The sequence below is a fragment of the Schistocerca gregaria genome, chromosome 5 (genome assembly GCF_023897955.1).
Source record: "Schistocerca gregaria isolate iqSchGreg1 chromosome 5, iqSchGreg1.2, whole genome shotgun sequence".
Taxonomy (NCBI): Eukaryota; Metazoa; Arthropoda; class Insecta; order Orthoptera; family Acrididae; genus Schistocerca; species Schistocerca gregaria.
In genome coordinates, this window is record NC_064924.1 from 7,385,982 (window position 1) to 7,834,698 (window position 448,717).

Sequence of the window (448,717 nt, forward strand, 5' to 3'; positions counted from 1 at the left end):
TCAAGGATGAAGGGCGCCAGAAAGTATTGATTGCTTCCCTCGTGAAGAACAAGGTCCTTAATTATTATGCAATTCTTACACACTCACGGAGGTAAGTTTCGTAATTGAACACCTTAGGAATCAATCAAGTGTATAGGTCTGAGAATGATCGCAGAAAACTAATATAAAGTACCACACGTGTAATGATATGTTACAATACAGCATCACCGGTCTATTGCGGTCTAACTGTGTTGGTGAGGCAGTAAATTTATCCACAGGGCAGTGACTGCGTCACTGCAATTCACTTTGGAGGTGTGGCGGTGGGACCTGTAGTCCCGTACCACCCTCTGACGGTGACAGTACTACATGAGTCAGGCAGAAAAATTTAGCCTAACGTGGGCAGGTATGGTTGGAAAGTATTGGACGTAGAATGGGGGCTAGACCCGCAAAGGATGCGTCCGTGGTGGGCGTGCCAGGCCTATCTTTAGCCATGGTCGGAATCCGATTGCTCTAGGATGGTTAGGGGAACCGGATTTCGATGCCAGCGACGTGGAAGTGTGGTCCCAACGTGGCGTAACCCATGGACAATGTCCCGCAAGGCATCCACTTTCTCATAGAGCCACAACGAGTTGTTGCATATGGTTGTCTTTAGGGGGACGATATCCTCTTCCTCGTGAAGAGTGACAATTCTCGTGAGTGGCGGGGCCTGCAGGCTCCACCTGAGCACCTTGTTCTGCAGGCGCTGCAGTGTCCGCATCCTGGTTACACTAATCGTGGCCCATGCAGCAGATCCATACGTGAGGGCAGGCAGGATAACTGTTCGGTAAATGCGGAGGTTAAGTTCCCTACTGCGAAAGTGCGGGTACAAAGCCCTGGTTAACTTTTGCCCCTTGTTGGTGACATACTCCGCATGTCAATGGAAAAGCAACTTGTGGTCCATCTGGACCCCGAGATAGGTGGTTGCCGGGGACCAGGGCACCTGCACACCTGCAATCCAGATATTGCGGCGGAGGACTGGGCGCCGTTTCGTGAAGTAAACTGCCGTAGTTTTGGCGGCATTGAGAGCTATTTTATTTGTCTGGCACCAGGTGATGGTGGCGTCCACCTGTCGCTGGAGGCGGGCGACGATGGCGTCAGTAATGCGGCCAGTGGTGTATAGTGCTGTGTCGTCAGTGTATTGTGCAAGGTGGCACTCGGGGATGACCGGCATATCATTGACATAGATATTAAAAGGGAAGGGAGATAGCACCGATCCTTGTTGAGTGCCTGCCGACAATTGGTGAATGCCAGAACGCATTCCCTGTTGAGCCACCAGGAAAGTCCTACCACGGAGGAAGTCATCCACGATTTAGACATAAATATCCGGTATAGGGGTCTGTGTCAGCATTTTGTGTATGAGGTTGTCTTGCCAGATCTTATCGTAGGCGTTTAGCAAGTCCAGAAAAACGGCATCTGTCGACTTGGCAGTGTTGAAGCCTTTGCTTATGTGTTCAGTGATCCGTAGGACCTGAAGTTCAGCAGATACGTGCGAAGTGAATCCAAACTGTTCAGGACAGATCATCCCAGCTGCTGCTAGAGGTTGGGAAAGTCGGTGAAGGATCACAGATTCAAGGACCTTCGCCATAGTGTTTAGGAGGCTGATGGGCCTGTTGTTGGTGGGGACTGTAGGGTCCTTCTACCTCTTGGGGATCGCAGTCAGCTTGGCTTGTTTCCACTGATGGGACAAAACGCCAGACGTAAGACAACAGTTTAAAATCTTGGTGAACAAGATCAGTGGTGTGCGGGGAACGTGGCAAAGATGTTCATTTAAAATTCCGTCCAATCCAGGGGCCGACCGGCCACGTTTCCGCCGAAGGATGCGCTAAATTTCTGCCATGGACGTAAGAAGGGGAGCAGACTGGGGTGGGCGAATGCGGAAAGCAGTAACAGCTGTCAGGACTTCATGTTCTTCCTGTAGTTCCTTCGGAGAAAGGTCCTCGACCAGAGGGCGGTTTTGGGCCCGAACGCATCTTCCAGATTTTCCACAATTTGAAGGGTATCATATGACAAGCCCGCTGCTGTGTGAATAGGATGGGCAGTCGCTGGTATAGAACGCAGCAGGATGTGAATGACAGCCCAGTTCAGACCTCCATTCGGCGAGCCGGTGGATGAATTCGCGTTGGAGGCGTCTCATTTTGGGTTTCTCCTAGGGTCACGAAACTGTTTCCACCTCTGGCGGTAGCGGTTCTTTTACACCTTCAGCTGTCGTAACAGAGGGGCAAGTCGTCCAGGGGTGGTAAATTCCGAGGTGCAGTGGAGGTGGAGACTTTCACTGCTTTCTGCATTTTGGCAGTAAGGTAATCAACAGCACGGACTATATTGGTCGGTGTTGTCAAATCGAGGTCGTGTCGAGTGGTGTTAAGTACCCTGGCAAACTTGTCCTAATTGGTGAGGGTCGCAGTGGAACGAACATCAAATGAAAGGGCAGAATTGGTGAGGTGCAAGAGTACTGGTTCATGGTCAGAGGCCAGTTCGTGGAGAACTTCCAGTTAAAACTGAACGGTGATGTTTTTGAAGATGGCCACATCCACAACATCTGGCTGGCAGTTAGTACGGACTGGGATATGGGTAGGTTCGTGGGGGCCATAGACCGATACTGCTAAAGTATCCTCTAGGTCAGGGAGGAGCCGGCCTTTGGGGTTAGAGACGCGTGAATTCAAAGCTGGGTGCTTGGCATTGAGATCCGCCCCAATGATGAGCCTGGCAAAGGATGACAATGTGCGGAGGTCTGCTTCCAGCAGTGGCTTGTTTCGGCTCAAATGCGCTGCTGCAAAGGTAATGGCACCAAGGCGTGTGAAGATGGTAACTGCTGTGGTTTCTATGTGTTACATTGGCTGGAGATGGCTCTGAGCACTATGGGACTTAACATGTATGGTCATCAGTCCCCTAGAACTTAGAACTACTTAAACCTTACTAACCTAAGGACATCACACAACAAACCCCTAATGTTTGGATACAGCATTAGTAGTGTCCTGCTTGACACAGACACATCGTTTAAATATCTGTGCGTAACGTCGAAAAGCGATATGAAGTGGAACGAATACGTGAGGATTCTGATAGGGAAGGTGAATGGTCGACTTCGGTTTATCGGAAGAATTTTAGGAAAGTGTGGTTCATTTGTAAAATAGACAGCATACAGAACTCTAGTATGTACATACAGTTTAACGGGACGAGGTCCAACATTTTTCGTTTTGTCAGACGAATCACGATGGAGGTATCCGTTCGTGAAATTCACGTAAGGTTCCGATTGCTAATACCTTGTGAAAAGTCCAGAAAAGCATACTTTCTATCGTGATTCACCCTCGCCAGTAATTGATCGAGATAGCTGCTAGGTTGGAGACAGGCCACAAGTTTTCCAGTTCCACATGGAGAACTGTCTGAGGAATCACATGGAATAATATTTCAAAAATGAAGGGTACAGATAACGTTTCGAAAACATTTTTGGCAAGATAATTTTCTCAGGATCTAGGTGTTTACCATCGACACTGGAAAGAAGACGTGAGGCAATTAAGAAATAAGCGTGCGATATACCTAATGAGGCACAGAACTTGATTTGTAAAGGATCTGGTGGTCTTCACAAATTCAACGAAGTTTATATGAAAGGCAGTTTAAGATCTGAGATTTCGTTTTAGAAGAAAATATTAAGGCCACTTAAATATTAAACTTTCGAGATAATAGATCTGACATTAAATCGATATTACGCGAAAAATAAATAAATTTTGTAATAGCTTTTGTTTCTTTAAATACGAGACATATATTGATAAAATTCCAGGAGACTAATACAAATATGCGGCTCCTGCAGACGTCTTTATTCAAGAATTTAATGCAGTATGCAGGGATTTGGAGTTCTACCCCCCGTTTTTGACTGCGCAAAGACTGATTTATATGGTATAATTCTCCAAAGACAGCAGCAGATTTCTAAGCTGAATTGTAACTGAAACGTGTAAATGAGTTTCGTTACTCAAAGGGCCAAATACTTCCACACTTCCACGGTACACGATGTAAGGAGAAAACAAAGCAGAGACTGGCTACTGCAAGATATCATTCAGAAAAAAAACCTGTCATCATCGTATAATTTTTTTTTTCGAAAATATTAGTCCTAGGGGTGCCCTTGCCTGGAAGCGAAACGTTGGCGATAGTAAAAGGAGACGACAAGCTTTTGAAATGCGGTATTAAGAAAACTGGCGAGGAGTACGTGCGTAGATAAACTAATCAAGCGGTGCTGAACGAATTGAAAAAGGAACTTTATCGTCATCTTGACTCATATAAGGTTAGGCTGATGGGACATATTGCGATGGATCAAACATTTCAGAAATTGTAGAACTGAGAGAAGACGTTCAATTTGATTTATCGAGCATGTGCGTTTGTTAGCAATACATCTTTTGGTCGTAAAGTTACGAAGCCAGATTTTGAGATGTGGCCACGACACAATTGGTGGCTTGGTAAATACACTCCTGGAAATGGAAAAAAGGACACATTGACACCGGTGTGTCAGACCCACCACACTTGCTCCGGACACTGCGAGACGGTTGTACAAGCAATGACCACACGCACGGCACAGAGGACACACCAGGAACCGCGGTGTTGGCCGTCGAATGGCGCTAGCTGCGCAGCATTTGTGCACCGCCGCCGTCAGTGTCAGCCAGTTTGCCGTGGCATACGGAGCTCCACCGCAGTCTTTAACACTGGTAGCATGTCGCGACAGCGTGGACGTGAACCGTATGTGCAGTTGAAGGACTGAGCGAGGGCGTATAGTGGGCATGCGGGAGGCCGGGTGGACGTACCGCCGAATTGCTCAACACGTGGGGCGTGAGGTCTCCACAGTACATCGATGTTGTCGCCAGTGGTCGACGGAAGGTGCACGTGCCCGTCGACCTGGGACCGGACCACAGCGACGCACGGATGCACGCCAAGACCGTAGGATCCTACGCAGTGCCGTAGGGGACCGCACCGCCACTTCCCAGCAAATTAGGGACACTGTTGCTCCTGGGGTATCGGCGAGGACCATTCGCAACCGTCTCCATGAAGCTGGGCTACGGTCCCGCAAACCGTTAGGCCGTCTTCCGCTCACGCCCCAACATCGTGCAGCCTGCCTCCAGTGGTGTCGCGACAGGCGTGAATGGAGGGACGAATGGAGACGTGTCGTCTTCAGCGATGAGAGTCGCTTCTGCCTTGGTGCCAGTGATGGTCGTATGCGAGTTTGGCGCCGTGCAGGTGAGCGCCACAATCAGGACTGCATACGACCGAAGCACACAGGGCCAACACCCGGCATCATGGTGTGGGGAGCGATCTCCTACACTGGCCGTACACCTCTGGTGATCGTCGAGGGGACACTGAATAGTGCACGGTATATCCAAACCGTCATCGAACCCATCGTTCTACCATTCCTAGACCGGCAAGGGAACTTGCTGTTTCAACAGGACAATGCACGTCCGCATGTATCCCGTGCCACCCAACGTGCTCTAGAAGGTGTAAGTCAACTACCCTGGCCAGCAAGATCTCCGGATCTGTCCCCCATTGAGCATGTTTGGGACTGGATGAAGCGTCGTCTCACGCGGTCTGCACGTCCAGCACGAACGCTGGTCCAACTGAGGCGCCAGGTGGAAATGGCATGGCGAGCCGTTCCACAGGACTACATCCAGCATCTCTACGATCGTCTCCATCGGAGAATAGCAGCCTGCATTGCTGCGGAATGTGGGTATACACTGTACTAGTGCCGACATTGTGCATGCTCTGTTACCTGTGTCTATGTGCCTGTGATTCTGTCAGTGTGATCATGTGATGTATCTGACCCCAGGAATGTGTCAATAAAGTTTCCCCTTCCTGAGACAATGAATTCACGGTGTTCTTATTTCAATTTCCAGGAGTGTATATGAAAGGTCTACGTCTGCATATGTACTCTGCCGATTAACGTAGAATTAGGCTAGTAGTGATAGGTGTTCCTGGACTCAGTGGTACCTGCTATATTAATAATTTCCTTAAAAGTCAACACCCATGTTTGAGCACGCAATATTTCGCGCAGTCTTATCGTTGGAGATGTCATATGACAGCAGATGTGTTCTGCTTCCTGTGCTGCGGTGTCTTTTGACATCGAGCGAAAAATATTTCGGCAAGGACCCCCTCAGGTTACCAGTGCACCAAGGCAATCGGGTACACTTATGAACTATGAATAACGTACGGTTTCGTGGAAGAAGTATTGAGTGCTAAGAAAAGATTCAGTAAGAGTACAATTTAAGCAACGGCTGTTAAAATGAAAATTACAATAGTACTATGTCAGACAATTCAACGCAAAAAAAAACTGTATCGGCAGGTCATAACATTACAAAAAGTCGTCTACCCATCACCACTGTTCACAGTTCCGTTGAATAAATGAACACGGTATTTACTGGTGTTAATCGAAATTCTCCGTATCAGAAAAGAAAGCCTTCCATTCTAAGAATTCTGAGATAGCTTCTTAATAAGCTAGGGCTAAGAACTTCTGCGGAATGCAGATTGGTTTAGCGAGGACCTCTTTTCGCACGGCTGCAGTAACTGGTTAATCTGGTTTGCAGAATACCACTCAGGTTAAGAGAGCCGAAGATTAGGGGACTGGAACTGTAACATATGCTAATTTTGAAATGCAGAATAAAGCAGGTACCATCCCAAATTATTTCCTAAAATTTTAATGAAACTTTGAAAGGAAGACAGAATTTACCTAAGACTAATTAAACGATCTTCACTTCTATTGTTATTTGATGGATTTAGAGGCTTCTAGCGTCACCTTCAAACGTTCCAGTGACCAATTCCCGCAATCTGGAGAAGTAAATATACGTTCAAACCCTGCACTGTTGATGCAAACGCGGAATCGGAGTCGTATTAAATAGTAAGAGCATTAAAAAAATAATTCTCAGACTGCTAGTAATTCCGTCAACGACGGACAATTCAAAAATACAGAGCGATAGCAAACGAAGTTACAAACTTTCAGGGATGTTGGATAAGGGTAAATCTATCAATATGAAGTAAGGGACCTTCGCCGGAAACGAAAGACCGAAAGCTACAAGCGAAAATCGTTCTGCTAGACAGTGGAATACATGAACCGGTACTGTTATCGGCAAATATGGACCAATACAAGAGAAAAGGTCCAACAAATATGCGATCTAAAATGCATACCTGAATAGCTATAAGCACTCCGTTCACCTTCGCCACTGTGAAACATATATCTTTTACTGGAAATGTGGTGGCGCCTACGGTGGCGCCTACGGTACGGCCATCTGTATCACTGAGACACGCAAGCCTCCCCACCAACGGCAAGGTCCGTGGTTCTTACATAAACATGTATTTATTAGGCAGTAAAGAAACAACAAATAAGCTAATGCAAACAACTACTTCCAAACAACGATGAGCAGTCTAGCACTTAGGGTCGATTTTTCTTGCGCTCATTAGGTATATCGCACGCTTATTTCTTGATTGCCTTACGTCGTCAATCCAGTATCGACGGTAAACACCTAGATGCTGAGATAATTATCTTGTCAAAAATGTTTTCGAGATGTTATCTGTCCATAGTTCTTAAGATATGCAGTTCAGAGCCTATACATTTAGTGAAAACGTTTTTCCTATTTTGGTCTATACACCACATCTGAAAAGCTAAGCAACAACGGTGCCTGCTCAGATTGCGCAGTTACTTTCTCCAGCATCCTTCAAAGTTCCTACCATCATCATGGAATCATCCTGTATGTCACACCTGCATATGGGAACTGTTCAAGGTACATACACTGAACAGCCAAAGAAACTGGTACACCAGCATAATATCGTGAAGGTCCCCCATGGGCACGCTGAAGTGCCACAACACGATGTGGCATGTACTCGACTAATGTCTGAAGTAGTGCTGAAGGGAACTGACACCATGAAATCTGCAGGGCTGACCATATATTTGTTGGAGTACGAGGGCATGGAGATCACTTCTGAACACCACGTTGAAAGGCATTCCCAGATATGCTCAATGTTGATGCCTGGGGAGTTCGACGGCCAGCGCGCTTATACTCAGAAGAGTGTTCCTGGAGCCACTCCGTGGAAATTCTGGACGTTTGGGGTGTCGCATTGTCCTGATGGAATTTCCCCAAGTCCGTCCGAATGCACAATGGACATGAAGGGACGTAGGTGATCAGACAAAATGCCTACGTACGCGCCACCTCCCAGTCGTATCTAGACGTATCAGGGGTCCCATATCACTCTGACTGCACACGCTCCACACCATTCAAGAACCTCCACCAGCTTGAACAGTCCACTGCTGACATGTAGGGTTCTTTTATTCATGAGGTGGTCTCCATACCGTACACGTCCATCCGCTCGATACAATCTGAAACGAGACTCGTCCGACGGGAATCATGTTTCCACCCATCAACCGTCGAATGTGGGCGATGATGGGCCCAGGCGAGGCGCAAAGGTTTGTGTCGCAGTCAAGCGTACACGAATGGGCCTTCAGCTCCGAAAGGTTCGCACTCTGATACTTGTTGACGGTCCAGCATTCAAATCTGCAGCAATTTGAGGAAGACTGGCACTTCTGTCACGTTGGACGATTATCTTCAGTCGTCGTCGGTCCCATTCTTGCAGGATATTTCTGCCTGCGGTGTCGGAGATTTGATGTTTCACAGGATTCCTGATATTCACGGTACTTTCGTGAAATGATCGTACGGGAAATTTCCCACCATCAGGAGATGGTGTGTCTACATCTACATCTACATCTACATCCGTACTCCGCAAGCCACCTGACGGTGTGTGGCGGAGGGTACCCTGAGTACCTCTATCGGTTCTCCCTTCTATTCCAGTCTCGTATTGTACGTGGAAAGAAGGATTGTCGGTATGCTTCTGTGTGGGCTCTGATCTCTCTGATTTTATCCTCATGGTCTCTTCGCGAGATATACGTAGGAGGGAGCAATATACTGCTTGACTCTTCGGTGAAGGTATGTTCTCGAAACTTCAACAAAAGCCCGTACCGAGCTACTGAGCGTCTCTCCTGCAGAGTCTTCCACTGGAGTTTATCTATCATCTCCGTAACGCTTTCGCAATTACTAAATCATCCTGTAACGAAGCGCGCTGCTCTCCGTTGGATCTTCTCTATCTCTTCTATCAACCCTACCTGGTGCGGATCCCACACTGCTGAGCAGTATTCAAGCATTGGGCGAACAAGCGTACTGTAACCTACTTCCTTTGTTGTCGGATTGCATTTCCTTAGGATTCTTCCAATGAATCTCAGTCTGGCATCTGCTTTACCGACGATCAACTTTATATGATCATTCCATTTTAAATCACTCCTAATGCGTACTCCCAGATAATTTATGGAATTAACTGCTTCCAGTTGCTGACCTGCTATTTTGTAGCTACATGATAAGGGACCTATCTTTCTATGTATTCGCATCACATTACACTTCGCTACATTGAGATTCAATTGCCATTCCGTGCACCATGCGTCAATTCGCTGCAGATCCTCCTGCATTTCAGTACAATTTTCCATTGTTGCAACCTCTCGATACACCACAGCATCATCTGCAAAAAGCCTCAGTGAACTTCCGATGTCATCCACCAGGTCATTTATGTATATTGTGCCGACTATAACAACACGTTCAAACTCTTGAGAATCTGACATTGTAGCAGCAGTAACAGATCTAACAACTGCGCCAGACACAATTGTTACATGGACGTTGCCAACCACAGCGCCGTATTCAGCCTGCTTATACATTTCTCTATTAGAATACGCATGGCCTACTACAGTTTCTTTGGCGCCCCAGTGTCTAAAGATCAGGCCAGTGCCTAAAAGATGACTATAGTATAATAAAATGGAAGATCACTTAACTGCAGTCTGAGACACATTCATTCTTGCTCACAATTTATCATAATCCTGCGGTTTCATAAACGATGGAAAGTTTAAATGTTCATGTCACTGTATTAACCAAAGGACAGGTTGACCAGTGACTTAATGCCGTGTTGTCCCACACTTAAGAAAGAAAAATGGGAGAAATGTGAACAGGACTCGCACACTGAGGGTGCCATGCAAATATAGTTAAGTAAGCAGACAGTTCATCCATTCCGGAAATCGAGAACCATCAGCATTTTTGCCTGTTACTGACATTGATACTGGCGAAATATCATCCCCTGGTATTCAAAGACATAGAGAATGTTTTAATTTCAAGGATGACTTCGGATAACAAACGACAAAAGAAGTAGTTTTTTTCGTGTGATATAATTACAAATAGACAATTTCAGATTTCCTTTACTTGTACTTAGCTTCTTCAGTGCTTGCGAAATTTCGTGATATTCTACATCAAAGAGAAGTACCGTATATGTTTTAATAAGTGAGTTTGGGAGTATGAAAATGACATAAATGGATGTATATGTCGATTACATTGACTTAGAACATAAATTTTTTTATACCGTCAAGTGATCATTGCTCTTCGTATGTGATACAAATTTGAAACTGATGTGTCTATTCGTTCTGAGAAAAAGGGATCTTAACAGACGACAGACAGTTTGATAACAAATGATAAATTGTTTCAGGTGATGTAATTACAAAATAATAATTTTCGGATTTATTTCTTTGATTGCACAGTGAAATCTTACCTCCTGCCAAATTCAACGATTTTCGGCCGAAGGAAAGTGCCCCGTAGGTTTTGATGAGTTTTCGAGTATCAAAATAAGTGACATAATTAGCCGTATCGTTTGTTCGCATTGACTTAGAAGCTTCAAATTTTTACTCCGCCAAGGGACACTACACCTTACCACATAAATTTCAACATGACGCTTCCACCCGTCCCTGATAAAAAGGGGTTTTTAAACGTCGGGTGGTCGGACGGACGACAATTTGATCCTATAAAAGCTCCGATTTTACCAACTGAGGGCCGAAACCACAAAAGTAGCAGCAGTTTGTAGTCCCAACTTTTCTTAAAGGAACTTCAGAAGTTTGGTTTTCGGCTATGCGACAGTTAAGACGTTTGTTTGTTCTAATGCGCATCCATAGCACAGCGTGTGCGATGTACGAAGAAAGAGCTTGTTCGCAGGTCATACGGGATGGGCCACATACTGTTTATTATAGTTCACTCCACAGCAGCCTTGTTATGGTTTTGTTCGTTTTACATGAGTTGTTGTATAAATTCAGACTCAAAGCGATTAAAATTAAGCTTACCTTTATTTATAGCTGATGTTCAGTATGACATCGTCCCACGGAAAATTCAGCATGACACATTGAAACCTGCCCGTCTCTTCTATATCTCTTTTTTTTACGCAACCTTCCCTTAGGATTTCTACCTCTTACTTAATAGTAACAAATGAAATGTTCCTTTTGAAACTTATTCTCTTTCTCAATCTTCGCATACAAATTTAATTGCTGATTATTAAAAATGATTTTCAGATTATTTCAACGAAACGTCGTTGTCGTTGCCCTCAGTCGTTATCTGCAATAACCCAAAACCGTTCCTTACCTTTTTTACTGTTACTGGATAGCCATATGACTGCTACATTGAACTGCGACATGAATATACTTACTCTGGTTTACCATACTCTATTAACTGGCAGTGGGCTATCATAATAAGTGGCTGTATTTATTACCAAAATTGAAATTATTCTTTAATAGCAAATCTGACGTTATTCTTTAATTAATTTGACTGAAGTTACGTAATTCATAGCTACACTTTTTCTTGACAACAATAAAATTTTTGCAGAGTTTCACGTTGATGGGTTTTGAGATGGATTATAATTAGTAATGCAACATTGCTGGCAAAAATTAATTATATTCTGAAAATATTTACTGTTGGTAATGAAATGATTTTACAAACGTGGCAATGGGACTTACTTTTCACAATAATCTTACAACTAGCATTGCGCAAACATACCTTCAGTAGTCTTGAGTTTCGCAAAGAAAATAATTCAGTAATATCCGTTTATAATCTCTTGTAAAGCATAGCTGGTGGCTGGTAGGCACACCGCTCCTCTCAACCTCTCGCTTCACACCTGCTACCAACTCGCTTCACATCTCTCTTACTACTGACTTCCTACGAACGCTAAAGTGCGGTCTCTATTGCCAAGAATGCTTTCTGGTGCAGATAATCCCTGCTACCATTACAAAATATATCAATGCGCGGCCTTTTCCGGTCTTTTCTTAAAATGTATCCATACGCTGTCTCTTTCCTGACCTTTTTAAAATTATATCTTATTTGCGGTCTCTCTTGCCAACAATACTTTGGTGCAGACATTCCCTGCTACCACAATTATTTCCAACATGACAAATATTAATTATTCCTACTTAATCCTATTAATAAATATAAACATCTTACATAAATTGTGGTTTGACAATAGACAATAGAAATATACACGTCTTACAACATTTTGAACACCATGCTAGGAACTACTCTTCAAATGAGAGGGCGAAATAGTGACATCTGCCCTGTTCAGCGGAAACATAATGTCCACTGTCCAGCGCGAGATGGGATCTTGCCTGGAGGCGTTGTGGGCCTTGACGCAGCAAGGAAACTAGCGACGATATTCCCAGGGATTAAAGGACTTTGACAAAGAGCAGATTGTTATGGTCTTTCGCCTGGGAATGGGCATCTCGGCATGGGCGAAACTGTTTGTGTGCTGTTGTCTTGAGCGTCTATGGAAAGAGGCTGAAGGCGGATGAAATCATGACAAGGTGTTCCAAGCTTCACCGCATAACGTGAAAGTAGAAGCCGTCCCCACACTGTTAAGTACACCGTTCAGCACACATTCTCGAACACGGATTACGCTGGATATGAGCCCTACGTGTTTCCATGATGACCCAGCGACATCGTCAAACACGATTGCAGCGGGCACGGAGTAACACGACGATCAGTCAATGGAAACTTGTCACTTTGTCAGCTCAGTTAAGTTTGTCACACCATGTCCATGGATATGCCCTGACACGCAGTAACCAGGCTGACACACAGTAATGGCTGCTGTGAACATGCATCGTGCCATAGATACAGGCCATTGGGGGTGGTGTAATAATATGTTGGACATGGGTTTCCGTGATACCTATGGTGGTAATCAGTGGCACTAAGACAGCTGTGGGCTATGTAAACATCATTTCGGAACAACTACATTTCTCCATGCTCGAGACATGGCCGGTCATATGAACGCAACAACTTCCTGTGTGCAATAACCACCCACAAAATTACAGCTGCAACACTAGCTGTGGAGGGTATATAAAGCAGCTCGGGCAAACGAGGAAAACAGAGAGATCGTTGTAATGCAGAATGGGAGAGATTTTTTAACGTCCAAAAGGGCACGTTCATTGGCTTTCGAGCCAAGGGTGAAAGCATTTCCGAAACGGCTAAGTTGGTGCCGACGGGACTAAGGTATATCGTGCATGGCAAAATGGCAACTGTGGTGCACTACACGCTTTATTTCAGAGGTGTACAACGTGCAACTGTTCAGCAACTGACTTCCCAGATGAACCAAGGGGCTACAAACAGTGTTTCCTGAACCACTGACTGGCGAGCGTTGATGCCTCCGCTGCAGGTGTCTGTTTCATGCACCCTCGCTGACTTCCTTTAGTCTTCGTGGAGGGCTGGAATTCGCACTTCAGTACGGATACAGGACGTGAACTGAATGGTGAGATGCGGTCTTTTCAGATGAACTGGTTTATTCTCCATTAGGCAGATGGCCATTGTTATGTATGGCGTGTGACGCCTGACAGTAAAGAACATGTTACAATCGTCATAAGGGTCCAGGCCGGCGGGAGGGAACTTAATGATATGAGGTAGGTTTTTTTTTCTTTCTGGAAGGCACGATGGATCACCCAAAGTATGCATCTATACTTCGCCACCATGTCCACCCCTTCATGCCGTTTGTTTCTCCTTGGTACAGTAACATATACAAGCAGGACAATACAATGTGTCACATAGCTCACAGTGTATGTACTTCATTCGAAAAGCACCAAGGTGAGTCCACCATACTCCTCTGGTCTTAAAGCTTCCCGGATTCAAACCCAGTCGAGAATCTGGGGGACCACCTCGATAAGGCTGTTCACACCATGGATCCTCAACTGAGAAGCGTAGTACAGCTGCTCACGGCACTAGTCTGCATGGCTCCACATCCCTGTCAGTACATTCCAAAACGTCACTGAGTCTCTTCGTGAGCCTCTCGCTGCGGTCTGTGCTGCTAAAGGTAGTTAGTTACTCAGGCTTTTGACAGATGGTTATATTAATGTGTCTGGACAGTGCTTATCACCCCGACAGCACTGCAATATTCCAGTGGAATAACTGCCCATGTCACGATGCTAGAATCATGTGTCCTGCTGTGGTTTGAAGAGCATGATAGTGAACTCACGTTGACATCTTCGTCATTAAATTCGTGTGATCTGAAAATCATGTAATATACACCTGACTATATCTGTCACCAGCTCCATGCCCACAACCACCCGCCTGTAATTTACTGGAATTGCGTGATATGTGCATAGTAACTTGTTGACACACATCTCTGACCCTTAAGAGGCTCATGGTTCTTTGGTGACTTTGTGTCTGGTGCACACAGGACCCTGAGCTCCACTTCTAAATTTTTTCTCTGTATTGTGAGCCATCTGAGGAAGAACACCCTCCTTAGCATCTATGGCGTGAATACCTCTTCCAGTTCCTTTCTCCTCTATTTCCCACTATAGCCCTCCTCTGTCCCACTACATCACAAGCACATATAGCCAGTCTGTATGGTGGAGCTGTTGTGTATCCATCTGCCTGAACCCCCTGACAACGCAAGGATACTCCCAGCACCGGCCACTTTGCCAGTCAGCCCTTCCTGTGGTAGGGTGTGGCCCATGGGGAGAGTCTATTGAATAGAGTAGATGGTATCAGGGTGAATGCTTCACATGTGAAACATATTAAGCCTCAAAAAACTGGACATTCTTCTACAGCCGTCTCTCGAGCTGGTAATGGATTACTTAATGCTGTTTCTTCTGATCCTGTGGCCTTCCTTTGCCTTCCCTTGCCACACGCTGGGAGGAAGGGCAGGCTTGCCAGAGTAGGATGAAACACTTTCCTCCATGCCTGGTCTGCCCAAGGGCTGATAGGGACATCTTCACTGCCACCAAGCCGTTATCTTTTCTAAAAAGTATTTAGCTTGGTGAAGTGGAGTCTCTCAGTAAGATGTGGTCGGGTTCACTCTTGATCTAAACTACTTCTGCTGCCTGGTCTGGAACTCTTCGTGCTTGTGACGATCTTGGTGATGGAGGGGTGTCCATTACTTCTCACCACTCTTTCAATATAATTCAGTGAGTCATTTGTCATGGGGATATTTCCCTTCAAACTTATAAACTCCAGGCCATACTGAAATGACGGGGCATTCATAATTTTTTTTCTGTGTTTTTGAAAAGTCGTAAGGACAATCACACCCACACCACTGCCATTATTCTAGCATTTGAGCACGATTCCCTCCTGTAGAAGGGCAGGATTGTGTATTACCAGTGTGATGTCAAGCTGTACGTCCTGCCACTCACGAGGTACTTTCGGTGCTTGCGTTTTGGGCACATCTTCTGGTTATATGGTGGTCCCTCTATGTGGCAACTGTGGACACCCACTCCATGAGGAGATCCTCTATGCTCCACCACCCATGAGCGTTATCACCCTCATTCTCCATGCTCACCAAATTGCATGGTTTATAAGAAGAAAAAAAAGATAGAGGATAATAAGTCCCTTGATCGCTCATCTTACATAGAGGCTCATATAAAATGACAGGCTTCCACAGTGTATTGATGACATCTGAATTCCCCTCTGCTCGACCTATGAAAGAGGAGAAGGAGGAGGAGGAGGAGGAGAAGGGGAAGAAGAAGAAGAAGAAGAAGAAGAAGAAGAAGAAAGAGGAGGAGGAGGAATTTAAGAGCCAGCATGACCCCTCCGGTTCCCCCAGCGATGGTGACTGACCCATTGCAACCAATCTGACCTCTTATTTATGTATATCGCACCATCTCCTTTCGTGACAGATTTTGACGCAGCAGTGAGGTCGGCGCTGGCTCATGTTTCTCATGTTTGGATCCCATTCTCTGCTTATTCAGTGGAACTGTAATGTGTACTAATGTCACCTCCTGGAGTTGCAATCCATTATTTCCTTTGACTTGGCAGCTTTCATTCACCGGGAATGACACCTTATGGATATATACTCTTTGTGGGTTCTCTGCTTTGTTCAAACTCGGTCTGCCTTTTGAGGGCTTCTTGTTGAGTTTGCATGTTTGTCCATATAGATGTTGTTAGTACACGCATCTCCCTTTGAAACACATTGGAGGCAGATGATGTATTTATCCACATGAACTCTGTGCTCACTGTCTGTAATTTCCATGTCCCTCCTTCTAGGCCATCTACACCTGCTGCCATAACTTTCTTCCTTCAGTAACTCCCCACTTCTTTGATCCTCCTTGACTATTTTAATACACAACTCCCTATGTGGGGCAGCGATTTTTCATATAGTAGGGGCTATACATTGTCCAATTTCTTGCAGACTACAAGGTGTTCCTCCTTAACGATGGTTTCCCTACTAATTTTTGTGCCACATATGGCACTTTCTCGGTCATTGGCAGTTTTGTCTCTTCTTCCATTCTTCCTTCCCTTCTTCCAGCCTTCCAGCCTTTCCTTCTTCCAGCCTTTCCTTGTTCCAGCCTTTCCTTGATCCAGCCTTCCCTTCTTCCAGCCTTCCCTTCTTCCAGCCATCCCTCAGTTTCTCCTGGCCTTCCCTCGGATTCTCACGGATTTCCCTCAGTTTCTCCTGGCCTGCCCTCAGTTTCTCCTGGCCTGCCCTCAGTTTGTCCAGCCCTGCCATGGGTTTCTCCCAGCCTGCCCTAGGTTTCTCCTGGCCTGCCCTCAGTTTCTCCCAGCTTGCCCTCAGTTTCTCTGGGCCTGCCCTCGGTTTCTCCCGGCCTGCCCTCGGTTTCTCCCGGCCTCCCTCGGTTTCTCCCAGCCTGCCCTCGTTTTCTCCCAGCCTGCCCTCGGTTTCTCCTGGCCTGCCCTCAGTTTCTCCCGGCCTGCCCTCTGTTTCTCCCGGCCTGCCCAGTGACATGAAATCCTACTTATGCTGCATGAGTGGGGTCTTCAGTGCACCATTCTCAGTGCTCTGCAGAAAGAGAAGAATGGTGTTCCACATGGCTCTGTATTAGGTGTCCTTTGTTCTCTCATCACTGTTAATAGACTCACTACCTCCACCAGACAGTTAGCCATATCTGCCCTGTATGTGGACGATTAATGTTTTTGGGTCAGCCGTCACTCAGTGGCAACGGTGAAGCAAGAGCAAGTTCAAATGGTTCAAACGGCTCTGAGCACTATGGGACTTAACTTCTGAGGTGATCAGTCACCTAGAACTTAGAACTACTTAATCCTAACTAACCTAATGACATCACAGACATCCATGCCCAAGGCAGGATTCGAACCTGCGACTATAGCGGTGGAGTGGTTCCAGACTGTAGCGCCTAGAACCGCTCGCACCACAGTCGGCGCCATCCAGTGTGCTTTATTGTGGACACGCTTACACAATTTCCCCTTAAGTCGTATGATCCATCTGCATGCAGAGCTCCTCACAGGGGGATCACAGTCCCTTTTGTGGGCACATGTGTGTTACACATGGAGCCTGCATCAACATCCCTGTTCCTCTCCTTCTTGTCCTTGCTCCTTACTCTCTACCCCCTCCTTTCCCCGTTGGTGGACTTACTAATATAGACTTGGCTATCATCCCAGCTTTTTGTTTTTGTATATGTAATGTTTAGTTTGCTTTTCCATCTCCTTTTCGGAGTTTTTGGTCCCATTGGAGTTTGACCTCCATTTGCAACGATTTACGTTCAGTGTTAGCCATTTGGGGTCGAACTCCCAACCTAGTTTCCATGGTGAAGGCTGCTCTCCTCCTCCCCTCCATTTTCCACTTGCACCCTGGCTCCCTTCCTGCTAGGTCACCAGCATAGTAGCCAGTCTGTGTGATGGGGCTGTTAAATACCCACTTGGCTGAGCCCCCTGACAACACAGGGATCACACTGCTAGTACATGAGCTGTTAACGCCTAGTGTATGCCAAGGAGTCGATGCTCATCACTTTAGGGCATCAGAACTCCCAGCAGTGGCCGCCGTGCCAGACAGCCCTTGCTGTGGCTCGTTGGCGCCCACAGGGCGAGACTCTGGTCGGAGTGGGTGTTACTAGGGTAGACGACTTTCACATGAAGTCAGAAAAGCTTGAACATCCCAGCCATTCTGTGGCCATCTCTAAGAGTGATGGAAGACATAACACTCTTCCTTCTGATCCTTCCCCTCCCTGTGCACCCCCTGGAAAGAGGGTCAAGCTCGCCGGTTTGGGTTGAAACCTTTCCTTCGATACCTGGTTTGTGCATAAAGACATCTTCTGCTGCCCTGGACGCTTGTGACTATCTTCGTGACATTCCAGTCTCCATCGCACCATGCCACTCTTTGAACTCGGTACAGGGCGCCATATTCCATCGGGATCTTCTCCTCCAAACTGACATTCTTTGTGGTAGTCATACGACTACTGCCCTGGGCAGGACAGTTGAAGGTGTTCTGGAAAGGCTTGACCTCTGTCTACATCTACATCTACATCCATATTCCGCAAACCACCTGTTGGTGTGTGGCGGAGGGTACCCTGAGTACCTCTATCGGTTCTCCCTTCTATTCCAGTCTCGTATTGTTCTTGGAAAGAAGGATTGTTGGTATGCTTCTGTGTGGGCTGTAATCTCTCTTATTTTATCCTCATGGCCCTTTCGCGAGATATACGTAGGAGGGAGCAATATACTGCTTCACTCTTCGGTGAAGGTATGTTCTCGAAACTTTAACAAAAGCCTGTACCGAGCTACTGAGCGTCTCTCCTGTAGAGTCTCCCACTATCTCCCACTATCTATCATCTCCGTAACGCTTTCGCGATTACTAAATCATCCTGTAAAGAAGCGCGCTGCTTTCCGTTGGATCCTCTCTACTCTATCAACCCTATCTGGTACGGATACCACACTGCTGAGCAGTATTCAACCAGTGGGTGAACAAGAGTACTGTAACCTACTTCCTTTGTTACACCAGCATTCCCATACACATTAGTGTGACACGCAGCACATTTTTTTCCATTGACCTCTCCATCTGCAGTCCTGACAATCTTCCTTCCATTCAGTGGAGTGTCTACGATGACTTATCAGATAGCTGTCATTACGCAATTGTTTTGAATTTCCTTCCGTGTATCTCTCTCTGTCACCCTCCAAGGTGCGCCTTCTCTAAAGCAGATTGGGGTGCCTTCTCCTCTGCTACCATTCGCCCTGTACTTCCACACAGCAGTATTGATGTGTCTACACAGACTCTGACCGCCATCACTTTTTCCGCTGCTGTTTCAGCCATCCCTTCTTCCACGGGTTCCCCCTGTCGGAAGATGGTCCCTTGGTGGACTCCGGAAGTTGCTGTGGTCATAAAAGACCGCCGCCGTGCTCTTCAACTCTTTAAGCGTCACCTTTTTACTGCTCTCCTTCTAGCCTTTAAATGATTCCACATCTGGGCGCATTTCAGAATCTGATTGTCTGGGAACGATATGTAGCTGCCATATGACTGCACACTTCTCTTCACAAGTCTGGGCGAAACTCGGACGCACTTTTGGCCGTTTTCTTCGAAAAGGCATTACAGTAGTTTCTGTGAATGGAGTTGTCCTTACCCATCTGCCCATTCTCACAGAACATTTCGCTCATCCCTTCTGCCAAGCCTCTGCATTGACTCAGTATAAATACACGTTCCTCCTCCTCATAGAGCTCTCAAGAACGACTGTCTGTCATTCGTTTCTCGCTGCTTGGAGCCATATAATGCAACATTTAGCGATTGGGAATTCGCCATCTCCCTCGCCCTTCGTCCCGACACGGCTCCTGGACCGGATTGGATACATAACCAATTGCTCCGACACTTACCGGTGGCTGGCCGCCATCGTATACTGACCCTTTTCAACCGTCTATGGAGTGAGGGGGTATTTCCTACCCAGCGAAGGAAAGCATTGTTATTCCGGTGTTGAAGCCTGGGAAGCCACCTCTTCACCTGGATAACTACTGTCCAATTTGCCGTACCAGCACCCTCTGCAAGCTCCTTGCATACCTGGTGAGTCAGCGCGTGTTTTGCATCCTTGAATCCCGCGACCTTTTGTTATCGACTCAAGGTGGTTTTCTCTATAGCTGCTCTATGGTGGTTAACTTAGTCCACCTGGAGTCTGCTGTCCAGTCGGCTTCTGCCCATCAGCAGCACCTCACTGCAGTCTTCTTTGACCTGCATAAAGCTTAAGACACCACCTACGCCACAACATGCTCACCACCCTTCACGAATGGGGCCTTCGTGGCGCTCTGCCCGTTTTTATCTGTGACGTTGTTTTTTGTCGCTCTTTCCGGGTCCAAGTTGGTTCCTCCTCCAGCACTTTCCATCGGCAAGAAAATGGCGTTCCACAGGGTTCCATGCTGAACGTCCCTCTCTTTCTCATAACCGTTAATGGAGTGGCGGCTGCTGGGCCGACAGTGTCTCCCTCTTTGTATGCTGACGATTTTTGTATCTACGTCACGTCCTCCGTCATGGGCACTGCAGAACGCCCTTTACATGGGGCGATGTACTGAAAGCAATCTTGAGCTCTCTCCCATGGCTTTCAGCTCTCGGTGGCCAAGTTGTGTGTCGTGCATTTCTGCCATCGCCATAAGTCCATCCCCATCCGGACCTGTTGCTCGATGGCCAGTCTCTCGAGGTGGTGGACACCCATTGCTTCTTGGGTCAGGTCTTCGATGACTGGTTGACATGGCTCCCTCATCTTTGCCAGCTGAAGAGGACATGCTGGTTACATCACAATGTTCTTAGGTGTTTGTGCACTTGGGGTGCGGGTAACTCTATTCTACTGTGATTGTAAAAAGCTCTGGTAAAGTCTCGTGTAGACTATGGGAGTCCAGCGTATGGCTCTGTGTCACCTCCGATATTGCAAATACTAGATCCCATCCACCATTGTGGGGTATGACTTGTGGCTGGTGCCTTCTGGACTAGCCGTATGATTAGCCTTCTCGCAGAAGTGGGGATTCCACTGCTGCGAGTTATGCGCCAACAACAGCTGATATCTTATGTGCTCCGTATTTGCTGCACCCCAAAGCACCCTAATTATTGTCTCCTTTATCCCTACACGGCAGTCAACCACCCGAGCGATTCGACCACTATCTGGGCTTACCATGGCTGCCTGCATTCAGTCGCTCTATTCTGTGCTCCAGCGCTTCCCTTCACCAACTTTTTTCTCTGCTCACTCACATACCCTCCGTGGTGTGATCTCTCCTTCAATTCAAAGGATTCTGTCCCTACATCACGAATTCTACTGTCTCCTCAGTCCATTGCAGGGTTTAGAAGTGATTTATACTGATGGCTCGATGGTTGCTGGTCACACTGGTTATTCTTACACCTATGTGAGCCCGACCGGGGTGGCGCTGTGGTTAGACACTGAACTCGCATTCGGGAGGACGATGGTTCAATCCCGCGTCCGGCCATCCTGATTTAGGTTTTCCGTGATTTCCCTAATGCCGGGATGGTTCCTCTGAAAGGGCACGGCCGACTTCCTTCCTCATCCTTCCCTAATCCGATGAGACCGATGACCACGCTGTCTGGTCTCCTTCCCCAAACAACCAACCAACCTATGTGAGACACATAGAACATTATACCTTGCCACATGGCTGTAGTGTTTTTACTGCAGAATTGGTAGCCATCTTGCGTGCACTGGACCATGTCCGCTTCTACTCAGGACTGTCCTTCACTATCTGTAGTGACTCCTTGGGCAGTATTGGTTAAAAACAGTCTTTGTTGCAATTACTCTGTTACTCGCTCCTCTGAACGGGAACGCGTTATGCAGATCTTGATGCCTCTCGCGTCTATCTAGAAAAGATAACCTGAAGATGCCTAGATAAGGCAAAACGCGTCGTTGATAAATAAAAAACCAAAATTGCAACCAACACTGTTTTTAACCAATACTTTTAGGCACTGGTTTGCTGTATGCCACATATGGATTGGCAGAACTCCTTGAGCAGTTTCCAAGCTATCGGCCAGTGCTTCCCTCGCCATCTGTTGCCATAGCTATCCAGGACTTGATCTATGTGGCTGCTCATGGCTTTCATTTGCATCCCAGACCATTTTGGGATCACTGGCAATGAACTTGTCGATCGACTATGTAACCTCCCCACAAAATAAAATAATATGAATAACATTCTCATTTAGCGTAACTACCCAACAGTGAAAATATGTATAGCATTGACATTTAGCGTAACCTATCAATAACACAATGTGACAAACCTCTCGATAAAATTGCGACTCACTTATAACCTTTCAATAATTGACAGTCAATTTAACCTGGTAAATTTTGAACGTCAGCGATGCTGCGCCATGGCCCTGATACATCATTCTGAATAAACTCAAAAATCTTACCTTAATTAGATCGCCGGATAACGCGTATATATCTGCTCCTATAAGAAATTTTCCTGGCGCAGCTAAGTGCAATGCTGGCCGATAGATTTGTCTTATATAAAAAGGAAAGAACTGATTTTTGTTTTCAATAATCGGGATGGCCAAGGATTGGAGAAATTAGTGAATTCTTTAAATTGAGATGAATGCCAAAAGTTACTTTTTATGAGAAAGATTATTATTAACAGATTTTTAAAACATTTACATGGAACTTGATGTAACAATACTACATATGCGCGAGGCTGCTTTTACCTTATCCTACAACGCTCAAGCTCCGCCATCGCTGCACACGACCGACCCAGCCAACACGATACACCAGACACGACTGCTCGCTAGCAACAACTTACTCCTACTAACACACAGTTCTTACTGCAGTCAATACTGCTCTTTGGTCTCAGATTCTCTTCTAGCGTACATATCGCAGGCAGCGCGTGAGCAATACATCGAAATTACGTCAGCTCGAGTGCTCTAGTAACAAATTCTTTAATCATGGACCTCTTACAACTGGCTAAATTGGCTACTAACCGGCTTCCGGAAATAGACCTTCGCTCGGCATTACGTCGTCAGGTTTTGGGGCTTTCTGCGATAAACAAGCTCAGGGCGATAAAGGATTCTGCATCTATGTGGCAGAGTTCGTTAGGGGCCTCTTGTAAGGCTTCTGTCTCCTTTGCCGGTTCTGCATCGGCCATACATGGCTGACTGACGGTTATCTCCTCTGCAGTGAGGATCCTCCTCACTTTCATTGTGGATCAATGTTGCTGTCGTCCACCTCTTACTCGACTGACCCAACTTAGCCAACTTCTAGCTTTCCTGACTCGCTACCCCTGGCGTTAGTTGACGATTCCCCAGCGGCTAATCTAGTTTTACGATTTCTTGGTGATGGGGGGTTTTAACGCTTTATTTAAGGGTGGGACCTTCAACCTTATCGGTGGGTGGAGGGCTGGGAATCCGTCTTGCTCCCCCCTTCACCCCGATGTGACTTGCTTCGACTGGGCTTCGTGGTTCACCCCCACTCTCTGCCTTCCCACTCCTTTCCTTACGGGGGTGTGTTTTATCTTCAGTGTCCATCTTCTCTACCTGTGATTCTTCCTTCATGCCACTCTCATTAGTCAATTTATTTCCCTCCTCTCTTCTGCTGCTTTTTTCCTTCCTTCTCTGTCAGTAGTTTGTAATTTTCTGGCCACTGTCGTTCTTTCTTATAGTGTGAGGTTTTATCGGTTTTAGTTATTCCAAGGTCGGAGGGACTAATGACCACGTAGTTTGGTCCCTTCTCCAACCCAACCAACCAACCAGTTACTCAGTATGTCGGAGACCTGCCACTTTCTAGCGCCAATCTTCTATATACAGTTGATGCAGATTCCCCATCTTCACCAGCTGGAGTGAAAGTGTACCATCTTCTCTTCCCAACCACGGAAATCCTTCTCCAGAAACTACAGCTCAGATCAGAGATTACGATGAGTCTTCGACCATTTCGTCCTCTCTGAACTTCAATTGTCTCCTCTAAAACCTCTTCTCCAGGCCTACTCACATACACCTCCATGGTGCGTCTTCCAACCACAGCTTGATCTTAAGTTATCACAAGGTCCAAAAGACTTGGTCCATCAGGAGGCCCACCACCACCATTTCCTCTCTACCTTCGGCGGAACCTGAGGTTCAGTAGTAGTCCAATCAGATGGCTCAGTAGTTGCTGGTCATGGAAGCTTTACTTATGCCAGTGCTGGACATACCAACTGCACTCCTTGCTGGATGGCTGTAATCTTTTCACTGTGGAGTTGGCAGCCATCCCTCATGCTTTTGAGCACATATGTTCCTGCACTGGTCCTTCCTCATCTGCAGTGACTTCCTTAGCAGCCTGTGAGCTCTCGACAGTATTACCATCGCCATCCCTTAGTTATTGCAATGAAAGATTACCTGTGTGTCCTTGAACAGTGTGGACACTGTCGACTTCGTTTGGACCCCAGGCCACATTGGGATCCTGGGGTATGAAGTTGCTGATAGCACGACTGAACTGGCTAGCACTAAGCCAACTCTTGAGTTCAATATTCCTCATACGGACATCCAATGGGTATTAAGCTGTAAAGTCTTAGGAATATGGAATATGGCTTGGCTCACTAACTTCACCAAACGAACCACAGGTGAAAGAGGGGACTAGGGGTATGTGGAGGTCCTCCATGCAGGCCTCTTGCAAGGAATCTACCGTCTTTGCTGGCTCCGCATCGGCTGTACATGACTGACTCATACCTATGTCGTTTTACTCCCATTTGATGGTGAGCCACATTTTAATGGAGTGTCCAACCTATCCACACTCCGTCGAACTTTTAATCTCCCTGACTCGCTACCCCTGTTAGGAGACGATGCCTCAGTGGCTGACACAGTTTTACGTTTTATTCGTGATGGGGACTTGAACCGCTCTCTTTGAGAGAGGGCACATAACCTCATCAGCTCATTGAGAAGCTGGAAGAACACTCTTCTGCCTGGACTGTGTTGCAGCAGCCTGGGCTTGATCAATCCTAGCCATCACCCTACCTTATCTTATACTTTTCCTCCACTTCGTGTGTGGTCTGTTCAGCTTGTTCGACTTTTGCCTAGTGTTGCTTTCCTTGCAATGATCATGTTACTGTTTCACAAGCTACTAAGTGGTCGCAAATTTAACAGTGACCTGAAAATAGAATACATTTCCTTTACTTCACGTCTGTGATCACAATTCTTTTATGTCAGCAGACTACCATTTTTGGTTTATAATGACCACCTTCAGATTTGTTTTATGAAAACGGTATGTTAGGACACGTTTTCTTGGAAAAGATCCAAAGATGGTCATTATAGACCGAAACTGGTAGTCTGTTAACATACAATTTGTGTCCATAGACATGAAGTAAAAGAAATTCATTCGTGTTGCTAGTCTTTCCAAGTTAGTTTCTTAGTAGGATATCTCTGGTAAGTGGTAAGGCTGGGGATGTATGTGCCCTCATTGCAGTCTGCTTCCAGGGGCTTGCCGCTCCTCCCTAGATGGGGCACCTCACGTGCCTTTCTTCGTATGTCTGCCTTTCTTCGTATGTCTGCCTTTCTTCGTAGGTCTGCCTTTCTTCGTAGGTCTGCCTTTCTTCGTAGCTCTGCCTTTCTTCCTTCCTGTCCCTTATCATCCTTAGTGATCTTCGGTTTTGCAAAGCAGGCCATCTCTTATGTACAGTTATGTAGACCTGTCTCTGCGAGGAAAAAGGGACTGATGACTTAGCAGTTTTGTCCATTTAATCATTCAACCAGTCAACCAATCACTTGCATACAGGGCAACACTAAACACAAATTCTTCCAAAAAAGATTTCGTAAAGATTAAATTTATTCTACATATTCAATAATTTGCCTTTAGCACAGCTTTTCTGTGTACAGAGAACACGAACTCGTCTACTAATTTCAGCGTTTATTTTCCTTATCTAATTGCTCTTGCATCTCCTTGAGGCCGTTCGAGTATACTCTGCTTGTCATGTCGACTCTATAAACTATTTACAAGGCATTAGTGATTCTGTGCCACTAATTTTCATATGTGTGTGAAATCTTATGGGACTTAACTGCTAAGCTCATCAGTCCCTAAGCTTAAACACCACTTAACCTAAATTATCCTAAGGACAAATACACACACTCATGCCCGAGGGAGGTCTCGAACCTCCGCCGGGACCAGCCGCACAGTCCATGACTGCAGCGCCCCAGACCTCTCGGCTAATCCCGCGCGTGCCATTAATCAAACAAGTTGTTTACCGTCTGGTAAATTTAACAGTATAGTATTTCATCATAGATATTGTCACATCAGAAGTGCGAATGTGTGGGAGTTGAAACTGCGTTCTTTATTGCAGTTTTCGAAATTACGTTGGAACAAATAAGGGGCGATCAAAAATTCTCTTTTCGAAGGCCGTACAGATCAGAATCGGTATGCTACTAGGACAAAATCGCAATTATACGACGGACGCACCAGGTTGAAGATACCCATTTGGTAAGAGACCTTGGCTTCCTGCATGAACAAGTCCATAACCGCCTGCTGTACGTATCCTTCATACAAGAACTCTCGACTCTTCTAGATCGTTTTTTAACAGACAGAAGATGTGATGATCGCTTGGGGAATGATCAGGCCTATAGGGTGTTTACTAAAATGTCTCTCACTGGAATTGGTCTCCCAAATTATCCAACGTCTTGCGTCGAATTACGACTAACACGGAACCATTCCACAACGGTGGTCTTCGACAGACTTCTTGCCCTACACACATTCTTCATTCTCCGAAGATTGTATAGTGTTGTCTGTCCTTCCGGAACGAAAAACAGAATAACACGGTGTTGGTCCTCTTTAGACGTAATTGGTAATAACATAGTTTACCGTGGACATTAACATGTGTAGCACATTTAACTCAGTATATCGCAAACGAACGGGTACTAGCCTGGACCCACCGCCGATTTACTTAAGTGATTATTTCCCTCACCTAGTTCACCTATTTGCGGTCCAATTGATGTCCTCTACGTTCTAGGTTTCTAACCTTTAGTGTTACGGTTCTAACTGCTGTAACCATCCTTCCCCTTAAACAGGTTGGCGGTGCGCGGGGGGAGATCGATGATATACTGAAGAGGTTTGTCTCGTCATAGATGAATCTTCGGAGACCCTTTGTCATCTGCTCTGTAGTACAAGTGTACTACAAACTATTTCCACTAAAATTTCACCCAGAAAAGGTGAGGGCGAGGCCTGTCAATCCCACTGACCCACCTCCGTAGCTTACCTGACAAGCAGAAGCGCTGGGGGCTCTTGATGTACTGATTATCACGGCTATCAACAAGTGATGTGGCTGGCTACGAAGTACATATTTCGACAGTCTGCTGAGGAAATGGCGATGCTGTAATGACTAAGATCATCGGTCATAAACATCACTGACATATGCTGGCATACAGCCAGAATGTTTGAGAACATTCTACAAGGTTTTGAAAGAATGTTTATCCTTACGAGTCAGGGGGAACATCTCTACTAGAAAAACTCGCGCAAGAGTTCGTGAAAAACAGTATATAACCAGGTTGTGCAGAGGAGCAAAGATAGTCAAGTGTAGCAGTCAGAAACAGTCAATACCATAAGTTAGAAAAAGTCACATCCAGGAAGTGGTCTCGATTAGGTGTTGTCGTGAGCAGTACCACTGCTGAACCTCGAAGTGACTGTGTTCGAAGATGCTGGTGCCATTAGATAACTAGAAGACCGTACACATTCGAGGAACGGCAGTGAGGTTTCCAGCAAGAGCTGTTACCCTTAGTTTTCTGGCTCTTGGAGAACAAGCATTATGGTCTTCGTCTCTAGTACAAATTAGTAGTATCTCACATTTTCTGTTTCTCGTAACATAAAGAGGAACAAGAGGTCACTCGGACATGTCTCAAGTTGTGGTTAGGGTGTTTGACTGTGTATTACTGGAATGAGATACAAGCAGAGCACTCGTCTCTACAAGCATCAAGCAGAAATCAGAAACTGGGGGTTGATAGAAAAGCCTAAGATACAGAGTGGTGGGTTGTATGTACCTACACTATGTGATCAAAAGTATCCTTACACATCCAAAACCATACGTTTTTCATATTATGTGCATTGTGCTACCACCTGCTGCCAGATACTCCATATCAGCGACCCCAGTAACCATTAGACATGTTGAGAGAGCAGAATGGGGCTCTCCGCGGAACTTCGAACGTGGTCAGGTGATCGGGTGTCACTTGTCATATGTCTGTACACGACATTTCCACATTCCTAAACATGGCTAGGTCCATTGTTTCAGACCTTATAGTGAAGCGGAAACGTGAAGGGACACATAGAACACCAAAGCGTACAGGCCGACCTCGTCTGTTGGCTGACAGACAGCCGACAGTTGAAGAGAGTCGTAACGTGTAATAGAGCAGACCATCACACAGGAATTCCCAACTGCATCAGGATCCACTGCAACTACTACGCCAGTTAGGCGAAAGGTGAGAAAACTTGGATTTCATGGTGGAGCGGCTGCTCATAAGCTACACTTCACGACGTAAATGCCAAATGACGCCTCGCTAAGTGTAAAGAGCGTAAACATTGGACGATTGAACAGTGGAAAAAATGTGTGGAATGACGAATCACAGTGCGCAATGTGATGATCCGATGGCACGCTGCGTGTGTGGCGAACACCTGGTGAACGTCATTTATCAGCGTGTGTAGTGCCAACAGTAAACTTCGAGGCGGTGGTTTTTACGGTGTGGTCGTGTTTTTCATGGAGGGGGCTTGCACCCATTGTTGTTTCACGTGGCACTGTCACAGCACAAGGCTACATTGATGTTTTAAGAGCCTTGTTTCCCACTGTTGAAGACGTATTCCTTGATGGCCATTGCATCTTTCAACACGGTCGAGCACCTGATCATAATGCACGGCATGTGGCGGAGTGATTATCCGACAATAACATCGCTGTACTGGACTGGCCTGCGCAGTGTCCTGACCTGAATCCTATAGAACACCTTTGGGATGTTTTGGAACGCATACTTCGTGCCAGGCCTGACCGACCGACATCCTAACCTCTCGTCAGTGCAACACTCGGTGAAGAATGGGCTGCCATTCCCCAAGAAACCTTCCAGCAGCCGACCGAACTTATGCCTGCGAGAGGGGAAGCTGTCATCAAGTCTGAGGTCCCCCTGCGAGGTGAGAATAGACCCGAGGTATTCCTGCCTGTTCTGAGAGGTGACTAAAAGGAGTTTCACACATTTAGGCCTTTATGTGATGGCCCCTGTAGGGTTTGATCTCCATTCCTAAATTTTTTCCCGAAGAGCAAACTAGTTCAGGAAGGACGCTTTACATGGTTCATCGTGTCCATCGTGCTTTGAAATCCTTAGACCACTTCCTCGTCGTCGCATTTCAGTTCCGCTGTGATGTAAATCCCTATATCCCTCGACGAATGCAGTGCTTAAGGCAGGAAGTTCGTCCATATGTCTTCCCGCTGTACTTCGAGCGTCACATGTCGAGATTGTGCACGCCCATCACATCCCAATATTACATGTTGCCCCGCCACCCGTCTGTGTCAGCTGCGGAGAGCACCATTCGCCTTGCTCGCCAGACTGCAGGATTCTCCAGAACTTCGGGAAAATCATGCAGTACAAGACCCTGGATTGACTGATCTACACAAAGGCTAAGAGAAAATTCGAACGCCTGCATCCTGTACGTATAACATTGTCTTACGCCGCCGCTACAACAGTTCTTGCACCATCATCTCCGCCAAACACAGTCACCTCTCACAGCCGGCAGACCACACCTGATCCCGTTGATGGTGAGGGGCATTTCCCTCCCTGTAACCATCAGGTACACCGGTCCCCACTTCCGGCTTCTCTCGCTAGGAAGGGGTCCCATGAGTCACTCCCTTCCCAGGTTTCTGCTTGTGGGAAATATGACAGCCACCAGTGTCTGAAGAGCTCAAAAGCAGCTGATCCTAGGGCTTCACGCTCATCCTCAGACCCGGAGAATGACAGTGAAGTCCTCGCAGCCTGGCAAACCCAAGGAGCAGAGAGAGAGATCCCAAAAGAATACCCCTAAGACCAAGGAATTGCGGTGGCACCCACAACACCACTACCTACAAGCTTCTAGCTGAGTGAGATAGAACAAATGGGGAAAAAATTGTTCTTAAACTGAGTCCTTTAGCGTTTGCACCCTTACTCACTTCCTACGAAACGAAACTTCTATTTCCTTTTCGAATCAGCTGTGCTAAGTACCTTAAGAAACTTACTCCCTCTCAGTGCGCTTAAATGTGATTTGGTAGACCTCAGCTCACATCATCAGCGTCACGACTGATTTACGTATGCAACGAAAAAAACTCTAGCTGCCAGAACAGTGATGGTTACCCGCTTTTTTTTTACAATATGTCTTAATTTATTTCCTGTTGGACGCAATCTCAAAATTTTTGGGACCAGGTCTTACAAAATTACAATGGTAAACAAAAACTAAATTACAAACTTGGAACACAAAAATTGTATTTATTTTACTTGACGATGCATGTTGCAAAATAACGAGAAAATAGAACGCGATGCATACATGTGGATCGGCGTAAGGGTACACGCAACATACATAAGAGTTTTCAGATCCTCTGCTATTCTCATCGACATACACGATTGAGGAAATAATGTGAGAAGCTTTTTAGAATGTTTCCAATTGATGCCACCTTTTGCCGCCTAGTAACGTGATCAGAAAATGGAGACGAATACTAGAAAATTATTCCTACAAAACACCTCTATTGTGCGAAAACTTACCGTTGACCCTGGACGATAAAAGTGACGTCCTCCACGTGGATAATAATAAATTCCATTAAATTTCGCTTACTCGATAAACAATACAGATATAAAGACAATAGATGCAGGTAAACGTCGGTCGTCGTACATGGGGTCAGTTATTCTCGATGCACAGTACTGATACTCTGTGCAGTGAAGATAGCAAAAATTATGTTGCGTGTAGGAAGGAACAGGATTGTTAAAGAACCTATCTTAAAAAATAAATAGCCTATTATATAGTCACTATGGAATGAATCTAAGAAAATTCAGAAACAGTTAGCAGAGAAAGTAAAAGGTATCAACATTAATGCACATAATAATTTAGATCAGTACTGAAAGAAAATCAAGCCGGCCCTGTGGCCGACCGGTTCTAGGCACGACCGCTGCGGTCGTGATTCCTGCCTCGGTCATGGATGTGTGTGATGTCCTTAGGTTAGTTAGGTTTAAGTAGTTCTCAGTTCTAGGGGACTGATGACCTCAGATGTTAAGACCCATAGTACTTAGAGCCGTCTGAACCATTTCAAAGAAAATCAAAGCAAGTATTGCAGCAGTAGTTCAAGAAACATTAAATATACGAGTTACAAAGCAAGGCTGAAAAACAGAACACCATGGTTTCGAGAAGAGATTAAGGAAATGTGTAGAATGAGGTGTGCCTGATCTAAATGTAAAAAACTACAAAACAACTCTTCACGAGACAAAATCACTAGTGAAACGTTATAAGAAGGAACACTGGGAAATTTATAAAGATACAGAGCGTGACTTCTAGCCCTGTACAGACAAATCTGGAGATTCATACGACAGCAGGCGAAATAATTGAATGAAATTTTGGAAGTGAACACTATTGGAGCTGAGTATTAAACAGACAGTAAACAAAAAAAATACCAGGAAACGGAAAGAAATCAGAGAGCGGCATGCCACTAAACCTTTATATAACTGTAAATTTGCTAACATATAGGAAATCCCAATGGACAGATACGTTTCACACCAAATTACTGAAGTACGGAGGATATCAACGTCCTCTACAATTTAACAAGTTATTTAAGACTTATAATTAGTAATAAAATTCCAAACGAATGAAGAACTAGGAAGTTACGTCTATCATGATGTACAAAAAAGAAAAGAAAAAGACTCTTTCAATTACAGAGCGATAAATCTACTGACGAAGCTAATAGAGAAAAAAAATAAACCTTGCAAAGAAGCATTATTGTTTGATAGGTCACGTACAGACGCACCAGTCAGTCTTCAACAGATTGTGGAGCAGTCCATAGAATACAACAGGCCATTTCGTCTTCGTTTTATTGCCTTACAAAAGGCTTTTGATACGATTCAGTGAACACATCCGGTAAACCTGATCTATGGTAGAGGTACTCCTTCCAAATCAATAAAAACTATTGAATAAATATATTCGAAAATCTACAACCAGGTGGAAATTGATTCCAGGTTAACTAGCTGTATACCAGTTAATAGGGCTAGTTAGACTTCTTAATATAGTCATTGACGAGATGATAAAGGTGTTAGTTGGTAGTGGATATAGAATGGATTACGAAGAAATAAAAATAATTTGATATGCTGACAATGCACTTTACAAATATTTAATGTGACAACGAGAAAAACCAAAGATATATTCATATCCGAGGATCCATTTAGACGCGAACTGGAAGTAGATGGCAGAATTATTCTATACCTTGTCACCTTGATATTGAATTGTCCAGCGGTGGAAATGTCGAGAAGGACGTTAGAGAAGCATCCAAAGTAAACAGTGCCAAGCTGTTTAAATGACAGTTTGGAAAATCCAACACATAGGAAAAGAAACAAAGAGAAGAGTATACTATGAGACTAATTATGGTATACATGGACTAAACAAAACGCGAAACACAAACAAAGCCTTCAGAAGGGATGTAAAGTGGACTCCATTAATGAGTACATACATAACAGAAAGCATCAATGGAAGGATGCTGGTAGTTGGGAGCTCCAACGTCAGGCGCGTAATGGGGCCCCTTAGGGGTATGGCTGCAAGGCAGGGGAAGAAAACCTGTGTGAACTCCGTGTGCATACCGGGGGGAGTCATTCAAGATGAGGAAAGGGTCCTTCCGGATGCCATGAAGGGTACAGGGAGCACCCATCTGCAGGTGGTTGGTTGGTTGGTTGTTTGTTTGGGGAAGGAGACCAGACAGCGTGGTCATCGGTCTCATCGGATTAAGGAAGGATGGGGAAGGAAGTCGGACGTGCCCTTTCAGAGGGACCATCCCGGCATTTGCCTGGAGTGATTTAGGGAAATCACGGAAAACCTTAATTAGGATGGCCGGACGCGGGGTGGAACCGTCGTCCTCCCGAATGCGAGTCCAGTGTATAACCACTGCGCCACCTCACTCGGTCTGCAGGTGGTCGCTCGTGTCAGCACCAAACATGTGTGTCGCTATGCATCGGAGGAAATCCTCTCTGGCTTTCGGCGGCTATCTGATTAGGTGAAGACTGCCAGTTTCGCTAGCGGGATGAAAGCAGAGCTCACCATCTGCAGCATCGTCGACAGGACTGACTGCGGACCTTTGGTACAGAGCCGAGTGGGCACTCTGAATCAGAGTCTGAGACGCTTCTGCCACCGTGTGGGCTGCAGATTCCTCGGCTTGCACCATAGGGTGGTGGGGTTTCGGGCTCCGCTGGATAGGTCAGGAGTCCACTACACCCAGCAGTCGGCTATACAGGTAGCAGGGGTTGTGTGGCGTGGACTGGCCGGTTTTTTAGGTTAGACGGCCTCGGGGAAGTACAGAAAGGGCAGCAGCCTCAAAGGGTGCGGGGCAAATTGAGGTAATGCGGGGACCAAGCAGCAATCGGTATTGTAATTGTAAACTGTCGAAGCTGCATTCGTCAAGTACCGAAACTTCAAGCGCTGATAGAAAGCACCGAAGCTGAAATCGTTATAGGCACGGAAAGCTGGCTGAAGCCAGATATAAATTCTGCCTAAATTTTTACAAAGGCACAGACGGTGTTTAGAAAGGATAGATTGCATGCAACCGGTGGTGGCATGTTTCTCGCTGTTCGTAGTTGTTTATCCTGTAGTGAAATCGAAGTGGATATTTCCTGTGAATTATTATGGGTGGGGGTTATACTCAACAACCGAGCTAGGTCAGTAATTGGCTCCTTTTACCTACCTCCCGACTCAGCAGCATTAGTGGCAGAACAACTGAGAAAAAATCTGGAATACATTTCACATAAATTTTCTCAGCATGTTATAGTCTTAGGTGGAGATTTCAATTTACCAGATATAGACTGGGACACTCAGATGTTTAGGACGGGTGGTAGGGACAGAGCATCGAGACATACTGAATCCACTATCCGAAAATTACCTCGAACAATTAAACAGAGAACCAACTCGTGGAGATAACATTTTGGACCTACTGATAACAAAAAGACCCACACTTTTCGACTCTATAAGCGCAGGACAAAGAATCAGTGATCATAAGGCCGTTGCAGCATTCCTGAATATGGAAGAAAATAGGAATATGAAAAAAGGGAGGAAGGTTTATCTGTTTAGCAAGGGTAATAGGAGGCAGATCTCAGAATACCTAACAGATCAAAACGAAAATTTATGTTCCGACACTGACAATTTTGAGTGTTTATGGAAGAAACTCAAGGTAATCATAAAATGCGTTTTAGACAGGTAAGTGCCGACTAAAACTGTGAGGGACGGGAAAAACCCACCGTGTTTCAACAACAAAGTTAGGAAACTACTGCGAAAGCAAAGACAGCTTCACTGCGAGTTTAAACGCAGACAAAACCTCTCAGACAAGCCGGCCGGAGTGGCCGAGCGGTTCTAGGCGCTACAATCTGGAACCGCGTGACCACTGCGGTCGCTGGTTCGAATCCTGCCTAGGGCATGGATGTGTGTGGTGTCCTTAGGTTAGTTACGTTTAGGTAGTTCTAAGTTCTAGAGGACTGATGACTTCAGCAGTTACGTCCCATTGTGCTCAGAGCCATTTGAACCATTTTTGAACCTCTCAGACAAACAGAAGCTAAACAATGTCAAAGCTAGCGTAAGGAGGGCTATGCTTGAAGCGTTCAGTGAATTCGAATGTAAAATTCTATGTATCGACTTGACAGAAAATCCTAGGAAGTTCTGGTCTTACGTTAAATCAGTAAATGCTCGAAAAAGCATATCCAGACACTGCGGGATGATGATGGCATTGAAACAGAGGGTGACACGCGTAAAGCTGAAATACTAAACACCTTTTTCCAAAGCTGTTTCACAGAGGAAGACAGCACTGCAGTTACTTCTCTAAATCGTCACACAAACGAAAAAATGGCTGACATCGAAATAAGTGTCCAAGGAATAGAAAAGCAACTGGAATCACTAAACAGAGGAAAATCCACTGGACCTCACAGGATACACATTCGATTCTACACAGAGTAAGCGAAAGAACTTGCCCCCCTTCTAACAGCCCTCTACCGCAAGTCTCTAGAAGAACGGAAGGTTCTAAATGATTGAAAAAGAGCACAGGTAGTCAGTCTTCAAGAAGGGTCGTGGAGCAGATGCGCAAAACTATAGACCTATATCTCTGACTTCGATCTGTTGTAGAAATTTAGAACATATTTTTTGCTCGCGTATTATGTCATTTCTAGAAACCCAGAATCTACTCTGTAGGAATCAACATGGATTCCGAAAACAGCGATCGTGTGAGACCCAACTCGCTGTATTTGTTCATAAGACCCAGAAAATATTAGATACAGGCTCCCAGGTACACGCCTTTTTCCTTGATTTCCGGAAGGCGTTCGATACAGGTTGCACTGTCGCCTGAAAAACAAAGTAAGAGTCTACGGAATATCAAACCAGCTGTGTGGCTGGATTGAAGAGCAAACAGAAAACAGCATGTTGTTCTCAATGGAGAGACGTCTACAGATCTTAAAGTAACCTCTGGCGTACCTCAGGGGAGTGTTATGGGACCATTGCTTTCCACAATATACACTCCTGGAAATTGAAATAAGAACACAGTGAATTCATTGTCCCAGGAAGGGGAAACTTTATTGACACATTCCTGGGGTCAGATACATCACATGATCACACTGACAGAACCACAGGCACATAGACACAGGCAAGAGAGCATGCACAATGTCGGCACTAGTACAGTGTATATCCACATTTCGCAGCAATGCAGGCTGCTATTCCCCCATGGAGACGATCGTAGAGATGCTGGATGTAGTCCTGTGGAACTGCTTGCCATGCCATTTCCACTTGGCGCCTCAGTTGGACCAGCGTTCGTGCTGGACGTGCAGACCGCGTGAGACGACGCTTCTTCCAGTCCCAAACAGGCTCAATGAGGGACAGATCCGGAGATCTTGCTGGCCAGGGTAGTTGACTTACACCTTCTAGAGCACGTTGGGTGGCACGGGATACATGCGGGCGTGCATTGTCCTGTTGGAACAGCAAGTTCCCTTGCCGGTCTAGGAATGGTAGAACGATGGGTTCGATGACGGTTTGGATGTACCGTGCACTATTCAGTGTCCCCTCGACGATCACCAGAGGTGTACGGCCAGTGTAGGAGATCGCTCCCCACACCATGATGCCGGGTGTTGGCCCTGTGTGCCTCGGTCGTATGCAGTCCTGATTGTGGCACTCCGATACCCCAGGAGCAACAGTGTCCCTAATTTGCTGGGAAGTGGCGGTGCGGTCCCTTACGGCACTGCGTAGGATCCTACGGTCTTGGCGTGCATCCGTGCGTCGCTGCGGTCCGGTCCCAGGTCGACGGGCACGTGCACCTTCCGCCGACCAACGGCGACAACATCGATGTACTGTGGAGACTTCATGCCCCACGTGTTGAGCAATTCGGCGGTACGTCCACCCGGCCTCCCGCATGCCCACTATACGCCGTCGCTCAAAGTCCGTCAACTGCACATACGGTTCACGTCCACGCTGTCGCGGCATGCTACCAGTGTTAAAGACTGCGATGGAGCTCCGTATACCACGGCAAACTGGCTGACACTGACGACGTCGGTGCACAAATGCTGCGCAGCTAGCGCCATTCGACGGCCAACACCGCGGTTCCTGGTGTGTCAGCTGTGCCGTGCGTGTGATCATTGCTTCTACAGCCCTCTCGCAGTGTCCGGAGCAAGTATGGTGGGTCTGACACACCGGTGTCAATGTGTTCTTTTTTCCATTTCCAGGAGTGTGTATAAATGACCTAGTAGATACTGTCGGACGTTCCATGCGGCTTTTCACGGATGATGCTGTAGTATACAGAGAAGTTACAGTATTAGAAAATTGTAATGAAATGCAGGAAGATCTGCAGCGGATAGGCGCTTGGTGCAGGGAATGGCATCTGACCCTTAACACAGACAAATGTAATGTATTGCGAATACATAGAAAGTAGGATCCTTTATTGTATGATTTTATAATAACGGAACAAACACTGGTAGCAGTTACTTCTGTAAAATACCTGGGAGTATGCGTGCGGAACGATTGAAGTGGAATGATCATATAAAATTAACTGTTGGTAAGGCGGGTGCCAGGTTGCGATTCATTGGGAGAGTCCTTAGAAAATGTAGTCCATCAGCAAAGGATGTGGCTTACAAAACGCTCGTTCGGCCTATACTTGATTATTGCTCATCACTGTGGGATCCGTACACGGCTGGGTTGACAGAGGAGATAGAGAAGATCCGAAGAAGAGCGGCGCGTTTCGTCACAGGGTTATTTGGTAAGCGTGATAGCGTTACGGAGATGTTTAGCAAACTCAAGCGGCAGACTCTGCAACAGAGACGCTCTGTATGGCGGTGTAGCTTGCTATCCAGGTTCCGTGAGGGTGCGTTTGTGGATGAGGTATCAAATACGAGGGTCGGTCAAAAAGTAATGCCTCCCATTTTTTTTCTACTTAAAAAAATTAAGTTAAGTGAAAAATTTGAATTTGGCGCCATTCCTCAAACCTTCTTCTGCAATCCACTGCAGTAGTAACTTTCTGTGTCAACAGGTGGCAGCACAGCAGAAGTTTGTAAGATGGCCGACATCGATGTTCGTTTGAGACAGCGTTGTGTGATTGAATTCTTGAATGCAGAAAGTGATACGCCCATACGCATTCATGAAAGACTGAAGAAGGTGTATGGTGTTGTGACAGTGGATGTCAGCACTGTTAGACGATGGGTTCGTCGTTGTAAGGAAGCTGAAGGGCAAACACCGTTGACTGACGAAAAGCGGAGCGGCAGGCCGGTGAGTGCAGTGACTCCACACAACATTCAGCAAGTTGATGACATCATTCGTGGTGACCGTCGGGTGACTGCAGATGAAGTGTGTCGCATTATTTCTCTTAGTAAAGGCAGTGTGATCACGATTATTAAACAATTGGGGTACTCAAAAGTTTGTGCACGGTGGGTTCCAAGAATGTTAACCGATCAGAATAAAGAGGCAAGGAAAACAATAGCCTCCCAACACTTGCAGCGCTTCCGTTTGGAGGGAGATGAGTTTCTGAAAAAAATTGTGACTGGGGACGAAACATGGGTGCATTTTTTTGAACCCGAATCAAAGAGGCAGTCAATGGAGTGGCGTCACACAAGCTCGCCGAGGAAGAAAAAATTCAAAACTGTGCGATCGGCAGGGAAAGTTATGGCAACTGTTTTCTGGGATACAGAGGGTGTGATTCTGGTTGATTTTTTGGAGCAGGGATGCACAATAAATTCTGTTCAATACGTCACAACCCTCAAAAAACTTAAAGCACGTCTTCAGCGAGTTCGCCCAACAAAATCGATGGCAGATGTTCTTCTTTTGCATGACAATGCAAGAGCACACACCAGTCGTCACACCTCTGACGAGATTGTCAAAATTAGATGGGAAGTTTTGCCTCATCCCCCATACAGCCCTGACCTGGCACCATCAGACTTCCATCTGTTCGGGCCACTAAAAGAAGCTCATCGTGAGATTCATTTTGAAGATGAGGAGGCCGTCAAAACATCCGTGCGTCAATGGCTTAGGAAGCAGAGCTGTGATTTTTACCGTCCTGGGATACATGCCCTTGTTCAAAGATGGACCAAAACTGTAGAGATGGGCGGAGATTACATTGAAAAATGACAAAATGATCCTCAATGTTGTGGTTTTCAACCTATGTAATTGCATTTAAATTTCCTGACAATTAAACGTAGAAAAAAAAATAGGAGGCATTACTTTTTGACTGACCCTCGTATATTGCTTCCCCCTACTTATACCTCTCGAGGAGATCATGAATTTAAAATTAGAGAGATTCGAGCGCACGGAGGCTTTCTGGCAGTCGTTCTTCCGGCGAACCATATTCGAGTGGAACCGGAAAGGGAGATAATGACAGTGGCACGTAGAGTGCCCTCCGCCACACACCTTTGGGTGGCTTGATGAGTATAAATGCAGATGAAGATGTAGAAGGACCACGCAGAGAAGACGGAACATTGTGAAAATCGTAAGTAAAGGAAAGCGGAGGAAGAGGAGGTGGAGGAACGAGGAGGATAAGGACTCGACTAGATACCTACGAATAATCATCTGGCAATGTTGTGAAGAGGAACCGCTGACAGCGTTTTATTGGGAAAGTCGTTTGAAGGTAGAAGAACTCTACTAAAGATATGGTCTGCAATATGCTTATCCATCTTCGTTCGATGAATTTTTATGCGGTGCAGGATTCATACCAGATGGGACTGACGGAGAAGATCGAAAAGATCAAACAAAGCAGCTCATTTAGTATTGTCACGAAACTGCGAAGACAACATCACGGATATGGAAAGCCAGTAGCAAGCCGTAGCAACCGTTAAAACAAAGGCATTTTCACGAAAATTATATATCTAGCTTCTTCCTCAGATTCCCAAAATATTTTGTTTGTCACCTACATTTGGAACAGTGTCCAGGGTAATAAAATAAGAGAATCAGAGTTTGCGCGGAAGGATTTGAATGTTCGGTTTTCCCATTGTACACTAATCACGCAGATGTTAGTTGGATATCATTTCCTGGCAGCACCGTTTGGCCCGTCCTCGTCCCTGCTGCTTACTGTTTTCGGTTTTTCGATGATAATTAGGTGACAAGAGCCTGTCGTTCATTCTGGAGCTGATGGGACAGTATTGCACGAATTCTTCTCAGTGGGTTAAGATCCGGGCCGAGTAGGTCGCTTTCACGGGCGAGGAATTCGCATCAGGCTGGCATTTTCTAGCAGATGGTACAAAAAAAGTTCTGGAAGACTTGGCAGGAAGCAGTAACTTATACAGGATGTTACAAAAAGGTACGGCCAACCTTTCAGGAAACATTCCTCACACACAAAGAAAGAAAATATGTTATATGGACACGTGTCCGGAAACTCTTACTTTCCATGTTGGAGCTCATTTTATTACTTCTCTTTGAATCACATTAATCATGGAATGGAAACACACAGCAACAGAACGTACCAGCGTGACTTCAAACACTTTGTTACAGGAAATGTTCAAAATGTCCTCCGTTAGCGAGGATACATGCATACACCCTCCATCGCATGGAATCCCTGATGCGCGGATGCAGCCCTGGAGAATGGCGTATTGTATCACAGCCGTCCACAATACGAGCACGAAGAGTCTCTACATTTGGTACAGGGGTTGCGTAGAAAAGAGCTTTCAAATGCCCCCATAAATGAAAGTCGAGATTGTTGAGGTCAGGAGAGCGTGGAGGCCATGGAATTGGTCCGCTTCTACCAATCCATCGATCACGGAATCTGTTGTTGAGAAGCGTACGAACACTTCGGCTGAAATGTGCAGGAGCTCCATTTTGCATGAACCATATGTTGTGTCGTACTTGTAAAGGCACATGTAGCAGCACAGATAGAGTATCCCGTATGAAATCATGATGACGTGCTCCATTGAGCGTAGGTGGAAGAACATACTCACGAAACTAAAATTAGCTGTAACATGGAAATTAAGCGTTTCCGGACACATGTCCACATAACATATTTTCTTTATTTGTGTGTGAGGAATGTTTCCTGAAAGTTTGGCCGTACCTTTTTGTAACACCCTGTATAGATGTCCTGCTAGCGAGAGCTGGAACTGGCTAAAGAAACTCCCTGACTGACCTCCAGAGACGAATTTAATGAAAAGGCTAAATGTCAAATTGTTACGTGGAAAAGTTCGGAGTTCGAGAAATAGAAGAGTTGGGCAGTGGCCCTAGTGGAATTTGTGAGAGCGGTGCGCCCTCAGCGGCGGAGGCGGTGTTTCCGTAACGTGTTTCTGAAGACGGAGTTAAATGGTTCTTCGTAATCAACTAAGTTATTTCTTGAAGTTCGCAGAACACAAAGGAGTCGGAAGTATATTCCCACGTGCGGTGTAGAATTCTGGATGTCATTTCCGGTTCTCAAAGCGTGCGTCGCAGCTTCACGTGTGCACAGCTGAGGAGGCTCTGTAACTGTTTCATCCCAAACAGGTACGTTCGTGAGTCTCCTATTCATTTAGAACCACATACACACTTCGCAAGCCGCGGTACGGCGCTTTGTAACCTTTGCCACGATTAGTCACTTTCCCGTTGTACTCGCAAACAAGCGAAAGAAAAAAGATTTCCTAAAAAAAAAAAAACAGTGCATACAGTCAACGGCGACAATGAAGTTTTTTAAGAAATATTATATGATTTTGTACACCAACCATGAGAAGTTAAAGAAAAAAGGTTGTAGGAGCCCTAATTTCTCCTATCTTCGTAGTCCTAGCGTGAAATCTACATTGGGGGCAGTAGAATCGCTCTGCAGTCGGCTTCAAATTCCGGTTCTCCAAGTTTTCTCAACAGAATTACTCGGAAAGAACGTCGCCTTCCCGCCACGTATTCCCATTTAAGTTCCCAAAGTATCACCGTAACACATGCGTGTTGTTCGAACTTACTGGCAACAAATGTAGCAGCCCGTCTCAGAACTACTTCTTTGACTTCCTTCAATCCGACTTGCACTACAACAGTCCTGAAGAATACGTGGCACTAGCATTCAATATGCGCTTTCCTTTAAACATGAATCACACGTTCCTAAACTTTGTAGTGTTTTTTCTTTAAAAAAATATTTATATTTTGATTAAATTATTATTCTCTTGTTAAGATTCAGAAATCAGTTGTGAGTTTTGCGTCAGTTCTTGGCGGGAAGAGCAAAGACTTTTCAAATACTCTCGTACTGTATGTGATAGTTTATGTCACCTGAAATCGTTTGCAGAAGGCGTAACGTTCTCAAGATTAAGAACAGAGTTCGCATTGCCACTTAATTTATTTGTGTCGTGATGATGTTCGACCACGACCGGATATGAGACATAGCAATTACTAACAGAGAAACTTAAGGGACCAGACAGAGCTGGAAATTTTGTTTGCTATACTACACCACACGTTAAAAGAAATTGGATTTAAATCACAAACAAGGTAAATGGGAATGCGCCTTCTGCCTTCCCTACGACGTTTGACGACATGCAGTCGGTCCCTGGTAGCTGTATGAAAACTATAAAAACACCGTTATTTCTGTTGCCATTAATAGGAGATGGATGCCACGGAAATGCTTTAAGTAATAAGCAACCACTACAGCATTTGAGAGCACAATAACCAATTTCATTCCCTTAGTCACTATTGCTAACAATAGGCTCCGTAACATATCAATTTTATATCTTGCTGGCTATTTCCTTAAATAAAGTCCTTTAACATCTTCGATATTTCATCTTAGATGCAGGCATAAATTCTTACATAGCACTGAACAATAGTGATTGCGGACCACGCCAAACACGCGTTCGCCGTCTTTAAAAAATATATCAGGACTGTAGTAACAGAAGAGGATTACAATTTTTCAGCTGTCAAAAAATAAGAAACACAAAATATCTCTATCGATACAATTTATGAACAATTCGTATTCTGCGCCGTGGCGCGCAAGATTTCTTTGAAATATCAGGTGGTCGCTGTTCAGCCACCATGTAAGAAATTTTTACGCAAATGGTGTGGCTTTTCTGAGCCTGCATGGTTAGATTATCGAACGTAAGTTTATTTAAGCTATCGAAAACGATACTAATGTTACAACTCTTCCCGATAAATCGAAGTCGACCATTCGCCTTCCCTACCACAGTCCTCACATATTCGTTCCAGTCCATGTCGCTTTCAACGTTATACCCAATTATTTAAATTACAGGAATTCGCCAAAGAGAATAATCCTAATGCTGTATCCGAATATAACTACTTATTTCCTTTACTCATCAGCATTAAGTTACATTTTTCTACATTTAGAGCTAGCTGCCATGCATCAAACCGACTAGAAATTGTCTGTCATTTTTTATCCTTCCACAGTCTTCAACGAAGAGACATTATCGCCAAACAACCGCACATTGCTGTCCATCCTCTACGCCAAATCATGTATGTACATAGAAAGTAATAGCGGTTCTATCACACTTCCTGGGCTTTCCTGACGAAACCGTCTTCTCCGATGAACACCCGCCGTCGAGGGCGACATACTCTGTTCTATTATTTAAAAGGTCTTCGAGCCACTCAAATACCTGTGAACCTGTTCCGTATGCTCGTACCTTCTTTAAACGCCTGCAGTGGGGCATGGTGTCAAAGCTTGTTCGAAATCTACGAATATGGAATCTGCCTGTTGTCAATCATCCGCTGTTCGCAGTGCATCATGTGAGGAAAGTGCAAGCAGAGTTTCGCACCAGCGACGCTTTCTATAACCGTACTGATTCGTAGATATAAGCTTTTATGTCTCTAGGAAATGTATTATATTCGAACTGACAGTATTTTTTTTGTTAGGGAGGTATGAAACGATTTATTATTCAAAACACAAAAACACTAGCCAGACGCATTGACATTCTCAAAACATGTTCTAAGTGACAACTTCCTGCTTACAAGCGCCTGCGTTCCAACTTCCCCATATGGTGTCGAAAACTGCTGGCGTGTTCCGTATTTAGTCAAACGTTCTTTCTGATACGATCACTTATATCGTCGACATTGGGTACGGCAGTTAAGCAAAAACGCCATTGTATTCAAATATGGTGATCGGACAGGCCGTGCTATGTATCCCACTAGACCAGTCAACCTGTTCGAAAACTGGCTATCGAGACATTGAGAAACTATGCGTCCGAAGTGAGGTGAAGCACTTTCGTGAAGGAACCACATTCCTTTGATGACTTTCAAACTTACGTCATCAAGTAAATGAAGGAACTTATTTCTGGTAAATTGTAGATATGTTTGTTTAGTAAGACGTGGCGTAAAAAAAAAGGGACCAGTAAGAGGGGATGATGATGATGATGATGATGATTCCACCCGACACGTTGAGACCCAACATCGGTTACCTTTCTTGGCGCACTTCGTAAGGGATTTTATAAGCTCAGAGATGATTGTTATAATAATTGGATGGTGTTGGTGTGTTGGGGCTTATGGGCGCTCAACATCGAGGTCATCAGTGCCCTGACACACATTAAAAGCTACGAATGTGGACAGACCTAAGAAAACTAAAGCACACACTCAAAGAAAGCAGGAAAATAAGATAATAATTGGAGATCCCAACACGTGATGGCGCTGAGCACTATGCGACTTAACTGCTTTGGTCATCAGTCGCCTGGAACTTAGAACTAATTAAACGTAACTAACCTAAGGATATCACACACATCCATGCCTGAGGCAGGATTCGAACCTGCGACCGTAACGGTCTCGCGGTTCCAGACTGACGCGCCTAGAACCGCTTGGCCACACCGGCCGGCCCACCACGTGAAAAGGCAGCCTCATTAGTAAATAAGGCACATAATGAGAACTGCAGACACACACCGCTTTTCCCTAACATGCATAGACAGGCAATTGCTCTTAGCCAAACTTATGGCTCATTTCATTTTTCGATCCGTTGAATGTGGTACGGTTACAGAACATTTTCACGCTCAATGTTCCAGACCATCATGTGATAAACGCTTCCCCTTCTCGCAGCCCTCTTTATACAAGCTGTTGGAGTGTCATTCGCAGGACAAAGAACACGTTCTTAAAGCTCAGTCGTTCGTGCATTGCGTAGTCTCCCACGGTCTGCAACGCACTTCTCAAATGAGCGCCTGTCTCTCGCAAGCGTTGGAGGAGTCGTACAAACGTTCTTGCACAAGGCAGTTACTTTCCAGGGTAACATTCAGAAAAACGCTGACGTGCTGTGTCCGCATTCCCATCTCCTAGGCCGTACATGTACTGCATGTCTGTTATTTCAGAGACTGAATGCGTCGTTGTAATGTGTTGTAGTGAAACGTACCCAAAAAAACAGAACAAACGAGTCACACAAACAAACAAAAAACAACAAATACCTTGACCAATTGTAAACAGAGAAGTAAGTAAAAATGCACATCTGAGGTAAATTGAGCAACCAGCGGTCGTTACAATGAACTCCATTCACGCATCCCTAACGAAGGATTTTCGGACATACTAACTTGTAATATTTTGATGACAACAATAGATGTCTCAAGTGCGATACATATTTTTACACAACATGTGTTCCAGCCCAGTAGGTCGGTAGTGGAATCTTCTTTAATTAATGAGACATGTGTTGTTTGATTATTGATTTCGGAATAGCAAAACTTTTAACCCTGTCTCTCAGATCAAAGTGATCATTGCGGCCCTCATTTCGACTGATTCTGCAAGTTGTTTATTTTTTCATAGCTGTTAGTTGTGTATGTAAACTGGTTTCCTAGTTTTAAACATTCTTGCAGGTCTGTGCTGTAAAGCGAATCTGAACAATGTTTACATAAAGAACATTTGATGAAATGAGTCGCCAGATCCATCTGAAACTGTTTCTCTGTATTGAAACTGTCTTTTATCGAAAATAATTAGAGAATGTAAGACTGTATAATAAGTAAGTTGTCCCGCGAAATGCTGTATTGCGCAGTGCTGTTAACAATGCTACAATGTGTGATGTCAGAGTATGTGTCATGCAATTACAACACACAAGATCTAGGAAGGTAAAAGTTCTTCATAAAATTATAAACTGAACTTTGGAAGAATAACTGTCCAAAATGCATCTGTAGAAATTTCGCTGCAAATTTACGTACCAAAACTGACTAAACAAAATTCCAAAGCCTAAATGGAACACACGTGAGCACTTAAGCTGCGCAGTAAGAACAAGAATGAGGGAAATTAAATCTGAACTTGAAGGAAACTAAACTTAATAATAATTCTGTCCTGCCATCTTTAACTGTGAGCTTTCTGTGTCCTATCTGTGGTTTTAAACTAGCTCTAAAATATTTTCATGACTTACGTTGTGGTTAAGGAAAGTCTATATGCCTCGGAAGTGATGTATCTTAAATTGCATCGCTGCAGAAAATCTGCCAACTGCAATGCAAGGAAAAGCATCTATGCGTATCACGCCGCGAGTTATATCTCGAGCACCTGTATTCCACTAAGTCCAATGTAGAGATACAAAATTGCAAAATTAAACGTTCATGAGGAGACGCTAGGAGACTTAATGACTGGAAAGAGACAAACATTCAAAACCTGTATTGTGCAAGAGTGATTACTTGACAACTATAACCTTTATGATCCAATAGGCCAGCAGCATTAAAGATATCTCTCAAAGATGTTAACGGCTAGATGGCCATCTTCAGACCATGTGCGTAAGTTACATCATTTTTTCAATTTCATTATAATATTAGTTATCGTGTTTCATATATACAAATACGTATCGTCTGTGGTCATTATCACTCTGTATTCCATTACGGCTTGATGTAGATTTAGGACTCTTATGTTATAACCTGTTTTGCCGTTTGCTGCTGTTAATAGTCCTTTCTCGCAGTTTGTATAATTTGACCTTTTAGTCATCACACTTGAGAAGAATGAAATTGGCGACAGTTGGACACAGATATTACATGGTTACACTTGTTATGGCGCGTTCGTTATTATGGGCTGCATGTATGATCTATGTAATCGATGTGCCTATGGTTCGTTGTCTGTGTACGTCTGATACCTTTGGTTAGGTATTCGACATAATTTTGGAAGCAATGTTTGCTTTAAACCCGTTCGCAACAGAATATATTGCGACGGTGACCACTGATAATACATGGACGTAATTACAAAATTTGTGTATCTGAAAAATATATTTACGAACACTATTATATACTAGCATAAAAATATTTTCTAACTTCCGAAGATGGTCTAAAGACGGAAATATAGCCTGAATGGATCCATCACAATATAACACTAAACTCGTACAGCAGCATTTTGGACTCCGTTGCGGTATTACAACGTTCTTCACTAAATGTAGATATTATAAAAAATGACTCTACCATGAAATTAGGTAATAGAATGGCAAATTAGTGGTGACACCATAACTCCTGGGCGCAAGCCATGTGTGCAGATAACTTTGTTTAATCACCTCCTCACAATCAAACTAATCCGAACCAACAAGACGACATGCTACACAATTTGCCTTTCTCAAACTCATAACAATTCTTGCTTAAGCAATCAGTGCAGGTACGACATTTCCTGAATATTTCTTGTTTAAAAAACTTTTCCAAAATCCGTATGCCCTGGTTTATTTTATTTTATCTCAATGCTACCAGTTTCAGGAACTCAATATTGCCATTTTCAGGTCCCTTTATAATAAAGGAGTATACATGTAGTGATATAAGGGTGTAGAGTTAAAGTTTACAATTGAAACGTATTCATAATGGCGCTTAACCTCAAATATTATCATAAACAACCGACCAGTTGCAATGGATAAAGAAATTCTTTACCTAGGTTTCCACAAACATAAATTTGTCTTCTTCAGAAGTTAACCTAAGGACAATGAACATAATAGCTTACATTAGAAAAGTATGAAACTTATAAGCCAAAAAGAAATTTTAAGGCAGATTAGAGAGCTCTTGCATTACGGAAGTATGATAACGACGACTGGTACTTACAATTTTACATTAGTGAGGAGTAATGTACCATCGCCGTTTTTACAATTGTCGACATAGATCCATGTGTCAAAAATAAAATATAGCCCTAGAACTAGGGTTTGTCACGTTAATATAAAATAGCTCATGGATCTTGCAGAGCTCACAACCGACTGAGTGTAATCGGGGAGCGTAGTTACTCTGAAACCAGGGCAGGTGGCCCTCGTGCCGAGAAACATCTGGCAATTGGCGTAAAAAGGCGACGTGTAAATTATCAGTATTAATAACATCCTTAGACAGAGTAACAATGAAAAAAGGAAGGAAATTAACACTCCCGTTATAACAGTATGGGAGCATTGGTGCAAATAATGTAGTTATACATAAAAAAGGCAAGTGGTAGGGTGAACTTTCATAGTGCACAATAAATGTAAGGTATCTTGAACATACGTTTAAGTAAATCAAAACAAAGACTAATACTTCCAAACCTGCTAAAACAACCTCACAGTATACTGTATCCTCTCTCAATAGAGAGAATGTGTGCAATGGAGACGTAGACTCAAAGTTTCATAGTTTAGCATCTATTCACAAGAAGCACTAACAACAATAGTAACGGTCAAAACATTCATGATCAGCCCGCGTCTAAAAGTTGTCAGTAGCTCAGACGTAACGTATACTTCTTGTAATATACAGGCTACGAAATAAGTGTACTATCTACCGATGCCATTTTGTCTCGAAAACAATTCGACAGGACGTATTCAATGAGGCGTATCTGCATCAACTACGACTTTATGCTAAGAATATGCAAACACGCTGAAAGGCATCGTTCGACCCAAGCGGACAACGGAAACAAGTGTTCTGTCACTCCGTCCACATGGTCGAGTAAATTAAAATCTCAACCGTCCTGTCAGCGGATCAGTCAGAGGAGTACGGCCTCCACAGTACCACTTACAGAAATACTTCAGCTATGCAGCTAAGAACTGCTGCTGCCGTAGCAGACGAAAAACTATGCATAGTCTCTGTACCTTATCAGCGAATTAAAATTCGCCTAAGGATAAATGATACGAAAGACGTTTCAAACAGATAGCTTTCAATATCGCACACTTTTAGAATGAACCTCGTACGCTCTTTTTTCCTCTTGACTGTAAGGTTTTCGGAGGTTTTTCTGTCAAAGGACAGCTTATCTTACTACCATTAGTAAATACGTTCCTCCATTTGATTTATTCTGTCAATCTGCCATCTTCAGTGTGGTTAACTGTTATAAAACTGGCACATCATGCTGTTTCGACACGTAACAGTTTTTAAACTGTCTTTATCTTTTGCAATACGTCCTATCTTCCAAAGCGGCTTAAGGTAAACACAACTAATCCCTCCCCTTCCTTATCTGCTTGTCACAGTAGCAAAGTACCTCACGCAGGCCGTACTGCAGTATCCACTCATCTGACAGTTGTCCTAACCACGAAGTTTGCAGGAACGTTTTGAGCACACACGGATCCCTTGCCACAGAGTGTTGCTTATACTAGAGCGCTTTACTAAAGAAAACCATCACTCACAGCTGACTACTGCTCAAGATGATTCTCCGGGAATATCTACACTCCTGGAAATTGAAATAAGAACACCGTGAATTCATTGTCCCAGGAAGGGGAAACTTTATTGACACATTCCTGGGGTCAGATACATCACATGATAACACTGACAGAACCACAGGCACATAGACACAGGCAACAGAGCATGCACAATGTCGGCACTAGTACAGTGTATATCCACCTTTCGCAGCAATGCAGGCTGCTATTCTCCCATGGAGACGATCGTAGAGATGCTGGATGTAGTCCTGTGGAACGGCTTGCCATGCCATTTCCACCTGGCGCCTCAGTTGGACCAGCGTTCGTGCTGGACGTGCAGACCGCGTGAGACGACGCTTCATCCAGTCCCAAACATGCTCAATGAGGGACAGTTCCGGAGATCTTGCTGGCCAGGGTAGTTGACTTACACCTTCTAGAGCACGTTGGGTGGCACGGGATACATGCGGACGTGCATTGTCCTGTTGGAACAGCAAGTTCCCTTGCCGGTCTAGGAATGGTAGAACGATGGCGTCGATGACGGTTTGGATGTACCATGCACTATTCAGTGTCCCCTCGACGATCACCAGAGGTGTACAGCCAGTGTAGGAGATCGCTCCCCACACCATGATGCCGGGTGTTGGCCCTGTGTGCCTCGGTCGTATGCAGTCCTGATTGTGGCGCTCACCTGCACGGCGCCAAACACGCATACGACCATCATTGGCACCAAGGCAGAAGCGACTCTCATCGCTGAAGACGACACGTCTCCATTCGTCCCTCCATTCACGCCTGTCGCGACACCACTGGAGGCGGGCTGCACGATGTTGGGGCGTGAGCGGAAGACGGCCTAACGGTGTGCGGGACCGTAGCCCAGCTTCATGGAGACGGTTGCGAACGGTCCTCGCCGATACCCCAGGAGCAACAGTGTCCCTAATTTGCTGGGAAGTGGCGGTGCGGTCCCCTACGGCACTGAGTAGGATCCTACGGTCTTGGCGTGCATCCGTGTGTCGCTGCGGTCCGGTTCCAGGTCGACGGGCACGTGCACCTTCCGCCGACCACTGGCGACAACAATAACTGCGATGGAGCTCCGTATGCCACGGCAACCTGGCTGACACAGACGGCGGCGGTGCACAAATGCTGCGCAGCTAGCGCCATTCGACGGCCAACACCGCGGTTCCTGGTGTGTCCGCTGTGCCGTGCGTGTGATCATTGCTTGTACAGCCCTCTCGCAGTGTCCGGAGCAAGTATGGTGGGTCTGACACACCGGTGTCAATGTGTTCTTTTTTCCATTTCCAGGAGTGTATATATAATTTGTGCTATAATGTCATGCCCCCCCCCCCCCCCCCCCCCGTTGAACCATGGACCTTGCCGTTGGTGGGGAGGCTTGCGTGCCTCAACAATACAGAGAGCAGTATCCTAGGTGCAACCACAACGGAGGGGTATCTGTTGAGAGGCCAGACAAACGTGTGGTTCCTGAAGAGGGGCAGCAGCCTTTTCAGTAGTTGCAGGGGCAACAGTCTGGATGATTGACTGATCTGGCCTTGTAACATTAACCAAAACGGCTTTGCTCTTGTGGTTAACGGCTGAAAGCAAGAGGAAACTACAGACGTAATTTTTCCCGAGGGCATGCAGCTTTACTGTATGGTTAAATGATGCTGGCGTCCTCTTGGATAAAATATTCAGGAGGTAAAATAGTGCCCCATTCGGATCTCTGGGCGGGGACTACTCAGGAGGACATCGTTACCAGGAGAAAGAAAGAAAGCGGATCGGAGCGGTGTATGGCAGATCCCTTAATGGGGCAGGTAGGTTAGAAAATTTAAAAAGGGAAATGGATAGGTTAAAGTTAGATATAGTGGGAATTAGCGACGTTCGGTGGCAGGAGGAACAAGACTTTTGGTCAGGTGAATACTGGGTTATCAATACAAAATCAAATAGGAGTAATGCGGGAGTAGGTTTAATAATGAATAGGAAAATAAGAGTTCGGGTAAGCTACTACAAACAGCATAGTGAACGTATTATAGTGGCAAAGATAGACACTAAGCCCACGCCTACTACAGCAGTACAAGTTTATATGCCAACTAGCTCTGCAGATGACGAAGAAATTGAAGAAATGTATGATGAGATAAAAGAAATTATTCAGGTAGTGAAGGGAGACGAAAATTTAATACTCATGGGTGGCTGGAATTCGACAGTAGGAAAAGAGAGAGAAGGAAACGTAGTAGGTGAATATGGATTGGGGCTAAGAAATGAAAGAGGAAGCCGTCTGTTAGAATTTTGCACGGAGCATAACTTAATGATAGCTAACATTTGGTTGAAGAATCATAATAGAAGGTAGTATACATGGAAGAATCCTGGAGATAATAAAAGGTATCAGATTATATAATGGTAAGCCAGAGATTTAGGAACCAGGTTTTAAATTGTAAGACATTTCCAGGGGCATATGTGGACTGAACACAAACTATTGGTTGTAAACTGTAGATTACAACTGAAGAAACTCCAAGAAGGTGGGAATTTAAGGAGATGGGACCTGGATAAACTGAAAGAACCTGAGGTTGTACAGAGTTTCAGGGAGAGCATAAGGGAACAATTAAGAGAAATAGGGAAAAGAAATACAGTAGAAGAAGAATGGGTAGCTTTGAGAGATGAAGTAGTCAAGGCAGCAGAGGATCAAGTAGGTAAAAAGACGAGGGCTGGTAGAAATCCTTGGGTAACAGAAGAAATATTGAATTTAATTGATGAAAGGAGAAAATATAAAATTGCACTAAATGAAGCAGGCAAAAAGGAATACAAACGTCTCAAAAATGAGATCGAGAGGAAGTGCAAAATGGCTAAGCAGGGATGGTTAGAGGACAAATGTAAGGATGTAGAGGCTTACCTCACTAGGGGTAAGATAGATACCGCCTACAGGATAATTAAAGAGACCTTTGGAGAAAAGAGAGCCACTTGTATGAATATCAAGAGCTAGATGGAATCCCAGTTCTAAGCAAAGAGTGGAAAGTAGAAAGGTGGAAGGAGTATATAGAGGGTCTATACAAGAGCGATGTACTTGAGGACAATATTATGGAAATGGAAGAGGATGTAGATGAAGATGAAATGGGAGATACGATACTGCGTGAAGAGTTTGACAGAGCACTGAAATACCTGAGTCGAAACAAGGCCCCGGGAGTAGACAACATTCCATTGGAACTACTGACGGCCTTGGGAGAGCCAGTGCTGACAAAACTCTACCATCTGGTGAGAGAGATATATGAGACAGGCGAAATACCCTCAGACTTCAAGAAGAATATAATAATTCCAATCCCAAAGAAAGCAGGTGTTGACCGATGTGAAAATTACCGAACTATCAGTTTAATAAGTCACAGCTGCAAAAGGTTGTAGCCTATCCCCGATGTTATTCAATCTGTATATTGAGCAAGCAGTAAAGGAAACAAAAGAAAAATTCGGAGCAGGTATTAAAATCCATTGAGAAGAAATAAAAACTTTAAGGTTCGCCTATGACATTGTAATTCTGTCAGAGACAGCAAAGGACTTGGAAGAGCAGTTGAACGGAATGGACAATGTCTTCAAAGAAGGATATAAGATGAACATCAACAAAAGTAAAACGAGGATAATAGAATGTAGTCAAATTAAGTCGGGTGATGCTGAGGGAATTAGATTAGGAAATGAGACACTTAAAGTAGTAAAGCAGTTTTGCTATTTGGGGAGCAAAATAAATGATGATGGTCGAAGTAGATAGTAGAGAATATAAATTGTAGACTGGTAACGGCAAGGAAAGCATTTCTGAAGAAGAGAAATTTGTTAACGTCAAATATAGATTTAAGTGTCAGGAAGTCGTTTCTGAAAGTATTTGTGTGGAGTGTAGCCATGTATGGAAGTGAAACATGGACGATAAACAGTTTAGACAAGAAGAGAATAGAAGCTTTCGAAATGTGGTGCTACAGAGGAATGCTGAAGATTAGATGGGTAGATCAGGTAACTAATGAGGAGGTGTTGAATAGGATTGGGGAGAAGTTTGTGGCACAACTTGATTAGAAGAAGGGATCGGTTGGTAGGACATGGTCGGTGGCATCAAGGGATCACAAATTTAGCATTGGAGGGCAGCGTGAAGGATAAAAATCGCAGAGGGAGACCAAGAGATGAATACACTAAGCAGATTCAGAAGGATGTAGGTTGCAGTAGGTACTGGGAGATGAAGGAGCTTGCACAGGATAGATTAGCATGGAGAGCTGCATCAAACCAGTCTCAGGACTGAAGACCACAACAACAACAACAATGTCATCACCTAAGTGATCTGTCTCGCGTGAACTGCCTTCTTGCGATTCAGTCACCGATAATGACGCCCCCAACCCCTTTTGTGTTTGTGTCGTCTGAGATGAGTACACGCATCGTCCGCTTACCACTACTAGCTAACAAACCCGGGTGTTTGACAGTTTTCTGTTAGAAACGAAAACAAGAAATTGGCCAGCTGCGAGTAGGACTCGACAGCTGAGGGCTCCGTACAAACTTAATCGTGTGTATAGATAGTTCATCTGTTCCAGCCATTGATGATATTGATAACTTTTGCCTGTTACTGAGATTGATACTGGCAAGATATCGGTCGCAGGGAATGCTACAGTTTCGAATCGGAAATCGGATAACAAATCTACATCTACATGGCTACTCTGCAAATCATTTAAGTGACTGGCAGAGTGTTTATCGAACTACCTTCACAATAACAAACGAAATACTTTTTGCATGTGATATGAATACAAATTAACAATTTTTGGAGTTTTCCTTTATTTGTTACTGCGAAACGTTGCTTCTTGCCAAATTTCGCTATTTTAAGTCAACCTGAAGACCCTATTGGTTTTAATAAGTGAGTTTTGGAGTACCAAAATACGTCACATAATCAGCCGTATCTTTAGATTGAAGCGACTTAGTTTCAAATTTTTTATAGCTCCTAGGATGCTCGGTCCTTAATTTGTGACATAAACGTCAACTAAATATGTCTACCCTTTCGCGATAAGAAAGGGCTCTTGACAGACCGACCATAAATCGATCATATAAGGGTTGAGTTTTTACAGTTTGAGGCACGGAACCCTAGGAATAAACTGTTTGTAGTGAAGTATCGAATAAAATTTCATTTCCACGTTTTCGTGAAAACACCTCTGAAATTACGAAACAGTCCTGCATAGAAATATGCATAATGTATAAGTACAGTATCCAAATTATGAAACCTGATCCCGGACAGTTTCTGCACGCTGGGCGCAGCTGCTTCTCGTTTCTACAACACGATATCGTAAACGCCTTCATGGCAACGCATCTTTATAGCTATATACGCGGTTATCGTTTCCGCCTGCAGTTGTTTGCGTTTCGCAGTTCAAAGCTGTCAAAAGTGCTGACAGGAGTCCCGGATTTCGGGCAGCTGACTTGACCATAGCAGTGTCTCAGAAGTAAACAATAAATGCGTTAGAACTTCATGCATGTTGCCGCATTTTTTCACGTATCTGTGTTCATGTCTGTTGGAACATCATATAGAGGGCCTCCAAGAAGCAAATATGCATAAGGCAGAAAATCACACACACACCTTTTATCTTAAGTCGTCCACTGTGGCCAAGTGGTTCTAGGCGCTTCAGTCCGGAACCACGCGACTGCTACGGTCGCAGGTTCGAATCCTGCCCCGGGCAGTGATGTCTTTAGGTTAGTTAGGTTTAAGTAGTTCTAAGTCTAGGGGAATGATGACCTCAGATGTTGAGTCCCATAGTGCTCACAGCCATTTTCATCTTAAAATACAGGGAACATATTAAAGTTTCTCTCCACACGTACTATTACTAAATTACGTAACACCTGTTGGATAACATTTCGTAAGACTGAGCGGCAGTGGTTAGCACACTGGACTCCTGATTTACGTTCTCCTTTATCTCACTAAATCGTTTCAGAAATATTCTGGGATTGTTCCTTTGAAAGGACACGCCCGACTTCCTTCTCCATCCTTCCCTCATCCGGTGAGATCGATGACATCGCTGTTTTTTTTCTCTCCTCCCAAATCAAGCAACCGTTTCGTGGGGGATGGATGTCATGACGTCAGATATTGCTGTGCCGCTATGCTGCTGTGTCGTTCACTAGTGCTCCGTAACCAGGAAATTGACATAACCGTACAGGAAGAAATCCAGTGGTTCAAATGGTTCTGAGCACTATGGAACTTAACATCTGAGGTCATCAGTCCCCTAGAACTTAGAACTACTTATACCTAACTAACCTAAGGACATCACATACATCCATGCACCAGGCGAGATTGAAACCTGCGACCGTAGCGATCGCGCGGTTCCGGACTGAAGCGCCTAGAACCGCTCCGCTAAAATACAGTGGTGTTAGGTCCGGTGATGGTGGAGGCCAGTTCATAATACAACAATGTCCGATCAATCTTCGTGGAAACGTTGTATGCAAATCTGCAGGGATATCTAACCCCCAATGAGATGGCGCACCATCTTGTTGGAAAATTAAGTCCAGAACAACAAATAACTAAAAGATACAGACGTAGGTATTGGTTGTGATTGCCGTTTCACTGAAGAAACAAAGATTCTATGATTTTGTTGTGGTTAAGACCGCAGAACACGTACAGCTTAGGGCTGACTAGAATGGTCTCAAACGCAGCATTGGTATTCTAGTATCACCAAATCATACCATTGTGTCGATTGTTAACACTGTTCAAATGTAACGTGGGAGCGTGTGAGAAAGAACCCTTTTTTAGAGTGTCGTCGTCTTACTCAGTCTGTCAACATGGAAACAGTGATCGAACATGGTGGTGCAATGGTTCGCATACTGTACTCGCATTCTGGAGAACGACAGTTCAAGCCCGGGTCCCGATATTCTGATTAGGAGCATTCTTTATTGTACGACTTTATAATAGCGGAACAAACAGTGGTAGCAGTTACTTCTGTAAAATACCTGGGGGTATGCGTGCAGAACGATTTGAAGTGGAATAATCATATAAAATTAATTGTTGGTAAGGCGGGTACCAGGTTGAGAATCATTGGGAGAGTCCTTAGAAAATGTAGTCCATCAACAAAGGAGGTGGCTTACAAAACACTCGTTCGACCTGTACTTAAGTATTGCTCATCAGTGTGGGATCCGTACCAGATCGGGTTGACGGAGGAGATAGAGAAAATCCAAAGAAAAACGGCGCGTTTCGTCACAGGGTTATTTGGTAACCGTGATAGCGTTACGGAAATCTTTAGCAAACTCAAGTGGCAGACTCTGCAAGAGAGGCGCTCTGCATCGCGGTGTACCTTGCTCGCAAGGAAGAGGTATCAAATATATTGCTTCCCCCTACTTATACCTCCCGAGGAGATCACGAATGTAAAGTTAGAGAGATTCGAGGGCGCACGGAGGCTTTCAGACAGTCGTTCTTCCCGCGAACCGTACGCGACTGGAACAGAAAAGGGAGGTAATGACAGTGGCACGCAAAGTGCCCTCCGCCACACACCGTTGGGTGGCTTGTGGAGTATAAATGTAGATGTAGATGTAGATTAGGTTTCCCGATGATTTCCCTAAATCGTTCCAGCCAAATGCTGGAATGCTTCCTTTGAAAGGGCACGGTCGACTTCCTTCCCCACGTCTCCTAATCTGATGGGACCTAAGACCTCACTGTTTGGTCCTCCTCGCTCCCCCTCCCCCTCCCACACATCCCCCGATAACAACCAACCAATCAAACAACCATGGCAACAACAAAGTCAAAACAAGCGCAGTAATCCGTTGGTTCGAGGGACTGCACGTCTTGGACTTTGTTCACACGGAAAAGAACTTGTTTATTTAGGACATAGTGCACTGATGTCTGTGGAATCTGCGGACTGACTTCTTCGACTTCTCGCGAGAGCGTCTCACATTCTCTGAATTGTCTGCACACTACATCAAGGCCTACATGTTCTAGGAAGATCAGACAAGCTCCCTGTTCCTTTAAACGTCGCATACCACATACTGATGCTTTTAACATCTGATGGTTTTCTGTGATATGCCGTCAGGAATTTTCTCTGGACTGTTTCTGATGGCAGTGTCTGTCGATACCAGAGGACACATGGGACTTTCACCTGATCTGAATACATGTTTGCCAATGGTGTCAGATTCCAACGTAACGTAACTGGCCCCTTTAACAACCAAGGTAACAGTAAGTATGTATGTACACAAAAAATTGAATTTCACATTCAGTTAAAGATAAAAAGTATTGGTGTATATGGCATAATGTCATAATTCATACAGTCTGAATATTTGTAATCAGGGAAAGACTTCTGCTACCACCCGGTATTTGTGTAGATACATTCAGCGTCATATGTGGATAATGTCCGTAAAATATGTTCCGAACAGAATTAGTAGCGAAAAGTATCAATTTATACGTTGTGCTTGATGCGGCTGTTTTTCAGGCATCTCAGTGCTATACTTCATATCTCCTGAAGTATAATAGGTAGCTGATTCTTATGCCCCCCCCCCCCCTCCACGCGTAATTGTAGCCTGACTATAAGGGATATATGTAACAAGTGTGGTTACAATCCATCCAGTGGTTTCCCATGAGCGAACACACACTAATACATTATACAACGGAAATGACCTTCTTCCCTGCACTTTACAATGGTTTGCAGAGTAAGGCTGTACATAACCCTGATTTCAGTTTGGATTAAGCAGTCCCTGATGGAGCTAAAACTCGGTCCTAGCATGCAAATTTGCCAGTGAAGCACGTTACATTAGGAACATCAACAGAAAGCTGTAGTACGTATTTCTTAAATTGCTTACTGTGTTTCTACTGCTACGCTACGACATGGGCACTCCGCATTTTGAACGACTTACGAGGAGAACAGGGCAAGTGCCATTCGCTGAGTGTGGGAAGGGTCAAAATAAGCTAACATCTATCTCTGCTTAGACGTAGCTACTCGACTGTTTCTGTGAAAACAACGGTCGATCTTTTCGACGTACATTATGTGGCTTTTACCGAGTAAATAATTCAACCGAAGTGGTGGCACAGTGGCTAGCATGAGCCTTCACGTTTTCGCGCGTTCCGAACCAAATTACTTATAATTTTGTGTTCAGTTTTCATTTTTCCACCGATGTCCGTAGAAGAATACTACACGAATGTTTTCCGAATTATACTGAAATAACGTTGTCCTAATTCGTCTACTAATTGTGTGGCGAATGAATTTTAAAAAATGAGAAAAATTTTAAAATATTTTCGGCGAAATTGTTGAAGGATATCTTGAGCCATAATCAGCTGCAAGAACCAGTGTACGGAAAAGTTATCCGTTACGCGTGGTTTGATGCGAAATTATTGCTGATACTTGAAATCTTCATCAGTGTTATGACGTTTCTTTCCCGACGGATTCTTATGAAGAAATATCACTGTGGCAAACCTACCTTCGCTCGTGGTGTTCGGAATCTCTATTTTGAATGTTTCCATGATCGGTAAAGGGACTGCACCAAATCTTCCTGAAGAAGAAACATAAGAACAAAAGATATAGTAATATAAGAATTGGTATAAGAATAAGATATAAGAATATCAGAGTTTACAACGATTGTATACTCGAATATAGTAAATTATAAATGTATACCGTTATGGAACACAATTGTAATTTTAGAATCATTATAACTTCCTTGCATTCCCTAATTCGGTAATAAACATTCGTGTAGTAAAGTTCTGTGGACATAGGTAGACAAGTGAAAAAAAGAAAAAACAAATAAAAGCAACAATCGAGTTTCGAACTCGGGGAGCAAAAGTGAGAGGCCACAACGTTAACCAATGTGCCACTGTTTCACCTGAGGTTGTCACCCTCTAAAAGGAATCTAAAGCAGATTATTTTCTCATAAATAGTAGAGTATGTACTTATGAGCTGAGACACGTGTTCGCTTATTTTGAATCCTCGTCCACTGAGCGAACTTTCTGGGAAATAGGGTTATGGCACTTGTGTTCTCGTTAGACTAGGCCCCCTTCGGCAGGCAGCACATACAGCTTCAGTAGTTAGCTTACAGTCGCGTTTGCAGTCACTGATATTGGGAACATCTCTCTTGGGCCTGCAGCTTTTTTGTCAGCTCTGACGGCAATGGAATCGATTCAAGATCAGTCCTGGTAAGAATTTGTTCCCCTACCGTTTCTTGTACATGTTCCTTTACAGAAACCAATTGCTGCTGGTACATCACCGTGAAATATCTGTGCATGGTCTTTCAGTATGTTGAAAATTTAATTGCTGTTGGGTACCTAAGCTTATCCTCAACGTAAGAACTGTTGTGAATCTACATGACATACATAGTTCATTGGGACTGGGCTGTGGTGTATGACATACCACCGGCTAAAGTGGTTCAAATGGCTCTGAGCACTATGGGACTTAACTACTGAGGTCATCAGTCCCCTAGAACTTAGAACTACTTTAACCAACTAACCTAAGGACATCACACACATCCATGCCCGAGGCAGGGTTCGAACCTGCGATTGTAGCGGTCGCGCGGTTCCAGACTGTAGCGCCTAGAACCGGACATACCACCGGGCTGCAGCTGTTGTTCCTTTCTGAGAACCGTCACTTTGTTGCATAAATGACTTTTTGTCCTTTTCATTGGAAGTGCTATTTCCGTTTTCCTTAAAATTACTCTGTCCCATTTACCAACAAAGCCAATGATACCTCCTGATTAAGATTTTCCAACGAAGAAAGAAGCACAATTCGACTACCGTAACCTGAGTGGCGTTCTTATTCCTGCTCACTATATCAGAGAAAGAACAGTGTATAAAACTCCATTTATACTTACAATTCTGAAGTAACACTTTCTTTCCGTCTACACTGCAAGGAAAATTTATAAATTTTACAAGTTTGGGGCAGTGTAACAGTGCTACCAACTGTCTAGTGTCCCCTGCGGGCCGAACAGCACAATAACCCTGGGCTCAATGTGGGGCGGCGGTGGGGTGGGTTGATTGCTGTAGTTGTTGTGAACCACTGAGAGGGCTACGGCGGGACGAAACCTCCACGTCGTTTCTAGGTCGCCGGTTTCTCTCTCCCTCTCTCTCTCTCTCTCACTTGCTCTCTCTGTCTCTCTCTCTCAGAAACACACACACACTATTTACTTTATTTTTCTTTCTTGTGCTACGCTTTGATGATTCGTCTTCTGATACTGCTCCATATGGTGCTTTCTGTGGCACCCTAGTTTAATACCACACGTCTTCCCCGTAAGAACTTTTTGATGTCGAAAAAATGTAGTCATTAGTTACTTCTATTTGAACATGCCACACTGTCCGCTGTTTTCCACGTTCTTCCTCTAGTGTCATCGAAGACACTACAAAAAAAATCTAAAGGAACACTGAAAACAATTTGTCCTCCGATCTGTGGATGATTCGGACCCCCAGCTACTTCTTAGCTGCCTTGAAACTTATGTAAGTTGATAAGCAATTTCGAATCTGGTGTCTTTGGTGCGGCATCACTCTGTTAGAAGTGCAGGTTTGACAGTGATAATTCTAGCATGTTCACTTGGAGGTTGTGGAAATTCAGGGATATCTGGACATTTAAAAACGGATGACGTTTGGTATCACACAAAGCACAATATAGAGCAAAATCAACAACCCGCCTGCAGCACAAGATACAAACTAAAATTGGGATGAATATGTACTTGTCTTGTGTCAAACTGAAAATGCTAATTAAACTTTCTGGCGATATTACAGGCGGATTCAACAACAACTCGGTATATTTAAATGGCGTTTTGTGTGTCACTAGTGGCATGTAGTCACACAGTTTAGATAAGTGTTTATGAAACACTCGACATAGTTTCAGAAAACGGTACCGGCGTGAAACTGTTCTCGCTTTTGTGATATCTTGTCAGTAGCAGACGCAAGTGAGGAAACAGTCTTCCTAGTCTTCTCGAATGGCTCTCACTGTACCACACCAATTGATAAGAGCGATACCATCTTACGAGCTATTTCCTCGAACGTGACTGGCTGGAAGAGAACGAAACAGAGAGAGGTGGCATATTCGGGAGGATGACGGTTCAAACCCGCGTCCGGCCATCCTGATTCAGGTTTTCCGTGATTTTCCTAAATGCCTTCAGGCAAATACCGGCATGGTTCCTTCGACAGGGCACGGCCGACCTCCTCTCCAGCCCTTCTTTAACCTGATGTTACCGATGACATCGCTGGTTGGTCCCTTCCCCCCATATCAACCGACCAGAAACGAGACACTAATGTCCATTTAGGAATCATAATAGGACTTCAATAATCTGTTCCCTGATGTTACGTACTGAAAAGCATAGGTGATTGCCTACTGGAAGCGAATGCAGAACGATGTCAAATGTTTTAATTCGGTTCATTCAACAGTGGTTCTCCTTAAAAGAGAATACGTGTAATGCATTACATACAAAGAAGAGGAAACTTACAAAATTTCAGAAACACATCTGAAACATGTCGCGTCAGTAATGGTACGTAACGATACTGAAACTGTAAGTTACCTTATTTTTTCTTTAAACAAGTGTTGATGCAAAATTGATGCCCTGAAAATCACCCCCAGGCAATGAATGTGGCCCAATGGTACCGCGATTGGATGTTTCGATTCATGATAGGAGATGGAACGCTGACGAAAAACTCAAAAAGAGGCGGGAAAAGTTACTCGTAATACAACTGAATCTTGAACATGTACATGAAACTGCTGTCCATGTATTACGCAACCCTCAGCGTGTGGTAAATCACATATTTTATGTCCGATTTGTGCAAGAGAAATGTCTTTGTCTTCTGTTACGTACTTATGCAGTGTGATATCTTTTTAAAATTCAGTACATGTGGTGAAAGCAGAGATTGCCAATTACATAGTCTCAGTGGAACTGTATCAGCACAAACATATCTGGTTTACTGAAAATAATTCACAAAAAAGAAATTCTAGTAGGGAACGCATATGGAATGTAATCTGAATCAAATGCTAGAAATACACTGCACCAATGAAAATACACAAGAATTCTAACATGAAAGAAAATAAACGTGGTGGAAGTTGGCTATTTCAGGAAGAAGGTGCTTTAATGAACTGGCTAAGTTAAAATGTAGTAGATAAACAATATAATTAACCAGTAGATTATTAATAGACATTCGCCCCAGTGGTTCTCAACAAACAGCCGAAGTATCTCACATTCCTTCTAACCACTATCTCCCAATCACAAAAGGAATTTTATTACAGACGCGCCGAATGTTCTACGTGAGTGGAAAAAACTGCTGAACTGTCACTTGAATTTACAGATTTCTCGCTACGGTCGCAGGTTCGAATCCTGCCTCGGGCATGAATGTGTGTGATCTCGTTAGGTTAGTTAGGTTTAAGTAGTTCTGAGTTGTAGGGGACTGATGACCTCAGAAGTTAAGTCCCATAGTGCTCAGAGCGATTTGAACAGATTTCTAGCACAAAGATTCATATCACCAAGTGTTCTGAATGAACTGAAAATGTGAACAAAGACACGATGCTCTGCACGTGGAATATCTACGTAAAAGACACGGGAATCCGATATGACTTGACGTAACCCGGCAATCATCATCATTCCAAATCATATGAAAGCTACTGGAACGCAAGGAGCTTGCTACGGTCTCACCGTTATACTGAAGTTTGCTAGATCCATGCGTTCATGTTTGCGCAAGACAGGTCTACAAATCTGTTTCCTACAATATGCTGCTTCCGGCGACGAACAAGGAAAAAGCGTCACTGTACAACAAAGCGTCGTGGTAAAGAAAGTACACGGACAGGAAAAAATCACAGCACGAAAAAATAATTCGTGGAGAACAGTGAAATTTTTGGAATACGTTTGTCTAGGTAACAAATTTAAGTGATTAACATTGCAAATGTGAATTTATGGTATACTAATAACCAATGTAACCGCCAGAATGTTGAATGCAAGCATGTAGACGTGCATGTGTTATAAAGGTGCTGGATGCCAGTTTGTGGGACGGACTTCCATTCCTGTTGCACTTGGTTGGAGTTGATGGCATTTCCAGCAGGATAATAAAAGCTTGTTGCGAAGAGATAAGTGGGATTCTTAGCCACATATGTAATAGCTCTCTGAAGCAGGGTATTTTCCCAGATAGACTGAAGTATGCCATTGTTTAACCACTGCATGAAAAAGGGGATACGTCTGACGTCAACAACTACCGCTCAATCTCTCTTCTGACTGCCTTATTCAAAATTCTTGAAAAGTAATGTATTGTAGAGTAGCTTCACACCTATGTAAAAATGTCAGTTTGGTTTCCAGAAAGGTTTTTCAACAGAAAGTACTATATATACATGCACTAATGAAATAGTAAATGCTCTGAGAAACCGGAACTTATGAAATATGTTATTAACAATCCGGACGAATTCAAAAGTAATAGTAGTGTACATGGCTACAACACTAGGAGAAAGGATGATCTTCATTACTCAAGGTTAAATCTAACTTTGGCTCAGAAGAGTGTAAATTATGCGGCCACAAAAGTCTTTGGTCACTTAGCTAAAAGCATCAAAAGTCTGACAGACAGCCATTTGGCATTTAAAAAGAAAGTAAAAGAATTTCTTAATGGCAACTCCTTCTACTCGTTAGATGAATTTTTGGATATAGTAAGTGGGTAGTTTCCCCAGCCCCCAGAAAAAGATTAAAAATAATATCATGTAATATTTCGTGTAATGTAATATCTTGTATAGACACCTTTTATTAACCCGGCACGTCCCACATCATTAACCAAGTGTCGTATTCATGATCTATGGAACAAGTACTAACCTAATGTAATCCAATACAGAGACATGTAATGCTGTTCGTGGATGACACAAGACTCATTTAAGATGTCCTACATATGTTCGATTGGGGACAGATGTGGTGGTCGAGTAGATAAAGACAACTCGTCTGTACTCTGTACAGCTTGTTGAACGGATCATTTAAGTTATAACTACGGGTTCGAAGCATTCACTAAAAGACTTCAAAGGAGTTTGTGATTGGATATACCTAAAATTCCTCAACAATCACCATCTTTCAAATTCAGTATGTGCCAGTGTAGTCTTTGCTCGACGGAAACAAATTAGAAAGAGATAGCTGACAATACAAATAAATGTGGCAGTGTTTATCTGTGCGATAATCAAACGATCATAATTTATTTTTAAAAGGGTCACGTGCTGTCCCCAGGGAAACGTTAAAGAACAGTATAAATATCAAAAGTCGGCATCTAAATCGGACAATAATCATGTGAATAAAAGATCACTACAAATGCCTAAGGTTATCTGAGGCTATGGCTTCCTCTTCAATGACGCACATTCGTGCGCTGTTTTTATGCAATTCTGTCATCTTGCTGGGTTAACAGAGTTCGGAATACCTTAACCTGTTAATCATTCTTGATGTGAGGCTGATGGAAAAACGGAAATGTCGCGTACTAATGACAAACGCAAGCTGTTGTGAATGACGGCTTCGTTAGCTGCAGTAGATTTCTGAGAGGCATGCTTGTGATGTTTCAGTGACTTCCTAGAGGTTCTAGCTCTGTATCTCTGTACAAAATTTTCTACAGTTGTGTACCCAATCGATTTGTTTCCATTACTTTGCTAGCCACATTACTGATTGCATTCTTATGTTCAGAAAAAGAATGGTAGAAAATATTTTTTTCAGCCTACTATCACACGATCCACAGTTCAAGAAACGTGTCTTAAAGTAGCTGCGATTGACACAGAACTGAATTACACCTAGAGGATATTACCTAAGAGTGTGGGAGACGCATTGCGTTTCCAATAAGAACGCTGTTCCGAAGATGAATCGTGAACGATCACTTGCAGTTTTACAAATAGTAATCGTTATCCTTCAGAGCATTCAAAACTAAAAATCTCTAGGTCAGTAACCCCAGATTCCCACAAAAGAAAATATCGTTGAGAAGTTGAGGCGTAGTTTTACAGTCTACGGTGTCTAAACAGCGAAGCATATGAATATTTCTGAAGGGATTACATGCAGGGAACATTGATGTGTTTGTAATGATATGGATGTAGTAATCTACAAAATTGTAGCCACCTGTGCGACACGATAAGACCGAATGGGGACACTGGTGAACAATAAGCCATAAATCGTTCACATATCGGCAGTCGACCGCCGAAGGTCGAATGGAGATCCTGGAAAATCCTCCGCGTGGCCCTGGTTTCTCGGTGCCGCGCCTCACCCATGGGGAGCTGCTCATGTGGAGGGGACACACTTCGAAAGGCACAGACGAAAATTAGCCATTACTCGACTATGTCCTACACCGTCTTTAAGACTAATCATTTGTTAGCAAGAGATGACCTTCACAACAAACGTGTACTTCATTTCTAAAACGAAATCGTCGGAAGAAAGACAACGCGAGTTGATGCCACAGCCACGCGCCTAAAAAGAGTAAGGAATTTCTTCCTACAGTAGGGATTCCAGGAAGCAGTATTACGGTGAGGAAAAGGTTTTATATCTGACACCTCACAAGAAGAAAGCAAGTTAGCACCCGATACCCAGATGGAAAAGCATTGGAAGGGCCGTCAATTTGTGCCAGAAGACGGGTCTGCCGGGAACACGACCTCTTGCGCATGTGCCCTGTGGATATGCAGGTTAGACTGATGCTTAATCTATCACTTAAAGTCATGTAAAATAATTACCTTTATGAAGCTAACAGGCTATTAAAAAAAACAGCTGCCGCACACATCGGAAAAAGTTATTTGGTAAGTTTCTGAACTCGTCAGGGGCCTCGCTTAGTGCGTATGGGTGGAGGACCTGGAAATAATATATGATATATTTACTTCAACGATTGCTGAATGACGCAGTTTGATCTTGTAAAATATTTATTCAAACAGTGTGAAAAAATTGCACGTTAAGGTTATAAAACAATTTGAGACTGAATTAACATAGTTGAAACAGAAAAGTGATACAAAAATTATTGTTAGGGTCGTCACCAGGATGATGCTGCACAATTATGGTTGACATGATGCCCAGACACATGAAGGACACGAATTACGCTTTCAACCGTGATTGCAGAACATTGAAATTACGCAAAAACTGTATGAATCGAATGGAGTGTACAACAGAGAAGTAAATAAAGGAAGAATCAGGAAGAAATATCACTAGACCTGTGAGCTCCAATGAGATAAGTCGACAGCAAAACAAAACATGAATGGTGCGAGAATAGTCCCCTTTGACGCAAGAATTAGATCGCAGGAATTTTGCATACTAGTGCGTGAAGTGAGCAGTTAAAGTTAGGAAGGAAAAAAAAAACCTGGAAACAACTACTCTTCCCTCACTATATCGCGATTTCCGAAACAGGGAGTGAGCATTGCAAACGCGATCTTACCGTGGCTGCCATAGAAGTGGTTTGCGACAAGTCTGGCTGAGCCGAACTCTGGTCTACATCTACATCTACATTTATACTCCGCAGGCCACCCGACGGTGTGTTGCGGAGGACACTTCACGTGCCACTGTCATTACCTCCTTTTTCTGTTCCAGTCGCGTATGGTTCGCGGGAAGAACGACTGTCTGAAAGGCACCGTGCGCGCTCGAATCTCTCTAATTTTACATTCGTGATCTCCTCGGGAGGTATAAGTATTGGGAAGCAATATATTCGATACCTCATCCAGAAACTCACCCTCTCGAAACCTGGCGAGCAAGCTACAATGCGATGCAGAGCGCCTCTCTTGCAGAGTCTGCCACTTGAGTTTGCTAAAGATCTCCGTAACACTATCACGGTTACCAAATAACCCTGTGACGAAACGCGCCGCTCTACTTTGGATCTTCTCTATCTCAGCCGTCTACCCGATCTGGTACGGATCCCAAATTAATGAGCAATACTCAAGTATAGGTCGAACGAGTGTTTTGTAAGCCACCTCCTTTGTTGATGGACTACATTTTCTAATGACTCTCCCAATGAATCTCAACCTGGTACCCGCCTTACCAACAATTAGTTTTATATGATCATTCCACTTCAAATGGTTCCTCACGCATACTGCCAGATATTTTACAGAAGTAACTGCTGCCAGTGTATGTTCCGATATCATATAATCATACAATAAAGGATCTTTCTTTCTATGTATTCGCAATGCATTACATTTGTCTATGTTAAGGATCAGTTGCCACTCCTTGCACCAAGTGCCTATCCGTTGCAGATCTTCCTGCATTTCGCTACAATTTTCTAATGCTGCATCATCCGCGAAAAGCCGCATGGAACTTCCAACACTATCTACTAGGTATTTACATATATTGCGAAAAGCATTGGTCCCATAACACTCCCCTGTTTGCTAAAAACTCTTCAATCCATCGACACATCTGGTCTTATATTCCGTAGGCTCTTACTTTGTTTATCAGGTGACAGTGCGGAACTGTATCGAACGCCTTCCGGAAGTCAAGGAAAATAGCATCTACCTGGGAGCCTGTATCTAATATTTTCTGGGTCTCAAGAACAAATAAAGCGAGTTGGTCTCACACGATCGCTGTTTCCGGAATCCATGTTGATTCCTACAGAGTAGATTCTGGGTTTCCAAAAACGACATGGTACGTGAGCAAAAAACGTGTTCTAAAATTCTACAACAGATCGAAGTCAGAGATATAGGTCTATAGTTTTGCCCAGCTGCTCGGCGACCCTTCTTGAAGACTGGGACAACCTGTGCTCTTTTCCAATCATTTGGAACCTTCCGTTCCTCTAGAGACTTGCGGTAGACGGTTGTTAGAAGGGGGGCAAGTTCTTTCCCTTACTCTGTGTAGAATCGAATTGGTATCCCGTCAGGTCCAGTGGACTTTCCTCTGTTTAGTGATTCCAGTTGCTTTTCCATTCCTTGGACACTTATTTCGATTTCAGCCATTTTTCCGTTTGTGTATTTAGAGAAGGAACTGCAGTGCGGTCTTCCTCTGTGAAACAGCTTTGGAAAAATGTGTTTAGTATTTCAGCTTTAAGCGTGTCATCCTCTGTTTCAATGCCATCATCATCCCGCAGCGTCTGGATATGCTGTTTCGAGCCACTTACTGATTTAACGTAAGACCAGAACTTCCTAGGATTTTCTGTCAAGTCGGTACATACAGTTTTACTTTCGAATTCACTGAACGCTTCACGCATAGCCCTCCTTACGCTAACTTTGACATCGTTTAGCTTCTGTTTGTCTAAGAGGTTTTTTCTGCGTTTAAACTTGCAGTGAAGCTGTCTTTGTTTTCGCAGTAGTTTCCTAACTATGTTGTTGAAACACGGTGGGTTTTTCCCGTCCCTCACAGTTTTACTCGGCACGTACATGTCTAAAACGCATTTTACAATTGCCTTAAACTTTTTCCATAAACATTCAACATTGTCAGTGTCGGAACAGAAATTTTCGTTTTGATCTGTTAGGTAGTCTGAAATCTACCTCCTATTACTCTTGCTAAACAGATAAACCTTCCTCCCTTTTTTTATATTCCTATTAACTTCCATATTCAGGGATGCTGCAACGGCCTTATGATCACTGATTCCCTGTTCTGCACTTACAGTGTCGAAATCTTCGGGTCTGTTTGTTATCAGTAGGTCCAATATGTTATCTCCACGAGTCGGTCCTCTTTTTAATTGCTCGAGGTCACTGTTAAACTGTTGCTGGGCAGAGTCTGTGTGACGTGGCAGCGAATTGCGGGTCTCAACAGCTTCTCACTACACGCCGCCCACGAACGTAAGATCAAAATGAAACCTCGAAGACTTGCCAAAGAGCCGAAGTCGTAAACACGTACGAGCACAGAGTCCAGAGTAACTTCACCTTGTAGAACTTCGAATCAGAATACCCATAAGAATCCGAAATCGAAAGCCTCTGTGAATTTTCTTAGCCACCCGTGAGACCTAGGAAAGGCACGACACACAATCTTTCCAGCCAGTCCCATAAAGGGCCTAAATTCTCCTCCAGTCAGAGATCTGGAAGTGCGTTCCCTATCTCTCACTACAAAGTAAAAATGTTTTCACCAATGACACAAGTGTATAAGGACACGGGAGACAAGTGTTGCCCCGATCCCACGTCCAGACTTGTTTGTCGGAAATGCTAAAAATAATGTTGACGGTGCTGGGACAGCAACCAACCACGAATTTACTTTCAGTGCCACGTGTGCAACGATAAGAATGCAGTAGGAATGCATTCAGATCTGTTGCAAGAATGTTATGAAAACAAACACTCCAAACTGAGATTTCACGTAAGTCAAATCCAGTGGAAAAATCTGTAACAACCATCTGTGTAGCGTCCTATGATGTATTATTTACACTACTGGCCATTAAAAATGCTACACCAAGAAGAAATGCAGATGGTTAACGAGTATTCATTGGACAAGTATATTATACTAGAACTGGCATATGATTACATTTTCACACAGTTTGGGTGCATAGATCCTGAGAAATCGGTACCCAGAACAACCGCCCGCATCTCGTGGTCGTGCGGTAGCGTTCTCGCTTCCCACGCCCGGGTTCCCGGGTTTCGATTCCCGTCGGGGTCAGCGATTTTCTCTGCCTCGTGTTGGCTGGGTGTTGTGTGATGTCCTTAGGTTAGTTAGGTTTAAGTAGTTCTACGTTCTAGGGGACTGATGACCATAGATGTTAAGTACCATAGTGCTCAGAGCCATTTGAACCATTTTTTTTTAACAACCACCTCTGGCCGTAATAACGGCCTTGATACGCCTGGGCATTGAGTCAGACAGAACTTGGATGACGTGTACAGGTACAGCTGCCCATGCAGCTTTAACACGATACCACAGTTCATCAAAAGCAGTGACTGGCGCATTGTGGCGAGCCACTTGCTCGGCCACCATTGTCCAGACGTTTTCAATTGATGAGAGATCTGGAGAATGTGCTGGCCAGGGCAGCAGTCGAACATTTTCTATATCCAGAAAGGCCCGTACAGGACCTGCAACATACGGTCATGCATTATCCTGCTGAAATGTAGGGTTTGGCAGGGATCGAATGAAGGGTAGAGCCACGGGTCGTAAGATATCTGAAATGTAAGTCCACTGCTCAAAGTCAATGCGAACAAGAGGTGACCGAGACGCTTAACCAATGGCACCCCATACCATCACTCCAGATGATACACCAGTATGGCGATGACGAGTACACGCTTCCAATGTGCGTTCACCGCGATGTCGCCAAACACGAATGCGACCATCATGACGCTGTAAACAGAACCTGGATTCATCCGAAAAAATCACGTTTTGCTATCCGTGCACCCAGGTTCGTTTTTGAGTACACCTTCGCAGGCGCTCTTGTGTGTGCATCGTTTACTAATAAAACAGTTTTCCTTTTCACCACTGGTTTCCCGTTCTTCTATTAAGGACACCAGTCTTCTGATCAGCTGCTCTTTGGCAACGGAAGCTGAACCAGGAGGATAATCCCTGCAAAGACTCGTCCGGCTGTCCATGCGGCCCACGAGAGTGAGTCCCTGCGTTCTAAGTGACTCTCAGCTCTTCCAGAACGTGCGAAAGTTCTTCCAGTTTTCGCCCACCATCGACATGGTCAAGGACAGATGCGTTTAATGGGAAAAAACTGCTACAATAATGTAATTCAGGGGGATGGGATACCTACATCGCTACACACTACCCCCCAGCCACACATGTAATCAGCGCGCAATACAGGTGGTAAAATGACAATCTGGACCGAAAAGTGTGTAGTATGAAAATTCCGTACTAGAATAGGGTAAAACGTGAGGGTCAAGGCGTTAAACAGTCGGCCGCCTCACGGTATCTACGATGGGTTCTAGGCTACACACATACAAGATGACCGAGTTTTGCTAACATAGGAAGTGTCATACCACGAAACATAGCAAGTGAGATGAATTGGCAGGAATCACACCGACCTTAGATTTCATATGTACGAAACAAATACTGGCTGGACTAATATACTTCTGCGCCTCTAAGTTATTTCTCGGCTCTAGCATCAATATTGCTTTCTACGCTTAGATTTTACCACTATCACATACGTTCAGAATTAGATAAAATTTTTGGCTCACGTAACCAACTTAAGAAAAGCTGCGAGAGAGTACATCAGTATAAAGGCATGGATTTTTGCAGGAAAATCAACATTATCGGTGGGAACAGCTGTGGCCAATATACTTGCAATAGTATGAAATCCGGTATAAAGACAAATGCAGTCAAACGGTATCGCGTTTGGTGTCAGGAGTACAGTCTCTACCAAGACATTGATACGGGTGGTACATGGTGGAACTCGGTATAAAGACAGTCGGTTCTGTGGGGCGTTAGTGTGTGCATATGCCTTTGCAGAAGATAAGGAAACACGTACGATTGGTGACAGTGGATGTTGTATACAAACACAGCCATTGAGAGAATGCCAAATGGTAAAATAGTTATCATGTGGCAAAAATCAAAAACTGGTAGGTAGAAGGAAACGAGACGCTGTAATCGTAAAATTGCCTGCACGATTTTGTTAGAACAGAGTGTTCGGTGATTCCGTCAGGTTGGGAGCATGTCTGGAGAGAAGGGACAAGGCAGAAAATTACGTGATGTTTAGAAAAGGTTAGTTTTCCGCAAATCAAGGGCAACAACCGTTAATGCAGCTTGTTGCTGATTTACCGGTGCCAGTAACTGCCAGACGTGTACAAGAAATTTTTTTCAGACGACAAACGTGTTACCTTCAAGAAACGACTTAGAAACCCGCACTAACACCCGAACATAGAGAGACTCGACTGGAGATTGTTGAAAAACGTTCGTCATGGACTTGAGAGTGGGCTAATGTGATGTTTAGTGATCAATAGTAGTTGAATTTAGAGGGGCAGGATGAAAACTATTGACATGAACTGAGAACAGAGCAGCAGGTAAGACTGAGGAAAAATTTTGGTGGTGGAAGTGTTATTATTTCGGCAGCCTTCTGCGCTAAAGGTAGATCACTAACTATATTTTAGAATGACGAAGGATAGTTCTTGTAGGTCTTTTATTATATCATGAATTGATGATGATGCTGATTTCTAACAGCATTTTGTTACAGAATGATGAAACTCTTGCAGTGCACTGCGATTGCCGCCTGTGCTCCTTTCCAGGAAAGAAATCTAACTATCCACATTGAAGATAGACACACGTTACGAACTATGCTTCCTCTGCACCACTCCTCATCCTAGAGACTCTCGCACCACATATACTCTACAGCACCGTTTAAAAGCAACCGAATAAAACGGCGTGCGCTGCACTTACTGTTTGTAAATTACTTATTTCTCTACTCCCTGCTTCTGAACTGGTAGAAATTAGAGGACCTTAGGCTCCCCAAAGCTTTGTATTACTACTACTACTACTGATAATAGTAGCAGCAATTTAATAAACGTTATGTAGTAACTGCTGACGTCTCTCAATTAGATGGATTTTCTGTTGCCAAATTAACAATGAAGACATTTGTGGTCCAATTTGGGAACTATCAACAACTCAGATAAGGCGTTTTCCTGAGATATTCAAGCATATGTGTAACATACGACTCAATTTTACTGTCATAGATGCATGGCAAAAAGTAGAAAAATTGTGTGTAAAAGGTTGACTATGTGAGTAGACAATGTTCATAGATTCGTTTCATGAGCCTTAAGCTCAGTCTGACTATCCGGGTTAATGTTCATGTTTAAAAAAAAAGATAAGGACTGGTAGCTTCGTAATCAGTATTAGTCTTACGAAATACGGATGATGGTGAAGATAAGAGTGGTATTAATAATAGTGATCTATAAATAAATAATTTACTTTCTTAACGGTAACAAAATGGAATTCTTTTTTTACCCCTCAGGGGGTAATTAGCCCCAGGTTGGGAACTACTGCCCTAGAACCATAATTCATTACAACACAAGAGGACTCAGGGGACGAAAGTCTGATAGTTCATTAATATGATGCATCTGTGTATTGTTCTGCTAGAAGCAAAATTTGATTTGAAGACGAAGATATCGACATCCTGCCATGACCTGCATGTTGCACGAATTTGAACCCAGTGGAAAACATTTGTGGAATACTTTACAGTGTGTGAATCGCAAAGGAAGGCAATTTGAGGCCGTATGCGAGCTGAAAAGAGCGATCCAAAACGAGTGGGCGACAATTTCACTCCAAGAACTAGAAACCATAACAAAATTAATGCTGTATAGCATTTTTGAAGTAATTACGTAGAACGGAGGTTGGACAAAGTATTAAAATGCAGTGAGCGCCATTATATTAATTTCTATCCAGGAAATGTAAGCGCCTTATTTTGTTAATCGTGTTATGAAACAGAGGTAGTAATTCCGTCACGATTATTTGTCTTACATGTATTGGAAGGGTACAGTACCACCCAACATTGAAAATATGTACAATATTCTTCGTTATTCTTGTCAGAACAACATATTTTTTGTAATAATAACTCAATTTCATTTAATACACCGAAGCCAGATACCAGTGTGGTTTTTTTTCCTTTATTGTTATTTTAATACACATACAAACAGGTAGGCTGTCAGCGGCATGCTACGCCGCTCTCAGCCATAGTGTTGACAATGACAGAAGACAGGTTGGAGAAACATAATGAACATAGTGACGGGCTAAAAAATATTGGTCACAGATACACAAAAAAAAAACACGGAGCCGTCCACACTCGACGATAACGACACTGAAAACACGTTGACACGGCACACAGAACACTGATAAATCCGACGGCACAAGTGAACGTAGAAGCGTGATGGTGGACACTAAAAACACAAAACGACGTCACACACACGAGACACAGATGGCGATGATCTCCGGCGCACGAAAGTCCACGTAGCGTGTGCGAGTCTGGGGACCTGCCAAGAGGGGAAAAAAGGTGAGGGGGGGAGAGGGTGGGGAGGGGAGAACAAAGATGCCAATGGCTGAGGAGATGTGAGGAGGGGGAGAGGGACAGGGGAGGGGAAGCCCAGGGGAGGGGTGGGGAGAAAGGGAGGAGAGAGGGAGGGTGCCCAAAGGAACAGACAGAGGAAGATGGAGGGAGGATCAAAGTTGGTAGGAGGGGTATATGGAGGGGAGGAGAACATCATCAGGGAGGGAGAGATGGCGGAAGCCACCTTGGGAGAGGGTTAGGAGGGTGGAGAGATGGAGACCAGGTGGGACGTGGGAATACAGGCGCGGCAGTGGGCGGGGGTGGAAGAGGATGGGCGAGACAAGCAGATGGGGAGGGTCGAGTTTGCGGGAGGTGTACAGGATCCGTATCCTCTCAAGGAAAAGGAGGAGGTGAAGGAAAGGAATGTGATCGTAGATACCAGTGTAGGAAAGAATGACAATTTATTTATGTAATTGATCACATGTGCACTCCCACAAAACAAATCCTTACATCCAAATTATGTGAGATCTGTGAAATGAATGAATGTATGGTCATCTGCTAACCGCAGATAGTGAATGTGCAATATATGATCATCTTTGAGATGGTCCTTTGGTCACCTTTGGTGGAACCAAAGAGATGAAATTTACTTGAGCTTTGAGCGCCTGAAATGTGGCTGGCCAATACAATAGCAAGGTGCTACCCCACTTCGGCCGAAGTGCGAGATGACCTGAAGAACGGCCATGTTTCAGCACTCTGGCGCTGGATTTTGTGTTGGTAAGACATGTCTTAGGTGTGCTCTGTAAAGACAAAGACAAAGAGTGGAGAGATGGTATGCATGTGAAATACTTAAGAGTAGTTTGGAATAGTTATGTCTCTATTTCAGGAACTTTTGGGGGGAGAATTAAATGACAGGCAGGTAATATTAAGCGGATCATAGAAATCTTCCGAAGTGACCTATGGTCACAATGAAACCACTTGTAGCAATAAGTTGAAATACTTGCGAGTGCTAGCACTAAGTTGAAATACTGGCGTGTGTACTATAAGTTGGAAATATTTAAGAAATGGCGTGTGTAGGACTTGAAATTAGAGACGAGTACTTCCACATGGTGAGTACTTTGTGAGTCTCAATCTGTGTATGAGACAAAGGATAAAGAGAAGTACTCGTCCATGGTATCAGTTGAGGACTCGAGTGTGTGACGCATATGTTCTTAATATTACTTTGCATGTTATGTTTCCGTGTGACGCTTGATTCAAAGTATAATACTCTGAGAGTGAAGCAAGGTGAGTCAGCCGTCTATCCAGCAACGCCACTTGGCTTGCATTGCACAGGAAGACGTCCATATACCCTCCAGAGTTCATAGTAGGAAAGAAAAGTTATGAAGTGGGGCACTGTTGTGTGAAATTGGGATGAATACTAATTGAAGTGGGAAAGCTGAAAGTGAAGTGATTCTAACGTTGTGACTATCCCTTGTGATGTATTGTATGTTGCCAGTGTGATGTATTTCATGTAATTTAAGTATGTGTGGTTTGCATGGGAGAGTAACAAGACAGGTTCAGTGGCAGTGGGTTATGCATGTTCCCTTTTGTCCCACTCGGTCTAGAGGAAATTTTCGTGATGATGGGTGTGAGAGTCGAAGTGTGAGATTTAGCAAAAGATCCACCATCCTATCAAGAAAGTGCACTGTAGCGTTAGGTCATTACGAGACCGTAAGATAATCACCAATGTAAAGCCATGCCCACTGGGCGGAGTTTGTCGTGTGTAATTGTAGTATAAAATATAATGGTGTGTTTAGGTTATCTGTGAACCATAATAGAATTTCTCTGAATAAAAAAAGATAGTGAAAAGAAAAATATTGGTGGCCTCGTTCTTCGAATAGTGTGTAGTCATGATATCCAGAATTTATAACGTGTGCGCCATTCATATTCAGTGCGATGCCCACGTGTTGATCAAAGCCGTTGGGTGAGAAAGAAAATGTGGTATTGCCAGTGCGTAATGAACAATCAGAGTTGTGTAAATTTTGAAGGGGGGCCGGAGGTGGTCAAATCCAAAAAATTACGATTTTTTTTGCTAGCGAAAATTAATTGGAACATTCCTCTTTAATGTAAACTTTGAATTATCGTTCTACTCGCCCTAGAAGTGGAGTTATTACCATTTTCCCCCATGCGTGCAGAGGAAATGCGCGGCCGCTGAATGCATCTAACACCCTCTCGTGACTTCCTGGCGAACTGCTTGAGATTTTCTCGGCCTGTTACGCATACAGCGCCTTATGTTACGCGTACAGCGAGTGTGCAAGGTTTGGCTATATTGTTTTCTGTGACAAATGAAGCGCTAAGAGCGCGGAACATCGTCTCTTTGCTGTTTACCGTTTCGCATTAGTTCAGTGTTGCGCCTGTTGTTGGTAGTATTATACTTCTTGTGTAAAGCGTTGTCCTGGTTACGATGCCACGTTTTAGTAACCGAGTATATAAGAAGAGGAAGAACGTAGGGAAAAGAAAATTAACACTAATACCAAGTTGCGATACTACAATTACTGAAACAGTGCGTTCTTCTGCTAAGCAACACATGGCGGGCCATAGCCCTGTGACATCTTCTAGCAAGAAGCTGACTGGTGGAAGTGACAGAGTTCGTGAATATGATAGTGACAGTGATGATATTAACGAAGTACTGAATATTGGATTATTATCTTCTGCGCTGAAAGAAAGTGTTCTGTGCAAAATGTGTTCAAGTGGAGTGGGGCTAGAGATAACAAAGCACTTTGGTTTAGCTTGTGAGATGAAGATAATCTGTGCATGTCGCAAGTATCAAGTGACTTTCTACAATTCACATACCAGTCTCTTTGGTGAAAATGGACGATCTAGAGTGCTTGATGTGAATGTTCGACTTGTGTATGGTCTTCGATCCATTGGAAAAGGGTCTGCTGCTGGTAGACTGTTATGTGGTATTATGAACTTGCCATCGCCTCCAATCAAATTTGGGTGCTACTGTGAACCGGTAGGATCCTCTGTTGAAGATGTGGCTTTGAAAACCATGAAGGAAGCAGTGGAGGAATCTGTAGAAATGAAAGGTGGTTCTAGGGATGTGGTAGTGGCATTAGATGGTTCCTGGTGAAAGAGGGGTCACAAATCCCTGAATGGGGTTGTAACTGCTACTTGTGGTGATAGTGCAAAAGTGATAGATGTTGAAATATTATCAAAACATTGTAGGTGCAAAAATAAAATCAAATGAGAGCACAGTGGAACCTGTGAGGCAAATTTTAGTGGAGAAAGTGGAGCAGTGGAAGTGGATGGAGTGAAACAAATTTTTGAACGTTCAGTTCCCAGATACAACGTTAGGTACAAATACTACCTTGGGGATGGTGACTCCAAACCTTTCAACACTATAGAGGAACTGAAACCACATGGAAATGAATTTGTAGTTGAAAAGTTGGAATGCATTGGGCATGTGCAAAAGCGTATGGGTGCACGGCTTCGAAGGCTCAAACAAACTTTGGGTTCAAGTAAGCTCAATGATAGAAAGACAATAGGAGGGAGAGACAGGCTTACTGATGAGGTGATTGAACGTCTACAGAGATACTATGGGTGTGCTATAAGGGAAAATACTAGTAATGTTAGTGACACGGGAAAAGCAGTGTGGGCATTGTTCCTTCATACTACCTCTTCCAATGAATACCCTCAACACAGCCTGTGCCCAAAAAATTCCTGGTGCAAATATAATGCAAAAAAGGACTATGATCACAAACATGGTTTGGCAGCAGCTGTGATAAATGTAATAAAACCAATTTTTCATGACTTAGCACAGCCAGAATTGTTACACAAATGTCTACACAGAAAGACGCAGAATCCTAATGAGAGCGTAAACAATTTGATTTGGAAAGTGATTTCTAAAAGGGTGTTTGTAACGATAAAAACACTGCACTTTGGCATTTATGATGCAATAGCAACCTACAACCAAGGGTACAGTGTGAAGTGTGAAGTTCTGAAGGCATTAGGATTTACAGCGGGTGGGTGAACACTGTACGAGCACTAAGAGTTATTGACAGAGAAAGGATAAGAGGAGCAGAAAGAAGAGAAAGGCATATGAAGTATGATGGAACAACAGACCAGAAAAGAAGACAGAAGAGGAAGCTTTTGGAGGATGAAGAAGAAGACCCTGATAATCCATCCCATAGTGCAGGAATGTATTGAGAAACTTTGATAGCCATTTCCCGTAAATTAGAATTTTTCGAACATAAGGAACATTTTCTCAAACTCCTCTCAAGCTAGAGAGATGAAATTTTTATACAGCACTCTTAGTGGCCAAACGTACATTGTAACACAGCCATTTGACAATATGTTCAGTAGTTACACTTCAGTTTAATTATAAAGCAATTATTTGTAAAAAAAATTGGGTCATTAATAAAAAAAAATAATTGGAAGGAAACTAGAAAAGATACTCCAACATCCCTCTGTCATAACTGCAATACTGAACCACTCTATATGTAAAAAACATTCAAATTTTTCTATTTGGTAGTTTATTCATAAATGTTCCTCAAACTTAGTGACTTTAACATGGGCAGCATAGGCACCTCCTGCTCCCCTTAATAGTCAGATGTGGGTTATCCGTTTTTATGCGTAATATTCAAACAGGAGAATAATTTGAGGCTTAATTGTGGGTACTATAGCTCACAATCAGTCATTGATGTTTTGCGATAAATAAGAATAAATCCACTCGCTTGGCAGACCACTCATCTTGCAGGCCTGACTGCTTGATGCCACAGTATGATCAAGGCATGTGGGTGCCTCTCAGTATCTACTACTTCAGTAGCCAATCCAATAAATGTATGCTGCAGGCGTTGCGGTACAACGTCGTGGGACCCTGCCTTTGCACTGAGTTCCACTCCTGCGTCTGTTCAACGGGGGCCAATGACTTCGCTGCTCAGTCCCTGAACCCCTAACGAACAAGTACGCGCGTATCGGCCGGCAGACGGGCTGGCTGGCGGTGGGGGCCCGGGGAGCTCTCGTTAGGCGGCGGCGCAGCAGGTGTCGGGTGGCGGCCAGCGGCCAGCTTATGGCGGCCACTGTGCGTGGGCGGACGCGGAGGACCCTGGGGCCCCAGCGGCGCCTCATATCTGCGGCGGCGCTCCTCCGCGGCGCTCAGTCCGCCAGCAGACATGGCCGCGGCAGCAGACTCAGACCACACCCAGCGGCGGCGGCGCGGCGGCGGGCCTCTGCAGGCCGTGGACCTCCGCAGACACCTGTGCACAGCCGCGGTGAGTCCGCTCCTCAAACTACGTACACGCGTGTTCCAGCAGGAATCACTGGTATTCGAGGACGTATCTTGACGTACATTCAGAGCAAAAAAGTCTCGTAACCGTGGGCCCTAAAATGCATACCTGCAGAACTAAGACAACTGTATCGAACATGAACAAGTGGTGAAGGCTCTTAAAGTATACATTTTGGAGCCCATGCTTGCCAGACTTCTTTTCGCTTGTAATGATCGTTCCTGTCATCCGTGGATACCGACTATTGCTCCTGGGACACCCTGTAAAGGCCACGCTCAACCACCCCCGCCTCCCTCTCTGTCGTGTTTAGGCTCGATGCATCATGTCACGTGACAGAGGGAGAAGGCGAGCAGTCGGTTCAGTTTTTCTCATTATAGCTGACAGCATTCAATTATTACAATAATTAACAACTTCTTGCAACACTACTACATACACAGCAATGCAATTCGCCAAATTTTTCAGACATTTTCAGCGTTAATGTGATGAGTTTCCTTTTTATATTTGGCCACCTGCAAAGGCAACAAACAGTTTGAAACATATTGTTGGTAGTTCATTATTTTTTACAAACGACAGAATCAAATTTCAGAGAAACTTCCTGGCAGATTAAACTGTGTGCTGGACCGAGACTCGAACTCTGGACTTTTGCCTTACGCGAGCATGTGCTCTATCAACTAACCTACCCAACTACGACTCATACCCCGTCCTCACAGCTTTAGTTCTGCCAGTATCTCGTTCGTCTCCTACCTTCCAAACTTGCCGAGACATGGCTTAGCCACAGCCTGGGGGATGTTTCCAGAATGAGATTTTCACTCTGCAGTGGAGTGTGCGCTGATACGAAACTTACTGCCAGATTAAAACTGTGTGGCGGACCGAGACTCAAACTCGGGACCTTTGCCTTACGCGGGCATGTGCTCTACCAACTGAGCTACCCAATCACGACTCACGCCGCGTCCCTACAGCTTTACTTCTGTCAGAATCTCGTCTCCTACCTTCCAAACTTTAGAGAAGCTCTCCTGCGAACCTTGCTGAAGTAGCACTCCCGAAAGAAAGGATATTGCGGAAACATGGCTTAGCCACAGCCTGCGCTGATATGAAACTTCCTGGCATATTAAAATTGTGTGCCTAAGGCAAAGGTCCGAGTTAGAGTCTCCGTCCGGCACACAGTTTTAATCTGCCAGGAAGCTTCATATCAGCGCACACTCCGCTGCAGAGTGAAAATCTCATTCTGGAAATTTCAGAGAAATCCGAAAATACCGCTACAGTTTCAAGCTCTTTTTATTTATATTTGAGCACTTAGACAACGACTGATTTCGGGCTGTTACACACCCTTCAACATGCGTGATTGCTCTGCAACCAATGGAGCTACGCCGCGTCATATACTCTCTATCGCGGCGCTCGGGGTCACAGCACAAAATTATCACACCTGATGATGGCATGTGGTATCCTGAAACGGATCGTGGTCGAAGGACTGAAAAATAAATAAAAATACCTTTACAACTGATCCGATATTTTCAATCGTTATCATTATCTTCAGTTATTGATGTTCGGCCAGCAGGATTGCTTTTGTAGTTTCTCAGTGATTATGGCAGAACGCATGAAGTCCCCTGAAAATTCCTCGCTAATACATGTGAAACATTGTATCATGATTCTGCATGAAATTACATCTACTTCTATCCAAAATCCCTGTTTTTACACAAATTAAGTGTTTCTTCTATGATTTTTGCTTAATTTTCCGCATGTACCGAAACAATGTTAAGGTGGGAAGCATAATAATATATTGGAAAACATTGGTTACTGATGATAGTTCTCCATTCAATCAGCTATTACATGATGTATTGTCCCCAAATCCTCTTCGTTCATGTAATTTTAGTATTTTACAGGTGAAGCGAAATATTACGTCCTCTTTTATATGTTTGAAGCAACCAAACAATGAAGAAAGTTTCACCATTGTAATAAAGAAACCTTAAAGAAAATGTTCGAATTAAGAGCCGTATAAATTTTGCCGTACTCCAGAATTAGATGCTGCCGCTGATCAGCTGACAAACGTAAACATTATAACGACATACTGTGCTGTCTAAGGTTCTCTCTCGCTCGCTCGCTCGCGCGCACACGTAGTTTCTCTATTCCCTGCAGCCAGACTTGGCCTATATCTATACGCCGTGCGCAACCTTCCAGTATGTCCGACTTTTGCTGTCCCGGTCCGATGGGTTATCATCGTCTTTGTGCGATTGGATTCGTGATTTCCTGTCAAAAGGGTCACAAGTCATACTGACTAACGGGAAGTCGCTTAGTGAAACCAAAGTTCAATCTGACGTTTCCCAGCGAAAGGCTGTAGGCCTTCTGCATTTCTTAATCTATACATGCGCTTCACGAGACAACCTGACCAGTCCACTTTTACTGTTTTCAGTTGATTGTGTGTCTCTACCGCCGGCCGAAGTGGCCGAACAGTTCTAGGCGATACAGTCTGGAACCGCGCGACCGCTACGGTCGACGGTTCGAATCCTGCCTCGGGCATTGATGTGTGTGATGCCCTTAGATTAGTTAGGTTTAAGTAGTTCTAAATTCTAGGGGACTGATGACCTCAGAAGTCAAGTCCCACAGTGCTCAGAGCCATTTTAACCTTTTTTTTTTTTTTTGTGACTCTACCGCCTAGTAACTTCAGCAGAAAGTGAAAACGAATTAAAAACTGAACTAGACAAGATACCTCTATAGTGAGAGAAGTGGCAATTGAACCTGAAAGATATAAAGTTTTAATCAGTACTAAAAATTACATTAAATTTCAGTTACCCAATAAATAATAAAATTTTAAGGCTAGAAGTTTCACGTAAATACCTAGGCCTTGCAATTACGAGCAACTGAAATTACAGCCACCACATACAAAATAATGAAGACGAACAGCAGATATTGTGATGATTGGAAGAACAGTTTGAAGGTGCAATAAGTCTAAGTAAGAGTTTTCCAACACCCCTCCTGTCCGTCATCAGTTACAGTATGCTGTGCAGTATGTAAACCTTACCAGATAGTGTTGACGGGGACATCAAAACTCAGCCATACAGAAATCATCCTGTGCCATTGACAGAACTGACACTTCGAATATAATATTTAATTGATCTATATTGATATACTGCACACAAAAAATTAAATATGCCATTGCAACAAATAAACCACAAGTACCAAAAACTTTCTAGGAAAAAATGCACACAAAAAGGTATTGTATTGTCACGTATACAATATAAAAGTCCTACTGGGCTATGTCATGGCATTACTTGGCAGAGATAAAGTGTACCAAAAAAACTGTTAGCAGTTTCCCAACATACGAGTACAAATTAAGCAACAGGAATGAGGCCACATTCATTGCGGTGTGTCGGCCAAACAATTTTAAATTCATATCGATCTCAAGGGAACATTCTCAAAAACAGTTGACCTGGGGTATCCAACCAGATCTCTCACGTCGCTTTCACACACTGTTCTCAGAAAATAGTTCGCGGTGTTCTAACCCGCAGAGGTGCAAATGTCGACTCGAGTCACTATCCAGTTCGCATCACAGTTAAATTCGCCCCAAAAGAGCACAGTGCAGTACAGGGAAAACGTTTTTTAGCCCACTACCATGCAAACGTAGCTTTAAAACCGTATCGTGAGATAATCGCGATTGACCCAAAACTAAACTACAACCGGCAGATGTTACCTAGACTGTATTAGACGCAGTGTATGCATTTTTAATAAGAATGTTATTCTGAAGATAGAAAGTAAATTATCACGTTTAGTTTCACAAACGGTTATCATTCGTCAAAGCACCCAAAATTCCAAATCTCAAAGTGCATCACCTTATATTCCCATTAAAGACGACAGGGTTGCAAGGTTAAGAATGGACGTACTCGAAGTTGCAATACGTCATAACTGTTTCAAAGTCCAAAGTTTTCAAGGCAATGTAACTAAATTTGGTACAGTCGTTAAGGAATGTTATATCGATACACAAATACTTTTCGTGCTTATTTAAATTTTTAATTATAAACAACTGAAATTTTTCAGCAAGGTAAGCACAATTTTTTTTAATGCCACAATGAAATTATATTTGTACAAAGTTTTATATATTATTGTTAGGAATATCTGTGGGACATAATAGTCATATCTTAGTTTGCTAGAAACTTTCAGCTCCCCAAATTTCTGTGAAAAATAACTTCAGCAAATCTTAGGGCTTTTCTCTTACATAAATGTCTTGCTACTGTTATAAATGAGAATTCCTTCCACAGAATGTTTCACTGTAGTTTTGACTAATCCCTTGCCAAATTTAAGGATTATAATTTCGGTAGTTTACGAGGATAAGGTATATAAAGTTGCCAAAGTGTAAGTTACGGTAAACCGGAATCAGAGATCTTACAGTGTTTGTTTATATTAGGTCTTACCTTACCTGGGTGAACTAGTGCAAACCACATGCATTCTCCTCTTGTTCCTCAACCAGTATTCTCTTTGCTTATCCTCGTAAATTCACCGGATTTTCAAAGTAAGTAACAATGGCAGCTGCTAGAATTCTTCTGTTATCGATTTTCTTCAATATCGACAGTGTGAAATCTCCTGGCTCAAATCCTAGATCGTAGCCTCTATAGAGTCCAAGCATAATACGCTGCAACTTCATCAGCAGTTGTTGTGTAAAATAAGTCTTGGCTAAAATGGTTCAAATGGCTCTGAGCACTATGGGACTTAACATCTGAGGTCATCAGTCCCCTAGAAATTAGAACTACTTAAACCTAACTAACCTACGGACAACACACACACATCCATGTCCGAGGCAGGATTGGAACGTGCGACCGTAGCGGTCGCGCGGTTCCAGACTGAAGCGCCAAGAACCGCTCGGCCACTCCGGCCGGCAAAAAGTCTTGGGTCATAGTTTTCTTATCAAAGATTTCTAAGTTTCATTCGGATTCTGAGTTTTTCCATGCACACACTTAGGTTTGGATCTGCTAAACACGGAAATATTCCCCACATTGTGACTGCATAAAACTGAAAGAAAACACCGTAGGAACAAATAATATGAGGAAATACGGAACAACAAAGGAACATGGCCTCGTGCACACTTTTGTTAATTAGTGTATTGGAACGTTTTATTCAGGAATTGAAATTTCAATGTGATGTAGTAAATGAAGAACGAATAAATAAATTTTTCACAATTTTGGTCGCTTTCGCGTACATCTCACAGCGAGGTTTTGCAGTCTACGGTACCCAAGCAGCGAGGTACATTAATATAAGTGTGTGAAGGCGCTATACGCAAGGAACATATGTGTGTTTGTAATGCCGTGGAGAAAGTTATCTAGAGAAATGTAGCCACGTGTGACACGATAAGACGTCGTGGGGACACTGGTGAATGCTAAGCCATAAATCGTTCACACACAGGCAGAGTGATCGCCGAATGTCGAACTGAGATCCTCGAAAATCCTTCGTGTGGGCCTGGTTTCACAGTCATCCATCAAAGCACATCGAAAAATGCAGATGTAAAATGATCCATTGCTTGAGTCAGCCCTACACAGCTTTGGTAATCAATCATGCAATGAGAGATTCCCATCACAGCAAATATATTTTTTCCGACGATTTCATATTAGAAATAAATTACAAGAAAACGCGGTTAATGCGACAGTCACGTCTCTAAAACGCATAAGCAGTAATTTCATTCCAGCAGGTATTCCAAGCAGCAGTAACCGTGATCGTTTCTAAGCTCCACAGGTTGAAGATGATAGCGTTTCGGGAACGTAGCAAGTGTCATTCCGTGAAACACAGCAAGTAAGATGCACTAAGTTGATTGGAATTCCGGACCAGTACTCCTTTCGGCGATGTCTAACACTGCGTTTATAAATTACAGGCTAGAGGATATACAGACGAAAAGAAAACAAAATAGAATAGTTAGCGAATACCTTTATTGTTTCTTACTTGTTTGAATATCTGTATACATTGCATAATTTGTTTAACGTAACTGACATAAAACATAGCACATGAGAAAATACGAGAAATGCATAAAAAAGCGGAATGGCTACTTTGAAAACAAACTTTAAGATTGCGAAAGGAAGAACAATTCATGAAACACTTAACACTAGTGTAAAGCGATGTTGCCACCGTTTGTCTTCCATGGAGATCTGTAGAGGCAATAAAGACCAGTTTAACCCTTGAGCTATGGTTGGGTGTTTACAGTCACAAAGAAGTACTCTAGAACGAACACTCCATTTCTTGCAGCAAGACTTAGATCTCCCAACTTGCGATCTAAATCTGAAAAGGAACTTCATTCAGTGTGATTTTCAGTCTAAGCTCACAGCGATCTGGGAGCATACGATCTTCCGATACCTTTGTCTCTGGAACGTTTATGGGTCACACAGTACTTCAGGAAAAGCTTGGCCTTAACTTCAGTCGTGAATAGAAGCCTGACATCCAAGTGATCCGTATGTGCTTTTACTTGTCAGTTTGCGCTAGACTATGTAATCCCTAAAAGTATCAAATAATAATCCCCTCATCTTATCACACATCTTACATCATATATCAACCTGTACTTTTACAGAGTGACGGTTAGTGAACTACACGAAAAAAACGTAAATTAGTTACACACTACGGTGTACAGACGCTTTATTCAACATGTAAACGTCGCTACAGATATTTAGATGTAGGTTGTGACATGTTCCATACTCCTCCAATCATTGGCGATGATGTGGAGCAGACGAATAGCAAAATTCTGCAGGATCCGCTGAAATATCGGAACATCGATGCTGTCGATGACCCCCTGACTGGCTGTTTTCAGCTCAGCAATGGTTTCGGGTTTATTGCTGCACACCTTGTCTCTAATATACACCCACAAAAATGAGCCGCAGGTGTTCAGATCCGGAGAATACGGTGGCCAATCTAGGCCCATGCCAGTGGCCTCTGGGACCACAGAGCCGGAATGCGGTCCCCAAAGTGCTCCTCCAGGATATCACTCTCCTCCTCCGATGGGGTCGATCTCCGTCTTACATGAACCACATATTGTCGAAATCAGGGTCACTGGGGATGACATAATCTTCCAAAACCTTCACGTACCTATCGGTAGTTACCGTGTTACCAAGGAATGTGGCACAGATTATTCCGTGACAGGACATTGCACACCACAGTGTCACCTGTTAAGGGTGAAGAGACTTTTCGATCGTGAAATGCGGATTCTGAGTCCCTCAAATGTGTCAACTTTGCTTATTGATGAACTCATCCAAATGAAAGAGGGCTTCGTCACTTTACCAAACCATGCACACGCATACTAAGTCACATCATGCCCCACGTGAAACAGTGCAATTTGAATGTCCTAACGCAAACCGCTCACAAGCTACGATTTCATATACACTGCAGAGCAAAACAAACTGGTACACCTGCATAATATAGTGTAGACCCCCCGCGAGCACGCTGAAGTGCCACAACACAACGTGGCGTGGATTCGAAGTAGTTCTGCAGGGGAATTGACGCCACGAGTCCTGCAGGGTTGTCCATAAATCTGTAAGAGTAGGACGTGGTGGTCATTGCTTTTGAACAGCACGTTGCAAGGCATCCCAGATATACTCAATACTCTGTAGCGATTCTGAATGTGTGAGGTGCCGCATTGTCCTGTTGGAATTGCCCAAGTCCGCCGGAATGCACACTGGACATCAACGGACGCAGGTGATCAGGCAGGATGCTGACGTACGTGTGATCTGGCAGTGGTATGTAATCGTATCAGAGGTCCAATGTCACTCCAGCTGCACATGCCCCACACCATTACAGAGCCTCTACCAACTTGAACAGTTCCCTGCTGACATGCAGGGTCTATGTATTCCTGTGGTTGTCTCCATTCCCGTACACGTCCATCCGCTCGATGTAATCTGAAACGAGACTCGTCCGACCAGGCAACATGTTTCCAGTCCTCAACAATCCACTGTCGGTGTTAACGGGCCCAGGCGAGCCGTAAAGATTGGTCATGCAGTCATAAAGGGTACACGAATATAGATAATGTTTCGTTGAGTGGTTAGCACGCTGACATTTGTTGACGGCCCAGCACTGAAATCTGCAACAATTTGCGGAAGAGTTCCACTTCAGTCATGTTGAACGATTCTCGTTTGTCGTCGTTGGTCCCGTTCTTGCAGGATCTTTTTCCGGCAGCAGCGATGCCGGGGATGGTCGTAGTGGAAAATCACCACTTCATCGCTACCTCGGAGATGCTGTGTCCCATCGCTCCTGCGCCGACTATAACACCACGTTCAAACTCACTCAAACCCTAATGACGACTGCGCCAAAAGCTTGGCTTTCATAGGTTTTTCCGACCGCAGCGGCGAATTCTGCCTGTTTACGCATGCCTATACCAGTTCCTTCGGCGCTTCAATGTAGTTCAGTAATTGTCACCCTGTACCACAAAATCAAAATTGAAGTCCAACAACCTACACGATCCTTTGTACAACAAAAATTACCTTTTAAACATCTCCTTCGGTTAATGAAACTTTGTCGTTCTTGATTACTTTTCTTCCATTACCAAATCAAAATTTGAATCCAGTATTCTACAAAATCTTATATACAAGAGCTCATCAATGAATACCTTCCTCAATTAGATCACTAATATTGGAAATAGCTGCACCATCTGGATCACAAGTGCTATATTCGTTAACCACCACATTCATCATATTCACATTGTTTGTCCTTAGAAGGAAAATTAATCTCTCGACCTCAAACTTATTTCCTCTGGACACAGAGGGCGAATGTCTGTTTGCGGGCAACGTTACGAAACATTGTCTTATTGAGATGCTCAGTCTATTATTATGTTACTTTTTATTATTATTGCTGTGTACACTTTTCATGTTACATTTTAACTATCTGTTTTTCAGTTTCACACGATTCAAAACAGTAAATCGATAATCGCTTTCCCGGGTTCGATTCCCGGCGGGGTCAGACATTTTCTCTGCCTCGTGATGGCTGGATGTTGTGTGATGTCCATAGGTTAGTTAGGTTTAAGTAGTTCTAAGTTCTAGGGGACTGATGACCATAGATGTTAAGTCTCATAGCGCTCAGAGCCATTTGAACCATTTTTGATAATCGCTTTCCACATAGTTTGTCGACACCACACAACATGTTTCATGTTTAATCTACTTTTTTACTGCATTATGGCAAGGCCCTAAAAACATTCCTTACCTCTCCTCCTTCCTCCCTTTCCTCTATTCCTCTTCAGCCCACATTCCTACTATCCTTTCACACCTCAAATTAACTGTATCAGCATTAACTATTCTGTTTTACTCCTTTTTTATTTTAACAATTATCTAAAATTTCCCTTATGACTGTCCACCAGAATTCATGGCTTCATCCAGGAATCACTTACTACTCTCCTATTCATACTTTGCAGCAAGACAATCACAGTTCTCAGCTACTCTCCTCCACATACTTATTATTCAGTAATTACTTCTCATTTTCAGTCATTGTTCCTACACAGCAACAAAATACTCAATTTATTGTTATTTCTACTAAAATTACAAACCTAAACCAAATTTAGCTATTGAAATACTGTCGCACTACTATATCAGTCTTGTGATTCGTGGTTTTATTTATCAGCACTTCCACATATCCTGTATGAATCTATTAACACACAAACTAATCCTGTTGTTTCCACCTGTCACTAATTTACCTATTCATCACCATCATCACGAATTATGCATCAGGTAAGGGGAATTTTGCCATACAATTACGTCTGCTTAGTCCTTGCTCCGGATAGTTCGATAGCTGAAGAGTTGTTTTGACAGATATAAAGGATTGTAGAAGAGTGGGAAGCAGTGCAGAAAACTAAAAAAAGAAACAGCACTACAACAGCTTGGGACCCTATGCACACCACTGCACGTATTCACTAAAGAGTGGTGAACCCCCAAGGTGTGCTTTGTCACAACAGATCACTTCTTAACCATTCCTTCTGGATACACAACTCGTGGTCTTTACCAAAGTTTCCATTACCCTCCACACAACAGTTAGATTTTATGGAAATTGATGGGTATCACTGCTGTCAGCTGCAATGGGACATTCCGCATAATCGGCGGTGACGAGTAAAATTGTGTACTGGACCTGGATTAGAACTCGGGATCTCTTGCTTACTAGATAGGTGCATTAACCACGGTGACATCCGGGGCACAGCGTGACCACAGCTTCGCGGACTATCTCGGCACGCCTGAGTCGATCCATAATCCCACCGAGCTCCGCCTATTTGCTGTCCATGTCTACTGATCTCATCTTCACTACTCTGAGATTCCCACGTATCTGTGCACCCGCAATGAAGAAAGTGGATCCATTGCCCAGCTGGGCGTATCAATCATATGAACGCGTGGCGTCTGTTCTTTTGGACATGCCTGAAATAACACACACCACGCACTCATATAACAGTTAGGTTGCCATTTACCAATATCCATCATTCTCTTAAAGATACCCTTTACTCTATTGTTCTGACCTGTTCTGACAAGGCAAATTCTTTCCCAACACTTCAACGGTATTGCTTCTTTTTCTCATAAAGTCTTAATATTTTAAATCATCTACCTCATTCACATTTTCAGAAGTGATCTCTTTAACTTTCTCCACTTCTGTCTCATTCTTCATACTACATCCTGGAAAACTTGGTCAGTCACTCTACTTCAGCAGCTTGGGCGTCAATGCATTTATCCAAGCATACTACCTTTTCATTTCTAATATTTTCTGACTTATCTTGTACTGTAAACATTATACTTTAAACTTCTTTAAATGTCTGATATATTGTTTCACCTGGATCGTCTAGTATTTTCTTTCGTGATTCATCTACCTTTTTGCTAAGAGTTTCTATCTGTCCACTTAGTTCTTACCGCCCTTCCTCCATTTTCGCCAATAGCAATCAAAACATACCTTCTACTCGTCCCTTTCCATCTACTCCTCTTCTGACACCTGGCTCCAATTTAATGACTAATTCTTTTCCTACATTTTCCATACAGATCCTGTATCTTTATCTACCACTTTATGACTTCCCCAAGCATGGAAACTCTCTACCTGTTCACCCCTCTTCAATCGTCATTTTGTGTACGCAATGAAAACACGAAACAAAACACGTCACATCCCAACAGATTTCGCACTTCGATCCTAATATTAACAAATTGGTCAAGACAGAATTAACATACCACTGTCAGGTCACTACACGGTCGACATATGTGGAGAAGACGGTTCTCATGGGTGTATTTCGCGAGATTATGGGCAGTGTGCTTATAGCAGTTTTTTTTTTTTTTTTTTTTAGATAACCTGGGTTGATGTCTGATTATTTCGCCCCACGACAACACGGTTTACATGATTCCACCTAGTTACTAAATTATGTATATCACACATAATTCTTTTACTAACTTCGTAAACACTGCAGGATTTGACTAGAGACGTGTCCACGTATCACTGTAAACCAACAGAAAGTTATTACTCGTGAAAGTTTAGTAACATAAATGTGAGCACGATGTAACCATAACCTGTGTGGTTTGGCAGCTGTCATATTAATTTTATCATTGAACCAAAGCTTACACCAATAGCAAACAAGCAGCTTTAACACTCTTGGTCGACGCCCTTTCGGACGATGTCCGCTCGCGATCTTATCAAGTATAAAAGGTATGCCTACTCACTCTGAAGATAACACTGCGGAAGCGTCTGTAACAATCCCCTCAAAAGGCACATAGCACACACAACTGCTGCAGCGTTAATTTAAAAGAAAGATAGTTTAAGTAAATGAAAATACTTATTAACCAATAGTGGTTCCATAAAGAAAGAAAATAATTTTACAATGGAACAAACGATTTACAGTTTGAACCGCTGAATTCTGTTAGTTTTTAACTGGGGAGAGCGCACGGCAGTGCAGCTTATGTATTCGTTGTTGGAGAAGCGTAGCGCCGTGTCGAGATGACAATGGTAGCTTGTGATGCTGCAGACGAGGTTATTACAGCAATTCCGTTTGTCGTATTTCCACGGAAAAGTATGCTGGTGAAGTCTCTTTTCGGTTAGGCTGCGAAGTCCTTCGCAGTGGCGTTTAACAGACCACTGGCTGAATAAACGTAATTATGGTGATAATCAACACGTTTAGTATGTGGCCGTCCATTACTTATTATACACACATCAGTTTCAGTACTTTATACACAGTTAGTGATAATTTCAGACCGCTGTATAAGTGTTCGTCACGTTTGGGTACGACTACCGTGATCGGGAGAACTCAGAAAAATCGTTCTTATACCTGATCCATAACTTTAGTTATGTTCACTGTAACAGTCATGGGTTAAAGCACTCGGTTGTCCGTTAAGATGACAAACACATTACACAGTTCTATTGAGCTTTAGCACTCGCGATGCGATACACGTCAAAGCAGATTCATTCACATGGTAGCAATAATTAATCTGTTAATCACAGACATGATTAAATCTGTTTAATGATGTGACAGTGAAAGCAAAGAGCGACATCAAGGGTAACAGCCGAGCGGCGGTACAAAATTCACTGCAACAGTGATCGGCACAGTCCGTAGTAAAACTCGGTGGTTCAACACACGCGGGCTCGTGGACTGTGCCTGCCGATCACTGTTGCAGTGAATTTTGTACCGCCGCTCGGCTGTTACCCATGATATCGCTCTTTGCTTTCACTGTCACGTGATTAGATTTAATCATGTCTGTGATTAACAGAGCAGGTGCTTCACATTAAATCTGTTTAACATCTGTTCGTGTCACATCGCTTACTCTTCATGAAGGAAGAGATCCTTTTCTCAAAGGCATTGTGATACGTAAGAAAAATTCTACCATTTTGGAAGTATTTGGTACACGTGGCTCGGGTACTGATGAAGCGGAACTCCGTCAGTTTGCCATATAAGAACATTCTTCAGTCATTTCTGGTTTAGTACATTCTCATCAAGGCTTGGAGGCATTTGCAGAATAGATAAAAATTTGGGCCACAAGTTTGTTTATGCTGTCTGGGCTTTAATAACTTGGACTACGTTTTACTGCATGATACACTAAACCAAATTCACATCTGGTTGTTGGCCATTTTATCACGCTCTTATTTACTGTATGAGTTAACACAATAGCTCGATAGCTAATTTGAACTCCTGGAGATACATTTTTTACTTAATTTGGTGTCTATTGTGTTGCGAATGGTTCTTCAGGTCAATTTGTCCACTGCACGATGTATTAAAATGCCTGAATCAGCGAAGTTCCCAAAAGGTATGGTTGAAGATATATAACTCTGAATATGCAAATACAAAAACAGATAATTACTCTGGGAAAAAAGTAAACGGAAAAAGAAACTTCGAGCGAAAAATGGAGGAATCCTTCTATAACAAAGTTTCTGTTAACCTTACTACGAAGAGCACCGATTCATCACATCGTTACTCAAAGGATGACCTATTATTACGCAGGAATCTCGTTGCTCTAGCGCTGACATCTGGTGGTAATTCCATGAATCTACTCCAACTACCCTCGTAGCAAGGCATTTCGAATGTTACAGCTATGTTTGTTGTTCTCATCATACCCAGGTTTCCGCAGCTACAGGGACACATCCATGGTGTTAAAGAAAATATGTATTCCAGTTTTTGACAGGCGATAGCATGGATCAAAAGAGCACAAAAATGTCCAGTTAACAAGAGCTCAGGGGCTAGAACTCAGGAGCTAGAACTGTGTCTTCGCTAGTGTGACACACATCTCTTCTAGTGTAAGCTTTTTGCTGTTGTGAACAACACACAGAATGCTGTAAACAAATGAGAAAAAACTTTGTGAAACGGTAGAGCTAATGTTACTTGCTTTTTACGTACGACCAGCACTTTTGAGCCACCCCTAAAATAAGGTCCATTCATAGTAAGGCATGCTCCTGTCCGACGTCTTGAGGTATCACGCAGTCTCTAAAAAGTCCAGATAGATCACGGATGAGTTGGCAGGCACTGATTCCTGTAGTGCCTTGCTCATCATCAATGTGGTTTCCATACACCAAAGATTTTAAGTAATTTTTCAGTTTTTTTTCTGTCATTCATTTTGCTTTCTTAGACTAACTATTCATAACGTTGACATTGTAGCAAAGCTATGTTTGGTAATAATGTTATGAAGTAATTGCAATTTATTTCCTTTTCACTAATAGATATATGTGTTTTCTTATTATTACTTGAATATGGAAAAACTTTAATTGATTTTGTTTGTTTTATGTGCGTTTGCAATGTTGACTGTAAGATGTAGAACTGCTATTTTAATCACGGACATGTTTCTCTGCATCGTGATGACTGGGTGTTGTGTGATGTCCTTAGGTTAGTTAGGTTTAAGTAGTTCTAAGTTCTAGAGGAGTGATGACCATAGATGTTAAGTCCCATAGTGCTCAGAGCCAATCACAGACATGATTAAATCTGTTTAACACGTGACAGTGAATTATGAAAGCATGTGTGTTCAGAGTTGTCAAGTTTTGCAAAGAGTGACATTTATTTATTAAAAGTTGCAGAAGTCAGTAGAATACAATTAAAATCAAACAATCTGACTAACCTCTGAAAATGATAAATATATAATTTTTTCGCAGTTTTTAATTGCACTTTTGCACAATTAATATTTTGTTCACACTTATAAATATATGAGAGGGCTATGTAACTTTTGTATATTTTTGTTTTGAAAATATTGTTAGAAACAAGTACTGATTAATCACTCCTTTATTTTACAAAAACTAGCAACCATATCTGATGGATATCTGTGATGCATATCTCTGTGTTGTTTCTATGCAGCGATTTTTGAAGATGAAAACAATGAGATTCGACCATTGATGAAGTACCTTCTAAAGGAAGATATGAAAGCAATGGAAACTTGTGGAGGAAGATCTGAAAGAAATGAAAATGTGTTCCGATTTTCAGAACACACTGGGAGACTCTGCTTCTTCATATTCAGCTGTTGCAAAGTGAATGAAGCTTTTTGTAATTTGTCAGGACAGCTTAGACTAGGATGATTCACCTAGTGGTCGGCCAAGATGTGCCACTACACAAGAAATTATTGCAAAAATTCGTAATTGTCGTGGGAGATTTCCACTGAAAGTGCGAAACTATTGAAGTTGTGGCGACGTCTGAAAGGGCATCTCAGGTTTTAGCTGTGGAACTGGATAGGAGAAAATTATCTGCTAGATAGTTGCCACAGCACTTAACACAGGATCAGAAATGCGCCAGAATGGAAATGTCCATACTATGTTTGATCAGTTTTCAGACCAGTTAACAAGATTATTTACGCAATTTTGTGACAACATATGAAAGCATACACCAGAGACTAAACATTCACAGTAATGGAAACCTGTTGATCCACCACCACCAAAGAATGCAAAGGCCAAATGGTCGGCCAGATGGGTCAGTTTTCTGGGATGCGGAACGGATTCTGCTGGTACACTTACCTTCCAACAAGCCAAAGGATTACGGAACAGGAGTAAGCGATACTCCTCAACCATCTATAGCAAAAGATACGAAAAAGGCTACATTTGGCGAGGAAGAAAGCCGTCTTTAATCAGGGCAGTGTGCGCCCACTCCCAAGTAACTTTGCTATGGCAAAAATACATAAAAACGTCAGCTATGATCCGAATTTTTGCCACATCCGTCATCATTGCCTAATTTGGCTCCATCAAACTTCTATTTCTTAACGAAGCTCAAAATTTTCCTCGTTGGGCGGAGGTTCTTTTTCAACGAAGAACTTAAAGCCGAAGTTGATGGGTATTTTGCAGGCCGCAGTAGTCTAATTTTCTAGGTGTGTGTGTGTTTGAGGTTTACACACACACACACACACACACACACACACACACACCTAGAAAATTAGACTACTTCAGCCTGCAAAAGACCCATCAACTTCTGCTTTAAGTTCTTCGTTGGAAAAGAACCTAGGTGGGATCAAGACATTGGAGGAGCGCTGGAACTAAGTGCGTTACCGTACAGCGAGACAACATTGAAAAATAAGTTTAATTGAGGTAAGTCGTTTATTTATCCTTCAATCCGTCAAGTTTCCAAAGTACCGTCGTATTTTACTGTGTCCAGAGAAAGTATCTACAGAAATATTAATTACCTGTACGTTACCAAGAATGTAGATAAAGTTTTTTTCCCAATTACAACTCCTCTGCATCTGTCATCCCTGTACCAACAATCGTCCTTCTCCCGGGCCATTCGTGACTGGAACTGGGAAGGGGAACTGTGAGAGTAGTACACAAAGTTCCCTCCGCCATGTGCTATAAGGTGGCTTGCGGAGTGTAGAAGCAGATGTGTGTGGAGAGGCGTACCAATCTCTATCATCGTAGCTCAGACCGACTCGATGCGTGGCCGTGTTGGAACACCTGTTGCTAACAGAGGTGGTAGTTCCTTGTACCAAATTTCAAATCTTGAATGCTCCAGCACGCCCCAGAGGTTTAACCGCACTTTGTTTCTACTACAGACTGTTCGTTCTATAAGGAAACTTAGTTGGTTGCCTGTAGCACGCCAGTCCGGAAACCGCCTCGCCCAGGTCCCCGCACATTTGGCGCAGTGCTAGGCCGCTTTCAGCGGGAGTCGAATGAGACCCAGAGGCCGTTTACCCTCCCCGCCTTCTTCCCCACCCGGCCGTCAGACATCGTTAAGCCGCCAGGCCTTACCCGTGCCACCTGCCGACCTTGAGAGCGGCCGTCGGCTGTCTCCTGCTGGCTCGCGCTGCTCCGTGTTGGGTAATCTCTTACAGCAACGGATGAAACCTGTCCCGTTTCTCCGGCTGCGTCACCGCTCTACGCCGAGGCTTTAACGAAACTGCGACTGCCTCTTGGTCTCGGACTGCCTTCAGTGACGTCACAGTGCGCTCTGCACAGACAGAAACGTGACGCCGCTGTCGACTCGCGGTGCGAAATTTTGGTGCAAATGTACAAAACGTCATACATTATGCATTTTATACAGATTGTGTTACACTATATCGGTACTGAGAAGCGGTAATAAGAACTAGGATTGAACAATACTACTTTACACAGTAAGAACCTTCACTACTCATTTTAGTAAATACGCTACCTTGCAGTTTCCAGTGTTAAAAAAAGGTGATTTTAAAACACATCGTTCCGAATGGGGACGACGGCATTTAATAGTAGGAAGTGTGTGCCAAACTAGGTAAAAGTTTGAGGCAAACGCTTTGGGAGTATTGTCTTGGAGTGCGGCACACACTGCGGCGGATAAATGGACGCAGAGGATAAGTTCCATGGAAAGAGTAACGAAAGTGTAGTGAAAAGGGTTCCAGAGAGAAGACTACTGCAGGTTATACGAGAAAGTTAGAGCAACTGGGTGGGACGTTCGTTGCGACTTGAGTGCTTGTTAACACACACTTTGCAATGACTAGCTAATGGAAGGAGACTGGGGAGAAGGGAAGAGATACAAGACGATAGATGAAATACAGGTAAGAGGAAATTATGTAGACATTAAGAAGATGGCAGAAGACATGAAAGCGTGGAGAATTGCTGATACATAGAAAAACATTCACGAAGGAAAACTGAGAAGGAAAAGATCTGCCACTGCACAGAAATCTGCTTCTAATCTGAAAATGTAACTTCGGTCCACTCCTTTATTGAAGACGGCTATTCCTTATTTTAGAATTATTGTTTATTTAAATATTTCCAGAACTGTCGTGTTTTTGAAATGATTTCTCTCAAACCTTTCTCTCAAACCTTCCTTTTCTCAGAAAAGCGAGTACACTCAACTGTTATTTCCAGAAAATGTTTAAACACTTCCCTATTACTTGTGCCGCTTACGTACTAACTTTCAGTACCATCACCTTTGTTGGAAGCAGTTGATATATTTTGAATGTTCGGAATATTAAACCACATGTATGTCTTAAGGCGCCTCTGCACACATATAGAAAATGTGGATCACTCTCACATCTTACTCTGCCCGCAGAGAACTCATTTTAAACTTACCGCACACATTTACTAATTTTAATAAACAGTCCCATATGTAACCTTAAATACAGACAAATGCAGAACGTTGCGTTACTTCTTTTTGATTTACATGTTCATGAACGGGTTCTAAATGCCTAATCGGGTAATTCTACTGAACTTACTTGACACAATTTCGTAGGAACTGTGGTATCTTCTGTAATACATAAATAAACGCCACCGGGCAACTACAGTTTGTCTTGGCAACTGCACATCTGGGGCGCCATAGCTGATGATGACCTGCTGCACATATTGAAACCGGTAGTCAGTTACAGAAGTAGTGATCCAGACGGTGTCCGTTTATTTCTTCAGAGCTCATTGTCGTGTGTGTTACACAGAAACAACAGAGGCCCCGTTTCTAATACACTCAGAGTAATGATGTTCCTTTAGGGGTCTAAGAAAGTCGTTCGTAACGTGGACCAAACATTTGTCTGTAGCGAGAAACGGTACTCTTCAGGGACCTGTCTGAAACTTCGATAGTCGTAAATATTTACAACTCATTGAAAGCATTCAGATAAGTGAATGTTGTTGTTGTTTCTGACAAAGAAGAAAATATCAGGCGTAAGTTTTAAAGTATTTTTGGAGGAAAATGCATGCTCCGATAGTGGCAAACTCTTCCACTGCGTAACAAATTTGTCACACTTTCAAGTAATTGATATTGACATCAAAGCACTTCCAACTGATCAGAGGCGCTAACCAGTCTTGCGAGAACGAAAGTTCAAAATACCGGTCGCAAAACCTACGGTATTTCCAAGATTCACATAGAACTCGCGCAGACGCAGCACCTACTTCGTGACGTCACACTAGTAGGTCCCTGTCAACTTTCGCAGGCTCTATACCACTTAAGGAGCCCCACACATGCATGTGATATTGCTTGCCTCGACACCCCACAATGTGCCATTTAATTTCAGTTAGTATTAAAAACATGACTGTGTCCAAAAGATCTCCTACGGAAAATGAACTGCTGTGTTTAGCGGCAGTTATAGCTGATTTCCTTATCCCCACTTAGAAAACAGCAATTATAATTTATTAAACTAGTCTAAAAACGTTTTTCTTGGAAACTGTCAATAGCTTTACAGAATATGTTACATGTATGACTGACGCTAAATGGGCTGCGCACATCTTCCTAGTGTGCGAAACAAGCCGTTTTACGTTTATTAGTGCTCACTTCATTTTCTTATTTATTAGTCTTAACTTTAACTGCAAGTATTTACACAGATTACTTGATATGTCTATAGAGATTTCGTCAACAGCACCACTACTGACGACCGTAACTCTGATTATAAACTGTATGAAGGTATCGCAGTCATCTGTCACTCGTGTATGGGGTTCTATAGCCACGCAGCGCAACACGAGTGTGTTGCCGTCAACCTTTTTTTTTTTTTTAATCTCATTTTGCTCGTTATAGTTCGTTGTAGTTGTTCGTGGCTGACGTCTCATAACGCCCGTCGAAGTTCATTATTGGTCCATTCACTCAGTTTTTTTTATTACAGAGGGCAGGTAACCCTCTGACCGAACACGCTGAGCTACCGTGCCGGCTCAACGCAGCACACAGAAGTCCACACAGACGACTCAGGGACACTGTAGGTAGTCTCTCCTAAAATAGTTCATGTATAATAAGAGTGTGATACGTAAAATAGAAGTCATGTTAGATGTAGACACCCGGGTGGTCTGCTCTACGGGGTAGTCAAATACGTCTTTAAGAGCGCCGGTATTACACGTATGATGTCTGTAAACCAGTTGCAGCAACTTTCGTTAATGTGGTGGAGTGAAGTTACCGGATTTTCGTAACAGTTTTAGTAAAGAACGTGACATTAGAGGTGTCAATTACTTCAGACGGAGAAAAATGAAAGTATACAGGAAGAGATGCCTAAAACCCTCATCTGTTTCAATTACTACTTCAGAAACTACAGTAATTACATCTACTTAGATCACCCGTGTAGAGGGAAAAAGTGCGAAGGTATCACTGGTATAAACTTTTTGCAGAAATTTTGAAGACTTGCAATGGCTAGAGAACTTACAAATGCGTAAACATATTAATGCTTTTCCGCACAAAATTAGTGGAACCTTTTTCATTCAAGGTTCCATTGTCCATTGCGCATTGAGCCTTTGTCTCACTAGAGGGTACGGATACACCATATACTGAATATCAGTCTTATTTACAGGTTTGTTGATAATGTCTTCTTTCAAGTCGTCAAATACATCCCACCTAATGAAGATCAAATTTGATTTTCTTCAGTACAATGAAGAAAATAGCTTACTCCTCAGTAAAATATTTATTTTCATCCACCCTACAGTGTCTTCTCTACATGAACCACTATTGGAAACATTCAGTGGCAACCTAACCGCCCTGTCACGACACAGGTACATGACATCGACATGTCGCGAAACCCAACTGTGAAATCTGAAATCTGGTAACTCAAAAATCGTTCCTAGACGCTATATCAGTGTGTTTACATAACAGACCAGATGCTTTATGGCTTTTTAACTTCTGTTTGCTGCAGAATCATTGAACATATTCTCTCTTCGAATATAATCAACTTTCCTGAGACTGAGAAGCTTGTTTCCACGAGTCAGCTCTTGCGAAACGCAACTTGCCCTTTTCTCACACGATATACTGAAAGTTACGGATGAAGGGGAACAGGCAGATTCCATATTTCTAGATTTCCGGAAAGCACTTGACACGGAGTCCCATTATAGACTGTTCACGAAGGCACGGATCTAGGGAATAGTCAACCGGGCACATGAGTGGTTCGAAGACTTCTTATGTAACAGAACCCAGTACGCTATGCCTGATGAGCACTCGCCGACGAGGACAAGGGTATCGTCAGGAGTGCCCCAGGGAAGCGGCATAGGTCCGGGGTTGTTCACTAAGTGATTTGGCGGACAGAGTGGGCAGCAACTGCAGTTGTCTGCTGATGATGCTGGGGTACAAGGTAAGGTGTCGAAGTTGAGTGACTGCACACAGCTAAAGACGACTTAGACCAAATTTCCAGTTGGTATGACCAACGGCAGATAGCTCGAAATGTGGGAAAATGTAAGTTACTGCGGATGAATAGGATGAAGGAACCTGTAATATTCGGTTACAATATCAGTATTGTCCTGTTTGACACAGTCAAGCTGTTTCAGTATCTGGGCGTGAAGTTGAAAAGCAATACGAAATGTGTGATGACCTCAACCCACAGGAAAAATAATTATCAAAATCTGAACTGTGAGAGCCGGCTGTTGTGGTCTCACGGTTCTAGGCGCGCAGTCCGGAAGCGTGCGACTGCTACGGTCGCAGGTTCGAATCCTGCCTCGGGCATGAATGTGTGTGATGTCCTTAGGTTAGTTAGGTTTAAGTAGTTCTAAGTTATAGGGGACTAATGACCACAGCAGTTGAGTCCCATAGTGCTCAGAGCCATTTGAATCATTTTTTTTTCTGAACTGTGAAGTCATCCAAAATTCTAGTCAGAAAACCACACTCTTTGTTATACTTCTCAATTGGTCACGATCCAACATTTTTTATGAACTGAAACTCTAATATTCACCAGAAACTGCTCTGAAATTAACCTGAACCGACAATATTGTGTAAATATTCTCTGAAACTTCAAAGACATCTAAGACAATATCTGAAAGGAATTAGAAAAAGTGACAAAATTTCGTGAATCACACACAATACTGTTAACAATCGCATGAACACTGGGAGGGTTCACCATACATCTACCCACTTTTGAGTATAACCAGTGTCTCTTAATACTACGACTCGTAGCAATACAATATCAAAAACTTTTATTACTGAGTAAACCGTCCCTACGTGATTTGACAACTGACATTTATTATTCCCGCTCACGTCAGGAAATGCACCAATATGGGAATAGTAGCTTTCACGTTATTGGTCAGAACGCAAGCAATTATGGCGGTCACCGTAAGTTTTGCGCAAAGCCATATTTCGCGACAAAATACTCTTATTAGTCACTGTCATATATCTAGTCTCATAACATTGCATAGAACTACATAAAATAACAACAATAATTTTGACATGCAAGGAGAATTAGTTCTAATGAGAGGAAGTAGTTTATATTTACAGGTGTATCAACAATGACTACCAGGCAACTTTTAATTCACTGATTGTAATTTTATTTTCGTTAGCAGAAACCAACATAAACTAAACAAAGAATTTATTCAAATGGAGTCTGCAATTCTTATACTTTTAATAGAGAAAGAAAGTTTCTATGTCAGGGGATAGCGTTCGGCGAAATCTCTTAACATTTTGTTGCATATGAAGCGTTGCGTTGGACAGCAATATGTCGGCGGGTTACGATGATGAGAGCAGGATACAGGCAGTTCCGCTGGTTAATCTTCTCCGGCGAAACGCAAATAAAGTTCCGGCACAGCTGTATCATTTACCCCGTGGTGATTAACAAACCACAAGACGCCAATATACGACCATTGTTGACATGTCCTCTCTTTCAAAGTACATGACGTAGACATCGCTCGTTTTTACACTTTATACACTGTCCGTGACGCTATCGTCCATAATTACACGGTTCGTCATATTCATTTAGTCTTAGCCACAAATACACAGTTCATACAATTGTTCTTGTGTGTGAAGCACACCGTAAACAATGTCCACTCTGTTCTCGCATTTCAAACTTCGACAACGTCACTGAAAGTCATTCATATTGCACAGTTAATTGAAGTCTTCACTTTCACGGCTTGATAGAATGTGATAGGCAACAGTTCCACCACCCAAAGCCAATACCAGCAAAGTTCACTCGCATAAAAGGACTGTTCCTGTCAGCCACAACAAAGTGATGTTAGCGGCACTTTCACAGTCCGGTTTATTTGCTCTTAAAGTTCGCTGGCGACGGCATTACATACCGCAGTGGTAAAGAGAATTAATAATCTTATAGTTCGGTATTACTGTCCATACAATTACGTATGCTTTTCATAAAACACAGTACTATCTTTCACGCGCACGCTTCATAGAGACACCATCCACCATCGCCTCTGGTACACAACAACCTTTCGACTTTCGATATCACCATCGCTGTCCCCTGTCTATAGACGCTAGATCGTTATCGTAAATTACATAAATCTTTATAAATGTTATTCACAGAATTTTTCACAATTAATAATATTCCTAAACAGAACTTTACATACTTTACCACAGGTACAAAGCAAGAAACATACTTATCCATTGGCAAACGAAATAATCACAATTACATCTTTACGTTTAAAAACCACAGTAGAATGTTACATAATCACAATTAGAAATGCCCATATGAACAAAAGAAAAAGAATAGAAATCTAAAGAAAATCACGAAAAAAGTTTTATATGCGTAATTAGCAATGCCTTCACAAATGGAACGAGTATGTGATAACTGTGGAAGGAAAGACGAATGGTAGACTTCGGTTTATTGTGAGGATTTTAGGGAAGAGTGCTTCATCTGTGAAGGAACCACATATAGGACGCTGGTGCGACCTGTTATTGAGTGCTGCTCGAGTGTTTGCGATCCGGCGCTGGTAGGATAGAAGGAAGACATCGAAGAAATTCAGAGGCGGGCTGCTACATTTGTTACCGGTGGGTTCGAGCGTCGCCTGTTCCGGAGAACTCAGACGGGAGAAGGAGACTTTCTTTTCAAGAAACACTACTGAGAAAGTTTAGAGAACCGGCATTTGAAACTGACCGCCAAACGATCCTTCTACCGCCAACAGACGTTGCGTTAAGGACCACGAAGAGACGATGTGAGAAATTATGGTTCATGCGGAGGCATGTAGACAGTCGTTTTTTCCTCGCTCTGTTTCCGAGTAAAACAGGGAAGGAAATGGCTAGTTATGGTACATGGTGTCCTCCGCCACGGATGGTACTGTGGCTGGCGCAATATAAATGTAGATTTGGCAGCACGTCGTAACACCTTAACATCAATGTCTTCTAATCCGGTTTTCCCACACTCCACGTCAAGACGTAAAAATCACTTGCGTATTATTAGACGGTCAAAACAGGCACCTGGCCCAAGTCATAGGCTGCCTGCCTAAGTGCATCCACGGGCAACAAAAATTTTAGTTTTTCATACCGCACCGTACGCGACAGTGCACCGTACCAGTACCTTTCAAATACCGTGTGAGCGAAAAGGCGACTTTTCAGTGGGTCAGATCTCTGGTTTTGTTGACCAAAGATAAGGGTTCAAATGTTTTGGACAGCACTTCATATAGCGTCCATTTATATACCTAACGGAAGAACGTCGACGCAGTAGTCGTCCTATACTACAGGTTCAAAATTTAAACATTACACACTTCCTCCAGCTCACTCAAACTGGAAATATCGGTTGGTTCTTTTGCTTTTGGCATGCTCTGACAGGACTGAGCCGGCTTATAAAAGCATCATTTGCTCATGGGTGGTTACTGAGAAATCACCGAAAAACATTGGTTTTCGGGTACGAAAAATTCCAGTTCTGGGTGTGTGGCCACTTACATAATTTGTCCGTGTGAGATAGTAGAAATCTTTAATATGTGTTCTTAAGACGATAATCTCGGAGAAATTCGAAACTTTTTTGCGATACCATTATCCGCTTCCGAGATCTTTGGCACTTAAAATATGCACGTATAATCCCCTCTGCGACATAAATGTAGATTTAACTGACACAGTGAACAGATGGCAACGGGTCTGAGGTCACCAAAATACTTTGTCAGTCGGCGCTTACCAAGCAATAAAATTTTACGACACGTGTGTTTGTATAATAGGCTCGCCTATACCAGTATGCCCAAAGTGGTAATTCAGCGACAAAATATGGGATAAAAAGGATCTCAACATACCTGAAAAGAACATAGCGTCTCCTTTAAAATGTGTAAAACTGGAAAGACCGCAAATTCAGTAAGATATTTTTAATATTTTTTACTCTTTTAAGATAGAAACGATTTTTTGTTTCCATTATGTGCACCAATTTTGTGTTCGTGTGTCGAAGTATATAAACTTCAAAAAATTTACTGACTTACGCAAATCGGTTTATATAAGTAGCATACTATGCAGAGAAAAGAATGAAACCAGCGGAAAAATGCTCCTGTCGGAGCACAAAAAAGGCGAATATGCTCCTCTTTGAAAGACTGCCCAAAAGTGGGGAACGAGATGCCTCAATTGTCGCCTTCCTCACCAAAAACTTTGGCATGCGAACAGATTTTCGCTTTTGTGCTTAAACAGGTATCCGAGACAGTGACTGGAGTGACGGTGGAATAAAGGAGCAAGGAGACAGTGCCAGTGGGGGGAGAGAGAGAGAGAGAGAGAGAGAGAGAGAGAGAGAGAGAGAGAGAGAGAGAGAGAGAGAGAGAAAACAGAGTATCACTTGGAGGCAAAGAGAGGGGAGACAGTGGAAACGAGAAATACAGGTGAGTGGAGACCATACATAGATTGGAGAACTTGAACGCATAAGTATATGGATGGGCGTCTTTGGGACAGACATTTTAAACTTGAGTATGTAGGAAAATGTAAGGTGAACCCCAAAATTTATGAATCGTATGGTGGAGACAGTGGCAAAGGAGACAGTGTAAGTGAAACGGACAGTGTTGGTGGCATATACTGTAACTCAATGGGATAAAAATGAGACAGCGGGAGAGACACATATAGACAGTGGCAGCGAAGAAAAGGTGCTAGATATGAAGACTTAAACTACCAACAGCGACTGAGTGAAAGGATTTAGAATGTTCCGTGTTAAGAGCGCGAATGCGTTCGCATGCCTGAGGCAGCTGGTTGGCAGCTCCCCTGTCAATCTTTCAAAGAGAAACATGCTCGCCTCTATTTGTGCTCCCACAAGAGGATACTTCTACTGCTAATAACAGACCGAATTTAAAAATTTAAAATGCTATCATGATATACTCATTGAGAGGTTTATTCTGACGTTAAAGGATTAACGTAATAAAACTGATATTACAGTTGAAAACTATATGTTTTCAGCAAGCGCATTTCAGAGCACGTAAGTTACGCCGACTTTCATCCAGCATGTGAGAATCTGATCACTCAGCAACTTGCGACAAACTTCAAACATAATTTCCAAGTTTTCCGAAATATTCTCTTGCTAACACCCTCCACAAAATGATGAAAGTAAAAAGCTTTCCCTTACATTTTCGCTGTTCATGTACTAAAACTTCAACATCGGGTATGGTGCTTCAACGCATTACTGCTTTACTAACTCTACTCCCAAGATATTTTGCCAACGGTATCCACACATACCGCTGAATGTACCTGCAAAATCGTGTTATTGTACGACACTCATTTAAAGATATACCGTATCATAAACTGATTGAAATTTCTCATCGTTAGAGATTAGAAGGAGCGATTCGTAATAGCTGTCCAGGAAATTTAATAGCCGAGTTTGAATTCAGTATTACTTATTACTGATTTCATCAGTTAAGAGGTTAATCTTCTGACATTTAAAGAACTCTTTCTTCTTATGCCCTGTTCAGTTATGACTCTATTATATATATCATGTAGCCATTCTTGTGGACATTATGTAGCCATCTCCACACTGGTTTGTTAGAAATAAAAAATTATCATAAAGACAATACAGCTAAAAAGCAGCTTGTGTTATTAGGGATGTCCAAACATTTAACATTCCACTGATACTTCTTAGATGTTGAATTGCGTGACAGTCCACATTTCTGCTCTTGTTTATGTTTCAATGACGAGTTACATACCACTTGTATCCACATTCTTTGAAGTACACAGTTCAACCCTAAACACATCATTGACAATGACATGCGTGAAAAACCCGTTTTCTTAAATCGGGGTACAAATTACCCCATTCTTATCGCTCTTCCCCCCGAACTAGACATACTTGCCCTTCGCGGGCAAGTGTTACAACTACTCGAGCATGACTCACGATCCGTCCTCAGTTTTACTTCTACCAGTACCTTTCCTCTTAAGCTGCCAAACTTCGCAGAAGTTCTCCTGCAAACTGGGGGACTATCACACCCGAAAGAAAGGATAATGACGATTCGCGGCTTTTCCACAATTCATTTTCACTCTGGAGCAGAGGGTGCCCTGTGAGGAGTAGTCGGAAGTCATGCTTGGGTAGCTCAATAAGTAGCGCATTTGCCCACGAAAGGCTCGGGTCGCAGTCCGGCACACACGTTTTATATGCCAGGAAGTATCAAAACAAAAACTTCAAAATACCAAAACTGGTTATAAATACAGAACAATCAGTTTCATAACAAAGTAACAATTTGCACACGGTCCACGGGAAACACATACCTAGCAACGAACTAGTGACGTCACGCTAATCGTCTTGCCCGCCATACATCATGAATGCTCGGCTACGTCCGGGGTCAGGTAGGAAATCAGTAGGTCAATGGAAAGGTACCCTATAAAGTCACAAACTTTGTCACGCACTACCGAGAGCATAAGTCTTCTTAAATGCGCAGCTATGAGGTAGTCTGAAATAGTAACTCGCTCCCCAGCGCAGACGATCGCTGCAATTGCTTTAGATGCGCTGAAAAGTGAATTACAACCACAACTCGATGTCTGCTCTTTAAAACAGGTTCAACACAATAGCCTGGTTTGATTGAACCAAAAATTTGGCTAGTATCAGAAATTAATTTCAAAAATACCTTCTTGTCATCACATGCTCCCAATGTCTCTTGGAATAAATGTTTTTCGTAGTACCTTCCTTCAATTTTACTGAAGTTGTTCAGTTTTCCCTTTTGTTGAGTGTAACACACTCCGCTGCATAAAATTGCTCCCGTTTAATGAACGTGTTGCAGTGATGGATTTTTGTTTTTGCTGAGAGTGATTTTCTACTGTAAATGTCCTTCGTTAATTGACAAGCTGTTTCCGTTTTATGGGCTTTGTTTTTGTTTGGTTTTCTGTCCAGACAGTTTGGCTGTATCATTTCGCCTAATACCATATCTGGCACTTCGGAGTTGTGGACAATATTTAATATTCTTTATGAATTCTGTCCTCTCGAAAGAAATTAGCAATCAAGCATTTATGACATCTCTTTCAAGTGGTTGGTCTCCTCCGTCACTGTATCGATGTTTCCTGAATATATTACTAAATCGTCTCCGAAGGTTGGACATTTGAGTTTGACGTCAGTTTTTGTATCCCAATCGGATTTCTTGTATTCCATTCAAGTTTAAGGTTCCATTCCTTTATTTTATTTTCCAAAACGCAGTTCGTCAATGGTGACAGACCATCGCCTTGCCTTAAACCAGTTTTTATTTCAAGCGGTTCTGAAATTTCGCCATGAAATTTTATTTTGCATTTTGTTTCTGTCACTATTTCTTTAAATACTGGTGCAGTTGTTCTGTCTGTACCAGATTCTTTTAGTGGTGTATGGTCAAGTGAATGGAGGGCGTCCTTGACGTCTAGTCTGAGACTAAATTTTTGCTTCTCAGGCAATAGTTCCATACCATCTGTTTCAAATAGGATCGCTCCTTCCTAAATCTCCCACGGTGTTCGCCTAGCTGATAATGTGATTGCTCCCCCGCAAGATTTTGAAACGCCTTGCATAGATTATGTTCGTAAAACCCATTAGAGAGTTTCGTCTATAGTAGTTGACGTCTGCCTTATTTCCTTCAAGTATGAAGGATGTATGAGGACGCATTGCCATTCATCCGGGATTTTCTCTATTGCCCAAATTTCCCACAAAAGATTGAGAAATTCTTTCAATCGTGTAATAGCTAGCATTTTCCACATTTCTCCGACAGTTGAATGCTCTCCAAAAGCCTTGTTATTTTTGGGTTCTTTCATCATATTCTGAATTCTTATTTCATCCAGCGGCTTCTAATTTAAAAGAAAATCCATGTTCTACCTTGTCAGAAGATCACTTGTTCCTCGTAGTGCAGAAGTTTCTTAAAGTATTCTACTGTAATTTTCATATTTCTTTATTGTTAATGGCAAATTTTCTGTTTTCTCTTTTAAAACGTAAACTTGGTGATTGATAGCTCGTTAATTTATTTTTAAATGTTTTATAAAAGTTTCTTGTTTTTCTGGAATACTTATTCAGTATCATGTAGAAGAGAATTTTCAAGATTTATGTTAGCAAGTCTAACAAAGGCTTTGTCGTTTACTTTCCTTGGATTATGAATTCCAAATAATAAACGTCTTTCTTTGTATTTACCACCCTCCCCACGCCGTAAATCTGTCCTCAATAGCATCTTCAGTCTTCATTCCAACATCAGTATTTCTTGTTATTTCGCACTGGGACTGCTTTCTTGTAAGTATCTATTATTATTGTACTGATATTTTTACAGTCACTAGTTTCTAAGTTGTTCAATGTGTTTTGGAAGATTTCTTTGTTTGTTACATTACTTCTGTGCGTCAATATTATATATTTTATTCCTCTCGAATCTAGTCTTATACTCGGGAATAAATTTTACCTTAGTTGCTGTCAAGTAATGATTTGTTTCGGTATTTGATCCTGTCATCAGCTTGACGTTCATTGTTTAATGTTTTTGTTTAAAATTGCAACTTCAGTTTCGTACTCCGCTAAATATGGATATGGTGGTCTTACAAGTTTTTTTGCGTGTTGAAATATTTGGACATTAGTTTTAAACTGAAAGATTTCACAGACTGATTCCTTTTTGTGCTGGGTAGTCTGACAATTTTTCGAATCGATTCATCTTTCGAATTTGAACGTCAAAATCTCCGAACAGTATTTGTACATTATCATTTGGCAATTTGTATACATCATTTTCTAAGGTTTCCCAAAAATATTCCACGTTATCTGGGTTCTTCCTACTATCTTCATTTATAGGAGCACCGCAATTAATCGACGTGTAATTTTTGTTTCACCACCTCAGTGCTAGAAGGGACACTCGTTCAGACGGAAAATAAGTGTCACAGTGTGCATCACTTTAAAATTGATTGTGAGTGCCGTCCCTTGATATGTAATACCTCGCTTGTGACTAATTCTTACACTCCCTTGAAAGTTGCGGTATTTCTCATATTTCACAGAGTTTTCTTCCGTGAACCGTCTTTCCTCTAAAGCTAAAATGTAAATTCTGTGTTTATCTAAAGCTTTTGACAGTTTTTAGTTTTCTTGTTTTTAAAAGTAAATTTCTTCAATATCTTAAGCAGATATGAAAGTTTTCAGTTTTCTTGTTTTTAAAAGTAAATTTCTTTAATATCTTAAGCAGATATTTCTTTTTGGGTTCTCGATTTTGAGAGTTTTTTTTTCAGAATGCTGAGATTCATTGCTTGCATGTTGGTTTGGGCCCTCCAGAACCAACGTCTTCCCCTGCTACATCCTCACATTAATAACCTTCTAATAGGGCAGCCGTAAATAGAGATAATACTTAGAGGTTTGCGATGACATTGTAATTCTGAACAGACAGCAAGGGACTCGGAAGAGCAATTGAAAGAAATAGTGTTTCTTGAAAGGATGATATAACATAAACATTAATAAAATCGAAACAAGAATATGGGAGTATTTGAATTAAATAAAGCGTTGCTGAGGCAATCAGATGAGGAGATGAGACATTAAAACTAGCATGAGTTTTGCTATTTAAGCAGAAAAATAACTAAAAATGGCCGAAGTAGAGAGGATATAAATGTTGATCGGCAATGGCAAAAAAGCGGTCCTGAAGAAAAGAAATTTTACATCAAATACACTCCTGGAAATGGAAAAAAGAACACACTGACACCGGTGTGTCAGACCCACCATACTTGCTTCGGACACTGCGAGAGGGCTGTACAAGCAATGATCACACGCACGGCACAGCGGACACACCAGGAACCGCGGTGTTGGCCGTCGAATGGCGCTAACTGCGCAGCATTTGTGCACCGCCGCCGTCAGTGTCAGCCAGTTTGCCGTGGCATACGGAGCTCCATCGCAGTCTTAACACTGGTAGCATGCCGCGACAGCGTGGACGTGAACCGTATGTGCAGTTGACGGACTTTGAGCGAGGGCGTATAGTGGGCATGCGGGAGGCCGGGTGGACGTACCGCCGAATTGCTCAACACGTGGGGCGTGAGGTCTCCACAGTACATCGATGTTGTCGCCAGTGGTCGGCGGATGGTGCACGTGCCCGTCGACCTGGGACCGGACCGCAGCGACGCACGGATGCACGCCAAGACCGTAGGATCCTACACAGTGCCGTAGGGGACCGCACCGCCACTTCCCAGCAAATTAGGGACACTGTTGCTCCTGGGGTATCGGCGAGGACCATTCGCAACCGTCTCCATGAAGCTGGGCTACGGTCCCGCACACCGTTAGGCCGTCTTCCGCTCACGCCCCAACATCGTGCAGCCCGTCTCCAGTGGTGTCGCGACAGGCGTGAATGGAGGGACGAATGGAGACGTGTCGTCTTCAGCGATGAGAGTCGCTTCTGCCTTGGTGCCAATGATGGTCGTATGCGTGTTTGGCCCCGTGCAGGTGAGCGCCACAATCAGGACTGCATACGACCGAGGCACACAGGGCCAACACCCGGCATCATGGTGTGGGGAGCGATCTCCTACACTGGCCGTACACCTCTGGTGATCGTCGAGAGGACACTGAATAGTGCACGGTACATCCAAACCGTCATCGAACCCATCGTTCTACCATTCCTAGACCGGCAAGGGAACTTGCTGTTCCAACAGGACAATGCACGTCCGCATGTATCCTGTGCCACCCAACGTGCTCTAGAAGGTGTAAGTCAACTACCCTGGCCAGCAAGATCTCCGGATCTGTCCCCCATTGAGCATGTTTGGGACTGGATGAAGCGTCGTCTCACGCGGTCTGCACGTCCAGCACGAACGCTGGTCCAACTGAGGCGCCAGGTGGAAATGGCATGGCAAGCCATTCCACAGGACTACATCCAGCATCTCTACGATCGTCTCCATGGGAGAACAGCAGCCTGCATTGCTGCGAAAGGTGGATATACACTGTACTAGTGCCGACATTGTGCATGCTCTGTTGCCTGTGTCTATGTGTCTGTGGTTCTGTCAGTGTGATCATGTGATGTATCTGACCCCAGGAATGTGTCAATAAAGTTTCCCCTTCCTGGGACAATGAATTCACGGTGTTCTTATTTCAATTTCCAGGAGTGTATATAATTGGGTGTTAGGAAGTTTATTCTCAAGGTATTTCTGTTCATACCCTTGTATGGAAGTTAAATATGCCCATCTTGAAAAATAGAAAAACAATATTTTGTTTTGTATTGACTTTTTCTCGCAACATACCTTTTAAAACTGTATCAAGTGTAAGTATGAGCCAGAAACTGAGAATAGTTTTTGTCACATATCTCAGTAATATCTATGCACTTCCAATAATGTATACTACCAATGGGGCGAAGAGTACATTATGTCGACCACAAAACGGTTTTAAAAACACAAATTTCGTTAGTTCTTGTCATTTGTACTAATACCTTACTTAAAGGAATACTGATCCGTAAGGAAGGTGCTGAACCTGAAAATAATGAATACATTTATTGAGGAAGTGACATCTACTTCCAAGATATGTTTGCGTTAAGTTATGGAATGTGATAAATGGATTCATTAAAAATAGTAAAAATATTTTCAAAATTTTAAAATGTAAAGAAACTGAAAAGATCACAGTATTTTCAAATGGTGGGCATAAAGCGTTTTCACCCCCACCCGTTTGGTATGGGCGAGGATTAAATCAGCAGAGTGACATTTCACATGCACAAACCTTTCACTGACAAGGTAGCATACTGTTCTTCAGATTGCGCATAGCGGCACTGCTCGTGGTGACGTTACGTACCGGAAATGATGGTGATTAGGCTACCTGGAGCTCGAAAATGAATCGCAGCAGTTATTTAAATCTTGTTCCAAATGAATCGTTCACAACAATATTGTCACGATTGAAACTTACCAGTAGACTAACTGCAAGCCAGGCCGGGACGTTAACACAGTCCCTTGTCTTTCGTGGGCAACTTTTTTATCTACTGTTTCATACGAACCGACATTTTCCGACCGACTCTTATTAACATCGTAAATCTCAGTATATAACGCGATCTGACCTTAGAGGAAGGCGTCACCAAAATTCTGAATGTCTCGAATGACACTGATGAAATGTTTCCATTCCAGGGGAGTAATCAACACGCATAGTAGTCACTTAATTGGAAATTCGAGGCAGATCGGCTTAGTATAAGAATTTATCAACACCAGTTTAGCACTAATGGTAGCATTCTGTGTGTTATAATGTGGAGACACGTGCGATGCACACTTTCACCTCGGGAAACTTAATCAGTTATTCAAACGGCTAAGAGCAAACAAATATATTCTCGTGAGACGATTCAAAAACTGGAAAGCTTATCGTAAGGAGCTCTTGTCAACCGGTTTTCCCGTTGAGTCGGGATTCACGCCATTAAGATAGTAACCAGGTTATCACCCTCGGCAAGGTTTCTTCCACAGTGTGTCACTGAACGGAGGAAACTGAAATTCCGAATGGCAGAGCTTCTACAAACCAGCAAGCAAATATCTCAGCAAATTCTTCATGATCGCTTCATTCTGATCTAATGCTGAAAAGGGTTTCGCAGTTCCACAGACTTTTATATCGAAAACCTCATTTTATATATGCTTTTTATTGGAGAAAATTGCTACTTAAAGCAGACAATGAAAAACATAGTCACAGTGCAGTTAAGTACATCGCCATGATTCTGTTTTATTCAAAGTCAGTCACAGGTTGTGCTTTATTTTGTTACAGTTATCAGATCTACAATGGTATGTTTCATATCCAACTAAGAGCAAAATTCTCTTTCTTATACCCAGCTGCAAACGAAAGCTGTACGAGGGTTTAATAATCTAAGGTTAATATGTAAATGTTTTCTCCATATTTCATTAAAGAATTCCTTCTAGAAATTCGCAGATTAGTTAAATAAAACTACAAATAAGAAATCTGAGTGCACTACTCTCCACTGAGATTAAAACTGACAATTAAAGCCGTTCTTGCATAATAAGACAAGCGTTGAACACTGACCTAGCAAGACGCTACTGGCAGCAGGTTTCTGTCGTCGTAACGCAAAGTTAAAGGGGAACGGCTTCCTGGAGTCCAAAAAATTTTCTATTGCAGTGTCTCACCAAAATGAGGATTAGGACTGTATATAAGGGCCGATCAAAAAGTTCCGTTTTAGGGCATTGCTGCGGCGTATATACAACGAAGCGCCACTCCGATGACGGGTACAGGTATCCCATTTTAATCTATACCACCCGATATCTCTGGAGCGGCACAACACAGCAGGGAAAAAAAAATTGGAGGCTATCATGGAATGGTTATCTCGAAATGGCCTTGAACCATCATATTTGTATTCCACGTGAAAAAAGACGTATTGTTTGTAGGGAATTTTTGTTTTCGAAAAGCAACGGTTTGTCTGTAAGGGGCACTTTTCTGTAACTTTCCTCGTTACCAGCATCTCGAGAATGAAGGAAGATCGGAAAAAAAATTCAGTGAAGATCTTGTATGGTTTCTGAACTCTGTCCACTGGTGAAATTTTCGTGAACTTGAAATGGTCTTGAAATAAACCCCAACTGAAGAATTTCAAGAACGTTTCAAGTTCATTAAAATTTCACCAGTGGACGGAGATCAGAAACCATACAAGATATTCATCGAAATTTTTTCCGAGCTCCCTTCGTTCTCGATATACTGGTAACCTGGGAAGGTAACAATGAAGTGCCCTCTTGCGACAAACCATTGGTTTTTTGAAAAGAAATGGTTCCTACAAACAATACGTATTTTCTCACGTAGAATACGAATATGAAATAAAAAACAGGGGGTACAATTTGCGAAATTGAACCTCAGCTTGGTTTGACCATGAAAACAGTGTTCAAGATCATTTCGAGGTAACCACTCCATCACCCCTTGATACCTTACTAGACGTTTTTGGCAGAATTATGCCGCTCCAGAGATGTAGGTTGGTATAGATTAAAATGGGACACCCTGTATAAGCACCGAGAAGTAGGCAAGGGGTCAGTGTGGAGTAGGTATTTTTTTTTTTTTTTTTTTTTACGTGAGTGTGGTAAATGCAGGAACGTGAGATAGGGTGACGTTATTTCCACATCTGACCAACAGGGCCAGAGTTCTGTAATACTTGACGGCCGAAAGACGAACATTAGTAAACATTTGTTGGAGTATGCATAAAGTGCAAGGGGCAGCATGGCTGTTGAGCAACACCGTTGTTGAATGGTGTGAAAAGGAGTGCTGCTGCTTTGTGATAACGAGTCCCTATATCGCAAATGTCGTCGCTCAGTAGTGATGCCAACCCAGGTCAGGACAGTGGAGCAATTGCTCTGTACTACTAATTTCTCCCCCACCCGATTATCACGCAGTTAGCTCCTTTGAAGCAGGCTCCAAGAGTCACGAATCCTGTCGGATGAAAAAGTGCAGATGGCAGATACGGACCTTTTCGCACAGGAGGACACGGTGTATCTTCGATCTGGTACGTCGGCTAGAAGATGGTGTCAGTGCGCACGGCGATTTTGTCTGATCAGCATACCGATTCTGGACAGTACTACCTTAGAACGTTTTTGATCGCCCCCCATTTAAAGCACGAGACATCGAAGTGGAAAAGGAATGCCAAGTGACTTTAGAGGGACAATTCAGGAGTACAGGTGGAAGTTGCCAAATTTTGACAAATATGAATAGTGCTACGGGCATCTCTCTAGCGAGCTTCAGAGGGGAGAAGTCCCCGCACACGCCTATGATTCTTTGATTCTTATGCAGCATTATCTCCTGATGCCCGCCACCCCCCACCCCATGAACCATGGACCTTGCCGTTGGTCGGGAGGCTTGCGTGCCTCAGCGATACGGATAGCCGTACCTATGTCAAAGCGGTAGGTGGATCAAAACAAAATGTCCAGACACTCTGTGACCAAAATGGTACTGAAACAGAGGATGACAGACTAAAGGCCGAATTACTAAATGTCTTCTTCCAAAGCTGTTTCACAGAGGAAGACTGCACTGTGCTTCCTTCTCTAGATTGTCGCACAGTTGACAAAATGGTAGATATCGAAGTAGACGACAGAGGGATAGAGAAACAATTAAAATCGCTCAAAAGAGGAAAGGCCGCTGGTCCTGATGGGATACCAGTTCGATTTTACACAGAGTACGTGAAGGAACTTGCCCCCCTTCTTGCAGCGGTGTACCGTAGGTCTCTAGAAGAGCGAAGCGTTCCAAAGGATTGGAAAAGGGCACAGGTCATCCCCCTTCTCAAGAAGGGACGTCGAACAGATGTGCAGAACTATAGACCTATACCCCTAACGTCGATCAGTTGTAGAATTTTGGAACACGTATTATGTTCGAGTATAATGTCTTTTCTGGAGACTAGAAATCTACTCTGTAGGAATCAGCATGGGTTTCGAAAAAGACGATCGTGTGAAACCCAGCTCGCGCTATTCGTCCACGAGACTCAGAGGGCCTTAGACACGGGTTCACAGGTAGATGCCGTGTTTCTTGACTTCCGCAAGGCGTTTGACACAGTTCCCCATAGTCGTTTAATGAACAAAGTAAGAGCATACGGACTATCAGATCAATTGTGTGATTGGATTGAGGAGTTCCTAGATAACAGAACGCAGCACGTCATTCTCAATGGAGAGAAGTCTTCCGAAGTAAGAGTGATTTCAGGTGTGCCGCAGGGGAGTGTCATAGGACCGTTGCTATTCACAATATACATAAATGACCTGGTGGATGACATCGGAAGTTCACTGAGGCTTTTTGCAGATGATGCTGTGGTGTATCGAGAGGTTGCAACAATGGAAAATTGTACTGAAATGCAGGAGGATCTGCAGCGAATTGACGCATGGTGCACGGAATGGCAATTGAATCTCAATGTAGCGAAGTGTAATGTGATGCGAATACATAGAAAGATAGGTCCCTTATCATTTAGCTACAAAATAGCAGGTCAGCAACTGGAAGCAGTTAATTTCATAAATTATCTGGGAGTACGCATTAGGAGTGATTTAAAATGGAATGATCATATAAAGTTGATCGTCGGTAAAGCAGATGCCAGACTGAGATTCATTGGAAGAATCCTAAGGAAATGCAATCCGACAACAAAGGAAGTAGGTTACAGTACGCTTGTTCGCCCAATGCTTGAATACTGCTCAGCGGTGTGGGATCCGCACCAGGTAGGGTTGATAGAAGAGATAGAGAAGATCCAACGGAGAGCAGCGCGCTTCGTTACAGGATCATTTAGTAATTGCGAAAGCGTTACGGAGATGGTAGATAAACTCCAGTGGAAGATTCTGCAGGAGAGACGCTCAGTAGCTCGGTACGGGCTTTTGTTGAAGTTTCGAGAACATACCTTCACCGAAGAGTCAAGCAGTATATTGCTCCCTCCTACGTATATCTCGCGAAGAGACCATGAGGATAAAATCAGAGAGATTAGAGCCCACACAGAAGCATACCGACAATCCTTCTTTCCACGTACAATACGAGACTGGAATAGAAGGGAGAACCGATAGAGGTACTCAGGGTACCCTCCGCCACACACCGTCAGGTGGCTTGCGGAGTACGGATGTAGATGTAGATGTAGATGTAGATGTAGGTACAACCACAACGGAGGGGTATCTGTTGAGAGGCCAGACAAACGTGTGGTTCCTGCAGAGGGGCAGCAGGCTTTTCAGTAGTTGCAGGGGCAACCGTCTGGATGATTGACTGATCTGGCCTTGTAACAATAACCAAAACGGCCTTGTTGTACTGGTACTGCGAACGGCTGAAAGCAAGGGGAAACTACGGCCGTAATTTTTCCCGAGGGCATGAAGCTTTATTGTATGATTAAATGATGATGGCGTCCTCTTGGGTAAAATATTCCGGAGGTAAAATAGTCCCCCATTCGGATCTCTGGGCGGGGACTGCTCAGGAGGACGTCGTTACCAGGAAAAAGAAAGAAAGGGGATCGGAGCGGTGAATGTCAGATCCCTTAATGGAGCAGGTAGGTTAGAAAATTTAAAAAGGGAAATGGATAGGTTAAAGTTAGATACAGTGGGAATAAGTGAAGTTTGGTGGCAGGAGGAACAAGACTTCTGGTCAGGTGACTACAGGGTTATGAACACAAAATCAAATAGGGGTAATGCATGAGTAGGTTTAATAATGAATAGGAAAATAGGAATGCGGGTAAGCTACTACAAACAGCATAGTGAACGCATTATTGTGGGCAAGATAGATACGAAGCCCACACCTACTACAGTAGTACACGTTTATATGCCAACTAGCTCTGCAGATGACGAAGAAATTGAAGAAAAGTATGATGAAATAAAAGAAATTATTCAGATAGTGAAGGGAGACGAAAATTTAATAGTCATGGGTGACTGGAATTCGAGTGTAGGAAAAGGGAGAGAAGGGAACGTAGTAGGTGGATATGGATTGGGGCTAAGAAATGAAAGAGGAAGCCGCCTGGTAGAATTTTGCACAGAGCACAACTTAATCATAGCTAACACTTGGTTTCAGAATCATGAAAGGAGGTTGTATACATGGAAGATCCCTGGAGATACTAAAAGGTATCAGATAGATTATATAATGGTAAGACAGAGATTTAGGAACCAGGTTTTAAATTGTAAGACATTTCCAGGGGCAGATGTGGACTCTGACCACAATCTATTGGTTATGAACTGTAGATTAAAACTGAAGAAACTGCAAAAAGGTGGGAATTTAAGGAGATGGCACCTGGATAAACTGAAAAAACCAGAGGTTGTACAGAGTTTCAGGGAGAGCATAAGGGAACAATTGACAGAAATAGGAAAAAGAAATACAGTAGAAGAAGAATGGGTAGCTTTGAGGGATGAAGTAGTGAAGGCAGCAGAGGATCAACTAGGTAAAAAGACGAGGGCTAGTAGAAATCCTTGGGTAACAGAAGAGATATTGAATTTAATTGATGAAAGGAGAAAATATAAAAATGCAGTAAATGAAGCAGGCAAAAAGGAATACAAACGTCTCAAAAATGAGATCGACTGGAAGTGCAAAATGGCTAAGCAGGGATGGCTAGAGGACAAATGTAAGGATGTAGAGGCTTATCTCACTAGGGTTAAGATAGATACTGCCTACAGGAAAATTAAAGAGACCTTTAGAGAAAAGAGAACCACTTGTATGAATATCAAGAGCTCAGATGGAAACCCAGTCCTAACCAAAGAAGGGAAAGCAGAAAGGTGGAAGGAGTATATAGAGGGTATATACAAGGGCGATTTACTTGAGGACAATATTATGGAAATGGAAGAGGATGTAGATGAAGATGAAATGGGAGATACGATACTGCGTGAAGAGTTTGACAGAGCACTGAAAGACCTGAGTCGAAACAAGGCCCCCGCAGTAGACAACATTCCATTGGAACTACTGACAGCCTTGGGAGAGCCAGTCCTGACAAAACTCCACCATCTGGTGAGCAAGATGTATGAAACAGGCGAAATACCCTCAGACTTCAAGAAGAATATAATAACTACAATCCCAAAGAAAGCTGGTGTTGACAGATGTGAAAATTACCGAACAATCTGTTTAATAAGCCACAGCTGCAAAATACTAACTCGAATTCTTTACACACGAATGGAAAAACTAGTAGAAGCCGACCTCGGGGATGATCAGTTTGGATTCCGAAGAAATGATGGAACACGTGAGGCAATACTGACCTTACGACTTATGTTAGAAGAAAGATTAAAGAAGGGCATACCTCCGTTTCTAGCATTTCTAGACTTAGAGAAAGCTTTTGACAATGTTGACTGGAATACTCTCTTGCAAATTCTGAAGGTGGCAGGAGTAAAATACAGGGAGCGAAAGGCTATTTACAATTTGTACAGATGGCAGTAATATGAGTCGAGGGACATGAAAGGGAAGTAGTGGTTGGGAAGGGAGTAAGACAGGGTTTCAGCCTCTCCCCGATGTTATTCAATGTGTATATTGAGCAAGCAGTAAAGGAAACAAAAGAAAAATTCCGAGTAGGTATTAGAATCCATGGAGAAGAAATAAAAACTTTGAGGTTCGCCGATGACATCGTAATTCTGTCAGAGACAGCAAATGACTTGGAAGAGCAGTTGAACGGAATGGACAGTGCCTTGAAAGGAGGATATAAGATGAACATCAACAAAAACAAAACGAGGATAATGGAATGTACTCGAGTTGGGTGATGCCGAGGGAATTAGATTAGGAAATGAGACACTTAAAGTAGTAAAGGAGTTTTGCTATTTGGGGAGCAAAATAACTGACGATGGTCGAAGTAGAGAGGATATAAAATGTAGGCTGGCAATGGCAAGGGAAGCGTTTCTGAAGAAGAGAAATTTGTTAACATCGAGTGTAGATTTAAGTGTCAGGAAGCCATTTCCGAAAGTATTTGTATGGAGTGTAGCCATGTATGGAAGTGAGACATGGACGATAAATAGTTTGGATAGGGAGAGAATAGAAGCTTTCGAAATGTGGTGCTACAGAAGAATGCTGAAGATTAGATGGGTAGATCACATAACTAATGAGGTAGTATTGAATAGGATTGGGGAGAAGAGAAGTTTGTGGCACAACTTGACCAGAAGAAGGGATCGGTTGGTAGGACATTTTCTGAGGCATCAAGGGATCACCAATTTAGTATTGGAGGGCAGCGTGGAGGGTAAAAATCGTAGAGGGAGACCAAGAGATGAATACACTAAGCCGATTCAGGAGGATGTAGGTTGCAGTAGGTACTGTGAGATGAAGAAGCTTGCACAGGGTAGAGTAGCATGGAGAGCTGCATCAAACCAGTCTCAGGACTGAAGACAACAACAACAACATCACCTGATACAGACGTACGCACGCAGAGAGAGAGAGAGAGAGAGAGAGAGAGAGAGAGAGGTGACAAAATTCACAGGATACCTCCTAATGCCGTATGGGACCTTCTTGCCCTGTATGCTACTACTACTACTACTACTACTACTATTACTACTGCCGGACGTGGCCGCTGCAGGGATTTTTACCTGCCTCGAGACGACTGGGTGTTTGTGTTGTCCTCATCATTTCATCATCATTCCTGAAAGTGGCGAGTTTGGTCTGAGCAAAGGTTGCGAATTGTATGGGCCCCGATAACCGCGCACTTGAGCGCTCCACAAACCAATCATCATCATCATCATAATTACCTGGCGAGGCCACGGTTTCTGGTCTTCTAAGATCCAACCGATACGTTTACGAGCCCAGGACTGGCGCTGCAAGCGATGTCGTGCTGTTAGCAAAGACACTCGCGTCGGTCGTCTGCATCCATAGCGCTTTAGCTCCAAATTTCGCCATACTGTCCTAACTGCTACCTTCGTTGTACGTCCCACATATATTTGTGCTGTTATTTGAGTCAGTGTTGCTTGTCTGTTCCTTGTCTCACTGACAACTCTAATCAAACGCGGAAGCTCTCAGTCGCGGAATACTGAATTCCCTAGCGATTTCAGAAATGAAATGCCCCATTATTCTAGCTCCAACCACCATTCCGCGTTCAAAGTTTGTTAATTCCCGTCGTGCAGCTATAGTCACGTCGGAAGCCTTTTCTAGTGCATCACTTGAGTACAACTGACAGCTCTTCCGATGCACTGCCCTTTTATACCTTCTGCACGTGGTACTGCCTCCAACTACACATCTTCATATCGGTGTCCCATGACTTCCGTCACCTCAGTATATATATGAAACGGGTATTAAAAAGAAACTATTTAGAAGCCTGAGGAAGCTATACTGCAGACGTAAACACCAGAAAAACGTCAATATTTTGGAGATACAAGAAAAGTTTCTTCATCAGCCAACAGAGTTCATCAAACTAATGAATAAATCTTCGAAAAAACTATACTTTTAAACTGCTGTTCTGTTCCCATTATTGGTACTTGCAGAAGGGATAATTCACTTCGCGGGAAGACCGTTTCAATACTTGGCTTCATAACAGAGAGGAGCTTATTAATATAGGACTCTTCATTGAGATCTCCATTATTCTTCGGAGAGAACCTGCTACGAGAGCCAAGATACAACTCCATACAGCAAAAGGGAACCGTTTTCTTTTTTCTTTCGTAGTTCAACCGTTTGCTTCTTAAAATAACTATTCACACTATCAGCGCTTTCATTTACTGAACAGATAAGGGGTGAAACTAATAAAAATATTGTAATGTCAGTTCCTTTGAGCCTACTATAAAGGCGAAGCCGTTTACGGCGTAAACGAACTGCTGTTGAAATAACTCTGTACAGTAACTTTGATATCTCACCTGTACAGGGTCATGGCTAAACGAAGAAAATATTTTCTCATCCAAATAGATTACTCGGCTCCAGTCAAAGGTAACATATTCTTTCGCGAAATTCATGCTGTCAGTGTTCTAATAGTCAGTGAAAGGTTACTTCGTGGCTGCTCTTCAACAATATAAAACATCTTCTTGTCTCTTCGAAACAGTTTCTCCGACACCACGAAAATGAGAACTCTCTCTCATTGCAAGTCAACTGAGGAACGGAATAGCACGTATGTTCTGTATGAGACGTTGATGATCTCCTTCACTAGACAAACGGGACTGAACGATTCCTTCCTCCCTCCCTCCCGCCCGACACAGCCACCCTCCTGACTTGGATTACCACAAATGTCTCGCCGTGCTTTACGGTACTCCACACTTCCTCCATCTTACTAGCTTCCATTTTAGATCAGTGTAATCACTCTTTCTAGCATCGGTGCTATTGCTACTGCATCAGTACTGTCGCCTTAGTGACATATCATGAGATTTATTAAAGAGGACCATTTACAACTCAATGGACGAAGGGAGTGTAACATACGAAAAACTCCTGTCAGCTGACAGACAAAATATAAAATTTGTCAAAATTCTTCGTGCGGTATCACTGCTAAAAAGTACATTTTAAACGACAATGTAAAAATAGTTCAAGTGAGACTACATACAGCAAAGTAAATAATTGATTTCTGTCCCATTTGACGTATTACGAGGCGGCGTTCAGTGAGTAATGCAACCCATTTTCTTTTTCTGGAAGCAGGTTGGTTTTATGCAGGATTCCAATAAATTATATAATTCCCTACTATTGTGGGACTAAAACCTATTTTTCAACATGATCTCCGTTCAATACGACGGCCGTAAGCCACCTTACGGAGGGCCCGATTTTCCAAATGATCTCCCTCTACTGGTCTAAATCGGAGCCAACGTCTTGCTGCATCAATAACCTCCCCGTCGTCCAAATACTGCCAACACGCAGAGTGCACTCTCATTGGGGCAAGCAGATGGAAGTCTGAAGGTGCGGGAACCGGGCTGTAGGGTAGATGAGGTAGAACGTTCCAATAGTTCTGACCTCCTCTGGGGCGTGCAGACTTATATATATATATATATATATATATATATATATATATATATATATATATATATATATATATATCACCGGTTGTCGTATGACGATTAAAAGATTATAATTAATGTTAGTCTGGTTTGGAATTTGGTAAGCTAGACTGGATATCTGGTGAAACAGTTCCTCAGTAAATATATATATATATATATAAAATTTAAATAAAAAATAAATAAATCTGTTTATTTTTGGAAATATATTTTAAGATTGATCATTGAAATTTGAGCATATTAAACTTGATTCATAAATAAACTGGTGCCTTATTTAGAATTGTGAAAATGTGAGTTTGTAATCTTACGGAACACATCAAACAGGGAGCCAAGATTGGGAGACTACGTACAACACTGCATTCACAAAATAACACACGAAGAACGTTGAAACATATGCAAGAGGAAATTAACCACAACCAACCGATTCAATTTTCACCCAAAGAAGTAACGTTCGTAGCGCAATCCTGTCCGTCATGTAATTACCACACACTGGTATACTAAATTCATACTAACTCTCTGTGAAATGTTCCCGAAAAGAATAGCCGAGAGCTACTTTGATGCTTACACCACATGCTTCACGTGGTCAACTTGGTTTACACAAAGAGTGTAACTCCACAACAATTTTGATGATTAAAATAAATTAGATCGAAAAGCTATTTACAAAAGAAAAACCTCGAACTGGTTACTATCGTCTTACTGTTAACCTGATGGGTAAAACAATTGTATAAGCACGTGGAACTGGTCCCACAAAGTACACCCCACGTGGGTTGAACATAAAGAAAAGTTGCTATATTGAAAAATATTGTCAAGACGAGACGTTATAATCTCACGCACATTCGCATTTAAGATTGATGATCTTAGAGTTACTGATCAACACGTGGTTCCACTTTACTCACAAAGTAGTGACAAAGCAACTACCGGAAGATAATCTGAACTGTACACTCGAATCACACTGCGTTGCAACTTAAGATAACATTATATATTTTACAGCTAAACCTGAAATAAAGGTGATTAAATTTTCAGTTAGGCTGAACTTAAGAAATCCTTAGCAGACACGCGCTTAGTGGAGATCTTACCACTTCAGACGCTCGCCACGGACAGACTGACCTGCGCTTCTACCAAGGGTGCTTCCGTATACAAAACGGAAATGACCAGAGGAGCAGCTTCCTATACCAACATGACAAGGGACGGACAGAACCATACTAAGGATAGCAACCTCTTTGCTTTTAGAAAGCGTAGCTACCTGTTCCGACGTTGGTCCTACTGTTCTCTAACAGACAGGCTTGTCTGCTACCCTCAATCATGCAACTAGAAATACATTTGCTCATTCATCCTCTCACACAGAAGGGAAGGGGGATGACAGTATCTTATCATATACAGTACATAAAAGAAAGCGGATGTAGGTTCCGTATGAGACTGTGTGACATGAATTGCAAATAAACTGTGTTTTAAAGTGAGGTAGTGTGACAGATCGTTCTTGTTTATGTGTAAAAGTAACACGTTCCACTACTCAGTCTCCTCGCAGATAGTCAGAAACGCCACAGTAAATTTAGAAGAGGAATTTATGCCGTAAATGACAACAGATTTAAGAAATTAATATGAAAGGAATCCAACAGAGATAAAAGATAGATTAGATGAAACCAAGAATGTAATTATCAAAATTTATTACAACCTACATTATCCATCATGAAGGGGTTTGATCTATATAGGACTGTCCCAGTTGCTTCTGTGTCCAAAAATTGGTGAAATAAGTTCCTATTTAAAAATCGTTACTTCCAGCTATCACAACATTACTGCCTGCCTATGGTGCTTTCATTGGAAGGATACTGAGATGTTACATACGTTCTATCTCTAGATAGAATAGTTACAAAGTTTCGTATGTGACTTCCCAATCTCCTGCCAATGAAACCACCCCACGCGGACAGTAATGTTGTGATAATTGTAACTAATGATTTTTAAACGAACATATTTCAACCATTTTTGGACTCAAAGCTATCTAAAACCGGAAGCATACTGATCATCAAAATCGGAAACATACTTCGTGATGAATTATATTACGTGTAACAGGATTCTGGTAATTAGCTCCACTCTTACACTTAATTTACCGTTTCCTTTTTTTCGTTAGAATATCAGCACCAAAATCTCGAAGTGAGAGATTTATTGCATCAAGTAAACATTTATAAAAACTGACGAAATATTACTCCAGATTGAATAGACCTAGGAGCTACATCTCAGAAAAAAGTATATTGATGTGTAGGGCTGAATTTTCTTATCTTTATCTATTCTGGTTAACTATTATTTAAAATTGAAACAACCGTTGCGACGTTCATAACTACCTCAAAATTTGCTCTGGATAATTTTCAGCTGTTCTTGTAACTTGTAAACTATTTGTATTATGGGCGATTTACATATAAACTGTTTTCAATAAGCACATTTTTGGTAAGAACGACCACTGTTGTTGTCGTCGGACGATGCACAGAACACAGTTTCTGCTTCAAACACTAAAAATTATCCCTAATTTCTCGAATTTTATGCTCTTGGTCGTTATGTGCAGTGTATGTTGGTGGCGGTAGAGTCGTTCAGCACTCAGCTTCAAACGACGGCTCTGTAAATTTTCTTAAGTGTTTGTGCAAAGGACGGCTTCCCTCCAGGGATTACCATTTGACTTCCCAAAGTATCTCTCTAACAGTTGCGTGTTATTGAAACATACCGGTAACAAAACTAGCGGCCCACCTTCAAATTACTTGGATGTCTTCCTTCACTCCGGACCAGTACATATACCAAACACTCGAGCAGTACTCAACACTTGATCGTACCTGCATCCAATACGCGGTCTCCTTTACAGTTGAACCACTCTTTCCTAAGATCCTCCCAAGACACTGAAGCTGACCAGTCACCCTCCCCACCACAGTCCTCAAATGCTCTTCCCATGTAACATCGCTTTGCAACGTTACGCCCGGATATTTAAACGACATGAATGTGTCGAGCAGGACACTAGTATTGCTGTAACCGAACATTCTTCCCCACTCTTCCGCATCCACATCAGCTCGCCTGCCAGCACTCGCGCTCGCCTGCCGGCACTCAGTTCACCTGTCACCGTTTCTCTGACTGACTAGCCACACCTTGTTGCAGGCTGCGGTGCTGCTGCTGGCCCAGCTGGCAACGGCAGTTTGTGAGTCAGAGCGCAGAAAGACAGCCACTGCTCCAAGGGCAGAGGACGAGCCATTCTGCCTGCAGGAGTGCATCAGCGGAGAAATGTCAGCCGAGGGCTTCGACGCCACCTGGGTGGGAGGTGAGTGTCAGAGTGCTGCCAGCAGTATCCTGTGGTCGCTGTTGGCTTGAGACACTCGTGGGAAACAAATGTGCTCAACACTTGACCTAGGCACCCCGTATGTGCATAAAAAGAAATTCCAAACTCCGTAATTCTACGCCTATGTCACCATCTAGCAACTCACCATGTTATGTGTAGCGGAGGGTATGTAGTGCACCATTATCATTTCGGCCCCCCCCCCTCCTATTTTATAAAGGGATGTTACACAAGTTTCTGTAATTACAGCACCATAGTCATTATGTAAGAACTAAACAGTAAGCGTATAGTATCTCTTTACTTACAAAAATTAGCTTCTAAATATCTGTAGTAGATACAGCTATGTGGCTTATTGAAAATAGTATCTTAAAATACAATGTTTCGCACATGTGCTCCGTTTGTTGGCTGTAGAACGCCTGGACGTTACTCAGTGTTTCTGCGTCACTTCGCCAATATCTCTTTCTTCACAGCATCTCGTATTCGTGTCGTAAGACTTCACACATCATAAACTGGTGGGCAGAACAGCTAATCCTTAATAACACTGGACTCGTATTGGGGAGGACGACGGTTCAATCTTGCGTCCGGCCATCCCGATTTAGGTTTTCCATGTTTTTCCCTAAATCGCTCCAGGGCAATGCCGGGATTTTTCCTTTGAAATGGCATGGCCGACTTCCTTCCCCGTCCTTACCTAATCCGATGAGACCGATGACCTCGCTGTTTGGTTTCTTCCCCCAAACAATCCGAATCGAATCCTTAATATAACCACACAAAAATGTCTGAGGGTTTTCTGCGGTGAACGTAGTGGCTATTATTAGATCATCTCTGCCGATCCATCTGTGTGGAAAGGTTTCATCCAAAACGCATAAAACCCAACGTTGTGATGTTCCATATTGTTCAAACACTACCCATGGCTGAAATTCCTGTAACTGAGATGGAAGTTACATCATATCCAAGTAAACTGATGTGGTAATGGTAGGCTCAGTTGAAAAGAACGGTCCAATAATTCTGTTGTGCGTTAAGCCACATCGTGCATTCACTTCTAGACTGTCCCTTATTTCCCGTCCCACTATATGTAGGGCCTCTCCGACTCCCAGATGGGGACTATGTGTCTGGTTCCGTTAGCGGATGTGAAAAGTTGATGCATCGGGAAAAAAATCTGTAAGGCAGTCGTTATCTACGTCGAATCGTCTCATTACGTTCTTAGTAAATAAAACCTGCAAGATTAAAACTGTGTGCCGGACCGAGACTAGAACTCAGGACATTTGCCTTTCGCCGGCAAGTGCTCTACCATCTGAGCTACCCAAGCACGACTCACTCCCGGTCCTCACAGCTTTACGTCTGCCAGTACCTCGTCCTCACAGCGAGACGAGGTACTGCCAAACGTAAAGCTGTGAGAATGGGCGTGAGTCGTGCTTGGGTAGCTCAGATGGTAGAGCACTTGCCCGCGAAAGGCAAAGGTCCCGAGTTCGAGTCTCGGTACAGCACGCAGTTTTAATCTGCCAGGAAGTTTCACATCAGCTCACACTCCGTTGCAGAGTGAAAATCTCATTATGGAAACCTGCAAGAGTTGCAAGTTGTATGCAGGAAAATAGAGCCGTTCGTGCAAAATCTAGACATACGTGACTCTCGGGAAAGACGACACGCTGATTTCCGCGAACGTTGTTCAAATACCATATTCACGGTATCAGCAGAGCGCAACTCACTACTACAATCACATCTATACTTTGCAGGCACACTTTACGGTGTGTGGAGGAGGATACATTGTGTACCACTCACTCCTCCCCCCCCCCCCCCCCCCCCCTCGCTCGAACACCCATTTCTTATTCCATTCGCGAATAGTTCGAAGGAAGAAAGATTGCGGGTAAGCATTTATATGAGCTCGAATCTCTGTGATTCTATCTTCATGGTCTTTTCGTGGGGTCACGCAGCAAAAAGCAGTATACTTACTTAGAGGGACGTACGCTAACTTAACTGTGTCCACAACGCGATGCATAGCGACTCTCTCACAGCGTCTGCCAATGGATTTGGCTGAGAATCTACATGACGCTTACGCGCTTACTAAATGAACCTGTAACCAAACGTGATCGTCTTCTTTGGATCTTCTTTTTCTTTCTCGGTCCTGTCTGGAACGAATCCCATCCTGACGATCAATATTAAAGCATTGGTCGCACCAGTGTTTGGTAAGCTACCTCCTCTCTCGATGGAGTATTCGTCCAGTGAATCTGTCCGGCATTTGCGTTACTCGCGGGCGAGTCGCGAAAGCCGTCCGGTGTGGTCGCCACTGCCGTCAGATTGTTTGCCATCTCAGCCCCTGCGACTACACCACCTTGCGGCTCTACCATTTGCAAGCGCGACCTGCAGAGGGCCTTCGCGTTCACCGGACCAAAGCATAGAGGGCGTGTAAATCAGCAAGAGAGGTCGCTCCCGCCACGAATCTTTTGCCGGCTCCGCCAGTGTCACCTGCACTCAATCACAAGGAAGTGTATGTACCTCCGTCGTCCGTGTATTTAGACCGCCACCCACGCCCGCGCCGGTCACCGCAGTTACGACGCAGCCAGCATAGAGTAGCAGTCCGCTCCGGACGCAGGGCCGCCTCGACCGCATGCCGCCTTCGCCGCCAAGAGACCTCGGAAACGTGTTCGCGGGTCTGTTGCTGTTCTGTATGAATCATTGCGCAAGACTGTAGAAACTGTGAACTCTTACAGATCTTAACTTACATGTTAGTCTGTTCCAATTGCTCAGCTCAAAGAGAGTGAGGACGTAAACATTTGATAGTCAAACGAGTCGGGAACGAACTCTGAGTGTAGAAGCTTTATTGCGCTGTTTCCTCAACCAAGAGTTGGAGTGCAAGTGTTTGCGTTTAGTTGTGAACTTATTTTCCTGTTAGGAACTAGTTACGAAGTTTACTACTCGTTTGTGACTGTCAACGAAGACCATTTTTGTTGAATTCTTTGCGCTGAACTCTTTGTGTTGAACTCTTTGTGTTCTTAAATATAGGAGATGAATTAAAAGTTTGTGAGTTTCTTGCGGAAGTGTTCCAAGTCGCAGATACTTCAATCACGATTAATTTTAAGTCATCGTTCCATTACAGTTCACCCCGTTAGCATGCTCGCAGATTTTTTATGGAAATAACTGCAGTAGCGTAATCGTGAAATGAAGGGTCTTTTTGTCAATGTATTCGCAATACGTTAAATCGGTTTTCTGTGAGGGTCATCCGCCACTCCCTGAACCAGACGTCGATACTTTGCACGTCTTGTTGCATTTCGCTTCACTTTTCTAGCGTCGTGACACAATCATCCGGAAAGAGCTTCTTGAAACTTCCGACGTGATGTGCTACGTCATATAAAGGTAACGGCCTACATCTCGCCTCTGAGGATGCTGTAAATTTACATCTAAAGACTTCTCTCCGTTCAGAAGGACATGCTGTGTTCTATATACTACAAACTCTTCAATCCAATCACACAGCTGGTCTCAGTTTCCGTACGATCGTATATTTCTCCTTAGGCGGCATTGCGGAACTGCATCGAATGCCTTTCGGAAGTCAAGGAATATAGCATCTATTTGTGCATGTTTATCTACTGCTTTGAGTCTCTTGGAGCTCGTAGTTTTCACACGACAGTTGATTCCTAGGACATTTTCGGCCTCCAGAAATGTCATCATACCCAAGTATAAACATGTTCCACTGTTCTACAGCCAATCAATGTTGGAGAAATGGGTTTACACTCCTGTGCGTTTATTCGACGGCTCTACCTGAAAAAGGGAATGATATGTGCTTTTCCTAATCTCCACTTGTGCTGCTGCTTGGCTTATCATTAATACTACCAGTCTCTCTAAACTTTTCGCGCCCTCCTTTGACGCTCTCCATATCTGGCAAATCTCAACCATACGCACTTGCAATCGTCACTGAACTGTAATAGGAGTTTCTGTACGTCCGTCCGTTTGGCAGGAGGTCTTTGGCACGACGACCATCTACTGTTGTGACAAAACAAAACACCTACACTCGTCCTCACGATTTCATTTTATTTTGTTGCAACCAGTTTCAACCTTTCAATACGCCATCTTCAGGACGGCATGCACAAAACAGTAAGGAGAGCATTATCAACTTACCAATCAAGTTACATAGAAACGGACTAAAAAGAGAATGAGAAACAATCACAAGACTCTAAACTGAATTTAGACCGAACATTTAATAGAGCGTACAGATAAATCCATTGTCACATACCTAAAATATTTTATAACGAATTTCCACTCTTTATATTGTACAATTATACTATCCATTAAAAACTTCTTTAAATGACTAACCATGTTTTTTATTGGCCAGTCGGACATACATTATCTCCACAACCCTGAAATAACCTACTGTAAGATAAAATAATCGTAGAAGGTGATAAGTGGAAGGAAATAATACCTCACAGACAAGTAAAGGGAAGGAACATGACCTAGGTGTCGTATCAAAGTATGAAATGCTTAGTTGTACACGGATGAGGGGCAACACTTTGTCATGTCTATAAAATTAATGTCCAAGACGTGTTATAAAACCGAATGTAACACCCACCTCACATCATACACATGTACAAAGTATGAAAACGCCCACAAGGAAACTGTTCTTGACTGTGCGACTGGTCCCGGCGGAGGTTCGAGTCCTCCCTTGGGCATGGGTGTGTGTGTTTTTCCTTAGGATAATTTAGGTTAAGTAGTGTGTAAGCTTAGGGACTCATGACCTTAGCTGTTAAGTCCCATAAGATTTCACACACATTTTTGAAAACTGTTCATGAAGAAAACATTCATGTGCGATTGCATCTATATATCACGTACTGGCACGATACAATGACACACAGGGATACTAAGTAGCCCACAAGGATGCAGTGTATCGTGAAGGATGACTCAACAGAAAAACTTCCCGACTAGCACACCGCTCAAAAGTACTCAAGTGTGTTAAACATAAGTGATCACGAAGAAATAATTGAGATACGAAATAATATATATTTATGAATAAACGCATTGCAACTAGTGCACACTTACGTCTTTCGATGAAATTGATACCAAAAGCCATTACATGCAAGCAATTATCTCTTTTAGGTTTGTGCTACTGGATGCAACAAACCACATAGCAGTATGTAGAATAGTTATTTAGAAACACTTTCTTTTTTCTAGGAAAGCTTTTCTGCTCACCTTGTATGTTGGAACAAATAGCATGTATCTTAAGACATTTTATAACGAGGCCTCTCCTAATTTTCTGAGTGAGGGTCTGAGCGATGCACGTCTTGCTTCTAACGTCTTCCACTACAGTCCGTCGAGCATCTGTCACTCTGAGGCGGAAAAAAACCGTGAAAAATCGCACATTGTATATTGATCCTGTTCTCCATCTTCCGTTAATACAGCTTGGTACGGGTCCACTCTGATGCACAGCGCTAAGAAGTTGGGCTGATAAGTGTGTCGCAAGCGAGCTCTTTCGTGAGTAACACATTATTAGAATTTTACCAATATATTGGAGCCTTCCCCACAGTTCATTTAGTTATTCCATTACAAATAATTGTATATATTGTATATTTTTGAAGTAAGCAATCCCCAATCGCGAAGTCACAGTATCGCATCCTCTCTATCACTTACGCACTTTGAAATGCTCTTACATTGAGTGCCAGCTCTGAGAATTAGTGACAGACATTGATCGTTCGCGAGTCTCTTTACATTCCGTAGCACGTTTCTAACTAAATCGTGTTCCTGTGCACAAATGCGACTTCTCTGAACTGCTTCATACGGCTGCCAGCTTCATCCTCCAGGGTCATCTCATGCATAGTATCTCCCCGACCACCACCGACTGAATTTGCGAGCTTCTTTTGTATTTTGGTACGAGAGATTGTGGTACCTGGTGGATCGTTCAGAAGTAAAAATGTAATTCTGAGTTATCCCTTTTGTTACCCCAGTCACCTCTGTTCCTCATTTCACAACCGTAAAAAATACTGTAATATGCAGTCACAAAAACTAAAACGTGAAACACAATTTAAAGCAACGACTTTAATATCCTGAAGTATTACGTGGTTGCCATCGCTGCGGGAACATCGTTGGGTCATGCTCCTATTACATTCAATAAACATATAGACATAGCACTAATCAATATCAAAACAAAATGTCCAGACACTCTGTGACCAAAATGGTACCGAAACAGAGGATGACATACTAAAGGCCGAAATACTGAATGTCTTTATGCAAAGCTGTTTCACAGAGGAAGACTGCACTGTAGTTCCTGCGCTAGATTGTCGCATAGATGACAAAATGGTAGATATCGAAATAGATGACAGAGGGATAGAAAAACAATTAAAATAGCTCAAAAGAGGAAAGGCCGCTGGACCTGATGGGATACCAGTTCGATTTTACACAGAGTACGCAAAGGAACTTGCCCCCTTCTTGCAGCAGGTCTATAGAAGAGCGTAGCGTTCCAAAAGATTGGAAAAGGGCACAGGTCAGTCCCGTTTTCAAGAAGGGACGTCGAACAAATGTGCAGAACTATAAACCTATATCTCTAACTTCGATCAGTTGTAGAATTTTGCAACACGTATCATGTTAGAGTATAATGACTTTTCTGGAGACAAGAAATCTACTCTGTAGAAATCAGCATGGATTTCTAAAAAGACGATCGTGTGAAACCCAGCTCGCGTTATTCGTCCGCGAGACTCATAGTGCCATAGTCACTGGTTTGTTGACTTCCGCAAGGCGTATGATACAGTTCCCCACAGTCGTTTAATGAACAAAGTAAGAGCATACGGACTATCAGACCAATTGTGTGATTGGATTGAAGAGTTCCTAGATAACAGAACACAGCATGTCATTCTAAATGGGGAGAAGTCTTACGAAGTAGTGATTTCAAGTGTGACACAGGTGAGTGTCGTAGGACCGTTGCTATTCACAATATATATAAATGACCTTCTACATCTACATCTACATGACTACTCTGCAATTCACATTTAAGTGCTTGGCAGAGGGTTCATCGAACCACAATCATACTATCTCTCTACTATTCCACTCCCGAACAGCGAGCGGGAAAAACGAACACCTAAACATTTCCGTTCGAGCTCTGATTTCTCTTATTTTATTTTGATGATCATTCCTACCCATGTAGGTTGGGCTCAACAAAATATTTTCGCATTCGGAAGAGAAAGTTGGTGACTGAAATTTCGTAAAAAGGTCTCGCCGCGACGAAAAACATCTATGCTGTAATGACTTCCATCCCAACTCGTGTATCATATCTGCCACACTCTCTCCCCTATAACGCGATAATAAAAAACGAGCTGCCCTTTTTTGCACCCTTTCGATGTCCTCCGTCAATCCCACCTGGTAAGGATCCCATACCGCGCAGCAATATTCTAACAGAGGACGAACGAGTGTAGTGTAAGCTGTCTCTTTAGTGTGGATAACATCGGAAGTTCACTGTGGCTTTTTGCGGTTGATACTGTAGTATATCGAGAGATTGTAACTATGAAAAATTGTACTGAAATGCAGGAGGATCTGCAACGAATTGACACATGATCCAGGGAATGGAAATTGAATCTCAATGTAGACAAGTGTAATTTGCTGCGAATACATAGAAAGGAAAATACTTTATCATTTAGCTACATTATAGCAGGTCAGCAACTGGAAGCAGTTAATGTCCATAAATTATCTGGGAGTAGGCATTAGGAGTGATCTAAAACGGAATAAACATATAATATTAATCGTCGGTCAAGCAGAAGCCAGACTGAGATTCATTGGAAGAATTCTACAGTATACTTGTTCGCCCACTGCTCGAATACTGCTCATCGGTGTGGGATCCGTAACGGACAGGGTTGATAGAAGAGATAGAGAAGATCCAACGGGGAGCAGCGCTCTTCGTTGCAGTATCATTTAGTACCCGTGAAAGCGTTACGGAGATGATAAATAAACTCCAGCGGAAGACTCTACAAGAGAGTCGCTCAGTAGCTCGGGGCTTTTGTTGAAGTTTCGAGAACATACCTTCACCGAGGAGTGAAGCAGTGTAGTCAATTGCTCCCTCATACGTATATCTCGCGAAGAGAAATGGCTCTGAGCACTATGGGACTTAACTTCTGAGGTCATCAGTCTCCTAGAACTTAGAACTACTTAAACTTAACTAACCTAGCGATTTGTACCTGCAACCGGAGCGGTTCCGGACTGTAGCGCCTAGAACCGCTCGGCCACCATGGTCGGCTCGCGGAGAGACCATGAGGATAAAATCAGGGAGCCCACACAGAGGCATATCGACAGTCTTTCATTCCACGAACAATACGAGACTGGAATAGAAGGGAGAACCGATAGAGGTGCTCAAGGTACTCTCCGCCACACACCTTGAGGAGGCTTGCGGATTATGGATGTAGATGTAGAAGCACAATGAGTCAATGGAATAACTTTGTTTTCAACCAAGACACACAGTTCATACCGCAGATGATTGCACGGTTTGTCGGTTCTATTAGTGCAATACAGAAACAAATATAGAGGGAGTAATAAATCAAATGAAATACAATTGCTTTGTAACAAACCATAGATCACAGTTGTCTTATGTTAAAACAGTTAGATTTCTCTGATGGACTTGCGACGTTTCATCGGTAATGTTCAGTTTCTCACTGCATAAATGGTATTTAACAGTTAAGATTACAGTCATCCTAAGGATTTTAGAAAGGAATCAGTAGATAAAGTTGTGACAAGGAAAGGTTGTCCGGAGATGTACCGTCTGGATGTAAAATATGTTTTAAGAGCGGGTCACTTTCAAATTTCCAGCTTTACATTATGCACGCAGCAGAAACAATAAACTCTGACGTGTTTTCTACAGGAGCTGCTGCAAGGGGTGATCTTCCTTCTCTTAATCAGTGACGCACGGCCGGCCGGTGTGGACGAGCGGTTCTAGGCGCTACAGTCTGGAACCGCGTGACCGCTACGGTCGCAGGTTCGAATCCTGCCTTGGGCATAGATGTGTGTGCTTAGGTTAGTTAGGTTTAGGTAGTTGTAAGAACTAGGGGACTGATGACCTCAGATGTTAAGTCCCATAGTGCTCAGAGCCATTTGAACCATTTGTGACGTACGCTAACGTACATACGTATGGTCCACAATCTCTGGTGAGCGTCAGTGGAGAACCGCAGTCGACCATCTCTTACTTGCGAACGGATCAGTTTCGTACAGCTGTTTGCGATGGACTGAAGAGATCAGTACTCGGATGCATTTTGTGCAGCTGTATCATTACGCACTGCATTGGGAAGCGGGAGCTTGAAAAGTGATCCGAACTTCAAACTTAGCTTACAGCAGAACGGTATATTTCTAGACATAGGTTCTTAATCGTAAATTTATCTAACTCCGCTCTAAAATCCCTATAAGCCTGTAATACGACATTTTGAACACATTGTATGTTGTTAAAAGCTGATTACCTTTCACACTATCTTGAGTCGCGCCACATGTTACGAAGCTCGTAACGTCACTTCGTTGAAAGGACGACACACTGACTCCCGGTCGATGGGCAGTCTACAGTCTAATAATACCTCTGTCACTGTGCAGTAGTCCGAAGAACGTAGTCCCGTGTCAGAGGTGGTCCCTCACGACGTAATAACAAGTGAGGACAGTAGCTACCCGAGTGAGCGGCGTAGGTGTAGACACGCCTTATAAGAGGTTCCACATGCCGCCGCTTCTGGAAGATCACATAAGGCAGAGCACAGCGCCTCTCAGCTCCACTCTGCAACCATCGCTTACGAAGTCAGAATCGTTTTACTTCAGATTCAGGAGCCTGAGTGATATTACTAATCAGAACTGTCTATCAAAGTTTCTGTACCTGACCACGCTTTGCAACGGCTCTGTCTGCTTGAATGTAAAAGAAAGAAAGGGGAAGCACACATTTTTAATAGATCTGAGAATTGGGTGTACGACCTAATCCCCTTCTCTCCACTGTCTCTGTCCATGTCCTCCTGCCCCCCCCCCCCCCACCTCTCTCTCTCCCTTCCTCCCTCCCTCCCCAACACCTCGTCCCCCTCATCATCTATCTGTCCATCACCTCCTCCAACAAACAAGGTGGCGCACTGGCTAGCACACTTGGCTCGCATTAGGGAGGATGACGGTTCAATGCCGCGTCCGACCATCCTGATTTAGGTTTCCCATGATTTCCCTAAATCGCTCTAGGGGCAGATGCCGGGATGGTTCCTTTGAAAGGGCACGGCCGACTTCCTTCCCCGTCCTTCCCTAATCCGATGAGACCGATGACCTTGCTGTCTGGTCTCTTCCCCCAAACAACCCAACCCAACCCATCACCTCCTCCCACCTACCCCCCCTCTCTCACTCTCTCCCTCCCTACCTCCCTCCTCCCCCTCTCCATATCTCCATCTTTCCATCTTCTCCTGCCCCTCTACTTGTTCATCTCCTCTTGCCCACTTTCTATGTCAATTTCCTATCCTCCCCTCTCGTTGACATTGAGCATTGTTCATTGATTTTGCAAATCTTGTATTCGTATTCTAATCATAAACCAACTAGCGATATGTATACCTAGAAACACTTGTATTAATCTGAGGTGACAAGTCATCGTCGTACCTCCTTTTACCGGTGCAGTGCAGCAACTCGACATGGTAAGGTGTGGCGCCTTATATTACTCCTGTCGAGAGCCTGTGTATCGGGAGAATAACTCATTTGTGCACTTTGACAGATGGTCTTAAGCGGGTTCAGTCGAGTACGTAGTTCTAATTTTCATCTGTTAGAGTACAGCAGTGCTCAGAGACACTCAAGAAACAGCTTAAGAGAATGTTTTTGTGAATTGTTAAATTTATTTCTTGAAGGAATTTTTGTTTATTTATGTTTCTACGGATTTGTATACGCTTTGAGATGTGTGAATACAGATGACGGGGAATTATGCATCATTATATATTAAATAAGTTTATGGTAAAAGTAAAGCTAATTCGAGTGTAAATGAAAATAGTTAATGCGTAAAATATAAACAAAATATAAGAATGTTAAATACTTATATCGGGAAAAAATACAGTTCGAAAGTATGTTATTTGTTGATTGGTTAGTCATGAAAAGTGCGGACTAACGCGGGAGAATGTTTTTCTATTGACCTTAATGAGAACCGAACAACGAGAATGAAGTATTCTTCGCGCGCCTTTCCTCTTAGAGATACAGAATGCATACAGCAGTCCAAAAGTGTTCGGAGCCGAGCCTTTTAATGGTACGGGATCCGAAGCAAGTGTTTTGAAATGAAGGAATATTTATTCCGGTGTATTTTTTTTTTAGAAAGTACGGATTTTTTAAGTACGTTTGTATATCAGAAAAACAGTAATTCCGAGTGGCATATTGAGCAGATGGGTGACTAAAAGCTTAAGTGCATTAGACACCGATAAACTTAATAGTGTGGCGAGCATTTTCATTTAAGAACAATCAGTGTTCTGCTGTTCAGATTTCGGGCAATACATTACCATAAATTTGGTACCATGAGTGAAAGGGATTGTGCATGACTGTGTTAAGATTAGCACGGGCTTGGCAGTGAGCGTATAATTCTCAAGGTTCAGAATACACCAAAGTTTTGCCAGCATTTTCGCCTTTCATTCAAAATTAAGACCTTTTCCCGATTCTTGAAATAATTAACGTTGTATACGGCCTGGTGCGAGTTGCAGTACGGTATGTTTCTGTTCGGCTTTTCTATTGGCGATCTGCTTCAACGACTTTAAAGGTGGGTGCAAAAGGACGAGAGGAACCGCGCCGCCGCAGTGACATTGCACTAAAAAAGTCGTTGTAAGTTCACTGCAAACACAATGTCATGCTGTCTCTATAGACGTTCACAATTGCCAAAGTGTTGCCGGTGCAGGATTTTATGCGCGATCTGAGCTCTCGGGTATGTCGGAAAATGTTCGGTGAGACTTCCGTCTGAGTACATGGGTGGCCAAATCACTCGCTCGAACTGTCCAGAATAAATTGCAAATTGTGGCCCTGTGAGATGGCACATTGTGATCAACGAATGTCTGCAAATGGTCTTCAGGTTGCCAAACACAACCATTTACAGTCAACGACAGGTCCAGTTGGGCCAGAGAACCCAGTCCATTCCATGTATGTACAGCCTCCACCACTATGCAGTTACCACCAGCTTTCACAGCGCGTTGTTGACAACTTGGGCTCATGACTTCGTGTGGTCTGCGTCACACCCGAACCCTACCATCAGCTCGTACCAACTGAAATCAGGCCTCACGTGACCAGGCCACCGTTTCCCAGTAGTCTGGGATCCAACCGATATGGTCACGAACCCAGGCGATGTTCTATTAGCAAAGACATTGCTACCGCTACTGTTTTCCTTGTGCATGCGTTCCCTACCAGGTGACGGAAAGGAACCCGTCGATTTCTGGAAATCAAGAAACACGAACACTACGTGAGCTTCGTCGTTCAAGCTGGGTGAAAAGTGTGTTTCACACGACATGTGCTTGCTGACACCATGTTGATTGAAAATAAAATCTTCTAGCTAATTAGGCTACATCATTTTCCTGCCCAGTTTCTTCTACTCTATAGCGCTTCGATCACACTCTTAAAATATTCTTCAGAATCTTCTTCTATTCACTGCTAGTTGAACATTTTCGAATTCCAATTTCACGTTCGCTTATGAAACGGTTTTTCCCACGCTTGTGGTGATACAGTGAAGCTCTTTGGTAAATCTCCTCCTGCTACTATTGGTGGGACACCTTCATTCCATAGAGAGCGAAAGAGGGAGAGCAAGAGATGAGGAATGTTTATGAACTTGTGTTTTCCTGGCTCAGATGTCGTTGTTGGTATTCCTCGCGCTCCGTAGCTGCGTATTTACGTTGGGAAGCTTGTATCTGTCTTCTCTATTGAAGTTACATTCCTTCTTGGAAACCTCATTGTTGGTCGCAGTTGTCCTGATGCTCCGCTACAGTATATACAGTAAGTTTTATCCGCATGTAACGCTCATGCTGTTTAAAGCTTTCTTACACAATCCTTCAAGGGTCGCCTCTATACCCTGTGCACCGTCACGCTTCCTTTCATACACCTCCGCACTGTGAAGGCAACCAGGTGTGTCCGTTTTGCGTCGAAAACAGTCTTTTATTCTGGAAAAAATATTTTAAAAATTAAGTCCGTATAACAAAATGCGTAAAGTTCTGCTAATGTCTTCTCACACTGTTAGTTACCGTTCTTCTCTAGACTTACTGACCCTATCACCTGAATCTGAAGGTGGTTTTGCCTTACGTAACACTTCCCGGTGACAGTCCATTGAAACAGTATTGGTTTAAATGGCGAACACCTTACTATGAAGAAAACAGCCATAACTGTATTTTGACAGATCAGGCGGGATGTTGCATGTTGGTGTGCCAGAGGAACAGGTATAGAATCCAGCAGTATATTCCCGCTTCATTTCTCGTGATGTTTCTGTCACAGGAGACGAAATGACGAATTGTACCCTTACAATGAGGAACTGTTCCCTTACTTGCCGGCAGGTTTCCTGCCCCATGTTCATCAAGCTGCGATAATACTGCCTCTAATGATCTCCTTAACGATGGGTTGTTAAAGCTCTATCAGCTTTGTTTCCTAGTGTTCTGAAGGTCTGACTATTTATAATGAGACAGAGGTCGTTCCTCTTCAGTCAGAGTCTTCAAGTTTCGTATACTGTGAACAGCACAACTAGACAGTGCTTCCTGCTCTCATCATTCCCTCAGTTTATATCCAAACCATAACGTTTAATGACCTGTCATTGGTGACATTAAAGTAATATTCCCCTAAAAACCCTGCAGGCAAACTGACTTTCCTTTTTATAGTAAACTTTCATGCAGTAATCAAACCTGTTGTTTTAATTCCGCACTCACTATATCCTACTTTCCATTAGCATAATAATGAATATTTTCATTTTTTTTCTGCAGTCAAGTTAGTCACTGGTAATCCTTAATAAAGATGTGCATAGGCAATGATGGTAATGGCAGACCACATATTATGCTTTAGCGGGATAAGACATGTTCCGCTTTTTGTGACACTTTACAACGTATGCAGAACCACTAATAAACTTTATTCTTCCTAAGTTCCCAAATTTCTTCATCCTGTCACTATGCCCATGTCGTCGTCCTCGTGTCGATAAGTTTTTTTTTAGTCTGACATACTTATGTTTCGGCTTTGTCTTCACGTACGTCCACATGGATCATAAAAATTGCGTATTGCGGACAATATGGTCCAGCAGCGGAGTCCACCAACACTAGGCTCAACGAATTGCATCCGCATCAACAACGTTACCAGTCACCGTTGCCCAGAAAGGTTTGCCACAATATATTCCCAGACCAGAAGTGTTTACCAAGTTACACAGTGACCGCGAAACGGACGAAAGCGAGCTAGTAGAAGTGAATGCGACCCCCCAGTGCCAGTGTTAGTATTCCACAGGTAAAAAAGTTAGCAAGAAACACTGAAACAGGCATTCGTGGGGTTCTTTTCTTAAGTAAGCGTACTGCTTGCTAAAGTTTCGCTTCTGAACTATTGGACTCATATCTTCCCTAGAATCCTGAAACACGACTTTGAATATGTCGTTTAAAAGCAATTCTTCGGATATTTTGTAAGACCAGTCTCAATATGAACGACTCTTTACTACACAGCGCAAAAGAATTACCCAGTCACTTTTTCAAACATGTCATTTTCTCCTCATTTCGGCACAGAAGAATGGAATTTGGCTCCTCCGTGATGATGTGCAAGCGAGGTCCTCTGTGACTTCATGCTAGGGCTCTGCGAAGGTGTCGGCATATATGGAAAAGAGGCTAGTGCTCGGAGGTTTATGTGAGTTTTAAGGTGGGTTAATGCTGTCACATTGGCATCAAATTTCACCACTATTTCAAAAATGGCTCTGTGCACTATGGGACTCAACTGCTGTGGTCATCAGTCTCCTAGAACTTAGAACTACTTAAACCTAACTAACCTAAGGACATCACACACATTCATGCCCGAGGCAGGATTCGAACCTGCGACCGTAGCAGTCGCACGGTTCCGGACTGCGCGCCTAGAACCGCGAGACCACCGCGGCCGGCACCACTATTTCCACCCAACCGCACCACGGATGCATCACACTATGTAAAGGTCGTCAAACCGCACTTAACTCTTTCTCTTGAGGCCTCGAGTTGGAGATCAGAACTGCGACATCTGGCGTTGAAAATAAGCGACATTCGTGCGTGTTGCTGAGAAAAACATTTCAAATATACCGCCGCTGAGTATCGATAAGGCATCGGGACATTGCATACAGAGCGTAAGTGAATCGACCTGTTCACTTGGGGGCGTTCATTTACACACATTTCGCAGCCCAAATGACAGTTCGCGCTGCGATGTGCAACAGAACGACGTACTTCAGTCTTTGATACTGCTGACACACTCGCGGACGATTCAGCCCTTCTCTAATAACATTGTGGGGCTGCGACCCTACTGAACGTGTTCTGACCTCTTTGGGAGTGTAGCGTGAGAGAACTATTTGCTATGTTACACAAGATGAAACCACTAGAGACCGTTTAAAACCATTCGATGAAACTGGAACTTTAAGTCGAAGCTAAAAAAAAAAAAAAAAAAAAAAAAAAAAAGTGTAATCATGGAGGAGAAGGTGTAATTTGGACACGAGCATTAATAAAAAAAATGTATAGGATTCCTCTAAGACTCAACGCGCCACACCTCCCCAATTCGGTGCAACTCACGCATCTTTGTTGAGCACTTACGTTTGTACCAATACAGAAACAACCTGTGGGTAGGCAACCATGTGAACATCTGATTCCCCATGCCTGCAAGCAGGCGTAATGGTGTCGATGGGGTTGCCTGCCCACAGGCGATTACGAATCGTTAAAGGTATTTCTCTGCACAGTTATGTTTTTGAAGTGCTCAATAAAGATCTGCAGGAGGCAACAGGCTGATAGCGAAATGCTGGGGTGGGGGCTACTGGGGGACTGTTATCTGTTGGTCATGTGTCAGCCCATATCCGAACCCCAATCCCTCACGATCACTTAGCAGGACGATGCGAAACAGGGTGGCTGAAAAAGCATTGACTATTTTTGCTGCACCAGATCGTATTCAAATTCCATAGGATAGTTTTGAACGATCCCTAGTGGTTCTATACTGTATAACTGACTAAAACATGTGCTCGCACTTAAGTCCAAAGGGATCAGGTCACATTCAGAGAGACTGCAGCCTCGCGATGTTCATGGGGAAAGATTGATTTGTCTGGGAGATGTCAGCAGTGTCAAAGATAGTCAATGTCGTTCTGTTGCACATCGCTCTCCAAATTGTTTCCGGCCGGCCGCGGTGGTCTAGCGGTTCTATGCGCGCAGTCCGGAACCGCGCGACTGCTACGGTCGCAGGTTCGAATCCTGCCTCGGGCATGGATGTGTGTGATGTCCTTAGGTTAGTGAGGTTTAAGTAGTTCTAAGTTCTAGGGGACTGATGACCACAGTAGTTAAATCCCATAGTGCTCAGAGCCATTTTTTTCCAAATTGTTTCCGACTGCGAAATGTGTGTAAATGAATACTCCAAGGGAGCAGGTGTTTTCATTTCCGCCCTTTATGCCACCTCCTGGTGCCTATTCCATGTCGATATACAGCAGTGGTGTGTCTGAAATGTTTTCCTCGGCCACCCATAAGGAAAGTGTGTCGCAGACCTGACCTCAAGCGCAGAAAAGGAGTGATATGGGTAATAGGAGTGTGGTGGCCTTCTCACTGTCTGAGATGTCAGCGGTGGCGTTGAGAAGAATTGCGGTGAAACTTGGTGCCAATGTGCACCCTTAACGTAGCTTACCACCCCCACATGAATTTCTGAGCTCTGACCTTCTTTTCGCACTTACCAATACCTTGCTTTCTGCGTCGCAGAGCGGCACGTTTTCGCATTATCACAGAGGAAGGTTGTAGACACCTTTGAGCCAAATTTCAAACTACTTCGCCACGATTATGGGAAATTGTGTGGTTTCGAAAAAGTTATCATATAATCGTTTTGCGCAGTGCAATTACAACCAGTCTATCGATCACTCTTACGTTTTTGGCTAGTGGTGATTAATAAACATATTTGATGTACCTCCTTAAAACACACCTGTCACCGATGAGCCTTTTCGTTAAGACATTTACAACACTTTCATGGAGGGCCACAAGTAATACAGAGAAGCATTTCTAAATATCATATGTGTATCTTAATTTTTTATTGATGTTCGCAAATACAGAGAGGAAGCTTCATAAACGAAGTACATTTATGGGACGTGAGAAGCGGTCTGTACAAAAATAGTAATAAACAGTTGGGGGCAAGTTGTTGCTCATGAAATACTCACAATGAAGCTTCAAAAACGTTCAGACGTCTTAAGACCCTATGTAGAATAATGTTACGGGTACTACTGCAGATCTTCTGTGGTAGCAGAAAGGGTGTTCTTTTTCAGATTTGCATATATCAGTTTCTGTGTACCACAGCATTGATCGTAGATACTCGTATCATAGCTACGGAATTGATTGTTTGCTCACCTCGGTATTCCTGTATACAACGAACAAAATGAGTGCCTCCGCATACGGGCGCCTACTTCACAACTGAAGCGAAATAATGTTTCGTGTGACCTGGCACTGCAGCACTGTCGGCGTGAGAAAGAGGAAGCAAGGTTGAGAGCTAAGAGGGAAGTGTTTAGAAATAATGACAGAAACAGATATGGCCCGGTCATGGGGAACAACAATGGTAACACGTGAGCAATAAATTCTTAACAACTGACAGCAGCCAGTTTCAACATCGACATTATTTCCCCATACAGAACAATTGCCATGTATTGCAACCAAGTTGCAGCAATCTTGACGGCAACAACATTGCGGCCACTCATTGCTGTAAAATATGGCTCGTGTAAACACACCTTTGAGAGTCGGTCATCTGTCTCTCTGTTAGTCGGCCGAGTAGCCACTAATAGGTCAAGAGCGTCTTCCTTAGTATTTTTGTGTGTCTGCTAGCCACTACACTTTGGTTTTTTATGTCTCGCTTGCGATGGTTATCTTGATTAATCGTCAGTCGGCAGACATTTTTATGTGCAAGAAAATTATAAGTTCCTCAGGGAAAAAAATCGTTTTTAGGCGACGCGTGTGTAATATACCGCGTGCAGTTAGCATCGCAGTAAGGCAGGCCAGTTTAACTACATCAGAATCTTGGAAGATGTATCAGGAAAATCAGATATAATAAATATGCACATCTTTGACCATCCGCGGTCTATTCGTTCTCACCAGCAGACATACAGCCTTACTCAATGTGTGCACTGATTACGTTAGGACCGTGGCCTGAGAAATACATTCCGTCGCTGCAGAACCCGTGAAAGTGCGGTTATATGATTGACATTGGTGACAGTGAGAGTTGTCCCATTATTGACCAATCATAATTCTTGAAGGATATTTAATTGCAGAAATATTATTTGCAAAATATGGATTGAGCTTCAAAAACCTTTACAGCCAGTCTTCGTACGGATCGGGGTAAAGACAGTGGGCCTCGTGACCGGGCCAAATATATCACGAAATAAGCGTCAAACGAAAAAAGTACAATGAACGAAACTTGTCTAGCTTGAAGGGAGATACCAGATGGCGCTATGGTTGGCGCGCTAGATGGCGCTGTTTAGGACAAACGGATACCAACTGCGTTTTATTTTTTTTCAAATAGGAACCCCCACTCCTATTAGATATTCGTGTAGTACGTAAAGAAATATGAATGTTTTTGTTGGATGACTTTTTTCGCTTTGTGATAGATGGCACTGTAATAGTCACAAACATATGGCTGACAATGATAGAAGAACAGTTTGTAACAGGTAGGTGTTTTAAATTAAAATACAGAACCTAGGTACGTTTGAACATTTTATTTTGGTTGTTCCAATGTACCTTTGTGAACTTATCACTTCTGAGAACGCATGCTGTTACAGCGTGATTACCTGTAAATACCACATTAATGCAATAAATGCTCAAAATCAGGTCCGTCAGTGTCAATGCATTTGGCAATACGTGTGACGATATTCCTCTTCACAGCGAGTAGTTCGCCTTCCGTAATGTTCGCACATGCATTGACAATGCGCTGGCGCATGTTGTCAGGCGTTGTCGGTGGATCACGATAGCAAATATCCTTCAAGTTTCCCACAGAACGAAATCCGGGGACTTCAGATCCGGTGAAAGTGAGGGCCATGGTATGGTGCTTCGACGACCAATCCACCTGTCATGAAATACCTCTTCAACCGCACGCGAGCTATGTGCCGAACATCCATCATGTTGGAAGTACATCGCCATTCTGTCATGCAGTGAAACATCTTGTAGTAACATCGGTAGAACATTACGTAGGAAATCAGTATACACTGCACCATTTACATTTACATTGATAAAATGGAGGCCATTTGTCCTAGCTCCCATAGTGCCGCATCCTACATTAACCCGCCAACATCGCTGATGTTCCACTAGTCGCAGCCATCGTAAATTTTCCGTTGGCCAATAGCGCATATTATGCCGGTTTACGTTACCGCTGTTGGTGAATGACGTCGGTAAATAGAACGCGTGCGAAAAATCTGTCATCGTCCCGTAATTTCTCTTGCGCCCAGTGGCATAACTGTACACGACATTCAAAGTCGTCGCCATGCAATTCCTGGTGCATAGAAATATGGTAAGGGTGCAATCAATGTTGATGTAGCATTCTCAACACCGACGTTTTTGAGTTCCCGATACTCACGCAGTTTGTCTGCTACTGATGTGCGGATTAGCCGCGACAGCAGCTAAAACACCTACTTGGGCATCATCATTTGTTGCAGGTCGTGTTTGACCTTTCACATGTGGCTGAACACTTTCTGTTTCCTTATATAACGTAACTATCCGGCACATGGTCCGGATACTTGGATTATGTCGTCCAGGATACCGAGCAGCTTATATAGAACACGTCCGTTGTGCATTTTGATCACAACAGCCATACATCAACACGATATCGACCTTTACCGCAATTGGTAAACGGTCTATTTTAACACGGGTAATGTATCACGAAGCAAATACCGTCCGCACTGGCGGAATGTTACGTGAGACCACGTACGTATACGTTTGTGACCATTACAGCGCCATCTATGACTAAGGGAAAAAAAGGTGGTCCAACTAAAACATTCATGTTTCTTTACGTACTGCACGAATATCTAACAAAAATGGAGGTTCCCATTTTAAAAAACGCAGTTGATATCAGTTTAACCTATCGCAGAGCCATCTAGTAGGCCAACCAAAGCGCCATCATCGGGTTTCCCCCTTCAAGCTAGAGGAGTTTCTTTCTTTGTAGTTTTTTCCTTTGATGCTTATTTCGTGAGATATTTGGCCCGGTCACTATCAATGGACGATCCTATATACGCCTCGGGCATGGATGTGTGTGATGTCTTTAGGTTCGTTAAGTTTAAGTAGTTCTAAGTTATAGGGGACTGATGACCACAGCTGTTAAGTCCCACAGTGCTCAGAGGCTTTCAAAAACACACACACACATACACACACACACACACACACACACACACACACACACAAATTGTAATAACTTAAATTGTTTTTAAATATGGAAAACAGACTTTCAAGAAAATCTCTGAATCTTCTAAATTACGGAAGACACTGAGTTGAATGTGATATATAATTTTATGTAACAGCATAACAAAATTTTTCATAAACGTTAGTTTATGGAAACAAACAAAATTCCGTCACAGCCTATATCGTCAGTTAGCTTCACGTTACACACCAGAATGCTGCATCAGGACAGATGAATTTCAAATTGTGGGGATCCAGCCACATTGATCCCTCTCCATACAGCATCTGCAGAGGCTCAAAATTAACACTGAACTACGTAATGACACGCCACAAGCTACAGGTTCAATAGCAATTGTGCTTGAGTGGGGGGCTCGTTTAGATCCTGAATGCAGTTGGGGAGCTAGGATCTGTGAGGCGAAAACACTGAGAAAAGCAAGCTGTAAGGCTATCTCGGATAGCTGAATTGGTAAGGCTTGGCTGTTGAGAGAATCAAACTCACAAACGCGCGTCACATACTTCTGAAATAACTGCGATCATTCTCTTTGACATGGAGACCTTTCATGTTACGTTTGGTTCAGAACTCAAATATGTCGGCGAAAGGAGTTTGACGCAGCTCTCAAATTTTTCAGAAAAATCTGTAGGGCTGAAGACTATTAAACGCTGAATCCATTGCCTTTTTCGGCCATCACTTTTTGTTTTTGCCCGAATAGTTCGAATATCTATGTCATTTACATATAAAATTCGGCAGATCTACGGAAATTAACACATATAATTGTAATTTCATGCAAAATGGACGTATTAGTATTTCTAATTACATACCATACACAAAAATCAAGTTTGCATCGCAAATATAAATTCCTAATTATCAATCTTTTGTAAAATATTGTTAATCAAGTTTGTTTAAATTTTTGTAAAATTAGATATTTAATTTTTTCTATATTTATGTATTTTATGCTTCACGAAAATGATTATAGAACATGTATCTTTGTTAAAAAATACTGTTCCACTAGCAAGAGAATCCAGTCGCCCACACTTCAAGCAGGTCTAGAAAAACAACTAAGCTTTACTGTATTAAACATGACCTAAAATCCTGAAAGCTGATTTTCTCGAGATGTTTCGAGTTTCGACAGTTGCATTGCACTCGTTTTTGTAAGCGATATTTTAGTTCTGAACTTCAAGTACCATGTATATATTTTTTTAAATACAAAAATCCGAATATCGTGTGACGTCCTTGAAAGAGTAAATATTTATCCTATAATTTCTCGCCTATCTATCTTGTGAAAAAGAATAACGATTATCTGTGTTCTGCAACTGATTTTTACTACTGTTTCCAACCAAACATGTATCACCATTTCTTAGCTTACTGCCGTATCCATTGTTTTGTGCTGTGGGGTCACTGTGTGACTACTGCCACTCCATATGACACGAGTGGTCGGAATTTTTGTGTTAGGGCCTACCACGTTTGTGGTCGTTTCTTTTATAAAGGTACTGATGATTTGTCTCGTTGACTTCGTTATTTTGACCTCTGGATAGCGTGTTACTCCTTTCATTTCCAGTTCTATGCTACCCTGAAGCGCAAACGAAACTGGTATAGGCATGGGTATTCAAATACAGAAATACGTAAAAAGTCAAATGTATCTGTGCGGTCGGCAGCACCTGTACAGGACAACAAGAGTCTAGCACTGTTGTCAGATCGGTTACTGCTGCTACAATGGCAGGTTATGAAGATTTAAGTGAGTTTGAACGTGGCGTTACAGTAGCCGCGCGATCGATAGGACACAGCATCTCCGAGGTAGCGATCAAGTGGTATTTTTCCGTATGACCATTTCACGAGTGTACCGTGAATATCAGGTGTCTGGTAAAACATCAAATCTCCGACGTTGCTGCTGACGGAAAAAGATTCTGCAAGAACGGAACCAACGACGAGGACCATTCGACTAGACGGAAGTGCAGCCCTTCCGTCAATTGCTGCAGATTTAACTTCTGGGCCATCAACAAGTGTTAGCTGGGCCATCAACAGCATGTCAGTAGGTGACTGTTCAAACTGGTGGATGCTCTGTAGCGGTAGGGGCCTTTACACGTGGAGTGGTACGGGACCCCCTGATAGGTCTAGATACGAATCTCACAGATGATACGTACGTATCCATCCTGTCTGATCACCTACATCCATTCATGTTTGCTGTGCATTCCGACGGACTGCCATTCCAGCTGGACAATGCGACACCCCATACGTCCAGAATTACTACAGAGTGGGCCCATAAACTTCTGAGTTCAAACATTTCCGCTCAGAACTACTTGGACAATAGTCGAGTCCATGCCACGTCGTGTTCGCTGGGACTCTACATGATATTAGTTAGGTGTACCAGTTGTTTTGTCTCTTCAGTGTAAAATGAACGTAAGAGTGTACGTTATCAGAATGGGCACATTGTTTGTTCCCTGTGGTTCATCTGTGACAATTATATCATCTATATATTTGTGGCAGTATAAGGCTTAATATACATAGCATAAATCATATAAAAATTCTGTTTCCAGTTCTTGAAGAGGAAACATATTTGCCCAAGATCGTGCACATAAGATACTGTAAAACTTGGATGAACCGTCTCTTAAATTCAAATATCCTGTTTCGAACTATATAAACCACTGGAGATTCCTAAAACAGTAAGGCGATATAGTTTTGCTTCCAACAATAACACTCAGTTGATCAGGACAAGCAAAAGTTATTCTTATCCAGAAGAGAAAAAACTTCAACAAGGTAACTGTGAAAGGATGGTACTTAATGGTATTAAGCCCCCTCTGACAGATGTGAACTTGCTTTGTTTCGAAAGAAAATGGACCACGTTCCCTAACCAAACTAAATCATTTTCTCATTGTTAAAAATATTCTAACTAAGAGAAAGAATTTCTTAATAAAATTATTTTGATTTGTATTTTCGTGGAGTTAATGAAATGCTATTTAAAAATATGAAATTTTATTCAGAGTAGGTAAAGCAACGACATACATTTGAATTCCGTGGGAAATTGTGAAATGTAGTAAAACTTGTTACTGTGTATTTTGAAAACTGTGTTAATCAAACGTCAGCTGTGCCGCTGTATATTATATGTGCGTATTATTCTAGCGTTTTTCTTATTGCGACTGTTATATGTAAATCGTGTGAGAACTGAGAGAGCAGCGTTGTGACAGAATATGTGAACCATCAGCTCTTAGCGTCTCGAGCAACCGAAGACGAAGAAAGTGGATGGTTCGCATTTGTGGTTTCACTAGTGGACGAATCGATAACTAACTGTGGTGTCTACTGTTCCAGAAAGCAAGCTGTTCCACGCGAAGGATGGCCAGATGGTTGTCACGGACATCAACACCAACGAAAGCACGGTCGTGGTACCCACAGAGGTAAGTTCTGGTTTTAGCAAACTCGAAATCGTGCACGGACCAGCTGATGAACCAAAACGTTATGACTATTAACCATCGCGAGATGTAATGCATCCTGATGACACTTTTTTAAAGTGTAACGACGTTAGAAAAAGTGTCACACCTGCAGACATTCGAAACTAGCCACAGACCGAAACTAGCCAGTTATGTACTACATGATGTAATAAAGTTCACCTGTTTAAAAATTTCTGGCAGCCTACGGTGAACATGAAAATGATTTTAGCATTTACAGCTTATCGGTCTGCCGACTAGGCCACCGAATTAAGTCACTGTACTAAGTGCTGCGATATTCAATTGTTTGTTACTTGTACTCGGTTCTTGAATCCTCCTCACGACTTCAGGTGCCTCTCCCCAAGACTGATATCCTCTGAGTTATAGGATTAGGTTTTCTTGTGTATCTTTTCATAATCTATATTTCGTGCTGAGTATCAATGTGTCAGTCACGTAAGCCGCTGAATTATACTCTGATAAGTGTCCTTCACTTATAGGAGCAGTGCTGTAAACACTGTAATGTGATTGCCTTCCGTGTGTCATGGCGGACTACTCAAAATTCATCCAGCGCCACCTACTTGTGTCGTCAAGTGAACATCTGCACTGAAGTGCTAAAGAAGTCGTTACCGGCTTGCGTATTGAAGAACAGAGATACGTTAGTCGGCAGAATACGGCGCTGCTGTAGGCAATGCCTATATAAGACAACAATTATCTGGCGCAGTTGTTAGATCGGTTACTGTTGCTACAGTGGCAGCTTATCAAGAGTTACGTGAGTTTGATCGTGGTATTACAGTAGGAGCACGAGCGATGGTACACAGCTTTACCGACGTAACGATGAAGTGGGGGTTTTCCCGTACCGTTATTTCTCGAGTGAATATCAGGAATCCGGTAAAGCATCAAACCTCCACCGTCGCTGCGGTCGGAAAAGATTCCTGCAAGAACGGGACCAACGAGGGCTGAAGAGAATCGTTCAACGTGACAGAAGTGAAACCCTTCCGCAAATTGCTGCAGATTTAAATGCTGGACCATCAATAATTACCACCATGCGAACCATTCAACGAAACATCGTCTATATGGGGTCTGGGAGCCGAAGGCTCACTTCTGTATCCATGATGACTGCATGACAGAAAGCTTTAAGCGTCGCCTGTGCCCGATAGCACCGACTATGGACGGTTGATGTCTGGAAACGTGTTGGGTGGTCTGACGAGTCTCGTTTCAGATTGTACCGAGCGGATGGGCGTATACGGATGTGGAGACAAAGTCATGAATCCGACAGATACTACTCAGTAGGGGACTGTTCAAGCTGTAGGAGGCTCTGTAATGGTGTGGCGCGTGTGCAATTTGAGTGATACGGGGCCCCTGATATGTCTAGCTATGACTCTGACAGGTGATACGTACGTCAGCATCCTGTCTGAACACCTGCATCCGTTCATGCCCATTGTGCATTCAGACGGACTTGGGCAATACCAACAGGACAATGCGACATCCCACACGTCGAGAATTGCTACAGAGTGGCTCCAGGAATACCCTTCTGAGTTTAAATAGTTGTGCTGGTCCTTAAACTCCCAAGACATGAACATCATTGAACATATGTTGGATCCCGTGCTTCGCGTTCTTATGGATTTATGGACAGCCCTACAGAATTAATGGTGTCAGTTCCTTCGAGTATCAGTCGAGTCCACGTCACGTCGTGTGCGGCACTTCTGCGTGTTCGTGGGGGCCCTACACGATATTATGCAGGTGTACAAGATTCTTTGGCTCTTCAGTGTAGAAGCGAAAGTAAAAGTCTTACGTACTTCTCAGTTATTTTTCTGCTTTTACACGCTTCAACGCGGATGTGCCGGGTACTCTTTGCGGTTAAAGTGTCCTCTGTATCCTGCAGACTAATGTAAAGTTAGTTCTCAGATCAGTCGTCCATGGACACAGCGACTGAGAGTGGACTTGGTTGTGACAATCTTCTTTGATTTTTCTCCAGTGTGGTCACTATTCCACATTCAATCTTCGTTTAGGTTTTCTCTCACAATGAACCTGTTCACATCTACCACAAATGTTTCTGCTATCTGCATGCTACGGTTCTCGCCCTCAAGGGCATCGGGTGCTGCGTTATCATGGCCATCAACCGGCAAGTCGCCGACCTGTCGTCAAGTAAAGACTTGTACTTTGCGGCCGAACAACCCCTGAATGGGATTCTCAGCCAGAAATCCCATACGATCATTTCACCGCAAGACATAGACTGATACGCTTGTGTGAAGTGATAGATTAAGACAAACAAAATGGAAAGAAGATTTAAAACATGTCGGCAGTAAATTCACCAGCAACTGCTGCGACCCACACTTGAATGTGATAATACCGGGCTACCGATCCGCTTTCTTTGGCTGTGTGAAATTGTGTTTCTAGACGTTTAAAAATTTCAGTTTTAGTGTATTGTTTCCCGTGAAGTGATTCAGGTATTCACCACATAAGTCTTGCGCCCGAAATACAGGCAGCAGACAGCGGGCACTGTAACACAGAAACTAGTTGTCGTTTTAGGGTTGTGTGCTTTCACGTTCGGAACTAGTCACAGGACTGTAGAAACTAAAGTATCAATGAAGTTGACAAAGCGTAAGTTTAAAATAACAGTGCCTGACAAAAACCGTGAAGCACCCAGAAGACATGGTCGGATGACAACGTTACGGGTAGAACTGCCACGGGGCTCATTAGTGTAGTTCTTGTGTAGTGTTGTTACTAGGCCTAGTGGGCTATCTAAGAAGCGCGTCAGTTTCAGATGTAGAGCGATTGCTGTGAAGCACACAAAGCTGCCACGCAGGAATCTTTAGTTGTTCAATACACATAATCGTAGCATATAGATGTGATGACTGGCAAGCAGTGTTTTTAAATTTCTTCCACTGTCACCCACATTCTGGTAAACTATCGTAAGCGCAAAAATGAAGATTTTGAGGTTTTTATGGCACTTGGCTTATTTAAGTAGTACGATCTTACTGGCAAACTATTAGATGTATATGGTTTACAGAAAAGACATTCAGTAACTTGACTGTATCGTATGTGCAAGCAGAGCCCAACGTTAGTTCGTGCTAAGTGATCATAATAAAGACAAATTCCACATAGAGACTACTGGGAAAGGATACAAATAACGCAGCTGTTCGTAATTGTGTATCTGTTTACTTTGCTGGTAGGAAAGTCTAATCTGCAGCAGCTTCTTTGTGCTCTTCTGTAGAGTTAGTGAAATGTCTTTTAAATATAGTTTAGCTATGACGTACGGATTTGTCAGATGTAATTCTTTCCTTTCCGTCAGAAGCAGCTCTGTTCCACCAAATAATCAGCTGCTATTGACGCCAAAATACTTTGCCCCTGGTGATTACTTTCTCTACATTGGAGACTTCGTTGATATTGATAACTAGAAAGCCAGCGGGATTAGTAAAAGGATGTATATGCCAATGTGCAACAGGAAAAAGAGACAGTTTTGTTAATTATTTCATGCCTCAGTTTAATTAAATGGAAAAGATAAACAAATGTGTATAGATTCATTTAATTACTTGCTGAAATCTTTTAATTTCTCTATTATATGTCTTATTTTGAATACAATGAAATTTCTCAACTGATCCAGTTCTTCTTCCACTCTCTGGGTCTCATCTTGTTACATTTGATGCAGCACAATTCGCAACTCTGCTAGTTCTTTCTAAAATTAACTGCTTTAAGAAGAGGATTATACAAAAAATTAAGAAGACAGTCAAAATGTTACGTCTCCATTTACTTCATCCTCTCACCCACACTACCTATAGCAGGAAGAGATGATTGCACAAGCCACAATTATGTTTGTAATAGTTACTGTTACTCAAACTATAACAGCAGCAGTTTGGATATGTGCATAGGTTCACTTCTACCCCAGATACGTATATTAAAAGAATTATGGTTGTTCATCGAAAATGTTGATAACTTAGTCTCTATATATGTCACCAATATAATAACAATGATCACATAATAGAAATTGGTTTTGTACATATCAGGAACTGTAACAGTGAGTGCACAAATATGATCAATATTTCAGCAAATGTACTTCCTATAGAACACAAACAAATCCAACTACATTAAAATTTCGAGCCCAACCAAAGACATATAAACCGAGTGTTCTGATCCGGCTGCAATAATCTCATAAATAGCCCATCATATTTGATAAGCAAAAAACTAAACAGGCTAATAACAAAACGTTATACATTCAACAAAAAGTACACGATCAAAAGTTCGCGTACTCTGGCAAGAGATATGAAAGACATACAAATACCACCTAATGGTAAATTTGTTCCATTTGATGTTGCTAATCTATACACCAATGCGCCAGTACGGGAAACAACCCAAATAATAAAATATAGCCTGTTACAATATAGGAAAATATCCGTGGCTGGAACAGTTGAAATTATAAATCTTTTGTAAATAGCATTAGCACAAATCTATTTTAAATTTAACAACAAAATTTATACCCAAGCAGATTGAGTACCCATGGATAATAGTATAGCAAGCACACCAGTCTATATCCTCCTATATAGCTGTAAGAGATATTCTTTAACTCAGATTGGCTTACACTGAACCAAAGAGTAGGTATGTAGATGATACCCTCATCTTGGTAGATGGCAGCCACGCAGATATCGAAAATACCCACGAAAAATTCAACTAACTGCATCCTAAAACTAAATTCACTATGGAAACCGAGAAAGGCAATTCCATTAACTCTCTAGACCTCACAATTGGCAAAACTAATAATTGCCACACATTTGATACATATAGAAAGAATACAATTTCTGCTAATATTATAAATGTCAGTTCCTGTCACCTAATGGCTCATAAATTACAATTTTCCCATTAAATGATTAATATATTAAGTAACCTCCCATTAGAAAAGCCAGCAATTCAAAAAACACTTAACACACTCAGTTATATAGACTACACAAATGATTTTTCCCCCTACATAATCACAAAATTATATTATAAATGTAAAACACCAAAGCAGATCACTATACATAGAGAGATATGCTCAAATCAAGAAACATTACCAACACTGAAAATAAGACGAGTACCAGCAGTCTACCTTGGTAAAATCTCCAACAGAATTAATTCACTTTTTGAAGCCATAAATAATCAACTAGCCTTTCGAACCAATAACAGCTTTTCAATAAAATTACGTTCGCCATCACTAGACCATTGAAATAAAGTAACTTAGGCAGACATAAAATCACATCTGGCAGCTATAAAAGCATTTACATTGGCCAAATAGGAATAAATTTTAACGTGAGATATAAAGCACACGCTAGAGAGAGTGAGTATAATCAGTGGAGCTTCTTTCTACATTTGAAAATATCAAAATCACACCTCCGATACAATTGTTAATTCACTACGCATTCTGCAGAGAATACCAAAAGGGCTTGCAATGAACATTCTTGAGGAATTAGAAATTTATATATACACGAGAACATACTCACAAAAAATATTAAACGAATATTCAGAATGACACACAAGTACTACCTTAAAAATTTTATTGAACTAGTACAACACGAAAATGGATTATTCAAAAGTAACATGTACAACAACTAAAGATAATTGTAATAAATTTTAGCTACTAAAATAATATCGTTGTTTATCTGCACAATCTTTGTAAACATATAGCATCGTAAGAGTGACTGTGTCAAACTGCTGTCACGTCGTAATTATCATTTAATTTCAACATCTTGACGTCATTTACGACCTTATTAAAACAGTGACAGTTAAAAAAAAGTACAATAACGTCGAAATATGCACGTCACATGAATCTAGACATGAGTACAAGACAGCTACTTTAATACACTCTTGGAAATTGAAATGAGAACACCGTGTCCCAGGAAGGGGAAACTTTATTGACACATTCCTGGGGTCAGATACATCACATGATCACACTGACAGAACCACAGGCACATAGATACAGGCAACAGGGCATGCACAATGTCGGCACTAGTACAGTGTATATCCACCTTTCGCAGCAATGCAGGCTGCTTTTCTCCCATGGAGACGATCGTAGCGATGCTGGATGTAGTCCTGTGGAACGGCTTGCCATGCCATTTCCACCTGGCGCCTCAATTGGACCAGCGTTCGTGCTGGACGTGCAGACCGCGTGAGACGACGCTTCATCCAGTCCCAAACATGCTCAATGGGGGACAGATCCGGAGATCTTGCTGGCCAGGGTAGTTGACTTACACCTTCTAGAGCAAGTTGGGTGGCACGGGATACATGCGGACGTGCATTGTCCTGTTGGAACAGCAAGTTCCCTTGCCGGTCTAGGAATGGTAGAACGATGGGTTCGATGACGGTTTGGATGTACCGTGCACTATTCAGTGTCCCCTCGACGATCACCAGAGGTGTACGGCCAGTGTAGGAGATCGCTCCCCACACCATGATGCCGGGTGTTGGCCCTGTGTGCCTCGGTCGTATGCAGTCCTGATTGTGTCGCTCACCTGCACGGTGCCAAACACGAATACGACCATCATTGTCACCAAGGCAGAAGCGACTCTCATCGCTGAAGACGACACGTCTCCATTCGTCCCTCCATTCACGCCTATCGCGACACCACTGGAGGCGGGCTGCACGATGTTGGGGCGTGAGCGGAAGACGGCCTAATGGTGTGCGGGACCGTAGCCCAGCTTCATGGAGACGGTTGCGAATGGTCTTCGCCGATACCCCAGGAGCAACAGTGTCCCTAATTTGCTGGGAAGTGGCGGTGCGGTCCCCTACGGCACTGTGTAGGATCCTACGCTCTTGGCGTGCATCCGTGCGTCGCTGCGGTCCGGTCCCAGGTCGACGGGCACGTGCACCTTCCGCCGACCACTGGCGACAACATCGATGTACTGTGGAGACCTCACGCCCCACGTGTTGAGCAATTCGGCGGTACGTCCACCCGGCCTCCCGCATGCCCACTATACGCCCTCGCTCAAAGTACGTCAACTGCACATACGGTTCACGTCCACGCTGTCGCGGCATGCTACCAGTGTTAAAAACTGCGATGGAGCTCCGTATGCCACGGCAAACTGGCTGACACTGACGGCGGCGGTGCACAAATGCTGCGCAGCTAGCGCCATTCGACGGCCAACACCGCGGTTCCTGGTGTGTCCGCTGTGCCGTGCGTGTGATCATTGCTTGTACAGCCCTCTCGCAGTGTCCGGAGCAAGTATGGTGGGTCTGACATACCGGTGTCAATATGTGCTTTTTTCCATTTCCAGAAGTGTATGTATGACATTGGCATCCATACGCGTTCTCACCAAAATTGCAATTGCTTGTGCTGGAATAAGGCGATTAAGCCGAAACAGTCCACCGTAAATAAAAATTGCTTAGTATAAGCAGCTCATTGGTGTATCTAGTCTTAACAATCATGTCGTCAGCATGCATATATTAAGCTGCTGCCATAAAGAAGGAAACTTACTGCTGTACTGAATTAATCATTCTAACTATAACACACAAATACAACAACAAGCTAGCCAGTGAGTAAAATTCCTAGATAACTTTTTTTCACGAAGCATATAGCACTTCAAAGTTTATAACATACTAGGTACCTACTTACAGTTTATCTACCATACGGCTACGTTCGGTGAATATCATTTTACTTAGAAATGTATCAGAATGGATCATACTGTGGCGCTCTTTTGTTGTGTACATTATCAAATCGTGTATTTCAGTGTACACACCTTACAACTTAGGTTCAACATATGGGCCATTGTCAGCCTGTATCCTTTTTCTTGCAACAATACTTACGTTTTGCGCTCTTTAAAGAATTGTACGCCTATTTTTAGCTGCTCTGTCAATCTACCTGAAGTTGTTTGTAAGCTAAAACTGTTGCATATACTTTCCCATCTGTTATTCAGAAATTTAGAACGATCTGTCACTCGTCAGGAAACAGATACTGGTCTTTTACTAATTTCAAGATAGTGTTACCGTTAACATACGCGTGCCACAGAAGCTTTGTTAAGTCTTACACTAATACACTATGTGATCAAAAGTATCCAGACACCTGGTTGAAAATGACTTAAAAGTTCTCGGAGCCCTCCATCGGTAATACTGGAATTCAACATCGTGTTGGCCCACCCTTAGCCTTGATGAGAGCTTCCACTTTCACAGGGATGCGATCAATCAGGTGCTGGAAAGTTTCTTGGGGAATGGCAACCCATTCTTCACGGAGTGCTGCACTTAGGAGAGGTATCGATGTCGGTCGGTGAGGCCTGGCACGAATGGGCGTTCCAGAACATCCCAATGGTGCTCTATAGGATTCAGGGCAGGACTCTGTGCAGTCCAGTCCATTACAGGGATGTTATTGTCGTATAACCACTCCACCACAGGCCGTGCATTATCCTCTTGAATGATCCAATCGCCATCCCCTAATTGGTCTTCAACAGTGGAAAGCAAGAAGGTGCTTCAAACACCAATGTAGGCCTGTGCTGTGCTAATGCCTACAGTTTGGAATTACTATGTGATGGTCTGAATAGATGTCTGCCTATTAGATATTACGACCATTTTCAACTGTCGGCAGTCTGTCAGTCAACAGACGACGTCGGCCTGTACTCTCTTGTGCTGTACGCGTCCTTTCACGTTTCCACTTCACTATCACATCGAAAACAGGGGACCTAGGGATGTTTGGGAGTGTGGAAATCTCGAGTGCAGACGTATGACCCAAATGACAATCACCTGACCACGTTCTGTCCGTGAGCTCCGCGGAGCGCCACATTCTGCTCTCTCACAATGTCTACTGACTACTAAGGTGACTGACGCGGAGTATCTGGCAGCAGGTAGCAGCACAATGCACCTAATATGAAAAACGTTTGTTTTTGGAGGTGCCCGGATACTTTGACCACAGCGTATTTTCATTGCATGAGGCTACATCAGTTTTCATATTTTCTACTACATTCTGGAACTTGTTTACTATATCCATCATCCTCGAAGTATCTTCAACGGAAAAGTTTTGCACACGGGAAAGGTTAGCGCCCATCTCACCTTGATTAAAATTACTTTGTGATTGATAGATTGCAGGGGTGGGGAGCAGAGTTTCTAGTTTGTACATAGCATGCCATGTGCTCAAGCGATCGATAGCTGCGCGCGCACCAAAAAAGAAAGAAGTCATCTACTTGCCGACAGTTACGCCGTCTGTAGGTAATGGGGACGGCTGAGGTGATAGCTGCCGCTGCTGAATTGCGAGACTGATGTATTAAGATGCCGTAATAACACGTTGTAGGCAAATAGCAGTAACAAGGCGGACGAGTGTTTAGTCACAGGTGAACCGCAAAGTAACAAACAAAAAGGCAAAGAAAATTTTAAATGCTGAGCACGACACATTACTTCTATCGTGTGTCTTACAACATTGTTCCAATCTGATAGCGAAGTTTGGTTTACAGCATCCATCGTCAGTTTCTATCCACTTCCGCTAAAGTAAATTTTTTGCTGTCCCTTCTCACATAACCTTTTAGTTCAGCCCATACGAATTTAATCGAAGTGGCATTGGTATGCCATATTTTTTTGCGTTTTATCTAAATTTTTTGCTGTCCCTTGTCACATAACCTTTTACTTCAGCCCATACGAATTCAATGGAAGTGGCATTGGTATGCCATATTTTTTTTTTTTTTTTTTTTGCATTTTATCTTAAACGTAAAGAGGTAAAGGAGGTTTTCTCTGAACCACGAGATCCGACAGTACACTCTTTTCACAGTCGTCTGGTATGGGAAAACGTCGTGACAGCGAATGCATAGAACAGCAGGAGAGAGACAGAAGCAAACCGAAGATTTAAAACTGGCAATGAAGTATTTAAGGATGAACTTGGGTATTAATAGTGTTTCTAACTGGAAGTAACACACTACTGAGCTTCTTGGAAGCAACTGTAGGCGCCTAATCAAGGATAGTTGAGTGATATGAAGCATTATCCGTAAGTACTACTGAGGGCTTGCTCAAGTTTCTCAGAAGAGAGTACTTAAACCACCTCTGAAACTTATCTTTGCTCATTTCTTCATGATTATCGGCGCTTTTATTCGATCTAAATAACAACATACAGTTTTCTATAAATCCTGCAGATCTACATCCATGGCGAAGAATCAGTCCGCTACCTTTCCCAACGGGCTGTGGCATGGTGTCACACACTGAATCATCTGTCCCGCCTGTTACTCATTGAATGGTTTCCATGTACCCATGTTTCATCTAGCCAAACCGTCATAAAAATTTTTCTTTGATATTGCCCTCAAAAATCGACATAATGTTGTTAAGGATGTCACCTCTCTCCATTTGACATTTCTTACATCAGTTTCATTTAATATATGAAGCACAAGCCGTACTCCACATTTCGCAGTGACGATTTGCTACCCTCTGAAAACCTCTGCTTCTTCTAAGGAAGCATTCATTTTATCGAGGGGAAGATGTTCCTTTCTCGAATATTTACTGTAAATGTGATGACAAATTGAATGTCGTAGATATTCGTCAAACTCTTCTCGAATTGCCTCTTTTTTTCTGGAGTGCTGAGGTGAGATGGTCCAGCTTAATTTTCATCGGCTCCGTACTTTTCCTTCCCTATTCTCATAAGTGTTTTTGTGAATTTTTAACGCCTCCGCGGTTCTGTCAGTGACTTAAGTGAGAGGAAGCAAGCGTCCACAATTGTCTTGCTCTCGTTCGAAGTATTTCCCGACATTACTGCCACATTCAAGAGCATGACCTGTCAGTGCAGTGCCGTTACCGCGGATAGCCTTCCCTCACACAGCACACGTCCGCAGACCCCCCCTCCCACTTCTTGCTTATGACATTGGAACGATGAGAATATGAAGAAATACTCACACAAATGCTACACAAGTCAGGTCACGGCACCGCACAGTAGATCTGCTGTACGATCAAAGTAAGCTTCGAGGGTAGAGCTAGTTTGTAGCCACAAGAGGCTTTTTTCTTTTTTCACCACGGAAAGTACAGTTTTCAAGAGGATTTCCACCTCCTGTCATTGGACATCCGTAGGTAAGGACTGTAAAACCAGCACGTATCCGTGGCTGTGTTGACGAACCTGTGGGCGCAGCGGGTTGTGACGTCAGGGGGACGAGGCGATGATGTTACGCTCTGACTTTCCTTAAGGTACCTTACCGTACTAGAAAATGCACTCAATCCAGCAGGCTCTTACTGCGAAAAGCATTGTCGTAAGCAGAGGTATTATTTCTGTGGCCGTTATTACGGCTTTATAAGAAATCATTCATTCCCCGTCTAGTTTCACACGTTACTCGTTCCAGTGCGCATGCGCGAATTCACGCCATTAATATCCCATATCTATCAAGTAATCCCCCCCATGAACCATGGACCTTGCCGCAGGTGGGGAGGCTTGCGTGCCTCAGCGATACAGATGGCCGTACCGTAGGTGCAACCACAACGGAGGGGTATCTGTTGAGAGGCCAGACAAACGTGAGGTTCCTGAAGAAGGGCAGCAACCATTTCAGTAGCAGCAGGGGCAACACTCTCGATCATTGACTGATCTGGCCTTTGAAACATTAACCAAAACGACCTTGCTGTACTGGTACTGCGAACGGCTGAAAGCAAGGGGAAACTACGGCCGTAATTTTTCCCGAGGGCATACAGCTTTACTGTATGATTAAATGATGATGGCGTCCTCTTGGGTAAAATACTCCGCAGGTAAAATAGTCCCCCATTCGGATCTCCGGGCGGGGACTACTCAAGAGGACGTTGTTATAAGGAGAAAGAAAACTGGCGTTGTACGGATCGGAGTATGGAATGTCAGATCCCTTAATCGAGCAGGTAGGTTTGAAAATTAAAAAAGGGAAATGGCTAGGTTAAAGTTAGATATGGTGGGAATTAGCGAAGTTCGGTGGCAGGAGGAACAAGACGTTTGGTCAGGTGAATAGAGGGTTAAAAACACAAAATCAAATAGGGGTAATGCAGGAGTAGGTTTAATAATGAATTAAAAAAATAGGAGTGCGGGTAAGCTACTACAAACAGCATAGTGAACGCAATATTGTGGCCAAGATAGACATGCCAATATAGACATGCCAACTAGCTCTGCGGATGATGAAGAAATTGATGAAATGTATGATGAGATATAAGAAATTATTCAGGTAGTGACGGGAGACGAAAATTTAATAGTCATGGGTGACTGGAATTCGAGTGTAGGAAAAGGGAGAGAAGGAAACATAGTAGGTGAATATGGATTAGCGGTAAGAAATGAAAGCGGAATCCGTCTGTTAGAATTTTGCACAGAGCATAACTTAATCATAGCTAACACCTGGTTCAAGAGTCATAAAAGAAGGTTGTATACATGGACGAATCCCAGAAATACTAAAAGGTATCAGATAGATTATATAATGGTAAGACAGAGATTTAGGAACCAGGTTTTAAATTGTAAGACATTTCCAGGGGCAGATGTGGACACTGACCACAATCTATTGGTTATGAACTGTAGATTAAAATTGGAGAAACTGCAAAAAGGTGGGAATTGAAGGAGATGGGACCTGGATAAACTGACTAAACCAGAGGTTGTACAGAGTTTCAGGGAGAGCATAAGGCAACAATGGACAGCAGTGAGGGAAAGAAGTACAGTAGAAGAAGAATGGGTAGCTCTCAGGGATGAAGTAGTGAAGGCAGCAGAGGATCAAGTAGGTAAAAAGACGAGGGTTGGTAGAAATCCTTCGGTAACAGAAGAGATATTGAATTTTATTGAAGAAAGGAGGGAACATCAAAACGCAGTAAATGAAGGAGGCAAAAAGGAATACAAACGTCTCAAAAATGAGATCGACAGAAAGTGAAAAATGGCTAAGCAGGGATGGCTAGAGGACAAATATAAGGATGAAGAGGCTTATCTCACTAGGGGTAAGATAGACACTGCCCACAGGAAAATTAAAGGGGCCCTTTGGAGAAAAGAGAACCACTTGTATGAATATCAAGAGCTCAGATGGAAACCCAGTTCTAACCAAAGAAGGGAAAGCAGAAAGGTGGAAGGAGTATATAGAGGGTCTATACAAAGGCGATGTACTTGAGGACAATATTACGGAAATGGAAGAGAATGTAGATGAAGATGAAATGGGAGATATGATACTGCGTGAAGAGTTTGACAGAGCACTGAAAGACCTGAGCCGAAATAAAGCCCCGGGAGTACACAACATTCCATTAGAACTACTGACGGCCTTGGGAGAGCCAGCCCTGACAAAACTCTACCATCTGGTGAGCAAGATGTATGACACAGGCGAAGTACCGTCAGACTTCAAGAAGAATATAATAATTCCAATCCCAAAGAAAGCAGGTGTTGACAGATGTGAAAATTACCGAACTATCAGTTTAATAAGTCTCAGCTGCAAAATACTAACGCGAATTCTTTACAGACGAATGGAAAAACTGGTAGAAGCCGACCTCGGGGAAGATCAGTTTGGATTCCGTTGAAATATTGGACCACGTGAGGCAATACTGACCTTACGACTAATCTTAGAAGAAAGATTAAGGAAAGGCAAATCTACTTTTCTAGCATTTGTTGACTTAGAGAAAGCTTTTAACAATGTTGACTGGAATACTGTCTTTCCAATTCTAAGGGTGGCAGGGGTAAAATACAGGGAGCGAAAGGCTATTTACAATTTGTACAAAAATCAGATGGCAGTTATAAGAGTCGACGGACATGAAAGGGAAGCAGTGGTTCCACGAGAGCTTCTGTAAAGTTCGGAAGGTAGGAGACGGATACTGGCAGAAGTAAAGCTGTGAGTACCGGGCATGAGTCGTGCTTCGGTAGGTCAGATAGGCCGCCGGCACGGTAGCTCAGCGTGTTCGGTCAGAGGGTTACGCGCCCTCTGTAATAAAAAAAAAACTGAGCCAATCGATCAAAAACGAACATAAATGTATGTCTTACGACGTCCGCCCCGAGCAGATGCAACGAACAAAAGCGAACAAAATGAGATTTAAAAAAAAAATGGTAGAGCACTTGCCCGCGAAAGGCAAAGGTCCCGAGTTCGAGTCTCGGTCGGGCACACCGTTTTAATCTGCCAGGAAGTTTCATGTAATAGAGCCTTCAAATACGAAAGATGCATGCGAAATTAAGCAACGTGCTCCATTTTTGTCATCGTAACAGAACGGGTACACTATATCAGGGATAACCATCCGGAGAATAAAATGACGTCGTACAAAGTGCGCCCCAATTTACACAACGGTTAGCCTATTCCACAGATTACTATCCCTAGATTTATCACAAGACTGTATAACTGGTTCCTAAATAGGCTAAAATAAAAAGCTCGTGCTTTGATATAATTATAAAATACGTGTATTGCATGTGCAAATTCACAGTATGATCATGATTCTGTGTGTGAGGACCATACGCCAATGTTAAAATACTTTCTTTTATATTTTTAGGCAGTAAAGAGCAACTGATGAGTGCACCAAGAAAGAAACTTTCTGGGGCTAAAAACAGAAAGAGAAGTAAGAATAAAACTGAACAAATAAATAGATTAGCTTCTAAGGTTAGAAAATGGCTTCACGAAGCAGGCGCGTCATCAAGCTCCACTGATGCTTCTCTTACTATGATTTCAGATATTTCGAAGAATTCTTATAACTTAGATATTCAAGATAATTCGACTGTACATTCGAAGGTTCAGGTCTCAGATGATGGTAAACAGCCTTCATCGTCGGTATTATCTCAGCAGGAAGATGACGTTGAGTAGACGGGTAACAAAAACAAAATTATGTGTCTGATGGACCCAGGTACATGGCCGGACCATGAATAAATTATGGATCACTAAAGGCCATTCTTCAACAAAGAAACTGTATTACTAAATGATAAACATCCATAGAGTTTAGGTCCACTGAACGCAACGGTGGGTATGTGAAATATCACATAAGGTTTGGAACAATGGCAAGTCAGGAAAATCTTAAAAGATCCTGGTTTGTACATTCGAAAGTAAAAAATGCAGTTTACTCTACCGCCTGCAAGCTATACGGCAGCTCTTTTCCATCAGCCTTGTCTAGGGAGCGTTCCATTAATTGGAAAAAGCTCAAAAAAATGACAGGAGCATGAAGCATTACACACACACAATGAATGTTTTATCAGATGGAAAACCGGCTTGCAGCAAATGAAATCGTGCCAGGGCACCGACGACAAGACTGAGAGATTTAATCACTCTGAGAAAGAAAAATGGAGACACATTCTGAATTTAGCAATGAACGCTGTCATGTACACTCCTGGAAATGGTAAAAAGAACACATTGACACCGGTGTGTCAGACCCACCATACTTGCTCTGGACACTGCGAGAGGGCTGTACAAGCAATGATCACATGCACGGCACAGCGGACACACCAGGAACCGCGGTTTTGGCCGTCGAATGGCGCTAGCTGCGCAGCATTTGTGCACCGCCGCCGTCAGTGTCAGCCAGTTTGCAGTGGCATACGGAGCTCCATTGCCGTCTTTAACACTGGTAGCATGCCGCGACAGCGTGGACGTGAACCGTATGTGCAGTTGACGGACTTTGAGCGAGGGCGTATAGTGGGCATGCGGGAGGCCGGGAGGACGTACCGCCGAATTGCTCAACACGTGGGGCGTGAGGTCTCCACAGTACATCGATATTGTCGCCAGTGGTCGGCGGAAGGTGCACATGCCCGTCGACCTGGGACCGGACCGCAGCGACGCACGGATGCACGCCAAGACTGTAGGATCCTACACAGTGCCGTAGGGGACCGCACCGCCACTTCCCAGCAAATTAGGGACACTGTTGCTCCTGGGGTATCGGCGAGGACCATTCGCAACCGTCTCCATGAAGCTGGGCTACGGTCCCGCACACCGTTAGGCCGTCTTCCGCTCACGCCCCAACATCGTGCAGCCCGCCTCCAGTGGTGTCGCGACAGGCGTGAATGGAGGGACGAATGGAGACGTGTCGTCTTCAGCGATGAGAGTCGCTTCTGCCTTGGTGCCAATGATGGTCGTATGCGTGTTTTGCGCCGTGCAGGTGAGCGCCACAATCAGGACTGCATACGACCGAGGCACACAGGGCCAACACCCGGCATCATGGTGTGGGGAGCGATCTCCTACACTGGCCGTACACCTCTGGTGATCGTCGAGGGGACACTGAATAGTGCACGGTACATCCAAACCGTCATCGAACCAATCGTTCTACCATTCCTAGACCGGCAAGGGAACTTGCTGTTCCAACAGGACAATGCACGTCCGCATGTATTCCATGTCACCCAACTTGCTCTAGAAGGTGTAAGTCAACTACCCTGGCCAGCAAGATCTCCGGATCTGTCCCCCATTGAGCATGTTTGGGACTGGATGAAGCGTCGTCTCACGCGGTCTGCACGTCCAGCACGAACGCTTGTCCAACTGAGGCGCCAGGTGGAAATGGCATGGCAAGCCATTCCACAGGACTACATCCAGCATCTCTACGATCGTCTCCATGGGAGAATAGCAGCCTGCATTGCTGCGAAAGGTGGATATACACTGTACTAGTGCCGACATTGTGCATGCTCTGTTGCCTGTGTCTATGTGCCTGTGGTTCTGTCAGTGTGATCATGTGATGTATCTGACCCCAGGAATGTGTCAATAAAGTTTCCCCTTCCTGGGACAATGAATTCACGGTGTTCTTATTTCAATTTCCAGGAGTGTTTTTTGTCACAAATTCTCTTGTCTGTAGAGTATCTAAAGAAACACCTAGTGATGTCACTGAAAATTTTCCCCAAGCTAGACGAGGAAATTTTCTTAATTTGATAATTCCGATCGCCAAATACAATCCTACTGTCAGGTGCCAGTTATCTCACGTAAAAAAAGGGACAGGTATCATATTTGTCGAAGAAAATACAAAAAGTAATCATCGATAAAATGGCAAATTTTGGAATCAACGAGATAAAGCAGACCAACCATATCATCATATTTGACTGCACTGGAGATGTAATTCACAGCGAACAAATTAGTCAAGTAATCATTACATAAAAATAACAAACTGGATTTGAAATAAAGGAAAGCTGAATTGATGTTATAGAAATTGACGGAAAGGCTGGAGAATATGTCACACTGCAAATACCACAAAAACTAGAGCCTGATGGTCTGGATGCGCAAAAATCTCGTGGAGAATCATTCAGTAACAAATCTAACACGGCCGGCATATATAAGGAAGACCAGCCACAATTATGGAAAGGAACGAGCTAGCAAAGTTTGTTCCTTTTCTAGCACGCTCTTTAAATGTTGTGGGCGTGCATTCTGCGTAGTCATGTCCAGAATAATTTATTCTATTTGGGTTGTCCAGAAATTTTATTGCATTTTGTTGGGTCCACGATGATGTGGCAAATAATGGAAAAACTCATACCTGTTACAGCTCTATTAAATAACTTACAGTAAATCATCAAAGCTCTGGAAGAAATCGAAAAATCATCCCTTTGTTGCAGAATCTAAGTATGAAGCTGGTCATCTTCTACATGCGGTGATGGATTAGAAATTCATAGCGAAGTTAACAATTTGATCTGGTATTCTTAGAGAGATCATTAGAGCGAACGCCGAAATACTGAAAGAGGACACTATCATTTCCGCCATTTGGTACTAATGGAAGGCCTTGTTAAGATCTTGCAAGAAATGAGAGAGAAACCAATAGAACTGCGGATCGAAGAAGCTATATCCATTCCAAAAAAGTTGTAAATCGAGCCTGTCCTCAGAAGCAAACGAACTTTCAGAAAGAGAAGACAACACGACTAAATTTGCGAGGTCGAATGAAGAACACTAGACGCTACTAAGCTGTTTTGCAGAGATATAAAAATAGTATTTGACAAAATTTTAACACATATTGAAAATAGGGTAGAGTGTGCAAAGAGTCTAAATAAAAATTTCGCCTTCCCTGATAGTCACGAACTTCTAAGTATGTCGACTGAGGATCAACAGAAAAGTAGAGCCGATCTAGCACGAAAATATACGAAAGACTTCAGTGTAGTTGGTTTTTGCCTGGAATTCGCTTTATTCAAATAGTTAATACCCGAAATTAATGGAGAATCAAGTGCGTTCGACCTGTTACAACATCTCTACAAGCACGACTTACAATGAAGTTTTTCCTGATATTAGAACAGCTTGAAGGATATACTGCACATTACCGACATCTGCAAGCGCCGAGGGAAGTTTCAGCAAACTAAAACTAATTAAACGCTATCTGCGTTCAACAGTGAGTCAGGAACGTCTATCCGGCCATACGATCCTAACTATTGAAAATAAAATTGCCTATGAAATGAACTTTGATGAGGTAAGATTCCTTTCGCAGAAAGGAAAGCAAGGCGTGTAAAGCTGTACAAGATTAGAAAAGAAAAATGTGCTGGCACTTGATGACTGAGGAAACGTTTGTCTTGTTTGTCTCTTGTCTTTACTGGTTTTGTGTTTTCCGTATTTCATTTTGTCACATACAAGAGAAAGTTATCAGCTAATAGGCAATAAAGAGTGCAAATTTTATGAAGAGTTCTTATTATCTCGGTGAAAAATAATCTAACCCAGTACTGATTTTTTTTTCCTCCTCTGAAAAATGGTCAGGATGTCAAACCAGCCGACTGGGAGCAGGACAGCCACCACAGGACATTTCAGCTTCCATTCTCCTGAATATGGTTGTCATGGTTTTCAGTACAAAATAATATGCAGTTGAATTCCATAGAGTGAAAGACAGCGTTACATTATAGAAGAATGCTGTGTGAAGAAGCCTGGCGCACTTAGGACCAATGACATATCTTAAATTTCCTCAGACATGTAAGTCTTATACATCAAATTCTCCAGAAAGATGTGTATTATAAAATGAATGTATTATTGAAAACTTGATTTTTTAAAATTTTTGATGTCCTATCTCAGACGCTTGAGACGGGGGGTGGATGGGCAGGAGTGAGGGATCCACTGTAAAGTTTCTGTCCGGTTCGGAAACATCGTAGATCGGGGATTGCATTTAGGGGCCTGACGATAGTGTACTTTAACACCGAAACCGGTTGCATGTGGGTGAAACCAGCAAATACAACTGATGTTATCTTTACTGCGAACAAATAGTGTTGTGGTTGGCAGGAGAGCCAACACCGTGTTACTAGAGGAGGCCGAAAGGCACGCGATTTAGCTCACGCAGGCTGGCGTGAGGTCGGGAACAGGACAAGGAAATTAGAATTTAGAAAAAAGGACGTAGCTGGTGGAATACTTAACTTTAATCCATTAATGACGAACGTCGCTCTTGACGGTACATGATGTACAATATCAATATTAACTGATAATGGCGCCTTGCTAGGTCGTAGCAAATGACGTAGCTGAAGGCTATGCTAACTATCGTCTCGGCAAATGAGACCGTAGAAACCAGTGAACCATCGCTAGCAAAGTCGGCTGTACAACTGGAGCGAGTGCTAGGAAGTCTCTCTAGACCTGCCGTGTGGCGGCGCTCGGTCTGCAATCACTGATAGTGGCTACACGCGGGTCCGACCTATACTACCGGACCGCGGCCGATTTAAAGGCTACCACCTATCAAGTGTGGTGTCTGGCGGTGACACCACAAATAGTTCATATTATTGTCGATCTTGATAGCTTCTATTATTATTTCTTATTTTTGTTATCGTTGTTCATCATTTATTATTAGTGGGCATAATTAAAACTATACCTGTGATAAAATTTCAAGCACGCACACAGAAATTAAGAATATTTTGTAGTAGTTTTTGACATGTAGGAGACCGCCTGAAGCTCCCAAACTTCCCAGGTCAAATAAAACAAATAACTAATGGGTACGAAAGGACAATACGTTGGCTGACTACTCCGAAAATGTACGAGGGTCAGTCAAAAAGTAATGCCTCCTTTTTTTTCTACGTTTAATTGTCAGGAAATTTAAATGCAATTACATAGGTTGAAAACCACAACATTGAGGATCATTTTGTCATTTTTCAATGTAATCTCCGCCCATCTCTAAAGTTTTGGTCCATCTTTGAACAAGGGCATGTATCCCATCACGGTAAAAATCGGAGCTCTGCTTCCTAAGCCATTGACGCACGGATGTTTTGACGGCCTCCTCATCTTCAAAATGAATCCCATGATGAGCTTCTTTTAGTGGTCCGAACAGATGGAAGTCTGATGGTGCCAGGTCAGGGCTGTATGGGGGATGAGGCAAAACTCCCCATCCAATTTTGACAATCTCGTCAGAGGTGTGACGACTGGTGTGTGGTCTTGCATTGTCATGCAAAAGAAGAACATCTGCCATTGATTTTGTTGGGCGAACTCGCTGAAGACGTGCTTTAAGTTTTTTGAGGCTTGTGACGTATTGAACAGAATTTATTGTGCATCCCTGCTCCAAAAAATCAACCAGAATCACACCCTCTGTATCCCAGAAAACTGTTGCCATAACTTTCCCTGCCGATCGCACAGTTTTGAATTTTTTCTTCCTCGGCGAGCTTGTGTGACGCCACTCCATTGACTGCCTCTTTGATTCGGGTTCAAAAAAATGCACCCATGTTTCGTCCCCGGTCACAATTTTTTTCAGAAACTCATCTCCCTCCAAACGGAAGCGCTGCAAGTGTTGGGAGGCTATTGTTTTCCTTGCCTCTTTATTCTGATCGGTTAACATTCTTGGAACCCACCGTGCACAAACTTTTGAGTACCCCAATTGTTTAATAATCGTGATCACACTGCCTTTACTAAGAGAAATAATGCGACACACTTCATCTGCAGTCACCCGACGGTCACCACGAATGATGTCATCAACTTGCTGAATGTTGTGTGGAGTCACTGCACTCACCGGCCTGCCGCTCCGCTTTTCGTCAGTCAACGGTGTTTGCCCTTCAGCTTCCTTACAACGACGAACCCATCGTCTAACAGTGCTGACATCCACTGTCACAACACCATACACCTTCTTCAGTCTTTCATGAATGCGTATGGGCGTTTCACCTTCTGCATTCAAGAATTCAATCACACAACGCTGTCTCAAACGAACATCGATGTCGGCCATCTTACAAACTTCTGCTGTGCTGCCACCTGTTGACACAGAAAGTTACTACTGCAGTGGATTGCAGAAGAAGGTTTGAGGAATGGCGCCAAATTCAAATTTTTCACTTAACTTAATTTTTTTAAGTAGAAAAAAATGGGAGGCATTACTTTTTGACCGACCCTCGTACGTCCTCAGAAAAGTAACACTCGGTTTTCAAGTTCGTCTGTTTCGAGAACTGCCATCAGGTGTTTACAGTCGGGCTTACAAGTTGCCATGCCGGCACCAGTTGTTCCCTTCTGCAACGAGCAATCGCAAGTACTCGCAAGACTGGCTGTTGCAGAAACAGAGCTTCTTTTTACTGCCCTGAACGCAGCGCTAGAAACGTATCGAAAGGATTAGGGCTCTCCAACTTCTTTCGATTCAGCATTCCCAGACTGCTTCGCTGCCTTAAAGGAACAATGTACAAAAAACAGGTCCCACACAATGAAGGACCTAACGGTTAATTGGATAGCGGAGATTAGCCGTGTCAATGTCGACGTGTATATGCTTCAGTTTATTCATTGTACTTTATTTCTTTGCGAATGTTTTTTATTCCAGGTTTTGATCACAATATGACCGGTTTCAACCAGTAATGACCATCCTCAGATCTTTGCTATACCATGTCCTAAAGTGATAAGGCCGTAATGACATCGTCAAAATATATAAATATGCTCATCACAGCATCGTCACATAGATCTAAAAAATAAATAAGGTGTAGAATAGGCCACATCGTCCACACAGTCATTTTTGCAACTGCCTTGCGTCTTAAAATCTTCGCGTAAGCATGTCAAACATTGTATTACCTGATGATTTCTGCACACTCATAATCGCACCACTAAGTGGGTTACGCCTGCAATATAGACAAAACGATTTACACTTCAACACCTGATCTGCTGCGCAGGGAGAAATAAGCCTTAATGGCTCGCTCTTGCCATGTGGACTACGGGTTAGTAAAGAACGTAAAACATTCTACTACTAATAGCTACTACTACTAGTCTCCACATGAAGTAAATACTGATGTAATGCTCTCCAGTGCACTGCCCTCCGTCGCCATTAAATATCTGCACTTACATCCCCAACATTGTGTGTATGTATACAGAGAGTTTCATGACTGGGTGCGCTTATGTTGCAGATTCTGCAGCAGTACCAGCCAGAGCTGATGTCGCTGTCTCCCGACGAGCGGTACGTGCTCCTGGGCTACAACGTGCGAAAGGTAAGACAAGCCATCTCGTTTCTTACGATGCCAACACTCATAATGTAGACGCCGCGACAGACGCAACTAAGCAAACCACTCTATAAGTAGTGGAATCATTTGCAAATACCCATTTGTAAGTTAGTAACATCAAGATGAGACATAAACTGGCCCAAAGCTGTCACAAATATGCCTTAGGTTTCGCAAAATCTGCCAGCCTTCTCCAGGATGAGAACAGCACGCACCAAGTTCTGTTCTTTCAGAAATTTCGGAAATGCTTTTGTTTAATTCGTCGGATTTTTGAAGGTTCAGAAATTTCTGGAACGGCGTACGCGATGTCGGTGAATGATGCAGTGCCCCATTAGTTCATTTTTATTAAAGCGTGCCATCACAGCGAACTATCAAGGTCATGTTAGGTTTGAATGTTCTTGTACCATGTCTCCATGATTCTCGGGAAATTGGGTAGAGAATAAGCCGCAATAAGTCCCCATTTCTACTAAACTTCCAGAAATGTCTCAATTTAGTCAGTGAGTCCGTAGAAGATAGTATAAGAAACGTACAGTATGACAGTCCTTCCTTTTCCATCCGAGTTTTGCGGAGAGCAAGACAATCCGTCCTTGGACTATCTTAGTGAGTAGTCGTAAAGGATTATTTCTACCTGTTTCGCCGAGAAGCTCTCGAAGTTTCTCTCTCGCAGAAGCAGTATCAGCGCCGTCGGGGTTCATACAGTGCAATTCTACTTCCTGCGACTGTAAGTGATAAAGAGGGAAGCTGTATTATTGGGAACAACGTTCAAGAGGGATGACATTATGCTTTAGTTATTTACTAAGCACTATAAACTGATGATATGAACACAGTTAATAAAGATTAACTGAGAAGTAACATTGTCCTGAGAGCGTTATTTTATGACGCAACTGGATCGGTAGGACTCCTATCGGAGACTGAAAACTACGGCGCTTAGCTTGTACCTCATTGTTATACTCAAGATATTTCGTAGTCGTACGCAAACTTTAGTTAGCTAAAACATAACTCACTTATTTATGAAGGCCATCGTTTTCTGGCGTTGTAATGTTGTCCTTAGAAGACACTTACCACCTGAATGCTTCGTGTAATATTTGTGTTGGAAATAGCTACTTTCATTAGCAAATACGAGGTTCGTTTAATAAGTAATCTCCCGCATTTTTTTATGAGAACATATTTATTGTTAAGCGTAAGAATTGGTGAAAATATACATAAACATATCTTGTCCATGTCCTACAGCGATTCCCACCACTGTTAGTTCCGTCTTGGCTACCTCTTCCACTAATTCCACCTGGTAAGGTCGCCAGATTCTTGAGCAACGCTCAAGAATCGGTCGGTCAAGCTTAATGTAGGCCACCTCATTTGCGGATGAATTACATTTCCTTAAGATGCTTCCTATCAATTTCAGCCTAGTATCTGTAGCCATGTGTCTTCTCCTACACTTTTGTTATTCCTACCTGGCGTTTCCAGTTTTTGATTATACCTCTCTGAATTTTAGATGTTACAATTTGAACAGTAGTGATACACGGAAGGGCCAACGCCTATATAAGACGACAAGTGTCTGGCGCAGTTGTTACGTCGGTAACTGCTGCTACAGTGGCCGTTTACCAAGATTTAAGTCACTTTGAACGTGGTATTATAGTGGGCACACGAAAGATGGTATACAGCATCTCCGATGTAGCGATGAAGTGGGGATTTTCCCCTACGCCCATTTCACGAGTTTACTGTGAAAATAAAGCATCCGGTAAAACATCAAATCTCCTACGTCGCTGCGGTCGGAAAAAGATCCTGTGAGAACGGCACCAACGATGACTGAAGAGAATCGTTAAATGTGACAAGTGCAACCCTTCTGTAAATTGTTGCAGATATCAATGCTGGGCCATCAACAAGTGCCAGCTTGCGAAACATTCAACGAAACATCCTCGATATGGGCTATCGGAGCACTTTATGTCTGCACGGCACAAAGCTTTACGCCTCGCTTGGGCCTGTCAACGTCAACATTGGACTGTTGAGTACTGGAAACATGATTCCTGGTCGGCCGAGTGTAGTTAATTGTATCCAGTAGATGGACGCAAACTGGTGTAGAGACAACCTCATGAATCTGTGGGCCCTGCATGTCAGCAGCGGAATGTTAAAGCTGGTGGAGACTCTGTAATGGTATGGGGCGTGTGCAGTAGGAGTGATATGGGTCCGCTGATGCGTCTGGACAGGTAACACGTACGTAAGCATCCTGTCTGATCGTCTGCATACATTCACTTCTGTTGTGCTTTCAAAACGACTTTGGCGATTCCAGCAGGACAATGCGACACTCCACACGTCAAGAATTACTACGAAGTGGCAGAGTTTTAACCCTTTTGCTGGCCACCAGAGGCCACAGACGTGAAGATTAATGAGCATATATGAGGTGCCTTGCAATGTGCTGTTCACAAGAGATCTCCAACCTCCCCCGTAATCTTATGGATTAATGGATAACCCTGCAGCATTCATGGTGCCAGTTCCCTCCAGCACTACTTCAGACATAAGTCGAGTCCATGCCACGTCACGTTGCGGCTCTTCTGCGTGCTCGCGGGGACCCTACATGATATTACGCGGGTGTACCAGTTTCTTTGGTTCATCAGTGTATGAAACACTGACAATCAAATTCGTGTTGTCCCTGGAAGCCGTTAGACTGACAACCTTGAAGTGAGGTTGGTGACTGTTTCAGCGGTTTAGCGTTGACTCGTCTTCAGTTCCATGTACTGCCACGAGTTTTACCTTCATAGGAAGTACGAAACGGGTTCAATAAGCTTCGTGATGACAATTGAATAGCTATTTGAGAGAGAAGTAGCGGCTCAGAGGTCTGGAAATCTGCTGGGTGGACTTCTGATTGACGCCGTATGGCAGTGGGTGGCACGGTGGTTGGTAGGCTTCGCGTGGTCCTCTGCACCTCATCGAGGAGTTGGTTTTACTTTTTATAGTCTTCAGTCGCCTGAAGATGCAGACTAGCCATGGATTCTTCTGTTGCGCCAAACTCTTCATCGCTGAATAGCACTTGCATCCAACATCCTCAGTTATTTGTCGAATGTATTCGAATCTCTGTCTTCTCCTGAAATGTTTATCCTCTACAGTTTCCTTTAATACGAAATTTCCCCCCATAAACGAAATAACGCTCTCTGGATTACAGCTTCTTATTCTAATGACTGCGGTTTCACTCTACCCTGTAGACTATATTCAGGTAAGGCGCCGCAAGGAGCAGTGTGTCAGCATGCCACGCCGTGATTATTATTGTTGTCCCACCTGCAGAAAATAGTCCACTCGCCTTGGGGTAATTTCTTCTTCTGAAGACCAGTCCACATGCCTGACCTGTTAGAAAATGAGCAATGCTCGTCGGTTGGAGAAAACCGTTACGGAAATCAGCCGCACTGCACGCCCCTGAAAGATGCACCAAATGTTTTCTTAGTTATCATAAGAACCTTGCTGTTAAGAATACGTACTGTAAGGGAAAACTTAGATATGTTGTTATTCCTTTAATACAAAACACCGCCAAGTCTGTGCTAACCTTAGGTTACAGTTTCTTTACTCCCAGGCACTCATAGTTACTCCTAATAGGCAACTTACGGTATTTAAACGACCATATTACCAAAAATATTAAAAAAAAAAAACGAGTTGTCTGTGACAGAATGCTCGCTCAAACATTACACAAAGTGACCACGACTACTGAGTTCGCAGTCACGACTTGTACACGAGACCACGCGGATTTTGGTTAATTCAGAAGTTACAGTTTACACACAAGAGTGGGAATTACGCGTGTTCGTCTTTATCAAACGTTCCCGTTCAGTTTGGGACACTCGACGGTCAAGTTTCTCTCATTATTCCGCAAAATTGTTATATACATTCAGAGAAGTTGACGGCTGAGCTCCTAACTGCACTTAAGACTTCACGAAGCAGTTCCATAGTCCACAAAACGAGCGCTAATGTATTGTCCTCTGGTCGACTGATACACATCATAACCTGCCCAGAATTAGTATTAAACTGCTCAATCCCGCGTCTTTCACATTTGACTAATCATAAGCTAATAGATGTTGTGGACAGTTTATCAAATTAACAAATTTAAAAAATCCTCAATTACCAAAGTATCTCTCTTTTTGGATAACTGCTTATCTTAAAACGTTTGTTTGTCAGTACCATAAATTGAATGGTTGCACTTTATAAGTTTCCCACTATACTACGATTCGCTCCCCCTGTACAACCACAGTTCTCACGCAAACGTATACTCAGATGACAGACATATCCCTTTATTAAGTACTTCGTTTTCACGCCATGATTTACACTTATAATTAAACCTATTAAGTAAACAATAATTATAAACAGACGTGATATTCACAAAACGCACAGTTTTGTTTCCAGAATACCGTGGTTTAACTACCCATGATTTCACAGTCAGTGAGATGCTGACAACGTTAGACCACAACCGTTACTACTTTCAGCTAGCCTGGGAAACATAGCGCTCATGCTACACGAGAACAATGACTCATTGTATCTAAATGCTCGCTGCCGTCTGACTTACATGGGCACCATACAAGGCGCTACGCCTCAAACAGTGCTATGAATGAGCAAAAACTTGGAGTTTAGTAATGCATACCACTGTTGACAAACAGCACCTTGCGGCACTTTGCCTGAAGGGCAGATTCAAACCGGTAGTCGTTAATAAAACAAATCATGGTCCAGTTGGTATTTTCATCGTTAGTCACAACTACTCATATTACGAAACCTATGACATGACAATTACGTTATTCCCTGATACCTTAGCACATGTCCTGTCACTCTGTTCCTTCTTCGTGGCGTTCTTTCCACATATTCGAATCTACGGCGATTCTACAGAGGACCCTTGCTTAAGTCATCAGTCCACTAGCTTTCCAGATTCCCCCTGCAACGTCACATTCGATTCTGGTCTTTCGCGGTTTTCCTGCTGTTCATAATTAACTCTCACACAATGCTGAGCTCGGAAAGTTCATTCTGAGAAATTTCTTCCTCGAATTAAAGCTCGTTTTCCACACTAGTAGACTGATTTCAGCGAGGAATGCCTTCTTTGCTTGTGGTAGTCCGTTTCTCACGTTCTCCTCACTTCATCCGTCATACGTCGTTTTGTTCTAATCTGGCAGAATTGTTTTACTCTCAGCCAAGGTTATCTGCTCATTAAATTTCCGTTCCATTCAACAGGTCCTTTAGTTCATCCGCATTTTTACTGAGGGTGGGAACGCCAGGAGAATTTTAACCACACTTCTGAACCGTCGCCACCTCTTTCATATGCACATCGAACAGCGGAGGGAACGGTTGTGTTCTTGCCAACGTTCTTTGTGATTGGAGTACTACTCTTGGCCTTGTGTTTCAGCTGTTTCCACTTCATCCTTACGAATAGTCAACACAACTCTTCTTTTCCTACAGCTTGTACCTGTTTTTCTATGGATTTCAAACTTAAAATATTTCAAGTGAAAAACTTGCCAAAAACTGTCATTAAATGCTGTCAGACATGGACTGATACCATTATTCGTGAGTTTTTCTGTGCAATACGCTTTTACTTTCGCCCCCGTCCTACATCTTCTACACTTCTTATTTATTTTGCACAGCACCGCAAAAACCTGTATGCCATCTCTCTCTACAACTATAAAGGTTGTGAAAAAACTCCAAAATAAGACCAACTATGCTCCCGGCCCAGATACGTGTAGTGTTTTCGTCCAAGTAAGAGGTGGAGAAGGCAACAGAACATCGTACCTTCTGCAATTCTTAACAATGTGCAGCGTCGCGCGCTAAGCTTATACCGAATGTCTGACACTTTAACTTGGCAACACGTCACAATGTCTCCATGCCCATTTATCCACAGGGCAGCTTGCACGAATACGCTTCTCATTTAAATAAAGCAGTGGTCGTTTTGTTTTCGATGTTTCTCCTAATGGAAAACTTACGTCTCCAATCATGCCCCACATGTTATCACCTGTTCATTCTCGTAAATTTTAAACGTGAGTACTGGAAGGGAAAAATTGGAGAACTTGTTTAATAGTCATAAAATCAGTACATGAATCAAAAACATTGATATCACAAGATTATTAGTTACGTACGTTGATGCCATGAGAAAAGAGAAGTATTCCGTGGTGACAAATTTGTCACTAGCATAACTGAAATACTTCCAGCCTTTTCTTTTGTCAGGTAGGTATTAGACACCAAATGTCAAAGGCACAGTGTTTATTTCCTTACGTGAGTTGATTTCACGGGCATTTCGCAAACATATCCACTAAGACATTTCCTACGATCACTCTCCTAGCTGGTAACTAGGAATCATTTGGACTGTATCTAACAACAATATTCGGTTTCTCCAGCGCCCCGGACTTGGCTTTGTTTTTTACTAGGTATTCAAAGTATTCCCAAGTATTGTTTAAGAAAAAGATACTTCGAGGTGCAACGGGTTGGTAGCCTATTATCCTTGGGATAAAAAAAATGGATAAGGGCTTGATTAGAATCCTTGTACCACAAAGTGACATGGAGTCGCTGTGTTGCAATAGGTGGTGGTGGTGGTGGTGGTCGTGGTCGTGGTGGCAGCACAAATACTTCAGATTCTCCATAATAATGAACAGTAGTGTAATTAGATAGTCTACTTCACGAGGAAGGGAGCAGACAACAGACAAGACATACATACAAAACCGCAGACCAATCAACCTGGTTTCGCGTTAACAAAAGATGATCACTAAACACAGGGTCAACTAAATAAAAACTGGAATTTTAATCAAGGAAAAATAAGCTGACTTCAGAAGTGAATACAACGGAAATTCACTATAGCCGATTTATTCGTCTCGTGAGAATCGGCAACTGTATAAACTTCTAAGATAATGATCAGTTTTGTTGCACCTTTTTTAATCAGATAACCTGCTTAGATCACTCAGGATAATCTTCAGATCAAAGTAGTGGCATCAGTAACCCATGTTCTCTATTCAGAACCACATACCACAGCACTGGTTGATCAAACCGTGTAACCTAATTGAAAAAATATGCAGCGAGACTGAACAATAAATGAGAATTATCGTAAATAATGGAAACTGTAGAACGTGTAGTGAACGTCGATTTCTGTGACTCGTTCATTTTGAGAGTTTTTAAGCCGGTTTCAGGCATATATATGATAATAGCTGTCGAGAAGAGAGATGTTTATATCGTAGATCATGTGTCATACAGCTTATGATTTACTCCTCAAAGTGTCCAATAGAGACAAGAAAAATTGTCATTTCTCGTTGCAGCTCCTCTCAAGTGAAACTGCGAGTCTGACATCGTGTATTGATATGTGTTAGTGTCCTTTCGTAGATATATTCCCAATCTAAAATAATAATAATAATAATAATAATAATAATAATGTGGGTACATCTTCATGTTTTCGATGCGTAAGGACTCTTCCATAAAATTTCGGGCGTGCAGCCCCATAAATTCAGCTTCTTCTTCTAATATTTCGACTGAATACCGTCCGGCCATCTTCAGAGTGAGCCTAGGAGACTGACGCTCTAGGACCCAACAACTGCGTATGCACCCAAAGATACACAAGACGCCAGAGACGCTGATAGGCGGCAAAGAGGTCTAACTTATGCTTCGACATTTCTACGGCTGCGCAGTCGATCCACACGAGTGATATCGATGTGTCACGGAGAGCTGCACCGTCGCGACGTCTTTGTGATTTAATTACAGAAATTGCCGGATACAATGATTTGTCCAAGCTGAAGCCGCTTTCGTTATTAATTGAATTCTTCGCCAACCGAATTTCAGTTGCTTCTTTCACTACTGAGTCCCAGAAAGATGAAGTCTAGGCTAAAATTTCGACATTATCGTACACCATGGAGTGCCCAGTGTGAATACAGCGCTCCACCACAGCAGATTTATTAGGTTTTAGGAGACGGGTGTACCTGCGGTGCTCTGTGCATCTCTCGTCGACTGTGAAACATCCCCTTAGTAAAATTTATAAATGACAGTGCTGGGAAACCTCTACGTTGTTTGATTTTCAAACAGCTGACCAAAACTGAACGTACTAAGACGTTTTTCTCCTTACTTATTCTGATCAACACTAAACTGACACACAATATTTTTAGCGCAACGCAATCTTACTTTTAATAATCCCTACAAAGGAATGGCCCTCTCTAACAATAACCTATACCTTTCATTAATCACTTACCTCACAAAAATCTTCGTTACTCGAACTACTCCAATACAGCGAGCGCCACTACTGTCAGCTAAATAAAAGATCCTAACTACTGAAGGCACTAACTACTGATAGGCATAGTTACCAAATGAATGATTTTGATGGAGAACAAGCAATTTATTTACCTTAATAGTGTTCAAAAGTCATAAAATATGACATCCAGTCTTACAAATTTCCTTTTTTCTGACGGACACATATCCAGATCGTCCGCTCTCAAAATTCGGCCATCTCTCTCCCCACATCCAATAATGCTGGCGGCTCACGTCCAACTGCGCAACGCTACGCGCTGTTGATATCCAGCTCAACACTACAATAGCGAGTATTGCAACATTGCAAAACAGCCACAGACTGTACACAGCACAGTCAGTGATTTTCATACTGATCGCTACGTGGCGTTACCAACATAAAAACCTAATCAGCCTACTTACAACTATACGTGTCGTCTGTCCGATGTATGAACGTCCGCACTCACAAGGGATCTTGTAAACCCCAGGCTTCCAAAGCGTCAAATCATCTTTAACGGAACCCAAGAGAGCTGCAGTTTTTGGTGGAGGGCTAAAAATCACTTTCACTTTGTGTTTACTGAGGATCCGTCCTGTTTTTGACGAAAGGCTTCCCACACATGGCAGGAAAGACATGAATTTAAAACTTTCCGTGTCTTCTTCCTCTTTTATTGTGCCAACTGCTGTTTTCATTTGTAGTGCCTTACGTATCTGCTGTGGAGAGTACCCTCTGGCTTCAGTAACTCTTCTCAATAGACGCTCGTCCTTCAGACTGCTCACGTCAGCAATAACGTGTGCTCTGTGTACTGGAGTTCTGACTACACTCATCGTGTACGAATGATTGTGGCAGCTATTTGCACGTAAATACAAATTCGTATGGGTCGGTTTTCGATACACTGCATGTCCCAAAGTGCCATCTTTGCGCCGTACCAACACATCCGAAAATGGAAGGCAGATATCATTTTGATTTCCACCGTGAACTGAATTCGTCTGTGGATGGAATTCAGATGATTTAGAAATTCTTTTAGCTTTTCTTCACCATGGGGCCACACTACAAACGTGTCATCAATATACCTCCAAAACACTGTGGGTTTCAAGCTAGCAGATTTCAGCGCTTTCTCCTCGAAGTCCACGATAAACAGTTGGCCACCAAGGGCGACAAAGGATTACCCATGGCGACGCCGTTAGTCTCTCGTTATTGAATACAAGTATGTCGAGTTCAAAACATTTTCGCCGGCCTGAGTGGCTGAGCGGTTCTAGGCGCTAAAAGTTGGAACCGCGCGATTGCTGCGGCCGCAGGTTCGAAGCTTACACACTACTTACCCGAAATTATCCTAAGGACAAACACACACATCCATGCCCGAGGGAGGACTCGAACCTCCGCCGATTTAAATAGTTCTAAGTTCTAGGGGACTGATGACCACAGAAGTTAAGTCCCATAGTGCTCAGAGCCATTTGAACCAAAACATATTCAAATAAAGCTGAAATCGTTTTTTCGAAAGTCTTTCCAATGAGAGAAATGAATCCGAAAGAGGAACCTGTGTTAACAACAACACATCGATACTAACATACCAGAATTGTTCAGTTTGAGTGATTCCAGTTTGTAAATTAAGTCCACGGAGTTACATATGTGATCAGCGTATTTTCCCACCGGAGGCCTTAATAACGATGCTAAGTGTTCGGAACAATCGCAAGTTGGAGAGCCGATGTTACTCATTATCGGACATAGAGAAACACCATTCTTGAGGACCTTTGGAACTCCATAAAGCCTTGGGGGAACTGCACCACTTGGTTTCAATATTCGCGCAACTTCCGGTAGAAAGGGGGGTGGGGTGGGGAGGGGAGGCGTTCAGAAGCGAAGCATTCTTTCTTTCCACCTGGTTAGTGCGGTCTTTACCAATCTTCCGGTATGTGCTGTCACTCAATAAACTGTTCATTTTTTTCATGATAGTCTTCACGAGCCATTAAAACAGTGGCATTACCTTCATCAGCAGGAAGAACCACCGTCTCGGAATCCTGGCGAAGCTTACGTAGTGCAGCCCTCTCTGCGTTAGTCACCACGGCTCACTCTGAAAATGCGTGGACGGTGTTCAGCCGAAGTATTAGAAGAAGCTGAATTTATGTGGCTGAACTGAAATTTTATGGAACAAGAATAGTCATATTCAATTGTCTAAATTATCCAACTTCCTGATTTCGTTTTGTTAAGGAATGCCTTTCTTAATGACCTAATTTGATCCAAGGAAGTTCGGAAAATAATGGAAACCTAGCTCAGGCGGACCTGAGAGATGTCTGAAACCGGCTCCTTCAGAACGCTAATCCAGTACGCGGTCCGCAGTCTCATTTAGTACAGTCAGGAATGTGGGACATTATACTTCAGGAAATAACAACTACAGCGAGAGATGTTGCGCAGTCTGAGAGCTGACTCCATGAAAAACTACTTAACATTCACTGGCAGCTGCAGACCGTCTTTAGCTCGTGAGGATGGTGCGAAAGTGAGACGTTATTATGCACTTTAATTCTCTATTTCAGCAGCCAATAATCTGCACTTGAGAAAAAATACCTGCAGCTCTAGGACATTGCGCCATGCTGCTGACGAAAATTCACTCCTTGATAGTTTCAGGCTATTAGTGCGAGACATAATTAAGGTTACATGACATCAGATTTTCTTTCGGTGTTAGGACGATATAAACGTGCAGTTCATATGCAGCACGAGCAGAAATAGGACGAAGTACGTAGAAACATCGTACCAAGAGAATAATAGGAAGAAAGGGAATAAATGCACGGTCTTTCTAGTGGCACTTTCTAGTCATAAACGTTTGATATCAAGTGAAATCGTAAACTGTGAATGTACCTCTTCGCCCGGCACGTTTAACGTACGGTGTTTCTTTTTTATTATTTCTTGGAGACGCTGTAGGAGACCTCAACAAAGTGTATAGTGTGTACATTGTGACCGCAGTGCCACTTACATTGGGGAAATCGGAAGGCAACCTACTGGTTAAGGAGGCGGGGATGCGGGAGTACCCACGCTCAGCCGAGTGATTGAACAGTTCTACTTGAGTACTACAAATTTACTTCAAGCAGACATTGGTAATCGGAACACCTTTGTTTGATTAATAAAGTAACTGCAATGTACCGCGTCCAAAATCAAAATACTAAAAAGACGCCAATAACGAACAGTATGAAGGAATTATTTAAATGCGTCCAAAAGCAGCTCAGACCACTTACCAGTAATTACTTTAGAAACACCATTAATGTAGAATACACCGTAAGATAAAAAGCGACTCACCACGACGGAATTACCAGAATGCACGGATGTGACTTGCATGTGCAAACAAACCAATGATTAAAATTCCTGAAGCATAATATAATTTATTAGAGAGAGAAAAAGAGAGTTTCACAAATTCAGCAAGTCAGTAACGCGCTGGTCCACTTCTGGCCCTTATGCAAGCAGTTATTGGGCTTGGCATTGCTTAGCAGAGTTGTCATGAGCGATATTGTGAAACATTCAGCCTGACTGGCATGTTAGACTGCCAAAATTCTGAGCTGGATGGAGGGCCCTGCCCATAATGATCAAGTGGTGAGAAATCCGGCAAACTTGATGGCCAAGGTAGAATTTCCTTCGTGGTGCGTAATTTTTTCCTCTTTTTTTATTCTCAGTGTATTTTCAAGGGTGCCAATAATTAACAATATCAAAGAATTACTTAAATACAGCCAAAAGCAGCTCTGACCAGTTACCACAAACTGTCTTAAAACCACTAGTAATGCAAAATGGTTTATATTAGATCCAAGGGTTTGCCGAGGAAGAACGCCAAGGGCTCGGGTTTGGCCTGAAAACTACGTTCAGAGTCCCGTCTTTGCGATCAGCATCGATAGCAAGAAATCGCTTTAACAATTTCACATGAGTAGAATACTTAAGGTTTTAGAACTCTAAACAGAGATACAGTAATATCTTAAAACAAACTATGTAGTCTACACTGAAGCGCGAACGATACTGGTGTAGACAAGCGTATTCAAATACAGAGTTGTGTAAACAGGCAGAATACGGTGTTGCTACTGGCGACGTCTATGTAAGACAACAAGTGTCTGGTGCAGTTTTTAGATCGGTTACTGCTGCTACAATGGCAGGTTGTCAGGATGTAAGTGAATTTGAACGTGGTGTCATAGTTGGCGCACGAGCAATGGGACACGGCAACTCAGAGGTTATCAGCGTGGTCGCGATGAAGTGCGGCTTTTATCGTACGATCATTTCACGAGTGTACCGTGAATATCAGGAATCCGGTAAAACATCAAATCTCCGAAAACTCTGCGGCCGGAAAAAGATATTACAAGAACGGGACCAACGACGACTGAAGAGACTCATTCAACCTGACAGAAGCGCAGCCCTTCCGGCAATTGCTGCAGGTTTGAGTGCTGGGCCATCAACAAGTCTCCGCGTCCGAACCATTCAACAAAACATCATCGATATGGACTTTCGGAGCCAAAGGTCCTACTCGTGTACCCTTTATCACTGCACGATACAAAGTTTTACGCCTCGCCTGGGCCCGTCACCACCGACATTGGACTGTTGACGACAGGAAACATGTTGCCTGTTCAGAGTGTATCTAGCGGATGGACAAGTACGGGTATGGAGAAAACATTATGAATCCATGGACCCTGCATGTCAGCAGGGCCTGTTCAAGCTGGTGCAGGCTCTGTAATTGTGTGGGACGATTGCAGTTGGAGTGATATGGGACCCCCGATACGTCTAGATACTACTCTGACAGATAAGTACGTAAGAATCCTGTCTGACCACCTGTATGCATTCGTGTCCATTGTACATTCCAACGGACTTGGAAACTTCCAGCAGGACAAAGCTACTTCCCACACGTCTAGAATTGCTACTGAGTGGCTCCAGGAGCACTTTCTTTAGTTTAAACACTTCTGGCCGCCAAACTCCCCAGGCATGAACATTATTGAACATACCTGGGATGCCTTGCAACGGGCTGTTCACAAGAGATCTCCACACTGTCATACTCTTATGGATTTATTGACAACCATGTAGGATTCATGGTGTCAGTTTCCTGCAGAACTATTTGAGGCATTAGTCGATTGCATGTCACGTCATCTTGCGACACTTCTAGGTGCTCGCGGGGGCTCTACATGCTATTAGGCAAGTGTACCTGTTTCTGTGGCTCTTGAGTGTAGTACGACGTACCACATCTCCCCATTTTCCTTTTATTTTTACTTTTAAGAAAAAAACGAGAATTTACGAAATAGAGAATCAGCCGAGAGGACTATGCACAAAAATAGACCAACGTAAGCCCCCACCTAGGCAGGGAATTTTTATCGATAGTAACAATATCCAAGGGACACACAAATTACCACTGGCATCTGCTTTAGAAATTTTAAACAAAAGTAAAGATTGAATACTAAGGCAGCCGAATCCCCAATAGCACTGTCAACATTGAATCACACGAATGTTTATTTACTTTGTCCGCACTAAGATGTAAAACGACAGGCGGTCTCACCGTGAATTTCCGTTGTATGTTGAACGCCACGGTGGCGCCGCGGCAAATACATCTTAGAGAAGTACGCCCGCAGTGAAATTAGAAACCGCCTTCGCTATGGGAGTGCTCGAAACCAGAAAGTAAATGCCACTGAGGAACCGATGTGATTACATGTCAGATCTGGTGCACGTGCGGGTCATGGTATGATGCTTAGACGACCAATCCACCTGTCATGAAATATGAAACATGCTGTTCAATACCGCTAACATGGCGGCCAATTATCCTTCCTCCCATAATGCCGCACCCTACTTTAGCCCGCCAAGGTCGCTGATGTTGCACTTGTCGCAGTCATCGTGGATTTTCCGTTGCCCGAAAGTGCATATTGTGCCGGTTTACGTTACCGATGTTGGTGAATGACTCTTCGTCGCTAAATAGAACGCGTGCAAAAAAAATCTATCATCGTCCCGTAATTTCTCTTGTGCCCAGTGGCAGAACTGTACACGACGTTCAAAGTCGTTGCCATGCAATTCCTGGTGCATAGAAATATGGTACGGGTGCAATAGATTTTGATGTAGCATTCTCAACATCGACGTTTTCGAGATACCCGATTCACGCGCAGTTTGTCTGGTGCTGGTGTGCGGATTAGCCGCGACAGCAGCTAAAATACCTACTTGCGCATCATCATTTGTTGAAGGTCTTGGTTGACGTTTCACATGTGGCTGAACACTTCCTGTTTCCTTAAATAACGTGACTATCCGGCGAACGGTCTGGATACTTGGATGATGTCGCCCAGAATACCAAGCAGCATACGTAGCATTTTGATCACAATAGCCATACATCAACACGATATCGACCTTTTCCGCAATTGGTAAACGGTCCATTTTGACAGGGGTAATGTATCATGAAGCACATACCGTCCGCACTCCGGAATGTTACGCGATACCACGTACTTATACGTTTGTGACTATTACAGCGCCATCTATCACAAAGCGAAAAAAGTGGTGCAACTAAAACATTTATATTTGTTTACGTACTCTACGAATATGTAACAAAAAATGGGGGTTCCTATTTACAAAAGGCAGTTGATATCCGTTTGACCTATGGCAGCGTCATGTAGCGGGCCAACCATAGCGCCGTCTGGTTTCCCCCTTTAAGCTAGACAAGTTTCGTTCTTTGTAGTCTTTTCGTTTGACATTTCGTGAGATATTTGGCCCGATCACTATCAATGGAAGACTCAGTATATCGATATGAAGTATCAGCAACAGTGCTACTTTCGGTTGGGACAGCACGACAGAGGGACACTATAGCGCGATTGTGGGTAACGCACAACGTTTCTGGAAACCCGAGTACTCCAAAACAACTATAGGAGTACACGGGTATAATTAGAGGGACAGTCGAAATGTGGAAGCTGCCGAACTACTTGAGCCGAGGGGAACAGGGCGTTGGCTGCCAGCAGTGCCGGTACGACAGGATTTCAGGGCACGGACCTCACCAGGCACTGCAGCGACCGGCTAAACAAGAAACACATGGAGTGCTTACGTCGGTTTTCTGCGACTAAAAGAAAAAAAGCGGTCCTCGGTAGCTTGTCGCAGATTCGCGATGGGCAAGCCTTGCAACCAAAGAGTACCATACCTCCTCTCCCTCTCTTCTTACACCGACAAACGGTATTTTAGTGCCAATAAAGTCCAAAATAATTGACATCAGCTGTCTTACGCCCGCAGGAGCAAATTTAGGATCTATAGACTACCTATGCTAAATCTCTGATTCGGAAATTCCATGACGACTAACCGTCAAAAATACCATTCTAGTGCAATTTACTAATTATAAGCCGTTAAAACCGCATATAAAATGTATGATTCAGTTGTAAAATTTTATATTATTCAATTTGTGCTTAGCTTAGATTATGAGAAAAAAGCGATAGAAGTGAAATCATTAAGGTATTTTAAAGATAGATTTACATCGCTGTGAAAAACTGCATCTTAAAAAGCACAAAATTGCGATCCCTGTCCATGCGAAAATCAGTATTTCCATTTTGAAAACAACAAATTGTAACAACACGGTCCAGTCACGTTAATGTGGCTCCCGCCTGTGTTCAAAGAGCAAAACGTAATACGGAAACGGACCGATTTGTCTGATGTCCAAAAGCGCACGATCATTGGCTTTCAAGCTAATGGTGCAAGCATTTCCAAAACGGCTAGGTTTCTTCCAACATGCCACTGATACTCAACTTAAACGTCTCATACCGGTCCGCGTCGCAAAGGCTGGGTATTTGGGTTTATGACAGGCGACCGCATTAATGTAATTGGACAGCGGTGAGTAAGGCTATAACCGCAAGTGTATGTCCACTGCGTGGTGACAGGTAGCCTTTCCAGATGCATCACGTTTCATGCTCTACCAGACAGACGGCCTTTGGCGTGTACGGCTTGAAACGTACGAAAGCAAACCCCCTGCAACAATCTTCGGAAGGATCCAAGCCTGAGGAGCGGGAGTTACGGTTTGGGGAACGTTATCGTCATTATGCGATGCACAGTGGTGCAACACAAGTAAGAATCTGTCCTTTGCGATCATGTCCACCCCCTACAAGCAATTTGTTTTTCCTCGTCCGATGACATCTACCAACAGAAGAGTGCATCGTGTGACACAGCTCACGGTGGGCGTGCGTATTTCAGAGAGCAGCTGGATAAGTTCACCGTACTCCGCTGGCCACCAAACTCCTCAGAGTAAAATCCAGTCCAGAATCTATGGGACCACTTCGATCTGGGTGTTGGTGCCATGGATCAACAGCTCAGGACACGGCACTGGAATGGACATGGCTGGATATCCCTACCGGTATCTTCAAGCACGTCACTGCCGCTCTTGCTGCAGGTCTCGTAGCGATTCGCGCTACTAAGGTAGTTTATTTGGGTTTATGACGGGCTGCCGCATTATTGTGTCGGGACATTTTACAAACAAACATGCTCATAAGCCAAATATAAGGTCACAAAATGAAATCGGTGAAGAGGCCCTTCTATGCTTGATGTGATGTGAGTACGTATAGGGTTGATTGCTTTTCTGCTCTGCAGTCACATTTCGTAGACGGCATCTCTCCTCATTTGTGGAGTGCGTCGGTGTTTCTGGCATGGCCAGTGCTATTCTGTTTAATGTCGTCCACACTTCGCTTGACTGCTTGAAAGCATAAGTCTTGTCTGTGATATAGAAATTTACATATTACGGTGGGTAGTGCTCGTGTCAGTGTTGCATTCAGAAATTGTCAATCGTCAAATTATAGTGACAACTGCCGGACTTCTTGTCTCCTCCGATCCAAGACTGCTACGTTATTATGTGTCAGTAGCTGTGGGTTATCGTTGATCTTGTGTACTTTCTTAGAAGAGAAATTTTACGACATATCTCTGGTGTCATATGGCTCAAGGAGGACAGCCGTGAAGTAGAAGTAGATTTTATCTCTGTCGGTGTGCGTAGTGTCACTTAGTAACCCTAGAGTTCCGGTTACTTGCGAGCTACTACTCCAAACACAACCTTAGCATTCCGCCATCGCCTAGACGACAGCTCCTACTGATGTACGAAGCTTATTTCATTAAGTGATTTGCTTTATTTATTGGCTCACATGAGATCAGAATGTCGTAATGGATTTGATAAAATACACCTGATAACTTTTTCATTTACGTCACTTAAACAATTATAATAAAACACAGCGTCATCTATCACCAAGCGAAAAAAGTGGTCCAACTAAAAAACATTCATATTTCTTTACGTACTACACTAATGTGTAATAAAAATGGGGTTCCTATTGAAAAAGAAAAAGCAGTTGATATCTGTTTGAACTATGGCAGTGCCATCTAGCGGGACAACCATAGCGCCATCTGGTTTCCCCCTTCAAGCTAGCCGAGTTTCAATCTTTGTAGTTTTTTCGTTTGACGCTTACTTCGTGAGATATTTGGCCCTCTATAGGCTGTCATACTCTCTTAAACATTTCATACGATTGATAAATTGGACAAACATGTTACATATAGACTAAATATACACAATGAAAGTACACTCATCAAAAATTATATGAGCATGATCCCTACCTAAAGGAAACGTTAAATTTATGGGCATACCAGAAATGAGTAGTGATAGGAACAGCCTGGATATGTTCATGGAAGGACACAAGAATAAGGATGTAAATCTTACATCACACATTCGACCTTGCGTCAGGAAATATTGATAAAAGCAATTACCACTCCCAGTGGCCACTACGAAATCTGTGATATATACCGCAGAGAAGCCTTACCTCAGCTCTGAGCAACTGCTAAATCATGAAAAAATCTATTAAATTCCATTAACAATAAATAAAAATGACTCCCATATGCAGATGTTCATTCTACTATACAAATTTTGACCTATCCAGTGATTAGCAGAGAACTGAATTTTGATGTACTTTGTGTAAAAAATGTTTGAACAAAATGCTGTGGCGTCTCTTACACACAAACATTCAAGATTCATCTGGAAAACTGTACATATATTACTTGCTTGTTGAAATACAGGCACTATTAAAAAAGTGCCTGAACCATGAAAACTCTATTAAATTACACAACTCCAAAATGACGAAGAATAATTAACTCATGTATATATTTACTCTAACCCACAAATTTAGGTCTATACAATAATTAAGAATTGAGTTTCGACATACTTACAGTGATACATGGTCGACCACACTGCAGTCAGATAAAGTATATTTCCTTAGAAAATCAGCTTAAATTTGAAAATAAAAGTTAATTGTATGTTTGGTGCAGTTGAGGTAAATAATATTGAAAGTAAGAAATCAAACTCATGACTGCGGCATACTAATACCACCTAACAATAAAACGAATAACTTTTGCACTGCAATAACAAGAACACTGATAGCCAGATCATGATGTCCATCGATCTACTATAGATACAAACCCGTCCAAGCGGTTGCAGCGCCACCTGGCCAGGAACGACTGCTAGTCAGACACACACAAGGTGCTTGGAATTTCAGTGAGCGTGCTGTCCGTGTGTAGAACGGGAAAGGTACGCGATCTAGCAGAGTTTGACCGAGGGTAGACTGTGATGAACCGGAGGCTCGGCATCAGCATTTCGGAAACTACACGAGTTGGGTGTCACAGGAGTTTTGTGGTGTCTTCAGCACGTGGCGAAACCAGTGTGAAACCGCCTGAAGTCATCATGGGAGCTGGGCGGCGTCCACTGATAACGGATGTCTGACGTCGTAGGCTGGGTAGACTGGTAAAACAGGAAAGGCGGCGAACTGTGGTGGAACACCAGTCTCTCATGCCGCGCAGAGTAAAAGTGTGTCTGAACACACAGTGCACCGAACGCTCCTAACGAGCAGCTATAACGGGCACTTCACCATCGGCACTAAACGTTGCGTGGCCTTCTGAATCGCAATATCTTCTTTACCATGACGGTGGGAGGGCGCGAATCCGTCGTCTTCCAGGGGAACAGCTCACGGACTCATGCACTGTGGGACGGAGACAAGATGGCGGCGGCTCATTTACACTCCGGCGAACATTCACATGTGCATCCATGGATCCTATGGAGCTCCTGTAAGGCACCATGACGGCCATCAGTCGTACACTGGTTGCAGACCACGTACAGCCCTTCATGACGATCATGTTTTTCGATAGCAGTGTCATTTTTCTACGAGATAATGCACCATTTCACAATGCCGGGAGTGTGAAGAAGTGGTTAGAGGAACATAGCAGCGAGTTCCATTTGATATACTGCCGCACCCATACCCTCCTCCATTTTACTCAACTATGTTTTGATTAATTGTACCTCTCAATTTCTTTCAACTGATTCAACCATTTTTAGATGTTTTTAAGCCTTAAATATTCTGACTCTCATATAACTGCTTTGAGCGCCACCTTTGTGTCTCCTTCACAATCACTGTGTAAAAGTCTCACTGCAGTGCCCGCCTATGTTCCCGCTTGGCGCTCCTGCGGTGAAGTTGCGGGGGAATACCTGTGAATTCTGTTCAAATGTGTATACTTCTTAGTGTGTGTGGTCCTGCCGTTGCACCGTTCTGGCCTACTGGCACGACTTTGTTTCGTTCAGTTTGATTATTTATTTAACATTCTATCCCTGTGTTACACTATATTAAATTAGCTATTTTTGACTAGGCCTCTCCGGGTTTATCTTGTTGGATACGTCCTTCAGTCTAGCATAGCGCTGTTTAATGGTTTTTAAAATGTTTTTGTTTGTTACGTTCTTCAGTCCGAAGACTGGTTTGATGCAACTCGCCTCGCTACTCTATCCTCTTCATCTCCAAATAACTACTGCAGTTTACATCTTTCTGACTCTCCTTACTGGATTCATCTCTTATTCTCCCTCTACGGTTTTTACCCGCCACACTTCTTTCAAATTCTAAATTAATGATTCCTTGATGCTTCAGAATGTATACTGTCATCCGATCCCTTTTTGTGATCAAGTTATAACACAAATTTCTTGTTTTAGAATTCTATTCAGTATCTCCTCGTTAGTTAGGTGATCTTAACATCTAATCTTCAACATTCTTCTGTAACGCCACATTTCAAAACCTTCTATTCTCTTCTTGTATAAACATGTAACAACTATATTTATATAAAAATTAAGAAGACCGTAAATTATTAAACGACAGTGCTATTAATAAGTACGTGTCCGAGAAAGTGGTCGTTTAGATACTGCTGTCTGTGCTTGATAGCAAATGTTTTGGTTGGCTGTGCGCTGCGCCTCCTAAATAAAGCCAGAGAGGCAGTGGTTGGACATATTTCACAACGAGATATCAAACTTTCAACGTCAGTCAAACACCCGCGTGCGTTGAGCCTCGAATGGCGCTAGAGTTTGGCACACTTGAATGCTTTCTTGGTAATAGTAGACACTGAACTCACGAGAACTATACACCGTCCCGGATAGCGTAGGTTTCACTGAAGTAACTGCTTGTGTGCCGCCCATAATGTTGACAATACCGCGTGGTAAGTGGCAAAATTATTTTCCACTTTCATGTTGATTAGAAGTCAGGGCCATAGAACATATTACTTGAACTTCCTGTACAGGTCGCCTCTGAACGGTTAATAATGCTGTTTCCGATAGAGGTATTAGTTACAACTCTAAGACGTACATTTTGTGTTAACTATTTCCAGAATATATCGACCAATTGAAATTCAGAACTTTTATTTATAGGTATAGTCCGTGACCGGCTGAGTAAATGGTAAATAGGAACATTGTCTATCAGTGAGCACAAATAGTAATGTGAACTTGCAGACTGAAAATTATGGCCAGTATGTTCTCTATCGCCCTCTGGCTAACATCAAAAATGGTCTTCTGGCTCTAGTAGAAGGCGAAGGTAGGGGGAAGGCATGCACAATTATTGCCGTAACGTCATATCGAAGTAACGACTGTCTGATAATTTATCCACCGCCACACACCATGTAATCGTCACTTGATCATTCTTCTACGTAACAGCTTTATCTTTTTAGAATGTGGCTGGACATCATTAATAAATGATTGCGTGAGTAGCATGCACTGTGTTTTCGACTATTGAATGCCATTGACTTTATGTCGAAAGTGTACTGATCGATCCTCTAGACTCTGAAGGTATGGCTTCTAGATCATTTCAACAATGTGTCCTGTTTGTCGTGACAGCGAACTATGTTGAGAGTTTCACTCCCATCATCTCGACGTCACTGTCGACCTTAAATAACAAACAACAATTGGGTCTGGTTTTGAATTACGAATAGTCACTGATGATTTAGATTAATGGTGTCAAATGTTCATGCACAGAGCTATTACCAATTGTACCACCTTTGTCAGTTACGTCAGAGGTTCTAGTTACCATTGAAATGAACACAGTACTTAGCTTATTATTCACTTGTAGTACTCGCACCTTTTTGTGCCTCTACATGAACTTACTCGTTACATTCTGTCACTTCCACACACACACACACACACACACACACACACACACACACACACACACACACACACACTTCCGACTGTAACCACACGCCTTTAAAATGTGGGTTTTTCAAACTCTGCTTTTGGTAAAACAATTCTTTTTAAATTGGTTTTTGCGTAAGTCAAGATTTAAAGGTACTAAATTTTAAATAGCAAATACAGAAAAAGTGTCAAAAGGAGCTTCCAACACGAGCAAGGCGATATACACCATTGTCTTCTGCCCTTTCTCCTTAACGTAGTCACATTTGTGCGATCTTGGGAAATGCTATCAGTACGTTCCTTTGAGCACGGTGTATCCACCTGCTTTTCAGGTTCTGATCACATGAACACCAGGCAACGATTTACAGTAGCAAAATGCGTTTCTCACGTGAAAATCTGATGAGCGCTAAGGTGTTCTGAAAAATTACCTTTTCCATGATACTTCTATGACAAAAGAAGGAAATCAGAAGGGACACTGAGTCCAGAGGCAAAATTCAAGAACTAATTTACATCTAAAAAGTAAGTTCAGAAATGAATCACGTGCATGTTAATAAAGTTGAGACGCATCAGTGTTGTGTGTGTGTGTGTGTGTGTGTTCGCTCGCGTGTGAGGGAAGGGAGGTGGGTGGGTGACTTAAAGCAGCACTGCCTAGGTTTCTCTATTAAAACCAGACTCGTTACGAAATTATCTCAGTAGGAAAAAGACGAAGAGTTTGCAGGATTTCAGTATCAAGAATTCGTGTAGGCAACTTTGTTTGTTCTTAATAAAAACAAAGGTATACAGTATGCCATCTTAATCAGATGACTAACAATGATTTTTAGGGAACATTATGTATTTCTCCACACAGCTATACAGGAAATTCGATTTGATTTGATAGTGTTGTAGTAGTAATGTATTTTAAATATTCACTCTCTTTGTTTACAGGTATATCGTCACTCCTCAGAGGCCAATTATACCATCTATAGCGTTCAGGAAAAGTAAGTATCTGCCTCTCGTGTGCATACTCTTCTTCACTTACAACGATAGTCAAAGTAATTTGTACCATATTACAAGGTGTACAGTGGATAAGAAACGATATAGTCAGAGGCATAGGCTGAAAAGTTGTTGAAACTAATGTGGAACTCAGATGATGCAGCTTTTAAAACCGTTGGCAGAAAGACATTTTGTAGCTACTAGGGGTGGATTAAAAGTGGTGGCAACACTGCCGTAACGTGAGACATGCGCATCCAGTGGTGTGCATGCTATGTGTAGCTGCTAGCACAAGGTCACTTGCAATAGTGCTGTGAGCGGCAGCGGATGTGTTAGAGTCAGTTGCAGTGTGTACCTTCTGAAAATGCGGGAGGCCAGTTCAAGCGCCCTAAGAGTATGATTAGGGAGCACGAACAACACGCACGGATCAAGAGCGAAGTGGCACGTAGTCGCGGCGGACAGGAATGGCGTGGAGGGTGTGGTGATGCAGCATTGCCAGGCGAGGTGGGTTAATAAAGTATTTCGGGATGGCAGGGATGTCCTTAAAGACCGGCCCCATTCGGGGGATATCACCCATGGACAACATGACGATTGAGCTCCTTCCCTCCCTGCTGTATGTGGATCACCAATGGGCTGCATCCCATCTTCCTTCATGGCAATGCACGATGCCACACGGCCACTTCCGTACAGGAGGACCTACGTATGTGGCGATGGGGGTACTGGAACATCGACCGTATTCATCCTATGAGAGTCCATGCGGTTGCGACCTATCCGTCCAAATGAAGGAAACTCTTCGTGGTAGCGCTACAACCCAGGAGACACCATCCATCTGTGAGGAGGGCGGCGACAGTAATGCAGGGAGATCACATAGAGGCCACGGATTATGGCGAATGTCTGTTGTGAGTACAACAATGCTAACCACCACATTTATATAACCAATGTGTAATTAGATTTAGTTTTCCGTGATTTACCTAAACTCGCTCAAAACAAATGTCGTGATGGTCCTTTGAAAGGGAGCTGTCGATTTCCGTCCCCGTCCTTGACACTGTCCGACCTCGATGTCAACAGGACGTTAAACCCAGTCTTCCTTTGTTCCCATTATTCATTCTAAAGTACAAGTGTGAATCTGCTCGTAATTCATTATTCCCTTCATCTATATCTACAAGATCAATCTGCAATTCACAATCAAGTGGCAGGCAGAAGGTTCGTCCAACCACCTTCCAGCTGTTTATCTACCATTGAACTCTTGAAGAGTTCGCGGGAAGAACGAGCATTTAAATCTTTGTGAGAGCTCTGATTTCCATCGTTTTATCATGATTATCATTTCTCCCTAGTACGTGGGCAATGATGGAATGTTTTCCCAATCTAAGGAAAATTTTGGTGATGTAAATTTCATAAGAAGATTCTGTAGCAACGAAAGACGCGTTTGTTTTAATGATTTCCATACCAAGTGACGAATCACATCCATGGCACTCTCTTCATCCATTCCGCGAAAAATACAAAGCGAGCTGACCTTCTCTGAACTTCTTTGATATCCTCTGTCGATCCTGTGTGTTGCAGGTCCCACATTGCATAGCAGTTCTCTAGACAAGGACGTACAACCCTAGAGTATTCATTCTATTTAGTACACGTGATGCATTTTGTAAGTTTTCTGCCAATAAATTGTAGTATTTGGTTTGCTTTACGCACAACATTATCTATGTGCTCGTTGCAGTTTGTTATTCATAGTTGTAATCCCTGAGTATTTAGTCGAATTTACGGCCTTTGGATTTGTATGATTCATCGTGTAGCAGAAATTTAGTGTTTGTTTTAGTACTTACGTGGGCGTCTTCAAACATTTCATTATTTCGAATCAATTCTTATTTTTCGCATCATGCAGATACCACATCCAAATGATTTTAAAATTGATTTTGGTCATCTGAAGACCAAGATTGTATATGACTGCATCATATGCACTCAATTGTCTCCTATGTCTTTTATGTAGATCAGGAACAGCAGAGGACCTACGGTGCTTCCTTTGGGAACGCTTCAGTCTGGAACCGCGCGAACGCTACGGTGGCAGGTTCGAATCCTGCCTCGGGCATGGATGTGTGTGATGCCCTTAGGTTAGTTAGGTTTAAGTAGTTCTAAGTTCTAGGGGACTGATGACCTCATATGTTAACTTCCATAGTGCTCAGAGCCATTTGGATCTTTGGAAACGCTAGATATTACTTCTGCTCTACTGACTTCCCGTCAGTTTCTATGTACTATGACATTCCTGACAGTAAATCACGAATCTAGTCACGCAACTGAGGCGATAATCCTTAGAGACGCAATTTGGTCAGAAGACCCTTGTGAGAAACGGTGTCGAAAGCATTCTGAAACACAAAAATATGGAATCAGCTTGGCATTCCTGTCGATTGCAGTCAAGCTGAGACTGAGCTACTTGTGTTTCAGAAGAGCAATATGTTCTGAATCAGTGCTGCCTATTTGTCAGTAATTCGTTTTCTTCGAGGTAATTCATAACGTTCGAGCACAATATTTGTTCCCAAATACTACTGCAAATCGACGATAGTGATATGGGTCTGTAATCCAGCGGATTACTCCTATTTCCCTTCTTGGGTATTGGCGTGACTAGTGCATCTTTCCAGTCTTCAGGTACGGGATCGTTCGAAGAGCGAGCTGTTGAATATGATTAAGTGTAGAGCGGTTGTATCAGCATACTCTGAAAGGAGTCTAACTGGTACACAATCTGGACGCGAAGCCTTGTTCTTACTAAGTGATTTAAGCTGATTCACTACAACAAGGATATCTACATCTAAGTTACTGATGTTGACAGTTGTTTCAGATTCGAATTCCGGAATATTTACTTAATCTTCTTGAAATGTCGTGTGACGATGGCCTCCCGTCGGGTAGACCGTTCGCCTGGTGCAAGTCTTTCGATTTGACGCCACTTCGGCGACTTGCGCGTCGATGGGGATGGAATGATGATTATTAGGACAACACAACACCCAGTCCCTGAGCGGAGAAAATCTCCGAGCCAGCCGGGAATCGAACCGGGCCCTTTGGATTGACAGTCTGTCGCGCTGACCACTCAGCTACCGGGGGCGGACGTCTTCTTTGGTGAAGGAGCTTTGGAAACCGTGTTTAGTAATTCCGCTTTAGTGGCCTTGCCGCAGGGATAATTTACATGTGACCAGAACCTCTTTGGGTTTTATACCAGATTTAGAGGCACAATTTTGTTATGGAAACTATTAAAAGCAACTCGTATTGAAATTAACGCTAAATGTCGAGCTTCTGTAAAACTTAGACAGTGATGGGAATTTTGCCTTTTTTTAAAATTTGACGTGCTTTTTTAATTGCTTCTGCAATAGTGTTTTGACCCGTTTTTTGTGTGCCATAAGGGATTAGAACTATCTCTTATTAATGTATGTGGTGTAAATTGCCGTCGAAACGTTTCTTGAATTCAAACCCCAGCTGAGCTACGCTACATACGCAGATTGGAAGGAGTGGAAATTGCCTCTTAGAAAGGCGTCAAGCGAATATATGTAGTATCGCTCAAAAGTATTTCGTAGACGCAAAAAAGGCGGAAAAAAATTCCTTAGAAGAAAAATTTAAACGAAAGAGGTTATCAAATCTTTATTAAGTGTACTATTTTGTTACTCACGTTACACGATTCTAATTTTTGCATCAATAATAAAACACACAAATTACATAGACTCAAAAGAATTTTGTTAAAACGGAAAAGATGGGGAACAATAATGACGTCTTGACGGATGATGTTCTCAGTTTAATACTTGGTTGTATAGCCCTTTGCCTGTATACTGCAGCACACCTGGATGACATACAATCCACGAGTTTTGCCAATCGCAGCTGGGGAATCTTCTTCCTATGACCACACAACTATTTGAAGAAAGATTATCTGTTGGTGCAACTTTGTTGGCGAACCCGACGATGCAGCTCGCCTGAAAGATGTTGTGTGCAATGTAAGCCTGTGTTTTGGATTGGCTGTTCGATTACTTTAACTTTGTGCTACTTCAGAGGTATCTTCGTAAAGCCAGAAGTGTTTTTGGATCGTTTCCTCGCTGGAATAGCCAATTGCGAAGTATATTTAGTTTTCAATAAGGTACTATATGATCTGGTAACATTTCATCATACTTCATACTAGCCATTCCCCCATGAATTTCGACGAGAGGACCTACGACACTTCGTGACAAAGAGCTTCACACCACGGCAGTTTCACCTCCGTTGCTTTATGGTGGGTACGTGGTACTTTCTGTCATTCGTCTTCTTTTTCGGCCGTCGAACATACCGTATTTCGTCTCAGAAGAAGAGATTAAACTTGTTTTCAACACTCCACAGAATTTTTGACCAGTCTCTGCATTTTTTGCGGTCACTTCGTTCTACACTTAGGAGCCCCCTGGAAACGATGCTTACGGCTAAAACCCATGCCTACCTGTACTCAGTAATCAATACACCTAACCGCGGTGAAGTCACAGTTTTCTGGCGTAACAACCAGTTTGTTTCGATTCCGCGTGTAGATAAACAAGTAGAAAATACTTCTGAGCGATACTGTATATGGTACGGTATTCAGTCTCCCTATAAGTGCGTTCTGCTCATTAATCCCTGTATCCGTCATGATGCTCCCTACTTATTCAGGATTATTTTTTGCTAAGACGTAAAGAATGTTTCCCCAACCATTCACACTTCGAGTGGACACCTGATCTAATTGTTCGAAATGCTTCTCTGAGAAAGAATTCAGTTCAACTTGGGGCGACGTTTTATGCCTACCACAGATTTTAAATGCAATACTATATGAGTGGGATACCTGTTTCAAATGAGACTATAGTTTTCTGTGAACTGTTCAGCGGCTGTTACACCCGAGTCAGTGGATCGGTAAAACGAACCAATTATTTATTCATTCTGATCGTGAAGTATAACCTCTACCCATACTGACTCACAGTAACTTCCTTCTCGATTTCACTACAAGGTAAACTACGTCTGACAGCAATAAAAACGCTCCACCACAAACTGTATTTAATCTATCTTTCGGCTGAACTCATTTCCGGCTCTAGCCAGCTTCCCTTCCCTACAACAATTTGAGCTCGTGTGCACTCTGTTAGCGCTTGGACTGTGGTTCTTTCTCAAGACAGCTACAATAATTTCAAGCTACAATACCAACCGATGCTAGATCTTTGTCGTCTTTGGTGGAAATAGAGTTTCCGGCATGAATCTCTTTGTTCTGGCCTCGTACTCCTGGACAGGAACTTGCACCAATCTGAATTTCGCCTGTTTCCAAAACTTAAAAACATCTCCGAGGACTTCGCTTCTGTAGTGTAGTGATGAAGCATTGCAAGAAGAGGTAAGGTTGTCACTCCATCAGCAAAGTCAAAAATACTAAAATGACGGTATTTGGTATCTCGTAGGGAGAAATGCGTACGTCTCCAGGGTGACAAAGTTCAGAAATGAATATGTAGCTATGAAGAATAATACGTGAAAAGTTAAAAACTTTTGTTTCATTAAAAAAGCTTTTTTCAGCTCATAAAAAATAAAGGTGGAGGGGATGCCCCTCGCCTTCTGCACTTCAGTTTTGTTGCCTGTATTAGAGAAGTGTGTTTCCTCCGTCTCACTCGGCTGTATACAGAAGATCAAAATAACTTCATGACTGAATCGAGTGTCTCACAAGACATTGAGGTGACAAAAAGGATGGGATAACTACATGCACATGTACAGACGGCAGTAGCATCGCTTGCACAAGGTACAAAATGGCAGTGCATTGACAGAGCTGGCACATGTTCTCAAGTTTCCCGCATGATTGTGGCCTCACGGAGGAATTAAGAGCCTCGTAATGGTAGTTGGTGGTAGAGGCATGGGACATTCCATTTCGGAAATCGTTACATAATTCAATGTTTCTTGGGCCACATTTTCAAGACTTTGCCGGGAATGCCAAATTTCAGGCATTACCTCTCACTATGGACAACGCAGTGACGGACAGCCTTCAGTTAACGACCGGGAGCAGCGGTGTTTGCGCAGAGTGGTCAGTGCTAACAGACAAGCAACCCTGTAAGAAGTTGCCGCAGTAATCAATGTGGGAAATACGACGAACGTATTCTTTAGGACATTTCAGTTAAATTTGATGTTACAAGGCTGTGGCAGCAGACAACCAAAGCGAGTTTGTTCGCTAACAGCACGACATCACCTGCAGCGCCTATCCAGTTATCCTGGCCATATCGGGTGGACCCTAGACTAATGGATAACCTTGGCTTGGTCAAAAGAGTCTAAATTTCAGTTGCTAAGAGCTGATGGGGTGGTTAGTGTGGCGCAGACCTCATGACGCCGTGGACCCACGTTGTCAACAAGGCACTGTGCAAGCTGGTGGTGTCTTCATAATGATGTACGCAGTGTTTACATGGAGTGGACTGGGTCCTCTGGTCCAACTGAACCGATCATTGATTAGTTTCCAAAATGAAATTTTCACTCTGCAACGGAGTGTGTGCTGATATGTTACTTCCTGGCAGACTAAAACTGTGTACGAGCTGAGACTCGAACTCGGGATGTTTGCCTTAGCCGGGCAGTTGCTCTACCGACTGAGCTACCAGAGAACGACTCAAGACCTGCCTCCACAGCTTTACTTCCACCGGTACCTCGTCTCCTACCTTCCAAACTGAACAGAAGTTCTCCTGAATGAAAGGATATTGCGGAGAGCAGTGTTAGTCTGGCAAGTTTTTGAGAACATCCACGAAGTTGGAAAGATACCAGACGAAATACTGATGGAAGTAAAGCTGTGAAGACGGGACATGAGTTGTTCTCAGGTAGCTCTGATTGTAGAGGACTCGCCCGCAAGAGGCAAAGTTCCCGATTTCGAGTTTCAGCCGACGCACAGTTTTAATACGGCAGGAAGTTAGGAAATGGTTATGTTCGGTTACTTGGAGATCTTTGGCAGCAAACAATGAAGGATTTTCTATGGATGACAATGAGGCAATTGCCTCAGCAAACAACTATGAAGCGCATTGCTGACCTTACTTGCCATAGAACCTCATTTTAGGACTTCCTCATATTCCAGTCGCTTATACTGTCTAGGGACAGCTAGTGCCTCGGTGTGCATTTATTAATCTAATCTTTTCTTCATTGTTCCTACTGGAGCGATACGTAGGGAACTGCAGTGCATTCCTCGCCTAATACTTGTCAAACTTTGCATGTACGCGTTCACGAAATTTATTGTTCAGATGTCTACCAAATCAAGTTTTTCCGCATTTCCGTGACGCTCTCGCTTCAGTCAGACATATCCTTTACAATTCTATTCTTCTTGATACACATTTGACATCCAATGATAGTACCGTTCAGTATACGTCACATGCAGATAAACTGCATAAATGATACGTAAACAGTCACCGATGTTGATTGACTTAATTCTCGCATCACTACGACACCTTATTTAGATCAGACCGGATATCTGTGCAGCTTTCCTTTAGATAGCACGTCATTGTAGAGGACGACGTTGTCTGCAAAATGTTTGACGGTACTCCTAACGCAACCCAGTTCTTTTGTTCAAGTTACACTGTTTCATTGTTAACATTCGGCAATGGTACTTCCAGCACTACGTACGAAATCTGTGAGGACGGCATGCAGCTAGCCAAATGGGCGCCGGTGGGCAACGCGTTGGCGTTCGTCTACCAGAACAACCTCTTCTATCTGCGTCAGCCAGGAGACAAGCCGACGGCAATCACAGCCGACGGCGTGCCGGGAACGGTCTACAACGGCGCCGCGGACTGGGTGTACGAAGGTGAGTATTGGCAGCAGGACTGTTGTGTCTTCAAGAACGTCGGGAACCCCTTACGCAGATATTTAAAAATATATCACTACCGGCCCTCGACATATCCAACAAAGTTATCGAGGTATCGGTAGATCGACGGAAAGAAGCACACATAAACATAACCTTCGCACTTCGTTCTTAATCCAAAATATTACGCCATCTTGCTGTTGTTCGGATTATCAACGAAATGCGAAAGTTATGCTTTTCTGTGTATAAAAATAGCTGCAAGCCGTCCAACGAACTCGCTCACTGTTGTAGACTACATAATCTATACCGAGAAAAACGGCAACAGAAAACACAGAGAATATGCCGAAAAAAAGCGACAACAATCTTAAAACCATGCTGTAATGTATAATAAATGAAATTTGAAGAGCTCACTGATGGCGATACTTGTCGCTGAAACTAGCTTGGAGAATAAATAAATTCCAAAAGTGTTTCATATCAACGCGGACTCACAATTTCCATATTGTTATTTGAAACGCGAACTAAATTTAAAAGTTCCAAGATAAAATTCTTGCTACACTATCTGATGGAAAGTACAGTGTTGTCCAAAGCTGACAGTGCCACACCAAAGACAAAGCGATCCCTCACTGCAGTCCGCACTGGTGAATGGGAAATGCTCCTGAAGACACGCCCCCTCTCTCTCAGCACCGCACTGCTATCGCACGGATGTCGATATAGAGCCAAACACGTACTCGCTCTGCCGCAGTTCGTGACCCCCAATGAAGCAGTCCACATCATCTCGTTAGGACACCAATGCTATTCAGGTCTCACGTGCGACTACACTTTTGTAACTGTTCATCTACAGCTACGAGGATACTCCGCAAATCACATTTAAGTGACTGCTAGAGGGTTCATCAAACCTCCTTCACAATGATCTATTATTCCAATCGCGTACATCACACGGAAAGAGTTACTCGTATATATTTCCGTGCGAGCTATGATTTCCCTTATTGTATCATGGTGATCGTTTGTCAATATGCAGATCAGCTTCAACAAAATATTTTCGCATTTGCAGGAGAAAGCTGATGATAGGAATTTCGTAAGAAGAATACTCCGCAACGAAAAATGCCTGTGATTTAATGACGTCGGTTCCAAATCCATTAGTTCAGTGACACAGTCTCCTCTATTTCACGATGATACAAAACGTGTTGCCCATCTTTGAACTTTTCCAGTACGCTCTGTCAATCGTATCCCTTAAGGATCCCACATTGCACAACAGTTTTCTACAAGAGGGCGGACAAGTGTACTCTAGGAACTCTCTTTATTAGGTCTGTTACATTTTCTAAGTGTCGTGCCAATAAAACGTAGTTTCTGGCTTGACTTCCCAACAACATTTCCTGTGTGTTGCTTCCAATTTAAGTTGTTCGAAATTGTAATTCGTAGGTATTTAGTTGAATTTACGGCCTTCAGATTTGACTGATTTATCGTGTAACGGAAGTTTAGCGGATTCCTATTAGTACTCATGTGGATGACCTCACACTTTTCGTTATTTAGGGCCAATTACCAATTTTCGGACCATACAAATATCGTTTTGCAATTTGTTTTGATCATCAGCAAACAGCCCAAGACGGCTTCTCAGATTGTCTCCTAAATCGTTTAAAGAAAAAGGAACAGCAAAGGGCCTATAACGCTTGTACTTGAATTTGTACTTCTCTAGAAGACTTTGCAATCATGTGCATCAAGTGATTCTTTTCTTTTCAATCATAGTTGTTAATTTTCCACACAATGTGCCAATGTAAAGTAAACCACCTTATCGTTCTTCTAGTAAAGTGAACTAGTGGTTCAGATGCTGTAGTCGCGATCAGCCTTCTCCCAGGGCAATCGAAGAACCCAGAGTTATGACTGGACGATTGTAGTTTCATCAGGTCATAACAAAAAGTATCCGGCCTTTCCTGTATAATGCAGAATTGTCCTCTATAGATCACGGGTGGCGGATACACGAGTACAAAAGACTCTGGAAATATTTGCGTTGTCAGTAGAGGAGCAGTGACAGCAGAATAGGACGGTCAGAGCAGCTCAGAGACTTCGAATGTGAGCTACTTACTGCGTTTCACCAGAGTGACAAGTCCACGACAGACATCATGTCGACTGTTGCTAATGCGATGGCGAAGAGGAAACGCGAGGGAACAACAGCACTCAAACCAAGACCAGGTAGAACTCATACACCGACAGACAGCGATCGTCGAACACTGCGGAGAATTTGTCAAAATAGCGCATCAAATAAGAAGAAGGAATCGCTCGTGAGTTCCACAATGCTACCAGCTAACTGAATCACTGTGGAGTTTAAAAAGAATGCGAAGCAGTGGTCGATCAGTTTCTCATTAGCCACGCATTTCTGTTAGTGAGTTCTAAGCGACGCTTGAGTTGATGTAAACGACACCGCTGGACAATGGGTGATTGGAAACGAGTGATTTCGACTGGTAAACGGCGCTGTACGCTGTGGCAATACGATAGAAGATTTTGAGTTTGGTGAATGACTGGAGAATGTTAACTGTCATCGTGTGTAGTGTTGTGTCTAGGAATCGTGCACACTCGGTTTGCTAGATAATCAATCAAAATGTATTAGTGAGTTTTATTTCAACAAGACAAGTGCAAATACTTTGATGTGAGAGTTTTTATAGCACTCTACACTTAATCATCCACAAGTGCAATTACACAGATGTGTCGCAGGCAAAGGGCGAAATGCAAAATAATCAGTCTTCTTCAGAGTAGACAAACACAAGCAACACTTCTGGTCCTAGCGACTGCAACTGACAGAAGACTGTCGACTGAACTGCAGTGACTGCTGATCACAAAGGCTGCTAACGAAGTGGCTGATGCCAAAGCTGCTGTCGAAGTGCGTTGCCACCTGTCGGCTGCGGCGCTTATGTCGTCTCCACCTAGGGGCCGCTGCTGTCGCGTTGTCGCCCTGGAGGGAGGTCGGTCAGCATGCGATTGGCTGGCCTCTTCTCACAGCCTTCTCTTCTCTGTCGTTCCCGGTTCTAACTTTAGGCTGTAACATGTAGTGCTAACAGTGAAGGGCGGAGGTGGTGGTTTTACGGCTCGAAGGTGTTTTCTCCTGCTTAGGGTGTCGTCACCTTTTCAGGCTCAAGTCCATGTAACTGCCGACGAATATGAATACATTTTACAACATTTTGTACGGCATACAGTAGAGGCACTGTTTGGAGACGAATATTGTTTCAGCGTGACGATAAACCGTGTGACAAAGAAGTATCTCTTAGCTAATCATTTGTGGACAAAAACATTTCTAAAATGGTGTGCCCCGCGCAGAATCCCTACCTGAAGGCTGTGGTAAACATTTGGAGCAACTTAAAGTGTTGCCTGCGCTCCTGACCCCAGCATTCAACATCACTGAGTTCTCTAGTTTCGACTCTTTAAGCATGGTCTGCCATTTCACCACTAACGTTGACACTTAGCTGAAAGTGACCCCATCAGAGTTTAACCCATCTCAAGGATCACACCCCAGTTTTATCTCTTCCAATACGTGCCTGGGTGCTGTTGATCACAGAACTCCACTGAGCGTGGTGGAAATCAGAGATAAGATAGCATCAGAATCTGTATTGTTCCAATAGATGCCTGGGTGCTGTAGATCACATAATGTGCAATGATAAATATGCACAGAACTCCATTCAGCGTGGTGCAAATCAGAGATAAGGTAGCATCAGGATCTGTATTGTTAGTGCCACACTGAAGAGTTTAGATTTGGCTGACTTCAATTGGTGGAGATTCTGCATTTTCTTATATTGATAGTTGACTGTTTAAGCAGGTGTAGCTCTAGACCGTTGCATTCACTGTCAATGTTCGCTGGAAGCAAATAAAATGTAGTATTACAAATTTTCTCAACGATTGTTCTGATATTGATGGAATAAATATTTCATATACTGATAAAAATGTTTACATTGTCCATTAAGCAACAAAAACTTCGTTCATCACATCTAACAAAGGAAAGTTTTTTTTACGAGCCCAGAATTTAGAATGACATTTTAATTCCTCTGTTTCACGCAGATTACAGTCACTGTTCTATCTTCCAGCGTTATTTCTTCGAACGGAACATTTCGGCAGCCATGGGCATCGATTCATGGTGCATTCACATCACGCTTGCACAGATACTTCCCTCACGATCACTGTCCCATCCTCAAGACCCGTTTCGTGCACATTGCATAGTTAGTCCACACAGTAGTTGTGCTCTCCTATATAACACTTGTCTTTTTCTTTTCGCGAGTATAATTTGTCAGTAAGGAATTCGTAGGAAAACACATCCATCTTCCGAAGTGATAATGTAAAATGGTTCAAATGGATCTGAGCACTATGGGACTTAACATCTATGGTCATCAGTCCCCTAGAACTTAGAACTACTTAAACCTGACTAACCTAAGGACAACACACAACACCCAGCCATCACGAGGCAGAGAAAATCCCTGACCCCGCCGGGAATCGTACCCGGGAACCGGTGCACGGGAAGCGAGAACGCTACCATACGACCACGAGATGCGGGCTGTGATAATGTAGCTCCACATATCCTCACCGTTAATTTTGTGACAATTTCAACTACTTTTCCCGTTTCTTAACTTCTGCATTTCACCAATTCCTTCTGTAATTGTCTTAGATATCTTATCTGAAGATCTTTACGTGTTGTTGTTGCTGTTGTTGTCTTCAGTCCTGGACAGCTCTCCATGCTAATCTATCCTGTGCAAGCTTCTTCATCTCCCAGTACCTACTTCAACCTACATCCATCTGAATCTGCTTAGTGTATTCATCTCTTGGTCTACCTCTACGATTTTTACTCTCCACGCTGCCCTCCAATGCTAAATTTGTGATCCCTTGATGCCTCAAAACATATCCTACCACCCGATCCCTTCTTCTAGTCAAGTTGTGCCACAAACTTCTCTTCTCCCCATTTTCATTCAATACCTCCTCATTAGATATGTGATCTACCCATCTAATCTTCAGCGTTCTCCTGTAGCACCACATTTCGAAAGCTTCTATTCTCTTCTTGTCCAAACTAGTTATCGTCCATGTTTCACTTCCATACATGTCTACACTCCATACAAATACTTTCAGAAACGACTTCCTAGACATAAATCTATATTCGATGGTAACAAATTTCTCTTCTTCAGAAACGCTTTCCTTGCCATTGCCAGTCTACATTTTATATCCTTCGACCATCATCAGTTATTTTACTTCCTAAGTAGAAAAACTCCTTTGCTACTTTAAGTGTCTCATTTCCTAATATAATTCCCTCAGCATCACCCGATTTAATTTGACTACATTCCATTATCCTCGTTTTGCTTTTGTTTATGTTCATCTTATATCCTCCTTTCAAGACACTGTCCATTCCGTTCAACTGCTCTTCCAAGTCCTTTGCCATCTCTGACAGAATTACAATGTCATCGGCGAACCTCAAAGATTTTACTTCTTCTCCATGAATTTTATTATCTAGAGAGGCTACAACCCTGTCTCACTCCTTTCCCAGCCACTGCTTCCCTTTCATGCCCCTCGACTCTAATAACTGCCATCTGGTTTCTGTACAAATTGTAAATAGCCTTTCGCTCCCTGTATTTTACCCCTGCCACATTCAGAATTTGAAAGAGAGTATACCAGTCAACATTGTCAAAAGCTTTCTCTAAGTCTACAAAAACTAGAAACGTAGGTTTGCCTTTTCTTAATCTTTCTTCTAAGATAAGTTGTAGGGTCAGTATTGCCTCACGTGTTCCATCATTTCTACGGAATCCAAACTGATCCTCCCCGAGGTCCGCATCTACCAGTTTTTCCATTCGTCTGTAAAGAATTCGCGTTAGTATTTTGCAGCTGTGACTTATTAAACTAATAGTTCGGTAATTTTCACATCTGTCAGCACCTGATTTCTTTGGGATTGGAATTATTATATTCTTCTTGAAGTCTGAGGGTATTTCACCTGCCTCATACATCTTGCTCACCTCCTGGTAGAATTTTGTCATGACTGGCTCTCCTAAGGCCGTCAGTAGTTCTAATGGAATGTTGTCTACTCCGGGGGCCTTGTTTCGACTCAGGTCTTTCAGTGGTCTGTCAAACTCTTCACGCAGTATCGAATCTCCCATTTCATCTTCATCTACATTCTCTTCCATTTCTATAATATTATCCTCAAGTACATCGCCATTGTATAGAGCCTCTATATACTCCTTCCACCTTTCTGCCTTCCCTTCTTTGCTTAGAACTGGGTTGCCATCTGAGCTCTTGATATTCAAACACGTGGTTCTCTTCTCTCCAAAGGTCTCTTTAATTTCCCTTTAGGCAGTACCTATCTTACCCCTAGTGAGATAAGCTTCTACATCCTTACATTTGTCCTCTAGCCATCCCTGCTTACCCATTTTGCACTTCCTGTCGATCTCATTTTTGAGACGTTTGTATTCGTTTTTGCCTGCTTCATTTACTGCATTTTTATATTTTCTCCTTTCATCAATTAAATTCAATATTTCATCTGTTACCCAAGGATTTCTAGCAGCCGTCGTCTTTTTACCTACTTTATCCTCTGCTGCCTTTATTACTTCATCCCTCAGAGCTACCCATTCTTCTTCTACTGTGTTTCTTTCCCCCATTTCTGTAAATTGTTCTCTTATGCTCTCCTTGAAACTCTGTACAACCTCTGGTTCTTTCAGCTTATGTAGATCCCATGTCCTTAAATTCCCATATTTTTGCAGTTTCTTCAGTTTTAACCTACATTTCATAACCAATAGATTGTGGTCAGAGTCCACATATGTGGACTCTGGAAATGTCTTACAATTTAAAACCTGGTTCCTAAATCTCTGTCTTACAATTATATAACCTATCTGAAACCTGTCAGTATCTCCAGGCTTCTTCCATGTATACAACCTTCTTTTATGATTCTTGAACCAAGTGTTAGCTATGATTAAGTTATGCTCTTTGAAAAATTCTAGCAGACGGCTTCCTCTTTCATTTCTTAGCCCCAATCCATAATCACCTACTATGTTTCCTTCTCTCCCTTTTCCTACTGACGAATTCCAGTCACCCATGACTATCAAATTTTCTTCTCCCTTCAGTATCTGAATAATTTTTTTTAATCTCATCATACATTTCATCAATTTCTTCATTATCTGCAGAGCTTGTTGGCATACAAACTTATACTACTGTAGTAGGCATGGGCTTTTTGTCTATCTTGGCCACAATAATGCATTCACTATGCTGTTTGTAGTAGCTTACTCGCACACAGCAAGGCCGTTTTGGTTAATGTTGCAAGACCAGATTAGTCAATCATCCAGACTGTTGCCCCTGCAACTACTAAAAAGGCTGCTGCCCCTCTTCAGGAACCACATGTTTGTCTGGCTTCTCAACAGATACCCCTCCGTTGTGGTTGCACCCACGTACGGCCATCTGTATCGCTGAGGCACGCAAGCCTCCCCACCAACGGCAAGGTCCATGGTTCATGGGGGGGGGGGGGGGGGGGGGGGGGGGGGATCTTTACGTAACGCTACATATTATAAAGTTAAGAACGTTCATTTTATGGATGTAGAACTAGGATTCTCATTTTATTTACTGGATGTCTCGAAATATTTCATAGTTCAATAAGACACCAGTGATCATATCCCAGTAGTAATTGTTAAAGTTATGTGCTTCCTGGGCACACAATATTTTATTATAAGTATCCTGTTTCCGAGCTTCATGTCACTGCAGCACACTTTTGTATTGTGCCTGTATTTTTTGTTTAATACTAAATGTTTATTATATACGCCTCTTAAGGCCTCTGTAGTAAAGCGCTAAAATGTGATTACACCAGAGTCAGACTGCCCTAACTTTTTACAACAGTTTCTCAGTTTTGCTGCTAGTAACAGTATAGATGGATACAAAACTTAAACTTTAATATATTTTGTATGTCATTATTCTTTGGTCTCCAAAACCTCTCGTATTTCAACAACAAACTCGAATCTTTTACATTTTCAATGATTCCCTATTTAATTCAACCTACCATGTTTTACCACACTTTTCTCCCTTCCTTCACAGGGAAATTTTTGTTTGTTTCACCTTGAGACAACTAAATATATCGAAAACGGCATACCGAACAAGAAAAATGCTCCAGGTGGAAAGTTATCAGAAAAGGGACACCCATCTGTGCTACGACTGGCCACCACCTGACCACCCCTCATGTGTGGCTGGGGTGAACTTTGTGTTTTCAAATGGGAAGCTCCCCTCCCCCCCAATTTTTATTGCATATTTGGATTCTACGCCAAATGTATGTACGATTTACTCAAACCATTGTTCTCTGTTCGTGGTAGTTGGCGTTGTAATGACAAATATCAAATGTGCCTGCTTTTTCAATTAAGATCTGACGCATTTGATTATCCATTTGTTTACAATGCGAGTTGTAACAGTTGATATCTACGTTCGAAATTTTAGTGTTGCAAATTTTACTGTTTAGTGCTATATCGTTAGACGTTACGATGACCAGTTAGAAAATAAGTCTAGCGTGATCCAAGAACAACAAGGTGGATGCAGTTGTTTCCTGTTTGCAGGATGCTTGATATCGGCGAGTCCTCTTACCTCTCGTCATTGGGATGCTTGATTTCGGAGGGTATCCAAAGCAGGAGCGCCTGTCATCATTACCTCATGGATATTCTACCTTACTCCCACTGTTGTGGTTTCTATTATGCAGGTTAACGCGGTTGGAGTGAATCGCACACTGAAATCAGTCACACTGTTAAGCAATCTAAATTATGCGTACCTATGGTTTTGAGACTCACGACAATCAAACCCGTATGGAACAGAAAACTAAGCTACCATAAAAGTAGCTTATTTGCCAGAAATGTCAGTGTCTAGACGTATTATTTATACACATTTGCAACAACAAAGTAGCGTTTAAGCATCAGTATAAGTTGTTAGATCACACTGGTTTGCATGTACATATTGAATGAAATGCAGAATCAAAGAAAATAACGGTTTGAGTCCGAATATGCAATAAACTGGGATGTTCCCAGTTGAATACACAAAATTGGCCCTATCGGACACAGGAGCAGTGGTTAGAAGGTTGTATCATAAACAGATGTCCTCTTCACTAATATTCACTTTACAACTAGAACTCTCTTCGTACAACGCGTCATTTTCGAGATATCTCAAGTTGCCTCAAGTTAAAGCAGACACTCCATTTTCAGCTCCTCCCTTTTCTCAACATATGGGTAGGTCCTGCATCCTTGGTACGACTATCATATTACATTATTAGTGTACAGCGTCCTATCTAAAAATCATACCTCTCTCCTTCATACATGTTTACTATATTGAGATGTCCTTACTCATGTTTCACCAATGTACGCTCCTGGCTGCACAGTTATATCAAATCTCTGTCTACTAAGTACTCAATTTTACTACCTCATCCAGAAATCTTTGTAACCAGTTTGTAAGTTTGTTTATTTAGCTGGAATCTGTTGCCATTAAATTACTTTTTAACCTATCATATTAAGTTGCTTTACCTTAATCCTATTTTTGATGCTGTTTGCATAATTTTGTTTTAATATGACATTCATGTTAGCATTTTAAAGATCATGTTCTCATCAAGAGACTTGCCACATTTTTCCCTTGTCAAAGTGACATGCTTAACACTCTCAAACAGAAACAGCACTGCTGTGTACCACAAAAAATTCTAATTAGTAGAATAGTAGGTGGTAATGCTGTGTAGTTAAGGCAACATTTCACTGTCATCTCATAATCTTTGCTAATTCCCAAAAACCTGGAAATTCAGAATGTGATGGAAAAGAACAGTTGTCACAATGAGGATTGTTGAATGTAAAAGAAGGGGAAGATATAACTGCTATTAAAAACTGAAAAATAATAAAGGGAACAAAAGATAAGGAATGTTGACACTAAAGAAGAATACAGAGAGAGACCATTCACCACCACAATCACCACCTCCTACAGGCCCACAGACCCTGAGAAGTGGTCGCAGCACCCTGCTGTTTTGGGCCAGTGTGGAGTACCTACTGTTGAGGCTTTGTTAAAATGGTCAAAAAAATTTACAATACCGCCTTATGTACTTTCCTTAAATATGCTGAGAGCTTATTACATCAAGACTGCGGCTGTAAATAATGCGAAGGGAACAATCGACGAGAGAAAAAGAGTTATTGCATGTAGGAAATAGTAAACGATATGCTTCATTCATATCTGTTAGCAGTTCCTCAATAAACTGAGAAATGGCCTCCTTATCTAAAATTTAAAGTTAGTGCTAATGGCAACTATATCAGGGTGTGTGCATGCAGTAGTTCCAAAGCAGGTATATGTGAAATTCAACACGTAAATAATGTTAAATTGTGTCACTTAGCATAGCTCAATTTATGTGATAAAGTTGTAGACGTGTTAAGGGCCATCAGTAACACTGTTAATGTGTTGTATTTTTTTTCTGCGTCATCTACATCTACATGACTACTCTGCAATTCACATTTAAGTGCTTGGCAGAGGGTTCATCGAACCACAATCATACTATCTCTCTACTATTCCACTCCCGAACAGCGAGCGGGAAAAACGAACACCTAAACTTTTCTGTTCGACCTCTGATTTCTCTTATTTTATTTTGATGATCATTCCTACCTATGTAGGTTGGGCTCAACAAAATATTTTCGCATTCGGAAGAGAAAGTTGGTGACTGAAATTTCGTAAAAAGGTCTCGCCGCGACGAAAAACGTCTATGCTGTAATGACTTCCATCCCAACTCGTGTATCATATCTGCCACACTCTCTCCCCTATAACGTGATAATATAAAACGAGCTGCCCTTTTTTGCACCCTTTCGATGTCCTCCGTCAATCCCACCTGGTAAGGATCCCACACCGCGCAGCAATATTCTAACAGAGGACGAACGAGTGTAGTGTAAGCTGTCTCTTTAGTGGACTTGTTACATCTTCTAAGTGTCCTGCCAATGAAACGCAACCTTTTGCTCGCCTTCACGACAATGTTATCTATATGGTCCTTCCAAATGAAGTTGTTCGTAATGTTAACACCCAGGTACTTAGTTGAATTGACAGCCTTCAGAATTGTACTATTTATCGAGTAATCGAATTCCAACGGATTTCTTTTGGAACTCATGTGGATCATTTCACACTTTTCGTTATTTAGCGTCAACTGCCACCTGACACCATACAGCAATCTTTTCTAAATCGCTTTGTAATTGATACTGGTTTTTCCTATGATAATTTTATATTGCACTGAACCATATATTGAGTTTTGAGTTCATTAGAATGTATTACTGCAAACATTATTAATGCAGATATTAGTTGCTGAATGTTGAACAAAATTTGGACCTGTCCAGTTAGTATTTTTGTGAAGTTTTGCAGGGAAGCTTTGTTAATTTGTGAGCAAGTAAACAGTAGTAGAACAATGCTAAATTATGTTACATGCACTCAATCTGCAAAGTAAACAGTGTCAAGCGCTCACTGACCAATTTTTAAGAATAAATATTTGGGTAGAATTTAGCATTTTAAAAGCATTTAGTTACACTAAATCAGAGGGTTCACAGGCTTCCTAGTACAATGGATCGCAAACCCTTTGCTGTGACTGTGTAAGGGTCACAAGCTCAAATATATCATGCAATGAGACAAGTTATTACTCTGCACTGGGATCCTCCTGACTCAATGCCAGGCACACTTGGTTTCAGAGAACTAAGATCTACAAGAGCCCCCACTGTCCATTTCAGAAGGGAATGAAAGATGAGTGAAAAAAAAAGAAAATGTATAGGAAAGCCAGTGAGAGGTGGGATGCTATCACATCAATGGCACGTTGTATGTGGCTAAGGGGCCACAGTCTGTGCATCTATGCTGCACTCACACTGCATGTGCTTCAAATATTTTGTTTATGAGAATTTCTTGAAATTTCACTGCAAAATTTTTCAAAACAAGCAACTACTCCCTTATAATTATTTGCAGCTCAGGCCTTAAAACATTGTATTTGTATTTGTCGAAATACTCACTAGTCTTTCATCATATCGCAATTAGGATGATAAATTTTGACCAGCACTGTTTCATCCACATTCACATCATTGTTTACTTTGTTCTGGGCCTCTTTATTTAATTCTTCTTTCACATGTATAATTTACCATTGTGTTGAATTATGTCTTCTGATTATTTTCATGATAAAATTCCTATTTAATACCTCCACTGGCAAAAGACCAGGTAATTTGTTCAAATAACTTGCAGTTCAGGTATCAGTAGCGCCTAGGAATTATGTTGGCTAAAAACCATATGTGTGATGAAGTTGTCTAATTTCCTTAATTGCTCTTTCAGATGGATTAGATTTTGATGGTATTTAGACATTGTAATAAGACTTGCTGTTTCCTGAGCTAAGTCTTTTTTTCAGTTGTTCCTTATAAATGTTGTATCAGTGTCTGTAATAAAGTTCTTGATTCACCAATGTCTATAAATATCTTAAACAGTTTGCTACTTCTATAATATTTCCTGATATAAAATGATACAATATGACATTCTTTCACTAAAACTCAACTCCAGCAAATTACATGTCATATCTTCTGTAGATTTTGCTAAAGGTCCAAATAAATCTGCAGCTGTCAAATCATTTAATGTTTTTCATACTATAGAATACTTCATGAAATTAAATTTATACTAAAACCCAGAAATCCTAAAAATGTTTAGCGTTCTTTGATTTCAAATAATTTTTTATAGTGTATATGCTTCCTGGATCAGTTTGTATTCCATTAATTCGTATAATAGGGCGCAATAACACCAATTCTTGTCTTTCAAAATGGGACTGGAAAGTCTGATTGTATTTCCTTCTCCTATTACGAGATTGAAGTTCTTATTAACAACATAAAATGATGCTCCAAAGTCTTAGAAACTTGTAGTAGATCGTCTACATGACTTCCTAGTTCTTGTACCAATTCGTTTTCCACAATGTTTTCTAAAGCATGAATAAAAGCTACTATACATACGGAGTGTGGGTAATAGTAGAAAAGATAATATTTATCAACAAATAAGGAAGCTGTATATGGTCTTTATTCTTTGACTAATGGGACTTGCTGATAAGCAGCCTTTAGGCCCAGTGAGCTACAGAATTCCTTTTTCTCAAACTTTGACAGTAATTCTTTTATAGCTGCAGGTCTATCCCATTAGGTTTTTACATGTCTATTCAATGTTCGTACATCCAAAACTAAGTGAATTCCACTTCCACGATTCATAATGACTATTAATGGCTTATTATGGACACAAAGACTATGTTCTGTTATGGTTATCAACTACCTTTTGCATTCTTCTCTAACTGTTTCATAGTTATAGGACAGAGTAAACAAAAGAAAGGGTTACCTGCTTTATCTTAAACTTACTTACATATTCTTCAATTACACCTGGTTTAACGGAATACATGTCTGTTTTTTATTGAAAAAAATTCCCTAACTCACCCTTGTTCTCAGTATATGCGATTCTTGCTGTTTTAATTAAATGTTTTTTTCGATAGAACTTGTTTAACTTTTTCTTGTTCATCTACCTTAATAATTTCAGCACACGCTACTACAAGGATATGATTCACTAACTTCCTTTCTTCTTTGAACTGATAATTTTTTCTGAAGGGTATACTAGCTTGCTTATCTATTGTGCAAGCAGTACTTTTCCTGTTGAAATCTGATAACTTTGTTCATTAGCCAATCTGAACTTAACAGTACATAAAGGTTTAAATTCGGTCTTACTATTGTTACAGTCGCCGGAATATAGTGTTCCAATGGTATTTCAAAGTTCGTATATGACTGACTTCAATCAGCATAGTTGGATATCATTCTACTGTTCTCAGACTTCGTCATTGGCCATAGTTTTGAATGCAAGCAAGCTAAAACCTCTTGTTATCATAAATATATTTTCTTTCAAAAATTGCACTCGTACTTTCCTTATAAAGGAAGTCACAGGAGGAGTGGGCAATCTTCAAAAGTGTGATGGGAATGATCATTCGAAGAAAAAAGTCTAGTAAACATGGGCTCTAAACTAGGTACTTCATAGTTATGGGCACCTGTCCATCTTCTCTACTGTGAAACAAATTTCTTCTATTGAACACTTGTTCAGCTCTTAAGATAGACATTTTAGAGCCCATGTTGATTAGACTTTCTTACTTCAGATGATTGTTCTTGTTATATGTTTGAATACTGACCATTCGTAGTGAGACACCGTGTGTATGTTCCACATCTTGTTCAAAGCCCGTTTACAGTGCTTATCAAATAACAAGAGACTTCAGTCCTCATAGGAAACTGGGAAATACTAGTAAAACGTTCGGAATTCAGAATGATAGAGAGATCATTTGTTTTATAAGATTACAGCCACTTCTGCGTCTTCCATAATGTCCTTTAATAGGTGTCGGTATACCTTTCATTGTGCACAGTGACAGAAGTGTACAGAATTCCATTAAGCGTGGCGGAAATCAGAGGAACAATTGCACCAGGGTTCTGATATTGACTGAGCGTTTACCTTCCTACTGCGGTGTCCTGAGAAGCGTGAACCTGGCAGCGAATGTAGGGGTTCGCCTTTATTGGAGAGAATCTTCTGCCCAAGATTGCCTGTCTAGAAGTGACATCACTCGAAAGCCGTTGGCATTTCTTACTACATTTTGAAGGTAAGACCGCTTTAGCTGTAAGGTCGTTGCTTATAGGAACTTGCGGTTTCGCAGCAATTTAGCTGCATCTTCAGGTGAAAGAATATCATGTTCCTATATAAAAACGAGAATGGGAAGACATAGCGTTCATAATCGGCAAATTTTCGCAAAGTAGCGGACTGCAGAAATAAAATCACATAGAACTCTCCTGTGATACATCTGTAATCTTTTCTGGTGAGCTAGCGGAGTCTCCATATGCCGAAATGGTGATTAAAACACAGACCGCATATAATAATCTACTGCCTAATGCAAAATTTGTGCAGTTAAAGGAACTCCATTTGCCAACAGCAGGCGTGCGCTCACGGGATTGTGTACTAAACAGGCAGTGTGTAAGGACGCAACAGCTTAAAATAGCCCCGCCCCCCCTTTCAAGCGAGTAACTCAGTTGGTCTGCTATGCATGCTTCTACATAAGATAACTAAAGAAGAATTTCGTCTCTGTTTCGCCTCTTGGTAAGTTCGATTTTGTTTGAGGCCTGTGGCTGTGCTATCTTTGTACTCTCCACAGAGTTTTAACGTAATCCTACACCGTCAGTCCCCGTTCCAAGAAGAGACTCACCCCGACATGCAATCAAGGGCCATATGTCACCATACGGTCCTCTATCATATCGCTTGGGTACGTCGTTGACTAATTTAATGCCTTATCTTTCAACATTTATTTCCTCATTAATACACATTCAGATGTACGGTAACGAGTCAAAATACACATGTTTAAGAAAAATTGAACACCTAGAACAACTAGAGATAGAACATGCATTTTTACAGGATGTGTACAATAGTATGTTTTGCAGAAATAAGCATTTGTCACCTCGGCTTAGCGTATGTGCTGTTGGCACTTCTCCGCCTACCTCAGGCGAAAGTGCAGATACATGATAGACGGCAATTGCGTATGTAACGACCTCAGTAGAGGTAGAAATAGCATCAGATAATTTTTACCGAAAAATTCAGGTTCTATTTGTTTGAAAATGATGGCCAAATTTTATTTCGCCACAGACAGGGGGAACGGCATCGCTGTGATGGCATTCGCACAAGACATACAGTGCCACCTCAAGGTCTTATGGTGTGGGGTGATGTTAGGTACATCCAAAAACCACAGATGACGCGTGTCTATGACACTGTGACCAGCGTGATGTACGTAAATAACATACTGCGATCCATAGCCACACCCCAGATCCCATTTTTCAGCAAGAGTATGCACGACACCATGTTGGTACGCGAATCCGTGCCTTCTTGGTGCCTCAGGATGTCATACTTTCGCCGTGACCTGCCAGTTCACCTGACTTGTCACCGATCGAAAATATGAGATATGTGGTGAAAATATGGCTGCAGCCTTGTGAGCTAATGCCAACCACCACATATGTACTATGGAACCAGGTGAAACAGCGAGGATGGCTATACCACACGACGCCATACCCGCCTTACACACGGTGATATCATCACGTATGGAAATGTTAACAGGGCCCATGACTACACTGTGCCTACTGGGCAACAAAACACTTGCTGAACCCAGGTAACTGAAGTGATCATCATTTCTGCAGAACATACTAATGTACATATCCTGTGAATATGAACGCCCAATCTCTTGTGTTCAGGGTGTTCTGTTTCTTTTCTAAACACGAGTATATTTTTCATTTCACTGTCGCTATCTCAGTTGCCATAGCTGAGGGGAGCTGCGCGACACAGAAGGTGCCTGACTGCAGGAAGTGAGTAAGCCAAACAAAGTTGCCGGTGTTGCGCCGGCCGCCACATGCAGTGGTTACCACGTGCGTTGTTGTGTCTGCAGAGGAGGTGCTGGCCTCAGACTCGGCGCTGTGGTGGTCTCCAGACGGATCGCGGGTGGCGTTCGCCCACTTTGACGACTCCAGGGTGCACAACGCCAGCTACATGCACTACGGCCACCCGGGCAGGATGGAGGACCAGTATTCGCAGGTCGTCACTCTCCGCTACCCCAAGGTACGTCTGTCCTCTCCTGCTACGTTAGAGGTTTCAGTGGAAACAATCGTTTTCGATAGCTGTAGTATTATTCCCATATTATAAGGGGCAGTTAAGTGAAAACGAGACATATGGTAAAAGTAACTTCATTATTTCAAAAGTGTTCATAAATTTATTCTCCTATAAGACCAGATTGTCAGTCATCACGGAAAAATGTTGGTAGACACACAAGTTCCCAAGGTTGTTTCGAGTATAGTGCAGAAGTTTCACTGGGAAGCCCTCACACATCCCCAATACAGTTCCGATCTCTCCCGATGCGATTTCCATATTGTTGAGCCCGCGAAGAAAGACATTTGTGGCCATCATACGGAAGCAGACGGCGGCGGCTGCGACGAATTCGACAATGAAACGAACAATGCAGTTGCTGCCCCCACTGTAGCAGAACACATCACGATCTGTGTGTACATCTATTTATTTGGCTACTCGAATGGCTAACTGAGTTAAACGCTGGACAGTTTCGAACATTTAAAATTTCATATTCGACAAGACACTGTAAACTACAATGAATTTTTCCAAAAATGGAACAATAATTTACTGTGTATAGATGTCGCTTCTGAAGTACATATTTAAAAGAGTAAAAGTTAAAAGGAATCGGATGACGCCAGTGTAGAAAAATTTTACAAGATCCAGAATATAGTAATTTATTTTTGTTGGATGTTTCGTTTCGCACAGAATTGAGGTAAATAAAATGTTTCAGTCCCCTCAGTTAAGTATTACACATTTACTACTGCAAATATTTCTACATCACTTTATCCGTGTGCAAAAACTGTTTTATTTTCTTGCCACCAAAACGTATTTCGCCTCAAGTCCTTAATGTGCCTATTCTACGACAGACTAATACGAAAAAAGAAATACTAAACGCAATGACGATGCCACAGTAGGTGCGGAAGACATTTGAGTGGGCAGAATATATTTGTTCTATGAATGACGTGAACATTATTTACAAATTTAAAAAAATATATTAATTTTGGTTTGAGAACCTATTTTCACGTGGCATCTCAAATACAATTTTGTGGGTGAGACATGAGTGAGTAGTCACTATACCTTACGCTACTGTAGACCCGGCGTGGGCGGCCTTTGGTGACCCACGTGCCTGAAGTTCGCGGACCACCTCGTCACGTGATGGGACAGCAGTAATCTCAGCACCTGAAGTCAAAACTATAGCGTCCGTGACGTTAATATTCATGGGGTAATGCATTACAACCGTTTTCCAACATGCCATACCAACAAGTTGTGCCTCAAAACACACATCTCCAAGAGTACATACATTTTGTGGTCACCACATTTCAGATATTTACATTTATTTACGCGTTATGAACATCGTTTCTTCGCTAACGGCGTTTTGCAGTAGCTGCCTTAAGAACTTCTGTTGCATAGTTCTGCAGCACCCCTCTCTCTCTCTCTCTCTCTCTCTCTCTCTCTCTCTCTCCCACGAATTTCTACCATGAGCCAGACTGAAACCAATCAGAGGCCAGGTTTCCAGTTGCCAACCCCTGCATTATACCACACTAGTTCACTTTTATTCAGTATTGGAAATTTTACATATAGTAGTAGAAGGGTAACACAGGTGCTCATGAGTTTTCTTAGTGGGGGTTGCATATATTCAGGGGAACTTAATTATGACCCCTCGTCTCCCATTAACCTATTGTTTTAATAAGTGATCTATGATCCCCTGGGGATAATCAGTTCTTCTAACAACATCCTTTTCCTCCTCCTCCTCCTCCTCCTCCTCCTCCTCCTACTACTACAACTACATCCCTCTGGAAAATCCCCAACCCTTTTCTCCTCTACCAACACACACACTTTGAATATCAAATTAATTGCCTGGTTAATTAAATGACTACTTAATTAAATCGAGCAACTAATTAACACATCCTTCTCTGGGAAATCCCGCAGCTGAGCCCCCAGATCCCCCACTCTCCCTCCCATTAATTTGCGGTAAAAGGACTCAGTCTGTGATGGAGAGGAAGGATCTCATGATACAAATTTGAAGTCCATTACATAACAGAGGATATACTGTTAATTTATGAAACTCAATTTTCAGGCTTTGAATCTCTCTACCTGGCGGAAAAAACTCATCACAAACTACTACAAGACCTAATTACGTAATTACGCTGCTGCAGATGGCATTTCTGAAGAAGAGAAATTTGTTGACATCAAGTATCGCTTTGTCAGGAGTTCCTTTCTGAAAGTATTTGTATCTAGCATAGCAATGTATGCATGTGAAACATGACGATAAACAGTTTAGACTAGAGGAGAATTGAAGCTTTTGAAATGTGGTGGTACAGAAGAACGCTGAAGAGTAGATGGGTAGAACACATAACTAATGATGAGGTACTGAAGAGGATTGGGAAAGGAAATTTGTGGCAGAACCTGACTAGAAGAAGGGATAGGTTGGTGCGACAAATTTTGAGACATCAAGGCATCACCAATTCAGTACTAGAGGGAAGTGCGTGGAGGGGGGGGGGGGGGGGGGGGGGATTAAAGTCATAGAGGAAGGCCATGAGACGAATGCAGAAATGCAGAAGATTCAAAAGGACATAGGTTGCTGTACTTAACTTAGAGATTAGGAGGCTTGCACAAGACAGCTTAGCATGGAGAGCTGCGCCAAACCAGTCTACGGAGTGAAGTCAACAACTTACTGATATCCTGATATTTTCAGGCCTGTAAGATGCTTTCATTAAAACTTCATCCTTAAACGAGATAATTTTCGATACAGAAAAATCTCTTTCCTACAGATAAACAATGGTGTCACTGCATGTTGTGTATTCAGTGTGGCCAACGTTAGCAGTAATTTTCAGATGGAGATTTCAACACAGTAAGCCCAAAGGTTTTGTACATTCAGATTTTCGCCAGCTTTAAGAGGAATATCGAATCAGTATCTGCACGGACATGCAACAATCAATGCCGTGGCTGGCACAAACAGTTGGCTGCAATACACAGACTGCTCAACGAATGGTGACTAAACAAGCTCAGGATAACAGCGTGTGTAGACAGGTATCCTTCCATGACCACACCAGAGGTGATCACACTATTATTCCACTGGATCTCACGAGTGTTAACAGCTGAAATCCAAACAAATGTTGCAGGCAGAATTAGGTGTCTGTTCCGTCAGACATACCTGATAACCCAGACAGTGCTCAGTCTATAATTCCATGGGCGCGATGGATATTTGATGAAAAGTTTCAGTGCGTAGGCAGAATCAAGGTTCGAAGTCCTACGGCATTTAGAAATCGGTGAGTAGGAGGTTAGTGGGTGGAGGTAATTAGTGGAGGTAATTAGTGGGTGGAGGAGCGGGTAATTTGGAATTGACAGAAAGCGTGTCCGGATGGCCGAGGTGGTTAAGGCAAGTGTTGTAAAAAAATGTAGGGAATCCGGTTTCACGTCCTCGTCCGGCACAGATTTTCAATTCTCGCTGCTGCATTACCACAATGCCCTGTACAGCTGGGAGATTCATCTACAAACAGAATGTTACTATGAACCATAAGGAACAAGAAACTGGAAGCTGGCTTAGGATTCTGATTTCCTATGTGTTCATTACGACTGACAGCATACTACAGGCAGATTTTCATGGTGCAGAACCATAGTCAGCTGGGACTAACAGGTATTCTGAGGTGCTCAGCGATGAGTCTTACTTCTCTCTGTAGTGACCAAATAGATGTCATCGTGTCCCTAGACGACCTGGCAAAAGTCTCAAAACGCGATGCTTATCGAGATCCATACCTCTCTTACGTATTATGCTGTGGAGAGCGACATGATACGGTAACAGGACTGATTTTGTAATTGTTAAAAGGATGTTGAATGTTCATGAACACGTGACAAGAATGTTGAATTCTGCTCACAAGCTTTTCATGACCATGATACCAAATAAAATATTCCAGCAAGACCCTACACTGCAGATCGTACCGCATCAGCCTGCTCAGTCCTTTGATTTGTCACTCACAAAGCATGCCTGGAATGCCATGGGACGTATAGTTTCACACTGGCCTCTAGCCAACAGTTTTCATGAACTGGCATAGTATGAATTTCAGATACGGCAAGCAATTCATCATGATACTATCAGCAGGGTGACTGCTTCCCTGCCGCAACGAATAGTAGAAGTGAATTCTTCGTTGCTCGGGTCACATCTCATGCTTATATTGATCTTGAATGAAAGTTTTATCGGTCGAGGCACGATAGCACTAATATGAACAAAAAATCTACGCACCAAAAAACAATAATTCAGAGGGTTACAACACGACTTCTATTGATTGTAGAGAAAAGGTCAATAGTTTCGGATAGCCCTTGACCCACGACTATTTGGATGCCTATCGAAGCAACGGGCATACAGTAGCTATCCAACTGAACAGGTTCAAAATTTGAACATTATTCTCTTCATCCAGCCCACGGAAATTAAGCAAAACCTTTGGTTCTTTTACATTAGGTATGGTCTAGGGTGCAGCTTAGGTACCCTATAAAAGCACTATTTGTTCATGGGCCACTGTACAGAAAACCCCGGAAAACCATGATTTTTGGATACATACAGCGCCAATTGTGGGGATGGCGACATCTATAATTTTTATTCATGGCAGATTTTCGAAATTTTTACCATGTGTTCTTAAGATGATATTTAGAACCTTGAAACATTCTCGTGATCATAATCTGTCACCGATCGCCAGGTATCTGAGGTCACCAAAGTATGTTTGTCAGAATTTTTTCATCAATAAAACTTTGACACGCGAGACGATCGTTAGGTGAAGTTTCCATCAAATGCCACTCTTTCGTCATCGTACTTCTAACAGGTGTTCATATATTCACAGAGTGGTACTACAGTGACAAAACATGGGCTAAAAGGTGTCTTAATATGCCGGAAAAAAATTTAAAATGACTGCCAGATATTTTCTAAAACTAGGACTGCAAATTCAGTAAAATATATCGAATAACATTTTTACTATTTTAGGATAGAAATCATAAGCTGGGCGTTTCTGATGAACTGTGATCGATGAGGAAAGTACCCACAGCCGGCCGGTGTGGCCGTGCGGTTCTGGCGCTTCAGTCTGGAACCGCGTGACCGCTCCGGTTGCAGGTTCGAATCCTGCCTCGGGCATGGATGTGTGTGATGTCCTTAGGTTAGGTTAGGTTTAATTAGTTCTAAGTTCTAGGCGACTGATGACCTCAGAAGTTAAGTCGCATAGTGCTCAGAGCCATTTTTTTTAAAGTACCCACAAAAAATGTAAAGCAAACGATTTCGACTTAACCTTCCATTATCTGTACTAATTTGGTATTGATCTGTGTCAAAGAACGTAAATGTGTTGAAGTACATAAACTTCACTGTTTTACTGGCCACAGAAATCATTTTATAGAACCAGCTGCCTCAATCCTCATTCTGCCGTCCTAAAAAATAAATAAATAAATAAATAAATAATATTTGCCGTGCGAACACATTTTTGATTTTGGGGGTGAAAGAGAGCAGCAGAGAGACAGTGCCAATGGGAGAAAAAGAAAGAAGAGACAGTAAAACGAAAAAGACAGACGACTAGGGACCATGGGGGAGGGAGATGTTTGGACTTCACAAACCGGCGAATTTGAACACGCAGATATACAGGTCGCATTTTGTACCGAAATTTTAAACACGTGGTTGTAGGCGAAAATGTAAGTTGGACCCTCCACAATTTTTGAATTGCCGAGGTATAGAGGAGACAGTGACAACGGGATGTACTGTAAATCAATGGGAGAAAAAGAAGGGAATGGGGGAGAGAATCATATAGACAGTTGCAGTGAGAAGGCGATGCTGACAAGTGTAAAGCTTCACAACAAAGAGGGACTGGACAAAAGGGTTATGGTGTTCCGTATCACAAGAGTGCGAATATGTTCGCATACCAAAATTTTTGGTGGGGGAGGCGGAATCAGAATAGATGCAGGTGGTTCCCCACTTCTCGGGCAGTCTTATAAAGAGGAATACATCGCCGTTTTTGTGCTCAGGCGGGAGCAATTTTTCCGCTTATCGCTTAATACGTGTTACGTGATAAACAGCTGCACAAAGCTTAGTAAATGCCGGACTGCTGCTTCATGGTGCAATACTTTGTTCCTTGTAGCGTACACTGGCAATATTAGAAATCAGAAATAAGTAAGGTTTTGCTTAATTTCCGTGGGCTGGATGAAGAGAATAATGTTCAAATTTTGAACCTGTTCAGTTGGATAGCTACTGTATGCCCGTTGCTTCGATAGGCATCCAAATAGTCGTGGGTCAAGGGCTATCCGAAACTATTGACCTTTTCTCTACAATCAATAGAAGTCGTGTTGTAACCCTCTGAATTATTGTATTTTGGTGCGAAAATTCCCCCTAATTACAGGATTTTATATACACCACCTGTACTGGCATAGCACTTGGAATGCTCGAAATTCACTGTACATAAAGTAACATTTGCCGAGATGGTGACTTACCAGGCTTTTCCTTACTAGTATCACGGTCATATCAGTACTTTCAGTGTGTATAGCGCCAATAGTTTAAGTTTCTATTAGAAGATAAGCTTCCCTTTCCCTGTCAGGGGAATGGAAGGGAGGAGAGTGGCCTCTAGCCATAGATGACTGCCTCGAAGTGGTAGCATATTCGAAAAACAGAAAATACGATGTACCGATTTATGTAGAGTTAGCCCACTCCAGTCCGGTGGTATGTACTTTGTCCAGTTCCTAACGCTCTTTTTGAAACACGAGTCTGATATCTCACAGAGATTTTTGGGCCAAGTATGGCAAGGATATCTGAGAAAGAAAAAAAAAAACAACGTGTACACACAGAATACATAATCACAAAGCCTAGTTCTGTTAGAGGATATTACTGTTGGAGTGGAGCCCGACATATGAAAATAGGTGTGTGGAGGGATTAGAGTGTATTCCTAACGCAAGGATGTAGCTCTATAGGGAACATAAACTGCTATGTTCGTAACAGAGTTAGTCGTGCTATGAAATACGTGAGAGCGCGAAACGACCTCGGCCAAAGAAAAAGTGTGAATCTGCAGTGAAATTGCCGCTCTGAAGGATATCAGAGCCTCAAAGTGTAATGTTGCCTCATTCCTAGGAGATCATCAATTTTATACTGATTGCTGAATAAAGGCCTCCTCCAACGTTTTACATGGGTTACAGAAAGCCGTATTTCAGACGTATGGTCATTTGCCAAAAAATGTTCGATTCGACGTCTCCTACCTTGCTGTGACATCAGTAGAATTTTTTATTCTGTGCTCTCTGTAGGTAGTGATTCATCAGATTCACTTTGACTCGGCAGATCGTTTGTTATTCAAGAAAAATGAATACTTATTCTTGAATATAAGATTTATAACATCCATCTTAAGGGCAGGAGGTTAGTAGCAATTGGGAATAGTGAAGATAATTGCTATCGTAAGTTATCACAAATATACAAATGTAAGGAAAATTTTCAGTTGAGCTAAATTCGCTAAAGTGAAACAACTGCATGTTGGGTATGATATTAATGAAGATGACGTTCGTTTTCAAGCGAAAATTACCCCTAGTTACAGGATTTTATATACACCACGTGTACTGGCATAGCACTTGGAATGTTATCCACATGTACGCGATTCGGGAGTCAATCTCTCTTCAACCCTTCATATACTTCCACTAAAAACACGATATTCGGACATAATCATTGTCTTTCTATACAAGTGGCAAAGCCTGAGTCTCTGTTTTGCTTCTTCACTCTACCCCCGTTCGCCAAAGTGCTCTTAGCTCTTCCTTTTCTATAGTGTTAACACTGATTGCGTCTGCTGAATATTACACCATTCCGGACACCACCTTCTTTTGTAAACAAGTAGACGGCTCCAAGTGACCGCACTGAACCGTAGCAGATGTCACAGAGGACATGAAGATAAAACAGTGCAAACAGTTATTTATGCAAACTGCGCACATACCGTCTGGTTATAATTAAACTGCAACTGTTCGCTGTAGTCATCGTATGCCAGCGAAAATTAGTAGATAAGCGTTAATGCGGGATTTACGCTGGGAAACAAATTAGCTCCAATCATGGCCTCCTGGTGCAAATCTGGCGGCGTACACTGTTAACGATATGACAACCTCTCTGTCATTTGACAATCCATAAAGTGTGCGAACAGTATGGCAATCGAGGAGAGAGACCGAGCGCTATCAATGAATCTGTTTTGCGAGAATGGCAGCAATTACTGTGCTGCTCAGCGAGTATCGCAGGCTGAAAGATTTTAAGGGAGGTTCGATGTCATTAAACAGTTTTAAAAATGATGATGAAGATCATGATGATGATGATGAAATTCGTAAATCCAGGTGAGCTTGATGTGGCACCTGGAAGAGAAAGTGTCCTATCCCAGCGGAAGTTAGCAAACAGGTTTCTGTTCCTGTAACTAACGACACAGCATGTGCCCCGAGCACAATTTTGCAGCCTATTTTACGCTGATACCCGTACAAGATACACAGGGCGCAGCAGCTGAAATGTCATGACCCGCAGCAACGTTCTGAATCTACTCTTCGGCTCCTGGCATTGATCGAAGTTGATGACATGTGGCTGTGAAATATCATATGTAGTTACGAGGCACGTTTTACCCTACATGGTGCCGTGCATCACAGAACTCTGAATTTGGGGTGTTGTTAATCCGCGTGTGCACTAAAAGCAATTGAACTCGTGTCTGTGTGGCATGGATCCATAAGCACCCTTACTCTCGGACTGTTCTTCTTCGATGAGGACACACCCAGAGTGGCTGTCATGTCACTTGCACCATGACATCTGCAAGTGCTCGTGACCTCTTTGTACAGCATGTGATTCCTGCTTTGGAAGAGCACAACTGTGTGAAAACTATTGTTTTCATGCAAGGTGGGACAACACCTCTTGTCTCTCTCCCAGAGAAAGATCTGCTTAATGGAACCTTCGATGAGAGTATTATCTCGTATTATCTCCAGAGGTTTTCCAGATGAATGGCCTGCGAGGTCACTTGATCTGTATCCATGCGACTTTTAGCTCTGATGCTATCTAAAAGAGCGCGTTTACCGGGTACCGTTCGGTCTACTCTTGACCTGAAGGTAAGCATACAGGGAGATGCTGGACAGATTCCACTGGAACTGCTCCGAGCAGCTGTTGATCAGGTCGTTTTTCGGATGCAGCATCTCATCGACGTCTCCGGTGCGCATACTGAATGAACAGTGTGTGCGGCAGTTAATTAACGAATAATATCAGAACTATGCCTTTCTCACTTCTCTAACCTTTCCTGCCCACCACGTTCGTATTCCGTTACACATAGAAATGTTTCTATATGTCCTTCTTACATTACAACACCAGGTTATCCATACGATAATTACAGCCCAGACTGGACGTCTGTGAGTAGCTTCACTTCCATTATAGCCACTTGGTATATAGTAATATTGCTAATTTCAAAAATGTTGCCTGAACCTCTTAATGGCATCATTACCGTTCTACCGTTCGTACAATATACACTTCATCAAATATATCTCAGTGATTTGATATTTCCAGTTATTAAAGTAGATAAAGCTTCCTTCCCCTTTCTTTCCTTTGTGCACCACCACCACTAACTACTACTCAGTGCCTTTCCGCGGGCGGCCTGTCCAATGTGAAGACGTCTGTACGCTCTTTACACCTTGTCGAATATTTCTGTCTGTCCGTCCTCCGTACCTCGCATACACTTCTTAAATATGGGGATAATTCAGAGGCTTCCTTTACCAGGATACAGGTTGGCTGGCAGCTTTTCCAGGAGCTATTTGCGGTGTGGGGGAGTAGCCATGTATGTGAAAAACGGCATCCCATTTGAGTCAATTGATGTTTCAAAATACTGCACTGAAAAGGTGTTTGAATGTTGTGCAGGTGTGGTTAAATTTAATGGAGCTAAACTTCTAACTGTTGTTATTTATAGATACCCAGACTCCGATTACACAACATTTTTGCTAAAGCTAGAGGAGGTTCTTGGTTCACTTTATAGGAAATACAAGAAGTTAGTTATATGTGGTGACTTCAATATTAATTCTATAAGTGATTGTGCAAGGAAGAGGATGCTGGTAGATCTCTTTAATTCATATAATCTTATGCAAACCGTATTCTTTCCAACGAGAGTGCAAGGGAACAGTAGAACAACCATAGACAACATTTTTGTTCATTCCTTATTACTAGAAGGGCATTCTGTTAGCAAAGAGGTGAATGGCCTTTCAGATCATGATGCACAAATTTTAACTCTAAAAGATTTTTGTGCTGCAACACGTGTTAAATATACTCATCAGCTGTTTAGGAAAGCTGATCCGGTTGCTGTAGAGACTTTTGTAAACCTTATCAAGTAACAAGAGTGGCAAGATGTTTATAGTGCTGATACAGTAGACGATAAATACACTCCTGGAAATGGAAAAAAGAACACATTGACACCGGTGTGTCAGACCCACCATACTTGCTCCGGACACTGCGAGAGGGCTGTACAAGCAATGATCACACGCACGGCACAGCGGACACACCAGGAACCGCGGTGTTGGCCGTCGAATGGCGCTAGCTGCGCAGCATTTGTGCACCGCCGCCGTCAGTGTCAGCCAGTTTGCCGTGGCATACGGAGCTCCATCGCAGTCTTTAACACTGGTAGCATGCCGCGACAGCGTGGACGTGAACCGTATGTGCAGTTGACGGACTTTGAGCAAGGGCGTATAGTGGGCATGCGGGAGGCCGGGTGGACGTACCGCCGAATTGCTCAATACGTGGGGCGTGAGGTCTCCACAGTACATCGATGTTGTCGCCAGTGGTCGGCGGAAGGTGCACGTGCCCGTCGACCTGGGACAGGACCGCAGCGACGCACGGATGCACGCCAAGACCGTAGGATCCTACGCAGTGCCGTAGGGGACCGCACCGCCACTTCCCAGCAAATTAGGGACACTGTTGCTCCTGGGGTATCGGCGAGGACCATTCGCAACCGTCTCCATGAAGCTGGGCTACGGTCCCGCACACCGTTAGGCCGTCTTCCGCTCACGCCCCAACGTCGTGCAGCCCGCCTCCAGTGGTGTTGCGACAGGCATGAATGGAGGGACGAATGGAGACGTGTCGTCTTCAGCGATGAGAGTCGCTTCTGCCTTGGTGCCAATGATGGTCGTATGCGTGTTTGGCGCCGTGCAGGTGGGCGCCACAATCAGGACTGCATACGACCAAGGCACACAGGGCCAACACCCGGCATCATGGTGTGGGGAGCGATCTCCTACACTGGCCGTACACCTCTGGTGATCGTCGAGGGAACACTGAATAGTGCACGGTACATCCAAACCGTCATCTAACCCATCGTTCTACCATTCCTAGACCGGCAAGGGAACTTGCTGTTCCAACAGGACAATGCACGTCCGCATGTATCCCGTGCCACCCAACGTGCTCTAGAAGGTGTAAGTCAACTATCCTGGCCAGCAACATCTCCGGATCTGTCCCCCATTGAGCATGTTTGGGACTGGATGAAGCGTCGTCTCACGCGGTCTGCACGTCCAGCACGAACTCTGGTCCAACTGAGGCGCCAGGTGGAAATGGCATGGCAAGCCGTTCCACAGGACTACATCCAGCATCTCTACGATCGTCTCCATGGGAGAATAGCAGCCTGCATTGCTGCGAAAGGTGGATATACACTGTACTAGTGCCGACATTGTGCATGCTCTGTTGCCTGTGTCTGTGTGCCTGTGGGTCTGTCAGTGTGATCATGTGATGTATCTGACCCCAGGAATGTGTCAATAAAGTTTCCCCTTCCTGGGACAATGAATTCACGGTGTTCTTATTTCAATTTCCAGGAGTGTATAATGCTTTTATCAAGACTTTTCTTGTGCTCTTTGAAAGTTGCTTTCCGTTATAACGTTCAAAACAGGGTACTAGCACAAACAGGCAGCCTGTGTGGCTGACTAGAGGGATAAGAATATCTTGTAGAACAAAGTGGCAATTATATCAAAACGTTATAAATAGTCAGAATGTAAATGCAGCAGCCCATTACAAACAGTATCGTAAGGTGCTTAAAACTGTTATTAGGAAGGCAAAATGTATGTGGTATGCAAATAGAATAGCTAAGACTCAAGATAAAATTAAAACCATATGATAAGTCGTGAAGGAAGTGGCTGGTCTGCAGAGACAGGTCGAGGATATAGAATCAGTGCGTAGTGGGAATGTCCGTGTTACTGATTAGTCGCATATATGTACAGTATTTAATAATCACTTTCTGAATATAGCAGGTGAACTAAATGGAAACCTGGTCCCAACAGGGAATCATATAGTGCTCTTAGAAAAAAGTGTTCCGAGACTGTTACCTGAAATGCTCCTCCACGATACTGACAAGAGGGAGATTGAGTTAATAATTAAATCACTAAAGACCAAGAACTCTCATAGATATGACGGGGTATCTAGCAGAATACTGAAGTATTGTTCTATGTATGTCAGCCCAGTACTTGGCCATATCTGTAACTTTTCCTTTAGGAGTGGTCAGTTTCCTGACCGATTAAAGTACTCGGTAGTGAAGCCACTTTATAAAAAGGGAGACAGGGATAATATTGACAGTTACAGACCTATTTCTATGCCATCGGTGTTTGCTAAAGTTATCGAGAAGGTTGTATATACTAGGTTACTGGAGCACTTAAATTCACATAATTTGCTGTCAAATGCTCAGTTTGGTTTTAGAAATGGTTTAACAACTGAAAATGCTATATTCTCTTTTCTCTGTGAGGTTTTGGACGGACTAAATAAACGGTTGCGAACGTTAGGTGTTTTCATTGATTTAATGAAGGCTTTTGACTGTGTTGACCACAAAATATTACTGCAGAAGTTGGACCATTATGGAGTAAGGGGAGTAGCTTACAATTGGTTCACCTCTTACTTTAAGAACAGAAAGCAGAAGGTAATTCTCCGCAATATTGAGAGTGGTAGTGACGTTCAGTCCCAATGGGGCACTGTTAAGTGGGGCATTCCCCAAGGGTCGGTGCTGGGCCACTGCTGTTTCTTATTTATATAAATGATATGCCTTCTAGTATTACAGGTGATTCAAAAATATTTCTGTTTGCTGATGACACCAGTTTTTGTAGTGAAGGATCTTGTGTGTAATATTGAAACAGTATCAAATAATGTAGTTCATGAAATTAGTTTGTGGCTTGTGGAAAATAATTTGATGCTAAATCACAGTAAGACTCAGCTTTACAGTTTCTAACTCACAATTCAACAAGAACCGATATTTTGATCGGACAGAATGGGCATATTATAAGCGAGACGGAACAGTTCAAGTTTCTAGGCGTTCGGATAGATAATAAGCTGTTGTGGAAAGTCCATGTCCAGGATCTTGTTCAGAAACTAAATGCTGCTTATTTACCATTAGAACAGTATCTGAAATAAGTGACACTTCAACACGAAAAGTAATCTACTTCGCATATTTTCATACGCTTATGTCGTATGGTATTATTTTTTGGGGTAATTCTTCTGATTCAAAAAGGGTATTTTTGGCTCAAAAACGGGCTGTTCGAGCTATATGTGGTGTAAGTTCGAGAACCTCTTGTCGACACAAATTCAATAGTCTGGGAATTCTGACATTGCCATAACAGTATATATTTTCTTTAATGTCTTTTGTTGTTAGCAATATTAGCCTATTCCCAAGAGTTAGCAGCTTTCACTCAGTTAATACTAGGCAGAAATCCAATCTGCATGTGGAATGCACTGCCTTCACTCTTGTGCAGAAAGGAGTGCAGTATTCTGCTGCATCCATTTTCAATAAGTTACCACAAGAACTCAAAAATCTTAGCAGTATCCCAAACTCTTTTAAGTCCAAACTGAATAGTTTCCTCATGGCTCACTCCTTCTATTCTGTCGAGGAGCTCCTGGAAGAGCTAAAAAATTAAGCAAATTCCAGTGTTACATTGTTGATTTTCTTTATTTAAACTTACGACTTGTCACCTGAATATGTTTTTTTATATTTCATTTTATCTGTTTCTAATATCGTGTTATAATTTCATGTATTGACTCGTTCCATGATCATGGAGACTTCTCCTTAATTTGGTCCCACGGAACAATAAATAAGTAAATAAAATAAATAAACATGATGCATATTTTACGAGTGTACGTTCACGCCACCTCCCCCCCCCCCCACCCTCCCCCCTCCCCCCACCCCCCACCCCGCATGAACCATGGACCTTGCCGTTGATGGGGAGGCTTGCGTGCCTCAACGATACCGATAGCCGTACCGTAGGTGCAACCACGACGGAGGGGTATATGCTGAGAGGCCAGACAAACGTGTGGTTCCTGAAGAGGGGCAGCAGCCTTTTCAGTAGTTGCAGGGGCAACAGTCTGGATGTTTGACTGATCTGGCCTTGTAACACTAACCAAAACGGCCTTGCTGTGCTGGTACTGCGAACGGCTGAACGGAAGGGGAAACTTTTTTTCTTTTTTTTTTCCTTTTTGCCATCAGTCTACTGGCTGGTTTGATGCCGCCCGCCACGAATTCCTTTCCTGTGCTAACCTCTTCATCTCAGAGTAGCACTTGCGACCTACGTCCTCTATTATTTGCTTGACGTATTCCAATTTCTGTTTTCCTCTACAGTTTTTGCCCTCTACAGTTCCCTCTGGTACCATGGAAGTCATTCCCTCATGTCTTAGCAGACGTCCTATCATCCTGTCCCTTCTCCTTATCAGTGTTTTCCACATATTCCTCTCCGATTCTGCATAGAATCTCCTCATTCCTTACCTTATCAGTCGACCTAATTTTCAACATTCGTCTATAACACCACATATCAAATGCTTTGATTCTCTTCTGTTCCGGTTTTCCCACAGTCCACGTTTCACTACCATACAATGCTGTACTCCAGACGTACATCCTCAGAAATTTCTTCCTCAAATTATGTCCGGTATTTGATATTAGTAGACTTCTCTTAGCCAGAAATGCCTTTTTTGCCATAGCGAGTCTGCTTTTGATGTCTTCCTTGCTCCGTCCGTCGTTGGTTATTTTACTGCCTAGGTAGCAGAATTCCTTAACTTCATTGACTTCGTGACCATCAATCCTGATGTAAAGTTTCTCGCTGTTCTCATTTCTACTACTTCTCATTACCTTCGTCTTTCTCCGATTTACTCTCAAACCATACTGTGTACTCATTAGGCTGTTCATTCCGTTCAGCAGATCATTTAATTCTTCTTCACTTTCACTCAGGATAGCAATGTAATCAGCGAATCGTATCATTGATATCCTTTCACCTTGTATTTTAATTCCACTCCTGAACCTTTCTTTTATTTCCATCATTGCTTGCTCGATGTACAGATTGAAGAGTAGGGGCGAAAGGCTGCAGCCTTGTCTTACACCCTTCTTAATACGAGCACTTCGTTCTTGATCGTCCACTCTTATTATTCCCTCTTGGTTGTTGTACATATTGTATATGACCCGTCTCTCCCTATAGCTTATCCCTACTTTTTTCAGAATCTCGAACAGCTTGCACTATTTTATATTGTCAAACGCTTTTTCCAGGTCGACAAATCCTATGAACGTGTCTTGATTTTTCTTTAGCCTTGCTTCCATTATTAGCCGTAACGTCAGAATTGCCTCTCTCGTGCCTTTACTTTTCCTAAAGCCAAACTGATCGTCACCTAGCGCATTCTCAATTTTCTTTTCCATTCTTCTGTATATTATTCTTCTAAGTAGCTTCGATGCATGAGCTGTTAAGCTGATTGTGTGATAATTCTCGCACTTGTCAGCTCTTGCCGTCTTCGGAATTGTGTGGATGATGCTTTTCCGAAAGTCAGATGCTATGTCGCCAGACTCATATATTCTACACACCAACGTGAATAGTCGTTTTGTTGCCACATCCCCCAATGATTTTAGAAATTCTGATGGAATGTTATCTATCCCTTCTGCCCTATTTGACCGTAAGACCTCCAAAACTCTTTTAAATTCCGATTCTAATACTGGATCCCCTATCTCTTCTAAAACGACTGCTGTTTCTTCTTCTATCACATCAGACAAATCTTCACCCCCATAGAGGCTTTCAATGTATTCTTTCCACCTATCTGCTCTCTCCTCTTCATTTAACAGTAGAATTCCCGTTGCACTCTTAATGTTACCACCGTTGCTTTTAATGTCACCAAGGGTTCTTTTGACTTTCCTGTATGCTGAGTCTGTCCTTCCGACAATCATATCTTTTTCAATGTCTTCACATTTTTCCTGCAGCCATTACGGCTTAGCTTCCCTGCACTTCCTATTTATTTCATTCCTCAGGGACTTGTATTTCTGTATTCCTGATTTTCCCGGAACATGTTTGTACTTCCTCCTTTCATCAATCAACTGAAGTATTTCTTCTGTTGCCCATGGTTTCTTCGCAGCTACCTTCTTTGTACCTATGTTTTCCTTCCCAACTTCTGTGATGGCTCTTTTTAGACGTGTCCATTTCTCTTCAAGTGTACTGCCTACTGCGCTATTCCTTATTGCTGTATCTATAGAGTTAGAGAACTTCAAACGTATCTCGTCATTCCGTAGAACTTCCGTATCCCACTTCTTAGCGTATTGATTCTTCCTGACTAATTTCTCGAACTTCAGCCTACTCTTCATCACTACTATATTGTGATCTGAGTCTATATCTGCTCATGGGTACGCCTTACAATCCAGTATCTGATTTCGGAATCTCTGTCTCACCATGATGTAATCTAATTGAAATCTTCCCGTATCTCCTGGCCTTTTCCAAGTATACCTCCTCCTCTTGTGATTCTTGAACAGGGTATTAGCTATTACTAGCTGAAACTTGTTACAGAACTCAGTTTAGTCTTTCTCCTCTTTCATTCCTTGTCCCAAGCCCATATTCTCCTGTAACGTTTTCTTCTACTCCTTTCCCTACAGCTGCATTCCAGTCGCCCTTGACTATTAGATTTTCGTCCCCCTTTAAATACTGCATTATCCTTTCAATATCCTCATACACTTTCTCTATCTTTTCATCCTCAGCTTGCGACGTCGGCATGTATACCTGAACTATAGTTGTCGGTGTTGGTCTGCTGTCGATTCTGATTAGAACAACCCGGTCACTGAACTGTTCACAGTAACACACCCTCTGCCCTACCTTCCTATTCATAACGAATCCTACACCTGTTATACCATTTTCTGCTGCTGTTGATATTACCCGATACTCATCTGACCAGAAATCCTTGTCTTCCTTCCACTTCACTTCACTGACCCCTACTATATCTAGATTGAGCCTTTGCATTTCCCTTTTCAGATTTTCTAGGCTTCCCTTCAACGTTCAAGCTTCTGACATTCCACGCCTCGATGCGTAGAACGTTATCTTTTCGTTGATTATTCAATCCTTTTCTCATGGTAACCTCCCCCTTGGCAGTCCCCTCCCGGAGATCCGAATGGGGGACTATTCCGGAATCTTTTGCCAATGGAGAGATCATCATGACACTTCTTCAACTACAGGCCACATGTCCTGTGGATACACGTTACGTGTCTTTAATCCAGTGGTTTCCATTGCCTTCTGCATCCTCAAGTCGTTGATCATTGCTGATTCTTCCGCTTATAGGGGCAATTTCCCACCCCTAGGACAAGAGAATGCCCTGAACCTCTATCCGCTCCTCCGCCCTCTTTGACAAGGCCGTTGGCAGAATGAGGCTGACTTCTTATGCCGGAAGGGGAAACTACAGCCGTAATTTTTCCCGAGGGCATGCAGCTTTCCTGTGTGGTTAAATGATGATGGCGTCCTCTTGGGTAAAATATTCCGGAGGTAAAATAGTCCCTCATTCGGATCTCCTGGCGGGGACTACTCAGGAGGACGTCGTTAGCAGAAGAAAGAAAACTGGCGTTCTATGGATCGGAGCGTGGAATGTCAGATCCCTTAATCGAGCAGGTAGGTTTGAAAATTTCAAATGGGAAATGGATAGATTAAAGTTTGATATAGTGGGAATTAGTGAAGTTCGGTGGCAGGAGTAACAAGACTTTTGGTCAGGTGAATACAGGGTTATAAATACAAAATCAAATAGGGGTAATGCAGGAGTAGGTTTAATAACGAAAAAAAAATAGGAGTGCTGGTAAGCTACGACAAACAGCATAGTGAACACATTATTGTGGCCAAGATAGATACGAAGCCTACGCCTACTACAGTAGCACAAGTTTATATGCCAACTGGCTCTGCAGATGATGAAGAAATTGATGAAATGTATGATGAGATAAAAGAAATTATTCAGGTAGTGAAAGGAGAAGAAAATTTAACAGTCATGGGTGACTGGAATTCAACAGTAGGAAAAGGGAGAGAAGGAAACATAGTAGGTGAATATGGATTGGGGCTAAGAAATGAAAGAGGAAGCCGTCTGGTAGAATTTTGCACAGGGCATACTTTAATCATAGCTAACACTTGTTTCAAGAATCATGAAAGAAGATTGTATGCATGTAAGAATCCTGGAGATACTAAAAGGTATCAGACCGCAATCTATTGGTTATGAACTGTGGATTAAAACTGAAGAAACTGCAAAAAGGTGGGAATTTAAGGAGTTGGGACCTGGATAAACTGAAAGAACCAGAGATTGTATAGAGTGTCAGGGAGAGCATAAGGGAACAATTGCAGGAACGGGGGAAAGAAATACAGTAGAAAAATAAAGGGTAGCTCTGAGGGATGAAGTAATGAAGGCAGCAGAGGAACAATTAGGTAAAAAGACGAGGGCTAATAGAAATTCTTGGATAACAGAAGAAATATTGAACTTAATTGATAAATGGAGAAAATATAAAAACCCAGTAAAATGAAGCAGGCAAAAAGAAATAGAAACGTCTCAACGTCTCAAAAATAAGATCGACAGGAAGTGCAAAATGGGTAAGCAGGGATGGCTAGAGGACAAATGTAAGAATGTAGAGGCTTATCTCACTACGGGTTAGATAGATACTGCCAGCACGAAAATTAAAGAGGCCTTTGGAGAAAAGAGAACCACTTGTATGAATATCAAAAGCTCAGATGGAAAACCAGTTCTAAGCAAAGAAGGGAAAGCAGAAAGGTGGAAGGAGTATATAGAGGGACTATACAAGGGCGATGTACTTGAGTACAATATTATGGAAATGGAAGAGGATGTAGATGAAGATGAAATGGGAGATACGATACTACGTGGAGAGTTTGACAGAGCACTGAAGGACCTGAGTCAAAACAAGGCCCCGGGAGAAGACAAGATTCTATTAGAATTACTGACGGCCTTGGCAGAGCCAGTCCTGATAAAACTAGCATCTGGTGAGCAAGATGTATGAGACAGGCGAAATACCCTCATACTTCAAGAAGAATAAAATAATCAATCCCAAAGAAAGCAGGTGTTGACAGATGTGAAAATTACCGAACAATCAGCTTAATAAGCCACTGCTGCAAAATATTAACGCGAATTCGTTACAGACGAATGGAAAAACTCGTAGAAGCTGACCTCGGGGAAGATCAGTTTAGATTCCGCAGAAATGTTGGAACACTTGAGGCAATACCGACCCTATGACTTATCTTAGAAGTAGATTAAGGAAAGGCGAACCTACGTTTCTAGCATTTGTTGACATAGAGAAAACTTTTGACTGGATACTCTCTTTCAACTTCTGAAGGTGACAGGTGCAAAATACAGGGAGCAGTAGGCTATTTACAATTTGTACAGAAACCAGATGGCAGTTACCGGAGTCGAGGGGCATGAAAGGGAAGCAGTGGTTGGAAAGGGAGCGAGACAAGATTGTAGCCTATCCCTGATGTTATTCAATCTCTATACTGAGCAAGGACTAATGGAAACAATTGATAATATTCTACTCGGGTGTGCAGCCAGATCATAACGTCTTCTTGACACAATATTTCCATGGTCCAACTGGGTGCCATCATCAGGTGAGAGTGCTGGTACACGATCTCGCCAGAACTGACTTCTCAGTGGAAGCGGCGTCCCCTATATAGGCCGCAGAAGGCCCACAATGCGTGCGTGAGAAGGTGCCATAACTGCCCTCTAGCACAAGTAAACATACCGCGCTGCCAGTGGTGGAAACAGGTGAACATTTACATGCTTTTGAGTGAGTTGTTACTTTTATCCTTTGATTTAGCGTCACGTCTGTAAAGTGTTGCCAGCGATCATAAAAGCTGTGGCCTTTGGCGCCTGCGTGGTAAGATCATGTCAAAAAGTGATCCAAACATCACTTCCCTCCCAATAGCTGAGCAGTCCCCACCACTCTCACTGATTGGAAAGTAGGCTGTCTCACTAGCTCACTGCTCCCCATCACTCCCAGGGACCAGATTGCAAGGTAGCTCACTAGCTCACTGCTCCCAACCATTCTTAAGGATCAAATTAAAAACTGGTTCACTGCTCCCCACCAAGGCAACTAGCTCTCGCAGATGAAATTGTATGGAGCAGACCACACAGCGACTTGAGGCGTCACTCTGTTCTTTGCGCTCTTGACACAGTGAAACAGCTTACAACTCACTTTCATGACTGAGCATGTCTCCATCCGAGTTCACCTCTTAATTCTTTGTATCCTTATTTGATCTGTTCTAATCATCATCTTCTTGTGTTGTTGCTCTTCTGTTTTCTTCTTCTGTGAGAGGCAATACTGACCTTACGTCTTATCTCTGAAGAAAGACAGTGTTGACTGGAATATTCTCTTTCAAATTCTAAAGGTGGCAGGGGTAAAATACAAGAAGCCAAAGGCTATTTACAATTTGTACAGAAACCAGATGGCAGTTATACGAGTCGAGGGACATTAAAGGGAAGCAGTGTTTGGCAAGGGCGTAAGACAGGGTTGCAGCCTCTCCCCCATGTTATTCAATCTGTATATTGAGCAAGCAGTAAAGGAAACAAATGAAAAATTTGGAGTAGGTATTAAAATCCATTGAGAAGAAATAAAAACTTTGAGGTTTGCCGATGAAATTGTAATTCTGTCATAGACAGCAAAGACTTTGACAAGAAATTGAACGGAATGGACAGTGTCTTGAAAGGAGGTTATAAGATGAACATCAACAAAAGCAAAACGAGGATAGTGGAATGTAGTCGAATTAAGTCGGGTGATGCTGAGGGAATTAGATTAGGAAAGGAGACACTTAAAGAAGTAAAGGAGTTTTGCTATTTAGGGAGCAAAATAACTGCTGATGGTCGAAGTAGAGAGGATATAAAATGTAGTCTGGCAATGGAAAGGGAAGCGTTTCTGAAGACGAGAAATTTGTTACCATCGAGTGTCAGAAAGTCGTTTCTGAAAGTATTTGTATGGAGTGTAGCCATGTATGGTAGTGAAACATGGACGATAAATAGTTTCGACGAGAAGAGAATAGAAGCTTTCGAAATGTGGTGCTACAGAAGAATGCTGCAGATTAGATGGGTAGAACACACAACTAATGGGGAGGTATTGAATAGAATTGGGGAGAAGAAGTGTTTGTGGCACACATTGACAAGAAGAAGGGACCGGTTGGTAGGACATGTTCTAAGGCATCAAGGGATCACAAATTTAGCATTGGAGGGCAGAGGGGAGGGTAAAAATTGTAGAGGGAGACCAAGAGATGAATACACTAAGCAGATTCAGAAGGATGTAGGTTGCAGTAGGAACTGGGAGATGAAGTAGCTTGCACAGGATAGAGTAGCATGGAGAGCTGCATCAAACCAGTCTCAGGACTGAAGACCGCAACAACAACAACAAGTTCACGCATGCTCTAGTTTACTATCCCTATTCCCGACTTACATCTTTAAGTATATCTTATTAGATATGATGAAATTAAGTAGGAAGTCTGAAGCTGTCGACAATCTGGCATTGAAATGAATTCAGTGCACGTTAGATCCGGACCATGAGTCAGCGCGCTTCCCTCCTCAATTTGTCGCACACTGCTTATGTAGTGCCGCCTGTACATATTTATTGCGCGCAGCGTCACACTGATAACTGCTAGAGTTCGGAAGAGAGAATGCAACTGCAAGAAAACGATCTCAATGGCCATAAAGGAGTATTTACACTGAAACGCCAAGAACCTGGTATAGGCATGCCTATTCAAATACAGAGATACTTAAACAGGCAGAAGACGGCGTTGGTTTCGGTATATAAGACAAAAAGTGTTTGGCGCAGTTAATACATCGGTTACTGCTGCTAAAATGGCATATTATCAAAATCTGAGTGAGTTTAAACGTTGTGTTACAGTCGGTGCAGGAGCGATGGGGCATAGAACATCCGAGGTAGCGATGAAGTGGGGACTTTCCTGTACGACCATTTCACGAGAGTACCGTCAATATCAGGAATACGGTGAAACATCAAATCTCCGACATCACTGCGGCCGAAAAATATCCTGCGAGAACGGGACCAACGACGACTGAACAGAATCGTTGAAGATAGAAGTCCGACGACCCTTGCACAAATTGATGTAGATTTCAATGCTGGGCCATCAACAAATGTCAGCGTGCAAATCATTCAACGAAACATCATCGATATGAGCTTTCTGAGCCGGAGGCCTACCCATGTACAATCGATGACTGCACGAAACGAAGCTTCACGCCTCGATTAGGCCCGTCAACACCGACCGACATTGGACTGTTGATGTCTGGAAACATATAGACTGGTGGGACGAGTCTCGTTTCAAATTGTATGGACTGGATGGACGGGTGTGGAGACAACCTCGTGAATGCATGGACTCTGCATGTCAGCAGATGACTGTTCAGGCTGGTGTGAGGCGTGTGCAGTTGTAGTGATATGGGACCCTGATACGTCTAGACACGACTCTGACATGTGACACGTACGTATCCACCCTGCGTGATCACCTAAATCCATTCATGTTTGCTGTGCATTGCGACGGAATGCAATTTCAACAGGACAATGCGACACCCCAGACGTCCAGAAGTGGCTCCAGGAACAGTCTTCAGAGTTTAAACATTTCCTGTGGCCACCAAACTCCCCAGACATGAACATTATTGAGCATATCCGGATGCCTTGCAACGTGCTCTTCAGAAGAGATCTCCAACCCCTCGTACTGTTACGGATTTATGGACAGCCCTACAGGATTCATGGTATCAGTTCCCTTCGGCAATACTTCAGGCATCAGTCGAGTCCATACCATGTCGTGCTGCGGCACTTCTGCTTGCTCACGTGGCCCTACACGATATGACGCAGGTGTACCAGTTTCGTTGGCTCTTCAGAGTGTTTACCTGTTCTTTTGGACGTGTCTGAAACAATCAGATATATTTATAAATGTGTAGTGTGTGTTTAGTTTTTCTATTGGAATGCCAACTATTGGTTGTATGATTTAAATATATTTTCCAATTTCGCCGATATTTTCCAAAAATATAGCAAGGTAACGAATTTTTTATCCTTTGCTATATTTGTGTTTCCCAACTGTGGACAAGGAGATTCACCATACTTAACTTACTTCCGCTGTGTAAGAGCCAACTGCCAAACGATGGATGCTTGACTCTCTATACTCGTAGCTATGGATAACATCACTCACATTTGTGTGTTTTACGGCACCTTACAATAGCGAGATAAGTTTCTAGTTGTGGCGAAACTGATAATTGTTGCTGTTGTGCTGTGATGTCTTCGCTGCAGGTTGGTACTGGTGTTACAGGCTGGCACGACAAACCCGACGGTCCAGCTGAAAGTGGCCGTCGTCGACGGTGGGGCGACCAGGGCAAGAGTGAACAGTGGCAAAGGAAGCCGCGCAAGTGCGCAAGCGCGGGTTCGGGCGGGCACCATCATGGTACTACCCGCTCCCACGGACGTCGTATCAGAGTGAGTCACGCTTCTTCCTAGCCATGATTCCTCTACCGTTTACAGGGTACTCAACAAAGGACTCGCTGATTTTTTAAATTAAATTAACAATACCGCAGCCCAGACAGCAACTGTATGAGAAGGCAGAGGGTCCGCCTCACGCAAATGCGATTTTCGGAACTCGACAATCGCCAGTTTTGTTTATTCAGAAATCTCTTCAGTTGGAAGTGTGCCCCATCTGTGAACCACAGACAAACAAAACCGAATATTTCGTTACCAAGAATTGCAGATATTAGGTGCGGTTCACACTAAGACGATACACGACGCGATTAGACACCTTGCAATAAAGGTCGCGCGATGCGACGCTCAGGCGACTCGTCGTACGACAAGCAACGAGAGAACATGAATCACGTCTCAGTTTTAGTCGCAATCATAACTGTTTAAACCCTAGAAACTGGAAACGAAGGGGAAGTACTAGGTGTACCTGTACGATACTATAAATGACATAGTTCGGCTCTGATCTCTCGTTATCTCTCTCAGCAATAACGCAGATTCCACGCATTCAACAGGGTGAGTCCAGTTTCCACTTTTTCGATCAACTAGTGTCGGCTATGAAGAAGTCTTCTCGGGTTACCAGCAGAGTTCAGGCAACGTCCTGCGGCAAAATTCCTGTTGTGAATTTTACAAATTTTCCCGGCGAATTGACTGTTTAATCAAATGTGGGGCTTGCAGCCGGTCGTCGTTCAATACTTCGCAAGAAATTTCCACTGGGCACCTACCAGTCATCTTCAGGTGAGCTGTCGCAGACTGGTGAAAACGTCCTCCGTTCCGCAATATATAGCGTACTGTAACTATACCAAACTGCCCGCCGGCAGCGCTCTCGCTGGTGCAATAGCGAAACTCAGTCGCCCTCTGCGTTGCTGTTTGCCTGTTCGTCATCTTCACCTGAAGACGAAGAGTAGGAAACTTGTCGAAACGTTGCCGCAGAACGACTCGGCTGACAAACCATTATCTAAATTCGCCGAGAAAGCCTGTATGCTCATTTAGTACCAGATACTCTTAAAAAGCAAGTCAGAAACTTTTGATTCGATACTTCTGCTGAGAAGCTTCTCGTTACAATAAATTAATTTGGTGGAAGTGTTTGAATGATGACAAAAAATCTTCCATGAAAGGGTTTTTATTTAGGTTATCTAGTATGGAACTTTCGTCAGTGTAGTACATTTGCAGATTAAGAAATCTAGGGTAGTATTTCTACAACTGTTAAATTTCGCAAGTAGTATACGATTCAGCTTGAGTGATGTTCAGAAAAACGTTGCCGGATTTGAAGTGACATAAGTCACCATAAGTGGTGTAACAGTGGGTATCAAGTCTGCGTAGGGCTAGAAAATGAGTCAAAGATGATGATGATGATGAGCGTCCCGGTTAGTGCTGCTCGGCCTCGTCTTGCTGGTCACTCCAGAGTAAAACGAATTACACTTTCAAATATCTTTTACGTCTGTTATAGTTTGCTGCAATCGGAGAGCAATAACAGCAGATAATATTTATAACTGATTACTAACTATACTTTCAAGTATTGTAATTTATTCCCGAATTTAAACTTAGCTATAATAGGTACCGATGAAAAACCTACAGCGGCATTGAAAATTTGTGCCGGACTGCGACTCGAATCTGGGCTTCCCGGTTATCGCGAAACTCAAAACTGTGCATTGCTGCCATAATACGGTAGTCCAGAAACGCATGCTGTTCGATAACGTACACCATTTCAACCTCTCACTTCAAAATGCTGACCTCCTATCACGTTTCGGTGGTTGAAGTGATCGTCCACTTCTTCGGGGTACTATCGATTTACATTACGTTTTGCTATTACAGCGCCATCTGTTGGCAGCATTTGTAACTACTACTTCCGAACTTATGTATAAAATTCTTATAGCTTTGGCAATAAACGCACCATTCGTTACATTCTTCTGTCGGTCTTTTTCTTTCATATTATTTAATGGTAAAATCAGTAAGTGCTTTGTTGGCCACCCTACATAAGTGAAAACCTCACTCCTTGCGTGACAGGGGCCTCAAAGCCTTTCCAAGGTTTGCTGTACTAGTTTGAACTGTTGCGGCAGCACGTGACAAGACCTCGGTGTTCTGCTACTAACTCATTTCCCCTACGCATCTATCTACTGTTTCCGTACTGAGGAACACAGCGATAGCAACATATAGCACACTGTTGACACGAAACACCAGATAAAAATTTAGTCACTTACACGTGATATCACGCTATCACCTTTTAACACGGTCTATAACATTCATAATGGCCTCAATACATGTAGATGAGTTGCTTCCGCTAAAATCAGCTGACTCCTCTCACTGGTGATTAGATCAGATAGATGCATCAAATAGGGTATGTTGATTCCCCCCTTTCACTCAGCCTTTCAGATGGACATATCCGTTTCCTATGGGAGTAAGTTCATGTGACTTAGCGGTCCGGTGGAGGTGCGATTGGATGACAGTGTTCATCAAACCAGAAACGTAGGTGGGCTGCCCGGATGTTGACATCTTGGAAAAGGGCGATGTCTACAGCAGACTCCTCTCACAGCTGTTGATTAAAGATAAACATTTGGCCACCGAGAAGGTTGAAATACTGGTTGATGTTCACGATAACCTGAAAGCGTGGGCCTAAATCATGTTACGAGAACCACCTCTAATACATCAGAGGAACTTATCTGGTCTAAACCACACCCTCCATACACTAAGAGTCAACCACTTCATTGGGACGTTTCTATGCTCCACGCCCTTCATTATTTGAAAACACAAAATCATGTCGCGTTAGGTCAGACTACTCACCTCCAGTCGGCTTCTTTGCAGTTTCACTGATGATTGTCCTACTCAAGACGTGCAATAGTGTGCCGCTCTGAGCAATGGCCTATTACAACCTTGCAATGTTCATTGCAAGTAGTTTGCACTGCGTCACTTTGATGAGCAAGTACGATTTACAACACTGAATAATTAAGTACCCGAGAGGTTCTAGGCGCTTCAGTCTGGAACCGCGCGACCGCTACGGTGGCAGGTTCGAACCCTGCCTCGGGCATGGATGTCTGTAGTAAGGTTTAATTGCTTTTAAGTTCTAGGGGGACTGATGACCTCAGATGTTAAGTCCCATAGTGCTCAGAGCCATTTGAACCATTTTAATTAAGTACGATTAATTGGACCGTCATTGTTTGGTACACGTTTGATGTTACCCTACAGTTTTCTAGTCCCCGTTCACTATCGTACCTGATTATATGTTCTAAAGTTCCAGAGAGATACTGTACATATAGTTTTACCGCAGCTAACTTAATATTTTATTGCATAGATTACTTAGTTCTTAATGGAATGCTCATACGTACACGTGATTTTCAAGTAATAGTACTCGGAAGTAATTACTATTAAGTATTTGGTTACGCAAATGCGGTAAAACTAAACATCTTTTAACTATATTGTTTCTAGCCTACTGGAGTTTATTTCACAGTGTGCTTTTGAAATTTATTGCACCGCGCGAATGATATTGTGCAGGCTTGTACCAATGTATTATAGAAAAATCAATTCACACTAATGCTATTCAAAATTAATATGGGAATTGGTGTTAAGAACAAAACCTTGCACTCACCGCCACGCGGTCTAAGGCGCTGCAGTCATGGACTGTGCGGCTGGTCCCGGCGGATGTTCGAGTCCTCCCTCGGGCGTGGGTGTTGTGTTTGTCCTTAAGATAATTTAGGTTAAGTTGTGTGTAGGCTTAAGGACTGACGACCTTAGCAGTTACGTCCCATAAGGTTTCACACACATTTGAACATTTTGTTAGTGGCCACCTCTCTTAGTAGACCCAATGCATGACAGGAAAAACGCCCCCGAAACATCACAGACCCATCTCTGGCTTGAATCTGATCTTCCATACGTTCAGCATGAAATGGTTCATTTGGCCTACGGTGCATTGTGATTTCATTTGAATATAGGCCCAAACGTGATTCGGTAAGCAACAGTACAATGTGCCAATCAGCTGCTGTCTATGTTCGATGATTGCTTCCACAGCGCCGTCCCGCAGCATTATGTGCCCGTGTGAAGAACGGCCTCTTGCGAGATAACTGACTCCAATAAAGTTCATTGCGTGCGATTTTCGCCACAATGTTCTCTCACTAACAGGTGGGGATGGACCTTCATTCATTCCTGCACTTATTTCTATTGGATTTGGATGCGATTTTGTTTCACAAGCCGTAAAACGCGCTTCCGGTAGCTCTGCCAGGATCTCTCTCCGACCTCAGTTCTGACGTAGCGTGGTCACGTGTGTTACGCCACTGCTTGGAGACACGTCGAATAGTCTTCCACAAAACACCAAAAACTTCGTCAACTTCACACAGTGTATGTCCTCGGGCATGACCAAACACGATTGCCTCTTTCGCCACTCTGTCAAGTCCTTACATTTACCCATGTTCACGTACAATGTCAGCCTGAAGCATACTCGTAAATGTCTCACTGCTTGCTACTACGTTTTCCTCACGTAGAAGCAATTGACAGCGCGGCTGAGCACGTGACCCGATCGCTGCGCCATCTGCAAAGGCTTAACGATTCATCTGCGAGTGCGCACTGGAGTGACTAACTTTTTGTACGATGAGCTTCTTATGTAACGTACTTAAATAAACGTCTGATGACGAAACAGCTCGTACACGAAACCAGCAGAATCTCTTTACTAAACAAAGGAAGATGCAAATAATTGTTACGGAAGTGGCTACATGGTGAAATAGGTGAGATATCTACTACAGTCAAAATACGTTACTTCACACAAAGGAGGCACATTTTCCTCTGCAGGAGATGCGAATTGCTCAACTCATAAACTTCAAAAATAAAGATTATAGTATTTCACTGTTTAAAATAATTTTGAATTCTAAACCTAAAATTAAAATAATTTGCAACGCTGAAATAGGAACAGAAAATCATGAAAAAGTAGAGAAAATATAGTTTTAATTGTTCATTATTAGTGTGTTCAAATATTTTTCCTGTTGTTGTAATAACACTTTCATCCTAATCACATATGTTTTACATGCCCCTGATTGTTATATGAACAGATTTTACTGAGAGATTATTTTAATGCAGACACTTTTGCACGAAAAAGGAAACTGGCACAGTTTTGAAATACATTAGTTTTTGTTAACTGGCAGACTGCAAATTCATCAAGGGTACTCCGTTCCATTACAACAGAAGCGACGTCGCTCCTAGGCGAGATACGTTACTGAGGTTTATGACAATATCGAGGAGATAGGATTTAACATGAAGAGCGTTATTCTTCAATTTTCTCAGTGAAATTTACTGGATATGCATTACAAAAGTTCTAAGTTAACCTGATGTGGACAGTCTTACAGTCAGTCGATGCTGTTGCGACAAAGTTGTCAGCATCTGCGACAATGGTCCATTAGTTCAAGTCACTACAAAAACATCGTCGATACTTAACGAGTAGCACTGGTTAAAAACACTGCTGGATAGTGTATTAATTGTAGAAAACATCCCTTTTGTTCTAATGCTATTCAGATACATCTATTTTAATACTAAAATATTATGATTTATCATTTTGTCGGTGGAGTCCGGTTTCAGCTCTTACAGAATTGGGCTGTTGTCTTGTCTTTGCACTCGTATTTCACCAAACTGACATCGTGACCTCCACAAACCACATTTCATATCATTTCTTGTCCTTGCAGGGACCACATCCTTTACTCTGTCACCTGGGCGAGCCCTGACACACTGCTGGCTTCGTGGGCAAACCGTGTGGGCAACGTAGTGCAGGTCACAAGTTACAACACAAGCTCTGGCGTCATCTACCGGGTACGTACCCTCTCTCTCTCTCTCTCTCTCTCTCTCTCTCTCTCTCTGTGTGTGTGTGTGTGTGTGTGTGTGTGTGTGTGTGTGTGTGTGTGTGTGTATTTCGTTCAGAAAGTGAAGCGTCCGCTTCTTACACTAACACAAAAGTGCTAATACGGGGATCTGGACCCATGAAATGACGATTTCGTGTTCGGGTTTTTCGTGTACGAACGAAGTAAAGACTTTCCGCTTTCAAATGACAAATTTCCTAATTAGCTTCATTCTATGTATTTCTAAATTATTTTCTAAAAATTTCTGAGACACGTCCGTCACAGCATGTACACTGAAACAATCTGTCACTGAAACTTTTACGTTATTCCACAGATAATATATCTGTCGAACCTGTTTTCATATTTGGCTAACATATTACAATAGTCAACTGTTAAGTCACCTACGGTAATTTACAGGAATAACGCAATTCTTTGTCGTTTGCTTTGTAAATTACATTCTTGGTCCAATGCAAACACAACGCTATACAGCGTTTTTATTTCTCTTAAACAAAACCGACACAGCTGTCACGTAATGCTTTATTAGCACAACACTAAGGTTGCAGTACGTAATCAAATCTTTAACAGTGAAACATAGAAATTATTGGACGCCCCATCAGTCTTCATATTGTACCAAAACTTCCTTAAAAGAGTGGTTGTCGAAATAAGAGTCGAAATAGGAGGTAGACACCCATGTTAAATACCTGACCAAAACTTTGGATACCGTTCCTTGTAAGGACTTTTACAAAACATGACAGTGATTGGGGCGTCCAATAGTCTCTACGTTTCGCCGTAAATGATTTGATTACGTACCTGAGCATGCAACTTACGGAAGCGGTTGTACTAATAAAGTGTTATTCAATAGGTTTTGCGGTACGTGCAAGGAAGGTACATACATAACCGAATAATAATAGACCTACAGGCCACGACGTGGTTGAGAATAGAACAGTGATCCAGAAAATGTACAATAAATTTATTTCCTTCTATGATCACAAACTTGTTAGATCCTCAGACTACCGGTTTCGGTTAGCAATGATTGTCTTCTGATCTGTAGCAAAATAAGGGAAAGCACTTTTACAACCAGTAGATCGTCTACAGCTTAAAACAGTAAAATAGGGCCTAATAAAAAGTATTACTGACGTGTGAACATAATGTACATTAAATATGACGAGTCACACCTGCTTTAAAAATGTGTTCTAATATATTGGACCCATAATGGCATCGACGCTCCATTATATTAGGACATGTTTTTAAAACAGGCACGCCTCGTCATATCTAAAATGCATGTCGGTAATACTTCTTATTGTGGCCTATTTTATTGTTTTAAGCTGTAGACAATTACCAGTTATAGAAATGTTCTTCCCACGTCTTTCTGCAGATCGGAAGATGTCATTGCTGACCCAAATAGGTAGTCTGCGGACATAAAAAGATCTAAATACGACATTACGTGGTAATGCGGACAGTGGTGGTGCAGTCAGATACACGAACGATGGCGGACGGCGCAGCTCGTGCTACGGTTACGGATAGCAGTGCAGCCGGTTCCAAGTGACAGTTCCGGTAAACGCATGGATGGACTTGAAGAAAGCGTGTATCCTGCAAATTACGTCTCTCGCCCGCTAAAATGTATAAGGGTCAGTCAAATCAAAACGAGACAGAGAGACAAAAAGGAAGTAAAGTTAAATGTTAATACATTTATCCCGATGAACCACAAGACGGCCAGCGCCTTCGTGGAAAGATTTCTGCGGTTGCCTACGAAACCATGATTGCACCCAGGATTGCGCCACAATACCTTTTCACACTTCCTAAAATATGGAAATCCCATGGGGAGAGATAGGGACTGTATGGAAACTGTGTAATGGTTTGCCAGCGGAAATTCCGCAGCGAAACGACGTTGGCAACGTGAGGGTGAGCATTATTCTGTAACAGTATGATGGCGTCCGTCAACGTTCCGAGCGTTTGAAGAAGATGGCGCACCTCAGTTTTTGCAAAGTGTCTAGATACTGCTGTGCGTTAATTGTAGCGCCGTGTTCCAGAAAGTCATTGAGAAATGGGCCCTCGCAGTCAAAGAAAAAAATTACTTCCCCAGAGTTGGCGTACCTATTTTTTCGACTACATTGAAGTTTCGGTGTTCAGCCCATACACATCCTCCAAACAGCCCCCCCCCCCCCCCACACGCTATTAACACATTTTTGGAGCCCTGAAGAAAGACAGTAGTGGCCACCTATATGCTTCGGCCAAAGGCTACCACGTGTCGATACCATCATGGTTCCAGAGACAACCGCAGACATTTTTCATTAAGGCGCTGACAGTCTTGCCTCGTAGTGGACTAAATCTGTTAAGAGGTATGATGATTACTTCTGAAATACACACATCAAAAAGAGTTTTGCATCACCCCGGTTCCCGGAACTCATGAAGATAGACGTTCACTGTGGATAATACATCACAGACACAGTCCCTTTGACTATTCAGATATGTGACTAAACCCGCCCAAAGATGTAAACAACCATGCATGAGCAGCGCCTATTAGACTGAGGGGGTCCGACAGCCGATCAATTCCAGTCATTCCACCGGGAACGAGTGCACGGCTCGTGTTGTCTATAGTTCAACCATGCCAAGACGGTCAATACCGCGGTTCGATGTCCGAATTGTTACTTTGTGCCAGGAAGGGCTCTCAATAAGCGAAGTGTCCAGTAGTCTCGGAGTGAACCGAAGCGATCTTGTTCGGACATGGAGCAAATACAGAGAGACAGGAACTGTCGATGACATGCCTCGCTCTGGCCTCCCTAGGGCTACTACTGCTGTGGATGGCCGCTACCTACGGCTTATGGCTCGGAGGAATCCTGATAGCAGCGCCACCATATTGAATAATGCTTTTCGTGCATCACATGGCGTTGTGTTACGACTCAAACTGTGCGCAATAGGCTGCATGATTCCCAAAGACGTACATGGCGCGATCCATCTTTGCAACCACGACACCATGCAGGGTGGTACAGATGGGCCCAGTAACATGCCGAATGGACCGCTCAGGATTGGCATCACGTTCTCTTCACCGATGAGTGCCGCATACACCTTCAACCAGACAATCGTGGGAAACGTGTTTGGAGGCAACCCGGTGAGGCTGGATGCCTTGCTGTCCAGCGAGTGCAGCAAGATGGAGGTTCCGTGCTGTTTTGGGGTGGCATTGTGTGGGGCTGACGAACGCTGCTGGAGGTCACCGAAAGCGCCGTAACGGCTGTACGACATGTGAATGCCATCCTCCGACCGATAGTGCAACCATATAGGCAGCATATGGGTGAGGCATTCATCTTCATGGACGACAGTTCGCGCCTCCATAACTTCCTTGATGATAACGACAACACTCAACTAGAGTGGTCAGCATGTTCTCCAGACATGAACCCTATTGAACATGCCTGGGATAGATTGAAAAGGGCTGTTGATGGACGACGTGAGCCACCAACCACTCTGAGGAATCTACGCCGAATCGCCGTTGAGCAGTGAGACAATATGGACCAACAGTGCCCTCATGAACCTCTGGATAGTACGTCATATTGAATACAGGCATGCATCAATGCCAGAAGACGTGCTACCGGGTATTAGAGGTACCGGTGTGTACAGCAATCAGAACCACCACTTCTGAAGGTCCCGCTGTATGGTGGTACAACATGCAATGTGTGGTTTTCATGAGGAATAAAAAGGGCGGAAATGTTGTTTATGTTGATCTCTACTCCAATTTTCTGTGCAGGTTCCGGAATTATCGGAACCGAGGTGATGCAAAAGTTTTTTTGGTGTGTGTAATAAACGGTTTACTTTTATCCATCTGCCTCGTTTTCATTTGACTGTCCCTTATATAATTTCTTGCTTACCGCAACCACCATGGCCAACTTCATTTCGCAACAAAAGGAATAAAAATTCAGAAACTAACTCGCTACCACCACGTTTAATGCTCGCACGGGCTTCGGCGTTAACAACTGAGCGTACAGAACGCTACTGAACGCTTATTGTTTGTGGAAAACTGTGTGACGCAGGTGCGCAGAAAAAACCTAAACTAGAACAGCTGTCATTTCTGAAACCAGCTATAACAGTGCTGAGGTTGTGTGTGAGGAGACATGGGCTCCAACATACAGAGCAAGGAATCCTTGCGGACCTGAAAACCCGTTTTTTCACACTGTTGCTCCGATTCTGTGTACCACCATAAAGACATGACTTGAATAGCTCAATATCGGACGCATCTCTGAAATGTGGCCTTGTTAGATCGACGACAGCTTGTGATAGACTGTTGTTATGCAAATAAAAATGCTCTGCCTTTCTGTGTATCGTGTTTGCATCAACTGCCTGGGTCCATCTGGAACATAATCCATGTGAAGGTTGCAGATTTGTAGACAGAGTATATTATCGTGATGAAATTCTATCGAGCTACCAGCCGCATGAAGTAGTCTATAATTCACGAGCTTTCGGCCGAGATCTCCTCGGCCTTTGTCAAGTGGTGTCTTACGGTTGCTGCTGCCATCCTCATACCGCCGCGCTGCCTTCTGTGGTATCACTTGCGTATGCTCCGGCGCCATATGAGATAATGTTTTTATTGCGCGCCCACCGGACCAGCTTCAACCTCCCGATGGCCGGGTCCCAAGCCGTGCTTCGCTACAGGCCACCGTCTTTGTTGAGGGTTTCCTCACAAATTTTTTATCTAGATTTCTTCTTTTACTATACTATACCATTTATCCCATGTAATAACATACCTCTCTTCGAATGCAATACGACGTCCGTTGCCTAGAAAATGTTCTGCTACCACTGATTTCGCAGAGAACCGTAGGAGAAAGCATCTCTCGTGTTCTACACAGCCCTATTCAATAACACCCGCAGTCTATCCAACATAAAACTCTCGTCACCCACACCCACGTCCACACTTCTGGTGTTCCGCGGTCTACATCACCTTTCAGAGACCTCCTGAGCTGTCTAATTTTTCTTGGAGCCCTGAAGAACGGAACGTTTTTACGCCTCTTCAAGAGGTGCCTAATTTATCGTCTCCATGAGCCACAGAAAGGAAAAATCGCAAGCTTCTTCATGTGTTCGTCGATGTCCTTCTGTTTACGTGTTTTCGGGAAGATTATTTGCGGTTGTTCTAGCCGTTTTCCTTCAATAGTTTCCCTAAGTGGCACAGTCCGTTCGTCAGGTTTTCAGCGTCTGAGACGGCTCGACGCACCAAGCTCCTCAGGATACAACGTGGTGGTAGCTGTCAGTGTGCAGATATCTGTCCTTGTGGGCGGGTTTCGGACAAGAACTGTAGCTGAAACACCCATCTGCTTTGCGGTGGACGAGGACGTCGACGAACGGTAATGCACCATCTGTCTCTAACTCCATCATGAACTAGATGTTGTCATGGATGTTCTTGATGTGACCCAAGAACCCTCTAATCTTTTCAAGTCCACGGATCAGACAACGAACGTCTCGTCAACGTAACGGTGAAAGAAACTAGTACAGTTTTATGCTGGACAGACTATGCGCTGTCTAGAACACGATACATATCTTCGCCACCGGTACCATGAGAAATCAGCGATAGCAGAGTATGCTGTAGGAAACGGAAATCATGCTACAGCGAAGAGACATCTCCTATTACACGGACTACAGTCTCTGGAATAGCGTAATAAAAGAAGTGAGGAATATAAAAATTTGTGACACCACCCCCAATAAAGACGGTGGCGTGCAACTAAGCATGGCTTGGGACCCATATGTCAGAAAGCTGAAGCGGGCGCGGCGGACGCACAACGAAAACATTCCGCTGTATGGCGCTGGAACGAGCACCAGCGACGTCACAGAAGGTAGTGCGACTATATGGGGATGGTAGCAGCAACTAAGACAGTTGCCAGGAGCGCTCGGCCGGAATCTCGTAGATATTAAATCGCCGAGAAATCGGGCATTCGTTGATTATACACCGAAGCGTCAAAGAAATGGGTGTAGGCAAGCGTGTTCAAGTACAGAGATAAGTAAACAGGCAGAATACGGAACCGCGGTCGGCAACGTCTACATAAGACAACAGTATGTATTGCTGTTGTTATATTGGTTACTGCTGCTTATCAAGATTTACATGTTTGAACGTGGTGTTACAGTCGGGGCATGAGCGATGGGACAGATCATATCAGAGTTTACCGTAAATGACGGGAAACCGGTAAAACATCAAATCTCCGACATCGCTGCAGCCTCAAAAAGATCCTGCAACAACGGGACCAACGGCGACTGAAGATAACCGTTCAACGTGACGGAAGTGCAACCCTTCCGCAGATTGCGACATATTTCAATGCTGGGTCATCAACAAGTGTCAGCATACGAACCATTGAACGAAACATCTATATGGGCTTTCGGAGCTGAAGGCCCAGTAGTGCAGTTGATGACTGCACGACACAAGGCTTTATACCTCGCCTGGGCCCGTCAACATCGACATTGACTATTGATGGCTGGAAACATGTTGCCTGGTGGGACGAGTCTCGTTTCAAATTGTATCGAGCGGATGGACGTGCACGAGTATGGATGCCTCCTCATGAATCCCTGGACCCTGCATGTCATCAGGGGACTGTTCAAACTGGTGGAGGCTCTGTAATGGTGTGATATGGGACCCCTGATAAGTCTACATACGACTCTGATAGGCGACACCTACGTAAGCATCCTGTCTAATCACCTGCATCCATTAATGTCCATTGCGCATTCGGAGAGATTTGGACAATTCCAACAGAACAATGCGACACCTCACACACAGAATTGCTACTGAATGGCTCCAGCAACGCTCTTCTGAGTTTAAACACTTCCGCTGGCCACCAAACTCTTCATACATGAACACTATTGAGCATATCTGGAATGCCTTGCAACGTGCTGTTCAGAAGAGACCCCTATCCCCCCGTACTCTCACGTATTTATGGACAGCCCTGCAGGATTCATGGTGTCAGTTCCAGCATTACTTCAGACAGTAGTCGAATCAATGCCACGTCTTGCTGCGGCACTTCTGCGTGCTCACGGGGGCTACACTATATAAGGCAGGTGTAACAGTTTCTTTCGCTCTTCAATGTATTACACTCTGTAGTTTGGAGTATGTGATGCTATTGCTACTTATTACGAAGGAATTATTATTGTCACGTATAGGACAGAAGGAAGAACGGTGGGAATAAGTAAAACAGTTTGGGTATGCAAGATAGGCTAAATCTGCCAAAAGGAACATAGATCAAGAGTTACCAAGGGACTCGTAAATTCCTTCCTAGAGTCCGGTACGTTTAAACTTGAAACACCAGTTCCCAGAAATGTTCCTTTTTTGATTCGAAACGAAGATTTCATACGAACTTTGGGAGGCAAAAACTTAAAAATTTTAGTGTTTGTAGCGTATAACATCGACATTTTATCATAGTCCTGTGATAAAACAATAGAAAATGAGAGATCACTGCCAGTAGCATCTGTTGAAAGTCCTGTTTGATTTAATCTTGTAAGCTATGAATATTTGAACAATAATTACCATTGAACTGAAATGCCTTTGATAACCAACATGTTATTTCCCACAGCCCATCTTCAAAAGACAAATAAATAAAAGTTAGTTCGGTTAAATTAGCCATGCCAGATGCACTGGGGTCCAGGTCCCCTTAATACACGTAACTGTAGTTCCATGGTGACGATGTTGTGGTCTTGAGACATGTTTAAGGTGCATATGGTGTTTTGGAAGCAGGGCCTCAAGGAGACACGTCCAGACGGCTGGATCGAGGTGACGCCGGCTCACTTCAGAGCGGGCAATGAGAGCACGTTCGTGACGATAGCCTGGGAGGAACAGCCAGACGACGAGGAAGAGGCCAGCTTCCCGCAGGTGGTGGCCGTCACAAACGGCAACAAGAAGCCCCTTACCTCGGGCCGCTTCACCGTCACACAGATCTACGGCTGGGATCCCAAGGGATACGTGTAAGTTGCAGCCAGCAGCAGCGTTGGCTAACATAGTTAGAATTTGTTGACTGTAGCTCTTCAAAGCAACGATGGCGGTTATGACTGGAACCACCGGTTCTCCGATAAACCAGGTTTTTCAACGCCATTTCAACCTGTGTGTTGAAACCGGTCAGAATAACCGGTTTCTGAAATGATCGATTTTCACTTTTTTATTGCTATTATTAACTCCAGGAAAAGTAGAAATCGAACAAATATTAATAAACTTTTACTACTTTAGTTCCAAGATTCATAGGATCAAAACATTGAATTAAATATCCAAATAAAAGGAAACTTAGTAGGTTTTCTCTAAAAGTGACAACTGTTTGAATACTGCACAAAGAAAAAAAAAACAAAAGTTTTCTCCTGTTCATATAAAGTTTTGAAAGTGTACTCAAAAACCATGTTGTTACCGAGGATCATACCAGTATTTAGGCATTACGAATAGTCAGTGCTAAAGGGTGAAACCTGACGTTGCAGAGTTCTGCTTCTTTTTGGATAAATTTTTCTGGAATCAGCGGCTACAAACAAACATATTACGTAGACACAGGCAGCCGACAATCTACTTTCTAGGATTATTGCAAGCAATGAATGAATCGTTAAATTTAAAGTTTTTTTCTTATATTATGTTGAAAGTTTGTTGAGGCTCCTCCCGTTCTCAACCTTTTGAAGCCAATGGACCATTGTACTTCATTGATATCACACTTCATAAAATCTTTCCAGACTAGGGACCGGCTGAGGTGGCCGAGCGGTTCAAGGCGCTTCAGTTTGTAACCGCGCGACCGCTACGGTCGCAGGTTCGAATGCTGCCTTGGGGAAGGATGTGTGTGATGTCCTTAGGTTAGTTAGGTTTACGTAGTTCTAAGTTCTAGGGGACTAATGACCTCAGAAGTTAAGTCCCATAGTGCTCAAAGCCATTTTGAACCAGACTAGGGATGACGCCACTCTGTAATATATCTAACGTGCGACGGCGACAGCGAGAAGTAGCAATCGACCAGATGGGGCAGGTCTTGCACTCTGGATGTACACAGGTACCATCTAACAGGCCACACCACACTGTAACATGCACACTACTGTACCATTTCTTATGCCATGTGTGTAAGGCTCATTTTTGTCGGCATTGTTATAAAACTAGAACTGACTGCTGTTCCCGTTTTTTTTTACGATAACGCAATATTTATAAACAATGGAAATTTTACGAATAAAAATCACTTTCTTACAAAAAGGTTTATTTAAAAACCAAAAATTTTTGCATTGCTGCTGTGGCTAATAGATATTTTGGTTTTTACCCGGTTAGTAGAAAAAATAAATGCTATAACCGAAACCAAACGTCAAAAATACTGGTTATTAGGAGCTAAAATGCCGGTATCAGTTTTAACCGTTGTGTTCTTCCCATCCCTATTTCACAATGTCATTACTATGGTGCCAGTACTACCCAAAAAGTGTTTCTCTTGAAGTCTGAGGTAAGAATGTGTAAGAAATTAAAGCTATGCACCTGGCGTGGCGTGGCGGTGCTCTCGCGGACGGGGCATTGCGATAGGGGTAGTGCAGTTCTACACCTGAAGCCAGCACGAAAACGCCACTCTTGCGTAACTTATAAGTTACAGCTAGGAAGCCTACAAACGATCATATTAAATTGGTACGCCAGTACGACTATTAATCCGACAAGTCAATCGCTTTATTATTAAAAGTACTGTAGATTTCAGATTTACACTCAAATTACAACAGAAAGAGTCATTTGTTTTCACGCGACCAGTAAGCATTGTTTCCCTTGCCCTTCTGCCATGCTAAAATTAGCTTTATCTGCCAAAACCTAATGGGTTTATACAATTTAAATGTATTTTATTCATAATTGATGAAGCTGAACTCTGTGACGGTTCCTTTACAGGGTGTAGATTAATAATAGTCGCTACCTGTCAAAACAGGTGATTTTTGACCCACGACTGGTTTCTGCCCTTGTGCCCATCTTCTGGTGGTTAAAATTCATGTACATGATTCCATACTCCGTGTTGCAGATCACTGTTGATATGAAAATAAAATATGACGACTCAGACACTAGTGAAACATTTGGAAGTGGCTAAGAGACATGTGTTATAATATGTTATAGTAATTACACATAGCTGATGAATGCACATCGTTTTCACATTGCATTGATCACATGTTTACAAAAACATTTCGCTTTCTATACGTTAACTGTGTATTACTCACTAAGCTAATTATTGGTGCTTCTATGTTATGTCTTCAATAAAGCAGTGCCACTTGAGACGTCAGTAAATTCAGAACCCCAAGCACTCAGTGCATCCAGTGTTCTTACATAGGCAGAGAGGTTACGTTAAAGAAGTGTAGATACATTAACGATATTACAAATTATGAAAACGAGTTGCTTACATGTTTGTGGAACCAAACTGTCATTTATAACATCAAGAATTTTATGTGAGATTAAATAGACACTGTCGTACTTCCTTTTTTTCTTTAAGAAATTGATGTGCTTGAGGGTTGCCACGAGTTAGTTTCTTACTTTATAAAATATTTCATTAAAGATGTGAATCAATGACTATTTACAGGGTCTACAGGTTGTGGTGATTTGAAGCTATGAATTTAAATTATGAACGCTTCAAGAAGATTAATTTTCTGTAGTTTCATCTCAGTAACATGTTAATACAGTTGTAATACCGACAGAATCCTGAAACAGTCTATTATTAAATTTTTGACAAGTCAGGCCATTATCTTATGGATATCCCATAAGGGAGCAATTGACAGGAATGGGGGAAAGAAATACAGTAGAAGAAGAATGGGTAGCTTTGAGGGATGAAGTAGTGAAGGCAGCAGAGGATCAAGTAGGTAAAAAGACGAGGGCTAGTAGAAATCCTTGGGTAACAGAAGAAATATTGAATTTAATTGATGAAAGGAAAAAATGTGAAAATGCAGTAAATGAAGCAGTCAAAAAGGAATACAAGCGTCTCAAAAATGAGATCAACAGGAAGTGCAAAATGGGTAAGCAGGGATGGCTAGAGGACAAATGTAATAATGTAGAGGCTTATCTCACTAAGGGTAAGATAGATACTGCCTACAGGAAAATTAAAGAGACCTTTCGGAAAAGAGAGCCATTTGTATGGATATCAAGAGCTCAGATGGAAACCCAGTCCTAAGCAAACAGGGGAAAGCAGAATGGTGGAAGGAGTATATAGAGGGTCTATACAAGGGTGATTTACTTGAGGACAATATTATGGAAATGGAAGAGGATGTAGATGAAGAAGAAATGGGAGATACGATACTGCGTGAAGAGTTTGACAGAGCACTGAAAGACCTGAGTCGAAACAAGGCCCCCGGAGTAGACAACATTCCATTAGAACTACTGACGGCCTTGAGAGAGCCAGTCCTGACAAAACTCTACCATCTGGTGAGCAAAATGTACGAGACAGGCGAAATACCCTCAATCTTCAAGAAGAATATAATAATTCCAATCCCAAACAAAGCAGGTGCAGACAGATGTGAAAATTTCCGAACTATCAGTTTAATAAGTCACAGCTGCAAAACACTAACACGAATTCTTTACAGACGAATGGAAAAACTGGTGGAAGCCGACCTCGGGGAAGATCAGTTTGGATTCCGTAGAAATGTTGAAACACGTGTGGCATGCGTATATGCCACTGGAGTCCCAACACACGAAAAATTTGGCTGATTATGGGAAGTTTTTAATAAACTGGGCTCGCTTTAGTAATCACTGAAATAACACCACATACCTCATCGACAAGTGAAGTATTGCTTAGTTTCCTTCTCCACTTAATGCGACAAATTCTTGTATGACCATCAGCTGTTATAGTGACTGTTATTGGAGAAACTGAGACAGTGAAACAAATGGAAAATTTAATGATGAACTGTATCACCCACGTTTTCAGCAACGTATTTAACTTTCCGATGTAAGGGAAAATGTTGTCAATGAGTGGCTATAGGAGGACTGTGGATTACTTGTAGAGATTTAATAAGCGGCACTTTCATGTACGTACTGATAACTGTGAACGCAGTGGATGGGTGGGAGCAAAAAATCCTGTTAGGTTGGAACACAGTGTTAATGATGAACCACTCGACTTGGTTACAAAGATTAAATAACTAGGTGTTTTGTTGTAAAACGGCCTGAAATGGAACGAGAACAAAGTCATTTCTATAATAGAATGTATAACTACGTATTCTCTGGAGGTTGTGGAAGAACACAGCGCACACTGAACGAAACTACACTGTGATCGCTTGTGAGAGTGCTTGTTTGGGTTCAGCATAGGGTGAGATTGAAGCAGGGCGTGTGAGCAGCTAGGAAGCATGCCGGCAGACTTGTTAGCCGCAGGTTCGACCAGCACGGAAATGCACTGTGAGAGTAGATGGGAGGTTATTAGCAGGACAGCCAAACGCTGTTGAAGTTTAGAGAATGGGCGATTGTGACACCACCGCCGTCCATCTCGCATAAGGGCCTTAAGAATAAGATAAGGGATCGTAGTGAGACTCACAGGCAGTACTTTTCTCCTCACTCTCTCTGTGGCTGGAACAGAAAAAGGAATAAGCAACAATTATAACATCCCAGTCCGTATCCCAAAACACTATATAAAAACCTGAACCAAGTTTTCTGCACCTGAAAATCTTTTACAATTTATTTAATAAACAGATACCTAAATTACAACTGCCACGTCAGTTAGGTAAGCGAAGAAGATGAGCAGGGCAACAATTTTCATGTTTCAGCCCACTTGTTACCGGTTGAAAATATTTTATAAACTCTATACGACCCTGTTACACAGATGATATTCAATAGTTCTCTCTAATCAGTCGGAAGAGCAGAAAAATATGCAAATGTTACTGACGAGAAACTAGACTAATTGCCTTACGCTGTCTCCCAACACCCCCCTCCCCCCTCCTCACGCCCACATGTTCGTATAAAATACTTCTATTTTCTCCTCATAGTAGTGAAATCCTCCCCTCATGAACCATGGATCTTGCCGTTGGTGGGGAGGCTTGCGTGCCTCAGCGATATACACTCCTGGAAATGGAAAAAAGAACACATTGACACCGGTGTGTCAGATCCACCATACTTGCTCCGGACACTGTGAGAGGGCTGTACAAGCAATGATCACACGCACGGCACAGCGGACACACCAGGAACCGCGGTGTTGGCCGTCGAATGGCGCTAGCTGCGCAGCATTTGTGCACCGCCGCCGTCAGTGTCAGCCAGTTTGCCGTGGCATACGGAGCTCCATCGCAGTCTTTAACACTGGTAGCATGCCGCGACAGCGTGGACGTGAACCGTATGTGCAGTTGACGGACTTTGAGCGAGGGCGTATAGTGGGCATGCGGGAGGCCGGGTGGACGTACCGCCGAATTGCTCAACACGTGCGGCGTGAGGTCTCCACAGTACATCGATGTTGTCGCCAGTGGTCGGCGGAAGGTGCACGTGCCCGTCGACCTGGGACCGGACCGCAGCGACGCACGGATGCACACCAAGACCGTAGGAACCTACGCAGTGCCGTAGGGGACCGCACCGCCAATTCCCAGCAAATTAGGGACACTGTTGCTCCTGCGGTATCGGCAAGGACCATTCGCAACCGTCTCAATGAAGCTGGGCTACGGTCCCGCACACCGTTAGGCCGTCTTCCGCTCACGCCCCAACATCGTGCAGCCCGCCTCCAGTGGTGTCGCGACAGGCGTGAATGGAGGGACGAATGGAGACGTGTCGTCTTCAGCGATGAGAGTCGCTTCTGCCTTGGTGCCAATGATGGTCGTATGCGTGTTTGGCGCCGTGCAGGTGAGCGCCACAATCAGGACTGCATACAACCGAGGCACACAGGGCCAACACCCGGCATCATGGTGTGGGGAGAGATCTCCTACACTGCCCGTACACCTCTGGTGATCGTCGAGGGGACACTGAATAGTGCACGGTACATCCAAACCGTCATCGAACCCATCGTTTTACCATTCCTAGACCGGCAAGGGAACTTGCTGTTACAACAGAACAATGCACGTCCGCATGTATCCCGTTCCACCCAACGTGCTCTAGAAAGTGTAAGTCAACTACCCTGGCCAGCAAGATCTCCGGATCTGTCCCCCATTGAGCATGTTTGGGACTGGATGAAGCGTCGTCTCACGCGGTCTGCATGTCCAGCACGAACGCTGGTCCAACTGAGGCGCCAGGTGGAAATGGCATGGCAAGCCGTTCCACAGGACTACATCCAGCATCTCTACGATCGTCTCCATGGGAGAAAAGCAGCCTGCATTGCTGCGAAAGGTGGATATACACTGCACTAGTGCCGACATTGTGCATGCTCTGTTGCCTGTGTCTATGTGCCTGTGGTTCTGTCAGTGTGATCATGTGATGTATGTGACCCCAGGAATGTGTCAATAAAGTTTCCCCTTCCTGGGACAATGAATTCACGGTGTTCTTATTTCAATTTCCAGGAGTGTAGATAGCCGTACCGTAGGTGCAACCACAACGGAAGGGTATCTGTTGAGAGGCCAGACAAACGCTTTGTTCCTGAAGAGGGGCAGCAGGCTTTTCAGTTGTTGCAGGGGCAACAGTCTGGGTGATTAACTGATCTGGCCTTGTAACAGTAACCAAAACGGCCTTGCTGTGCTGGTACTGCGAACGGCTGAACGCAAGGGGAAATTATTTCCGAGGGAATGCAGCTTTACTGTATGGTTAAATGATGATGGCGTCCTCTTAGGTAAGATATTCCGGAGGTAAAGTAGTCCCCCATTCGGATCTCCGGGCGGAGACTACTCAGGAGGACGTCGTTACCAGGAGAAAGAAAGAAAGCGGATCGGAGCGGTGAATGTCAGATCCCTTAATCGCGCAGGTAGGTTAGAAAATTTAAAAAGGGAAATGGAGAGGTTAAAGTTAGATATAGTGGGAATTAGTGAAGTTCGGTGGCAGGACGAACAAGACTTCTGGTCAGGTGAATACAGGATTATAAATACAAAATATAATACGGGTAATGCAGGAGTAGGTTTAATAATGAATAAAATAATAGGAGTGCGGGTAAGCAAGTATAAACAGCATAATGAACGTATTATAGTGGCCAAGATAGGCACGAAGCCCATGCCCGCTACAGTAGTACAAGTTTATATGCAAACTAGCTCTGCAAATGACGAAGAAATTGAAGAAATGTATGATGAGATAAAAGAAATTATTCAGGTAGTGACGGGAGACGAAAATTTAATAGTAATGGGTGACTGGAATTCGACAGTAGGAAAAGGGAGAGAAGGAAACATAGTAGGTGAATATGGATTTGGGCTAAGAAATAAAAGAGGAAGTCGTCTGGTAGAATTTTGCACAGAGCACAACTTAATCATAGCTAACACTTGGTTCAAGAATCAAAAAGAAGATTGTATACATGGAAGAAGCCTGGAGATACTGACAGGTTTCAAATAGATTATATAATGGTAAGACAGATATTTAGGAACAAGGTTTTAAATTGTAAGACATTTCCAGGGACATATGTGGACTCTGATCACAATCTATTGGTTATGAACTGTAGATTAAAACTGAAGAAACAGCAAAAACGTGGGAATTTAAGGAGATGGGAAAGAACCAGAGTTTGTACAGAGTTCAAGGAGACTATAAGGGAAAAATTGACAGAAATGGGGGAAAGAAATACACTAGAAGAAGAATGGGTTGCTCTGAGGGATGAAGTAGTGAAGGCAGCAGAGGATAATGTAGGTAAAAAGACGAGGGCTAGTAGAAATCCTTGGGTAACAGAAGAAATATTGAATTTAATTGATGAAAGGAGAAAATATAAAAATGCAGTAAATGAAGCAGGCAAAAAGGAATACAAGCGTCTCAAAAATGAGATCAACAGGAAGTGCAAAATGGGTAAGCAGGGATGGCTAGAGGACAAATGTAATAATGTTGAGGCTTATCTCACTATGGGTAAGATAGATACTGCCTACAGGAAAATTAAAGAGACCTGTGGGAAAAGAGAGCCATTTGTATGGATATCAAGAGCTCAGATGGAAACCCAGTCCTAAGCAAACAGGGGAAAGCAGAATGGTGGAAGGAGTATATAGAGGGTCTATACAAGGGTGATTTACTTGAGGACAATATTATGGAAATGGAAGAGGATGTAGATGAAGAAGAAATGGGAGATACGATACTGCGTGAAGAGTTTAACAGAGCACTGAAAGACCTGAGTCGAAACAAGGCCCCCGGAGTAGACAACATTCCATTAGAACTACTGACGGCCTTGAGAGAGCCAGTCCTGACAAAACTCTACCATCTGGTGAGCAAGATGTATGAGACAGGCGAAATACCCTCAATCTTCAAGAAGAATATAATAATTCCAATCCCAAACAAAGCAGGTGCAGACAGATGTGAAAATTTCCGAACTATCAGTTTAATAAGTCACAGCTGCAAAATACTAACACAAATTCTTTACAGACAATTGGAAAAAACTGGTAGAAGCCGACCTTATGGAAGATCAGTTTGGATTCCGTAGAAATGTTGGAACACGTGAGGCAATACTGACCCTACGACTTATCTTAGAAGAAAGATTAAGGAAAGGCAAACCTACGTTTCTAGCATTTGTATACTTAGAGAAAGCTTTTCACAATGTTGACTGGAATACTCTCTTTCAAATTCTAAAGGTGGCAGGGGTAAAATACAGGGAGCGAAAGGCTATTTACAATTTGTACAGAAACCAGATGGCAGTTATAAGAGTTGAGGGACATGAAAGGGAAGCTGTGGTTGGGAAGGGAGTGAGGCAGGGTCGTAGCCTCTCCCCGATGTTATTCAATCTTTATATTGAGGAAGCAGTAAAGGAAACAAAAGAAAAATTTGAAGTAGGTATTAAAATCCAGGGAGAAGAAATAAAAACTTTGAGGTTCGTCGATAACATTGTAATTCTGTCAGAAACAGCAAAGTACTTGGAAGAGCAGTTGAACGGAATGGATAGTGTCTTGAAAGGAAGATATAAAATGAACTTCAATGAAAGCAAAACGAGGATAATGGAATGTAGTGGAATTAAGTCGGGTGATGCTGAGGGAATTAGATTAGGAAATGAGATATTTAAAGTAGTAAAGGAGTTTTGCTATTTGGGGAACAAAATAACTGATAATGGTCGAAGTAGAAAGGATATAAAATGTAGACTGGCAATGGCAAGGAAAGCTTTTCTGAAAAAGAGAAATTTGTTAACATCAAGTACAGATTTAATTGTCAGGAAGTCGTTTCTGAAGTATTTGTATGGAGTGTAGCCATGTATGGAAGTGAAACATGGACAATAAGTAGTTTGGACAAGAAGAGAATAGAAGCTTTCGAAATGTGGTACTATAGAAGAACGTTGAAGATTAGGTGGGTAGATCACGTAACTAATGGGGAAGTATTGAATAAGATTGGGGAGAAGAGAGGTTTGTGGCACAACTTGACTAGAAGAAGGGATCGGTTGATAGGACATGTCCTGAGGCATCAAGTTATCACAAATTTAGCATTGGAGGGCAGCGTGGAGGGTAAAAATCGTAGAGGGAGACCAAGAGATGAATACACTAAGCAGATTCAGAGGGATGTAGGATGCAGTAGGTGCTGGAAGATGAAGGAGCTTGCACAGGATAAATTAGCAAGGAGAGCTGCGTCAAACCAGTCTCAGGACTGAAGACCACAACAACAACATCATCAGTAGTGAGATGTGGTTTTCCATCCAACTTTAAAGACAATTTCGATATCTGTAGCTACGTTTAGTACACATCAACGTATCACGTAAAATAAACCAAACGTGTGAAGTAGCAAACGACGACTACATTTTTTTACTGCGAACCCTTTAAATTTTATGCTACAGGGTACTTCAAAATTAAGTATCACAGTAACTATGACCAATACCGAAAGAGAAATTCATCAACAATCTGTAACAGGAAACTATAAGATAAGAAATAAATAAATTTTGTTTGCGAATTATTTTCCTCACAATCGAATTGGAATTGTTATACACAGTAGTGAAGGAAAAGAGTAAATCTGAAACCAGATGTTTTTAATTTTTTACAGGAAAAATTAAACCTCCACCGAAAACCTAGCTACAAGTGTTGCTGTAGCTTTGTTTAATTTACGTACGGTATTTTTTATAGTTGAATAAGCTTATATTGTTCACAGTAAGAAAACCGGAAAACTTTTTTCATGTTCTGCCATCAACTGCTTTGTGGAAACTGCATGTCACTTTTTCATACTACACCAAACAACTGTTTGCTTGTGGTAAGTCCAGCAGCTAAATGGTACAATTTAAAAAATAAACAAAACTCATCCGTTTGCCTTCAGCTTAAAACACAGCTGTTTACTTGGTTTCAATACGGCAGATTTCTCGCATGAGCACTAAATTTTGCGGAATAGATTGCAGTTGACTTTCCATTCTGTATACTGTCTGTTGTGGGGTGGAGAGCGTCATTAACCCAGTCTTCAGACCGAAGGCTACAGCAACACCACTACGCGCAGAATTTAAGCCATTACACCTCCCACTCAATCAGCGATTGCGTCAAATGTGCTAGCGGTAGTCTCCTGTTTTGCAGACCTCGCTCCGTAGTGACAAAATAGCCTCTACCGCTGTTCCTCCGTCATCCAAGGCCACTGAACAGCTGTTCGTAAGCCGCTTCTGCCGCGTCGCGCCATTGACCCCAAGTTTCTAATGAGCTTACACGGCTTTCGTGTAAGCCACTCTAATTGTTTTGTCCTGAACATGCGTCACAGAACAGCATTCACGTTTCAGATTCTCATTCTCTTTCACCATGCCTCCTGGGATAATTCTTTAGCCGGAGATGGCGAGAGGTAAGTGCGTTAGGAGAAATACAACTGTACTTACCCAGGACTGTGTGGGGGAAGGGGAGGGGGTGTGGGGGGGAAGGGGAGGGAGAGGGAGGAGGAGAGAGGGGACCGGATCAACGTGGGCGGAAAAAAAGTAGTGTTGTGACCTGCTGGTTACGACTGCCGTTCTAAGCTAATATGAACACATTTTATCTTCTCAAAATAGACTGTCCTTTTCCAGCACTCTGCTCACGTGTTTAGCTATTTGCTCTTTTTCCGAATAATTTTAAAAGTAGTAGCGTAATATTTGAGCTCTAACAAAAAATACCAATGTCTTACTGTGTGTCAGTACCAACGTCGAATGGAAACTACTTTACGAACATAGTTAGACCTGAAAATAAATGTTGTAGACTGCTAACAACTTTATAGTTCTATATTAGATAATTTAGAAATACAAATATACTCGAGATTACTTTGTTTATAGCACTTTTCTTCTTTCCACTGCTCTTTCCAGCTCAATTGGTCTGTCTATTCTCGACTGTATTTCTGCGAATGGATTCAATTAGGTGTGACTGGAAAAGAGGGTATAGAACAAATCGTTCACTGTAGGTACGCTTTCAGTACTGACAGCAGTGAAATAATACGCAGCTTTGAAAAGGGTTTTTTTTTTTCGTACCCATGCAGTGACGTAAGATCTTCTATAATTTCAACAGTGGTGTATTTCCTTAGCGCACCACACTGGTTATAGTTCAATGCTTTTTTTTTCTTACACTCTCGCATTGACCAAACAAAGTAAAAACTTGACTGACTCTTCTATCGCTTATGTTAATCTAGCTATAACACTATTGTATCGTAGTGTGAATTACTGTGTAATCAAGTGGTGACCTACTTTAGTTGTGTTACGCTGATTTGACTTAAGTGTGTTGGTCGAAAGACAGTAATTCCGCGTGAGAGATTCTAAGAACGTGAAAAGAATTAAATTTTTTGTTCAACTCAAAATCAATAAAGTTATACTCACATACCCCAAGCATGCAAAAAGTGGGATTAAGCAAGTTGAATGTATATTGTCCTTTGACACTGTATACAGTTGCCACAATGTTGCTGAATGCGTGTACCCAGAAACACACATGATAAAAAAATTCGGTGAATAATTTTATTAGAAACAAATTAATAACCTTACATGGAATATTATTTACTCTCCTCCAAAGTACTGTTCCTGGCAAGTAATGCACTTGCCCAAATGTTGAATCCACGACTGGAAGCATATACATGTTTCATTTGACTATATTGACATCTAATACTAAATATAATGAATCAAACAGAATAATAAAGGAATTTTTTTGTATTGTCTCTTTGACTTATACGTTTACACAACATAACACCTCTCACAATTTCTCGAAACGTATACGTGACCTGGAAGCCGAGGGTTTTGCACTCTAATTACATTTCCTTATGATTCTTCCATTTACACTAGTTACATACGCTGTCTTCCTTCACCAGTACCACTCCAGTGGTCAACAGGTAAGCTTAATTGGGGAAACAGCCATTTCAAAACAGAGACGTGCGTGCCACCTTTATAGATGACAGTAAAAATTCCCCACAAATCAACAGACCTGTCTTCAAATCATAGTAGTCACCTTTGAAATAAGCACATGATTCGAAAATAACAAAAAACTGTGAGTCAGTCGCTGGTCAGCTGAGTTTCTACGTTGTGGGTTCAGTGTATCTGTTGGTGAAGACTGTGAAGTAATGTGACAAAGGTGATTTTTGAATATATCTCGGATGCTTTGAAGCAGGTCGCAGCAGCTTTGAAAAGACTTCTAGTCGTATAAAAATATAGTCGTCCCACACAGGAACGAATATATGGCGTTAACTGCCTCACGAAATCAAGAATAAATCTGCAAGGCATCTTGTCTGGAGAGCTCACAGTGACCTAAAGCTCAGAAAAACCTGAGTATCGGAGGGTCAAAGAAGTTGGCTAGATGTCGACGATTTCACCACGCCTTGCTGAAAACAGTGGTGAAACAAAAAAAAAACAGAAAAAATTGCCTGAACAAACCATGAAGGCCCAACGGTACCGACTGGCCGCTGTCTCATCATGAGCCCACTGGCGTCACTGGATGTGGGTACAGAGGGGCATGTTGTCAGTACACTGCTCTCCCGGCTGTTGTCAGTTTTCGTGACCAGAGCCACTACTTCGCAGTGAAGGAGCTCCTGAGTTGGTGTCTCAAGTGCTGAGTGAACCCCACTTGCCAACAGCACTCGGCAGACACGGAGGGAGGCCCATCCAAGTGTTAGGCAAGCTCGACAGTGCTTAACTGTGCTGATCTGACTGGAACTGGTGTTATCACTGCGGTAAGGCCATTCATTGTGGAGGCAGCCAAATCCAGATTCAATCACATATCGAAGAATGTGTTATTCTTTATGGGAGAATCTAGCTTCAGTTTCATGGAGTAGATATGTCTATAACGTGAATGTTCTGAGTTGCAGAACACGATTTTTATCAACAAAGGCCTACATTGTCCCCAACGTCACGCGACTGCAATATGGCGTAGGGTTTAGCCAGAAGATCTGTGTATACTTACATTCTTATTAAATTGTTAGCTCAGACACATACTATTTGAATGGACTGTGGGTTTTGTACATGTATTCCACTGAGATCCAATCCATTTGCCGTAGAGGAATGGAAAGAGCTTGGCCTAAAGCTTTGAACAGATAAGTGTAAGGGCATTTCATTCGTTTACTACAAGTGTCACTATTCGAATGTTGATTTTCGTGTTGTAGATAACGAGGGGGCACCAACCGCTGATTTTTACATTTTATACTGCACTTCAGTGTATTTCCAAACGTCTGTTTCAATACATTATTCTGCACTAGCATGCCTTCTTAGCACTCCAAAGTTAAAGCTACCTAAAACGTTGAATACATTTCAAACTATGTTAAGCACTAAATTAGCGTCTTATACACTATTTCTTAACAATTTTTTTGGCTTTATCATTATAATAGCAAAGCTTACAATAACGCTTTACATTCTATAATGTGTATTAGTCGTATTTTAAGCACATATTACAAGCTGTTGCTTGATGTAGCCATAAATATGTCTGAGTGATGCTAAATGTTATTTTTACATATAGAAAAGTTACTTCTCAATGATCTTGAAATCGTAAGCTACACCCCTAATTTTTTTATGTGGCTTAGTGCCATGAGTAAATTCACTATGCCAGTGGTGACTTTCAAAACACAAATTAATAATCAAATTAATTAATTAATTTAATAATATTGAATTCAAATTGCTGGTGTACCCATGCACCACCACACTATGGATGAGAAAGTGGCATATTTAAGTTTACAAAAACTGACAAGTTTTATTAATACTTTTATAGCTACAACTACCTGATCAATGTTACAGAAAAATGACACACACATACACACATATATCAGAATAAGGACAGTGTTCAATTGGCAGAGCATACATTGGGATGAAAGTTATACAAATTCTCGCCTGAAGTAATCCCTTTTACAAAGACTTTTACAAAGTTCAATTGGCAGAGCATACATTGGGATGAAAGTTATACAAATTCTCGCCTGAAGTAATCCCTTTTACAAAGACTTTTACAAAGACTTTGTTTACATGGATGCACTCAGGCTCAACTCTATTCAAATAGAATCAACTATACCACAAACTATATTACATCGGAGGACAGGGAGCCGTGAGTATCATTTAACAGCCCTACGCCTACCCTTTCACCTTGTTTCAGGCGTCAGCAGAAAATGACGGACAGGGGGCGAGGAGCGGTGTGCTGTGGCATCTGTAATGTTCTGACATGTCCATGAGAATTTACAAACTACACGATCTAGCATCCTGGATATCATAATGTGAGAAACTTTGAGCATAGCTGCTGAGGTTCAGTGACCGTGTCAGAATTATTTTAGAACAAATAAGCCCTCGGTCACAAATATTAACTCAAAATTGACCAGGTTTCGACGCTACTATGAGCGTCCTCTTCGGAATTAGACTAACTGTTCTAAAACATATTAGGTATATAATACATTAATAAAAGTAAAGTTTGCACTGACTGGAAAAGATGCAGTACTTACAAGTCACATATTAAAAAAGATCTAAGCCGGAGAGGTGACGTCATGAATAGTTGTGAGATGGCGAGCCGCTAAGGGCTGCTCGTACTGTGAATAACCCTTGTCCACTTTTGTGGCATCTCCTTTTCTAAAAATAGGGCATACAATTTCTCTCTTCCATTCAACCGGGATCTCCTCTGAAGACCAGATATTGACAATAAGCTGTCTTAGCATCTCCAATAAAAGTTCTCCGCCGTTTCTACCCAGTTGTGCACTAATACCACTACCACCTGGCGCTTTTTTGTTTTTGAGTGACGCTACAGCTGTTCTTATCTCTTCCATCTAAGGTTCAGGTACTTCCTCTTCCTCTGTATTTAACTCCTATTCTTGTTCTATGCTTCCTTCTGGAGTTTCTACGTTTAGCAATTTCCAAACTGATCTGCTTGCTCCGTAGGAGGTACCACATTCCCTTCTGCATCTTTTAGGATTACAGTTTGCTGCTCACAATTGCCTCGAGCAAAACCTGCCAGATTGAAAAAGAACCTGCCAGATTGAAAAAGGAGTGCGGCGTTTTCTTCGATTCCTCAACTGCCACCAGCAGTTTCTTCACATATTCTTCTTCCTTCTAATGAGCCTGTCTGTTAGTCTTCTCACTTCTGAGTACGTTGGTTGTGTATATTGAAAATGGTTCAAATGGTTCTGAGCACTATGGGACTTAACTTCGGAGGTCATCAGTCCCCTAGAACTTAGAACTACTTAAATCTAACTAACCTAAGGACACCACACACATCCATGCCCGAGGCAGGGTTCGAACCTGCGACCGTGGCGGTCGTGCAGTTCCAGAGTGTAGCGCCTAGAACCACTCGGCCACCGCGGCCGACCTTGTGTATCTACTGACGGGTGATTTAACCACTCTAATCTCTTCTCCATTCTGTGCTTAACAGCCGATTGGCATTCATCATCAAACTATGGCTTGTTTTCGGGCTTAGGTTGTCGGCCCAGCTCTTCCTTTGCACTCTGGATAACCACTTCCTTCGACTGTAACCATATCCCTTCTACACTATTCGGGCCCTCTGTTGACAAAAGCGAGGCAGTGACTCTATCTTGGTATCGCTGTCTTACGTGCTCATTTGAAAGTTTTTCCTTATCATGACGAACTATTCCTTCTCTTTTCCTTTGCCACTTTATAGAGAGTTTTAGACAGATCTTCAAAACTACTAAAAAGTGGTATGAATTCATATCAGCATCACGATACATTCGTACTTGCTCGATGCATCCACAATGCCTTCCATCCACCAATGCATGATCAATCTGGTTTTTCGTCTTATCGTTTGGTGATATCCATGTGGCTTTATGTATTTCTTTCCGTGGGAAGTAGGTGCTACTAATGATCATTCTTCTAAGATCAGCCAATTTTTTCAACTTAACACCGTTATCGTTGGTCACTTCGTGTAGGCTATTCGGCCCAATTGTGAAACGGTATTCATTTTCTTTTCCAATTTGTGTATTGAAATCACCCAGGACTAAACGGATCGAATGTCGCGGTAGTCTGTCAATAGTATCCTCCAAATCAGCATAAAAGTTGTTCTTTATTTCATCATCCGTGACCTCCGATGGTGCATGACAGTTAACAATGCAAATCTTGTATGGTGATGCTTTCAATCATCGAGCAAATAACAATACTTACTGCATGAAAAAACCGTAGTTACATAAGTTTGTAAGAAAAGTCAATTGACGTCCAAGTGCACAAGCCTACAAATTTCTTCCTATAAGACGTTATACTGGAAACTGTTCTGAGCACACTTTGAAGTAATTTCAGGGATGGAATCCTTCCATTGCTACCTTCTAGCACAATATCAGTTTTTAATGTTCGATCAACTTTAGGGAAATCAAATGTTAATCACACATAATTACTTCACACATCAGAGTAATTCTGCTGGCGTGATGGATATAATTACCAGTCAGACTGCGTCGTCGTCGTCAGTCCAAAGATTAGTTTGATTTAGCTCCTTACGCTAGGCGGTCGGGTAGAACTCCCTTCATAGGTACTGCAAATTGCATTCTCCATCCTCCACTAGAACCTTGAAGTTGTAGTCAAGCCTTAGCCTCCAGCTACAATTTTTACCACCTCTCTCCCCGCTAACGTCCCCCCCCCCCCCTTACCCGCCCCAACGTCACCCCTGTATGCACCAACCACTACTAAACTGACTAGTCCATAATTTCTCAGATGTACTGTTAACCAATCCGTTTGTTTCATCTAGTCGTACCATAATTATCTTTCCTCTCCGACCCTGTTCACCATCTCATCATAAGAAACCAATCTCGCCACCTAATCTTCAGCATTCTTCTTTAACAGTATACTTCAGTTGTGCCTAGTCTCTCCTTGTGTGTATTTTTCGTCGTCCAGTTTTTATGTGCATATGATGCTGCACGCCATGAAATATTTCCTCAGATTTATTGCATTGTAAAATAGACAGCTCTAATGCTATTTTTATTGAGGACAGTCGATTTCCGTATAACATCAAACCACGCTGGAATCTGCTGAGTGGACCAAAATCATCAACTTTTGACGGCAATAGAGATGAAACACGGTGAGCGAAAAATTATTTACAATTTGAACGCAAAACAGACTGAAGTTAAGCAACTGTAGCAAATTGTCAAAACAAACATGGTATAACTGTTTCACTAGTCACGGCCTCTGAGATACATACCGACATACACATGGGAAACATGTAAATGAAAAAAATTAAGTTTAAACTGATTTTAATTATATAGAATATTCTTCCTATTAAGTATCAACAGACAGCAGGACGGTTCACAGCTGATTCTTGGTCTGACCAGAAGGGGAGGGTGGAGGGGTGGTGGGCTGAATGATGCCAAAACCACATCCAACTATTATGTGGAGTTGTGCTAATTAGACTTCAGATATTTAAAGATAGACACCTCATGGACGGGATTCCACAGTAATCTCACGAATTATCAAAAACAGATAATTGAACACAAGTGGCGGGAACACAAGGCCGTGCATCAATTACAAAGGAAAGATACTACAACTGATAAAATTCTGAATTGAAACTGGGGAAGTTTAAATAAATTCATTGAGACGCGCTCCTCACTGAAGTAAGTCACTTAAGCAGTTTCTTTTGACTACGAAAGCTCTGCCTCACGGCAAATGACGGGTACATGTGGGTTGAAACTACTTACAATATCATCACAGCAAAATTGGTAAAATTCTGACATAAGATGTTCATGCCATCTCTCATATTCACTTGATGAATCCCACTACGTACCAAGAATCACGCTAAAACGCGATTTGGACAGGTCTAATCAAACATATGATTAATGAGTGGCACATCAGGATGTACATCACTTACAAAGAAACAACCACAAATTCAAAAAGTGATATGCAAAATTATGACCTTCATGACGTTCAATTGGACAAACCCATGCCGAAATAAAACTACCCAAAAATGTAATTTGGCCATAGTTCAGCTGAAACTCTACTAATGACGGGAAGGTGTAGCCAGGTGACCTGTTAACAAAGGTACTAGGATACTAAATAGGTTCCCAGATATGTAAGTGGCCTGAAGACTTCTTAAGTAACAAAATATCCAGCACACTGTTCTGGACGGTGAGTGTTCATTAGAGACAAGGGTATCGTCGACAGTGCCCCAGCAAAGAGCGTTAGGACCGTTTTTCTGTTATACGCGTAAATGATGAGCTGTAATGTGCGGCTGTTTCCTGGTGGTGCTGTGATGTACGGCAAGGTGCCGTCGTTGAGGGACTGTAGGACTGTAGGAGGGTACGGGATGACTCAGACAAAATTTCTGATTGATGTACTGAATGCAAGCTAGTTCTAAATGTAGGAAAATATAATACGGATGTGTAGGAAAAACAAACCACTAATGCTCGAATACGGCATTAGTAGTGTGTTGCTTGACACAGTCACGTCGTTTAAATATCTTGGCGTAACGTTATAAAGCGATACGAAATGGAACGAGCATATGATGACTGCGGTAGTGAAGGCAAATGGTCGACGTTGGTTTATTGGGAGAATTCCAGAAAAGTGTCTATTAGTTAAGGAGACTCCGGTACAGGACAAGAGTGTGACCTGTTCTTGCTAGAGTGTTTGGGATATGCATCAGGTCCGATTGAAGGAAGTCATCGAAGCAACTGAGAATCTGGCTGCTAGATTTGTTACCGGTGGATTTGAACAACACGCAAATATTAAGGACATGCTTCGAGAACTCAAATGGAAATCCCTGGAGGGAAGGCGACGTTTAGAGAACCGGCATTTTGAAGCTGACTGCAGGTAGGTCCTAATGTCACCAACATACATTCCGCGTAAGGACCACGAAGATAAGATTCGAGAAATTAGAGTTCATACGGAGCCGTATAGACAGTCGTTTCTCTCGTGCTGACATTTCTTAGCGTGGTAACGCCGTTCTCTTTGGTGCCAACTTCCCTTTGTTGAAAATGCTGACATACGTTAAGTTGGTAGAACCTCATTCTACTCCCACTACCTATTGTTTTCATTAAACGTACCTATATTCACCTCATTCTCCATCTTCCGCATTCAGAAACACACGACTAGAAGTTGAGGGAAGCAAATAGAGTATGAAATTGTTTCAAATGGCTCTGAGCACTATGCGACTTAACATATGAGGTCATCAGTCCCCTAGAACTTAGAACTACTTAAACCTAACTAACCTAAGGACGTCACACACATCCATGCCCGAGGCAGGATTCGAACCTGCGACCGTAGCAGTCGCACGGTTCCGGACTGCGCGCCTAGAACCGCGAGACCACCGCGGCCGGCAAAATTGCAACAATTCATGTATGTTTGCTTTAGCTTGAAGTTATTGGGGGATGGATTCGGTGTGGTTACATTAATTACTGTGCATTGGTAGTAGGTCGAGTTTTCTGTTCAAAGGGCGTGTTGTCTCATTATAAACAGAAGACGGTCATTCATATACCATCCAACAATATCATACTACGATCGTGTGAACACTGCAAATGGAATCGCATTAAAAGTTCCGCTTCAGAGGTAGCTGACAACACATACGTTAACTTCGACCTCAAACTTGGGTTCAGTGCGTGTTCTTTCTCGGGTTCGTTATGACACACGTCAGTACCGGTAGGTTAATTGACAAAGAATTGGCCGAGATGTACTTAATACACTCCTGGAAATGGAAAAAATAACACATTGACACCGGTGTGTCAGACCCACCATACTTGCTCCGGACACTGCGAGAGGGCTGTACAAGCAATGATCACACGCACGGCACAGCGGACACACCAGGAACCACGGTGTTGGCCGTCGAATGGCGCTAGCTGCGCAGCATTTGTGCACCGCCGCCGTCAGTGTCAGCCAGTTTTCCGTGGCATACGGAGCTCCATCGGAGTCTTTAACACTGGTAGCATGCCGCGACAGCGTGGACGTGAACCGTATGTGCAGTTGACGGACTTTGAGCGAGGGCGTATAGTGGGCATGCGGGAGGCCGGGTGGACGTACCGCCGAATTGCTCAACACGTGGGGCGTGAGGTCTCCACAGTACATCGATGTTGTCGCCAGTGGTCGGCGGAAGGTGCACGTGCCCGTCGACCTGGGACCGGACCGCAGCGACGCACGGATGCACGCCAATACCGTAGGAACCTACGCAGTGCCGTAGGGGACCGCACCGCCACTTCCCAGCAAATTAGGGACACTGTTGCTCCTGAGGTATCGGCAAGGACCATTCGCAACCGTCTCAATGAAGCTGGGCTACGGTCCCGCACACCGTTAGGCCGTCTTCCGCTCACGCCCCAACATCGTGCAGCCCGCCTCCAGTGGTGTCGCGACAGGCGTGAATGGAGGGACGAATGGAGACGTGTCATCTTCAGCGATGAGAGTCGCTTCTGCCTTGGTGCCAATGATGGTCGTATGCGTGTTTGGCGCCGTGCAGGTGAGCGCCACAATCAGGACTGCATACGACCGAGGCACACAGGGCCAACACCCGGCATCATGGTGTGGGGAGCGATCTCCTACACTGGCCGTACACCTCTGGTGATCGTCGAGGGGACACTGAATAGTGCACGGTACATCCAAACCGTCATCGAACCCATAGTTCTACCATTCCTAGACCGGCAAGGAAACTTGCTGTTCCAACAGGACAATGCACGTCCGCATGTATCCCGTGCCACCCAACGTGCTCTAGAAGGTGTAAGTCAACTACTATGGCCAGCAAGATCTCCGGATCTGTCCCCCACTGAGCATGTTTGGGACTGGATGAAGTGTCGTCTCACGCGGTCTGCACGTCCAGCACGAACGCTGGTCCAACTGAGGCGCCAGGTGGAAATGGCATGGTGAGCCGTTCCACAGGACTACATCTAGCATCTCTACGATCGTCTCCATGGGAGAATAGCAGCCTGCATTGCTGCGAAAGGTGGATATACACTGTACAGTGCCGACTTTGTGCATGCTCTGTTGCCTTTGTCTATGTGCCTGTGGTTCTGTCAGTGTGATCATGTGATGTATCTGACCCCAGGAATGTGTCAATGAAGTTTCCCCTTCCTGGGACAATGAATTCACGGTGTTCTTATTTCAATTTCCAGGAGTGTATATGAGTTCACTGAGTATAGTGGAAGTGCGGCATAAGGGTGATACGATGAATTGCTTAGGCAGTGAAGGAAAACGCATAATCTAAAGCAGAGTAGCGTTAGATAAGTAATGCAACACACATTTTCAGCTTTCAACTCACAACATTAAATAGCGTGTAAATCTAGGGACCCATGATATCAGCAGTTTGGTCCCACACCCCACAACAGTATTCTAAAACAGGACGTACAGCGTAGTTAGGAAGTCTTTGGTTAGCCTTCCCCACGACAGTTGCTATATGTTCTTCCCACTTTATGTTGTTTGTAATTGTAATTCCTAGTTATTTAGTTGAATTTACGGGCATTAGATTTGATTGATTTATCGTGTAAACGAAGTTTAACGGATTTCTTTTAACACTCGTGTGGATTACGTCCCACTTTTCGTAATTAGGGTCAGAAGCAAATTTTCTCCGCATACAGATATCTTTTCTAAATCGTTTTTCAATTTGTTTTGATCTTCTAGTAACTTTACTAGTCGATAAACGACAGGACCATGTGCAAGAAACCTAAGACGGCTCCTCAGATTGTCTCCCAAATCGGTTATACAGGTAAGGAACAGCAAGGGGCCTATAACACTACCTTGGGGAACGCCAGAAGTCACTTCTGTTTTACTGGATGACTTTCGGTCAATTACTACGAACTGTGACTTCTCTGACAGGAAATCACGAATTCAGCCGAATAACCGAGATGATATTCCATAAGCACACAAATTCACTACAAGCAGACGGCCGCTGTGGCCCAGCGGTTCCAGGCGCTTCAGTCCGGAAACGCTCTGCTGCTACGGTCGCAGGTTCGGATACTGTCTCGGGGACTGATGTCCTCAGATGTTAAGTCCCATTGTTCTGAGAGATATTTGAACCATTTCACTATAAGCCGCTTGTATGGTACAGTGTCAAAGCCTTCCGGAAATCCAGAAAGACGGAATCAATCTGAAATCCCTCAACACTTCATGCGAGTAAAGAGCTAGTTGATACACAAGAACGATGTTTCCTAAATTCATGTAGACTCTGTGTCAATCTTCCCAAAAGGAAACAGCACAGCCGTAATTCATGTATTCAAAAGAAAACATTGGTTGAACGGCTCCACTTACGATTGAAATGTTGATTCCTTCAAACTTTAGATGACGATCGGATCGATTAGTGCACCTGTGAACGACGCAAGCTGACGTTTTTGATGACATGCTTTGAGTGTGCACTTGCTGTATTGTAACGTTGATGAAGCACGTGGTACCAGCCAACGGAGGTGGGTCTCGTATACTTCATTAGGAAACAATATCAGGAAGTGTACAGTTCTCTTCAATTGGGTACATTTCTGCGTGCAGTTATGTTAGAGGCACGTGTTTGCTGCTGTAGGTCGTACCATATGGAGGACACACTGGTATCCTCTTTCTCAGGTACCGCACTTCTATATCTACAGCTACATCGATAGTCTGCAAGCAACCGCACGGTGCGTGGCGGATGGTTCCCTGTGCCACTAATAGTCACTTTGCTGTGTCCGTCGAAAATAGAGCGATAGGAGAACGACTGTCTGTATGCCTCTGTATAATTCCTAATCTCTATGTTACCATCACTGCATTTCCGCGAAGTTTATGTTGTCAGCAGTAAAATAGTTCGACGATCAGCTTCAAATGCAGGTTCTCTAAATTTTCTCAATATAGTTCTTCGAAAAGAAAGTCGCGTTCCCTCCAGGGATTCCTATTTGAGTTCCAGAAGCATCTCTAGGATTTCAGTGTTCTTCAAACCTACGGGTAATAAATCTAGCAGCCGGCCTCCGAATTGCTTCGATGTCTCCCTTCATTCCATCTGGGTGCGGACCCAGAACACTCGAGCAGTACTGAAGAATAGGTCGCACTAGCGTCCAATGTAGCCCCCTTTAGAGGTGAACCCCTGTTTCCTAAAATTCTCTCAACAATCCTACGTCGACCAACCGCCTACCCTACCACACTTCTCACATGCTCGTTCCATCTCATATCGCTTTGCAACGTTATGCCCAGATATTTAAACGACGTGATTGTATCAAGAAGAACTCTAGCAATACTGTATCCGAACATTATGGGTTTGATGTTCCTACTCATCCACATAAAGTTAAATTTTTCCTCATTTAGGGCTAGCTGCCATTCGTCACACCAACTGCAAATTTTGTCGTCTGGTATCTTCCTACAGTCACTCAACTTCGACACCTTACCATACACCACGGCATCATCAGCAAACAGCGACAGATTGCTGCCAATCCTGTCTGCCAAATTATTTATGTATTCAGAAAATAACAGTGGTGCAGTTACACTTTCTGGGGCACTCCTGACGATAGCCTTATCCTCGACGGCGAGTGTTCATCAGAGACAAAATACCGGCGTCTGTTACTTAAGAAATCTTCGAGCTACTCACATATCTGTGAACTTATTCCATATGCTCATACTTTCATGTTGTGAACATAGTTCCGCGTAGACACCGCGTACACAACTTTCCCACTAGAGCGCGCCCCGCTAAGCACAACAGCGGAGGCGCAGCGCTCATCCATCTCCGCACTACGAGATGGCGCTGTCATAGAGACGGACGAAATTCTGCTTCCGCGGATCCGCGTATTAATATGTAACTCAACCAATGAGATTGCTGCTAACGTAGAACCTTTTCTCCTCGCGGATCACATTCGCGCAGTGATACCTGAATGCTTGATGTATTATAACGAGTGTACAGACCTCTGATTAGTCAGTCTGCATTAGTCTGTACCAGTCTACATTAGTCGGTACCAGTCTATAGTCAAGTTTCAGTCAGCGCCTAATAAGATTATCATATTCCTGTACATAGCCACGAAGATAAATGAAAAGACACTTTGTCAAGTATCAGAGATATGTGAGAATAAGATTAACGTACTAAGACCAAAGGAACTTCAGATTGTCAATTGTAAACAGCATCCAGAATCAAGTTACGTAATGTCTATGCTTTTTATTATTTTAATAAATGTGTGTGAAAATTAATCAAGTTCTGTTTAAAGTTGGTCACCGTCAATCTGCTACTCTAAGTGTGCAAGTGCCATTTCTATCGTCTGACCTAACGGCAGAAGATAAATATCCCACGATAAGGCCAAGAGACATATTGCTGACACTCGCCTACTTCGTTAGAGCAACAAGTCAAATAATCTGACGGTGTGTGTACCGAAGGTCTTACAGTACGCACACCACACTTCATTAACAGCATGCAATGGTGCACCGTGTCAAATGCTTTCCGGAAATCTAGAAGACTGCGATCTGCCGGTTGCCCCTCGTCCGTAGTTCGCAGTGCAACTTGTGAGAAAAGGGCGAGCTGGGTTTCGCACCAGCGATGCTTTCTGAAACCGTGCCGATTCGTAGATATAAGTGTGTCTGCCTCAAGAAAGTTCATTCTATTCGAACTGGGAGCACGTTCCGTTGTGTGGTCAGCTACATCTGAGAGTGCAGTCGTGGAAGTGGGTGCCTGGTGCTGCAGGTGGTTCCAGGCGACGGAGCCGCTGGAGCCGACGGCGGCGGCGGCTTCCCCCAGCCCGTCCCGCCGGCAGGTGTTCGCCGTGAGGGAGGGCGCCGGCGCCGAGTGCGTCAGCTGCCGGCTGACCACCGCCGAGGGCCAGCCCTGCAGATACGCGTCCGCCTCCTTCAGCACCGACTACAGCTGGATGGCGCTCTCCTGCTCGGGGCCCATGGACCCTCCAGTCGTCACCCTCTTCGCCACGGCCGACCAGTTGGGTAATTACTTTCTGCCAAGCCTCCTCAGTACGTCACTTACAGATTTTGACCTGTGCACTTGAAAACTCGAATATCGCAGTTATTCTAAATTTCTACGTCGATGCGTGTACGGCGCCTCTCAGGTCTCACGGGATGGAGCCCACACAGAGGAGACTTAATTGGCCGACGACCACCATCCAAGTGTGCGATCGCCGCCCGTCGCCGAAAACTGCTCGGTAAGGCTGGCACTTGACCCTGGGGCGCCCACCGCACTTTGTAACCGCGTACCACGTTCAACTCTGCTCCTCGGTCACACAATAAAACGCTGCCGAGCACGTCTCCTATCTACAGTGCACTTCTCGTTGTAACTAACCTTGGTGCTTTTTTCCAACCTCAACAAATTCTCTGCAGTAATCATCGCAAATTCCGCAGAGATTTTCTTTTCGTAAAATAACTAATATGAATTGTATCGCTTGAGGCTTTGCCAACGAACTAAAACTGCACAAATGGTTTTCGAGCAAAATGTCGGATGTCGTTGCAAAATTCCCGCAATATTTCATTGACTCAGTTGACCTGCATAGTGAGGTGCGATGAAGTCATTGCTGAGCTAGCATTGCCGGCCGGTGTGGTTGAGCGGTTCTAGGCGCTTCAGTCTGGAACCGCGCGACGGCTACGGCCGCAGGTTCGAATCCTGCCTGGGGATCGTTGTGTTTGATGTCCTTAGGTTAGTTAGGTTCTAAGTTCTAGTGGACTGATGACCTCAGATGTTAAGTCTCATAGTGCTCAGAGCCATTTGGGCTAGCATTTTTTCTACTTTGTCGTTTCGGTTCCCCAGGGAGAAAGGGCTGGCAGCTGATAAAACTGCTCTTCAGCCAAAATTTACATAACCTGAAATGACGTTTTAAACACACAAAAACAATTTGAATTCGTTTTTTCGAGGTTCCGTACCTGAACCTGTAGAAACAGAACCCGCAGAGGATCACTCTGTCGACTCTATGTCTGTCAGGATCCCTTTTACAGGAGCGGGTGGGTGCACCAAATTCCGATTTGTTTCAGATACTAAGATCTACCATCCTATGGCAGTGTAAAACATTTACGCTTCTGAGTCAATGCAATCAAAAGATACGGCCATGTATATCGGATATTTTGATACTAGCAAACTCCTTCATCAAAACCTATAGGCGACTTCGCCTTGACCTAGAATCATGAAATTTGGTAAGAAGCAGAGTTTCACAGTACAAGTAAAGGAAAATCTCCAGAAATTGTTAAATACTTAATTATATAACACGAAAATAATAATTTTTTTCTCATTTCTTATCTGTCAGTCTGTGTGTCCGCCTGGTAAGACCGCTTTCCTCAGCAATTGACAGACGCATCAAGTTCAAATTCATGTCTCCTTGGCGGCGTAATTAACAATTTATTCCTTCGCTGGTACTGTGAACATTGCTTCTTGCCAAGTTTCGTGATTCTAGGTCAACGAAAAATACACTAGGATTCATGACTGGGTTTGTGAGCACAAAATATGTGGCATAAATGCCACCGACAGTTGGCGTAGAACGTTAAATAACTCCAAAATGAATAACATAAATAAAAATTACGAAAGCTAATGTAAAAATGAACACTTAAAACTTGAAATCATAACATTATCGAAAGAATTCACGAACCGATGTCTCCCCAGTATAGATATCGGTAAGAGACAAAAACTGTAGAGACTCTAGGTTCCCATAATGGCTAAACTATCTGTATACATAAGTAAGTTTGTGCGGATTAGTTGGGCAGTACTTGATTTTTAAAACTTCTTCCGTGATTTTGTACTGCAGTGAAACAGTCTCTGGTGGTAATGAGAATCACGCCATGGTGTAATGGTGACGTTGACGGTGAATGAAAATGATCATGATCATGACGGAAGTGGAACTATGGGAATGACTAAGGGGACCTGTGGAACCGCAGGTAGCGACTGTGGCAGTGAGGTAGAGGAAGCGGGAGAGAGGAAGAGTTAATGATGACGTAAAGTGGTCCGTTAGCCCAGGATTGGAAAGAGAGGTGCAGGTAAATCTCAGGACGGATTTCATCGTTACGGATTGGCTGTCGGTTGAAATTACGGCGAGAGAGTATGAATAAAGCATGGAAGTTCACTGGCAGAGGAATATGGACGTAGTGACTCAGCAGGGTGCGTGTCCCGGAGGTTAGCGGGTGGGATGTTGGGTGCCGGGTGCGTTGGCTCGGAACGTGTTGAGGATGAAAAGGTGTGGGAGGTGGATGAGCGGTAGCGGTATAGGGCACGAGTCGTGGAAAGTGTCAGTGATCAGCTACTTTTTATAAATCGGTAGAGGGGGGGGGGGGGGCAGTTAGTTTTCTGAATATTATTGCCATTCAGTCGGGATCTAACAATTAGCAAGGAACCCTGATACGAATTACGCGGAACGTGAACTCGCTCTTTCATCGAACCTGACTACACATAGGAGTGGTTTAGCTTATCTGAACATAAGAGCCTCTTACAAATATATTTCTGTTATTGCCTTCCAAAACATTTTCCATTACTCATTTCACGAGCAGCTACTTTTTGGAGAAGGAGAGGAAGTGACCTGAAGCCCAGAAGCAGGATTACTCTTGGCAAACGGATCTCATATATTCAAAAAATTTATTATTGGCCACACAATCTGTACGAACAAGATAACGCTGAACACCTAATACGACGAGCATTCAATGAGTAATGCAACACATTTTTTTTCCTGAAAGCGGGTTCGTTTTATTCAGGATTCCAATACATCATGTTATTCGCCACTCCTTTGGCTACAAAATCATATTTTTCCACATAAACGCCATTCAATGCGACATGTTTATGCACCTCACTGGGAGGGCATATATGCCCGCATAGTAATCTCTACTAGTTGACATCTTCTCTATTAACCTCTAAGTCATCCACGTACTGCTTTACGCGGTGTGCATTCTTCATTGGGCCAAACGGATAGAAGTCGGAAGCTTCAAGATCCAGGATGTAGGGTGGATGAGGAAGAACAGCCCACTGATGTTTCGTGAGGTGCTCTCAGGTGCGCAGACTTCTCTGACGTCTTGCGTTGTCATGGAGAAGAAGTTCCTTAGCGTTGTTGTGGACACGAAAATGCTGAATTCGTTTCTCTAAATGCCAGTGACTAGCGCAGCACACTTCAGAGTTGATAACTGCACCATGAGTAATGCCACCAAAAAGAATATCCGCATCAGAGTCCCAGAAGACCTCGCCATGACTTCACCGACTGAGGGTGCAGCTCCGAACTATTACTTCTGAGGAGACTTGGGGGGTGTGCCACTTCGTGGGTTTTCTTGACAAATGGGGTACGGCGCCACCTTGACTTCGCCCCTGGACCTGCCTTCTCCGTGCCCTTTACCGGCTTCCCAAGGATAGTACCTCCACCCCCGTCCATATAATTTATCGTCGGGCATTTGCTGCTCTATGCGCACAAATGGAGGATGCCACATTTATTCACACTGACTGCTCAAAGACCACATTTGGTGTTTGGAGTGCCTATATTGTTGGCGATACCCCTATTAGATTTCTGCTTTCCGACCAGTATACAGTTTTTTATTGCGGAGCTATACGCTGTTCTCCATGCTGTCCAATACATCCGTCGCCATAAGCGGATACAGCATATTATATGCTCGGATTCGCTCAGCTGTCTTCTCAAATTCCAAGCTCTTTATCCGATCCACCCTCTGGTCCACCACATACGGGACTGCCTCCATATGCTCCACTTGGGGGTCGTCTCTGTGGTATTCCTCTGGATCTCAGGGATATTGTTATCCGCGTGAACGAGGCGCCGATATCGCGGCAAAGGCTGCAGTCTCTTCCCCTTGGCCCGCTGTTCGCATGGTTCCCTTTGCCGATCTGCAGAGCGTTTTATGTCGTCGTGTTGCTCTTTTATGGCACACACATTTGTCTACACTTCCCGATAATAAACTGCGGGACGTCAAGCGTCTTCCCTGTGCTTGGACCTCTTCCTTTCGACTCATGACCCTAGATTCCGGATAGGGCACTGTATTTTTAGCCATCGGCATCTTTTAAGTTGCTATCTTCCACCGCTTTGCCCCCACTGCTCTCAACCGTGGACGGTGAGACACCTTTTACTTCAGTGCCCTTATTTTAATCCGCTACGCGCCCGTTCACAGCTGTCGCCTGATACATGTTCCCTTTTATCAGATGAGACGCGGTCAGCCGATCGGGTCCTTGAATTTATCAGTGTCAGTGAGATGACACCGGTTATTTGAAGCTCTCTTTCGGTGAAAACAGCCCACCTTCAGTAGCAGTTTTCAAAGATTTCCTTCCGTTTTTAGTTCCCCTCATTGTTGAGTTTCACTCCCACTGCTCCTCATTTGAAATTCGGTATTTTACTCTTCACTAAGTCGCAGAATGGGCGCTTATTAACCGTAGCACTTCTGCGCCCTAAAACCATGAGAAAACTCCGAGGGTTTTGTTTCCAGTTGGAAGTGATGAACTCTATTTTCACCGCCTATGATGATCGACAAAAAATTGTCACAATCTGCCTCGTATGACGCAAGCAACTCAGTACAGATTACTCTTATGGTCTTCTGTCACGTGGCAAGGAACCGAGCAGGCACACAGCCCAGCTGGTGGGGGAGTGTCAGCACTAGCAGCACAGACGTCCAGTTAGACGGTGTGGTGGTTGATTGAGATCCGTCGATCACCCCTAATGAGAGTGTCCGCACGTTCCAACACTGCAGGAGTCACAGCTGTGTGCAGCAGGCACAACAGGAGATCGTACAAGTGTGGGCGGTTTTGGTGCGCTGATGAAAATCGCCTCATCCAACGACTCACCGGGTTTTTGTTCATTGACAGGCTTCTGTAGACATTCTGCAACCGCTTAAAAATATCTGCGACACTCTGGTTTTGCGTCAAAAGAGACTCCGAGAGCTCCTTGTAGGGAACGCACATCTACTTAGCCATTTTGAAGGTTACTTACAGAGCCGCTACCAATCGGAACTTAATGAAACTATTGGCGCTGAAGCGGAAATATTACATAATGTTCCACAACAAATTCCGCATTTTTTCAACCGACATTGACCGAGAAGAAATGTGTTGAATTACTTACTGAATGTGTCTCGTATAAATTCACAATGTTCATTATTGGGTACAATACCCTGTATGAACAAGGTAACATTTAATACATAATAAGCTATAGGCCCATAATGATTATTAATTAAAGGAAAGAAAATGCAAAAGAGAAAGCAGCTTATAAAGGTGAGAAGAGGTGTGGTCAGGTACACAGTAAACTGAAGAAGATCTTGCTTTAATACAACATTCTACCTGCTTCAGACCAGACTAAAAAGCAGCTCCCTGCCGCCGTTGGATAAGCAGCTGCAGCAGCAAGTCGTATAACCCTAGCCTACTTGTTTGTTAGATAGTTTAATTAATTTCTTTGCGTGTTTTTGGGTACTTGCATTGTTTAATTCATATATTTCGGGCGTATTATAGTATTTGACAGTTGTAGCATCGCGCTATAGTGTTTACTTCGTAGATTCTTATTTAAATTGCGTGCGAGTTTCGTATAGGAGGTGCAATTTCGAGTTTTAGTTACTGTAATCGTAAATTCAGCAGATTGTAGCGCAGTCGTTAGGCATTTGTACAGGTTAGTTGATACATTCTTTGCGTGTTCCGCTTGCGTTATCTAGGCACGGACTCGTGTTTCGGTAACTGTTGTTAAACATCGATTAGAATGGACAGGGACTGCGATTGCTGTGTTCGGATGAGGGCTGACTTGGCATCCCTTCGCTCACAGCTGCAAACGGCGCTGACTTCGGTCGCGCAGCTTGAGGCTGTTGCCAATGGGCACCACTGTGGGGAGCCGGACTCGGGTATCATGGGGATGTCAACCTCGTCCCGTCTGTCCCCAGATCGGTCTGCCGCTGTGGTTGCCCCAGTTGCTGCCCGCAGTGGGGCTGAGCCCTCGCCTGTGGTTGATTGGGAGGTCGTTCCAAGGCGTGGCAGGCAGCGAAAGGCGTCCCCGGAGGCTGATCAGAAAGCCTCCCCGGCGCGTCTGACAAACAGGTTTCAGGCACTGTCTCTGGCTGAGCCAGATGCAGCTGCCTGCCCTGTTTCAGAGGATCATTCTCAGCCTTCAAGGTCCGGGCAATCGCAGAGGGTGGGCTTACTGGTAGTTGGGAGCTCCAATGTTAGGCGCGTAATGGGGCCCCTTAGGGATATGGCGGCTAAGGAGGGGAAGAAATCCAGTGTGCACTCCGTGTGCATTCCGGGAGGAGTCATTCCTGATGAGGAAAGGGTCCTTCCGGATGCCATGAAGCCAGCTGCAGGTGGTGGCACATGTCGGCACTAATGACGTGTGTCGCTTTGGATCTGAGGAAATTCTCTCTGGATTCCAGCGGCTATCTGATTTGGTGAAGGCTGCCGGTCTTGCTTACGAGATGAAGGCAGAGCTCACCATCTGCAGCATCGTTGACAGAACCGACTGCGGACCTTTGGTGCAGAGCCGTGTGGAGGGTCTGAATCAGAGGCTCAGACGGTTTTGCGACCGTATTGGCTGCAGATTCCTTGACTTGCGCCATAGGGTGGTGGGGTTTCGGGTTCCGCTGAATAGGTCAGGAGTTCACTACACTCAGCTGGCGGCTACACGGGTAGCGGAGGCTGTGTGGCGTGGACTGGGCGGTTTTTTAGGTTAGAAGGCCTCGGGAAAGTGCGGGATGGGCTGCAATGTCAAAGGGTGCTTGGCAATTACAGGACGTGCTTGGATCAAGGAACAGTCGGAATTATAGTTGTAAATTGTTGTAGTTGCGCTGGAAAAGTCCCTGAGCTTCAAGCGCTAATAGAAAGCACAGAAGCTGATATCGTTATAGGTACAGAAAGCTGGCTAAAGCCTGAAATAAGTTCTGCAGAAATTTTTACGAAGTCTCAGACGGTGTTCAGGAAAGATAGATTAGGCAGAATTGGTGGTGGAGTGTTTGTGTCGGTCAGTAGTGGTTTATCTTGTAGTGAAGTCGAAGTAGATACTCCGTGCGAATTGGTGTGGGTGGAGGTTATACTTAACAGCCGAATTAAGTTAATAATTGGCTCCTTCTACCGACCCCCAGACTCCGATGATACAGTTGCGGAACAGTTCAGAGAAAGTTTGAGTCTCGTAACAAATAAATACCCCACTCATACGATTATAGTTGGTGGGGACTTCAACCTACCCTCGGTATGTTGGCAAAAATACTTGTTCAAAACCGGTGGTAGGCAGAAAACGTCTTCCGAGATTGTCCTAAATGCATTCTCCGAAAATTATTTCGAGCAGTTAGTCCACGAACCCACGCGAATTGTAAATGGTTGCGAAAGCACACTTGACCTCTTGGCCACAAACAATCCAGAGCTGATAGAGAGCATCATGACTGATACAGGGATTAGTGATCACAAGGTCATTGTAGCTAGGCTCAATACCATTTCTTCCAAACCCATCAGAAACAAACGCAAAATAATTTTATTTAAAAAAGCGGATAAAGTGCCACTAGAAGCCTTCCTAAAAGACAATTTCCATTCCTTCCGAACTGACTATGCGAATGTAGACGAGATGTGGCTCAAATTCAAAGATATAGTAGCAGCAGCAATTGAGAGATTCATACCTCATAAATTGGTAAGAGATGGAACGGATCCCCCGTGGTACACAAAAAAGGTCCGAACGCTGTTGCAGAGGCAACGGAAAAAGCATGCGGAGTTCAGAAGAACGCGAAATCCCGAAGATGGGCTAAAATTTACAGACGCGCGAAATTTGGCACGTACTTCGATGCGAGATGCCTTTAATAGGTTCCACAACGAAACATTGTCTCGAAATTTGGTAGAAAATCCGAAGAAATTCTGGTCGTATGTAAAATACACAAGCGGCAAGACGCAGTCAATACCTTCGCTGCGCAGTGCCGATGGTACTGTTATCGACGACTGTGCCGCTAAAGCGGAGTTATTGAACGCAGTTTTCCGAAATTCCTTCACCAGGGAAGACGAATGGAATATTCCAGAATTTGAAACACGAACATCTGCTAGCATGAGTTTCTTAGAAGTAGATACCTTAGGGGTTGCGAAGCAACTCAAATCGCTTAATACGGGCAAGTCTTCAGGTCCAGATTGTATACCGATTAGGTTCCTTTCAGATTACGCTGATACTATAGCTCCCTACTTAGCACTCATATACAACCGCTCGCTCACCGATAGATCTGTACCTACAGATTGGAAAATTGCGCAGGTCGCACCAGTGTTTAAGAAGGGTAGTAGGAGTAATCCATTTAACTACAGACCTATATCATTGACGTCGGTTTGCAGTAGGGTTTTGGAGCATATACTGTATTCAAACATTATGAACCACCTCGAAGGGAACGATCTATTGACACGTAATCAGCATGGCTTCAGAAAACATCGCTCTTGTGCAACGCAGCTAGCTCTTTATTCGCACGAAGTAATGGCCGCTATCGACAGGGGATCTCAAGTTGATTCCGTATTTCTAGATTTCCGGAAAGCTTTTGACACCGTTCCTCACAAGCGACTTCTAATCAAGCTGCGGAGCTATGGGGTATCGTCTCAGTTGTGCGACTGGATTCGTGATTTCCTGTCAGGAAGGTCGCAGTTCGTAGTAATAGACGGCAAATCATCGAGTAAAACTGAAGTGATATCAGGTGTTCCCCAGGGAAGCGTCCTGGGACCTCTACTGTTCCTGATCTATATAAATGACCTGGGTGACAATCTGAGCAGTTCTCTTAGACTGTTCGCAGATGATGCTGTAATTTACCGTCTAGTAAGGTCATCCGAAGACCAGTATCAGCTGCAAAGCGATTTAGAAAAGATTGCTGTATGGTGTCAGGTGGCAGTTGACGCTAAATAACGAAAAGTGTGAGATGATCCTCATGAGTTCCAAAAGAAATCCGTTTGAATTCGATTACTCGATAAATAGTACAATTCTCAAGGCTGTCAATTCAACTAAGTACCTGGGTGTTAAAATTACGAACAACTTCAGTTGGAAGGACCACATAGATAATATTGTCGGGAAGGCGAGCCAAAGGTTGCGTTTCATTGGCAGGACACTTAGCAGATGCAACAAGTCCACTAAAGAGACAGCTTACACTACACTCGTTCGTCCTCTGTTAGAATATTGCTGCGCGGTGTGGGATCCTTACCAGGTGGGATTGACGGAGGACATCGAAAGGGTGCAAAAAAGGGCAGCTCGTTTTGTATTATCGCGTTATAGGGGAGAGAGTGTGGCAGATATGGTAAGCGAGTTGGGATGGAAGTCATTACAGCATAGACGTTTTTCGTCGCGGCGAGACCTTCTTACGAAATTTCAGTCACCAACTTTCTCTTCCGAATGCGAAAATATTGTGTTGAGCCCAACCTACATAGGTAGGAAAGATCATCAAAATAAAATAAGAGAAATCAGAGCTCGAACAGAAAGGTTTAGGTGTTCGTTTTTCCCGCTCGCTGTTCGGGAGTGGGATAGTAGAGAGATAGTATGATTGTGGTTCGATGAACCCTCTGCCAAGCACTTAAATGTGAATTGCAGAGTAGTCATGTAGATGTAGATGTAGATGTAGATATAATACGTATTCATCTACCATAGGAACTGTTTGGGCGGATTGAGGAATCCACCAGTCAGAGACGTGGCAGTAAGGCTGCATACGCAGTGGTGCTTCAAATGTGGGACACACTTCCACATTGTACAATCTAAATGGAGTAACATCAAAACTCCCGTGATTGCTGAGGGCAACGTAACCACATGGTAAATCGCAGATTGATTATTATGCTTCATACGTCGTTTCCAAGGACGAATTAAATGTCATTCAAAGATACTGAAAATGAAACTGTTAGAGATGGAGCTTACACCAGAATTAGTATGACACGCGATGATCAAATAAACATGTCACAAATCTTACTAAAAAAGACCACTGGTAAGTGGACATGGCCACATGCATCGCTGAGAAAGCCAATTGCTTGTACACATGCTTCTCTATTCAATGAACAACAGGTTGACACGAAAGACTGTTAACATGGGAAAATTCAGTACTTCATGGATGATGTAGGCAGAGGGGTAAAAATTGACACACATGTTTGAAATGACACTGGGATTTATACACACCGAAAACAGTGCACAAAATGATGAACAGATGGCGCTTCATATGATACAAATGCAGTAAGTAGCATAACAATTGACTTTTAGCAAAAACTATGTTCTTTATACCAAACGTTCAGTATATCGGCTGACGTTCATCAGTAATATCTCTTTGTCGAAGCAAAATGTTGTGAACAGCATATCAACAGATGTGGTAAGAAACTTCCTTCGGATGAATTGAGGTCTGCGAGTTTGCGAGACCAACAAGCATGGCGGAAGTGGCGGCTCGTACACGATCCTCCTTAAACTACGTGCGTGAGAGATTGTGACGTAGCAACTAGTTACGTGCTACTGTGTAAATGTAGCCCCCCCCCCCTATTTTTCACTTTCAGTTTCATTTAAAACCTTCAAAAATAATATTTATGATAATAAAAGCATTAGGGCTTCACCTATACCTCAACGGAAACAATTGACGCCATCCATAAGGCAATTTGAATTCTTTTATTTGCTTTATTGTCCAAAGAAATGTAAACGAGAGTAACCCGGTGACACCGGTCAGGTGTACATCAGAATGATCTGTGTAGAAGGCGCAGAGTCACATAGAGCTGGCAGACACACAGGCTGAAGTGGCCTGAAGTATTAGGGAGTGTCAAGTGCGAGAGAAAGTAAATGGCTTCTAGTAGATCACAGGACCTATCCAGCGTAGGAATATGTTTCCGGTAGCAAGAAAGAGCACTGGATTCGTATTTCTGTGGGCAACCCCCATACAATTTCGATGTGCGATATTACAAGCTATCATCATCTTGACAAATTAGCCGCAGTTATTCTTAATCCCCCAGGATAAGAAAGATACAATCTAATAATTATCTATAGAAGGTAATTAAGAACAGCACAAATAAAACAGTTTCTGCGTCAGTCACTTTTTTCTTTTGCCACTACGAATTTCGATGGTTTACGTCAGCTTCATGGGAAATTGTTTATTTACATACCGGATGTTGTTGAAGAGTACAGTCGCAGACCAAGGACATTATAGATTATTTTGCGTCTTCTGCTAATGATAATACTTATTTATGAAAGGCACTTAATAGGTTAAAGAACATGAATTTCTGACAGTGAATTTCACTTACATGGACAGAAAAGCTGTAAAAGGTGCGCATACTATTGCCTCATGTATGTCATCTTCACTGCACATTACATTTACACTGCAGTTTTAGAGATGTTGTACATATTACACACATGTTTTTTTCCTTATTTTTACAATGGATACAGAGGTACAAAATTAAATGATTTCTACAAAACATTTTTTAAATATGTGAATGGGCTGCACCAAGTTACCGAAGGGTTCACAACTCAGTTATTACATTATGTAGCTCTATATACATTTTTCAATGTGAATTTTCTGCAGCATTTGATACAAAAATATGGTGAAATGGATATATAAGTGAATTTATTTTCCTTTTATTTGGAAAAAATGTTAATTGGCTGCTCTTACATGTAGATAAGTGTAGACTTAAATTATTATATTATTTTCTTATGTATAAAAAGATTACAACAGATCATGCACACGTATTGTAGGTTGAAATTACTGATGGATAAATGGGAATGGTTACGTTGATTGCTGGAGCACTGAAACTGTTAATTATAAGCATGCATCAAGAACTTTGTCAAAGCTTTTGAAAAAAGTTAGTTGCGCCTGTTATCTAGAAGTTAACTGTGTTATTTTTGTACTGTCCACATGTGAATTTAATTCTTGTACATTTTGTTGAAAGTTTCGAGGATGTATTCATGATCATCATCATCAGACAGGGCACTCTACATTTTAAATACTTAACCAAAAAACCATAAGGCAATTGTCACTAAAGGCAGACAAAGGAAATTAAACAGTTATTTTATATTAAAATGAATAAATCCAGTAAACCCTAAAGTTCCTTGGAGAAAATAATATCATACAGCCAGACAAAGACCCTACAAATTAATTCCAAATTGAACTTAAGGCCCTCCACAAGAATACTACCTTCTTGCTTACTGAACCGGAAAAGTACCAATTTACATGCTTGAATCAAACAGCACCATGCCTAATGTCTCTATAAGACGTGTATCAAACTCAATAAATTACCATGGGTACAAAATTCTACAAAAACTGGGAAAGATCCTATGGAATAGCTTTGTGCTTGAAAGTAACAACCCAATAAAAATAGTTTCTCATTTGCCAGTGATCTAAAAGACATACACAACACCAACAAATGCCAAATGATATCTCTAGACGCAACGAATCTATATAATAACATCCCCATTCATGATACTTTAGATGTTGTTAAACAAAACTTAATAAAATACGAATATCTGCCCGATAGAAATCACAGACTTCGTCAACTTTCTGCAGCTGATACTGAAATACAGTTACTTCTCTTTCAATGAAAAAATCCACAAGCAAACAAATGAGCTTGCTGTGGGTGCCAGCATACCAAGAACTATAGTTAGAATATTCCTCAGCCGCCTAGAGCACAAACTTCTCACAAAAAAGCTAACATGCGTTCAAAAATTCTGTTCTGAAGGAGATACGTAGACAATGCATTTCTGATCATTGATGGAAAAAACAAAGGTGGTGTCCGAAGACATCCTTCAAACATTCAACAAAATGCACTGGAATATTAAATTCGCATATCAATCGGAAACAAATAACACAATTAACTTCCTCAATTTAACTGTCTGCAAACAAAATTACAAATGTCTTCCAAATTTACAGCAAACCACAGACATAAACATACATCCTTCCTCCTGCCACCCCCAACATGCACAGACTAGCAGCTTAACGCACAATTATCTCTAGAGCTTCAAAAGTCCCTCTGAGTGATGATAGCCTCCAGTGCGAAATAAGAATCATAAAGCAAATAGAAGTAGCTAATGGGTATAAACCTACACTGATACACAATTTAGTAGAAAAAAGGCAAATGAAAATAAACAAAATAACCACCAAGAAGCAAGAAAGTACACTAACAATATGCATCCCATTCCCTGGTAACATCTCCAAAAAATTTGCCAATATCTTCAAGGAACACAAAATAAGAATTGCATTCCAAAACAACAATAAAATATGCCCAAGACTTCGTCATAAGTTAAAACACAGTCAAGAGAAAATTTCATCGTCTGGCATACAGAAACACATACGTAGTAAATTACTGGCTCAGTACACAGTCAAACACCCACAAGTTACACTACTGATTCAAAGAACACATCAATGACATTTGATACACCACGAAGATGACGTGCTACAAACGCGAAATTTAACCGACACGAAGAAGATGCTATTACATGCAAATAATTAGCTCTTCAGAGCATTCATACAAGGTTGGCGCCGGTGGCGACACCTACAACGTGCTGACATGAGGAAAATTTCCAACGGATTTCTCATTCACAAACAGCAGTTGACCGGCGTTGCCTGGGGAAACGTTGTTGTGATGCCTCGTGTAAGGAGGAGAAATGCACAGCATCACGTTTCCGACTTTGATAAAGGTCGGATTATAGCCTATCGCGATTACGGTTTATCGTATCGCGACATTGTTGCTCGCTTTGGTCGAGATCCAATTACTGCTAGCAAATTATGACATCGGTGGCTTCAGGAGGGTAATACGGAACGCCATACTGGATCCCAGCGGCCTCGTATCACTAGCAGTCGAGATGACAGGCATCTTATCCGCATGGCTGTAACGGATCGTGCATCCACGTCTCGATCCTTGAGTCAACAGATGGGGACGTTTGCAAGACAACTGCCATCTGCATGAACGGTTCGACGACGTTGGCAGCAGCATGGACTATCAGCTCGGAGACCATGGCTGCGGTTATCCCTTGACGCTGCATTACAGACAGGAACGCCTGCGATGGTGTACTCAACGACGTACCTGGGTGCACGAATGGCAAAACGTCACTTTTTCGGATGAATCCAGGTTATGTTTACAGCATCATGATGGTCGCATCCGTGTTTGGCGACATCGCAGTGAACGCACATTGTAAGCGTGTATTCGACATCGAAATACTGGCGTAACACCCGGCGTGATGGTATCGGGTGCCATTGGTTACATGTCTCGATCACCTCTTGTTCGCACTGACGACATTTTGAACAGTGGACGTTACATTTCAGATGTGTTACGACTCGTGGCTCTACCCTTCATTCGATTCCTGGGAAACCCTACATTTCAGCAGGATAATGCATGACCGCATGCTGCATGACCTATACGGGACTTTCTGGATACAGAAAATGTTCGACTGCTGCCCTGGTCAGCACATTCTCCAGATCTCTCACCAATTGAAAACGTCTGATCAATGGTGGCCGAGCGACCGGCTCGTCACAATACGCCAGTCACTACTCTTGATGAACTGTGGTATCATGTTGAAGCTGCATGGGCAGTTGTACTTGTACACGCCATCCAAGCTCTGTTTGACTTGATGCCCAGGCGCATCAAGGCCGTTATTACGGCCAGAGGTAGTTGTTCTGGGTACTGATTTCTCAGGATCTATGCACCCAAATTGCATGAAAATGTAATCACATGTCAGTTCTAGTGTAATTTATTTGTACAATGAATACCCGTTTATCATCTGCATTTCTTCTTGGTGTAGCAATTTTAATGTCCAATAGTGTATATAAAATTAAAGTGACAAAGTGTGCACATATCTATATTCGAGAGCAGTCCATTAACATTTTTCAAAACAAAAGGTAAATACATTTATGTCTATAATCATTTAACCATTATTTTTGTACCTAATTCTGCAGCACATTCACATTAAAAAAAGACGACAGAGCTACCTAATATAATAAATAAATGAGTTGTGCACATGTCAAGTATTCTGCTGCATCTCATTCATATATTGAAAAAAGAAAAACATATTTTTGTAGAAGCAATTAATTTTTATATCTCTGTAGCCAATGCAACAAACATATCTGTAACATGTACAACGTCTTTGAAACACCAGTGTAAAAATAATGTGCAGTGAAGTGAACATACATCAGGTACTGAAGATGATGATGTGAACCATCGAAACGCGTAGTGGCAAAATTAGGAGCGAAGGTACAGTTACGGTGAAGGGGGTGCCAGCTTTGGGGTTGGCGCGCTCAATCCAGAGAGTCGCTTTTGAGCCGTCACTGAAGCCTTACTCGTATCTGACCGCTCCGCTAAAATATTCAGTTTATGTGTTCATTAAGTACTTTAAAAGTACAAAAGCTTTCGGAGCGTCTGGAACAGCAGCTCAGCAGTGAACGTGTACGCGAGGAAACTGACTTTCCATTGCGTGGTACAAAGTCTCGTTAAACCATGACAAACTTCAGAACAATGATAGAACCGCGTACCGCAATAAAGATCATGTCTCATCTTCATGGGTAAGAGGTTTCGTGCACGGCTAGGTGCTGGTGTGAATTTCCGATATGTCTTCAAAGGTACAGCACTTCAGATGGTTGACTGGTTGAGTACGTATAACAGAATCAAAATTCATTGTTTCATGTCTCTGAATGTATAGGCGAGCGAGTGGAATTGTAGTTTCATTACTAACAGACCGGGTGACAGTGCAAAATGAACTATCTACGATTACTCTACGTGAAACTGGTATCAAAATTCTAGGCTCTTCCAGTATAGGCGTATCGTTTAGAAGTGGCTAGCGTTTCTCAAATTTATCTAAGTAGTTGGGCCTGATTCATAGTGAAGAATAATATGAACATCAGTGGTGCGTGTGCCATCATATGACGCGGAATGGAAGACGTTAGTCTGATACTCTTTCAGTGTTGTGCTCACTGATTCAGAAACAGGTGTCAAATACTACTTTAACAGCAATCCCTTGCAGATGTAACATGTGTTTTCCCAGAGGACAATGTGCTTCTCAATTACATTTCGGTTGTCATGGTAAATCGGTTTTCTTATTTACAACGAACCTTTTCATTACCAAAATTACAGTATTTATTTGTTTCTTCCCACAAGAGGTTACTGTGAATACGACGAGAGCAGAAGAGCATGTCCATCTTCGAAGGCAACATATCTTCGTGAAGTATAAAGTTCGTGGTCTGTGGTGCTGGCGACACTTAACAAACGTTAGGTGGCCGTTAGCACACTGCAAGGCCTAATTGGTGTAATTTGTTCGGCATCCCTGCTCTCAAGTGACTAACCACTGGCATACATAGAAACAAAACTCAAAATTATTTTCAATCATATTACACCATTTGGTTTGGTCACCAAGGTACTCGGGTGGAATAAATCTCAGAGTAACAAGTATATCCACCGAGCCTGCTAACGTCAAAGGTGTTTCACATATTTAGCAACATGGGGTGGAGCGCCATCTTGGATATAAGTTGTACGTCCCAGCATGTGTGTCTACGTACGTTATTCCCTGAATGGAATGTTAACCGACTTCGGGATCACCCTGTAAATAAATTCATTGAAATGAAGTAGCAAGACTTCCGAAGATTCTAGAAACAGAATGTAATGAAATTCCTTCCCAAATAACACCTGACACTCACAGACCAATGCATACCATCTTAATATTTCAGGGGGAGGTTCACGAATCATCGTGTTAAGGTGATCGGTGGAGGCCTTAAGTGCCGGAGAGCGCTTTTTTCTTTCTTCCGAGAGGGACCTGGACGGCCTCATACGTCAGTTACTTAGCACGGTAAACTCTTCAGTTCGTCAAAGAAAGCACTCGCACGAATGTTCTAGAGAAAGCTATGATTAGTATGTAAAAGAAGATATCGGAGACTCCACTGGAAATAGTTAACAGAATCGATGTTACAGCACAGGCTGTAACGAAAGTTCTTAGTCTCGAAGGGAGATATTTAATGAGCCAAAACTCAACCCCCCTCTGCCACGCCTCAAAACTGGCGCGAGGGGATCAGTTTCCAAATCTAAAGTAAGAACCCTCTTTTCTACCGCGGATTCGGATTCTCAGAGAAAAAATGCGTAATTGTTGTACTTAACATTTTTTCGTTGCGTGATAGACGGTACTCCAATTGAAAAAAATCTAAATAGTTTTAAAACAGCTGAGCAACAATATTATCTCAAGAAATACACAGGAGGGTTAGGATCCCAGAAGGTTAGAACGGCAGTTATTCGAAAAGGTTTAGTAAGAAACTGGTTTTTACAGCAAAAAAATGAAATATTTCTCCTCAACATCATAAGTAACTGCCCACATTATAGGAGTAATTTCTTTTACAGATGACGTGGAACAATGATTGATAAAAAGCCTTTGAACTGTTCTAACTACTTTCCAAGGGGGGAGGGGGCTTTCTATTTAAGATTTGACACTTGACCCCATCCGACTTCTCTGAGGATTGGGCAGGAATTCGAATTTTGGGTCACTGAATGTATCCCTTCGAGACTATCAAATATTGTTAGAAACTTTTTGTAATCCGATTTGAAGTTTTCCAGATACCTTCAAAAACAAAATTCAGTGCTTCATCCTGTATATGAATATTAATTGTTGAATCAGTCAGTAACAAAAGTCGGCTTCTGCAGCAGAAGATTTTTGGAAGTCCCATACGATTCTTCCAACTAACAGTCTTAAATCCATTAAGAATAACAGATTGTGCAGTGCCATTTGTGCCAAGTTTATTTTCGAGGCTGATTATGTGTTTGTAGACTGGCATGCGATGGCGTCGGTGACGAGACACACGTCGACGAGGGATATTGCTTCGATACTGTTGCTCACAGCGGAATGATTCCGCTGGGGTGCACTGCCCGCTTATATAGAGGACTGATGACCTTGGTTACGTAACGTGCCGATAACGGACGTAGACTCTGCGGGCACCAGCGAGAGAGTGTTCCCGTACGCGTGCTTTAGTAGCACTCGTAGCACGAGTCTGCTGGTGCGCCGGCCTAGCGCCGAGCCAGGCGGGTTGCATAACCGTCAGGCTAGGCGCCCAGCGGGCAGTGCGGCAATGTGCTTTTTGATTCTTTTAAATTGTTGCAGCCTTGAGCCCCCGATTACCAGATGTACATCTAGCGGTTCTCGGCTGACGCCCCCGGTTACAAAAGCCAAGGATAGAACTCGGACAATAGTGAGTGTAAACCACCCACTGTCAGCTGCTCCGGTCGTAACACCCTCATCGCTGACTGTTGTTGACACCCAGAAGCACCATCCACAAATGGGACGAGTTTATCTTCAACTCACCTGGACGGAAAGGTGTACCGTATGCAGAGCAACAGTGCAATAATTATAGCACTGCAAGCATATCATTGCACAATTACACAAAACCTACACTATCGGCACATTCTTGCTTCCTCTTTCCTGTCTCGCCTCATTGAGTGCCCACAGCAGCACGCAACGGATTGCTCTCACGAGTATTCTACATGTATTTGCCTTTCTTTGGGAAGTCACGTCAGTTACTAAGATGTAAGCGCATGCCTATATTCTATGGGTGTTCGTTAATCAAACTAACAATGTTAAATGCACTGTGTGTATTCATAGTAGACCTAACGTATTTTAAGTGTATTCAGAGTACCTGAATTCTAAGACTTCTTACCTACATACATTACAATATGTTCATCGAATCTCTCGTTTGTGGAATTTTTTACCTATCTTGAACTTCTAACTACTCATTCCTGTGAAGTGCGCACGCAAATAAGTTACCACTCTGGGATTGCGACCTCGTATAAAGTGCGAATTGCTTGCTTTAGCATAACGAAGGCGTACTCTGATCAGCCATAACATTATGACCACCTACAAGATAGCCGGTATGTCCACTTTAGCCACGGCTAACAGCGCGACGTGTAGTTGTATGAAAACAATGAGGTCTTGGTAGGTCGCTACAGCGAGTTGTCACCAAATCTGCGCACACAAGTCACGCAAGTCCCGTAAATTCTCTGCAGTGGTGGGACCGGAGGGGGAAGGGTGACAGGAAGAGAGAGAGAGGGGGGGGGGAGAGAGAGGGGGGGGAGAGAGATGCCATTAGTTCTGACGCCATGTTCAGTCACATTCCAGATGTGTTCTATTGATTTCAGATCTGGTGAGTTTGGGTGCCAGATAAACAGTTGGAACTCGTCACTGTGTTCCTCAAACCACAGTTCTGGCCTTGTGACGCAGCGCATTGTCTTGTTTGAAAATGGCACAGCTGGCGGGAAACAACTATCATCATGAAAGAGTGTACCTGGATTGCAACCAGTACACGATACTCCGTTGCTGTCATGGTGCCTTGCACGAGCTCCACTGAACCCGTAGATGTCCACGTGAGTGTCACCCACAGCATAATGGATCCTCCGCCAACTTGCCTCCGTCCCGCAGTACAGGTGTGAAGGAGCTGTTTCCCTGGAAGACGACGGATCCGTGCCGTCCCGTTGGCACTATGAAGGTATCGGGATTCGTCAAACTACTGACCCAACGTCCAGTACCGATGCTCATGTGCGCTCATTTCAGTCGCAGTTGCCGATGTCGCGGTGTCAACATTGGCACATGCACAGGTCGTCGGCTGCGGCGGCTCACCTTTAGGAGTGTTGGGTTTACTGTGTGTTTAGAGGTACTTAGACTCTGCCCAGCATAGGTCTGATGCTAGTTCCACCGCAATTCGCCGCCAGGTCTGTTTTACCACTCTGACCAGTCTACGGCCTTCGACGTCTGTAATGAGGGGTGGTGGCCCAACACCTCAATCTTCTGGACGTGGTTTCATCTTCGTTTCCCCACGTGTTGAAGACATTCGCCACAGCACTTCTGGAACATCCAACACATCGCTCAGTTTCCGGAAGGCTTGTACCGAGGCTCCGGGCCGTCACGATCTTCCCTCAGTCAGACTCAGATCGCGCGCCTTCCCCATTCTACACACGGGCAGCACGCTCACTGCTACTTAATGCACAGTGCGTGTGTCTGACTACCAGCCACTCCTCGCCAGGTGACACTGCTACCTCGTGGACGGTTTTATATCGATAGTAGGTGGGTGGCCATAACGTTCCGGCTGATCAGTGTATATTATTAAATGCGTAAGTCAGTGTCGTCTTAGAACGGTGAGGTCCATTGCAGGCAGGTAACACACACCTGTACTTTGTCGACACGGAAGAAGTCTGTTGTTTTTTTTTACGTAAACGTTTAACAATTTAATACGGGCCCAACAAACATTTTCAAAAGCTACAACCACACTCTAACATATATATAAAAGAATGATAATTAATTGAAACCCTCAGCTGCGGATAGGTGTTGATATACCTCGATGGGGACAGCTGAAAATGTGTGCCCCGACCGGGACTCAAATCCGGGATCTCCTGCTTACATGGCAGACGCTCTGTCCAACTGAGCCACCGAGGACACAGATGAATAGCGTGGCTGCAAGGACGTATCCCTTGCACGCTTCCCGTGAGACCTTAGTGTGCGCGAGCAATGAGTGGATGGGCAAATACCTATTAGGTACATTACGTATGTAGATTGTGGATAGTTGGGAATGTGGGTCTCACGGGGCACACAGTTTCAGCTGTCTCCATCGAGATATATCAACAGCACCTGTTGGGAGCTGAGGATTTCAATTAATTGCATTTATTCTAGAGAAGCTGCACGGTCATCAATGGTATCTGTTCTTTCGAGAACAAGTTACTATCTTCATATAGAATACAGGAACTTCCGTACACTGCCAAATATTTTACAAAACCTCTTGTATAACAAATCGTTCTCATAATTACCTTTCTGTGTACAAGGCGCCTTAATAAAAATTAATTCCCCTTTAAATAGAAAAGGTATGAATTTCGGCTACTGTAGTTTCTGTAAGTGGACACAAGGAAACCACCGCTGTTATGGTGTAAAATCTATGGAGCATTTACAGGTTATTTACTAATTACCAGTGTGAGGAAGGTCGAGGTGCAAGCGCTTGCATTAAGCCGGACATCCAGGTAAGAGTCGCGCTCCTGCACAAACTTTTCAAATTTAACCATCGAATTTTTTCGATGGTCGATTGCGATTGACGTTGGCGTTTCCTTCGAAATTTGCAGTGGAAGACGCTACAAGGGAGGTGATGTAAGTCATGGGTAAGTGTGGCGTCACCGCCAGACACCACACTTGCTAGGTGGTAGCCTTTAAAACGGCCGCGGTCCGGTAGTATACGTCGGACCTGCGTGTCGCCACTACCAGTGATTGCAGACCGAGCGCCGCCACACGGCAGGTCTAGAGAGACTCCCTAGCACTCGTCCCAGTTGTACAGCCGACTTTGCTAGCAATGGTTCACTGACGAAATACGCTCTCTTTTGCCGAGACGATAGTTAGCATAGCCTTCAGCTACGTTATTTGCTATTGATATTGTAAATCATGAACCATCAATACCGACGTTCGTCATTAATGGATTAAAGTTAAGTATTCCACCAGCTACGTCCGTTGTTTCTAAATTCTAATTTCGTGCCAGTCGGCGTGAGCTAAATCGCGGGCCTTTCGGCCTCCTCTAGTAACACGGTGTTGGCTCTCCTGCCAGCCACAACAGTAAGCTTATAACATTCCGAGGGCTCGAAGTCAGTATATGGTAATGAAATGTACTACGTTCTTCAAAATAAATACCACGTAATCGGAGTCTATGCCTTTTCAGTCATCTTGCGGCATGTGACAGTGGCTCCTTTGCCTACGAATGTCAGTTCCCCACCCCCACCCCCCTTTCCTGTTCTGTTCGCCGCTAGCTTGTTCATGTGCCTCATTGTCATCTTCAATCTCTCTAATTTGACCTTAATAGTCGTTTCACGGATATACATAGGAGGACGCAATGTATTGGTTGATTCTTCTAGGAACTTACGCTCTAAGAATTTTAATGGTGATCCACACCGCGATTCACGACGCCTCTCTTGCAATGTCTACCACTTCAGCGGGCTGAATCTCTGACGGTTTCGCGCATGCTGAATGAAACTGTGACGAAACGCGCTGCGCTTCATTGGACTTTCCCTGTTTCTTCTATCAATCCCGTCTACTACGGATCGCACACTGAAGAGCAATATTCATGTGTTACTCGCACGAGCGTTTTGTAATCTGCCTACATCGCGGGTACACTGCCTTTCCTGAGGATTCACACATTAATCTCTTTGCATCTGCTTTACCTGCGATAAGTTCTATGCGGTAGTACAACTTTCAATGGCTCTTTACGCATATTACCTGACATTTAATGGCTATAAGCTCTTCCAGAGATTGCTCAGCGCTCGTGCAACCATGCAAGAAGCGTCTTTATTCCTATACATTTCCAAATCTTTGTTTGTTTATGCTGGCGATGGACTGCCAACCCCTGCACCAAGCGTCAACGGCTTACAGGTCTTCCTAAATTTCGCTGAAATTTCCTAGTGATGCCACTTCTCTGTGTGTAAAAGCATCATCCGATTTGTAGCCGGTCCTCATGAACACCATCTCCCCATCTTTCGCCTGTACTACCAAGGGATCTTCTCCTGCGGGCAGTAAAATCCATGGATATCGAAGGTCATCAGTGTTTATTATTTTTTTTTATTATTTTTTCATCAGTCTTCTGACTGGTTTGATGCTGCTCGCCATGAATTCCTCTCCTGTTCTGCTGGGACAACCTCTTCATCTCAGAGTAGCGCTTGCAACCTACGTCTTCAATTATCTGCTGGATCTATTCCAATCTCTGTCTTCCTCTACAGTTTTGCCCTCTAGTACCATAGAAGTCATTGCCTCATATATTAACAGATCCCCTGTCATGCTGTCGCTTCTCATTATCGATGTTTCTGTCATATTCCTTTCTTCTCCGAGTCTGCGCAGAACCACCTCATTCCTTACGTTATCAGACCACCTAATTTTCAACTTTCTTCTGTAGCACCACATCTCAAATGCTTCGATTCTCTTCTGTTCCTGCTTTTCTTGCTTCACTGCCGTACAGTGCTGTACTCCAGACGTACATTCTCAGAAATTTCTCCCTCAAATGAAGGCCCATGTTTGATACTAGTAGACTTCTCCTGGCCAGGAATGCCCTTCTTGTCATTGCTAGTCTGCTTTTGATTTATTCTCAATCCATTCTCTGTACTCATTAGATTTTTCATTCCATCCTACAGATCATGTAATTATTTTCCAGTTTCACTCAGGACAGCAATGTCATTAGTGAATCGTACTATTGATATCCTTTCAACGAGAATTTTAACTCCACTCCTAAACTTTTCTTTTATTCCCATAATTGTTTCTTCAATGTACAGATTTAACAGTAGGGGTGAAAGATGACATACCTGTCTTACACCTTTTTTAATCCGAGCACTTCGTTTTTGGTCATCCTCCCTTATTATTCCCTCTGGGCTCTTGTACATATTGTATATCACCCGTCTCTCCCTATAGCTTACCCCTATTTTTCTCAGAATTTCGAACGTCTCTCACCACTTTACATTGTCGAAGCTTTTTCAGGGTCGACAAATCCTGGGAACATGTCTTGATTTTTCTTTAGTCTTGCTTCCATTATCAATCCCAACGTCAGAATTGCCTCTCTCGTCCTTTTACCTTTTCTATAGCCGAACTGATAGTCATCTAGCACAGCCTCAATTTTATTTTCCATTGTGCATATTTTTTTCTCAGCAACTTTGATTCATCACCTGTTAAGCTGATTGCGCGATAATTCTCGCACCTGTCAGCTCTTGCAGTCTTCGTAATTGTGTGGATGATATTTTTACGAAAGTCAGATGGTACATCGCCAGACTCATACCTTCTGCACACCAAATTGAAAAGTCATATTGTTGCCACAACCCCCAATGATTTTAGCTGCCTGTACAAACAGTTTCGTTCTAATCAGGTCTACATTATATGGTCTGTTTGAGATATCATCCAGCTTACAGTTACGCCGGATCCTCTATTTCCCCGTGACTCCATCTTGTACCGAATCTTAGATCTTTCTCGAGACTGTCCGCTTGAAAATGAGAAGATACGTTGATCCTTTTTTCCCAAAATACCGCAACAGTAGACCTCTACAGGTTTGATCAGTGTTTTGTACAACTGGATTCCAGAATTCCTTGAAAGATTACGCAATTTGAAAAACTGACCCAGACTAAAGTACGACCTGTTTGTGGCTTAAATCCTCGTTTTGGTTTCTGGTTCACACAATGCGTCCTTTGTAAAGATCATACTTCCCCCTCAGATAATAAAAATTGTGAACACTTTTGTAGAACTGGTCTGTTGTATACGAACGAGTTCTTCTTTTGGCTAGATACTCGATCTTCGAGTCATTCACAAGGAGACCATCGTTGCTCGCTGCTGGGAATGATCAGGACGCTAAAATAGGAGAAATTTGGAGCCACAGTGTCTCGTTTCTTTGCAAGTCGATTTGTAAACACCATATGTCCCCAGAGAGACGGCGGGCAGTGGATTGAAGAGTAAAGGTGTATATGTAAATCTTAACTACACTGCTCTCCTTCATAGTGTAACTGCCCTCAGAAATCTTTTTCGATCTGCCAAAGAGACATTAAGCATGATTTTACTAGAATTTCCGTGTAAAACAATTGTTGATGGGTGGTAATCGTAGAGATGTAATGAGAGGACACGGCGCTGCGGACTTAACGTTGTCGGTTACTTTGAAACCGGCGCCGCCATGTTAGTTTATCCAAAACATTATCAGACGATTGCTTACCGTTCTTAATTTCTGTCATGTGTACGCAGCAGTTGTATTGAATAATAAATGTTACCGTGACTTAATAATACAACATCAGGAAGGTATTTTCAGGCAAGTCTATGATTTAAATTTCCTCTTTGATCCAGTAATACAACGGATTTCGCCTCGTTAACGTTATCTTTTTTTTGTTATAAGTTTCGAATTCTGTATCGATCAATACAGAAAGTGAAACTACCTGGCAGATTAAACCTGCGTGCCAGACCGAGACTCTAACTCGGGGCCTTTGCCTTTCGCGGGCAGGTGCTCTACCTCTGAACAACCCAATCACAACTCAAGACCCGTCCTCATTTCATTCTGGAAACATGCCCCAGCCCAAAGCTGTGACTAAGGCCGGTAATACACTCTCAAATATCTTTGTCAAAGAAATTTGGTGGTGTAATAGGGAAATTTGTCAAATGTCGTCAAATATTTGTTCAAATCTAGGGCGTCGCCGTAGATTTGATCAAGCTGCAAAGCTGGTACTTTTTGCCGATGATACAAGTATAGCTATCACACCCAACTGACAAGAATTAACTGGTGAAATTATAAACGATGTTTTTTTTATAAAATCATTAAGTGGTTCCATGGAAATTGGCTCTCATTAAACTCTCACAAAACACAGTATAAACAGTTCCACACAGTAAATGGAATGACACCATTAATAAATACAGACTGTGATCAGAAATCGATAGCTAAGGTAAAGTATTCCAAATTTCTATGTGTATGCATTGATGAAGGTTGAACTGGAAAAAACACACTGAGGGTATTATGAAACGTTTGAGTTTAGATACTTATGCTATTAGGGTCATTGCAAATTTTGGCGATATACATCTCAGTAAATTAGCTTACCACGCCTATTTTCATTCTCTGCTTTCGTATGGCATCATATGCTGGGGTAACTCATCATTGAGTAAATGAGTGTTCGTTGCAAAAAAGCGTTCATTCCGAATAATTGCTGGAGCTCATGCAAGATCATCTTACAGACACTTATTTAAAGAGCTAGAGATATTCACTGTAGCCTCACAAAATATATATATATATATATATATATATATATATATATATATATATATACTCCTGGAAATTGAAATAAGAACACAGTGAATTCATTGTCCCAGGAAGGGGAAACTTTATTGACACATTCCTGGGGACAGATACATCACATGATCACACTGACAGAACCACAGGCACATAGACACAGGCAACAGAGCATGCACAATGTCGGCACTAGTACAGTGTATATCCACCTTTCGCAGCAATGCAGGCTGCTATTCTCCCATGGAGACGATCGTAGAGATGCTGGATGTAGTCCTGTGGAACGGCTTGCCATGCCATTTCCACCTGGCACCTCAGTTGGACCAGCGTTCGTGCTGGACGTGCAGACCGCGTGAGACGACGCTTCATCCAGTCCCAAACATGCTCAATGGGGGACAGATCCGGAGATCTTGCTGGCCAGGGTAGTTGACTTACACCTTCTAGAGCACGTTGGGTGGCACGGGATACATGCGGACGTGCATTGTCCTGTTGGAACAGCAAGTTCCCTTGCCGGTCTAGGAATGGTAGCACGATGGGTTAGATGACGGTTTGGATGTACCGTGCACTATTCAGTGTCCCCTCGACGATCACCAGAGGTGTACGGGCAGTGTAGAAGATCGCTCCCCACACCATGATGCCGGATGTTGGCCCTGTGTGCCTCGGTCGTATGCAGTCCTGATTGTGGCGCTCACGTGCACGGCGCCAAACACGCATACGACCATCATTGGCACCAAGGCAGAAGCGACTCTCATAGCTGAAGACGACACGTCTCCATTCGTCCCTCCATTCACGCCTGTCGCGACACCACTGGAGGCGGGCTGCACGATGTTGGGGCGTGAGCGGAAGACGGCCTAACGGTGTGCGGGACCGTAGCCCAGCTTCATAGAGACGGTTGCGAATGGTCCTCGCCGATACCCCATGAGCAACAGTGTCCCTAATTTGCTGGGAAGTGGCCGTGCGGTCCCCTAAGGCACTGCGTAGGATCCTACGGTCTTGGCGTGCATCCGTGCGTCGCTGCGGTCCGGTCCCAGGTCGACGGGCACGTGCACCTTCCGCCGACCACTGGCGACAACATCGATGTACTGTGGAGACCTCACGCCCCACGTGTTGAGCAATTCGGCGGTGCACAAATGCTGCGCAGCTAGCGCCATTCGACGGCCAACACTGCGGTTCCTGGTGTGTCCGCTGTGCCGTGCGTGTGATCATTGCTTGTACAGCCCTCTCGCAGTGTCCGGAGCAAGTATGGTGGGTCTGACACACCGGTGTCAATGTGTTCTTTTTTCCATTTCCTTATTCACTTATGAAATTTGTTATTAACAATCCGAACGAATTCAAAAGTAATAACAGTGTACATGGCTGAAACACTAAGAGAAAGTATGATCTTCACTTCTCAAGGTTAAATCTAACTTTGGCTGAGAAGGGGGTAAATTATGCTGCCACAAAAGTCTTTGCTCACTTACCTAATAGCATCAAAAGTCTGACAGATAGCCATACAGCATTTAAAGGAAATTAAAAGAATTTCTCAATGGCAATATCTTCTATTCCTTAGATGAATTTTTGAATACAGTAAGTTGTTAATTTCCCCAAACACCACAAAAAAATTAAAAGTATTAAGTGGCATTGAATATTTTGTGTAATGTAATACATTGTATAGACACCTTTTATTAACCTGGCACGTTCCACATCATTACGAAGTGTCGTATTGGTGATCCATGGAACAAGTACTAATCTTATCCAATGTAATCAAAGAAGTCGCTTGTCTTCTGTTCACTGCAATGTGACACGTTACCACGTAGAGCGCTAGCATTGCTGCAGCGTTCTGTCCTCTGTAGTGTTTTCATAAACATTGCCGGTAAATAGCGCTTAACAACGTGAGGCACCCTGAATAGAAAAATATGTTAAGAAGATTGGAGACCTGACCTGAGCTGACCTAACCCAACTCTCTCCTGTAGCAAGGAATCTGAGTGTTACAGTGAGTGTCTTCTGCAGATGTAGCAGTTCTTAATTGAGTATTGTGCTTTGTGATACGAGGATACGCTTCACTGAGCACATACAGAAATGTATGCTCATCCATTCTTAAGAAACTGGTGTACGTCTTGTCGTCCTCCACTATAAGCTCACGTGACAAGTTTTGTTGAATGCTTTTATGGTGTCGTCGTAAGACCCACGGCTTCATCCAGGAACGTTTCTTTTTTTTCCGCCGCTTCTCTTCCGCATGTGCACACAGTGCAGTTGTGGCACATGCAACTGCTGAGGTTAATAACAAGTTGTTGTCGTCACCTATCTTGAGCTTTGACAAAAAATATGATGACAGTGTAATACCACTTTTTAGCGCCACGTCAAAGATCTTTGTCAAATATATTTGATCACATCTTTGATCAGATCTTTGACAAAGAAATCTGATAGTGTAATACCAGCCTAAGCCATGTTTCCGCAGTATCTTTTCTTCCACCAGTGCTGATCTTGCAAGTTTCGCAGGGATGTTTGGAAGGCAGGAGACGAGGTACAGGTGGAAGTAAAACTACGAAGACGGCTCGTGAGTCGATCTTGGGTAGCTGAGTGATGGAGCACTTGCCCGCGAGAGCCAAAGCCCCGAGTTCGCGTCTCCGTCCGGCACACAGTTTTAATCTGGTAGAAAGTTTCGTGTCATCGCACACTCCGATGCAGCGTGAAATTTGCGTCCTGAACACAGTAAGTGTTCCCCTACTCTGCCATGGTAAGTGGCAGTATCGACAGTGGTAAAGCACAGCCGTGTGCATAAATTCGTGTCGATGTTGGCTTACGCAGCGACTGTCTCAATTTTCACGCACTTCTAGCAGCTGTCGATGATTAAGAGGGGAGCTTAATGATACCAGTTCTGTACGACAGAAAGGGCGAGGAGCACCAGGGCCAGGCAGCTGGTGTGGACGGACAACGCGGATCTGCGCCAGAAGCTGGCGTCCAAGGCGAAGCCGCAGGTGGTGGACACGTGGGTGGAGGTGGCCGGCGGCGCGAAGGCGCAGGTGCGGATGTTGCTGCCGCCCGACATGGACACGTCCGGAGCCGAGCAGCGGCCCGCGCTCGTTCACGTGTGAGTAGCCCGCACCACGCACCACGCAGTCTGCTCGCTCTGCGCAATCACAGCCTGAGACAACTTGCCTTCAAAAGCAGTCCCTTCACAGCTGCAGCACCTCAAGTGGCCAGCCCCTTCCCCTCCCCCCTGCCCCCTCACACACACACACACACACACACACACACACACACACACATGCACAGAGAGAGAGAGAGAGCGCACATTCTACATAAAATTAGTTGATGATAGGCTTAACCTTAACATTCCCAGTTGCAAAATTTCGAAGTAAATAGCTGTTATACGCTAATTTCTGTGTGGTTGCAGATGACAAACTGTGAAACAAAGCAACTGCAATAAACGACATAAAAATCTATTAAATCCACAGCATGTCGTAATAAGGTGTATACCAGGTGATCAAAAAGTCAGTCGAATTTTGAAAACTTAATAAACCACGGAATAATGTAGATAGAGAGGTAAAAATTGACACACATGCCTCGAATGACATGGGGTTTAATTAGAACTAAAACAGAAACAAAGTTCACAAAATGTCCGAGAGATGGCGCTGGACAGCAAAACGTTAGTGACTGCTACCGTGACGGGTGAGAGGTACGCCGATATGTTACATAATCGCATCGTCCCCAGCCTGGCTGATACACATCTGATGGAACGTACGATGTTTATGTATGATGGCACTCCACCCCATATTCCTAGACGCGTGAAAGATCTCTTGCGGGCGTCGTTTGGTGATAATCTTCTGCCCAGGTTCCCTAGACCTCAGTCCGTGAGATTATTGGCTTTGGGGTTACCTGAAGTCGCAAGTGTATCGTGATCGGCCGACGTCTCTGGGCATGCTGAAAGACAACATACGACGTCAATGCCTCATCATAACTCCAGACATGCTTTACAGTGCTGTTCACAACATTATTCCTCGACTACAGCTAATGTTGAGGAATGATGGTGGACATATTGAGTATTTCCTGTAAAGAACATCATCTTTGCTTTGTCTTACTTTGTTATGCTAATTATTACTATTCTGATCAGATGAAGCACCATCTGCCGGTCATTTCTTGAATCTTTGTATTTTTTGGTTCTAATAACACCCCATGTCATTCCTAGCATGTGTGTCAATTTGTACCTCTGTATCTACATTATTCCGTGATACTGACTTTTTGATCACCCTATATATAACACCCTATATGTATATAGAAAACGTTGTTTTCCAGATGTACAAACTGTCTTAAGAACTCATTTATGTCGCTACTAGCAGTAAACAGCACCTTTGCTGTTTTATAGAAGTTTATAGAAAGTAGTTGAACACTCTAGCAGTTGCAAAGAAAATAACTTGCTCTAACAAAGCCCTGATTACTTGGGCTGTGCCGCAAGGCTCTGTTCTGGGCCCTTTCCTCTTTCTGCTTTTTATTAATTATCTTCCCCTAAACCTCCTAAAATTTCTCCTATACTATTTCCTGATGATACATTTCTGTTGTTCAATAGCACATCAGTGCAACAAATGAGTGACCAAATATCCGATTCAATGAGAAGGCTGCTTTCTTGGCATCACAGAAATAAACTGTTGTTCAATGAGAATAAAACAGCCCACACGCTCCTCTATCTATCATAAAATCACACCTTACTCAAATGACACCCGTAGTAATACAACGCAATGAAATCAGTTAAGTTGAAGCAACGAAAGTTTTGCGAATGTGTGTGGATAACACTTTGAAGTGGGATGTGCACAGGGATAAAGTACTGAGTAAGCTGAGCAGCCTCTGTTACGCTGTTACAATTCTCAGCCAAACTTTCAACACAGATACATTAGGAACAGTGTACTTTGACTTAGTTCATTCCTTTTTAAAATACAGCATTTCCTTGTGGGGTTATCATACAAAAAATCTTTATAATGCACAAAAGGCTATTAAAGATAATGAAGCAAGAACATCCTAGAGCATCAAAAAAGCCAGTATTCAAAAATTTGAAGCTTTTACTAGTACCCTGTACTTAGATCATGGAAAGTCGTGTTTGTTACAAAACATGTACTCCACAACAATAAACAGGGATATACATAATCACAATACGAGAACAAACTTGATCATTCACTTCTGCCCCAAGCACTAAGTAGATGTCAAACTGGTGTAATAAATCTAGGTACTCAGCTGTACAATAAACTTCTTATGACCATAACAAGTAGTAAAGCTCTATCATTCAGGAAAAACAAAAAGAACTACTTATCACACACTACTATTACTCCACTGATGAGTACTTAAAGGCAAATTTACCTTATCCATCCAAAACTACTTCCCAGAAAAATAAAAATACAAGCTCACTAATCATCAAATAACACATTAAATTTGATTTTACCTATTCTTAATCTGGTTATATATACTGAAATAAACTGCACAGTAAGTCAGTTGTGTCAGGGCTATACAGAAATAAGACTATATGTTCTTACTTACTGCAGTTTCTTCATTCCAATCATGCAATGTAAGCCCTCATACATTACTGTTACTTCATCTTCTGTGCATCCCCATACAAATGTAAACTGTCTCCTATGTGTATTTAGCTTTGTCAGTTTTATGTCAATTACCCATATTAACTGCACCATATGTATATTTAGCTTTTTCGCAATTTTTATGCCTTCATACGTTTAAGCTTATGTATTTAAAATTATTTAACTTTAATACTGTTTCTAGTATGTCTTACAACATTAAACAGTCGCCACACAGCTACTGTAAACCATGTCCTATATCTTTGTACAGTGAACACCACAATATGCCCGGGGCAACAAATAAATAAATAATAAAAAAGTTAAAGATGCTGAACCTCCAGAGAAACACGTCTGGGAAGTATAAATAAAACGAAATTTTTATGCTCTAGGCGGACCCCTCACAAAATCAAACCAAGGAAATTGATATTTGGTTACCAATGAATTTCAAATGTATGAACATATTTTTTTATCACTTGTTAACTTTAACGAGAAAGACGGCAGTCTTCTTTGACATCAACTAATCTTCCATTGTTGAGAGAATAGATAGTGGCTGCCATTCGAGTATTGTTGTCCAAATGTTCATAAGGTAGTCTCTTCCTGTACTTTTTTTTTTTTTTTTTTACAGATGTCTCGAAAAGGAACCTCACACAGTTATTTGGAGTTGAACACGCTTTGCCTTCGAACATCCTGGACCAAAAACGGCATTTTTTTATTTTTTACAAGAGCTTAAGTATTTTCAGAGCTTGAAGAAAGCGATCTGGAAGATAAATAGTTTTGAAAATCTGTCAGTTCAACTCATATTGGAAATTAAAATGCATCACCACCTGAGTACAGCGCTCTTCAGGATTAATCTCTCTAAAATGAGATTTGGCAAACTGCAACATTTCAAATGCTTTTGTAGTCCTGGATACGTTTGTAAATTGAGTCCTCAAATCTGAAAGAGTTTGTTGTTGTAAGGAGATATTGAAGAGCTTTGCTTGTCAGGGTATATTTCAAACAAGCAAAGTGTTTGTGTTCACCTTGGAAGATATTCCCTTTTTCTGTGCTTAATTATTTAAACTCGAAATGAAACTTCGCTCGGTGCTTTATTCCTATCTAATGGTTGGAGCTTTAAGTCTGGTTTATAGCTGACTTACCGTTTCTTTCCTTGGAAAAGAATCAGTTGGGCAAGCCTTTCAATCCCTAAGTGAACCGTTTTGAAGTGACGTTCGCCCTGACCTTTCTTCCCCACTGACACACTTACATGCAGCGCAGTAAACACAGGCATTTGCCCTTCATATGGGTAAAGAAGTCACCAGTTTGCAATTGCGAATCTGAGTGCTAAGTTTTTTGCCATTTACTTAGAACAAACCTAGCTTATCATCAGTAAATCAAACTATCCACAATAGAAAATGTCTAATATACGCACGAAAAACATAGCGTGCGCAAACTCAAGCTAACACACTGGGTGACAAAAGCCATGGGATAACGATGTGATCATATACACATGGCGGAAGTATCGCGTACGCAAGGTATAAACGGGTAATGCGTTTCCGGAGCTCCTATTCGTACTCAGGTTATTCATGTGAAAAAATTACCAACGTGATTACGGTCGCATGACGAGAATTAAGATTTTGAAAACAGAATGGTAGTTGGCGCTAGACGCACGTGGGTGACATTCCATTTTGGAAATCGTTAGGGAATTCAATATTCCGACATACATAGTGTCAAGAATGTGCGGAGAATACCAAATTTCAGGCATCACCTCTCACCGTGAAGAACGCAGTGGATGACGGCGTTTACTTAACGTCGGAGTGCAGCGGTGTTTGCGTAAAGTTGTCAGTGCTAACAGACAGGTAACACTGCAGGTATCAGTGTGGGACGTACGTCGAACGTATTCGTGAGGATAGTGTGGCCAAATTTGACGTTAATGGGCTGCGAAAGCAGATGATCGAATCGAGTTCCCTTGTTAACAGCACAACGTCGCCTACAGCGCCTCTCCTGGGCTCGTTAAAACATCGGATGTATGTCATCCTGAACGGGGTGACTTCAACACAAACAAGCGTAACTTCAGGTGTGCCCCAGGACAGCGTAATAGGTCCGCTGCTTTTTACGGTTTACGTAAACGATCTGGTTGATGGTATTGATAGCGGCATTCGACTGTTTGCCGATGTTGCAGTAGTCTACAGGAAAGTTGTTATCAAATCAATGAGAATTTGCAGAAAATAAACGCGTGGTGTAACTACTGGCAGTTTTCTCTCAATATTAGTATGTGTAACCTATTGCGTATAACAAGGCGAAAATACCCATTAATGTACGAGTACAAAATAAATGCCCGGTCTTTGGAAGCAGTAACATCCGTCAAGTACCTGCGTGTGACTGTTCGAAATGATCTCAAATGGAATGATCAGGTTACAAAAGTAACGGGTAAAGCGAACTCTAGATTGCGGTTTTTTGGTAAAATCCTGAAGCGATGCAGTCCTTCAACAAAGGAAATAGCTTACAATACGTTAGTTCGTCCAGTCTTAGAGTACTGTTCGTCTGTTTGGGACCCCTAGCAGTTGGGTCTGATTCAAGAGATTGAGAAGGTCCAAAGAAGAGCGGCAAGTTTCGTGACTGGTACATTTAGCCATCGCGAGAGCGCTACATAGAAAGTTTGAAGTGGGACACACTTGAAGATAAACGGCGCGCTAAACGGAAGGTGCTGCTCACTAAATTCCGAAATTCGATCTTCGCCGAGGATGTAGAACGTATATTATTTACCACCAACTTTCATATCGCGCAATGATCACCATTCAACGATAAGGGAAATTAGAGCTCGTGCTGAGGCGTTTAGACAGTCATTTTTCCCTCGCGCGACCCGCGAGTGGAACAGAGGGGGAGAGGGGGTGACTTTGGCGCGAATTGTGCCCTCTGCCACACACCGCTTGGTGGCTAACAGAGTACATATGTAGATATGTAGATCTAGCATGGACTCTATACGTCAGGAAAACCGTAACTTGGTCCTATGAGTCCCGATTTCAGCTGGTAAGAGCTTATGGTAGGGTTAGAGTATGGCATAGACCCCACGAAGCCATGGACCTAAGTTGTCAATAGGAGTCTGTGCAAGTTGGTGGTGGCTTCGTAATGATCTAGGCTGTGTTTACTTGGAGATCTGGTCCAACTGAACCGATCATTAAGTGGAAATCGTTATGTTCGGCTACTTGGAGACCATTCGCAGCCATTAATGGACTTCATATTCGCAGACAGTGGAATTTTCATGGATGATAGTGTGCCACGTCACGGGCAACAACTCTTCGCGATTGGTTTGGAGAACATTCTGGACAGTTCGGGCGACTAATATAGCCACCTAGATCGCCCAACATGAATCCCATCGAACATTCATGGGACACATTCGAGAGATCCTTTCGTGCACAAAGTCTTGCAGCGGCAACACTTCGCAATTATTGACGACTGTGCAGGCAGCATGGTTCAATATTTCTTCATGGGACGTCCAACACTTTGTCAATTCAACGCCGAGGAAAGGGGAGTCCGACACGAATTAGGCGGTATGCCATGACTTGGCACCTCAGTATATAACCATCTATGAAACTGACAATCTAGAGTTCTTGACTGATTAGAGCACTTGCGGGGAAGAATCAAGCAGTTGCTTCTTTGACTACGCTCCGAGCTCAGTGGAGCAATCTAGGCTAGCCAACGTGAGTGTTGCTGCGTTCTACCAAAAATGTCCCCGCAAATTACTAGTAGCTCTCGATTGACGGTTTTGCCATCACTGCCGGCCGGGGTGGCCGAGCGGTTCTGGGCGCTACAGTCTGGAACCGCGTGACCGCTACGGTCGCAGGTTAGAATCCTGCCTCGGACATGGATGTGTGTGCTGTCCTTAGGTTAGTTCGGTTTAAGTAGTTCTACGTTCTAGGGGACTGATGACCTTAGACGTTGAGTCCCATAGTGCTCAGAGCCATTTGAACCATTTTGCCATCACTAAGCTACCCTTTAGTAACAGCAGAATGCCATGTTATAAAACAAAAAACTCACCTTTTTGGCAGTGTAATTGTGCGTCCACATGTCATTTTTCTGTTTAACCTTCTTGTGTTTATAATCCCAGCGGCACGAACATCCTTCCATATATTTTGGAGGGCGTGCGTCATAGCACATTGCTTCTCTGGTGAGGAGGGAACCATAAACATTCACTTCATTAAGGCAGAGGCCATCAAAGTTTTTTCATAGTCGGCTAGAGCGGACGAAATGTCGACTGCGGCCTGTATTATCGTCATTTGCAATACTTGCAAGCCAGAAGGAAAGCTCTGTTAGAAAGACAAGAAACTAAGGTCAGCATTCCGTGTTAGCCATTGGTGAGTGGTACACAATACACAAAAACAAAAAGCAACCAACATATGTATTCACTAAAAAAGTTATCGAACAAGACAGATCAGACCTAGTGTGCACAAATCTGAATCCCACAATCAAAGCAGCAAGAAACCTTAGGTTTGCAAGATATCATGACTGTTTGGATTTATTGGGTTATACCATAAGTTCGTAGCGCTTCTTCGTACATTAATAAACACAATAGATAAAGGTAATAGAGTCTTTTTGCCGAGCGGTCTAAGACGCTGGAGTCATGGACTGTGCGGCTGGTCCCGGCGGAGGTTCGAGTCCTCTCTCGGGCATGGGTGTGTGTGTTTGTCCTTAGGATAATTTAGGTTAAGTAATGTGTAGACTTAGGGACTGATGACCTTAGCAGTTAAATTCCATAAGATTTCACAGACATTTGAACGTCTGAACGGAGTCTTTGGTCATCAATAATAGATATTGTCTTTCACTGTTCGCAACAGACTTCCAACGCTGGTGTAACTTTTCGATTCACGTGGTTTTGAGGCGAAGAAACCGTCGAGCCATGTTCGGAGTGCATTTTCATCCGCAAAAAGGAAGTTTCTTGAGCGCTGTTCGATAGAACGGAAAAGTGAAAATCTGAGGGTGGAATATCATGTGAATAAGGTGGTTGCGGAATTATCCCCAAATCAACTCCTGTAGAGTGGTTTTTGTTAGTCTAGCAGAATGCGGGCGGGCGTTGTAGCAGAGTAACATCTCTTCACGCAATCTTTCTGGTCGTTCCTCTTACACTGCGCCTCAAAGACGTCTTAGTTGACTGTAAGTGTCAGCAATGATGGTTACACCTCGGGGAAGTAATTATTTGTGCACCACACCGCCGCAGTTCCATCAGATGCATAACACTATCATTTGTGGGTGCTCTTAGGTCTTCTTACGGGGTGTTGCTGCCTTGCTTAGGCTCAACCAATCCTCTCTCTTCCTTATGTTAGCGTAAATACAGCGTTTCTTGTCACCATAATGATACAGGATAGGAATTGTCGGCGTTGTTCACGAGCCAATTGATGATGGACAGGGAGAGACGCACCTATGTCCACCCACTCTTTTTTATGATTTTGGCTGGGAGCATACGGTGCCCAACACCAAATTTTTGGACCTTTCACATTGAATGTGAACGTCGCACGGTAGTGAAATAGTCACATTCATCACATTTGCCAGTTCACGAGCATGCACACGTGGATCATTGTGGAATAATGCTGTTAATGGGTCTTCATCAAACCCCGAATATCTTCCTGAACGTGGAGAGTCACTAATGTCAAAGCGATTCTCTTTAAAATAAGAAAATCATTTTCTTGCCGTGCTCTGTCCAATGGCATACACGGCCCAAATGTTTCTGGCCACCACCGCTGCTGTCACCCCTCTATCGAACTCAGACAGAAGAATATATTGGAAATGTTCAGATTTGTCCACTTGGCACTCCGTTTTCCAGCAAACACAGCTCAGCTCCTCATCTCCAATGACAATATGTAAACCCATATAGGAACAGTAAATTATAAATGTAAAATTACAATCGGTAAAGAAATCCACAGTAAACGGGATACGAACATCCAAGTGAAAAACGCTCGAACCTACTGCGCGAGCCTAATAATACTGCTGCGTTCAATCAAGCGAATTGCTTTCAAATGTTCATCAGCCAGTGTTATCCGATATTCCTCTTTAACAGACTCCATTTTCGAAAATGTGTGCTCACAGACGTAGATTGTTAAAACACTAATGCCATACCAGTGCCAAATTTCTTGAGTTTCCGGAACTTGGTATCAGGTAAGCGGAGGTAAAAGCCGAAGATCTCCCATGTATAAAGCAGCTTCAAATGTCTGATTACGTAACAGTTCATGAGTTAATGCATTAAATACCTGACGTGTAGCAGGTGAGGGAGAGAAAGCTTAGAAACCATTTGAAATTAAGTTTAAAATTTATTCTAAGTAGCTAAGTGCTGCCATCATGAAACATTGGATGAATATTGACTGCGAAATTTAGGTTCCATTTTAAGCAAAAGGGAGTTTTCAGGCAGCTCAATGCTTATGAAACCTCTCCTGAACTATTAGTCGCGCAGTGACATAATTTTGCAAAATAAAATAAGAAAAAAGAAAAAAATGGCTCTGAGCACTATGGGATATAACAACTAAGGTCATCAGTCCCCTAGACTTAGAACTACTTAAACCTAACTAACCTAAGAACATCACACACTTCCATGCCCGAGGCAGGATTCGAACCTGCGACTGAGGCGCCTAGAACCGCGTGGCCACACTGGCCGGCAATTTTGCAAGTACACTCAGACGCTTACAAGGATACCGTCTGCAAAGTTTGTTTCTTCTCTACTACTGAATCTATTCCCAACAAATTAAAACGTAGTGTCTGATGCTGAATTTTTATTGCTTGAGTAACGAAGTTACAGCATGCATTATTTTGTGACGGTGTGAGCTAGAAAAAGTTGCGAAACGGTTGAAATTATATGTAAAGTTCGTTGGTTGTCGTTACGTACTCTCATTCTCAAATAATGTATGAACGAAGTCCGGATATTTACGTGCTATCTGTTACAGTGACTCCAGGCACACACACACCCACACAGTTTCTAACTGTAATAAACGCATGTTCATAAAGAAACAGAACTCCTTGAACGACTAGAGATGGGACGTTCATCTTAACAGGACACGTACATGCAAGTTTCTTAGAAATGATTAGCATTTCAGTCACCTCGGTTCAGCATGTGTCCTGTTACATAGTAGATAAAGGGTCCGCCATGGGCCCTGATAACTTGTTCCACGCGTGATGGCATCGACGCTTATAGTCCATCAGTGGCAGCCATCCATGCTGCATTCCACTGATTCCAAAACTCATATATTGTGTTACTCATTGAGTTACAGTGCTGCACCTATCGTTTCTCCATATACCACACCTTTTCGATTGGTATCAAGTCTGGCGAGCAGGTGGGCCAGGGCAAAAGGCTGACATGCTGTGTCACCAAGAAGGAACGTGTTCCTGCAACAACTTGTGGTAATGCATTGTCTTGATGAAAAATGGTCTCTGGGGTGTTGTGCAGAAAGGATATGGCTACGGGTCGCGGGACGTCATTCACGTAGGTCACACTAGTCAGAGTGCTCTGGACACGCGCCAACTGTGTTTTAGGTAGTACCCAACAGCAACCCACACCATAAAGCTGGCGCTGTATATCTCGTGCGAATGAAGTGACTGTGATGCCGCTCCCCTTGTCTGCAGTGAATCAAAATTTTTCCTACATTTTCAAACAAACAGAACATGGATTCGTCTGAAAACACTATCTGATGCCACTCCTGTCCCCAGTTACCTCGTTCCATAAACTATTGCCGTCTATCCTGCTTCTGCCCATTCGTCAAATCTAGGAGGAGAAGTGGACAGGGCACACGTAACCTAAGTCTCCTAAGTCGTAATAAACGACGGGCTGTTACCCCTGGTAGTGTACGATGCGTTACACTGTTACAATGTGGTGCCAGAGCAGAGGAGGATGCAGATCTATCTTGTAGTGCCATTCTGATGATGTGTCGATCATTTCGTCGTGGTAGTGGTGGTGGGGTCTTTGTGGTGCGACCTGACCCATCTCGTTGTTTTCTGCGGCCTACTGCCGAAACACTACGTCCCACACGAGTAGCAATTTCCCACACGGATGCATCACATTCTCTCATGTCAATAACGCGCCCTTCTCCATCCTCGCTAATTTCTTACTATGATTCGTGCAAACGTCTGCGAGGTCTCCTGTACATCTACTCAAGTCATACTGGTCCCTTTCTTTCGGTCTATAGCGACAACTAGAGCCGCAGGCACATTTCACCGGAAGGTGGTGTTGGGCCGCGATATCGATATTAACCTTGAATCCGCTGCCCGACATGGTCCAAATGCATTTCTGCAGAATATACTAATGTACATGTCTGGTGAATATGTAAGTCGCGTCTATAAGCGTCCGGGTTGTTCGATTTTTTTCTGAATAGGAGTGTACTTGTCTGACTGTGTTAAACCTTTAGAATAACATTATACCTCTCAATGAGTAGATTATGTCAGCATTTTAAATTCTGGTAGCTTCAAACAGGCCGAACGTTAACGAAGGCGTCAGTATAGAGACGGGGATTAGCGACCACGATGTCGTCATAGCGACTATGGTATAAGTTAATACATCAATCAAGAGACTGAGAGTGCTTTTCTGGAGGAAAGAGCAGGTAAGTAGTTGTTAGCATCTCACTTGGACAATGAACTGACATCATTTAGTTCCGGTATGATGGACGTAGGGAAGTATGGACAAACTTTAAATAGACTGTAAACCGTGTTCTGGAGAAGTATGCGCCTAGCAAATGGGTTAATGACGGGAAAGACCCACGCTATTTAACAACGAAGTTCGGAAAATGCTCAGGAAGCAGAGGCTGTCTGCACTCTAGGTTGAAAAGAGAACGCACGAATGAAGACAGAGAGTAATAGAGATAAGTGCTTCTTTGAAAAGATATACATCTGAAACATATGACTATTAACACCATCATATCTTAGCAAAAGCCCTGGCCGAGAAAATTCTGGTCCTATTTTAAATCGCTAAGCGGGTCTAACGCTTCGGCCCAGTCACTTGTTGACCAGTCTTATGTGCTAGTAGAAGACAGAAAAATAAAAGGTGAAGTTTCAAATTTCGCTTTAAAGAAAGCGTTCAAGTAGAAGAATCGTACAAAAATACAATACCGTCGTTTCACCATCGAACTGATTTCCGCCGCGCCGCCAAGTTAGAGGCGCCATGTCACGGATTGCGCGGCCCTCCAGCCCGAGGTTCGAGTCCTTTCTAGGGCATAGGTATTTTGTGTGTGTATGTGTGTGTGTGTGTGTGTGTGTGTGTGTGTGTGTGTGTGTGTGTGTGTCTGCGTGTGTGTTGTTCTTAGCATAAGTTAAAGTTAATTTAAGTAGTGTGTAAGTCAAGGGACCGATGACCTCAGTAGTTCGGTCCCTTAGGAATTCTTACACCTTTGAACATTTGAACTCACTCCTGTATGGGTGATATTGTAACAAGCATTCCTGGTGTAGATAAGCAACTGAAGGAGTTCAAAACAAATAGTCATCAAGCAACTGGAAAGAAAGACCAGGTGGTTCCTGTACATCAGGGGTAAAAGAATGGACCCGCTTAATTACAGACCAACATCCTTAACATCGGTTTGCTGCAGAATTCTTGAACACATTCTGAGTTCGAATATAATAAATTTATTTGAGACCGACAAGCTTATGTCTACAAATTAGCATGGTTTTAGAAAGCATAGCTCGTGTGAAACTCAGCTTTCCCTTTTCTAGCACGATGATTTGCAAACTGTTGATAAAGGGCAACAGACAGATTCCACATCTGTGCGTTTCCGAAAAGCATGTTACACGGTGCAGACTGTTAACAAAGGTACGAGCGTATGGAATATGTTCCCTAATATGTGTCTCCAAGACTTCTTAAGCAACAGAACCCAGTACAACGTCGTCGACGACGAGTGTTCATCGGAGACAAGGGAACCACCGTAAGCGTCCGAGGGTAGTGTTATAGGACTTGTGTTATTTTCTATATACACTACATATACATGGACAATAATGTGCAGTTGTTTGTTAACGATGCAGTACTATACGGGAAGTTAAGTGAATGTGGGATGATACAAGATGACTTAGACAAAATTTCTAATTAGTGTGACGCATGTCAGCTAGCTATAAATGTATAAAAATGTAAGTAACGTGGATGAGTAGGAAAAACAAACCTCTAAAGTTTGAATAAAGCATTAGTAGTTTGCTGATTGATATAATCACGTCGTTTAAATATCTGGACGTATTGTTGCAAAGCGACACGTAATGAAATGAGTATGTGAGGATTGTTCGGGAAAGACGAATGGTGTACTTCTGTTTATAGGGAGAATTCTAATAAAGTGTGGCTCATCTGTACAGGAGACAGGATATAGGACGGCAGTCCTACCTGTTCTTGAGTACTGCCAGAATGTTTTTGGGATCCCCATCAGATTGGATGAAAGGAAGACATCGAAGTAATTCAGAGACGAGCTGCTACATTTGTGCTCCATGCCTCTAACCGAACGCAAGTATTACGGATATGGTTTAGGAACTAAAACGGAAGTCCCTGGGAAGAGAAGACGACATTCTTTTCATGGAAAACTACTAAAAAAATTTCGAGAACCGGCTTTTGAGGTGGACTCTATTATAATTCTATTGGTGCCAACATATATTTCGTCTAAGCCCCTGAGAAAAAGACCGGAACTAGTGCTCATGTGTGGGCACATAGAAAGTAAGCCGGCCGGTGAAGCCGAGCGGTTCTGGGCACTTCAGTCTGGAACCGCGCGACCGCTACGGTCTCAGGTTCGAATCCTGCCTCGGGCATGGATGTGTGTGATGTCCTTAGGGTAGTTAGGTTTAAGTAGTTCTATGTCCTAGGGGACTGATGACCTCAGATGTTAAATCTCATAGTACTCAGAGCCATAGAAAGTAATTTTTCCCTCGCTCTATTTGCGAGTGGAACAGAAAAGGAAATGGCTGACAGTGTTACAGTTGCCCTCCGGCACGCACCATATGGTAGCTCGCGAAGAACGTAGATGTAGGTTTAAACAGGAGAAATACTGAAGATACATATATTGTTGCTCCTCAGAACCGTTACAGGCGCCTGCAACATGTACTGCGTCCGAGAATAGTCGCTTACCAATATAGATCCACTGCGCTGTTTAGCAGACAACAGCTAGCTGCGAGCTCATATGCATTTTCGTTTGTACTGTGCTGAGGTTATCTTTTTAAATTATTTCTGTGCAATACTTCTCCTGACTCCAAAGAAACGTGATCAAAATTTATAAGTGACTAGCGAACCCGACTATGCTCCACAACTGCTGAATGCAGGGTGACAGTTATTGAACTATATGAAAAAAATAGTTACAGCTTCTGAACTGTTTGCGTTAGGACATTCAAACTGCACGACTGGGTGCGGGGCATGATGGGAATTATTATGCGCATGCATTGTTTGGTTTAGCGACGAAGCGCACTTTCATTTGGATGGGTTCGTCATTTAGCAAAATTGGCGCATTTTCGAGACTGAGAGTCCGCATTTTGAGATCGAGAGGTCTCTTCACCCTCAGTGTGTGACTGTGTGGTGTGCAGTGTCCAGTCACGGAATAGTCAGTGCGATATTCCTTGATGGCACGGTAACTACATCCATGTTTTGGAAGATGATTGCTCCCCATTATACAAAGTGACGCTGATTTCGACAACACGTGGTTTATGTAAGACGGAACTCGACGCCATCAAAGCAGGGAAGTGTTGGGTGTCCTGGAGAAGCACTTCGGGGACGGCATTCTGGCTCTGTGTCAGCCAGAAGCCACTGGCATTGGCCTCGATTCACCGCCACATTCTCCGAATCTGAACACATGCGACTCCTTTCTGTGGAGCTATATTAGAAACCAGGTGTACAGTAATAACCCCAAAACCTTTACTGAGCCGATAACAGCCATTCAGGAGGTCATCAACAGCATCGATGTTCCGACACTTCGGCGGGTCATGCAGAATTCCACTCTTCGTCTGCGCCACATCATCACACATCACGGCAGATTTAGCAAACATGTCACAGCTTAACGGTATCTTTAAAGCACCGGTAATGCGTCGTGGATCCAGATCTTTATAATGTGGGTCAGAGTAGAGCGAATACTTCTGGACTGACATAAAACGTCTGCGACTCATTGTGATCATTCTATATTACACGTGCATAGCAGATGGCTGCACTGGTATACACGGAACGCGAAAAAGGCCATCATTGATGCTGTTCTCGTCTCTTCGCTGCCTCACCCGTATTCGACTTTGCTTCCTTCGCATTATCTCCTAAATTATTACCTCACTCCTTATCTGGTTCCAGCTGGGGCAATATCTCCTGATTCCATTGATTGATTGTCTGAGCTTCTTTGAATTCCAGCCGGCCGGAGTGACCGAGCGGTTCTCGGCGCTACAATCTGGAATTTCAGTAATTCCTTTATTTGTTCATCTTCTTTTATATTTACTGGAATTGTACTATCATATATCGTACCACCTCATGATGAGAGCTGTTCCACAACTGTCGTTAACACTCTGATCTGCTCTGGTCTGGTATGTTATTAACCTCGTCAAGACATAATTGTAGCCCCTTCCTCTAATATGAACAATCCACGTCCAAGTTCTTCATTGAAAGTGACTGGCCCATTGTTAAATGCTGTGATTTGTTCTGCACGTTGTCCTGCCACATACTAACTGATCCAAAATTTATTTGCCAATCCACGACGTATCTTCTTGTTTTTTCTTCTGACCTTCTACTCTCTTTGACAAACGTTTTTCTAACTTCTTTCTAAATTCTTGCACCTGTTCCTGAGTTTCCTTTGTTTCGATGTGCTGAATTTGTTTGCAGTGCTCTTCATTCTCTTTACTTAGTTTTAGAAACTGTTATTAATTATTTTTGCTTTGTGCATTATTCGCTGTATTTTGACTATGTTTTTTATCTAAACTTAATAAAAATCCTTGAATGACAGAAAAATCAAATGCAGTGTATGCAGCGGTAATCAGCTCGCGGCTGGTGAGACTGTGCTCCTTTTCTCGTGCACAGCAGCGGTAGGTTCTGATGTTTCTGGGACGCCATTCCTTGGTTCCCATTAACTACCAAACCGGTTTGTATCCCAGTGCTTCGCGATCCTGACTTATCAGCCTCCTTACTGGTAGATTTCCACAAACCATCGTCCTGTAACTCGCTAATACTAGCCTTCTGATCAATTTACTGTCCGCTCGCTCTCCATGATACCCTTGCTGTCCATGCTTTCCAAATCACTAGCATGTTGCTCCACTACTTACTCTCGCTAAGCTCCTTGCTCTTGTGTGTGTCAGTTTATGCATTTCCTAAAAAGTCTACAAATTTCAATATTCTAAACTTCTTTGAGATATGAACAAAAGATTCTAAAAGTAACATGACACCATTAATTCTGTTACGCAACACACAAAAGCAATTCAGTAACCTCTATAACCAGTGAAACAATCACGCCTTCAAAATATTGTGATACAGATAACGACATTCATAACGTTAAGACGGGATGATACAAACCAAGACAGAACCAGAAGAATGCTGCGAGAAACGTACCTTGATTAGTTACATATGCAAGCAATTTAACTTAATTTTTCTCGAATTTCTGCTGTTTTTTTTTCAAATCTATACCTAAAATTATTTAAAATTTCAAATCAACGAATGGTGATTAGTGAAACTCAATACTTGATGAGATATGAAAAATTGAAGCCAGCGAATCTAGACAGGACTCTGAATTAAATAGGGAGAGAGTTGTAACTGCGGATCAGAATGTCTTAAGTACACGAAACCCTGCGCAGGCGTCGCCAGTTGTTTATGTGAGAGGTCAACTGAGCTTCTGATATACCCGAGTGAATATCAGAATGATTAGCAACGATTGGACTGGCCAGTACTCAGGTCGCTCCGCTTGAGCTCTGATGCATTAAAGTAACTGTAGAGAAACAGATAAATACTAGACCTGGAGTGGCCCTAGCAAAGGTGAGACATGAGTATTGTACCTCATAAAAGATAATACACTGACGGAACAAAATAGCGACACCAAGAAATAACTAATGTAGAGCAATGAAATTTCGGGAATACCGGTTACATATTTAAGGGACTAAAAAGATCACGGATGAATGTAAGCGTGAGATAAGCCATTGCAAACGTGAAATGGTGGTTCATTAATAAATGGTGTCGTCACCAGAATGTTGAACGCAAACGTTCATGCAATGTATTATACATGTGCCGAATGTCAATTTGTGGAATGGAGTTCCATGCCTGTTGCACTTTGTCTTTCAATACAGTGATGGTTAACGCTGGTTGTGGATGATGCTGGACTCGTTCAATGTCTGGAGACCTATGTGGTGACCGAGCAGCCAAAGACAGCATGTTCACATCCCGTAGAGCGTCTTGGGTTACAACAGCGGGGTATGGGGAAGCGTTTTCCTGTTAGAAAATACCCCCTGGAATGCCGTTCATAAATGGCATCACAACAAGCCGAATGACCAGACTGATGTTCAATTTTGCAGTGCTCCTGCTGTCATACTAAATAGCAGCCCAGACGATTACTCCAGGTGTAGGCCGAGAGAGTTCTAGCACGCAGACAGGTTGGTTGCTGGCCTTCAACTGGTCCCCTAACCAACACAGGGCTATCACTGGCACACCGACGCAGAACCACCTCTCATAAGGAAACAGAACAGACCTCCATCCTGCCCTCCAACGAGCTCTACTTCGAAGCCACTGAAGTCGCAAATGGCGGTGGTCAGGGGTCAGTGGAATGCACGTTACACGGCGTCTGGCTCGGAGCCGTCCTTGAAATAAGCGATTGGTAACAAAAAAAAATGGTTCAAATGGCTCTGAGCACTATGGGACTTAACATCTGAGGTCATCAGTCCCCTTGAACTTAGAACTACTTAAACTTAACTAACCTAAGGACATCACACACACCTATGCCCGAGGCAGGATTCGAACCTGCGACCGTAGCAGTCACGCGGTTCCGGACTGAAGCGACTAGAACCGCACGGCCACCGCGGCCGGCTGATTTGTAACAGTTTGCTGTGTTATTGTGGTGCCAACTGCTGCTAAAATTGCTGCTACAGGTACAGCACGATGAGCCAGAGCCATACACCCAACACGATGGTCTTCCCTCCCGATAGTGCCTCGTGGCAGTCCGGAGCCAGATCTTCCTACCGTACCTTTTCGTGACCACCCTTGCCAACAATTACGTGCAGTGGCTACATTCCTTCAACGTCTTTCTGCAACGTCAGAGGAGCTACATCCAACTTCTCGTACCATATTGGATGACCTCATTCAAACTCAGTGAGGTGTTGATAACGGCGTCTTCGTCGCCTTAAAGACATTCTTGTCTGACATCAGCTCACCACGTCAAATAGAAAAGGATGACTAATGCTCGCGACCGCCAGTAGCGCTACACTTATCCTTCTTTTTCTTCTTCCTTCGCTACTGCCTTTATCCCGCATTGTGCGACGGGTCGGCAGAATTAAGTACGAATTTGGCATGGTTAATTTGAAGGGGTGGCCGGATGCCCTTCCTGCCGCCACCACATACCACCCAGGACGGAATTAGTGTACCCCAGCTGTCTGCGTCCAGTGTAAACCATGAAATAGTGTGAACGTGTTTCAAATGTCTGCGAGTCGTGTAACTGAGGCGGGACGTGGAGACCAGCCTGGTATTCACCTAGTTGGATATGGAAAACCGCCTAAAATCCACATCCCGGCTGGCCGGCATACCGGCAGTCGAGTCGTCGTTAATCCGCCGGGCGGATTCTATCCGGGGCCGGCGCGCCCACCCGAGTCCAGGAAGCAGCGGGTTAGCGCTCTCGGCTACCCTGGCGGGTTAGCACTACGCTTATGCTATTGGCGCAAAATCTGAACAGAATCATCTGACAGATATAGAAACACACCAAACAACATCCACTTTTGTCGGAAAACTCCTCCTTGGTGCTGCTGTTCTTCTTCCGTTGTTGTAGTGAGGAGGACCTACCTGTGGAATCATAAACCCCCACTCATTTTTAAGTTTACTACCAATAGATACACGAACAAGAAATAATAACAGCATATATTTTATCATGAAAAATACAGTGAACACAAAAATTGACAATTATTAACACGGAATAGTTCTAATCTAGCACCTAAATGACAAGAAAAAGACCAAATAATTTAGATAAAGGGCAAAACTTGAACCTTAAAAATGTGTTATGGCAAAACAAATCCACAGTTGATGCGCAATGACCGTGTGATTTCGACAGAAAAATGAAAAACTACAACGTGGATGTAAGGTCAATGATAGTCATGAATGAGCATTCAGTCACTCAGGAAATTCCTAGTAAGGCGCCTGCAAACGCCCGGTCTCATATCCCGCTCGCCTACACTGCAATTTCTCACAATATTCTGTATACGATAGCGTGGAAAGTTGCGAGCCGGTAATCCGCTACAGTCTGCAACGCATCAGATGCCAAATGGGGGAACATCGCTCTTCACAGTCTCCAAACCAAGTGGTCTCTTCAGAATCCGCTCCTTAAGTATTCTCTACCGTAACACACTTGTCTCCCCTCTCTGCCAGTCCATCCAAATCCTGAGCGGCAATGCAAAAGGCTCCGCTAAATATTTATCAACGAAACGAAACGCTATTCGTCCCCGAGACTCAGAGGACCATAGACACGGGTTCACAGGTAGATGCCGTGTTTCTTGACTTCCGCAAGGCGTTCGATACAGTTCCCCACAGTCGTTTAATGAACAAAGTAAGAGCATATGGACTATCAGACCAATTGACTGATTGGATTGAAGAGTTCCTAGATAACAGAACCCAGCATGTCATTCTCAATGGAGAGAAGTCTTCCGAAGTAAGAGCGATTTCAGGTGTGCCGCAGTGGAGTGTCGTAGGACCGTTGCTAGTCACAATATACATAAATGACCTTGTGGATGATATCGGAAGTTCACTGAGGCTTTTTGCGGATGATGCTGTGGTGTATCGAGAGGTTGTAACATTGGAAAATTGTACTGAAATGCAGGAGGATTTGCAGCGAATTGACGCATGGTGCAGGGAATGGCAATTGAATCTCAATGTACACATGTGTAATGTGCTGCGAATACATAGAAAGATAGATCCCTTATCATTTAGCTACAATATAGCAGGTCAGCAACTGGAAGCAGTTACTTCAATAAATTATCTGGGAGTACGCATTAGGAGTGATTTAAAATGGAATGATCATATAAAGTTGATCGTTGCTAAAGCAGATGCCAGACAGATTCATTGGAAGAAACCTAAGGAAATGGTTCAAATGGCTCTGAGCACTATGGGACTTAACATCTGTGGTCTTCAATCCCCTAGAACTTAGAACTACTTAAAACTAACTAACCTAAGGACATCACACACATCCATGCCCGAGGCAGGATTCGAACCTGCGACCGTAGCAGTCGCGCGGTTCCGGACTGAAAGCCGCTAGACCACCGCGGCCGGCCCTAAGGAAATGCAATCCGAAAACCAAGGAAGTAGGTTACAGTATGCTTGTTCGCCCACTGCTTGAATACTGCTCAGCAGTGTGGGATCCGTACCAGATAGGGTTGATAGAAGAGATAGAGAAGTTCCAACGGAGAGCAGCGCTCTTCATTACAGGATCATTTAGTAATCGCGAAAGCGTTACGGAGATGATAGATAAACTCCAGTGGAAGACTGTGCAGGAGAGATGCTCAGTAGCTCAGTATTGGCTTTTGTTGAAGTTTCGAGAACATACCTTCACCGAGGAGTCAAGCAGGATATTGCTCCCTCCTACGTATATCTCGCGAAGAGACCATGAGAGATTAGAGCCACACAGAGGCATACCGACAATCTTTCTTTCCACGAGCAATACGAGACTAGAATAGAAGGGACAACCGATAGAGGTACTCAACGTACCCTCCGCCACACACCATCAGGTGGCTTGCGGAGTATGGATGTAGATGTAGAGATGTAGAAACTGCAGCCAGCACACTAGTGTCCAAGTCCAAATTTCTTCAAACTGGCACCTTCCCCTCCTCGGCTATTTTTATAATAATAACCAGTAAGGAGTAGTCGACCAACTGCCTAGACAAGAGAGTGCTCATAACACTAAGGTAGCACAAAGAAGTCGCCCCGTCGCTTTACAAACTGAGAAATGTTTTCCTGAATACAAGGCAGCTGCGTCGCTTCTCACTGAACGCAGAGATGAGTGTCTGAGGCTGGGTTTCATCTCCACAGCATTTCAGGAAGGCGACCCATCAGCGAAAAACAAAGCTCTTTTGAAATGTGTTTTGACCTGATGCTACAGCTTGTAAAAACCAAGATCCTACACTAGCGCAGGTGGTCGTAACGGCAGGGAACGGTCTGCGAAAGACTACCGGAGAGGGTCTCCTTGGCGCCAGGGCCAAACAACGCTTCGGCTGTGGTACTGTCCCTGCCACGAGCGGACACTTCACCTTATCTCCATCGACTCCTCCTGAAAGGCGAGCCCAAACACCCAGTGGGGCTGACCAGACAGCAAGTCACTGTCCTGGCCCCCTCTGCTTATCCTGAGTCACCGTAGCTCCAGTAAACTACAGGAAACTAGCTTAGCGCCCCCTGCTTCACTCCCGTTGACTGTATGGTCTGCACAGAATTGTTTTCCTTGAATCGAATTCTTACGTTGTTCACAAACTGCAACATTTTGTAAACTTTGTACACTAATTAAGGTCATACAAGCAAGATCTTTTCCGAATTTACTTCTGACCAAAGGGCAGTTCCGACAGTTGGAGTCGGAGATCTTTGTTAATCCTTCCTTTTGAGTTCTTTTGGTGATGTTTCCATAGAAACTTTCATTCTCTGTCACATACTTATTTAGAAGTCAAATACAAATATTGATACAATTAGCTTTGAAGCTTAAGTAATTCTTTAACAAATTTTCTTTAAATTCTCCAATTCTTTCACTCCCATAGGGGTTAAATTACCAAAATTTCTGAAACATGGATTTCTGACCGAGAGATCAAATAATGGTTCTAGCTTCAAAACTGCCTTAGTAGAGAAACTTTTCAAAGAACCTTTCGTCCCCTACTTCAGGACCTTACGGCTGGAAAATCGATACACCCCTTCTTACAAGACACCTACGGTGTAAGTTCAACACCCTCTGCGGATTTCAATTTTTTCTGGGCGATGATGAGGGAGTGAATGAGTCAGTCAGTCAGCCATTGTATGTATGAGTTGGTACCCAAAAAAAGAACGGAATTAGTTTTTAAAAGCTATATATTTTCAAATTGTTCAAATGCAAATCCCTCAAAAATACTCTCCATTACAACTAATACATTTGTCCTACCGATGCTTCGATTGTTGGAACCATTTTTTGCAGGCAGATTTACAAATGGTTGACAGCTACTCACTCGTTATTTTTGACATCTTCAATGTTGTAAAATCGGTATTCATTGGTGCCCCTTTCCAGGCGTGTAAATAAGAAAAAGTCGCGCGGTGCCAGGTCAAGCGAGTAAGATGGGTGGGGCAGCGTAACCATACCATTTTTAGCGAAAAACTGTCTCATAGAGATGGGTGTGTGTGCAGGGGCGTTGTCGTGGTAGAAGTTATCTTCTGTTAAAATTCGCTGAACCGAGCTCCAAGATCTCCGTCAGTTGATTGTCTGTCGACCGTCTGTGAGCACAACCTCTCTTTTTTTTCTGTATTCTCGTCGATTCGGGCAGTTGATGGACGTCCAGAACGACGTTTGTCATCAATCGACATGTCGCCTTTTTTAAATCGACCAAATCACTCTTACAGAGTTTTTGCCATAGCGTCATACTGGTAAAATGTTTTCAACATTAAGACAGTTTCAGCAGCATTTTTTCCGAGTAGAAAAAGCAGTCATTGTAGATGGACAGAACAATCCAGGTCGACAAATCAGGCGGCACTGGACTGGCAATGATTTGGGCTGTACACACCTAGCGGCAGAAATGCGAACGAGACAAACTCCGGCCACAGCAGTTTTCTTCCGGTTTTTTCTGGGTATCCCCTCGTAGCGATAACATATGCAAAACGGCCACAAGAAAAGAGGAGGAATTAATATAATCAGCTTTCTCTTGGCAGTTATTAAAGGTACTTATACCAAGCGTTAAATATTTGTTAGACTGACAGGGATAGAACTCAGATGGTGACGAATTTAAACATGAGACGTACCAGTTAAGCAATGGACTGACGTGTATAAGGAGGTTACTACTGTTTTTAGTAATAGAGTTGTTACCGTTCTTGCACGATGTAGACGATGTCTCCTGAACCGATCTCGGGTCTGTAAATTTGCCAAAGTCGTCATCGGAAAGGTCAATTAGATTACAAAATTACTCACTCGGTGTAGATCACAATGTATATACTGTTTGGGTATTGTGTGTTGTTAGCTCCAAATGGTTCAAATGGCTCTGAGCACTATAGGACTTAACACCTGAGGTCATCAGTCCCCTAGAACGTAGAACTATTTAAACCTAACTAACCTAAGGACATCACACACATACATGCCCGAGGCAGGATTCGAACCTCCGACCGTAGCGGGGTTTCAGACTGAAGTGTCTAGAACCGCTCAGCTACAACGGCCGGCTGTCAGCTCCGGTCAGCACGATGTTACATTTCAGAAGTGCAGCTATCAGATAGTCAGATGTACTCTTGAGAGCCACGTGACGTGGCAGGTGGCGGAGCATTACCCAGTAGTAAAGGGCAGGGTTGCATGTGACGTAACAGCCGACAGCGTCATTCTGTCGCGGCTGTCTGTAGCGTGTACTTTGATGTATGTGGAAAACATGTGTAGTTGATTCTCATCTGCATTTTGGTATGGTGGAGTTACATAGCCAATTTGGAAAGGGAAACACTGCGAGTTTCACGTTAACGTTCGAGCTACAGTGATAGCTTTTAGAGGGTATAAATTTGTCTATTTGGTGTTATAAACAGAAATACTGGCCCACTGTGGCGCATACCACATCACTGCCAGTTAGTGTGTGTGTGTGTGTGTGTGTGTGTGTGTGTGTGTGTGTTGGGGCTTATGGGCGCTCAACATCGAGGTCATCAGCGCTCTGACACACATTAGAATAAACGAATGTGGACAGACTGAAGAAAACTGAAAAACACACTCAAAGAAAGCAGGAAAAGAAGGAAAATTCTACATAAGAAAGTAAAACCGAAGGAAAGGGAAAACGTAGCAATAAGAATGCCACACAAAATTGTCATTGGCTGACCACTTACATAAAATATGGGCGAGCTTGTCACACAGTGAGCAAATTAAAATCCTCTCCCTAAAATCTTTGTAAAAACATTTGACATGGCACAGAACTTTAAAACTTTAACCACATTCGTCCGAGTGTTGCCTAAAAGAGATGGCAGATCCGCCGACAAGTCAGCCGCGGCCCGCTGGTCAGAAAATAAAACACAATCCAATAAAACGTGGCGCACAGTGACCTGGACGCCGCAAGCACCACAAATTGGAGGGTCCTCCCGCCGAAGCAGGAAGCCATGCGTCATAGGGCTGTGGCCTATTCGAAGCCGAGTGAGGAGAACCTCGTCCCGTCGATGGGGCTGAAAGGAAGTACACCACACACGCGTTGTGGGCTTGACTATACGGAGCTTGTTGTCAGTCACTTCCAGCCACTCATCCTCCCACCGACGCATGACCCGTGAGCTCAACAGCGAGGTGAGTGCGTGCAGGGGGATAACACACTGAGATACTTGTGGGGCGAGAAACGCCTCCTTGGCTGCGAGATCTGCCCTTTCATTCCCAGCAATGTCGACATGCCCCGGAACCCAGCAGAAAGTTACAACCTTCCCCAGTCGCTGTAGTCGGAGGAGGGCATCCTGGATGGTCTGGACGATTTTATCTGTCGGATACAAACGGTGCAATGAGTGAAGGGCACTGAGTGAATCGGAACAAACAAGAAATTTAGGAGAGCAAGAATGTCTCATCTGCTCCAGAGCCCGCAAGACAGCAGACAAATCTGCATCAAAGACAGTAAAAGTCTGAGGCAGTCGGACCTTGAGGACACGATCCGGAAAAACAACTGAGCAACCAACGGAATCCCCTTGTTTCGACCCATCCGTAAAAACAGCTACATAGTCGTGGCGCTCAGATAAAATAGCAGAAAATGCTGCATTAAAAACGGTGGCAGCAGAGAAGGCACTGACTGGATCGTGTGCGTGGGACATAGAGTGTGCGCTGGCAACACTGCAAAGTATTCTTTTCCGTAGACCGCAGAGTACACCTGCCTTCTTTCATGCACATTTCTACAGTACTAGCTTTGTACAACAGGGTGTTTCTATCGAGGCCAAAACCGGAGCAGATGTGGAAGAGGTATTAACATAATTATAAACGCTGAATTTCAGTATTATTCTGTAAATTGTCAGTTTATTTATACAGCAAAATCAATTGGGATAGATCAAAAGGCAAAGATCGTCAAGGAAACACAGAGGCAATATCAATAGTGCAATGTATAGGAGAAGTGAACAAAGAATTTAGAATACAGAGGAGTGCGTAAAGGCAATACGTTTTACCGTTTGGGGTCAACTGTGCCCTTGACAAAAATTGTAAGAGAAAACAGCAGGTGCACCAACTCACAGAAAAGCACCTAAACGCATAGATGTAGAATTGGATTGTCTAGCCTTTACAGATAACAAAGCACTTATGCCCAAAAGCAATTCGAAGTATTGCAGGAACAAGCAGAGAAATTTAGCCCACTAATTGCATTCGAGAAGAATGAAATTGATAACTTGCTAAATGAGCTAAAAATTGGCATAACAACGTGTTCCGTGTTACAGAATTTAAATACTCAAGTATATTGATTATTGTAAGTTACAACGAAGACCTCACAAACCACAAACTACGTTTCCGTTAGCAAAAATTACATTCAAACTCAAAATGCCTTTTCCGAAACTGCAGAAATTCCTCGCAACAGTTAACAAACAACTAGCATTAAAGGAACGTATGGGCCTGCATGAAACATTAAAAGCGCAATTATAAGTAAAGGAGCCTAAAATTGTTGTAAGAGTCTTCGGATCAAGAACTAAAAATCCATTGCAGAAATCTACAGGCAAATTCTTCTAATCACGTTCATAACGCGTGTGCGGATAATCTAAATAATGGGACTCACAGTAAGAATCGACCGAAACAGACTAACACATCATTTTTCCACATTTTTGAAAAATGTATAGGACCGAAAGAAGGAACGAACAACAGACGTGTGTGGAGTAACGGGAACAGTTAGCCTCGTGCATGAAAAAATTTCGGACTAAAGGAGAGGGGGCAACCAGCGTTTCCGCGTAGTCCATTCAGTGGCCCATTCACGAGAATGGTAGCAGTTATGTCAATGAAACCCACGGGTCCAGACGCCGGCCTTGACCCGGTGAGAGATGTGGCGTGTGACGTCATTCGTACGCCGACCGTGACGAAACAGAAAACTGGCTATATTTACACTGAGTTGACAAAACTCATGGGCTAGCGGTATGCACACATACATATGAAGGCAAGTACAGAGTACACAAGGTATGAAGAGGCAGTGCGTTGGTGGAGCTATACGTCTTCTCACCGCATCCCTGAGATGCTTTACAAGTGACAAATTGTGGGACTGGACGGACTAGTCAGGAATTCGCGCATACGTCAAGACGTTTGTTGTATGAACTGCAGTGTTGGTTCTCCGTGGCATATGCCATTTGGTACCCCAGTCAGTAAGAGTCTGAGAAAGGTTTCCCATTCCTGCCAGATACTGGCGAGCAATTAGCCTCCCTTCCACAGTTACCAAGTCAGGTGAGTTTCTATTTACAATTTTTCCCCATATCAGAAATTTGAGAGATACAGATATAGAGAACCGCTGTTTGTTTGGACCTCCACAGTATTGCCTACGACCGCAGACATCGATCTGATCGACACAAACAGAAGTGCTATCGTCGCTGACTACCATAGATTACCACTCAATGTCCCAGTTGATTCGGGATCTACGCCACACGAGTATCTGAGGACTAGTGTCAGCAGTAAACAATGCATGGCAATTCGAGATAACAACCAACCTTAGACTAATCTGTTCCCTACGATTCTTGATCGCACTCTGCGTGTAACCTCTGCCCAGATTCCAGCTGTTGCCGTCTACCGATTTGATAGTCACTCAAACAATCCTAAAATATTCTCGGTGTTTATTCCTTCTTAAAGGACCTATGTCGATTCTCCTTGCCACGTGGTTGTCCTGAGTCTATCGCGTCACCACTTACTCTGCAGTCATTCAGACACAGCTAACGGTCTACACTATCTGACGAGCTATAGTGCTAGCGTATGCCTCCTGCTAGTAATCAGACATTGCTGAAAGTCCGAAGTCCAGCGATGAGTTCCATGAACAGATCTTGAGAATGATGTTTTTTGAATCGCCAGCTGAAAACTTCCGGTGCCATTAGACTCACCAGCTAGCCATCATGTACTCATGTCACCCTTCATATGGAGGAATGTCGTTTTTTTTGTACTGATAACGCTGAAAGTAAGCTCACGTCAGAATTAAATTTTAATAACATAACCCAAGGACATGGAAATATTACAGGATCAGTGTTTTAACATTCGGTCAAGTTGTTACTGGTGTAGCACTACCCATTTCCGTCAATGCACCGGGTGGTTATAATTAATTGATGGCGTTCAGAACGCTGCAGCACAGACTGCATACATCGCAGGGTGCTGAAACACCATAGGTATGTCCATTTATGGATGCACTCGCGGATTAATGAACAAATCTACCATGTTATATTTTCCCTGAGATATTTAAGTCTCTTCTTTATGTGCGATAATCATTGAAGAAGAAGAAATTGATTAAAATTTGTGCCACGGCTGGAACTCGAACCCGGGTCTTCTTGCTTGCTAGGCAAAAATGCTAGGCAAAAATGCTACATTTTATGCTATCACCATCTTGGGTCTTATTTCCTTTCATCGACATTCTACATTTTTCGGCGTTTGGAACGGCGACTAGTGACAGCTGAGACGCCCGCTAAACCCGATGGGCAGAACAGGTAGTAGGGTTGTGGAAAGGGGCAAGGGTTGAGGTCACTTTCTGCTTCTAATTGTCATTTACTGTAATTTAAAAACCTTTACAACCAAAGCGGCACTTAGCCGAAGCTTTACCGAATGCAACTCTTTCACGGCTGAAGGCCTCCAAGAAGAAATCTTAACAAGATAAAAATCGAATTAAGATCGCAATAAAATAATTTTAAAAAACTTACTCAAAGCGCAATACAAATGGCTGAAGGCCACAATTAAATTCCAAAATTTTAGAATATATTACCATAGACTTTTAAAGTCAGAAGGCGAGCATGTTTAAGAATAACAAATCTTAAAAATCAACAAGATAAAAATCCAATTAAGATAGAAATAAAATAATTTAATGAATCAACATATGCAACGAGCAATGCCAATGGCTGAAGGCCACAATTAAAATTCAAAATTTTAAAATATATCACCATAATCTTTAAAGGCAGAAGGCCGCAGTGTTTAAGCTTGAAAGATAAATTTAAAAATCAATTTGCAAAATTTTAAGAAACAAAACAAATAACCATAATACTAACATTTAAAATCGCTGATAACAGATAATTAAACACCGGTGGCACTCAGAAGGCCTAAAAGGAGATCGGTCTGCCCTCTTTCACTTAGGTGAGACAGGTGGTGAGCACAACTATACTTGATTTGTCGGAACCCAACCAGGGGACAGCCACGGACCGACCGACTTTTAGTCCCAGAGTATAACTTATCCCTTGTTTCACCTCTGGAAATGTATCAGGCTGCACTGTATATGTTTTGAAATCTGTGTTAAACTGTAAGTCACGCTATAACCAGAAAGATATGTCAATTGTAAGATCACAGCAAAATGAAGTGAAGCTCTTCCAACGCGACCATGTCTAGGAAAGCATTTTCGTGTTATAAACGAATCCTAAGGTGCATGGATGGCTTATCTTTTGCCTTGTGAATTCAAATTATGGAACCGATTACCTTCAGTATACTCACACAGGATGACTCAATTTTTTGTTTCTCAAGGGCTGTTAAGAAAGAGTTTTGTTGAAGCTGAGGCAAAGCTTTTTTCAAAATAAATGAATCACAGGCGAAATTGTAATTCACATTATTTGCTCTGTCCTGTAATTTGTTTTATCACTTGTAGGTGACCCTTCATAGACAGACATGTCAGGAACTGCTGAGACCAAGTATCAGCACTTAGCATAAACACTGTTACTACTGTAACAAATTTTCCTCCCATCGTCTTAGATGATAAATGCACTGTTACCTATGGTGGTGCCCTTCCAGGTACGCCGGTCCAGGATCACAGCAGATCAGCGACTCTTTTACGATTGGCTTCCAGCATTACATGGTAACCTATCGGCGCTACATATACATCTATATAGACGGCCGCGGATCCAACTGCAAGGGCGACCATATGCTCTTCTCCGTCAACCGCCATCTCGGCGACCTAGAAATCCAGGACCAGATCAACGTCACCAGGTGAGACCCTACTGCCGTGCAAACTAGGGAACGAGGACTAGATGAGCGTCATAAGGTGAATATCACTGCTGTGCAACCTGGATGTCCAGGACCAGATCAGTGTCATCAGACCTTGCACCTGGCAACCTAGGTATCCAGGACTAGATCACTGTTACCAGGTGAGGCAACAGTATCTGCAGGCCAGGTATCCGAACCAGGTGAGGCCTAACTATTTCATGATTTCAGGATTCACGACCAGGTGAGGATCATCAGGTGAGCTTTCACTGCTCTGCGGCCTAGAGATCCAGCACCGCATCAGCTTCACCATATGGATCACATTGCTCCACAGCCTGGGGTCCAGACTAGATGAGTATTATAAGGCAATGTCCCACTGCTGTGCAACTTAGTGATCCAGAACCGAATGAACATCATCGGACAAGGCTTCGCTGCCTGCAGTGGCATGTAGGACAAGATCAACGTTACCAGGTAAGTACCTAATGCCCTGTAACGTAAAAATCCTGGCCGAGCGTTACAAGAGGTGGCCCCACCGCCAGCAGCCTAGGGATCCAGGGCCAGCTCAATGTCATCAGGTGAGATCCCTCTGAACATGACTACTACCCGTACTGCTCTCTCTCAGCCTCACAGTTGTACAAATTTCTTGCCTCATTTTTCCTCAGTTTAGTTTTCTAGTAAAAAAGAGATTGTCGTCGGTGATTCAGAGATGGATGTAGAGTTTTTGTAAGCAGCATTTTTAGGAACCGTGAAGCATGATCTTGGTATGTGTAACGCCCATTTCTACCATCTTCTGGGAACAGCACCTTCTGTGATGATACGAGCCGCCATTACTTTTCGTTCACATAATTTCGACAGCAGGTGTTTAATTTCTATCATGTTAACGCTGGTGGGTGTGTTGTACCTTCGAGGTCTCTGTGCCATTATATTTCGAAAAGATAACTCCAGACTGCATGTTGCCCAACCTGTCCTGTCCTGATCTGTGTTGCTACAGAGGGTGGAAGACTTCTGCCCCAGTTAGCATGGTCTTCATATCTCTCACCATTGGGAAACATTTGGCCATAGGTTAGCAGATTCTAGGAGACCTGTACACCACTACTCGCTGCCCTTTCCATCTGGCATAGCTCAAGTATCATAGAATAGAGTACCCACATCTTTCAACCAAAATACTAAACTTTGCTCCTTGATAACGTCGCAGAACGTTGAACTGCACTTCTGACAAGCCATGGTCCTGGCGCTATCGTATTGGGACAGGTGCAGATAAACGTTTCTCCTCCTTACAAGAAGTTTCACTCAGTCGTCTCACAAACAAGCAACATTTAAGTGCGAATTCTGAATGAACAACTCGCTATGTAACCTTTCCTTCTTTGCGAAATTATATGGCGTTACTACAACCTAGTTCGTGCAGATGCTCTGAAGTGGTAATTACTTGCATATCCAGGCATGCCAATTAGAAGTCTGTCTTACGTATCCTTCATGTTGTTGCAGTGTTAATCACCGTAGTGTAATTCTGTTTACACTTAATTATGTCAAAATAGTCGCAACACTACCTCCTCTTTTCGTACCCATGTACATTCGTGTGTGTGGAGAGAAGCTCTGATTCCAAGTGTGCTCTCATCCGCAGGCAACTGAAGCAGAAGTACCCATACATTGACGGATCACGCACAGCTATCTGGGGCTGGAGCTACGGCGGCTACGCCACTGCCATGACGCTGGCGAAGGATAACGACAGTGTCTTCAGGTGCGGCGTCTCCGTAGCCCCGGTCAGCAGCTGGATATACTATGGTGAGTCCGGAACTGGTGCAACAGTTTCTCTCAAGGGGGAACAAACATTAAGAATGTTTATATGACAATTAATACTAGCTTAGAGCAATAAAAAAGCTGTCCTTCCCACAGCAAGATTCGGGCGAGAAAAAAGAAAGCGAGCTTCAGTGTCATCCTTAAATTAATTTGCAATGAAGAGAAATAGAGTGATACCAGTACCAAACTTCAGCCTTCACTAGCATGGTTATCTACAAACCCTCTACGCTGAAAACAGCTGTAAAACAAACCAACACACACACACACACACACACACACACACACACACACACACACACACACACACAGACAGAGAGAGAGAGAGAGAGAGAGAGAGAGAGAGAAACGCTTTACGGTGAATCTCTGCATGGCACGAAACGTGTGACAAGCGGCATTTGCTTGGGTGGACTCCAACCACGCAATGCAAACACGAACTTGCAAATACCTGCTGAAACACCGGAGAAAATATGCTCGGCGAGTCGTCTTGGATACCCGTGCTTCCATTTTTGAAATGCTGGCGCTCACCCTTATGTTGAAGTCTAAAGTGAACTTCAGCACCCGGCCGGAGTGGCCGTGCGGTTCTAGGCACTACAGTCTGGAGCCGCGAGACCTCTACGGTCGTAGGTTCGAATTATGCCCCGGGCATGGATGTGTATGATGTCCCTAGGCTAGTTAGGTTTAAGTAGTTCTAAGTTCTAGGGGACTGATGACCTCAGCAGTTGAGTCCCATAGTGCTCAGAGCCATTTTTGAATTTCAGCAACACGCAGCACATTTTCTCTCTTTAACAAGGAATCCTCAGACACGCACTTACTTTACTTTACTTTACTTACTTTCCGTGGCCAGGTGAGAACTCCTGAACTTTGTTCCTCCACTATTCTGTAACCTTAATGGCCTCGGCATTGCACAAAAACAGGTCTTCTTCTGTGCAAACTAATTTATCCGTGGGCAGCAAATGTTCAATCGTCTGTGGTTCACAACATTCACGACGGTCGTCTTCAGAGTAGAAGCCACTTAACCATGTTTAGATTGCATTTTGTTCTTAAACTATCAGTAGCCTGCATGCGCTATACTGTATTTTCTGTCCTTGCGTTGTTTCCTCTTCGAGGTGCAGGTTTGTACACTCACATTCAGAAAAAAGAACACCTTTGATACGTGGTACTTACTGGTATTAAGGAAAACATGGAAGGGAGGACATACCAATATAAGTTTTTCACACAACCTGTTTATTTAAAAATATATAACCATAATATTTTCTTTAACAAAATGAACAAGTTTGCAAAATTCTTTTTACCTTTACCCTTAAGTTGAATTATCTTCTGCAAAACAAATCTGAAGTGCTGTATTGCAACACAGCAAACAATATGACTATGGTTACAAGACGGCCGTACCTTCAGCCCACCCGTTATTGGGTGAAACAGCAGTGTTTACTACCGTGCTGGACACAGCCTGTCCTATTAAATGCCCTTCTGCAACACATGAAAACTATGTAAGCACCATTGACGACTAGAGTGATTCAGTTACTCAAAAAAGATGATGTATCTTTTAATTTGAAAGCTGTACGTCGAAAGGTTCGGGGTTGAGATGCGCACCTGTGCTTAAAGGTTAAAAAGATTAGGAAATAATGTGACAATGATAAAACTTACTTCAAGGCAACGAACCTCTTAATTTCAATTGGCAACCAAGGTGCGACTGGATCCCAACCCGTTCCTTCTGACAATTTTATTTTGACTAAAGCCCTGGTGATAGTTGGCTGTTAATATTATCAAAGTTAAACTGATTGTCAGTCATTAAGATCGCTCTGAAGGAAGTTCTTAAAACATTACTTGTGAACACTTCACAAGAGAACTCACTCGGCGGAACTACAAGATCCAGCTAAAATACACCAATAATGATCAGGTCTTTCAAACACAGCAACGAAAAACTTAGTACAAAAAGTGGTTCAGATTATAACTAATGACTGGGAAATGCAGTTACAATCCAAGTATTGAACCGATTACCGAGCAGTCTAAGGCGCTGCAGTCATGGACTGTGCGGCTGGTCCCAGCAGAGGTTCGAGTCCTCCCTCGGGCATGGGTGTGTGTGTTTGTCCTTAGGATAATTTAGGTTAAGTAATGTGTAAGCTTAGGGACTGATGACCTTAGTAGTTAAGTCCCATAAGATTTCACATTCGAACATTTCTTTTGAACCGGTTAACATCTAAATCTAACCACAAGGTCTTTTGTTTGACGGCAACCTGTGCCTTAGTACATCTGGCCCGGGTATAGTTACGATCAGCAGCTCATTCATTAGAACATTAACCTTCGGGTACAAAACAGAAAGGAAAGGGAATATAATGGCGGGACAAATTTGCAAACAACAACTAGTGTCTTACTACAATGCTACGACCTATATTTACTACCAAAGAGCCGACCGAGTAAAACTCTGAGGGTCGGGTACAAACCAGAAAATAGTGAGGGCAGGTAGACAATGACACAAATCACCACGAGGAGTACAGAATGTTACTCCCCTTTATCAGCAAGCAGTTCCATGGATACGCGGTCCGTCGTATCGTTATTGAGTGGTGCCGATAAAAACCAGGCAGAAGAGGGCATCCAGGCCACGAGCGGTCGCCCGACACGAATGTTGCCAACCAACAGACGGGGTGTCGTCCAGCTGGTTGTAGTCGACGCTGACCCCAGTTAACGGTATCTTCGTTTATCGGAGGCCCTCCTTGCGCAGCTCGTGGCTTCGGCCGCTGGGACCTCGTGACCACTTCTTGTCGCGACGCTACAGCTAGCCCCAACACTTCGTACCTCCCTCTCGGGCCAGCGAAAAGCAAAGACCGTCTAAGGACACAGTCCACAGATATTAACTCTTCCTCACAATGGGGCCGCAAGAGGTATAGTCGATAAGACACCTGCTAACACAATGTCGCCAAGGCTCAACCTTGAAAGACTAGAGAGAGGGCGTTTGTATTGACAGGACATGTACATTAGCATGATCTACAGAAATGATTAGCATTTCAGCCACCTCGGCTTAGCATAGCTTCTGTTGCCTAGTAGGTAGAGGGTCTGTAATGGGCCCTGATAATTTGTTCCGTGCGTGATGGCATCGACGCGTATAAGCCGCGAATGGCGTCCTGCGGTATATCCATCTATGCTACGTTCACCTACTTCCAAAGTACATATGTGGTGGTTGACATTGGGTCACAGTACTGCACCCGTAGTTTCAAAATATCACACACATTTTCAACTGGTAACAAGTCTGTTGATTTGGCGGGCCAGGGCAAAAGGCTGACATCCTGTGACACAAAGAAGGCACGTGTTCGTGGAGCGACATGGAGTCGTGCACTGTCATGTTGAAAAATGGCAACTAGGGTGATTCCATTCACTTTGACATGTTTTTCCTTTTCTATGGAAAAACATTGAATGTGGTGGCGATACAGGCCTGTACCTTGGTCTTACCCTTTCCTAATTTTGACTGTAGGATCATTACGGCAACTTTCCTCATTATGAGGATCAAAGTATCTATCGCTAAGGGCGCACACATTTCAAAATTTCAGTGGCATTAGCAACTCTGTTACATGGGTTACACGTGATATATCTCCGACTTCCTTGTACACAATTTTCATTCAGCATTTGAGTGTGCGCCAATTTGAAACTTTATGGCATATTAAAGCTGTGTGTGTCGGACTGGGAATCAAACCACAGATCTTAGGTTTTCGCACACAAATGCTCTACTGACTGAGCTATCCAGGCAAGATTCACAAACCGCGGAAACAGCTCTACTTCCACCTGTATCTCATCTCCTACTTCCCAAACTTCACAGTATTTCTTCTGCGTACCTTGCGGGAGCATCACTCCTAGCACAAAAGATCTTTCACAGAAACGTCTCAGCCACAGCTTAAACCTAGGAGAATTGTTTTCAGACAGGACTTTCTCTGTGCAGCGGAGAAAGGCACCAGCGGAAGTAAAGCTCTGAATAGTGAGTCGTACCAGTACAGCTCAGCCGGAAGAGCATACGAGGTATGTGAGAAAATAGAACAATCTTTTGTCTACCAAAGTTTTTTTTTTATTTTCAAACAACAATATTGTCGCCATCAAAGTAGATCCCTTTAGCAGGTATACACCGGCAGTGTTGTTGTTCACAGCGTTGGCAGCAGCGCTGAAAGGGTTTAATTGGTAGGGCCTTCAACATGTCGGTCATCTTGTTTTGAACGTTCTCGAGAGTCCAAAAATGACGTCCTTTTAAGACATTTTTCAGAAATGTTACAAGGAATCAGATGAGGTGAACAGTGGGGCTGTGGAACAACAAGAATGCCTTTTGAGGGGAAAAATTCCGTGATGGAATTGGCCGCCTGACTTGGGGCGTTGCGGTGATGTAGCACCCACTTCTCTCCAAAGTCCTGTCTCACTCGAATCACCCTTCACCCTAGCCTTCCAAGGGCACCTTTTGTCAAACACTTGGTTGACAGTTTGTCCTAACCCAAAAAATTCTTTATGCAGGATTACCTCCTGTCCAAAACGTAAATCAGCGTTGTTTTGGTATCTGATTTCCTCGTTGGAGCTTTTTTATATAACCGAGGAGATGTCAGCGTGCCACTTCTCACTTGTCACTTTGTCTTAGAACGCAGAATTTACCACCTGTGATCACATGACTGAGCCATTCGTGGTCATTGGCAATCCTCTCCATAATATCAACACACTCGATTCTTCCATTGTTCTTCTGCTCATTTGAGATTTTTCGGCATCATTTTGGTACAAACAATTCCCGTGTTGTAAACTTCGGTGATGATGTGATCTTTAGTGAAGCTGCTCAACTGCTCTCCATCACCCTCAGTGTTAAACGTCAATCTGATCTCACAAGAACACGCACACTTTCGACGTTTTCCGTCGGTTTCGAAGTTGGATGTCTCCATGAGCGGGTTACATCTTCAGACGTGTTCTCGGCCTCCCAAAAATGGTCCGTGCCAGCGAAAAGCTTGTGCTCTTGATAAGGCCTGTTTCAATTTCTCAAAGCACACACTCGCGGATCGTCCAAGTTTAACACAAAACTTTACTCTAAATTCCCCTGTTTCATTTACGTAACACGTTAAAAAAAAAAACACAATTTCATTGATGGCGCTATCTAGAATCACGTGATGATAGTACGGAGCTGAAACTCGGACAGAGCACCTAGAAGCAAAGAACACAGCGGTCTAAACAAGTAGAACGACACAGCGTTGTCAGATCGGTCGCTGTTCACCTTTCTTGCACACCTCGTATGCCAGCGAAAGGCAAAGTTTTCCCGGTTCGCCACTAGGTCCGGACATTTCAGTTAAAATTAGGTATTTGTGCAGATGCTTAATAAACGTAAACATGATCCATAGTAGGCTGTAATGAGATGTTTATTCAATCTTGCGACTAGGTAAAAATTTCCACTAAGCGTCATTGATAAGCACATTTGTAACGTCTGTATTTCATGTCAGTTTCACTATTAATTACAAGTAAAAGGTAGCCATATTCTGTCACCGAGCGAGGTAGCGCAGTGGTTAGCACTCTGGACTCGCATTCAGGGGGGACGACGGTTCAAACTCGCGTCCGGCCATCCCGATTTAGGTTTACGGTGATTTCCCTAAATCGCTTCACGCAAATACCGCGAAGGTTTCTTTGGAAGCTCACGGCCGACATTCTTCCCCAGTCCGATGAGAACGATGACCTCGCTGTTTGGTGTCCTCCTCCAAATCAAACAACCAACTATATTCCGTCATTTTACGATAGGATCCACACTACAGTTGAAATGGTGTCATGTAGTGTGGATCTTTGCCTAGGATGACGAATATGACTAAATTTTACTTGTAATTAAGAGTCATTTCAAAATGACGTGAAATATACACTCCTGGAAATTGAAATAAGAACACCGTGAAGTCATTGTCCCAGGAAGGGGAAACTTTATTGATACATTCCTGGGGTCAGATACATCACATGATCACACTGACAGAACCACAGGCACATAGACACAGGCAACAGAGCATGCACAATGTCGGCACTAGTACAATGTATATCCACCTTTCGCACCAATGCAGCCTGCTATTCTCCCATGGAGACGATCGTAGAGATGCTGGATGTAGTCCTGTGGAACGGCTTGCCATGCCATTTCCACCTGGCGCCTCAGTTGGACCAGCGTTCGTGCTGGACGTGCAGACCGCGTGAGACGACGCTTCATCCAGTCCCAAACATGCTCAATGGGGGACAGATCCGGAGATCTTGCTGGCCAGGGTAGTTGACTTACAACTTCTAGAGCACGTTGGGTGGAACGGGATACATGCGGACGTGCATTGTCCTGTTGGAACAGCAAGTTCCCTTGCCGGTCTAGGAATGGTAGAACGATGGGTTAGATGACGGTTTGGATGTACCGTGCACTATTCAGTGTTCCCTCGACGATCACCAGAGGTGTACGGCCAGTGTAGGAAATCGCTCCCCACACCATGATGCCGGGTGTTGGCCCTGTGTGCCTCGGTCGTATGCAGTCCTGATTGTGGCGCTCACCTGCACGGCGCCAAACACGCATACGACCATGATTGGCACCAAGGCAGAAGCGACTCTCATCGCTGAAGACGACACAGCGGAAGACGGCCTAACGGTGTGCGGGACCGTAGCCCAGCTTCATGGAGACAGTTGCGAATGGTCCTCGCCGATACCCCAGGAGCAACAGTGTCCCTAATTTGCTGGGAAGTGGCGGTGCGGTCCCCTACGGCACTGCGTAGGATCCTACGGTCTTGGCGTGCATCCGTGCGTCGCTGCGGTCCGGTCCCAGGTCGACGGGGACGTGCACCTTCCGCCGACCACTGGCGACAACATCGATGTACTGTGGAGACCTCACGCCCCACGTGTTGAGCAATTCGGCGGTACGTCCACCCGGCCTCCCGCATGCCCACTATATGCCCTCGCTCAAAGTCCGTCAACTGTACATATGGTTCACGTCCACGCTGTCGCGGCATGCTACCAGTGTTAAAGACTGCGATGGAGCTCCGTATGCCACGGCAAACTGGCTGACACTGACGGCGGCGGTGCACAAATGCTGCGCAGCTAGCGCCATTCGACGGCCAACACCGCGGTTCCTGGTGTGTCCGCTGTGCCGTGCGTGTGATCATTGCTTGTACAGCCCTCTCGCAGTGTCCGGAGCAAGTATGGTGGGTCTGACACACCGGTGACAATGTGTTCTTTTTTCCATTTCCAGGAGTGCATATGTTACAAATGTGCTTGATAGTGGCGCATAGTCGAAATTAACTAATCGCACGATTAAACAAACATCGTATTACAGCCTAGTACGGATCATGTTTGCATTTATTACACATTTATGTTAGTTCGTTACTAATGTGCAACAAGCAGAATTAGTTCTTTTTGCAGATGATACCAGTATTGTAATCACTCCCAGTATACATACAGAAATGGAAGAAATGGTGAACAAAGTTCTCAAAAGTGTCATTGATTGGTTTTCTGCCGGCCTCTGTGGCCGAACGGTTCTAGGCGCTACCGTCTGGAACTTCGCTACGGCTACAGTTGCAGGTTCGAATCCTGCCTCGGGCATGGATGTGTGTGATGTCTTTAGGTTAGTTAGGTTTAAGTAGCTCTACGGTCTAGGGGACTGGTGACCTCAGAAGTTAAGTCCCATAGTGCTTAGAGCCATTTCAACTGGTTTTCTGCAAATGCTCTCACCATGAATTTCACAAAGACACACAATATACAAATTAAAATTAAAATTAAAATTAAAAGGAAGGTCAGCGTTGGCCGTAATGTTGATGGTTTATTGATAGCAAATTCGATTTTCAGTCACATAGTGATCATCGTCAGTGCTGTGGTGGACAAATTAAACTCACAGACACTGGTAAAAAGTTATCAGTAACCAAAACTAAGAAGGGATCACAATAAGTGAAGCTGCTGTTTACATTTACCTATACCCATCACTGAAGATTATCACTATGTGATTGAAAATCGATTTTGCTATCAATAAACCATCAATATTACGGCCAACGCTGACCTTCCTTTTAATTTAACATATATGGCCGTTGTGCACGCAGCACTCCATGGAGTTGCCAAACACACAATATTCAATTCAGCACCCCTAGGCGTAACACATGGTGATGAAATAATAAATAGGGTGAAAACTTAAAAATTCTTAGGTGTCCATATTGATGAGAAATTAAAGTGGAAAAAACACATTATTGGAACTCCTAAAACAACCTAGTTAGGCCACATTTGCATTTAGAACCATAGAAAATTTTGGGGAGAGAGAAAACAGTAAGTTGACATATTTTGCTTCCTTTCATTCAGTAATGTCATATGGAATGATGTTCTGCGGCAACTCATCGTTTCGAAAGAAGGTCTTCATTGCTCAAAAAGGTTCTGTAAGAATATTATGTGGTGCTCACTCGCGATCATCGTATAGACATCTGTGTAAGGAGTAGGGCATTCTGACTTCTGCTTCACAGTGTATTTATTCCCTCGTCACGATCGTTGTAAATACACTCCTGGAAATTGAAATAAGAACACCGTGAATTCATTGTCCCAGGAAGGGGAAACTTTATTGACACATTCCTGGGGTCAGATACATCACATGATCACACTGACAGAAACACAGGCACATCGACACAGGCAACAGAGCATGCACAATGTCGGCACTAGTACAGTGTATATCCACCTTTCGCAGCAATGCAGCCTGCTATTCTCCCATGGAGACGATCGTAGAGATGCTGGATGTAGTCCTGTGGAACGGCTTGCCATGCCATTTCCACCTGGCGCCTCAGTTGGACCAGCGTTCGTGCTGGACGTGCAGACCGCGTGAGACGACGCTTCATCCAGTCCCAAACATGCTCAATGGGGGACAGATCCGGAGATCTTGCTGGCCAGGGTAGTTAACTTACACCTTCTAGAGCACCTTGGGTGGCACGGGATACATGCGGACGTGCATTGTCCTGTTGGAACAGCAAGTCCCCTTGCCGGTCTAGGAATGGTAGAACGATGGGTTCGATGACGGTTTGGATGTACCGTGCACTATTCAGTGTCCCCTCGACGATCACCAGAGGTGTACGGCCAGTGTAGGAGATCGCTCCCCACACCATGATGCCGGGTGTTGGCCCTGTGTGCCTCGGTCATATGCAGTCCTGATTGTGGCGCTCACTTGCACGGCGCCAAACACGCATACGACCATCATTGGCACCAAGGCAGAAGCGACTCTCATCGCTGAAGACGACACTTCTCCATTCGTCCCTCCATTCCCGCCTGTCGCGACACCACTGGAGGCGGGCTGCACGATGTTGGGGCGTGAGCAGAAGACGGCCTAACGGTGTGCGGGACCGTAGCCCAGCTTCATGGAGACGGTTGCGAATGGTCCTCGCCGATACCCCAGGAGCAACACTGTCCCTAATTTGCTAGGAAGTGGCGGTGCGGTCCCCTACGGCACTGCGTAGGATCCTACGGTCTTGGCGTGCATCCGTGCGTCGCTGTGGTCCGGTCCCAGGTCGAAGGGCACGTGCACCTTCCGCCGACCACTGGCGACAACATCGATGTACTGTGGAGAGCTCACGCCCCACGTGTCGAGCAATTCGGCGGTACGTCCACCAGGCCTCCCGCATGCACACTATACGCCCTCGCTCAAAGTCCGGCAACTGCACATACGGTTCACGTCCACGCTGTCGCGGCATGCTACCTGTGTTAAAGACTGAGATGGAGCTCCGTATTCTACGGCAAACTGGCTGACACTGACGGCGGCGGTGCACAAATGCTGCGCAGCTAGCGCCATTCGACGGCCAACACCGCGGTTCCTGGTGTGTCCGCTGTGCCGTGCGTGTGATCATTGCTTGTACAGCCCTCTCGCAGTGTCCTGAGCAAGTATGGTGGGTCTGACACACCGGTGTCAATGTGTTCTTTTTTTCCATTTCCAGGAGTGTAGTCTACTACAGCTCAAAAGAAACACTGTTCTATGTAATTAAAATACTAGAAGAAAAATGGCATTCATTACTCATCATAAAAGTTGTCTCTGGCATAGGAAGGGATGCACAACGCTGTAACAAAAATTTTGAGCACATACACAGTGATATAAAATGTCTAACAGACAGCAAGATAAAATTTCAAGTGATAAAGTTTCTCCTTGACAACACTTTCTATTTTGTTCCAGAATTTCTATGTTTGTAATGTGTAAAAGGTGGTGAGTATAAATTGCTATATCTATCTGTATATCTTGTTTTCATTACGGGAATTTTTTTGTGATGTTTAGAGTACAAATAGATTAACAAGTTAATCTGCTATATAAATTTAAAATGACCAGTTCCATACATGCCGATTTATCGTGCAAAATGATCCATGGAACATGAAGCTAACTAGGTCCACTGCGGCTACAGCACCAGTCAGATTTACTGGAACAAGAGATGCGGACTCCAGGAGCCGTACCTGCGTGCACTTACCTTTTACGTGGGCGTGTTCCGCAGACTCCATCTACACGGAGCGCTACATGGGGCTGCCCACGCCGCAGGACAACGAGGCGGGCTACAACGGCAGCGACGCGACGCGCCTGGCGGGGCAGTTCACCAACAAGACGTACTTCCTGATCCACGGCACGGCGGACGACAACGTCCACTACCAACACTCCATGATGCTGGCGCGAGCCCTCGAGGACGCGGGCGTTCTCTTCAGGCAGCAGGTGGGTCACCAGCTTCCGCGGCCGCACCTGCTCGCTCACCTACACGTGTTTTGGGAAACCGGGGGAATATTGACACCTTAAGTGGTTGTGTGTATCGTGTATTGAACCGGGGACCTAGAAACGACAGAGAGGGTTCATCCCCGCCGTAGCCGTCATTGGGTCACAAACAACAGCAGGCTACAGCAGTCCACTCACCTCACCACCGCCCCACATCGAACCAACGGTTATAGTGAGCAGTTCCGCCCCCAGTGGACTCCTTTGGAAACGCCTCATACTAGACGAGTGTAACCCCAAATGTTTACGTGGTAGAGTAATAATGCTGTACGCGTACGTGGAGACAGAGTTTGCGCAGCAATCGCTGACGTAGTGTAACTGAGGCGGAATAAGGGGAAACAGCCAGTATTCGCCGAGGCAGATGAAAACCGCCTAAAAACCGTCCACACACTGGCCGGCACACCGGACCTCGACAATAAACCGCCTTGCGGATTCGTGCTGCAGACCGGCACACCTTCCCGCTTGGGAAGCAGCTCGTTAAATCGCGCGGCTATCCGGGAAGGCTAAGCGGGCTAATTCAGGGATTTGTCATTTTGTTTTTCAATCTGTTACTTCCATGGAAAATTCACCGCAATACCCCCCCCCTAAAAAAAACTAAAAATGAGAAACTTCAGGGCTATATACGTGAACATTTTCTTAAGGGTGATGTTCATGAAAATCACATACTACTTGACCAAGCGGAAAAGCGCAGTGGTCAACATACTAGACTCGTATTTGACAGGACGGCAGTTCAAACTCGCGTCCAACCACTTTGATTTACTTTTTTCGGTTAAAGCAAATGCTGGGAGGTTCCTTCGAAAGGGCGCAGCCGCTCTCCTCCCCCATCCTTCCCTAACCCGAGCTCACGCTACGTCTCCAATATCCTCGTTGTCGACGGGATGTTGAATACAAATCTCCTCCTTGACATACTACACTACTGACCATTAAAATTGCTACATCAAGAAGAAATGCAGATGATAAACGGGTATTCATTGGGAAAATATATTATACTAGAATTGACATGTGATTACATTTTCACGGATTTTCGGTGAATAGATCCTGAGAAATCAGTACCCAGAACAACCACTTCCGGTCATAATAACGGCCTTGATACGCCTGGGCATTTACTCAAACAGAGCTTGAATGGCGTGTACAGGTACAGCTGCCCAGGCCGCTTCAACACGATATCACAGTTCATCAAGAGTAGTGACTGGCGTATTGTGACGAGACAGTTGCTCGGCCACCATTGACCAGACGTTTTCAGTTGGTGAGAGGCCCATACAGGACCTGCAACAGGCGGTCGTGCATGATCCTGCTGAAATGTAGGATTTCGCAGGAATCGAATGAAGGGTAGAGCCACGAGTCGTAACACATCTGAAATGTAACGTCCACTGTTCAAAGTGCCGTCAGTGCGAACAAGAGCTGACCGAGACGTGTGACCAATGGCACCCCATACCATCACGCCGGGTGATACGCCAGTATGGCTATGACGAATACACGCTTCCAATGTGCGTTCCCCGCGATGTCGTCAAACACGGATGCGACCATCATGATGCTGTAAACAGAACCTGGATTCATCCAAAAAATGACTTTTTGCCATTCGTGCACCCAGATTCGTCGTTGAGTACACCATCGCTGACGCTCCTGTCTGTGGTGCAGCGTCAAGGGTAACCGCAGCCATGGTCTCCGAGCTGATAGTCCATGCTGCTGCAAGCGTCGTCGAACTGTTCATGCAGATGGTTGTTGTCTTGCAAACGTCCCCATCTCTTGGCTCAAGGATCGAGATGTGGCTGCACGATCTGTTACAGCCAAGCAGATAAGATGCCTGTCGACTGCTAGTGATACGAAGCCGTTGGGGTCCAGCACGGCGTTCCGTATTACCCTCCTGAACCCACCGGTTCCATATTCTGCTAACAGTCATTGGATCTCGACCAACGTGAGCAGCAATGTCGCGATACGATAAACCGCAATCGCGATAGGCTACAATCCGGCCTTTATCAGTCGGAAATGTGATGGTACGCAATTCTCCTCCTTACACGAAGCATCACAACAACGTTTCACCGGGCAACGCCGGTCAACTGCTGTTTGTGTATGAGAAATCGGTTGGAAACTTTCCTCATGTCAGCACGTTGTAGGTGTTACCACCGGCGCCAACCTTGTGTGAATGGTCTGAAAAGTTAATCATTTGCATATCACAGCATCTTCTTCCTGTCGGTTAAACTTCGCGTCTGTAGAACGTCATCTTCGTGGTGTAGCAATTTTAATGGCCAGTAGTGTATTTGAAAGATGCTCCTAATCTACTATTTGGAACGCAAGACAGTAAAATTTTGTACCGTGCTTTACTTTTAATTGAATCCTTGTTCCGTGGACTAAGCTAAGCGTTTTCTGAAATTGACTTAACAAACTTCTAGGACTTTTGGAGGGGAGTGAGTAATAATTTGAGTAGGAAACCATATGCGGAAACGAGCCGTTTCTGCGCTGCACCCGTTTGAAAGCATATTTGCTAGATGGGTTGCAACAGGGTATGCACGGTGCACGTTGTTTATGTCTGACTGCCTGATGTTATTTGACGCCTGTCCTAACTCTGTGATCTGGTTCGAGTCCATCTCATGTGTGTGTGAATGTTGGAGGTGGTATGGATTTAGTTGTTGGTCATCTACAACACACCACATGGTGCTGGGAGCAATATCTGATTGCACTCGCGATGGATAGAATACTATAGTCCGCTCCACGAACGATGTCGGTTCGCGCATGGCGAGGCACGGACTAAGATTGCACTGTTAACGGTTCCAAGCGACAGTTGCCGTACGCACATACGCTTGACTTTCGCTTGAAGAAAGCGTATATCCTGTAATTTCTTTCTCTCCCTTACTTACGCGGAGTGTGTCACTCACCACCACCATCAGAAATGACAGGTCACAAGATGTGAAAAATATTCACTAAGCAACTTGCTACGATCACCTTTAATGCTCGTATTAGCGATGGTATTCAGAGCAGATTGCTCAGAACACTACTGAATGCTCATTGTCTGTCGGAGAACGAGCGACGTAGGCGCGCAGAACAAGTCTAAGGTCGACCATAATCGTTCGTGACTCCAACTACGGTTGACGTGCTCTCTTCAACATGATACAGTACGGCCTCTTTGAAATCGGCTTTGCGGCGTCTCCTTGGAGCACCGCAGTCACAACTCCTGACTGACAAGGTACCCCTTACTCGAAGCCGTAGCGCAATTGTGAAGACAAGGATACGTTATATGGTCAGACGTTTTACATAATGATCTGGCTAAAGGTGATGAACGGCTCATCCATTACAGTAATCTTCGGCTCCATACAGAAGGACCATGTCAGTGTATTCTGCAAACGTGTACTCAACCATGTTGCTCTAACGGTCACAGACACGTAAATGAAGCTCGAACCAGGTAAGAGATGTAGAACAGACGTCAAATGACATCAGCCGATCCGACGTAAGCACCACCCACAATGACTAACCTCTTCCAAACCTACCTAACAAGCATGTTTTCAAACTGTTGTAGCACAGAAATGGTACCTCTCTGGAGTGGCTCTGTTCAAAATATTACGTACTCACTCCCCTCTACAAGTCCTAGAAGTTTGCAACGGGAATTTCCAAAAAGCCTGTATATTTAGCTTTATGTGGCCCTGCACGTTAAGGCGATTGCAGGTGTGCTTCTCTCGAGGGAAGGTATCTGTGTCTGAATTTGATTTTAATCGATCATAAAGTGTAATACTTTGTATGTTCAGCTCCTTTGTTACACTGTTCCCTGATTTCACTAAACCTCATGCCTGTTTTAGAGTTTCTTCAGTCCATTTAGCCCTCCCGCATTTTCTTTCTCTTGTCGTCGCCAACTGAAATATACAGGATGGTCCGTTGATAGTGACCGGGCCAAATATCTTACGAAGTAAGCGTCAAACGAAAAACTTACAAAGAACGAAACTTGTCTAGATTGAAGGTGGAAACCAGATGGCCCTATGGTGGGCCCGCTAGATGGCGCTGCGATAGGTCAAACGGATACCAAATGCGTTTTTTTAAACAGGAGCCCCCATTTTTATTACATATTCGTATAGTAAGTAAATAAATATGAATGTTTCAGTTGGACCACTTTTTTCGCTTTGTGATAGATGGCGCTGTAATAGTCACACACGTATGAGTACGCGGTATCACGTAACATTCCGCCAGTGTGGACGGTATTTGCTTCATAATACATTAACCGTGTTAAAATGGACCGTTTACCAATTGCGGAAAAGGTCGATATCGTGTAGATGTATGGCTATTGTGATCAAAACGACCAAAGGGCGTGTGCTATTTTGCTGCTCAGTATCCTGGATAATATCATCCAAATGACAGAACCGTTCACCGGATAGTTACGTTATTTAAGGAAACAGAAAGTGTTCAGCCACATGTGAAACGTCAACCACGACCTGCAACAAATGATGATGCCCAAGTAGATGTTTTAGCTGCTTTCGTGGCTAATCCGCACATCAGTAGCAGACAAATTGCGTGAGAATCAGGCATCTCAAATACCCCGGTGTTGAGAATGATGCATCAACATCGATTGCACCCGTACCAAATTTCTATGCACCAGGAATTGCATGGCAACGACTTTGAACGTTGTGTACAGTTCTGCTACTGGGCACAAGAGAAATTACGCGACGATGACAGATTTTTTGCACGCGTTCTATTTAGCGACGAAGCGTCATTCACCAACAGCGATAACGTAAACCGGCATAGTATGCACTATTGGGCAACGGAAAATCCATTATGGCTGCGACAAGTGTAACATCAGCGACCTTGGCGGGTTAATGTATGGTGCTGCATTATGGGAAGAAGGATAATTGGCCCCAATCTAAATTGGCAATCTAAATGGTGCAATGTATGCTGATTTCCTACGTAATGTTCTACCGATGTTGCTACAAGATGTTTCACTGCATGACAGAATGGCGATGTACTTCCAACATGATGGATGTCCGGCACATAGCTCGCGTGCGGTTGAAGCGGTATTGAATAGCATATTTCGTGACCGGTGGACTGGTAGTCGAAGCCCACAAGTTCTCCGGATCTGACGTCCCCGGATTTCTTTCTGTGGGGAAAGTTGAAGGATATTTGCTATCGTGATTCACCGACAACGCCTGACAATATGCGACAGCGCATTGTCAATGCCTGTGCGAACATTACGGAAGGCGAACTACTCGCTGTTGAGAGGAATGTCGTTACACGTATTGCCAAATGCATTGTGGAGGCCGGACATAATTTTGAGACTTTATTGCATTAATGTCGTATTTACAGGTAATCACGCTGTAACAGCATGCGTCCTCAAAAATGATAAGTTCAGAAAGGTACATGTAGCACATTGGAACAACCGAAATAAAATGTTCAAACATACCTACGTTCTGTATTTTAATTTAAAAAACTTACCTGTTACCAACTGTTCGTCTAAAATTGTGAGCCAAATGTTTGTGACTATTCCAGCGCCATCTACCACAAAGCGAAAAAAGTGGTCCAACTAAAACATTCCTATTTCTTCACGTACTACATGAATATGTAATAAAAAATGAGGTTTCCTATTTAAAACAACGCAGATGATATCCGTTTGACCTATGGCAGCGCCATCTAGCGGGCCAACCACAGCGCCATCTGCCATCTGGTTTCCCCCTTCAAGGTAGACGAGTTTCGTTGTTTGTAGTTTTTTCATTTGACGCTTATTTCGTGAGATATTTGGCCCGGTTACTATCAATGGACCACTCTATAAAGACCTTACTATAGTGGAAACAATTTTTTGTGAAGTTAAGAACCCTGAAAATTTTGACACACTGTCGACTTTTCTCCTTATTCGTATGTCGGTATTGTTCCTCTCAGGCATCATGGCGGAGAACACTATTTAATAGTTTTGCTAATGCTCCAAAAGAACATACTACCTACTTACATTATAGTTATTTGAGTTAAAAACCATTGAAATGCTTCACTTTAGGGATAAATCGTAAATAACACCAGACTTCAATAAAAAAACTAATTTTTAAATAAGTCTGTCGTTTACCAGAACTCGACACCTCTGCACCCTACTTGTGGGGTCGTCAGCTATGCTGCAGCTCTATCTCCCACTATTTTGGCCTCAGAGTCAACTTCAGTGGACCCTAAAATTTAGTGAATTGCCTGGTATGGACTTGAGCAAGGTTTGTGTTAGCACTATTACATTATTTAAGTAATACCACGCCTCACTGCCTGGCATTTGAGAGACTTCATCTCATACTAGTAAAGGTCCAGGGGACACCAGTAGAGAATGCTGTGCGCAGTTTAGGTATCTTCTCCTGGCCGCTCCTGTGTGTTCATCATGTTCACTGTTGTGGCCATGAGAACCAGTTGTACCGTAGGAATTGGAGTGATGCTGATGTTGAAGATGGCGATGTTGAGGATGGTGAGGTTGAGAGGTCTATTTAATCTCGAGATGACAGGTCAGTCTACGTGTAATATTTATACCGTGTGGTTATAATTAAAGTGCAGCTACTCACAGAGGTCAAGTGCAGGCAGTAACTATCGTATGGCAGCAAAATTCGATGGTATGCTACCACGTTAATGCGGAATAGATTTATTCTCGGAAAAAATTAGTTCCTATTTTGTCAGCCAGGTGCAAATGTGGCGCTATACACTTTGTATGACGGTATGACATCCCCACTGTCGTTTGACAAGCCATAAATGTGAGTGAACAGAATAGCTATAGAGAACAGACATGGTGCGCCGTTAGTGACACTGTTTTGTATGAAGGGTAGCAACTACAGTATACTGCCGCATTGAGAGAGTACCGCTGACTTAATTATTTGAGGAGAGTGTTGGCGTCATTAAATGGTTTGAAGTAGATGATAATGACTTTCGAAAACATGGGTGAGCTTCGTAAGGCATGTGGAAGAGGAAGGAGTCCTATCCTGATGGAAGTTATTGACCATATTACTGTTGCTATAACCCATTAGTCCTCAAAATGCTGGGGAGAAGGGGAACGCCGCCTGGTCTTGTGAACGGCGTGCAAGGGGGCACGGTGTGTTTGACTAAATAACGTTCTTAGTAACAAACAATTACGTTTGTCCTCTCCTTCGGACAAATAAGAGGCTGCTGATATGAGCCGAATTTCACCTGACGCTGGGGACAATAACGGTTATGTTCTTAGCACAGTTTGAAACGATGGAGCGAGCTAGGTAACGTCGGACATAGGTGGAATCACCCGCTGTCAGCTACTCTGCTACTGTAAGCTTAACTATCGCTTGTAGTGCTTGCTTTCGCTCGTGTTATCTCGACGCCTCCATATTACAGTCTAAAAGAGTTCGTGAGGGAGACTTCACGGCAGGATGAAGCGGTTCCTGGTCAGCGACAGTCGTGAAGGCACCACGCAATGCTCCGTGTGGTAAGTTGGAAATTTGGGTCGGTCGAGGACAGTGTCCGCGTGGCCGAAGCGGTTAAGGCAGTTGCTCATGAGAAGTGGTAAGTGCGTGTTGGAGTCCCGGTCCGGCTGGAAGTCACTAGACCCCCTCCCACCCTTTCCCTTTCCTCCCCATTCCTCTATTTCATATACAATGTATCTACCCGCAGCCTCATCATGAGTGGTGTCTGTTCTGTCAGACACTACTCGCATATAAAAGCATTTCTTCTTTAAAGCCACTTTTAAACTCGTCGTCTGGTGCTGAAAATTGTCCGGACTGTTTAATTACGTTGAGAATTAAGACGCAACGCAATTGTTTTTATTTCACTAACTGATATGTTTAGTTACAATTACATCACCACTGAGCGAGGACCAGTTCTTTATAGACACTCAATCATCAGTGCATTGTTCATCGTCGAGTAACCAAGCAAGTGACTAATCGTTGACGTCAGACAGTATTACAATAATTCAGTGATGGCTATGGAACAAGTTGAGTGCTAACGTCTCTTCTCAACGTATTTCCACATTACAATGAATTATTGTTCACGAACAAGGAGAGGACGCCTAGCCCCCATCGCCGAATTCGTCCAATGCATGGTACATGTAGGGCGTGGTGAGACATGAAAGTGCTCCAAGTGGGAACTTCAGATGGCCAAACGTTTAGGAAATAAAAGGAATTGTGTTACAGATGTTTTACAGTGTGCAGCTTATCAATTGTCCCTGTGACAATTTGTTCTGGAAGCAGTGTTTGGCTCAACGATACCGAGCCTGGTGGGAGAGCGGTAACGCTTGGGCTTGGCATTCGGGAGGACCTGGGTTTAATTCCCGAGCCGGCAGTTTTGACTGAGGTTTCCGTGGTTTCCGTGGTGATTCCAGGCAAATGCCAGGACTGTACCCTTTAGATGGCCGCGGCCGACCTTCCCGCCCTACTCCCCCCCCCCCCCCCACATTTTCCCATTAAAAAAAGCAGGCACGGTAGCTCAGCGTGTTCGGTCAGAAGGATAGTTGCTTTCTGTAACAAAAAGAAAACCGAGTGAATAGATCAACGACGAACTGTAACGGGTGTCATGGGACATTCGCCACGAACAAGTGCAACGAACAATGATTAACAACATGAAATATAAAAGCGGTAAGAGAACAGGTTCGTAATGAAAGGGTCGTGGGTTCGCCTCTGTCCTTTAAAAAAACTGGCAACAGACTTTTACAGAAAATATTTAACTGATGTGATGAAGCCCTACGTGAAGCAGAATAAAATTCTTCTGTTGACTGACTGGTGGGGAGGACAAACAAATCCACACATATACGACGAACTGTTCCAAGATGAATACGGATTGCCAGCGTGCAGTATCAAAGTAATTCCCCCAAATGTACGCCATTAGTGCAACCCTACGATGTATATTTTGGTCGTCAGGTAAAAAATCTAATAAAAAAATATCGAAACTGCACTTACCTCATCAAGAAAGCAGGAGAAATCACTTCCCGAGAAGCTTTCATCAAACTAAATTCCACTTTATATCACCAGCTATCTTCGCACGTATTGAGCGACGTGCTACGTTACGCGTGGTTCGCTGCTAGAATGTGCGATGAAAGAAGCTGTTTTCAGAATGTCAATCAAGTTTGTTTTTATATAGAGACATTAAAAAAACCATGTCACTGCAAAAAGGCGCCGTTTATGACATGCGCAAGATGCGGTCAAAATTATTGCTTCCCCTGTTTCTTTGATGAATATCACCCCAGTAAAAGTAATCGATCAGTTGCGAAAGAATGGAAGTATCGATTTACATACACGACCTTCCCGTGTACGCGTTTACTACAATCCATTCTTAAACTTTGCAGTCCCGCGTTTTATCCTATGCCTATGCTTTTTGTGCTTATATAAACGACGTATGATGTTGCGGGTTAACTGTGACGTCAGTAGTGTACTCATTGCCAAGGAGCACAAAAATATTTACCATCGGGCGGAGTTGAACCTGCGACAGTCCGACCTCTTCCCGCTAAGCCAAACAGCGCTTGCTAAATACATTGGCGCAGGGACATCTGATAAGGTGCACATGGTGACAGATCAGTATCAAAATTCCTTTTATTTCCTAAACGCTTGGCGATCTGGAGTTTCCACTTGGGACACTTTCTTGTCTCACCACGCACTACATGTACCATAAATTTGGACGAATTCGGCAGTGACGAGTAGGCGTCCTCTCCTTTTAAGTTTAAGCGTCGTAAAGTCTAGACAAATATTCAAAGGTAGCACTTCATGAGCTAATGACTGTATGTAAGTCTCTCATATAAAAAGTTCACACACAAGGGCGTCCTGAAAAGTAATTCCTCCGGATTATTTATGCTGTTTTCAATATCGGTTGAGATATCATGTCACATATTATATTTTCCGTTTCGCTGACCCTCTATAATTTATACAAACATCACATACATATTTAGATGGTATTAAAGTTTCGGAGAGGTACTGAAGCACTTGCAGAAGCAGACATGTGAAGTGACAGGAGCCTAAGCTGCTAGAGGACTCCGAATTGTAGCGTGCAACGTGGTGTTGTGTGACCTAACCTCAGAAAACTGGAATTACGATTACGAAGTAGACGTCCACACATACAGCACTCCGTACTTCAGTATAACAGTACTAGACCACGCACCAGCGCTGCGACGTCTGCAACAATCCGATGTCATCAATCATTCTCCATATAGTCCCGACTAAGCCCCATCAGATTTTTCTGTGTTTCAATAGCTTAAGCTTCGACGACCTCACTTCAATAGTGGTGAAGCGGTGCAAGCAGAGGTGGTGATGTGGCTCTGTCAACAAAGTCATACGTGATGAAATAAAATAAATCCTGACAGTGGCCTGAATTAGGCGTTGAAATGAAATAAATAACGACAGCTGAAACTTTGTGTCCGACTCGAAGCTGGACCTCCCGAAAAGTTCACACTTACGTGGCGTCCTCTGCGAGAAATCCGTCTTCGAGTTCTGGTATTTTCTCGCGGCTTTCTGTACGAAATGCGTACACTAATGTGGAGAAGTTACTCGAGTGGATTCTGACCACGTACTGAGTATTCGCTGTCGGAGTGGGGTATATAAAGACTGGTGCAATCATATTTTGTGAACTCTGTAATTACATTTTACATAATACAGAAAGGTGAGTTCTTGGCGGTGTTGGCAATCTATTGATTCCGACAATAATTTGGTTTAACTGTAGGCTAGATCATTAGAAAGCTATTAAAGTTCAATGCAGTATTTGAATGATAGATATCTACACGTGTATTCCGCACTTCTATCAAAAATTTCCAAGTTCATAATTTGGCTAATTAGGTAATTTCTTAATCAGTGGCTCAGGAAGATAAAGGCAGTACTCAATGCAGAAAAATCAGGGCAACAAAAGTACAATATCAGATCTGTGAAATTAATAAGCTTAAGGGCTCAAATGAAGAAAGTATTTTAGTGAAAGAAAACTTTAACTGTAGTGAATTTCTAAATCAATGAGTTCTTGGAAGAACTAGACTGGTAACTGAAAAGCGCGAAATTCAGGGTATGTACTGAGCTAGGTCGTTTTGCAAAAAATTGGTATTAGCATACACTCTTATGATGATTGCATGCTAAAGAGACAACTTAAACTAGCACTTTATTTTTAATAAAACATTTTTTATAGAGAACTCATAAGGTCATTAGAATCAACAGATAGATTGTCAATTGCGATGTGAATACTGCTATTACGTGAAGTTCTGAATGAACAGTAATCTGGCTATCTAGGGTGCATATCATATGTACTTCACGTGTGTGGTTAGAATTACTCGAAAGACAAGAAAATAATTTACCTAAGGATTTAGGATAATAGCAAGGGAAATAGTTTTGGATCTCCCTGTTTCGTTATGACCCACTTTTGTCACGCTGCGACTTTAAACTACCAGAATGAATGTAACTGGTACAAAAAGTAACTAATTTCTAAATATGAACATAATTATTAAAGTTTGTACATAAAATCACGACTTTACTACATACTAATTCTACGTCCATTGGTTTATGTTTCTGTTCCCTCTCCTTACGACATTCAAGATAGCGTTCTCTTTTCCTTCGGTCACGTAATAAAGTTTTTTCTCGGATGAATCGCCTCTTGTACTTTCCGGCGCAACAATCAATATAAGTCTCCCGCTACACTAGTTCTGTATTCATGAGGCTCATTATACTTCCTAACTCCTTGAATTTCAAAAATACGAGAATTAGTTATTCTTCACGATTTCAGTAATATTCTACTGATGATTACTAGTCGGAAACTTACCACAAGTGTAATAACTGTCAGCACAATTTTTATGACAGTGACTAGCCATTGCATAAAACACGTACAGTAAGAGGTACATTACATTGTTATAAAACGAACAGAAATAAGTAAAGGCGAGTCAAACAGCATATAAATTACGATATATACCAGCAAGCACAACCAAAACCACCAAATTTTCATCTTCACTGTGCCTCGTCAGTCCGAAAAAGTTCTGTCATAGGATTAGTAAAAATAGGAAATAAATTAACATGGTGGTTCTAACGCTTCAGGTGTTCTATATAGTTTTCTCCCCTGCCTACTTGCTCCCCACTTGAGTACAGCACATAAAATATTCATACAACCATGTGAAACTCTCAGAAATGTCTTTTTTTGAGATGGCGCTGAACCAGATAATAGAGTACATGTGGGAATGTATCTGTAACACCTTCATGAGCTACCATTTGCAGAAAACCTTAAGTAATTACTTGTACTCAAGGAAAGACCCCATGCTCGCCGCGTATAAACACCACGGTTGTTTACCGTGTATGGCGTGACTTGTTCCACAGAGCTACCCCGACCAGGACCACAGCATGGGAAGCCTGGTTGAGCACCTGTATTCTTCCCTGGACGAGTTCCTGCTACAGTGCTTCAACCAGGAGAGCCAGTACGTCTCTTCGGCGACTCGCATCAGTGGTGGTCTGCCGGCCATGAGGAAGTTCGTACTGTAGGGGGCGCGTCAGCACCGGTCCAGCTGCTGACAGTGCTGCCAACAGCCGAAGGCGCCACGCGAGAGCAGCGATACAACAACAATCTTTGAACCAGTTATAGAAATCTTAAAATTACAATTATTTTTGTATCTAAATGAAGTCACAAACTTTTATTTCCAGGTGTACAGTCCCAAAGCAAGAAGGTATATAAATTATCCAAAGTTTCTACGTTTTTGATGGTTTTGGTGCCTTTCTAAGAGTCTGTATAGTTTGATTTAGTTTGATACAATTGCGTACTTGATGGCAGCTGATGAACTGTGTCCTGTCTCAGAGCTTGCTTTAATTCAAAACTAAAAGTGTTACAACAAATCCACTGTTAAACTGTGCACATATATAATATATAATATATAATATATAACAGTCACTCTTACTCACCATTTGTAACCTCTAGCCTAAAACTGTGCCAAAGCTATGCAGTTAGATCATGTTTAAATGCAATCCCATATTATTGTTTCTCGTCTCATGACTCGCTATCATTAAGAGCTCATTACTGAAAGACCAACATGAAGTAATTTCAATGCGATTTGTTTCTCAAGCAATGTTCGTCACTAGTGCTAATTTTGAATGTGTAATGCCCACCATGGGGCTTGTAAAATTAAACAATAATAAATATTGTTTATATGAAGTTTTCCAGCCACTCCAGTTCTTACGTAACACCACGTTATTCGCACATCCACAAAAAAATCGTAGTTGCGTACTAGCACTAGAGGTGCATCAAAAGTCAGTAAAAATGAGAAAACTTTGGGGGGAAACAGATTGTAGTCATTCCCTCACTCATAAAACGGTCATTGTGTACTTCATGTACTCACGTTGAATAGACTGTGTAGCTACTTGATATTAGTTTATGGCTGTAAAGGCTTTGCCTAATATTTTCAGATGAGTTTAAGAAATACATATAACTACATATGTTTGTGATATAATTTTACTGTTTTATTTTGAATAGGTCTACCAATAAAAATACTTGTGTTCTAAAACTGGTGAAAATTGCTTCATTCCTTGATCACTATTGCGAGAAAATTTCGACGAGAAATGTGTTCATATTTTGATTTACTTTACTAATATGCAATACAGAAAGTTCTTGTTGAGATACATAATTATAACACATCTTAGCGTGTTTTAATAACAGTTCACAACGAATTATCTGTTGATTTCATGTAAAGGCCTACTTAATTTGACATCTTGTCGTTCGAACAGGTTTTTGCACATAGAGCCAGCAGCTCAGTTCTATTTAGACATATATTATGCTACAAAACAACTTTGTCTAATACCTTATAAAAAAGATTTTACAAAATCTTCGACGATATATATGAGTACTTTAATCATATTTTTATAAGAGTTACTTTAATCCTAGCCTTTGTAAGAGTTCTCTCAGACATCTTTGTCATTGTAACATGGCCTGTGTCCTTCATACAGCGCACGTGTGTACTGTTCTAAATGAAATGACGGCCGATGCAGAACGTCCTCCAGCAGCACGTCAATGTGTGTTTATCAGTCATTTACGTCCTTAGTTTCTTGACATACATTGGACTGTAATCCACAGTTAATTATACTTGGTTTTCAGGTTCAGCCGCTAATTATTATTTAACGTGATAAACTTGTAAGCGACCTATTCGCTTACAGATGCACATGGTAAGCTGTTCCCTGTCCTTGCTGGTCGAACAGGGTGGCCACATGTGCCGGAAAACCGGGATTTTCCATCCGGCTGACTAAAAGTTCCGGATCTTTAAAAAGTAATCCCTTTACAGAGACATCGAGGAAACACAATTAAAACGCCGTTGCGATCACTTCAAACTTGGAATAGTCCAATTTAAAAAATTATCGATTACATTTTACTTATCGATGTAGTAAGTAAACTATCAAATTATCGCCTACTTGCACATACTTCCGGTGTTATAGCTTCTTTTTCTAATGGAATGCTGGAAAGGATTACGTACATCCATACTCAGTAAACACCCGCGAGGTGCATGGCAGAGGGTACGTCCCATTGTACCAGTTATTAGGGTTCCTTTCTCTTCCATTCACGCATGGAGCGTGGAATGAATGAATGAATACCTCTGAGCGTGCAGTAATTATTCTAATCTTATCGCGACATACCCTGTGTGAGCGATACATTGGGGGTTCCAGTATCCCTAGAGTAATAATTTAAAGCTAGTTCAGTTTACTTCTGTTCAAATGGCTCTGAGCACTATGGGACTTAACATCTGAGGTCATCAGTCCCCTAGAACTTAGAACTACTTGAACCTAACCAACCTAAGGACATCACATCCATGCCCGAGACAGGATTCAAACCTGCGACCGTAGCGGCCGCGCGGTTCCAAACTGAAGCGCCTAGAACCGCTCGGCCACATCGGCCGGCTTTACTTCTGTCTTCAAGAGTTTGCCATTTCAGTATCTCTGTGACACACTCCCATGGATTAAACAAACTTGTGACCATTCATGCTGCCCTCCTCTGTATGCATGCAATATCTCCCCCCCCCCCTCCGTCCCCCCAGTCCTATCTGATATGGTCCCACATATTTGAACAATATCCTAGAACCGATCGCATGAGTGATTTGTAAACAGTCACCAATGTAGATTTACTGCATTTCCCCAGTATTCTACTAATAAACTGAAGTCTGCCACCCACTTTATCCACAACTGAATCTATGTGATCATTCCATTTCATATTCCTACAATGTGTTACACCCAAGTGCTTGTACAAATTGGCCAATTTCACCAGTGATTCATCGATACTCTTAGGATACTATATTTTTTTCATTTCTTGAAGTGCAAAATTTTACATTTCTCAACTTTTAGAGTAAGTTGCCAATCTCTGCACAATGCTGGAATCTTATCAAGATATGACAGAAAATTTATGCAGCCTCTTTCAGATAGCTGCATCACCTGCAAAAACCCTGATTTTACCATTAATTTTGTCTGGAAGATAATTAATATACAACATGAACAGCAAGGGTTCCAACACACTACCCTGGGGCTCAACCGAAGTTACTTGTACATTTCATTATGACTCTCCATCCAAGATAATGTGCTGTGTCCTCCCTACCAAAAAGTCCAGTCACAAATTTCACTTGATACCCCATATGATCGTACTTTTGACAATAAGCCTAAGTGTGGTACTGAGTCAAATGCTTTGCAAAAATCGAGAAATACAACATCTACCTGATTGCCTTGATCCACATATGATCGATGTTTTCGAAATCTGTGCTGGTTGGCACTGAGGAGGTCATTCTGTTATACCTCATTATGTTTCAGCTTAGAATATGTTCTAAAGTTCTACAACAAATCGATTTCAAGGATATTGGACAATAATTTTGCGGATCACTTCTATTACCCTTCTTTTAGACCTGTGACTTTTTCTAACTTCTGGGTGTGGTTTTTTGTTTGAGAGATCTACCAGAGATTATGGTAAGAAGATGGGCTAACTCAGCCGCAAATTAAATGTAGAATCTGACAGAGATTCCATTCGACCCTGGAGTTTAGTTCAGTTTAACAAATTCAGCTGTTTCTCAGTGCCGCTGACACTAATACTTTTTTTTCATTCATTTTTCCAGTGGTACAAAGATTAAATTGGGGCAGTTCTCCTGGCTTTTCCTTTGTGGAAAAACATTTGAAAACGAAGTTAAAGCATTTCAGCTTTTGATTTGCTACGCACACTTTCAGTTCCTCTCTCATTCACTATGGACTGGACAATGACTTTGGGGCCACTAACAGCCTTTACGTATGACCAGAATCTCTTTGGTTTGTCTGAAAGAGCACTTTCATTGAAGGGATCAAACATTGCTCTTTTGACAGCCAAACGCGTCTCATTCAGCATCTAAGCTTTATTTTAAACCTATTATGCAGTAATCTGTTTCTTTGCAGTGACACTGTATCATAGGGGTGACCTACCATCATGAACTGTTCTACTCAACACACGTCTATCCAGCACATGATCAACTGTTCTTTTAAACTTGAGCCAGAGTTCCTCTACCAGTTCCTGACCTGTGCTGAAAGTTTAAAGTTCCTCGCTGACATACGACACTACTGTTTTTTTATCAACTTTACTGAACATATATATCTTTCTGATGGTTTTACTTGTCCTTTGTACTTTGGTATTCATTGTTGCTATAACTGCCTCTTCGCCACTGATACCAGTTTCGATGTGCACTCCTCAATGAGGACAGGTCTATTTGTTGCTATTAGATCCAATAAGTTTCCATCATCAGTCTGGTTCCTAACTGTCTGTTCTAGGTAGACTTCAGAGAAGGAATTTAGTAATTTTTCACAGGATGTCTTATCACGTCCATTACTAACAAAACTGTAATTTTTCCAATTAGTCATTGGATGAGTAACGTCTCCACTGATGTTTACAGTATGAGGGGGAACTTACATAGAAGTGAAGTGTGGTATTCTCTAAAGTTTTCGGTTGAGTCAGGTTGTGTGTGTGTGTGGTGAGTGATAGAAGGATCCAATTATCATTTTATGCCCACCCATGGTGCTGAGTCTTGCACAATCAATCTCACATGCAGCTTCAATTTTAACCATGGTGGATTTGAGTTTCTTGCCTATCGCGACAAATGCACCACCACTATTTCCCATTTGTCTATCCTTTCGATATGCACTTAAATTTTCCCCAAAAATCTCGCTGATATCAGTTTCAGGTTTCAACCAGTTTTCTGTACGTAGTAATATGTGAACTTGACTGCTGTTCCTCATGTAGCTGTAATTAGAGAAGATTGTTTTGAACAAGAATGGGCGTACTATTCTCAAAACTTTTAAAAGAGCACAATGAAATGTAAGCCTACAATCAACGATAACAGTAAGAGTTTGTCGAGGGACTCGCGCATGTCCAAAATTCCACAGTATATCACAGTGCACATGGATATTGATACAATCAATATCTACAACTTTAACTCTTTCAGGGTAGGTGGTACAACGTGATATCATAATTAGTTCTTGCTTCAGTGCATGGTGGTACAAAAAAATGTACCATTTGATTGTGAAGTCCTGACTCGTCCAGCATGAAGGTATGTTTTGTGAACCACACACTGAATGTAATTTGGTAGTTAACACTGTGACAGAGAGGTCAGAAGTAGTGTTGCTCCATGCAGTCCGTGTGTGGCGATTGTTGTTTACTGCAAGGATAGCAGTGTTGCTGATTTTTCTCAAGTGCGACCGAGTGCGTAATTGTTTCCGCCTTTGCGTGATACATTGCTGGTTCAGCTGTTTAAAAGGTAAGATGATGATTGTTATATATTCAGAATCACTCTGGAATTCACGTTTCTTAGATGTATTCTACAGAAGACGAGTATTTCGTGAGTAATACAGAATGCGAAAGATGTACCACCATGCATCAATGTTTGTCCACTACATGAGATATTGCTTTGAATATCGAGTAGTGTTACACATTTTGTGCGTTCTTCGTGCAATAAAGTTGCATGGGAGTGTAAATGAAGTTAATATATGTAATCTGAGGCATTATCTTCCATTTCAGTTTGTAATGAATCACTTTAGTGAAGTGCTGAAAGATTATGAGATAATGGCAATACTCCATGCTGAAATACCTTTAGGACAAAGACTCAGATTTCAGTGGTGACGACCCTGATTACTGTGTACCACATTCAGGAACAGTTATTTCTGAAACAAGTTCTTCAGACGAAAGCGATTCATCTGAGAAAATGCACAATCAAACTATCGATTAGATTAGATTAGTACTTGTTCCATAGATCACGAATACGACACTTTGTAATGATTTGGAACGTGTCAGGTTAATAAAAGGTGTCTATACGAGATGTTACATTAGACAAAATATTACATGACACTCAATACTTTTAATTTTTTTTGTTGGGGTGGGTTTGGAAATTACCCACTTACTATATCTAAAAATTCATCTAATGAGTAGAAGGAGTTGCCATTAAGAAATTCTTTTAATTTCCTTTTAAATGCTATATGGCTATCTGTCAGACTTTTGATGCTATTAGGTAAGTGACCAAAGACTTTTGTGGCATCATAATTTACCCCCTTCTGAGCTAAAGTTAGATTTAACCTTGCGGCACCCCATTCTTGATTGTTCTCCAGTTTGAGAAATCACCAGTTTTTTGCATATTATGTGAACTGTTTATTTCAACTTTTTGCTCCCTTTCAGTTAGGTATGATTTAAACCATTTGAGCACTGTTCCATTCATACCACAGTACTTGAGATTATCTAGAAGTATTCCATGATTTACACAATCAGAAGCCTTTGATAGATCACAAAAATCCCAACAGGTGACTTCCGGTTACTCAGAGCATTTAATATTTCATTAGTGAAAGTATATATAGCAATTTCTGTTGAAAATCCTTTCTGGGAACCAAACTGACATTTTGTTAAAACTTTATTTTTACAAAGGTGTGAAGCTACTCTACAATACATTACTTTTTCATGCATTTTGGATAAGGCAGCCAGAAGAGAGATTGTGCAGTAGTTGTTGACATCAGACATATCCCCTTTTTTATGCAGTGGTTAACAATAGCATACTTCAGTCTATCTGGAAAGTACCCTGCTTCAGAGCACTATTACATATGTGGCTAAGAATCTCACTTATTTCTTGGGAATAAGCTTTTATTATCCTGTGGGAAATGCCATCAATTCCATGTGAGCTTTTATTCTTGAGAGAGTTTATTATCTTCCTAATTTCAGAAGGAGAGGTGGATGGAATTTCAGTTGTATCAAATGGTGTGGGTAAGGTCTCTTCCATTGACTTCCTTGCTTCCTCTAATGAACATTTAGATCCCATTTTCTCTACAACATTTAAAAAATGATTATTCAAAATGTTTTCGACTTCCGGCTTGTTGTTTATCAAGTTTCCATTCGCTTTGATGGTGATGCCATCATCCTGTACTCTTGATTGTCGTGTCTCCCTTGTAATAATATTCCAAATTGTTTTGATTTTGTTATCGGAGGTATTAATTCAGACATGATGCACTTGCTTCTGGACTTTTCAATAGCCTTTCTTAATATAGCACAGTAGTATTTATAATATTTGGCTGTTTCTGGGTCATTACTCTCTCTTGTTGTTAGATACAGTTCCCTTTTGTGGTTACAAGATATTATTATTCCTTTAGTAAGCCAACTACTTTCTTGGGGAAACAGTTTTCAAATTCTCTTACAAGTGAATCACGAAATAAGTTATATTTTAAATTAGCATCAGGTTCCTTGTACACCTCATCCCAGCCTAACTGCTGAAGATTTTCTATCATATTTCTAATTGTTGAGTCATTAATTGAACGCACAACTTTGGAGGTTAGTTTTGAATTACTGAATGGAGCTATGCCATATACTGCAACTAGCTAAGCATCATGATCAGAAAGCCAATTCTCAACAGGACAAGAATTTATGTTTTTAAACCTGTCTTGGTCTATAAATGTGTTATCTATGAATATGCTGCTGTCCTTTACTAGCCGAGTAGGAAAATTAAAGACAGATGTCAAATTGAAAGAACCGAGCAAGACTTTCTGGTCATTCTTCCTATTACACTCTTTCAGTGAATCAACATTGAAGTCCCCATAAATAATAATTTGCTCTCCCCTATCTGGCATATAGCACAACAAGGCATCCAAGTTTTCCAAGAATAAATGAAAGTTTCCTGAATGGGACCTATATACTAATACAATTATAAAAGAGCCCTCCTTCAATTTAAGCTTACAGGCAAATGTTTGTATATGCTGCTCTAGACAAATCTTTTTTGTATCTAAGCTTTCTACACAGTGGTAACTTTTGACATATATGGCAACTCCCACCTTATTCTCTCTACTCATATGTGCAACTAGTTTGTAACCACTGATATTTACCTTTTCCACATCAGACACAATGTGATACTCAGACAGGCATAGTATGTCTATTACATTATCAGATTCAATGTCATCTAAACAAACCAGGAGTTCATCTACTTTATTCGTCAATCCCGGAATATTTTGGTGAAAACTGGTAACATTATTTTTTACTTTACTTTTGTGAGAATCTACTCTTTTCTTCAATCCACCAATATTTTGGTTAAATATGGTAACATCCCCCCCCCCCATGGACCATGGACCTTGCCGTTGGTGGGGAGGCTTGCATGCCTGAATGATACAGATAGCCATACCACAGGTGCAACCATAACAGAGGGGTATCTGTTGAGAGGCCAGACAAATGTGTGGTTTCTGAAGAGGGGTTGCAGGGGCAACAGTCTGGATGATTAACTGATGTGGCCTTGTAACGCTAACCAAAATGGCCTTGCTGTTCTGGTATTGCGAACGGCTGAAAGCAAGGGGAAACTACAGCCGTAATTTTTCCCGGGGGCATGCAGCTTTACTGTATGGTTAAATGATGATGGCGTCCTCTTGGGTAAAATATTCCAGAGGTAAAATTGCCTCCATTCGGATCTCCGGGTGGGGACTACTCAAGAGGACGTCGTTATCAGGAGAAAGAAAACTAGCGTTCTACGGATCGGAGCGTTGAATGTCAGATCCCTTAATCAGGCAGGTAAGTTAGAAAATTTAAAAAGGAAAATGGATAGGTTAAAGTTAGATATAGTGGGAATTACTGAAGTTCAGTGGCAGGAGGAACAAGACTCTTGGTCAGGTGAATACAGGGTTATAAATGCAAAATCAAATAGGGGTAATGCAGGAGTAGGTTTAATAATGAATAAAAAATAGGAGTATGGGTAAGCTGCTACAAAACAGCATAGTGAACGTATTATTGTGGCCAAGATAGACATGAAGCCCACGCCTACTATGGTAGTACAAGTTTATATGGCAACTAGCTCTGCAGATGACAAAGAAATTGATGAAATGTATGAAGAGATAAAAGAAATTATTCAAGTAGTGAAGGGTGACGAAAATTTAATACTCATGGGTTACTGGAATTCAAGAGTAGGAAAAAGGAGAGAAGGAAACATAGTAGGTGAATATGGATTGGGGCTAAGAAATGAAAGAGGAAGCCATCTGGTAGAATTTTGCACAGAGCATAACTTAATCATAGCTAACACTTGGTTTATGAATCATGAAAGAAGGTTGTATACATGGAAGATCCCTGGAGATACTAAAAGGTAACAGATAGATTATGTAATGGAAAGACAGAGATTTAGGGTCCAGCTCTTAAATTGTAAGACATTTCCACGGGCAGATGTGGACTCTGACCACAATCTATTGGTGATGAACTGTAGAGTAAAACTGAAGAAACTGCAAAAAGTTGAGAATTTGAGGAGATGGGACCTGGATAAACTGAAAGAACCAGAGGTTGTACAGACTTTCAGAGAGAGCATAAGGGAACAATTGACAGGGATGGAGGAAAGAAATACACTAGAAAAAGAATGGGTAGCTTTGAGGGATGAAATAGTGAAGGCAGCAGAGGATCAAGCAGGTAAAAAGACGAGGGCTAGTAGAAATCCTTGAGTAACAGAAGACAGGGAGTGGTGCTGGATAGTCCTGCAACCAGACACACTAATGTACGTAAAAAAGTATAGGATTGGAAACGATGATAATACTTTAAAAAACAAAGATATACATGATTATAATACTCGAATAAAATATAACTTGCATGTACCCCCAGCCAGTATCAGTTTGTATCAGAAAGGTACATGCTATCTAGGTATTAAACTCTGTAAGAGACTATCAAATAGTATAAAATGCTTACAAAATATTATTGCTTTTGAAAGATCTGTCAGAGAATATCTACAGTACCTCTGTTTCTACTCAGTAAAGGAATACCTGGACCAGAATAACTGTTAAGAACTAAAGCTATTGTAATTTGTAACATTGTATCATTGTAAGGACTACAACTATTGAAATTGGTAGCATGTAGAAAAATGATTATTTAAATATGTATCATTTTGAACTTAGTAATAAGTCCAATATCATCCTGTACACTGTACTACATATGATCAAAGGACTCAATAAATAAATAAATAAATAATTGATCACGTGTGGGGTTGTTGGTACCCCCATCGGGCGCCTCCCCGGGTGGCAGATAGGGACAAGCTTCCTAGATATAGGTGGTAATGGGGATATGTAATACCCAGGGCGGACCAAAAACCAATAAACCCAGTGGTGTCTGTTCAGCGTGTGGCGGCCAGTGGCCAGCGTCTGTTCCTCTAGTTGAGGCGGCTCCACAAAATCTTCTCGAACTCAAAAATCAAGTAGTATACCTGTGGTCTCAACAGAGATCACCACAAAAACTAAAATTCAACTTGAACGCAGATGGAAAAGACTACCCCAGGCAGCAGTCAATAGACTGGATTCACCTGATCATCGGATTCTGGGGGATCAGGAACACCATGCGGAGAAGAATCGGAACTTCTCAAAAACTCCTCACACTCTCAAAACGAAACGTAAAAATTTTATTGATCAGTCAATGTGAACACCCTCACTAAAACAGGCAAATTAAAGCAACTTACCAACGCAATGGGAAAATTTAACCTGAAAATCACTGCACTGCAAGAGACAAGATTCACAGATGAAGGACACTTTAACACAGAGAATTACAGGATCTACAAGGGCAAACCGGCCATAAAAGTAAGAGACAAACTACCACTTTTCGGAACAGGATTCGCCGTACACATTCCGTACTCGACTCAGTTATTGACTTCACGTCTCCCAATGAAAGAGTCTCCCTGTTATCAGTAAAATAAGCTAATGAAGCGTACACTCTGATCAATGTGCATGCCCCCACAAATCACCACAATAAAATCTATCCTGAAACAGTGGACAATTTCTGGGAAACACTAGGAGAAACAACAAATAAAGTACCTAGGCACCATGTGAAAATCTTAGTAGGCGATTTTAACGCACAATTAGGGAAGGAAAAAAAATTCAGAGATACCACTGGAGCCCACACCAAACACAAACGTACCAACAAGATGGGTGAAAAACTAATCGACTTCTGCAGAAACTTTGGACTTAAAATAATGAGTATCCAGTTTCAAAAATCTGCACATAAATTAACCGCATGGAGATCAGCCAGTCTTAGACAGGGTGAATACCAAATAGACCACGTCGCAATTTCCAAAGAAAACAGAAAAGAAATTCAAAACATCAGAACCTGCAAATGTGTCTTTGAATCAGATCATCATCTTCTCCAAATAAAAACAAAATTCCAACCAAACAGAATGCTAAAAAGGCCACCCAAAAGTACCAAACCAGATCCAGAGTATCTGCAACTCAACAAAGAAAAAATCATCATGCAAATTAATCAGGAAAAATCAACAGACTGGAAGAAACTAACAAAGAAAATTCAGAAAGCCTTCAAATTAGGACAACCCCCTCACAACAGGAAACATCGCTGGTGGAATGCAACCTGTGATGAGGCAGTCGACAACCGAATAACTGCATGCAAAAAATTTAACAGTCACAAAACTGAAGAAAACTGGGAGAATTTTCTTAAAACCCAAAAACAGGCATCAAAAATAATTAGAAAAGAAAAATGGGGATATGACAACAACAGACTCTCTGAAATCCAGCACCAGGATTTCATCAAAAATAATACAAGAAATTTTATAAGACTTTCAGAGAAAACTTACCTAGCTTGTGCTTCAAGAAACCCGATGACTCTTTGGAAACCAACACGAAAAATAACTGCAAACTCTTAGCCAATATTTCAGTTCCCTCCTCAACTGCGAACCACCCCAAGAAAAACTTGTCTTCTGTTCTCCAGTATTCACACACCCAGACTCACATGCCCCGGATCTTGAAGAAATTATGGAGATAGTCAAGCAATTGAAAAATAACAAAGCGCCAGGATATGATGGGATCATTGCTGAGTTCTGGAAACTAAATGATCCTATACTTATGCAGTAATTACACCATATAATGTCAGACATATGGATAATGGAGCAGATACCAAAGGACTGGAAATGCGCTCTAATTCACCTGCTACACAAAAAGGGGAACAAGACAGACATGAACAATTACAGAGGAATTTCCCTACTCCCAGTCGCTTACAGAATCATTTCCAAAGCACTTTTAAACAGTATAGAATCCCAAGCATATACACTAATTGGTGAATACCAGGCCGGATTCAGAAAAGGATGCTCATATGCGGAACAGATCTGGTGCTTAAAGACAATATTACAAATGAGGAAATGCAGAAACACAGTAGTTACATTCATTGACTTCAGGAAAGCATATGATTCAGTGGACCGTGGAACCCTGTTTAAATTCATGGAAGAATTTGGGATTGACCGAAAGACATGAAAAATTACAGAACAGACACTTACAGGAACAACGGCCAAAGTAAAATTCATGGGCGAAGTATCCAAGTCCTTCGAAATCAAATTTGGAGTCTGACAGGGGGACGGACTATCCCCAATCCTTTTCAATATTGTTCTAAAAAAGATATTCAGGGAATGGGGACCTCACGTAAAGGGTATCCAAATTGGTATCAAGAAAGAGAACTGAATTAAAGTCAAGTGCCTTGCTTTCGCTGACAATATTGCAATTATCACTAATAACAGAACAGAAGCAATTCACGTAGTGGAAAAACTGCATGAAATTTCACAAAAAAACAGACTACAGATATCTTATGAAAAAACCCAATATATGGAAAGGCAGCCAGAAAATAAATCCCCTTTAATAACAAAATATGGTAAAATTGCACAAGTCTGCCATTTTAAATACCTCGGTGAAACTATACAATCCTCAGGATTAAACCGAATTGCCAATGAACAAAGAATCACGAAGCTCCAGAAGGCCTACAAGCTAACATGGACGCATTACAACAAGAAGTGCATTTCGACTAAGGCAAAATTAAGGCACTATACAACAGTGATTCTTCCAGAAGCAATCTATGCAGCTGAAACAATGGTGATTGATGGTCTTCAAAAATTAAGGAAATAGAAAAGCAGAAAAGAAAAATTCTCAGGAAGATTTATGGTTCAATCAACAAAAATGGCATTTGGATGAAGAGACCACAAAACGAACTCTATAGAAAGATCAACATAGTAACAGATGAAATCAGAAAGTGCCAAGCCAAATTTTATGCGCACATCTACAGGATGGAAGACTCTAGAACAGCAAAGAAATTATTCAATATTATAACAAGGAGTAAATGTGGCAGAGAATGGCTGAAAGAAGTCCAGAGGGATCTACAGCAGATCAACATAAAAAATCTCGAAGATCACACCAAGTTCCAGCATAAAATCACAAGCGTGAAGTTTGGGGAAAGAACATCGTGTCAGCCTGCTAAAAAATGGACAGAGGAACGGAAGAAGGAGCATTCTGAGAGGATGAGGAGGTTTTAGGAAGCAAAGAAGAAAAACATCTGAAGATGAAATTATGAATTCAAGTTTAATCGCTCTCCTAAAGGGGAACAATCGTTATAATAATAATAAGAATAAATAAATAATTGATGAAAGGAGAAAATATAAAAATGCAGTAAATGAAGCAGGCAAAAAGGAATACAAACGTCTCAAAAATGAGATTGACAGAAAGTGAAAAATGGCTAAGCAGGCATCGCTAGAGGACAAATGTCAGGATGTAGAGGCTTATCTCACTAGGGGTAAGATAGATACTGCCTACAGGAAAATTAAAGACCTGTGCATGAATATCAAGAGCTTTGATGGAAACCCAGTTCTAAGCAAAGAAGGGAAAACAGAAAGGTGGAAGGAGTATATAAAGGGTCTATAAGAGGGTGATGCACTTGAGGACAATATTATGGAAATGGAAGAGGATGTAGATGAAGGTGAAATGGGAGATATGATACTGCATGAAGAGTTTGACAGAGCACTGAAATACTTGAGTTGAAACAAGGCCCTCGGAGTAGACAACATTCCATTAGAACTACTGACAGCCTTGGGAGAGACAGTCCTGACAAAACTCTACCATCTGATGAGCAAGATGTATGAGGCTGGCGAAATACCCTCAGACTTCAAGAAGAATATAATAATTCCAATCCCAAAAAAGCAGGTGTTGACAGATGTGAAAATTACCAAACTATCAGTTTAATAAGTCACAGCTGCAAAATACTAACACAAATTCCTTACAGACAATTGGAAAAACTGGTAGAAGCCGACTTCGGGGAAGATCAGTTTGGATTCCATAGAAATGTTGGAACACGTGAGGTAATATTGACCCTACAACTTATCTTAGAAAATAGATTAAGGAAAGGCAAACCTATGTTTCTAGCATTTGTATTCTTAGAGAAAACTTTTGACAATGTTGATTGGAATACTCTCTTTTAAATTCTGAAGGTGGCATGGGTAAAACACAGGGAGTGAAAGGCTATTTACAATTTGTACAGAAAGCAGATGGCAGTTATAAGAGTTGAGGGGTATGAAAGGGAAGCAGTGGTTCGAAAAGGGAGTGAGACAGGGTTGTAGCCTATCCCTGATGTTATTCAATCTGTATATTGAGCAAGCAATAAAGGAAACAAAAGAAAAGTTCGGAGTAGGTATTAAAATCCATGGAGAAGAAATAAAAGCTTTGAGGTTTGCTGATGACATTGTAATTCTGTCAGAGACAGCAAAGGACTTGGAAGAGCAGTAGAATGGAATGGACAGTGTCTTGAAAGGAGATCGAGGATAATGGAATGTAGTTGAATTAAGTCAGGTGATGCTGAGGGAATTAGATTAGGAAATAAGACACTTAAAGTAGTAAAGGAGTTTTGCTATTTGGGTAGCAAAATAACTGATGATGGTCGAAGTAGAGAGGATATAAAATGTAGACTGGCAATAGCAAGGAAAGTGTTTCTTAAGAAGAACAATTTGTTAACATCGATATAGATTTAAGTGTCAGGAAGTCATTTCTGAAAGTATTTGTATGGAGTGTAGCCATGTGTGGAAGTGAAACGTGGATGATAAATAGTTTAGACAAGAAGAAAATAGAAGCTTTCGAAATGTCGTGCTACAGAAGAATGCTGAAGATTAGATGGGTATATCACATAACTAATGAGGAGGTATTGAATAGAATTGGGGAGAAGAGGAGCTTGTGGCACAACTTGACTAGAAGAAGGGATCGGTTGGTAGGTCATGATCTGAGACATCGAGGGATCACCAATTTAGTATTGGAGGGCAGTGTAGAGGGTAAAAATCGTAGAGGGAGACCAAGAGATGAATACACTAAGCAGATTCAAAAGGATGTAGGCTGCAGTAGGTACTGGGAGATGAAGAAGCTTGCACAGGATAGAGTAGCATGGAGAGCTGCATCAAGCCAGTCTCAGGACTGAAGACCACAACAACAACAACATGGTAACATTATTATTTACTATGGTCTTTCCATGTTACTATTCTCGTGAAACTGTATTCAGTTCGACTGCTGATCAAGAGCAACTACCAGTAAATAATACAGGTGACGAAAATGCAACACCCACAGGTGTAACATCACGTAAACAGTTTCTCCAGTGGGGGAAAACATAAAAACCCCAACAACCTCCACCTTTTCCCTCAGTAACTGACCCTGCTGTGCATGTGAGAAACTTAGAGGATTCCACTCCCTGTAATTTGTTTAAATTGTTCATATCTGATGATGTAATTCAGTGGATTGTTATGCAGACTAATCTTTATGCTAAACAGGAGTACCAAAAAGATGGGAAATCTTATGAACACACCACATTTTGAGAGATGGAAACTTTTCTTGGCTTGAACATTCCCATGGACATACAATCACAGCAAGTTAAAGGGATTACTGGAGCTCTGTGCCTGATCTTCGTGATATGTACATTAGCTCAATTACATCTGTTAATCGTTTTGGGTGGCTTTTCTCTCATTTGCATCTAAATGACAACAGCTGTGCGCCAAAGTAGGATGACGAGGGTTATGATAGCTGTACAATTCACAACTGTTTTTGTCCATGGTGGGTGACAATTTCAGAAGTTCCTATCATCCATATGTAGGTGTAGATGAGTCGATGGTTAAATTCAAAGGCAGGTCATCCTTGAAACAGTACTTACATAAAAAAACAAAAACAAAAGAGGCTACAAAGTGTGGACATTAGCAGGTAAGTCTGGTTACACACAAAAATTCGACATTTATACTGGTAAAGTAGGCAACACTATGGAAAAAGTCTTGGAGAGATGGGAGTAAAAGAGCTGCTGACAGGCCATGAAGGAAAAAATCACTTTTCTTTGACAATTATTTCACCAGTGTACAACTGATGGAGAATGTGAAAAGGAAACAAATACATGCAAGTGGTACTGTCAATTTATCCAGAAATAACCTGCTTAAACTGAAACAAGACAGAGAATTGAAACATGGTGAATACAAATGTATGAACTGCGTGGATAAATTTTATGAGAGGAAATCAACATATGAACTTGACAGAAAGAGTATGAAACGGTGGCCTTGTACCTTCTAGTACTATATTGATGCAAGTGTCGTGAATGCCTTTGTGCTCCACAAGGAACTGAAGCTTGAAGCAATGACCATGAAGTTTCAGAGGGAAGTGTCCAGAAGTATTTATTGTGAACAACGTCGTGGTTGCTTCAAGAAAGAGGGGCAGGCGCCTGAGCAAACCAGTAGAGATCAGCAAAAAGAACCTCATGTGCCACAACTCATTAGGAAAACAGAAAGTTCCGCACATCAGCCACAAAGAACTACATGACGAAGATGTGCAAATTGCAGCACCAAGGAAAAGCAGGTAAGAAACACATTGCTGTACTGCTTGTGCCAGGTACCGTGCTGATAGGAAAAAAACAAGTCTTGCTTCAAAGACTACCACACTGTTTGAAGTGTTTCGAGTGACAGGTTCCTACATGTCTGTAAGAACAAATCCTGCATCCAATAGCCAGCCGTGGTGGTCTCCCGGTTCTAGGCGCGCAGTCCGGAACCGTGCGACTGCTACGGTCACAGGTTCGAATCCTGCCTCGGGCATGGATGTGTGTGATGTCCTTAGGTTAGTTATGTTTAAGTAGTTCTAAGTTCTAGGGGACTAATGACCACAGCTGTTGAGTCCCATAGTGCTCAGAGCCATTTGAACCATTTTTGAATCCAATACTGCAATGTAACTTGAAGGGTGGTGATACACGTAATGTATCGCTATTGTTTTTGAAAGAATCTTTTCAAATGCATCATTGTTGTTGTTGTCTTCAGTCCTGAGACTGGTTTGATGCAGCTGTCCATGCTACTCTATCCTGTGCAAGCTTCTTCAACTCCAGTACCTACTGGAAGCTACATCCTTCTGAATCTGCTTAGTGTATTCATCTATTGGTCTCACTCTACAATTTTTACCCTCCACGCTGCCCTCCATGCATCATAATGTCTATTAATGTTTTTATTCTAGCCTAATGTAATTATGTAACTTTTAACCAAAGTTTTATATTTTGTTTAACAAATAAGTCTTGTGCAATAAGGGTGGAAATTTGTCTCATACCCCTTTGCAGGAAATAGTTAAATCGGCACGTAATCTTATACCAGTACTAGCGGTATTACACAAAGGGAAATTCGTCTGCTGGCTTTCGTATATAAATACACGTGCGTATTGCACGGATTTCACGCTTAGCTAATTCTGTGCACACTTCTAAACTGGCGTGCCGAAAGACGAACACTGCAGCATGAGTTTATCTTGATCGAAATTGGTGAAATGTGTAGCACCAACAAGGCACGTCGTCTGTTGCAGCTAACAATTCAATCACATTCTATGTAATAAGATGAGGAGTCTGTAGGAGTCCATTAGTTTCAGTCTGATAGTCTGGCAAGTGACTGGTGTCACAAACGTGAAACATTTTTCAGTTTTAAAGCCATGGCAACAAAACAGAAGACATCTATTAAGGATGAATATACCAGAAAATTTCCTTCACTGAAACAAGATCGAAGTGAACATGAAGCGGTAAGCGCAGCAAGAAAGTTCTTCTGTATTTTATTTTTTAACTCAGATATTTTAATTGTAAAATTGTATTTGTGAACTCTATACATGAATTTCCAGCGACAAAATATTGAAATACCTTGAATCTGTACAGTTATCACAAATAAAATATAAATTTTAATGTCCTGAAGTAATTTCAGATTAAAACTTTCCTAAATATATCTGTACTACGTACTTCATAGACAGCATGCTATATTTAATTGCTAATATGCATTTGTCCAGGTTTCATGGAAGAGAATTATGGAAACGCTAGGTGCGAAAGTAAATTGTTCATGAGCGTTGACCATATGCCTAAACCTCGTGTGTGGCCATGATAAATAAGATGCATGTGTCCATTCACTTCTTGGAGAATGAGAACATAAACCTCATGTGTGGTCATTATAAATAAAATGCAAGGGTCCATACAATGTTCAGAGAGTGAGAACATGCACTGAACACAGTTTACTAGTGACTCAATTTCCCATTGATTCACAGTTCCACTATGCTTCTTACATACAGCATCTGCAGTTTCACTGCACTGCTCAGCTGGAGGGCATGATAAATAACATCCACATGTTGACATATTTGCATGTGTCTGAATGTGCTTCAAAGTACACATTTCTACACCCAATGAGTTACTTGTGGTCATATCAGACTATTATTGTATTTATAAGCCTGTACGTTCCGCAGTAGTTACACGAGGTTACAGTTTTGGTCACCAAAATTATACTGTCTGCATTTTAGCCACAGTATAATTGAATATACATTTATGAATACATCTAACAGTACTGTGAAAATATTTTAGAGTTAATGCTGTTTTTGGGCTAGCAGTACTACAGCAGTGCTTGTGCAATTAGTACCTTTCCCACTGTTGCTGACATTCATCGCGACAGATTCCCCGCTGTGTTAAAATTTAAAATTTATCCTTTGTCTTATCATCCCAATGTCACATTTAATGTTATGGAATTACTAGTTTCAAACAATAATTCATCATCTTTACATCTGATAATAAATCAAAGTACTGAAGTGTGTAGCTCCACATGGATATGGCATGTTGCTTACACTATTAGATAGGTATATGGAATAGGTATCTGTTGTACAAACCTATCCTCAAAATGTGGGGACAACCTCTGTCAAGGATGGGAGAGGAGAGCATTGGAAGGGGCAGCTCTTCAAAATGAAAGGCAGAAAGTCATTAAACTTGTGATATATATTCTCAATGATGAAGTACATGAGGGCTCATCCTGGGGAGTGGTAGTTGAAGGATGGCTGCCAGTCTCTGATTTGTGTCTTGACTTCAGGAACAGGAAGTTGGAGAGGTGGCAGTTAATGTCTATGGGACTGCTGGCTAATCCTAACGAGCAGTGGCAGAAGGAGATGGCAACTGACCATCTGCCCTAAAGTTTGGAAACCCAAGGGACACATCTCTTCTGGCTGCAGTCTGGTCAACAAGAGGGTGAAAAAAGCGTTTCCTGCACTCCAGAACCCTCCAAGAAACTTGATCCCTCACGACTGACTAAACTGATGTGTGGATTCACCAGAAAATTCAGAAGAGGGCTGAAGAAATCTCTTGTCCACAGTTTTATCTGGACAGAATTCTTAATTATGAAAGACAGGCAACTTCCATTGCACAGTTCAATGATAAGCGTCTATGGAGTGAATTTTGAAAAGTGGTTTAAAGATGTAGCTGGTACCTTTTGAAAGGATTTTTAAACTATAAATTTTAAACTAAATACGTAAATATTCATTGGCTAGCTAGTACCTCATATATCCTTCCCCCTTCCATGAAATAGTTGGCCTCAGGAAGTTGTGGTTCGACATGATTCCCACCCCCAACCCCCCCCCCCCCCTTACCGCAACCCCCACCACCACAAAAAAAAAAACAGGTGGTGTTCTTTCAGGAAAATAATTTAAGAGCCAGTATTACACAGGTTGGTAATGGGATCAGAGCTGGAAGGTTTTTATGGCTACTTAAAAGTTGCCATTCGGCTTCTAAAACATTAAAAGTCCTTCATATCCTTTCCTCAGACCCCTAATTTGGCATTTGTCCCCCCTCCCCTCCCCCCAAACCCTCCTAAAAGTGATCATATAACCCCTCATGTTAATGGATGCTTAGAAACTAGGGGGAGCTATGTTACATTTTGTTTGTGTAAGGGGGAAGAGACTTGCATGTAGTTATATTTCAAATTAGTCAGCAAGTAAGTAGCAAAAAATATCAGATGTTTGAGTTTTGTGTCAGGAGACAATTGCCTAGGGAAATCAGGTAGTTAACAATAAAATCATAAAATAATTGTTACAAAAAATGCAAAACATTATATTCAAAGGGCTGACTGTTTAGAATGGAGCTTTATGTACAGTTGAAAATTTGTTTAAAATAGAAAGAAACTTCCACATGGGAAAAATATATTAAAAACAAAGATTCCAAGACTTACCAAGCGGGAAAGCGCCGGCAGACAGGCACATGAACAAAACACACAAACACACACACAGAATTACTAGCTTTCGCAACCGATGGTTGCTTCTTCAGGAAGGAGAGGGAAAGACGAAAGGATGTGGGTGTTAAGGGAGAGGGTAAGGAGTCATTCCAATACCGGGAGCGGAAAGACTTCCCTTAGGGGAAAAAAAGGACAGGTGTACACTTGCACACACACACACACACACACACACACACACACACACACACACACACACACACACACACACACACATATCCATCCGCACATACACAGACACAAGCAGACATATTTAAAGGCAAAGAGTAAGGGCAGAGATGTCAGTCGAGGCGGAAGTACAGAGGCAAAGAAGTTGTTGAAAGACAGGTGAGGTATGAGCGGCGGCAACTTGAAATTAGCAGAGGTTGAGGCCTGGCGGATATCGAGAAGAGAGGATATACTGAAGTGCGAGTTCCCATCTCCGGAGTTCGGATAGGTTGGTGTTGGTGGGAAGTATCCAGATAACTCGGACGGTGTAACACTGTGCCAAGATGTGCTGGCCGTGCATCAAGGCATGTTTAGCCACAGGGTGATCCTCATTACCAACAAACACTGTCTGCCTGTGTCCATTCATGCGAATGGACAGTTTGTTGCTGGTTATTCCCACATAGAAAGCGTCACAGTGCAGGCAGGTCAGTTGGTAAATCACGTGGGTGCTTTCACACCTTCCGGGTTACAGGACTGGAGTAGGTGGTGGTGGGAGGGTGATTAGGACAGGTTTTACACCAGGGGCGGTTGCAAGGGTAGGAGCCAGAGGGTAGGGAAGGTGGTTTGGGGATTTCATAGGGATGAACCAAGAGGTTACGAAGGTTAGGTGGACGGCGGAAAGACACTCTTGGTGGAATGGGGAGGATTTCATGAAGGATGGATCTCATTTTGGGGCAGGATTTTAGGAAGTCGTATCCCTGCTGGAGAGCCACATTCAAGGTCTGATCCAGTCCCGGGAAGTATTCTGTCACAAGTGGGGCACTTTTGGGGTTCTTCTGTGAGAGGTTCTGGGTTTGAGGGGATGAGGAAGTGGCTCTGGTTATCTGCTTCTGTACCAGGTTCGGAGGGTAGTTGCGGGATGCGAAAGCTGTTTTCAGGTTGTTGGTGTAATGGTCGAGGGATTCAGGACTGGAGCAGATTCGTTTGCCACGAAGGCCTAGGCTGTAGGGAAGGGACTGTTTGATATGGAATGGGTGGCAGCTGTCATAATGAAGGAACTGTTGCTTGTTGGTGGGTTTGATGTGGACGGATGTGTGCAGCTGGCCATTGGACAGATGGAGGTCAACGTCAAGGAAAGTGGCATGGGATTTGGAGTAGGACCAGGTGAATCTGATGGAACCAAAGGAGTTGAGGTTGGAGAGGAAATTCTGGAGTTGTTCTTCACTGTGAGTCCAGATCATGAAGATGTCGTCAATAAATCTGTACCAAACTTTGGGTTGGCAGGCTTGGGTAACCAAGAAGGCTTCCTCTAAGCGACCCATAAATAGGTTGGCATACAAGGGGGCCATCCTGGTACCCATGGCTGTTCCCTTTAATTGATGGTATGTCTGGCCTTCAAAAGTGAAGAAGTTGTGGGTCAGGATGAAGCTGGCTAAGGTGACGAGGAAAGAGGTTTTAGGTAGGGTGGCAGGTGATCGGCGTGAAAGGAAGTGCTCCATTGCAGCGAGGCCCTGGACGTGGGGGTAATCGTGTATAGGGAAGTGGCATCAATGGTTACAAGGATGGTTTCCGGGGGTAACAGACTGGGTATGGATTCCAGGCGTTCGAGAAAGTGGTTGGTGTCTTTGATGAAGGATGGGAGACTGCATGTAATGGGTTGAAGGTGTTGATCTACGTAGGCAGAGATACGTTCTGTGTGGGCTTGGTAACCAGCTACAATGGGGCGGCCAGGATGTTTGGGTTTGTGAATTTTAGGAAGTAGGTAGAAGGTAGGAGTGCGAGGTGTCGGTGGGGTGAGGAGTTTGATGGAGTCAGGTGAAAGGTTTTGTAGGGGGCCTAAGGTTCTGAGGATTCCTTGAAGCTCCGCCTGGACATCAGGAATGGGATTACCTTGGCAAACTTTGTATGTAGAGTTGTCTGAAAGCTGACGCAGTCCCTCAGCCACATACTCCCGGCGATCAATTACCACGGTCGTGGAACCCTTGTCAGCCGGAAGAATGATGATGGATCGGTTAGCTTTCAGATCACGGATAGCCTGGGCTTCGGCTGTGGTGATGTTGGGAGTAGGATTAAGGTTTTTCAAGAATGATTGAGAGGCAAGGCTGGAAGTGAGAAATTCCTGGAAGGTTTGGAGAGGGTGATTTTGAGGAAGAGGAGGTGGGTCCCGCTGTGATGGAGGACGGAACTGTTGCAGGCAGGGTTCAATTTGGATAGTGTCTTGGGGAGTTGGATCATTAGGAGTGGGATCAGGATTGTTTTTCTTCGTGGCAAAGTGATATTTCCAGCAGAGACTACGAGTTTAGGACAGTAAATCTTTGACAAGGGCAGTTTGGTTGAACCTGGGAGTGGGGCTGAAGGTGAGGCCTTTGGATAGGACAGAGGTTTCGGATTGGGAGAGAGGTTTGGAGGAAAGGTTAACTACTGAATTGGGGTGTTGTGGTTCCAGATTGTGTTGACTAGAATTTTGAGGTGTTGGGCGGAGTGGAGCTGGAAGTGGGAGATTGAGTACATGGGAGAGACTGGGTCTGTGTGCAATGAGAGGAGGTTGAGGTTTGTTGGAAAGGTTGTGGAGGGTGAGTGAGTTGCCTTTCCGGAGGTGGGAAACCAGGAGATTGGATAGTTTTTGAGGTGGAGGGTGGCATGTTGTTCTAATTTGTGGTTGGCCTGTAGGAGGATGCTATGTACAGCCGGTGTGGATGTGGGAGAGGAAAGATTGAGGACTTTGATTTGGGATAGGAGTTGACGGGTATGTTCATTGGCTGAATCGATGTATAGGTAAAGGATTAGGCGTGTGAGGGCTATGGATTGTGTTGTTTGGAACTGGTATAAGGACTGATGGAAAGAAGGACTGCAGCCAGAGATGGGAACTTTAAGTGTGAGGCCTTTGGGAGTAATGCCAAATGTCTTTCTATGTGGGAATGACCAGCAACAAACTGTCCATTCGCATGAATGGACATAGGCAGACAGTGTTTGTTGGTAATGAGGATCACCCTGTAGCTAAACATGCCTTGATGCACGGCCAGCACATCTTGGCACAGTGTTACACCGTCCGGGTTATCTGGATACTTCCCACCAACACCAACCTATCCGAACTCCGGAGATGGGAACTCGCACTTCAGTATATCCTCTCTTCTCGATATCCGCCAGGCCTCAACCTCCGCTAATTTCAAGTTGCCGCCGCTCATACCTCACCTGTCTTTCAACAACTTCTTTGCCTCTGTACTTCCGCCTCGACTGACATCTCTGCCCTTACTCTTTGCCTTTAAATATGTCTACTTGTGTCTGTGTATGTGCGGATGGATATGTGTTTGTGTGTGTGTGTGTGTGTGTGTGTGTGTGTGTGTGTGTGTGTGTGTGTGTGCGAGTGTACACCTGTCCTTTTTTTCCCCTAAGGGAAGTCTTTCCGCTCCCGGGATTGGAATGACTCCTTACCCTCTCCCTTAAAACCCACATCCTTTCGTCTTTCCCTCTCCTTCCTGAAGAAGCAACCATCGGTTGCGAAAGCTAGTAATTCTGTGTGTGTGTTTGTGTGTTTTGTTCATGTGCCTGTCTGCCGGCACTTTCCCGCTTGAAAATTTGTTTAATTTTTTAAGTCACAGTTTAACGGAATTAAGATCTCAAAAGAAATGAACCTAAAATTGTGTCAGAGAGCTTCACAAAGATTGTATGTACTATTACAGATTCTGTTAGTTTTAACAAACCTCTATTATTAATTTCACTGCTACCAAACTTCATGTGATAAGAGTACATACTGGCCAAACTGAATTGGCCTTGATCTTTCAATATTTTACAGATACCCCTAGAAAGACATAGTTGTTTGTGTTGTCAGGCAAATGTTAATACACAATTTCAGTAAAAAGAACAGAATTGAGTGGGTCACAGGGATGGTGTAGCATAAAACACACAACATAAATCTTAGGTATATTGACTCGTGTCAAAATACAGAACTGCAAAATCTTTTTTTATGTTTCATAGCACATTCCTGTTCAGAATAACTGAAAAAAACTTCCATTTATTGATACAAGCAGGTGGATGATTTCCTTAGGATGCCAGGAACTTAGACTTTAACATAATAAGATAAAAAAATTACTTTTATATGATACATGAAGATAACTTACAATGGAATGTTCCTGGTCCACATATCATCAGGTAGTGGTTAAGTAAAACAACAGTAAAGTGACAACTTATGTAAAACAAATAGAGCCTACCTTCTGATTTCGAAGTTAAAAAGAGGGTGCAAGATAGCAAGTGATAGGCTTAACTGCTTACTGGTTATGCACAATATTTTCCTTATTCAATATTCCCATTAACAAAAATCTGGTCTCAAAACATTGTGGTTCTCTCTAAAAGAAAATGTGAATCTTTCTACCAAAGGACCCAACTGCAACAAACTAATCATATTCCAGACAGTGGGATACAAACACAGAGATGAAATGGAAACCTTACAGACTATGTGCAGAATATTAAGGTGAAGATATACAGATTAATTAGGCTAACAGAGCACAAGAGGAAAAAGTTTGCATGGGCATCAAGACCTCAAGAAACAAATGTCATTCAGACAGAGCAACAAGGAAGGAATGATACCTCAAAATTGTGGATGGAAAGATTAAAAAATTGGCACCACTAGGGGAACTTAGCTGAATTTTCTCTCCTTCAACAAACGAAAGACATATAGGATAGATTTCATAGGTTAGCAAAGGATAAGAGACAAAATGACTCAGGCAAAAATAATCTTGTTAGGCCACTGAAACTAGAGGAATGGATGACGGCTACTGTATTGCCTAAGCAGAATAGCTAACTCTGCTATGGAAAAATTGACCTAACTTCTCTGTTTGCCTGGTAAAAGAATGCAAGTGCAGAGACAGACATCATGTAAAGGAAAAAGAAAAGATACACCCTTTCACTTCAATCATCTTAAATTACCTTGTGGAGCAACAGTCTTTCCACAAATGACATTCTGAAATACTTGGGAATGTATAGTGAAAGGCATTCAGTTACATCTTACATTTAGATCAAAGTTAATTGGGAAAAAAGGTAACCTCATGTAACAATTCATTACTCCAGTAAAATAGTTTGATACAGAGCAGTTCATTTGCATCAAATTCCTACTCACATCACTTAGTTAAGATTAATTAGGCATAGTTGAGGCAAATGAAAATTAATGTAGTTGAAATGTGACGAAGTTTTGATTTGCACGGTTATAGGTTTGACAACAGTTTTATAGATGAATATCTCTAAACCACACTTAAGTATGTGACACTCAATGAATATTTTTTCATGAGTCACCACTTAAGACTTGACATGCCTCAATGATTCTCAATAGAAAATGAGGATCTGGTATAGCCTCAGATGTGTGTGGAGAACGACATGTAAAGAATAAAATATCAAGAAAAAGATTGAATGCGTCTAGTGTAAGAGCTCTCCAGAAATCATACAGCTTCAACTTAAGCTACTCATTAACTGTAAAAAAAAAAAGAAAAAGAAACACTCTAATCTGATTGCTCATATATACCAGAAACACAAAAGTAAAAATCATCAGCCTGTGTCTCGTAAGTACGTCACAACTATAAGAGCACAAAGCAAAAAAGTACTTGAGAGAATACTCGTGTGACAAATTGTAAACTCTAGATATCATATAAAAGTGTAAGAACAAAATTATGAAAAAAAAATCCCCAATGAATCTTAATGTCCAACACACTGAAAACCACTAAACTCATCCACATAAATTATCTTATGTAAGAACATGGCACACTACCTCATCAATCAACATTAGTGAAACTCATGCTCCACTAGTTCCACACCCTTTGACACAAAAACACTTGAAAAAATATGAATTCCTATTAATCTAAAGAGATATATCTGAAAATACTCTAGGAGTTTGTCTGCAGCTTGTGGTGTAGTGGCTAGTGTTGCTGCTCGTGGATCACAACATTCCAAGTTTTATTCCTGGCTTGGTTAGGGATTTTCTCCACCCAGGGGTTGGGTGTTTATGTCGTCAGAAAACACCACTGAGGAAATGGCAAAACCGGACAGTGAAAAGATTGGGACTTTGTACAAGCATTGATAACCACTCCATTGAGTGCCCTACAAACCTATCATCATCATCATCATCATCCAGGAGTTTAAGATCTCACTGCAATGCATTAAATAATTTCACAAGAATTAGAGTTGAGGATAACACAGAGACTTACTATTTTTCTCAGTAGTGTCACTTGCCACACAACGCTCTACAAACTGATTGTAATAATTATTGATAAACTGCTCTCTATGGCTAAAATTTAAAACTAAAATAGTTAAAGCACATAACCATAAACAGCACTTGGATTATCAATTAAAAACTAGGATCACTTACAATCTTACTTTTTCTTCTCTATGATTGCATTGTTAAAAATACAGGGTGTTACAAAAAGGTACGGCCAAACTTTCAGGAAACATCCCTTACACACAAATAAAGAAAAGATGTTATGTGGACATGTGTCCGGCAATGCTTAATTTCCATGTTAGAGTTCATTTTAGTTTCATTAGTATGTACTGTACTTCCTCGATTCACCGCCAGTTGGCCCTATTGAAGGAAGGTAATGTTGACTTCGGTGCTTGTGTTGGCATGCGACTCATTGCTCTACAGTACTAGCATCAAGCACATCAGTACCTAGCATCAACAGGTTAGTGTTCATCACGAACGTGGTTGTGCAGCCAGTGCAATGTTTACAAATGCGGAGTTGGCAGATGCCCATTTGATGTATGGATTAGCACGGGGCAATACCCATGGAGCGGTATATTTGTATCGAGACAGATTTCCAGACCAAAGGTGTCCCGACAGGAAGACATTCAAAGCAATTGATCGGCGTCTTAGGGAGCACGGAACATTCCAGCCTATGACTCGCGACTGGGGAAGACCTAGAAGGACGAGGACACCTGCAATGGACGAGGCAATTCTTCATGCAGTTGACGATAACCCTAATGTCAGCGTCAGAGAAGTTGCTGCTGTGGAAGGTAACGTTGACCACGTCACTGTATGGAGAGTGCTATGGGAGAACCAGTTGTTTCCATACCATGTACAGTGTGTGCAGGCACTATCAGCAGCTGATTGGCCTCCACGGGTACACTTCTGCGAATGGTTCATCCAACAATGTGTCAATCCTCATTTCAGTGCAAATGTGCTCTTTACGGATGAGGCTTCATTCCAATGTGATCAAATTGTAAATTTTCACAGTCAACATGTGTGGGCTGACGAGAATCCGAACACAATTGTGCAATCATGTCATCAACACAGATTTTCTGTGAACGTTTGGGCAGGCTTTGTTGGTGATGTCTTGATTGGGCCCCATGTTCTTCCACCTACACTCAATGGAGCTCATTATCATGATTTCATATGGGATACTCTACCTGTGCTGCTAGAACATGTGCCTTTACAAGTCTGGCACAACATGTGGTTCATGCACGATGGTGCTCCTGCACATTTCAGTCAAAGTGTTCGTACACTTCTCAACAACAGATTTGGTGACCGATGGATTTGTAGAGGCTGACCAATGCCATGGCCTCCACGCTCTCCTGACCTCAACCCTCTTGATTTTCATTTATGGGGCATTTGAAAGCTCTTGTCTACGCAACCCCGGTACCAAATGTACAGACTCTTCGTGCTCGTATTGTGGATGGCTGTGATACAATACGCCATTTTCCAGGGCTGCATCATTGCATCAGGGATTCCATGCGATGGAGTGTGGATGCATGTATCCTTGCTAATGAAGGAAATTTTGAACATTTCCTGTGTCAAAGTGTTTGAAGTCACACTGGTACATTCTACTGCTGTGTGTTTCCATTCCATGATTAATGTGGTTTGAAGATAAGTAATAAAATGAGCTCTAACATGGAAAGTAAGCGTTTCTGGACACATGTCCATGTAACATATTTACTTTCTTTGCGTGTGAGGAATGTTTCCTGAAAGTTTGGCCATACCTTTTTGTAATACCCTGTGTATCTGTTTTGTCAGTTGCTCTTAGAATATACAATTATCAAATCATCAGGAAACCAGCCTATGACATAATAGAAGCATGTCAATTGGAAGCATCAGTTGATATTATGCAGGTGAAAATATTTTGTAAAATATTGAAATGCTTCTTTCAGAATTTGGCTGATTGCAGTACAGCACATGCATTGTATCCTACTGGTGTCCAAGTTGATGCTGGACAATGCAGGTGATAGGCATAGAAGAGTGTGATAGCTTCACAATAACTCTGGCAGGTAAAGAATTAATTGCATATTCCAATTATAATGGTTCAGTTGGAATAAAAAGCAAGCACAGGCACTGCAAAGAGAGGGGTGGACTTGCAGCAAAGTTTAATGCACTTTAAGCATAACTGTAAGACATAGTAACTCTAAGGTAGCAAGGAAAACAAAGCATTCTTTCAAAAGAAACACCAAAATAGATAACACAAAATCCTTGTCAACAGAAAGAATCTGAAAGGATGTCAATGAGCTAGCCACTTTGAGAGAAATACATTATGGTGCCAAACTTCTAAAAGACTAAATAATGGAAACTGCCTTGTATAATCTCTGTCAGACACCTATATGACAAATGAGCCTAAAACCCTGCACTACTTTACTTATTAATTGGTCCTTTAGAAGAAAGCTGTCTTGTGTCTTCAAGGATCATTAATGTCTATACCCACCTAAAACTGTTGCAAAATTAGGGTCAATTGATTGAGAACATTGACCATCTTAATCTCTTACAGAATAGGTTATAGCAATGGGAATAGATGTAGCGTTAGAGCCATTGCTCACTTACAATATTGGGGTCAGAAAAACTGCTCAGCAGTGCTGGAAAAATTGTTGTTCTGTGTGGAACTCGCAAAGTGATATAAGGTAAAACATAGTTCCATCCTCGTACAGCATAACAGGGTTTTATTTCCCATGAGATATTTTCATACACCATAACAGTGGCAATATTTACTTATTAAGCATGTACCTCTCTGTGTTACAGCAACCAACAGCAGAACCTGTAGGTGTACTTCATCTTCACCACATTTATCATCTCCGTAAATCACTACCTCTCAGGCCAAAAGAAGAAATCTATGTCACATATTAGTGTAAATCATCATTGCTTTGTGCTCTGGGAACAGTATTCTTACAAGTGTTGAGTTCCAATTTCATTAGAAGACTACGTCTTGCACTTATAAGACACAGAGGAAAAGAACAATTAGAACATAAAAGATGGTGGAACATTAGCATGTTTTTGCATAGCTGGCATCTTAGTTTTCAGAGTTATTAGGTACTACAGAAAAAGGAATTTTACACATTCCATTCATTAACATGAATCACATACAATAGCAGAATGGAGTCAGTCAGATTACAGTGAGATTAACATATGCAAAATGTGAGTTAGCAGTTGTCTTATTTAACTTGATACTGATAAGTACTGAGTATACACTCCAATATTCTCAGTATTCTTCATACATGATTAATCAACATGAGATTCAACTAGAGCATTCAACTAGCCCTCTCATTATTAATCGTTTTCAATTACATAATTCTCAAGTGACCTTGGTTGCCCTCTGGGAACAACAGCCAAAGGCCATCATATCCTAACTTAACAACCTGCCGTGGTATAGTGAATCAATTCCCCATCTTCAGTCATTGAAGATTATTTTACATCGCTTAGTACATCATAACTACATGCTTTGAGTTAGCCAGCCAAGCAACAACCACTTGTGAAAAAGAGGATTCAGGCAGTAGAAGAATATAAAATGGGGACGGAAAAAGTAGTGAATCGCAGAAAGAAAGAAAACAGAAGAAAGACGCAGTTTACTCCTTGATCCTACAACTGGGTAGGTAAAACAGACGAATGCTGAAATTTAGGTGGAGCTTCTGTGCAGAATCAGAGAGGAAAGGAATATGTGGGAACCACTGATAAGGAGAAGGGAGAGGATGATTGGACATTTGTTAAGATCTGAGGGAATGACTTCCATGGTACTAGAGGGAGCTGTAGAAGGCAAAAAGTGTAGAGGATGACAGAGATTGGAGTACAGCTAGCAAGTAATTGAGGACATAGGTTGCAAGTGCTTTTCTGAGATGATGAAGAGGTTAGCACAGGAGAGGATTTCATGGTGGGCTGCTTCAAACCAGTCAGAATACTGATGACCAAAAAGAAAGAAACAAGAAAAGGTGAAACAGCATCCTACAAGTTTCTGTGGCAGCAGATGCTAATTGTTTATAGTGACTGTATGGACATCTGCAAGCCCATAGCTGCATCCACTTGATCCTGTTAGCACTTTGATAGACATAAATGTGGCTGTAAAACTTAAGTTTGTGACTTTTCTTTCAAAATGTAGACACAGATATTGCATCTGTGTTTGGTCTTGAAACACACACAATCCCCTCAAAGTTCTATGGATTCAGCGCACTTTTGAGCTATGGGCAGGGACATACTTTCATCAGGAGCACAGAAATAGTGCTTATAGGAAAGATGAAAGGAAAAATAGAATGCATCCTGGCACAAAAGTGAAATGCAAGAAGATGAAATGAATGGCTCAATACCTTGTGGGTGTGAATCGCCTACAGCTAGCAACAAGTCTCTGTAGGTTAAATGAAAACTCTGTCCTGGAGTCAGTTCATCACATAAAATTCAAAAATATATCTATACAAACTACTTTCCATATTTCCACACCTCAAGCAATAACCAAACACAAAAAGATGATATTAGTAATAAACTTAAAGGCAATAGTTCAACAACAATGGAGCTTAAAACCAGGCTAAGAGACCCACTGCACTGCACAGTTTCAGTGGAAGTGTATTTCTAAATTATACAGGCTCTTGAACATCCAACCAATATACACCTAAAGTACCTATCTAGGAGCAATTACACATTCATCATATCTCACAGCAACTATACTAACCACAAGTTTAGTGCTCAAATTGCTCTGCTAAGTACAGGATACCTCCAAACAAAAATTAAATAATTGGTAACATGCAAAATTTACCTATAAACAATATTGTTTTAAATATTGAATGAGGGGCCCATACAAACAACACCACTAATAAAACATAAAACCAACACCTAGTACTATAAGATTAAGGAAATCACTGCCTCAACATATTTCAGTCTGTCACGAGCTATGCAGTGACCTAGCAAGATAGTTATGAACTTAAAGGCAATATAATTTTTATATTACAGGCATAAGGTATCAACTAATGGTGTGTAATATGAAAACTAGCTTGTATTAATGTACAACAGCACTGTAGTTGTCCATTTAAAACTATAATTTTCTATTATGAGAATCTCTATTCACCATCAACATTCTCCACTGAGCCAATGACTATAGTGCTTTTGTTCATAGCAACACTCATCGCATCATCATACCCAGAATGTGGCAACGCAGAGTGCAGCAATATCTGCAGACGTCTGAGAGCCATATGCACATGTGATACCCATGTGTCAGCACCATGGACAGCAGGTATGGCTGATTTCAAGATGATGAAGATAATGACCTGGAATCAAGGGCAGGCAAGCATGCACACATTGGTCAACTATTTGAATTGGTAAGTAGCATGGGACTCAAGCAAAGGGTTGCAGCAGCTAGTGTGGCATGAGTGAGGTTGGCATATTGGAAGCATGGCCACAGATAAGGGTGCTGTGGTGCTGCCCAAGTGAGGCCTGCTGGCAGGTGATGTGGGACAGTCAGGGTGGCCCATGGGAGGAGGAACTTGGCCCACAGAAAAGGACATGGTGCAATATGGACCTGGCAATGATCTCAGGCAGGCTGTTAACAGGTGGATGGCACAGCAGCATGTGAGTCGTGGCAACCATAGATAGTGTCACCATAATCTTGGGGAGTCCGTAAGAGCAGCATGAATGCAGCTCATGATTTTTCGTGTCCCATACATGCAGATAACTTGTGACAGTGTGGCACAGGCTGGCACACCCCATGCACATGTCTGCTGGGTGACTGCATAAAGTAAAATGTGTCTTAAGCAATGCAAATCCACGCAGTGTGCACATGTATGGTGGCAGCAGCAGTGGGCTCCAGCATGTGCACTGAACTCTGTCCTTGGCAGAGTTGGAATCCGGAGGTGCAGTGCTTACTCAGCAGCGAAGTTGGCACACTTGTACATCCACAATGAACGTTTCCTGACCAAATACACAGCACTGATGTGAACAAAAATTTTCATGGCCACACTTTGAGCTGAGTGGTCAGTGATATGAACTTCTGACATCAAATTTGTGCAAGCCCAGCCCTGTAACAGCAAAGTTATCTGTGTCAAGATGGAAGAGGGGGGTACTAGCAGGAATGGCTGTTTGAAATGAATCAATGACATTCACTGAACTTGGAAAATGATGGGGTACATGAGGGCTGGAGTGGAAGTTACAGGATGGCTGCCAGACTTAGATTTGGGCCTAACTGCAGGAATAGGAATTGGGAGTGGTAGCAGTCCACATCTATGTGCCTGGTGGTGAGTCCTGGCAAACAGTGACAGAGGTGGATGGTGCCAGTCTGGGAACAGAAAGATGTCTGTTCTGGCTGAGATCTGGATTATGGGAGAGCAATACTGCTGTGGATTGTGCTCCAGAACCCTCCAATGGCCACATGTATGACCCACCACACACCCACACTCACTTTTGGCAAAACCAGTGGTGTAGATTCGCCAAAAAAGACAACAAGAGGCTAAAGGCATCTCTTTTCAGCCATTTTAACTCATCAGAACAGCCACTGTTTGGAAAGGCAGGCAACTCTGCTCAAATAGGCTCAGTAGAGGCATAGAGAGTAAAGCTGGGAAAGTGTCTGAAAGGTGAGACTGGTATATTTGAAATCAAAATTGCTAATCTAAATACCTAAATATTCCTTAACTGGCTGGCACTGTACACTGTAAACTTTAGTCCTTTTCTACCTTCTGTAAGGTAATAGAAAGTAAATACCTAGTTTTTTACCTTTTTAGTTTTAAACTTAAGATGATCAAATATTTACTGGAACTAGTAATATCAAAAAATAAGCATGCAGTTGATACAGAAAAATAAAGGCTATATTTTCAACACACACTTTTTTCATCAGATATTAATAGGCTGCACTTTTCACTGTTTGTTATCAACAAGTCTGTCAAAAAGCATATAGGCATAGCAACCAAGCTTGCCCAATATAACCTCACTTGTAAGTAGTTGTGATGCACTCCGTATCGTGTTATGGAGTATTTTGACATTAGTGTGCAAAATACAAGGTGTAAATCAGGATACAACCTTTAAATTTTCTGTATCTGTGCCACTTGTCAGATTATTGAAGTTAGAGGTAATAGTTGGGCAAGCTGCAAGCTACTGTTTGACAAATGCTTGCATAAACAATCAAACTTTTCTGTCAAATTAGCCATCAATCAATGCTTCCAAACATGTCAAACATAGTCTGTTTGACAAATTTGTCAAAAACTATGTGCCCTGCCAAACAACTTGAAAAATGTGTGAAGTTTCACAAGCTGTTTGATTGGTCTTTACCTTATAACTTCATACTCCTGCAACAGTATCCAGTATCTGTATTGGCATACTGTTCACAAAGGAAACTCCCCATTGCTCCCCACCAGCTATAATGGTAACATAGCACCATATAGCCCATCAAAAACTCAACACAGATCAAGTATGAAAATGCAATGAAGGTGTACTGAACAATGAAAAAAAAGCAAAATAGTAACCATGAGTGGTCCAAGCTCAACAAGTGCAACACCAAGAAAAGTGGAAGATCAACTGTGTCTTGGTTAAGTGGTCATAATGTTGGATGGTCATAATGTTGGATCGCCAAGTGGATGAGCCATGTTCAAAACTCTCTCCTGTGTTTATTTATTTTTCACGACATTATGAGCTGTCTGTCCAGTCACTGAAACACTTGTTCTCTTGATGTAGTCTTGGCAGTTGTCGTGCTATATATTGGTTATAGAATATGAGTGATGTGGTAAAAATACATTACTGTCACAAGTAAACGTGATGAATAGTAAGAGCAGGTGAGATATCACATGGAAGTCTCACAGAAATGAAAACAACAAATAAATGGATGTGAACTATGTTACAACTAAGGAATTCAGGACTCAAAACTTTCAAAGTGGAACACAACTTCAAAAATGTTAAAAATGTATGTACTCACTAGTATGAACCTAGTTTTCTTCATTACTCACCATCACTCACAAAATAAGTAAAATGAAGGTACATTTGCTTTTTAATACAGGTCACTAAATTACATTTTAACTGATTTGGTCCTATTTTGAAAGAACATATCAAGAGGAGCAATAATTTTTTTTATGGCCCTAGTAATTTTCAGATACAAAAGTTTTAAATTTTGTCTACTGCAAAAGTTATAAATAGTACAAGAAAATCCTTAATATTTTTTATCAAGTGGAAAAATTTTAAAAATGAAGACTGATTCCTGTTCTATTTTGAGATTTTATTGGAAAATATGCATTATAAGAAATGTAACCATTGTAATTGGAGTATCTCTACAGTCACCATTTACAGTAGGTATTACCATATATGTTCCTGTAAAGAAAAATTAATTAGTGTTGTCATTTATGAATAAAATTTGACCCATTTTAGTTGATATGAGTGTGCTTCTGAAAATATTCATTCACAGGTAACTAATGTTGCTGTGATACACAATACTTTTAGAACCAACTGATTCAGTGCTGGCCACAGAATTTTTTTTTTTTTTGTTTAAGGGATTTTTTGTTTGTTTAAGGGATTACTGTCTCTTTGAAAATATCTCTCCACTAAATATTTGTCCAATTCGACAACTGTAGCAGCTTCCAGGCTGTGACTTGCTAAAAGTTGACTAATAGTTTCATTGGACTCCTATCAGATGGAAGAAATCTAATGTGAAATGGTGATAGCTGGTTGAAACATGAGCTCTGTTTTTTCCTTATTGAACAACCAATGCTTTCACTTCTGCAACAGCCTTCATGTAGCAGTCCTGAAATCTTTTGTCATCTGAAAATCCTTGACTTTGAATTGGCTGTCCAGTAATGTTGCCTGACTAATAATTTCATTGTTGGAGATAACACCAAGTCACTCTGATAAACCTTTAAACAAATTACCAACCAGTGACTGTTTCTTGTGGATATTCTTTATTTTTGTCTCTAAAAGGTTTTAGTTGCCTTCAACTGTGTAAACCATGAAATCCTCCTTTCAAAAGCTGTCTATTGGGCTTTAAGTGGCACAATGGGAATGTGGCTTCAATCATACTCAGTGATAGAAAGCAGAGGGTAGAGAGTACCACTTACTCATGGAGATGGCACAATAACCACATCTGGTTGGAGAACAGTAAGTACAAGGTGTACATACAGTCCAAGAACACTTTCAATTATTTATTGCACAAGAACTAAACATTGTACAGTAGTTATACATATTGCATTTTGAAGATAAACTTGGAATGTTTTTCCACAGACATTCGATGTGTGAACCATGAGTGACCCGGCAGACATCAATATGGTAATCAAATTGTTGCCTTACCCATCACAGCATGGCATCATCGACTGTGGCAGTTATTCTCTCCCGGAGCTCTGCTACATCTCATGGTAGAGATGATACATACACCAGATCTTTAATGTGTCCCTGCAGGAAAAAGTCACACAGGGTGAGATCTGGTGATCGGGGAGGCCATTTCATGAAACATCTGTCCCCTTCTGTAGCACAGTTGATCCATCAATGCAGCAGCTCTGTGTTCAGGTATTCATGAACTTTACGATGAAAATGGGGTGGAGCCCCATCCTGCTGAAAGATGAACAGAGTCCAACTGCATTTGAGGCATCAGCCATTGCTGCAACATATCCAAGTATGAATATCCAGTGACAGTGCTCTCGACAAAGAAGAAGAATGGTCCGTACAGTTTTTGCTGTGACAAGGTACAAAAAAAATTTATATTTGGGGAATCACACTCAAATTCAGTGCATTCATGTGGATGCTTTGCACCCCAGATTGGACAATTATACCTGTTCACTTTCCCATTAGTGTGAAAAGTGGCTTCATTGCTAAAAATTAAGCAATCAACTCCAACACACAGAAAGCTTACTCCGCACCTGAACTCACCATGTTTGCGACTAGCACTGACTATTGGCAAATTACCAAACTACGCTGTAGTAGTATACAAGAAAAAAAACTTTCAGGGTTTCTCTTCAAAATGATACATGTGTGACATCTGTACAATGTTTGGTTCTTGTGCAATAAATAATTCTAAGTTATCCCATACTATATGTGCATCCTGTACATGAGTGCTGCAAGGTTCTGTGCTAGGACCATTACTCTTTCTTATTTTTATTAATGACCTTCACACTGTTCAAAAGCTACTACCAAATTTACTCTCTTTGCAGATGATACATCTCTTTTAGTTGAAAAAAAAAAAAAAAAAAAAAAAAAAAAAAAACACCTGACAATGACATTGCAAAATCTGCCATCTTTGTGTTCAGTTATCTTTATAAAAGGTTCTCCTGCAATAGCCTGACTGTAAACTTGAATTTAAAAAATCCAGTACTTTTATTTCCATGCATCTCAGAAAGTGCAGGACAACCTAAGTCTAAGCTGTAATGATAAAGTGATTCATCAAGTATATTCTTCTAAATTCTTCTACATTCTCCGCATCGACAATAAATTAAATTGGTTTAGCCATATTCTAGACTTCATAAAAAGTTCAGCAACTTATGCCCTATGTATATGGCAGTGACGCTGTTAAGGCTGCTTATTTTGGCTTTTTTAATTCATTGTTGTCATGTGGCATACTGTTTTGGGGAAATCAGCCAATGGCAAATAAGGTATCTCTCACTCGGAAAAGAGCTATCTGAATTCTAAGTGTAGTGAGTAGAAATCATTCATGCAGAAATCTTTAAATCACACAAATATTAGCAGTGGCCTCACAATATATCATATCCCTAATGTCCTTCTTAGTTAAGAACGTATACATGCACAAAACCAATAGTGACTGTCATGATTATGACAAAAGATGTAAACACGACTTGCATGTGGATGGAAAAAACTTGGGCCTAGTACTACTCAAGCAAAAAGGTGTTTAATGCACTTTCTATGGACATAAAGTCTTACTAGTGAAATATCACAATTTAAGAGCAAATTAAAAGATATCTTCTGAAGCATGCTTTTTTACTTTCTTGATGAGTTCTTTGACATAAACATTTCTATATTGTAGTCAGGTATTGGACATTGACTTTTAATATTTGCTGTTAACACTTTGTAACTGAACATGATGACCTATGTCTGAATAACAATGTACTTGACTTCTAGAAAAGTTATAACTTAATATGGAATAATTGTAATTTATTATTGTACTGTTTTATTATTGTACTGTTTTACTGTAGGAAGTGCCCAAGCTTGTAAACCTTAACATACTTTGTTCCTTTACATGTATTGCAATTTGTATCTATTAGCATCTATAAGTAGGCTACTGTTCTCATGTACAGTTTGTGACAAAGCAAGTTAGGATAATTTTAATTCCCCTCTTGTTTTTCCATCTGCCTCCTTAAATTCATTTTTTCACTTCTTACAATTTAACATTAACATACCTGAATATAATCTGTATTTTCATAAAAGAGAGGTTGGTCCACAGTTATGACGGATTTAACACCAGATCTAATTTTGTGCTTAGTTGTATGTATGTACTTGATTTTCTAATTTATTTTGTCTATTCCTAGTTAGTAACTTTCATTGTTTTGTAACTTAAGTTATATTGTTGACAAATATAAATTCTGTAATAATTGCAAACATTTGGAAGACGAAATGCTAGTAATCTGAAAGTATCTATTTGGCTCTCTTCAAAAATGTGTTGCCAAAACCAGCCCTTAATTAATTGCAAAGTAATTAACAGTTTTGTCAAAAGTATTTTTTGCATTACTATATTTGTTAATTTTATGATTTAAACAAACAATTCAGCCTGAACCTCATAGAAGAAGAATCTGCTAAAAAGAACCAATTTTTTGGTGTATTCAGTCAATTTAATGAGTTAAAGTTTAACTTTGGTTTCAGTAAATTTAACATTAAATAATGTATAGTTTCAGCACCTATTATTGTGATGATATATATAAGGGCCTGATTATTAGTCATTAGACAATGACTGCACGTACGAGTTTCAGACGAGTAACTTGTTCTGGTTGGAACAACAATGCTTCAAATTAACTGTGGAACAAGTGTTAAACAATTAGGCCATGGGTACAAACAGTGACAGTGTCTGCTCCATATATTCATGATTATTCTTCAAGAATTGTTAACTTTGTGGTTTAGTTCCACTGCTCGTAAATGTTCAACAGTTAACTATCGTACCAGTATGTGGAGTTTCGTCTGCAAACTATTAATGAGGCTTATCAAAAGTTCAAACAATAGTGCACTGGTCATATAATTGTGTATTATTGGGGAGTTGTGAACAGTGAAATTAAAGTACTGTGACAACTGCGCACTAGTCGGCTACATAATTTACAGTAGTCAGTGTCTGGATCTACAACCCATATTTTTCAGCCAGTGTAGCAATGCAGTACATCGACACCAAGGACAACAATCAACAAATGAAGAAATAAAAGCAGGTGGAACCGTCACAAGTTATGACTCATTCGACATCCATACAGTTATCCATATACTGGATCTACAGAAATAAATAAAAATTCCATTAATCTTGGTAAGATTTTCATTATTGGAAATGAGACATTTTTAATGTAAATCTTTGCAACATTTCATAACTAGTTGCATCTGGTTGGGACATCTTGTTTCAGTTTCAGTTGATCTTTTCTTTTTTTTTTCAATTTTCTTGCATTTCATTAAGTTTTCCTAAAGCAAAGGGTTTTTCCTTAAGAAACAACAACTCATTTGAACTCATCAATGGTATTCTCTATGGGCTTAAGAATTTTGTGTTGTGCAGAGGTGTTTAAAGAATTTGGAAAGCATGGCAGTTAATTTCGTATTTGATGCATTTTCTGTTGCTATGGAAGTGATTTTAAAATTGATACTGTATTTGGGACAACAGACTTTACCCTGTTCGGTGTTTTCTGCAATCTGCCTGTCTGAATTGTGAGCATTCTAATAGGTTTGACTGTAGTTCACTCTTCTCAAACTCATCCATACATCAGACATATGGCAGACTGCCTTTTCAGTTACCAAAAGTTTTTTTAATTTTTACTGTGAATTATTTTTAAATGATATACACTCCTGGAAATTGAAATAAGAACACCGTGAATTCATTGTCCCAGGAAGGGGAAACTTTATTGACACATTCCTGGGGTCAGATACATCACATGATCACACTGACAGAACCACAGGCACATAGACACAGGCAACAGAGCATGCACAATGTCGGCACTAGTACAGTGTATATCCACCTTTCGCAGCAATGCAGGCTGCTATTCTCCCATGGAGACGATCGTTGAGATGCTGGATGTAGTCCTGTGGAACGGCTTGCCATGCCATTTCCACCTGGCGCCTCAGTTGGACCAGCGTTCGTGCTGGACGTGCAGACCGCGTGAGACGACGCTTCATCCAGTCCCAAACATGCTCAATGGGGGACAGATCCGGAGATCTTGCTGGCCAGGGTAGTTGACTTACACCTTCTAGAGCACGTTGGGTGGCACGGGATCCATGCGGACGTGCATTGTCCTGTTGGAACAGCAAGTTCCCTTGCTGGTCTAGGAATGGTAGAACGATGGGTTCGATGACGGTTTGGATGTACCGTGCACTATTCAGTGTCCCCTCGACGATCATCAGAGGTGTACGGCCAGTGTAGGAGATCGCTCCCCTCACCATGATGCCGGGTGTTGGCCCTGTGTGCATCAGTCGTATGCAGTCCTGATTGTGGCGCTCACCTGCACGGCACCAAACACACATACCACCGTCATTGGCACCAAGGCAGAAGCGACTCTCATCGCTGAAGACGACACGTCTCCATTTGTCCCTCCATTCACACCTGTCGCGACACCACTGGAGGTGGGCTGCACAATGTTGGGGCATGAGCGGAAGACGGCCTAACGGTGTGCGGGACCGTAGCCCAGCTTCATGAAGACGGTTGCGAATGGTCCTCGCCGATACCCCAGGAGCAACAGTGTCCCTAATTTGCTGGGAAGTGGCGGTGCGGTCCCCTACGGCACTGCGTAGGATCCTACGGTCTTGGTGTGCATCCGTGCGTCGCTGCGGTCCGGTACCAGGTCGACGGGCATGTGCACCTTCCACCGACCACTGGCAACAACATCGATGTACTGTGGAGACCTCACGTCCCACGTGTTGAGCAATTCGGCGGTACGTCCACCCGGCCTCCCACATGCCCACTATACGCCCTCACTCAAAGTCCGTCAACTGCATGTACGGTTCACGTCCACACTGTCGTGGCATGCTACCAGTGTTAAAGACTGCGATGGAGCTCCGTATGCCACGGCAAACTGGCTGACACTGACGGCGGCGGTGCACAAATGCTGCGCAGCTAGCGCCATTCGACGGCCAACACCGCGGTTCCTGGTGTGTCTGCTGTGCCGTGCGTGTGATCATTGCTTGTACAGCCCTCTCGCAGTGTCCGGAGCAAGTATGGTGGGTCTGACACACCGGTGTCAATGTGTTCTTTTTTCCATTTCCAGGAGTGTACATCATATGACATACGTTTACTTAATGTGAATGACTTTAGAATATTTAAAAAATTACTTATTGGCTGTTGTACATGAAAAGCAGTTGAGAGTGAGCACACCACAAGGAGATAAATGAGGACTTGGTCCAGAACCTGGTGACACTGATGGGCTGGATAGCGCTTGAGACACAATTTTCCTGCACCCAAGGTGGAAGCAGATATCAGTGAGAGCAGTTCACAATGAATGATTTCTTGAATTTCTGCATTGGTTGATGGTGATCTTGATCAGCTTCCTGGCCCACATTGTTCCAGAAGTACTGTGGGATGCTTTGATTTTAGATGTCTTTTCAGGTTTGTTGATGAGCCAGAAGCCATGACAATTGTTTACTGACAGTACTGGCATTTTCCTTTTTCTTCATTTTGGTAAAATGATGCTGAACATCACTCATAATTCTTCTAGGCAAATGCAATGTGGATAACATATTGTTGTGCAGTACTGAAAGTACACTGCTAAAAGTAAAATATTTGTTGTTGGCATAGCCATTTTATACTGTAAAAGCTTAAAGTGAAAACAAATATACATGTGGCACATTGCACTGTATTGTATTGTATTGTATTGAATGGGGACCTAGAGACAACGGAGAGGCTTTGTTCCCGCCATGGCTCTCAGTAGTTCACAATCCCACAACAGGCTACAGCAGTCCTCAACTCACCCCACTGCCACCCCCATGCCAAACCCATGGTTATTGTGCGGTTCAGCACACAGTGGACATAACCAACCCCCCCACCCCCCACCCCCCCAGGCCCCAGGAACGTCTACATCTCACACCAGATGAGTGTAACCCCAAATGTTTAAATGTTTGCGTGGTAGAGTAATTATGGTGTATGCGTATGTGGAGATAGTGTTTGTGCAGTAATTACCAAATAGTGTAACTGAGGCGGAATAAGGGGAACCAGCCTGCATTCACCGTGGCAGATGGAAAACCACCTTAAAAACTATCCACAGATTGGCCGGCACTCCGGATCTCGACACTAATCCTCCGGGCAGATTCGTGCTGGGGCCCAGCATGCCTTCCCATCCAGAAAGCAATGCATTAGACCGAACGGCTAACTGGGAGGGCCTTGCAGCACATTCTATAATTAGAGGTTATAGAGCAGGATGTAGGATGTTGTGATCTGTGAAACCTAGAGCCACAATCATGAAGTTTGTATCATATATGAAAAGGTCTGTGAAAGTCACAGTACTTAAGAAACTCATGAAGACAAGCTTAACAATATGCAAGGACTTCACTGCTGAAAAATGAAAATTTGAATAATGTGATTTCTGAATTTGGGCTACTTAGCAAGAGATAACAGGATAATACTGCAGATAAAGTCTGGATAAAAGCATTGCAAATGAATACTAAGTTTGTGCTTTACGAGTTCTGAGCTTGTCTACTCATGCAGCCACTATTTCTACCAGTGTGTTTGTATTGTTACTGTAGAACATAGTTGGCAGTCACTTTCAACTCATTTCGATGAACTCCACCTTACATTTCAGACTATTGACATCCAGGTCTTTTTTCTAACAAACTTGGACACCTGGCTCAAGCCAAGCACACTCTCCAGTTCCCTAAATATAGACTCCACTCACTGCCCTATGACAAGAAAAGTAACAGATGAAGAGGTGGAGTTGTAGCATACGAACACTTTGATTTATTACTGACCATGCTACACACATTCAATACTAATGAAGACAAACAAGACAAATATGTGTTTGTAAATACCAAATCCCTTAAAAAAATTGCCTAATGTGCACCCTTACAGACCTCTGAAATTAGGTGGAATAGCCTGTTTCAAAACTGATCTTTCAACATTCGATTTGAGATAGAATACACAAAAATTCCTAGGAACACTAACATATATGTTCTGCCCCTTCATCATGAAATTCAAGTGTGTAGTTTCATCTTCAAATACAATAGTATTTCAGCTTGCACCTACTCATAATGCAGCTTATATTCAGGCCTCCATGAAATCCACAAGCAAATAAATTAATACCTGGTATATCAGCTCACAACATCATTACCAAATTAACTCTGTTACTGTTATAACCTTTAATCACAATAATTGCGTAGATATTCAACTCTCTTTCTTAGAAACAATAGCTGATCACATGATTACAACTCAGTCTCTCGTATTCGACTGCCGTGCCGTGACATGCGGCCGGCGCCATTCGTAGCCAGGTGGCGCTCCCACGCTCAGCCGATTTGTGGAGCGCCTCTATCGCTGTTTGCGCGTACTGTCGTGGCGGCACTGTTAAATGTCGTGGCACTGTCACAACACTTTTCCCCCTTGAGAAAAAAAACTCACTTCCTTGGAGACATGGACAGCGTGGAGACATCCATGGCCTCTTGTGAGGCCCCGAGGAGATCCCACGGAGAGACACGAGAGTAAGGTCGAAAATGTCCAGGATGGAAGCTCGTGCATGGAACGTGCCTCGTGGATGAGATGATGGGTGAAAACTCTGGAGCAGCATCCATAGGTGTCATGGACCTGGGAGTGTGCTCCAGCGAGATGTGTCCTGGAAAGCGTGGCGTCGTGACTGGGGCCGGTTCCGGCATACTCTGAAGTGGTAGTGACGTCGGCTGCATCAACACGGACGGTACATCGGCAGCAGCGACAGGACTGGCTTCTTGGGCTGGTGGAGGCGAAGGATTGGGCGGTGGCACCGGCGTGGCCACCGCTCGTGGACGCATCTGGTCATAATGGCGACAGCCGTGCCATCGCCCGTACGTATTTCACAAAGCCGGCAGCCGTGAAGAGCCTTGACCACCCCTGGAATCCATTTAGGGCGAGATCCATACCCTCGTGTCCACACGTCGGCGCCCACCGAGTATTTTCCCGCACTAGGGGACACAGCACAAGGCCTGACAGGGTGAAGCAGGTGCAGTAGAGTGCGCGGTTGGCGCCCATGCAAGAGTTCAGCAGGGCTGCGATCACCCAGAGGCATGAAGCGATAATAACTCAGAAATTGCAGCAGAGCGTCATCTGTCGAAAAATCACCAAGGATTTTTTTCATCTGGCATTTGACAGTGCGGACCTCGACCTCCCCATTCGATTGCGGATGGAAGGGAGGTGCTGTAACATTATGAATCCCTTCTCCAGTACAAAAATCATGGAAGGCCTGCGAAGAGAACTGAGGGCCATTGTCCGTGACGATCGTGGATGGAAGACCTTCTAGCGCAAAGATTTTGGACAAAGCCAGCGTTGTCGCCGCAGTGGTGGGTGACGGACATCTAACAACAAACGGAAACTTCGAGAAGGCGTCAATCAACAGTAGCCAATAAGTACCAAGGAAGGTGCCGGCAAAGTCGGCGTGCACTCATTCCCATGGCTGAGCTGGATCAGGCCACTGAGAGGGCATTGTACGAGGTGCCGCCAGTTGTTGAGCACACTGGCCACACGCAGCAACCATATGGGCGATGTCCGAATCAATACCGGGCCAATTAACGTGCCTGCGGGCCAGGGACTTAGTCCGAGAAATACCCCAATGGCCTTCGTCTAACAGTTTGAGAACATCTTTGTGAAGAGAGGCTGGCACCACGACCTGTGGAGATGCGCCATCTGTGGCCAGGAGAACAACACCATCACTAACAGACAGACGAAGGCGCAAGGCATGGTAGTTGTGAAGGGGATCCGATGCCCGGCCCTTGGTCCTGTCCGGCCAACCCCATTGAACAAAACCGATCACCCAACGCAGGACCGGGTCCCGCGCAGTAGCCGATGCGACCTGCGAACCTGTAAGTGGAAAACTCTCGACCGCACCACGTTCTTCCTCATCAATGTGGAAACAGAGGAGTTCATCACGATCGAAAACCCGGTCGGGGCCCATTGGCAATCGCGACAATGCGTCAGCGATGGCGTGCTGGGCCGTGGGGCGATAGTGAATCTCATAATGAAAACAAGACAAGTATAAGGCCCAACGTCGCAGGCGGTGAGCTGCCTTATCCGGAAGTGACACCGATGGGCTGAACAGAGAGACCAGCGGTTTGTGGTCGGTGATGAGGTGAAACTTAGAACCATACAAAAAAACGCTGAACTTTTTTAGAGCATAAATGATAGCGAGCGCCTCCTTTTCGATTTGAGAATAACGCCGTTGCGCCTCGTTGAGGGTCTTGGAAGCATAGGCGATGGGTCGTTCCGACCCATCCTCATACCGATTGGCGAGAACAGCCCCTAGGCCATACTGTGACGCGTCAGTCGCCAAAACTAATTGCTGACCCGGACGGAATGTGGCAAGACAAGACGCCGACTGCAAATGAGCCTTCAGGCGGACAAAAGCCTGCTCACACCCATTGGACCAACAGAAGGGGACGTTTTTGTGTAACAGCTGATGCAAAGGATAAGCTACCGCCGCTGCGGATGGAATGAATTTGTGATAATAAGCAATCTTGCCTAGAAATACCTGAAGTTCTTTGACAGACGGCCGGGGTAGAGTGTCAATGGCCGCAACGTGCTGACGTAGAGTACGTATACCCTCATGGGACAAGTGGAAACCAAGATACACAATGGAGGGTTGGAAGAACTGTGACTTGTCCAGATTGCACCTCAACCCAGCCAAATGCAAAACCCGAAACAGTGAACGCAAATTACGAAGGTGCTCCTCAGTGGAGGCCCCCGTGACAACAATGTCATCCAGATAGTATATGCAGCCAGGAACGGAAGCCGTGAGCTGTTTCAAAAACCGCTGAAAAATGGCCGGTGCGCTAGCGACGCCAAATGGTAACCGCTGGTACTGATACAACCCACAAGGAGTGTTGATGACGAGAAACTCCTTGGAAGTAGCGTCCAACGGCAACTGATGGTACGCCTCCGATAAGTCAAGTTTGGAAAAGAACTGGCCCCCAGCGAGTTTGGTAAACAACTCCTCAGGACGGGGAAGAGGGTAAATGTCAATGAGGCTCTGAGCGTTGACAGTGACTTTAAAGTCACCACACAATCGCAGACTCCCGTTTGGTTTAGAAACCACCACGATCGGCGATGCCCATTCGCTGGAGGTAACCTTGACAGGTGCATGCAACGCCACCGGAATAGGGCGTGCCTGGAAAAACTCAGGGCGAGCCGTAGGTTTAAGAGTAATGTGGGCTTCAAAATCCTTGGCACAACCCAGACCAGCAGAGAACACCGACGAAAATTCAGAACACAATCCATCCAGCTGTTGATACGGAATATCCTCAGTATCATCATCATCAATGGAGAACCCGAACAACTGGAAAGCATCATAACCAAACAGGTTTTCAGTGCCTGCATGATCCAACACATAAAATGTGAGGTGCCGAACGACAGACTTTTAGGCAGTGGAAGCATGAATCTGGCCCATGATAGGAATTTTCTGTTTATTATAAGTCCTCAGATTTCGCGTAACTGGAGACAAAGGAGGGGAGCCCAACGCCAAATACGTGAGAGAATTAATGAGAGTTAATGCAGAGCCAGTGTCCACTTGCATGCGGATGTCTTTATCCAGAAGACGAACAGTAACAAACAACTTATTTGTTTGAGAAAACACACAGTGAACATCCATGTCCGACGCCTCGTCCTCGTCGACAGGAACTTTAGAGGACTGACACACAGAAGCAATGTGGCCCAACGTTTTGGACACGCTGCCGTGTCGTGCTGTACGAAACAACGGGGGCAAGAAGGAAGTGTGGAACGAACCAGCTTCTGTGGTTGCTGGTTTCGCTGTGAGCGTTGCGGCCCAACGCGACGTTGTTGACGTGAGTTAACTGCTGCCATATCGTCGTTCTCCTGTGAAACAGGCAAATTGCCCGTGTCGAGAGTTGACTGTACAGCGTCTACATCACACCACGCGTCTATTTGCGCGCCAGCAGCGTCAGACACTTCAAAGGATTGAGCGATGCTTAGAACTTCCGACAACGACGGGTTTGGCAGTTGTAGGGCACGTTGCCGAACTTCTTTATCAGGAGCAAGCCGTAGAATAGCATCCCTAACCATTGAATCAGCATAAGACTCGTGTGTCCGTGACAAACTGACATTTCCTACTCAGACCGTGTAGTTCCGCCGCCCAAGCCCGGTAAGATTGATGGGGCTGTTTACGACAACGGTAGAACGCAACGCGGGCGGCAACGACGTGGGTGTTTTTTCGATAATAGACAATAAGTCACACATTTCTTTGAAGGACAGGGAGGCAGGTTCCCGCAGAGGGGCTAACTGAGATAGCAGCTGACAGACCCGAGGGGAAATCCAAGATAGAAATAACGACTTACACATAGCAGCGTCGACAACGCCGAAAGCCAAGAAGTGTTGCCGCAAACGCTTCTCATAATCCTCCCAGTCTTCAGCGGCCTCGTCGTAAGCAGGGAATGGAGGCGGAGAAGAGGAAGACAGACGATGAGTAAGCGACGTCGACAACGCCTGAATCGCTGCCATCAGCTGTGTTTGTTGAGCCTGAATAGTAGCAGTCAGCTGTGTTTGTTGTTCAATGAGCGCTTGCATAAGCTGTTCCATGTCTGCCCCGTCAAGAACACGCAAATCCACAACGCAGTGAAAATATCCGACCTCGCCGCCAAAAAGTGTTACAACCTTAAATCGCAATAATTGCGTGGATATTCAACACTCTCTCTTAGAAACAACAGCTGATCACATGATTACAACTCAGTCTCTCGTATTCGACTGCCGTGCCGTGACATGCGGCCGGCGCCGTTCGTAGCTAGGTGGCGCTCCCGCGCTCAGCCGATTTGCGGAGCGCCTCTATCGCCGTTTGCGCGTACTGTCGTGGCGGCACTCTTAAATGTCGTGGCACTATCACAACAGTTACATAATAAATATGCTCCTCCAAAGATGGTAAACCTGAAGCAAAACCCTGCACCTTGGCTAATGGAAGAGCTGAAACAGTTCTTGAGGAAAAATGAATAGAATCCTTTTAAGGGCAATTTAATGTAGTTTAATTTTGTACTATGACAAGTTTTGGCTAAAAGCTGCAGATTTTCTGTTATTCTAGAAAAAGACAGAAAAGTAACTTTAAATATAATTCATCTCAGAAACCATTTGCAATAGGGCATATGTCAATATTTTGCTTTTTGCTTCAAATGATCATTCCTGTCATATCTCTAAATATTGACCATTCCTCCTGAGGCAGCCTATGTACATGGACTACCATGAATGTTAAAATAACCATTACATTTAGTACCCTATCCACTCAAAGTAATTAAAAGGTGTGAAAAGGCTACTGACACACCAACAAAAGCAACTATAAATGCAAAAGACATAGAAGAGGCCATAATTGTACACCTGACACGAACACTCACAGAAGAAGAAAACAGAAAAGCAACAACACTAGAAGATGATGATTAGAACAGATCAAATAAGGATACAAAGAATTAAGAGCTGAACTCGGATGGAGACATGCTCAGTCATGAAAGTGAGTTGTAAGCTGTTTCACTGTGTGAAGAGCGCAGAGAACAGAGTGACGCCTCAAGTCGCTGTGTGGTCTGCTCCATACAATTTCATCTGCGAGAGCTAGTTGCCTTGGTGGGGAGCAGTGAGCCAGTTTTTAATTTGATCCTTAAGAATGGTGGGGAGCCGCGAGCAAGTGAGCTACCTTGCAATCTGGTCCCTGGGAGTGATGGGGAGCAGTGAGCTAGTGAGACAGCCTACTTTCCAATCAGTGAGAGTGGTGGGGACTGCTCAGCTATTGGGAGGGAAGTGATGTTTGGATCACTTTTTGACATGTTCTTACCACGCAGGCGCCAAAGGCCACAGCTTTTATGATCGCTGGCAACACTTTACAGACGTGATGCTAAATCAAAGGATAAAAGTAGCAACTCACTCAAAAGCATGTAAATGTTCACCTGTATCCACCACTGGCAGTGCGGTATGTTTACTTGTGCTAGAGGGCAGTTATGGCACCTTCTCACGCACGCATTGTGGGCCTTCTGCGGCCTATATAGGGGACGCCGCTTGCACTGAGGAGTCAGTTCTGGCGAGATCGTGTACCAGCACTCTCACCTGATGATGGCACCCAGTTGGACCATGGAAATATTGTGTCAAGAAGACGTTATGATCTGGCTGCACACCCAAGTAGAATATTATCAATTGTTTCCATTAGTGCTTGCTCAGTATAAAGATTGAATAACATCAGGGATAGGCTACAATCTTGTCTCGCTCCCTTTCCAACCACTGCTTCCCTTTCATGCCCCTCGACTCCGGTAACTGCCATCTGGTTTCTGTACAAATTGTAGATAGTCTACTGCTCCCTGTATTTTGCACCTGCCACCTTCAGAAGTTGAAAGAGAGTATCCAGTCAAAAGTTTTCTCTATGTCAACATATGCTAGAAACGTAGGTTTGCCTTTCTTTAATCTACTTCTAAGATAAGTCATAGGGTCAGTATTGCCTCAAGTGTTCCAACATTTCTATGGAATCCAAACTGATCTTTCCCGAGGTCAGCTTCTACCAGTTTTTCCATTCATCTGTAAAGAATTCGTGTTAGTATTTTGCAGCTGTGACTTATTAAACTGATAGTTCAGTAATTTTCAGATCTGTCAACATCTGCTTTCTTTGGGATCAGAATTGTTATATTCTTCTTGAAGTCTGAGGGTATTTCACCTGTCTTATATGTCTTAATCACCAGATGGTTGAGTTTTGTCAGGGCTGGCTCTTCCAAGGCTATCAGTAATTCTAATGGAATATTGTCTACTCCCGGGGCCTTGTTTCAACTTAGATCTTTCAGTGCTCTGTCAAACTCTTCACGCAGTATCATATCTCCCATTTCATCTTCATCTACATCCTCTTCCATTTCCATAATATTGCACTCAAGTACATTGCCCTAGTATAGACCCACTATATACTCCTTCCACCTTTCTGCTTTCCCTTCTTTGCTTACAACTGGGTTTCCATCTGAGCTCTTGATATTCATACAAGTGGTTCTCTTTTCTCCAAAAGTCTCTTTAATTTTTCTGTTGGCAATATCTATCTTACCCCTAGTGATATATGCCTCTACATCCTGACATTTGTCCTCTAGCCATCCCTCCTTAGCCATTTTGCATTTCCTGTCGATCTCGGTTTTGAGACGTTTGTATTCCTTTTTGCCTGCTTCATTTACTGCATTTTTATATTTTCTCCTTAAATTCAATATTTCTTCTATTACCCAAGGGTTTCTACTAGTCTTCGTCTTTTTACCTATTTGATACTCTGCTGCCTTCACTATTTCATCCCTCAAAGCTACCCATTCTTCTTCTAGTGTATTTCTTTCCCCCATCCCTGTCAATTGTTCCCTTATGCTCTCCCTGAAAGTCCGTACAACCTCTGGTTCTTACAGTTTATCCACGTCCCATGTCCTTAAATTCCCACCTTTTTGCAGTTTCTTCAGTTTTACTCTACAGTTCGTAACCAATAGATTGTGGTCAGAGTCCACATCTGCCCCTGGAAATGTCTTACAATTTAAAACCTGGTTCCTAAATCTCTGTCTTACCATTATATAATCTATCTGATACCTTTTTAGTATCTCCAGGGATCTTCCATGTATACAACCTTCTTCCATGATTCTTAAACCAAGTGTTAGCTATGATTAAGTTATGCTCTGTGCAAAATTCTACCAGACGGCTTCCTCTTTCATTTCTTAGCCCCAATCCATATTCACCTACTATGTTTCCTTCTCTCCCTTTTCCTACTGTCGAATTCCAGTCACCCATGACTATTAAATTATCGTCTCCCTTCACTGTCTGAATAATTTATTTTATCTCACCATACATTTAATCAATCTCTTAATCATCTGTGGAGCTAGTTGGCATATAAACTTGTACTACTGTGGTAGGCATGGCTTCGTGTCTATCTTGGTCACAATAATGTGTGCACTATGCTGTCTGCAGTAGCTTACCTGCACTCCTATTTTTTTTACTCATTATTAAACTAGTCCTCCATTACCCCTATTTCATTTTATATTTACAACCCTGTAGTCACCTGACCAGAAATCTTGTTCCTGCTGTCACCGAACTTCACTAATTCCCACTATATCTAACTTTAATGTGTCCATTACCCTTTTTAAATTTTCTAACCTAGCTGCTTGACTAAGGGATCTGACATTCCATACTCTGATTCATAGAACACCAGTTTTCTTCCTCCTGATAACGACGTCCTCCTGAGTAGTCCCTGCCTAGAGATCCAAATGGGTGACTATTTTACCTCCAGAATGTTTTACCCAAGAGGACGCTATCATCATGTAACCATACAGTAAAGCTGCATAGCCTTGGGAAAAATTATGGCTGTTTTTTTCCCTTGTTTTCAACAGTTCGCAGTACCAGCACAGCAAAGCCGTTTTGGTTAGTGTTACAAGGCCAGACTAGTCAATCAACCACACTGTTTCCCCTGCAACTACTGAAAAGGCTGCTGCCCCTCTTCAGGAACCACAATTTTGTCTGGCCTCTCAACAGATACCCTTCCGTTGTGGTTGCAGCTATGGTACGGGTATATGTATCGCTGAGGAACACAAGCCTCCCCACCAATGGCTAGGTCCATGGACCATGGGGATCGGGGGGAGGGGGGGGGGGGGGTTTCTACCACAATAGGCTTCAGGGGATTAAGTGACAAATAATAATGTTCTACTACATATGAACATTTTTATTAGTCAGTTCTTCCCCTGAAGCCTATAAAGACCTAGGGAATAGTTGCACAAGGTTATACCACTAGAACATTAGTGTTACATGCCCATCTCTGCCCATTCAATTAGCAAGACATGATAGTACACAGACCAATAAGCTGCAAAGCAACAGTGATATGGACATGCATGGGAAAATACTGTTTGTTATGGTGAGGATGTGACCTGGTTGGCTCACATGATAAATACAGATTGTTTACTGCTACAATACAAACATGGGGGATTTATGGCTAACAGAAGATCACAAAAAATAAGAACATACAGAATAGAATGAAACCTCTGCAAGATTGCTGACAGTAACTATGCAGTAGGTTGATAACATGTTGTAGACAAACACAAATGCACATGGAAAAAAAAACAGCTGTGTCTGATAAGACTTTGCAAATAAACCATATTTAGAGACTCCAACACTAAAGAAGACAAATAAGCCTCATGATGATTTGAAAGTGCTGTTGATTATGATAATTTTGAATTATATCCACTTTCATTTAATTACACACGATTTAAATGATACTCAACATGTAAAAAACAAGCACTCCATCGTCAGGCCACGAGTTGCCTACCGGGACCATCCAGCCGCCATGTCATCCACAGTGGAGCATGTGGATAGGAGGGGTGTGGTGTCAGCACATCACTCTCCCGGTTGTGATGATGGTATTCTTGACCAAAGCTGCTATTATTTGGCTGAGTAGGTCCTCAATTGTCATCATGAGGCTGAGTGCATCCTGAAAAATGGCAACAGCACAAGGAGGCCTGGATGGTCACCCATCCAAGTGCTGACCACGCCCAACAGCGTTCAACTTCAGTGATCTCGTGGGAACCAGTGTATCCACTGCGGCAAGGCCATTGCCATACTCAACATGTAAGCAATTCAATAATTTATCGTAGTTAGAAGACACAAGTTATATCATTTCCTTCTTTTTTATTTTTATTTATTTATTTTTACCTATGGAAAAGAGATTTTGAAGTCAGTCATATGGCAAAGAAGTCATGCTGAAGAAGACATCCATGGAGTGTGCAAGGAAGGGTGTAACAGAAGGGAGACAACAATAAAAGTAAGCAATAACTAAAAATAAATAATGAAAGTAAGTATTAGAAACACTTAAAAGACAGGCTACATAGGTGAAGACTTCATTTAATGAAAGATGTACAACACTAAAAATTTCAGGTCATAAAAAATATTCTGTTTCTAGTTTTTGGTATTTGTTCTAGTACTGGAGATAAACAATAATATAACACTGAGGAAAGTGACATTTAACAGCATTCTTTGAATCTATTATGAAGTATATGAATGTTATTTTTTATGATGAAAATATGATTCAAACAAACCCCATTTAGCTTAACAACACAAACATAAATGAATATCAAGAACACATCAAATAGAGGCATGGACTCATACAGATGAGAGCCCTCTCTCTGCTTGTACACTGTAATACTCTTTTGTGGCATCTAGAAGCACTGTCAGGTTCCACCAATCTGGAGAAAATTCATTTTGAGTGACATGTTGCAGAGTAAGTGATGATAGTTGTCCAATAGGTTGTTCACCAGCTCAGCATAATTTGCAGCTCTTATGTTTCCAAAGAAGTTGTGAATAAAGTTTTTAAACACTTGCCTGGGAGGACTAGTCAGGTTTTTGATCCACATAATCTTAAGAATTTCAGGACTAATGAAGATTCGTTTCTTCACGTATGTCATCTCCAAAATATAATGCATAAAAGACATTCAAAAAGAAACAACCCTGATATTATACAATGAAAGCTGCTATAGGGTTTGTAGTACCATTGCCTATGAAGGAAAGTGTGGTCCCTATAATAGTGATGAGACCGCAAACTCGCCATCAGAAGGACGTTTGCACACACCCATGTGATTTCAGAGCAAGAATGTGCATGCACTGCCTGTCCACTGCACTCAGTAGTGCTGAAAACAGATACAGAAACTTCAGGAGGAGAACAAATAGGTGTATTACATTTTCTTTACAGCAGAGGGAGTGTGGGGAATCGAAATGTAAGTGCGTGGAGAGCACTGCATGTCTGTTGCAGTTCCAATGTTCAATCTGGCCTCTGGGGCAGTGGCTGCTATCAGAAATTGCTGCTCTTCAATAATGAGGTCATCTACCTGCTGGACATTGATACTGGTAATGCAGTGTGGCATACCTGATTGTGCATCATCGGCTCATGACACCCATCCTCCTTTGAATTCCTACAGCCCCACCTTGATTCTCACAACAGAATACATTTGCTGATCTATAATGAATTTTCAGTTCCACACAGTCCTTCCCCTGGAAGGAAATGCCCTACACCCCTTTGACCTTCTTTTGAAGCCCTCTTTTCTCTTTTTTCATCATGAGTGAATGCAGTGAACAATCAAAGCATGCACTTGCTTGCTCTCTCATTACATTATCGTGTGCCTATGTCCCTCTAGTAATGAATTTGGGGCCTCAGCATTCTCAAAGGGACCACCATCACCATTATCCAGCAATGGCATTACAATCCCTTAAATGGTTTTCTTTTCCTAATGCTCCTTACAATTCTTAAGAAAACTGCTGCTTATTACCATGTTTATTGAAAGAGTGATTTGTAATGTTACCAGTTCAGCTTATTGTCTACTGTGAACACCTAAAAATGTGCAAAAGTACACTTACTTTATTGGTTCTTTGCTATTCATAATACTAATTTCCTTATGCTTATGATTTGCATGGAACTGGACGGAACTAGTTTACTTAGGCTTATCAATAGTGTGTAACAATGAACCACATTGTAACTCCTTTGCATGTGTCACTTAAGTCTGATTCTAAATCACTAGTAGACACATTATCCACCACTCATCTTTTGTTCTTGTTGGCAAAATTAGGTCTTTGTAGTGCATGAATCATCTCATACCAACATATTTTCTGAGACAGTATAAATAAAATTCTCAGCATATGGTTCAGCACTTATAGAGGGAAAAAGGTGAATGTATTCATTTATTCACATACTGTGACCTGTAAATACCACCACAAACGAGAGCCTTATGGTTCAATTTATGTACTAATATTCAAAAGCAGTCGCTACATGTAAAGTATATAGCCAATAAATTATGACGAGGGCTAATCTACTCTGATAATTATGGAAGTCACTAATAGATTACTTAAGACATCTATAGATATACATATCAGGAGAAAAGCCGATGCTTAGAAGTACTAGACACAAACAGAATTGAAAGGGGGAGGGGGACTGAAGTACAGTTGACAAGTTGTTGAATTTTGGCTAACAAGAAAGGTTGAAATGAAATACCTGAAGGAAGCCTGCAGTGAATAGAGAGTGTGGGAGGGATGAATTTACTGATTGCTGTTTTGATAATGACTGCTGAGATATAGTTGAAAACAAATATTATTGAGTGGCAAGTAACCTTAAAACAGTAACAGTGGAAGTAAGTTCATAGGGTACAAATGCTAAACTCTATTTTCACACATTCCTTTACTAGGGATGATGTAGAAGTATTGAACCAGTTTATTTCTTACATCACTGTAAAGATGAGTGATGTAGGTATTAGTGTCATTGCCACTGAGAAACAGTTGAAATTGCTAAAATTAAATAAGGCTTCATGGGCTGATAAAATTCCTGTTAGCTTCTGAAGATAATTTGCACCTGAATTAGCTCTCATTTTAATCACAATATGCTGTAGATCCCTTGAACAGAAAAACTTCCCAGTGTTTGGAGGAAAGTACAGTCTACAAGAGGGGTAGCTGAAGTGATCCAGAAAACTATTGTCCAATCTGACTGACATCATCTGCTGTAGAGCCTTAGAACTTGATGAGATATCTACACAGAATGTGACATCTACTGCGCCAGTCTCTATGGATTCTTAAGAAACTGGTCACATATCATCCAATGAGCTTTTTTCTCACACTATGTCTTGAAAGCCATAGATCAAGGTAATAAGGTGGTTGTATTATTTCTTGAATTCCAAAAAGTGTTGTAATTGGTACCAATCCAATGTTTATTAACAAATGTATGGCTATATGTGGTGTTGATCAAATTTGTGACTGGACTGATGATTTTTTGGCAGGGAAGTTCCGGCATGTTAGCTTATCTGGAGAGTTATGTGCAGAAATAGGAGGCATACCCCAAAGAGGTGTGTTGTGACCCTTACTGTGGATATTGTATATCACTGAGCTAGCAGACAATTTTAATAGTAAACTCAGTCTCTTTTCAGCTGATGCAGTTATCATTAATGACGTACTATCTGAAATACTCTATACAAATACCTAGTCAAATGTCAATAAGATTTCAGAGTGTTGAAATGTTCTGAAATATAAAATTTTGCACTTCACAAAATGTAGAGAAATAGTATCTAATGATTAAAATATCAGTGAGTCATAATCGGAGTCAGTCAAGTGAAACAAATATCTCAGTTTAACAGTTTTGTAAGGATATAAAATGGAATTATCACATCACTTGGTGATGTGTAAAGCAAATGACAGACTTTACTTCATTGGCAGGCTAGTGGGTAAACCCAGTCAGTGTACAAAAGAAACTTCTTAAAAATTGTTCATGCATCCTGTCTTAAAATTTTACTCAAGTGTGTGAGCATGAATGTCACAGGTTTTTTCAGCTCACAGGTGAGTATCATGGAAATATTCAAAGGGAAATGGCACATGTTTGAAAATATATGCCATTTATCCTGTGAAAGCCTTCTTACAAAATTTCAAGAACCACTGTTAATTGAAGAATTTAGGGATATTCTGCAACCCAATACATATTTCTTCTGTAGCGAGTGTGAAGGCAAAATTAAATTAACTCTTCCCACACTCCCACCTGCAACTGGAAACATCAACACGGTACAATCCTAAGCATCCTCTTCCATGCACTTCACAGTGGTCTGCAGAGTATGTGCATGGATATAGACATTAAGTATCACAAACGAAATATGAGCAAAATACAGAAGAATTTAGCTGTGATGTTGGCTCCTTGGATCCACAAACAAAATGATATCAACACTCTGTGTTTATAAATGAAACAGATATTATTCAAGCATGCAGATAAGCATGTACCACAGAAACTCATCATGAAATCTTCAGACCCAATATATCATACTAGAGGAGCAAAAATAATAAAAAGAAGAGCTAGAATATATACAGATAGGTTCATGAGAGAAAGGCCCAGCTGAAGAAGCCTGAGAATGGTAAGAAAGAATCAAAAAGTGTTTCCCAGAAAAGTTGGTAATTGTGGGATGGGTTATGAAGACAGTTACTGGAGCATTTTCAGATATATGCAAGAAGTCAGAAAGTAGCTAAAAGGACAATAACAGTTATTAAATCAGACAGAAATGTGGTCAATAAGATCATGTACTATAAAAGAAAACTGTGCATGTCATTAATGAACTGGTTGCAAGAGAGGAGACAGAAGTGGTCCATGTAACATCCCTTGTCTAATCATTGCTGCCATAACAACAATTCCATAATGAAGTCAGGTCACTCCAAATTAATGACATGCTACTGCTTTGGATATAATACATAGCTTATTTACAAGTTTGTAATCTTGGGGTAAAGGTGGCCACTCATTGAATAGTGAAAGCATTAAGTTGTCAACAGGCACACACAAAAGAGAAAGAAGACTTGACAGCTTGGACTGCGTTCAGCAGATAGAATGGTAATGTGGGGGTTGCATTGAGCTTGCTGGGTAGAGGAAGAGCAAGGTGGGAGGCACAAAGATGGTTTGGTGTGAGTAGATACTGGCTCAGGTAGGATGATAGGGAAGAGGAAGGGGGAACCGTTGGGTGGAGTGTGTTGGAACAGTGGATTAATGGAGATTGAGTCCAGGAGAATTACGTCAGTGAAGTATGTGCTGTACTCACATTTCTCGTGTGCCGCTCCCTGTTGGCTCCATCATTAAGTACCTAGCCCATGCACCTGCCTCCCCTCCCACCTGCATTTCTAGCCACCTGCTACTACATCCACATTTACATGGTTACTCTGCAATTCACATTTAAGTGCTTGGCAGAGGGTTCATCAAACCACAATCAAACTATCACTTTACCATTCCACTTCCGAACAGCGAGCGGGAAAAACAAACACCTAAACCTTTCTGTTCGAGCTCTGATTTCTCTTATTTTATTTTGATGATCATTCCTACCTTTGTAGGTTGGGCTGAACAAAATATTTTCGCACTCAGAAGAGAAAGTTGGTGACTGAAATTTCGTAAATAGATCTGGCCGCGCCGAAAAACCTCTTTGCTTTAATGACTTCCATCCCAACTCGCCTATCATATCTGCCACACTCTCTTCCCTATTACATGATAATACAAAATGAGCTACCCTTTTTTTGCACCCTTTCGATGTCCTCCGTCAATCCCACCTGGTAAGGATCCCACACCGCGCAGCAAAATTCTAACAAAGGACGAATGAGTGTAGTGTAAGCTGTCTCTTTAGTGAACTTGTTGCAACTTCTAAGTGCCCTGCCAATGAAACGCAACCTTTGGCTCACCTAGCCCACAATATTATCTATATGGTCTTTCCAACTGAAGTTGTTCATAATTTTAACACCCAGGTACTTAGTTGAATTGACAGCCTTGAGAACTGTACTATTTATTGAGTAATCGAATTCCATAGGATTTCTTTTGGAACTCATGTGGATCACCTCACACTTTTTGTTATTTAGCATCAACTGCCACCTGCCACACCATACAGCAATCTTTTCTAAATCGCTTTGCAACTGTTACTGGTCTTCGAATGACCTTACTTGACGCTAAATTACAGCATCATCTGCGAACAACCTAAGTGAACTGCTCAGATTGTCACCCTGGTCATTTATATAGATCAGGAACTGCAGAGGTCCCAGGACGCTTCCCTGGGGAACACCTGATATGATTTCAGTTTTACTCGATGATTTGCCATCTATTACTATGAACTGCAACCTTCCTGACAGGAAATCATGAATCCAGTCACACAACTGAGATGATACCCTATAGGCCCGCAGCTTGATTAGAAATCACTTGTGAGAAACGGTGTCAAAAGCTTTCCGGAAATCTAGAAATATGGAATCAACTTGAGATCCCATCTCAATAGTGGCTATTACTTCATGCAAATAAAGAACTAGTGGAATTGCACAAGAACGATGTTTTCTGAAACCATGTTGATTATGTATCAATAGATCGTTTCCTTCGAGGTGATTCATAATGTTTGAATACAGTATATTCTCCAAAACCCTACTGCAAACCGATGTCAATGATATAGTTCTGTAGTTCGATGGATTACTCCTGCTACCCTTCTTCATCCCCAACCCCTCTTCGTACCACCCACATCTTTCTCTCTCTACTAATCCCATCTAACACAACCTCCACCCCACACTAGATTATTTTATTACTGTTCAACAAATCACTGTTTTAATCTTTCTTATGACATTTTTTACCTGAAGTTAATTATTTCAAATGGTTACTGAGGCCACCTGATTTTTTTTTTTTTTTGGGGGGGGGGGGGGGGGGTAGAATGGTTGCATGTTTCCATTATTAGGTGAGTAGTCTCCATTACTCCTAGATTTGACCAGAATTTTTCTACTGCATTTATATTTAAAAGTTTGAGTTTTCTAGAATGAAATGTCACATTGAGATCAAAAGCACTTTTGCTTCATAGATTCACTCCTGGAAACTTTTCAGTCTTATCCGGAAAACCGGAGACATGTGATATCAATTCATGGAGCAACATCACAAGAACAAAAGCTGGAGCGTGGAGTACCCCAAGGGTCCATCATAGGGCCTCTCCTGTTCCTTATTTATGTCAATGATATGGGCTATAACAACAATATGTTACAGTTTGCTGATGACACCACCCTTTTTGGCAAAGCAGGAACTGCTGCAGAATCACTCCAAGAAACAGATGTACTCTTCCAAAGCATTAAAGAATGGTTCATCAAAAATAAAACGAAAATGAATGAAGAAGAAACACAACTTCTGATATGCACCCTTAACAACATTGGATGCCATGATAATATTGAGGCTGTCAAACTGTTCGGCTTCATGATAGACAGGAAACTAACAATGAACGAAAACACAGTCTATGTGTGCTCCAAGCTCTCCCATGTAATATACCTTCTGAGGAGGTTAAAAGGTGTATTGAGTGACCAATATCTCATAGCAATATATTACGCCCTACTCCATAGCCACATCAATTATGGCCTCCTGTTATGGGTACATTCTGCAGGTTGTAAGGATGTGCTAATTCTACAGAAAAAAGCTCTCAGAATAATCACATCAAGCAAAAGACAGGATCACTGCAGGCCTATATTCAAGCAGTTAGGAATTATGACAGTCTTCAGCCAGTGTGTGTTTTTATGTTTCATCAGCATGAAAGAAAACCAAGGAGTCTTCAGCATGAGGTAAGATATACACAATCACAATACCCGTAACAAGAGGAGCATCGAAATACCCAGGTGTCGACTGACGGGAATGCAAGACAGCTTTCCACTGGTTGCCTAAAGAAGTTCAACTCACTGCCTCAAGAAGTGCAATCCCTGCTGCTAGGAACAATCAGAAGGAGAGTAGCACAGGACCTGGAAGAACGCCCATTTTACTCCATTGGTGAATTCTTTAATATTGACCAAAGTGAATGGTCAAACAAATATTGTTTCTATTAAGTATAAATGTCTTAATTTTGTGAATATTTTTTAAAATGTATATATGTAATTCATCTTGATGCAGTCTGTCCTGTCATGGCTGGTAAACGACACAGATCTAGTAATAAAGGAATAATAATAAAGTTGACAGTCTCATCTGATCACTACTGAGATCTTCCCATTTTTAGTACGACAGCTATACTGTGTCTGAACTGTCAGTACTGGTTCTGACCTGCCATGTACCCTTTTGGCAGATACAGTGTACTGATTTGCAGTGTACTCTTCTGGCAAGTGCACTTCTCTAGTTTTCAATATACTCTCCTGGCAAGGGCACTGTACTGGTTTGGAATGCGTAGCCACTGAGGTGTAAATATATTTGTAAAATTGTAAACCTGTACATTCATTGTTGACAGAAAGATTTTAATTGTTTTACAGTGGCAAATAGTAATTCCAAAATCATCACAATGCACTATTGCACAATGACAAAAAGTAATTACAGTATCCATAGTAAAAGATAATAAATTTACATTCCTTCAAATCATAATTTACATTGTAAATGTCTTTAGCAATTAATTTTACAGAATGTTAATTTTAAATGTAATTAAATCTTCATTTCACTTGCCTCCAATTGTACTGTTTTTTTTTTTAATGAAATTTCATATTATTTATACAAATTGCTTCACTTCAGACCATACTGAAGATGATTTCACTTTATACTTAAGGTGATTTGAGCTTGTACTGAAGTTGATAAATGTATAAATTTGTTAGTATTACTAGTGGCAGTAGTAGTAGTAGCAGTAGTAGTAGTGTATTATGCATCCAGAGGCAATTTACATTAAATGGATTTCATCAGAAAATTCTTAGCATAATAAAATAACAGAATGGTATACAGTACCCTATACAAGCAAGTGTGCATTGTACCCTACACAATAACATACTGAAAATTGCCTCATACAGTTTTGGTTAGTTACATAAATGTATGAGGAAGACATTTTATCTCGAATACATAGTTCATGTTTATGTACAAATAAATTAATAAATGGTTGAAGCTAATTCACTGTCATTACACTTTGAAAAGACCCACTACATGGAGTTCAAAACCTGTAAGAGATTTCCTTCCAGCATGTGAAAGCAAAGAGGTTGACAGTGTTAAATTTCTGGTTACTGAACCACCTAAAGGAGTTTGTATTTGCAACAAGAATGATGCCCAATATAGAAGATATAAAAAAAAAACATGCATACATTTCTTTCTTTCATTCTGTTATACAGGATCATATTCTGGGGTAACTCATAAAACTGAGCAAAACTTTTTGGTGTGCAAAAGCATGTAATAAGAGTCATTTGTGGGGTAATTTGAGCACACCATGTAGAAACCTGTTCAAGGAGCTTCATGTTCTAACCACTACTTCTCAATATATTTATTCTGTAATGAAATTTGTTGCAAGTAATACATCTCTATTTCCAACCAATAGCTCCATATATAGTATCAACACTAGAAATAAGAGCAATCTACATAAAGACCTAAAATTACTTACCTTGGTTCAAAAAGAGGTCCAATATTCAGGAACACACATCTTCAATAAATTGCCAGCAACCATTAAAAACTTGGTTTCAGATAAAGCACAGTTTAAGCAGAGTTTGAAAGACTTTTTGATAGGCATCTCTTCCTACTCTGTAGATGAATACCTTAAGAGAGACTGTTAGACCATCTCAAGTAAAAATGTCTGTTAAATTTCAGTTTTGACAACATTTGGTCACAAGAGTCAAGATTAGGTATTTTGTGTGTGATACATTTATTAAAAGTGCATAACTATGTTTCACTCTGACAGTGTATTAATTCTGTAAATATTATCACTTCCAGTTTATTGTAATGAATTCCCTATTTTGGCAATTTCCTGACAAATGATCAGGGTAGTGACTATTACATTCAAATATTTAATGTTTTTATGTTATACTTCCTGACTTATTCCACACCCATGAGAATCATCTCATTTTCAGGTCTATGGAATGAAAACTGAATCTAATTTAATCTAAGAGTTCTAATGTTTCTGTTTAAAATATTCTTTGATTATAAATACTATTGACGTGTAATACAAGAATGTAATTATTTGCTACAAGGGTAGCACCTCTTTAAATGAAGACAGTTTCTTCTTTTATCTGTGTCCAAAGGTAGTTGTAAAATCTGGAACCGCGATTTTTTTTTGTTTGCTAAAGCTTTTTTTACTTTTTTACGTGGATGTCACTGCTCATTTGTGTATAGTAAGAATAAAGATCTGAGTTAGTTTTGAAGCTGTCAATGCATCTTTTTATATCAATTACACTTTTTTTGTACATAGGGGCATGGTAAGAGCAGAATATTTAGCTGTTGAAATAACTGCTTTGAGGGGATTAGGCTTGGTAATTATTGTTACATCTCATTCTTGCAGAGTGAAGACAGTTTTCAGGTTTGCCTTATTTTGACCCCAGAAGGTGAGGCAACAGGTAAGAGCTGAGTGGATATTAGTAAAGTAGACAATTCTGCTACACTGGCTACTATACAATATGCTAATTACATGTAATGCAAACCAAGCAGAGATTAACTTGTTTGTTAGGTAGAGGACTTGGGCTTTCCAATGTAAATTTCTGTCAATATGCACACATAATGACATTGTGACAGCCACTCTCTCCATTTGTTTATTCTGAATTCTGAGATTCAGGTTGTTATATGGCTTTTTTTCTGTAATTAATATAAATTTTTAAGATTAACTTGTTCATTTCAGTTTGGCAATACATGGATTATATAAGTTAATACAACATTTTTATCAGCAGAAAACAAGGTTACAGTATGTGAGTACCATTGATGTGACAGCTGTTTACTTTACATACTGTTCTACAACTCATTTTACGAAGTGTAGTCATACATTTATGGAGCAGGATTTGGATGCAACTGGAATATGACTGGGAGCTGTGCAAGCATTGACATTTAATCAATCCTTGTAATGTTAAGCCACAATTTACTGTACCAGTGCACACACAAATACAGCAGCCATTTGTTATACTTAACTTCAGATAACATATGTCATAACAAAATTTAAAACAATTATTTGTCTAAATTAATAGAATAATATGGTCGCCAAAGTGGGCAACAATAATGGCCTTTTGTTAAGATACAGGTTACATTATATAAGTACAACAGTATTGCTTTTGCCCACAAATGACTTTATAAGAGGACACCAAAATAAAATAGCAATAAGCAGAGACAACACAGTTTATACAGATATACATCTACTTTAGAATCTACAAGGAAATACATAAACAAGTATATGGAACAATGACACATCACTAATACACATTAATTTCGCAATGATCTCACTTTATTTTCAAACTCACAGCACTAATGGTACACTAAGATAGCACCATGGCCGCATTATGCCACTACTCTTAAATACAGTTATGGCACAATCAAATTCCTGATGACCTCCCCATGCTACTTAACAGCAGCAAATAAAACCAGTCCAACTTCTTCAATGCTGGTACACACTACCATCTTGCATTTTTGTTGGTCAAAACTGACTACTACCAATGCCCACCAAATAAAGTTACAGCACAAACAAAGCATGCCACTTTTTGTGTTGCACTGTAACAAAACACTCCACCATTATTTCTCCCTCTCTATGAGCTGCGTCTTCTTCTGGATGCTGGAAGGATGACACCATCTGCTTCCACAGCTTAACAGTGTCTGTGTTACAGCTATCCCATGCCCCATGCTGATCTCACTGTCTGTTGCCGTGCTTATGCTGCTTTTGACTCCACGGTGCTCTCCTTCTCCAGGGTTTGTTTTCCTTGCTGGTTGTCAATAAACTTCTACAGATTTTTACATTTGACTTCATCCCAGGGTAATTCCTTGGGCCAGCCTCACCTAAGAAAGCACAACAAGTCCAGCTCACAGGTCATAGCAGGCTCAAGCACTACCCCACAACTCCTCCACCATTGCCCACAGTAGCTTAGGGCCCTGCTTTGTGGTTCCAACCTCAGTCTGACCTGACACATCCTGGACCTTGGTTGTCATGCCAATGCCTGGTCCCTGGAAACAAATTGCAGAACTGTCACCCACTTGTACACTGTGGGACCAGTGCTGGCTTTCAGATAATGTGCCAGATTCAGGTCTGTGCTTCCACCTTCAAACTGAAGCTGTCAACCATTCTGTTGTATCTCCCTGACAAGGTTCTGTGTGGCACTGCCTCTGTCCTCCTGCCACTGCACTTGCCTCTGAGAGGCTTGGGTGCCTGACTCAGAGGGCTGCTTTAAGGCTGATGTGAGAAAGGCAGCCACTTACAGTAGTAAGCTGAGATTGATGTCTGAGGCGCCAAAATGCAGAATTTGTGCACAGAGCATATTTTAATGACTAGTGATAGCATATGATAATAGAATCCATTAAAAGTAGATCTGCAAATGAGCTGTTTGTGAGATAATTGTGAATGTTTGTTGACAAGCCATTACTGACCCTGGTATCAAATATTGTCCTAGCTACTATAAATATTTCAGAATAAAATCCAGTCATTAGTTGCATAGTTTTTATTTCACTTTATTGGTTTTGACAGATTAATTTGTCATCTTTAGAACCCTACAAGATTAGGGATATTATACATTTTAGACCTTGGCTATACATTTATGTAAAGTACAAGAAGTGTATTTCAGAAACTTTCTTAGTATTGGTTTCAGTCTCATCGTCAATGTCTTCTTACAGATGCAAAATGCCACAATATGTCCAAAAATGTACACAATCTGAGTGATTATTGTAAACACAGATTGAAAGATTGATAATTCACAGTAAATGAATTACTTCTGTGTACAAGTCAAGTTTGCTGGCACCAAGTTTTAATGCAGAAAAGGAATGGGCTGATTTTGACATTTATAAAAGATAATCAAAATAGTGTCTATTTTTCAGTGCAAGCTGATCATTCAAAAATCTTTGGAATTTAGGTGGGACTGTTTACATATTTCAGTTTCTTCTAAAAGGTTTATTTTATAGCCCTTGTCAACTATACACAAAATCAACATGATGAAGGCTTTGCTACGGGGAAGAGCCTTGCTGGATTTCTAGCTGACATCTTCATTAATAATTTTGAAATACATTTTTTATTCATATCCCACTCCAGTCAATGGCATTTCTTTTTACAGACAATATGTTGTTGATACCATGACTGTATTAAAAGGAGATGTGAATAACTTCAAATCATTCAGTGAGTCACTGAACTGTTCCCACCTTAAAATTAAATTTACATGTGAAACAGAAAATCAACATAATAAACTCAGTTTTCTGGGTCTTAGTCGAAGATAAAATTAATTTTGACATTTACAGAAAACACACCACAAAAGATGACAACATGCAGGCCTCTTCTTGTTCCCTCATTAAGCAGAAATTGGCATTCCTTCCTGCTATGATCAACCACATTATTGAGCTTATGTGTCCCAATCCCCTTTGCTTTCGCTGCCAAACTTAATAAATGAAAGTATACAATAGTGAAAAATTGATATCAAGCAAACCTTGTACAAATACTTTTTAAAAATAAACTGACAAGAGTATAAATTCCTCTGCACTCAATAAAAATGATCTTACCATTAAAATATACACTAAAATTCCATTTCTTGGCAACATTTCCTACAGTATTGCTAATTTGTTTAAAAAATATAATATCATTGTGTCTTTTATTACCAATAACGTCAGTGAGTTGCTCCTTATGTATAATGAGAACCCTCCAACTGGAAAAAATCTCACATCTGGGTGTATAAAATAAATGCAAGATATCTTCAAGCTTTTGTGTAGGACTGAGAGGGGGGGGGGGGGGGCACTTAAGACCCACTTTTGCGAGCTCTTACTCAACATAGACACTGGGACTTCCTATAAGTCAACTTCTGCAGAACATCTCAAAATCAAGAAACACACTCTTCCTCCTCTATCCTTGCTTAGTGTGGTAATTTTGCATATAGTTGACAAGGGCTACAAAATAAACCTTTTACAAGAATCTGAAATGCAGAAAAGTTCCCATCTAAATATGAAAGTTTTTTTTTTTTTTTTTTTTTTTTTTTTTTTTTTTTTTTTTTTTTTTTTTGATGAGTTTGCACTGAAAAAAATATACATTATCCTTATTGTATAGCTTCTGTTATAAAATATGATATTGGCCAATTCCTTTTATATATTAGAACTAGGTTCCATATTCTTTCAAATGTATTACATGTAACTTCCTTACATACATTAATTATACTCCTTTTATTCTTTTATATATGTTCGATGCTGGTGGTACAAAGATGGGATTCATTTACTGCGAATTGTCAATCTGTGATTACAATAATCACATACAGTATGCACATTTGCAGTGATATCGTGGCATTATGGTCCTGTGAAGAAGATATTGTCATCTGTTAAACCAATACAAAGTAGTGTTTTGTAGTAAACTTTTTATGCTTTACTTAAATGTACAGCCAAACCCTAAAGATTTATGGTATTTCTAACTCTGAAATATATATTACAGTTTCTGAAACATAACAGAATGAATAAAATAACATAAATGTATTTGCAATGTAAATTTTCGAATTAAGTCCCTATCCTATTGTACCCAATCTTCATCGAAGGCCTACCATTTAAAAAAAAAAAAAAAAAAAAAAAAAAACTACTGCAGCTCATTACTTGTTACAACTTACTGCGCCCTCATACCTATTGAATGAGATGCTGCATGTGTCATCCTCACATTTGAAGGCAATACTGACTCATCTGTGCAGGGAGTTACAAATTCTTTCTAACACCTCCACATCATCTCGTAAAGACTGACAAGATTGAACAATTTGCTCCACCTGTTCTTCAGCTGCAACAACTGGAGCACTGGACACTTCCTGTTTCAGATGACCCCACACAGAAAAAGCAGGCTGTGCTCAACTCACCCAGTCTGGATTATACTGACACATTAGACATCTTTTGTCAGCAGACAAATGTGTGCACATGCCCCCTCTTGTGCGCACCATGTTCCACAATAGTGTGCATGGTAAGGTTGGCCATGGGTTCAGTTCAAGCCCAATTAGGTGGAAAGTTAAATGAAAAAGTCACATTTCAAATGAATTTGTACTAACTATCACAACATATTGAACTAAAGCTTGTGGCAGCTCATAACTAAAGAGTCGCACTTATCTCGCAAATATATCATTTGCAGATCCAGGTTCACTGTAACGTTTTTGCCTCTGTTATCATAAACTTTCAGATGTGACAGCTTTTGCTGTTAATTGTGATCCATCCTGCATATATAACATATTTTATTAATTATTCATTTGTAATTTGATAAGTAATACCCTCATGTTCAGGGGAAAGAAAAAACAGAACACGTTGAATGACTAGAGATGACTAGAGATATTCACAGGACATTACATTAGTATGTTCTGCAGAAATGATTGGCATTTGAACTATGCCATCCTGAAGGTTCAGGGTCAACACTGATATCACAGTACAACACCACCCATTGGTAAAATGTACCTGCGACTCTTATTATTGCTGTAAGCCCGAGGTAATGGAAGAGTGTGACATGAGCAGATATGCAGGATGCCTTGCAGACATATTCATGAACTGTGCCATCAAATCAGTGAGTTTGAAAGAGGATGCCTTATAGGCATGAGAGACTTTGAGGCATCCATCTGGGAAATTGCTGCTCATGCGGGACAACGTGTTTTGGCAGTAGGCTGTAGAACACAATGAGATGGGTCAGATCTCACCATCCAGACCATCTCCTGAAAAGATTGGGATCTCATCTGAATGGCATTTCAGGACAGATCTGCATCCTTTTCAGCTCTGCCAGAACAACTGAATAGTGTAACACATTGTACTCTATCAGGGGTGACAGTCTGCCACCTGTTACTATGACATGGGTTACGTGTGCGTCGTCCACTTCTCCACCTACCACTGAGAAATGGGCAGAAGCATGCTAGAAGTCAATGGTGAATGCAACAACATCACTGGGGAAAGAATGGCATCAGATAGTGTTTTCAGATGAATTGAGGTTATGTTTGTTTGAAAATGGTGGCCACATTTTGATTCGCTTCAGACAGGGGGAGTAGCATCACAGTGACTGCCTTTGCACAAGACTTACAGTGCCAACTCAAGGCCCTACAATGTGGGGTGCTATTGGGTGCAACCACAAACAGCAGTTGGTGTGTGTCCAGGGCACTGTGATCAATTTGACCTACATGAATGACATTTTGCAACCCATAACCATACCCTTTACTGTTTGCTCAATATTGAATAGAATTGGGGTGAAGAGGAGTTTGTGGCACAACTTGACAAGAAGAAGGGATTGGTTGGTAGGACGTGTCCTGAGGCATCAAGGGATCACAAATTTAGCATTGGAGGGCAGCGTGGAGGGTAAAAATCGTAGAGGGAGACCAAGAGATGAATACACTAAGCAAATTCAGAAGGATGTAGGTTGCAGTAAGTACTGGGAGATGAAGCTTGTACAGAATAGAGTATCATGGAGAGCTGCATCCAACCAGTCTCAGGACTGAACACCACAACAACAACAACAACAACAACAACAACAACCCATACCCTTTCTGCACAACATCCCAGATGCTATTTTTCAGCAAGGCAATATATGACCACATATAGCTTCCTGAAAATATGCCTTCTTGGTGTCACAGGATGCCAGCCTTTTGCCCTGGTCTGCCACATTACCAGACTTGCTGCCAATAGAAAATGTGTGAGAAATGATGAAATGTCAGATTCAGCACTATGACCCAATGCTGACAACCACAGATGAACCTTGGAACCAGAATAATGAAGCATGAATGGCTATACCACGGGATGCCACTGGTCCCTTATATGCACCAAAGCCTTCACACAAGGAATAAGTTATCAGGGCCCAAGACGGACCATGTGCCTATGCGCAACAGGACACATGCTGAACCGAGGTGACTGTAACCATAATTATTTCTGGAGAATATACTAATGTATGTGTCCTGTGAATATGATCATCGTGTATCTAGTCTTTCAATGTGTTCTGTTTTTTCTGATCATGAGAGTATATCTTCTGTGTCTAACAGCTTGGTGCAGCTTGAAATGACAACATTTCACTGAAGGACATGTCAGGTTAAGTTGGTGGCCATCAATGATCAAACTCATGTCAATCACAAGAAAAATGTAAACATTATCATATAGCTGTGGATGGTATTATTAGATTTATGGTATGAGTAAGGGCTTCTAACTGGATATTATTAACCACCTGGCACTTTAACAGAAAAAGTACAATTGTTCTTCATAGAAAAATAGATTTCATCAGTGATCTACAATCAGGAATAAAATGTTTATGGACACAGAACCATGCATCCCAGCTGGCTGTGGTGCCTATCTTCGCTTCTCTCTCACTACATATAATGACATACAAACAATATGATAGCAACATTTTATTCTAGGCTGCAGTGTCTGAGTGTTCGGTTAGTCTCCTAGAATGGTCTTATTCCATTCTATCACACTGTTCTGTGTCCTCTTGTCCATAACTTCTGTGAAATTATACCATGTGTTTACTGTCTTCATAATTACGATTGAACTGACAAAAATAAGTCAAACAAAGAATCTATCTTGTACATATTATCATAAAAGAAAAGCTCAAGAAAGGAAGGAATCTGAAAAATAAACTGATACTACAGAAGTTATTTTTTACATTGCCTTCTACAAGCAGTGGAAAATCTTGTGAAGATGCTATTTATTCAAACAGAAATACTGTAAACTCCCTACAGCTGCAATTGCCCCTTCAGTAGCTGCCCCATTGCTGGTAGAGGTAAGATATTTTGTTTACTTGTTGCCAAACTTAGTTTCTTGTTTCTTACAAATAATGAATTGCAGTAGTCTGGACTATTTGGTTCATGGCAGTAAACCTTCCAGACAATACAGCATCCATAAAAATGTAGCTTTTTGAATGGATTGCAAGCATGTGTGTTCCTCAGTCCTCTTAAGTACTCTATGCAAATATATCTTGTGTCATGAAAAGTGCAGATTTCCTTCTATACCGTGTGCATCATTTCACATAATTCAGTTGGACTTCATAATATTTATCTCAAAATGTGTACAATGTTTTCATTCTTGGATTTGTTTTTCCATAACACAACATTACAATTCATAAAACAGCTGACCTGTATTAACCCAATTGCATTACATGATTAGCTGTAATCACATGGGAATAAGAAGTGCATGGCAGTGTAAAAAGTGTGTTGTTGCTTTATATCCAGAATACAGCATTGAGATCTTCCATAGCTAAAAATCATTTTTACGGGTCTGTAACACAATCGTGCTAGCTGTTGTATATTAAACCTAATTTCACAGCAACCAGTAGGGTATTAAAATGTGATGGCATTAGGTTAAGAGATCACAGATATGGCCTAGTGGCCATCATCAGTAGCATAGTTTCCCTCCAATATTTTGCCTACATGTGTGGCCTGAATTGTCTAATACATTTCTCTTCACACCTTTGATAGTGGCAACATTTCCAGTAACATCCCACATCATATCTTTGACAATCCTGCTTGTGAATTTCAGTGAAACCTCAGTGAACTATCAGTGATAGCCTGTTTCTAATAAACAAACCTGTTGGGAAATGTGAAGAGATGACCATAAAATTTTGATTTTGTAATATGTTCTTAATGTTACAGACGGAGTAGAAAGGTGTCAGTTATGGCACTTCTGCATATCCGCCTCTCCATGAGGGACAATATATCATTATCTGGCAGCCTCTCCATACTGATGACAGATTTTAGGATACTCCATTAATGAATTATCCATCATATGTGACTCACTTCCACCTCCCTTTTATTTAACTCCCTGGGTTACAGCCAGTTATTGTAGTTCGTATACATAACACACAATGTTAGTTTTATACGTAACAAAATATTTTTTTGCATGGAATAGTATTTATTGTTGCTGAGGAAAGTTTTATAGTGTTCTACCCATCAGTTTCAATATGAAATGTATGGTAGAAAGTAAGAAATATTTTGATAAGATAAAAAAAATTTCAATACAATGTCTTCTTTTTCAGTTGCACACATGAAAATTTTGACCACAATTATCTATTTTAAACTACTTTACATGGTCAATTTTCTGACAATTAACTACTTATTGGTACTCTTTGCATGTACCACACAACCTATACAGTTAAACAGCATTTTAGTTCAATACTTAAATGTGAAATGAAATGATATTTTCATATTTCTGTGCAACTTTTTCCAGTGGTAAGTTAAATAATTTGTAAATTATACAATAAAAGAGTTCCATTATTAAACTACAACAATCACAGAAATTTTATAATTCTTTTCATTAATTTTAATAGCTAGGACGTTTTTGCTGAGGGTAGAAATATATAGGATACAATAGGTTCACTTACTTCTGCTTTTACTGAAATCTTTTACAAATTTCAGGAATTACCTCTAATGTAAAATTATTGCTTCTTATTTTAATATTTGGTACTGGAATAATATCCAGATATTTATTTCTGTCAGAGAGGAATGTTTTTATAGTAGTTATATGAAAAGAAGAACTCATTTCCGCTACGATTAAATTTAGAATTATTTTTAAAGAACCTAAGGAAAGGCAACAAATGTTTGCTGGATTATAAATTTTTTCAATGTGGTGGGGAGGGGGGGGGGGGGCGGGATGGCAGTGAGTGGCAGCAAAGGACATGTGTAGGATGAATGCTTTCAAAGCAGCCCTGCTGATCCATACAGGTGCAGCCAGCTGAGTGAATGGGAAGAGATAAATGTCACAATATGTTCTTTTCACAGCACAGATTAAGTACACCCGTAAACTCCTATCCTAAATCAAAGTCCTCAATCTTTCCTCTCCCACATCCACACCGACTGTTCATAGCATCCTCCTACAGGCCAACCGCAAATTAGAACAGCATGCCACCCTCCACCTCAAAAAACTATCCAATCTCCTGGTTTCCCACCTCCGGAAAGGCAACTCACTCTCCCTCCACAACCTTTCCAACAAACCTCAACCTCCTCTCATTGCACACAGACCCAGTCTCTCCCATCTACTCAATCTCCCACTTCCAGCTCCACTCCCCCCAACACCTCAAAATTCTAGTCAACACAATCTGGAACCACAACACCCCAATTCAGTAGTTAACCTTTCCTCCAAACCTCTCTCCCAACCCGAAACCTCTGTCCTATCCAACGGCCTCACCCTCAGGCCCACTCCCAGATTCAACCAAACTGCCCTTGTCAAAGATTTACTGTCCTACACTCGTAGTCTCTGCTGGAAATATCACTTTGCCACGAAGAAAAATAATCCTGATCCCACTCCTAATAATCCAACTCCCCAAGACACTATCCAAATTGAACCCTGCCTGGAACAGTTCCGTCCTCCATCACAGCCGGGCCCACCTCCTCTTCCTCAAAATCACCCTCTCCAAACCTTCCAGGAATTTCTCACTTCCAGCCTTGCCTCTCAATCTTTCTTGAAAAACCTTAATCCTACTCCCAACATCACCACAGCCAAAGCCCAGGCTATCTGTGATCTGAAAGCTGACCGATCCATCATCATTCTTCCGGCTGACAAGGGTTCCACGACCGTGGTACTTGATCGTCGGGACTAGGTGGCTGAGGCACTGCATCAGCTTTCAGACAACTCTACATACAAAGTTTGCCAAGGTAATCCCATTCCTGATGTCCAGGCAGATCTTCAATGAATCCTCAGAACCTTAGGCCCCCCCAAAAGCTTTCACCTGACTCCATCAAACTCCTGACCCCACCGACACCTCGCATTCCTACCTTCTACCTACTTCCTAAAATTCACAAACCCAAACATCCCGACCATCCCATTGTAGCTGGTTACCAAGCCCCCACAGAACGTATCTCTGCCTACATAGATCAACACCTTCAACCCATTACATGCAGTCTCCCATCATTCACCAAAGACACCAACCACTTTCTCGAACGCCTGGAATACTTACCCAGTTTGCTACCCCCAGAAACCATCCTTGTAACCATTGATACCAATTCCCTATACACAAATACCCCACACATCCAGGGCCTCACTGCAGTGGAGCACTTCCTTTCACACCGATCACCTGCCACCCTACCTAAAACCTCTTTCCTCATCACCTTAGCCAGCTTCATCCTGACCCACAACTTCTTCACTTTTGAAGGCCAGACATACCAACAATTAAAGGGAACAGCCATGGGTACCAGGATGGCCCCCTCAGATGCCAACCTATTTATGGTTCGCTTAGAGGAAGCCTTCTTGGTTACCCAAGCCTGCCACCCCAAAGTTTGGTACAGATTTATTGATGACATCTTCATGATCTGGACTCACAGTGAAGAACAACTCCAGAATTTCCTCTCCAACCTCAGCTCCTTTGGTTCCATCAGATTCACCTGGTCCTACTCCAAATCCCACACCACTTTCCTTGACGTTGACCTCCATCTGTCCAATGGCCAGCTTCACACATCCATCCACATCAAAACCCACCAACAAGCAACAGTACCTCCATTATGACAGCTACCACCCATTCCATATCAAACGGTCCCTTCCCTACAGCCTAGGCCTTCATGACAAACGAATCTGCTCCAGTCCTGAAGCCCTGAACCATTACACCAACAACCTGAAAACAGCTTTCGCATCCCGCAACTACCCTCCTGACCTGGTACAGAAGCAAATAACCAGAGCCACTTCCTCATCCCCTCAAACCCAGAACCTCTCACAGAAGAACCCCAAAAGTGCCCCAGTTGTGACAGGATACTTCCCAGGACTGGATCAGACTCTGAATGTGGCTCTCCAGCAGGGATACGACTTCCTAAAATCCTGCCCTGAAATGAGATCCATCCTTCATGAAGTCCTCCCCACTCCACCAAGGGTGTCTTTCCGCCGTCCACCTAACCTTCGTAACCTCTTGGTTCATCCCTATGAAATCCCCAAACCACCTTCCCTAGCCTCTGGCTCCTACCCTTGTAACTGCCCCCAGTGTAAAACCTGTCCTTTGACCCTCCCACCACCACCTACTGCAGTCCTGTAACCCGGAAGGTGTACACAATCAAAGGCAGAGCCACGTGTGAAAGCACCCACGTGATTTACCAACTTACCTGCCTACACTGTGACACTATCTATGTGGGAATGACCAGCAACAAACTGTCCATTCGCATGAATGGACACAGGCGGACAGAGTTTGTTGGTAATGAGGATCACCCTGTGGCTAAACATGCCTTGCTGCACGGCCAGCACATCTTGGCACAGTGTTACACCGTCCGGGTTATTGGGATACTTCCCACCAACACCAACCTATCCCAACTCCGGAGATGGGAACTTGCCCTTCAATATATCCTCTCTTCTCGTTATCCACCTGGCCTCAATCTCCGCTAATTTCAAGTTGCCGCCACTCATACCTCACCTGTCATTCAACATCATCTTTGCCTCTGTACTTCCGCCTCGACTGACATCTCTGCCCAAACTCTTTGCCTTTAAATATGTCTACTTGTGTCTGTACATGTATGGATGGATATATATATATGTGTGTGTGTGTGTGTGTGTGTGTGTGTGTGTGTGTGTGTGTGTGTGTGCGCGCGAGTATATACCTATCCTTTTTTTCCCCTAAGGTAAGTCTTTCCGCTCCCGGGATTGGAATGACTCCTTACCCTCTCCCTTAAAACCCACATCCTTTCGTCTTTCCCTCTTCTTCCCTCTTTCCTGAAGAAGCAACCGTTGGTTGCAAAAGCTAGAAATTTTGTGTGTGTGTTTGTGTGTTATTTTATTGTGCCTGTCTACCGGCGCTTTCCCACTTGGTAAGTCTTGGAATCTTTGTTTTTAATATATTTTTCCCATGTGGAAGTTTCTTTCTATTTTATATACTTACTTACTTATACATTAATATTAACTGCAGGATACATGCGTGAAAATGACTGTAACCAAATATCTAAGAGAGATATGTATACCTTGCCTACAAAGCAGCATACATACTTTCAAACTGTGTCACAATTGTATTTATCAAGTAAATCAGCATCTTTACATTCCATGGGAGCTGGAAGAGAAACACAATCATTACAAAACTTCTTTCTGTATAGAGTATTCCAATAATGACATGTATCAACAAGTATTATGTATAATATATAATAACAAGCTGTACTCTAGTCAGAAAGGCAACATACTGTAAAAATGATATTAATCAGTAAAGTTTAATAAAATTTTTCAACAAATTTCCAATATAATCAAGATTTTTCCACACATCCAGTAATAGTGACCCACCACTAGCTTCATATGCATCATCAACAATAAAGACTTTGTCAGTTGTAATTTATTTCTACTTTACTCTATACAGTTATTTGACACTGAATCATTATCTTAAGCATAAATTACAGTTAACAGTGTAAACCAAGCATAACCACCCTTCTTCATCCAGAAAACCAGTAGTTCACTGATTTAACATTTCTTTCATGTTGTCACTGACCATACTTTTAGGTTCTTTCACAATATTATTTTATTATGAATACATTTAATTTGATTCCATGAATACAGTCCATTATTTTCCCATGACACTTAATCCCTAACTATAACCTAGTCATCATACACTACTGGCCATTAAAATTGCTACACCATGAAGATGACAAGCTGCAGATGTGAAATTTAACCAACAGTAAGAAGATGCTATGATATGCAAATGATTAGCTTTTCAGAGCATTCACACAAGGCTGGCACCAGTTGCGACACTTACAACATGCTGACATGAGGAAAGTTTAAATCTGATTTCTCATACACAAACAGCTGTTGACCAGCATTGCCTGATGAAACATTGTTGTGATGCCTCGTGTAAGGTGGAGAAATGCACACCATCATGTTTCTGACTCTGATAAAGATCGGATTGTAATCTATCGCAATTGCGGTTTATCATATCGCAGCATTGCTGCTCGCGTTGGTCAAGATCCAATGACTGATGGCAGAATATGGAACTAGTGGGTTCAGGAGGGTAATGTGGAATGCCGTGCTGGATCCAAACAGCCTTGTATCTCTAGCATTCGAAATGACAGGCATCTTATCCGCTTGGCTCTAACAGATTGTGCAGCCACATCTCAATCCCTGAGTCAACACAACAACCATCTGCACAAACATTTCGACGACATTTGCAGCAGCATGGACTATCAGCTAGGAAAGCATGACTGCGGTTACCCTTGCTACTGCATCATGACAGGAGCGCCTTTGATGGTGTACTCAACGATGAACCTGGGTGCATGAATGGCAAAACGTCATTTTTTCAGATGAATCCAGGTTCTGAAACTTCCTGGCAGATTAAAACTGTGTGCTGGACCGAGACTCGAACTCAGGACCTTTGCCTTTCGCGGGCAAGTGCTCTACCAACTGAGCTACCCAAGCACGACTCACGCCCCATCCTCACAGCTTTACTTCTGCCACTACCTCGTCTCCTACCATCCAAACTTTACAGAATCTCTCCTGTGAACCTTGCAGAACTAACACTCCTGAAAGAAAGGATATTGCGGAGACATGGCTTAGTCACAGCCTGGGGGGTGTTTCCAGAATGAGATTTTCACTCTGCAGCAGAGTGTGCACTGATATGAAACTTCCTGGCAAATTAAAATTGTGTGCTGGACCAAGACTTGAACTTGGGACCTTTGGCATTAGCAGGCAAGCGCTCTACCAAATGAGCTACCCAAGCACAACTCACACACTGTCCTTACAGCTTTACTTCTGCCAGTACCTCGTCTCCTACCTTGTGTAAAGTTTGGAAGGTAGGAGACAAGAAGTAAAGCTGTGAGGACGGGGTGTGAGTCGTGCTTGGGTAGCTCAGTTGGCAGAGCACTTGCCCGCGAAAGGCAAAGGTCCCGAGTTCGAGTCTCGGTCCGGCACACAGTTTTAATCTGCCAGGAAGTTTCATATCAGTGCACACTCCACTGCAGAGTGAAAATCTCATTCTGAATCCAGGTTCTGCTTACAGTATCATGATGGTTGCATCCATGTTTGGCGACATCGCGGTGAACGCACATTGGAAGCGTGTATTCATCATCGCCGTACTGGTGTATCACCCAGTGTAATGGTATGGGGTGCCATTGGTTACAGGTCTCAGTCACCTCTTGTTCATATTGACGCCATTTTGAAGAGTGGACGTTTCATTTCAGATGTGTTACGACCCGCGGCTCTGCCCTTCATTTGATTCCTGCGAAACCCTACATTTCAGCAGGATAATGCATGACCACATGTTGCAGGTCCTGTACGGGCCTTTCTGGATAAAAAAAAATGTTCGACTGCTGCCCTGGCCAGCACATTCTCCAGATCTCTTACCAATTGTAAATCTCTGGTCAATGGTGGCTGAGCAACTGGCTCATCACAATACGCCAGTCACTACTCTTCATGAACTGTGGTATCGTGTTGAAGCTGCATGGACAGCTGTACCTGTACACGTCATCCAAGCTGTGTTTGGCTCAATGCCCAGACGTATCAAGGCCAGAGGTGGTTGTTCTGGGTACTGATTTCTCAGGATCTAGGCACCCAAAGTGCATGAAAATGTAGTCACATGTCAGTTTTAGTATAATATATTTGTCCAATGAATACCTGTTTATCATCATCATTTCTTCTTGGTGTAGAAATTTTAATAGCCAGTAGTGCATAACTCACTAATACTTCAATACTACACATAGTACCTCATTATTTCCCACAGTACTCCATAATCATCAGCAGCATGATTCTAGTACCTTCAAAGATTCCTAATAAATCATCACAGTTATATCACCTCATAATAAAACATCATTGCTTTGTTAGGTACAGCTCAATTTGGGCTGTTAAACCTTTGCAAATCATGAACAAACAAAGACTGTAGGTTTAGTGGAGCAAAAAGACTTTCCTGTGACAACTATATTCAGCAAAGAATATGAACAGGGAGCGTTGCAATTAATAATGCCCAATGAGTATTGATCTGAAAGTATACTCTGAAGTAAATTGATCCTGATTGTATGAATACTTGAGAGGAAGTCAGTACATAATTAGCACTGCAACGTGGAGAGAAAGAATCAAGAACAGAACATAATACATAGAACATACAAAACACACACAAATTCACAACAAGGAATAAACAATACATAGAGATGTGAAGAGTTATTAGAAAATACAGTGCCCCTGGTAGCTGGCACAGAAGCTGCTTGACAGCTGTGATTTACTTGTTTCTGTGTACACACGACACTACACTAGCAAAGACAAGGACATCACTGGTTGGTGCGAGCCTGACATTGACTGTGGTGATGAAATGCAATCGTGTAGTAGATATATCATCAGCCCCCATGATGGAAGGGGAACGTTGTTATGGAATCAGCCAGAAAAAATGTATGTGGTGTCCAGAATGAGTTGTGTGGGCTAGCCATTAGTCTGCAATCGCCAATTGTTGCCTCTGCAGTGGAGATAACGGCAGTCATGTATGAGCAGCTTTTTAAGTTGTGGGGCATGTGAGTGATCAGCATACCACATATGAAGACTGTGGGAGGTTGTATTCGAGTGATATGGTACCTTAATTGTCAAAGGAATTCTGGCTTATATTGGATTACTGATTGGAGTGAGCTAGCCTCAACATGTTCTCTGGGAAGATGCAATGATTCACCATAGATCAGTTCCATTGCCATAGAGTCCAAGTTCTGCTTATATGTCCTTCCTAGGACCAGGAGAACTCTCAGAAGACCAGATGTACAGGATGCACCATTATACTTTAGCACCGCCTTCAGGGAATGATGTCATCTTTTGATCATTCTGTTACTGGCACAGTGGCACTGGCTGGAACTTTGTGTGCTAGGTGAATAAATCCAATTCAAACCACTGGCCACTATCAATAGTCATCGATATCAGGCAGCCAAACTTAGCTAGCCAAGTTGCTATGACTGCAGAGGCAGTGACTTGTCCACTGGTGTTGCCTCTAGCCAGAACTTGAAATGGTCATTCATTGTGAGTGCGTATCATAGTCCATGTGACAGAGGAAGCAGTCCTACCACACTGAGCTCTACATGTGGAAAGTGAGATGTTGCATCTGTAAAATCACTGATGGTCATGTGCACATGACAGGACACTTCACAGCATTGGCATTAGAGGTACGAGGGTCGGTCAAAAAGTAATGCCTCCCATTTTTTTCTACTTAAAAAAATTAAGTTAAGTGAAAAATTTGAATTTGGCGTCATTCCTCAAACCTTCTTCTGCAATCCACTGCAGTAGTAACTTTCTGTGTCAACAGGTGGCAGCACAGCAGAAGTTTGTAAGATGGCCGACATCGATGTTCGTTTGAGACAGCGTTGTGTGATTGAATTCTTGAATGCAGAAGGTGAAACGCCCATACGCATTCATGAAAGACTGAAGAAGGTGTATGGTGTTGTGACAGTGGATGTCAGCACTGTTAGACGATGGGTTCGTCGTTGTAAGGAAGCTGAAGGGCAAACACTGTTGACTGACGAAAAGCGGAGCGGCAGGCCGGTGAGTGCAGTGACTCCACACAACATTCAGCAAGTTGATGACATCATTCGTGGTGACCGTCGGGTGACTGCAGATGAAGTGTGTCGCATTATTTCTCTTAGTAAAGGCAGTGTGATCACGATTATTAAACAATTGGGGTACTCAAAAGTTTGTGCACCGTGGGTTCCAAGAATGTTAACCGATCAGAATAAAGAGGCAAGGAAAACAATAGCCTCCCAACACTTGCAGCGCTTCCGTTTGGAGGGAGATGAGTTTCTGAAAAAAATTGTGACCGGGGACGAAACATTGGTGCATTTTTTTGAACCCGAATCAAAGAGGCAGTCAATGGAGTGGCGTCACACAAGCTCGCCGAGGAAGAAAAAATTCAAAACTGTGCGATCGGCAGGGAAAGTTATTGCAACAGTTTTCTGGGATACAGAGGGTGTGATTCTGGTTGATTTTTTGGAGCAGGGATGCACAATAAATTCTGTTCAATACGTCACAACCCTCAAAAAACTTAAAGCACGTCTTCAGCGAGTTCGCCCAACAAAATCAATGGCAGATGTTCTTCTTTTGCATGACAATGCAAGACCACACACCAGTCTTCACACCTCTGACGAGATTGTCAAAATTGGATGGGAAATTTTGCCTCATCCCCCATACAGCCCTGACCTGGCACCATCAGACTTCCATCTGTTCGGGCCACTAAAAGAAGCTCATCGTGGGATTCATTTTGAAGATGAGGAGGCCGTCAAAACATCCGTGCGTCAATGGCTTAGGAAGCAGAGCTGTGATTTTTACCGTGCTGGGATACATGCCCTTGTTCAAAGATGGACCAAAACTGTAGAGATGGGCGGAGATTACATTGAAAAATGACAAAATGATCCTCAATGTTGTGGTTTTCAACCTATGTAATTGCATTTAAATTTCCTGACAATTAAACGTAGAAAAAAAAAATAGGAGGCATTACTTTTTGACTGACCCTCGTATATTCATGTCCACACTCAGCAGTCTCCCTTAATCCCTGGCCAGAGTAAACATCATGACACAAGGCATAAAGTTGAGTAGGCTCCAGGGTGGTACAGTTTTTGCAGTTGTCAAAGACCTGCTGTTAACATGCAGTCAGTAGGAATGGTTATTGTCTACCCTGTGTAACATGACAATGCAGTTGAGCCACTTTGCCAGGAATGTTGATCAGTTTCAACTTTAATGCCAAAGTGATACTGTCAATGGAGGCCTGGAGCTATCTGTCATTCAGCTGCATGCTGCGCCAAAGAGTGTATACAGATATCTGTGGTGGAGGGAGATTTTCCCAAGACAGTGAAACAGATATCTGTGGTGGAGGGAGATTTTCCCAAGACAGTGAAAGCTACTCCAGTTGGGCTTTTTGAAAGCAGATTCATGGTGTTTGGATTACAAAACAGTGTCCAAACCTGGAACAGATTTATTGACCTGTTTTTGAGAGGACTGCCATTTTGCTTCACCTATTTAGATGATATATTTGTGTACTCAGCCACCAGGGAGCAATACCACCAGCATCTTCAGGAGATACTTAGATGTGTGGAGCAGCTTTGTGAGGAATTAAATACAGCCTAGTGCATATCTGTCAGGTCTGAGGTAACATTCGTAGTTCATCAGATATCATCTGCAGGTTCTTTATCACTAACTGAGAAGGTTGAAGCTGTTCTACAGGTAGCACAGCTGATCACAATCAAGGAGTTACACCTACGTTAAACTGTTACCACTGGCATGTATCCCATGAAGTAGATCTGCAAGAACTGTTGAATGCAGCAGTTACTGGCCAAAAGGTTTAATGTGGGACTCTAGTGCTTTAGAATGAAGCAATGTGCTCCACTTTTGAGGCTGCCAAATAGAGTATGGGAAATGTAGCACTTATCCTGCACACTAAGCTGGACACACCTTTGGCATTAGTGGTAGAAGTGAATCAAACTGCTGTTGGAGTGATACAGCAACAACGGACAGACGTTCATGGCAACAACTTGCATACTTTTGATGCAAACTGTCACTGTTTCAATGAAAGTGGAGTGCACATGACTGTGACTCTTGGCCATTTATAAAGCAGCTAAATACTTCCAGCCACAAGCAGAAGCAATGACGTTCACAATCTAAATGGATAACAAGCTGCTAACCTATGCTTTCAAATGGAACAGCATCAACTGTTCTTCCCACCAGCATGACCATCTGGAATTTATAAGCCAATTTATCATGGACATAAAGCACGTTTCCAGCACTGACAATACATGCAGCATGTCTCGATTAGCGTGGCCTGCAGCTGGATGGCTGTGGACCACACATTGGCCTCAGGGGGGTTGAACAAGCGACCTGCCATTGACTGGAATACTGGCGCCCCATCTGCTGCTGCGTGTAGCCAGTGGTGTGGCATGTCCTGCCATCCAGGAGAGCTGTCACACTTGAATGCTTTGTTAGTGAACCAGCACCTATTTATATGTGGCTGTGTGCTTCTGTTTTGCTACATGCGCTGCTCCATGTCACATACTCATAACACTTATGTTGGCTAGTGGGCGCCTTCTGCCTGTGGCTTGTGCCATGAAAACTGCTGTGTGTACTTTTCCCAGTGGTTCTACATCCGCTTGCTCGCTCAGAAATATTGCACCAAAACTGACTTTTCCTATCCTTAATGGTAGTGCCACTACATTATTCCCCCCTACAGAAAGACTCGGTTCCAGGGTCGACTTCTAACTACTCTTAAACTTGTTTTGGTTGGCATGTATGACATATTTGCTTACTTTTAGGAAACTTAAATGTGGACTAGTGCCCCTTAAAACACATGACATGAAACAAAATGTAAAAATTTCTAACTGGACAACCACTGCTCGATCAACCCTTTACCTACTCATCTCACACCCTCGGTTTCCAATCCACTGGGACTTGGACTACCCTTGGTTCCCTCTTGGAAATGGGTCTCTGCCTGATCAGAATGAAGACAACACATAACAAAGTTATGTCTGCGAAGACACTTGGCGCAAAGGTGCTCAAAATGATAGTTATTTGCCATTGCCTTTCCCTGTACTGAGCGAAATGTTGCACAAGCTGTTCGGCTGATATGAGCCACTCTTGCTCTAAAATGGACTGGTTTACAGATCTCAACAGACCTGACTCCCGAGTTTGATTTAACAAGGTCAGATTCTGCCTTGGCAGAAACTCTAAAGTGGCTTCTGGCCAGTACAGCTGTGGCAGCATAGCATTCAATATTGCGACTCCTGAAATTGATGCTGGGAAGTGGAAGGTTGGCCCTATTATGTTACACACAGTTCCATTGATTAAAATTTCACTCCCCTTGAGCTTTATATGTTTCACTTCTGCAAATACTCCATGCTCAAAACAACCTGCTACTACTGGATCATTCCATCTCAAATCAACACAATGATTCAGACTGGATGTCTCAGATTTCCATTATTTTTGGTATGCGGCGATATATCATCGACTTATGGAAAAATACTTATTTTCAGTTATTATTTTTTAACTTATTAATTTTTAAAGATTTAAATTTTTATGAAGAAATTTCATGTTTTGGCACCTTTGGTTGTCTATAGGCTGGCAACCAGTGATGATATAAACCTGGGAAAGGTCTCGTTTTAAAGCTGTTAACTGGGGATTTAATATGATATGCCACAAGATAGGGGTTAAAATTTCTTTTTAAATTGAAAATTTTAAAATTTACATTTCATAAAAAAGTGGCAATTTTAAAAATTCTAAAAAAATATCAAATATAGTTTGTAATGTCTTAATACATGTAGCAAAATTCTATCATAGGATCTCAATGGGATCAGGAGAACAGGACTTTAGAAATACACATTTTGTGAAAAATACCAGAATTAGTATCATTTCAGAAAATTTTGGATAGTTCATTGAATAAAACAAGCAACACATTACAATGAAACAAGCAGTAGCTATTACTTTTACATTTTTCAAATGGGGAAAGGTGACATAGGCACATAAGCGTAACATGAAAAATCCAATATTATAAGTAAAGTTAAGGGGTAACAAATTAGTTCATCAAGACTTCAATTGTTAGAAAATACCCACACTTTTGTTCACTTCACTGTCTGGTAAACTGTATGGTCGGCCAGTCTGTGTGACACGGTTCACTTTGCATATAACATCTGCGAAAGGGATCCACAGTGTATAAGGTTGTATGGGATATAAATGAGGGTGATGGACCTGAAGGATGGAGGAATGTAACTTGCACTTCACTGCATTCTTCATCTATATCCACAACATAACTCAACCAACTAGTGTCACCATAGATTGATGTTACATACCCACAAATATCTGCAACTAATATCTGTTGTATGTCCTTTACAACAGGAAAATATGCTTGAAACAACTGCAGAAAAAAATAATTTCACATTTACTTTGGTTCCACATTTGAGAGGTATGAAGGCATGAAATTTCTGGATCCCTGATATAATTACAGTGGTATTGTGACAGTTGGTCAGTTGTTCTTCAGTTTTAATGTATTCTTCAAGAGTCACAAATACAAAATCTGTGTTAGATATGTTCTGATGTGACCATTCAAACAGTTGCCTTGCATCCATAATTTGGTCCTTATATGGTCTCTGTAGGCTTGCACTGGCTGCTAATCTTTTTTACTGTGGCCCCCAGCCCATTGCATGGTCCTTTGCCATGTACGGTTGCTGAAAAATGCCATTCAGCCTCAGCTCCAAAATCTTGCTTGTGATTACACAAGTTAATAACTTTTTTTATTTTTAATTATTTATTTATTTTTTATTTTTTGGGGGGGCCACAGAGCCATCGGAACAATAGAAGAATGTTTTGGGTGGTCTTGCATTTCAGATATTCCATCAATTTTGTCTGTAATAGGTAGACAGCTGTAGTGCTGTGGATGAGGCAGTCTGATATTATGACAAAATTTAAATGTTTGACTTCTATCTGTTTAAAATACACCACAAAAGGGTGAATGGTTGCCTGACTATTTGACCAATGATGTTGTAGTAGCCACCAGAAAGAGGGCAGGAGGCACACATCGGCACGGGGCGTCATGGACGGTAGTTGCTGCAAATAGAGTCCCATCCACCAGAGGGCATGCGAGAATTCGGCCACGACCTCTGCCAGTGGAACAACAACAACTCAGGCAGCATGGGCTGTGCCGAGTCAGTTCCCATCAGGCATGCCTATGAGACAGTTCCCTGTCTACTCTGAAGTGCAACGGAAAACGTGAACCGTGTTACTGCATATGTGATTGTGCCTCATCTTGCAAAATGATCAAATGATCTTCAGAAAAGTCACAAATGACAGCCACTACACATTCCAGAAGATTTTCCTTGGTATGTCTCAGAAATGCACTTTGTTCCTTTGTTGTGAAGTTATGATGAAGTAGGACAGGAAGTTTTTCACAAAATACAT

At 42.7% G+C, this 448,717-nt stretch overlaps 2 protein-coding genes across 2 annotated transcripts; one reads left to right on the forward strand and one right to left on the reverse strand.

Moving 5' to 3' along the window:
- Nucleotides 1-16,557: 16,557 nt before the first annotated feature.
- On the reverse strand, nt 16,558-17,043 carry LOC126272660 (calcium-binding and coiled-coil domain-containing protein 2-like). The gene has a single exon (XM_049975672.1). The coding sequence runs from the start codon at nt 17,041-17,043 to the stop codon at nt 16,558-16,560; it is 486 nt and encodes a 161-aa protein (XP_049831629.1).
- A 29,209-nt stretch (nt 17,044-46,252) lies between these two features.
- LOC126272661 (venom dipeptidyl peptidase 4-like) lies at nt 46,253-363,632 on the forward strand. Its single transcript, XM_049975673.1, has 17 exons — nt 46,253-46,275; nt 78,761-79,046; nt 125,311-125,470; nt 149,276-149,361; nt 171,470-171,550; nt 194,104-194,156; nt 201,723-201,910; nt 218,340-218,509; nt 242,036-242,199; nt 247,893-248,016; nt 255,739-255,965; nt 280,908-281,161; nt 309,695-309,896; nt 338,553-338,747; nt 340,363-340,523; nt 350,984-351,195; nt 363,471-363,632. The coding sequence occupies exons 1-17, from the start codon at nt 46,253-46,255 to the stop codon at nt 363,630-363,632; spliced, it is 2,748 nt and encodes a 915-aa protein (XP_049831630.1).
- Nucleotides 363,633-448,717: the final 85,085 nt, after the last annotated feature.

Bases quoted from the DNA above. Each gene is read 5' to 3' on its own strand.
- LOC126272660 (XM_049975672.1), bottom strand. From the start codon at position 17,043: ATGTCACTGGGCAGGCCGGGAGAAACAGAGGGCAGGCCGGGAGAAACT.
- LOC126272661 (XM_049975673.1), top strand. From the start codon at position 46,253: ATGGCCATCTTCAGACCATGTGC. The intron at 248,017-255,738 runs GTACGTACCCTC...TTTTGGAAGCAG, and splicing joins GCTCTGGCGTCATCTACCGG to GGCCTCAAGGAGACACGTCC. The intron at 338,748-340,362 runs GTGAGACCCTAC...TCTCATCCGCAG, and splicing joins GACCAGATCAACGTCACCAG to GCAACTGAAGCAGAAGTACC.